Source organism: Mustela lutreola, chromosome 2 (genome assembly GCF_030435805.1).
Source record: "Mustela lutreola isolate mMusLut2 chromosome 2, mMusLut2.pri, whole genome shotgun sequence".
Lineage (NCBI taxonomy): Eukaryota > Metazoa > Chordata > Mammalia > Carnivora > Mustelidae > Mustela > Mustela lutreola.
Window position 1 is genome coordinate 72,578,020 of NC_081291.1, and position 576,716 is coordinate 73,154,735.

The 576,716-nt window shown below is 40.0% G+C and overlaps 7 protein-coding genes, 1 long non-coding RNA gene and 2 pseudogenes across 24 annotated transcripts; 7 read left to right on the plus strand and 3 right to left on the minus strand.

Moving 5' to 3' along the window:
- Positions 1–9,456: 9,456 nt before the first annotated feature.
- On the plus strand, positions 9,457–46,784 carry LOC131825545 (RNA cytosine C(5)-methyltransferase NSUN2-like; annotated as a pseudogene).
- A 16,908-nt stretch (positions 46,785–63,692) lies between these two features.
- On the plus strand, positions 63,693–64,985 carry LOC131825813 (uncharacterized). The gene is made up of 2 exons (XR_009351316.1): positions 63,693–63,911; positions 64,486–64,985. It is a non-coding gene; the product is annotated as an uncharacterized LOC131825813 (long non-coding RNA).
- A 91,849-nt stretch (positions 64,986–156,834) lies between these two features.
- Positions 156,835–158,441, plus strand: LOC131824412 (tubulin alpha-1A chain-like). The gene has a single exon (XM_059162282.1). The coding sequence runs from the start codon at positions 156,878–156,880 to the stop codon at positions 158,231–158,233; it is 1,356 nt and encodes a 451-aa protein (XP_059018265.1). The 5' UTR covers positions 156,835–156,877; the 3' UTR covers positions 158,234–158,441.
- Positions 158,442–172,491: 14,050 nt separating this feature from the next.
- TOPAZ1 (testis and ovary specific TOPAZ 1) lies at positions 172,492–305,953 on the plus strand. Its single transcript, XM_059162283.1, is given in 23 exon segments — positions 172,492–172,846; positions 172,849–172,972; positions 173,415–173,694; positions 173,696–173,993; positions 173,995–175,889; positions 187,044–187,105; positions 188,038–188,165; positions 209,918–209,982; positions 212,032–212,171; positions 214,050–214,135; positions 214,853–214,978; positions 224,105–224,168; positions 246,245–246,396; positions 246,595–246,687; positions 247,993–248,108; positions 265,735–265,801; positions 266,846–267,020; positions 267,939–268,039; positions 270,036–270,201; positions 294,937–295,101; positions 296,562–296,765; positions 301,955–302,138; positions 305,677–305,953. Coding segments are annotated over 23 exon segments (5,139 nt in total). The 5' UTR covers positions 172,492–172,618; the 3' UTR covers positions 305,897–305,953.
- Positions 305,954–307,712: 1,759 nt separating this feature from the next.
- Positions 307,713–353,441, plus strand: TCAIM (T cell activation inhibitor, mitochondrial). 10 transcript variants are annotated; one of them, XM_059162292.1, is made up of 12 exons: positions 307,761–307,899; positions 316,514–316,577; positions 316,967–317,039; positions 321,752–321,887; positions 326,189–326,342; positions 330,919–331,171; positions 339,440–339,562; positions 341,831–341,928; positions 342,684–342,775; positions 345,891–346,123; positions 347,286–347,417; positions 352,529–353,441. In XM_059162292.1, exons 3-12 carry the CDS (start codon positions 317,011–317,013, stop codon positions 352,767–352,769), a joined length of 1,491 nt encoding a protein of 496 aa, XP_059018275.1. In that variant the 5' UTR covers positions 307,761–307,899; positions 316,514–316,577; positions 316,967–317,010; the 3' UTR covers positions 352,770–353,441. The 10 variants fall into 10 exon arrangements, with proteins under 10 accessions (XP_059018267.1, XP_059018275.1, XP_059018271.1 ...); XM_059162288.1 differs by having other exon boundaries at positions 316,514–316,560; XM_059162290.1 differs by lacking the exon at positions 307,761–307,899 and adding an exon at positions 307,915–308,178.
- Positions 353,442–369,888: 16,447 nt separating this feature from the next.
- ZNF445 (zinc finger protein 445) lies at positions 369,889–409,654 on the minus strand. Of its 7 annotated transcripts, XM_059162295.1 has the most exons (7): positions 409,547–409,654; positions 381,189–381,746; positions 378,525–378,735; positions 378,150–378,226; positions 377,740–377,881; positions 377,148–377,258; positions 369,889–376,355 (listed from the first exon to the last, which is right to left on the minus strand). In XM_059162295.1, the coding sequence occupies exons 2-7, from the start codon at positions 381,615–381,617 to the stop codon at positions 374,191–374,193; spliced, it is 3,135 nt and encodes a 1,044-aa protein (XP_059018278.1). In that variant the 5' UTR covers positions 381,618–381,746; positions 409,547–409,654; the 3' UTR covers positions 369,889–374,190. The 7 variants fall into 7 exon arrangements, with proteins under 7 accessions (XP_059018278.1, XP_059018277.1, XP_059018280.1 ...); XM_059162294.1 differs by lacking the exon at positions 409,547–409,654 and having other exon boundaries at positions 381,189–382,120; XM_059162297.1 differs by lacking the exon at positions 409,547–409,654 and having other exon boundaries at positions 377,740–377,866; positions 381,189–382,114.
- Positions 409,655–412,796: 3,142 nt separating this feature from the next.
- Positions 412,797–418,459, minus strand: LOC131825546 (uncharacterized). Its single transcript, XM_059165029.1, is given in 4 exon segments — positions 412,797–413,998; positions 414,105–415,323; positions 415,326–416,487; positions 418,442–418,459. Coding segments are annotated over 4 exon segments (3,498 nt in total). The 3' UTR covers positions 412,797–412,899.
- Positions 418,460–418,562: 103 nt separating this feature from the next.
- Positions 418,563–430,621, plus strand: LOC131825547 (zinc finger protein 852-like). The gene is made up of 4 exons (XM_059165030.1): positions 418,563–418,651; positions 418,985–419,149; positions 424,441–424,532; positions 426,968–430,621. Exons 1-4 carry the CDS (start codon positions 418,563–418,565, stop codon positions 428,419–428,421), a joined length of 1,800 nt encoding a protein of 599 aa, XP_059021013.1. The 3' UTR covers positions 428,422–430,621.
- A 41,484-nt stretch (positions 430,622–472,105) lies between these two features.
- On the plus strand, positions 472,106–482,533 carry LOC131825548 (cytosolic 10-formyltetrahydrofolate dehydrogenase-like; annotated as a pseudogene).
- A 75,660-nt stretch (positions 482,534–558,193) lies between these two features.
- ZKSCAN7 (zinc finger with KRAB and SCAN domains 7) lies at positions 558,194–572,621 on the minus strand. Of its 2 annotated transcripts, none has more exons than XM_059162303.1 (6): positions 572,470–572,621; positions 569,803–570,334; positions 565,813–565,981; positions 564,223–564,314; positions 563,765–563,891; positions 558,194–561,977 (listed from the first exon to the last, which is right to left on the minus strand). In XM_059162303.1, the coding sequence occupies exons 2-6, from the start codon at positions 570,214–570,216 to the stop codon at positions 560,527–560,529; spliced, it is 2,253 nt and encodes a 750-aa protein (XP_059018286.1). In that variant the 5' UTR covers positions 570,217–570,334; positions 572,470–572,621; the 3' UTR covers positions 558,194–560,526. The 2 variants fall into 2 exon arrangements, with proteins under 2 accessions (XP_059018286.1, XP_059018285.1); XM_059162302.1 differs by having other exon boundaries at positions 558,195–561,980.
- Between the last annotated feature and the right edge of the window lie 4,095 nt (positions 572,622–576,716).

Here is a 576,716-nt window from a genome sequence, read left to right on the forward strand (position 1 = left end):
GGGAAGCCTTCATAGATGGATGAAGGATACACTGATGAATGTCAATTGTTTCTCAATAACACCAGAATGCCCCCAAACACACACACACACACACACACACACACACACTCACTCACAAGCCCCTGATAATCTCTTCCTTTTCCTACCAGGCTCACTAGCCACCAGAACAAGTGGATTCCATTATAAAACTCTAATCATTTTGTTGATAAATATAATTTTTTTTTTTTGTTCCCAGAAAAAAGTTCCCTGGCACTAGCAGCTATCCATGTGCAGAGAGGCCCCAGCAGCCTGTGGGCAGGTGCTAGCCACTGGGAGTGAAAGCACACTGGGGATCACATGCATACAAATGGTATTTGAGTCCAAGGGAACATGGTAGAGGGCTGACAAGGCCTACTTACAAAAGGTCCTTTTTAAAATTTTGTCTGGGGGTCCCAAGTGATTACTTGTGGCCCTTATTCATGTGATCATTTCCATAGGAAATAGGTCTTTCTTTCACCTGGACATTTCTATTAGTTATATCTTACATTTTCAAGGGCCTAACATAGCATTTTTGTGGCAGCCACAATGAGAGATAAAGTTGTATTTCATAGGCCTCTGCAAATCCTAAGAGAAAGAATAACAAATTTAAGGAGTTCCTGATTGGACCCTTTATTTCCCACTCACAGTTCAAAATATCCAGCAGCAGAAATCATCTACCTGATTCCTGAATATAGAATGACCAGATTTATTCCATACTTATTTAGGAACAAGCACAGGAAGTTCATAATATAAAAAGGAACTTAACAATATAGCCTGAAATGGATACACTCAACTCAAAACAAACTAAACCTGAATGATCGATTGCCACACACACACACACACTCTCTCTCTATCTCTCTCACACACACACACACACACATACAACCTCTCCCTACCTCTCCCCATCCCTCTCTGTTTCTCTCTTTTAAAAAGCTCACCTAGAGGGGCCTCTGTGGCTCAGTGTGTTAAAGCCTCTGTCTTCGGCTCAGGTCATGATCTCGGGTTCCTGGGATCAAGCCCCACATAGGGCTCTCTGCTCAGCAGGGAGCCTGCTTCCTCCTCTCTCTTCGCTTGTCTCTCTGCCTACTTGTGATCTCTGTTAAATAAATAAATAAATAAATAAATAATCTTTTTAAAAAAAAAAAAAAAGGAAAAGAAAAGAAAAGGTGTCCCTTCAGCAAAGGTCATAATCCCAGAGTCCTGAGATCAAGCCCCAAATTGAGCTCCCTGTTTAGCCCTGCCCCTCACCCCCCTCTTGCTCCCTCTCAATCTCTCAAATAAATAAGATCTTAAAAAAAAAAAAAAAGACGACATATATGTATGTACTTTGACCCTCAAAAGATTCATGTTTAGGAAATTTGGGGGGGTGTAGAGTTCAATAAGTTTTGTACATATGTAGATTCAGTTAACCACCAATAGGATAAGTTACATTAAAAACCTCTGGTGCTCTTCCTTGTTCACCTTTTCCCACCATAATTCCTGGCAACCACTGATTTATTTTTTAATCCCTATAGTTTGTCTTTTCAAGAATGTCCTTACTTGGATCAGTGATGAGGGAACATAAGACTGGCTGAGGACAAAGCAGAAGCTGACATCCTCCAACCTTCCCTCACCCCCACTCCTGGGTGAGACTTATGTGACATTCTTTAGGAATCTCCCACCCATCTTAATGTCAATACCTTGCTAGAGGGCAAAACTGCCTAGGCAATGGCAAGGCCTCTGGTATCCAATATCTTGTAGATCCTCTTTAGCATATGAAAGTTCTATTGAAACCTCTTCTTTCCTTACCTCCCCCTAACTCCATGGTACTTAACCTGCCACCCCTCACAAACACCAGACAGCAGCTCTTCCCGCCCACAGATCCTGTCCCTGTGCCTTAATAAACCACCATTTTGCACCAAAGATGTCTCAAGAATTCTTTCTTGGTCATCAGCTCTAGACCTCACCCCACCAAACCTCACCTATATTCTGAAACTTCATCAACAGTATGCAATCTTAGTTCACTCAACACAATCCATTTCAGGCTCATTTAAGTTGTTGCATATATTAATAATTTCTTTTTATTGCTGGCAGCATATTCCATTGTATACATACACTGTAGTTTATTTATTCACTAATTAAATGATACTTGGGCTGTTTAGTTTTTGGCAATTATGAACAGAGCTGCTACAAACATTTGTGTACAGGTATTTTGTGAACATAGGTCTTCGGTTCAATCCACCTCTAGTGGATTGCTGAGTTATACAGTAGGTATGTGGTTGACTACTTAATAAACTGTATTACTATTTTCAAGATTTACATTCCCACCAGTTTACATTCCCCAATGAGTTTCAATTGCTTCACATTCTTGTAACGCTCAGAATTACATTACCTGTTTTCATTTTCTGATAGATGTGTAGTGTAATCTTGATGTAGGAAAGAACGTCGGGGCTCCAAGGCAACAGCAATTAAAGTATTACAAAAAAGTGGATTTATTGAAGCACAGGGACAGAACCTGTGGGCAGAAGGGGCAGGGGCACCAAGATTGTGAGGGGTGACTGATCTTATACTTTGGAGTTGGGGGAGGTAAGGAAAGGGAGGTTTCAAAACAACTTTCATATGCTAAGGAAGACCTACAGAGAGGCCTTGCCATTGTCAAATTAAGGTTATTTTTTCCTCTAGCAAAGCATTAAAGTTAAGATAGTTGGGAGCTGGGCACCTGGGTGACTCAGTGGGTTAAGCCTCTGCTTTCGGCTCAGGGTCCTGGGATCAAGCCCTGCATTGGGCTCTCTGCTCAGCAGGGAGCCTGCTTTTCTCCCTCTCTCTGCCTGCCTCTCTGGCTACTTGTGATCTCTCTGTCAAAAAAATAAATGAAATCTTAAAAAAAAAAAAAAAAAAAAAAGATAGTTGGGAGCATCCTAGAAGAATGTTACATGGATCCCATCCAGGAATGGGGGACAGGGAGCAGTTTGCTGGGTGTTGCTTGTGCTTTGTCTTTAGCTAGACTTCTCCTCCATCATCAGTCTCATGAGAGTTTTAAAATATGTTTAATGGCACCTGTGTAAGGACCTATTTAGCCAGAGCACTTCCATCCAGGTTAAACAATAATTTTGTTGTTTAAAACTTAACTGTCCCTGCTCCCCTTCCCCCAGGGGACTTACTTAAAAACAAGTCCCAGAAACCAGCCCCAGGTAACAAAGCCCAAATACAAGGGTGGGTCAGGCCAGGTGGAGACTTCCGATCAGTGGGGAGATGCATACTGTCCCTAGTTACCAAGAAGTATGGGCCCCCCGCTTTGGGCACCTTTTGGGCGCCAATTCTGACCAAGGTGATAGGCTGATTCAAATGTCTACTATAGGGTAAATTGTAATTCAATTGGTCACTTATGTGTGACCTAGCATGACTGTGCAGCTTTCTCTGTGTGTTACAATTTCACTGGCCACCTGTGTGTGGCCAGGCCCAACCTCATGGCCTTTGCCCTTAAACGCTAGTCTGTGAAACAGAGAGAGGTTGCCCTCTCTTGTAAGAGGTACGACCCAGAACGTTCAGTCTGATTCAGTCTGATTCCTGATGCTTGGCGCGGAATAAAGCTTTGCTTCACATTTGCTTTGTATCAATCTTGCTCCTTTAATCACGGACCCATTATTGGGGGGACCTAACACCTGAGTGGCTCAGTAGGTTAATCCTCTGCTTTTGGCTCAGGTCCTGGTCTCAGGGTCCTGGGGTGGAGCCCTGCATCTGGTTCTCTGCTCAGCGGGAAGCCTGCTTCCCCCTCTCTCTCTGCCTGTCTCTCTGCCTACTTGTCAACTGTCAAGTAAAATCTTAAAAAAAGATAAAATGGTTAGTGATCAATTGTGTTGAATATCTTTTGTTGTGCTCATTTACTCACCTGCACATTATCACCAATGAAATATCTGTCCATGTCTTTTGCTCATTAAAAAAAATTTTTTTTATTGTTGAGTTTGAGAGTTCTTTATATCTTTTGGATATAATTCTTTTGTTGAATATATGGTTTGTAAATATTTTCTACCAGTCTGTAGCTTCTATTTCATTCTTTTAATAGTGTTATTTGTAGACCAAAATTTTAAATTTTAGTGAAGTCCAATTTATCAATATTTTCCTTTATGGGTCATGCTTTGGTTTCATGTCTAAGAGCTCTTTACCCAAGTTTAAGTCATGAAGACTGTGTCCTATGTTTTATTCTAAAAGTTTTATAGTTTAATGTTTTACATTTGAATCTTTATTATTTCAGTTAACTTTTGTATAAAGTATAAGGTATAGATCAAGGTTTATTTTATTTTATTTTTAAATATTTTATTTATTTATTTGACAGAGAGAAACCACAAGTAGATGGAGAGGCAGGCAGAGAGAGAGAGGGAAGCAGGCTCCCTGCTGAGCAGAGAGCCCATGTGGGACTCGATCCCAGTACCCTGAGATCATGACCCGAGCTGAAGGCAGCGGCTTAACCCACTGAGCCACCCAGGCGCCCCAAGGTTTATTTTTTTTAACCTGAGGATGTTCAATTCTTCCAACACTATTTGTTTAAAAAAAAAAAAAGGAAAAAAAACACCCCCCAAAACAAAAAAACAATCCTTGCCTCCACAATTACTTTGGGTCCTTGTAAAAAATCAGTTGGGCATATTTATGAGACTCTCTTCCTGTACTATCTTGTTGGGTAACCCAAAATTGGGTACCCCAATAATGAGTCCGTGATTAAAGGAGAGAGACTGATACAAAGCGAAGGTCAAGCAAAGCTTGATTTTCGCGCCAACCATCAGGAACCAAACCGACTGTCAGACCGGTCGGGGCTGCCCTTCCAGAGAGGACAACCCCTCCCTGCTTTCCAGACTAACTTTTATAGAGCAAAGGCCATGTGGTTGTGATGAAGTTCTAGAACCTAGGTGAGGTTCGGTGGGCTGAGGTCCGGAGCCGATGACCAAGAAAGAATTCTTGAGACATCTTTGGTGCAAAATGGTGCTTTATTAAAGCATGGGGACAGGACCCGTGGGCAGGAAGAGCTGCTGCTGCCCAGGGCCTGTGAGGAGTGGCTGGTTATATACACAGGAGTTGGGTAGGTGAGAACAAAGGGGTGTTCAGAAGGGCTGAAAGGCTTGGACAAACTTTACTCCACCTGAAAGTTGTTTACTCCACCCGAAAGTTGTTTGCGGCCGAAAGTGTTATCAATGGGGCAACTTCTGCTTCTGTAAAAGTGCTTGCTCAACACGCGGGCTAACTAGCTACTTTCGCTTCTGTTTGAATGCTTGCTTGATGGCGCGCCCGGGCTCCCAATACCAATCAACCAACACGAGGTATGATTTTTTAAATTTGTTTGTACCCCACCCAAAACTTGTTTGTACCTGCTTATAAAAACCTGCACTTACTCTGTCTGAGACCTCTCAGCGTCACTGGCAACGAGTGAGCGGAGGTCCGGGTTCGAACTCGTAATAAACGACCCTTGCTGTTTGGCTTTGACTTGCGTCTCTGGTGGTCTTTTAAGGTGAGCATACAACCCGCTCGGCATTACATTTGGAGGTTCCACCGAGATACCCCCCCCCCTTCAGGACCACCAGACAACCGGTCAACAGGTCGTTGGAACCGATCAGTAAGAGAGCCGGCTTTGTCTCTCTGTTTTGTCTTTCGTGAGTCTTGTTCCTGTGCTCTGTTTTTGTATTCTGTCTTCACCGACGGAGACATCCCTCGTTGCCCATCAGGACCTCTCGGGGATTGTAGATTCGAGTCCCACTCCCGAGGGCATCAGGGCCTCTCGGGGATTGTGGGTTCGAGTCCCACTCCCGAGGGCATCAGAATTGTGAACTGTGGTAATTGTAATCGTGTCTGTAGGTGTCCAACCTGTTTGATTCTGAAGAGTGCTTGACTGTGTGAATGTGTTTGTACGGCTCCACCACTTTGGCTACGGAGTCTGAGTGGGCTGCACCCTGTGTCTCGTGGAGCATCATGTGGCATAATGGTCATCTACTCCAGGGAGTAGCCTGGTCCAGGGATTATACGGATAGACCTTAGCTCCTAAGCTCCCGCAAGGGACGGGAGCAGGACAGCATCTGAAAGATCCCCCTCCTCTTGTTTGTGACAACCAGGAGGAGGAGCAGTGGCACAGCCAGCGCCTCCTCTCCTGGCTAGATGGGTGGGAAACCCAGAAAACCCTTATCTTAAGACTGCACGCTTAAAAAGGAAAGAAAGACACTGATATAGAAAGGCTGGTTTTCTCTCTGTTTAAAAAGGACAAAGTTTTCTTAAAATAATTGATCTGCTGTTAAGAAAATGTAAATGGTCATCTTTTTGCCTGCCCAGAAAACCTAGTTTCTATGTTTTGTTTTATCAGGTGTTTAACATCCCTAATTATATTTAGGCATGTGTTTTAAAACCTCCTAAGGTTTTAGCAATTGTTGACAAGATTTAGACCAATGATAAACCTTGGGTTAGATTTGGGTAAATGCTATAGCTACTCTAAAGGTTCAATCAGTACATTTACTAGAGTTCAATGTTTTCATAAGAGTCATCACTTGATATTTAACCATATCTATTCTGAGTTTTATTGTTTGTAATTGTTTTGACTCTCTTGTAAAAGGAGTTCCACCTTTTTTTTAATATATAATTTTTTTATTTTTTATTTTTATTTTTTTTAATAAACATGTATTTTTATCCCCAAGGGTACAGGACTGTGAATCGCCAGGTTTACACACTTCACAGCACTTACCAAAGCACATACCCTCCCCAATGTCCATAACCCCACCCCCCCTTCTCCCACCCCCCCTCCCCCCAGCAACCCTCAGTTTGTTTTGTAAGATTAAGAGTCACTTATGGTTTGTCTCCCTCCCAATCCCATCTTGTTTCATTGATTCTTCTCCTACCCACTTAAGCCCCCATGTTGCCTCACCACTTCCTCATATTAGGGAGATCATATGATAGTTGTCTTTCTCTGCTTGACTTATTTTGCTAAGCATGATATGCTCTAGTTCCGTCCATGTTATCGCAAATGGCAAGATTTCATTTCTTTTGATGGCTGCATAGCATTCCATTGTGTATATATACCACATCTTCTTGATCCATTCATCTGTTAATAGACATCTAGGTTCTTTCCATAGTTTGGCTATTGTGGACATTGCTGCTATAAACATTCGGGTGCACATGCCCCTTTGGATCACTACGTTTGTATCTTTAGGGTAAATACCCAGTAGTGCAATTGCTGGGTCATAGGGCAGTTCTATTTTCAACATTTTGAGGAACCTCCATGCTGTTTTCCAGAGTGGCTGCACCAGCTTGCATTCCCACCAACAGTGTAGGAGGGCTCCCCTTTCTCCACATCCTCGCCAGCATCTGTCATTTCCTGACTTGTTGATTTTAGCCATTCTGACTGGTGTGAGGTGATATCTCATTGTGGTTTTGATTTGTATTTCCCTGATGCCGAGTGATATGGAGCACTTTTTCATGTGTCTGTTGGCCATCTGGATGTCTTCTTTGCAGAAATGTCTGTTCATGTCCTCTGCCCATTTCTTGATCGGATTATTTGTTCTTTGGGTGTTGAGTTTGCTAAGTTCTTTATAGATTTTGGACACTAGTCCTTTATCTGATAGGTCGTTTGCAAATATCTTCTCCCATTCTGTCAGTTGTCTTTTGATTTTGTTAACTGTTTCCTTTGCTGTGCAAAAGCTTTTGATCTTGATGAAATCCCAATAGTTCATTTTTGCCCTTGCTTCCCTTGCCTTTGGCTATGTTCCTAGGAAGATGTTGCTGCGGCTGAGGTCGAAGAGGTTGCTGTCTGTGTTCTCCTCCAGGATTTTGATGGATTCATTTCACACATTGAGGTCCTTCATCCATTTTGAGTCTATTTTTGTGTGTAGTGTAAGGAAATGGTCCAATTTCATTTTTCTGCATGTGTCTGTCCAATTTTCCCAACACCATTTATTGAAGAGGCTGTTTTTTTTTCCATTGGACATTCTTTCCTGCTTTGTCGAAGATTAGTTGACCATAGAGTTGAGAGTCTATTTCTGGGCTCTCTATTCTGTTCCATTGATCTATGTGTCTGTTTTTGTGCCAGTACCATGCTGTCTTGATGATGACAGCTTTGTAATAGAGCTTGAAGTCTGGAATTGTGATGCCACCAACGTTGGCTTTCTTTTTCAATATCCCTTTGGCTATTCGAGGTCTTTTCTGGTTCCATATAAATTTTAGAATTATTTGTTCCATTTCTTTGAAAATGATGGATGGTACTTTGATAGGAATTGCATTAAAAGTGTAGATTGCTTTAGGTAGCATAGACATTTTCACAATATTTATTCTTCCAATCCAGGAGCATGGAACATTTTTCCATTTCTTTGTGTCTTCCTCAATTTCTTTCATGAGTACTTTATAGTTTTCTGAGTATAGATTCTGTGTCTCTTTGGTTAGGTTTTTCCTAGGTATCTTATGGTTTGGGATGCAATTGTAAATGGGATGGACTAAGAGGAGTTCTACCTTAAAGGAAATTCATATGGGAAGAATTTCAGGACAAATACAAGTCTTTGATATGTTAAAATCATGGGAACTAAAATGGGTAAAAAAAAATTTACAAAAGTAAAAGCTGCATTCGGAAAACCAGAATTTGTAACATGGGACTAAATTAACTAAAAGATTATAGTGTTGTGTCTCTTAATGTTTTGTCTTATTGCTGGTTCTCCAGTGGTTTGCTTCTGCTGACTAGGGAAACTTTTTCCTATGTTATCTGTAACTTATAGAGATGTAAAAGTGCTCATTTGTAAATGAATCAAGGCATTCAACTTTTCTCTTTCAATCTGAACCCTCTGAAGCCAAAAGGTCTCCGTTTGTATTCTTTCTTCCTTCGAAATCAGTCATTTGCATAAGTTCAATAAGAATCTGTTCTCCTTGTAACAGGACCAGCAGGCAGGACGAGGGGGCGCACCCACACCTCCCCAATTCCACCATTGCGCTGTCCCGAGGGAAACAGGACCCCCCTGATGACACTGGTTACACTAGACTCCAGTATTGGTCTTTTTCCACTAGTGATCTGTATAATTGGAAAGCTCAAAATGCCCACTTCTCTAATAACCCCCGAGACTTAATTGCCTTTTGGACAGTGTAACGTTTACCCATCCGCCCACCTGGGACGACTGTCAGCAACTTCTCTGGATCCTGTTCACCACAGAGGAACGGGAAAGGATCCAGGTGGAAGCCCGAAGGTTGGTCCCAGGAGATGATGGCCAGCCCCTGACCTGATTAACGCTGCTTTTCCTCTCACCAGACCCCCACAGGATGGCTGGGACCACAACGAGGCAGAAGATAGGGGACAACTACTCATTTATCGCCAGACTCTAATGGCGGGTCTCCGGGCTGCTGCTCACAAGCCCACTAATTTGGCCAAAGTATATGTGCATATAGAATAAGACAGAGAGTCCAGCGGCATTTCTAGAAAGGTTAATGGAAGCCTTTAGGCAGTTTACCCCCATGGACTCTGAAGCTCCTGAGAATCAGGCAGCATTGGTTATGTCCTTTATGAACCAGGCAGCCCCAGACATTAGGAAAAAATTACAGAAATTAGAGGACTTAGAAGGGAAACAGATCCAGGATCTACTTAGGATCGCCCAGAAGGTTTTTAACAATCGAGAGGCACCGGGAGAAAGGCAGTTAAAGGCCATGGAAAAGATGATTAAAGTCTTGGCAGCAGTAGTACAGCAGGACAGCCCCCCTCCCCACCCCCTTGCGCAAAGGTGGATCCCCTCCTCGCCCCTTAGGGCGGGACTTAGAGCGGGGGCATAGCCAAGGCGATCTTGACCCAACACCTGGGTCCATGGTGACGGCCAGTAGCTTACCTGTCTAAGAAGCTGGATTCAGTAACAGCTGGATGGCCATCGTGCCTCCGAATGATAGCAGCTACTGCCTTGATGGTAAAGGAACTATGGGACAGGAGCAATTGGGGCTGCAAAACCACTGGTGACACTTACTGGAGACCTACTTCAAGCTGGGACTACATAACCGTGACAGCAAATTATTCTCACGCTAGGAGCAGTCCCTGGACACAGAACCCAGCCTGCAAAGACCTGTGGTGCCACCCACTCAAAATAACCTTTACTGAGTGGGGAAAAAGACAACTTAACTGGGTGAGGGGGCATACTTGGGGCCTTAGATTCTATAAAGAATGATATGACGATGGTCTAACGTTCACTATAAAACTTTCTATAGAGACCTCTAAAGCCGCTATAGGACCCAATCCAGTTCTCGCCTTGCCTCCCCAGAGACCAAGGCCGGCACCACCTACACACATGCTAACCATCCCTACCCCAAACCCCGAAAAGCGGCCTGTAGAAATCACGGGCCCTAAGCCAAAAGACACCCAAACCCGCTTAACCCAACTAGCTCAGTACGCCTTTCAAGTTCTAAACTATACTAATCCTAGTGCCACAGAGTCTTGCGAGTTGTGTTATGAGATCTAATACCACCCCAAAATACCTGGTGGGCCTGTGCCTCCGGACTTACCCATGCATCCATTTGTCAGCACTGAACCGAACTAATGACTAATGTGTTCTGGTGCATCTTGTACCTCGCCTAATTTATCACCCCTATGAGGACTGGGAGGGAGGATCGCACAGGTTTGAGCGAGAACCTGTGAGCCTGACTCTTGCACTTATTCTAGGATTAGGACTAGGAACTGTGGCTACTGGGACTTTAGCCTTAATCTCGCAACAACACCACTACCAGGACTTGTGAGAAGCCATAGATGCAGATATACAGGAGCTAGAATTATCTATCTCAAAGTTGCAAGAGTCTGTCAGCTCGTTATCAGAAGTAGTCTTACAAAATAGATGGGGGTTAGATCTCCTATTCCTCCAACAAGGGGGCCTCTGTGCAGCCCTTAAGGAGCAATGTTGTTTTTATGTTGACCACTCTGGGGTAGTTAAAGATTCTATGGCTAAGGTGAGAGAAGGGTTGGCAAAGTGGGAAAAGGAGTGAGAGGCAACAGAGGGTTTATTCCAGTCCTGGTTTGCTTCATCCCCTTGGCTAAAGACCTTAATTTCTTTTTTTTTTTTTTTTTTTTTTTTAAAGATTTTATTTATTTATCAGAGAGAGAGAGAGGGAAGAGAGCGAGCACAGGCAGACAGAATGGCAGGCAGAGGCAGAGGGAGAAGCAGGCTCTCTGCTGAGCAAGGAGCCCGATGTGGGACTCGATCCCAGGATGCTGGGATCATGACCTGAGCCGAAGGCAGCTGCTTAACCAACTGAGCCACCCAGGCGTCCCAAGACCTTAATTTCTTCCTTGCTGGGACCCATCTGTATTTTACTCCTCCTGTTGACTTTTGGACCATGCATTTTAAACCGCCTAGTAGCTTTTGTCAATCAACGCCTCCAGACAGTGCAAACTCTGGTCTTAAGACAGCAATATCAGCCCCTAGACTTACATGACAACAACTGCATACATGACCATGGAGGATCCAAGATTGGATCCTCAGGTACTTGAGAGAGGGGGAAATGAAAGGCCTGGACAAACTTCACTCCACCCGAAAGTTGTTTACTCCACCTGAAAGTTGTTTGCGGCCGAAAGTGTTATCAACGGGGCAACTTCTGCTTCTGTAAAAGTGCTTGCTCAACACGCGGGCTAACTAGCTACTTTTGCTTCTGTTTGAATGCTTGCTTGATGGCGTGCCCGGGCTCCCAATACCAGTCAACCAACACCAGGTATGATTTTTTAAATTTGTTTGTACCTCACCCAAAACTTGTTTGTACCTGCTTATAAAAACCCTGCACTTACTCTGCCTGAGACCTCTCAGCGTCACTGGCAACGAGTGCGTGGAGGTCCGGGTTCGAACTCGTAATAAACGACCCTTGCTGTTTGGCTTTGACTTGCGTCTCTGGTGGTCTTTTAAGGTGGGCGTACAACGCACTTGGCATTACAGGGCTATTGGGGTGAAGAAGACTATCAGGATATTGAAGGCCTGGTTACTATCAAGCCAAGGCCACTTTCCCTCTAATGAGGCATTAACATAAAGACAATTGGGAGTCTCCTGGTGGAATGTTACATACCTGCTATCAAGCGTCCTTGTTAATGAGATTTAGATTTAGAAGAAATTTAACTTTATTTACTTTTCCTTCTACCTCTGCCTCCTTTGGTTTTTTATGGAGGGGAGTGTGACGTTAGGGCTTGAGTTATGTGTCTTTGGAAATTGGGCTATTGATAAGGTAACTTCTTTTTTGTAAATCTCAAGGACATTTGCAAACCAAGGGAGACTCCTGCCTTGCAGGACTGTGATCTCTGCAAGTTAACTATTTATCGTTTTATGGCAGTCAGGGGTGTCTGATGTATGCTACACATATTATGGAGGGGAGCGGGTGGAGAGGTCTTAAGGCACCAGCTTTTGCTCTGTCCTCTGCCAGCCTCCTACTCCCTCTTCAGTTGGGCCTGGCCATACACAGGTAGCCAATGAGATTGTAACACACACAGGAAACTCCACAGTGATGCTAGGTGACCAATTGAGTTACAATTTACCCTAGTAGACATTTGAACCAGCCTATTACACCTTGATTGGGATTGGTGCCCAAAAGTCTCCCAAAGGGTGGGGCCCATACTCCTTGGTAACCAGAGAGACAGTATGCATCCCTCCACTGATTGGATGTTTCACCTTTGTATCTGGGCTTTGTTACCTGGGACTGGTTTCCAGGATTTGCTTTTAAGTAAGTTCCCCTGGGGGGTGGTGCCAAGGTCAATTTAAGCTTTATAGCAAATTGGCAGTTCAAATGGGGTGGGGCTGCTCTGGCTGAATAGGCCCTTACAATCTAATCTATGTTTCTTTGATTGATGTGTCTATCTCTTCCTCAGTATCATACTCTCATTACTAAGCCTTAAAATCAAGTAGTCTAGTTTTTCCAACTATAGTCTTCTTTATCAAAAGTGTTTTAGCTCTTCCAATTTATTTATTTTCTATAATATTTAGAATAGTTTTGTCTATACTAACCAAAAAACCCTGCTGGGAATCTGACTGATATTAGATTTCCATTATACATTCTTTGTGTTTAGAAATAAGACTAGTTTTTGTATCTTGACCTAGTACCCTACGAACTTGCGTACCTCACTTACTAGTTCTAGGAGATTATTTGATGTTTCCTTGAAATTTACTACACAGAAAATCATGTTGTCTATTTCTTTCTTTGTAATCTATATGGTTTTTAAGCGGGTTTTTTTTTTGTTTTGTTTTTTGGGTTTTTTGTTTGTTTGTTTGTTTGTTTCTTTTTCCCAATTCCATTAGCTAAGGCTTACATTTTGATTAGCGGTGGTGAGTAGACATCCTTGCCTTGTTCCCAATGCTAGAAGGAAATTATTCTACCTTTTACTAATGAGTATGTTAGTTGTAGATTTTTTTTTTTTATAGGCACCCTCTATCAGGTTGAGGAGATTCTCTTCTGATTCTGCACCTAATTCTGATGTGTTTTCTACACCACTGAGAAATTCTCTAACACCAGCTGGGCATCTTAAATTTCAACTCAATCCTAACACTGTCTATGTGGCGATAGCATCAGATCCCTTGGGCTCAGTCCCACTTCAGACACAAATCACAAAATCAAGTTATCACCTGCACTTCTGACCAGCTGGCTAAAGATTGGAAATTGCAACAAACTCCTGCTCGGGTTTGACTAATTTGCTAGAGCAGCTCTGAACTCAAAGAAACATTTTACTAGATTATCAGTTTATTATAAAAGGATCTAACTCCAGAACAGCCAGATGGAAGAGATGTGTAGGGTATGTGGGAAGGGATGTGAAGCTTCCATGTCTCCAGGCATGCCACTCTCTCAGAACCCTCCTCATATTCACCAAATCAGAAGTCCTCTAAGTCCAAACCTTTTGTGGTGTTATGAAACTTTATTATGATGAGGAAGCAGAAGGCTAGTTGAGGACAAAGCACAAGCTGACACCCCCTCTCCCCATCATGGATTCTGTGCCACGTTCCTCCAGGAAACTTCCAACTCTTTTAATGTTCATGCTTTGCTAAAGGGAAAAACAATCTTGATAATAGTAAGCCTCCAGTATGCTGAAGGTCTTTAGCATATGAAAGTCCTTTTGGACACCTTTTTTCCTTACCTCCCCCAACTCCCAAGTATATAACCAGTCACCCCTCACAATCCTGGTGCAGCCCTTCTGCTGAAGTTTTAGAATGTAAGTGAGGTTCAATGGGTTGAGGTCCAGAGCGGATGGCCAAGAAATAATTCTTGAGACATCTTTGGTACAGAATGATGGTTTATTAAAACAGGGGACAGTACCCATGAGCAGAAACAAGCTGCTGTCCTGGGGTTTTGAGTGGTGGCAGATTATTCATGTAAGGGTTGGGGGAGGTAAGGAAAAGGGAGGTTTCAATAGAACTTTCATATGCTAAAGATGGCCAGACCTGTAAAATACTGGATGCCTTAAGGCCTAGTCATTGTTAAGGTTTTTCCCTCTAGCAAGTGTTGGGCACAGCAAAGATGGCGCTGGCCTGCCTTCTCTTCCGGCTAGAAAAGGCGCCACCGTGGCAGTATTGGCGCCAACGTGGCGGTTTCGGTTCCGCATATCTCTGATATTTCCTCCTCTCGCCCAACACACCCTACCCAGTTACTGACTACGTAACCAAACCCCATAGGCTCTCTCCCCGCTGACCTCATTTCCCATCCCCTACCCAATATAAGCTGCAACCCCGCTCAATAAAGTGAGATCCTGCTTCGACAGATCCCCCGAGTCTGGTGTGGTTCGTTAATGCGCCTGGACTCTCGACACTCGCCATCCCGCTCAGCCCCAAGGGGAGCCACCGGCTGGCCCGGACGCTCTCCTCGTGCCTGTCGGCCCGCAAAACCTACCGGAGTCCGACAAGCAAGGTATTAACATTAAGATAGTTGGGATATTCCTAAAGACTGTCACATTGTCACATATGTTAAAACCTGTTTAACTATTAGGGCCTGCTTAGCCAGAGCAACTTCTATTGCCTAGGTAGCCATATTGTTGTTTACATCCACGAACTTCATTCTGGAAATAACGCGCCTGTAGTTCCTGGTACAGGTTCTGGGTATCAATTCCAGGAGTAAATGCCTTAACAATAGAAACCACGTACCTTGGGTCTGTGGTTATGCCCTATAAAACCAGCCTGTGAGATTGGAAGGGGGTTGCAAGGTATTAACATTAAGATAGTGGGAAGGGGCCCTGCCTGGTCAGTCTGACTTCTAATGCTTGGCATAGAATAAAGCTTCACATAACTTTCACTTTGTCTCCCTCTCGTTCCCCTGGCAGGTCAGTCTAACTTTTAATGCTTGTTATAGAATAATGCTTTGCATAACTTTCACTTTGTCTCAGTATCATTCCTTTGATAATGGACCCCAACAATGTCCCACCTAGGAGTGGGGGTAGGGGAAGGTTGCAGGGTGTCAGTTTTTTCTTTGTCCTCAGTCAGCCTTCAGTTCCTTCATCACTTCTTTCTACCCATGGATCTTGTCCCCATGCTTTAATAAAACCACCAAAGACATCTCAAGAATTCTTTCTTGGTCTTTGGCTCAGGACTTCACCCCACCAAACCTCACCTACATTCCAAAACTACATCAATTACATGGGCATGTTGACTAAATCATTGGTCATTGATGCTTGAACTGAATTTCTGGCCTTTATCTCTTCCGAGGAGGTATGGGGGAAGCGGGTAGGGGTTGAAAGTTCAATACTTTTTTTATTCTTTAAGATTTTTATTTATTTGAGAGAGAGAGTGAGAGTAAGGGAGAGCAAGTACACAGCTGTACAATCTGGGGAAGGGGAAGTGGGAATGGGAGAAGCAGACTTTGTGCTAAGCTCAGAGGCTCCTGTGGGTCCTGCCCTGGTGATAGCACCGGGGATCAAGCCACAACTTTTGATCCCAGGAACCTGAAGATCAAGATCTGAGCCAATGCCAGAAATTGACTGATGCTCCCAAGTACTCCTTCCAGCAACCTCCCCTATCCTTAGGTGCTATGTAGAAGTCATCTTGATGAGGTAGCAGGAGGCTGGCTGAGGACAAAGCAAAAGCTGGCACCTTGCACCCCCCTCTCTATCTGCTCCCCTAGGTAATGTGTGTGACATTCCTCAGGCACCCTTGACTGCCATAAGCTAGAAACAAATAGTTAACTTGCAGAAATCCCAATCCTACAAGACCTGAGTCTCCCTTGGTTTACAAATGTCCTAGAGATCTACAAAGAAGTTACTTTATCAATAGCACAATTTCCAGAGGCAAATAACTCATTTCCTCAAACCCTAATGTCACCCTTCCCTCCATAAACAAAACTTGAGGTAGAAGGAAATGTAAATATTGTTAAATCTCCTCTGAACCTAATCTCACTAACAAAGACGCTTGATAGCAGGATTGTGACATCCCACCAGGAATCTCCCAACTATTTTGATGTTAATGAATGGCCAAAAGACAACACTGATCAAGCTGCAAAGGCCTGCAGTATCCAGGCACCTTGTAGGCCCTCTTTAGCATAAGAAAGTTCCTTTGAAACTTCCCTTCCTCTCATCTTCCTAACTTGCCATCTCTCACACCCCGGAGCAGCAGCTCTTCCTGCCCATGGGTCCTTTCCCCCATGCTCTAATAAACCACCATTTTGCACCAAAGATATCTCAAGAATTGGCTCAGTGGGTTAAAGCCTCTGCCTTTGGCTTTGGAAATGCTCTGGCTAAATAGGTCCTAAATAGGTCATGATCCCAGGGTCCTGGGATGGAGCCCCGCATTGGGCTCTCTGCTTGGTGGGGAGCCTGCTCCCCCCCCCCACACCTGCCTCTGCCTACTTGTGCTCTCTCTCTCTCTCTCTCTGTCAAATAAATAAATAAAATATTTTTAAAATTTCTTTTCTTGGTCATCGGCTCCGGACCTCAGTCCACTGAATCTCACCTAGGCTCTAGAACTTCATCAATCTCATTAACATATTAAGAGACCCCTGCTCTTATCACAGGAAAATTCCAAGGGTTTTAGGAGCTCTGCTTGGAACTAGGACCTAATATATATTTTGCTATAAATTCCAATATCATACCTTCTATTCTTTTTTGAGAATTCTTATCAGGAATGTGATGTGGGGCCACAGAGTGAATGGTCAAGAAAGAATTCTTTGAGAAGTTTTTGGTGCAAAAAAGATGCCTTTTACTATGGCACAGAGATAGGACCCAGGGCAGGAAGAGCCACACTGTGATTGCACAGAGCAACTGATTATACACTTTTTAAGTTGGGTAGGGGTAGAGATAACAGAATTCTCTAAAGGGATTTTCATTTATTAAAGATGACTTACAGGATCCTGGAGGTCTGGCGGTTACCAAGCTAAGGTTTCCTTTGTCTCTCGCAAAACATCAACATTAAGACCACACTGAGTTCCTTGAGGAATGTCACACTCTGCAAGTCTCAGGTATTTATCACTGGGCTGCAAATTTTAAGGAAATTTAATTTTTTCTACATTTCTCTTGCTTTTGTTCTTATCAGAATGACTGTTGGAATTCGTCAAAATGTCTTTTTTGCATCTATTGATTTGATCATATGGAGTGTTTTTTCTTTAGACTACTGATAGTGAATTACAGGGATCAATTTCTGAATATCGAGTCAGCTTGCATTCCCAAACCAAACCCCACTTTATCACTGTGTATTATCCTTTTTATATATTGTTTTTCATAATTTGCGAATATTTTCTTGAGCATTTTTGTATCTACTTTCATGAACAATGTTAGTGTGTGTTAGGTCCACCATAATGGGTCTGTGATTAAAGGAGTGATACTGATAGAAAGCAAAGGTGAAGCAAAGCTTTATTCCACACCAAGCATCAAGAATCAGACCGAACGTTCTGGTTTCTCTTTTTCACAGACTAGCTTTTAAGGGCAAAGGCCATGAGGTTGGGCCTGGCCATGCACAGGTGGCCAGTGAAATTGTAACACACCAGTGAAATTGTAGCACAGTCATGCTAGGTCACACATAAGTGACCAATTGAATTACAATTTACCCTATAGTACACATTTGAGTCAGCCTATCACCTTGGTCAGAATTGGCACCCAAAAGGTGCCCAAAGAGGGGGGCCCATACTCCTTGATAACTAGGGAGACAGTATACATCTCCCCACTGATTGGATGTCTCCACCTGGCCTGACCCACCCTTGTATTTGGGCTTTGTTACCTGGGGCTGGTTTCTGGGACTTGTTTTTAAGTAAGTCCCCTGGGGGAAGGGGAGCAGGGACAGTTAAGTTTTAAACAATAAAATTATTGTTTAACCTGGATGGAAGTGCTCTGGCTAAATAGGTCCTTACACATGTACGTTCATTTTTGTACTGTCTTTGTCCATTGTATCAGGGTAATGCTGGATTCAAAAAATTCTGGGAAATATTTCCTTCTCTTACTCAGAATTGATATTTGGTTGAATTTGCCCATGAAACCATCTGTATCTGTTGATTTATTTTTTGGAAAGATTTTAGCTATAAGTTCAATTTCTTTCTTTTTTTTTTAAGATTTTATTTATTTATTTGACAGAGATCACAAGTAGGCAGAGAGGCAGGCAGAGAGAGAGAGGAGGGGAAGCAGGATCCCTGCTGAGCAGAGCTCCCAATGCGGGGCTCGAACCCAGGACCCTGGGAGCGTGACCTGAGCCAAAAGCAGAGGCTTTTTTTTTTTTTAAAGATTTTATTCATTTATTTGACAGACAGAGATCACAAGTAGGCAGAGAGGCAGGCAGAGAGAGAGAGAGAGAGAGAGAAGCAGGCTTCCTGCGGAGCAGAGAGCCCCATGCAGGGCTCGATCCCAGGACCCTGAGATCATGACCCGAGCCGAAGGCAGCAACCCAAACCACTGAGCCACCCAGGCACCCCCAAAAGCAGAGGCTTTAACCCACTGAGCCACCCAGGTGCCCCTAATTTCAATTTATTTAATGGTTATAGGACAATACCGGTTCTCTATTTTATCTTAGGTGAGGTTTGATTGTGGATTTTGAGGAATTGGTACATTTTATCTAAATTTTTCAATACGTGTTTAGGGCAGCTTGTAGTAGTCCTTTTAAAGCTTGTAAAGTCTAGAGTGACCCTTTTAAATTCATTCCTAGTGATGTGGTTTTGGAATATAAGTGAGGTTCGGTGGGGTAAGGTCTGGCGCAGATGACCAAGAAAGAATTCTTGAGACATCTTTGGTGCAAAAAGGTGGTTTTATTAATGCATGAGGACAGGACCCATGGGTAGAAAGAAGGGTTGCACCAGGATTGTGAGGGGTTACTGATTATATTCTTGGGGGTAAGGGGAGATAAGAAAAAGGAAGGTTTTCAGAAGAACTTTCATATGCTAAAAAGGACCTAAGAGATCCCAGAGGCCTTGCCATTGTCAGTTTAAGGTTGTTTTTTCCTTCAGCAAGGTATTAACAGGAAGATAGTTGGAAGCTTCTGGGAAGAATGTCACAGGGTTTGCAGGGTGTCAGCTTGTGCTTTGTCCTCAGCTTGCCTTCTGCTTCCTGATCACTAATACTGGTAATTTGTGTCTTTTCATTTTGCTTTTCAGTCCTGCTAAATGCTTGTTAATTGTATTAATCTTTTAAAAATACTGGCCTTTAGTTTCATTGGTTATCTATTCTTTTTCTTTTCCAATTAATTTCTGATCTTTCTGTTAGACTTTTAAAAAAATATTCACAGTTCCTGTGGTTTGTTTATCTTTTTCCCAAATCTTTTTTGTTTTTCAGATTAACATAGATCAATAGAATTTAGCCAAAGCTCATTGACCCTCTCCTCCCTCTATTTGCTATTGAGTACATCCAGACAGTTTTTTACTGTTGTTGTTGTAATTTTCTTTACAAAATTTACACCTAATCTTTCCTATGTACTCTGTTTCTTTGCTGAGACTTTCTATTTTTAGATTTTGTTTCAAAGTGCTCACAATTGCTTGAGTAATTTTATAATGGCTGACTTAACGTCTTTGTCAGATAATTCTGTCATTTTTTTTTTCTATGCATCAGCATCTGTTGATTGTCCTCCTCACAAGTTGAAATTTTTGTGGTTCTTCATATGCTGAGTAATTTTGGACTGTATTCTTGATGAAGTTTTAGAATATAAGTAAGGTTCAGTGGGGTGGAGTCCAGAGCTGACAACCAAGCTTAAAAGAATTCTTGAGACATCTTGGTGCAAAATGGTGGTTTCTTAAAGCACGGGGACAGGATCTGATGAGGGAGCAGGAGGCTGGCTGAGGACAAAGCAAGAGCTGGCACCTTGCACCCCCTCTTCACCCTTTCCCCTCCATAAGTGTAGCATCCCTCAGGCAGCCCTGACTGCCATGAACAATAAGCAAATAGTTAACTTGCAGAGCTCACAATCCTGCTAGACAGGAGTCTCCCTTGGCTTACAAATGTCCTAAATCTCACTAACAAAGACGATTGATAGCAGGATTGTGAGACCCCACCAAAAAGTCTCCCAAAGATCTTAATGTTAATGGCTGGTCTAAAGACAACATTGATCCAGCAGCAAGGGCAAGGCCTCCGGCAGGCCTGGAACATCCTGGCACCTTGTAGGCCCTCTTTAGCATATGAAAACTCCACTGACACCTCCCTTCCCCTCACCTTCCCCCAACAGCAGGGTACATAACCTGCCATCCCTCACAACCCGGGGCAGCAGCTCTTCCTGCCCACGGGTCCTGTCCCCGTGCTTTAATAAACCACCATTTTGCACCAAAGATGTCTCAAGAATTCTTTCTTGGTCATCGGCTCCGGACCTCAGCCCACCAAACCTCACCTAGGTTCTAGAACTTCATCAGATCCATGGGCAGAAAGAGCTGCTGCTCTGGGATTATGAGGAGTGGTCCATTATATACTTGCAAGTTAGGAGGCGGTCAGGAATAGCCTAAGTCTCTAAGGAATTTTGAAAGCAAGGTTTCCAGGATGTTGAGGGGCCAGCTGTTGTTGGGAAAAGGTCATTTATTACTGTTTAATAAAACATTAGTCACGAGACCCTTCAGATATATATCAGTGGGCCATATGCTTGGGGATGATTGCCAGCATGTATCTTGGAGTGTACAGAGATAAAGGAACTTTCTAAAGGAATTTTTATATATTAAAGTAGACTTACAGGATCTTGATTAGGGGACAGGGGGACATTCAGGCTAGGATTGCCTTTTGTGCTTAGCAAAGTGTTAAGGTGGAGGCAGTTGAGTCCCTTGAGGAATGTCACTCTGCCTGTTTCAAGGACTTGTCAGTGGGCTCTCCAGAGCAAGGAAATTTAGTAACTTTTCTTCTGCCTCTGTTTCCCACATCATCCAGACATTTTAAGTATTATATTTTGATACTCTGAATCTCGTTCAAATCCTTTGGAGAGTGCTAATGTTTTTGCTTTTCCCCAGAGCTAATGTTTTTGTTTTAGCAGGCAATAGATCTGATTGGGTTTAGGCTAATAGTTTCAACTGGAAGCTGTGTTTTCAGTATCAGTTTAGTTGTCAAAATCCTTGTAATGCTCTTCTTGTCTGTCATGAATGTGTATCACCCAGTCTGGAACCCAGCATTGTCAGTGTACTCTATCCAGGTAATCTATCCATTACTTTAGCTGTCAAAATCTTTAATATGCTATTTGTGATATCATGCACAAGTCAAGGCTCAGATGAGAGCGCTGAAGTTCATAAACAACTGTTTATAACAGCTCATCTCATTAACATTTGCTTTTCTGAGCTATTCCATATCTGTAGTTTCCCTGGTATTTTCTGATTTCTTAGAGCTCTTCTTTTCAGTCTTCTGGCCAGAAAACTGGAAATGTAGTTCTAATACTCAACCACACACTTCTATCACTGGCTCTGCATTCAGGCCAAATGCTGGGAAGATAGAGATAAAAAATCAACAGGGGTTGGCCGCATCATTTAGTATCAAAGTCAAATACTGCAGCACTTGACAGGATTACCTGGGGGCTATGGTGTGAGAGAAAAAAAGGGAAGATTATCCAGGAGGATTTCTGGATTTCTTTCTTTCTCCCTCTTCCTCACCCCCAGCTCTGTGTGTGTGTGTGTTTAGCTTTCCAACTTCTCAAGCAAAAAAAAAAAAAAAAAAAAAAATTCTTCTGAAGCTTTTCTGTGCCACAGGGCTCACTTCTGAGTTTCTGGCTACGTTGAGTTTGACTGGGAGATATTGCAGGAGAAAAGAAAATAAACTCCTTACCAAATTGATGGTCGTTTGTTTCTGAGTTCTGCCCCAGTCAGCCTGCTGTTATTTACTTTTTGAAGTCCTCAAATAACTATCTTATGCACTGTGTTCAACTTTCATAGTCATGTACAGTAGGAGTGATGGGTAGGTGCTTATTCTATATTATTCAAAAACTGAAAACCAGGTTTAAGAATTTATCCCAAGGAAATAATCAAAATGGTGTGCTGAAAATTTTGACAGTAGTCCCCCTTATCCATAGTTTCATGTTCTACAGTTATACTTACTCGCAGTCAACCACGGTCAAGAAGCTGATGATGATCATCCTTGGGACATATTGTCTGAAGGCCAGTAGTAGCCTAACACTACATCACAATGCCTACATCATTCACCTCACATTTTATGTATACATTTTATCATCTCACATAATCACAAGAAGTACAAGGGTGAGGTACAATAAGAGATTTTGAGAGAGAGAGAGAAACCACATTACATAACTTTAGAGTATATTGTTATAATTTTTCTCTTTTATTATTGTTAATCTCCTACTGTGCCTAATTTATAAAGTAAACTTTATAATACCTTTGTATATATAGGAAAAAACAGTAAAGTTTAGGTACTAATTGCAATTTCAGGCATCCATGAGGAGTTTTGGGATGTATCACCTATAGATAAGGGGGTCAACTGTATTCAAGGATTTTCATCATAGTAGTGATGAAATATAAATATATATATTTATATGTTATATATAAATACATAATATTTATATATTTGTATAATTTATATAATTCATATTTTATTTTACATAATATCTTACATTTTATATTTATACCAAAAAGGAGAATTAAAGACTATTATCCCTGATGAACGTGGATGCAAAAGTTCTCAACAAGATACTAGCTAATTGGTTCCAATGATAGGGAAAAACTGTACTCTAAGATGGCTGACCAAACCAGAAAGGGAATTCCAGTTCCTGTCTCAAAGCCCTTCTGGGTTCTTCTTTCCTACCCCGCTTCCCACACACACCAAAGTACTAAGTATGTGGAAGTAGAAGGGTATAAATCCCCTTCCCTACTTGGGCTCGGGGCTCAGACCTTTGGAGAACAACCTTGTCTGAGCCCACCCGTGTTAAATAAACCTCCCATCCTCCAAAGTTTCCAAGTGCCTCTTGGTTCTTCCATCAGGATCCATTCCAGGTTCTGCAACACCAACGGTACATCAAAAGGATTTTTCACGATGACCAAGTGGGATTTATTCCTGGGTGGTAGGTGTAGTTTGACATCCACAAATCAGTCAGCATGATACACCACATTAATAAAAGAAAGAATAAAAGCCATTTGACAAAATATAGCATTTGACAAAATATAGCATCCTTTCTTAATAAAAACTCTCCACAATGTAGGGGTAGAGGGAACATACCTCAATATCATAAAAACCATATACAAAAACAAACAAGCAAAAAAACCCAAAAAACAAAAACAAACAAACAAAAACCTATAGCAAAAATCCTCCCCTCAGGGAAAACAGCTTTTCCCCTAAGATCAGGAAGGTACATGACAGGGATGTCTGCTCATACCACTGTTGTTCAACATACTACTGAAGGTTCTAGCCTCAGCAATCAGAGAACAAAATGAAAAGGTATCCAGATCATCGAAGAAGAAATCAGACTTTCACTCTTTGTAGGTGACATGATATTCTGTAGGAAATCCAAAATACTCCACCAAAAAATTGCTAGAACTGATACAGGAATTTAGCAAAGTCACAAGGTATAAAACCAATGCATAGAAGTCTGTTGCATTTCTATACACTAACAATGAAGCAGCAGAAAGAGAAATCAAGGAATCCATCCCATTTACAATTGCACCAAAGCCCTAAGACACCTAAGAATAAACCTAATCAAAGAGGTAAAAGATCTGTACTCTGAAAACTATAGAACACTTATGAAAGAAATTGAGCAAGACACAAAGAAATAGAAAATCCATGCTCATGGATTGGAAGAACAAATACTGTTAAAATGTCTGCGCTACACAAAACACTACACATTCAGTGCAATCCCTATCAAAATACCATCAACATTTTTTATAGAGCTGGAACAATCCTAAAATTAGTATGGAACCAGAAAAGATCCTCAATAGCCAAAGGAATGTTGAAAAAGAACACCAAAGTTGGAGGCATCATAGTTCTGTACTTTGAGCTGTATTACAAAGTTGTAGTCATCAAGCCAGTATAGTACTGGTATAGAAATAGACACATAGATCAATGGAACAAAATAGAGAATCCAGAAATAGACCCACAACTCTTTGGTCAACTAATCTTTGACAAATTAGGAAAGAATATCCAATGGAAAAAAGACAATCTTTTCAACAAATGTTGGGAAAATTGGACAGTCACATGCAGAAGGAAAATGGACCACTTTCTTCTTCTTCTTCTTCTTTTTTTTTTTTTAATTTTATTTATTTGTCAGAGAGAGAGAGCAAGCACCAACAGGGGGAGTGACAAGCAGAGGGAGAATCAGTCTCCCCACTGAGCAAGGAGCCTGACTGGGGACTCTATCCCAGGATCTTGATCATGACTTGAGCTGAAGACAGATATTTAACTGACTGAGCCACCCAGGTGTCCCAGAAAATGAACCACTTTCTTAGACCATACAAAAAAAAATAAACTCAAAATGGCTGAAAGACCTAAATGTGGGATAGGAAACCATCAGAATCCTAAAGGAGAACACAGGCAGCAACCTCTTTGACCTCAGCCTCAGCAACTTCTTCCTAGAAACATCTCCAAAGGCAAGGGAAACAGAAGCAAAATTGAACTATTAGGACTTCATTAGGATAAAAAGCTTTTGCACAGCAAAAGAAACAGTCAATAAAACTCAGAGACAACCTATGGAACGAGAAAAGATATTTGCAAATGACATATTAGATAAAACACTAATATCTAAAACAGATGAGGAACTTATCAAACTCAAAACCCTGAAAACCAAAAAATCCAGTCAAGAAGTGGGCAGAAGACATAAACAGACATTTCTCTAAAGACATACAAATGACTAACAGACACATGAATAAATGCTCAACATCGTTCAGCATCAGGGAAATACAAATCAAAACCACAATGAGATACCACCTCACACATATCAGAATGGTTAAAATTAACCACTCAGGAAACAAAAGATGTTGAGGATGTGGAGAAAGGGGAACCCTCTTACACTGTTTGTGAGAATGCAAACTGGTGCAGCCACTCTGGAAAATAGATGGAAGTTCCTCAAAGAGTTAAAAATAGAGTGATCCTACACCCCAGCAATTGCACTTCTAGGTTTCCATCAAAAGGATACAAAAATAATGATTCAAAGGGGCACATTTCACCCCAATGTTTATAGTACCAATGTCCACAGTAATCAAAATATGAAAAGAACTCAAATGTTCATTGACAGATGAATGGATAAAGATGTTAAAGATATGGTATGTATGTATGTACGTGTGTGTGTGTGTGTGTGTGTACACACACACACACACGTACATACATACATATAAAATGGATTACTCCTCAGCCGTCAAAAAGAATGAAATGTTGCCGTCTGCAATGATGTGGATGGAACTAGAGGGTGTTATGCTAAGAAATTCAGTCAGTCAGAGAAAGACAAATACCATATGATTTCACTCATGTGGAATTAAGAAATGAGACAGATAAACACAGGGGAAAGGAAGGAAAAATAAAACAAGAGGAAAATGGAGAGGCAAACCATGAGATTCTTTTTTTAAAAATTTTATATATTTATTTGGCAGAGACAGCGAGAGAGGGGGAGTGGGGGAGGGAGAAGCAGACTTCCCACTGAGCAGGCAAACTGATGTGGGGCTCAATCCCAGGACCCTGGATCATGACCTGAGCTGAAGGCAGATGGTTAACGACTGAGCCACCCAGATGCCCCAAACCATGACACTCTTAACTCTAGAGAACAAAGTGAGGGTTGCTGGAGGGGAGGTGGGTGGGAGGAAGGGGTCATTGGGTGATGGGCATTAAGGAGGACAATTGATGTAATGAGCACTAGGTGTTATATGCAACTGACGAATCACTAGATTCTACCCCTGTATCTAATAATACACTGTAAGTTAACTAAATTGAATATAATAAAAAACTTAAAAAACAAAGAATGCCAAGGAGGATGAGAAACTAGCCTAAGTTGTGTAGTCACCAAAAAATGTCCAAATTCAAGCCCCCAGAGACTGCCTCAAACACCAGTATCCAGTTTTGGTTACTGTGAATTACACTGGACTCTAATCACCACTAATTATACTGTAGCCATTGCTGTCCCCAGATGCCACTATCAGCAAGGACAGTTATCTGTTGTTCTCACTCTTTTGGATCCCTCTGACCCAATCATAATGTCTCTTCTTTATAACACTTCCAAAAGGTCACTGAAGGCTTTGTGTTTTTTAATAACTTTGTACTAACACAAGATACTAACTTTAAGCACTAAACTGTGTACCAAAGTTGATAAGGGCAGAATTTTAGAGGACAGGGACACCACTGAGCACATCAGTTATAGGAGAGAAGGCTTTTGGTGAGTTGGGGCAGAGCTGGGTCTTGAAGTATGGTATCAGAAGGAGGGTTGTACAAGTCAGCTATTGCTACAAACTGAAGTGTGACTGTTTTTAGATAATATTTCTCACTTACGGACTTAGAGGCAATCAGGGAAGTTCTAATTCTGGTTTTAATTTTGCCCTTTCTACAGTTTCTATGAAATCCTGTGGTTTACATCTTCACATATCTCATACCTTTCAACCTGACAGCATTAGGTTTTTCCAAGTTTGCATCACACCAACCTGGCCTCACCAGTTCATATAAGAATTTACTCAGGTGAGATATTTTGTGGTTTTGCTATATTTCATCAAGGATTTGAGGGATCGTGTGAAAGGGTCCCATCTTAAAATACATGGCCTTCAGCCGCCTCAATGGCTATTTTCTCTTCTTCTTCTCCCTGCCCTTCTCCCTTTTTCATTAATTTCCACTTCCCCCTTCTCTCAACCCACAAATCTCTTCTCTGCTCTTTCACTAACCATTTTATGCTCACCCTGTCCCCTCAGGGTCTCACCTGCTTACTAATGGCTTAACAAAGTATTTCTTTCAAACATACCCCGTACTCTACTCAAGAGAACACTTGGTAAAGAATATTCTCTCTCAAAGCAATCACAGTTATGTGTTTTTCTTCTATTTCCAATCAGTTATTCTTACTCAAGTTGTTATTATCCAAGAATAACTAGGCATTCAATAAGCAAATTATTTGTAGGAGATTTAGCCTACTTAAAGGGGGGAAGAAATGAGATGTGGCTACCTGTGTACTATCCCTTGAAGAAGCTTATAAAAGTACAGCCCCAGTAGCTGGGATGCTCTGAGGAGAACCCCAGTGGGGAGAACAATGGCTAAAAATAGGACTTGACCTTGGGTATCTGAAAGGAAAATGATAAAAAAATGTTGACCGAAGAGTTTAAAGTATCTTTGAAGAAAAAAGAAAAATAAAAGCACACCCACTTTTTAAAGTGCATGGAAGTCACCTTCTGCACTTTCTGGAAAGGAAAAGCTATTCATCCAAGATGTAGGCTTTCAGGTATGACCTTCAACAGGCAAGGGGCAGCAATCCATGTACCAAGAAGATGGTGAAGGAAACCAGGCAGCAAAGGAGAGTGATAGATGCCCTCCCCAAACTTGAGAGATCACAAAGTAAGTGGCCAGATTGGGAGGCAGAGCTATCATGTAATCAAAACTTTTAAAAAGGCTACTTTCACTCTCGGCAAAGAGATACACATCAGATGGGCTGCAGGTTCTGGGGTTGATGGCATTAATGGGAATTGAATGTTCCCACAGAGGAATAAGGGAAGAAGCATCTGATTCTAATACCTTCTTACAAATGTATTCACCAATGCCAGCACCCCACCCTAGCCACTTTGCAATGGAGATTCTTATTAATGTGAGGAAATGAAAGACTGAAAGAGGTTTCTTTTTGATTCTCACACTCCCCAATTGCTGTCTTGCTCTGATCTTTCCCTTTGCTCTTCCCCTTTACTCTTAACTACATAAAAGCTTACCTCATGCTAGCAACTATGGAGAACTCAAAAATGAATGAGGCAGTCACTATCCAGCTTGTCCATAACCTAGTAAAGCTAACAGGTTAATGAAACCTATGTTGGAAAAAACCATTATTGTGCCCACAGAAATAAGGAGGAAGACTTCGGTTTATGTAAGAAGTAATTTTAAGCAAAGCCCCAAAGAACATTCTGACTATTTTGGGTGGAGCTGGGCTGGGAAAAAAAGACCTTTAGTGGGTAAAGGTAAGTGTATCTGTCACGTGCTAGTCACGTGCTAGACACTGTTACTATCCATGGGTTATGTTATTTAACTTTGTTTCAACAATTTATTGAGTAAACTAGATCTGGATCAAGTTATGAACAGAGGACTCACTTTCTTTATGGAAATTGGAGTCTAATGGTATGACAGTCAGAACAATGGCCTTCCAATGTGTCTACATCCTAATCCAGAGAACCTGTGAATATGCTGTTGTTATGTTATGTTTTATGTTATGTGACAATGAAGAATTAAGGTAGCAGGTGAAATTAGACTCACCTTAAAATAGATTGATGATCTTGAACCAGTGTAATGACAAGGATCCCTAAACACGGAAGAGGGTGGCAAAAGAAAAAGTGTCAGTGATTGCTGTGAAAGACTTGACCAGACATTGCTGACTTTGAAGATAGGAAAGACCATGAGCAAGGAATACAGACTGCCTTTAGAATCTGGAAAAGACAATAAAATGGATTCTTCCCTAGAGCCTTGAGAAAGGAACAGAGGCCTGCTGGCACATAAATTTTAGCTCGGTAGCATTCATTTTGGACTGCTGACCTCCACAGCTATAAGACAATAAGTTTGTGCTGTTACAAGTCACTAATTTTGGGGCAACTGCATGTTGCTGCCAAAGCTTTTATCTGGTAAGGAGTAAGGCAGAAAGGGCTATAAAAGGTGTGTTGCAGTGAGAGATAGCAAACCATTGTGTTCATTCTAACTTTCTATTAATTCATAGATTTACTCATTTAGCTGGAACTATGTGCTGGGCAGAATGCCAGATGCCAGAATACAACACAAAACAAGACAAGAAAGTTTCCAGCTCTTAAGGAACATGCAGTCTACTTAGAGAGAAGATAAAAAGTCAATGAAAAGATAAATAATCCAAATTGTAATAAACCCAATGAATGAAATTAACATCATAGTGCCACAAGAAATATAATGGTCAGGGAAGGCCTTTCCTCGGATGATATTTAAGTCAAAAGCTCTTAAAAAGAGAGAAAATAGAGTATATATGCAAACAGGAAGAACAAGGTCTTGTGGCTGGAAAGAGCTGTTACCATGATCTAAGATTTGAGGGGTGACTTATGAGACCTGAAAATAGCAAGCAAGGGGAGAAGTGGATAGGCGCTAGCTCATACAGACTTTGTAAGCTGTTTAAGAAATTACTCTTGAGAGCAGTGGAAAAGTAGTGAAGGAGTTATAAACAGAAGAGTGCTATAACCCTCTAAACATTTCATCTTATTGTTTGTTAACTTTTTATTTGAAATAATTATATACTCCCAGAACATTACAAGGAAATATAAGAAGTTCCATGTATCCTTCACTCAGTTTTTCCCAGTGGAAAAATCTGGCACAACTACAGCACAATTTCAAAACCAGAATATTGGCATTGGTAGAATAAGCAGAACTTACTCAAATTTTACCAGTTTTACATGTATTTATTTGTGTATGTGTATATAAAATTTTATGCAGTTTTTCCACACATGTAAATTCATGTTACCACCCTCATAGTCAATATACAAAACTGCTAATCAGCACAGTGCTCTTATATTATCCCGTTACAGCCACAAGTATCCCTCTTCCTCACCTAAACCCTTGGCAACCTATAATCTCTCTATCATATCTATAACATTATTATTTCAAGAATGTTATATGAATGGAAACATAGAGTATGTAATTTTTTTTTGAGACTGGCTGCTTTCATTCAGCATAATGCCCTCAAGATTTATCCAAGTTGGTGTTTGTACCGATTTATGTTCCTTTTTATTGCCAAATAGTATTCCATGGTATAAATGTACCACAATTTGATATCCATTTACATACTGAATGAAATTTGGGTCATTTCTAGTTTTCAGCCTTTACAAATAAATTTGCTGTTGAATAGGTTTTGCTATGTGCAGGTTTCTATGTAATGTAAGTCTTCATTTCTCTGAGATAAATGCCCAAGTGTGTAGTTACTAGGCTCTAAGGTAGTTGCATGATTAGTTTTATATGAAACTTCTAGACTTTTTCCCAGAGTGGCTATACCATTTAAAATTTTCACCATCATGTGTGAATAATCCAGTTTTTCTACATCTTCACCAACATTCGGTGTTTTCACTATTTTTAGCTAGGTGATGGTGTATGGTGTTAGCTATTCTGATAGGTATCATGGATTTAATTTGCATTTTCCAAAGGGCTGATGATACTGGGCATTTTTCATGGGCTTATTTGCCATCTGCTATCCTCTTCAGTGAAATGTCTGTTCATGTCTTTTGCCCAATGTTTATTTGGATTATTTTCTTACTGTTAACTTTTGAAAGTGATTTGTCTTATGTATTCTATGTACAAACCTTTTGTCATATATGTGCTTTGAAAATATTTTCTTCTAGATTTGTATGTTCTTCATTTTATTTTATTTTATTTTTTAAAAGATTTTTTTTTATTTATTTGACTGACAGAGATCACAAGTAGGCAGAGAGGCAGGCAGAGAGAGGGAGGTGGGAAGCAGTCTCCCTTGCCAAGCAGAGACCCCGATGTGGGCTCAATCCCAAGACTCTGGGATCACAACCTGAGCCAAAGGCAGAATCACGCAGGCGCCTCTGTTTTCTTCATTTAATAAGCCTTTCACAAAGCAGAAGTTTTTAATTTTAATGAGGTCTGATTTATCAGTTTTTCTTTTTATAAGTTGGGGTTTTGAGTTAAAAATAGAACTCCCTACAACTCAGCAATTGCACTACTAGGTGTTTATCTAAAAATACCAAAATAATGATTTGAAGGGACACATGTACCCAAATGTTTATAGCAGCAATGTCTACAATAGCCAAGATATGGAAAGAACCTAGCTGTCCATCAACAGAAGAATGGATAAAGAAGGTGTGGAGGATATATAGATATTATATATTTATATATTCCATTATCTATATCTATAGATATATTTATATATTCCATCATACATATAGGATACATATATGATGTATCATATGATATGTATGATGTATCATACATATATGATACATATATCATGCATATATGATGGAATATTACTCAGCCATCAAACACTATGAAATCTTGCCATTTACAATGATGCCGAAGGAACTAGAGGGTGTTATACTAAGCAAAATAAGTCAGTCAGAGAAAGACAAATACCATATAATTTCATGAGTGTGTGGAATTTAAGAAACAAAACAGGTGAACATAGGGAAAGGGAAGGAAAAACAAGAGAAGACAAAAACAGAGAAGGAAGCAAACCATAAGAGGTTCTTAACTACAGAGAACAAACAGGGTTGCTGGAGGGGAGGTGGGTGGGAGGATGGGGTAATTGGGTGATGGGCATTAAGGAGGGCAATTGATGTAATGAGCACTGGGTGTTATATGCAGCTGATGAATCACTAAATTCTATCTCTGAACCTAATGAAACACTATATGTTAACTAAGTTGAATTTAAATAAAAAACGAAAAATAAGTTAGGCTTTTGGTGCCAGTTCTTTAGCTCTAAGTCCCAAAGATTTTTTACTTTTTTCTAAAAAGTTTTAAAATTTTTTTATACTTAAGCATATAATCCATTTTGAGAAATTTTTGTTTTGTTTTGTTTTGTTTTTTTTGTAAGATGAGAGATTTAGGTTGGTTTGGGATTTTTTTGTTTTTTGCCTATGGAGGTGCATTTATTCCAGTTCCATCTGTTGGTGTTCTCTCTATCCCTCCAATAAGTTGCTTTTGTATCCTTGTCAAAAACTGGGTTGAGTTGGTATGCTCAGTATTGTGTTCCATTGATCTAAGTATCTATTCCTCCACAATACCACACTGTCTTCTGTATACATATATATATGTATATACATATATATATATATATATATACACACACTCTGTGTGTGTGTGTGTGTGTGTGTATACTGTAGCTATATAATAAATTTTGAAGTCAAGATTGATTCTTTCACTTTATTCTTCTTCAGTATGGTGTTTTTATCTTTTTTTTTTTTTTTTTAAAGATTTTATTTATTTATTTGACAGACAGAGATCACAAGTAGGCAGAGAGGCAGGCAGAGAGAGAGAGAGGAGGAAGCAGGCTCCCTGCTGAGCAGAGAGCCCGATGCGGGACTCGATCCCAGGACCCTGAGATCATGACCTGAGCCGAAGGCAGTGGCTTAACCCACTGAGCCACCCAGGCGCCCTGTTTTTATCTGTTTTAGCTCCTTTGTCTCTTCCTGGAAATTTTTAAAATAAGTTTGTATATGACTACAAAAAAATAATAAAACCTTTCTGGAGTCTTGATAGGAATTTCAATAAATGTATAGAGCAATCTGGGCAGAACTGATACCTTTATTATGTTGGGTCTTCTACTCCATGAACGCAATATATCTCTCCATTTATTTAGATATCGGATTTTGTGCTTCAGCATTTTGTGATTTTCAGCATACCAATTCTGTACTGTTTTGTCAGATTAATAGCTATTTACTTCATTTTCCTTGGTATTATTTTTTAGTTTCCACATGTTTGTTGTTAGTATATAGAAATGCAATTGATTTATGTATGTTTCTCTTATACCATGTGGCCTTGCTAAAATCACTTATTAGTTCTGGGAGTTTTACAGATACTCTGGGATTTTTAACACAGAGAAACATCATCTGAAAATAGTTACAGTTTTATTTCTTCATTTCTAATCTGCATGCTTTTTACACTTGATCTTAGCCAAAAGGCCAAGAAGCAATTAATCTGCATGCTTTTTAAATCGCCAAAAGATTTCTCTGCTTCTTAATAAATGGAGTATAGAAGGACAACTGATTTTTGGATATATGAAGTGAATGGAGAGTAGAGGTGTTTGTTAAGATTGGAAAGACTAAGGGAGAAGAAAGTTGAAGGGAGAAAAATGAGTTCTGCCTATTGACAACTAAGTGGAAATGTTACATGGGAGAAGGCTTCAGAAGAAAAGTTAAAAGCAGAGATAAAATTTGGGAGTAGTCAGCAGTTAGATAATATTGGAATCCAGGGAAGAGAAAGGATGGAGGCCAGAAGACCAAGGATCCAGCCCTGAGGACTGCAGATAATTAGAGGTTGAGTATAGGAGGAGCCTGCAAAGAAGGACATTCAATGACTTCAGAAAAATCACTCTCTTCCTTTACACTTTAGTTTATTCTCCTGAAAAAAATGAGAGTTTTGGTGAGAATAAAATTACACCACTTAAGTGTGTAAGGAGTAATGTTCTTTAATTTGGGGAGTTTCTGATCATGCTACATGGGAGAGGACTGGACAATGAACCATTCCCTCATTTGCTCATTTTGTGAGACTTGGTGCTTTGACAATGATAAGGATATGACTTCCATGGACAGATAGCATATCCTGATTAAGGAGACATCTATGTATTGTGGTTTGAAGTGGTGGGGTTCAGAGCCAATGGCCAAGAAAGAATTTGAGATGTCTTTGATGCAAAAAGTGGTTTTATTAAAGTATGGGGACAGGATCCATGGGCAGAAAGAGCTGCACTGGGGTTGTGAGGAATGATTGATTATATAAAATTTTCTGTCTTATGGAAGGGAGGGTGAGGTTAGGGCTCCAGGAAATTGAGCCTATAGGTTTCTGGAGATTGCTTTTTTCTTATACATCATTAAGACAGTGAAAACTGATGGAGACTCATATCCTGCGTGACTATGATCTCTATCAGTTAACCATTTGTTTTTCCCTTTCCTTTTTTCTGGGGCAGCCAGGAGTTCCAGAGGAATGTCACAAAAATTGCACCTTGGGGTGGGAGGAAGGGGGTTTCCAGAATGTTATCTTGTGGTTTGCCCTCAGCTTGCCTTCTTCTCCCTCATCATATTAGAGCACTTCTCTTACCTGGCTCTTTGGTCAGCCATTAATAATACATCCCCACAAGTCAATGGATTCCTATTAGCAATAAAGCAAAGCATTTTGCTTGATTGGGAAAGCCAATCAGGTTCTCTCAATGCTCTGTGAGCCCAGCCACTCCTGATTCCACACCGTAGCTCAAAGGCTGGCACTTCCAATCTCCCCTGCCCTGCCCCAGTTTGCTTTTCCTCCCCATATCTCTTATCCACTTCAAATGCAATAAACATGTTAAATAGGTAAATATGATCACGTTTATTTGTCTCCAACCAGAATGTTAACTCCTAGTCATAGTTCCCCAAAACCTAGACATGTGGCCAACACATAATAAGAGTTCTAACATTTGTTAACAAATTTTGAAATAATGTAAATTACCTCCAAGTTTTAAGTCCAAGGATTACTGTCCAAAGCTGGTGTGCTCAGTGTCAGTGGTGTTTGTTATTAATATTTAGAGAAACCACTTGAGTATAACTATTTATGAAAAAGAGAGTCTGGAATTATGCAAAGCTTAAATTATGCAAGATTGTCATAAATGCATCCTCATGTAAAATATAACAAGTTTGTAACTTATTACATACTTGGGCTATAAATTGGTGTGCAATCATTAAATAAGATTTAAAATACATTTAATGATATATGGAAAATAACCTTAAGTTACAATTTTGAGTTCAGATGATGGGACATAAAACTATATATAGAGGGGTTCCTGGGTGTCTCAGTTTGTTAAATGTCTGACAATTGATTTCGGCTCATGTCATGATCTTGGGGTCATGAGATTGAGCCCCACACTGTGTTCTGTACTCAGTGGGAAGCTGCTTCTCTCCTTCTCCTTCTCCCTCTACCCCTACCCCATTCCCACGTGTGCTTGGCTCTCAAATATATGAGTAAATCTTAAAACTATCTGTAGAATATGAGGAGCACATTTTTGAAATGGGAATAAAATGAATCAGAAACACAAATAATACCCATTGTGTACACCGAAACAGTTGAATACTAAGGTTACCAGGTTTTTTGCTTTTGGGTGTTTTTTTTTTTTTTTTTTTTTTTTTTTTTGCATCCTTTTGTCTTTCTGCTACTAACATGTAAAACTTGTATAATCAGAAAACACAAACCATCAATAAGTCGAGAGTGCTTGGAAGAAAATTTTATCTAGGAAATGAAGGCACTTTTAGGACCATCAAAGACAGCACCACAGACCTCATCTGAGAGGTCCTTAGGCCTCCTAGAAATCAGACATGGAATGAAGGAAGGGCCAGCAACCATGGGAAAGAGTATATCTCAGCTGGATTGGGCCCTCCGCATTTAAAGCTTTGAGGTTACCCCAGGGCCTTTCCAAAATACCAGAAATTCACCCTCACCTACCCTTCTAAATAATACCTAAAGCTATAGGTAACAGAAAATAAATTTAGCTGGTTTCAACTACAAGAATATTTTTTTCACATATAAGAATCCAAAATGAGCAGGGCAGCTCCTGGATTAGGATTATAAATGCGGGGTTATGGTCTCCCCTTTCAATCACTCCAGTGCATTCAGTCTACCTCTAAATCTGATGCTGCAATAGCTGTGGTCATTTCTGGCCTCACTTGCATGCCAATGACCAGAGGCCGAAGAGGTTCTGCTTCTTTCTTACACATAAACAATGAGGCTATCTTTCAAGAAAGACTCCAGTTGGTGAGAGCCAGGGAGAATGGTAGAGTAGGAGGATTCTGAGCCTACCTCCTAACATAGACACATTGAGGCAACAACTACATATAATGCAATTCACTCTGAAAACAACCTGAAGACTGGAAGAACAGATCATCCATAGTTAAAGACATAAAGAAAAAGCTATATCCAGAAGGGCTGTAGAGGCAGAAACATGATCAGAAAACAAACCTCCAGGGTGGTGACCAACAAGGAGGAGAGATATCAGTGGTGTAGAAGTCCTCCTTGAGTAGTGAGGGGGATCAAGAACCATATCAGGTACCCCCAGCCCTGGTTTAGAGGCCCAAACCAGAAAGATAATCCCCCATAATGTCTGCTTTTGGAAACTGGTAGACATTAACTCAGGGAGAACCATAGGGCTACAGGAACCAAGTCTTTATTCTTCTTCTTCTTTTTTTTTTTTCCTCCCCAATTTAAGTTTTTTTTTTTTTTTTAGTTTTTTAATTTTTTTATAAACATATAATGTATTATTAGCCCCAGGGGTACATGTCTGTGAATCGCCAGGTTTACACACTTCACAGCAGTCACCATAGCACATACCCTCCCCAATGTCCATAACCCCATCACCCTCTCCTTACCCCCATCCCCCCGGCTACCCTCAGTTTGTTTTGTGACATTGAGAGTCTCTTATGGTTTCTCTCCCTCCCGAGCCCATCTTGTTTCATTTATTCTTTTCCTACTCCCCAAACCCCCCAAGTTGCATCTCCACTTACTCATATCAGGGAGATCATATGATAGTTGTCTTTCTCTGATTGACTTATTTTGCTCCAAGTCTTCATTCTTAAAGGAGAAGCATTCTATATCATTCTACCACAGAGGCATCAGTTTGAAAGGAGCCTGGGTGGGGTACCTGGGTGGCTCAGTCAGTTAAGCATCTGCCTCTGGCTCAGGTCATGATCCCAGGGTCCTGGGGTGGAGCCCCATGTCAGGTTCTGTGCTCTACAGGGAGCCCGCTCCTCTCTCTGCCAGCTGTTCCCCCTGCTTGTACTCTCTCTCTCTCTCTCTTTCATTCTGAGAAAAAAGAAGAAGAAGAAAAAAAAAAGAGCCTGACTTACACCTAACTATTTACTGACTAATTTTAGGACATGTGCCAGAGGGTCAGGGATCTGAAGAAGCTTTCTCTGGAAGTAGAAGTGCCAGTCACCATTTTTTCCTTTTTTCCTTCAACCAAGCTGTCTGGACATTTGTGGGAGCCAGTTCTGATGCTTTCCATTAACTTTACTAGTACTGTCCAACCTGCATTAGTGTTCCCTTGTAGACCCACCTCACCCAACATTCCTGTCCCAGAAGGTACCCCTCCAATTTGGCTTCTTCCCTGCCACATTCAGCAGGGAGTCTCAGTTAGGACCAGTATTCCCCCAAAGTGACTACTGTCTGACCAAACCCAGCAGACAGCCTAAGCCACATCTGATGCCCTTCCAGGGGATTCCTAACCCAGTGAGTGGGTCAGCCCCATACTTGTAGCAGTTATAGCTAGGTCTCTAAGCCAGCCACAACCACCAGCATTTTCACAGCAGTTACAGGCCTGTCACAATAGGAGGGCATGTACAACCCATATGGTAGACATTCCTGAAATACCTTGTTCTTGTGGCAAGAAGAATTGCACTACAGGCCCCCAGAGGATGCCTTCTACATGAGGCCACTACTTTCAAGACCAGGAGACATAACTGAACTACAAAATACATAAAAACAAACAGATAAAATGGAGACAAGTATATTTCAGATTAAAGAACAAGACAAAACCTCATAAAGAGCCAAACAGAATGTAGATAAGCAATCTACCTAATAGAGTTCAAAGGTATGGTCCTAAAGATGCTCACCAGACTTGAGAGAAGTGTGGCTGAATTCAGTGAGAACTTCAATAAAGAGAGAGAAAAATATAAAAAGGAACCAACAGGAGGGAGGAGTCAAGATGGCGGAGAAGTAGCAGGCTGAGACTACTTCAGCTAGCCGGAGATCAGCTAGATAGCTTATCTAAAGATTGCAAACACCTGAAAATCCATCGGCAGATCGAAAAGAAGAAGAACAGCAATTCTGGAAACAGAAAAACAACCACTTTCTGAAAGGTGTTTTCTTTTTTTTTATTTCTTTTCTTTTCTTTTTTTTTTCTTTTTTCTTTCTTTTTTTCTTTCTTCCTTTTTGAACCTCTTTTTATCCCCTTTCTCCACCCTCATGATTTTGGATCTCTTCTAATTTGGTTAAAGCATATTTTCCTGGGGTTGTTGCCACCCTTTTAGTATTTGACTTGCCCCTTCATATACTCTTATCTGGACAAAATGACAAGACGGAAAAATTCGACACAAAAAAAAGAACAAGAGGCAGTACCGAAGGCTAGGGACCTAATCAATACAGACATTGGTAATATGTCAGATCTAGAGTTCAGAATGACAATTCTCAAGGTTCTAGCCGGGCTCGAAAAAGGCATGGAAGATATTAAAGAAACCCTTTCGAGAGATATAAAAGCCCTTTCTGGAGAAATAAAAGAACTAAAATCTAACCAAGTTGAAATAAAAAAAGCTATTAATGAGGTGCAATCAAAAATGAAGGCTCTCACTGCTAGGATAAATGAGGCAGAAGAAAGAATTAGTGATATAGAAGACCAAATGACAGAGAATAAAGAAGCTGAGCAAAAGAGGGACAAACAGCTACTGGACCACGAGGGGAGAATTCGAGAGATAAGTGATACCATAAGACAAAACAACATTAGAATAATTGGGATTCCAGAAGAAGAAGAAAGAGAGAGGGAAGCAGATGGTATACTGGAGAGAATTATTGGGGAGAATTTCCCCAATATGGCAAAGGGAACGAGTATCAAAATTCAGGAGGTTCAGAGAACGCCCCTCAAAATCAATAAGAATAGGCCCACACCCCGTCACCTAATAGTAAAATTTACAAGTCTCAGTGACAAAGAGAAAATCCTGAAAGCAGCCCGGGAAAAGAAGTCTGTAACATACAATGGTAAGAATATTAGATTGGCAGCTGACTTATCCACAGACCTTGGCAGGCCAGAAAGAGCTGGCATGATATTTTCAAAGCACTAAACGAGAAAAACATGCAGCCAAGAATACTATATCCAGCTAGGCTATCATTGAAAATAGAAGGAGAGATTAAAAGCTTCCAGGACAAACAAAAACTGAAAGAATTTGCAAATACCAAACCAGCTCTACAGGAAATCTTGAAAGGGGTCCTCTAAGCAAAGAGAGAGCCTACAAGTGGTAGATCAGAAAGGAACAGAGACCATATACAATAACAGTCACCTTACAGGCAATACAATGGCACTAAATTCATATCTCTCAATAGTTACCCTGAATGTTAATGGGCTAAATGCCCCTGTCAAAAGACACAGGGTATCAGAATGGATAAAAAAACAAAACCCATCTATATGTTGCCTCCAAGAAACTCATTTTACGCCCGAAGACACCTCCAGATTTAAAGTGAGAGGGTGGAAAAGAATTTACCATGCTAATGGACATCAGAAGAAAGCAGGAGTGGCAATCCTTATATCAGATCGATTAGATTCTAAGCCAAAGACTATAATAAGAGATGATGAAGAACACTATATCATACTCAAAGGGTCTGTCCAACAAGAAGATCTAACAATTTTAAATATCTATGCTCCCAACGTGGAAGCAGCCAACTATATAAACCAAAATCAAAGAAACACATCAACAATAATACAATAATAGTAGGGGACTTTAACACTCCCCTCACTGAAATGGACAGATCATCCAAGCAAAAGATCAGCAAGGAAATAAAGGCCTTAAACGACACACTGGACCAGATGGACATCACAGATATATTCAGAACATTTCATCCCAAAGCAACAGAATACACATTCTTCTCTAGTGCACATGGAACATTCTCCAGAATAGATCACATCCTCGGTCCTAAATCAGGACTCAGCCGGTATCAAAAGATTGGGATCATTCCCTGCATATTTTCAGACCACAATGCTCTGAAGCAAGAACTCAACCACAAAAGGAAGTTTGAAAAGAACCCAAATACATGGAGACTAAACAGCATCCTTCTAAAGAATGAATGGGTCAACCGGGAAATTAAAGAAGAATTGAAAAAAATCATGGAAACAAATGATAATGAAAATACAACGGTTCAAAATCTGTGGGACACAACAAAGGCAGTCCTGAGAGGAAAATATATAGCGGTACAAGACTTTCTCAAGAAACAAGAAAGGTCTCAGGTACACAACCTAACCCTACACCTAAAGGAGCTGGAGAAAGAACAAGAAAGAAACCCTAAGCCCAGCAGGAGAAGAGAAATCATAAAGATCAGAGCAGAAATCAATGAAATAGAAACAAAAAAAACAATAGAGCAAATCAACAAAACTAGGAGCTGGTTCTTTGAAAGAATTAATAAAATTGATAAACCCCTGGCCCGACTTATCAAAAAGAAAAGAGAAAGGACCCAAATAAATAAAATCATGAATGAAAGAGGAGAGATCACAACTAACACCAAAGAAATACAAACTATTATAAGAACATACTATGAGCAACCCTACGCCAATAAATTTGACAATCTGGAAGAAATGGATGCATTCCTAGAAACATATAAACTACCACAACTGAACCAGGAAGAAGTAGAAAGCCTGAACAGACCCATAACCAGTAAGGAGATTGAAACAGTCATTAAAAATCTCCAAACAAACAAAAGCCCAGGGCCTGACGGCTTCCTGGGGGAATTCTACCAAACATTTAAAGAAGAACTAATTCCTATTCTCCTGAAACTGTTGCAAACAATAGAAATGGAAGGAAAACTTCCAAACTCATTTTATGAGGCCAGCATCACCTTGATCCCAAAACCAGACAAGGATCCCACCAAAAAAGAGAGCTATAGACCAATATCCTTGATGAACACAGATGCGAAAATACTCAACAAAATACTAGCAAATAGGATTCAACAGTACATCTTTAAAGGGATTATTCACCACGACCAAGTGGGATTTATTCCAGGGCTACAAGGTTGGTTCAACATCCGCAAATCAGTCAATGTGATACAACACATCAATAAAAGAAAGAACAAGAACCATATGATACTCTGAATAGATGCTGAAAAAGCATTTGACAAAGTACAGCATCCCTTCCTGATCAAAACTCTTCAAAGTGTAGGGATAGAGGACACATACCTCAATATCATCAAAGCCATCTATGAAAAACCCACCGCAAATATCATTCTCAATGGAGAAAAACTGAAAGCTTTTCTGCTAAGGTCAGGAACACGGCAGGGATGTCCATTATCACCACTGCTATTCAACATAGTACTAGAGGTCCTAGCCTCAGCAATGAGACAACAAAAGGAAATTAAAGGCATCCAAATCGGCAAAGAAGAAGTCAAATTATCACTCTTCGCAGATGATATGATACTATATGTGGAAAACCCAAAAGACTCCACTCCACAACTGCTAGAACTTGTACAGGAATTCAGTAAAGTGTCAGGATATAAAATCAATGCACAGAAATCAGTTGCATTTCTCTACAACAACAGCAAGACAGAAGAAAGAGAAATTAAGGAGTCAATCCCATTTACAATTGCATCCAAAACCATACGATACCTAGGAATAAACCTAACCAAAGAGACACAGAATCTATACTCAGAAAACTATAAAGTACTCATGAAAGAAATTGAGGAAGACACAAAGAAATGGAAAAATGTTCCATGCTCCTGGATTGGAAGATTAAATATTGTGAAAATGTCTATGCTACCTAAAGCAATCTACACTTTTAATGCAATTCCTATCAAAGTACCATCCATCATTTTCAAAGAAATGGAACAAATAATTCTAAAATTTATATGGAACCAGAAAAGACCTCGAATAGCCAAAGGGATATTGAAAAAGAAAGCCAACGTTGGTGGCATCACAATTCCGGACTTCAAGCTCTATTACAAAGCTGTCATCATCAAGACAGCATGGTACTGGCACAAAAACAGACACATAGATCAATGGAACAGAATAGAGCGCCCAGAAATAGACCCTCAACTCTATGGTCAACTAATCTTCGACAAAGCAGGAAAGAATGTCCAATGGAAAAAAGACAGCCTCTTCAATCAATGGTGTTGGGAAAATTGGACAGACACATGCAGAAAAATGAAATTGGACCATTTCCTTACACCACACACAAAAATAGACTCAAAATGGATGAAGGACCTCAATGTGTGAAATGAATCCATCAAAATCCTGGAGGAGAACACAGACAGCAACCTCTTCGACCTCAGCCGCAGCAACATCTTCCTAGGAACATAGCCAAAGGCAAAGGAAACAAGGGCAAAAATGAACTATTGGGATTTCATCAAGATCAAAAGCTTTTGCACAGCAAAGGAAACAGTTAACAAAATCAAAAGACAACTGACAGAATGGGAGAAGATATTTGCAAACGACCTATCAGATAAAGGACTAGTGTCCAAAATCTATAAAGAACTTAGCAAACTCAACACCCAAAGAACAAATAATCCGATCAAGAAATGGGCAGAGGACATGAACAGACATTTCTGCAAAGAAGACATCCAGATGGCCAACAGACACATGAAAAAGTGCTCCATATCACTCGGCATCAGGGAAATACAAATCAAAACCACAATGAGATATCACCTCACACCAGTCAGAATGGCTAAAATCAACAAGTCAGGAAATGACAGATGCTGGCGAGGATGCGGAGAAAGGGGAACCCTCCTACACTGTTGGTGGGAATGCAAGCTGGTGCAGCCACTCTGGAAAACAGCATGGAGGTTCCTCAAAATGTTGAAAATAGAACTGCCCTATGACCCAGCAGTTGCACTACTGGGTATTTACCCTAAAGATACAAACGTAGTGATCCAAAGGAGCACGTGCACCCGAATGTTTATAGCAGCAATGTCCACAATAGCCCAACTATGGAAAGAACCTAGATGTCCATCAACAGATGAATGGATCAAGAAGATGTGGTATATATACACAATGGAATACTATGCAGCCATCAAGAGAAATGAAATCTTGCCATTTGCGACAACATGGATGGAACTAGAGCGTATCATGCTTAGCGAAATAAGTCAAGCAGAGAAAGACAACTATCATATGATCTCCCTGATATGAGGAAGTGGTGATGCAACATGGGGGCTTAAGTGGGTAGGAGAAGAATCAATGAAACAAGATGGGATTGGGAGGGAGACAAACCATAAGTCACTCTTAATCTCACAAAACAAATTGAGGGTTGCTGGGGGGAGGGGTTTTTGAGAGAAGGGGGTGGGATTATGGACATTGGGGAGGGTATGTGCTTTGGTGAGTGCTGTGAAGTGTGTAAACCTGGTGATTCACAGACCTGTACCCCTGGGGATCAAAATATATGTTTATAAAAAATAAAAATAAAAAAATAAAGAGGAACCAACAGAGCTGAAGAATACAGTAACTAAAATGAACTAGAGTGATTGAACAGCAGATTAGAAGATACAGAAGAATGGATCAACAATCTAAAAGACAGGGTAGTGGGGAAATCTGGCTGGCCTAGTTGGAGGACTCTTGACTTGGGGTCATGAGTTCAAGCCCCACATTGGGTATAGAGATTACTTAAATAAATAAAATGTTTAAAAAAATCAATAAATAAAATTATACAAGAAAGAAAGAAAGGAAGGAAGGAAGGATGAAAAGGCAGTGGAAAGCAACCAAGCTGAAAAGCAAAAAGAAAAAAAAAATTTTTTTTTAAGTATGTGCCACACTAGCATGGAGTCCAATGCAGGGCTTGAACTTACAACCCTGAGATTAAGAACTGAGCTGAAAGGGGTGCCTGGGTGGCTCAGTGTGTTAAAGCCTCTGCTTTCAGCTTGAGTCCTGATCTCAGGGTCCTGGGATCGAGCCCCGCATCATGCTCTCTGCTCGGCAGAAAAGAAGAACTGAACTGAGATCAAGAGGCAAACACTTTACTGACTGACCCACCAAAGTGACTCCCCAATTTTTTTTTTTTTTATTGAGGATAGTTTAAGGGACTTCTGGGACAATCCTGAGTATCTAACATTCACATTTTAAGGGTCCCAGAAGGGGAAGAGGAAGAGGAACAGAACATTTATTGAAGAGATAATAGCAGTAACCTTTCCTAACTGCGGAAGGAAACATAGCCAGACCTAGAAATCAATGAAAGCTCCAAACAAGGTGAACCCAAGGAGGTCCACACCAAGACATAAAATAATTAAAATATCAAGTCCCCTCCAACCAGTGGTGCCTGGTAGGTGTCTGTGGGTGGGGGCAGACACCTGGGACATGGGGGTTGCTGGCTGGTAACTCTGGCAGCCGCAGCCACAGCAGCAGTAAGGATGGCAGTAGTGTCAGGGCACGGAGGATGGTACCAAGGATGGCAGGAAGTGCAATGAAATGGGTTAGGAAGGCAAGTATCCCTAGATTGTCAAGGAGAACAAGCCCTTCCAGCAGTACTACCAGGAGCTCAAGAATACCCAAGGGGAAATGGGACCAGGTCATGGAAGCACTCAGGGGGCCCCTCCTGGCCACTATAGAATTACTGATTACAAAAGTCACACACAAAAAACCTCTTTATTGCTTAAAGAACAAGTATTTCAAGAAATTGGAGGACCTGAAGCAGAAGGTTAGGAAGTTAAAGTTCCACCGCCCATGAGTTGGTATTCTAAAGAACATGCCAGGCACACAAATTTAGGTGGAAAAATCTGAAAAGGTCCCCACACTTGGAAAAGTTTCACTGGTTAGTGAAACTGAATCTGGAAATATCAGTTGTCAAGAAGCCGTTAAGCCTGATTCCACTACTATTACTTAATATTCATCCTCTCCATAAGATCTTAGATATGTGTGCAGCATCTGGATCAAAGACCACACAATTAATTGAAATGTTATATGCGGACATGATTGTCCCTTTTCCTGAGGGGTTTTTCATCATAGAGATGGGGTCAATAAGCATTACTATCTGCTCCTTCATCAGGCCAAAATTCTGAGCAGCCTCTGCATCTATGGTGATCAACCATGATGTATCCAGCATATCCAGACTCAAAATAGACATTAATAGGAGGAAAGAAATTCTCTTCTATAATTGCATTATATGTAATGTCCCTTACAGTGGAGATAGCACTATGAGGATAAAAAGCCACTGATGTTTGGAAAAAGTGGAAGACATCATATAACTTGCAGCTGCATGAATTATAGCTGTGGATTGTTAGGTAAGGCACTGAGAAGCTAGTGGAAGGTGGTAGGTTGGTGTCTTCTATATGTTCACTAAACCCCCATTAAAGATGAAGTAGTAATAGTATCTTTACTGGAAAAAAAAGTGAAGGTGCTTTGGAGCTGGCTGATGTTTTCTGAGCTGCCAGGACTTAAATGGTTGCCTGGAATTACATAGTGGACGGTAATGATGAAAGATGGACAGGGTTTAGAGAGTGAGAGGGCAGTGCTCACAGCAGACATACCCAGATTTGGCCTACCAGGGTCCCCTGAAGGAGTGAGAATACTTACAGGGGATGCACCTAGAGTGGTATCCTAGAATATTACCACATCATCAAAATACTGGAGGGTTCTTTGTAACAGTGTTAGTGAAAAAGTCTTCAATGACGTGGCATAAACATCCACCAAAGCTGGAGGGTGAATCAGTGGTGTCCAGAGAAACTGGTCCAACTCTGCAAATCCCACAGAAGGAAAAAGTACAAACTCTTTCTGAGCTGGAAAGTAAACCAGGTAGTGGAATTGACAACACAGAGATAATGGAAAGAACTGAGAATTTAGAGAACAATGGAAATAAGAAAGATGGAGTGTATGGTTCTTCTCCATCTAAGAAAGTGAAGTTATCTGAAAGAATTTAAAGATGATCCATTTGTATTTGTTCTTGAAGATGGACCATTATTTCCACCTATCCAGAAATTCTTTTTTTTTTTTTTTTAAGATTTTATCTATTTGACAGAGAGACAGTGAGAGACAGAACATAAGCAGGAGGAGTATGAGAGGGAGAAGCAGGCTTCCTGCCAAGGAGGGAGCCTGAATCAGGGTTCAATCCCAGGACCCTGGGATCATGACCTGAACCAAAGGCAGATGCTTAACTACTGAGCTACCCAGACACCCCTATCCAGAAACTCTATGCATGGGGTCCTTCATTCCCTAAGATGAATTTATTAACTCATACTATGGAAGGGAAGAAAAGGCAACTCTACATAGTCTCCAAGGAGCTGAACAATGATGTGCTGCTAAATAATAGTGAGAGGATGAAGGTTGTAAACACTAGGATATAAGTCTGGTATTGGAATAACAGTGATCAAGAGTTTGATTGTGCTTTTCAGTTAGCACAAGAGGGAGTATACACGTTATATTCATTTATTAATTCAAGAATGATCACTGTATCAATGGAAGATGTTAAAATTCTATTGACCCAGGAAAATCCATTTTTTAAGAAAACATAGCAGTAAGACATAGAGCCAAGCCAGGGACTTGGCTAAGGGGAGCATCATCCTGAAGTATGAGCCAGACCCTTCTAAACCAGATACCCCTCAGTGTCCCATTGTGTTATGTGGATAGCAGGGAAAGTCCTCCATTTGGACTTTTATGTTCAGGAATGAATGGCTTCACCATCTCAGAATGATGGGGCTAGAGGTGTTGACAGAAAAGAAGAAAGGGACTGTTCTGGGTCATAAGAATACAAGCAGCTCTGGGCTGCCTGAGGAGAAAGTGAGTGCCAAACATGGAGTGGAGCAGGCCACCAGCACAGATGCCATTGTGAGACCTGATCTGATCCATGAGAGGCTGCCCTGCCTCAGTGAGGACACCCAGGGAAAGCCTGCCTGGACCCTGGCAGGGGCCTTCACCTTGGTGTTCAAAGCCAAACCCAGAACTTCTGACCTATAAACTATGTATTTTTAAAGACTGGAAACAGATGGAATGATAAAACAGTCTGTGAATCATCTCAGTACTGCTTTCATATTTTTTTTTAGATTGTTAGAAGTTGCTCATTTTACCTTGTTTCTTTGGAAAAGCTGGGTCCAATGTACCTATTGTAGGCAGTAGACTTTGACCATTAAAGTCTTACTTCTATCAAGAAACAAAACTGCCCTTGCAGGAATTTTCAGTCCCCTTTGTTAGGTCTATATTGGTCTTAAGTTCCAGTAATTGTTTTAATTATTACTTATAGAAAGAATCTATAACCATTATGATTGTTGGAAAATCACACTGTAAGCTTTAATAGTCATATTAAATTGCACATTAGTAGTGTGATATTAGTGTGCAACAGGTTAATATCTGAGGTCTCAAATGACTTCTTTTAAGATTTTATTTATTTATTTGATAGACAGAGATCATAAGTAGGCAGAGAGGCAGGGAGAGAGAGGGGGAAGCAGGCTCCCTGCTGAGTAAAGAGCCCAATGCGAGGCTCTATCCCAGGACCCTGAGATCATGACCTGAGCTGAAGGCAGAGGCTTTAACCCACTGAACCACCCAGGTGGCCTTGGATGACTTCTGTACCTTTGTAATAAAAGGCATTTATTACTTTCTCAGAGTTCAAAAAATTAAAACCTCAAAAGCTAAAAATAAAGAATCTTAAAAGCAGCAAGAGAAAAGCAAATAGTTACATACAAGGTAAATCCCCCGAAGGCTATCAGCTAATTTCTCAGCAGAAATTTTGCAGGTCAGAAGAAAGTGGCATGACACATTCAAAGTGCTAAAAAGAGGAAAAAAACCTACAATCTAAAACACTCTACCTAGCAAGGTTATTATCAGAATTGAAGGAGAGTTAAAGTGCTTCCCAGACAAGCACGTTAAAGGAGTTCACCGCCACTAAACTGGCCTTACAAGAAATATTAGAGGAATTACTTTTTTAAAAAAAGATTTTATTTGTTTGTTTGTTTGTTTGTTTATTTATTTTGACAGAGATCACAAGTAGGCAGAGGCAGGCAGAGAGAGAGGTAGGGGGAGGGGGAAGCAGGCTCCCCACTGAGCAGAGACCTGATGTGGGACTCAATCCCAGGACCTCAAGATCATGACCTGAGCCGAAGGCAGAGGCTTAACCTACTGAGCCACCCAGGTGCCTCTAGAGGAATTACTTTAAGCAGAAAAGAAAAAGCCATAAATAGAAGTAACACAATTCTAAAGGGAAAAAATTTCACTGGCCAAAGCAAATATATTCTAAAGGTAGTAGATAACTTATATAGCTAGTATGCAGAATAAAAGACAAAACTAGTAAAATCAATCATATCTACAAAAGCTAGTTAAGGGATATGTAAAATAAAAGGTAAAGTATGATACCTAAAATGTGTAAAGGAGTAAAAATGTAGTACTTTTAGAATATGTTTGAACTTAAGCAGCCATCAACTTAATATAGACTGCTAAATATGTAGGATGTTATACATAAGCTTCATGGTAACCACAAACCAAAAACCTATAATAGAAACACAGAAAATTAAAATTTAAAAAAGGAATCTAAGCATAATACTAACAAAAGTTATCAAATCACAAGGAAAATATAGGAAGAGAAGAAAGAAACAGAATAATACAATAATACAAAAACAACCAGAAAATAATGAACAGAATGGCACTAAACACATATCTGTCAATATTTACTTTGTAAATAGACTCAGCGCTCTAAGCAAGAGACATAGGGTGACAGAATGGAGAAAAACACAAGATCTATCTATATGCTCCCTACAAGCAATTCACTTCAGACCTACAGATATATACAGACTGAAGGTGAAGGGATGGAAAAAGATATTTAATGTAAATAGAAACAATAAAATACTGGGATAGAGGTACTTTTTAAAAATTGTTTTATTGGGCAACAGAGTGGCTCAGTGGATTGGGCCTCTGCCTTTAGCTCAGGTCATGATCTCAGGGTCCTGGGATCGAGTCCCACATCAGGCTCTCTGCTCAGTGGGGAGCCTGCTTCTCCCTCTCTCTCTGTCTGCCTCTCTGCCTATCTGTGATGTATCTCTCTGTCAAATTAAATTTAAATTTTAAATTTTAAAAAATTTAAAAATGTTTTATTTATTCATTTGAGAGAGAGAGAGAGAGAGAGCACAAGCAGGGGGAGAGGGAGAGGGAGAAGCAGACTCCCTGCTGAGCTGGGAGCTTGATGTGAGGCTTGATCTCAGGACCTGGAGATCATGACCAGAGCTGAAAGCAGATGCTTACCCATCTGAGCCACCCAGACACCCCAGGATAACAAGACTTATATCAGACAAAATAGACTATAAAATAAAGACTGTAACAAGAGACAAATAAGGGCATTATATGATGATCAAAGAATCAATCCAATAAGAGGATATAACAATTATAAATATCTATGCAACCAATACTGAAGCATCTAACTGTATAAAGTAAATATTAACAGAACTAAAGTGAGAAATTGACAGTAATATAATAGTAGGGGACTTTAATGCCCCACTTACTTCAATGGATAAATCATTCAGACAGAAAATCAATAAGGAAAGTGTGGTTTTGACCAACACATTAGAGCAGATGGGCTTAACAGCTATATACAGAACATTCCATCCAAAAACAATAGAATACACATTCTTTTCAAGTGCACAGAGAACATTCTCCAGAATAGATCACATGTTGGGGCACAAAACAAGTCTCAGTAAATTTTTTTTTTTTAAGATTTTTTATTTATTTATTTGACAGACAGAGATCACAAGTAGGCAGAGAAGCAGGCAGAGGGAGAGGAGGAAGCAGGCTCCCTGCTGAACAGAGAGCCTGATGTGGGGATCGATCCCAGGACCCTGGGATCATGACCTGAGCCAAAGGCAGAGGCTTTAACCCACTGAGCCACCCAGGCGCCCCAAGTCTCAGTAAATTTAAGAAAGCTGAAATCATATCCAGCCTTTTTCCCCCCTACATGGTATGAAACTAACAATTAATTACAAGGAAAAAAAAAACTGGAAAAAAAAGAAACACGTGGAGGTTAAGCAACATGTTACTGAACTACTAGAAGGTCAATGAGGAAATCAAAGAGGAAATTAAAAGGTACCTGAAGACAAATAAAAATGGAAACAGCAGTTCAAAATCGTTGGGATGCAACAAAAGAAGTTTTTAAGAGGGAAATTTGGAGGAGCTTGGGAAGATGGCAGAGTAGCAGAGTAAGAGGACACTGAGCTCACCCCATCCCACTTTTTCCACTGGATATTGTCCATTTTCAAGTCAACAAAATGGAGAGCAATTTGAAGACTGGCAGAATAAACTCCACAACTAAACATAGAGAAGAAGCTGCATCTGAAAGGTTAGGAATGTCAGAAATGCAGAGGGAGGCTGCCCACAGCAGGGAGGGAGCTGTGCATCTAGAGAGGGCAGAGAAATGGGCCCTTGCACTGGGGAACTCATGCAGGGAAGATTAATCCCTATAACACTTGCCTTTAAAAACTGGAGGCTCTGATCTATAATGAACTCCTCAAACTCAACACACATGAAACAGACAATCATATCCAAAAAATGGGCAGAAGATATGAAGAGACACTTCTCCAATCAAGACATACAAATGGCTATCAGACACATGAAAAAATGTTCATCATCACTAGCCCTCAGGGAGATTCAAATTAAAATCACATTGAGGTATCACCTTACACCAATTAGAATGGCCAAAATTAGCAGGACAGGAAACAACATGTGTTGGAGAGGATGTGGAGAAAGGGGAACCCTCTTACACTGTTGGTGGGAATGCAAGTTGGTGCAGTCTCTTTTGAGAACAGTGTGGAGATTCCTCAAGAAATTAAAAATAGAACTTCCCTATGACCCTGCAATTGCACTCCTGGGTATTTACCCCAAAGATACAGATGTCGTGAAAAGAAGGGCCATCTGTACCCCAATGTTTATAGCAGCAATGGCCACGGTCGCCAAACTATGGAAAGAACCAAGATGCCCTTCAATGGACGAATGGATAAGGAAGATGTGGTCCATATACACTATGGAGTATTATGCCTCCATCAGAAAGGATGAATACCCAACTTTTGTAGCAACATGGACGGAACTGGAAGAGATTATGCTGAGTGAAATAAGTCAAGCAGAGAGAGTCAATTATCATACGGTTTCACTTATTTGTGGAGCATAACAAATATCGTGGAGGACAAGGGGTGTTAGAGAGGAGAAGGGTGTTGGGGTAAATTGGAAGGGGAGGTGAATCATGAGAGACTATGGACTCTGAAAAACAATCTGAGGGGTTTGAAGTGCCAGGGACTGGGAGGTTGGGGTACCAGGTGGTGGGTATTATAGAGGGCACGGATTGCATGGAGCACTGGGTGTGGTGAAAAAATAATGAATACTGTTTTTTCTGAAAATAAATTAATTAATTAAAAAAAAGAAACTGGAGGCTCTGAATTCCATGAGTTTATACAACCACTGGTACTTAGAGCCTGGAGCTTTAAAAGTCTGCTGACTCAGCACTGGGTGAGGAGGGAGGGTGAGTGATAGCTCTGCCCACCACCTTTAGAGAGAAAGAAGCCTTCATGGAGAAGCAACATAAAAATGGCAGTTTACACAAAGCCACGGGCAAATAGGAGACAGATCTGTTTATACTGATTTTGCGGCATGTTGGGTACTTCTCCAAAAGGTGAGGGAAGCGGCATGTGCCATTTTCCTCCTTTGCTTCCCAGCATAAACAGAGCCACCTGTAAGAGGTCGGACTGCATAGACACTTGCTACCTAACCGACTAGTAGTGTACCACACCCACAAGTTCTCCTGAGGACTAGTTCATTCCAAGCCTGCTGGCCTCAGCCCTGGGTTGAGGGCAAATTTGGTTAAAGCCACGGATCACCCTTACAAGCCACTGGATGCACAGCTGCTATTCACCATGCAGAACCACCATTCTAGGCCCACTTGTGACTCAGTGCCTAGTCACCATACTGTACCCAGCAACACACCCCAGTTACCATCATACACCAGGTCCAGCCTGGCCCAGCCTTGTGCCCCCGACAGCCCTGACACACAGCCTCCAACCAGCAAAGTGCTTGGAGGAATATCACATTTGTGTAGTCCAGCACAAATTTTACTAACACCATGGCCTCACTTCCAAGTTCTCTGGTGGGCACACCCCTTAAGAGCTGGCCTGCCTGGGTCCTACTAACAACACAGAGAGCAAACAGAGCCCACAACAGACAGAGTACAGATGATTGCCCTAAAAGGAAAAGTGACTCAGACACAACAGTAGGGTGTAAGCAGCACACATAGGACACTCTCCTGAATTCTGGTGAACAGGGAACAAGGCAGTCTAGGAACTCTTCTTCATAAAGTCACTACTTTCAAGAGCAGAAGATACAGGTGACTTTCTTAACACAGAGAAACAGACACAGAAAGACAGAAAAAATGAGGAGACAGAAATTTATCTCAAGTTAAAGAACAGGACAAAACCAAAGCCAGACATCTAAGTAATATGCCTAATAGAGAACTTAGAGCAATCCTCACTGGACTTGGAAAAAGAGTGGAAGACATGAGTGAGACCCTTAACACAGAGATAAAAAATAACATTGCAGAGATAAATAAGCTTAATGAAATGAATAGCAGAATGGAAGAAGCAGTGGAATGAATTATTGACCTAGAAAACTGAGTAATGGAAAGTATTCAAGCTGAACAGAAGGAGAGAAAAGAATTTGCAAAATGAGAATAGTCTCCATCAAACAAAATAACATATTATAGGAGATACTGAAGAAGAGAAAGAAAAGGGGGCAAAAAATTTATTTGAAGAAATAATGGCAAAAATTTCCCTAATCTAGGGAAAGAAACAGATATCCAGATCCAGAGGACACAGAAAAACCCCAACAAAGGCAGGCCTACACCAAGATATATTGTAATTAACTTGCAAAATATAGTGATAAAGAAAAAAAAAGTCTTAAAAGCAGCAAGATAAAAGAGTTAGTAACTTACAAGGGGAACACATAAGGTCAGCAGATTTTTCAACAGAAACTTTGCAAGCTGGAAAAGAGTAGCATGATATATTCAAGGTGAAGGAGACAAATCTGTAGCCAAGAATACTTTATCTAGCAAGGCTACCATTTGGAATAGAAGGAGAGAAAAAGAGTTTCCCAGACAAACAAAAACTAAAGGAGTTCATGACCCCTAAGCCAGTCCTGCAAGAAATATTAAAAGGGACTCTGAGTGGAAAGGAGAGACCGAAGGTGACAGTATAGAGGTAGGAGACACAAAAGCAATAAAAATAAATATTTCTGTAAAAAAATCATGGGACTCACAAGGATATAAAATATAATAACATATACCTAACACATGGGGAGGAGAGAAAAGAATGGGTTCAAATATAAATGACCACGAACTTAATATAGACTGTTATATGCAGAAGATGTTATATACAAACCAAATGGTAACATATATCAAAACCCACTAATAAATATGTAAAGAATAAAGAGAAAGAAATCCAAATATATCACTAAAGAAAATCATGAAATAGAGACAAAACATGAAATAGAGAAACACAAGAAAGACTCAGAGAAAGTCTTTCTAAACAACTACAAAATAAGTAATAAAATGGCAATATATGCATATCTATCAATAATTACTTTGAAAGGAATGACTAAACACTTCAATCGAAACACATAAAGTGAGAGAATGCATGAAAAAACAAGACCCATCTATCTGAAACCTACCTGAGACCAATTTTAGACTAAAGACACCTGCAGATTGAAAGCCCAAATACAATAGCAGAGTGCATACTCTGAAACAATTCCTGAAATGTTAAGCCCTGGACAGTACAGAACCTCTTCTTCAATATAGCCATTACTCCCAAGAGCAGGAGATTTAATAGGCTTTCCTAACACACCAAGAAAAACAAAACAGTGACTCAGACAAAATGCCAAGACAGAGGAATTTACCCCACAAGAAAGAAGATGACAAGGTCACAGCCAGGGATCTAATCAAACAGAAATAAGTAATATGCTGAACAAGAATTTAAAGTAACTATCATAAGAATACCAGCCAGACTTTAGAAAAGCATAGCAGATGCTAGAGAATTCCTTACTGCAGAGATAAGAATTAAAAACTAGTCAGGCTGGGGTGCCTGGGTGGCTCAGTGGGTTAAAGCCTCTGCCTTCAGCTCAGGTCCTGGGATCGAGCTTGCTTCCTCCTCACTCTCTGCCTGCTTCTCTGCCTACTTGTGATCTCTGTCAAATAAATAAATAAAATCGTTTAAAAAAAAAAAAACTAGTCAGGCTGAAATACACAAGGCTATAAGCAAGATGCAAAACTGAACAGATGTTATGACAGTGATGATGCACAAAATAGAGAAATAAGTGATACAGAAGATAAAATCATGGAAAATAAAGAAGCTGAAGAGAAGAGAGAAAGAAAAGTATTTGAGCATGAATGTAGATTTAGGGAACTCAGCAACTCCTTAAAGCATAGTAACACTCATATCACAGGAGTCCCAAAAGAAGAAGAGAGGGAAAAGGGGCAGAAGGTTTATTTGAAAAAAAATTATAGTTGAAAACTTCCCTAACCTGGGGAAGGAAAGAGACATTGAAATCCAGGAGGCATAGAAAACTCCCATCAAATTCAACAAAAGCTGAGCAACACTAAGACATATTTTACTAAAATTTTAAACTATGGAGATAAGGAAAGAATACTTAAGATTCTAAGATAAGAAAAGAAATCCATAACCTACAAAGGAAGACAAATCAGGTTCTCAACAGATCTTTTCACAGAATCCTGACAGGCCAGAAGTGAGTGGCATGATATATTCAAGGTGCTGAAGAGGAAAAATATGTAGCCAAGAATATCTTATCTAGCAAGTCTCTAAATAGAAGGAGAGAAAGAGTTTCCCAGAAAAACAAAACTAAAGGAGTTCCTGACCCCTAAGCCAGCCCTGCAAGAAATATTAGAGGGGTCTCTTTGAGTGGGAAGGAAAAACAAAAAGCAACAAAGATTAGAAAGGAACAGAGAAAATCTCCAGAATCAATGTAATTTTACAATGGCATTAAATTCTTATATATCAATAATTACTCTGAATGTAAATGGACTACTTGCTCCAATCAAAAGACACATCAAAAGACACAGTGTATCAGAATGGATTTAAAAAAAAAGAAGACCCATCTATTTTTGCTTATAAGAGACTTATTTTAGATCTAAAAACACGTGCAAATTGAAAGTAAAGAGATGGAGAACCATCTATCATGCTAATGGACTTCAAAAGAAAACCGGAGTAGCCATACTTATGGCTAGATTTTAAAATGAAGACAGATAATAAGCATTTTGTAAAGTATATAATTGTCAATTCATTATGTTTTGCAACTGAAACTAATACAGTGTTGTTTATCAACAGTATTTTAATAAAAAAAAAAACACCTTAACACCTATTTCTCATATTCTTTGTGTCATCCAACTTTGCCAAATCTAATTACTTACAAGAGAATAGTTCTCTGAGTACACCAATCAAACCCACCTGTGGGGGTCAGTGTCCTCTGAAATCCAGTATGTATGAACATTAAGAGTTATTTGGGAACACAAGAAGTGTGTGTGTGGATGCCAAACCAGCAGTTGACAGCATCTACTGTAACTACTGGATCCTCCCTACCAGTCAGTAGGCTTTCTTCTTCCTAACTAGAGGAAGCCACAGGTAGGTTCTCTTTGGATACATTCAGCCTCAAAACATGAAGCCTTCCCAAAGATCCACAGAAATTACTTCAAAAGACATTTGGAAACAAGATTTACAACATGGAGGACTTTGATCTCTGTTTCATAATGTCTACTTAACCTGCATTTCCTTCTTCTGACAGTTCTTTTTATTAACTGAGCTAAGCTATGGATTTGTCCATTGTAAGATTTGTCGTTTGCTCAGCCTTAGACCACGGTAACATCTCCCAAGGAGTCACAACCTAAGTCTTTGCTTCAAAGAGCAGAAGTGCTCATAGTTGGATGTGGACTACAGAGAGCACAGCACAGGTATGGAGTGGAAAAATCAAGGTCTTTGGAAAAAAATAAATAAATAAAAATTTAAAAAAAATCTGAGTTTGAATCCTGCCTTTGTTAGTTAATTGCTGATTAATTTTAGGCAAGATATTTAGCCTCTCTGAAACTACTTTCTCATCACAAAATAGAAATACTACTGGGACACCTGGGTGGCTCAGTGGGTTAAGCCTCTGCCTTCACCTCAGGTCATGATCTCAGGTCCTGGGATCCAGTCACGTTGGGCTCTCTACTCCACAGGGAGCCTGCTTGCCGCTCTCTTTCTGCCTTCCTCTCTGCCTACTTGTGATCTCTCTCTTTCTGTCAAATAAATAAATAAAATCTTAAAAAAAAATACTACTACCCACCCAGAGGGCCATTGATGTGACTAAATGACTACCAATCTTTTCTCTCCTCATTTTCTTAGAGAAGTCTATATAGGGAATTATCAGATCATACAAGTGCAACCAATACACAGTTTCAAAACTATTGAAATATTGAAAACAGTTTTCAACATTTGGCTTAAATTCTCTAACACAAAACAAGTTGACTGGCTTTTAGTAATTATACTATAGAGAGTGGGACTTCATTGCACACATGGCTGAGATTAGAAGGCAATCTATAATTCAGAGAAGTCATTAAGTGCTTGCCTGGCATTTTGATTTTTCTATAGATGAAAAGTCATGATGTTTTCTAATATACTTGGAGGCATTTATGGAATTCAAAATGGTGTGAACAGCAACTCTGAGCACTGTCAAAACTGAGCATTCTCAGTGCGGTGGATAAATTATGTGGTTACTACTTAAATTATCACCTGTTAAACACAAAGTGTGCTACAAACCAAGTTATCTATAATATGTAAGATAAGAATAAATGTTTCCATCAGGAGCATTAATTTTCAGCCAAATTCTCTTTATCTGCATTGAAGTCCAAAGTGGAAATTTCTAAAAGTCCATAATATCGTGAAATTTATTTCCCCTTCAAAATTTAAAAAACAAAACAAAACACAAACTTTAGTTGTAGTTTTCCAAGCAAGTTTGTGTACTTGAATTTTAATTATTTTGCAGTTCTCATTTGATAAACAACTATGACAAGTTGCCTTTGGGTCTAATGACATATGCTGTTAGTAGTACTGAGAGCTTTATCTGCCCTCCATTTGAACAAACCCTATGTTGTCTCAGGAAAAGAAAGGGGAATTCCCTCAAGTTAGCCTCCTTTATACCTGTCTGCAAATATCCATCCAGAGCCAAGTGTATTAGTGCTCAGTTAGCCTCACCGTGTAGATCCTGGCACGCTTGCAGCTGAGGACAAACCAGGTTAGGGATACATATAGGGCTACGAAGTAACCCACAGCTGAAAACTGATCGGTGGGTGTGTGGGGGGACAGTGGGGGTTATGAATGAAATGATGGCTTCCAATTTCCTGGAACAATAAGTGAAGTTTTCTCTTTTTCAAAAGGCAGCTTTTTTTTTTTATATATATTACTGTTCATTGATTATGCAATATTAACTCCTGAGTATAAAAGAAAAATACTATTTTACTAAAGCTTTTATTTATTATTTTTTAATTATTTTATGTTAGTCACCAGATAGTACATCATTAGTTTTTGATGTAGTGTTTCAAGATTCATTGTTTGCGTATAACCCCCAGTGCTCCATGCAATCTGTGCCCTCCTTGATACCCATCCCTGGGCTAAGCCATCCCCCCACCCCTTTCCCCTCTAAAATCCTGTTAGTTTCCTGGAGTCCATAGCCTCTCATGGTTCATTCCAACTCTGATTTCTCCCCCTTCATTCTTCCCTTCCTTCTTCCAATGTTCTCCATACTGTTCCTTATGTTCCACAAATAAGTGAAACCATATGTAAATTGACTTTCTATGCTTCACTTATTTCACTTAGCATAATGTCCTCCAGTCCCATCCACGTTGATGAAAAGGTTGGGTATTCATCCTTTCTGATGGCTGAGTAATATTCCATTGTATATATGAACCACATCTTCTTTATCCATTCATCTGTTGAAGGGCAACTCAGCTCTTCCCACAGTTTGGCTATTGTGGACATTGCTGCTATGAACATTGGGGTGCATATGGCCCTTTTTTTCACTATACCTGTAACCAAAAGACAGCTTTAAAACATCTTTAATTTCCCGCAATTCACCTTCAGAAATGCTAGTGCTAAACTCCAATCATTTACTATATTGTGCGTACAGAGATTTTTACACTATCCAGCAGATAAACATGGATACTTCCTCCTATGCCTGGGGAGGAACCTGAATGCTCTCCTGTGTGGCAGTCTCACATCAATGCAGGCACAGAAGCTTTCAGGCTTGAAACTCATATAACCCTGATGCAAATGCTGGGTACATCACTGCCTGAGTCTGTTTCTTTTTCCTTTTTAACTAGTCATCTATTTTTAACAAAGAGTATATGACCTGTTTATTTGTCATAAAAACCACAAGGCTGAAGGCAGTTGGAAAGGATTGAATTTGTTGGGAATTTTTTTAACTGACAGGAGAGCTGCCCAAATGTAAGGGCAGGGCTCCTCAGTGGTTGTGTTTGTGCTATGTCCAATCTTGCCTTGTGTCTGTGTTTCCATGTCACTGGGAGGAATGAGAAAAAATGGAGAGCAATGAGTACCCAGTCTTCCAACATCTGCTTTGGGGACCACACTCTGAAAGAAGAGTCAAAGTTCTAATAGCTGATAATAGCAGATATCATTTATGGACTGTGCTGCATGTACTAAACACTGTGCATTAGTTTTGCATGTATTATATCATTGCTTTCTCTGTGAGCTGCTGTTCTCTCTATTTTAAAAGTGGGATGGGAAAGCTGTGAAGAAGAGAGGCTGGGTGTCTTGCTCAATGTTCAAGAGTCATGCCATAGAATTGTATGATGCCTTCCTATGAGGCAATGAAGGAGTGTCTTGTTAGAAGATCTCCACTCAAGGCATAAGCTTGCGGTGGAACTGTCAGTGCCCCACCCAGACCCTGTAGGCAGCTTTCCAAGTTCATAGAACAGATTTCTCTCTTGCAGAACCTGAAAATCTTTGCCGAAGGTCATTCTTTGGCCACACTGTCCATGTGTTCAGCAGGCTGTAAGTGCTAGGAAATTAATGCCCAATGATTGACCAGGACAGTTCTGAGATATGTTTGTAATACGATTCTCCAGAGAAGCAGAACTAATGAGATGTGTGTGTGTGTGTGTGCATGCGTGCATGTGTGCTGACACACATAAAGACAGACAGAGAGAGACAGGTTTAAGGAACTGGGTCACATGGTTGTGTAGACTAGCAAGTCCAAAATTTGTAGGATTGGCTAGCTGGCTGGAGACCCAGAGAAAAGTTGCTGTTACAGACCAGATCCAAAGGCAGACTGCTGACAGAACTCTTTTTTGCTTGGGGGAGATTAGTCTCTTTCTATTCAGGCCCTCAACATTATGGAGAGTATATCTTCTTTACTCAAAGTCTGCTAATATAAATGTTAACCTCATCCAAAAAAAAAAAAAAAAAAAGAAACAAACCTTGGCAGAAACATCCTAAATAATGCTTGATTAAATATCTGGATATGGTGGCCTAGCCAAATTAACACATAAAGTCAGCCATCCCAATGTTCTGCCCTATCCCCCAGATTTCCCAGGAGAACTATGCTCCAGCTACTCACAGTAATCACCGACTTGATGACAGACGGCATTGACTCCCTCTGCTCCTCTCTCATTTCTCCAGGTCCCTGTCTAGTGCCTCTTGGGTGCACTTCCCAGATAAAATGTAAAATGTGGCTAACTCCACATTTCCTAAAGAGGAATGTGATTGGCTATACTGATGCTATCAAACCAGGCCACTTGTTCGTTGACTGGTGCATAATTGGACTTCCCTTGAGTCAGACACTTTACTCAATGTTCAGATAGCCAAGGACAGATAGGTGGGGTCGGATAGAACAGACATGGCAAATGCTCACTTGCCCTTCAACAGATTATGCTGGGAGTCTTCCCATCAATAGGAAGAGGGGCAGAAAGACCCAAAACCCAATGTGGACATAAATCATTGTATAAATACTTGGCAGACTCCCTAAAGAAAGACTTGATTGGTGAGGATTCATTTTCATGGTCACATTTAAACATTGGACTAGGCATAATAAAAAATAATTAACTTGTTTTCATCTAAAGTGCTTTCTTCCATTTTCTTTTTTTGAAGGGATGCCAACTTGATATGAAAGGTATTTGAAGTTAATACAGCCTTCAGCATCCAGGAGTGATTAAATCACTCTTGCAAAGTCATAGATATTAAATCAGAGACAGAGTCAGGACTAAGCCTATAGACAACTGAATTCACATGTCAAAGTGGAAATCAAAATATACCAAAATTACAGTCATTTCACAATAGATATGTGTATCAGGTCATCACATTGTACATTTTATTTTTTTGCATGTCTATAAAAATTATTTTTTTAGCTTATTTTTTGTTGAGGTATAATTGAAATATAACATTATATTCATTTCAGGTATACAACATGATGATTCAATATTTGTATACACTGAAATTATCACCACAGTAAGTCTACATGATTCATTTACATCAACTATAAGAACAGAAAAAGCTAAAGTGATAGAAGTTAGAAAAGGCTGAGGAGAGATAGGGGAGGGCCTGAGATGTTCTGAAGCGGTGGAAATATCTATACCTTGTTTTGGTTGCTGGTTATCTGGGTCTGTACCATTTTTAAAACTCAGTAAACTGAACACTTAAGATGTTATACTTTAACTAAAAGAAAGGAGAATCCAATATAATAATTTAATCAGTCAAGAAACATCAATGGACACTGAAACAATTAGGAAAAAATTGTTGGGGAATAGGATATCTACTTGATGCCAAAGTAGCATGCCTAGGGAAAACCCTACCTATTTCATGGCAGTCAGCACCACACCCAAAGAACCAGGCATAGCAGCATTCCCAGCAGAACAACTGTTTCATGCCTTGTGGTACAATGCAATAGGAATTAGCACCATCTATGAAATATCTTTGCCAAAATGTAGGACTTGAATCTAATCTAGCCTCTAGACCAAACCTCCAGGATACAGAATATACAGGAAATAGAACAGTTAAGTGACATGAAGAAACAATCAGACAAATCCAGAATGTAGGATATTCTTCAAGTGGCTTGGATCCAAAATCAGTATCACCAGGGGGAAGAAAGAAGTAAGAGGACTGTTCTAGATTAGAAGAAACTAAGCACACATAAAAACCAAATGTGGGGGCCTAGCTGGCTCAGTTGATAGAGCATGTGACTATTAATTTTGGGCTTGTGAGTTCAAGCACCATGATGGGTGTAGAGCCTACTTAAAAAAAAAATAGGGAGATTATTTTTTTTTTAATGCAATGCACAAACTTTAATTAAATCCTGGTTTTTAACAAAGTTACAAAAGGGTTTTTTTGGGACAGATGGGAAAATTCAAATCAGGGAACCAAATATTAGATATTGCATAATTATTTTAATTTTTAAGTAGTGATAACAGACCATATTTATATAGGAGAATGTTCCTATTCTTCAAAGATTAATGGTAAAGGCTAAAGTATTTAAGGGTGGGATGTCATGAGCTCTGCAACTTACTTTCATGGTTGAGAAAAAATTTTATTTATACAAATATATAGTATAATTTAAGAAATGGCAGAATGTTAACAATTGCTGATGCAGAATATATGGGTGTTCATTGTACTCATTATTCCACTTTTCTCTATATTTAAGCAGTTTTGTAATAAAAACACTAGAATATAATACAGTTGAAAGGAGTCTAAATGCAATATGGTACACAGAATAGTTCCTTAAACAGAAAAATGACATTAGCAGAAAATCTGGTAAAATACAAATTAAGCCATAAATTATAGTTAATATTATTGTGCTAATTTCCTAATAAAAGTACTATGGTTGTATAAGATCTTAACATTAAGGGAAGCTGCACAAAGGGAACTCCTTTTTCTATCTTGGAATATTCTGTAAATCTAAAGTTATTTCAAAATAGAAGTCTTAAAAGTGGCAACCAGTAATGTAAAAGCTAGAAATTTTTGTTGTATTTTTATATGCATAAAAACAAACAACTTCAAGGTCGAGTATTTACAACAATGACCTTCCACAAATCTCTAGTTTGATGCAAAGAGACTTCAGGCATAAAAAACATTTCCTCAGGACCATGTATCAGACAGAAGGGAAGCAGTTGGTACCCACTGCCTGGACATTAGTGTGGCCGGTCAGACAGTAGCCTTGATCCTTGTGGGTGAAACCGCCATCTGGGCAGCAGCCAGCCACCTTGTTTTCCAGGCTCAGTGGAGCTTTCCTCAGTTCAGCAAAGACATGGGCTGAGCTGTCTGCCTGTGCAGCACTGACTGAAGACCTGACAGTGGTGCTAAAAGGCTCAGTTTCTCCCCAAGTAGTGGATGCTTGGCATGCTTGGGATGGGGGCATTCCAAAGGAAGAGGTCTCTTGGAGGGGGCTGTTGGAAGCAGGAGAGGTATAATCAGACTTTGGGGTTGATCAGTCCTGTTGTGGAAGGAGAGCCCTTCCTGGTCTGTCCCCTAACAGTAAGGATTTGGCAGGAAGTGGTTGGGGATGAAGGCCTGAGAAGAACCACTTTCCAGGGGTTGGAAGAAGTGGAGGTGGCTTGCCCACAGTGGGGGTATTCCTGCCTTGAAATGAGGCATGATCACTGCTAGACAAAGAGTCCAGTATCTCCAAGCCTTCTAGTTGCCCTTTCCTGGTCTTCAGGTAGTCCAAGAGGAGGTTCAATTCATTTCTGTACAAATGCTTTCTCTCAGTCAACAGAAAGAGAAGGTCCTGGATGCTGGAAGGGATGGAGTGACTCTTAAGACACTCCAAAGCCTAGATGTTGTCCACCAGATCTCCAGGCCACAGAGCAATTCAGCCATTCCTACTGTTTCCATTTAGAGAGAAATCTGTATTTTTTAGCCACTAGCGCCAAAGCTTCTTCCAAGGGTATATAAGATGTATTTTGATTGACCCAAGAAGCATAGGTCTATCATTAGACTGTTCAGTAAGAATGCAGTCCATCAAAAACTAATGATGTACTCTATTTTGACTAATTGAATATGATTAAAAAAATAAACTTTAAAAAAATATTTTAAAAGGGAGAATACACCAAAATCTGAAGAAAATTATTACATGTGGAGACCAAAATGGCATCAGGTGTGGGATAATAATTGGGAATTTTACTTATTTTGTTGTTTATCATTCAGTGTGTTTCTATATATATGGGCATACCTCGGAGACATTGTGGGATGGTTCCAGATCACCTCGACAAAGCAAATATCACAATAAGAAAGGTCAAATGAAAAAAAAAAAAGGATGCAAATGGGGGACCCATCATCTTTAACTTCCTGGAGTGCTCATGTAAGACTCAACTTGGCAGAGAGGTGAGTCATACCCATCACAAGGGTATGACTGATGACCTATCACACTGATGACCTATGACTGCTGTGTATTCCCTGCATTCTTCCTTGATAGAAATAATAACACTCTCTGAAGGCCTCTCTTGATCACCTTCTTTCTGAACCACTTGACAAAAATGCTGGAAAAGCCCTTCTTTTGAGCGTCCCTGCTACTGGCGTCACCAAACTGAGTGGACTGGTATCACTCTTGGTTCTCTTCATTCATTGAATAATCAGCCACATTCTGCCATAATTCTTTAATGCTTAGCATGTTTTCAGTCTCCTTTAAGCAGCTCTCTTTGGGAGAATAAGAAGTTGGAAGAAAAGTTTTATATTGGCTTACTGCTAAAACTTTGAAGACAAAGCATAGTGTTCTCTCCTGAGCATGAAGCTGGCTCTGTGAGGTGCTCCTGCAGGTGCCTTTTGCCATTGATGATAATTTTCTTCCTTTTAGCCACTGAAGATCTTTCATAATGTCTTCTGAGAATCCTGGCCAATGAAGACATCTAAAGTCCTTTATGTCAATGATGCAAATACCTCTGGGAGGGAGATTCCAAAGGTCTTACAGGAGTATACGGTTACTTCATTGAGAATCTAAAACTGCCAGTGAGGGCGTCTCAGTTGGATTTTGGTGAACCTCCAGAATTATTGAATGTCAGCACCTGAGATCACACAGCTGGTAAGTGGCACAGTACAGATCAGCTGCGGAAACTGTCCACAGAAGGTGATGAAATCCGTGTGTAAATCTCAGCCTGCTGAGGATTCCCAGAAGCACTACCCACATTGTAAGCTTTAAACTTATGTATGTTGTATATCAATAATGTCACAATAAAGCTGGAAAAATAAATGAAAACAATGCAGTAAAAAAAAGAAAAAGAAAAAAATATATACCATACAAAGCAGACACACATACATGTGCACACACACACTCATAAGTACATATGTCTTAGCCAAGTACAGCTCTAATCAAACTTGGAAAGTCTTCACTGGCTTTGCTCCTCTACTGATTATATTGCAGCTCTTGTTTTTAAACATTTTTCAAGTAATTGTGAATATGTCTATATTTCAAGTAATGTGAAAACAGAAGATAGGAAGTATACTGCAGCATTTTTAAAGATAATAAAGATAAATCATTGTATTTTGCCAGCATTATATACATGATTAAAATGGTTTTCTTTCTGCTAAATGTACGGTGTGCATTAGTGCACACCCTGAACATTGGAGATCTATTCTGACTTAACATGTTTCCACAGGTTTTCAGTCCAAGAACTTCCCAAGTGACTGCAGCCATCTCGTGCTCTGTGAGGGCAGTCCTGGGTCTATCTCATTTACTGTTGAGTCACCAATGCCCATCAACACTTGATGAAGGAATTAACAAAATGCCCACTCATGTGCCAGGCTCTGTGAAGGATGAAGAGGAACCCACCATACCCAACAATAAAGAAACTCACAGAGAAATTAATCATTCTGTCATTATTATGGATTTTCCAGTTTCCCTCTGTAGTTCTATGGTTTAGCTATCACTTTCCTATCATCCCCAAACAAGCAACCTCTAGTGTACTTTATGTACCTATAGATTGACCTTTCCGAACATTTCATATAAATGGAATCATGTAATATGTGATCTTTTGTGATTGCCTTCTTTCACTTATCATGTTTTTATGTTCAGCCATACAAAGCACATATAAGCACTTTATTCCTTGCTATGGATCAATAATATTCCAATAAATAGATCTATCATATTTTGTTTATACATTCATCTGTCAATGGACACTAGGATTATTTCTACTTTTGACTACTATGAATAATGCTGCCATTCATATTTGTGTATAGTTTTGAATAGATAATGTGTTTTCAGTTCTCTCAGGTGGATACCTAGGAGTGGATCAAATGGTAACTCTTTGTTTACCATATTCTTGCTATCTTGATTTTGCTTTTTCTTTTCCAAGTTATCAGTTTCTTAAACCAGAACTATGACCCACATACATTTTTCTTGCATTTTCTTGAATTAAGTCTCCTAAATTCCAGTTTTTTCTTCTACTAGTTAGAAGTTATATATTCCATATTATTTTAACTATTTATCCCTTAACTTTTACTCTTTAATTTTAAGCTTTAAATGTCTAAGTCACACATATATTTTTTCTAATAAGTTCCTTCTCTATATTTCCCCCTTCCTAGGGGCCAAGAAGCCCCACATAGGCAAGAAGCATAATGTACGTTTTTATACCTTCTACTACCCCCCCCCACCTACTGCCTTATCTCCATATTGAAATCATCTAGAATTCTAATGTCAGATAATTCTTTTAAAACATTTTCTTAATTAGTACTAATTTGGTTCTAGATTTTACTCACAATAGCATCTCTCCCCTTCCTCCTGGACTAATTCTTCTTGACGAGTTATAGCCTCCAGTATTTTTTCAGAGTCCATGAGTGGTATACTTTAAGTCCACACCTTTGAAAAAAATGCATGTAAATCACAAATTCAAATTTCCCTTCTGTGATTAAACCATGCAATCATCTCTGATTTTACTCACAGCAAAAGTCACACTTTTCAAATCCTAGCATGACCTGGTGCCCATTCTTCTCAGTCCATGTTAGTGACTGCTCAGATTCACTCATTGCTGCAGTAGCCCTCCTCACTATTCCTCTAATATGAGCAGGCAGGCAGGTGCCATCTCACCTTGTGCATTTGTTCTAGCTCTTTTCTCTTTGGAATATAATATTCTTCCCCCGGACAATTATTTAGCCAACTTCCTCACCTCAATTCTTTGCTCAGATGTTACCTTCTCAGTGTGGTTTCCTCTATATTTCCTTCTTCCTTTTAACCTGGAATACCCTGTTCTCTTTATTTCATTCTACTTCTTTTTTTCCATAAGAAAACAAAAAGTTTATCTCCCAACAAATGAGAGTCTAGGACCAGATGGCTTCACTATTGAATTCTACCAAACATTCAGGAAGAATTAATACCAATCCTTAAATTCTTCCAAAAAATAGAAGAGGAAGAAAGTTCATTTGATAAGGGCAGCATTACCCTGATAGCAAAATCAGACAAGGACACCACAAAAAAAAAAAAAAAAAAAAAAAGAGAGAGAGAGAGAGAGAAAATTACAAACCAATATGCCTGATGAACATAGATAAAAAAATTCTCAGCAGAACATTAGCAAACTGAATTCAACAAAATAGTAAAGGGACCATATACCATGATTAGGTGGGATTTATTACATGGATGAAAGGTGGCTCAACAGCCACAAATCAATCAATGTGAGACACCACATTAACAAAATGAAAGAGAAATATCATATGATCATCTCAAGAGATGCAGAAAAAGCATTTGACAAAATTCAACATCCATTTATGATAAAAACTCTCCACAAAGTGGGTATAGAGAGAGCCTACCTCAGCATAATAGAGGCCAAATATGATAAGCCCATAGCTATCATCATACTCAATAGTGAAAAGTTGAAAGTTTTCCCTCTAAGATTAGAAATAAGACAAAGAGTCCCACTTTCACCGCTTTTATTCAATACAGTACTGGAAGTCCAAGCCATAACAATCAAACAAGAAAAAAAATTAAAAATCATCCAAATGTAAAAGAAGAAATAAAACAGTCACTATTTGCAGATGACACTATTTGCAAATGATATTATAAATCAAAAACCCATAAGACTCCACCAAAAAACTATTAGAACTAATCAAGTTCAGTAAAGTTGCAGGATATAAAATCCATTGACCAAACATGTTACTTTTTTTTAAAGATTTTATTTATTTATTTGACAGAGATCACACGTAGGCAGAGAGGCAGGCAGAGAGAGAGAGAGAGAGAGAGAAAGAGAGAGAGAGGAGGAAGTAGGCTCCCTGCTGAGCAGGGAGCAGGAAGCAGGGCTCTATCCCAGGACATTGGGATCATGACCTGAGCCAAAGGCAGAGACCTTAACACACTGAGCCACTCAGGCACCCCAAACATTTCTATACACTAATAACAAAATATAAGAGAGAGAAATGAAGAAAAAAATTCCATTTATAATTACCCCAAAGAACAAAATATCCAGGAATAAATTTAACCAAGGAAGTGAAAACCTGTACAATGAAAACTAGAAGGCACCAATGAAAGATGGTGAGGATACAAAGAAATAGAAAGATAATTCTGTGTCCATGAATTGGAAGAATTAATGCTTTGAAAATTTCCATACTACCCTAAGCATTCTACAGTTTCAATCCAACCCCTGTCAAAATTTCAATGCCATTTTTTTTTTTTACAGAAATAGACCAACTATCCCCAAATTGATATGGAACCACAAAAGACCTATGAATGGGCCAAATGCAAAATGAATGCCTGGTTTTGTCTTTCTGGCCCTAGAAGTGGCAACAATTTTCTGCTGTTGCTAACTGTGGGTAACCTACACCCTGTTTAGATTCCCTACTCTCTCAACAATTGTTAAAATCTTTTACAAAACCCCTTCCATATTAAGATTCTAACATGGTTTATTTATTCATTTTTTACTGAATAGTTGACACACAATGTTACATTAGTTTCAGGTTTACAACATTGTGATTCAACAGCTTTATACATTATGCTATGCTCACCACAAGTATAGCTACTATCTGTCACTATATAACATGGTTGCAATCCCATTGACTACATTCCTTGACTTTCATCCCCATAATTTATTCATTACACAACTAAAAACCTGTACCATCCCCTTCCCTTTACCCATTTTGCCCATTCCCCATCCCTTTACTCTGGCAACCACGAGTTTGTTCTATGTATTTATGGGTCTGTTTCTGTTATTGTTTTTTTTTTTTTTTTTTTTTTGCCTATTTATTCATTTGTTTTGTTTTTTAGCTTCTATATGTAAGTGAAATCACTTTTTGTGTTTCTATGTTTGACTTATTTCATTTGGCATAATACCCTCTAGATCCAGCCATTTCATCACCAAAGGTAAGAGCTCACTCTTTGTTATGGCTGAATAACATTCCATTGTATACATATACTACATCTTCTTTATCAATTCATCTGTCAATGGACACTTAGGTTGTTTCCCCATCTTGGCTACTATAAATAATGCTGTGATGAATATAGGGTGCATATATCTTTTTGAATTAGTGTCTTCATTTTCTTTGGGTAAATACCTAGTAGTAGAATACTGAATTATATGGTATTTCTATTTTTAATTTTTTTAGAGATTTCCATACATTTTCCACAGTGGTTGCACCAATCTACATTCTCACCAACAATGCAGGAAGGTGTCCTTTTCTCCACATCCTTGCCAACCCTTGTTATTTCTTATCTTTTTGATATTAGCATTTCCAACAAGTGTAAGGTGATATCTCTTTATGGTTTTGATTCGCATTTTTCTGGTGATGAAAGATATTGAGCATCTTTTCATGTATCTGTTGGCCATCTGTAGGTCTTCTTTGGAAAAATGCCTATTGAGGTTCTCTGCCCATTTTTAATTGGATTTTTTTGTGGGTTTTTTGATGTTCAGTTATGTAAGTTCTTTATATATTTTGATATTAACCCTTTATTGGATATACTGTTTGCAGATATGTTCTCTTATTCAGTAAATTGTCTTTTCATTTTATAAATGGTTTCCTTCACTGTACAAAAGCTTTTTACTTTGATGTAATCCCAATGAAACCACAAAATACCCCAAACTGCCAAAACAATCTTCAGAAAAAAGAACAAAGCTGGAGGTATCATAATCCCAGGTTTCAGTATATACTACAAAGCTATAAAATCAAAACAGTATAGTACTGACACAAAAATAGGCATATAGATCAACAGAACAGGATACAGAGTCCAGATAAAAATTCATGCTTATATGATCAATTAATCTACAGCAGTGGAAGGAAGAATATATACAATGAGAAAACATCTCTTCAATAGGTGATGCTAGGAAAACTGGGCAGCTACATGCAAAAGAATGAAACTGGATCACTTTCTTATACTACTCACAAAAATAAACTAAAAAAAAAAAAAAAAAAAAAAAGGATTAAAGACCTAGAGCCTCCCAGGCTAGTCTACTTTCAAGACAAATGGAAGTACTTAAAAGGTTCCATATAAGAAACATATCCTGTGTGGGACTTGATATGAAAAAGGATGGGAGGCAATGGCTAAGAGTAATTCATCTGTGTTCCTGGGGCTAGTTAAGAAGACCATCTCAGACACCTGAGTACTCTGGTTCTCACACTGGGTGTTATATGCAACTAATTGTTGCACACTACATCAAAAACTAATGATGTTGTCTAACTGAACATAATAATAAAAAAAAAAGAAAAGAAAGAGTAAATTTAAATTTATAATTTACTTACATTTGTAAGACCTGAAACTATAAAACACGCAAAAAAAAACCATAGGCAATATTCTGTTGGACATAGCCTTAGTACATCTTTCTAGGTACATATTTTTAGGTGAGGGAAACAAAAGCAAAAATAAACTTTTGGTTCTAAAAGGGTTTTGATTTTCTTGGCAAGATACTGATTGATACCCAACTATATAATTTACTTATTTATTACACTTGCAATTTGTCTTCCTATAAGCTCCACAAAGGCAGGGATATTTGGGTTTATTTTATTTACTGATATGTGGCAAATGCCTAGAATAGTGCCTGGCACATAGTAGGTGCTAAACAAGTATTTATTTATTGAATAAATGTTAATTTCTTTGCTGGATGCTGGAATGTGACTCCCCAGATACCTTTGTTAAGACTAAAGAACTTAACTGCCAGTGCTGTGGGAAGACATACCTTAGTTTTCAGGCTTCTCCAGAAATGGCTCTAAGCTAGAAAGAGCTGCTCCATCCAATGCTGCACTCTTTTCCTGGGAGCATCCTGCATCCAATAATTGATGCATATTAGAGTAGAAAGATCCAGTCCCTCACTATAATGTGGGACAACTCTGAAGTCCATCCCACCTCAGAGCTCCCCTTGGGTTCAGCAGAAGCAATTTCCAGGGCTTCATTGCAGCCCAACTTTTCTCTTTGCCTAATCCTATTTCCTTCTCTTCCCCCAGGGGTGTTGACCCCTCATAAAACTGAATACAAATCATCTCAGTGTCTGCTTCCTCGTGAGTCCAACCTGAAGCAGTTTTTTGGGGGGTATAAAACTCTAGGTAAAGTTCTTTTCCTTCTTTGCTTTAAAGCAATAGTTCTGTTGTCTTGTTTATAGTGATACTGGTAAGTATTTTAATTCCACCTGAATCTAGATATTTTATACTTGTGGTAGATGTTCAGTTGCCTTCCTTTTTTTTTTTTTTAAATTATTATGTTCAGTTAGCCAACATATAGTACATCGTTAGTTTTTGATGTAGTGTGCAACAATTAGTTGCATATAATACCCAGTGAGAGAACCAGAGTACTCAGGTGTCTGAGATGGTCTTCTTAACTAGCCCCAGGAACACAGATGAATTACTCTTAGCCATTGCCTCCCATCCTTTTTCATATCAAGTTCCACACAGGATATGTTTCTTATATGGAACCTTTTAAGTACTTCCATTTGTCTTGAAAGTTGACTAGCTTGGGAGGCTCTGGACACCGTAGGTTCCACCTAGGCTGTCCTAAGCACCAATAGAATAAAAATCTCAGAATTGTCACCCACTTTAAGCACTGGTCTACCAGCTGAGACTCTGATCCAAGTCAGTCATTCAGTCATAATAACACCATTCTTCCTGGCCATACTTTTGTTAAGAAAGACAGAGTTGCTTTTCTAGCCTTCGGTCATTGTTGGGTAGATAAGTGATGTGTACAGATGTACCATCTTGTAACCATGGGGTACCAGACTAGAAACAAAAGGCAAATACTCTATGGGATGCAAAGCCAAAAAACAACAACAATAACAACAACAACAAAAAGAAATATTCTGGATATCTGATGACATGAGTCACTGAATTAATACTGGAACCTTCTTACCCAGGACTTGAGTGTAAAGACTTTTCTTCACTGGGTGTCTGTGTGGCTCAGATGGTTAAGTGTCTGCCTTCAGCTCAGGTCATGATCCCAGGGTCCTAGGATAAAGTCCTGCATTGGACTCCCTGCTCCTTGGGGAGTCTGCTTCTCCCTCTGCCTCTGCCCCCCTCTCTCTGTCTCTCATGAGTGAATAAATAAAATCTTAAAAAAAAAAAAAGAATTTCCTCATTTTAAAAATCTTCTTTTGATTCTTCTATTTTTTGGACCGAAAAGCATCCTATCTGATGCATTGGGTAATCTTGCTTTTTTCTAGTCAATTTGGGGGTAGCATCTAAAATAGCAAAATCATTTTTGTCCTTTTCCTTCTGTCTCCTTCCTGAGGTCAGAATGTGTGCATCTTGTCAGAAGCTCTAGCAGTCATTTCTAAACTTTAAAAGAATAGCCAAGCAAATGAAGAAGACATCTCTGTCCTGAACCAGTGGCAGCAACATCCTCCCTCTGAGCATATTACAAAAGAAAATAAATCTTCAAGTCTTTAAGCTAGTACAGGTAGGTCCCTGTCAATAGCAGTCAAACATAACTCCTTATGGATCAAATATCCTTTGCATATTCATGTAGTAGGTTATCTACTTCTTCTCAGGTTTTAGGAGCTTTTTATGTATTATAAAGATTTGGGGTACCTGGTGGCTCAGGTGGTTAAGCTTCTGCCTTCCACTCAGGTCCTGATCCCAGGGTGGAGTAATCCTCTGCTCAGTGGGGTGCCTGCTTCTCCATCCTCATCCTCCCCTTCCCCCGCCTCAAGTTCTCTATTATTGTCTTTCTCCCAAATACATAAATAAAATCTTTAAAAGAAGAAAAGATTCACCCTTACTGTATTACAAACTTTTTCTTCCTTCCTTCCTTCCTTCCTTTCTTTGTTTCTTTTTTTAAAGGAGCCTGATGCGAGGCTTGATCCCAGCACCCTGGGATCATGACCTGAGCCAAAGGCAGACACTTAACCAGCTGAGCCATCCAGATACCCCTACAAACACTTACTCAAGCAGTCTCTTTTCTATTAACTTTTACAGTATTTTGCCATGCAAATGATTTATAGTTTCATATAACCAGATTTTTTTTAAGCTTCTGAGATTCTCCTCTTGGTTAGTGTGGTAGTGTTAAAGATTAGCCAAGAATTCTTTGATACTCCTCCCAGCAAGAAGTGGAGCTCAATTCCCCTCCCTTGAGTATGGGCTGAACTTAGTGATTTATTTCTAATGAATAGAATATGGCAGAAGTAATGAGATGCCAGTTTTAAGATTAGGTTATAAAAAAGACGGAGGCTTCTATCTTGGGCGTTTATTCTCTCTCTCTCTCTCTCTTTATCATGTCTTACTCTGGGGAAAGCAAACTGCCATGATGGGAGCAGCCCTGTGGAGGTATCATGGTGAGAAGTGAAGGCTTTCTGCCAACTGCCAGCAAGGAACTGAAACCTTGTGGCCAAGAGCCACATGAGTGAGCTCAGAAGTAGATCCTCTAGCCCCACTTGAGCCTTCGTATAACTACCATCCTGGCCAATAACTTGGCTGCAATCTCATGAAAGACCCTGAACCAGAACCATCCAGTTAAGTGACTCCAAGATTCTTAGGAAGTCTGTGAGATGATAAATGTTTGGTGGAGTGTTGGAGTGATCTGTTACACAATAATAGATAAGGAATTCAGTTACAAACCATGTCTGTTTTCCCAGATTATATCTGCACTGTCCTGCATTTTCTTGCAAGATTTTGACTTTTAAAAAGTATATGTTAGGTCTTGATTTAAAAAAACAAATTTTATTTCTTGAATCTACTTGATTTTATTTTTTATATGGCATAAAATAAATTCACATACTTTTTCTAGTATGAGTATCATGTATTATATAATCCATTATAAATCTCTTAATTCCTCAAAGTATTACATTTTTATAGAAGTCAGGATTTCGGGGCACCTGGCTGGCTCAGTGGGTTAAGCCTCTGCCTTCGGCTCAGGTCATTATCCCAGGCTCCTGGGATCAAGTTCCACATCGGGCTCTCTCTCTGCTCAGCGAGAAACCTGCTTACCCCCTCTCTCTGCCTGCCTCTCTGCCTACTTGTGATATCTCTCTCTCCCTGTGTGTCAAATAAATAAAGTCTTAAAAAATAAGAAATCAGTATTTCTTTCTAAATTCTCTCCTGGAACAGAGACATCACTTATGTATTTGCCAATCTCTAATCTAATAGAAATCATTTGATTACAGATCAGAGGCCACCAGATGAGTCTATAGGCTCAATGGTGGCAGTATAGAGGGGACTGGACAGTAGAGGAAAGGGGTATGTTATATCAAGGGAGATACAGACATGGAAGAAACTTAGGGAGACATAGCTGGAGGTGCCATGGGAAACAGAGAAAGGAGGAGAAGGACCCTATCTTTTCTTTTCCTCCCATTCCTGAATCTTCTGCCAATGACTCACTTTCAATGGACCTTCCAGAAAGAAAGAGGAAGGAGATCAAGATAGGGTAGGAAAAGTCTAAGATTTCAGTATAGCTCCAAAAAAGTTTCAATCCAGCCAATCAGGAGTCCTCAAGTAAAAACTGTTAGAGGGTTCCAGCATTCCACTAGAATGCCCACTATATGTGGTCAATGTTGGGAGTAACCCCAGTAAGCATGATTTCAATGCAAACGTGGGGGAATCCAGAAGAGTAACAGCTAGAATAGTCAGTCAACTACATTTCCCTTGGTAGGATATCTGATCACTGTATTTCCATAGTCACCACTTATGGTTTTAAAATTCAATATGTATTTAAATCACTGAAACAGAACCACCAGTGGTCTCTAACTGCAAGGCTAGAGTTATATACTTTCTGACTATATAAATACTTAGCTTGTGCATCTTGTCAAAATACCATGTTATTTAAAAAAAATGCACACCATACTCTATTTTCATCAATTGTCACAGCATAACTATCTTTTTTTTTTTTTTTAGATTTTTATTTACTTATTTGAGAGAGAGACAGTGAGAGAGAACATGAGAGGCGAGAAGGTCAGAGGGAGAAGCAGACTCCCCATGGAGCTGGGAGCCCAATCGGGACTCGATCCCGGGACTCCAGGACCGTGACCTGAGCCGAAGGCAGTTGCTCAAACAACTGAGCCACCCAGGTGCCCCACAGCATAACTATCTTTTATACCTAAGGGAAAATAAAAAATATTTGGTATGCTCAGATTGAATGGCTATCATGTTCCAAGCAATGTTCTTAGGCTTGGGGTGAGGGTGGGAGAGATACAGGGATTTAAAAAGAAAAAAAAAAAAGGACAGATTCTGCCCAAGTTTAGCTTACATTCTAGGGAACATGGCAGGATACAAAATAAAAGAGGGTAATATAATTAAAACCCTGATTTGTAGGGTGGATTGTACCCAAAGGGAAGGAGGCAGAGCAGGACATTAGATAGAGTAGTTCGGGCCCCTGAAGTGATGAAAGCTGAGTTGGTGCTTGAATGAAATCACTTTTGCTGTCTCAAAATGTTTCATAAGTTATGTTCAATGCTTTAACTGCTTTTGGACAGTCTTAATAAGTAATAAATAGCAGTCAATATTTTAGATATTTAGAATTTTTGATTTTGAGATAAAATCAAATGGCTTCTTTTTATAATCTTTATGATTTTCTGTTAAATGACAAATTTAGAAAGTTTTAGGCTACTTGCAAGCATTTCTCTACAAAGAACACATTATAGATGTGGATAATATTAATTCACAATAAATAGCCAAATAGAAGTAATTTTCACATTTTCTCTTAGCATTGGTTGCCTACGTCAGAGAGACATGTTGATCTGCTGTATAAAGATCTCGATCAGATAAATGTGATTTATAGATCTGAGAAGACTATCTTGAGGCCAATTTGAGGAATTATCATTTATCTTCTGGAACATACATTTCAACAGCAATGTTCCTCATGTCTCCTACCTTCCATCAAGTGTTAATTAGAGCTGTGAATTAAATACTATGACTAAGAATAAAACAAATTAAAATATATCATGGTTAAGGTAATTGTAATGTCCACCCTGCTCTAATTTCTACAGTAAACTTGGTTTAGATAGACAATCAAACTCTTGAGACACAGTAGGCTCCACCTAGCACCAAATTTATTTAGCTTTACTAAAGGATGAGGGCCCATGACTCTTAGGCACAAGCATTCTGAGTGTGACATGTGTCCTCCTCACAAGAGACAGGACTTAGTGCAAATGACCCCAGCTCAAGAAAGTCATCAGCTCTAAGCCCTCCTCTGCTTTATGCCAGCTGGCCGTGTAACCCCCTATACACCTTCATTCTTCAGGGCAGCTGCCATCTCATCAATGTCAATTACTCATTGCTAAAGAACCAATTTTGACAGTGTGCATGTATAGACTAATCACTTGTACATAATCCTCAACCAAATTCTATTTAATCAGCAGCATATCATCCCAGTAATTCTTTGAATTTAATATTGCAAAAAGAAAAGATCAGGATTCAAATCCTCAGATACCCCTAAGCCTAGAGGAAAAACTACAGAACCAGCTGTTAACACTTTCTTTCAGTTTACCTCGCAATCCCCATTAAAACCTCCTTGATACACATTTCAGGCATTTTCTTATTCTTAGTATAGCAACTTCTATAATAGTTGTATAATATATATATATATATACTACAATATAGATAATCACTAAGATTTGCATCCTCCAATGAGGAGTTCCAATTCTTGGGATTCTCTTTGCAACACAAGTCAACAAGACTCTGCTCCATTCACAAGTTTTCTGATATATATTCCTTTACCAATTGCTCGATTCCTCCCTCCTCCATTTTCCTTCCTTGCCTGCATTGTTTGTCCCTTCTTTATAGATATTGATAGAAACATTCATCTCTGTGGTGTCCTCTGGCAAGTTTCTATGGAAAGTACATCAATTGAATTTCATAAGTCAACTCCCCAAAACATCTATTCATCCTGGAGATCATCTTCTACATTGCCTTGATTTTCGTTTAGCTCTATATGTGAAGTTAAAAATCATTTATTATACTCTGTAACATGTTAGAATAATGCTTAATACATCATACATCAGTTGATATCATGGTGCCACTTTTTCAACTTTCTAAGCAAAAACACCTTTTTTCTCAGATACTGCTTATTTCCCTTAACCAAGGTGGTCACTATAGGCCACAGCTCAATAAACTCTAGGTTCCATCTAGTATGGGGATGACCATATTCCAGCCACCATGAAGCAAGTTTTCATTATACCAGGCTTCCAGTTTTCACTCTGCCTTACCACCCTTTGCTTTTCCAAATTCCAGAAGAATCAATGGGACATAGCCATCATATCTCACAGATAGTTACCCTCTTGGACATTCATTATTCTGATTCCATGATGCTTGACTGTATAGTTTGCAGTCACATCCACATCTGACATAGTCAAAAGCAGAGCAGATTCTGAGATACTGTGTAAGCAGCAAGATGCAATTCTTTATGCCCTTAGAGAGAAGCCATCCTGGCTTGTAACAATACAATGTATCAGGTTCCAGAAAAAACAAGACCATGTGTCCACCTCAGTTCAAAGATAGGATTTCTCTCAAGTCTAAAAGAGAACGAATATTATAGTATAGCCCAAACAAACAAAATTAAATAAAATTAAATAAAAATCATGGAAATCAAGCCTATTATTTAGGTTGGTCATCAGGTGATACTGAGTGATGTCACTTCTTTAAATCAAGCAACTAGAATTCTAAAGTGTAGCCAATATTCTAGCTTCATTCATTCAAATCTCATTCTCAAGAGAAAGCAAATCCAGAGTTTTCTCCCATATCTGCCATGGTTTAGCACAAGGGACATTTAAGAGCATTATTCTCTTGCTCCAAGATACAGTCTTGGGAAAATACAACATTATCCCTTATCAGCATCAGTAACCATCTGTCTGCTCCATTTCCATCTACCACAATTTACCTCTTGTCCATTTGTTATCCATCCCAGACAGTGAACCTGGATCCCTGGATTCAGCCATAATGTCCACTCATAGGACAGATAGCAGGATTAGCCTTGCCATAACTTCCTCTTTTGTCCATTTTCAGGAAGGAGAAGAAATCAAATTAGAAAAGCAAAGGATGAAAATAAAATTAAAAAAAAAAAAAAGAAAAGAAAAGAATGAGGGAACTATACCAGCAGGCAGCTGGGAGGATAACATTTAGAGGCAGTCCTGGTGTAGACGCAAGGTGAAGCCATTAGTTTGCCCTTGTCACCTTTGGGGAAAAAATCACAATTAAATTCCAAGATAATGAAATAGTATCTTGAGTCTTGTCACTGTAGTCTTGGCCCAAGTTATTCCCAAGAACTGAACTGACTGAGCCCTGCATTTTAGCCAGTCCGTTGACCATCTTCAGCTGTGGTGTATGTGCTATTAGAGTTCCCCAATTCTCCATAGTTGCTTCTTCTGAAAAGGAGACCATCCTAACATCAATGTGAAACAAACAAACCCTTAGTTTTGTTGGTTGTAAGCATATACTGGAAACTTCAGTTACCCTTGTGGGAAGATGTATTCCTTCCATAAAAAACAGCAACAATAATAAATTGTGCTGGCCTCCTTACAAAATTCATATAGAAAAGTTAGCATTAATCAAATCTTTCAATGTTTAACCTGTTCCTAAACACCTTTCACTGTGTATATAGCTTACTGAAAAGCTACGATAGCCAACATGTATTCTCCAGGAGCCACCTGCTTTACTCCTAGACCAAATAGGATGACTAATGTGACAGTGAAGAGATTATCAGTCCTGCTTCTGTTTAATCTTCCCATGACTCAGTATTGCTTAATATTCAGCTGAAAATGTGTGTGGTGGAGAAAAGAAGGAACATCATATATGGGAAATGAATTGCCACTTCTACCCAAAAGTATTCAATAAGTAGCCAAACACATTTGATCTTGAGGTGGATTTTCTTCCCAGTCACATTGGAATAATGTCAATAACTGTGAAGGGTCTGAGATTTTACCTTACTTGAAGGCTAAAAAATTTAGCCTGCTGTAGTGTCATTGTAGAAGCTATGAGATCCCTGGATCAAAAGACTTTATTACTCATAGAACATGAAACATAAGGGGCGTGTTTGCATGGTTCCCCTGGCACCAGGTAGATGCTGCACTGCAGGTATCAATTTACTGAAGCTAGGAAAAGCATCAGCATGATTAAGAACAGGAAGAATACTGGGGTGTCTGTATGTTTCAGTCAGTTGCACGTCCACTCCTGATTTCGTTTCAGGTCAAGATCCTAGGATCATGAGATTGAGCCCTGCATCAGCTCCATGCTCAGCGGGAATCTGCCTGAGATTCTCTCTTTCTCCCCCTCCTTCTGCCTTCATGCTCTCTATCACTCCCTCTCTAAAATCAACCAACCAATTAATCAATCAATCAAACTTTAAAAACAAAATAAATTAAAAAAATATAAGAAGAGTAGAGTGTGCCTGAAGCCAGATCATCAAGGGAAGAATGAAGAGACTAGCAAGGTAAGCAGAAGCCATATTTTCAGGACCTATGAATCATGGTAAGAAGTCCTGAATTTTATTTTTTTTAAAGATTTTATTTATTCATTTGACAGACAGAGATCACAAGTAGGCAGATAGGCAGGCAGAGAGAGAGGAGGAAGCAGGCTCCCCGCAGAGCAGAGAGCCCGATGTGGGGCTCAATCCCAGGACCACAGGGCTCCATCCTGGAACCCTGGGATCATGACCTGAGCTGAAGGCAGAGGCTTTAACCCACTGAGCCACCCAGGCACCCGCTGAATTTTATTCTTATAGAGAGGGACCCATGCAACTCTTCAAAGTAGGAAATACCATAAAGTGATTTATGCCTGAAAAAGATCATTCTAGCTACTATGCGACAAAAAGATAGAGAAAGGTCGAGAGTGAGAAGTTTAGTCCAAGTGAGAGGTTAAGGATGGCTTAATTAGGAGGTGGTAGGAAAATGGAAAGACATAGATAGATTTAAAACCATAAGTAGCTCAAACCAATATGTCCTGCCAATGAATTGGTGGGGGGAGGCTCTGTGCTAGAGGTGAAGGAAGAATTGTGGCTGGGGTCCCTGTTTTTCAGCTTGAAGAAAAAAACAAACATATAAGAGGTGGGAAGCTAGGAAACAAGATTTGGGCAACCAGAGGGATATTGATAAGAGCTCCTTTTGAACAAAAGTGTATTTTTTTTTTTTAAAGATTTTATTTATTTATTTGACAGAGAGAGATCACAAGCAGGCAGAGAGGCAGGCAGAGAGAGAGGAGGAAGCAGGCTCCCTGCAGAGCAGAGAGCCCGATGCGGGGCTCGATCCCAGGACCCTGGGATCATGACCTGAGCCGAAGGCAGAGGCTTTAACCCACTGAGCCACCCAGGCGCCCCTGAACAAAAGTGTATTGAAATGCATATAAATTTTGGGGTGTTAGTACTTTGGGTTTTAGTGAAGACATGGAACTAGACAATATGACCCAGTGAATTAGTACAGAGAAAAGACTAGAACAACACCATAGATGTGGACAAAGATTTAGCTATAAGAATGGACATCATTGTGTTCATCATAACAGAAAAAAAAAAAAAAAACCCTGTAGCCCCAAATCCATTAATAGATGAGTGATTAAACAATACTATGCCCCAAAGACTCCACCCCCAAATTATTAGAACTCATACAGCAATTCAGCAATGTGGCAGGATACAAAACCCATGCACAGAAACCAGTTGCTTTTCTATACACTAACAATGAAACTGTGGAAAGAGAATTTAAGGAAACTATCCCATTTACAATAGCACCAAAAAAACCATAAGATACCTAGGAATAAACCTAACCAAAGAGGAAAATGATCTATACTCTAAAAACTACAGAATACTTATGAAAAAAATTGAGGAAAAACATTCCATGCTCATGGATTGAAAGAATAAACATTATTAAAATGTTTATCCTGACCAGAGTAATCTACACTTTCAGTGCCATCCTTATTAAAATACCATTGATATTTTTCAAGGAGCTAGAACAAACAAACCTAAAATTTGTATGGAACCAGAAAAAACCCTAAATCACTGAGGGAATATTAAAGAAAAACAAAGCTGAAGGCATCACGTTGCCTGACTTCAAGCTATATTACAAAGCTGTGATCACCAAGACATGATAGTATTGGCAAAAAAACAGACACATAGACCAATGGAACAGAATGGAGACCACAGAAAGGAAATAGTCAACAAAACTAAGAAGCAACCCATGGAATGGGAGAAGATCTTTGCAAATGACATTACAGATAAAGGGCTGATTATCCAAGATCTCTAAAGACCTTCTCAAACTCAACACTCAAAAACCAAAAAATCCAGTCAAAAAGTAGGCAGAAGACACGAACAGATACTTCTCCAAAGAAAACATACAAATGGCTAATAGACACATGAAAAAATGCTCAACATCACTAAACATCAAGGAAAGACATATCAAAACCACAATGAGATACCACCTTACACCAGTTAAAATAGCAAAAATTAACAAGAAGGAAACAGCAAATGTTGGCAAGGATGTGGAGAAAGGGGAACCCTTTTACACTGTTGGTGGGAATGCAAGCTGGTATAGTCACTCTAGAAAACAGTAAAGAGTTTCCTTAAAACATTAAAAATAAAGCTGCCTTATGACCCAGCAATTGCACTACTAGGTATTTATCCCAAAGATACAGATGTAATGGAAAGAAGGGACACATGCACACCAATATTCATAAGAGCTACATCCTCAATAGCCAAACTGTGGAAGGAGGCAAGCTGCCCTTCAACAGATGAATAGATAAAGAAGAGGTGGTCCATATATACAATGGAATATTACTCAGCCATCAGAAAGGATGAATACTCATCATTTGCATCAACATGGGTGGAGGGGATTATGCTAAGTGAAATAAGTCAAGCAGAGAAAGACAATTATCATATGGTTTCATTCATGTGTGGAACCATGTGCATGTGGAATCTTAGCATTGAGGAACATGGGGGAAGAGAAGGAAAATTGAATGGGAAGAAATCAGAGAGGGAGATGAAGCATGAGAGACTATTGACTCTGGGAAACAAACTGAGGGTTTCAGATGGGAGGGAGGTGAGGAGGAGGGTAACTAGGTGATGGGTATTAAGGAGAGCATGTGTTGTGATGAGCACTGGGTGTTATATGCAACTAATGAATCATTGAGCACTACCTCAAAAACTAATGATACAATGGCTAACTGAACATAATAAAAAAAAAATCTGTAAACAAAACAAAGCAATACTATATTTTAATACACAATTTTAATACTAAAATTGTGTTCTATAATGTATTTGCTTATATAGAAGAGGTTTATGATGTTAAAAGAGTTATGCAGCTACATATCCATTTTTATTCAAGAACTCCATGCATGTACAAAAAATAAGAGTAAAAGAAATAAGTATACATAAAAATATTAATGGTGGTCTGACTGGCTAGATTACAATTTTTTTCACTTCTACTTCTTCCTCAGAACATGTACTACTTGTATAATAGGAGAATAGTTATGAAAAAATGAATTGACTCCTCAAAACTCATCTTTCTAGGGACTTGTGTATAAGCATTAACCCCAGGAAACCAGACCAGTCCAATCTGTTTTACTTCTTAGCATCATTGGTATAGTCAGTGGTTCTGACCCCTTGCTGCACACTAGAATCCATGGGGAAACTTGCATTTCTATGCCAGGGCCCTCACCCTAGAGATTCTGATTTAGATGGTCTGGGCTGGGGCCCAGGCATAACTCTTTGGAGGTCCAGGTGATTCTGATGGGCAGGTAGGGCTGGGAACCACTGGCAAACCCTGGCTTGGTCTCCAAAGCACGGTCTGTGAAAATTGGGAGAGGTGAGGAGGGTAGAAAAGAAGCTAGAAAAGGAGGAATTGTGAAAGAAAGAAGACTTGGAAATAAAACATTAGAGAAAAATTAATCAGGACACAAAATGCAAAGAGGAAAAGGTTGAGAACTCCTCCCACCTCAAAATAGCTTTTGTTTCACACCAGGCACTAGTTGCAAAAATCTGATCCTTGCACAGAAGTTGATAATAAGAGGCCGTTCCCAAAGCTGCTGGAGCAGGTGTTTCCTCCCAAAGGGGGGCGGGCCAGAACTGTAAATCTCATTTTGGAAGTTTCGATCCCTGAGGATACTATTCTGTGTTGCTGCCACTCTTGCAGCCATCTGTACTGAAACTCGGCTCCCGTTTCTGGGGCAGCCCTCGATCCAACTGGCAGCCCCACGGGTTTGCATTCTTGCACAGTGTGTGAATGGAGGGGGAGAGCCTTTGGCAAGGCAGCCCTGGGGTCTCCTTCCCTCAAAAGATTCGCCAGTGATCCTTGCCCTGCTGGCGTCTCTTTTAATTGCTCCACTGTGGGGAGCAATTGAGATTAAAGGGCTGCTTGCTGGGTGGCTGTGCAGTGCTAGGCCTGCATAGCCCTATTTGGAGCATTTGTTTGATTGAATGAAGCAACTGCTGCAGTTGCTGAAGCTCTTGGGGTGTTCCTTGAAGTCATGTCAAAGCAGGCTCTTAATTTTGCAAAACAGCCTCCAAAGTCAAACTGGCTCTGTACTGGGGCCATTCTAGGTAGAGGGATGTCATAAGCAGAGAAGCCAGAAGGCACAGAAAGAACTGGGCAGAAGGAAATTTAGGACTACGAGTCAAGAAGATGGGTTATCCCAAAAGTCCAAGTTGCTCCTAGAAGTCCAAGCCAGAAACCCAGAAACCCCTAGCCCGCGAAGGAGAGAGATACACCCCCCTCACCACTCCCAGAGGTCCCACACTTCTCTAACAAAGCTGGGGAGCAGGAGGGGTGTCGGGAGAGGGTGGTGGGGTTATGGACATTGGGGAGGGTATGTGCTATGGTGAGTGCTGTGAAGTGTGTAAAACTGGTGATTCACAGACCTGTACCCCTGGGGCAAATAATACATTATGTTTATTAAAAAATTAAAAATTAAAAAAAAAAAAGCTGGGGAGCCTCTGGGGTAAAGGTCATCCCAAGAGAGCCCAGCAGTTCTGTGTTTGGGATGCTAAGGCCCAGAGTAAGGATCACTAACTATGACCTTGGGCAAAGTGCCAAGCTTCCTGAGACCTCAGGTCAGTAAACCTGCAAAAGGGTGACAAGAAAGCATAGGAAATCAAGGTGTGTTTACATTTTTTCCTGGGAATGTTCTCAAAGATGAGCTTTGAGCCATGTTCAACCCCATAATACAGAATGGATTGGGGACCTCATTTAGATTGAACCAATGCAAATGCCAAATCTCTTGGCAACCCCAGAAGCTGACCACTTCCTATTACTTGCAGTCATACTCAGCCTCCTCTGAACTCTTTGGCCTCATTGATTATTACTTTCCCCCTCACTTAGTTTATCCCCACTCCCCTCACACACACACACACCTACCCCAAGACCTTAGAATTCAATTACGTACACCAGACTCATATTGGAGAGTAAATTATACTTCTAGTAAAAAGAACAAGCATTTCCATTTAGTATGGATCTCTTCAGGCCCTACTGCAAATGAATTACCAAATGTATGTATCAAGGCAGACCAATCAGGGAATGATGCCTGATTATTATCAATTATTAGCTATAAACCAATTGTAAATTGGGAGTTGTTTACTACACAGAAAGCTTTGCTTACTCGGACCTTGGATTCTGGGCAAAAATAGTTGACAGGACCTATTATTTACTGACTTCTAACATTTTGATGGTATAGTTCTAGCTTTCTTATGCTTATAGTCAGTTTAGCCCAGTGTGCTGGGTAATCATTAAATGGAAAAGAAAAACATCTCAAACAGTCAGCCTATGAGATGTGAGGTAACTACACAAGAAACCAGAGCCAGAGTCAAACAGGCTTAGCAGGTGTTAAGAAGGGTACAGACTAGAGAGAGCAGATCTCATCTAAAGGAGGCACTAACGAATTATTATTCCACGGAAAGGTGGGTTTGGTGCTACCAGGTATGATTTTTCAGTACAAGCCAGAAACCTAAATTTATGAGAAATTCCTGTTTTAAAATATTGACAATAATTCAAATTGAAGACAAAAAGTGGCATGGGTTAAACTGTATCTTTGGGACAGATTCAGCAAACAGACTGCCAGTTTGTGAGTTCTGAATTGACACAGAGAAGGTTGCAGCAAATAAGGAATGAGACCAATGGAGCTCTATAAAATGCAGAGTGAAGGGTGATGGCCCCTGAACTTGAGATCAGGAAAGGTGTCAGAAAGAAAACAAGTCTTAAGACACTGCCTGAAGAACATGATTTGGAGTTGCAGGCAAGTGTGTATATGCCTGCCAAACTTCAGAACAGCCCACAAAGGAATGGAGACAAGATGGACAATGCAGAGCCCAGCCAACTGAAGTATAGCAAGCATGCAAGTACAGCAGGATATTTAACCTTTCCTTTTACTGCCCATGTTTTCACCTTTTAAGAATATAGGTGGCCCTGGGTTCATTGCCTCAGGGCAGAAGTCACAAGCAGCTGAGCTTGTTTCCAGAACCCCCTGGGTCTAGGGTATAATTCCCAAGAAAGGTGGTAGTAAAATGAAATAAATAGCCTAGAAAGGGCTTGCCCTTGGCTATGGAAGTGAAAGCAAGCAGAGAAGCTGAGAAGTCTAGTGGCAGAGGTAGACTGCTCTCCATTTGCCAGGAAGAACCATCTGGGAAGGTACCAGACCCCAGAAAGAAAAGGGATATAGTACACCCAGGCAGGTAAGTTTCTACATGGCTGCCCAGATAGATTCCCGGCTACCGTCTGGAAGTAGCAGAGAGTCCCCAGGAAAATGCATATTCTGTTTTACCATGTATGAGTGTATGTTGACAAATGCTTCAAAACCAGGGAGATCCCTCCCCATACCCTGGCTCCCCTGAAAAAGAGTAAAGTTAAAGTTTCTGAGGACCCAGTAAAATGGAGCCTTAAAATAAGAGTTGCTTTGTTTTTCACACACCTGAGTTTGTAGACTGAGATTTGTTGGGTCCCCAGTGTTGGGTCCCCCAATAATGGGTCCATGATTAAAGGAGCGAGACTGATACAAAGCAAAGGTCAAGCAAAGCTTTATTTCACCCCAAGCATCAAGAATCAAACCAACCAGCCGGGGCCACGCCCGGGACCCCTCCCTGCCTACAGACTAACTTTTATAGAGCAAAGGCCTCACACAGGTGGCGAATGAGATTGTAACACACAGAGAAAGCTGCACAGTCATGCTAGGTCACATATAAGTGACCAACTGAATTACAATTTACCCTATAGTAGACATTTGAACTAGCCTATCCCTTGGTGAGAATTGGCGCCCAAAAGGCAGGGTCCACACTCCTTGGTAGCTAGGGAGACAGTACGCACGCTTTACTGATTGGATGTCTCCACCTGACCTAACTCATCCCTGCATTCGGGCTGTTATCTCCACCTGACCTGACCCACCCTTGTATTTGGGCTCTGTTACCTGGGACTGGTTTCCTGGACTTGTTTTTAAATAAGTTCCCCTGGGGGTTGAGGGTCAATTTAAGTTTTACTGCATAAACAACAAAATGGTTGTTCAACCGAGGTGGGGCCACTCTGGCTAAATAGGCCCTTACAAGATTCAAACTGGATCCCTTACAGAGGAATTAAAGGTGAAGGTGAATAGGTCAGAAGCAGTGTCTGAACTTGACTCTAAGCTCCTCTGCCAATGATCAGAGGCAATCACTAACATGACCCCTACCCTGGTATTCACACCCTTATGTATTCCCTTTACACGTTGTACCAGGATTGGTCTGTGCATGACCAATAGCATACAGTAGAAATGATAGCACACCACTTCCAGGACTAGTTTATATGAAGACTGTAGCTTCTATCTTACTCTTGTGTGCTCTCTCTATCTGATCACTCTCTCTGGGAGAAGCAAGCTCTTGGGAACAGCTTTAGGAGAAACTCACATGGTAAGGAACGAAAGCCTCAGACAACAGCCAGTGAGGTGCTGAGGCCAACCACTGACTATGTGAGTGAACTTGGAAGCAGAGTCTCCATCCTCAAACAAGACTTGAGATGACTGCAGCCTCACAAGAGAGACCCTGAACCAGAACACCCTAGCTAAAGCCACTCTCAGATTCCTGACCCTTATAAACTGTGTGATAATAAGTGTTTGGTGTTTCTACCTGTTTAGTTTTGGAGCAATTTATTATACGGCAATAGGTAACTAAAACATTACTCCCTCAAAAGATTCAGCAGAAGTTGAACCTAATAAATAGGAATTAAATGACTGGCCACCAGCAGAGTGCAGAAATGTTGTCCTTTCTCTACTGAGATGATGCCACTACCTTCTGCCAGTGGACTGGATTCAGGACAGAGAAATGGACAAGGTGGATAGTCAAGGATAGATCATGACCTTGAGCAGATTCAAGAGAGAGGATTCAGGTAGATAGTCAGGTATAGATGCTAAGCCACACTAAGCACTAGGCACTTCTGGGTGTTACAAATCTCGCACAGAAATTATATGTCATCAGAGGGAAGATTGCCATCATGGTTTACAGCACTTGAGAAGTGATGTGTTAGTTCCCATGTGTCCTGGAAGCTTCAAGCCAAAGCCCCCCAAGCTGGGCAGCATAGTCACTTGCATTGGGTATTTTAAGGTAAAGACTAATTTTCAAGAGCAGCAAATCTTTGCAAGTCACTTCTTCCCTCCCACTCATTTTTTTTACACAGAAGGGGAACATTTGCTGTTTTTTTAGTGCCTAGAGCCTTAGCATCTGCCCTCTTGTCATTTGGGAATTGAGTTTTTCAGCACTTGCTGATTTTCAAAGTAGCCATTAATCACCCATGACAAACCAGAAGTGGTTATAAACTGGAGCACTGAAGGGTTAACCCAGGGATTCTTCATCTCTGATGTGTCTGACATTTATTCTGCATGGTCTATGAAGCTGGTGTGTGTAAAGTGGATACCCCAGAACCCAAGAGAGAGCCTGTGGGAGGCCTGCAATCTAGGCCTCCCTGGACAGGTTTTCTAAAGTCTTTCTTCCAGCATCAAGTCTGCTCACAGGTATCCTTCTGTCTTAGGAGACCCCACAGGAAGGTGCTTCCAGAATGGTGTCAGTGACTTCCCTCCAGTATGGGCTGGCTCCACTGCTAACTATTCCCACTAGAAATGTTTGCAATCCTAAATGAACCTATTTTGGATCCTGAGACTTAAAGGACTCTCTAAATTAGCACAGGGCTTTTACTCAAGGAGGGTCATTCATATCACCGCACCCTGGTGATTCTTCCTTTTAACCTTCTGACAAGGTATCCATTCACAAAGGACTGAATATTATTTTAAACTCTCTTATCTGGAAGCTAGAAAGCAGGGATGAATTAAATGTAGACTTGTGGTGTCAGGGGAAAGGCAACTCATGATAAGCCGCCTCCGTTAAGTGTTAAGAAAATGTCCAAATGACTGACCAGTAGTCTTTATCATTGGGTGTTTGGATGGGCCAACCTGGGCTGGTGGCCAGGAGCAAAAGCTTTCTGTTACCTCCAGTCTCTCTTTGCAAGCAGGGCTTTTGCTTCCTAACTGTAGGAAGAAGAGGTTTAGGCAGACAAAGGAGGAAAGGAGAGAAAGCTGAGTGGGGCAGAAACTAGGGGTAGTATGGAAACAGCTCTTTTCCTGGACTCTTGGATGGGTTTGAACACCTATGGGTAGGGGCATAAGGAGCAGTCAGAATCATCACAAGAAGCTTGAGGATACTCTGGACACAGGCAGAGCTGCTTCTGGGCCCAGGGATAGAGTCAGACACAGCTGTTGGAAAAGGTCCATCTCAGTAGAGCTAAACATGCCTCCAGTCCCTCAAAGAAGGGGAATTCCTGAAACCATTCACATTCCTAACTCCATCTGCTTCTCATAGAATCCAATCTGTGATTTGGACACATTGGTTTTGTTAGAACATTGTTCTACTCATAATTAGAATTATTGTAAAAGATTAAAGAAAAACTAATACCTGTGCTCAAAGACAAACAGGAAGTTTTCATATCACTAAGAGTATGCTTAGCATCCTGGGGCTTTGGAAGTTTGACTTTCTAGAACAGCTAGTACATTTCCTTCAGTCTCCAGTGTGGTGTCTGAAATATGTTTCTTTAAAGTGACCACAGACACCTGAAAGAGTGGGAGATGGTATTTGGTTAGCATGAGGCTTGGCCATGCTGTCAACAAAGGCCATGGACCATCTCACATCCTACTTTTCTAATAACCTATAGGGGTTTTCTAGAAGGGCCTCTATGGCTGGATGCCTGGAAAAATGTTTTCCGAAGCCTCTTCTATCCTCCCATTCCAAGATCTCTTGAGACTTAAAGATGTTTATGTCTACAGGGCAGGGTCCAAAGACAAAATTATAAGAGCCCCATTGTATAGATGAAAATGTAACTTTTGATTAAATGAAGGAACATGGAATCCAGAATCTCACTAAACCCAGTTAGAAACATGTGGTAACATTAAAAGGTATCTTTGGATGTGGCCAAATGGACCCCCTTCATTTTGCTCTACACATGGTGTCTGCTTTGTTTTTGTAAAATAATAGCCAATTAAATGGGGCTCTATGGCACTGCCAGGGCAAGTAATGCCTGTGGGCCCAGCTAAAGCACCACTGGGAAATGCCACCAGAAACATGGTAGGATCTATTCTGGTGCTGGTGATGGCAGCATGGCAGTAGTTTAAGAGGCTACAAAATTTGGGGTCCTTCATGGCTATAAAGGCTCCAAATCTGGATTCTTATCTTTCCTGCAAATTACTTTCTTTTCTGCTTAAGTTAACCAGAGTCAGATTTGCAACCCAGACCCAACTTTCAATAGCCTCCAAGATGTAGACAAAGGAAGAAAACTTATTTCAATAGGAAGACTCAAATGTCTCCCAAAACAGAACCATACACCTGTCTGATGCACTCTTTCCCCCTGCTGGATATACTCCATTTCTGGTGGTTTGGGGTACACATTTGGTGTTTTGTTCTTTCAATTTGAACCATGACAACTGTCTCAAAGATAGCACACAGGCCTGGATCAGGTACTCTGGCAGACACGGAAGAGCCATGTTCTTAAACGACTAGCTGAAAGGTAAAAATGGTATTTTTACTGAAAGGTAGAGGGTGGGTCCCTATGCTAATTAATGAAACTAAAGAATGATAGAAAATAGCCACTTTCCTTCCACAAAAGCAGACTTCTGCATAAAGTACCTCAGATGACATCCTGCCTCAGTCCTGCTCCTTGAGGAGCAGAGCTGAGACAAAACTTGCTTGAGGTAGTTGTTTCGTCCTGGTCTCCCAGGGATCAGCAGTGAAGAGAAAGGGAGCATTAGATGGGGAGGAATGAAAGCCATCATCAGATGTGCCATCATCATTGAGTAGTCACCACTGTAGGCCAGTGGGGGTCAGCCTTCTGAGAAGACCAGGAAAAGTATACCTCAGAATTGTCTACCTTGCAGACAAAAGGGAAAAGCATTAACAATGGGCTATGTCCACAAGCCAAGGGTTGCTCCATGGGGTCCTAACCCCACACATCCAGATTGCACATGTAGCTGTGTGAGGTAGGCTCTCACAACTCCCACCTCCCTGTCACCCCAGGCCATAACAGTAGCTATAGGGCAGGTGTGGCCCTGCCAGCAAAAGGCACTGACACCTGGGAACTGTGCATTCTAGCTGTGCCTGGAATCAGATGCAAAGCATCCCATCTCATTCCCACTGGTGCTCTCTCATAACCCATCTTGCTTTTCAGAAGGTTAGTATCATGTTGCATATTTGCTAAGAAAGATTGTTGCCTAAGTTTGGTCATTTTCAGGGTTTTGTCTTAAAGATTTTATTTTATTTTTTAAATAATCTCTTCACCTAACAGGCTCAAACTCACAACCCCTAGATCAAGTCACTTGCTGACTTGAGTCAGCTGACTAAGTCAAGCTAGGAACCCCAGTTATTTCCAATATTTCTGGGACAAGCCCCACATCATCATGGAGGAAAAGCAAAGATCCTGCCCAGTCTTGGCCTCTTTTTCTTATGTACACTCTTTAGCTTATGCATCATTGCTTTGGATTCATTATCGTGGCCTGGGCACAGGGAATAGTGTCCTAAGATTTGGGTTTGGGGGTTAGGAAAAGAAATCCTATTTAGGTCTAAAGCAGGAGCCTCAGGCTCCAGGCCAGCTTTTTCAGGATCTGTAAGGAGGTCTGGGGGGTATATATCACAGGCTCAGCTAAAGTGGCTGCTAGTCTCTCATGACCTATTGTTCCTTGTGTGGGGGGGCTCCCTTGAGGATCTCCCAGGAAGTATGTTACTGAACCAAGACATGACACAGGATTTCTCACCACTTTGAAGGCAATAGAGCACCTGCCTTTACCCATGACAAGTACCTGGGCAAAGACGTGAATGATGTATTCCACCAATAACCTGAAGTTCTTCTTTATAGGTTTCATTTTTAGTTACCAGAATTGTTTATGTCATTTTTCTCCTCATTGTCTTCTGGGGAATGCCCTTTATAAAAATTGTACTGTATTTTGTAACGGTAAAAATTTTGTCACTGTAAAGCAGTAACAAAATGAAGCTTAGGGTTGGAATTCTGGCCATAATTATGTAACAATGTCTCTGAATACATTATCATTGACAAAGTATCAAAGTAAATTATGAATTAAGTAAAAGAGTTCAGAGTTTATTAGTTTCCTCTAAGCTTAAGTTTATACTAATTTGGAGCGCCTGAGTGGCTCAGTGGGTTAAAGCCTCTGCCTTTGGCTCAGGTCATGATCCCAGGGTTCTGGGATCCAGTCCTGCGTTGGGCTCTCTGCTCTGCAGGGAGCCTGCTTCCTCCCTTCTCTCTCTCTCTGCCTGCCTCTCTGCCTACTCGTGATCTCTCTCTCTTTGTCAAATAAATAAAATCTTTAAAAAAAAAGTTTATACTAATTTTATTCTTCATTCCTAGTGATACCAGTATTTGTCATCACTAAATACTTTTTTCAGCAAAGAATTTATCAGTCTAAAACAAACTTTTCTCAACTAACTGATTTCTTTTTCAAGTCCACTAAGTCAAAGTGAGCGGTTAATAATACTTTTTTCTATAAGGACAAGAATAGTGATCCAAACAGCATTAATGGGTATGAAAATATTAAATATGATAGCTATTAAATTGTGATATCTGTATCCTCTACCATTAAATTTGCAAAAGCTATAACATGGTCTCAGTATAGGTTGAACTGTCATTGACAAATAGGAGTGCTAACTCAGGGAAGAAGCAGCCTAATCTAGTACTAGAGTCAGAAACTGCCCGTCACGCTTACCCTGACTTTTAGCCCTAACAGTCTCTTCCCTTCCAATTGCTCTTTTGCCCAGAGAGCAACCATACTACAACACATCTCTTGCATCTGACTTTAGCTTTTATGTAAGTATTAGCAAAGCTCCATCTTCATATCCTTGCTAGAATTTGTTGATGTTTAACACTTATAACCCTATTTATTCAGAGATTAAAGTTTAGAGAAAATAAGATTATCCCATGTTGTACTTGAAAGAACACAGGTATATTCTGTATAACAACCCAACATACGATGTAAAAAAGTATCACGGAAAACATAGATAGGCCAGTGGGCATGGCAGTTGCCAAGGAAGAAACAGTGAGTGTGTACTAATATCTTGTCACAGGTAGGTGTCTCTCTCCTTCCCTTTTGGAGAAATGCTCCCTTATACCCTCCAGCCATATAGCTCTGGTCAGTCTGCCAGTCACAGGCTGAATTGATCAGTGATTTGCCACATGTCCTTGTTCCAGCCAAATTCACATCAATCTAAGTCCCTCCTTGGAATTTTTCTTACTGAAGTTGTTGTGGGAATGCTTTTTTCTCTTTGATCTTGTGGCTATTAAAAAAACAAATGTGTCTGGAGCTGCCTGAAGCTTTTGTTCCAGTTTCCTCTGTACAGTGAGCCTGGGAGAACCAAATCAGCATGCAAAGAGAGGTAGGTATAAATGTAGAAATGCTTGGAGGTACCAGTGACATCCAAGTCCCTCAGTCTCATTATCCCTGAGATCAGCTCTACCTGTACTCCCTCTTAGACAAAGGCAGAAACCTCTAACTGCCAGAGTCCAAATACAGAATGCTTCATAAACAGAGATGCCAACTGGGGCTCAAAGGCAGGTTAAGGCCTTGGATGCATGTTAAGAAAAAGAAGTGCAGGCTGGTGGCCTTACAATGATTAGACCAAAGAAGGAAATGTGCTGTCCAGGAATGGGAGAGAAGATTGATCAGAAATGAAAATAGGATAGTATACTTTTGGGTGCTATCATTATGGAAATAAATAACTTCTAAATTGGTTCAGAGTTCTAAAATAAATGTTGAAAAGTTTCCCTCACATGCTTGTTTCACAATCAGTTCTTATCCCTAGAGGATACCAATGTGATCAGTCTCTTTTATATCCATGCAGCTGTTTTTTGCATATACCAGAGATATACATAACTATTTTAGATATGTTTAAGTGCCAAAGTAAGACAGTAGTCCTGCATTTAGTAGGCAGTGGAAACCACTGTAGTATTTCTTTGTTTTTTTTTGTTTGTTTGTTTTTGTGAGTTTTTAAAATTTTTTTTTATTTCTTTGTTTTTTAAAGCTTTTATTTATTTATTTGAGAGAGAGAGCATGAGCAGGGACAGATGGAGAGGGAGAGGCAGCCTCCTTGCTGAGCGGGGAGCCTGACTCAAGGCTCCATTCCAGGCCTAAAGGCAGACACTTAACCAACTGAGCTACCAGGTGCCTCTGTGGTATTTCTTTCTTGAGGCATAATTTACAAAAAATAAAATGAATGTTGTCAATTCTTAAAAGACTTACATAGAGACAGTAGTGTTTTAGGAGGATTTGGTTATCAAAAGAGTTCTGAATTTCACTAGGTGTAGGTGGGCTTAATAGTTATGTGACATGACTGAGAAAAATAAAATAAAATGACCTGTGGAAAAATATTAAAGTTCTAATACAGGTGTAACTGGAGTTTCAAAAAGAAGGAAGACATAGAAAGGGTAAAAATATTTGTAGAAATAGTCCAAATTCCCAAATTTGATGAGAAATGAGAATTTAAAAAATGAAGAATCTTAGCATGACAAATACAAATAAATCACAACTTGGTACATTATAGTTTACTGTTAAAAACCAAAGATAAAAGAAATCTTAAAAGAAGCCTGACAAAAAAGGATACTTTACACTCAAGAGAACAAAATTAGGAACTATGGTTGATTTCTCATCAAAATCAATTGAAGGCAAAAAGTCAATGTAATGACATGTTTAAAAATGCTGAAAGAACCTCACACCTGGCTATTATCAAAAAGACAGGAAATCACAAATGTTGGTGAGGATGTGGAAAGGGAACCCTTGTGCACTGTTATATATCCACACAGTAGAATATTATCCAACTATTAAAAAAGGGAAATCTTGTCTTTATGCAACGTGGGTGAAACTTGAGGGGTTTATGCTAAGTGAAATAAGTTAGAGAAAGACAAGTACCATATGATCTCACTTATATGTGGAATCTAAAAACAAAAACCAAGCTTATAGGTAAAGAGAACAGATTGGTGGTTACCAGAGGCTGGGGGTAGGGGTGGGTGAAATGGATGAAGAGGGTCAAAAGGTATAAACTTCCACTTATGGGGTACCTGGTTGGCTCAGTCAATTAATTTCTGACAAATATATATGGTAATATGTATAAAGCAATAACTATTACACTAAATTGTGAGGCTTATAATATATGTGGATGCTATACATATGTATATTTTAAGTATATATTATATGTATATGCGTGTACATATACATATATACAGCTATCATACAAAGGATAATGTAAGTCAGTGAAAGTAACATGACTGTAAGGTATAGTTTAGGTGAAATGGTATGATATTAACTCAAAATAGACTGTGAAAAGGTAAGAATATGTATTATAATCCCCAAAGCAACCACTAAAATAAAAGTCAGCTGATAAAAATAAAATTCTAAAAAAAAAAAAAATTACACAAAAGAAGATAGGAAAGAAAGAACAAAGGAACAAAATACAATTTAGACAAGCAGAACACACATAGCAAAATGGCAACCCTAAATCTAACCATGATTCTATTAAGTGTAAGTGGACTAAACACTCAAAAAGCAGAGATTGTCAGTTTCATTGAGGAAAAAAAGACATATCTAACACGCTATCTGCAAGATGTTTTTTTAAGTTTTTATTTAAATTCTAATCAATTAACATACAGTGTCATATTAGGTTCAGTTGTACAATATAGTAATTTATCACTTACATACAACATTGGGTGCTCATCACAAGTACACTCCTTAATCCCCATCACTTATTTCACCCACCCACTCACCTACCATCTGGTAATCATGTTTGTTCTCTATAGTTAAGAGTCTGTTTCTTAGTTTACCCCCTCTCTCTTTTCCCCCTTTGCTTATTTATTGTTTCTTAAATTCCAGGTATGATTAGAAATCATATAATATTTGTCTTTCTCTGACTTATTCAGCCTAACAAAATACTCTCTAGCTCCATCCATTCTGTTGCAAATGGCAAGATCTCATTCTTTTTGATGGTTGAGTAATAGTAATATTTATATATATGAATACATGCATACATGTATTCATATATATATGAATATTTGTATAAATATGTTCATATTTGTATAAATATGAATAGAAATATCTATATGAATATAATTTATATATTTATATTGAATGTATAAAAATATATATGAATATATGTATACATATATATATTCATATATATATCTCACAGAGTCTTCATCCATTCATCTATCAATGGATACTTGGGCTGTTTCCATACTTTGAGTCTTATAGACAATGCTGCTATAAACATCAGGGTGCATGTATCACTCTGAATTAGGATTTTTGTATATAAGAGATATTTTAAATACAAAGATATAGACAAGTTTAAAGTAAACCTATAGAAGAGAATATACCATGCAAAAAGGAAACTTAAGAAAATTAAATTTGCCACATTAGGATTGTATATGGTACTCTGTAAGCCAAAAAATTGCTTTCAATAAAGAGACATTTCAAATTATAGAAGAATAAATTCTTCAGGAAGACAAAAAATCAAAATTTAAAAGTATAGGTCATCTATACATGAGGCAAAAGTGGGTAGAACTAAGAAGAGAAAAAAATCCATAATTATAGTTGGAAATTTAACTTTTCTCTCTCAGTTACTGATAGAAAAATTAGACCAAAAAAAGAAAGAAAGAAAGAAAGAAAATCAGTGGGGACAGAGATTTGAAAAATACTGTTGACCAACTTGACCTAAATGACATCTGTAGAACACTTTACTACCAACTTCAGAGTATATATGGTACATTTATCAAGGTAGATTATGTGCTGAACCAGAAACTAAGTGCCAATAAATTCAAAAGATAAAATTCATACAGCATATGTTCTCTGTCCAGTGGATTTAGAAATCAGTAACAGCAAGTTATCTAGGAAAAAATAAACTGCAAATATTTGGAAATTAAACATACTTTCAACAAATCAAAGGAGAAATTAAGGGAAATTATAAAATATTTTGAACTGACTAATAATTAAAACAAAGTATATTAAAATGTATGGGATGCTACTAAAACATGCTTAGACTCTCAAAGGAAAATTGTACCTATAATTGTTTATTTTAGAATGGAAGAATTTTCTTAAATCAATAATCTAAGATTCCATGTTGAGTAACTATAAAGAAGAGCAAAGTAAACCCAAAGGAAACACAATACAAATAAACTAATTGATGCAATTGAGAAAATTAATAGACTGTAAAAGAGAAAAATAGAGAAAATACAAAAATGGAGCATGTTAAGAAGAAGTTGGTTCTAAGATTAACAAAATTGATAAGCCATAGTTACACTAATCAAGAAAATAAAAAGAACACAAATTACCATTATCAGGAATGAAAAGACATTAAAAGGATAAGCAAACATTATGAATGATTTTATGGTATTAAATAATTTAGACAAAATAAATTCCATGGAAAATACAAGCTTATTAAAGCTGATAGAAGGAGAAATAAGTAATCTAATGCCTATACCTATTAAAGATATTGACTATTATCAAAGTCCTTCTCATAAACAAGACTCTAGGCCCAGATGGTTTCATTAGCACATTCTATCAATCATTTAAGGGGAAAAACACCATCTTATACAAACTCTCCCAGAAAAAGGAGTAGGAAACACATCCTAACTTATTTTATGAAGCCAAAATTTTCTTAATACCAACACCAGACACAGGCAATACAAGGATACTGTAGATTAATATCTATCATGTACATATAAGTGAGTACTTAGCAAAAATATTAATAAATCAATGCATTATGAACAAATGAGTTTTATACTGAGAATGCAAAATTAGTTCAAGGTTTGAGAACTAATAAGTAAAATCCCCCATGTTAACCTGATAAAGAGAAAAAAAATCACAAGATTTAAATAGATGCCAAAAAAGTATTTAACAAAATTCCACATCAATTTAGTATAAAAACCACTTAGTATACTAGGACTAGAAGGAAATTTCCTCAATCTGATAAAAGGCATCAACAAAAGACCTAAAGCTAACATCATACTCAATGATGAAATGATCAATGCTTTCCTCCTATAGTTAATGACAAAGCAAGAATACTCTTACTCACATTTCTATTCAACATTGTCCTAGAAACTGTAGCCACTGCAACAAGGTAAGAAGAAAGAAAGCCATAAAGACAGAGGAAGAAGTCAAACTTTCTCTATTCACAGATGACATGATTGTTTATGTAGAAAATTTTAAAGACTCTATGGTATTGATAACTAGAACTAACAAGTGAATGTGTAAGGTCATAATATACAAGGTGAATATTGGAAAAAAATTAATTTTATCCATATACCAATTTAAAAACTGCAATTTTAAAAATCAATACCTTCTACAATAGCTTTCCAGCCTTCCTGGTATTTGGTTTGGCCTGTTACCAAGCTCTAGTCAATGGAACATGATGAGAGGTGTTCTGTATTTCTGCATCCTTCTAGGTATGGCTCAGAAAATCCTCAATCTTTAGTCCTCTCTCCCCTTCCTTATCATTACCAGAAACCTTGGCAGCCTTCAAGACTTTGAAGATGACAGAGCTGCAAGATAGGTGCCTGGGGCCCTGAAGTCCTACATTAAAAGAGAAATGCTTGCTATCAGGAATAAGTGTTTTGATACTTCTCATAACAAGTTTATCACATTTGATCCATTAGTTGATATTACCTTAACTGATGTACTGACCATCAATAGGGGATCAGATAAGGAATGTGTGGTGTGTGAATATTCTAGAACACCATGCTGCAGTTAAATGCCATGATAAGATATACCCACACAACTATGCATACATCTTAAGAATTGAATAGACAAAGACTGTAGCAACATTTTTCTAGTTGTCTCCTGAGGCCAGGAAAATAAATGCAAAAATAAACTATTGAGACTACACAAAAATAAAAAGCACAGTAAAGGAAATAATCAACAAGACAACCTACTGAAAGGGAGAAGATATTTGCAAGTGACATATCTAATAAAGAGTTAGTGTCCAAAATTTATAAAGAACTTATACAACTCAACACCCTGAAAACAAATAATCTAATTTAAAAATGCGCAGAAGACATGAACAAAGAAATATCCAGATGGCCAAAAGACACATGAAAGGATTCTCAACATCACTAATCATGAGGGAAATGAAAATGAGAAAAACTAAAATGAGATACAATCTCACACTTGTCAGAATGGCCAAAAATAAAAAAAACACAAGAAACAGCACATATTGGCAAGGATGTGGAGAAAAATGGAACCCTCTTGCACTGTTGATGGGAATGCAAACTGGTGTAGCCACTGTGGAAAACAGTATGGAGTTTACTCAAAAAAGTTAAAAATAAAGGGGATGCTTTGGTAGCTCAGTTGGTTAAACAGCCAACTCGATTTTGGTACAGGTCATTATCTTGGAGTTGTAAGATCAGGTACCCATTGGGCTCTGTGCTCTTTGAGGAGTCTGCTTGAGATTCTCTCTCCCTGTCTGCTCCTTCCCCCAGTTGCACTTGCTTGGTCTCTCTCTAAAAGGATAAATGAATAAAATCTTTTAAAAATATTTTTTAAAAAAAGTTATATTTATTTATTTGACAGAGACACAGTGAGAGAGGGAGCACAAGTAGGGGAAGTGGGAGAGGGAGAAGCAGGCTTCCTACCAAGCAGGTTGCCTGATGCAGGGTTCAATCCCAGGACCCTGGGATCATGACCTGAACCAAAGGCAGATACTTAACAACTGAGCCACCTAGGTGCCCCTAAAAATATTTTTTTAAGTTAAAATTAGAACTTCCTCACAATCCAGTAATTGCACTAATGGGTATTTACCAAAAAATATAAAAACACTAATTCCAAAGGATACATGCACCTCAAAGTTTACAGTATCAATATCTACAATAGCCAAAGTATGGAAGCAGCCCAAGTGTCTATCTATAGATGAGTGGATAAAGAAGATGTGGTGCAAGATAAACTTGAAATGGATAAAAGACCTCAACATGAGACAGGAATCCATCAGAATACTAGAGAAGAACATAGGCAGGAACCTTTTTGATATCAGCCACAGCAACTTCTTTCAAGATACGTCTCCAAAGGCAAAGGAAACAAACGTGAAAATGAACTTTTGGGACTTCATCAAGATCAAAAGCTTCTGCACAGCAAAGGAAACAGTCAAGAAAACAAAGAGGCAACCCACGGAATGGGAGAAGATATTTGCAAATGACAGTACAGACAAAAGGTTGATATATAGGATCTATAAAGAACTCCTCAAACTCAACACATACAGAACAGACAATCATATCAAAAAATGGGCAGAAGATATGAACAGACACTTCTCCAATGAAGACATACAAATGGCTATCAGACACATGAAAAAATGTTCATCATCACTAGCCATCAGGGACATTCAAATTAAAACTACATTGAGATACCACCTTACACCAGTTAGAATGGCCAAAATTAGCAGGACAGGAAACAACATGTGTTGGAGGGGATATGGAGAAAGGGGAACCCTCTTCCACTGTTAGTGGGAATGCAAGTTGGTTCAGCCAGTTTGGAGAACAGTGTGGAGATCTCTCAAGAAATTAAAAATAGAGGGACGCCTGGGTGGCTCAGTTGGTTGGACGACTGCCTTCAGCTCAGGTCATGATCTTGGAGTCCCGGGATCGAGTCCCGCATCAGGCTCTTAGCTCCATGGGGAGTCTGCCTCTCTCTCTGACCTTCTCCTCGTTCATGCTCTCTCTCACTGTCTCTCTCTCAAGTAAATAAATAAAATCTTTAAAAAAAAAAAAAAAAAGAAATTAAAAATAGAGCTTCCCTATGACCCTGCAATTGCACTCCTGGGTATTTACCCCAAAGATACAGATGCAATGAAAAGAAGGGCCATCTGTACCCCCAATGTTTATAGCAGCAATGGCCATGGTAGCCAAACTGTGGAAAGAACCAAGATGCCTTTCAACAGACGAGTGGATAAGGAAGATGTGGTCCATATACACTATGGAGTATTATGCCTCCATCAGAAAGGATGAATACCCAACTTTTGTAGCAACATGGACAGGACTGTAAGAGATTATGCTGAGTGAAATAAGTCAAGCAGAGAGTCAATTATCATATGGTTTCACTTATTTGTGGAGCATAAGAAATAACATGGAGGACATGGGGAGATGGAAAGGAGAAGGGAGTTGAGGGAAATTGGAGGGGGAGGTGAACCATGAGAGACTATGGACTCTGAAAAAAAACCTGAGGGTTTTGAAGAGGCGGGGGGTGGGAAGTTGGGGTAACCAGGTGGTGCGTCTTAGGGAGGGCACATATTGCATGTAGCACTGGGTGTGGTGCAAAAACAATGAATACTGTTATGCTGAAAAGAAATAAAAAATAAAAAATAAATTTTAAAAAAAGAAGAGTTGGTGCATGTGTGGGTGTGTATATTCCATTAATATATAAATAATATTATACATACATATATATGCATATATATAATGGAATGTTACTCAGCCATAAAAAGAGTGGAATTTTGCCATTTGGAGCTAGATGAAATAAATCAGGCAGAGAAAGATAAATACCAGATGATTTTACCCATACGTGGAATTTAAGAAACAAAACAAACAAGCAAAGGGGAAAAATTAAGAGAGAGTTAAATCAAGAGACAGGCTCAATTATAGAGAACAAACTGATGGTTATCAGAAGGGAGAGGTCTTGGGGGAGGGGTGAAATAGGTGATAGGGATTACAAGTGCACTTGTGATGATGAGCGATCAGTGATGTACAGATTGTTGAATCACTATATTGTATACCCAAAACTAATCACTATATTGTACATCCAATACTAATACTGTATGTTCAACTAGGCTGGATTTTTTTAAAAAAAGAACTATAAGAAAAATTAGAACAAAAAAGGACTGGGTAGACAGAAAGACTTAGATCCATAATGTGGAACCACTTATGTAAATTGGAATACTTTCTACATTGAAGGGATCATACACATACAAAGACATTATTAAGTACCTTAAAAAGGCTGGAGTGGAATGTGAGTGGACAAAGAGGAAAAACATGTGACCATAAAATGATACTCAACTCAGCCTGCAAGGAGACTGCACAAAGAGACAATGGGGTAGAAGATGGGGAGTCTAAAAGCAGATGCTACTAGGAGTCTATGTGAGATCAGTACACAAAGACAATGTTAAAGATTGTTTAGGAGGAAGTCCAATGGCACAGTTTGGTTTGCAGAAATAGCAAATAAAAGTATATTTAGTTTTTAAAATTCAGTTTGATATTTATTGTCACAAGTTAGGAAGGTATATGTTTTCTGGTAGATATAAAAATATCATTAAGTCATAATAGTGTTTCAAAGGAAAGGTTGTTGGAAACGGTAACCTGATAACCCAGGGGCTATTAATTAGAGCCTAAAAACAGGAATGTTAGAATTGAGACTATTATTTAACCAAAAGCTCTGCAGTGAATCTACAAAGAACTGCAAAGACCCCTGAATATACCTCACATGCAATTATTCATACTTGACCTTAGTTTTCTTTTAGAAAAAAACAGCTCAAAACTGTTAGACATTTCATCAGGTACATATAAGAAGGAAGAGGATCTGACTGCTTAATAATCCTACTGTTTTAAATTCCTATGTAAAGGAGAAGAGGCATAGTTCCAGTCTAGCCATTTGGTACATGAATTATATATGATTTTTGATGAGGCCCTTCAGACACTCATCTCAGTGTCTAACTGCTGAAAAGGGTACAATAAAAATATATTTAAGGCCCTGTGAAAAGAGCAACAGCCATTAAAGTTGTACTATTTAAAGAAAACTCATAACTGAATGAGATTGCTTTGGTCTCATTATAGTACTCACATACAACTTGGGAAGAAACACTCCTAGTGATACAAAACACATTTTGATTATTTGCTTATATTTGGGTAAGTTTCTGAAAGCTACCAATAACAGCAAGGGATACCAAAGAAGAATTTTATTTAAGAGGACAAAATATATAATAGAGGAAAAGGCAAGGAGTCAAATGTTTCATTACTGGTTTCAGCAATAAAATATTCAACACACACTTGTGGCCTCTGTACTACTGTGGTTCTCAAAACTTCGGTGCATTAAAATCTGTGCACTTTGTAAAGATGTCAAGATAAAATGCCTTTCCTTCACTATGAAACTGATGACTGGGATGACTGCTGAGGACATAGTCATCACACCCATTTTGCAAATGCTTTGCAGATGAAAACCCAGAATTATATTAGGGGACAGATGCTGCCAGGATGCATTATTTGAGATGCATTATGTAGCCAAAATGGAAAACATTCACTTTGAATTGTGTTGGGACAAGGTGGAGTGCAGAAAGGGTAGGAAAGAGGTTAAGAGAGATTCCCAGTTCACTCTTAGAATTCTTCTTTCAGGGTATTTGACAAATCTTTGCACTCTACAGCAAATTTTAAAATGTATCCTTTGGTGGCTAGCATTCCAGTAGGAAATAGCCTTTGGCACACCACCATCTAGTGGCATCCAAGAAGAACTCCAAAAGCTCTTTTTTTTTTTTTTTTTTTTAAATGCTTTGGAACAGAGGAAGTGGAGGAGGCACTCACACTGGATTTTTTTTTTTTTTAAGATTTTATTTATTTATTAGAGAGAGAGGGAGAGAGAGGGAGAGAGAGCGAGCACAGGCAGACAGAATGGCAGGCAGAGGCAGAGGGAGAAGCAGGCTCCCTGCCGAGCAAGAACCCTGATGAGGGACCCGATCCCAGGACGCTGGGATCATGACCTGAGCCGAAGGCAGCTGCATAACCAATTGAGCCACCCAGGCGTCCCCACACAGGATTTTGATAATGGCCATGCAGACTGTCCTTATCTGAATGAATTCTGCCACCTTCCATCATCGTTTTTTTTAGCGGGTGGGGAGGAACAGAGAGAGAGGGAGAGAGTCTTAAGCAGGCTCCATGCCCAGTAGGGAACCTGACAGGGCTCCATCTCACAACCCTGAGATAATGACCTGAGCCAAAATCAAGAGTCAGATGCATAACCAAGATAGCAACCCAATGACCACCCCCCACCCTGCTGTTCATCATCTTGAATAAGGCTAATAATATCTATTCCCAAGTCTATTGTGAGAATAAAAAGGACTCATATATGTAGTGCTCACTGAAAAACCCGCGGATCCCCTTACCCAAGAATCCAACACTGCCACTGGATGCAATCAGCAAGAGGTTCTTTATTGTTACGCAGGCGCCTGCGGGTGGTCAGCGCGCGCCTGCGGGTGGTCAGCAGCTCCTGCTAGCTGAGCGCACCCGGCTGGGGTGGTGCCGGGTTTTTATAGACAGGTACAAACAAGTTTTGGGTGGGGCGCAACTGATTGGTTGACAGAACTTTTGAAAAAGGCGTACGTGGAGTTTGCTGATTGGCTTTGGGGACCCGCGCGCGCGAAAAGAGAGGCGGGAAGGGGGAACAAGCTGATTGGTTCTGAGGGCCCGCGCGCGGGAGGAGAGAGGCAGGGAGGGGGAACAAGAAGGGGGAAGGTAGGAATGCCATCATGGCGTCTTCTATTATTTCTATAAGCCAAGCAGTTACAGAAGGGCAAAAGAGCAATTAATAACCTAATTTACACCTAAAAGCCAGCGGTTCACAGAAAAGCAAACAAGCGGTTAGTTATCCTATCTATCTTCTAGGGGAGGGGTCTTTCATTCCCCCCTTTTTCTTTATCATGGATAGAATCTTCTATCCGTTCGTCTTGTTCTTGCATGTCCTGCCCTTGCATTGAGCTAGTCCGGGGCTCTGTTTGTTTGAGGAGTTGGTATGGCTGTGTCAGTACCATAGTCTGAACAACAGACAGGCGATCTTTAATGAACTGTACTAACCTGTTTAAGACACAAGGACCAAAAGTTAGAATTAGTAACAGAATGATGAGAGGGCCCGTTATAGATGACAACAAAGTAGTAAGCCAAGGCAATCTGTTGAACCAGTTTTCGCGGTGGAGAAGGGTGAAGAGGGGGTGCAAGGCATCAGCCCCTTCTCCATCCTCAGCCAGCCTCCTGCTTCTTCATCATTTCCCCCTGAACAATTTTGACTCTTAAATCTTTAAGGTGGTTGAAGGTGGAAGGTCTCATCTTCTGTAACTTCTTCCTGCTGAATAGGGGCGTAGAGCTGTCCCTACCTACTGGGGTCAATATTGATCAGTGGAGGAATGTATAGGGGAGTTACGAAAGGCGGAGGCAGCCGAATCCAGCGCTGAGAGTGAAGAGGCGTCCTCTCACGCGAGAAGGATCGTCTGTCATGGTGAAGTCATTGCAGCAATGGAGTCTCGGCACCAAGTAGAGAAACATTGAACAAAGCAACATATTAAGGTTAATGAGGTGATAAAAATGAGATGCCCGAGAAGGAGATTTGGCCATAGTCCTCCTTCAAACCAGGAACTTAACCAATCACTAAAAGAGAGAGAGAGAGAGAGAGAGAGACTTATCCCTAAGACAAATCTGGACCTGATGTGAAGTCATTACAGTCAGGAACTGTCCCATAGTGAACTTTGAGGCTCTTTTATGAGGGAGGCTGTTCTAGGTTTTGCTAAAGCATCTATTTGTAATCGCACCTCAACAGAGGTGGCCTCTAGGATAAATTATGACTAAGGGATGAAACCAATAAGAAGACCTTTGAGTGGTCCAGCCTTAACAATACCCTGATTACAGAGGATCACTGGCAAGTGAGAAAACTTGTCAAGAGATAAGGGGAGTCCCCCATGGATCATCCAATCCACTCATAAAGAAAGTGGGGTCATCCATTATCTCCACAAGTCCATAGTTAATCCTATGGAGTGTGGTATGGTGGTTTTTAGGCAATTTCATTATCCCAGCCACACATAAGGTGTTAGTTAAGTTATACAATTGTAGGGGAATCAATCCCATTTTCCAGTTGTTTAATCATGTGCTGTGGGGTCTGCTAATATCCCCACAAAATAATAAGATCGACTAAAGAAGCTATTGTGCAACTTCTCTGAAGTTTACCTCAAATTGTTTAGCTTAGGTAAACAAACATTTAAAGACAATCAAATCTAGAATTTAACATCCATAAAGGTGTGTTACTAAAACAATTTTTCTCTCTAAACCCTCATTTCCAGAGATAGCCAAATCAGGACTAATTCACTTGTGAAACAAGTCCAGTTTTAACAAACTTGGCCTATTATTTACATAAGCTCAGCAAGAATAGTTGAGTGTGATCATATAGATCTTTTAGAATCTGCTTTGCTGGAACTTCTTATAAGGAATCTCTAGGTTGAACTTTTAGTAGCCTCTCCGGGCCAGAAGCCAAGCCCTGTACTTGCCATCAGGCATGCCTGCAATACCTGTTAATTTGGGCGAATGCCTCTTCTGAGTCTCCGCGCCTACCAAAGAGTGACATTCTTTACTCACCTGGTGAGGCTGCTGGGAACTCTGTAAGCAAGGTATCAGGCCAACAGTCCCAAGGGGCTTTATGGCTCCAGGTTTCATAAAATCAACCTTAGTTCCTTTAAACTGTCTGGTCATATCTGAGTCTTTTCAAATATGACATCCCAGTCAAAGCCTTGGTAAAATAACCAGCTCTCAATGGTGTCCTGTTAAAGGAGAACAGATTCTTATTGAACTTATGCAAATGACTGATTGCCATGGAAGAAAGAATACTTACTGAGACCTTTTGGTTTCAGAGGGTTCAGATAGAGAGAAAAGCTTGAATGCTTTGAGCACTTTTACATCTCTGTAAGTTACAGATAACTTAAGAAAAAGTATCCCTAGTCTGGAAGAGCAAACGTTAGAGAGAACCGGCAATGTTTAAAATAAGACAAAACATTAAGAGACACAACATTATAATCTTTTAGTTCATTTAGTCCCATGTTACTAATTCTGGTGAATGCGGCTTTAGTCAGTTTTGGAAATTCTTACCCATTTCAGTTTTAGGATTTTCAAGCATATCAAATATCTATATTTGTCCTGAAAGTCCTTTATAGGAATCTCCTTGAAGATAATTTTACAAGAGAATTAAAACAATTATAAATGACAAAAATTCAGAGTGGGTATGGTTAGAGCTAAAGAGACACGGGAGTTTACAATTTAGCTGCAAGGAAATCAGGTTATTTCTGTGATACATAACATTTCCATAATTACAGTATCAAGCGGTGATCTCTCAAAACATTAAAACTTTAGGAAGTGTGTAGAATCTCTAGAATAGTTATAGCATTTTCCCAAATGTAACCCAAGGTTTATCACTGGTTCAGTAGTACTTCATGAGCAACTTCACATACCAAGGAAAAGCCTGAGTTAAAGAGATTTACGATTTAAATCTTGTCAACATTTGCTAAGATCTTAGAAAATTTTGAAGCACATGCCTAAATATAATTAGGGATGTTAAGCACCTGATAAAACAAAACATAGAAACTGGGTTTTCTGGGCTGGCAAAGAGAAAACCATTTACATTTTCTTAACAGCAGATCAATTGATCTAAGAAAACATTGTCCTTTTAAACAGAGACAATTTCAGTCTTGTACCAATGTACCTTTAAAACCCATTCATTTCGATCTTAATCCATTCTTGACCATAGCTACAATTCCTTTTCTGAAGATTTCCCTTCACAAACCTTCTACAACTTTCCTTTGCATTCAGGTTTTGTCCCAAGCCATTTCCTTCTAAACAACCATCTCATTTAGGACAAAATTACCTTCCTTTACCTTCAACAAAATGTATTCCCATTCCTTAAATCTTTCTTACATATCTCCTACTTTCCTACATACAGAGTTTCCCTTTATTTCCATCAGTCTTAGTTACACTAAGCAGAACTTCGTATTCTTAGAAACACCTTTAGTAATTAACCAATTGTGAACTGTTACAACAGAATTCTTCAGGTGGCAATTTATGAATCAGGTACGTGGAAAACAAGTCTACCAGCAGATTTAAATACTCTTAGTTTCTTTGCAGTAAGAAGTCAAAAGCACAAACCTACATTCAGTAATTAACGACTTAGCATTTTATCCTGTTTGGTTAAGACCTAGATGTCCACAATTTAATTCCATTTGTCATCCAAGCAAAACTTTAAAACTTTCAGGTTACCAAAGACTTTGAAAGCTATTTCAGCAATTACCCATTAGAACTTTGAGACAGACAATTAACCATCAGTTTAGTCATTCCTTTGCTAACAAATTTTAACAAGTAACACAAGCTTATTTGATCTTCAGTAAACTTTGATAGATTACTGCTGTAACTTCAAAGACACGTCTTATCTTAATTAAACCAACAGACTTAACTTAGTTCCAACACTGATTTACGTTCCACCTGGACCCACTCCACTTTGAATGTTTACCTGAGACATGCGTGGGAAGATCTGGAGTGGGGAGGTGTTAGGTCCAGGGGGTGTTGTTCTTGCTCCTTGACAGTGGAGAGAGAAGGAGCTGTGGTGCATGATCTAGAGGCCAGTCATGCAGGCTGCACACACGTTGGTACAGAAACACGTAAGGGGGAAACAGAAGAAACAAAGTGCTGCTAGGAGGCAGAGAAAGGATTCCCAGTTTTGGAGCTCCTAAGCCCCAACAGAGGAGCAGACACCATGCTTTCCCACCAGCAAGGGGGGAGGGGTTAAGCAGTCTAAGTCAGGCCAGAGAACACAAGGAAACTTCCCCGAAACAAAGAGAGTTTCGGCAGCTGCTTGGGAATATTCCTTATAGTCTCTGTCTCGAGTGAGACTAACCCCAGTTGGCTCCAGTTATAGCCATTAACACGGGAAGTGAATGAGGGAGAAGCTCCATTTTAGAATCAAAGAAAACACCAAGGACAACGAGTAGAACGCACAAAACAATTAAAAAGGTCGCTGCGCGGTTTCGGTATACTACCGAAAGCAAGGTTTCCACCAGCCCAGAGGAGCCTCGAGATCTCCCTGCGGTGGACAAATTCCGTCCAGGGCCGAGGGGTTCCTCTGGAACGGACAAACGGATATAACCCTCGGACAAATGAGGGGCTCCAAAAATTGGGCCCCTCGACACCCTGGAGCGTCCCCCAGGGTTGGCAGGGGAGAAGTCCGAGCTCGTCAGCTCCTTCTCAAGCTGCCTACAAATACAATCCAACAACGCACGCTGTTGTACAAACACTATACCGCTACCCACAGTATAGGTCAAACAGAGGCCTCACAAGACTAGAGACAAACAAGAACACGAGACTGGATACAAACGAGAACATGAGACAGGAGACAAGAATGCTGGCCAGCTTACCTCCCGGTGGGAGTCAGTTGGATCCATGGGCAGGAGTCCGATGGTCTCGGTGGAACCTCCAAATGAAAGACCCGCGGATCCCCTTACCCAAGAATCCAACACTGCCACTGGATGCAATCAGCAAGAGGTTCTTTATTGTTACGCAGGCGCCTGCGGGTGGTCAGCGCGCGCCTGCGGGTGGTCAGCAGCTCCTGCTAGCTGAGCGCACCCGGCTGGGGTGGTGCCGGGTTTTTATAGACAGGTACAAACAAGTTTTGGGTGGGGCGCAACTGATTGGTTGACAGTTAGAACTTTTGAAAAAGGCATACGTGGAGTTTGCTGATTGGCTTTGGGGACCCGCGCGCGCGAAAAGAGAGGCGGGAAGGGGGAACAAGCTGATTGGTTCTGAGGGCCCGCGCGCGGGAGGAGAGAGGCAGGGAGGGGGAACAAGAAGGGGGAAGGTAGGAATGCCATCATGGCGTCTTCTATTATTTCTATAAGCCAAGCAGTTACAGAAGGGCAAAAGAGCAATTAATAACCTAATTTACACCTAAAAGCCAGCGGTTCACAGAAAAGCAAACAAGCGGTTAGTTATCCTATCTATCTTCTAGGGGAGGGGTCTTTCACTCACCACTCTGCGGGGTGCAAAGTAATCACTAAAATATCTTCACTAGCAACCAGTGTTAGAGCCACTGACATTCCATGCTTAAAAACTCAACTCAAGCCATCTAGGTTTGTCAGGTTGCCCTACCGCCGTCATCCACAAACATAGGTGGGCAGAGGTAGCAGCACTTCCACGGAGCAAGAGCAAAAAAGAGAGGAAGGAAAAACTCCCCTTCCTCCCTGCACCCCGCCACATTTTTAAGGACAGAATTCTTAAAAACAGAACAGAGTTCTCAAAACAGAATTAGAATTAACCATTTTGAATTTCACAAATAGCTCTGGGAAATCCAATAAAACATGGATTTGATGAAGTCCTAGAATCTAGGTGAGGTTCGGTGGGGTGAGGTCCGGAGCCGATGACCAAGAAAGAATCCTTGAGACATCTTTGGTGCAAAATGGTGGTTTATTAAAGCAAGGGGACAGGACTGGGCAGGAAGAGCTGCTGCCCTGGGTTGTGAGGGATGGCAGGTTATGTACCCTGGGGTTGGGGGAAGGTAAGGGAAAGGGAGGTTTCAATAGAACTTTCATATGCTAAAGAGGATCTACAAGGTATCGGATACTGGAGGTCTTGCCAGTGACAAGGTTGTTTTTCCCTTTTAGCAAGCCATTGACATTAAGATAGTTGGGGCATTCTTAAAGAATATTACTTTGTCCCACCCAAGAATGGAGGTGAGGGGGAGATTGTGAGGTGTCAGCCTTTTGCTTTGTCCTCAGCAAGCCTTCTGCTCCCTCATCAGATTCACCAGAAAAAAAATTGGGGCAGTTCACTGAGCCCTGAAGCTTATTCCTATGAACCCTAAAGTCGACAATACCTCCTTGAGAAGCTGCAGGGCCATCAGAATAATAATCCTGTCCCTTTTTAAGACCATTACTTCTAGTGCTATGGGGAAGAGTTATTGGTAAATACAGGGCCCACTTTTTGTGTGTCCTCGTCTCTGCCCTGGGAATTGGGCTTGCCATTCATTCATTCATTCATTCACTGAGAAGAAGCTAATAGAAATCCTTTATGTCTACAGTAGATTTTCAGGTGTGTTCTCAAGCTTTACTGTCTCCTTCCTCCAAACTGGGAATAGGGGCTTGGGGGCTTCTCTAATGCAGTATGACAGCTGGAAGCAGAGGATGAAAAATCCGTAAAATACTGACATTAAGACCCGAGATATCTGTCTGATAATTTAGGATTTGAAACAATAAATAAGACAGGGCTCTAGGATTGCTAGCAGGCCTGGATAGTCATATCTTCATAAAAGCCTCATCCTTTATAAAGAAGTGCTCAAGTAAGGCTTACCTAAGTCTGAGAACCTCAGGACTTTCCTTAGCCCTATCACCAATCACTCCTGGATCCTGGTGGGTATTTGGATCACAGCAGACCTTCTCAAATTCAAAAGTTGTACATGGTTCATTGTGATTTTAGGGACATCACTTAATGTAGTTTTTCATAGTTGAATAATTTTAGAAACATTATCTAATCTAAATGGGAGAATATGCATAGTTGAACATTCTGTCCTTGCCTGGTCAAATATACCACAAACCCAAGTGGGCTGCAGGATAAAGCAGGAAGAAGATAGTTGGTGTTGGTGGAGATCTTTTGATTTTCATTTCCCCCCATGAGAAGCTAACATTCCATTTTATATTTTGGTCTCAAATTGTATGCAGGCTAAATAATGCCTCTGTGGACAATCATGCCATACTAAGCCTAGCCACCTTGCTGATAAGCCATGGTCCCCCTTTTTCCCTTTTGTCTTCCAAACATTAGAGTCATCCTTCATATCTTACATTCTTTTACCCTTTCTTAATGCTTTTCTGTTTCATCTTTCATCTCAGCAATTCATTCTTTGGCTATTATTTACTACTCTTCATCCTATATATGTGCTCTTTATCAGTACTTTTTGTAAAGTTTTTTTCCGGCGAGATAAACACAACACCAGGCAAAGTGGGTGCAAGGCAAGATTTATTAAAAACGCTCTCCAGCGAAGTTTCAAGGCTCAGGAGAAGGGGAGCCTGGAAAGTTGCGCCGGGAGGAGGTGGGCACCCTCAGGCGAGGTTCCGCCATTCTGGAAAGCAGAGTGGCGGAAGTCGCACCCAAGGCAGGGAGGAGGGGGCTTTTAAGGGGTCTCGGAGGAAGCTCAGGGGTCTTTTGGAAGTTTCCCTTATTTGGATATCCCGCCTGCTCATCGGGATCCCATTGGTCCACGGGAGCCTGGGGCGGGGGTCTCAGATTCCTGCTTGGGCCTTTGTTCTCCTGTCCGAGCTCAGGTCTTGTGGCGGGAACTTTCGCCATCTTTAGTAGCCCTTCCTGCCAGCCCAACATTCCGACCTTTTGCTTAATATAATGTTGTCAGGAGCGTCGACTGGGTTCTGGCTACTTCCTGCTGACAGGGGGCGTTGTCATGGGGGTAGTCAAAAGTGGGCAGGCGAGAGTAGGGCTGGAGGAGGAGTTGATTGACAGATACTCAGGCAAGTTCTTGTAGGCGACCCTGCAAGTACCGGAAAAGACAGGGAGCAACTGAGATTAGGAGGAGGATTATGCTTACAGGTCCCGCCAGAGGGAGCAGCCAGGTTACCCAGTTGTAGGGGTCCAGGCCCCAGGAGGATGTGTCTCGCCACTGTGCTTGGATCCGATCCCTGAGTTCTTTGATCCTGGAGGTAACTATATGATTGGTTAACAAAGTAACAACATTCTTCATTTAATAATAGGCAGGTCCCCCCTTTTTCGGCGGTCAGAAGGTCTAAGGCCCGTCGGTTCTGTAGAGCTAAGGCTGCCAGGCTGGTGACTTGCATCTGTAGGGCTGTGAGGGAGTCAGCAACCCGTTCCGTGTCATCATTCAGGGCTTGGGAGAGTTTGTAAGAAAAAAGTCTATGGAGGTTCCTATCCCCGCTGTTCCAGTTGCCACCCCTGTGGCTATTCCTGCCCCTGTTATGAATGGGAGGTGGGCAGCCCTTCCTCCATGGTGTTGGGGAAATAGGATGGACAGCAGCTGGGATTCAGAGTAGATGGTGGTAGGAGATAGTAGAATGAATATACAGCCCAGGGAGTCATTAGTGGTCAGGCAGCGATAGATTCCCTGAGGGCACAAGAGAAATATTCCCAAGGGAGTACAGTACAGGAGGGAGGAATTAGTGATATGGCAGCTGCGGTGGTAAGGGAGGACACATTAATAATATGTATGTTTCCCCCGATGGGGCCCATATGGACCGTATTATTTGTGGCCCTGAAGTTCGGGAGTGGCCAGTCAATAGGGAGGGGTATCCCTACGACATAGAGTGAGGTAAGGTAGATAGGATAAAAGAGGCGGGGAAATGGCTGGAGGGCTGTGATTTCTAAGAAAGGCCGGCCGTATAGTAATTCAAATGGGCTTAAGCCTGAAGACCCGCGGGGCGTAGCCAGGAGTCTGGTGAGAGCCATAGGCAAAAGTGTAGGCCAGGAAAGATGGGTTTCTAGGGTAGATTTGGTGAGTTGGGCTTTGAGCAGCCTGTTGGCCTTTTCTACTTTACCGATGACTGTGGGTGGTATGGGATGTGAAGTTTCCAGGTTGAGGCTCTCACCTACCTGTTGGGTTACATTGGAGATGAAGGCAGGTCCGTTGTCCGACTGGAGGGTCCGGGGCAATCCGAACCTTGGGATGATGCGCTCGATGAGTATTGTAGCCACTATGTCCGCTGTTTCCCGGGCCATGAGGTATGCTTCGATCCAGCCTGTGAATGTATTTTATGGCGAGGCATGGGAGTGAAGTCCAGGTGTCAGTCTTCCCCCGGCTGATGACCTCGGAGCTGTTGGTTAGGCCCTGGATTCCTCCTTGTGAATTCACGGCAGAACAGGTTTTGCAAGCCCTGTGGACAACTTCGATTACCTTAGATAAGGAAGGATGATAGAACAATGGCTGAAGAAATTAGTGGAGAGCCTATGGGCCACTATGGAGGGATTGGTGGATGTCAGTAATCAAGGTGTGCACCAGATTGCCTGGCAGGGCAATCCTGTCCTGGATGTAGATCCACCCCTTATCTGGCAAGGGTATAGGCAGTAAAGTTGCAGGGTTTAAGCGGGGAGAGGTAGAGAGAGAAAGATGCGGGTTCTCTAGGAATAGCAGATGGAATAGCTGGAGACGAGGAGTCAGATGGGCCAGGGATCGGTGGCTAAGGAGCTCTTTGAGTCAGCAGGAGAGTAGACCGTGATGGGCTGCCCTAAGGTCATGTTGAGGGCCTTAGAGGGGGTACTTGATATCCCTTGGCCCCCAGAAAGCTAAGTAGGGTGGAGGTGTCGTCTTGGGAGACCGAGAGGGAGGGGCTACAGAGGAGGAGGTCATCCACATATGTAGTAGAGTACTGGCCTTAAGGACGCACTGCTGTTAAGTCTGTAGGCCTGGCCGAAAATGTGAGGGCTGTCCCTGAACCCCTGGGGTAGAACAGTCCAAGTTAATTGTCCAGAAGCATGCGTGTCAGGATCCTCCCAGGTGAAGGCAAAAAGAAAATAGGAATCAGGGTGCAAGGGGACGGTTAAAAAAGCGTCCTTTAGCTCCAGTACAGTAAAGTGAGAGGTGTTTGGGGGAACGCGAGACAGTAGGGTTAGGAACGACTGGGTGGAGGGGGACCACGACCTCGTTGATAAGCCTAAGGTCTTGTACCAGTCGATAAGCCCCTGAGGGCTTGCGTACTGGGAGGATGGGGTGTTACGGGGGAAATGATGGGGATCAGGAGTCCCTGACGTTAAAGCCATTCTATGATAGTTTCAGGCCCTGGCGGTGGGCTAAGGAAATAGGGAACTGAGCTTGAGGGAAACTTAGAGTTATCCTTAAGCTGTACTTTAACCGGGGTAAGGTGGGAAGCAATGATGGGTTCCGAGGTGTCCCACACCTGAGGGTCTACAGTAGGTGGGTCATCTGGAGTGAGGGTCGAGGGAGTGGAGAGGTGTAGGATGAGACGGTTGAGGTGGATAGAGGGGAGGAAGGGGAGAGGCAGATAGTTGCCCTTAGTTTCTGGAGAATGTCCCTACCCAGTAGAGGGACCAGGCAGGAAGGAATCATAGTGATGAAGTTCTAGAACCTAGGTGAGGTTTGGTGGGCTGAGGTCCGGAGCCGATGACCAAGAAAGAATTCTTGAGACATCTTTGGTGCAAAATGGTGGTTTATTAAAGCACGGGGACAGGACCCGTGGGCAGGCAGAGATGCGGCTGCCCCGGGTTGTTAGGAGTGGTTGCTTATATACACAGGAGTTGGGTAGGTGAGGACAAAGGGGTATTCAGAAGGGCTATTGGGGCAAAGAATACTATCAGAATATTGAAGGCTTAGTTACTATCAAGTAAAGACAATTGAGAGTCTCCTGGTGGAATGTTACATTCCTGCTATCAAGCATCCCTGTTAATGAGATTTAGGTTTAAAGACAATTGGGAGTCTGGTGGAATGTTACATTCCTGCTATCAAGCATCCTTGTTAATGAGATTTAGGTTTAGAAGAAATTTAACTTTATTTACTTTTCCTTCTACCTCCACCTCCTTCGGTTTTTATGGAGGGGAGGGTAACATTAGGCTTGAGGAACTGAGTTCTGTGTCTTTGGAAATTGGGCTATTGATAAGGTAACTTCTTTGTTGTAATCTCAAGGACATTTGCAAACCAAGGGAGACTCCTGTCTTGTAGGATTGTGATCTCAGCAAGTTAACTATTTATTTTATGGCAGTCAGGGGTGCCTGAGGAATGCTACACCTATGGAGGGGAGCGGATGGAAGGGGGGGGTGCAAGGCGCCAGCTTTTGCTTTGTCCTCAGCCAGCCTCCTGCTCCCTCATCAATAGGAACAAGTGGGGGAAGGGAAACCCATCCAGGCTACAGGTAAGGGGAAGGGTCACCCTAGGATTGGAGGAGGTCCCATTGATACCCATAACAGTAATTGGTGAGGTTCGAGTAAGTCCCGAGTAGGAAGGCAGAACAGAGTAGGTAGCCCTTGTGTCCAGCAAAAAAGAGATGGACTTACCCATTACCTGGAGCATAACCCTGGGCTCGGCCTGGGTGAGGGGGTGGCTGAGTCTGGGCTTCGTCAGTCGTCCTCCAATCCAAGCAGTTGAAAGGCCAGACTTACTATCTCAGGGGGTCCCCCACGTTGAGGCGCCGAAGATACCCCGAGGTTCGGGCAGTCGGATTTCCAGTGGCCCATCAAATGGCATTGAGGGCAAGGCCGAGTTGGCAGCTTTGGATTGGGGCACTGGCGAGCCCAATGTCCCTCGGCCCTGCATTTGAAACAGGCCCCCCAGCGGGGTGCGATTGGTTTCCCCTCTCTGCTGGCTCCCGGAGCTGGCCGGCCACAGGGCTGCTACCAAGGCTTGGGTCTGCAACTGAACCTTTTGCTGGAATATGGCTTGTCGTTTAAGCTCAGCCACCTCCTCACGGGAATTAAAGACCTTAAATGCCATTTTCACCAAGTCAGAAATGGGGGTCTGAGGGTCCTCCTCAGCCTTCTTTAACTTTCTCTGTATATCCGGTGCCGATTGAGAGATAAAATGAGTAGCCAGTACCGTGGCCCCCGCAGGAGAGGCAGGGTCCAAGCGAGTGTACTGGGTTAAAGGTTAGGTCAACTGGTTAAGAAACATGGTGGGGTTGTCGTAGGGGCCTGGACAATATCCCTAATCTTGTCGTAATTAACGGCCTTATTAGAGGCTGGCCACATGCCTGCTATGAGACACTGGACCATGCGGTCGCAGCACCAGTGGCCATCTTGGCCATCCTGATAATCCCAACCTGGTTCTACAGCTGGGACCGCCCGGGCTCCAGCATCAGTGAGCTGGACCTGATCCGCGTGCTCCCGGGCAGCAGCCTGGATGTGTTCCCTCTCCTCTATGGTGAGGGTGGTGGTCTGGACCACATGTAAATCATGCCAGGTGAGGTCATAGGCTTGGGCCAGATACTGGAATTCTTTAATGTAGTTATCAGAACTGGCCGAAAAGGAGCCTAAACGTTTCTCAATTTGGGAAAGGTCCTGTAGAGAGAAGGGCGCATGAACTCAAACTTCCTCAACTCCAGCAACCTCCCTTGGGGGGCAGACTAACTCAGCGGGGGGCTTTCGAGCCCTAGTGCTGCTGGAGCCACACAGACACATTCACGCAGTCAGGCACTCTTCAGATTCAAACAGATTGGACACCCTCCCCTTTGGGTATCCCTGGCTAATGGGAGGTGATCAGTCTCCCCTTCCATTCTTTACGAAAGGATCTAGCTCAAACAGTAGCCCTGCGGCTGTTACAACAGAATTCAATTAAGCACAAAAGGTGTTTACCAACAGATTTCAAAAGCGTAAACCTAGTTCTGGCGAGCGCGGGTATTTTATCCCATTCTGTTAAAGGTTACCAAAGACTTTGAATGCTACCTTAAGAATGACCCATTAAAACTCCGAGACACACTATTAACCAGCAGTTCTAGTCATCTCTTTGCTAGCAGATTTTAACAAATAACAAGAGCCTATTTGACCTTCAGTAAACTTTGATTGGAGTTTCCCGTTTACTGCGGATAAATTTGTCAGGAGTTCGGATAGGAGTGGGGAGGGGGAGAAGGAGGGGTAGACGAGAGCGCCGGTTCAGAAATCCTGAATTTAAGGGACCTTGGGGTGAAGGATCGCGGTAAAGAGGAGGAGGAGGAGGAACCAGAGGCCCTCTTGTCAGTGGATGGGTGAAGCTCTCTGGGGGTTCAGAGAGAGGAGACAGGGAGGAGAGGTCCGAGTCTTTGGGAGCAGTGGGTGGCAGGGGAGGGGGAGGGGAGCGGGCCAAGAGGACCTGTGAGGTGGAGCAGTGAGAGCAGAGGAAGGGGCGAGAGTGCAGAGTCCAGAAAGCTGGACATAAGGGACCTTGGCCCATCTGCCTTGGTGCCTGCCGAGGTTATTTAGGTCCATGAAAGTCTGATAGTTAAACGTGCCTTCCGGAGGCCATTGAGACTGATTGTCTAATCGGTATTGTGGCCAAGCGACAGTACAGTAACGTCGTTTTTGCAGGTCCTGGTCCAGTTCCAGGGTTTTAAGATTGGCCAGCAGGCCTAAAACACCCCCGGGATTTTTTTTTTTTTTTAAGATTTTATTTAGGGTCAAATTTGGATTGGGAGGTCCCCACGATTCGTTGCCGGGCAACCCGAGGGCTGGAGGAAGGCGTCCCCTCGTCCACCACTGGGTTGCAGAAAAACTGTGTCGACTGCCGTAGAGGTTAGGACGTCTCCCAGCCTCTCGGAGTCACGGAGGTCACCTGGTGACCGGCGGGGTCCACCCTGACGTGGCCGCGATTAGGGCAGGGCTTTCCGGAAGGAGGCGCGGAATCGGGGAAACTCACCACAGCTTGGGAAGTGGCGTTCAGAAAGGCAGGTCTGGTTCGGCCAGGGAAAGGAGAGAGCCTCCCCACTGTGTGGGGGCTCAATCTCCTTCCCGGGTCTCGGCACCAAATGTAAAGTTTTTTCTGGCGAGATAAACACAACACCAGGCAAAGTGGGTGCAAGGCAAGATTTATTAAAAACGCTCTCCGGCGAAGTTTCAGGGCTCAGGAGAAGGGGAGCCTGGAAAGTTGCGCCGGGAGGAGGTGGGCACCCTCAGGCGAGGTTCCGCCATTCTGGAAAGCAGAGTGGCGGAAGTCGCACCCAAGGCAGGGAGGAGGGGGCTTTTAAGGGGTCTCGGAGGAAGCTCAGGGGTCTTTTGGAAGTTTCCCTTATTTGGATATCCCGCCTGCTCATTGGGATCCCATTGGTCCACGGGAGCCTGGGGCGGGGGTCTCAGATTCCTGCTTGGGCCTTTGTTCTCCTGTCCGAGCTCAGGTCTTGTGGCGGGAACTTTCGCCATCTTTAGTAGCCCTTCCTGCCAGCCCAACACTTTTCTCACATTTCTAGTTGGTTCTTTGGTTTCTAGCTCTTGCTTCATGCTGCTAACACCATTCCTTATACCAAGTTTATTGATCATCTGTATTTTAGATCTTTGACCTGTTCCAAAACCCTGTTTCAGAGGGTTTGTGTTGTTTAGTTTGTGGTCTTTTATTTTAGTCTAGTTATGGAGTCTGCAGGCTATTTCCTTGGACATATTTGTCACCATACCTGGTAATAGATCATGGGGAAAGCTAGGAGCCAGGTTCTCTTCTGTTTCAGTCTGGTGAGGCTGAAACATAAGTAGGAGAAGAACCCCGGGTACCATAGAGGCACCTTTGAAATCAATACCCTAATATCTGAGTTTTAATTGTAGAGTTGTAAGGGAATAGTATTTTGTCATCTTATGAAAGAATAAGAGTGTTAGGGTAGGCTAAGCCCCCTTTAGCTCAATTTCTCAGTGTCTCAAACACTGGAACCTTAGGCATATTTTAGTTTCCTTTTAATCAAGATCACACATGGTCTACATATATTTGCTGTAGAACTCATCTCAGATTAGGGTCCTCTCACAAGCATACCTAGGATTTTCTGAAGATTTTAAAATGCCAGAGAACCTGCACTTTTTTTTTTTTAAGATCTTATTTGTTTATTTGACAGACAGAGATCACAAGTAGGCAGAGGCAGGCAGAGAGAGAGAGGCAGGCAGAGAGACAGAGTTGGGGGGAGGAAGCAGGCTCCCTGCTGAGCAGAGAGCTGATGTGGGGCTTGATCCCAGAACCCTGAGATCATGACCTGAGCCTAAGGCAGAGGCTTAACCCACTGAACCACCCAGGCGCCCCCACCCCTGCATTTCATTTTTAAATCAACACTTTGAGTAGCTACTTCACACTAGGTACTGAGTTAACCCACTGTGAGTAATGGGAATATAGGAACTGTTCCCTACTGTCAGTGTGTTTGGCCATCTGAAAGGAGAGAAGTCATCATGAAGAAATTTCCCTAACTTAAAAACTAATAAAAAAAAATTCCCTTTATCAAAAACAAGACCCAGCATTAGAAACGTTTGATCCATATCCTAAGCAGATGAGGGAAAAGCCAAGTTCTTTGGCTGCTTCATTCCACCCACCTTTCCTGGATTGGGCACAGCCTAACAAGCCAACACAACACCAGAGAAGGACAAGGACATCTCCAGGTTCAAAAGTGATGGGCTTCTCTCATTAACTACTTTTTTCAGAGTAGCAGTGGCCTACCATGGAAATGAATGGGAAACAGCCAGTAAGGTCTTCATGTTTAGATGGGACTATAAGGAAGGACTTAGACTAGACACAGTGCCATTCTAGTTTGGGTGATTTGGCAGGCTCCATTGGTGACCTAGGCTGGGTGGCCAAGGACAGAGGTGTTCCAAGCTAATAAAGGGAACTTAGAGCAAGGGGTAACAAACTAGAGCAAGTGTCCAAGGAAACACTATTTTTTATTTAATAATGCTCACATTTGGCAGGATTCAATCCTGCCTTGTCCCCATATACATTATAGCTATGCAACAGAATCAAGACCCAACACCTGAACTGAGTTGAAAACAGAAACCCAAGAATTTATTATCAACTAAAATATCCTCTATCTAGCCTCTTCATAGCCATGATCAAAATTAAAATGGCTGAGTAGTGTAGCCATTCAGTTGTTACCATTGCAGACTGGCCTCTCCCATGGGTAGAGCAATAAGGTCCCTGTGAGCCTCACATGGTCTTGTACTTTACCCCCTTTTTTCTGATTTAATTACAATTTTCTGAATTAATTACAATTCAATTTCCAACTTTTGTTTCTAACCAAAGCCTCAAGGTCCCATGAAATATACCAATAGCACAACTTCCTTTCAAGTGCCATTGTCCTAGGCAGGCTACATGGCTTAAATAGCCCCAGGGCCAACACTTTTCTAGGGATGATCCTAATGTTAGAAATGGGATTTCTCTATAGCTAGAACTTAAAAACAAAGCTAAAATTCAACTGTTTAATAATTTTAGAAAAGCCATAACGGCAAAATAAGGAAGAATAGCTTGGAACCAAAAGTCACTCCGCTGAGTCAATGGCAAATTACCAGTTCCTAAACTGGGGCTGCTCAGATACTTCACAAAAACAACAACAATTGGCTGAGGATCCTGCTATTTCCCCTCACAACTGCATAGAAAGCTGACTCTTCAGACCAAAGTTTGAATGGGTGGGGTGATAGCTGGAGGCTGTATTCTCCAGAAGATCAGATTAAATGCATAAAATAATTAATCTCTATGAAGATAGGGAGGCACATACCTGACTTTGGCTTGCCTCCATTCCTGGAGACTCAGCTTTTTCTACAAGGCCATTTGTTCGTCCTGAGCATACCCTTTCAGAAATCATAAAGCTCTCATTAAGTGACTCACGCAGTAGGTTTTCAAAAAGGATACTAGGCCCAGGCTGGATTCCCCCACCACCCACGAATAAGGAGGCTGTTGGGCTAGAGAGCTTTTATAGCTTGTGACTAGATTTCATGCTCTGGGAAACCTGAGAGGGAAGGAGTCCATAATTCTACTCAGTTGCTTCACAGGAAGGATTCTTCATATGAGCAACAGTACACTGTTTCTAATCAGCAATCAATACTTCTTATTATTGCAAAGCATACATTAGGTGAGTTCTTAAGAAAACTTGGAGTGGCTATATTTTTTAGGGAAGTCCGAAGTATTCCCCAGAGTCTAATGTGCCATTGGGAAAAACTACTGTCCAAATAGTACTTGGAAACATGGGTTAAGCTGATGGTTCTCATACCTTGTTGCACGTGGGCTATACCTGGGGAACTTAAAAGGTACAAGTTCCTGAGTCCCACCACAAGAGACTGGTCTGTGACTTTTCATTTGTATTAAACACCCAGATAATAACAATGTAATTGTTCCATGTTCTACACAGTTGAAAGAGCAAACCTTCAGTAGGGCCAAAGGCTTACACAGCCTAGCCGGACCATACACTTTCAGGAGCACTTCCTATGACTCCATATCATAGGTGGTCTGCTCCAGGATGTATTCGAGATCCCACCATATACTCCACAGCTGTGTCTGTTCTATGTACAGAAGTGGCTCCAGGACCTCTCCATAGTTCAGAGATTAGGGTTGCTGGACAGAGGGACTGGGAAATAATGCTTGAGCTTAGATAATGAGCTTATTTGGGGTAGCTTGGGAAGGGTTGATGCTGATTATTGGACAAGGGACTCTGACTTTATTGTAAGAATGACAAGTATCCTACAAAGATGGCTGATTCAGGCAGTGGTTGCAGGTGTCAAATTGTCTTACACTGGATTCTAAGGTCATTGAGGATTAGGACTGTGTGTTAGTGCCCCAGAAAAGCATTCCAAATAGTAGGTGCTCAATAACTAGTTGTTAAAGTTAATTGCCACAGCTGCATATCCCCTAAACCTAATACTAGATTCTCCTAAGTCAAAACTGTCACACAGGGTTACATAGGATGTGCACTGCAAAAATCTATCAGATGGAAGAATCCATCATTTATACTACAGTCATCAAAGACCAAAGTGTGAGAGCTAAAACCACAAAACTCAGAAGAAAATACAGGTGTAAATCTTCATGACCTGGGATTAGATACGTCATGTAAAGCTCAAGGAACAAATGAAAAAATACAGTAATCAGAGTTCATAAAAATTAAAACTTTTGTGTTTCATGGACGCCATCAGAAAGTGAAAAGACAACCCACAGAATGGGAGAAAATTTGTATAAATCATGTATCTGGTAAGAGACTTTTTTTTTTTAAGATTTTATTTGACAGAGAGATCACAAGTAGGCAGAGAGGCAGGCAGAGAGAAAAGGGGAAGCAGGCTCCCTGCTGAGCAGAGAGCCCAATGTGGGGCTCAATGCCAGGACACTGAGATCATGACCTGAGCCGAAGGCAGAGCCACCCAGGCACCCCTGGTAAGAGACTTGTATCTAGACTATGTAAATAACTCCTACACCTCAGTAGTAACATGACAAATAACTCAATTTTTTTAAAAAGATTTTATCTGTTTATTTAGAGAGAAAGCAGGAGAAGTAAAAGTGAGAAGAAGGAGAGTGCCGCTTCCAGTCAGCGACGGGAGAATTAGGCACAAACAAGTCAGCTGCAAGAGACTGGGAGCAGGGGACAACAGTAGAAAAGGACTGCTGACGCGAGCAACTCCACAGTCTCACTTTTATTGGATAGAAACAATAGCCAACAGAAGGACTGATGAAGGTCAAACGTTAATCCCGTCTTGCAGACAAGCAAGGAGGAGGACAGAGTTTATAGTTAACCAAGCACATTCAAAGGACTCAAACTCACAACGGGCGCTTCTAGGAAGAGAAAGGAGCGATAGATAACAGAAAAGGGAAGCAGGCGGTTTTCGTTCCACCCTGAACTGACCGGGCGTTCCTGGGTGCTCGGCTTCCCTGAAGCAGGTGGCGTTCCGCCCTGGGCGGGCCAGGCGTTCCCGGCTGCCCAGCTTCTGTGAAGGGGCGGCCTTCCGCCCTGAGCGAGCCAGGTACTCTCAGCTGCCCAGCTTCACGGTCGTATATCGTCCTTCTCCCCAAAGACCTGTTGCTAGTATATGTATTTCTTAAGGCCATATCTAAATGTGCTTGGCAACTAGTAAAATCCTCCAGGAGTTACAGTTTAAGTAACAAATTGTTCCAAGGGGCAACAGCAGGTGAAGGAGAGAGAAAATCCCAAGCAGAAGCCACACTGAGCACAGAGCCCAACATGGTGCTTGATTCCAAGACCCTGAGATCATGACCTGAGCCGAAATTAAGAATCTGACACTCATCCACCTGAACCGCCCTGGTGCACCCAAAATAACTCAGTTTTTTAAATGAGCAAAGTATCTGAATAGACATTACTTCAAAAAAGTATGCAAATGGTCAATATACATATGAAAAGATGTTCATCATGTTTAGTCATGAGGGATATGAAATAAAAATCACAATGAGTTATCACTTCACACCTACTAGTATGGATAAAATCAGAAGACAGATAAATGTTGGTGATGATGTGGAAAATTTGGAATCTTCATATATTCGTGATAGAAATGCAAACAGGAGTCTGGAAGTTTCTTAAACGGTTTAATATAAAGTTGCATTATGACCCATCAATTGCACTCCCAGGTATAAACCCAAGAGAAATAAAAACATATGTCCAACAGAAACGTATACACAAGTATTGAAAGCATTGTTGTTTATAATAGCCAAAAAATGGATACAACCCAATTGTCCATCAGCAAACGAATAGGTAAACAAAATGTGGTATATTGATGCAATGGAATATTATTTGGTAATAAAAAGGAACAAAGTATTTTCTTTAAAATTTATTTATTTATTTACTTATTTTTATTTTCAGCACAACGGTATTCATTATTTTTTCACCACACCCAGTGCTCCATGTAATCCATGCCCTCTATAATACCCACCACCTGGTACCCCAACCTCCCACCCCCCCGCCACTTCAAAACCCTCAGATTGTTTTTCAGAGTCCATAGTCTCTCATGAAAAGGAACAAAGTATTAATACATACTATAACATGGACAAATCTTGGAAACATGCAAAGTGAAAGAAGTCAGACACAAAAGATCACATATGATTCCATTTCATATGAAATTCCCCAAACAGGCAAATCCATACAGATAAAAAGTATATTGTCACCAAGGGCTGGGATGGTTATAGGGAGATGGGGAATGGCTGCTACTGAGGATGGGCTTTCTTTCGGGCATGTGTAGTGTTCTGAAATTGATTGGGGGGATAGTTGCATAATCCTGAATGCATTAAAAACCATTGAGTTGTATACTTTAAGTGGATTAAGTGTATGATATGTGAATTATATTTTAATAAAGATGTTATTTCATTTAAAAAAAAAACCACTACGATAAAACTGACAAGAAAAGGTCTAGAAGAATAAAGATATTCTATATTTTGAAAATCTTTTTTGGTGAATTTGTGTAACACTAGATCTATAAAATAAGAAATTCTTCCAAGTGCATTTCATACCAGCTGGGCCACTATGTATGGTTTGGCAAATTATATGCCCAACAACGTACTCAGTAGTGTGTAGGAACCTTGCCCAAGGTAAACTCCATCTCACACTGTATGCTTTCTAGCCTAGGAAGTAGAAGGTGACCTCTGCCCTGACCCTACATTGTATCAACAATCAAGAGCTATTCTTAATTTCCACTCATTCCTCCCCACTTCAAATGGCCCAGTTCACTTAAATTCCCTAAATATTACCTTGAAGTGCATAGCACATGAAAAAAGGCCAGAGTTGAGCAGAATGGATGTGAAACCCTAGCCTTACTCCTGGTTGAGTTTCAAGTATTTCTATTTACTTCCTGAGTCTGTACTGACCATCTGGGGACTCCATATATCTCCTTCCAGGTCCTGAAACCCTGGATTGTGATTCTTGTGAACAATTTATTGCCATGATTTCATTTCAAGAAAATGATTTGGATTGAGGAGTCAAGATGGCGGAGAAGTAGCAGGCCGAGACTACTTCAGCTAGCCGGAGATCAGCTAGATAGCTTATCTAAAGATTGCAAACACCTGAAAATCCATTGGCAGATCGAAGAGAAGAAGAACAGCAATTCTGGAAACAGAAAAACAACCACTGTCTGAAAGGTAGGACCGGCGGAGAAGTGAATACAAAGCGACGGGAAGATAGACCCCGGGGGGAGGGGCCGGCTCCCGGCAAGCGGCGGAGCAACCGCGCACAAAATCAGGACTTTTAAAAGTCTGTTCCGCTGAGGGACATCGCTCCAGAGGCTACCCGGGGCAAAGCCCACATGGGGTCATCGTGGCCTCAGGTCCCGCAGGGTACAGAAGGATCGGGGGTGTCTAAGTGTCGCAGAGCTTGCGTGTATTGGAACGGGAAAGCCGGCTACAGAGACGGAGCCGACAGTGAGCTCACAGCTCGGGGTGACCTTGAACTGGTCGCAGGCTCGGTGAGCTCGGAGCGCGGCCGGAGGTCAGGCAGACGGGAGTTCTGGGCGCGGTTCTCTGAGCGCGCACTGAGGAGTGCGGCCCTGGGCTCTCTGCTCCTCCGGGCCGGACCAGGAGGCCGCCATTTGTATTCCTGTCCTCCGGAACTCTACGGAAAGCGCTCAGGGAACAAAAGCTCCTGAAAGCAAACCCAAGCGGATTACTCACCCCGGCCCCGGCCCCGGGTAAGGGCGGTGCAATTCCGCCTGGGGCAAAGACACTTGAGAATCACTACAACAGGCCCCTCCCCCAGAAGATCAACAAGAAATCCAGCTGAGACCAAGTTCACCTACCAAAGAGTGCGGTTTCAATACCAAGGAGAGCAGCAAAATTCTAGAGGAGGAGAAAGCAAAGCACGGAACTCATGGCTTTTTCCCTGTGATTTTTCTTAGTCTTACGGTTAATTTAATTTTTTTTTTTTTTTTTTTTTTTTTTTTTTTTTTTTTAGATTTTTTATTTATTTGACAGACAGAGATCACAAGTAGGCAAAGGGGCAGGCAGATAGAGAGTGAGAGAAGGAAGCAGGCTCCCTGCTGAGCAGAGAGCCCGATGTGGGACTCGATCCCAGGACCCTGAGATCATGACCTGAGCCGAAGGCAGCGGCTTAACCCACTGAGCCACCCAGGCGCCCATAATTTTTTTCTTTTTCATTTTTTGTTTTTTTTTCTCGCCTTCAGGTGTTTTCTTTTTTTTTTTTTTTAATTCTTTTATTTTTTTTTCTTTCTTTTTTCTTTTTTTTTTCCTTTTTTTTTCTTTCTTCCTTTTTGAACCTCTTTTTATCCCCTTTCTCCCCCCTCACGATTTGGGATCTCTTCTAATTTGGTTAAAGCATATTTTCCTGGGGTTGTTGACACCCTTTTAGTATTTTACTTGCCCCTTCATATACTCTTCTCTGGACAAAATGACAAGACGGAAAAATTCAACACAAAAAAAAGAACAAGAGGCAGTACCGAAGGCTAGGGACCTAATCAATACAGACATTGGTAATATGTCAGATCTAGAGTTCAGAATGACAATTCTCAAGGTTCTAGCCGGGCTCGAAAAAGGCATGGAAGATATTAGAGAAACCCTCTCGAGAGATATAAAAGCCCTTTCTGGAGAAATAAAATAACTAAAATCTAACCAAGTTGAAATCAAAAAAGCTATTAATGAGGTGCAATCAAAAATGGAAGCTCTCACTGCTAGGATAAATGAGGCAGAAGAAAGAATTAGTGATATAGAAGACCAAATGACAGCGAATAAAGAAGCTGAGCAAAAGAGGGACAAACAGCTACTGGACCACGAGGGGAGAATTCGAGAGATAAGTGACACCATAAGACGAAACAACATTAGAATAATTGGGATTCCAGAAGAAGAAGAAAGAGAGAGGGGAGCAGAAGGTATACTGGAGAGAATTATTGGGGAGAATTTCCCCAATATGGCAAAGGGAAGGAGCATCAAAATTCAGGAGGTTCAGAGAATGCCTCTCAAAATCAATAAGAATAGGCCCACACCCCGTCACCTAATAGTAAAATTTACAAGTCTCAGTGACAAAGAGAAAATCCTGAAAGCAGCCAGGGAAAAGAAGTCTGTAACATACAATGGTAAAAATATTAGATTGGCAGCTGACTTATCCACAGAGACCTGGCAGGCCAGAAAGAGCTGGCATGATATTTTCAGAGCACTAAATGGGAAAAACATGCAGCCCAGAATACTATATCCAGCTAGGCTATCATTGAAAATAGAAGGAGAGATTAAAAGCTTTCAGGACAAACAACAACTGAAAGAATTTGCAAACACCAAACCAGCTCTACAGGAAATCTTGAAAAGGGTCCTCTAAGCAAAGAGAGAGCCTACAAGTGGTAGATCAGAAAGGAACAGAGACCATATACAGTAACAGTCACCTTACAGGCAAAACAATGGCACTAAATTCATATCTCTCAATAGTTACCCTGAATGTTAATGGGCTAAATGCCCCTGTCAAAAGACACAGGGTATCAGAATGGATAAAAAAACAAAACCCATCTATATGTTGCCTCCAAGAAACTCATTTTAAGCCCGAAGACACCTCCAGATTTAAAGTGAGGGGGTGGAAAAGAATTTACCATGCTAATGGACATCAGAAGAAAGCAGGAGTGGCAATCCTTATATCAGATCAATTAGATTTTAAGCCAAAGACTATAATAAGAGATGAGGAAGGACACTATATCATACTCAAAGGGTGTGTCCAACAAGAAGATTTAACAATTTTAAATATCTATGCCCCCAACGTGGGAGCAGCCAACTATATAAACCAATTAATAACAAGATCAAAGAAACACATCAACAATAATACAATAATAGTAGGGGACTTTAACATTCCCCTCACTGAAATGGACAGATCATCTAAGCAAAAGATCAGCAAGGAAATAAAGGCCTTAAACGACACACTGGACCAGATGGACATCACAGATATATTCAGAACATTTCATCCCAAAGCAACAGAATACACATTCTTCTCTAGTGCACATGGAACATTCTCCAGAATAGATCACATCCTCGGTCCTAAATCAGGACTCAATCGATATCAAAAGATTGGGATCATTCCCTGCATATTTTCAGACCACAATGCTCTAAAGCTAGAACTCAACCACAAAAGGAAGTTTGAAAGGAACCAAAATACATGGAGACTAAACAGCACCCTTCTAAAGAATGAATGGGTCAACCGGGAAATTAAAGAAGAATTGAAAAAAATCATGGAAACAAATGATAATGAAAATACAACGGTTCAAAATCTGTGGGACACAACAAAGGCAGTCCTGAGAGGAAAATATATAGCGGTACAAGACTTTCTCAAGAAACAAGAAAGGTCTCAGGTACACAATCTAACCCTACACCTAAAGGAGCTGGAGAAAGAACAAGAAAGAAACCCTAAGCCCAGCAGGAGAAGAGAAATCATAAAGATCAGAGCAGAAATCAATGAAATAGAAACCAAAAAAACAATAGAACAAATCAACGAAAGTAGGAGCTGGTTCTTTGAAAGAATTAATAAAATTGATAAACCCCTGGCCCGACTTATCAAAAAGAAAAGAGAAAGGACCCAAATAAATAAAATCATGAATGAAAGAGGAGAGATCACAACTAACACCAAAGAAATACAAACTATTATAAGAACATACTATGAGCAACTCTATGGCAATAAATTTGACAATCTGGAAGAAATGGGTGCATTCCTTGAAACATATAAACTACCACAACTGAACCAGGAAGAAATAGAAAGCCTGAACAGACCCATAACCAGTAAGGAGATTGAAACAGTCATTAAAAATCTCCAAACAAACAAAAGCCCAGGGCCTGACGGCTTCCCGGGGGAATTCTACCAAACATTTAAAAAGAACTAATTCCTATTCTTCTGAAACTGTTGCAAACAATAGAAATGGAAGGAAAACTTCCAAACTCATTTTATGAGGCCAGCATCACCTTGATCCCAAAACCAGACAAGGATCCCACCAAAAAAGAGAGCTATAGACCAATATCCTTGATGAACACAGATGTGAAAATACTCAACAAAATACTAGCCAATAGGATTCAACAGTACATTAAAAAGATTATTCACCACGACCAAGTGGGATTTATTCCAGGGCTGCAAGGTTGGTTCAACATCCGCAAATCAGTCAATGTGATACAACACATCAATAAAAGAAAGAACAAGAACCATATGATACTCTGAATAGATGCTGAAAAAGCATTTGACAAAGTACAGCATCCCTTCCTGATCAAAACTCTTCAAAGTGTAGGGATAGAGGGCACATACCTCAATATCATCAAAGCCATCTATGAAAAACCCACCGCAAATATCATTCTCAATGGAGAAAAACTGAAAGCTTTTCCGCTAAGGTCAGGAACACGGCAGGGATGTCCATTATCACCACTGCTATTCAACATAGTACTAGAGGTCCTAGCCTCAGCAATCAGGCAACAAAAGGAAATTAAAGGCATTCAAATTGGCAAAGAAGAAGTCAAATTATCACTCTTCGCAGATGATATGATACTATATGTGGAAAACCCAAAAGACTCCACTCCAAAACTCCTAGAACTTATACAGGAATTGAGTAAAGTGTCAGGATATAAAATCAATGCACAGAAATCAGTTGCATTTCTCTACACCAACAGCAAGACAGAAGAAAGAGAAATTAAGGAGTCAATCCCATTTACAATTGCACCCAAAACCATAAGATACCTAGGAATAAACCTAACCAAAGAGACACAGAATCTATACTCAGAAAACTATAAAGTACTCATGAAAGAAATTGAGGAAGACAGAAAGAAATGGAAAAATGTTCCATGCTCCTGGATTGGAAGAATAAATATTGTGAAAATGTCTATGCTACCTAAAGCAATCTACACATTTAATGCAATTCCTATCAAAGTACCATCCATCTTTTTCAAAGAAATGGAACAAATAATTCTAAAATTTATATGGAACCAGAAAAGACCTCGAATAGCCAAAGGGATATTGAAAAAGAAAGCCAACGTTGGTGGCATCACAATCCCGGACTTCAAGCTCTATTACAAAGCTGTCATCATCAAGACAGCATGGTACTGGCACAAAAACAGACCCATAGATCAATGGAACAGAATAGAGAGCCCAGAAATAGACTCTCAACTCTATGGTCAACTAATCTTCGACAAAGCAGGAAAGAATGTCCAATGGAAAAAAGACAGCCTCTTCAATAAATGGTGCTGGGAAAATTGGACAGCCACATGCAGAAAAATGAAATTGGACCATTTCCTTACACCACACACGAAAATAGACTCAAAATGGATGAAGGACCTCAATGTGCGAAAAGAATCCATCAAAATCCTTGAGGAGAACACAGGCAGCAACCTCTTCGACCTCAGCCTCAGCAACATCTTCCTAGGAACAACGCAAAAGGCAAGGGAAGCAAGGGCAAAAATGAACTATTGGGATTTCATCAAGATCAAAAGCTTTTGCACAGCAAAGGAAACAGTTAACAAAATCAAAAGACAACTGACAGAATGGGAGAAGATATTTGCAAACGACCTATCAGATAAAGGACTAGTGTCCAGAATCTATAAAGAACTTAGCAAACTCAACACCCAAAGAACAAATAATCCAATCAAGAAATGGGCAGAGGACATGAACAGACATTTCTGCAAAGAAGATATCCAGATGGCCAACAGACACATGAAAAAGTGCTCCATATCACTCCGCATCAGGGAAATACAAATCAAAACCACAATGAGATATCACCTCACACCAGTCAGAATGGCTAAAATCAACAAGTCAGGAAATGACAGATGCTGGCGAGGATGCGGAGAAAGGGGAACCCTCCTACACTGTTGGTGGGAATGCAAGCTGGTGCAACCTCTCTGGAAAACAGCATGGAGGTTCCTCAAAATGTTGAAAATAGAACTGCCCTATGACCCAGCAATTGCACTATTGGGTATTTACCCTAAAGATACAAACGTAGTGATCCAATGGGGCACGTGTACTCGAATGTTTATAGCAGCAATGTCCACAATAGCCAAACTATGGAAAGAACCTAGATGTCCATCAACAGATGAATGGATCAAGAAGATGTGGTATATATACACAATGGAATACTATGCAGCCATCAAGAGAAATGAAATCTTTCCATTTGCAACAACATGGATGGAACTAGAGCGTATCATGCTTAGCGAAATAATTCAAGCGGAGAAAGACAACTATCATATGATCTCCCTGATATGAGGAAGTGGTGATGCAACATGGGGGCTTAAGTGGGTAGGAGAAGAATCAATGAAACAAGATGGGATTGGGAGGGAGACAAACCATAAGTGACTCTTAATCTCACAAAACAAACTGAGGGTTGCTGGGGGGAGGGGGTTTGGGAGAAGGGGGTGGTATTATGGACATTGGGGAGGGTATGTGTTTTGGTGAGTGCTGTGAAGTGTGTAAACCTGGTGATTCACAGACCTGTACCCCTGGGTATAAAAATATATGTTTATAAAAAATAAAAAAATATATTAAAAAAAAAAAAAGAAAATGATTTGGAGTTTTACCTTGAATTCTAAAGAACTATTAATTATTTCCTAATGGTCTAAAAGTGGAAAACACATTTTAACTGCTAAAGGAAGTTGAACACTGACTAACTGAAGAGTTTGGTACACTAATATTTATGAACAAAATGAGAGGATACATATAAAAAAACTTGAATGCTTATAAAACACAAGCGGTTTGTAGCTAGAAATAAGATGTTACTAGTAGAGGACTTCAAGTCATTTGTTCTTAGGTTAATTATTTTGCCTCTTTTGGGCCTCAGTTTATCCATTAGTGAAGTAGGGGAATAGCAGTACCCTTTTCATAAGATTGTTATGAAGCATAAATAAATGTTGCCCTTGGCCCGCAAGGACGACAATGAGCCTGGTATGGTATTAATGCTTCATTTCCATTTATGTAATCAACTTCCTTAGCTTATATACAGCAGGGTGACCAATAAGGGGTCAAGCAATGGGGAGAGCCAATGAGAGTCCTGTTACTATGCTGATTAAATTTGATACAGCCAATAACTCTGTCCTCCTTTAGGCGGGCTTCACCAGAAAGTTCATTGTATACTTGCAGCTATTTTGCTAGCAGTGAGCCAAGCACCTTCTTGTAATGGCGGGGACTTTCCCGGCCGGAGGCAGTCCCTGACATCTCCTCCTTTTTTATTTTATGGCAGAGATCGTGCCTGTCTTAGGTCGTCAGTAGCAGAAAACATCCTTACCCATCATCAGACACAAGATATCGATGATCTCTGTCCTGTCTTGGGTTGGTATGTTTCTCTACTGATCTTACCCGTCTTTGACTACCGATCTAGCATGCTTAGCCATATCTGGGGAGATGTCCCAGCCTCTAATGACATAGGGGCTTGTGCTATAGCTCGGCTCTGCTCTCGCTGCTATGTTCTCCATTGGTGAACGTTTCTGAATAGAAGCAGAATGCCAATAAGGAGGAGGACAAGATGACCAATTGTATCAGCCCATTTTTTGTGAACTGGAATATATTGCTGAATGTTTGAAATAGCTCTGGAAGAGAAGCTGGTTGCACACACATACTATTTACTCAAGTTATCTCAGCCAGAAGGTTTCGTGTGAAATTTTGAATATCGTCAGACCAAGTACCCTGCAAATACTAAGAAAGCTGTTGGGAGGAATTGCTGGCCTTATTAAATTGAGAGAATTTTACAGGGGTAACACAAAGTGCAGAAAAAGGAACAATAGAACCAACACTCAGTATATCAGCTAGTGAAGAACGGGGGGAAGATAAAGGAAGAATTAGTTAAAGGTAAAGGATAGGGCCAAGCCTTCAGAATAGCCCATAATTCACGTGTCGCCGTCAGGGGAATTAGGAATATCAGAGTCCCCCACGACAGTAGGAGGATCATGGTTTCCTCTGTTCTCATCCTTGTTCTCAGAGGCCTTCCGGACCAATCTCTCTGAAATCCAAATCGGCACTTCTTTGTCCTGTGGGAAAACACAAAAGGAGCCTCTGCTCCAGATTAATACAGGATCCGGGCCTTTCCATTGTCCTGTAAGGATATCCTTCCAAAGAACTAAGGGCTTGGGGGAAGAATCCATATGGGCTGAATGTCTTTCAGCTGCTGCTTGACCGTTTTTATCGAGCGTCAAAAAATTTAAAATAAATAGAATTGTATTTAGTTTGTCTTTAGGGGACCGGAATGTGTTCCCTATTCCCCCTTTTTGTTTTAAAAGAGTTTGTTTGATGGTTAAGTGGGCACGTTCCACGATGGCCTGTTGACACATTGTGGGGCTGTTAGCCATACCCTGAGGAAGAACTGTCCATTCAAATCGCTGATCAGGACCAGAATGATTAATAGTGGGTATGGTAAATGCAAATTGGGGGGTATCACTGGAGTGTAATGGTATAGAAAAAAAAGCAATCTTTGATATCTACAACAATTGAAGGCCAACTCGAGGGGAGGGCAGATACCAAGGGTAACCCTAATTGGACTGGTCCCATGATAACCATTTGGGCATTGATTGCTCTCAAATCATGCAATAGCCGCCATTTACCTGATTTTTTCTTAATGACGAAGATAGGAGTATTCCATGGTGAAGTGGAAGGCTTTATATGTCCTGCAACAAGTTGTTCATACACTAATGTGTGGGCTGCTTCATATTTTTCTTTGGGCAGGGGCCACTGAGAAACCCACACAGGTTTGTCATTGTGCCATTGAATTTTCAAAGGCTCAGTGGCCCCTATGAAAAACCCAATCCCGGTCCACCAATCCCAGAGGTATAATTACTTAGGGGTACTGAATTTGTAATACCCTGATTTTTCCTCCCTAATCCTCCAACACCTGAATATCCAGCTTTAGTCATGAGGTTTCGAGCTTTCTCACTGTAAAAGGCTTCAGTAGTCAATTTTAGGTCCATTTGAGTAAGAATGTCTCTTCCCCAGAGAGATATAGGGATCTTAAGTACATATGGCTGAACCAGGCCGCTATGACCTTCATCATCCTTCCATGGTAATGTAGCAGCACTACACATAGGACTTTGGGCAACCCTTAGGCCTCTAAGGGTTTGACCAGCCCTTTGTAGGGGCCAATCTTTTGGCCAATCAACTTCATTAATGATACTACGATCAGCCCCGGTATCCAGAAGGCCCATAAATTTTTTATTTCTGATCCACAGAGAATAAAGAGGTCTAGCCTCCATTCCAAGTGTTAGACATGCGAGGGGCGGGCCAGTGGAGCCAAAACCCCTCTGTCCACGGGATTTTTCTGTGTTGGGGAATAGTTTATGACAGCTTGGTAACACTATAATTTGTGCTATTTTATCACCTGGACTGATAACTGTAATGCCACGAGGGGAAGACACTAATATTTTGACTATTCCTGTATAATCAGCATCAATTACTCCGGGGTGTACTATTAATCCAGCAAGGGCTGTGGAGCTACGCCCTAATAATAGGCCTACAGTGTTCACAGGCAGTGGGCCCTTAAAATCCGATTCCACCACCTGGGTTCCCATCTCGGGGGTTAGTAAAAGTCTGGTGGTGGCACGGATGTCCAATCCGGCGCTTCCTTTTGTAGCCCGCCTTGGCTCGTGGGCGGGTAATGCGTGCGGGCTACCTGTTGAAGCACCCCATACATTTGAGGGCCCTGGGGTGATGGGCCCCATTTCCCGTTTTTTGAATTCCTTGGGGGTAGTGGATTACCTTGAATATCTTTTACTGAGCGACATTCATTCGCCCAGTGTGTACCCTTGCCACACCTAGGACATATGCCAGGTTGCTTTACTGTTGGGGGACCCTTGCTGTCAGGACATTCTCACTTAAAGTGCCCCTGAGCTCCACATTTGTAGCATTCCCCAGAATTTCCTTTAGCGCCCTTACCGTTGGGATAGCTGAATGCCCTGAAGGCCTTGAGTAATGGCTGAAGCAAGTACTTGTCCTTGAATAACGCTGTCATTAATATCCCTGCATACCTTAATGTATGTGCTTAAATCTTTAGCCTTCCATGGCCTAAGGGCCTCTTTACACCATTTATTGGCTTGCTCATAGGCTAGTTGTTTAATTAGAGGCATGGCTGTGTCAACATCCCCAAATACTCTCCCAGCTGTTTGCATCAATCTTGCAACAAAATCAGCATATGCTTCATTTGGTCCTTGTATCACCTTAAATAGTTGACCCTGCAAGTCCCCACTGCCCTGGAGGGTTTTCCATGCTTTGGTAGCGGCAGCCGCAATCTGCATGTATACGGCAGGGTTGTATTGCAGTTGGTCATGTTTACCAGTGTATGGCCCCATGCCCATAAGCATATCCAGATTCCATTGTGGATTGCCTGCAGCGGCATTATGCCGTGCAACATCCTGGGAATGCTCTTGCCATGCTGTCTTCCAGACCAAATATTGCCCTCCAGAGAGGGCTGCCCTTGCTAAATTCCCCCAGTCTTCGGGGATTAAATTCATGCCTGCTATGGACTCCACTAGAGAAATAGTAAATGCTGCCTGAGGGCCATACTGCATGACCGCTTCCTTTAATTGTTTAACTAATTTAAATTCCAAGGGCTGGTGATACCATTGATGATTTTGGTCCTCTAGAACTGGGAAAATCGAGCTGCTATTGGCCCCCCTCCATGCGGTCTTCCAATCCTCATTAGCAGAGGGATGACATTTACATGTTATCTCCCCTGCCAGGGGATTGTAAGGAGGCAGAGCACTAGGGGTCACGGCTGAACAGGGAGGGTCTGGTTTTAATTTGAACTTCCACTCTAGCTCCTCCCCCGACATTTCTTCCCCTTCGCTAGAACTACGCCTTTCTGAAGCAAGAGATGAGCGTTCTTCTTTCACTTCCTCAAGTGCCTCAGCGCCCTCCTGAATAACTGAATCACATTTCGGCTTATATCCTCCCAGGCACCCTCTGACTAGAGTCCATATAACTAACGTTCCCGGCGGCAATGGTTTATTTTTATCTCTCTTCTTAAAATCCTCACCTAACTGGTCCCATTGGGGGATATTTAGCAAGCCCTGGTCCAGAAACCAAGGCGCCACTGTCTCAACTGTATTCAAGAAAGTCCTAGCAGTTTTCGTTTTTAATGGCGTGCCATTGGCCTTTAGAAGGTCCTTTAGGGAACCCTCTAACCTCAACTTTGACAGTCCAGATCCCATAATTAGAATCCCAACCTAATGGCTGTTCCGTGTATACTCTCTGCTTAATCCCGGCTCTAAGGCCGCCCCGCTTCTTATTGCGGACTTGTTAAATCCCGGCTCTAAGGCCGCCCCGCTTCTTATTGTGGTCTTGTAAGATTCCCATCACTTTGATCGTGGTCCCTGCCCCACTTACCTGCGGACTTCTCCCTTGCAAGGTTTTTCTATTTTTCTTAATATTTCCCGGGTCTCAGCACCATTTGTCGCCCTCGGCCCGCAAGGACGACAATGAGCCTGGTATGGTATTAATGCTTCATTTCCATTTATTTAATCAACTTCCTTAGCTTATATACAGCAGAGTGACCAATAAGGGGTCAAGCAATGGGGAGAGCCAATGAGAGTCCTGTTACTATGCTGATTAAATTTGATACAGCCAATAACTCTGTCCTCCTTTAGGCGGGCTTCACCAGAAAGTTCATTGTATACTTGCAGCTATTTTGCTAGCAGTGAGCCAAGCACCTTCTTGTAATGGCGGGGACTTTCCCGGCCGGAGGCAGTCCCCGACAAATAAATTAATAGATATATTAAGAACTTTAGAAAAATATCCATTTCATACTCTTCTATTATTATAGTGTTTGTTAGTCGATTTCATAGCATATTCCAGATTTTACTTTGAATGAGTTTTGGGGGGATACTCCAACATGTTGGCCACCAGCTTATAAGCTTCCTCTTATCCTGACTCCAATTTTTCTGAATAAATAATAACAGCATAATTTAGTGGTTAAGAACCTGGTTCTGGAGCTGGTCATCTTGATATTAAACCTGGTTCTTTTATTTCCCAATAATCTCTTAGAGCCTCAGTGTCACCATCTGTTAAATACGGGGTTGCTGTGTAATAAATGAATTACTATATGTAAAGACTTAGAACACAGAAAGCACTGCATGAGCATTTTCTGTTATTATTAAGTTAGATTCAAAAATAAGAAAAAGTTATTGCTGGTTTTACAGTCAGAATTACTTATTCTTCTGGGTTGCTGCTAAAAAAAAAATCTCAGGTACATAATCAGGTACCACCTAAGTCTACTCTCTCTAGACCTCACTACTGGAAAAGAATCTTAGGGCAACCATTCTGAGTTTAAAGCCCCAAATAAATATCAGCTCAAACATTTGAATTTGAATAAATACAAAGGAAAACAACTAATGGGAACCTTTCAAGGCAGTTATTTCTTCATGCAAATTCAGATTTCAGGAGAGATTTAAAAAGTACATTTGAAAGAAAGATTATTTTTTAAAAATCTATGATGTTGACAGGTCCTGGGAATAATTTCTGGCAGTAAAAAATGAAAGACAACAGTCTATTAAAGCTTAAGCCACGGGCGCTGGGTGTCTCAGATGGTTAAGCATCTGCCATCAGCTCAGGTCGTGATCTTCAGGTCCTGGGATCAAGTCTGGCTTTGGGCTCCTTGCTCCATGGGGAGTGTGCTTCTCCCTCTCACTCTGCCTCTCCCCCTGCTTGTGCTCTCTCTGTCTCTCTTTCTCTCAAATGAATAAATAAAATTTTTTTAAAAAATAAAGATTAAGCCAGTGTAGGAACCCAATCATAACTGAATATGGTCATAAATCCTGGACTTCAGACCTTAAAAATATTTTATTATAAATATTGACTGGTTTGGCTAGATTAGAACCTGAAAGATCAGAAGAAATTTGACAGAATATGCACACTAGAAAGGTTACCTCTAAAGAGTTTCTTACGGATCCACATAGAAATTACTAAATCATCTAAAAAATTCAGTGAATCACAGAACAAGATGATGGTTGCTAATGTCAGCCAATGATGAAGAAAATGTACATAAACATAAGCATTACTCTTGATATGCTATTATGTATCTATAGCATACATATGAGAATTTGGACCCCTAAATTAAAATGCGTGGAAAGTTTCATTGCTGTCCTACTTAAGGGTCTCTTATTAGACATAAAATAGCCATCTCTCAAAAAGGAGGCCTCCTTCCTTAAGACCTCTCTTCTCACAGAAGAAGAGTTTTTATTAAAATCAAGTGTGGAGAGGAAATCACTGACAGATTGAACACATCCAAATTCAAATCTTTTATTTAACAAAAGATATCATGAAGAGAATTAAAAGACAAGCTACCAATGAGAGAAAGTACCAGGAATATGCATGATCAGGAAGGTAGTAATATCTGTAATATAGACAGAGTATATGAAAATCAACAAAATTGGCTAAGAATATGGATACAAATTCACAGGAGAAACAATAATTGAAACTTCGTGAAACTATGTTGAACCTCAATAATATTCAAACAAGTGCAAATTAGAAATAGAAGATGCCATTTTGTCAATCACAAGGTGAAAAATTATAATATTAACAATAACACTAAGAATGTTTTATATTGTAATTTCCTTTTTCATTAAAATAAAGAAAATTTGAAAATTTCTTTATGACTAAAGAATTTATTCAGCCAGTATTTATTGAGTGCTACTAAAGCCAATCACAGTGCTAGACTATGTAGTAGTTAGTAAGATGAGTAAGAAGACACCTGCAAGTAAACTATAGCTTAGGGAGAAAGAGACCAATATCCAAGCAACCAACTAGATAAAATACAGAATGAAGTAGGTACATAACAGATTTGGAAGATCAGAAGATTCCCAGGGGGAGATATTCTCAAGAATGGCTAGCATTTGAACAGACCCAGTAATATTGAGCTGAAATAATACAGGCAGAAGAGAGAGGAAAGACATCCAGCTATGGTTTAAAAAAAAAAAAAAGGTGAAATCACAGAATTTAGAAAGGTTGTGAAGAATCTGAACACTGAAGCTAGTCTGAACATGGTAGCCAGGTTGCAGATGGAGAGATCGGCAAATAGAAAATGACTTGTTTTCCAGCCTAGAATCTATAAACTCCCAACCAATTACCCTCATGTCTGTGCAGGTATTTGTTTCCAAAACTTTTTACTAAATCATGACATAAATGGGCTCTATCCTCAGGGCAAAATTAACACAGCCATCACCTAGGTATGTGACCCAGGTTCGTATCATCTGGATTAAATGGACAAATTGCTAGAAAAAAAAATTACAAAAAGTAGAAATCTTGAATAGTTCTAAGACCACTAAAGAAATTGATTCAGTGCTAAAAACAAACAAACAAACCTGCCTCTTTCCCCACAGAAACCTCCAATCTCAGAAATGCCCAGCAAGACATTTATGGAGGATATAATGATAATCTAGCCTAACTGTTCCAGAGTACATAGAAAAGAAGAAAATGCCCAAATCATTTTATGAGGCAAGCAAGACCATGACATCAAAACTTGGCAAGAACTATGTCAGAAAAAGGAGCACCTGGGTGGTTTAGTTGCTTAAATACCTGCCTTGGCTCAGGTCATAATCCCAGGATCCTGGGATTGAGTACCATGTAGGGCTCCCTGCTCAGTGTGGAGCCTGCTTCTCCCTCTCTCTCTGTCCCTCCCACAACTCATGCATGCTCCCTCCCTCTTAAATAAATAAATAAATTTTTATTTTTAATTTTTATTTTTTTTAACAAAATATTTTTTTAAAAAAAGAACTATGTAAGAAAGAAAAAGTGTAAGGCAACATTATTAATAAGCATAAATACAAAAATCTCAAAAAAATACAGGCAACAAAAATTAATTAATATATGAAAGTGGTATTACACCATGACCAAGTTGAGTTTACCCCAGGAATGCAAGTATGTTTTAATATTTGAAAATAAATTAACTTAACTCATCACATTAATAGATTAAAGGAGAAAAATGACATGATTGTTTCAATGGAGAAAGCTTTTGGTAAATGATCTTACAAAATATATGAAAACATAAAAGCTAAGAAGGTCCAAAACAGACTTAAGCAGAAGCATATGATTGGAGGATTTGGTCCACCAGATATCAATTCTTTTTATAAAACTCTAGTAATGAAGAAAGTGATATTGATATAGGACTAGACAAATGAATCAATGGAAAAAAATACAGAGCCTAGAAATAGAGTCTCAAATATGAGGACACTATTTATAATGAAGGTGCATTGCATAATACTTGGGAAAGGATGATTTTTGCAATAAATGGTGCTAAAACAACTGAGTATTCATATGGGGAAAAATAATGTTGAAACCTGTATCTCGTGAACCAAAATGTGAGAGACAAACCTAAACTTTCAGAAGATAATGTAAAATATTGCTCTGACCTGTGGGCCAGAAAATATTTTTTAAACAAAGAACAGTGACTTTAAAGAAAAGCTTAATAAATTCACTACATTAAATTTAACAACTTCTATTCATCAAAAGACACCACAAAGAAAGTGAAAAGGCAAGCCAGTCATAAAACTCAAATTCAGAATATGTAAAGAACTCCTACCAATAGTTAAAATTAAAAAGGCTATGTGTCATTGTAAATTTGTTCAAACCCATAGAATGTAAAAAAGTAAACTCTAAAGTAAACTATGAATTTGGGGGTAATGCTGATGTCAACGTAGATTCATCAGCTATAACAAATATACCACTTTAAGGGGAGTGCTGATAACGGAGGAGGCTATGCATGTGTGGGGGCAGGAGGCATATGGGTAATAGCTGTGCCTTCTGCTCAATATTGCTATGATCCTAAAACTGCATTAAAAAATAAAAATTGGTTCTTAAAGAATAATTATGAGCCAAAAGAATTTTTTTAAAAAACCAAAAGATTTGAATAAGCACAGCACAACAGAGGATATCTAAATAGTCAATAATTAGGGGAGAAAGGTGCATAAGTTTATTAGTAATCAAGGAGACTAAAATCTCAATAGGATACCATCATAGACCCACCAGACTGGAGAATGTGGAAAGTCTTAAAAAATAAAAATAAAAATAAAATCTAAGATATATGGAAAGTCTTATAATTCTAATGTTGCTGAGCATATGTTGTGATGGAAATTCTCCTATTTTCCAGGTGTGAATGAAAACTGGAACAACCACTTTGTATGTTCACAACTACTGGAATCCAGCTTTATCTAATCATAGAAGAAACAGTAGAAGAGAGATATACCCTTAGAGCCAGCAATTTCACTCTTGGACACTAAAGAAATTTGTTGACATATGTATCAGGATACACATAAAAAAATATTCAGAGCAACATATTTATGGTAGTTAAAACATGGATGCAAACCAAAAGCACATCAACAATAAAAATGGGGGGGGGGGCGCCTGGGTGGCTCAGTGGGTTAAGCCGCTGCCTTCGGCTCAGGTCATGATCTCAGGGTCCTGGGATCGAGTCCCGCATCGGGCTCTCTGCTCAGCAGGGAGCCTGCTTCCTTCTCTCTCTCTCTGCCTGCCTCTCAGTGTACTTGTAATTTCTCTCTGTCAAATAAATAAATAAAATCTTTAAAAAAAAATGGGTAAGTTGAGATACATTAAGACAATGAAATAATGTGCAGCCATGAGCATGACCAAACTGAAGCAATGGATGAATATTGGCAACATAATACGGGAGGGAGGGAAGAAGAGAAAATAACTCATACAATATGACCTATTTAAATAAAGTTCAAAGAGAGCCAAAACTCAATTAGGTCATTTAAGAATAGCTGTGTAGGGAGTAAAACTATAAAGGAGACAACAAATGGTTTCCACAAGAGGCAAGAAAGGACAGATGTTGCAAAGCATCTCATAATCAAGCTATGTTCCCTTTATTGGCCCTGATGTTAGTGATACAAGGTGTTCGCTTTACAATTATGGATTAAAATATTAATTTCATCTATCAATGTTACATTTCACAAGTAAAAGCATAATTTCATTATATTTTTAAATTCATATTTGGTTCTCCTTTGTGTTCTAAAATATTTGATATGATTTATTTTTAGGTACTTACGTGAAATCATTTATAACAAGTAGAAATCAACCCATCTGCCTTTATGAGAATTTCAATACTAAACTATGGAACACAATTCAATTGTATGGATATCAACATTGAAGGAAGAAGGGGGACGATGGACTCAGAATTCACCCAGCACCAGATTATTAACAAGCTCCACGCTGCCACACATTCAGCTGAACTGACTCAGCTAATAGGCAGGAAGGTGGTATAAGAGGAAGGATGAGCCAGAACCTGCTAGTTTTGGGGTTGCTTAGGCATAGGTGGGCAGAGTTGCCAAGAAAACAAGTTCTTTGAACAGGTTCACATAGAGAGGTCAGGCCTGGGGAGAGGCAACGCAAAGCTTGAGGTCCAGAAATGGGAAGACTCCTCAGTGATTGCACAGGAAGGGACTGCAACCTTACAAAGGGCTTTTGATGTGGTATATGAGGTAAAATTCAGTGGCTTTAAAGAGATTCTAGCTGACAGGGCTCTTTTTGTGCATGGGTAGGGGGAGATTGAGTACAGAATCCCCATTTATAACAAGTAGAAATCTTGTCTTTCTTTAATTACTTCAGTGCTCACAATGCATAGCTGCTTTCTTGAATGGGAAAGTATGGTATGGCCTTTTTTTTTTTCCTTTGATGAGCATTGCTCCTTGTGAGGTACTTTGAAGCTTCTTTTATTCCTCAAAGAGAGGTCAGTGACCAAAAGGATATCTATCAAAAACCCTAGAAAATGGCAAAAAACTATGACCAAAACCAAAATAGTTTTGATGTGGGAATTGGCAATATACCATGCTGAAGAACCCATTATCTCTATACTGAATTGTTTTGAATGTAGAGCTAACACTAGTGTGGAGTCTTGCATTTCAAACATCTCTAATGTTCTATGAACTAAGGCAAATCACTTCTCTAGTCTACCTTCTGCCCAGATCTTCATCCACTAATGGTGTGTTCTTACTCTACATGCAGTTATCCTTTCTTTTGACTCAGGGTTCTCCAACTTTTTTTGCAAAGGGGCACCTGGACGGTGATGGTTGTGGATGAGTAACATCTAGCTTACCAGTTTATAAACACATCACATTTATACCCTTCTGTGCTTACTGACTCCATGTAATATTCTCCCTTCAACAGAGGAGGGGTCATTATCAAAAGTGGTACAGGATGGGGCACCTGGGTGGCTCAGTGGGTTGAGCCTCTGCCTTCGGCTCAGGTCATGGTCTCAGGGTCCTGGGATCGAGCCCCGCATCAGGCTTTCTGCTCAGCGGGGAGCCTGCTTCCCCCATCTCTCTGCTTGCCTTTCTGCCTACTTGTGATTTCTCTATCAGATAAATTAAAAAAAGGAAAAAATTTTAAAAAAAAAGTGGTACAGGATGGGGTGAGAGGGAGTTATGGAGATGCAAGGGGCTTGCCAATTTTTGTAAGCAAGACATAACATACTTATAAAAATCCTAGAATCAAGACTCGTGGGTGTCTCAGTCAGTTAAATGTCTACCTTTGGCTCTGGTCCTGGGATTGAGTCCTTCATTGGGCTGCCACTCCCCCCACTTGTGCTTGCTCTCTCTCTTTGACAAATAAATAAAATCTTTTTAAAATTGAAAAAGAAAAATCCTAGCATCTACTATTGAAAAGTAGATTTCTTCCCAAAAGATGTTCCTTCACAAAATCTTGCTCAAAGGAACCAAAGGCCAGAACTCTCTCTCTCTCTCTCTCTTTTTTTATTTTCAAGGAAATGGGCAGGGAAGGGGAAGCAGACTCCTCACTAAGCAAGGAGCCTGATGTGAGACTTGATCCCAGGACTGCAGGATCATGACCTAAGCTGAAGGCAGAGGCTTAACCAACTGAGTCACCCAGGCGTGCAGGGTTGGAACTCTTTATTTCCTTTTTTCTGAGGCTGAAGAGGTAATTCTTAGGGAGGAGAAGTCTGTCTTGGTTTGGAGATTTCTATGGAAAAAGAGGCGAAGTGCTGCCTGAAATGTCCAACTCTCTGAGCCATGCTCAACTGTTTGGGAGAAATCCAGCAGTTTGGGATCAGAGTGCAGGTTGACAAGTGGAGGTGATAAATCAAAACTAATTCCCTTCTCCCTCAAAGAGCTAGCTGTTCCCCCAGTGACTCTTAGTCAAGTACACCAATACAGTGGACAAAATTCGGCAAGCTAGAAGATCTCACTTCTCAGGCTTTCTAAGAAGATAAAGAAGGGGAGATATAACAAGTGAGAACCTCAAAATTATTCTAGTTTGAATTGGAACTCTTCATTCCTATGGAGGTGCTAATGAAGTAGGAGGGTACTAGGAAAATGCAGATTAACAAGGAAAGGACAAAGAGTAGGGATAGGCTGGAGGGCTGGAATGTAGAAGACAACATTTGCTTATAGGAGGAAGTGCCTGACAGGTCCGCATCACTAGTTCCCAGCTGCCTGAGTCTCTGCCTCTCCCCAAATTCCTATCATTCTTGTATTGGTAAGATAAAGGGGTCAATAAATAACTTCATGACAACTGCTTGGAAGTTACAGGAGATAGGAAGAAAAGTGACAACTTGGGAGTTGTCTCCCTGTTGGATCTGCTTCCCATTTGAGGAAACCCAGAAGAAAAATTGTGGATAATACACAGCTGGTACTCAAGGGTAGTACCTAATGTAGCTTATTGAAGAGGGCTTGAAAAGTGAAGACAGGTGCCCCTCTGTTGGTTTCCTGCTGCACTGGCCTCTCTGGAAATAATTGAGTGAGCTCAGTGTCCCCCAAACTTAGAAGTCTCTATGCCTCACTAGTTGAAACCAAGGCTTGGACACGTGCTGGGACATGTGGCAGAGAGTCACTGGGGGATGTGACTATGGCTGAAGTGACTGTGGAGGAAACCAGGTCACACTGCTTAGAAGTCCTCTACCTCTGCAGGTAAGCCACAGGGGAGAAAACTGCTAAATGAAGCAGGGTTGGTTGGTTTGTACTTTCCTATAGTGAATCATAGGGTGTGTAGGCAGTGGTTACTGGGGTCCAAGCCAATTTCAGGAAAAAAAACAAAGTTTGAATGTAGCTTATCACAATGGCAGCACAGTACATAAACTCCCCTCAGATTCTACTCAGGGAAACAAATACTCTGGAGCACATTTATCCCAAGCATCCTACAAAATCTTACTTTATTTAGTACCACAAAGCACACAGGAAGTAATTTATCACCCGGGTCTCTTAGACCAGTGTTCTCAAACCTGAGCTTGCATCAGACTACCCTGCAAGGCTTGTTAAAACAAGATTGCAGGGCCCCACCCCAGAGTTTCTCATTCAGGAGATCTGGGGTAGGGCCTAATAATTTGCACTTCTAACAAATTTCCACATGAAGCTATGTTGCTCAGGGATGTTTTTAGATGTGTTTTTTTGTTTGTTTGTTTTTGTTTTTGTTTTTGTTTTTGTTTTACTGGCAGAAGTACTCTGCATAGTAAAGGGCAGTAGTGACTTAAGTAGTGACTTAAGGAAAGTGCAGTATAAGTTGCAAGCAAATCGAGGTTTTAGTATCTGTGAAGACCATTACATTGTCTGAAGCCACTGGCTTCATAACTGTGCACCTCTCATTGTATGCCCACCGTTGTGAATACACTAGATGAAAATTGGGGTTGTGACTGCTTGCAGTCAGAAGTCTTCTGTTAACCATCAACTGGATTGATGACCTTTTAGGTAATCAGTTGTTTGGGAAAGTCAATGCAAAAACACTTTCTATAGAGTGTTTTTGCATTGTGTTTACAAAGTGTTTACAAGTGTGAAATACTGATTAGATGTTTGCTGTGTCTAACTGATGTGATGATGATATGAGCAAAGTACGCATGTCAGTAACACATAGCCAAATACATCTTGGGTAAATACAGGTTTTTTTGTATGATTAATTGATCTGATTTCCTGAACCTGATTACCTGTTTCCCGGCTACTTCCACCTGTATAACCAAGTACACTTGTTGGGGAACATCATGGAAAGTGTTTACAAGTGTGAAACACTGATCAGATGTTTGCTCTGTCTAACTGATGTGATGATGATATGAGCAAAGTATGCATGTCAGTAACACATAGCCAAATACATCTTGGGTAAATACAGGTTTTTTTGTATGATTAATTGATCTGATTTCCTGAACCTGATTACCTGTTTCCTGACTACTTCCACCTGTATAACCAAGTACACTTGTTGGGGAACATCATCGAAAAGTGGTGGCTGCCAGTTGACCCGTGAGCTGGACCAGGCACTCCGAGGCTCCTCACCCCCTCCCCTATTCTTGAAATGTAGGTTCCCCTTGCCTCTCCCACTATCGGAGGCTGCTTCAAGGACATAATCTAAACTTGAGCCAACTTTGAGATAGTGAGATGATGTTGAGAACACCTGCATGTTACACATGATTGAACATGTTACACATGATCGAGTTAAGGCCTCTTTATAAACTTTCAAGATTTGGTGGGCAGGCATAGCGACCCATTTATCTTGGTACTGCTCAAGACAAGCCTGGTACATAAACTCCCTTTGCCTATTGAAAATTGCCCCCTACCAACTGGATTGCTTAACAAATGGCATTATTTTTTTTCCAAAATTTCTAAAATGAAACTTGTGTACTTCCTCTAAGAACTGCCTTTCCTTTTGTAACCCTCCAAACTGTAAGACTTTTTCTGTTGTTTCTGTGCTTAAGAACTTGGCAACAGCCATAAGCTAACTTATTTTCTCATTACTTATGTTAACAGATGATATAATGAGATTGCTAGTTTGTTTGCATAACCCAAGATGTTAGTTAAAGGGTGTCAAAAAGGAGGTAAGAGTGTACACGTTCACAAAGATGAAAATGTATGTGTATAACATGTGACCTTGGTAAAGTACAGTTCTCTTTTCTTTAATCTGAAGTATCTTCTTTTAATTATGTAAAGATGCACTGCAAAGTTTTTGTACACAGGAGATACTGGAGTGTCAGTTGTAGCCTAAGCATATCTGACAAAGTTTCTCTTATGGAAAATAAAAATTATAAAGGAGAGAATATAAGATGTAATACCTGTTCACTCTGATAATATAGTTAGAGGAAACCATTAAATGCAGAGAGAATAGTAGAGCACATGGAAAAGTTAGGTGTCTTCAGTAATCATTTTGGAGGTTGTAGGAGCATTGGTTTTGTGGATCTGAGAGTAGAGTGTGTGATGTAAGAGAGCAGATGTGTAATTATGGGATATTCTAACCCATCATCTCCTGTATCCTTGAGAACCCGTATTCCCTATATAGAAGAAAGGAGATAACGGGTAAAATGAAATAAATTAGGTAAAAATTCTGCAGTCATGAATTTGAAAGAGAGGTATTAGTATGGGTATTTTCATTTAACCTCCTCTTTCTGCTAAAGAGGTCTAGAAAAAACGACTAATCTGTTAGCACTGCTAGCACCTAGACTATGGTCTTGAAGTATCATTTCCTGTTAAGAGAAACCAGGGTTTGCCAGAGGAATGGATGATTCTGGGGCAGGATAAGAAATATAGAAGATGAGTTTGGAATGTCTTATCATGTCAGAAAGCAAGGAAAGTTATCAAAGTTACCAAAAACTAACAGGATTGTGTTTCTAAGCACTTGATGAAACTCCAAAGGCAGATGAAAGAATTGACACAATAATAAAGGAAATAGCTGTAATAGAAATACTCAAGAATGTAAGTCACCAGTAAATCCAAGAAAAATGTCACCTCTGGAGCATCATAGAGAACAAATTCTTAGTGTGGTGCATAAACAAATTCTAGAACACTGAAAAGAAATAAAATAAAATAGAATGGAAAAAGAAAAATGAAAGGTAGTCAACTGAACCAACATATTGCCCTGCTTTTTCTACATAGGCAGAACCACTAGGTAACCACTAGCAAATGAGGGGCAGCTTTTCTGTATAGAAGTAGCTACCCAGCTAATATATGACAGAATAGTAGATTTAGAATGTCACCATTTTGCACTCCCCAATGAATAAATGCATGTAGTCATTAAACATCAGGGGCTAATAATAATCAGAGAAAGAGAGGTGAAGAGACATCATGAGCCTCCTAATGCAAAAACATGTTGCCATCTAGGAAATTTTCTTGCCAAAAAAGAAAGAATTTGAATAGGATCAAGTCTCAGAAAATTCTGAGGACGGAAGAAAATGACAAATTACATTCTAGGAATGTAATCACCAATATCCAGTCTATGGGAAACTTCAACAAATGACTCAATTTCTTCAAACTGCAAAAGGAAAAAGGGAGAAGGGCAAAACCTGAAGATTAAAAGATATCAAAGACATCGATTTTTAAGAAGCAAAGCTAAGCAATTGCATATAAGGACGAATATTCAGGAGTTAAAACTATGAAAAAAAGCAAGGAAGAGGGGCGCCTGGGTGGCTCAGTGGGTTAAAGCCTCTGCCTTCCGCTCAAGTCATGATCCCAGGGTTCTGGGATCGAGCCCCACGTCGGGCTCTCTGCTCTGCAGGGAGCCTGCTTTCCTTCCTCTCTCTCTCTCTGTGTGCCTCTCTGCCTACTTGTGATCTCTGTCTGTCAAATAAATTTAAAAAAAAAAAAGGCAAGGAAGAGGTGACTATTAAAGTCTGGATGGTCTTTACTTTTAGGGCACAGAGTGGCTAACAAAGTGATTGGCAAAGGTCCATTTTTTAATTTCGAATGATTGCATCATATCTGTTTTATAATCATGTATTAAACTGTATTTTATGTGAGTTTTCTGTTCCTGTTTTACAACAAAATAATGGAAAAAAGAGATACATGTAACCAACAAATTGTTGGTATCCTTTGCCAGAGGAAAGGTCTAGAAAACACTTTTTAAAAGCGATAGTCAACAAAATAGAAAAATGAGCAGAAGATTTGAAGAAGCACTTCACTGAGAGAAAATCCAAATACTCAATAGCAAGACAAGTGCTGAAGGGAAATACAAGTTAAAACTTCAATTAGATACTGCTACATGCCCTCAGAATATAACTTAAATGTTGGCAATATGCAGGAAATCTGAAGTTGCTGGTGGGATGTAAAATACAACTATTTTGGAAAACAGTTTGGGATTATCAGAGAAACTCAAAGACATATCCAGTGAAGGCTGTTAAATGTTTAACAGCTAGCTCTTTAGAAGGAAAGCCCTGATTTGCAGTATTTGTTGATTTCTGTGGTGTAAAAACTAGCAAGTAATGATTCTTTAAAAAAATATATGCATATATATATAAATAAAGGCAATTTTATATAATTTAATTTTTAATAAGAGGTGTTTTAATTTCCTTATAAAATTCCTGATGTTTTATTTTTTGGTTCTGAGGGGTCAGCATGAGCCAGGTCTAGCACATACACTTCCATGGCTACACACAGAAATTCCATACACCCCTAGAGAAATGTGTTTATAGGTACACCTACAGAACCAGTCACAATCTTGTTTGTAATAGTTCAAAACTGGAAATAATCTATTATCCAATAATAAAAAAATTAGATAACTTTGGTATGTTCATATAATGAAATTTATTACACAGCAATGAAAACAAACTGGAGCTGCATGTAGCAATATGGATGCACGTTTAAGAAAATGTTGAGGGAAAATTAAACAAAAGAATACATCCATACAACTCCATTAATATAAAGTTTAAAAACAGAAAATGCTATAGTGTTTAGACACAGGCATATAGGAAATGAAACTGTAAAGCAAACCAAGAAAATGTCATAAAATGAAGGTTCTATCTTTGGGCAGAAAAACAGAGTTGTACCCGAGGGTACATGTATTTTACATGTATTTCTGGAGTGCAGAAATACTGCTTCTTGAAGTGGTGGTAGTTTCTTAGACCTTCATTTTGCTAAACCTTTATTCTAAATATTCTTCTGCATGAGTATTGCATTTAAAATTTTTTTAAAAGTTAAAGTTAGTAGACCGTTTTCTCTAAGCATAACTTTTAGGTGCAGCAAAGTTAATATCTGAAAGATATGGATGTGATTGTCAAATTCTGACTTTGGTTTTCAGTTGGCATGGTATTAAGTTACCTCCCCTCTCACTCATTCCTGCTTCCAGATGGAAGCCTTCAGTAGGAAAAAGGGGTTATCCTTCTCCTGCCCCCTCTACCCCAGCTCACCGCTTTTCCTGGCTGCCTGTGTTTTTCCCTTACTAGTAGCCTCAGAGAGAAGCTAAGCCTGAGATAGGCTGGACAGTCAAAGTCATCTCTTATGAGCTCTGCAGAGCCTTCTCTGGTCCCTCAACCTGAGCAGGTACATCTATATTCCAGGTGGTCCTGAAATTCTTTCCTTAGAACCTGGTCACCCAGCCACCTCCTAAGGTCACCCCAGATAGGACCAAGAAAACCTTATGTTAGCTCTCCCCTGCATGGTCCACATCTGGTGTGTGGTGGATGCTGTCAGTTCTTCTGCCCTGACTAGTCAAGGACATCACACCCGCTCAACCTGGCTAGCCTGCTGGCTCCACTACCAAGACAGAAAGTCAGTTCTTTCCCTCTCTGGATTTCCTTTGGTAGAAAGGAGTCAAGCCCCATCCATGGGTTCATTTTAGTTTTGTGAAGAATGAGTCAAGTCCCAGTTTGTCGGGGACCGCCTCCGACCGGGAAAGTCCCTGCCATTACAAGATGGCGCTTGGCTCACTGCCAGCAAAATATGCTGCAAGTAAATAATGAACTTTCTGGTGAAGCCCGCCTAAAGGAGGACATAATCATTGGCTGTTTCAAATTTAATCAGCATAGTAACAGGACTCTCATTGGCTCTCCCCATTGCTTGGCCCCTTATTGGTCATCCTGCTGCATATAAGCTAAGGAAGTTGATGAAATAAATGGAGAATGAAGCATTAACACCGAACCAGGCTTCTTGTCGTCCTTGCGGGTTGAGGGTGATACCAGTTCTGGATCTCCCAACTAAATGGCGTACTGATCAAATCTCCAACAGATTTCTTGGGAGCCACCATTGTTGGGCTCCCAACAATGTGTTAGTGCCTTCTAACAAAAGGAAAGGGACAGAATTTGGCAGAACACCAGCTGTCACCAAAAGCATACTCTTACCAAGATTCACACTAATGTAATCACAAGAGTCCCTAAATGTGGATGAGAGAGTGTCAGAATGATTGACATGAAAAGACTTGAGCAGACATTGCTGCTTTGAAGATTGGAGATGTCACAGGCAAGGAATGAAAGCAGCCTCTAAAATCTGGCAAAGGCAATAAAATGGATTATCTTCTAGAGCCTTCCAACAGGAACACAGTGTTGTTGACACCTTGATTTTAACCCAATGAGACCCATTTCAGACTTTTGACCTTCAGAACTACCAGACAAATATATGTTGTTCTAAGCCACTAAGTTTGTGGTAATTTGTTATAGCAGCAATAGAAAACTAGTATAAAGGAAGAATGGAGACAAAACCAGGAGATTTCAACAGAACATCAATGCCAAGGGCAAATAAGTATGTGGATTTTGGAAGTATGTTGCTTACTTACTTCCTTTGGGACTTTAGAAAAGTTACTTAAGAGCTCTGTGCCTGAGGTTCCTCATCTGTGAAATAAGCTACTAACAATACTGTTTAGAACAGTGCTTTGTATATAAGTTTTTAATAGCTTTATCTGTTAACATTATTAGTACAGGATGATATGGGAGCAGGTAGAATTACCCCCTTACCTGGACTGTAACTGGACCAGAAAAGCATCAAAGGAAGATTAAGACTCCTAGTTATCCCCCAAACTCTGCATGTCCCAACTCAGATCTCATTCTCAATCCTCTATGCCTTTGGTAGAGCACTTGGTCCATTAAGAAGATCCTCCATATCATTCTGAACATTCCCATCACCTTCCTGCTCTAACATAAATCTGCCCCCACTGCTAGTCACTATTTTCCCAATAGCTTCCTTAACTATGGGTAAGGAGAATTTGAGTTTTGGGGATATATCTAGTTTGGGATTCATAGGATATAATAATGAAAATCCCTGTACCCTGATGTGTAGTTAAGTTGCTGCTTGCTCTGTTGGACTAGGAATTACTTCTTCTCTTGTACATGGTTTACTCACCCAGTATAGGGGCCTATGGATCATATATCATATCATGATATGAAATTAGTCTGCAACTCCCACCACAGAGGTAAATGGGCAGTGGAAGAAAAATAAGATTTGGAACAAATGGGACCCAAAATTTTATGGAAAACTCTTTCAATTATTAGACATGTAAATTGCAAATAACAGATTGGGTTCTCATCAAAGCTCAGTTAAAATGAAAGATATCTCTTGTTTAATATACTAGGTAATGCAGCATATGTAGCTGTAAATTCATTAGGCATTTATTTCTTTTTTTGATATGTAGAAATAAATGAAGACCCAACCAAATGAGAATAGGCAAAGTCTATTTATTCAGAACTTGCTATAACAAGTCAGCCATCATCACTTGCATTTTGGCAGAGACTCAAAGGCAAGCAGAGGAGTGGAAAAGCTTTCTGGTGGATAAAAGGGAAAGTTTCAAGTGTGCCCTAATTGGAGACTATTGGCATTAAAAAAAAGCTAGAGGTGGGCTAACTACAAGTGCTGTGTCTTAATATGATTGGTTAGGGGTGATATTTGGTTTTTGTCTGGTTAGTCCTACCTTGGAAGCAAAAATTAAGGAAGCTGTCAGGTTTTACTCAAATTCTGGTCATTTGGAACCCGTTGGTATAGAGGTTATTTTTGGCTTCCCAGACCAGTTGTTGGAGATAATGGTCTGACTTCCTACAGGTCTGACTTTCGGATAGTAGGCTCGCTTTCTGGGCTACTTACTGTAGATAAAGTTTTGGTTTCCTGTCCTGGTTGCTGCAGATTGGATCAGAGTTCTATTTCTATATATCATCTGGTCATTGTCTATTCATTTCAACTTTCATTTGAAATTGAAAGTTCATTTGAGTATCTGTGAAGGAAAATCAGTTTCCAAAGAACTAAGGAGCAAGGGCAAAAATGGTTGGACTTAGAGGCATCTGGTAGGTAAAAAGAAAAATGGTATGGGAGAGCTTGGTAAGCAGAGCCATAAAGTGTTGAGATAATCCATGAAAGGGTTAGTCTTGACAAATAGAGGAAGGTTCTTTCTGTGTAGGAGGAGAAAAAGAAAATGAGAGAGTAAATATACAAGGAGACAATAGTCAGATGATATATAGAAATAGAACTTTGACACCCCCTTCCCCCCAATCTGCAACAAACTGCCTAAGAAATTAATTCCCTTATCTGCAATAAATGGCCCAGGAAGTCAGCCTGCTGTTAAGTCAGACTTCTAAGAAGTCAGATTGCTATCACTAGTAACAATCCAGGAAGTTAAACAATAACTTCTGGAACAATCAGGTCAAAGTGGCCAGAACTTGATTAATAACTGACAACTTCCCTAAATTTTGTCCTTGTTTCCAACTTAGGACCACCAAAGAAAGACAGTATGCATCCCTAACCAATCACATTGATAGCCCACCTGTAGTTTCCCCAGGCCAATAACCTCCAAACAGGGCATGCCTGAAACCTTTCTTTTTTCTTCTTTCTTCTTTCTTTCTTTCTTTCTCCCTTCCTTCCTTCCTTCCTTCCTTCCTCTTTCTTTCTTTCTTTCTTTCTTTCTTTCTTTCTTTCTTTCTTTCTTTCTTTCTTTCTTCTTTCCTTCTTCTCCTTCCTCCTCCTCTTCTTCTTTTTTTCAACTAAAAAGCATTCCCACTGCTCTCCCCACCTTTGAGTTTCTGCCAAAATATGAGTGATGGTAGCTGACACCCTTGCTATCACAAACTCTGAACAAGTAGCCTTTGCTTTTCTCACTTGGCTGTTGTTTATTTCCTTCAGGAGAAGGAGCAGATAAAGACAGAGACTTAGTGATACAGAGGAAATGAGAGTCTCAAGATGACCAAGAACATAACACAAAAGGAGATAGTTTTACCCTTGGAGCCAAGAGTGTGGAGCTGGACACAGCTTGAGAAGATGGAGAAGGTTCAGGGGGGATGATGTAGAGAACAGAGTAGGGAATTAATAATATGAAAGGGATATGGTAGGATAATTTTTTGAGCAGCCAGATGGTGGGACTACACGTATCCTGTAAACTGAAATGTATAAATTTAGAGTCAAACTTGGAAGGTGACAGGGGCCAGGCAGGAAGCATAAGCAAACAAACTTGGCTAAGGACCACAGGGAATAGTGGAGTCTGTCTCCAGCTACAGAACATGCCGCACATGAAAGGGGGAGCAGCTATTCAGCTCCCACTGATTGGACCTGTGTGCTTTTGAAGGTGTAATGGTGCCAGATGCTCAATTTTAAAGAGAAACTAGAAATATAGAATTTTATAGAATTTTTTCAGTTTGTTTAAATGTTGGCAAATAACGTGATTTAAAAAAATAAGATCAATGATCCAGCAATTGCACTACTGGGTATTTACCTCAGAGATACAGATAAAGTCAAACAAGGGCCATAGGCACCCCAATGTTCATAGCAGCAATGTCCACAATAGCCAAACTGTGGAAGGAGCCAAGATGCGCTCCAACAGACAAATGGATAAAGAAGATATGGTCTATATATACAATGGAATATTACTCAGCCATCAGAAAGGATGAATATATAATATTTACCTCAACATGGATGGAACTGGAGGAGATTATGTTAAGTGAAATAAGTCAAACAGAGAAAGACAGTTATTGTATGGTTTCATTTATTTGTGGAACATAAGGAATAGCATGGAAGATATTAGGAGAAGGAAGGGAAAAATGAAAGGGGAGAAATCAGAGGTCAAGACAAACCATGAGAGACTATGGACTCTAGGAATCAAACTGAGGGTTTTAGAGGGGAGGGGGGTAAAGGATGGACAAGCCTGGTGATGGGTATTAAAGAGGGAATATATAATATGGAGCACTGGGTATTATATGCAAACAATGTATCATTGAACACTACATCAAAAACTAATGATGTACCTGGGGCTAATAATACATTATATGTTAATTTAAAAATTTAATAAAAAACCTAATGATGCACTGCATGATGACTAACATAACATAATAAAAATTATCAAAAAATAAAATAAAATAAAAATAAGATATAAAACATTCTATCAGTTTTGTTGTTGTACATTCATTTGCTTGAGGCTTCAGAGAATGAACTGAAGGATACACTGATGCCTGTTGTTGTTAATTCATCCTCTAATACTCTGAGCCTTTTTCTTACTGCTCTCCTCACTCCTCTAGTCACACTGACTACTCTATTTTAAATTGCAGCATCTCCAATAGCATTCCCTGGCACTCTTCTCTTACTCCCTATTTATCACCTTATCACCTATCCCCATGCATTTTTATTACCATTTTAGGTACTGCCTATTTTGCTTACTGTCCTTGCCCACAGGAATGCAATACTTGAAAGCAGGTAGTTTTTTCTGCTCTATTTCCAGGGTATAAAACAGTGCCTGGAATATAGTTTGCACTTAAATATTTCAATTGTTGATTAACTGGCTTTACACTTAGGCATTTTTAGCTACAAATTCAGGATTGTTTTTCCTTTTAAGTGATTTACGTTTTCCCTTGCCTTGGGTGTTTTTACTCATAGACAAGATTGTTTCTTGAGAATAAGTATCCAATAGTAACATAATCAAATTATTCTATTAATGTGAGAAATTGACTTTGATATTTATCACATTTGCCTTAGCAGTGGATATTAGAAGTTGTGGAGTGAGGGTGGACAAGAAGGGAAAAGACTGGAGATGGTGACTTATACATCCATTAATAGTTGACTAGATGGCTCAACATAACTCCTCCTTGGAAGATAACTAGAAAAACCATGTTAAATATAAAAATTAACTTCTTAGAACCATCAAAGATCTACCAACCTAGTGAAGAATTACAGAGGCGAAGTTCTGCAAAAAGATGCAACTCTAAAAAATGAGCCCAGTGATTAGGGGACTTCAACTGCTAATGCATTAGAGACAGAATTACCAGATAAAACACAACCAAATTTGAATTTCAGATAACAGCAAACATTTTTAGGATAAGTATATCCCAAATATTGCATGAGATATACTTGAACTAAGAAAAAGTATTTATTAGTTATTTAAAAGTTGTATTTACTGGATGTTCTTCAATATAAGAATGGACAAAAACTCTTCCCAACTCTCCCTTGAATATCCATGGAGCCATCATAAATATTAAATGACGTTCTTTCTAAGAATTGACCAGTGCCAGGCATCATATTCAGTGCTGGGAGAAGAGATATCAGTAAGATGCTCTCTTGGCTCTCAGGGGGGAATTTTCCTTCCTTGGGGTCTCTTGAATTTGTCACTTGCTTTTCCAGCGTTTTCCTATAACGTAGGGACTAAGGAGAGGGCTCTTTAGTTGGCCTCCTCCTTCCTACAGTCCTGCACAGCCCTTCCAGATCAGCCTTCCTGAACCTCAACCCACTGTCTGCTTTTCCAGAACCCCTCAAAAAAATTTGTTTTTCAGACTCCTCGTATCCAATAAATGGGTACTCAGCACTTGCTCTATGCCAGACACTCTTTTCAGTGGTAGAGATCCAGCAGGGCCCTACTGTAGCTGGAGGTTGGGAAAGACTTATGAATAAGTATGCCATCTGGCTCACGATAAAAGTTCCATAGGAGGAATCTTCTATATTCAAGTGGTGACAACTTTTGAGTATTACCTGAGTCCTGTGATCCTAAAAAACAGGGAAGGTTAAGAAATCCCTCCACCCTTTGTATTCCAAAAAATCCACTTACTGAAAAGGACCACCTTTTACCATATAGCAGAGGTGAGACCTGTAGATACCTCTCTTACTTTCCTGTGACAAGGCCAGATGAGGATCCTCAAAATTCCCTTTCCTGCTTCATAAATGATTAGCTGAACTGCTTGTCCCCATGGATCAATTGGAACAGCATCTTTGTTAACCAAACTTTGGTTAAACTTCTCTTCTTCCTCCATGATCCTGAACTTTGGTCCATCCTTACCCTGAGTCAGCAAGGCCCCCCCATCCCCCATGCCCAAGAATAGGCTGGCCTCAGGGTCAAACATTCTCTGTTCTACTATCCAATTATAATAAGCCGTGATTATACTATCCCATACCTGGTTCATTCTAGCTTTATTTTTAACTACCTATAAAATAAAAATTCTTTTTGCCTTACCCTGGAAATGGATGTAGATCCCATGGTCATGGTGCTCTCCCTATTGAAATAGTCTTCCCCCCGCAACTATTGTCATAACCCTTTTGAACAGAAGTCTCTCCTTACTAAGTCCAGATTTGCTTTATATTTGATATTAGTCAGTGAAGGTCTCTCTTTAGAGCAACATTTGAGCAGAAGCCTAAAGGAAGTTAGGGAAGGGAGCATATTGATTCTGCAGTCAAATGCTCTACCCCTGAGCTATACCCCCTAGAATACTGATTCTGGTGGGAAGAAACATTCCACGTAGGGGAACAACAAATGCAAGACACAAGGAGCAATCATGCTTATCATATCCAAGTGGCAAGTGAGAAGGCCAGTGGGCTGGATTACCATAAGGATGAAAACCATAGAATCTTAGGATGAAGAGATACTGGGAATATGATTATACTGGGCCTATGAACCATCAGAACCTGGATTTTATTTTAAATGGGATGGGTAGCCATTGGAGGGTTTCTGGACAGAGACAACTTGATTTTAATGAAGTCACTTGACAAATGTATGGCTAAAGCTAGAAATGGGAAAACAGGTTTTTACAATACTCCAGGCAAGAAAGGATGGTGGCCTAACCAAGGGGCAGAAGTGGTGCACATCATGAGAAATGCTGAGATTCTGGATTTGTTTTTGAGACAGAGCAGTTTGCTGATGGATTAAATGGGAGTGGCAGAGCAGGGCAGTGAGAGAGAGGATTCCAGAATGAATCTCAGGTTTTTGACTTAAGTAACTGTATTTATGGAGTTATAGCTAACTGACCTGAGAGAACTAGAGGAGAAAAAAACTATGGAAGGATCAAGAGTTATCTTTTGGGTACGGAAATTTAAAGCATCAATTAGGTATTGTCTTAGCTTGGCAGAGCCCAAGGCCTATTGGAGCCAGTAGTTTCTTTAGGAGGTACAGGGGCCAGCAATAAGAAAAGGGAACAGGAATGAAGAAAGGCCAATCAAAAGGTTTGATATTGCTCTCCTCTTCCTCTCCGCCATCTGCTCGGCAGACGCAAAGCAGCAACCATGCGTGAGTGTATCTCCATCCACGTTGGCCAGGCTGGTGTCCAGATTGGCAATGCCTGCTGGGAGCTCTATTGCCTGGAGCATGGCATTCAGCCTGATGGCCAGATGCCAAGTGACAAGACCATCGGGGGAGGAGACGACTCCTTCAACACCTTCTTCAGTGAGACTGGTGCTGGCAAGCATGTGCCCCGGGCCATGTTTGTAGACCTGGGACCCACAGTCATTGATGAAGTTTGCACTGGCACCTACCGCCAGCTCTTCCACCCTGAGCAGCTCATCACAGGCAAGGAAGATGCTGCCAACAACTACGTCCGAGGGCACTACACCATTGGCAAAGAGATCATTGACCTTGTCTTGGACCGAATTCGGAAGCTGGCTGACCAGTGCACAGGTCTTCAGGGCTTCTTGGTTTTCCACAGCTTTGGAGGGGGAACTGGTTCCGGGTTCACCTCCCTGCTGATGGAACGTCTCTCTGTCGATTATGGCAAGAAGTCCAAGCTGGAGTTCTCCATCTACCCAGCCCCTCAGGTTTCCACAGCTGTAGTTGAGCCCTACAACTCCATCCTCACTACCCACACCACCCTGGAGCACTCTGATTGTGCCTTCATGGTAGACAATGAGGCCATCTATGACATCTGTTGTAGAAACCTTGATATTGAACGCCCAACCTACACTAATCTAAATAGGTTGATAGGCCAGATTGTGTCCTCCATCACCGCTTCCCTCAGATTTGATGGAGCCCTGAACGTTGATCTGACAGAATTCCAGACCAACCTGGTGCCCTATCCCCGTATCCACTTCCCTCTGGCCACCTATGCCCCTGTCATCTCTGCTGAGAAAGCCTACCATGAACAGCTTTCTGTAGCAGAGATCACCAATGCGTGCTTTGAGCCAGCCAACCAGATGGTGAAATGTGACCCTCGCCATGGTAAATACATGGCTTGCTGCCTGTTGTACCGTGGCGATGTGGTTCCCAAAGATGTCAATGCTGCCATTGCCACCATCAAGACCAAGCATACCATCCAGTTTGTGGACTGGTGCCCCACTGGCTTCAAAGTGGGCATTAATTACCAGCCTCCCACTGTGGTGCCCGGTGGAGACCTGGCCAAAGTCCAGCGAGCTGTGTGCATGCTGAGCAACACCACAGCCATCGCTGAGGCCTGGGCTCGCCTGGACCACAAGTTTGACCTGATGTATGCCAAGCGTGCCTTTGTTCACTGGTATGTGGGGGAAGGCATGGAGGAAGGAGAGTTTTCTGAGGCCCGTGAGGACATGGCTGCCCTTGAGAAGGATTATGAGGAGGTTGGTGTGGATTCTGTTGAAGGAGAGGGTGAAGAAGAAGGAGAGGAATACTAAAGTTAAAAATGTCACAAAGGTGCTGCTTTTACAGGGAAGCTTATTCTGTTTTGAATATTGAAAAGTGCTCTGATCAGTTAATTTGTATGTAGCAGTGTAGACTCTCATATACAATTACTGACCTATGCTTTAAAACACAATGCTTTGTTACAGACCCAAGCTGTCCATTTCTCTGATGGGTTTGAATAAAGTATTCCCTGTCTTAAATGGAAAAAAAAAAAAAGTTTGATATTAAGGTTGCTGCCATGTGCAATGAAAACTCAAATCCTCAAAAGTACCTGAGAAAATATACAAAATGCCTCCAGGATTGTCTGTCTGAAGGGCAGGGGGCAGGAGCCCTTATTCACTAGCTCCCCACCATTGCTGATCAATAGTTTCTTCAGGCTTGTTAACATCATTAACCTTTTAGTTGCCTATGCTCTGAACAGATCCAGCTGTCTGTTCTGGGGCATTGGAGGAAATCCCAGGGGGAAGAAAAGGAAAATTTTTTTTTTTATTAATTATTTTTTTAACATATAATGTATTATTTGCCCCAAGGGTACAGGCTGTGAATCATGGGCTTACGCACTTCACAGCACTCACCATATCACATATCCTCCCCAATGTCCATAATCCAACCACCCTCTCCACACCCCACCTCTTCCCAGCAACCCTCAGTTTGTTTTGTGAGATTAAGAGTCTCTTATGCTTTGTCTCCTTCCCAATCCCATCCTATTTCATTTCTTCCTTCCCTACTCCCAAACCCCCCACTCTGCCTCTCAACTTCCTCATTCAGGGAAATCATATGATAATTGCCTTTCTGATTGATTTATTTACTCAGCATAATACCCTCTAGTTCCATCCACGTCATCGCAAATGGCAAGATTTAATTTCTTTTGATGGCTGCATAGTATGCCATTGTATATATATACCACATCTTCTTTACCCATTCATCTGTTGATGGACATATAGAGTCTTTCCATAGTTTGGCTATTGTGGACATTGCTGCTCTAAACATTCGGGTGCACGTGCCCCTTCGGATCACTACATTTGTATCTTTAGGGTAAATACCCAGTAGTGCGATCACTGGGTCATAGGGTAGTTCTGTTTTCAACTTTTTGAGGAACCTCCATGCTGTTTTCCAGAGTGGCTGCACCAGCTTGCATTCCCACCAACAGTGTAGGAGGGTTCTCCTTTCTCCACATCCTCTCCAATATCTGTTGTTTCCTGACTTCTTAGTTTTAGCCATTCTGGCTGGTGTGAGGTGGTATCTCACTGTGGTTTTGATTTATATTTCCCTGATGCTGTGTGATGTTGAGCACTTTTTCATGAGTCTGTTGGCCATCTGGATGTCTTCTTTGCAGAAATGTCTGTTCATGTCCTCTGCCCATTTCTTGATTGGATTATTTATTCTTCGGGTGTTGAGTTTGATCAGTTCTTTATAGATTATGGATACTAGCCTTTTATCTGATGTGTCGTTTGAGAATATCTTCTCCCATTCTGTCAGTTATCTTTTGGTTTTGTTGACTGTTTCCTTTGCTGTGCAAAAGCTTTTGATCTTGATGAAGTCCCAATAGTTCATTTTTGCCCTTGTTTCCCTTGCCTTCTTCCCTTGGAAGAAGATGCTGTGGCTGAGGTTGAAGAGGTTGCTGCCTGTGTTCTCCTCAAGAATTTTGATGAATTTCTGTCTCACATTGAGGCCTTTCATCCATTTTGAGTCTATTTTTGTGTGTGGTGTAAGGAAATGGTTCAGTTTCATTTTTTTGCATGTGGCTGTCCAATTTTCCTAATACCATTTGTTGGGGAGACTGTCTTTTCTATTGGACATTCTTTCCTGCTTTGTTGAAGATTAGTTGATCATAGAGTTGAAGGCCTATTTCTGGGCTCTCTCTTCTGTTCCATTGATCTATGTGTCTGCTTTTGTGCCAGTACCATACTGTCTTGATGATGACAGCTTTGTAATAGAGCTTGAAGTCTGGAATTGTGTTCTACCAATTTTGACTTTCTTTTTCAACATTCCTCTGGCTATTTGGGGTCTTTTCTGGTTCCAAAGAAATTTTGAGATTATTTCTTCCATTTCTTTGAAAAAAATGGATGGTGTTTTGATAGGGATTGCATTAAATGTGTAGATTGCTTTAGGTAGCAGAGACATTTTTACAATATTTGTTCTTCTAATCCATGATAATGGAATGCTTTTCCATTTCTTTGTGACTTCCTCAATTTCTTGCATGAGTACTTTATAGTTTTCTGAGTATAGATTCATTGCCTCTTTGGTTAGGTTTATTCCTAGGTATCTTATGATTTTGGGTGCAATTGTAAATGGGATTGACTCCTTGATTTCTCTTTCTTCTGTCTTGTTGTTGGTATATAGAAATGCAACTGATTTCTTTGCATTGATTTTATATCCTGACACTTCACTGAATTCCTGTATAAGTTCTAAAAGTTTTGGAGTGGAGTCTTTTGGGTTTTCCACATAAAGTATCATATCATCTGCAAAGAATGAGTTTGACTTCTTTACCTATTTGGATGCCTTTAATTTCTTTTTGTCGTCTGATTGCTGAGGCTAGGACTTCTAGTACTATGTTGAATAGCAGTGGTGATAATGGACATCCCTGCTGTGTTCCTGATCTTAGTGGAAAAACTCAGTTTTTCCCCATTGAGAATGATGTTTGCTGTGGGTTTTTCATAGATGGCTTTGATGATATTAAGGAATATCCCTCCATCCTACACTTTGAAGAGTTTTGATAAAGAAAGAATGCTATATTTTGTCAAATGCTTTTTTGGCTTCTATTGAGAATATGATATGGTTTTTGTTCTTTCTTTTATTAATGTATTATATCACATCAATTGATTTGTGGATGTTGAACCAATCTTGCAGCCCAGGGATAAATCCCACTTGACTGTGGTGAATAATCCTTTTAATGTACTTTTGGGTCCTATTGGCTAGCATTTTGGTGAGAATTTTTGCATCTGTGTTCATCCAGGATATTGGTCTATAATTCTATTTTTTGATGGGGTCTTTGTCTGGTTTTGGGATCAAGATAATGCTGGCCTCATAAAATGAGTTTGGAAGTTTTCTTTCCTTTTCTATTTTTTTGGAACAGTTTCAGAAGAGTAGGTATTAGTTCTTCTTTAAATGTTTGGTAGAATTCCCATGGGAAACTGTCTGGCCCTGGGCTCTTATTTGTTGGGAGATTTTTGGTGACTGCTTCAATATCCTTACTGGTTATGGGTCTGTTCAGGTTTTCTATTTCTTCCTGGTTCGGTTTTGGTAATTTATATATCTCTAAGAATGCATCCATTTTTTCCAGACTGTCAAATTTGCTGGCATATAGTTGCTCATAATATGTTCTTATAATTGTTTGTATTTCTTTGGTGTTGGTTGTGATCTCTCCTCTTTCATTCATGATTTTATTTATTTGGGTCCTTTCTCTTTTTGTTTTGATAAGTCTGGCCAGTGGTTTATTAATCTTATTAATTTTTTCAAAGAACCAGCTCCTAGTTTCATTGATTTGTTCCACTCTTCTTTTGGTTTCTATTTCATTGATTTCTGTTCTGATTTTCATTATTTCTCTTCTCCAACTGGCTTTAGACTTTCTTTGCTGTTCCTTCTCCAGCTGTTTTAGGTGTAGGCTTAGGTTGTGTATTTGAGACCCTTCTTGTTTCTTGAGAAAGGCTTATATCTCTATATACTTTCCTCTCAGGACTACCTTTGCTGTGAACAGTTGTTTTTTCATTATCATTTGTTTCCATGAATTTTTTCAATTCTTCTTTAATTTTCTGGTTGACCCATTCATTCTTTGAAGGATAATGCTCTTTAGCCTACATGTATTTGAGTTCTTTCCAACTATTCTCTTGTGATTGAGTTCAAGCTTGAGAGCATTGTGGTCTGAAAATATGCAGGAAATGATCCCAATCTTTTGGTACCACTTGAGACCTGATTTGTGACCCAGGATGTGATCTATTCTGGAGAATGTTCCGTGTGCACTAGAGAAAAATGTGTATTCTGTTGCTTTGAGATGGAATGTTCTGAATATATCTGTGATGTCCATCTGGTACAGTGTAACTGTCCCTCAGAACAATGTATTACTTAAAATATAACCCATGGGAAATTTTACTAGTTACCAAGTATGTTTAGATATAGCCTTAAGAAAAACACATACTGGCAACAGGCCTCTGGAGGAGAGGACGATATACGGCCTAGAACCTGAGCAGCTGGGGATGCCCAGCTCGTTCAGGGTGGAACGCCACCTGCTTCATTTTTCCGTTATCTGTCCCCTCCTCCCCAGAGCAACTGTAGCTAATTAGATAAGTCCTTTGAATGTGTTTGCTCAACTATAAACTTTATACTACTTGACCACACATATTTTGTCTTCCTTCTTGTTTATCTACATGGCATACGATTAATGTTTAGCCTTCTTCAGCTCTTCTGTTGATTACTGTCTACACCTAACAAAAATGGGACTGAGGAGTTGTTTGGGGCAACAGTCTTTTCTACTTTTGTTCCCTGTTCCCTTTCTCTTGCAGCTGAGTTGTTTGTGCCTCATTCTTCTTCCATGTGCCTTCAGGAAGTGGCAGGCTAGTTTGTCATTTAAGGCCTTTATTTCCTTGTTGATTGTTGATCTTTTGCTTGGATTATCTATCCACTTCAGTGAGGGGATGTTAAAGTTCCCTACTATTATTGTTTTATTGTCGATGTGTTTCTTTGATTTTGTTATTAATTGGTTTATATAGCTGGCTGCTCCCATGTTAGAGGCAATGTTACTTAAAATTGTTAGATCTTCTTGTTGAACAGACCCTTTGAGTATGTTATAGCATCCTTCTTCGTCTCTTATTGTAGTCTTTGCTTAAAATATAATTTATCTGATATAAGGATTGCCACCCCAGCTTTCTTTTGATGTCCATTAGCATGGTAAATTGTTTTCCACACCCTCACTTTAAATCTGGAGGTGTCTTTAGGTCTAAAATGAGTTTCTTGTAGACAGCATATTGATGGTTTTTTGTTTTTTTATCCATTCTGATACCTGTATCTTTTGATTGGGGCATTTAGTCCATTTACATTCAGAGTAACTATTGAAAGATATGAATTTAGTGCCATTGAATTGCCTTTAAGGTGACTGCTTCTGTATATTGTCTCTATTCCTTTCTGGTGTACTACTTTTAGGCTATCTCTTTGCTTAGAGGACCCCTTTCAATATTTCCTGTAAGGCTGGTTTGGTGTTTTCAAATTCTTTAAATTTTTGTTTGTCCTGGAAGATTCTTATCTCTCCTTCTATTTTTAATGATAGCTTAGCTGGATATAATATACTTGGCTGTGTATTTTTCTCAATCAGTGCTCTGAATATTTCATGCCAGTACTTTCTGGCCTACCAGGTCTCTATGGATAAGTCTGCTGCCAATCTAATATTTCTACCATTGTATGTTATAGACTTCTTGTCCCGAACTTCTTTCAGGATTTTCTCTTTGTCAATAAGACTAGTAAGTTTTACCATTAAATGATGGGGTGTGGACCTATTCTTATTGATTTTGAGGGGGGTTCTCTGTGCCTCCTGGATTTTAATTCTTGTTCCCTTCTTGTATCAGGGTTATAATTTGCTCCAATATACCTTCTGCCCCCCTCTCTCCTTCTTCTTCCTCTGGAATCCCAATTATTCTACTATTATTTCATCTTATGGTATCACTTATCTTTCAAATTCTCCCCATGGTCCAGTAGTTGTTTATCTCTCTTTTGCTCAGCTTCTTTATTCCATCATTTGGTCTTCTATATCACTAATTCTCTCTTCTGCCTCATATATCCTAGCAGTAATAGCCTGCATTCTTAATTGTATCTCATTAATACCTTTTTTGATTTCAGCTAGATTAGATTTTAGTTCTTTTATTCCTCCAGAAAGGGCTTTTATTTCTCCACACAGTGTTTCTCTAATATCCTCCATGCTTTTTTTGAGTCCAGATAGCATCTTGAGAATCATCATTCTGAACTCTAGACCTGACATATTACCAATGTCTGTATTGATTAGGTCCCTAGCTGTCGGTACTGCCTATTGTCATTTTTTTGTTTTGTTTTGTTTTGTTTTTGTGGTGAGTTTTACAGCCTTGTCATTTTATCCAGATAGAATATATGAAGGAGAGAATAAAATACTAAAAGGGTGGCAAAAACCCCAGATAAATGTATGCTTACCAAGTCAGAGGAGACCCCAAACTGGGGGGAGAAGAAAGGGGATAAGAATAAATTTAAAAAATATATGTATGTATATGTATTAGATTGGTGAATAGAATAGAGCCACCCACTTGATTCTGGGTGTGTTTTGATCTCTTAGGAGAAACTACCTCCCAAAATTTTATAGAAAGAAAACATATATATACAAAAATAAGGGTAAACACCATAAAGGGATGGAATATAACTGTAAAGATGAAAATTTAAAAAAAAATTCTAAAAAAGGGATCAATAAGATAAGTTGGTTGGAAAAAGAAAGAAGAAAAAAAGGGGGGAGAGAATGTGCTCAGGCTGGAGACTAGAACAAAGCGCTGTGTTAGATTTAGGGTATATTTTGATGTATTAGAAGAAACTGTATCCCAAAATTTTTTAGAAAACAGAAAACCTTATATATATTCAAAAAATAAGGTTAAATGCAATGAAGGATAAAATATGACTATAATAATGAAGGTTTAAAAATATTTTAGGTAGTATTGTGAAGATAAACTAGTTAAAAACATTAGAAGAGGAAAGAGGAAAAGTTAAAAAAATAGAATAAGAAAAAAAAATTGAAAAAATTTAGTTTAACTTTGCAAGACTAAAGGATCATGGGGAGAAAGCCATGAATTGCATGCATTGTTTTCCCCTAGCTCTGGAGTTCCACTGTTCTCCTGATCAGTGAACTTGGTCCTGACTGGATGTTTTTGCTTCTGGGGCAGGGGCCTGTTGTAATGATTCTCAAATGTCTTTGCCCAAGGTGGAATTGTACCGCCCTTGCCAGGGGTCAGGCTAGGAAATCTGCTCAAGATCACTCTTGGGAGTTTTTGTTCCCTGAATGCTTTCCACAGAGCTTTGGAGGATGGGATTGAAAATGGCAGCCTTCCAATCTCCAACCCAGAGTTGCCGAGGGCTCAGGGCCCTATTCCTCAGTGTGCCCTCAGAGAAAAGGGGTCAATCACTCCAGTCTCCCCGGTCTCAAGCCGCACTCTGGGCTCACCCACCCTGTGACTGAGCATTTCTGTCTCTGGCTCACAGCCCTGTTTGGAGTCTCCAAACCCAGCAGATTCCTGCCTCCAGAGGAGGAAGGTGTGTCTCTCTGGATCTGCCACTTATGGAGTCCCTGCTCAAAAAGTAGGGGCCCGACTGTGCTGCAGATCATGGTTTAAGGTAACCCCAAGCTGAGAGCTCACTCCTCCGCTCTGCCTCCGTAGTCAGCTTCCCCGCTCTGATATCTGGGAACTCTGCCACACTCAGACACCCCCAGTCTTTCTGTGACCCCGAGGGTCCTGAGTCCATACTGTCCCTGCATGGCTCCACCCCTGCTTAGCTCCTAGAGTGATATCCTTCAGTGGAGCAGACATTTAAAAGTTCTGATTTTGTGCTCCACTACTCTGTCATTTGCTGGAAGCTGGCCCCTCCCCCCCTGGTCTCTCTTCCTGTAGCTTTGGATTCACTTTTCCACATGTCCTACCTTTCAGAAAGTGGTTGATTTTCTGTTCCTAGAATTGCTGCTCTTCTTCTCTTCGATCTCCTGTTGAGTTTGTAGGTGTTCAGAATGGTTTGACAACTATCTAGCTGAACTCCTGTGACCTGATGTCATTTCCGTCTGCTACTCTCCACCATCACGCTGAGACCCAGAGAAGCTATTGAAAGGAAGGAAAGATGCAAATTGAATTCATTTTCCTTGTGACTCTTTTGGATGCAACCTCCAAACCCAACATCAGTAGCTGCTGCTGGGATTTTGTTCCCTCACTTTCTGGTTGGCAATGGTTGTAAGAGGAACCACGCTTCCAGCCTCACTAGAACATCAGCAGTTGAGGCGGCAGGAGCAGTAGCATCACCCCAGAATGAAAATTCTTGATTAATGTTCTCTGCTAAGTGAGTCAAAGCCAGAAAAAAACTGTTTAACCCGGCCACTTGGATAAAAAACATGGGGAGGAGACTACAAAGCAGGACGTGGTGCTAGAGATATATAACTTTAGAAGTCATCAATGTGTATATAATGTCCTTTTGAGTGGAAAATTGACTAAATAGAAGGAAATTTTCCCTATCACAATTCAAATCAAACCATCTAAGCAGACATCCACTCTACCTACTGGTTAGCTTGATTCTGACATAGTAGCCACTAGCATAGTCCCCTCCTAGCTGAGGTTATCCTGTATTGGATAGTGAAATGGCAAATCGCTCCTCCAAAAACAAGATAAAAGACTGCAATAATGACCCTAATTCAAATGGAAATTTGAAAGGCATAAATATAAGATCCCTTACAGAGATGCTAGTGTGCTTGTACCTGTAAAATAGTCATTCTTACAATAGGTATGTGCTTGCTTCTATCTCCCACTCAGACCAAAGGTGGTTGTCTCCTGAAGAATGATCTCTTGGGAGTACAGCAACCAGAAGAAACAGTTAGGAAATGATTGATTCACAGCACTTTTAAATTAGCTTCCTGCACCTCTAAGTGGTAAAATGAAGAGCTTAGACTAGACAATTTCTAAGGTCCTGCTTTCCTCACAGATTTCCATTGTTTTCCATTTTGGACTTAATACATTGACTGATTGAGTTCTTCAGACTCAGTGACACAATCAAAAATTCTTATGATCAGGGGCACCTGGGTAGCTCAGTGGATTAAAGCCTCTGCCTTCGGCTCAGGTCATGATCTCAGGGTCCTGGGATCGAGCCCTGCATCAGGCTCTCTGCTCAGCAGGGAGCCTGCTTCCTCCTCTCTCTCTCTGCTTGCCTCTCTGCCTACTTGTGATCTCTGTCAAATAAATAAATAAAATCTTAAAAAAATAAATTAAAAAAAAAAAAGTTCTTATGATCAAACAGCATAGAGCAGGAGGAAAGAGTGATGACTCATCCTTGGTTGCTTTGGTTCTAAAGACCTGTAGTAGGTAGAGAGTTAATTGAGAGTCTCATGTCTGGACTTCAATATCTGAAGTAAAATATTGGCCTTTGATTTTTTTTTCTAGAGGTAAAATAGTATCATTGATTTAAAAAACATTTTAAAGTTTCCAATATGTTATTATTTGCTGAACACCAGATTGATTGTGTGATATTCCTGGACAGAACATTTACAATCTAAAACTCAACAAGAAGCTAATCCTGAAGAAAGTATTGGAAATACTTAAGAGAAATAAAAATGACCATTTCTTGGGAGAATATCACGTTATTTAGACATTCATTTTAAGATTGTGAGAACATTTCCTGACACTTGTCAGGACACTTGTGTTAGAACAGAAGTCTTTCCTTTCATCCCCTTTGCTCCTTCCACCATAATCCTTAGTTACTGGGGATTTGCGGGGGGGGGGGATTCTTTTATTTTTTAATTTTTTAATTTTTAATTTTTTATAAACATATAATATATTTTTATCCCCAGGGGTACAGGTCTGTGAATCGCCAGGTTTACACACTTCACAGCACTCACCAAAGGGGAGGGAGGATTCTTAAAGGAAAAGAAATTAAGTATTTTAAACAAAGGAATGTAATGCAGGAGTTGGGCTGAATGAGCAGAGAAAATGAACAAGGTTTCATGGTTTCCAGAAGGTTCCAGAGGTTCATAACAATAGAAAGACACTGCCTCTTCTTGAAGCAGAGATTTCAAGGTACCTGATGAAAGCTGCATCACAGTGAGCCTTACCAGCAAGAGTTGGAGTCTCAACGGAGACACATCCATGTCTGATAGGCAGCCTAAGGAAGACAAAAGTATCCCTTCTCCATTCTCCTACCAGTGTCCTCCATAGGCCAAATCTCACCCAAAGCCAGCTGACCTAGGGGAATGGAAAACACAGACTGCAGAGGCTGGCCCCTGTGATTCAAAGCAGGCAGTGGAAGGGTATGGGATTGCCCTGAGTGCAAACTGGACAGGCATGATACAGAATAACACTGTCAAAGCTGATAGATCCTAACAATAGAGAGGTTTGGTAGCCTTCTGGATGTTTGTACAAGTAGATGGATCTGTATCATGGATCTGTAGGACTGGCTTCATGGGCACATGATCTCTATGGTTGCACAGGCCCCATGAATTATGTAGCCTGTCCTGTGCATTAATAATCTACAGCTGCAGTTGTCGAATATAGAGAGAATGTGGCTGTGATGTTATCTTTCAGGTTAGAGACGCAAAGGACATTCAAGAAGCAGTGATGCTGAAGTTGACTTTGAAGGCTGAATAGTAGTGTCAGTGAGAATCCAGGGGCAAAGGGAGAGGGTTAATAGAAAAAGGGAAGGGAATAGAAGAGAAGGGACCCCCCGACTCTAGCAGAGGGCCAACTTTATGTAGATTGAGATGCAACCCAATAGATATGGGTAAATATTCTGCTCCATCTTCTGAACTCTGAAGTGTAGGAGATCTACTACTAGGAAGATTGAGTATTTTTGGTAAACAGCTCTGCCTGCCCTTTCCAGAAATTACCAAGCCCACTAGGATTATGATAATCATGTCACAGAAGAGAGCAGAAGATCCATAAAAACTTGTATGAACACACCTAATTTCCTCAGGTTTTCCATGAAAGCAGTTTGGTATGAAGAACTTGTAATCTGTAACAAAGATGAGAATTTCCTTATTGAATACACTCAGTGTATTCATTTTTCAATTTCCTATGCTACTAAACTCTTCCCATTCTTCTTTTATGCATTGCTAAACAGTTATGGGTCATAAAAGTTTTAAATTCTTGGGTCTATAGCTATATTTATCTCATCTGTTTTTATTCAGACCAAAGAAGCTGGACTCTTGAATTTTTATCTTTTATTTTACTAAGATCTTAGTAACAATATTTATCTTATAAATAGTAAAAGTCAAAATTATAAAGAGTTTCTCTTTTGATATGTTGAGGTTTTTATTTAACATATCTACGTAATATTTACAATCTGCTAGGCATTGTTCTAAGTGCCTTACAAATATTTGCACACAAACTTAAGTTCTCCATTTGTTAAAGCCCTTTGTTGAAGTGTTCTTTAACAAAAAGACAGGTTAACAAGAGAAAAACAGTTTAATGCATACAGGGTACATCATGCAGGAGAAACCTCAACAAAGAGTTAACATCAAGTGGTGGCTTAGAACTCTGGCCTATAAAGTGCTATCATCTTCAACAGTGAACACTAAATTTATTTAGAAGTGGTACCACAAAGGAAAACTATTTTAGGCTTCCTAGAGTGACAAACTGCAGGAAGATCGATATATAGGAAGAATCTAATGGAGTAAGGTTAATTTGCAGATTGCTGTAGTTTCTATCTCTATGCTGTAGATTCTATCTCTATGCTGATAGAAGTCTAGAGTCATCTCCAGTAAAGCAAAATTTATATCCTGCCTTTAAGCAGAAAGGGTGGGGAAGTTGAGAGAGTTTTTCCTGTATTTGTTGCTTCCTAATTGTTGTCAGCTCAAAACAATGTTTATGTCAAAAAGTCATATTTTGGGGTGACATATTCCTTCCAGAGACACTATTATTATTTCATTTTCAGATGAGAAAACTGAGGCACAAAGTGCCTCTTTGTGAATGAACATGTAGCCTGAAACCCCTTAAATAGCTTTTTCTATTCTGTAATTCTTAAACTGGTTTCCCTTTACTGAGTTTTTCACAAGCAGAAAGAAACAAGAGAAGTTTCTAGATCCTCTACACCTCCCTTACCTAAGTTCTAGTTATAGAAGATCCTAAGAATACTCCTTTTAAACTGCTTAACCAACCTACTAGGCTACTCTGGGCATCATACCATCTTTTTTTTTTTTTTTAACGATCACAAGTAGGCAGAGAGGCAGGCAGAGAGAGAGGAGGAAGCAGGTTCCCTGCTGAGGAGAGAGCCTGACACTGGACTCGATCCCAGGACCCTGAGATCATGACCTGAGCCGAAGGCAGAGGTCTTAACCCACTGAGCCACCCAGGTGACCCCAATCATACCATCTTTTAATGTCCACACCCATTGTGTTAAAAAATCACCAAGTTTTTCTTAAAACATACAAAATGCAAAGACTAACAGAAGGTATCTGCGTTGAAAGAGATCCACGAGAAAAGAGCTGAAGGTAATGTGTTAGCAGGCAGGCAGGAATACCTGACACTCCTTGCTCCCAACACACACACACACACACACACACGCACACACACAAGTGTAGGGAGAAAGATAGCAGGGAAGCTTCCTTGAGAGGTGATTCTCACACTGTATCTTGAAGGGGAACATGTAGTTCACCAGGCAGAAAAGCAAAAAACAATTTCCAGGACTAGCATGTAGAGAGGCACAGGCCTGACACAGTATACAAAGTGCAGGAGATATGTATTGTTAGAAGATTGTTTTTTCCTCCAAAAGATAAAGTCATGTTTTTCATAAAGATGTTAAAATGAAAGTGTGTTAATGACTTTCTATCATCAGGCAGATTTTATAATTACCAGTTGAGAAGACAAGTCCGAAGAACAGACCCATTTATAGATCAGGAATTTTAAAGAGAATGTGCAAATTGAGGCAAAACTGGGTTCTTCCACCAGTGAGAGGAGAACATCTATAGTTCTAGTCAACTGAACATCTATATGACAGAATTCGCATGTCTACAGACCATCTTATGCATTGCTACTACTTATTTAAAACTTAGAGCTGTAAGATAGCTCCCATAGAATCAGAATCAGATAACGCAGAAGGGTGACTCCTTCACATAATTTTCCACCGAAGCTCAACTTTTCCCATACAGTGACAGTGAGAGACAAAATTCATTAAATATCTAGTGGCCACATCAGAGAGGGCCACAAATACCAAACTGAAGAGTTTGGACTTCTTTCTGCTAGTTGTAGTCTCTGAGTAAAGAAAATTCATGAGGAGCCAAGCTGAGAAATGCCAGCATCTCCTTTCATGGGAGGGGAGGGGCAAGGCTGGCAGCAGGTAGAAGCTTCTTTGGAATAATACAAATATCACCAGCTAGACCCCAAGATCTGACTGTACTGCCCACCTGCTTGTACTCACTGACCTTTGTCCCACATTTTTCCTTAAGCTCTTTTTTCCTGCTTATACCTTAACTCAGGCAAATGAAAGTGAAATCTCCCTGGAGCAGTAACTACTGCCTCTGCCCACCCAGACAACCCACACTGGTTTGAACTTAACCCCTGACTCACGCTTGCACAGTTGGACCACAGAGTGGCCTGTGGAATGATTGAAGACTACTTTTACCTCATTATAATACTAAAATCTCCAGCCAAGAAGAAGCCTGAGCCTCGTTTACATAACATACAATGTCATGTATAGGAATATTTTCTTAAGACACATGCAGGATCCTATGCCTGCCTTTACATATGATAACAAGGCTTCTCTATCTAAATATTCATCCTAGCCCTAAATAAAAGGAACCCATTCACCCCTGCTAGGGAGTCACGGCTTTGGAAGTTATTACCCATAATCTCCTTATTTGCTGCAAATGAAGTTTCTTTGTGCCACAACTCAGTCTGGTGCAATTTCTGACTCACCAAGGAGCAAACTCAAGGTTGGTTCGATTACACAAGGACAGAAGCATGAATACAATTTAGGAGGCTGATGCAGTAGATCAGTCAGATTCCAGGAGCCAGAACCAAATAGCAAAGGGGAGAGTGGCTGACAAACACAGAAAGTAGAATCAAGCAGACATAATGAATGTGGCTGAGAGGGATGATGTGGAAAGAAGCTGTGTTTAAAGGTTTCTGAATTTCTTAAGACAAGTAAGTGGATGGTGGCACATCCACCAACACAGGAGCAAGCCTGTGAGGGAAGATAAGCTCAGTGTTGCAACCATACAAGAGCTTGAGGTGCCTATAGGATATGTGGGTAAATAAATCAAGAGGGCTGATAGAAAGGGACCCCACGTGGTTTGGGGATGGTTAGAAGCCACTGGCCAGCAGTCATCTCTGCCAGCGGCCAAGCGGAAGGGGCAGCAAGTGAGAGAAAGAGCCCTGAAAGTTTCCAGGAGACTCTGGCCTAGAAAGGCGCCACGGGCCACCGTCGCAAGCAGTGAAGCCTGCAATCAGGCCTTGCACTGGCTTGGGCCCTTCTGCCCGTTGGGCCCCGCCCAGACTGCCTAGGTCTGCAGCGCCCAGACCCCACTTCCGCTTCCGGCCCCCGAGCCAGACGGCAGGCGGCGCGGAGCTGGGCCAAGGCTGGGGTCTTGGCAGCGGAAGCAGCTTTTGCGTGGCGGGTGGCCGCCTGTGAGCGGGTGCGGCCGGCCTCGGAGGGCATCAGCGGGCATCGCGGGCAGGGCGGGCCGCCCGGGGCTGATGCGGCGGCTGCTGCCCTCGGGCCCCACGGCGGCCCACGGGCGTGAAGGCGACGCGCGAGGCTCGAGGAAGCGAGGCCGGCGGCCAGGGCCAGGCGAAGCGGGAGGCTGCGGCCCTGAGGTCTGGGAACGCGAGGAGAGCAGGCAAAAGAGGAGAATGGTGGCCCGGGCGTCTGGGAGAGAAGAGGTGGAAAGTGACAAGTCGGGTGAGGAGTCCGGGCTGGGAAGGCTGCTGTGAGGCGGCTGAGAGGAGGGTCTGGGGGCCAGGGGAGCCCTTCGGACCCCTCAGATCCTCAGGGATTAGAAGCAGCAAAGGAGGCGGAGCTCCCCTTGCATTTGGGCAGACAGCAAGAAAGCGCTCAGGGATTGCGCCCATTTTTGCATTTGCACCTCAGCCTGCCCCATCATTGTTTCACACTAGTGTTTAACTTGAGTTTGTGTGGGCTTTACCGATGCACGTGGTTGACCAGGAGGGGGAAGAACAGGAATTCTCTTAGAAGGTGTTTGCCCTGTTAGGAGCCCTTGATCAGAATTACGGTAAGAGGAATTCCTACTAGTGATCCATTTTGGATAGTGTGAAGTGATACTGATGCTAGAGGTTATTCAGCTGCCTTGAAACTTATGTATGTAGTTCCTTAACAGAAATTAGGTCTTTCATTTAAAAGCATTTGTGTGTTCCCATACAGCTATTCAGGGAAATAAAAGTGGATGGCTTCACAATTTTTAAATTTTAAGTGGTATTGCTTTTTCCTCCTCAATATAAAATCTTTTCTGGTATGTTTTGTTGTTTTGATCAGCCAAGGAAAAAAGAAAAGTTACTGAAGCCTCAAGTGATGATCCACAGCCAGGGACTGACCTGGTAAGAAAGGAATCATTAACCAATTCGGAATCTTTCCAAACAGTGGAGTGCAGTGAATTTCAAAGTATGGCTTTCTTGCGGTCTTTGGGTAAGGAAGGTTTGGTAGAAGGTATTAAAAGAAGAATTTGAATTAAAAAACTTAAGGGCTTAGAAAGCCCTTAAAAAGTCCTTCTCAAAATAACTGAAAATAAGGCTACACAAAATATTAAGGTTGAATTAAGATGAACTGTACAGGAATACTTCAAAATATTCTTGTAACAGCTTGTCACCTGTAGTAGAAAGTAATTCCATTTTAAAATTACATGATTGCAGTTGTTTCCCCCATTCCAAGGGTTGTAATGATGAAAATAGCCTTTCATATAAACGTGATGGTGGACGTATGCATGTACCAGAAAATTCCTGAAAGTTAAAGAAAGAAAACTTTAGGAGTCTTGCAGATAAGAGTGACACAAATAATGCTCCTCAGCTTTTACAAACTGAAGAAAACTTAATGGGAGTAAATAAGTTATTGCTTGAAAAAAACTGATTTATACCAAAGTAAAAGTAATGGCTTGTTTTCCTGCCTTCAGAATGAAAACAATAAATACTCAATAGAGGAGAGCAATGTTGGGAGAAAACCCAGGAAAAGGATGAAGGTGTCTGAAAAAGGAGATGAAATGATTATTGAGATGAACTTCTCTAATATGTATAGCAAGTCTGAGTTGGCATTACAAGAAAACCAAACAGGTGCTGAGGATAAAGGAGCAGAGACTTTAGAGGCTAAAAAAAGTCCTTTAAAAGTTTTGAGAAAAATAAACCACAATACACTCTCGCCAGTGGGTCATTTATTAAGTCTTCCAGAAACAGCAGGGAAAAAACCAAGTCCTGGACATCATGTAAATGCTATGTTTCAGAAAACCCTTGAGCCACTTTTGGAAGAAGAAATAAAAAATGATTCAGAGCACTTAGGATTTAAAAGCATGGAGCCAGAAGAGTATATTAAGTTGGTGCAAAGCTCGATAGTGAAATTACCTAGTGATTGCAGTAATTTTGAAAAGAGATCTTCATGGGAAGAATTGAGAAATGAAGCTGAAGAATTGAAGTTAGGCTGTCACAGAACAATACCGATGACTGGTAAAAGAACTTGGCCTTGTTATTCCTGTGCTAGAATATCTGCCCAGTGTTGGAAAAAGTCTTCCTTGCCAGATTCAAATAACTGTCTTCCTGGGTCTCGGGAAAGTTTTAAGCAAGATGATTTTCTTAAACACCAAACAAATCAAACTCACTTAACTGATTCTAAATTATCATTACAAAGTACCATAACAGAAACAAACAGTGAATCTTCAAGTAAAGAAAAATTGGATTCTAATTTAAATTGTTTGTCTTTAGTCTCCACAATAGAACCTACTTTAATGATTATAAAGGAACCCATAATTGATGATAAAAAGATACAGTCAGAGGAACCAAGCAGAAGTGGTTCGGAGGTAGTTTCTAATACTACTGAAGATACTCAGCTAACTAATGTGCCTCAAAACTTAACAGGAAGTAAAAAAAAAGATAGAGGGAATTTAACAAAATTTAATTTGACAGTGGCTTCCCAGGATGTCCAGGAAGCAAATAACTCTATAGGCAAAACTATTCATCGAAAAGCATGCATTGCTAAGCAAACCCTTGTGGTTCCAGACTTAGTGAAAATACTGAACACAGGCCGGCTGACTAATTTTAAAATTCCATTACTTAAGAATAAAACAGAAAAAAAGAAAGAAATAAATGCAAGGTCATCAGAGAGAGAAGCATATAGTCCCTTAGAACTTCTTGACAATTTATCTGGAGCCGAGGTAAGACAAAATAGGAATAAAGAAAATATTTCTACAGTAACTTCAGGACCTCAGTCTTTGAGAATACAAAATAGTGTAACTCCAGTGCAAGCTAATTCTGACTCATGCAGCTGCAAGCATTCCTGTAGTATTTCTTCAAGTTTTTTAAAGCAAGGTAATGGTAATAAACCATCCAACCACATCTCTGAACCAGGCAATATTATTTCAAACAAGGAAGCTGTTTCTCTCACAGTTGAAAGAAATACTTTTTCTTGTGATCTTGGGTGTATCGAGAAAAGTCCTGCTTTCTGCTCTAATGAACAAGAAACATTCAAACCAGTTTTCTCTGAAGTTAGTGGTAGAGAAATGACTAAGAACTTTTCAGAAATTAAAATGGGGTTTCCAGATATTCTTAAAGCATATGAAGATGATGTCCTCTTAATTGATGTCATTCAAGATGACCCAGACCTCTTTGGGGTCTCCAGTGAAGGGGAGCTCTCATTTACTTCAGAGTTCCCTATGATAAACCAGGAACCCAATGTTGCTGAAGAGCACCAGTCAACAGACTCTAAGCACATGGAACTTCCAGAAAAAAAAGAACCAAGCGATGACTTGAGGTATGCATGTTCCAGTATGCCTTTTGGTGCAGATTATTGTTGGTTTCAAAAGCATTTTCTGCTCTTAAGTATCACTAATTTATTCAGTCATCACTGAAGCTCCATTATTTTTTTAAACTCCCTTATTTACTAAATGTAATACAGCACATTACTGCTGAGACCTGGACATGTCATTATGCTAAAATTAGTGAAAATAAAGCAATTACACACTTCTTAGAAATTATAATGGGGCAGATTAGCTGTTCAGAATTTAAAAAGATGGTTTGTAAAGTGGCTTTTAAAACTACTAACATTGCTTCTTTCAAAAGTGTATTTGTTTTCCTATTATTACAACAAATATAGATATACTTTTTTAAAAAAAGATTTTATTTATTTATTTGACAGAGATCACAAGTAGGTAGAGAGAGAGGCAGAAGTAGCTCCCTGCTGAGCAGAGAGCCCGATGTGGGGCTCGATTCCAGGACCCTGGGATCATGACCTGAACCGAAGGCAGAGGCTTTAACCCACTGAGCCACCCAGGCGCCCCAGTTACACTTTTATTTCTGACAAGTTACTTATTAAGAAGCTTATATTTTAACCCATCTTCTGTGATTTCCTTCTTAGATTAAAAATTAGTTTTTTAAGGAATGTAGAAGCCTTAGAAAGTTTATTTGATGTATTTAGGACTCGAGAGTAGAATCAAAAGTTAAACTAGTTTTCAGAGGAAAGTAGCATTTTCTCAGGGTTCTGCTTTTTAAGGTGATGGTTCTAAATGATGATTTAGCCCCCCAAAGAGGGCAAGTTTGCCTGAGGCAACTTAAAAATGAAACCAAGTGGTAACTTTTGTGCTCAGGAATTTGATTCATTCTGGTTGGTCCAAATTTTATATTATGTCACATTTTACTAAACTTTTATGATTCTTTAAACTCTGATTTATATGTTACAATACTTGAATAAAGGAATGTTTTGTGAACAGAAACATGAAAACATTTTCTGCTAAGATTCACTGCTACATTACTTAAATCTCTCTGGTATTTATAAATTTTGTTTAGTTACTTTTGTGATATCATATTCTTCTTGATGTTCTTAGCGTTTTAAGAACTTGTTACTTATCACCAAATAGAATCCTTTCTATCTGCTAAATGAAGGACTAAGAGCTTTATTATTTATTTTTAGTGATGTAATGAGATAGGGTTGATAATCTGCCCATTTTGAAGATGGAAAAAGTAAAGATGACAAGTTGTCACTTGTCCAGGGTCACACTGCTAATAACATAATCTGGATTTAATTTAGGTCTATCTTACTGTAGAATTAAGGGCTTAAGAAAAAAAAAGATTAGTGGTCAAGAACTTGACCTTTGTACTCCTTATAATTTTTTAATCTCCTTGCCACCTAGCAGCTATGAGAACTTTTAGGCAAATTATTTTACCATATCTGTAAAAAGGGAAGATATTGCCTCACAGGTTAAATCAAAGAATGGATTTTGGTTTTAGCATGGCACTGGGTGAGGAGTAAGGGTTCAATAGAAGGTAGTTTTTGAACGTGATTTTAACTCTTGTTATACCATGCTTCCTTTGAGGAATTCATAAGGGAAATTAGAACAAATCTGCTATTTTGGAGAAGACCTCTCGGTTAGCTAGTAGGATGTTTCTACCACCAAAGGTAGAAAGAGAAAACTGTGAATTAGGCAGGAAGTTTGCTTTTTTGTTTGTTTGTTTGTTTTTAGTATAATGGCTCATTTTTGAAAAAGTGATAGATGTTTGTTACAGTAAAAGTATAAAAGGGGGAATCCTAAAACTACCACCACAAATAACAAATTAATTGCCAACAATTTGTATTTATTTAGGCATATAGGTAAATATAATTTTAGAAAAATTGTAGCATGCCATTTTTTAGTAAAAGCATTTACTTTTATTAACTTAATTGAGGGTATGGGGACTAAGGCAAACCTAAAGGGATTGCTGAAACAATACACTTCTCCTTCACAGGAGATTAGTTTCTAAGTGTCTCTTTTAAGTTAATAAGATTATTTAAAAGTTTGAATTTGATCATGACTTTTAAAAATTGTGTTCTTAGTTCAGATAGAAGCCAGCAGCATTTGCTTTTCTAAATTGATTCAGTTCCCCACCACCAATCCTTTTACTTACTTTCCTCTAATATTGGCTATTTAGTTGGCTATATTTTAAAGCTTTTTTTTTTTTTCGGGAAGAGTTCATGATGGCTCTGTTCTTTAAGATCTTGGATACATGGGAATGTTGTCTAAGAGCAAATTGGATATAAAATTTTCAATTTATGTTTTTCCTTTTTACAACTATATAATCATTTCTACCTGTTTTCTCACTTTGAGTGGTGTTGTGGAAAAGTCTGAAGCCAAACTAATTCTCTGTTACTCCTTTAAACTGCTGCCACTGCTTCCACCATTATTGTCTTCTTTTCCTGCTCCCTCTTCCTCCTCTGCTGTCACTTGTTTCTCCTAGACAAGGTGAATCAGTTTGATTTGCAGTATCAAATTTACTTCAGATTATTTTTCTGATTGTCTTTGAACTTCATTTCTCCTTATTTCAAAAGCACCAATTATTATTCTTTTATTGGCTTCTTTTCTTTCATATCTCCTTCTGAAATTTTGGTTTTCAAATAAACTTGAAAATTTCCTCAGTTATTTTAAATGTTTTCTGCAATAGAAATACCAGTTTTATAATCATCTACAGTGCTAGGATAAACTTAACAGGGAAAAGTTGAGGTCTGATAACGAGAGGATCTGCTAATAGTTGTGCAGAAAGTTCTTAATGGTTCTAGAACTAAATGAAGCTTAAAATATAATTTCACATTTCACTTCTTTCCCTTTTATCAACCAGTTGGTAGTTCATGTATTACTTTTTCCTCATGCTAAGACAGTAAGAGGTTGAAGCCTGTTAGACTTGAGTTTGCATTTTATAGGAACAGAAATTAAAGGTGGGAGGGTTAGGCCCAAATACTGTTAGAAGTTCTGGACTTCCTCTTTTGCTAAAACAGGTAGAAAAACCCAAGTTAATACAATTATTGAGTAAAGTGTTCTTAGACATGTTAGGGAGAATTATTAAGATGTTTAAGTTATGTTAGAATGCTTATTCATTGTTGATCTCTGCAGTGGGTAAAGCCTATATTAAAATCCAGATTGTTAGAATTGTATTGGAACTAAAACACTTGAACTGATGAGCTTGGCAATCTATGATTTGTGAAATTTGTAAAATTTTTGAAGTTGCCTGCAAATACAGTTGGAAATCAGAGAATATAATAGTGCTGGACTTAGAATATAGGATTATCTTCAATCACAATTTTATTATATCCTAAAATTTCAGTTGAATGATATTATTCAGTGGATCATTGAGATTTTAAGAGTCTGCCAAGTATTTAAGGGAATTATTATGTAGCCATGGAAGAAAAATCAGTGTGTCTGAAATAAAAATATACAAACTAAAGTACTAAGAATACTAGTAGTTTAGAAAAAAAGAGATGAAAATGCATCCTGGGAAAGTCAAAATTTCTACTGATTCTTGAAGTTTGGATTGATTTAACAAAGGGGAAGAAGTTAAAAAGTTTGGTGGGGGAAGAAACATAATAAAAAGGTGGGCAGAAGATAAAGGTAGATATGAATATGGTTGTGTAGGGCAGATTATGAACCATTTGCTGACTCAGAGTTAGGAGCCATTTCTGTACCCATAGCACCTTTTGCTACCTTGGTTATGGCACTGATTTTTTTTTTTTTTTAATTTTTTAAAATTTCTTTTCAGGGTAACAGTATTCATTGTTTTTGCACCACACCTGGTGCTCCATGCAATCTGTGCCCTCTCCAATACCCACCACCTGGTACCACAACCCCCCACCCCCGCCCCTTCAAAACCCTCAGGTTGTTTTTCAGAGTCCATAGTCTCTCATGGTTCACTTCCCCCTCCAATTTCCCTCAACTCCCTTCTCCTCTCCAACTCCCGTTGTCCTCCATGCTATTTGTTATGCTCCACAGATAAGTGAAACCATGTGATAATTGACTCTCTCTGCTTGACTTATTTTACTGAGCATAATCTCTTCCAGTCCCGTCCATGTTGCTACAAAAGTTGGGTATTTGTCCTTTCTGATGGAGGCATAATACTCCATAGTGTATATGGACCACATCTTCCTTATCCACTCGTCCGTTGAAGGACATCTTGGTTCTATCCACAGTTTGGTGACCGTGGCCATTGCTGCTATAAACATTGGGGTACAGATGGCCCTTCTTTTCTTTTCTTTGGGGTCAATACCCAGGAGTGCAATGGCAGGGATATAGGGAAGCTCTATTTTTAATTTCTTGAGGAATCTCCACACTGTTCTCTGAAGTGGCTGCACCAACTTGCATTCCCACCAACAGTATAAGAGGGTTCTTCTTTCTCCACATCCCCTCCACACATGTTTCCTGTCTTGCTAATTTTGGCCATTCTAACTGGTGTAAGGTGGTATTTAAATGTGGTTTTAATTTGAATCTCCCTGATGGCTAGTGATGAACATTTTTTCATGTGTCTGATAGTATGGCACTGATTTTATGATAGTACAATTTACATCTATCTCATCTGTTAAATTCTTGGACTTCATGAGTGTAGGAAATGTCCATGTGTCATTTACCTTTGCAAGTTCAATTCATCATACTTTGAGGGAAGGGAGAGAATTAAATTTTTAATTTCTTCTATAGTAGGCTATTGCTCAGGCATCTAGATTTGAATATATATAAGTGGAGACAGTGAATCCTTTCTTTCTAAAGTAAATAAATGTTGATGAATAATGGGAACTAAGACCGGATGAGTAGGGTGATGGCAGATTAAGAAGGTTGGAAAGTTCGTCATCAGCATTGGAACTCATCCGTACAGAACTGATGCTGGTGATCAGTGAGGATCAGTTACACCATCTTTGCAAATTGGATTTAAATCCATAAGGAACATTGTACGTTCTGGAGCTGATAATAATAAACACAAACTTATAGAGGGGAAAATGCCTGGTACCAAGGTCATTCAAATGACTCAAAGCGCAGTCTTTCTCTCCCTTGTATATTTGGACTGTAGCCTTTCAGGATGCTTACCTTGCTCCATTCTCCCTTTCCACTGAATATCTGAGACATGCTACAGTGCAAAATTTTACACTCAATTGTCAAAACTAATATATAGTGTCCACCCTATGATAGATACATCATTTATATTATTTTATTTAGTAAATTATTTATTTATTTAGTAAGTAATTATGAGTTTGAAACTGACCCTTTCTTTTTATTTTAATTTTTTTGAGTACAGTTGACTTATAATATTATATTAGTTTCAGGTATATAGCATAGTGACTCAACATCTCTGTACCCTATACTTTGCTTCCCACAAGTATAGCTACTATCTGTCACCATACAACGCTATTAAAATATCATTGACTGTTTCTGGTGCTGTGCCTTTTATTCCCATGACTTACTCATTCCATAATGAGAAACCTGTATCTCTTGCTCCCCTTTACCCACTTGTCCCATTCCCCTACTCCCTGTCCTTTTGGCAACCATCAGGTTATTCTCTATTGGTCTGATTCTGCTTTTTGTTTATTCATTTGTTTATTAGATTCCACATATGAGTGAAATCGTGTAGAATTTGTCTTTCTCAATCTAACTGATGTCACATGATACCCATCCATGTTGTTGCAATAGCACGATCATCCTTTTTTAGTACTAAGTATTATTGTGTGTGTGTGTGTGTATGTACACCACATCTTTCTTATCCATTCATCTATCAATGGATACTTAGGTTGCTTCCATATCTTGGCTAATGTAAATGCTGCAGTAAACAGAGGTGCATATATTAGTGTTTTCATTTTCTTTCAGTAGTAGCATTATTGGATCATATGGCAGTTCTATTTTTAATTTTTTGAGGAACCTCCATACTGTTTTCCACAGAGGCTGTACTAATTTGCATTCTCACCAACAGTACATAAGGGTTCCTTTTTCTCCACATCCTCACTAATACTTGTTATTTCTTGTGTTTTTGATTTTAACCATTCTGACAGGTATAAAGTGATCTTTCATTGTGGTTTTGATTTGCATTTTTCTGATGGTTAGTGATACTGAGCATCTTTTCATGTGTCCATTGTCCATCTGTGTGTCTTCTTTGGAAAAATGTATGTTCAGGTCCTCCAAAACTAGCTCCCTTTAAAATTGAATCAAAGTGTTTAACTCTGCAAAGGACATACAGCTGGTAAGTTAGTAAGGGCTGAGATCTGAGCCCAGAGTAACCTGCTCTGAAGTTTGTCTCCCCAGCCCAAAACAATGCTGGGAGATTGGCATTTTGGTTACTTTTATGGCTTTAATTCAATTATTCTACAGATTGCTACAAAACATTAATTTGCTTTTGATCTCTTTTCTGTCTCATCTCTTTCTCTTTAAAGTGTCATTTTGACTTCACTTTTTTCTCTTGGACCATGTAAACCATTGTTTTTTGTCTTTGACAGGATATATTATACTTGGTGGAGTGATCATTTATTTGTAGTATTAGGGGACCTAGCACTGTGGCATTGGGTTAGGCAACCTCTGGCCAATGAATTGGATAATATTTCTCTGCTTTTGGCCACTTGTTATTTGCAGAATAATTGCCCTAGTAAATTTGTGGCAGCCCTGTTCAGAGACAGAGTACGTGAATGTATAAATAAATGAGCACTGACCACAAGTCATCTAGTTAACTCTTAAAAAAGCAATAACATTCTGAGTTTTTCTTGGGCAATATTTTTCAGACTTGTTCTGCTAGTAATTATTCTAGAGCAGTCCTGTTCCACCTTTTTGTCAATTAACCTTAGTAAAGATACATAATTGTATTATAATCCAGTGTATATTTAAGAATATGTGAAACAGTGGATTTACAAAAACAATATTTTCTTTACTATAAGGGATGTAGTATCATATTTTGTATTTTATTTTGTTTTATTTAAAAAAAAAGTCCTGGGTGGAACACATTAAACTTCATCATCCCCCTCGTAAAATGCTCTGGTTAGAGGATAAATCTAATGTAATCCATGTTGTTCTTCAGAAGCCTCTTTTACTACTCTCTCTTTTTTGCTCAGATCTTCTCTTTTGCATCTCTGTACTTCTGTAGCCTCACCCAAGTCTGTTTTTTTGTTTCCTTTCTTCCCCCTACCTTTCACTTTTAAAAAATTTTATTATATTGAAATTCAATTAATTAACATTAACATATTAGTTGCAGAGGTGGAGTTCAGTGACTCATCAGTTGTGTGTAACACCCAGTGCTCACTACATCAAGTGCCCTCCTTAATGCACGTAACTCAGTTACCCCATCTTCCCACCTACTTCCCCTTCAGCAACCTTCCGTTTATTTCCTAAAATTAAGAGTCTCTTATGATTTACCTCCCTCTCTTATTATATCTTATTTTATTTTTCCTTCTCTTCATTTTTGAACCTTCCCCCTCTCAAGGCAGAGCTATACCTTTCTACTCCACCAGTGCAAAACTGTAAAATAATTTGTGTGGATTATAATGTTGCTTTATTATTTTTTTTTAAACTCAGATTGACTGTCAAATTCAAAACAAAACTAAATTACTTCTAAGAAGAGTGACATGTGCAATTTTACTTTCCTTGTGAGTTATTCATAGTAAAAATTTCTCACACTTTTAAACTTTGCCAGAAATAAAACTACTATTTTAATACAGTACTTTCAAATTAAAGCAGTACACTTGCTGTACCTTTTATGGCTTTGTTTTATTTGCAGGAATAACTGTCTTTGTGTGTGGAGGTATACCTATTTAAAAATGTAACTTTCATAATAATTAGCAACTGCAAAAACATTCCTCAATTCTTCTCTATTTGAGTCACTTAATTGTATTTATGTTATTACTTTAATATCTCTCACAGTTTTTCCTTCCTTTCAGTTCTCACTGCTACTGTCTTATTCATCTTTCTTCTAGATTATTGTAATGAGCTCCTAGTTAATCTTCCTGAATTCTCTTAGTTTATCCTCCACATATTGATATTCAGAAATAGAAATTGATCTGCCAGTGACTGCTACATTGCTTCAGTGGCTTTTAGCCACCTGAGGATAGAATCTAAATTGCTTGGCTTGTCTTTTTTAAGGCTCTTAGTGGATTTCATTCATTCTCTTTGACAACGGTTTTAGTGGGGAGAAAGGGGAGTGAAAGGCTAATGAAAGATAAGCACAAGCTGCTCACTGTTTACACAATATATCATGTACTTGAATCCTTTTGCATGTTTCTTTTCTTCTTTTTTAATTTTTTAAAAAGATTTTTGTTTAGAGAGCATGAGCAGATGGGAGGGGGGTGAACCAGAGGAAGAGGGAGAAGCAGACTCCTAACTGAGCAGGAAGTCAGATGCAGGGCTCAGTTCCAGGCCTTTGTAATCATGACCCGAGCTGAAGGCAGACTCTTAACTGACTGAGACACCCAGGAGCCCCTGCATGTTTCATTACCTGGAAGTCCCTTTCTTTTTATTCAGTTACTCAAATCTCATCTGAGCTGTTATTCTAAGAATTTGTTCCAGTAGTCCTCTTGGTATATCTCTCAGTATAATATGTCTGTTTGTATGTGAGCCTTCCTTATACTGGGATTTTCTAGATAGAAGAGAGGCATCTTCATTTGGGTCTCCCTATTGGACCAGGAAGATGTTAGGTGCTAAGTATATGGAGAGCAAGTAGATACACATGGGCCCTGTCCTCACTGAGATTTTCATCTACCAGGAGAGACATAATTAAGCAAGTACAATCAAATATGATAGTAGAAGTACAAGATTTTAAAGGTTTCCTGGTCAAAGTAACATGTAAGATGAACACTAAAGGATTAGCAGGAATTAGCCGATTGGTGAAGAAAAGTAATTAGAATTTTGTCATAGAAGAAAGAGCCAATGTAAAGGCCCACAGGGAAAGGCATGTCATAACTGAGAAATAGAAATAATGTTCCCGTGGCTTAGGGCTTGTATGGCAAGAAATAAAGCTACAAAATGTGCAAAAAGCTAAGTCATTAAGGGCCTTTCAAACAGGATGACCATATAATTTATCTTCTGAACTAAAAAACTTTTGGGAGTGAAATGAGGAATTTTTAATAAGATATGCCAGGACAACAAGCATAAATAGACCAGCCTAGATACACTAGAAGTCATTGTGAGTTTGAACTTTATCCCAAGAGCATATAGGGATTCACTAAAGGACTTTTAAATAGACCAGATTTACATTTTAAAAATCATTGTAGCTCTGGCATGGAGAATAAATTGGTAGGGAGCTATTATAATAATTAGGCTAAAGGACAAGATGACTTAAAACAGAAATGGGAGTGTATTTGAGAGAGATTTAGGACATGAAGATTAATTAATCTGACAGATTAATCAGAAGTAGGAATTAAGAATGATACCTGGTTTCTCTCTTATTTCAAAGAAAGTCATAATTCTCTGACATGAAGGGGCAGGATTGGGGATGTGTTCTGGTAATGATGTGAAATTTAGACATGTTGAGTTGGAGAGACCACTGAAATACTAAAATGGAGCTATTTAGTAGACAGAGTCTAAAAGAGGGAAATAATTAAGGAAGGAGATTTGCATATTATGAGTCTCTGTTTGAATTTATTATCTTCTCATTCCTTAAAATGTATTTTTCTGATTGTTTTTAGGGCTTTATGTCAGGGAACAAATACTCCATGTTTTCCAAAGACTTTATAAAGAATGATGTATATAAAATGTTTTCTTTGGTTTTTCTTTTTCATGGGTAGGAAGTAATCCTGAACCAATGAACAGTCATAGAGCTGTAGGATAGGTGTTTTTTTTTTTTTTAATATTTTATTTATTTATTTTTCAGAGAGAGAGCAAGAGACTGAGCATAAGCAGGGAGAACAGCAGGCAGAGGCAGAAGCAGGCTCCCTACTGAGCAAGGAGCCTGATGTGGGACTTGATCCCAAGATCTTGGGATCATGACCTGAGCCAAAGGCAGCAGCTTAACCTATTGAGCCACCCAGGTGTCCCTGGATAGGTTTAATAAAACTAATTTATTAAATGAATAAAAATGGTGGGATTATGGGTGTTTACTATATTTTATTCTGTTTGCTTTTACATATTTTTAATTTTTTAAAAATGGAATTATGTTTGGCCATTTTTTTTAAATTTATTTTTTATTTTCAGCATTATTTTTGCACCACACCCAGTGCTCCATGCAATCCGTGCCCTCTATAATACCCACCACCTGGTACCGTGACCTCCCACCCCCCACCCCTTCAAAACCCTCAGATTGTTTTTCAGAGTCCATTTGTTTTTGAGTGGCTCCTATAGATGTAGTTGTCATTTGTTGAGTCTATGCTATTGGGTTTTTTTTTTTTTTTTAAGATTTTATTTATTTGTCAGGGGAAAGAGAGAGAGAGCACAAACAGGCTGGCGAGAGAGAAGCAGGCTCCCTGCTGAGCAAGGAGCCCCATGCAGACCTTGATCTCAGGATCCTGGGATCATGACTTGAGCTGAAGGGTCACTTAACCAACTGAACCGTCCAAGAATCCCGATACTATTGACTTTAAAAACATATTATCTCATTCAATCCTCTTGATAACTTCATGGATAGTTGAAAATTCCCATTTTACAGATATGGTTAGACTCAAAGAAATTACATAATGTTGCCATAGTTCACATAGTTAAGTGGCAGAACAGTATTTGAAGCCAGGTTGGTTAAACTCTGATCTCCATACTCTTGACCTTTAGACCACATGTTGTTTCAGAGACTACAAAAAAAAAAAAAAAAAACAAAAAACTGCTCTCAAACTATATTCCTTTTACATTGTCAGTTATATACACACACCACACACACACACACACACACACACACTTCAGAATAGAAGTTAAGCATCAGCTTATATTGGTATAATACTTTAAAATTGTTTTGAATGCTTGATATATATCATCAGGTTCTCTCTGAGTAACAGTTTGAATGGCAGCACTCTCTGACAGTTGTAGCATATGTGTGTGTTTAAAGACCCAAATGAGGAATCTACTTGGGTATGCTGGGTTCTGAGCTCCAGTGTAATACTCTGTCCTTGGAGGACTTGAGCTGATATTCATCAGCTATTAAAGCTGGTAGTATATAATGTTTAGAGAAGTAGATAATTCTGTATAGAATCCATTATAATGTTCAAGCTCTGTTTACTTTATAATAGAAAACTTCCCATACTGGATCCTGGATTGATGAAGTCAAAGATCTGTGCTTCCTTATCAGCAGGTAAAATTTGACATTTTCAAAATATACAGTTTTGAAGTATCTTTTTATATCTCTATTCGGGCCTAGTCAAAACTCATTCATTACATAGGAAGCTCTTCATTTTAGAGTCTTAGCTATATATTTTATGGTTTGGCAGTTTTCCTCAGTTTTAGTTGCTTGGTTGGCAGATAAGATTTTGAGAAATTTTCCATTTGATTAGTTAGTAAGTAACTTTGTTAGGCATTATCTATAAAAGATAGATCATTGACCTTAGAGATTTTTGTGGCCTTATTTTGAAATGGAAATATATGTTTAGCTTTATCACATTTTAAATCTGAATTCTTACTAGAATTTTTTATAATTAATAGTTAATCATAAGTTTAAATACCTGGATCCTTACTTCACAGGCAATATTTTGAAAGTTAATTGTATTTTCATTTTCAAGTTTTAAAAATATATTGAATGTAGCTGGACATAGGAAACATCCTTACATTTGTCTTGATATATGTCAGTTTTGTTTTACTGCTAATTCTTTTTATATCGTGTAATGGAGTTATTTTGAAAGAGAGGGAGGAATAATTGTGTAGTTTGCTGAAACTAAAACCTTTGTCACGTTGGATTTTTTTTTTGTTTTTTTTTTTTAAAGATTTTATTTATTGGTCAGAGAGAGAGAGGGAGCGAGAGTGAGCACAGGCAGACAGAATGGCAGGCAGAGACAGAGGGAGAAGCAGGCTCCCTGCCGAGCAAGGAGCCCGATGTGGGACTCGATCCCAGGACGCTAGGACCACGACCTGAGCCGAAGGCAGTTGCTTAACCAACTGAACCATCCAGGTGTCCCTGTCACGTTGGATTTTAAAAGAGGCTTAATTCTAACTTGTTTTCAGAACAATCTTTCAGTGATTTAGTTATTTTGCTGCATAAAGTTTCTACAGTTTAATACTATTTCTTTCCAGCAAATGAAATTAAACGTGATTCTGAAGGTGGAAACATTACCTTAGGGAAAGTTACTAATGAGACCTGTGAAAGTGAAAAGCTGAGAGACTTCATTGAACATGTAAAACGTTCAGACTTGGATGAAAAGGTACTGGGGAATTTATATTTTGTTTTTTCCTGGTCTAAATCATGGTAATGCAGAAATTCACGTTAACAGTGCTGTCAGTAGTTCAGACTTGGATGAAAAGGTGTTGTGGAGAATCTTCTTTTCTTTTCTTTTTTTCTTTAAATTCAATTAGCCTGCATATAGTACATTATTAGTTTCAGATGTGTTCAGTAATTCATCAGTTGTGTATAACACCCAGGGCTCATCACATCATGTGCCCTCTTTTTTTTTTTTAAAGGTTCTTTTTTTTTTTTTTAAGATTTTATTTATTTATTTGACAGAGAGATCACAAGTAGGCAGAGAGACAGGCAGAGAGAGAGGAAGGGAAGCAGCCTCCCCGCCGAGCAGAGAGCCCAATGTGGGGCTCGATCCCAGGACTCTGGGATCATGACCTGAGCCAGAGGCAGAGGCTTTAACCCACTGAGCCACCTAGGTACCCCTCATGTGCCCTCTTTAATGCCCATCACCAATGACCCCATTCCACCACCCTTCCTCCCCTCCAGCAACCCTTAATTTCTTTCCTATAGTTAAGAGTCTCATGGTTTTTTTCCTCTCTGATGACTTCCCATTCTGTTTTCCCTCCTTTCCTCTGATGTCCTCTATTGTTTCTTATATTCCACCTATGAGTAAAACCCTATAATTGTCTTTCTCTGATTGACTTATTTCACTTAGCATAATACCCTCCAATTCCATCTACATTGGACTGAATGATAAGTATTCATCCTTTCTGATGGCTCAGTAATAGTCTACTCTATATATGAACTACATCTTTATCCATTCATCTGTCGATGGACATCTAAGCTCTTTTCCATAGATTGGCTATTGTAGGCATTGCTACTATAACCATTGGTGTTCACCCTTTGGATCACTACATTTGTATCTTTGAAGTAAATACCTAGTAGTGCAATTGTTGGGTCATAGGGTAGCTCTATTTTTAACTTCTTGAGGAACCTCCATGCTGTTTTCCAGAGTGGCTGTACCAGCTTGCGTTCTAACCAACAGTGTAAGAGGGTTCCTCTTTCGCCACATCCTCACCACAGCTGTTTCCTGAGTTGTTTATTTTAGCCATTCCTGATTGGTGTGAGGTGGTATCTCATTGTGGTTTTGATTTGTATTTTGCTGATGCCAAGTGATGTGGAGTTTTTGTTTGTATATCTCTTGGCCATATGTCTATCTTCTTTAGAGGAATGTTTGTTCATGTTTTCTGCCCATTTCTTGATTGGATTGGTTTTTTGGGTGTTGAGTTTGTTAAGTTCTTTAGAGATCTTGGATACTAGCCCTTTATCTGATACGTCATTTGTAAATATCTTCTCCCATTTTGTAGGTTGCCTTTTAGGTTTGTTTCCTTTGCTGTGCAGCAGCTTTTTATCTTGATGAAGTCCCAAAAGTTTGTTTGCTTTTGTTTCCCTTGCCTTTGGAAATGTGACCAGACAGATTTTGCTGCAGACAAGGTCAAAGAAGCTGCTGCCTGTGTTCTCCTCTAGGATATTGATGGATTTTTGTCTCATATTGAGGTCTTTCATCCATTCTGAGTTTATCTTTGGGTATGTTGTAAGAGAATGGTCCAGTTTCATTCTGCATGTGGCTGTCCAGTTTTCCCAGCACCATTTATTGAAGAGATTGTCTTTTTTCCATTGGATATTCTTTCCTGCTTTGTGGAAGATTAGTTGACCATAGGGTCCATTTCTGGGGTCTCTTTTCTGTTCCACTGATCTCTGTGTCTGTTTTTGTGCCAGTACCATACTGTCTTGACAATTACAGCTTTGTAATAGGGCTTGAAGTCAGGTATTGTGATGCCACTAGTTTTGGTTTTCTTTTTCAACATTACCCTGGCTATTCAGGGTCTTTTCTGGTTCCATACTAATTTCAGGATTATTTTGTCCAGCTCTGTGAAAAATGTTAATGGTATTCTGATAGAGTTTGCATTGCTGCATATGATGTACGTATAGATTGCTCTGGGTAGCATAGACATTTTAATGAAATTTGTTCTTCCAATCCATGAGCATGGAATGTTTTTCCATTTGTTTGTGTCTTCCTCAATTTCTTTCATAAGTATTCTGTAGTTTCCTGAGTACAGGTCCTTTACCTCTTTGGCTGGTTTTATTCCTAGGTATCTATGGGTTTTGGTGCTATTGTAAATGGATTCTATTCCTTAATTTCTCTTCCTTCAGTCTCATTGTTAGTGTATAGAAATGCAACTAATTTCTGTGCATTGATTTTGTATCATGCTATGTTGCTGAATTGCTGTATGAGTTCTGTTACTTTTGGGATAGATAATCTTTTGGGTTTTCCACATAAAATATCATGTTATTTGCAAAGAGTGAGAGTTTGACTTCTTTGCCAACTTGAATGCCTTTTATTTCTTTTTGTTGTCTGATTGCTGTGGCTAGGACTTCTGTACTATGTTGAACTGAATAGTTAGAGTGGGCTTCCAGTTGTGTTCTTGATCTTAGGGGAAATGCTATCAGTTTTTCCCCATTGAGAATGATATTCGCTGTAGGCTTTTCATAAATAGTTTTTATGATATTGAGGTTAGTTCCCTCTATCTGTACACTGTGGAGAGTTTTAATCAAGAAAGGATGCTGTATTTTGTCAAATGCTTTTTTTTTTTTTTTTTTTGCATCATTTGAGAGGGTCATATTGTTCTTGTCCTTTCTTTTTATTTATTTATTTTTTTACCTCATCTCACATCATCTGTCCTTTCTTTTTATTAATGTGGCATACCACATCGATTGATTTGTGAGTGTTGAACCATCCTTGCTGCCCAGGAATAAGTATACTTGGTCATGGTGAATAATCCTTTTAATGTCCTGTTGGATTGTATTGGCCAGTATCTTGGTGAGGATTTTGGCACCCATATTCATTAGGGATATTGATCTGTAATTCTCTTTGGTGGGGGCTTTGGCTGGTTTGGGGGTCAAGGTAATGCTGTCCCCATAGAACAAGTTTGGAAGGTTTCCTTCCATTTCTGTATTTTGAAGCTGTAGAGATTCTTTTACATTTTCTTATTTCTTGTTCTGAATAGTTGTAATACAGATTCATCATAACAGTATGGTCAGGTGATAAGTATAACTTTTTGAGTAAAAGAATTGCATCATTCTGCCCTAGGATATATTGTTTAATGCTTTGTATAAGCACACTATTAACAGGTTTCCTTTGTCTGGGAAAGTGGGGTGTTTAATTATATATTTAGCCTTTTCTTTTTTAGTATGCTTAAGTTGATCTCAAACCTACATAAATCTAATTTGTTACATATTTTCCTGCCTCATTAAACATAGAGTACTGAATATCATTTGATCTTGAAATTTAAGAATATCATAGTATCCGAAGGCTATGAATGCATACAGCAGTTATTTAACCACAGATATAGAAGGCATAGGAGTTGGAGCTAAACCTAACTTGATGGTGGAACATACCACTAGCATATGATACAGGGAAAAATTCAGATACCAAATATATTCTTGTTTTCTGCCAGAAAATGTGTGTGATTGTCTTAACCTTTTGCATAATTTAATTTACTCCTAGGCAACCATTTCATATTTTCTTTTTTCTCATTATTCCTTCTTATTCATCCTCACAGCTGACAATCTATTTTTCTACTTCACCAAAAAAATTGAAGTAACTGGAAAGGAACTTCCTACTTCCCTGCCAGTATAATAGCCAACCTAACCTGCATCTGCTCCCCAAATTCCAGCTTCTCCTCAGTTACAGTAGATGATCTAGCCAAGGTTATTCCTTCCACCTGTGTGCCAAAGTCCACCTCTTTCCTCTCTAAAAATACTACTCCAGTAATTCTTCTTTTTATTATTGGCTTATTTTTATCAATATATAAACATGTGGTTCTCCCATCTTCAAACCAAACCAAACCAAACCAAACAAAATGGTTTCATAGTCCCATTTATCTTTTCAGCTGTCATCCTATCTCTCAAATGCTTATCTTTACCCACCATCTCTACTTTCTGTCCTCTGGTTCTCTTGAACCCATTCCAAAGATACTTGCCTTCACTGCAACCAAAACTATCCTTAAACTCTTCAGTGACCTCCTTGTTGCTGGGTCTAATGGACATTATCTTAGTCTCAATGTTGCTTAACCTATCATTATTATTTGTCACAGTTGATCACACTTTCTTTGAAACCCTGGCTTTCAGGATAAACATACATGCCTGGTTTATTTTTTCCCTTTCTGTCTGCAACTTCCCAGTTGATTTTGCTGATCTCTCTTGATATACCTGACCTCTACATATTGTAGTGGCTCAGAGCCTAGACCATGATGTGTTCTTTCTTATCTAGATTGGCTCATTAAATGGTCCCGTCCAGCCTCATTGCATTAAATGCCATCATTGTGATAAGACTTTCAAATTTATAACTGCATTCTGAACTGCTTCTCTGAACAGATCTTTATGTTTAGTTGCCTACTGGACTTGTCCATTTAGATGTCCAGTTAGGCATCTCAAACTTAACATGTTCAGTCTGAATTCCTGAAACATCTATATACAGCCTACCAGATACTCATTTCAGATGTAACTGCACATAAAGACTGAGAGCAAAGAGATGGAAAAAGATGTTCCATGCAAATGGAAACAAAAAGCTAGTGTAGCTATACATATATCAAACAAAACAGACTTATAGCAATACTATAATAGTAGAGGACTTTAACATCTCACTTACATGAATCATCACGATTGGAAATCAGTAAGGAAACATATTAAGTGACATGTTTAAGACCAGATGAACTTAATACATATATATGGAACATTCCATTTAAAAGCATCAGAATATACATTCTTCTCAGGTACACACAGAACATTCTTTACGATAGATAATGTGTTAGGCCACAAAGCAAGTCTCAATAAATGCATGAAAATTTAAATCATATCAAGCATCTCTTCCTAACACAATTGTATGAAACTAGAATTAAATTATAAGAACAAAATCAGAAAAATGACAAATAATCTGAAGATTTAACAACATGCTATTAACAATTGAAGAGTCATAGAAGAAATCAAGAGAGAACTCCAGACAGTAACTGGACACAATGAAAACAGAAATAGGGCATACAAAAATCTGTGGGATGCAGCAAAAGCAGTTCTTTTTTTTTTTTTTTTTTTAAGATTTTTTTTATTTGACAGAGAGAGACACAGCAAGCGCAACAACACAAACAGGGGGAATGGGAGAGGGAGAAGCAGGCTCCCCACTGAGCAGGGAGCCCGACACAGGGCTTAATCCCAGGACTCTGGGATCGTGACCTGAGCCGAAGGCAGATGCTTAATGACTGAGCCACCCAGGCACCCCAGAAAAGCAGTTCTAGAGGAAATTTCATTGCATACAGATCTACCTCCAGAAACAAGAGAGATGTCAAACAATTTATCTGTATACCTAACAGAATTAGAGAAAGAATAAACAAAGCCAAAAGTTAATAGAAAGAAGGAAATAGTGAAGATCAGAATGGAAATAAATAGAGAATAAAAAGACAATAGAAAAGATCAATGAAACCTAAGAACTCTTTCTTTGAAAAGAGAAAATTCACAAACTTTTGGCTGGACTAACCAAAAAAAAAAAAGGGGGGCTTAAATATATACAATTAGAAATGAAAGAGGAGAAGGGGTTATAACTGATACCACAGAAGTACTGTGAACAGTTAATTATAGGACAACAAATTGGGCAACTGTGAAGAAATAGATAAATTCCTAGAAACTTAAAATCTTCCAAGAGTGAATTATGAAGAAATAGAAATTCTGATTGCAACAATTCCCAGTAAGGAGATTGAATCAGTAGTCAAAAACCTCCCAACAAATAAAAACAGGACCAGACAGCTTCACTGGTGAACTCTGCTATAAATTTAGAAAATTTAATACCTACTTTTCTCAGATTTTTCCCAAAAATTGAAGAGGAGGGAACATTTCCAAACTCATTTTACAAGGTCAGCATTATCCTGATACCAAAATCAGACATGGATACCACAAGAAAAGAAAATCTTACCAGCTAAAATCCCTAATGATCGCAGATGTAGAAACCTTCAACATTAGCAAAGTGAATTCAATAATACTTTTAAAGAATCTTACACCATGATCTATGGGATATATTCCACAAATGCAAGGATGATTCTACATCCACATACCAATCCCTGTGATATGCCACATTAACAAAATGAGAGATAAGAACATATGATCATCTCAATAGATGCAGAAAAGCATTTGACAAAATTCAACATCCATTTATAGTAAGAATTCTCAACGAAGTGAGTATATAGAGAGAAAGTACCTCCACATAATCAAGACCATCTATGACCAATCCACGTTTAATGTCATACGCAACAGTGAAAGGGCAGAAGCTTTCCTCTGAGATCAGGAACAAGATAAGGAATCCTCCTGTTTCCTTTTCTTTTCAACATAGTATTGGAAGTCCTAATAAGGACAGTTAGACATGAAAAAGAAAATAAAAGATACCAAAATTGGAAAAGAAGACATAAAACTCACTATTTTCCAATGTCATGATATTATTTATAGAAAACCTTTAAGACACCACCAAAAAAACTGTTAGAACTAATGAATTGGATTCAGTAAAGTTTCAGGATATAAAATTAATATACGAAAATCTATTGTGTTTTTATATAGTAATAATGAGCTATCAGAAAGAAAAATTCAAAAAATCCTATTTATAATCACATCAAAGAGAGTAAAATGCCTATGAATAAATTTAATGAAGGAGGTGAAAGACCTGTAGATTGAAAACTGTAGTACACTGATAAAAGAATTTGAAGACATAGACAAATGGAAATATATTCCATGCTCATGGATTGGAAGAATTAATATCATTAAAATGACCAAACTACCCAAAGCAATGTACATATTCAGTATAATCTCTATCAAAATTCCAGTGACATTTTTCACAGAACTAGAACAAATAATTATAAAATTTATATGGAACCACAAAAGACCTTGAATAATGAAAGCAGTTGGTTATTCAAAGAACAAGGCCTGAGGTATCACACTCCTGATTTCAAACTATACTACAAAACTATAGTAATCAAAACAGTATGGTATTGGCATGAAAACAGACACATGGATCAATGAAACAGACTAGAGAGCTCAGAAGTAAACACATACATATATGGTCAATTAATTTATGATAAAGAAGGCAACATAACAATGGGGAAAGGACAGTATCTTCAATAAATGATGTTGGAAAAACTGAATGTAAGACCTGAAACCATAAGGCCTAGAAGAAAACATAGGCAATAATCTCCTTGAGATAAATCATAGCAGAGTTTTTTTGCATCTGATTCCAAGGCAAGGGAAACAAAGCAAAACTAAGCAAATGAGACTACATGAAACAAGCTTCTACACAGAGAAGGATACTATCAACAAAATTCAAAGGCAACTTAATGGGAGAAGACATTTTTATGTCCTATACCTCCTAAGGGGTTAATGTCCAAAATTCATGAAGAACTCCTACAACTCAATAACAACGAAAACCATAATCTAATTAAAAAATGGGCAGAGGACCTAAATTGTGTTTTCCCAAAGAAGATGTACAGTTGGCCAACAGATACATGAAAAGATGCTCAAAGTCACTCATCATCAGGGAAATGTAAATCAAAACCACAGTGAGATACCACCTTACACCTGTCTGAATGACTGTTATCCAAAGGACAAGAAATAACAAATGTTGTTAAGGATGTGGAGAAAAAGGAACTTTTGTGTACTGTTGGTAGGTATATAAACTGGTATAACTTCTATGGAAAAAAAGTTTGGCAGTTATTCAAAATACTAAAAATAGAGCTACCATACAGTCTAGCAATTCCATTACTGGGTATCTAAAGAAATAAAAAAATATTAACTCAAAAAGATAAACGCATGCGTGTGTTCACTGCAGTATTATTTATCAGTATTACACTAAGTTAAGCTAGAGGAAAACAAATACTGCATGATCTTTTTTTTTTTTTAAAGATTTTATTTATTTATTTGACAGAGAGAGATCATAAGCAGGCAGAGAGGCAGGCAGAGAGAGAGGAGGAAGCAGGCTCCCTGCTGAGCAGAGATCCCGATGTGGGGCTCGATCCCAGGACTCTGAGATCATGACCTGAGCCGAAGGCAGCGGCTTAACCCACTGAGCCACCCAGGTGCCCCACTGCATGATCTTTTTAAGTGGAATCAAAATCCAGATTGGTGGGTTTTGGTGGGTAAAGAACAGATTGGTGGTTGCCAGAGAGAAGGGGGGTTGTGATGGGGAAAAATGGGTGAAGGGGATCAAAAAACACAAACTTCCAGTTATAAAATAAATAAATATATGGCATAAGGGATATGGTTAACAATGCTATATTCACTTTGTGACAGATGGTAATTAAACCTGTTGTGATCATTTTGTAATGTATACAAGTATCAAAGTACTATGATGTATACTTGAAACTAAACTAATACTTCCTATGTCAGTTATAGCTCAATAAAAAATTAAATAATTTGTAAAAATTTTTTAAAAACTGAACTCCTGTTATATATCTCCTCATCTACCAAAAAACCAGTTTTTCCAATAATCTCTTTTTCTGTTAATGGCAGCTCCATCCTTTTATAATTACTCAGACTCAAAACCCTGGATTTCCTTACTTTTTCTTCTCAGTTCATATGCAGTCTGTAAGGAAAGCCTGCAGGTTTTACCTCAGATAATGTCTAGAAACTGTCCACTTTTCATCGTTCCCCACCAACACTACATAGCCCCAAGCTAATGTAATCTCTTAACTGAATTACTACAGTCACCTTTTAACAGATGTGTTTCTAATTTTGCCCTCTTGTAGTTTATTCTCAATATAGCATAAGTTAGATCATGTCATTCTTCTGCTTCCAATTCTCCATTGGTTTCTAATGACATTTGGATTCAAAGCCAGAGCCCTTAGTATCACCTGCAGTGCCTGTATCTTTTCCTTATACCCCTTGTTTTCTCTCTGATCTCTTGTACTCCTGCTGTATTCATTTCACTCTGACCATACTAGCCTCCTTGCTGTTCTTGGAACATACCAGCCTTTCTCCCACTTCAGGGCCTTTACCCATGCCATTTTATCTGTGTGTAATGTTTCCTAAACATTAGGAGTATAGCTGGTTCTTTTACTTCCTTCACATCTTTATTCATATTTCATGTTCTCAGAGATAACTTACCTGCCCATCCAGTGTAAAACTTCAGTGTTCTTCTTTCTCCCAGCATTTCATATTCCCTTTTCTTATATTCATTTTGACTTAGCATTGTATATATTCTCCTCCTACTAGAGTGAAAAATCCATGAAAGCAAGGATTTTTGTCCATTTTGCTTACTACTTCATCTCTAGCACCTAGAGCAGTAACTGATACAGGGTAATATTACAAATAATTGTTGAATGCATACGGAATGTGAACTCCAATTGAAAATAGTCTTTAAGTGCTAGAGGCGTCCTGTAACATAAATAATCTCACCAAGTACTTGTTTAATGGTTTGATGATAATAGCCAGTATGTACTGAGCCTTTATTATATGCCAGCCAGCCTACCAGTAGTTATCACATTTTAGTCACATAATATAATGAGGTGTTATTCAGGAGTTCCCAAGGCCACCCTCAGATTTAGTGATTTTCTAGAATTACAGAGAGGTCAGCAAAGCTGTTATACTCAAAATTGCACTTTATTACAGCGAGGGATGCATGTTAAAATCCACAAAGAGTCGCATAAGGCAGAGTCCACAAGAAACCAGGCACAAGTTTCCAGTTGTCTTCTTCTAGTAGAGCCATATGGATGCTGTTTGCTTCTCCCAGCAGTGATGCGTGACAGCACAGAGAGTTTTGCTAGCTAAGGGAATTTACTTGAGCCCTGGTTAGGGTTTTTATTGGGGTCAGTCATGTTGGTATAGCTGGCTGGCTGCCTGTATGACTGACCTTTATCAGTCTCTCCAGATTCTCCAAAGGTCAAGCTGAAGTTAAATAACCCAAGGTCCCCACCATAAATCACATTGTTAGTTTAGGCTATCTGGAGTGGCACAAGGCCCCTACCGTGAATTACATTCACAGTATAGACTGTCTGGTCCCAGACCTGCAGTTAAACAAAGACACATTCATCAGGTAGCATATTCCGAGGGCTTAAATGTTACCTCTGAGGAGTAGGTCAAAGACCAAACCTTCAGTATACATAATGTAGACAACTCTGGCTTGCTGAGATAGTTCTTTACTGGACATGGGGCATGTACTGTTACTTTCTTTTATAGATAAAGAAAGAGATTTTAGAGGCATGCCTTCTCCATGGTCCCACAGCAGAGTTCCTTGACTTTATAGCAAGAGTCAGCAAAGTTTTCTTTTATTGGGCTAAATAGTAAATACCTGTAAGATTTTGTGAGTCATTTAGATGCATGTAGCGACTATTCATATATATAAACAAGTAGAGGTTGCTATGTTCAAGTAAATCTTTCCTTACAAAAACAGGCAGCCTGCAGGCTGTAGCTTGCCAACCCTTGCTCTGAAGTATTAAAAAATAAAACAACAAAAACAAACACAGTTTGTACTCTATTCTACTTAAAGCTGAGGAAAAGATTTAATCCATTCACTCCTGCAAGGATAGATTTTAGGAGATGTTTGCTAGAATTCACTGAATTTTTAGCACTGTTAATACTTTAAAGATGTAGACAATTTTTTGGCATAACTTTAAAAAATCTACAAAATTTTTTAGTTGCTTCCTAGTACAGTAAGATTTCTTGTTTTTGTTTTTTATTTTATTTATTTATATCAATTATTTTTATTAACATATAATATATTATTTGCCCCAGGGGTACAGGTCTATGAATCTTCAGGCTTACATACTTCACAGCACTCACCATATCACATACCCTCCCCAATGTCTATAACCCAACCACCCTGTCCACACGCCACCTCTCCCCAGCAACCCTCCATTTTTTTTGTGAGATTAAGAGTCTCTTATGCTGGGCGCCTGGGTGGCTCAGTGGGTTAGGCCACTGCCTTCGGCTCAGGTCATGATCCCAGGGTCCTGGGATCGAGTCCCGCATCGGGCTCTCTGCTCAGCAGGGAGCCTGCTTCCTCCTCTCTCTCTGCCTGCCTCTCTGCCTACTTGTGATCTGTCTCTGTCAAATAAATAAATAAATTCTTTAAAAAAAAAAAAAAAAAAAAGAGTCTCTTATGCTTTGTCTCCCTCCCGATCCCATCCTGTTTCATTTTTTTCCTTCTCTACCCCTCCAAACCCTCTACTCTGCCTCTCAACTTCCTCATATCAGGGCGATCATATGATAATTGTCTTTCTCTGATTGGTTTATTTGCTCAGCATAATATCCTCTAGTTCTATCCATGTCATTGCAAGTGGCAAGATTTCATTTCTTTTGGTGGCTGCATAGTATTCCATTGTGTATATATATACCACATATTTCTTACCCATTCATCTGTTGATGGACATCTAGGTTCTTTCCATAGTTTGGCTATTATGGACATTGCTGCTCTAAACATTCGGGTTGCACATGCCCCTTCGGATCACTACATTTGTATCTTTAAGGTAAATACCCAGTAGTGCAATCACTGGGTCATAGGGTAGTTCTATTTTCAACTTTTTGAGGAACCTCCATGCTGTTATCCAGAGTGGCTGCACCAGCTTGCATTCCCACCAGCAGTGTAGGAGGGTTCTTCCCCTTTCTCCGCATCCTCTCCAACATCTGTTGTTTCTTGACTTGTTAATTTTAGGCATTCTGACTGGTATGAGGTGGTAACTCACTGTGGTTTTGATTTGTATTTCCCTGATGCCGAATGATGTAGATCACTTTTTCATGTGCCTGTTGGCCATCTGGATGTCTTCTTTGCAGAAATGTCTGTTCATGTCCTCTGCCCATTTCCTGATTGGATTATTTGTTCTTTGGGTGTTAAGTTTGATAAATTCTTTATAGATTATGGATACTAACCTTTTATCTGATACATCATTTGCAAGTATCTTCTCCCATTCTGTCAGTTGTCTTTTGGTTTTGTTGACTGTTTCCTTTGCTGTGCAAAAGCTTTTTTTTTTTTTTTTTTTTTTTATCTCGATGAAGTCCCAATAGTTCATTTGTTGCCCTTACTTCCCTTGCCTTTGGCAATGTTTCTATTCTTGTGTGTGGTCATCTATTTTTGTGTGTGGTGTAAGGAAATGGTCCAGTTTCATTTTTCTGCATGTTTTCCCAACACCATTTATTGAAGATATTGTCTTTTTCCCATCGGACATTCTTTCCTGCTTTGTCAAAGATTAGTGGACCATGGAGTTTAGGGTCTATTTCTGGGCTCTCTATTCTGTTCCATTGATCTATGTGTTTGTTTTGTGCCAGTACCATACTGTCTTGATGATGACAGCTTTGTAATAGAGCTTGAAGTCTGGAATTGTGTTCTACCAATTTTGGCTTTCTTTTTCAACATTCCTCTGGCTATTCGGGGTCTTTTCTGGTTCCATATAAATTCTAAGATTATTTATTCCATTTCTTTGAAAAACTGATGGTATTTTTCTTGGTTTTGTTTAAGATAAGGGGATGATACATTTTTCTAATACCACGGTAGGCCTTAATGTACCAACTCTTTAGAAAATCCATGACCAGACAGTAATATTTGTCTTCAAGATATCTGGCCATTAAGTTTGGGAATTGAACTTTATCCATCTCCCTCACCTTACATTTTAAGAGTTTGAGGGGATAAATAGGTTAACTTTGGGACATATGTATGACCTATCACTTTTCTACATTCATGTACAGTTCTCTGTGAATTTTTAGAAATGTTCCTTATTGATATTTTATCTATATTAATTTATATAATAATTATGTAATAAAGATATATGTTCGGTTTTTTCAGAAATCTTGTTTTTATTTTGTCTTGTATATCAGTTATACTCAGAATCCATATGTAACAATTGTTAGGTTTACCATGGTTGTAGTATTTGGTTAATGAATCTAGTTTTTGAACCCTAGATAGTTTAAATGCTAGTGTGCTTTTTTTTTAAGGTTTTTATTTTGAAATAATTGTAGATTCACAGGAAATTGCAAAAGTAGTATAGTGAGGACCCAGGTACTCTTCAGCTAGTCTTTCCCAATGACTATATCTTTAAGTACAATATCAGAAACAGGAATCAGATATTAAATGTAAGTATATATACTTTTATTAAGTGGGAAGATTTTTGTAGCCATCTCTCCAAACAAGATAAAGAATTACTCCATCACTGCAAAGATCTTCCTTATGTTATTCCTTGGTTACACCTTTCCCCCTACTTCTTAAATTCCTAACCTTAGCAAACATTAATCTGTTTTCCATCTCTGTAATTTTGGTATTTTCAAATAAATACAGATTTGCTGGAGGTTGGCTGGAAGATTATTAATTTTGTTATAAAAGAGCCAGCTTTGTTTTTATTGACTGATTGTTTTTCTCTTGCTCTGTTTTCTATTTCACTGACTTCTACTGATAATTTTTTCTCCTTTTTTCTGCTTACTTTAGATTTAATTTTCCCTTTTGTAGTTTTGTAAGGTTGCAGCTAAGGTCATTGATTTAAAACTTACTTTCTGAGACAATTTAGTGCTATAAATTTATCCATGAATACTGCTTTAGCAAATCCCACATTTTTTAAACTTTGAATCGGTTATAGATTCACATACATTGGTAAGAAATAACAGAGAGAGATCTCATGTATCCTTTATCCAGTTTCCCCCAATGGTAACATTGCAAAACTATAGTACAATATCACAACCAAGATATTGACATTAATACAGACAGAGATACAGAACATTTCCATCACAGCAAGGATCCCTCTTGTTGCCCTTATAGCCATACCTACTTTCTTCCTGGCTACCCCTAAATAATCCTTAACCCTTGATAACCACTAATCTGTCCTCCATTTCTATAATTTTGTCATTTCAAGAATGTTACGTAAATGGAATCATTCAGAGTGTTACCTCTTCAGATTTTTTTTTTTTTTTTACCCAGCATAATAATCTGGATATTCATCAAGCTTGTTGCATATATCAATAGTTCATTCATTTTTATTGCTTAGTAATACTCCATGGGATGGGTTACCACAGTTTATTTGAAAGCTCTTCACTCATTGAAGGATATCTGCATTGTTTACAGTTTTTGGCTATTACAAATAAACTTCTGTAAACATTTATGTACTGGTTTTTGGTGAACCTAATTCTTAACTTCTCTGGGATAGATGCCCATGTCTGCAGTTGCTGGCTTTATGGTAATTGCATGCTAAGTTTTAAACTTGGTTAACTCAGCGTCCAGATTACTCTTTTGTGGTAGCAGTTTAAATCTTTGTTCAGTTCTTTTAGATTTAGCTGTGCTGTTTAAGAGTCACCTTAGAAAAACATAGTTTAGTGGTCAGCAAGAAATTTGGATGGAGTTTATAAGATTTCAGGGTTTCCTTTCTTAGGCTCTCTCCTTTTGTGGATTCCTAGCCTTACTTCCCAGTTTCTGACTTTGTCCTAAACTTAGCGTTCTTGTTTGTTGTTTGAATAAGGCAAATTTTTGGCCTTCTCAAGTAGTTCCAACTAGGACCCGCCTTCAAGAATAAAGCTATGAAAGCAGAAGAATTAGCCAGTGCTATTCCTTCTTTCCAAGTGTAGACTTCTCTCCAGATTCTGCCAGCTATTCATATATTTCTAGTGTTTTCAGGCGGAGATTTTTAAAAATTTAATCTAGGATTTGTAGTTTTTACCTGCAGGAGGATTAGCCCAGTAAGACATACTCTACCATTACTCAAAGTGGTCCTGTTGTATATTATTTAAAATTTTATACAAATTGGAGCATTTTATACAAATGGTAACATACCATTCTTTTTCTTGCTTTTTAAACTTAACATATAGTGGAGAGTTTCTTTTGAATGTATATAATTATGCCTTTTTATAATTATATAATTATCTGCTGCATGGATATATTCTATTCAACAAGTTCCACTGTTGGTGGACACTTGGTTTGTTCCCATTTTTTGCATTTAAATATTGCTGCATTATGTATCCTTGAACATAAGGCATTTTGTATATATGCAGGCATTTTTGGATTAATTCTTAGAAGTAAAATTGTCAGATTGGCCTACATAAAGATGGCTGTGATTCATACTTTCAACAACATTGGGTAAGAATGCCAGTTTTCTCCCCCACACACTAACCAACTCAGTATTAAAATTTTTGTCCCATCTGTCTATTTTTACAAATGACTTTTAGTTTGGTTTTTTTTTTAAGATTTTATTTATTTATTTGACAGAGAGAGAGATCACAAGTAGGCAGAGAGGCAGGCAGAGAGAGGGGGAAGAGGCTCCCCTCCGAGCAGAGAGCCCGATGTGGGGCTCAATCCCAGGACCCTGAGATCATGACCTGAGCCGAAGGCAGAGGCTTAATCCACTAAGCCACCCAGGTGCTTTTCTCTTAGACTAAGCATCTTTTAGTATGTTCAAAGGCCATTTATGTTTTTTTATGAACTTTCTTTTTATGTTTTTTTGCCCATTTTTCTTCTGAGATTTTTATTTTTATTTTTTATTTTTTTACTTGTAGGAATTTTTTTTTTTTTAAAGATTTTATTCATTTATCAGAGGGAGTGAGAGCGAGCACAGGCAGACAGAATGGCAGGCAAAGGCAGAGGGAGAAACAGGCTCCCCGCTGAGCAAGGAGCCTGATGCAGGACTCGATCCCAGGACGCTGGGACCATGACCTGAGCCGAAGGCAGCCGCCCAACCAACTGAGCCATCCAGGCATCCCGGAACTTTTCATCTATTAAACATATTCTTACATTACACATTGTCAGGGAAATAGAAATAAAAAATATAATGAAACACCATCTCATACCTATCAAAATGGCTAAAATTAATAACACACACAAGACCAACAGATGTTGGCAAGGTTGCAGAGAAAAGGCAACACTCTTATACTTGTTGGTGGGAATGCAGGCTGGTACAATCACTTGGAAGACAGTATGGAGGTTCCTCAAAAATTTAGAACTTCCCTTGATTTAGCCATTGAACTGCTAGGTATTTACCCAAAGGATACAAAAGTACTGGTTCAAAGGGATATGTTCACCCCAATGCTTATATTTATAGCAACATTATCAACAATAGTCAAATCGTAGGAAGAGCCCAAATGTCCATCAGCTGATGAATGGATAAAAAAAGATATGTGCTGTGTGTGTGTGTGAGTGTGTGTGTGTGTGTGTGTGTGTGTGTGTATCTGTAATGGAATATTACTCAGCCATAAAAATTAATGATTTCTTGCTTTTTGCAGCGAAATGAATGGAGCTAGAGAATAATATGTTAAGTGAAATAAGTCAGAGAAAGACAAATACCATATGATTTCACTCATGTAGAATTTAAGAAACAAAACAGTTGAACCTGGGGGAAAAAAGAGAGTTAAACCATAAAACAGACTCTTAACTATAGAGAACAAATAGGGTTGATGGAGGAGAAATGGTTAGAGGCACGAGTTAAATGGGCAATGGGTATTAAGGAGAGCACTTTTGATGAGCTCTTGGTGTTAAAAAGTGATGAACCCCAAAATTCTACACCTGAAGTTAATATTATACTGTATGTTTACTAACTGGAATTTTAAAAATTTTTTTAAAAAATTTATTTATTTATTTGACAGAGAAAGAGAGAGAGCACTAGCAGGGGGAGGAGCAGAGTGAGAGGGAGATGCAGCCTCCCCATTGAGCAGGGAGTCCGATGTTGGGTTGAATCCTAAGTCCCTGACATCATGACCTGAGCTGAAGGCAGATGCTTAACCAACTGAGCCACCCAGGTGCCCCAACGAACTGGAATTTAAATGAAAACTTGAAAGTACAAAAGTACACAAACAAAAAATATATTCTTTGTCATATGTGCCCACATTTTTTCCTGTTTTTTGACTGTGTTCTGACTTGATTTAGGAGACTTTACCTTGAAGGAGGTTTTTATTTTTAGTCAAGTCTGTTAGTTTTCTATTATGGTATTTGAATCATATTTAGAGAAGCCCTTCCCCATTTCAGGATTTAAAATTTTGTCCTGTATTTTCTCCTGGTGTTATTTTTTTCCCCCGTTTTTTATTATGTTCGAATTTTTATCTTTCTGAATCTAAAATTTATTTTGGGAGAAAGAATATAGAGACAAGGTACGCTTTAAAATTTTTTTTCCATTTTATTTTATTTCTTTTCAGTGTTCCAGAATTCATTGTTTATGTACCACACCCAGTGCTCCATGCAATTCGTGCCCTCCATAATACCCACCACCAAGCTCACCCATTCCCTCACCACCACCCATCCAAAACCCTCAGTGTGTTTCTCAGAGTCCACAGTATCTCATGGTTTGTCTCCCCTCTGACTTCCATTTGCAAATCAATCAATGTGATAGAATAAATCAAGAGATTAGAGAAGAACCATATGATCCTCTCAATTGATACAGAAAAAGCATTTGACAAGATACAGCATCTGTTCCTGATTAAAATGCTTCAAAGTATAGGGATAGAGGAAACATTCCTCAACTTCATAAAATCTATCTATGAAAAACCCACAGCGAATATCATTCTCAATGGGGAAAAGCTGACACCTTCCCTTTGAGATCAGGAACACAACACTCTCTCCACTCTTGTTCAACATAATACTAGAAGTCCTAGCAATTGGAACACAAAGCAATCAGAAAACAAAAAGAAACAAAAGGTATTCAAATTGGCAAAGAAGAAGTCAAACTCTCCCTCTTCACAGATGACATGATACTTTATATGGAAAACCCGAAAGACTCCAGCCCCAAACTACGAGAACTCATTCAGCAATTCAGTAATGTGGCAGGATACAAAAATCAATGCACAGAAATCAGCTGCTTTCTTAAACACTAGCAATGAAAATACAGAAAAGGAAATTAGAAAGTAGATTCCATTTACTGTAGCACCAAGAACCATAAGATACCTCTGAATAAACCTAACTAAAGAAGTAAAGGATCTGTACTCGAGGAACTACAGAACCACTTGTGAAAGAAATTGAAGAAGACACAAAGAGATGGAAGACCATTCCATGTTCGTGGATCAGAAGAATAAACATTCTTAAAATGTCTATATTGCCTAGAACAATCTATACTTTCAGTGCCATCCTGATCCAAACTCCACCGGCATTTTTCAAAGAGCTGGAACAAACAATCCTAAAATTTGTATGGAACCAGAAGAGACCCTGAACTGCTAAGGAAATGTTGAAAAAGAAAAACAAAACTGGGAGCATCACGTTCCCTGATTTCAAGCTTTACTACAAAGCTGTGATCACCAAGACAGCATGGTACTGGCACAAAAACAGACACATAGACCAGTGGAACAGAATAGAGAGACCAGATATGGACCCACAACTCTATGGTCAAATAATCTCTGACAGAGCAGGAAAAAATATACAGTATAAAAAAGACAGTCTCTTCAATAAATGCTGCTGGTAAAACTGGACAGCTATCTATAGAAGAATGAAGCTCAACCATTCTTTTCCACCATACACAAAGATAAACTCAAAATGGATAAAAGACCTCCACGTGAGGCAGGAATCTATCAAAATCCTAGAGGAGAACGTAAGTGGTAAGTAACCTCTTCGACATCGGTCATGGCAACTTCTTTCAAAACATGTCTCCAAAGACAAAGGAAATAAAAGCAAAAATGAACTTTTGGGACTTCTTCAAGATCAAAAGCCTCTGCAAAGCAAACGGAACAGTCAACAAAACAAAAAGGCAACCCACGGAATGGGAGAAGATATTCACTAATGACACTACAGACAAAGGGCTGATATCCAAGATCTATAAAGAAATTCCTCAAACTCAACCACACAAAACAGACTATCATGTCAAAAAATGGGCAGAAGACATGAACAGACACTTCTCCAAAGAAGACATACAAGTGGCTAACAGGCACATGAAAAAAATGTGCATCATCATTAGCCATCAGGGAGATTCAAATCAAAACCACATTGAGATACCACCTTATACCAGTTAGAATGGCCAAAATTAAGACAGGAAATAACAAGTGTTGGAGGGGATGTGGAGAAAGGGGAATCCTCTTACACTGTTGGTGGGAATGCAAGTTGGTGCAGCCACTTTGGAGAACAGTGTGGAGATTCCTCAAAAATGAAAAATAGAGCTACCCTATGACCCTGCAATTGCACTACTGGGTATTTACCCCAAAGATACAGGTATAATGAAAACAAGGGCCACCTGTACCCCAATGTTTATAGCAGCAATGGCCTCAGTTGCCAAACTGTGGATAGAACCAAGATGCCCGTCTACGGCTATACCACCCTGAACGCGCCCGATCTCGTCTGATCTCGGAAGCTAAGCAGGGTCAGGTCTGGTTAGTACTTGGATGGGAGAACCAAGATGCCCTTCAATGGATGAATGGATAAAGAAGATATACATATATCTTCCATATATACATGTCCATATATACAGTGGAGTATTATGTCTCCATCAGAAAGGATGAATACCCAACAGCAACATGGAAGGGACTGGAAGAGATTATGCTGAATAAAAATTTTTTTGATGGATGGATTTTGTGTACTTTGTATTCTCCTAAGATAGGAAAATATCTAAAATATTTATATTCACACCTGTTGATGTCAGAATTTATGGTTTCTGCTTTTGGTGTCATGCTTAGGCTTTCTCCACCCTCCAAATTATACAAATACCCACCTTTATTTTATTTTTGCTACTTTGATATTTAGTTTTTATATTTAAGTCTGATGAATCTAAAAAGTATTTTGACATATGGCGAGTGAGTTGGTACTGAACTTATTTTCTTTTTATTTTATTTTATTTTATTTTTTATTTTTTTTAAAGATTTTATTTATTTATCAGAGAGAGAGAGGGAGAGAGAGCGAGCACAGGCAGACAGAGTGGCAGACAGAGGCAGAGGGAGAAGCAGGCTCCCTGCCGAGCAAGGGGCCCCATGTGGGACTCGATCCCAGGACGCTGGGATCATGACCTGAGCCCAAGGCAGCTGCTTAACCAACTGAGCCACCCAGGTGTCCCCTGAACTTATTTTCTATACAGTTAACTAGCCCATTTTTCTACTGCCATTTGTTTATTGAATCATTTCCTCGCAAATTTCAAATCCTGTCTTTAATATTTTCAAATTTCAATCTTGGAACTATTCCTTCACTTTTGTTTCATTGATTGCTCAGGTCCTTGTACTAATACCATACTATCGTTTATTTGAAAAATAAAAATATCTAGCAAAATAAAAATAAAACAAGGATAGTTTGGTTTAAAAGACACAAGGTTGTATTATAAATTTAAAATATTTTTTGGCTATTCTTCTAAGAGCACTTTAAACTCGCATGATAAAAAAGTTTAAATTAATTTGGGGAGAATTAACATTTAATATTCTCATTCAGGAATATGGTATATTTTTGTATTTGTGAATGTTTTAGGTTTCTCAGTTAATTTTTATAATTTTCTTTGCAAGGGTTAGTAATATATGCAGTATGTATCATTATTGTACTATGTGATTATATACTTTAAAAAAGAATAGTTGTTGGGAGTACCTGGGTGGTTCAGTTAGTTAGGCGTCCAACTCTTGATTTCAGCTCAGGTCATGGTCTCAGGGTATTGTGATTGAGCCCAGATTGAGCCTAGAGTTAAGCTCCATTTCCTGCTTGAAATTCTCTCTCTCTTTCTCTGTCTGCCCCTCCCTGCATGCCTGCACGCGCGCACACACGTGTGTGTGTGCGTGTGCGCGCAGACGTGCTTGCTTGCTTACTTTCTCAAAAAAAAAAAAAGAATAGTTGTTAAGAGAGTACATTTTCAGAGTTCTCATCACAAGGAGAAATTTTTTTTTTCTTTTTTTGGTTGCATCTCTGTGAGATGGGTGTTAGCTGAATCTAGTGTAACAGTTTTACAATATATGTAAATCTAACCATCATGCTGTATGCCTTACACTTATACAGTAATATATATCAATTCTCAGTGAGACTGGAAAAAATTTTGATAATTAAAACATTTAAATTTTTTGAAATTAAAAAGACAAGAAAGATATAAAGTAAGGTATTAAATGGTTATCTCTGCTCAAATGATAGGTGATTTGGGAGTTTATTTTCTTGGTGCCTGCCTGTTTTCAAAAGTTTAATATTTATGCATGTATAACTTCTTTATACATGTTTAAATATTAAAAGTAGCAATTCCAGAACACTTATGTGGCATGTTTTAAGTATAGTGATATATGAAATATATATAAATAGTTCTAATGAGAAAAATAAATTTATGTTCAAAAATACCATTGGAAAATAAAAAATCACTTAAAGCTTTTTATCTGAACGAAAATAAGTATAACTTTAATTGCTCATAATAATTTTAAGTGTTGGCTAGCTGAAGGTGATGTCAAAGGCTGAGTAAAGGGCGCCTGGGTGGCTCGGTTGGTTGGGTGGCTGCCTTCAGCTCAGGTCATGATCCTAGAGTCCTGGGATGGAGTCCCGCATCAGGCTCCTTGCTCAGTGGAGAGTCTGCTTCTCCTGCTGACCTCTCTACTCTTATGCGCGCTCTCTCTCTCAAATAAATAAATAAAATCTTAAAAAAAAAAAAAAAAAAGCTGTGTAAATTTATGATTTCTATTAGTTTCTCTTAACAGAGGAATTTTTAAGTCAGTGTTCAGTATTTCAAATAATATATAGAGTTGTCAGTTGGCTATAATCTAGTGGTTTAAATAACATCTAATATATTTTAAATTATCTGGTAAGCCTCATAGCTTAATATGGAATGCAGAAATATTCACTTACACTTTTTAACCATAATCTCTTCACAGTGTAGATTTTCAGAAAAGGTGATTATTAAAGAAGAAAAAGAAAATATTTTTGAAGTTTGCAAAAGGTCGGTACCATTTTTAATTATGTAATTTTAATATAGTCATATAATTTGTATTTTTATTTTTGTATGTGTGTTTTTCATTCTTTGCTCTATGTACTTGGGCTACTATGCCTTAAGCCATACATGGATATTATTAATTGGTTTATCAGATATACTTAGATGTCAGGGATACTTTTAGTTACCTTAAAGCTGTGACAAAGATTTTTGAGCCATTAAAATATTTTTTGAGGAAGGAATAAGGAAGAGTGATAAAAGAAAAAAGAATGTGGAATGTGTATGTGACTTTTATGGAAGTAAAATGACAAGAAATCCGATGAATATTGCAGTTTGCAGGTATCTGATGTGGTTGTGGTAATTAGTACTAATAGTTACAGTACACTCACTAGTACATATGCAAATACCAAACTTAGAATCAGAGGGCACCTTGGAGATAACCTGACCCATCCTGCACCCCAGTTTTGCTCTTGAGGCAAGGTATACTCAGATCAGGTGACGAATGTATTCAAGTATTTTTATATTAAGGCTGTAGTTTTCAAAGTGTGATCCTTTTAGCAGTAGAATCAAATGCGAGCATGTCAGAAATAAAAATTATTTGGTCCTGTCCCTGACCTGCTGAATTAGAAACTCTGGAGATGGGGCCCATCAGTCTGTTTCAGTAAGACCACCGGCTGATCCTAATACGTGCTCAAGTTTGAGAACCTTTGTATGAAGGAAAAGCCTAGGTAAGAATTAGATTGGCACAAAAACCCAGTTTGATCCATGACCATTTGAAATTTTAAAAGGGAAAAAATGACAAAAGTTAACTGTTTTTCTTCTATTGAAAGCATTTTGCTTACAAACTAGGGTCACTGCAGCCTGAAGAGTTTTATCATCAGTTTGATTCTACCATAATGACCAGGCGTGTGACACTGGACAAGTCAAGCTTCAGTCATCCAATCAAAAACAAAAGAATTTTGCTAATCTTTTACATCTATAAAATTACGTAGTTCTTATTTATTTCTTCTGTATTTTTGCTTTTGTTTTGAGAAAGGTTATGTTGGTTGCACATATTAGTGATGTCCCAAGTTGGAAAGAGAAGTGATTATCTTTATTTTCTGTTGTGTGCATGTGAGCAGATGCATGAGCAGAAGAAGGGTCAGAGGGAGAAGGAGACTCCCCACTGAGAGGGGAAGCCTAATGCAGGGCTTGATCCCAGGACCCTGGGATCATGACCTGAGCCAGAGGCAGACACTTCACTGCTTACCTGACTGGACACCTAGGCGCCTTTGTGTAATTTTTAAGCTCTGTCAATGCTACTAAGTTGAAACTGTTAAAAGCATGAGACCCTCTTTTTTCTTACTATTTTTATTCTCCTCTGACCCAGGGAACCCCAGCTGAAAAAGCTTGTTAGAATTGTTTTTAAGGTAAAATATAGTATCTGAGTGATTTTTCTCCTAAAAACTGAATTCATTTCTATCAGTCAGCTTCAAGATACTTCCCACTCTCCCCCTTGCTTATTTCTTTTTCTAGGTAAGTGAAACTCCAGAAAACTCTTTAAATTTTTCTAAAATTGGTTATATAGGATCTCATGTATTAAAATAAAGTCAAAGCTGTTTAAATCTAAGCAACCAAGAAGAGTACATTTTTTATACCTTCTTCCCAAAGGAGGCTCTCAAGTACATGTATAAGTTTATTAAATATACTTGTCCTAAGAATAATTTATAATTCATTTATTTCACTGTACTGTCAATAGAATAATTGGATGTTCTTTTCTGGATTAGAATGCTAGCTAAGTTCCTTCTCAGCCTTTTTGTCTGGCATGATCAAAAATATTCTGCTCTAGTTTTAACCCAACCACCTTACTCCTACCCCTATCCTGGCCATTTACCAAGCTTTTGTTTCCTATTTAAGAAGGCAAGAACACTTACTGAAAATACTGAAGAATCATAGTATACCACATGGTATATAACATATACATAGTGTGTTAGGTTGTGTTTCCATTTATTTGATTCTCATTACTTTAATGTTCGTAGAGTAATTTGAATTCTGCTTTTGGCTTTTGTGCTCACACAGTGAAGATTCTAAAAATGCAGAGCTTGTGGTTGGTGAAAGTCAGCTAGCAGTACTGGCCCCCAAACCTCTATGCTTATCAGTGCCACCTTTGAATATAAGTGGTCATCAAGAAGACATATTACTGAAGCCCTGGATGAATGGTACTGTTTTCTTAGTAAAAATCTGTTGGCTTTTGATAATATAGAAACTGCACAGGAGTTTTGTTTTTTTTTTTTCACCCAAACCAAAAAGGTTTATAAAAATCAAACCAAGCCTAGAATATGTTAAAATTGGAAAGTTTGTATACCTTTGCTTAGAACTTTTGATGGAACAATTTTTTAAATATCTGTATTTATGTCATAGCGGTAGTACAGATAAATTATAGGTTATTCCTAAAATATTCATATTTTGTTGAATATTTTAGAATTTCATAATGTATTTTAGAATTTGTATCAGTTTTTTTGATAATCCATAATGCTTTGAACAAAATAAACTAGACTGGAGGATGAATTTAGAAACAATAAAATTTCTTTGTGTAGCCCACATCTGATTCTTCCGTACTTTCCTGTTATTTACTTTGTGCTGTTGGTGTTGCATACTACAGCAGCATGCCCAGATGATTGTGTGTTTTATCTTAAAAAGCCTTAACAGTTTTTATAATGAAAATTACAGCAAAGCTATGCAGCAGAAACTTAAGCTTGTACCAAATTCATCTCAATGCTGCCAAGTGAAAAATGAAATTATTCAAAATAAACATGTTTATTTTTTAATCTTTAGAGAAAAACACTTCTAAATGTCTTAATTCTCATTTTAATTCTCATTTAACCAATGTTAAGGGAGAGAATGCCTGGTGCATTAGTAGCTCAGGCAGCCATAACAAAATACCACAGACCGGGTGGCCTAAATGACAGAAATTTATTTCACACAGTTATGGAGGCTAGAAGTCTGTGATCAGGTTTCTGGCAGGATTCCGTTTCTGGCTCTCTTCCTGACTTGCAGATGGCTGCCTTCTTGCTAAGTCCTCACATGGCCTTCCCTTGATGCATACATGTGGAGTGAGAGAGCAACACTCTGATGTCTCTTCTTATGAAGACACTAATTCCATCAGAGTAGTGTCTCACTCTTTCTTTTTTTTAAAATATTTTATTTATTTATTTGACAGAGACACAGCAAGAGAGGGGACAGAAGCAGGTGGAGAGGGAGAAGCAGACTTCCTGCCAAGCAGGAGACCCAACGGGGGATTCTATCTCAGGACCCGGGTATCATGACCAGAGCCAAAGGCTTAGAGAGAGAGCCACCCAGAAGCCTCTCATTGTCTCAATTTTATGATCCCATGTGTCCTTAATTAGCTCTATAAAAGACCCTATCTTCAAGATTTTATTTATTTATTTATTTATTTATTTATTTATTCATTTGACAGAGAGAGAGAGAGTGAGAGTGTGCACGCACAAGCAGACAGAGCTCCAGGCAGGGGGGAGAGGGAGAAGCAGGCTCCCCGCTGAGCTGGGAGCCTGATTCGGGCCTAGATCCCAGGACCCTGGGATCATGACCTGAGCCAAAAGCTTGACTGACTGAGCCACCCAGGTGCCCCGAAAAAGCCCTATCTTCGAATAAATTCACCTTGGGGGTTAGGACTTGAACATATGAATCTGTGAGGGTTACATAGTTCATTTTGTAATACCTGGGTTTGTCGGTTTTCTTTCCTTAGAAATTTTAATTGTGTATCATATATGTCTGTTTAATACAGAGACTGTCATGTGAATACAGTGTTCAGTGCTGCTGTATAAGGCTTTTAAGAAAGTATCTTCTACTTAAAATGAGTTTAAAATTTTACATCTAGGCCTAGAAATACCTAAGGAGCAGCTAAGATGTAATCATTTTTTATTTCACAGGCACACTGTAGCATCATAGTCTGTGAACTGAGATGACTAGTCCAAAGTGAAACTTTAAAGCAGAGAGTAGTGGTAATCTGTTTCATTGTTATGAAGGGAACAAGTTATAACATGTTGGTGTGTGATGTCATTCTTAATCATTTCTAGATTTCAGATTTCCAGGAAAATATTCTCTCCTAAAACTGCAAAATCCTGAAACTTGTGAAATATTTAAGAGGGAAAAAAATTTAGGGGTAAGTCCTCAATATTAAAAAATAATCCTATAAAGCACATATTTTGGTTATATTGTGCTATCATTTTTTAAGCACTTCTGGCCATTTACAGATTTTGAATGGCAGTTGGTGGTAAGAAGCAGAAAATGAGTAGTGATTCATCAGATATTCACAAATAGTATAAGACACTGAAAGCAGAAGGCCGAGTGGGTAGGGTGGAGAGGGGATATTCAAAACAGAAAATGTATGATGAATAGTACCCTGTAATGGAAGAAAAAGCTAGTGATTAAATTAAAGCAGTTTATAAGAAAAGTTTGTTGTAAATATTTGATTCTAACATTTCTCTTTCTGTTAATCAGAAAAGCTACAGAGAACTTAGGTTATAAATAACTGCATCTGAAATATGCATATTATAATAACTTTTTATAAAAGCATAAGGGGCACATATATGAGAAAGGGGAGGGAATGTATAAACTTTTAAAAACATTGTAAAGTAAAGCAATAGTAACTTTGGGATATTTTACATTGAAGGAAATTGCAAAAATTCAGACAAATCATTCTACATTTTTTTTTTCATTATTTTTGAAAATATAAATTGGTTGAAAGTTTTTTTTATCAGGTCAGCAAACAATTTGATTGATACTGTTTTGGGTATATAATATTTCTGATTCCTTTAAATACTTTCTAACTTGATTATGGTATTTTACAATTACATAAAGGATTTATCTAATTTTCTAGGTGTTCCAGAAGCCCTTAGGGTTGATGCTACCCCATAGATACTGCAAATTTCATTTTAATACGTTACGTGGCTGTGAACGATCACAATGCAAGTTTGCTCATGTGCCTGAGCAAGGGGATGAGAAGGTAAAATATGTAAAGTCTTTGAAGAAGAGATTGTTTTAATAATCATCTCAGTCATATTTTTTTTTATTTAATTTTTTTTCAGTGTTCCAAGATTCATTGTTTATGCACCACACCCAGCACTCCACACAATATGTGCCCTCCTTAACACCCACCACCAGACTCACCCAACCTCCCTACCCTCCTCCTCTCCAAATCCCTCAGTTTGTTTTCCAAAGTGGCTGCACCAACTTGCATTCCCACCAACAGTGTAAGAGGGTTCCCCTTTCTCCACATCCCCTCCAACACTTGTTATTTCCTGTCTTAATTTTGGCCATTCTAACTGGTATAAGGTGGTATCTCAATGTGGTTTTGATTTGAATCTCCCTGATGGCTAATGATGATGCACATTTTTTTCATGTGCCTGTTAGCCACTTGTATGTCTTCTTTGGAGAAGTGTCTGTTCATGTCTTCTGCCCATTTTTTGACATGATAGTCTGTTTTGTGTGGTTGAGTTTGAGGAATTTCTTTATAGATCTTGGATATCAGCCCTTTGTCTGTAGTGTCATTAGTGAATATCTTCTCCCATTCCGTGGGTTGCCTTTTTGTTTTGTTGACTGTTCCGTTTGCTTTGCAGAGGCTTTTGATCTTGAAGAAGTCCCAAAAGTTCATTTTTGCTTTTATTTCCTTTGTCTTTGGAGACATGTTTTGAAAGAAGTTGCCATGACCGATGTCGAAGAGGTTACTTACCACTTACGTTCTCCTCTAGGATTTTGATAGATTCCTGCCTCACGTGGAGGTCTTTTATCCATTTTGAGTTTATCTTTGTGTATGGTGGAAAAGAATGGTTGAGCTTCATTCTTCTATAGATAGCTGTCCAGTTTTACCAGCAGCATTTATTGAAGAGACTGTCTTTTTTATACTGTATATTTTTTCCTGCTCTGTCAGAGATTATTTGACCATAGAGTTGTGGGTCCATATCTGGTCTCTCTATTCTGTTCCACTGGTCTATGTGTCTGTTTTTGTGCCAGTACCATGCTGTCTTGGTGATCACAGCTTTGTAGTAAAGCTTGAAATCAGGGAACGTGATGCTCCCAGTTTTGTTTTTCTTTTTCAACATTTCCTTAGCAGTTCAGGGTCTCTTCTGGTTCCATACAAATTTTAGGATTGTTTGTTCCAGCTCTTTGAAAAATGCCGGTGGAGTTTGGATCAGGATGGCACTGAAAGTATAGATTGTTCTAGGCAATATAGACATTTTAAGAATGTTTATTCTTCTGATCCACGAACATGGAATGGTCTTCCATCTCTTTGTGTCTTCTTCAATTTCTTTCACAAGTGGTTCTGTAGTTCCTCGAGTACAGATCCTTTACTTCTTTAGTTAGGTTTATTCAGAGGTATCTTATGGTTCTTGGTGCTACAGTAAATGGAATCTACTTTCTAATTTCCTTTTCTGTATTTTCATTGCTAGTGTTTAAGAAAGCAGCTGATTTCTGTGCATTGATTTTTGTATCCTGCCACATTACTGAATTGCTGAATGAGTTCTCGTAGTTTGGGGCTGGAGTCTTTCGGGTTTTCCATATAAAGTATCATGTCATCTGTGAAGAGGGAGAGTTTGACTTCTTCTTTGCCAATTTGAATACCTTTTGTTTCTTTTTGTTTTCTGATTGCTTTGTGTTCCAATTGCTAGGACTTCTAGTATTATGTTGAACAAGAGTGGAGAGAGTGTTGTGTTCCTGATCTCAAAGGGAAGGTGTCAGCTTTTCCCCATTGAGAATGATATTCGCTGTGGGTTTTTCATAGATAGATTTTATGAAGTTGAGGAATGTTTCCTCTATCCCTATACTTTGAAGCATTTTAATCAGGAACAGATGCTGTATCTTGTCAAATGCTTTTTCTGCATCAATTGAGAGGACTATGTGGTTTTCTTCTCTCTTTTATTGATATGTTCTGTTACTTTGATTGATATTCAAATGTTGAACCACCCTTAAAACACAGGAATAAATCCCACCTGCACATGGTGGATAGTCTTTTTATTATAATTTTGGATCCTGTTAGCTAGGATCTTGTTGAGAATCTTGGCATCCATATTTATCAGGGATATTGATCTGAAATTCTCCTTTTTGATGGGGTCTTTGTCTGGTTTGGGGGTCAGGGTAATGCTGGCTTCATAGAAAGAGTCTGGAAGTTTTCCTTCTTTTTCAATTTTTTGAAACAGTTTCAGGAGAATAGGTATTATTTCTTCTTTGAATGTTTGGTAGAATTCTCCAGGTAATCCATCAGGTCCTGGGCCTTGTTTTTTGGGAGGTTTTTGATCACTGATTCAATCTTGTTATTCGATTTTGGTCTATTCAGGTTGTTAGTTTCTTCCTGATTCAGTTTTGGAAGTTTATAGGTTTCCAGGAATACATCCATTTCTTCTAGGTTGCTTAACTTATTGGCATGTAACTGTTTGTAATAATTTCTGATGATTGTTTCTAATTCCTTGGTTTTAGTCGTGATCTCTCCCCTTTCATTTATAATTTTATTAATTTGGGTCCTCTCTCTTTTCTTTTGGATTAGTTTGGCCAGTGGTTTATCAATTTTATTGATTCTTTTAAAAAGCCAGCTTCTGGTTTCATTGATGTGTTCTACTTGTCTCTAGTTTCTATCTCATTGATCTCTGCTCTAATCTTGATTGTTTCCCTTCTTGTGTGTGGGGTTGGCTTAATTTGTTGTTGATTCTCCAGTTCTTTAAGGTGTAGAGACAGCTGGTGTATTCTGGCTTTTTCAGTTTTTTGAGGGAGGCTTGGATGGCTACGTATTTCCCCCTTAGGACCGCCTTTGCTGTGTCCCATAGGTTTTGGACTGAAGTATCTTCATTCTCATTGGTTTCCATGAATTGTTTAAGTTCTTCCTTGAGTTCCTGGTTGATCCAAACATTCTTAAGTAGGGTGGTCTTTAGCTTCCAAGTGTTTGAATTCCTTCCAAACTTTTTCTTGTGATTAAGTTCCAGTTTCAAAGCATTGTGGCCTGAGAATATGCAGGGAATAATCTCTATTTTGGTATCAGTTGAGCCTGATTTGTGACCCAGTATGTGGTCTATTCTGGAGAACGTTCCCTGTGTGCTCAAGAAGAATGAGTATTCTGCTGTTTTAGGATGGAATGTTCTGTATGTATTTATGAGGTCCATCTGGTCCAATGTGTCATTAAAAGCTTTTTTTTTTTATTGATTTTCTGCTTGGATGATATGTCTATTACTGAGAGTAGTGTGTTAAGATCCCCTACTATTAATGTATTCATATCAATATGGCTGTTTATTTTGATTAACAGTTGGCTCATGTAGTTGTCTGCTCCCATGTTGGGTGCATAGATATTTAAAATTTTTAGATCTTCTTGGGGGATAGACCCTTTAAGAATGATGTAATGTACTTCTATATCTCTGCCTAAAGACTTTAGTTTAAGATCTAATTATCTGGGGTGCCTAGGTGGCTCAGTGGGTTAAGCCTCTGCCTTCTGCTCAGGTCCTGATTTCAGGGTTGTGGGCTCGAGCTCCACATTGGGCTCTCTGCTCAGTGGGGAGTCTGCTTCTCTCCTCTCTCTGCCTGCCTCTCTGCCTATTTGTGATCTCTCTCTCTCTTAAATAAATAAATAAAATCTTTATAAAAATATGTAATTTATCTGATATGAGAATTGGTACCCCAGATTTCTTTTGAAGCCCATTGGCATGAAAGATGGTTTTCCATCCCTTCACTTTCAGTCTAGTTGTATCTTTAGGTTCCAAATGCGTCTCTTGTAGACAGCATATGGATGGGGCCTATTGTTTTATCCAATCTGAAACCCTGTGCCATTTTATGGGAGCATTTAGGCCGTTCACATTGGGAGTAATTATTGAAAGATAAGTTTTTATTGACATCATGTTGCCTGTGAAGTCCTTGTTTCTATACATTGTCTCTAAATTTCTGTTCTATGTCACTCTTGGGTTCTTTCTTCTTTTATAGAACCCCCCTTAATATTTCTTATAGTGGCAGCTTGGTGGTCACATACTCTTTTAAACCTTGCAGGTCTTGGAAGCTCTTTATCTCTCCATCCATTTTGATTGTCAGCCTTGCTGGCTAAAGTATTCTTGGCTGCATGTTCTTCTCATTTAGTGCCCTGAATATATCTTGCCAGCCCTTTCTGGCTTGCCGGGTTTCTGTGGACAGGTCTGACGTTATTCTAGTGGACCTTCCTCTGTATGTAAGGAAACTCTTCCCCCTAGCTGACTCAGAAGCACTTGTCTAAAATTATGATTTGTCAGTTTCACAATTATGTGCCTTTAGGTCTTTCTAGATTCATTGATATTGGCATGTGTCCTTTCTGTCTCTAGGACAGGAACCCTTGTTCTGTTCCTCAGACTGGAAAAATTTTCATCCAGAATTTGTTCAACTATATCTTCTATTCTTCTGTCTTTTTCCACCCTCTCAGTGATTCTAGTGATTCTGATGTTGGAACGTTTCATGGCATCATTTATTTCCCTAATTCTGTTTTCATGTCTTCTAAGCTATTTGTTCCATGCCTCCTCCTGATCATTTTTCTCTATCATTTTGTCCTCTAGATCACTAATTCTTTCTTTTGCCTCTGTTACTCTAGCTGTTAGAGTATTGACATTAAATTGGATCTTCTTTTTTTTTTTTTTTTTTTTTTTTTTAAAGATTTTATTTATTTATTTGACAGAGAGAAATCACAAGTAGTTGGAGAGGCAGGCAGAGAGAGAGAGAGGGAAGCAGGCTCCCTGCTGCGCAGAGAGCCCGATGCGGGACTCGATCCCAGGACCCTGAGATCATGACCTGAGCCGAAGGCAGCGGCTTAACCCACTGAGCCACCCAGGCGCCCCTAAATTGGATCTTCTTGATAGCATTTTAACTTCTGCCCTGATGGCTCTCCCTGCCTTTAGAGATTCTGTGTTGTCACTAATGGCTTTCTCCATCCTATCTATTGCCTGGATAATTGTTACCCTGAATTCCCTTTTTGACATACTGTTTATTTCTATATCCAATAGTTCTGATCGAGAGGACATAGTCTCTGAATTTTTCCTCTGTTGGATGTTCCTCCTCCTAGTCATTTTGGTGAGATGTGGTTAAGGGGTTTTATAGCTGAATATATCAACCACGATCCAGGCATGGTGCACCCTGGAATGCTTCGGAGCAATTGGAGTGACCCCCAAATAGAAAGAAAAAAGAAAAAAGGGAAAAGAGAAAAATGAGAGAGAGAAAGAAAAGAAAAAAAGAGAAAACCCAGCCAGAATGAGGCCAAAAAGTAAGATTTATAAGGTATATAAACAAAAACAGACAAACAAAAAGACCGACAAAGTAAATGACAAGAAAGAAGGAAAAAAAAAAAAGAACCCAGTCAAAATGAACCCCAAGAATAAGGTTTATATAATACCAGAACAAAAACAAATACACAGAAAAACTGACAGAAGGAAAAGATGGGCAGGTGGTTATAAATCCTCACAGTGGGAGAGGAAGGTTATTATTATTATTTTTAATTAATTAATTTATTTTCAGAAAAACAGTATTCATTATTTTTTCACCACACCCAGTGCTCCATGCAATCCGTGCCCTCTATAATACCCACCACCTGGTACCCCAACCTCCCACCCCCCGCCACTTCAAACCCCTCAGATTGTTTTTCAGAGTCCATAGTCTCTCATGATTCACCTCCCCTTCCAATTTACCCCAACTCCATTCTCCTCTCTAACGCCCCTTGTCCTCCATGATATTTGTTATGCTCCACAAATAAGTGAAACCATATGATAATTGACTGTCTCTGCTTGACTTATTTCACTCAGCATACTCTCTTCCAGTCCCGTCCATGTTGCTACAGAAGTTGGGTATTCATCCTTTCTGATGGAGGCATAATACTCCATAGTGTATATGGACCACATGAGGAAGGTTATTTTTGTTCTTCCTGGGTTTGTCTTGTTATCTTTGTTAAAGGACTCAACTTTCCAGAGATAAAACTGGTTTATATATAGGGTAGTATTGAATAGGGAAAAAGGATGACCTTAAAGCTTATATCTATATGTATTTAAAAAACAAGAAAAAACACAGATGTATGTATTAAAAAAGTTAAAGTTAAAAGTTATTACGGAGTATGTTATATTGAACCTCTAGTTGTAATGGTAGGTAGGGTAAAGAGATTAAAAGAACAAGAATTGTGAAAATGAATTAAAAACAAACAAAAAAGCTGTATCTATGAAATATACAGGTTTTAGGGTAATACCAGGAGCTTAATATATTGTTTTCTCCTGATGTTGGGGCTTTACAGTTTTATGGGGACCCTGTGGTGGTTGTCCTCTTGTTCTTTTGGCTTGCCTTTTGGGGTAGGGACCTGCTGTGTTGTTTTCTTTCAGTCAGTCTTGCTTGGGTTGAATTGTCCTGCTGCCTATAAAGGGGCTGGGCTCTGGAAACCAGTTTTTCAGGCTTTTGTTCTCTGGAGGTTTTTGTTAGTTTATTTGTTTGTTTTTGGCTCTCTTTGTGGCTTTTTGTAGGTTTAGTGTTAAGGAAACTCCACTTAGACCTCTGCCTCAGAGGGAAGCCTCAGTCTGCTCCCCTCTGGATGGTCCAGAACACACAGACTCCCCCTCTGCAAATTCTGCAAGCTGAAGTGCAAGGTCCCACAGGCAGTGCTTGTCCCCAGCCACTGTTTCAGGGGTCGCTTGAAGTGCCTGTTTGTCTCTGCACCCCTGTGTGTGCCACTAAATCCGGGAGTGAATTTGGTCCAGGGAGCCTGCCTTTGCCAGGACTGCTGTCTGGGGACTGGGTCCATGCTGTCAGAGATCATGCTGAGTTCCTTTAGGTGCAAGCTGGGAGTGTCAGACCCTTGGCTGGTTCTAGAGACCACTGGCTAGCGTCCACATCAAGGTCTCTCAGGCACAAGTGGGGACTGTGTGGTCAGACCCTGGTCATGCAATGCACACAGAACGTAAAAGGCTGTAGTTCTAGAGAGCGCCCACCAGACTGCTTCACCAAGAGTGGGAATGCACCCTGCCGAGAGGTGGTGCAAGCAGCACACAGTTGGGTGGTGCTAGGACCAGGAACTGGGGGCTCTGCTGCACTCTCTCCTGCAAGGGTGGTTGCCAGCGGTGGCAGTCCTTGGTCCAAGGATTTAGGCCTATGCCCATGACTGCCAGATTCCACCAGTTACCCCTTAAGATCTTTTGCTCTTTTTAAGTGCTTTTAACCAGACTCCAAGTTAATGCTGGTCCCCAACCACAGGGCACTTTCATATTGGGGTGTCACTTTCCAATGTGTTGCTTCTGGTGGCTCCCTGCCTCTTCTGTTTATCCTCCGATATCCATCCAAGAGTTCCTACTCTGCTTTACCTGTCTATTAGTGTCTTTTGCCCCCATAGAGATCCAGCAGTGTATAATCCTACATCTCGGGCTGATTTCATGGGTGTTCAGAGTGTTCTGGTAGATACTTAGCTCACTTTAGGGGACTGGTTGAAACAGGTCTCCTACTTCTCTGCCATCATGCCCCTCCTCTCTCAGTCATATTTTTTTTTTTGTTTTTAAAGCTTTTTTTTTTTTTTAAGAATTTATTTATTTGACAGACAGAGATCACAAGTAGGCAGAGAGGCAGGCAGAAAGAGAGGAAGCAGCAGGCTCCCTGCTGAGCAGAGAGCCCAATGCAGGGCTCGATCCCAGGATCCTGGGATCATGACCTGAGCCGAAGGCAGAGGCTTTAACCCACTCAGATTTTCTTTGACTCCTAGTAGCGTAAATGAGCTTTGCCTGATTTTGTGCTTTATATAAATGAAGTCATTCTTTTCGCTCAATATTCATCTATGTTTTTTACTTAATTTTAAACATTTCTTTCTCATTGCTGTATAATATTGAATATTCTGTTGTGTGAGTATATCAAAATTTATTGATAAATATTACTTTTGATTCCTTTGGGTGGTTTCTAAATATGGTAATTACAATAGTGATGCTATCAGTGTTCTTCTGCATGTCTTTTGGTGAATATATATACACTTTCTGATGGGTTATACTTAAAACTGGAGTTGCTGGGTCATAGGATCTGCATATGTTCAAATTTAGTCTGCACTGCCAAATAGATTTCCGAAGCAGTCTGCCTATTTACACTCTCATCAGCAATGCCTGAGAGTTCTGGTTGCTTCATACATAGCCTTACCAGCTCTTGATATTTATCAGCCTTTTAATTTTAGCCATTCTGATGGGTGGGGCGTGATGCCTTCCTTAATGATGACTGATGAAGCTAAGCAGCTTTCAAAATCATTGTTGGATATTTGGATACCCTCTTTTGGGAAATACCTAAATATTTTTACCTATATACTATGGGATTGTCTTTTTCTTATTTATCTTAAGAATTCTTTATATATTCTAAGTTCTTTGTTGGGTATGTGTATAGCAGGTAACTTTTACTAGTGTATAAGTTCCCCTTTTAATTTCTTAATTTTTATGTAATTCTTATGTAGTTAATTTCTTAATTTTTATGTAATCCAATCTTGTCCATTTTTTATATTAACTTTTTGTATCCTGTTGAAGAAATCTTTGCCAAGATCTTGTGTTTTTTCTTTAAAAGACTTATTGTTTTACCTTTGTATTTAGAACACTAAGCCACTGGGTATTGATTTTTGTTTATGATGTGAAGAAAAAGGTAAAGATAAATATTTTTTTCCCGTGTGGATCCTTAAGTGACCCAACAACATTTACGAAAAAAAGACCACTCTTTCCCCCACTGTACTGCTGGGTCACCATGTCATATAAATTAACTGATTATATATGATTGGGTCTATTTGTAGGCTCTCTGTTCAATTTATTGGTAAGTGTATTTATCCTTAGACCAATAAATGGTTATTTTTTTAAATGATCTAAATAAGGTTTTTAAAATTTTGAACATTCAAGGATTTCCTCCCTTCTCTAGTTGCTTGCTAATCTTGTTTATTTCCTTGATTATTTCTTTGTCAAAGCATCTCTAAAATAAGGCTTCTGTTGTGAATTCAATATGCATTTCAAATCTGTGAGTTAACCTAATTTCAACTTTTTATGCCATTGCTTTAAGTTCACTTAAAAAATATAGAATAAACAGAAAGATAGGATGGAAATTTGTGTCTTTTTAAATGAAATATAAAAAGGTAATGTTTTGTTTTTATTACTTGTAGGTTTGTATGGATATGTTTAAGAAATATATAAGTATCAACGAACTGTGTTTGCTACAACGTGCAGGTATGAGACAATGGAATGATTACTATAAATTCATGAATGTGAGTGTTTCAGACAATGTGCTGTTGTGTCTTACAGTTTGAAAGGAAATTTAATACTTATAAGTATGAAAACTGAATGCCTTAGAATGGCTCTGATGGTCTTAGAAGGATTAAAAATAAGTGGGGCATTTTGGTCACTAAAAAATTAGAATCCACTTTACAGTATACACTTTACAGTTCTCTTACATACTAATATTTGCATAATGTAGAAATTTTATGTAAAGGTGTTAAGACAGAAAAAGTAATATTGTTAATTGGCTTAAAATCTTTCTGATAGGATGTTTCAGATACTGGATCTTCCCTACTTCTTTATCCTTCAGTTTTAACACTTAACCCTTAGAGGCAAATGTACCATCCATACTGGGTTCTTGCAATTCCCTAAACAGGCCAGACTCTGTTATAATATCAGAGCCACTGTTTCTGCTATCTGGGATGCCTTTCTTCCATCCTCCTACCCCATAGCAAAGACTTATTTATCTCTCAAGTCTTAGTCATAGGAAATAGCAGATTGTTGTTCACTACTTCTGATCACAGAGGTGCAAAGAGATGGGCAGCTAAAACTCAAAGCTAGCAGAAGGAAGGAAATGATAAAAATTAGAGCAGAGATAAATGGAATAGAGAGTGAAAAACAGTGAGAAAATGAAACTAAAAACTGGTTCTTAAAAAAGGCCCAACAAGATGACAAATGTTTAGCTAAATAGACTAAGAAAAAAGGAATATTCACATTACTTAAATAAAAAATGAAAGTCAGACATTAACACAATTCTATAGAAATAACAACAATTATAAGAGAATACTATGAATACAATGGAATAATTGTACACAAAAGCAAATGAAATGGATGAATTCCTAAAAACATAAAACCTGCCAAGACTAAATGATGAATAGAAATTCTGAATAGAACTGTAACTAGTAAGGAGATTAAATCAGTAATCCAAAGTCTCTGACAAAAGCCCTGCACCCAATGGCTTCATTTGTCAGTTCTGTCAAACATTTAAAAAAAGAATACCAGATATTCTCAATCTTTCCCAAAAAGTTGAAGAGGAAGGAACACTTGATTACTTATTCTATGAGGTTGAGTTAGTCACTGCTTTGATACCAAAGCCAGGCATAAACACTGCAAGAAAAGAAAACTACAGATCAGTATCCCTTAAGAACATTGATACAGAAATCCTCAACAAAATACTAACAAACCAAAGTCAGCAGCACATTGAGAGGATTATGAACAACAGGTGGTAAGGATGCAGAAAAAGGGGAACCCTCTTGAACGGTTGGTAGAAATCCAAACTGGTGCAGCCGCTCTGGAGAACATTCTGGATGTTCCTCAAAAAGTTAAAAATAGAACTACCCTATGACCTAGCCATTGTACTACTAGGTATTTATCCAAAAGATACAAAAATATAGATTTTAAGGGGTTCATGCACCTTGATGTTTATAGCAACATTATCAACAATAGCCAAACTCTGGAGAGAGCCCAAATGTCCATTGACTGATGAATGGATTAAAAAAAGATGTGGTGTATATATATACAATGGAATATTATTCAGCCATCAAAAAGAATGAAATCTTGCCATTTGCAGTGATGTGCATGGAGCTAGAGTGTATTATGGTAAGTGAAATAAGTCGGCCAGAGAAAGACAAATACCATATGATCTCATTCATATGTGGAATTTAAGAAAGAGAACAGGTGAACATATGAGAAGGGGGGGAAAGAGAAAAAAAAGAGGGAAACAAGTGACTCTTAATGACAGAAAACAAACAGGGTTGATGGAGGGAGAAGGGTTGGGGAAGGGCTGGATGGGTGATGTCTCTTAAAGAGGGTACTTGTTGTGATGAGCTCTGGGTGTTGTATGTAAATGATGAGTCACTGAATTCTACTCCAGAAACCAACATTTGACTATATGTTAACTAACAAAATTGAAATTTAAAAAGTTACATTTATTTATACTGTACTGTATAAGTGTGTTAAGTGTGCAATAATAATAAAAATACAATGTATACCTTAGTTAAACTTAATTTTAAAAATTTTAGCCATCATCCAAGCCCTCAGCACGTCCCAATCACTGATCACACTGATTACAGATCAGTGAATGAAAAAGTTCAAAATATTTGAAGAACTATCAAATGTGACACAGAGACATGAAATGAGCAAATGCTGTTGGAAGAATGGTACCACTAGGCTTACTTGATGTAGGGTTCCTGCAAACCTTTAATTTGTAAAAAATGCAGTATCTGCACTGTGCAATAAAATGAAGTGCAATAAAACAAGGTAGGCCTGTACTAACATAGGTCTTTAAAAAAATGAAGTGGCATAAAGCAAGCTTCCAGAGAATAAGGGAAACCTGTATATGAAAAACCTACTTAGACATCATACTTCATGGTGAACGACTGAAAACTTTTAAGATCAGGAACAAAAGCAAGGATACCCATTTTCATCACTTCTGTTCAATAGAGAACTGGAAGTTCTAGCCAGAGTGATTAGGCAAGGCAATAAAATACATCCATTTTGGAAAAGGAAAAGTAAAATGATCTCTGTTTGCACATTATCAACAATAGCCAAAATATGAAAAGAACCCAAATATCCATTGACTGATGAATAGATAAAGAGGATGTGGGGTGTGCGTATATGTGTGTGTGTACGCACATACATATATATAACAGAATATTATGCAGCCATCAAAAGAATGAAATCTTGCCATTTGCAACAATATGAATGGAGCTAGAGTGTCTATGCTAAGCAAAATAAGTCAGAGAAACACAAATACCATATGATTTCACTCATACGTGGAATTTAAGAAAACAGATGAAAATAGGGGAAGGGAAAAGAAAAAGAGGGTAACAAACCACAAAAGACTCTTAACAATAGAGAACATACTGAGGGTTGGTTAAAGACAGGTGGGAGATAGGCTAATGAGTGAAAGAAATAACAGAAACATTTCAGTTTACAATAGCATAAAAAATAATAAAATATTTAGGAGTTAACCATGGAACTGGAAATCATGTGTGATGAAATCTACAAAGCATTGCTGAAAAAAGAATAACCTGGAGGAATCATATTTCCTGACTTGAAAACTACCTACAAAGCTACAGTAAAAGAAAACCACAGTACTGACATACAGACAGACATACAAACCAATAGAATAGAATAAAGAGCCCAAACAAAACCCTCTTATATGTGATCAAATGATTTTAGACAATGGTACCAAGACCATCCAATGGGGAAAGGATAGTTCTTTCAACAAGTGATGGTGAGAATACTGGATATCATATGCTAAAGAACCTTTACCTAATACTATCTTTACCTAATACTATATACAAAACATTAATTCAGGATGGATCAAAAAAGAGTTTAATGTAATTTAATATAAGACCTAAAACAATAAAAGCCTTGGAAGTCATAACAAAAGATTTACAACACTGGTTTGGCAGGAACTTCTCAGATGTGACATTAAAAACACAGAACAAAAGACAAAGACAAATTGGATTTCATGAAAATTAAAAAATTTTCTCCATTAAGAGACAGTATCAAAAGAATAAAACTTCAGCCCACAGAATGGAAGAAAATATATGGAAATCATATATATAATCATGGATTAATATCCAAAATATATAGAGAACTCCTAAAACTCAACAGCAAGAAAACCAACCTGATTCAAAAATAGGCAAAATACTTGAGTAGACCTTTTTTTTTGCAAGATGTACAAATGGCCAACAAGCTCATAAAAAAGATGCTCAACATCACTAATAATTAGGGAAAGGCACATAAAACTACACTGTGATACCACCTAACACCATTAGGATGGTTACTATCAAAACAAAAAGGATACAGAGAAATTTGAACCTTTGGCACTTTTGGTGGAAATGTGAAATGTTACATACACTGTGGAAAACAGTATGGCAGTTCCTCAAAAAATTAAAAATAGAATTACTATATGATCCAGCAATTCTTCTAGGTATATACACAAAAGAATTGGCATCAGGGTCTTGAAAGATATGTGTAGACACATGTTCATAGCAGGATTATTTATAATAGCTGAAATCTGAAGATTCCAAATGTTCAGTGACATGAATGGATTAGGAAAATTTGGTATATACATACAGTATATTATTCAACGTAAAAAAAGAAAAAGTCTTATTTCACTCAGCGTAATCTCTTCCAGTCCTGTCCATGTTGCTACAAAAGTTGGGTATTCATCCTTTCTGATAGGGCATAATACTCCATAGTGTATATGGACCACATCTTCCTTATAAGTCAAGCAGAGAGAGTCAATTATCATATGGTTTCACTTATTTGTGGAGCATAACAAATGGCATGAAAGACATGGGGAGTTAGAGAGGAGAAGGGAGTTGGGGGAAATTGGAAGGGGAGGTGAACCATGAGAGACTATGGACTCTGAAAAACAATCTGAGGGGTTTGAAGTGGCAGGGGTGGGAGGTTGGGGAAACCAGGTGGTGAGTATTAGAGAAGGCACGGATTGCATGGAGCACTGGGTGTGGTGCAAAAATAATGAATACTGTTATGCTGAAAATAAAAAAAAAAAACATAGGAAAATAATCATTAAAAAAAAAAGAAAAAGTCTAACATATGTTACAATATGGATGAACCTTGAGGTCATTATGTTAAGTGAAGTCAGTCAGTCACAAAAAGCCAAATACTGTATGATTCTACTTATGTGAAGTACTTAGAGTAGTCAAAATCACAGAGACAGAAAGTAGAATGGTGGTTAATGGGAGCTGGGAGGAAGGGGGAAAGGAGAATTATTGTTTAAAGGGTACAGAGTTTCAGTTTTATAAGGTGAAAGGAATTATGGAAATGGATGAACATTTTGAATATATTTAATACCATTGAATGTACACCTAAGATGGTAAATTTTTTATTATGTACATTATATTACAATGAAACTTGGGGGGGGCAATGTAGCAGTTCATGTCAAAAGCTATGAAAATAGTCAAACCTTTCTCTCCAAACAGTTTAACCAAAGGAGATCATTTTAAAGGAGAAGCTATATTAATATTTTAAATTTTAAAAGTATTTCCTGACAAAAGAAGGAGTGCTTCATGTCAATTACCATGGACTACTTAAACACTAACAAATTTTTTCAGACTATGCTTGCTTTCTTTAAACATATGTAGTTCCAGTTTAATAAGTTATAGAAGTTATAGTAGCAGATACTGAATTTCTCATGTTACCTGCTAAGATGGCAACTATGTAGATACTACAAAGTGAATAGCAGGAAGAATTCATTTGTATGTGCCCAGGAAAAACAATTATAGTACATAAAGGAGCTTTAAAATAAAACTTAATGTTATTATTTTGTATTATTAAAGCTGTATAAAGTAATTATAACTTCAACATTAATTTTTCTTTTTTCTTAGATTTAAAAAAATTTTTTAAATTATATTATGTTAATCACCATATAGTACATCATTAGTTTTTCATGTAGTGTTCAAGATTCATTGTTTGTATATAAAACCCAGTGCTCCATGCAATAATGTGCCCTCCTTAAAACCCACCACCTGGCTAACACATTCCCCCATGCACCTCCCCTCTAAAACCCTCAGTTCGTTTCCTGGAGCCCATAGTCTCTCATGGTTCATCTCTCACTCTGATTCACCCCCACTTCCTTTTCCCCTTCCTTTTCCTAATGTTCTCCATGCTGTTCCTTATGTTCCACATATGGGTGAAACCATATGATAATTATCTTTCTCTGTTTGACTTATTTCACTTAGCATCATCTCCTCCGGTTCCATCCATGTTGATCCAAATTTTGGGTACTCATCCTTTCTGATGGTTGTGTAATATTCCATTGTATATCTGGACCACATCTGCTTTATCCATTCGTCTGTGGAAGGGAATCTTGGCTCCTTCCACAGATTGGCTGTTGTGAACATTGCTGCTATGAACATTGGCACAGGCATGTGCTCCTTCCTTTCACTACATCTGTATCATTGAGGTAAATACCCAGTAGTATAATTGTGGGGCCATTTAGTAGCTCTATTTTTAACTGTTTGAGGAACATCCACATAGTTTCCCAAAGTGACTATACCAGTTTGCATTCTCACCAACAGTGTGAGAGGGTACCCCTTTCTCCATAACCTCTCCAACATTTGCTTTTTCCTGTCTTGTCAGCATTTGCCATTCTAACTAGTATAAGGTGGTATCTCAATGTGGTTTTTTTTCTTTTTAAAATTTTATTTATTTATTTATTTTTTATAAACATATATTCTTATCCCCAGGGGTACAGGTCCATGAATAGCCAGATCCACACACCCCACAGCACTCACCAAAGCACACCCCCCCCAATGTCTATAACCCCACCACCCTTCTACCAATCCCCCTCCCCCCTGCAACCCTCAGTTTGTTTTGTGAGATTAAGAGTCACTTATGGTTTGTCTCCCTCCCAATCCCATCTTGTTTCTTTTATTCTTCTCCTACCCACTTAAGCCCCCATGTTGCATCACCAATTCCTCATATCAGGGAGATCAACTATTGTTGTCTTTCTCCGCTTGACTTATTTCACTAAGCATGATATGCTCTATTCCATCCACGTTGTTGCAAATTGCAAGATCTCATTTCTTTTGATGGCTGCATAGTATTCCATTGAGTATATATACCACATCTTCTTGATCCATTCATCTGTTGATGGGCATCTAGATTCTTTCCAAAGTTTGGCTATTGTGGACATTGCTATTATAAACATTCGGGTGCACGTGCCCCTTCGGATCACTATGTTTGTATCTTTAGGGTAAATACCCAGTAGTGCAACTGCTGGGTCATAGGATAGTTCTATTTTCAACATTTTGAGGAACCTCCATGCTGTTTTCCAGGGTGGTTGTACCAGCTTGCATTCCCACCAACAGTGTAGGAGGGTTCCCCTTTCTCCACATCCTCGCCAGCATCAGTATTTTCCTGACTTGTGAATTTTAGCCATTCTGCCTGGTGTGAGGTGATATCTCATTGTGGTTTTGATTTGTATTTCCCTGATGCCGAGTGATATGGAGCACTTTTTCATGTGTCTGTTGGCCATCTGGATGTCTTCTTTGCAGAAATGTCTGTTCATGTCCTCTGCCCATTTCTTGATTGGATTATTTGTTCTTTGGGTGTTGAGTTTAAGTTCTTTATAGATTTTGGACACTACTCCTTTATCTAATATGTCGTTTGCAAATATGTTCTCCCATTCTGTCAGTTGTCTTTTGATTTTGTTAACTGTTTCCTTTGCTGTGCGAAAGCTTTTGATCTTGATGAAATCCCAATAGTTCATTTTTGCCCTTGCTGCCCTTGCCTTTGGCGATGTCCTAGGAAGTTATTGCTGCGGTTGAGGTCGAAGAGGTTGCTGCCTGTGTTCTCCTCAAGGATTTTGATGGATTCCTTTCTCACATTGAGGTCCTTCATCCATTTTGAGTCTATTTTTGTGTGTGGTGTAAGGAAATGGTCCAATTTCATTTTTCTGCATGTAGCTGTCCAATTTTCCTAGCACCATTTATTGAAGAGGCTGTCTTTTTTTCCATTGGACATTCTTTCCTGCTTTGTCGAAGATTAGTTGACCATAGAGTTGAGGGTCTATTTCTGGGCTCTCTATTCTGTTCCATTGATCTATGTGTCTGTTTTTGTGCCAGTACCATGCTGTCTTGATGATGACAGCTTTGTAATAGAGCTTGAAGTCTGGAATTGTGAGGCCACCAACTTTGGCTTTCTTTCTCAATATCCCTTTGGCTATTCGAGGTCTTTTCTGGTTCCATATAAATTTTAGAATTATTTGTTCCATTTCTTTGAAAAAGATGGATGGTACTTTGATAGGAATTGCATGAAATGTGTAGATTGCTTTAGGTAGCCTAGACATTTTCACAATATTTATTCTTCCAATCCAGGAGCATGGAACATTTTTCCATTTCTTTGTGTCTGCCTCAATTTCTTTCATGAGTACTTTATAGTTTTCTGAGTATTGATTCTGTGTCTCTTTGATTAGGTTTATTCCTAGGTATCTTATGGTTTGAGGTGCAATTGTAAATGGGATTGACTCCTTAATTACTGTTTCTTCTGTCTTGTTGTTGGTGTAGAGAAATGCAACTGATTTCTGTGCACTGATTATATCCTGACACTTTACTGAATTCTTATACAAGTTCGAGCAGTTTTGGAGTGGAGTCTTTTGGGTTTCCCACATATAGTATCACATCAACTGCGAAGAGTGATAGTTTGACTTCTTTGCCGATTTGGATGCCTTTAATTTCCTTTTGTTGTCTGATTGCTGAGGCTAGGACCTCTTGTACTATGTTGAATAGCAGTGGTGATAATGGACATCCCTGCCGTGTTCCTGACCTTAGCGGAAAAGCTTTCAGTTTTTCTCCATTGAGAATGATATTTGCGGTGGGTTTTTCATAGATGGCTTTGATGATATTGAAGTATGTGCCCTCGATCACTACACTTTGAAGAGTTTTGATCAGGAAGGGATGCTGTACTTTGTCAAATGCTTTTTCAGCATCTATTCAGAGTATCATATGGTTCTTGTTCTTTCTTTTATTGATGTGTTGTATCACATTGACTGATTTGTGGATGTTGAACCAACCTTGCAGCCCTGGAATAAATCCCACTTGGTACTGGTGAATAATCCTTTTAAAGATGTACTGTTGAATCCTATGGGCTAGTATTTTGGTGAGAATTTTTGCATCTGTGTTCATCAAGGATATTGGTCTATAGCTCTCTTTTTTGATGGGATCCTTGTCTGGTTTTGGGATCAAGGTGATGCTGGCCTCATAAAATGAGTTTGGAAGTTTTCCTTCCATTTCTATTGTTTGCAACAGTTTCAGGAGAATAGGAATTAGTTCTTCTTTAAATGTTTGGTAGAATTCCCCCGGGAAGCCATCTGGCCCTGGGCTTTTGTTTGTTTGGAGATTTTTAATGACTGTTTCAATCTCCTTACTGGTTATGGGTCTGTTCAGGCTTTCTATTTCATCCTGGTTCAGTTGTGGTAGTTTACATGTTTCTAGGAATGCATCCATTTCTTCCAGATTGTCAAATTTGTTGGCGTAGAGTTGCTCATAGTATGTTCTTATAATAGTTTGTATTTCTTTGGTGTTGTGATCTCTCCTCTTTCATTCATGATTTTATTTATTTGGGTCCTTTCTCTTTTCTTTTTGATAAGTCTGGCCAGGGGTTTATCAGTTTTATTAATTCTTTCAAAGAACCAGCTCCTAGTTTCATTGATTTGCTCTGTTGTTTTTTTGGTTTCTATTTCATTGATTTCTGCTCTGATCTTTATGATTTCTCTTCTCCTGCTGGGCTTAGGGTTTCTTTCTTGTTCTTTCTCCAGCTCCTTTAGGTGCAGGGTTAGGTTGTGTACCTGAGACCTTTTTCGTTTCTTGAGAAAGGCTTGTACCGCTATATATTCTCCTCTCAGGACTGCCATTGTTATGTCCCACAGATTTTGAACCGTTGTATTTTCATTATCATTTGTTTCCATGATTTTTTTCAATTCTTCTTTAATTTCCCGGTTGACCCATTCATTCTTTAGAAGGATGCTGTTTAGTCTCCATGTATTTGGGTTCTTTTCAAACTTCCTTTTGTGGTTGAGTTCTAGCTTCAGAGCATTGTGGTCTGAAAATATGCAGGGAATGATCCCAATCTTTTGATACCGGCTGAGTCCTGATTTAGGACCAAGGATGTGATCTCTTCTGGAGAATGTTCCATGTGCACTAGAGAAGAATGTGTATTCTGTTGCTTTGGGATGAAATGTTCTGAATATATCTGTGATATCCATCTTGTCCAGTGTCATTTATTCCTTGTTGATCTTTTGCTTGGATGATCTGTCCATTTCAGTGAGGGGAGTGTTAAAGTCCCCTACTATTATTGTATTATTGTTGATGTGTTTCTTTGATTTTGTTATTAATTGGTTTATATAGTTGATTGCTCCCACGTTGGGGGCATAGATATTTAAAATTGTTAGATCTTCTTGTTGGACAGACCCTTTGAGTATGATATAGTGTCCTTCCTCATCTCTTATTATATTCTTTGGCTTAAAATCTAATTGATCTGATATAAGGATTGCCACTCCTGCTTTCTTCTGATGTCCATTAGCATGGTAAATTCTTTTCCACCCCCTCACTTTAAATCTGGAGGTGTCTTCGGGCTTAAAATGAGTTTCTTGGAGGCAACATATAGATGGGTTTTGTTTTTTTATCCATTCTGATATCCTGTATCTTTTGATTGGGGCATTTAGCCCATTAACATTCAGGGTAACTATTGAGAGATATGAATTTAGTGCCATTGTATTGCCTGTAAGGTGACTGTTACTGTATATGGTCTCTGTTCCTTTCTGATCTACCACTTGTAGGCTCTCTCTTTGCTTAGAGGACCCCTTTCAATATTTCCTGTAGAGCTGGTTTGGTGTTTGCAAATTCTTTCAGTTTTTGTTTGTCCTGGAAGCTTTTAATCTCTCCTTCTATTTTCAGTGATAGCCTAGCTGGATATAGTATTCTTGGCTGCATGTTTTTCTCGTTTAGTGCTCTGAAAATATCATGCCAGCTCTTTCTGGCCTGCCAGGTCTCTGTGGATAAGTCAGCTGCCAATCTAATATTTTTACCATTGTATGTTACAGACCTCTTATCCCGGGCTGCTTTCAGGATTTTCTCTTTGTCACTAAAACTTGTAAATTTTACTATTAGGTGTCGGGGTGTGGGCCTGTTCTTATTCATTTTGAGGGGCGTTCTCTGAACCTCCTGAATTTTGACACTTGTTCCCTTTGCCATATTGGAGAAATTCTCCCCAATAATTCTTTCCGGTATACCTTCTGCTCCCCTCTCTCTTTCTTCTTCTTCTGGAATCCCAATTATTCTAATGTTGTTTCGTCTTATGGTGTCACTTATCTCTTGAATTCTCCCCTCGTGGTCCAGTAGCTGTTTGTCCCTCTTTTGCTCAGCTTCTTCATTCTCTGTCATTTGGTCTTCTATATCGCTAATTCTTTCTTCTGCCTCATTTATCCTAACAGTGAGAGCCTCCATTTTTCATTGCACCTCATTAATAGCTTTTTTGATTTCAACTTGGTTAGATTTTAGTTCTTTTATTTCTCCAGAAAGGGCTTTTATATCTCTCGAGAGGGTTTCTCTAATATCTTCCATGCCTTTTTTCGAGCCCGGCTAGAACCTTGAGAATTGTCTTTCTGAACTCCAGATCTGACATATTACCAATGTCTGTATTGATTAGGTCCCTAGCCTTCGGTACTGCCTCTTGTTCTTTTTTTTGTGGTGATTTTTTCCACCTTGTCATTTTGTCCAGATAAGAGTATGTGAAGGAGCAAGTAAAATACTAAAAGGGTGGCAAGAACCCCAGGAAAATATGCTTTAACCAAATCAGAAGAGATCCCAAATCGTGAGGGGAGAGAAAGGGGATTAAAAGAGGTTCCAAAAGAAAGAAAGAAAAAAAAAGAAAAAGGAAAAGAATTAAAAAAAGAAAATGAACAAAGAAAAGTATAAAAAAGAAAAATATATATATATTAGATAAACCAGTTTAAAAATATTAAAAAAGAAAAGGGTAAAAGTTAAAAAAAAATTTAACAGAAGAAGAGAAAAAAAAAACGAAAAAGAAAAAAATTAAATTAACTGCAAGACTAAAAAAAAATCATAGGGAGAAAGCCATGAGTTCCGTGCTTTGCTTTCTCCTCCTCTGGAAGTCTGCTGCTCTCCTTGGTATTGAAACCGTATTTCCTTGGTAGGTGAACTTGGTCTTGGCTGGATTTCTTGCTGATCTCAGGGGGAGGGGCCTGGTGTAGTGATTATCAAGTGTCTTTGCCCCAGGCGGAATTGCACCGCCCTTACCAGGGGCTGAGTAATTCGGTTGGGTTTGCTTTCATGAGCTTTTGTTCCTTGAGCGCTGTCCGTAGAGTTCTGGAGGATGGGAATACAAATGGCGGCCTCCTGGTCTCCGGCCCGGAGGAGCCAAGAGCCCGGGGCCCCACTCCTCAATGCGCCCTCAGAGAACAGCGCCCAGTAACTCCCGTCTGCCTGACTTCCGGCTGCGCTTCGAGCTCACCGAGCCTGCGGCTGGTTCAAGGTAACCCCGAGCTGTGAGCTTACTGTCGGCTCTGTCTCTGTAGCCGGGTTTCCCGTTCTACTTCCCGCATGCTATGTGACACTCAGACACCCCTGATCCTTCTGTGACCCTGTGGGACCTGAGGCCACGCTGCCCCCGTGTGGGCTTCGCCCTGGTTTAGCCTCTGGAGCGATGTCCTTCAGCGGAACAGACTTCTAAAAGTCCTGATTTTGTGCTCCGTTGCTCCGCTTGCCGGGAGCCGGCCCCTCCCCCCAGGGTCTATCTTCCCGACGCTTTGGATTCATTTCTCCGCCAGTTCTACCTTTCAGAAAGTGGTTGTTTTTCTGTTTCTAGAATTGCTGTTCTTCTCTTCGATCTGCCGATGGATTTGCAGGAGTTTGCAATCTTTAGATAAGCTAGCTGATCTCCTGCTAGCTGAAGTAGTCTCAGTTGCTACTTCTCCGCCATCTTGACTCCTCCCTCAATGTTGTTTTGATTTGAATTTCCCTGACGGCTAATGATGTTGAACATTTTTTCCTGTGTCTGTTAACCATTTGTATGTCTTCTTTGGAGAAGTGTCTATTCACATCTTCTGCCCATTTCTTAACTGGATTGTGTTTTGGGTGTTAAGTTTGAGATGTGCTCTATAGCTCTTGGATGACAGGCCTTTATCTGTGGTGTCATTTGCAAATAACTTCTCCCATTCCATGGGTTGCCTTTTTGTTTTGTTGACTGTTTCCTTTGCTGTGCAGAAGCTCTTGATCTTGATGAATTCCCAGAAGTTGATCTTCGCTTTTGTTTCCTTTGCCTTTGGAGACATATCTTGAAAAAAAGTTCCTGTGGCTGATGTTGAAGAGGTTACTGGCTATATTCTCCTCTAGGATTTTAATGGATTGCTGTCTCACATTGAGGTTTTTCATCCATTTTGAGTTTATCTTTGTATATGGTATAAGAGAATGGTCCAGTTTCATTCTTCTATACATAGCGGTCCAATTTTCCCAGCACCATTATTTAAAAAAGAGTGTTATTTCTCCACTGGATATTCTTTCTTACCTTGTCAAAGATTAGTTGTCCATAGAGTTGAGTGTCCATATCTGGGCTCTTTATTTTGTTCCATTGGTCTATGTATCTGTTTTTGTGCAAGTACCATGCTGTCTTGGTGATCACAGCTTTGTAATACAGCTTGAAATCAGGGAACATGATGCCCTCAACTTTGGTTTTCTTTTTCAGCATTTCCTTGATGATTTGGGGTCTTTTCTGGTTCCATACAAATTTCAGGATTGTTTGTTCCAGTACTTTGAAAATTGCTGATAGTATTTTGATTGGGATGGCATTGGAAATATAGATTGCTCTGGACAGCATAGACATTTTCCCAGTGTTTATTCTCTGATCCATGAGGTTGAAATATTTTTCTATCTTTTTGTGTCTTCAATTTGTTTCTTAAGTGTTCTGTAGTTTCTAGAATATAGATCCTTTACCTCTTTGGTTAGTTTTATTCCTGGGTTATCTATGGTTTTTGGTGCTATTGTAAGTGGAGTCGATTCCTTAATTTCCCTTACCTTAGTCACATTTTTAGTGTATAGAAATGCCACTGATTTTTTTTTTTAAGATTTTATTTATTTATTTGACAGGCAGATATTACAAGTAGAGAGGCAGGCAGAGAGAGAGAGAGGTGGAAGCAGGCTCCCTGCTGAGCAGAGAGCCCAATGCAGGGCTTGATCCCAGGACCCTGGGATCAAGACCTGAATGAAGGCAGGTGCTTTAACCCAGTGAGCCACCCAGGTGCCCCAATGCCACTGATTTCTGTGCATTGAGCTGAATTGCTGTATGAGTTCTAATAATTTGGGGCTGGAGTCTTGGGTTTTCTACATAAAACATCATGTCATCTGCAACAAGAGAGAGTTTGACTTCTTCTTTGGCAATTCAGATACCTTTTCTTTCTTTTTGTTGTCTGATTGCTGTTGCTAGGACTTCTAGTACTATGTTGGACAATGGTGGTGAGAGTAGGCATCCTTGTCATGGTCCTGATCTCAATGGGAAGGCTCTCAGCTTTTCCTCATTGTGAATGATATTTGCTGTGGGTTTTTCATAGATGGATTTTATGAAGTTGAAGGAATGTTCCCTCTATCCCTATACTCTAAAGAGTTTTAATCAGGAAAGGATTCTGTATTTTCTCAAATGCTTTTTCTGCATGAATTGAGAGGACCATATGGTTCTTGTCTTTTCTCTTATTAGTGTGTTCTCTCAAACTGATTGATGTGCAAATGTTGATCAACCCTTGCATCCCAGGGATAAATCCCACCTGGTCATGGTGGATAATCCTTCTATTAATCTGTTGGATCTTAATAACTAGGATCTTGTTGAGAATCTTAGCATCCATATTCATCAGAGATATTGGTCTGAAATTCTCCTTTTTATGGGGTCTTTTCTTGGTTTGGGGATCAAGGTAATGCTGACCTCATAGAAAGAGTCTGAAAGTTTTCCTTCTGTTTCTGTTTTTTTGAAACAGCTTCAGGAGAATAGGTATTTCTTTGAATGTTCGGTAGAATTCCCCAGGGAATCCATTAGGTCTTGGACTCTTGTTTCTTGATAGGTTTTTGATCACTGCTTCAATCTCGTTACTAGTTATTGGTCTATTCAGGTTGTCAATTTCTTCCTGTTCCAGCCTTGGAAGTTTATAGGTTTCCAGGAATAAATCCATTTCTTTTAAGTTGCTTATCTTATTGGCATATAGCTGTTGATAATAATTGCTGATGATTGTTTCTATTTCCTTGGTGTTAGTCATGATCTCTCCCCTTTAATTCATAATTTTATTAATTTGGATCCTTTCTCTTTTCTTTTGAATAAGTCTGGTCAGTGGTTTATTGATCTTATTAATTCTTTCAAAGAATCAGCTTCTGGTTTCGTTGATGTGTTCTACTGTATCTCGCATTTCTAATTCATTGATCTCTGCTCTAATCTTGATTATTTCCCTGCTTGTGCATGGGGTTGGCTTAACTTGTTGATTCTTCAGTTCTTTAAGGTGTAAAGAGAGTTTATTTATTCGGGATTTTTCTTTTTTTTTTTTTTTTGAGTGAGGCTTGGATGGCTACGTATTTCCCCCTTAGGACCACCTTTGCAGTATCCCATAGGTTTTTGGACCGATGTGTCTTTATTCTCATATGTTTCCTTGAATTGTTTAAGTGCTTCTTTGAGTTCCTGGTTACTCCAAACATTCTTGAGCAGGATGCTCTTTAGCTTCCAAGTGTTTGAATTCCTTCCAAACTTTTTCTTGTGATTAAGTTCCAGTTTCAAAATAATGTGGTCTGAGAATATGCAGGGAATAATCTCAGTCTCTCAAATCAGTTGAGCCCTGATTTGTGACTCAGTATGTGGTCTCTTCTGGAGAAAGATCCATGTGCCCTTGAGAAAAGTTAATTTTCTGTTATTTTAGAGTAGAATGTTCTGTTTATACCTGTGAGGGCCATCCGGTCCAATGTGTCATTCAAATCTCTTGTTTCTTTGTTGATTTTCTGCTTAGATGATCTGTCTGTTGCTGAGAGTGGTGTGTTAAGATCCCCTATAATTAATGTATTCTTATCAATATGTCTCTTTATTTTGATTAACAGTTGGCTTCTGTAGTTGGTTGTTCCCATGCTAGGAGCATAAATATTCGTAATTGTTAGAACTTCTTGTTGGATAGATCCTTTAAGCATGATGTAGTGTACTTCTGTATCTCTTGACTAAAATTTTTAGCTTAAAATCTAATTTGTCTCTTATGAGAATTGCTACCCCACCTTTCTTTTGAGTCCCATTGACATGAAAGATGGTTCTCCAGCCCTTCACTTTCAGTCTGGATGTATCTTTAGTTTCAAAATTAATCTCTTGTAGACAGCATGTGGATGTGTCCCGTCTTTTTAGCCAGTCTGCTACCCTGTGCCATTTTAGGGGAGCATGTAGGCCTTTCACATTGAGAGTGATTATTGAAAGATACTTTTTATTGTCATCATGTTGCCTGTGAATGTCTATTGTCATCATGTTCCTATAGAATGTCTATAAATTTCTGTTCTATATCACTCTTGGGTTCTTTCTTCTTTTATAGACCCCCCCCCCCCTTTGTAGTGCTGGCTTGGTGGTCACAAAATCCTTTAATCTTTGCTGGTCTTGGAAGTTCTTTATCTCTCCATCCATTCTGAATCCAGGTAAAGTATTCTTGGCTGCATGTTCTTCTCATTCAGTGCCCTGAACATGTCTTGTCAGCCCTTCCTGGCATGCCAGGTTTCTGTGGACATGTATGATGTTATTCTGATGTACCTCCCTCTTTACGTAAGGAATCTCTTCCCCCTAGCTGCCCTTAAGACATTTTGTCTGAATTTAGGAGTTGAGAATTTCAAATTCTGCATCTGGACGTCTTTCTACTCTCACTGATCTTGGGAGGTGTCCTCTCTGCCTCTAGGACATGACCACTTGTTCCATTCTGCAGATTAGGGCAGTTCTCATCTAGGATTTGTTCAACTTTATCTTCTAGTCTTCTCTCTCTTTCCACCCCCTTAGGGATCCCAGTAATTCTGACATTAGAACCTTTCATGGCATCATTTATTTCTCTAATTTTGTTTTGATGGCTTCTAAGCTGTTTGTTCCAGGCCTACTCCTGATCCTTCTCTCTGTCAGTTTGTCTTTTAGGTCACTGATTTGATCTTCTGTCTCATTTACCCTAGCTGTTAGAGTATTTGGATTAGATTGGATCTCATTGATAGCATTTTTAAGTTCTGTCAGATCAGTGCTCACTTCCACCCTTAGAGATTCTAGGTTGCCACTAATGGTCTTCTCCAACCTAGCCATTGTCTGGATAACTGTTACCCTGCATTCTATTTCTGACATATTATTTATGTCCATATCCAATAGTTCTGTGACAGAGGTCACAGTCTGAATTTTTCCTCTGTTGCATGTTCCTTCTCCTAGTCATTCTGATGAGAGGCAGTTGAGGGGCTATGTAGCTGAAAATATCAACCACGATCCCAGCAAGGTGCACCCTGTAAAGTTTTGGTGTAATTGGAGTCACCACCAAAAAAGAAAGAAAAAAGAGAGAGAGAGAGGGAAAAAAAAAAAAAACCCAGCTTAAATGAGCCCCAAGAGTAAGATTTATAAAGTACAAAACCAAAAATGAACAGAGAAAAAAACCAACAAAAGAATAAAGAAAAAGAAAAACCCAGCCAAAATGAACCCCAAGAATAAGATTCATGAAGTACAAAAGGAAAAACACACAGAAACACTGACAAAAGAATAAGACAGGAATGTGGTTATAATCCCTCAATGTGGGTGATGAAGGGTATTTCGGTTCTTCCTGGGTGTATCTTGATATCTTTTTAAAGGATTCAACTTTCCAGAGATACAGGGAATTTAAAACTGGTGTATATATATAGGGGTAGTATTGAATAGGAAAAAAGGACTAACTTGAAGCTTATATCTATCTATCTATCTACCTATATATATATATATATATATATTTAAAAAGTATATGTTTCGAAAAAGTTCAAGTTAAAAAGTTACTTAGAGGAGCGCCTGGGCGGCTCAGTGGGTTAAGCCTCTGCCTTTGGCTCAGGTCATGATCTCAGGGTCCTGGGATTGAGCCCCACATTGGGCTCTCTGCTCAGCAGGGAGCCTGCTTCCCCCTGCCTCCTCTCTGCCTGCCTCTTTGCCTACTTGTGATCTCTCTTTGTCAAATAAATAAATAAAATCTTTAAAAAAAGTTATGAAGTAGTATGTTGTATTAAAATCTAGTTGAAATGGTAAGTAGGTAAAACAAAAATAAGAACAAGAATTATGAGAATGAATTTAAAGGAAAAAAAATTGTGACTACAAAATATACAGGCTGTGGTGCAATACCAGGAGCTTAATATATTGTTTTCCCCGATGTTGGGGTTTTACGGTTCTATGGGCACCCTATGGTTATTGTCCTCTTGTTCTTTCTGTTTGTCTTCTGGAGGTGGGGCCTGCTGCATTGTTTCTCAGTCAGTCCTGTTTGAGTCGTGTTGCCCTTCATCCTACCAAGGGTCTGTGCTTGGTGGAAACCAGTTTTTCAGGGTTTTGTTCTCTGGCGATTTTTTGTTCCTTTTCATAGGGTCAGAGCAAAGAAACTCTCTGCACCCAGACCTCTGCCTCAGAGAGGAGCCACAGTCTGCTCCTCTCTGAATGGTCCAGATCACATCAACCCCACCTCCGCAAACTCCGTTGAACACTGAAACCTCCCACAGCAGTGTACACCGCAGCCACCATCTCAGTGGTCGCTCGAGGCACCTGCTTGTCTCTGTACCCCCATGCCACCAAAACTGAGAGTGATATTGGTCGGGGTGAGCTTGTTGCTGGTGTCTGCCATTCCTGGGATCACTGACTGGAGCTCACGGCCACGCCGGGTACGCTCAGCTCCCATGGCAGCGGAGGCAGCGGGGGCAGCTGTGGTGGTCGCAGACCCAGGCAGGGACTGTCAACTGGAGCCCATGCTGGGTTCTCTTATGTGTGGATGGGTGCTGGCTGTGGCTGTCTTGGGATGGTGGGCTTAGGTCCATGCCTGCCGCTGCCCAGTCCCATCAATTGTCCCTTAAGTCCCTTTGTTCTGTTTGAGTGCTATTATTAATCCCTTTCCGTCTGGCAGCCACTGATCTCCAAGCTAATGCTGTTCACCAAATGCAGGGCACTTTCTCATTGGTGCATTACTTTCCACTGTGTTGGTTCTGGTGACTCCCTCCCCCTTTGTATCCTCTGATATCAGTCTATGCACTTCCAACTCCTCTGTACCTCTCCACTAATGATTCTCTGCTCCTGTAGAGATCCAGAAGAGTTTATCTTACATCTCAGTATGTTTTCATGGGTGTTCAGAGTGCTCTGATAGATATATAGCTCACTTCAGGGGACCGGTTAAAATAGGGTCTCCTACTCTTCCACCATCTTGCCCCTCCCTCCAAAGATCTTATTTCTTCATTGATATATTGCTGAGATGATCTATTGCTGAGAGTGGAGTGTTGAGGTCTCCTACTATAACTGTATTATTATCAATATTTCTCTTTTGGCATATGTAGTTGTCTGCTCCCATGTTGGGGGCAAAATATTTACAGTTGTTAGATTCTCTTGTTGGACAGACTCTTTTAGCATGATATAATGTCCTTCTGTATCTCTAACTGCAGCCTTTAGCTTAAAATGTAATTTGTCTGATATGAGAATTGCTATTCCAGTTTTCTTTTGAGGTCCGTTGCCATGAAAAATGATTCTCCATCCCTTCACTTTGAGTGTGGATGTATGTTTAGGTTAAAAATGCATCTCTTGTAGACAGCATATGGGTGGATCATGTCTTTTTATCCAATCTGCAACCCTGAGCCTTTTCATGGGAGCCTACAGGCCATTCATTTTGAGAGTGATTATTGAAAGATAAACGATTTTATTGTCACCATGTTCCTGTGAAGTACTTGATTCTACAGAGTGTCTCTGTAAATTTCTGATCTATATCACTCTTGGGTTCTTTCTTCTTTTATAGAAGACCCCCTTAATATTTCTTGCAGGGCTGGCCTTGTGGTCACATATTCTTTCAGTTTCTGCTGGTCTTGGAAACTCCTTGTCTCTCCATCCATTCTGAATGGTAGCCTTGCTGGATATCTTTGTATTTTCTTCTCATTTGGTACCCTGAATACATCTTGCCAGCCCTTTCTGGCTTACCAGGTCTCTGTGGACAGGTCTGACATTCTGATGTTCCTTCCTCTGTACATAAGAAATCTCTTTCCCTCACTGCTTTCAAGATTGTTTCCTTGGATCTAAGATTTTCAAATTGTACTATTATATGTCATGGCATTGGTCTTTTCTCATTGATTTTTTGCAGGGTTCTTTTCTGCCTCTTGGACATAGATGTTTATTTCCTTTCCCAGATTAGGGAAATTTTCATCTACAATTTGCTCAAATATATCTTCTAGACCTCCATATGCAACCCCTCAGGATTAACAATAATTCTGATATTGGAATGTTTCATTGAGTCACTAATCTCTCTGTTTAATTCCTTGGATTTTAGTTTGATGTTCCTATCTCACCTTGATTTTCTTCTTTTCTTTCATTTTATCGTCTGTCTCACTAGTTGATTCTTCTGCCTTGTTTATCCTGTCAGTGAGAGTATCCAGCTTACACTGCATTTCATTCATTGTATTTTTATATTTAACCTGATTCGATCTCATTTCTGCCCTTAGAGATTCTACATTGTCGTTAATATTTTTCTTAAACCTAGATATCATCTTTATATTTGCTACTCTGAAATCAATTTCTGACATCTTGGTTATATACATATTCATTAGTTCTGTGGCAGAGGCCACAGTCTCTGAATCTTTCCCTTTTGGGGGGTTCCTCCTCCTAGTCATTCTGTTGAGAGGTGGTTGAGGGAATATACAGAGTCCAAATTATTGATCACAACACAAGCAAGATATACCCGTTTTATAGAGAACTTAGGGTTGTTGGCCTCTTGTTCTTTCACCCTGTCTTCTGGGGAAGGTGCCTGCTGTGCTGTTACTCAGAAAACCCTGTTTGGGCAGAGTTGCCCTGTCCCCTGTGGCAGGGAGGAGCTTGGTGAAAACTGTTTTGCAGAGCTTTTATTCTCTGTGGAGGCTTTCTCTGGCAGTTTTCTTTGTCTCTTCTGAGAGCGCCGAAGTGACCATATCCAAACCTCTGTCTCAGAAGAGCAAGATTGCAGTCTGCTCTTCAAGGAGCCCTCCTGGCCCCACTGTCTCCTTTTCTTTATGTGCTGCTAAATGCTGCAGGGTCCTGGGTTGTGCGCCCCACAGCAGCACTCCCAGCCCTTGCTTACTGGTCTGGGTTTGTCTCTGACCTTTGTGCTTCCAAAATCACAAGCCATCCCTGATTTGCCTGTGTGCACAGCTCCAGGTTTCTGTCTGAGAGGTTGCCTTAAGGTCCTTTCCCCATGGCTATTGGTCTGTAAGGCTGGGTGCTTTTGCACTCCAGTGATGCAGGATCCTGGAGGCTCCAACCCCCTTCTGTTTATCTTTGCCCAAAGAATCACAGCTCCCTGCTTCATACCTAGAGACCAACCCCTAGAGATACTCTGTTTGTAGAAAGCCAGATATATCTTTTTACAACTCAGGCTGATTTCATGGGTGTTCAGAATGGTCTGGTAGACATTCAGCTCAGTTCAGGGGACCAGTTGAAATAGGCTCCCCCAGTCCTCTGCCATCTTTTTGTGGGTCTCTAATTTTTCTTATTATACTATTGAACTTTATCACTAGCTCTTGATTCCCAAGCAGCATCATGTAATCCAGATAGTAATAAGTATTTTGGACAGGAATAATTACACAAAAATAAAACCCAAAGTAATTTTTATTAAGGTAATTTCAGATAAGGTATAGAGATTTTGACCTGCAAAATTTTGGAATGGGGAAAATAATCACTGATTGATCCCTTAAAGTTAAAGTAATTTTACTAAAATTAATGGGGAAAATTAGAAGTGGTTTAAGTGTTACATAGAAAATATATTAAGAAATTGAACTGACATTAAGAAACCACTTTCTCAAAGTAAATTAGTCCATGTACTTTGTAGTAGAATGTTCACAGTCATAGATTGGAATAAAAAACATCCTTAGGATCAACATGTTGGTGGGGTTAAAATAAGAAGAGGTGTGTGTGAGAATAACCTACAACCATCCCTAAATTATACACCTTCTCATCCCTGACCAAGTTGGGCCTGAAGAACCTCTGAGAATGTGGTTCCCTCAGAGTGCCTATTGAGACCATGTTGTATGAGGAGACTTGGGCCTTTTTTTTGTAGTTAGCACATGAGTTAGCTCTCTGTGTAGTGTGTGCTGTCTTTGGTTGATTTCAAATGTTATTGTTAACTTTTGCTTTACTTCCATCAAATATTGCTGATATGGAAATATACCTTTCAAGAAGATGAATTTATACTGCTTAACCTTTAACTATAGAAAATTTGTCTCGTTTAAGAAAGATAAATATCTTAAAATCAGCAAGTGATTTTAAAATGTTTTTATTTTTAGTAAACACATTTATGGATTACTACCGAAAATTTCCACCGGGTATACACTTTGATTTACAAGTGCTAAATGACCTTCTAAATTCTTTACTCAAACATTGTTTATTGAAAGAAGTATTTCAGGTAGTGAACCTCAGCATAATGGTTAAAATGCTGGTAAGTAAACTGAAAATATATTCTTTTTAATATTATAAGTAGATTTCTCTATTATATTTCTTATTTGTGTAATTTAGCAGTTAAACTTCTGTGTTTATTGTATACTTTCTAGAGAACACTTTTATATTTCAGCATAAATGAATTTGAGAAATTTAAGGTAGAAGACATTAAAATGAGTAAATTTTTTGTTTTATCCAGCCTTCTCTGAAAATATTACTAAAAATATTTGAACACGTGGCAACTATGAAATTAAGGAATGCTGTACCTGCTTTAATTGATATATTTTGCAAGGTATGCTTTACTTTAATCTGTTTTATTCTCTGATAGTGAATAACTTAAAAATAATTATTTCCACTTATACTCTTAAACTACCTCTTACTCACATTCTTGATGCCAAAGAATCCTATTTTCAGAAATTTTTTTTTCTCTTGAAATAGGATTTATAAGCATATTCCAATGGCTGATAGGCCTTCCCCTCAGATAAATCATTCCAAGCACTTCTTTCTGATTTATGAGGTCATATCTATACCTTAAAGATGATTAAAGAAAACTCTTTTATCCAAAAGTTATGAGTTCATTTATTAACAAAAATAAATACAAAGATAAATATATAAATAGAAAACCATGACCAAAACAAAGAAAGTATATAGGGAGAAAATAGAGGTTCTAGGAATTGATTTTATATTTGGCACTAAACAAAAAGATAAAAGAATTTTTTTATGGCTTTTTGAAGATATATTAAAATTTGTGCTTTTGGATATATAATGGTATTTAGCATTGCCCAGCCATCCATTTCAGAACAGGCTAATATCAAGAAAACTTCCTATTTTCTTTGAGGAGCAGCATTAGAACCACTATAGCAGAATATACAAGTATTTCGGTAAACACCTCTAGGTCCACATTACAAAACTTGACAGAATTACCTGCCTAGAAATTTTTTGAAGTAGAAATTACTGATCATCACTAGTAGTTTTAGAAAATCTCAGTTTGATACTTCTCAGGAAGTTTACAATCTGGGATGAACTATAAACACAAGTGCTAGTAAGCTAAAGACAAAATGAGTATCAGACAGGAGGTACAGGTGATAAATTCAGTGAGACAACTTGGAAAGCAGAATATTCACGTTTTGAATTCAAACATTATTTTCACATTCACTTTAAATTCTTGAAGTAGGGTGTCTTACTGTGGTTCTCAAATATTGGAAGAAAATATGCTTTGAGTTTTTTTAGTGAATTTTAATTCCACTTGACTCCTTGTTTCATTTTTTTTCCACCATTCTTTTTTTTTTTTTAAGGTTTTATTTATTTATTTATTTGACAGACAGAGATCACAAGCAGGCAGAGAGGCAGGCAGAGAGAGAGATCACAAATAGGCGGAGAGAGAGGGAAGCAGGCTCCCCGCCGAGCAGAGAGCCTGATGCGGGACTTGATCCCAGGACCCTGAGATCATGACCTGAGCCGAAGGCAGAGGCTTTAACCCACTGAGGCACCCAGGCACCCCATTTTTTACCATTCTTATAGTTGTTACATTACTGATTTTCAAGCTCTCATATTTGTATAGGAATGACTCCTTTTTTTTTTTTTTTCCCCTCTGTAGTTTGTTGAAGCTGGGATGGTATTTGATGCAGAACACTTTAACTATATTGTCAAGCTCTTATACCAACTACAGGCTTCCCAACAAGAAATAACTGCAGTTCTGGAAATGAAATCCAGGTAAGAAAAGTCATTATAATTAAGGTTACATCATATATATATGTGTGTGTGTGTGTGTGTATGTGTGTGTATATATATGGTGTATGTGTGTATATATATGATGTATACATATATATAGTATATGTATACATCATGTATATAATGATATATATCATATATACACACATATATGTATAATATATACATATTATATATATGATATACATATATAATGTATATGTATATTTCTAGGGACTTACAAAGGTTGAAAGGAAAGCACTTATTTATCACTATTTATATTTGTAACATCTTGATAGTGGCCCACCATAAGCCTTTCTCCCATCTCTTGAATATGTCCTAGTCACATTGTCATTAGTTGGGCTGCCTCTAGACAGCCTTTCTGATCAGCCTCACCAAATCTTTCTCAGTACTTGATTCATCTCAGTGCCTGGCACATTAAGTGTAAAAGGAATCTCTTATCCTCTGTTTCAGAACTAACTTAATTATACTTAATGCACTCTCTTTTATGTGTATAAATTACCTTAATTCTTTTGTTTTTTTCGTTTCTTTTCATGTTAGCTAAACAAAATACCTTAATGCTTCTTCCTTATTCTTTCTCTCACTTGCTCACTCTCTCTATATGGCTTATGGGCCTCCCAAGGCCTTTTTATTTGGAAATCTATGATAATTATGAATAGCATCATAATATACCTATATTGAGAAAAAGGAAAACCATAACTTTTACAGAAATTTTAATTAAACTGTTACATACATAGTGTTACTAATTTTAAGTATTTAAAGGAAACATGACTTTTTAATGAAATCATATTTGATAACATACAAATAATATCAACCAGCAAAGACCTTGAGAAAGCCTAGAAAGCTCCTTCATACAGCTGCTACAACTGGTGTCATCTCATTTCTCATTATCTTCTAATAGAGAGGTTTTCAGACTTCTTGGTTCGTAGTGTCCATAGGCCGAAAGAAGTACATTAATGGTCTTATTTATTAAGCAGTTAGATCCAAACAAGTTGATAGTAACAATTTGATGGTATCTAACAGAAGGTGCTTTGAAAATTTAAAATAACCTGTGGAACTCCTCTGAATTTGCTTTAGTGTCCTGGATGGTATACAGCTAGGGAATTGCAGTGATTCTGCTAAGTGATGCTATTTCCTTTGAAGCACCAGTATTGAAGATATATTTGACTTTTTCAAGTTCTGTGGGTTTCATTTCTTTAACTAATGGTAATTAATATTTAGGTTGTCTATAAAAATTATAATACTATTTAGGTTAAATAGATTTTTGGGACTACCTAAGAAATAAGTTTTTGTGAGAAAAATACAATTTGTCTAGCACAGATTTCTAAGATATAATCAATTTATAATAACAAAAGTACATTGATATTTTCTTCCAAACATTAAGTCATTATTCTCCTGATCTATATGGCATTTTGGACAGTGACACCTATGACAGAGTGCTCAGATGGCTAGCAGATGTTTGTCTCTGTCAGACTGAGAAGCATCTGGCACAAGGGAAGTGTGCACTTCTAGATGCAACAGGAGCAACACTACCCTATATCCAGTACAGCTACACAACCAGACTTCGTTTTCTAATTTTCAAATTGACATGATCACACAAAAATTTTTGTAGCTTATTTTACAACCCCTAATTCTGAAAATTGTATACATATACACTCTGCTTCTTCCTGTTCCTCCCACTTTAAAAGAATTATCTAGTATTTTTAAGAGGAATTAACATCGGTGGCCTATTTGATGAAGGACAGACTAGGATAATAACTGTGGGTAGTTAAGGGGTATGGATTGTGGCTAGGGATGTGGACCTGGCCTCAATGCAAAAGGAAAAAAAGTTTAGTACTTATCATTTTATGTTTGAATTTTCCTGACACCCTTTGAAATAATTACCCTTTTTTGTGCTAGGGAAATGAGTTTTAATGAACACTTATACTTTGATTTTGATTATAGTTTTTAATTAGGTAGTTTATAGTTCATTAGAAAGGCTTTCACATTCATAAAGAATTCCAGCATATTCAGGATATCAATGAGAATTTAGGTGTGTTTATAATCTAGGATGTTTAATATACATTTAATGACTTTAAAATTTTTTTTTATTTGGAAATAATTTTAGATTCACAGAATGTTGCAAAAATTAGTATAGAGACTTCCCATGCATCCTTCATCTAACTTCCTTTCATGTTAACATCCTACATAGTAAGAATGCAGTTATCAAAATCAAGAAATCAGTAGCCATAAAATCCAATTAACTGCACATCTCAGTGCATCCTAACTGGAGGTACATAGGGTCAACATATCTTATTACTGATTATGTTAACCTTGATAACTTAGTTAAAAATGCTATCTGCAAGTTTTCCACACTGTAAAGTTACTGTTTGTCCCTTTGTAACTAATATTTTGGGCAAAAGACTTTAACATTATACATTACCTTGTTTCTTTTCAAACCTTTATACATTAATTTTAGTATTCATCAGGGGATCTTTCCTACAGGTTACTACTGTGGTATTTGCCCAATTGTAATTCTGTATTTTCCCTATTCTACATTTATTAATTGGAATTTTGAGTAAAGAAGAGCTTTCCCTTCTCCATTTATTTATTTATTCATTTATATCAGTATGAACTCATGGCTTTTTATTTTATCTTATGGGTTATATATAATCTAATACTATTATTATTTATTGTTTTTGGTCAAATTCTTCTAGATTTGACCTTTGGAAGTCCTTCAGGGTTATTCCTATATCCTTTCATCATGTACTATTCATTTTTCTACCATTTTCTAATTTTTTGGAGCCACAGAGTTGTTTTAAGTTTCATCTTGTTTACCCTGTCCCAACATTTGCAACTAAGGAGACTTAGCAGTCTTAAATATGTATGTAGCAGACAACAGAGCTTCAAAATATATGAAGCAAAACTGATAGAACTGAACAGATAAAATAGACAAATCTGTAACTTTAGTTGGAGACTCTATAAAATCAAATTACCAAAGAAGATAGCAAGAAAGGAACAAAGGAACTACAAAAATAGAAAACAATTTAACAGAATACCAGTACTGAATCCTTGCTTATCAATATTACTTTAATGTGACTAGATTAAATTCTCTAATTAGAGGAGTGTCTGGATGGATTAAAAAACAAGACTGCCTTCAAGAGACTTACTTCAACTATAAAGACACATTTATGCTGAAAGTGAAGGCATGGAAAAAGCTATTCCATACAAATGGAAGCCAAATGAGGGCAGGCTGTACTTTTATCAGAAAAACTACACTTTAAGTAACAAGAGACATGTTCATTATATTGTGATAAAGGAGTCAGGTCAAGAGGATATCACAAATATAAATATATATGTATACCCAATATCAGAGCAGTCCAACACAGAAAGCAAAACTTAATAGATCTAATGGGAGAAATAGAAACCAGTGTAATAAAAGTAGGGGATTAATACCCATTTTCAACAATGCATATGTCATCCAGCAGAAAATCAGTAAAGAAACATGTGATTTGAACTGCACTTTAGACTAAATGGACCTAATATACATATACAAAACTATTCCAACCAACAGGAGCAGCATATATTTCTTCTCAAGCACACTCAGACCATTCTCAGGATATATCATTCGTTAGTTCACAAAACAAGTCAAAAAATTTAAGAATATGGAATCAACTATCTTTCCTCATCAATATGGAGCTAGAAATCAAAAATAAGAGGAAAACTGGAAAATCCACAAATATGTGGAAATTAAACAACATACTCCTGAACAACCAGTGAGTCAAAGAAGAAATCAAAAGTGAAGTAAAAAAAAAAATCTTGGACAAATGAAAATGGAAACACAACATACCACAATCTATGGGATTATAGCTAAAGCAGTTCTAAGAGGGACATTGATAGTGATAAATGCCTACGTTAAGACAAAAAGGGGATCTCAAACCTAACTGTATGTACACCTCGAGGAACTAGAAAAAACAAACTGAGTCAGGTTAATGGAAGGAATAAAGATCAGAGGAGAAATGATTAGAGACTGAAAAACAATAGGTGAGAAAACAAAACTGGTTGGTTGGTTTTGAAAAGATAAAATTGACAAACCTTTAACTACACAGGAAAAAAGAGAGCATACTCACATAAATCGAAAAGAAAGAGGCATCATTACAACTGATAGCACAGAAATACAAAAGCTTTACAATTACACACCAAATAATTGGACAATCTAGAAGAATTGAATAAATTCCTAGAAATATATAACCTACTAAGTTTGAATCATGAAGAAATGGAAAAATTGAACAGACCAATTTTGAGTACAGAGATTGAATTAGTAAAACAAAACAAAAAAGCAACTCCCTGTAAAGAAAAGCCCAGGAATAGATGGCTTTACTACTGAATTTTACCAAACAGTTAAGGAAGAATTAATACAAATCCTTCTCAAACCCTTCTAAAAAGTTGAATGTGAGGGAACACTCCCAGACTCCTTTACAAGTCCAGCATTACTCTGTTACCAAAGTCAGACAAGGATACTACAAAAACTGAAAAATCATAAGATGATACTCCTGATAAAATAGATACAAAAATTCTCAACAAAATATTAGTAAACCAAATTCAACTACACATGATATACCAAGATAAACTGGGATTTATCCCTGGGATACAGTAAGGGTTCAACATGTGCAAATCAATAAATATGATTTAGCACATTAACAGAATGGAGGATATATATCAAATGATTCAATAGATGCGGATAAAGCATTTATCAGAATTTAACACCCATTTGTGATAAAAATTCTCAACACATTAGGTATAGAAAGAATGTACCTCACTCTAGTAATGGCCATCTCTGACAAGCTCATAGCTGACATCATACTTAATGGTAAAAAAGCTGAAATATTTTTCTCTGAGTTCAGGAACAAAGAAATGATGCGTACTGTCACCACTTGTGTTGAGCATAATGCCAGAAGTCCTAGCCAGAGCAAATAGGCAAGAAATAAGAGACATTCTAATTAGAAAGCAAGAATTAAAATAGTCCCTGCAGATAACATGATCCTACATACAGAAAACCTTAAAGACTCCACCCAAACCTCTGTTAGATCTAGTAAGTGAAATATTTTTAATAAAGTTTTAGGATACAATATTGACATACAAAAAATTGGTTGCATCTTGAAAAAGCATTGGACAAAATATAATATCCATTTGTGATTAAAGAAAACCTTCCATAAAGTAGGGCTACAAGGAATGTACCTCAATATAATAAAGGCTAGATACAAAAAACCCCACACCTAATATCATCCTCAGTGGGGAAAAACAGAGCTATTCCTCTACTGTCAGGAAAAAGATAGGGATGTCCACTCTCATCTTTGTTATTTAACACAGTATTGGGAGTCCTAGTCACAGCAATCAGAAAACAAAAACAAATAAACGGTATCCAACTTGGCAAGGAAGAATTCAAACTTTCACTGTTTGCAGATGGCATGATGCTGTATGTAGAAAACCCAGAAGACTCCATCAAAAAATGGCTAGAACTCATACCCATATTCATTAAACTCACAGGATATAAAATCAATGTGTTGGGAAGACTGGACAGCAACATGCAAAAGAATGGAATTGGATCACTTCCTTACACCATATAAAAAAATAAATACATAATATAAAAAAATAAGTAATAGTGCTTTGGTGAGAGCTGATTCACAGACCTGTACCCCTTGGGATAAAAATACATGTTTATAAAAAATAAAAAATAATAAATAATAAATGCCAGATCAGAAAAAAAAATTACTTTGACTTGACATTAAAAAAAAAAAGTAATAAAATTTTAAAAATTGTAAAAAGGCAGAATTGGGATCTTGGTTAAAAAAATTAAAAAAAAAAAAAGGATGAAAGACCTAAATGTGAGACAGGAGGGATGCCTGGTTGGCTCCATCTGTTAAAAGTGCCTGCCTTCGGCTCAGGTCATGAGCCCAGGGTTCTGGGACTGAACCCCTCTGTTGGGCTCTCTCCACAGCAGGGAGTCTGCTTCTCCCTCTCCCTCTGTTTGTGCTCGCTCTCTCTCTCTCTCTCTCAAATAAATAAAATAAGATAAAATAAAACAAAAGTGAGATAGGAAAGCATTAAAATCTTAGAGGCAAACACATGCAGTGTGTTTGACATTGGTCATAACAACTTCTTACTAGATATGTCTCCTGAGGCAAGGGAAACAAAAGCAAACATGAACTATTGGGACTTCATTAAGATAAAAAGCTTCTGTACAGTGAAGGAAACAGTCAACAAAACTAAAAAGCAGCCTATGGAATGGGAGAAGATACTTGCAAATAACATCTGAGAAAGGGTTATTATCTAAAATCTATAAAGAACTTATCAAACTTAAGAACCCCAAAATAAATAATCCAGGCAAGAAATGGGCAAAAGACATGAATAGACATTTTTCCAGAAGACCTACAAATGGCCTACAGATACATAAAAAAATGCTCAACATCACTTACCATCCAGGAAATGCAAATCAAAATTACAATGAAATACTACCTCACACCTGTGAGAATGGCTAAAATTAACAATACAAGAAACAATAAGTGTTGGGGAGTATGCAGAGAAAGGAGAACCCTCTTGCACTGTTTGTGGGAATGCAAACTGGTGCAGCCACTCTGAAAAACTGTAGTTTCCCCAAAAAGTTAAAAATAGAACTGCCCTAGAATCCAGCAGTAGCCTGGATAGTACCTACTAGGTACTAACAAGGATACAAAAAATACTCTTTCAAAGGATACATGAACCCTGACTTTAAAGCAGCATTATCAATAATAGTGAAATTATGGAAAGAGTACAAATGTCCATTGACTGATGAATGAATGAAGATGTGGTGTGTATATATATTATATATATTTACATATTATATATGTATTTAATATGTATATGTATACATATATAATATGTAAATATATACACCACATATTCATATTATATTACATATATGTAATATTGTAATAATATATGTATGTATATGTAATATATAATATATGTAATATTACATATTACATATGTGTAAATATATATAATATATATACACACCACATCTTCATTCATTCATCAATGGACATTTGTACTCTTTCCATAATTTCACTATTATTGATAATATATGTATATATATATTATATATATGTAAATAATATATGTATATATGATATATGTATATTATATCAAATAATATATGATAATATATGTATATATACATATTATATATATGTAATAATATATATAATATATATACACACCACATCTTCATTCATTTCATTCTTTTCGATGGCTGAGTAATATTCCATTATGTATATATAATATGTATGTAAATATACATAATATATATTATATAATATATTACATACATATTATATATACATAATGGAATATTACTCAGCCATCGAAAAGAATGAAATCTCACCATTTCCAATAATGTGATTGGAGCTAGAGTGTATTATACTAAGCGAAATAGGTGAATCAGAGAAAGACAAATACCATATGATTTCACTCATATAGAATTTAAGAAACAAAACAAATGAGCATTAAGAAACAAAACAAATGAGGAAAAGGAGAGAGAGAAACTAAGAAACAGACTCTTAACTATAGAGAACAAACTGATGGCTACTAGAGGGGAAGTAGATGAAGGGATGAGTTAAATAGGTGATAGGGATCAAGGATCATTTGTTTTGATGAGCACCAGGTGTTTGTGGAAGTGTTGAATCGCTAAATTGTACACCTGGAACTAATATTATGGTGTATATTAACTGGAATTTAAATAAATGCTTAAAATGAAATTAAAATAAAAAACACCAGTTGTATCTCTATATACTAACAATGAAGTATTAAAAAAAGAAATCAAGAAAATCTCATTTACAATGACATCAAAAAATATACTTAAATAAATTTACTGAGGAGATAAAAGATCTGTAAATTGAAAACCATAAAACATTGGTAAAAGAAATAAAAAATAAATGGAAGGATATGGGACACCTGGGTGGCTCAGTGGGTTAAGCCGCTGCCTTCTGCTTGGGTCATGATCTCGGAGTCCTGGGATCGAGCCCCGCATCAGGCTCTCTGCTCAGCGGGGAGCCTGCTTCCTCCTCTCTCTCTGCCTGCCTCTCTGCCTGCTTGTGATCTCTCTCTGTCAAGTAAATAAATAAAATCTTTAAAAATAAATAAATAAATAAATGGAAGGATAGGAAGAATTAATATTATGAAAATATCCATGCTACCCAAACTAACTATAGATTTAATTCAATTCCTATCAAAGTTCTATTAACATTTTTTTACAGAAATAGAAAAAACAATTTCAAAATGCATATGAAACTACAACATAACCTGAATGGCTAAAGCAATCTTGAGTAGCAAGAACAAAATAGGATGTGGTGTATATATACAATGGAATATATATTATTCAGTCTTTAAAAATGTTACTCTACCATCTGTGACAACATGGATTAACCTGGAGTATATTATGCTAAATGAAATAAAGCAGACGGAGAAAGGCAAATCTGTATGATCTTACTTAGATATGGAATCGAAAAAAGTCTAACTCAGCAACAAATTAGAATAGTGGTTGTTACCAGGAGATGGAAAATGGGGCAAATGAGATGTTAGCCAAAGGGTACAGAGTTGCAGTTATAACATTATTAAGTTCTGGAGACCTATTTTACAGCATGATGACTATAGTTAATAATAAGGTATTCTGTACTTGAAATTTGCTGAAAGTAGATCTTGTGTTCTGTGTATACACACACACACACACACATACACGATAGATACATTAATTATCTCAATAGTGATCATTATTTCACAATATATGCCTCTAGTAAAACATGTTATATATCTTATATATATATACAGTTTTTATTTGTCAACATGCCTTGTGTAACTGGAGAATAAGGTATCAATACCAATGCTAGCAAGGTTGTGGAAAAGTGTCTCATATGTTATTGGTGGGAATGTAAAATTGTATAGCTGTTCTGGAAAATAGTTCAGCAGTTCTTTAAAAACCAAACATATAAAAATCAAGTACAGTTACTGAACTACTGGGCATTTATCCTAATTAAATGAAAACTTTTACTCACTTAAAAATGTGTACAAATGTTTGTAGCAGCCTTACTTGTAGTAGCCAAAAACTGAGGGCGGGGGGGAATATGGATGTTCTTTAACAGGTGAATGAAAGACAATTGTGGAATATCCATACCAAGGAAACTACTTAGCAGTAAAAATCAACAAACTGTTGAAACATGGAATGTATTGACCTCATTGTGTTGAATTAAAAAACTGATTTCAAAGGCCACATGCTACATGGTTTCATTTATATAACATTCTCAAAATGACAGAGTATACCTAGGGACAGGACTAGGGGGTTGAGTATAAATGGATAGTATGAGGAAGTCCTTTCTGGTGATGGGGTTCTATATCTGTATTGTGGTGACAGTTACATAAATCTATACATGTAAAATTGCACAGAACTACACACACATACACAGATGAATGCATGTAAAAAGTGGTGAAAACTGGGTAATATCTGTAGTCTATTAACAGTATTGTAACAATGTCAGTTTTCTAGTTTTTATGTTTTTCTACAATTATGTAAGAAATTGTCATTGGAAGAAGCTGGATGAAGGCTACCAGGACTGTGTACTATTTTGAAAATTCCTGTGAGTCTATAGTTTATTTCAAAATAATTTTTTTAAAGGTAAGTACACATATTTTGTCAAATTTCCCTCCAAGAGGGCTAAAACAATTTTTATGTATGGTATGTATATATATATATGTTATGTTTGTATATATGGTATATGTGTATGTGTGTTTGTATATGCATTTTGGTATATGTGCATGTATGTATGCATACACATACATGTACATCTATGTGGTATAGTGCATATATAAACACAGATATATGTATATTTATATAAAACCAGAAACATAAGAGACTGTTCAGCACAGCTTTTCTAACATAGTGTATTGTCATACTTTTTAATCTTTTTGGTAACAAATGGTGTTCCTATGTTCTAATTTGCTTTTTTTTCTTTTATTAAAAATGAGTTTGAACATTTTCTTTTCATATATTCGAGGGCCATTTTTATACTTCTTGTTGTTTTGATTCTGGTTCTTTGTTCCTTAAATGTCAAGCGTTCTTAATATATTATATTAGACCTTTCTCTGTACTATATATAACAAATATTTTTTCCAGTTTGTCCGTTGTCTTTTGAATTTGTTTATGGTAGCTTTTGCCATGCAAAAACTTTTATTTTTGTTAAACCTAAATTATCAGTCTTTTTTTTTTTATTGCCTCAGTTTTGAGTCATACTTTTTTTTTTAAAATATTTTATTTATTTACAAATGACAGAGAATAAAGAAGCTGAGCAAAAGAGGGACAAACAGCTACTGGACCACGAGGGGAGAATTCAAGAGATAAGTGACACCATAAGACGAAACAACATTAGAATAATTGGGATTCCAGAAGAAGAAGAAAGAGAGAGGGGAGCAGAAGGTATACTGGAGAGAATTATTGGGGAGAATTTCCCCAATATGGCAAAGGGAACGAGCATCAAAATTCAGGAGGTTCAGAGAACGCCCCTCAAAATCAATAAGAATAGGCCCACACCCCGACACCTAATAGTAAAATTTACAAGTCTCAGTGACAAAGAGAAAATCCTGAAAGCAGCCCAGGATAAGAGGTCTGTAACATACAATGGTAAGAATATTAGATTGGCAGCTGACTTATCCACAGAGACCTGGCAGGCCAGAAAGAGCTGGCATGATATTTTCAGAGCACTAAACGAGAAAAAAATGCAGCCAAGAATACTATATCCAGCTAGGCTATCACTGAAAATAGAAGGAGAGATTAAAAGCTTCCAGGACAAACAAAAACTGAAAGAATTTGCAAACACCAAACCAGCTCTACAGGAAATATTGAAAGGGGTCCTCTAAGCAAAGAGAGAGCCTACAAGTGGTAGATCAGAAAGGAACAGAGACCATATACAGTAACAGTCACCTTACAGGCAATACAATGGCACTAAATTCATATCTCTCAATAGTTACCCTGAATGTTAATGGGCTAAATGCCCCAATCAAAAGATACAGGATATCAGAATGGATAAAAAAACAAAACCCATCTATATGTTGCCTCCAAGAAACTCATTTTAAGCCCGAAGACACCTCCAGATTTAAAGTGAGGGGGTGGAAAAGAATTTACCATGCTAATGGACATCAGAAGAAAGCAGGAGTGGCAATCCTTATATCAGATCAATTAGATTTTAAGCCAAAGAATATAATAAGAGATGAGGAAGGACACTATATCATACTCAAAGGGTCTGTCCAACAAGAAGATCTAACAATTTTAAATATCTATGCCCCCAACGTGGGAGCAATCAACTATATAAACCAATTAATAACAAAATCAAAGAAACACATCAACAATAATACAATAATAGTAGGGGACTTTAACACTCCCCTCACTGAAATGGACAGATCATCCAAGCAAAAGATCAGCAAGGAAATAAAGGCCTTAAACGACACTGGACCAGATGGACATCACAGATATATTCAGAACATTTCATCCCAAAGCAACAGAATACACATTCTTCTCTAGAGCACATGGAACATTCTCCAGAATAGATCACATCCTCGGTCCTAAATCAGGACTCAACCGGTATCAAAAGATTGGGATCATTCCCTGCATATTTTCAGACCACAATGCTCTGAAGCTAGAACTCAACCACAAAAGGAAGTTTGAAAAGAACCCAAATACATGGAGACTAAACAGCATCCTTCTAAAGAATGAATGGGTCAACCGGGAAATTAAAGAAGAATTGAAAAAAATCATGGAAACAAATGATAATGAAAATACAACGGTTCAAAATCTGTGGGACACAACAAAGGCAGTCCTGAGAGGAAAATATATAGCGGTACAAGCCTTTCTCAAGAAACAAGAAAGGTCTCAGGTACACAACCTAACCCTACACCTATAGGAGCTGGAGAAAGAACAAGAAAGAAACCCTAAGCCCAGCAGGAGAAGAGAAATCATAAAGATCAGAGCAGAAATCAATGAAATAGAAACCAAAAAAACAATAGAGCAAATCAACGAAACTAGGAGCTTGTTCTTTGAAAGAATTAATAAAATTGATAAACCCCTGGCCAGACTTATCAAAAAGAAAAGAGAAAGGACCCAAATAAATAAAATCATGAATGAAAGAGGAGAGATCATAACTAACACCAAAGAAATACAAACTATTATAAAAACATACTATGAGCAACTCTACGCCAATAAATTTGACAATCTGGAAGAAATGGATGCATTCCTAGAAACATATAAACTACCACAACTGAACCAGGATGAAATAGAAAGCCTGAACAGACCCATAACCAGTAAGGAGATTGAAACAGTCATTAAAAATCTCCAAACAAACAAAAGCCCAGGGCCTGACGGCTTCCTGGGGGAATTCTACCAAACATTTAAAGAAGAACTAATTCCTATTCTCCTGAAACTGTTGCAAACAATAGAAATGGAAGGAAAACTTCCAAACTCATTTTATGAGGCCAGCATCACCTTGATCCCAAAACCAGAAAAGGATCCCACCAAAAAAGAGAGCTATAGACCAATATCCTTGATGAACACAGATGCGAAAATACTCAACAAAATACTAGCAAATAGGATTCAACAGTACATCTTTAAAGGGATTATTCGCCACGACCAAGTGGGATTTATTCCAGGGCTACAAGGTTGGTTCAACATCCGCAAATCAGTCAATGTGATACAACACATCAATAAAAGAAAGAACAAGAACCATATGATACTCTGAATAGATGCTGAAAAAGCATTTGACAAAGTACAGCATCCCTTCCTGATCAAAACTCTTCAAAGTGTAGGGATAGAGGACACATACCTCAATATCATCAAAGCCATCTATGAAAAACCCACCGCAAATATCATTCTCAATGGAGAAAAACTGAAAGCTTTTCTGCTAAGGTCAGGAACACGGCAGGGATGTCCATTATCACCACTGCTATTCAACATAGTACAAGAGGTCCTAGCCTCAGCAATCAGACAACAAAAGGAAATTAAAGGCATCCAAATTGGCAAAGAAGAAGTCAAATTATCATTCTTCGCAGATGATATGATACTATATGTGGAAAACCCAAAAGACTCCACTCCAAAACTGCTAGAACTTGTACAGGAATTCAGTAAGGTGTCAGGATATAAAATCAATGCACAGAAATCAGTTGCATTTCTCTACACCAACAGCAAGACAGAAGAAAGAGAAATTAAGGAGTCAATCCCATTTACAATTGCATCCAAAACCAAAAGATACCTAGGAATAAACCTAACCAAAGAGACACAGAATCAATACTCAGAAAACTATAAAGTACTCATGAAAGAAATTGAGGCAGACATAAAGAATTGGAAAAATGTTCCATGCTCCTGGATTGGAAGAATAAATATTGCGAAAATGTCTAGGCTACCTAAAGCAATCTACACATTTCATGCAATTCCTATCAAAGTACCATCCATCTTTTTCAAAGAAATGGAACAAATAATTCTAAAATTTATATGGAACCAGAAAAGACCTCGAATAGCCAAAGGGATATTGAAAAAGAAAGCCAAAGTTGGTGGCCTCACAATTCCGGACTTCAAGCTCTATTACAAAGCTGTCATCATCAAGACAGCATGGTACTGGCACAAAAACAGACACATAGATCAATGGAACAGAATAGAGAGCCCAGAAATAGACCCTCAACTCTATGGTGAACTAATCTTCGACAAAGCAGGAAAGAATGTCCAATGGAAAAAAGACAGCCTCTTCAATAAATGGTGCTAGGAAAATTGGACAGCCACATGCAGAAAAATGAAATTGGACCATTTCCTTACACCACACACAAAAATAGACTCAAAATGCATGAAGGACCTCAATGTGAGAAAGGAATCCATCAAAATCCTTGAGGAGAACACAGGCAGCAACCTCTTCGACCTCTGCCGCAGCAACATCTTCCTAGGAACAACGCCAAAGGCAAGAGAAGCAAGGGAAAAAATGAACTATTGGGATTTCATCAAGATCAAAAGCTTTTGTACAGCAAAGGAAACAGTTAACAAAATCAAAAGACAACTGACAGAATGGGAGAAGATATTTGCAAACGACATATCAGATAAAGGACTAGTGTCCAGAATCTATAAAGAACTTAGCAAACTCAACACCCAAAGAACAAATAATCCAATCAAGAAATGGGTAGAGGACATGAACAGACATTTCTGCAAAGAAGACATCCAGATGGCCAACAGACACATGAAAAAGTGCTCCATATCACTCGGCATCAGGGAAATACAAATCAAAACCACAAAGAGATATCACCTCACACCAGTCAGAATGGCTAAAATCAACAAGTCAGGAAATGACAGATGCTGGCGAGGATGCGGAGAAAGGGGAGCCCTCCTACACTGTTGGTGGGAATGCAAGCTGGTGCAGCCACTCTGGAAAACAGCATGGAGGTTCCTCAAAATGTTGAAAATAGAACTGCCCTATGACCCAGCAATTGCACTATTGGGTATTTACCCTAAAGATACAAAGGTAGTGATCCAAAGGGGCACGTGCACCCGAATGTTTATAGCAGCAATGTCCACAATAGCCATACTATGGAAAGAACCTAGATGTCCATCAACAGATGAATGGATAAAGAAGATGTGGTATATATACACAATGGAATACTATGCAGCCATCAAAAGAAATGAAATCTTGCCATTTGCGACAACATGGATGGAACGAGAGCGTATCATGCTTAGTGAAATAAGTCAAGCAGAGAAAGACAACTATCATATGATCTCCCTGATATGACGAAGTGGTGATGCAACATGGGGGTTAAGTGGGTAGGAGAAGAATCAATGAAACAAGATGGGATTGGGAGGGAGACAAACCATAAGTGACTCTTAATCTCACAAAACAAACTGAGGGTTGCTGGGGGGAGGGGTTTTGGGAGAAGGGGGTGGGATTATGGACATTGGGGAGGGTATGTGCTTTGGTGAGTGCTGTGAAGTGTGTAAACCTGGTGATTCACAGACCTGTACCCCTGGGGATAAAAATATATGTTTTTAAAAAATAAAAAATTAAAAGTAAAAGATTTTATTTATTTGACATACAGAGATCACAAGTAGGCAGAGAGGCAGGCAGAGAGAGAGGAGGAAACAGAGAGCCCTACGCAGGACTGGATCCCAGGATCATCATGACCTGAGCCGAAGGCAGAGGCTTTTTTTTTCTTTTCAAAGGCTTATCCCACTGAGCCACCTAGGTGCCCCGAGTCATAGTTATTTTTTATTGCATCTGGATTTTGAGTCATAATTTCCCTGCACCAAGGTTTTGGAGGAGTTCACACATGTTTTCTTTTACTTGTATGGCTTCATTTTTGTAGTTAGGTTCATAATCTATTTGAAATTTATTCTTATGTGTGGTGTAAGATAGAGATCTAATTCTTTCCCCAGTTTTTGTCCAGCTTTCCCAGAACCATTTGTTAAATTTGAATGATTTGAGATGCTACCTCTATCATATACTAAACTTCATGTGTGCTTGGGTCTGTGTCTGGACTTTGTATTCCCTTGTACCAGGTCCACAGTGTTTTATTTATAGAGGCTTTAGTAGTATGCTTTAACATTTTGTTGGGATAATCCCCTGAAAAATTTTTCTTTTCCATGTCTTTCTTGCTCTTCTTGCATATATGTTTTTACCACATAAACTTTAGTATCAACTTCCTAGCCTTATATAGTAGCTTGTTTGTATTTTTATTGGAATTACATTAAATCTATGAATTAAACTTAGTAAAAACTAACATCTTTATAATATTGAATTCTATTAAAGAACATGAAATTTTTTCTGTTGTTCATACTTTATGTGTCTTTCAGGAGTGTTTTAGAATTTTCCTCTTATAAGTATTTAATCTTTGTTGCTATTGTAAATGAATTTTTTTGTATCATTATGTGCTGTATTTCTTTATTTTTTTGTATATATAAAGGACATTTTGTTTGTAAATTTTATATTCTGTTAATTCTCTCTAAAGTCTTTATTGTTTGAGCTAGTTTCATCTTTGAATCTGTGGGCATTTCCAGTTATACTATCATATCATTTGTGAATAGAGATTGTTATACTTCTTCTTTTCCATTGCAATGCCTATAAGTAATTTGCCTTGGCTCATACCTCTAGTACAGTATTGAATAATAATGGATATAGTGGACATCCTTTCATTGTTCCTGATCTTAGTGGAAATATCTCTAGAATTTTCTCATTAAACACAGTCATGTCTTTAGGACTACAGTATATGTATTTAATCAGTTTAAGGAAGTATCCCTCAGTTCCTATATTTGTAAGTGAATCAATGTTATCATTGCCTTTTTAATATTTATGGAAATCATGATTTTTTCTGTTAGATTTATTAAAATGGTATATTATACTGATGGATTTTTAAATATTGATGTTACCATATAGTTGTGAAGTAAATACCACTTTGTCATGGTGTGTCATTTTCTTAAGGTGGTCTTGGATTCTGTTTCTCAATATTTTTAAAATTTTGTGGTAAAATACACAATATAAAACTTACTATCTTAACCATTTTTAAGTTTTCAGTTCAGTGGTATTAAACACATTCACATTGTTTTGCAACCATCATTCCCTAACTCTTCAATTTGAAAAACTGATTTGCTTGTTAATATTTTATCTAGCTTTTGCAACATCATTATAAGTAATATTGTTTTACACTTTTCTTTGTTCTGCCTTTATCTAGTTTAAGTATCAGTGTTATTTATATTTGATCCATGAAAGGAATTAGGAAGTTGTCCTTCCTTTTTAATGCTCTGGAATAATTTATTGAGCATTGGGACTAAATGATCAAAATTGACCCCAGAGATGGCAGCTATATAGTACTCTTAGTTTAATGGTACAGTCATCTTTCTCCTTTTTCTTCTTTTTCTGTTTTCAGTTGCCAAAGGATGCTACTTCTTTAATTTTTGTCTTTTTTTTTTTCCTTTCCCAGAGGCTATGCATTTTATAGATTGTGTTCTTTAAATCACAAACTTCTAAGTTCATTTTATGTGGTTTGTGTTCTAATTTACTCAGGTTTTTTTTTTTTTTTTTTTTTTTTTTTTTAACATTTTCAACCTTACTGTGTACTTAGTCGTTGTGGTAGTATATTTTTAATCAATGTTAATTCCTTCCTGTTCAGTTTTCCACAGATTTTTTTTTGCATTGTTTTTTATTTTGGTCTATTTCTGCTTATCACAAATCTTTGTTGGGTCAGCAAAGGTAGAGTGGGAGTAGGAAAGATCAAATACTGGCTTTAATCATTTTTTTCTCTTTTAATCCATAATCATTTTTAAGCTTTGGCATTCTCTGTCTTAAAGTTACCTTATAGGCTGAAAGTACGGTTTCATGTGGAACTTGCTTTTTCCTTCTTGTTGCCTATGGTTTGGGGAGAAATAGTGTGAAGTAGATATCTATGCATTTGCTATTTTCTTTAGCTCTTAAGAATTTTTACTACATTCCTTCTTTTCTAGTCTCTTAGATATAAACTATAGAACAAGTGAATTAGGGGCAGTAGTGACTTTTGGAGGATAAACATAATTAACCCTTTTCTATTAAAGGTTGCAGATGAGGCAATTTAAAAAGAACTGGAAATGTGATTTAGATTCAGCCTTGAATGAAATAGAGGTATGACACTTATTTTTTTTTTTTAAATAAATTGCTGGGATCTCTGAAAACCAGTAATAAAGAAACTTTGAATAGAGGGAAACGTTTTTTTAAACCCTCTTGTTAGAGAAAATTCTCAAGGGCAAGAAGTCTAATACTTTTTTTAACACTTTGAAATGCAGACAATTTCTAGAGTTATGGACTATTCTAAAAATAATTGTTCAGTTTCAAAATTAACATATTAAGGTATAGTAATCTAAGGCTTATTAGCCGTTAATTCTTGTCGCCAGACAGACTTGGTGCACAAGAAAGTTGGCTTTCTTACCATAATCCACAGATGGCTGCAGTATGTGAAATGATAGTGGAAAGCCAAGGTCAGTGTGCCCTCTCCAGGCATTTGGAGTATAAGAAATAGAGAACTTCCAAGATGATTTTACTATTTAGTTTAAGATCGTTTTTATACTCCTCTAGGAATTGTTGGTCTAGTCTTAATTAGTATTTGTATCTTTGAAGTAATCTTATGTTGGTGTGGAAAAGTATTTCTTTGTTTATAATAGAAAATAATGAGAAGATGTTAATTAAGTTTACTGAAATTTACTGTGTAGTCCCTTTCATACAAAAAATGTAGTGCCCAAAATGATATTTGGGCCCCAAATTATTAATGGGGCCAAATAATAGCAAAATGCAATCTCTAAAAGTAGTAAAATAATGTATTTCTCCAGAGACAGCTCAAACTATATAGCTTATCACCTGTTTTCCATAAAACTTATCTCCATTGTCTAGTTCAGGTTTTGGGGTGACATCATTAAGTACATTATGAAAAGGTTATTAAAAGAGACGTACAATGCAATCTGGAACTTACAGAGACTATGCTATAGTCAGAAACCCAAATTGCACAATAGCAAGTTATTGGTGGTGTAACACTGTCAGTAAGTTTTTGAGATCTACAGAGATTGTTATTAATTTCTATATATCTAATGCCTATATGTGTCTATTCCATAATATGTTTTTATAAATGACAGCTTTCTTTCTTTTTTCTTGTTTTGTTTCTAATAATTCTGATAGCATTGTAAAGAAAAAGGTGACTGGATCAAACTGGGAAATTTATACATTAACATAAAAATGGGCTGTGAAAACTTTGCAGATTTCCAGAGATTTTGTGCTTATATTGCTGAAACATTAACAAAAGACTGTAAAGAAGAGAGATCAGGTGTTCCATTTTGTGAATTTGCTGAAACAGGTAAAATGTCACTCTTTGGGTTTAAGTATTGTGTGTGTTAGGATGGTGCAGTGTTTTAACAGGAATGTAAAGCTCTTACTATTTTCCATGTTGGGGATAATTTGATATTGCAGATTTCAGATACTTTTCCTTCTCTTTTATAAATCTTTCATCTTTTTTTTTTAATTTTTTAAAGATCTTATTTATTTATTTGACAGAGAGAAATCACAAGTAGATGGAGAGGCAGGCAGAGAGAGAGAGAGGGAAGCAGCTCTCTGTTGAGCAGAGAGCCCGATGTGGGACTCGATCCCAGGACTCTGAGATCATGACCTGAGCCGAAGGCAGCGGCTTAACCCACTGAGCCACCCAGGCGCCCAAATCTTTCATCTTTTTATTATGAAGTTAGATTATAATGATATAAGGTCAAGAATTGTTTTAACACCTCATGTTTCATTTTCTTATCTGTCTTTTCATTCAGATTGGTAAAACTATTGCTAGCAAATTGTACTGGAACACTTGAATTTTTGAATCATTGAAGTCGTTACTACCTTCACTAGTATAAGTTAACAAAATTCATATGTTTCTGAGACTTTTTTTTTTTTTTGGATGAGCTCTTCACTGCTGTATTTTTTAAATCAGAGGTCAGCAAACCTTTTCTGCAAAGGGCCAGTAGTAAATATTTTAGGCTTCACGCTATCAGATGTGATCACATAATCACATAGTTTTCTTTTCCTTTCAAGCAACCCTTTAAAAATAGGGGAACCATTCATAGCTCACAAGCTATACTAAAACAGACCACAGGCCTGATTTGTCCTATAGGCTGTGGTTTACCAACACCTGGTCTTTCTTCTAGTGTCAATAATTTCATATCAGTTAGTCTTTGCTGCCATTTTAAGTGACTTTTTCACTTTTTTTTGACATGCCTACTTTGTGTTTCAGTTAGCAAAGATCCACAAAATAGCGAAGTAGATAAAACTTTGCTGGGAAGAATTGGAATCAGTGCTATGTACTACTATCACAAGCTGTTGCAGTGGCCCAAGGTATGTCATTAAATTTTTGTTTGGGGTTGGTACAGAGTGTATTAATTTAAAATTTTTCTAACAATATAGTTAACCCTGCAAATTAGAAATTTCCTAATTATTGTTATAAGTGGCAAATGAGTCCCAGACTATTAGTATATCAGGTAAATGTGGAAAGGCAGTAGCATGAGACCAGTTACCCTGAATAAGTATCAGAAGTATGCTAAGTATCATATTTATTTGAAGCAACTTTCAATACAGAGTTTTGCTTCCTCTTAAGGATTTATAACATTATAATTTTGCATAAGTTCCAGACACCTTTTTTAAGATGAATCCAGGGAACTCACAATTAACAGAACTCCTTAAAAATCAGCTCCTGGAACACTTAGACCATATATTTTGATATCTATCTTTGAAGTTTAGCTCACCTTAGAAGTGGTCTGTTATTCTGGACCATACTGAACTACCATTCTTTAGATTTCTCTGAGGTGACAGGTGGTTGTAGATTCAACAAAGTGAAATAAAGTAGAGGACAGGAAAAATCTAAAATAGGAAGGAATTTCTGAGGGATGAATGGAGCAGTTGAGAATGTGGTCAGTACTGAATTGACTATTATAATGTATCTTTTGCTGCTTCTTTCTTCTTATAAAATAAGGTTATTTCATAAAGAAATATGTTCAATAACATATAAGTACATGGCCATTCATACACATACAAATTCATTGATTTTTTAAAATTAAAAACAACAACAACAACAACAGAATCCTTGTACATAAGGTCTCCAGTCTTTAAGGTCTTCAGAAGGTTAGCATTCACTGTGTGGTGGTAGGCCTGCAATGGGCAGAATATAGCTTGTCCCTAGTCTCATAGTCTACCTTAAGTTTCATCGTAGCATTAATTTCTTAGATATTTAATGCTTGGGACATTGAGGACTACATAACACAGTATTTTTGACAAAGATTGATTTTGTTGAAATTTTAGAGTGTATTTTAATTTTGTTCATTGTGATTATTTCTTAAGAGTCTGGTGAGTTTGTGCCTGTATTGTAATTTAAAATTTTCAGTATCTTATTTGGAATGAATATTTTATTTATTTTACTTAGTATGAATTTTTTTAGTGAAACCTATTCCTTTTGAACACAAAAGTAATACCACTGAAATTAAGCTAGAGCTTTTTCCTTAAAAATGTATTCATTTCTATAATCAACTTAAAAGTACCTTAACATCACAATATGGATCTAACTTAAATAGAATAGAATATAATATAAAACCAGGATCCACAAACTAAGAGCCCAATCTGACCCACAGCCTGTTTTTGTATATCTCAAGAGCTAAGAATGTTTTTTCATTTTTAAGGCATTAGAAAATTAAAACAGCAACAACCAAAAAGAATGTGAATCTGACCAAATTGGACCTGCAGAGCCTAGGTGTTTACTATCTGGCTAATTATAGGAAAAGTTTTCTGACCTCTTATATAAAAAAATACTGTATATCTAATTTCTGATGTCCAAATGAGATATAATCTTTATGTAGACTATGTGAAATAATTAGTCTGTTGAATAAAAAACAATTTTCAGCCAGCAGTTTTATTCTTTTCTTTTCCCTACTATCATTCTTTATGTAAATTTTATAAGACATTACCTTGATTTTTCTCTTTCTCTCCCTCTTGGCTCTTAGGGTGATCCACAGAAGAACAAAAATGTATAGTTACTAGTTTTCCACTTTAGGGCAAGAAATCCTTTCTCCAAATGAAATCTTTAGGGGCAGCAAACGTATAAAAACGCTTAGAAAGGGGTGTTAGCAGGGTGAGGATTAATATGAGGCAAAGCCTTGCTTCCTCCCCTTCCCTTATCTGTCTCTGTTGCGAAGCAGGAGGGCGTTAAGGGAAGAGTCTTTTGAGAACCATCTGTCTAGAAGGATAATTCAAATTGGGTAATTGACTTCTGTATAACTACTGATGTTATGTTTCTGTGATACTCTAAATGAGTAATACTCAATATTCTTTATTTTTACTCTAGGGAAGGAAAGTCTTAGATAAATTATATGAATTAAAAATACATTTCACAAGTTTAAAAGGACTTACTGGGCCTGAGAAGCTAGCACCAAGATGTCAAATTGTGAATATTGCAGCAGAAATTTTTCTAAAAAGTGGAAGCCTAGATGGTGCCATTTGGGTATTGAGGGGTAAGTTATGATATATGCAAGCATAATTGTTATAAATTCTTGTGTATGTAATTACCTTAAATTGATGTTGAATTGTGGGTGGTAATTTGGCCTAGTAAACCTTAGTGATCATGTAGGTAGGAAAGGTAGTTGTGTAAAATGGAAGGAGAAAGTTAACCTTACTTTTTTTTTTTTTTTTTTTTGAGAGACAGAGAGAAAGCACAAGCTGGGGCGGGGGCCATGGGGACAGGGGGAAGGAGGCTCCCTTCTGAGCAGGGAGCCAGATGCAGGGCTCCATCCCAGGACCCTGGGTTCACTACCTGAGTTGAAGGCAGATGCTTAACCGTCTGAGCAACTCAGGTGCCTGAAAGTTAACCTTACTTTAAAGAAAAAATTATATTGACCTTCTATTGAAAAGCTAGTTCTTACTTTGGCCTAGAAACCATACAAAAATGTTGCCCAGAATGAAGTAAGAAGTAAGAAGTGGAGGCTGAATTCAAACCTGGACAGTCCAGCTTCAGAGCCCAGGCTTCAGATGCTATCTAAGATAGGCAATTCCCTATTGTAATCTGCATAACTCTTATCTTTGTACATATAGGCAAACATAAGTTCAAACCAAGACAAGTAAAGCTCATTTTCCTAGTAAGTCCACCTATCTAACAGCAATTACAATGAAATTAAGCCAGTACAAGTACTTAAGATTAGTTTGCTATGAGGTAAATAAAAATTTAGAGAGCACACTGGTAACATAGCATGCTTTCTAATGGTATCTCTGGCTACTTAAACCATCAGGAAGACTTTTTTTGTTAAAATGGGATAACAATGGAGAAACCTCAAGAATCTCTGGATTTAGGTGAGAAGATGGAATATATACACAAGTAAAGCAAATAGATAACGTTTACACTAACATAGAAACACATACCAGCACACATATAATGAATATGTAATTAACACATTCATATTCAAATAACATTATGAATATGCAATTAACATATATTATTTATATGTTTTTTTAAATTTATTTTTTATTTTCAGTATAATACTATTCATTATTTTTGCACCACACCCCGTGCTCCATACAATCCGTGCCCTCTATAATACCCACCACCTGGAACCCTGACCTCCCACCCCCTACCCCTTCAAAACCCTCAGATTGTTTTTCAGAGTCCATAGTCTCTCATGGTTCATCTCCCCTTCCAATTTCCCTCAACTCCCTTCTCCTCTCCATCTCCCCTTGTCCTCCATGCTTTTTGTTATGCTCCACAAATAAGTGAAACCATATGATAATTGACTCTCTCTGCTTGACTGATTTCACTCAGCATAATCTCTTCAAGTCCCATCCATGTTGCTACAAAAGTTGGGTATTCGTCCTTTCTGATGGAGGCACAATACTCCATAGTGTATATGGACCACATCTTCCTTATCCATTCGTCCGTTGAAGGGCATCTTGGTTCTATCCACAGTTTGGCAACCGTGGCCATTGCTGCTATAAACATTGGAGTACAGAAGGCCCTTCTTTTCACTACATCTGTATCTTTGGGGTAAATACCCAGGAGTGCAATTGCAGGGTCATGGGGAAGTTCTATTTTTAATTTCTTGAGGAATCTCCACACTGTTCTTCAAAGAGGCTGCACCAACTTGCATTCTCACCAACAGTTGAAGAGGGTTCCCCTTTCTCCACACCCCCTCCAACACATGTTGTTTCCTGTTTTGCTAATTTTGGCCATTCTAACTGGTAAAAGGTGATATCTCAATGTGGTTTTAATTTGAATCTCCCTGATGGCTAGTGATGATGAAAATTTTTTCGTGTGTCTTATAGCCATTTGTATGTCTTCATTGGAGAAGTGTTTGTTTATATCTTCCACCCATTTTTTGATATGATTGTCTGTTTTGTGTGTGTTAACTTTGAGGAGTTCTTTATAGATCCTGGATATCAACCTTTTGTCTGTACTGTCATTTGCAAATATCTTCTCCCATTCCATGGGTTACCTCTTTGTTTTCTTGACTGTTTCCTTTGCTGTGCAGAAGCTTTTGATTTTGATGAAGTCCCCAAAGTTCATTTTCGCTTTTGTTTCCTTTGCCTTTAGAGACATATCTTGAAAGAAGGTGCTGTGGCTGATATCGAAGAGATTACTGCCTATGTTCTCCTCTAGGATTCTGATGGATTCCTGTCTCACATTGAGGTCTTTTATCCATTTTTAGTTTATCTTTGTGTACGGTGTAAGAGAATGGTTGAGTTTCATTCTTCTACTTATAGCTGCCCAGTTTTCCCAGCATCATTTATTGAAGAGACTGTCTTTTTTCCACTGTATATTTTTTCCTGTTTTGTCGAGGATTCCTTGACCATAGAGTTGAGGGTCCATACCTGGGCTCTCTACTCTGTTCCACTGGTTTATGTGTCTGTTTTTATGCTAGTACCATGCTGTCTTGGTGATCACAGCTTTGTAGTAAAGCTTGAAATCAGGTAATGTGATGCCCCCCATTTTATTTTTGTTTTTCAACATTTCCTTAGTGATTCGGGGTCTCTTCTGATTCCATACAAATTTTAGGATTATTTGCTCCAGCTCTTTGAAGAATACCGGTAGAATTTTGATTGGAATAGCATTAAAAGTATAGATTGCTCTAGGCAGTATAGACGTTTTAACAGTGTTTATTCTTCCGATCCAAGAGCACAGAATGGCCTTCCATCTTTTTGTGTCTTCTTCAATTTCTTTCATGAGTGTTCCGTAGTTCCTCGAGTACAGATCCTTTACCTCTTTGGTTAGGTTGATTTCCAAGTATCTTATGGTTCTTGATGCTATAGTAAATGGAATCGATTCTCTAATTTCCCTTTCTTTATTTTCATTATTAGTGTATAAGAAAGCCACTGATTTTGTACATTGACTTTCTATCCTGTCATGTTGCTGAATTGCTGTATGAGTTCTAGAGTTTGGGGGTGGAGTCTCTTGGGTTTTCCATATAAAGAATCATTTCATCTGCAAAGAGAGATTTTGACTTCTTCATTACCAATTTAGATATCTTTTATTTCTCTTTGTTGTCTGATTGCTGTTGCTAGGACTTCTAATACTATGTTGAACAAGAGTGGTGAGAGTGGGCATCCTTGTTGTGTTCCTGATCTCAACGGGAAGACTGCAAGCTTTTTCCCATTGAGGATGATATTTGCTGTGGGTCTTTCATAGATAGATTTGATGAAGTTCAGGAATGTTCCCTCTATCCCTATACTTTGAAGCATTATAATCAGGAACAGATGCTGGATTTTGTCAAATGCTTTTTCTGCATCAATTGAGAGGACCATGTGGTTCTTCTGTCTTCTCTTATTGATTTGTCTGATCACATTGATTGATTTGCAAATGTTGAACCATCCTTGTAGCCCAGGGATGAATCCCACCTGATCATGGTGGATAATCTTTTTAATGTGCTGTTGGATCCTGTTGGCTAGGATCTTGTTGAGAATCTTAGCATCCATATTCATCAGTGATATTGGTCTGAAATTCTCCTTTTTGGTAGGGTCTTTGCCTGGTTTGGGGAGCAGGGTAATGCTGGCTTCATAGAAAGAGTCTGGAAGTTTTCCTTCTGCTTCAATTTTTTGAAACAGCTTCAGGAGAATAGGTGTTATTTCTTCTTTGAAAGTTTGGTAGAATTCCCCAGGGAATCCATCAGGTCCTGGGCTCTTGTTTTTTGGGAGGTTTTTGATCACTGCTTCAATCTCGTTACTAGATATTGGTCTATTCAGGTTGTCAGTTTCTTCCTGGTTCAATTTTGGGAGTTTATAGTTTTTCAGGAATGCATCCATTTCATCTAGTTTGCTTAGCTTATTGGCATGTAACTGTTGATAATAACTTCTGATGATTGTTTTTACTTCCTTGGTTTTCATTGTGATCTCCCCCTTTTCATTCATAATTTTATGAATTTGATATTTCTTTTCTTTTGGATTAGTGTGGCCAGTGGTTTATCGATCTTATTGATCTTTCAAAAAACCAGCTTCTAGTTTCATTGGTCCGTTCTACTGTATCTTTGCTTTCTACCTCATTGATCTCAACATTCTAATCTTGATTATTTCCCTTCTTTTTTTTTTTTTTTAAAGATTTTATTTATTTATCAGAGAGAGAGAGGGGGAGAGAGCAAGCACAGGGAGACAGAATGGCAGGCAGAGGGAGAAGCAGGCTCCCTGCTGAGCAAGGAGCTCGATGTGGGACTCGATCCCAGGACGCTGGGATCATGACCTGAGCCAAAGGCAGCTGCTTAACCAACTGAGCCACCCAGGTATCCCGATTATTTCCCTTCTTATGTGTGGACTTGGTTTGATTTGTTGTTGATTCTCCAGTTCTTTAAGGTGTAGAGACAGCTGGTGTGTTCTGGATTTTTCAGTTTTCTTGAGGGATGCTTAGATGGCTATGTATTTCCCCCTTAGGACCGCCTTTGCTGAATCCCATAGGTTTTGGACCAAAGTGTCTTCATTCTCATTGGTTTCCATGAATTGTTTCAGTTCTTTGATCTCCTGGTTGATCCAAGCATTCTTAAGCAAGGTGGTCTTTAGCTTCCAGGTGTTTGAGTTCCTTCTGAACTTTTCCTTGTGATTGAGCTCCAGTTTCAAAGCATTGTGATCTGAGAATCAGATCTTGAGTCCTGATTTGTGACCCAGTATGTGGTCTATTCTGGAGAAGGTTCCATGTGCACTTGAGAAGAATGAGTATTCTGTTGTTTTAGGGTGGAATGTTCTGTATATATCTAGGAGGTCCATCTGGTCCAATGTGTCATTCAATGCTCTTGTTTCTTTATTTATTTTCTGCTTCAATGGTCTGTCTATTTCTGAGAGAGGCGTGTTAAGATCTTCTACGATTAGTGTATTCATATCAATATGACTCTTTATCTTGATTAACAGTTTTCTTATGTAATTGGCTGCTCCCATACTGGGGGCATAGATATTTACAATTGTTAGATCATCTTGGTGGATAGTCCCTTTGAAGAATAATGTAGTGTCCTTCTGTATCTCTAACTACAGTCTTTAGTTTAAAATCTAATTTGTCTGATATGAGAATCGCTACTGCAGCCTTCTTTTGAGGCCCATTGTCATGAAAGATGCTTCTCCATCCCTTCACTTTCAGTCTGGGTGTATCTTTAGGTTCACAATGGGTCTCTTGTAGACAGCATATGGATGGGTCCTGTCGTTTTATCCAGTCTGCAGCCCTGTGCCGTTTTATGGGCGCATTTAGGCCATTTACATTGAGGGTGATTATTGATAGATACGTTTTTATTGACATTGTGTTACCTTTGAAGTCTTTCTGTAAATTGTCTCTATATTTCTGTTCAGTGCTATTCTTGGGCTTTTTCCTCTTTTAGAGAACCTCCCTTAATATTTCCTGCAGTGTCAGCTTGGTGGTTACATAGTCTTTTAAGCCTTGCCGGTCTTGGAAACTCTTTATCTTTCCATCCATTTTGAATGGCAGTCTTGCTGGATAAAGTATTCTTGGCTGCATGTTCTTCTCATTTAGTGCCCTGAATATGTCTTGCCAGCCCTTTCTGGCTTGCCAGGTCTCTGTGGACAGGTCTGACGTTATTCTGATGGGCTTTCTTCTGAACATAAGGATCTTCTTTGTCCTAGCTGCTTTCTTTTTTTTAAAAGATTTTATTTATTTATTTGACAGAGAGAGATCACAAGTAGGCAGAGAGGCAGGCAGAGAGAGAGAGAGGCGGAAGCAGGCTCGCTGCTGAGCAGAGAGCCCCATGCGGGACTCGATCCCAGGACCCTGAGATCATGACCTGAGCCGAAGGCAGCGGCTTAACCCACTGAGCCACCCAGGCGCCCCTGTCCTAGCTGCTTTCAAGAGGTTCTGCCTGCAATTATAATTCTTCATTCTTACTATTAGGTGTCTCGAGGACTTTCGAGAATCTGTAATCTTGGGGGGAAACCTTTCGGCCTCTAGTACATGAACGCTGGTTCCATTTATGAGATTTGGAAAATTTTCATGAAGAACTTGTTCCACTATATCTTCTCGACTTCTTTCTTTCTCCTCCCCTTCAGGGATTCCAATATTTCTGACATTGGAATGTTTCATGGCATCATTTATTTCCCTGATTCTGTTTTCGTGGCTTCTAAGCTGTTTGTTCCAGGCTTCCTCCTGATCCTTTCTCTCTATCTGTTTGTTCTCCAGATCACTAATTCTATCTTCTGTCTCAGTTACTTTAGTGTTGAGAGAATTTAGATTAGATTGGAACTCATTGAGAGCATTGTGAAGCTCATCCCTGGTAGCTTTCAGCTCTTTATTGAAAACATGATCTCTGGTCGTTTTCAGTTCAGCCCTTCAATTCCATTTGGTCACCCCATGACTTTCTCCACCCTAGCTATTGCTTGGATAATTGTTAGCCTGAATTCTCTTTCCGACATATTGTTTATGTTCATAGCCGTTAGCTCTGTTGCAGAAGGTCCATCCTCTGTATTTTTCTTCTGTTGGGCATTCCTCCCCCTAGTCATTTTGGTGAGAGACGGCTGAACGGGTATAGCTGGATGTATCGACTATGGTGCAGTCAAGGTGCACCCTGGAACGCTTCCGAGCAATCAGGGTTCCCCACCCAAATGAGAGGAAAAAGAAAAGGAAAAGAAAAAAGAGGGGGCGTACCTGGGTGGCTCAGAGGGTTAAGCCTCTGCTTTCAGCGCAGGTCATGATCTCGGGGTCGTGGGATCGAGCCCCGCATTGGGCTCTCTGCTCAGTGAGAGCTTGCTTCCTCCTCTCTCTCTCTCTGCCTGCCTCTCTGCCTACTTGGGATCTCTATCAAATAAATAAATAAAATCATAAAAAAAAAAAAAGAAAAAGAGAGAGGGATAGAGACAGGAACGAAAGGTGAGATAAAAGAGAAGGTTCAGCCCAAATGAGCCCCAGGGTAAGATTTATGAAGTATACAAACAAAAACAAATAAACAAAAAGACTAATGAAAGTATATGACAAGAGAAAAAAAATTATATATACATATATATAAAATTATATATATATATATATATGCGCAAATAAAAGAAGAACCTCGTTAAAAAGGACCCTGAGTGTAATACTTATATACTATCGGGGCAAACACAAAAACACAGAAATCCTGGTGGAGGAAAAAGATGGGAGAGTGGTTGTAAATTCTCAGTGTGGGTGAGGAAAGTTGTTTTGATTCTTCCTGGATGTATCTTGATATCTTTGTTAAAGGACTCAACTTTCCTTAGATAAAGGGGGATTAGGAATTGGTTTATCTATAGGGGTGGCATTGATTGGGGAAAGGGGATTACCTTGACGTTTAACTCTATATGAATATTAGAAAATAAAAATTAAAAAATGGAATAAACTAGACTAAACTAAACTAAAATTTAAAATAAAGGAAATTAAAAAAATAGAAATGCAAAAGGAAAACACAGGTGTATGTATCAAAAAGTTCAGGTTAGAAGGTTATTATGGAATTTGATGTATGGGACATCTCACTGTGATGGTAAATAGGTTAAAAAATTATCTATATAATATTAAAAAAATTATCTATATAAAAAAAAAAAGGAGCCAGAATAGTGGGAACGAATTAATAATAAAAATTGTCCTATGAAGTAGTGGTGGTTGTTCTCTTGTCGTCTTTTTTTTTTTCCTTTCCTGGTTGGTTTTCTGGGGGAGGGGCCTGCCATGTGGGTTTTCAGTAAATGATTTTCTCAGAGTTATGTCCTTCCGCCCCCCTCAAGGGGGTGGGCTCTGAGGAAACAGTTTTTTTCAGGCTTTTGTTCTCTGGAGGTTTTTATATTTGTTCACTTTTGTTTTTCTCTCTCGCCTTGACTGCTTTTGATGGTTTTTGTAGGTTTAGAGGAAAGCAAACTGCACCCTGACTTCCCTCTCAGAGAGAAGCCTCAGTCTGGCTGCAGAGCCCAAATAAATCCCCCCTTGGCCGCTGGCAGAGCAGGTTCCCAGTTGTGGTTTCTGGGAACTCAGGATTTTTTGCTTGTACCCAAAACCACAGCAGCGGCGGCTGTCTGGGCAGCTCGACTGCCAGAGAAGTTCCAAGCAGCGATCGCACACTGAGATTTTCCCGCTGGCCTGGGCTGGGAGTGTCTGGTCTTTCGGGGTCTGAGAGCACCGGGCTGGCACCTGTGTGCACCTCTCTCAGGGGAGGGTGTGGGGCACGACTTGGACTCTGATGGCCTGGCAGGGCACTCGCGTGGGGACTGCAAAAAGGCTGTTCTTCTGTTGGCTGGTGAGGCTCCCAGCCCCTCACAGGAGCCAGGTGCCACATGATCTCAGGCGTGCTGGTGGTTCACGGACCAAGACCTGGTTTCTCCGCTGCACTCTCCCTGGCTCTGCGCCAGGGGTGGCTGTCCTGGGTCTGGGGACTTAAGCCCAGACCCGCAATCCCCCCCCCCCCCCCCCCCCGTGATCCTATGCTCTTTTTGAGTGCTTTCTACCAGACTCCTGAGTTAATGCTGGTCCCCAAACACAGGGCACTTTCATATTGGGTTATTAGTTTCCAATGGGTCGCCTCTGATGGCTCTCTCCCCCTTTTGTTTATCTTCCGATATCAGTCTGACTTTCCCACTCCACTTTATCTGCCCACTGGCAGATCCAGATGTGTATAATTCTGAACTCAGGCTGATTTCGTGGGTGATCGGAGTTCTTTGGAAGTTAATCAGCTCACTTTAGGGTACAGATTGAAAAGGCACCTCCTCCTACTTTCCCGCCATCTTGTCTCTCCATATTATTTATATGTTAATCATTAAATATATATAGTACTTTGTCTTTGTTCAGGGATGAGAGTTTATGGAATGCAGAGGTTTTGAGTGTACTTCAGGATCAAAAATTTGTTGGAAAAGTTTTTCTTTAACTTAACAAACATAGCCAGTGAAGTTTGCTAAGTGGGGAAGAGTAACCAAAATATAAAAATAGAGATTAGCAAAATATAAGCCAAGCTTTCTTTGTTAGAAAGGAAAGATATGGCAAGATGGAAAGGTTGAAATAGTTGGTAAAAATGAGCTTATTGCACCTTGTGACAGGAAACTTCAGCCTAAAATTTCTTTTTCTTTTTTTTTTTTTTTAAAGATTTTATTTATTTATTTGACATAGAGAAATCACAAGTAGATGGAGAGGCAGGCAGAGAGAGAGAGAGAGGGAAGCAGGCTCCCTGCTGAGCAGAGGGCCCGATGCGGGACTCAATCCCAGGACCCCGAGATCATGACCTGAGCCAAAGGCAGCAGCTTAACCCACTGAGCCACCCAGGCGCCCCAGCCTAAAATTTCTGGCAAAACTATTCTTTCTCAAACTAGAGCCTAAAGGATTTTGTGAGAGGTTTTGGGATGGTCTATGGAGATGATAGATTTTTACAATTTCACTGTTATCTTTAAAAATTTGTATAAGTTAAAAACACAGGATTCTCTTTTTCAGGAACCATTTCAATTGAAAGTCACTTTAAAAAATGTATTTTATTTGTCAGACAGAAAAAAAGAGGGCACAAGCAGGGAGAGTAGCAGAGAGAGGGAGAGGCAGACTTCCCACTGAGCAGGGACCCCTACATGGGGCTTGATCCCAGGACCCTGGGACCATGATCTGAGCTGAAGGCAGGTACTTATCCAATTGAACCACCCAGGCACCCAAAAGTCATTTTCATTAATACAATTTTTTTAAAAAGATTTTATTTATTTATTTGACAGACAGGGATCACAAGTAGGCAGAGAGGCAGGCAGAGAAAGAGGAGGAAGCAGGCTCCCTGCCAAGCAGAGAGCCCGATGCAGGGCTTGATCCCAGGACCCTGGGATCATGACCTGAGCTGAAGGCAGAGGCTTTAACCCACTGAGCCACCCAGGCACCCCCATAAATACAAATTTACTTCTTCCAAAGAAGGACCCACAGAAGTATGCTGACTTCTTCCCAGAATTGTTTTATTATTTTTTCTTCTTTGGTGCTTCAAAATCAGGTTTGTTTTCTGTTTTTGTTTGTTTGTTTGTTTTCTTTTTAAATTATTTTTAAAATTATGTTTAGTTAACCAACATATAATACATCATTACTTTTTGATGTAGTGTTCAGTGATTCATCAGTTGCATATAACATCCAATGCTCAACACCACACATGCCCTCTTTAATACCCATCACCTGGTTACTCCATTTCCCTACTCCCTTCCCTTCTGTAACCCTCAGTTTGATTCCCAGATTCCAGAGTCTCTCATGGCTTGTCTCCCTCTCTGATTTCTTTACAGTTTTCCTCCCTTCCCCTGTGGTCCTCCATACTATTCCTTATGTTTCACATATGAGTGAAACCATATGATAATTGTCTTTCTCTGATTGAATGATCTCACTTAATATAATACCGTCTGGTTCCACCCATGTCAGTGCAAATGGTAGGTATTCATTTTTCTGATGACTAAGTAATAATCCTTGTATATATGAACCACATCTTTATCCATTAATCAAACTTGGCTCCCTCTACAGTTTGGTTATTGTGGGCATTGCTGCTATGAACATTGGAGTGCATGTGCCCCTTCTTTTCACTACATCTGTATCTTTGGGGTAAATACCTAGTACATTTGCTGGGTCATAGGGTAACTCTATTTTTAACTTCTTGAGGAACTTCTATACTGTTTTCCAGAGTGCTGTACCAGCTTCCATTCCCACCAACCTTCACATCCTCGCCAACCTTGTTGTTTCCTGTTTTGTTAATTTATGCCATTTAATGGTGTCACGTGCCATCTCATTGTGGTTTTGATTTGTATTTCCATGATGGCTAGTGATGTTGAACATTTTATCATGTGTCTGTTAGCCATTTGTATGTCTTTGGAGAAGTGTCTGTTCATGTCTTTTGCTCATTTCTTGACTGGATTCTTTCTTTTTTGGGTGTTGAGTTTGAGAAGTTCTTTATAGACATTGGATACCAGCCCTTTATCCGTAATGTTATTTGCACATATCTTCTCCCATTCCATGTGTTGCCTCTTAATATTGCTACCTATTTCCTTTGCTGTGCAGAAGATTTTATCTTAATGAAATCCCAGAGTTCATGCTTACTTTTGTTTCCCTTGCATTTAGAAGCATGTCATGAAAGAAGTTGCTGTGGCCAATGTTGAAGAGGTTACTGCCTATGTTCTCCTCTAGGATTTTGATGGATTCCTGTCCCACAATAAAGCCTTTCATCCATTTTGAGTTTATCTTTGTGTATGGTATAAGAGAATGGTCGAGTTTCATTCTTCTGCATGTGACTGTCCAATTTTCCCAGCACCATTTGTTAAAGAGACTTTTTTTCTATTGGATATTCTTTCCTGCTTTGTTGAAGATTAGTTAACCATAGAGTTTGAAGGTCCATTTCTGAGGTCTCTCTTCTGTTCCATTGCTCTATGTGTCTGTTTTTGTGCCAATACCATGTTTTTCTGGTGATCACAGCTGTGTAATGTAACTTGAAGTCAGGCATTGTGGTGCCCCCAGCTTTGGTTTTCTTTTTCAACAATCCCCTGGCAATTCAGGTCTTTTCTGGTTCCATACAAATTTTAGGATTGTTTGTTCCAGCTCTTTTGATAGAGATTGCATTGAAAGTGGGATTGCTTTGGGCAGGATAGACATTTTAACAATGTTTATTCCTTCAATCCATTAACATGGAATATTTTCCCATCTCTTTGTGTCTTCCTCAATTCTGTCATAAATCTTCTGTAGTTTCTAGAGGATAGATCCTTTACCTCTTTGGTTCAGTTTATTCTTAGGTATCTGTAGTTTTTGGTGCTATTGTAAGTGGATTTGATTCCTTAATTTCTCTTTCTTTAGTCACATTGTTAGTTTATAGAAATGCCACTGATTTCTGTGCATTGATTTTGTTTCCTGCCATGTTGCTGAATTGCTATATGAGTTCTAATAATTCGGGGATGGAGTCTTCAGGTTTTCCACATAAAGCATCATGTCATCTGCAAAGAGAGAGAGTTTAACTTCTTTGCCAATTTGAATACCTTTTCTTTCTGTTTTCTGATTGCTGAGGCTAGGACTTCTAGTACTGTGTTGAACAGAATGGTTAAAGTGTGCATCCCTGTCGTGTTCCTGGCCTTAAGGGAAAAGCTCTCAATTTCTCCCCATTGAGAATGATATTTGCTATGGGCTTTTCATAGATGGTTTTATGATATTGAGGTATGTTCCCTCTATCACTATATTTTGAAGAGTTTTAGTCAGAAAAGGATGATGTAGTTTGTTAAATGCCTTTTCTGCATCAATTCAGAGAATCATTTGGGTCTTTATGTGGTTTTGGGATCAGGGTAATGCTGGTCTTATAGAGTGAGTTTGGAAATTTTCCTTCCATTTTTATTTTTTGGAACAGCTTCAGTAGAATAGGTGTTATTTCTTCTTTCAGTGTTTGGTAGAATGCTGCTGGGAAGCTGTCTGGCACTGGAGTCTCATTTTTGGGGAGTTTTTTGATTATTCTTTCAATTTCCTTGCTGGTTATTAGTATGTTCAGATAGTCTTTTTCTTCCTGTTTTAATCTTGGTAGTTTATAAGTATCCAGGAATGCATCCATTTCTTCCAGATTGCCTAGTTTGTTGGCATATAGCTGCTGGTAACAAGTTCCAATAATTGTCTCTATTTTCTTGGTATTGGTCCTGATTTCTCCCCTTTTATTCATGGTTTTATTAATTTGGGTCCTTTCTCTTTTCTTTTGCAGAAGTCTGGCCAGAGGTTTATCGATCTTATTAATTCTTTCAAAGAATCAGCTTCTAGTTCCATTGATCTATTCTGTTCTTCTGGTTTCTGTTTCATTGATTACTGCTCTAATCTTCATTATTTCTCTTCTGCTTTGTTTGGCTTTATTTGCTATTCTTTTCCAGATGCTGTAGGTGTAAAGGTAGCTGTGCTTCCGGGATTTTTCTTTTTCTTTTTTTTTTTTTTAATTTTTTCAATTTATTTATTTTTGGAAAAACAGTATTCATTATTTTTCACCACACCCAGTGCTCCATGCAATCCGTGCCCTCTATAATACCCACCACTTGGTACCCCAACCTTCCACCCACCCGCCACTTCAAACCCCTCAGATTGTTTTTCAGAGTCCATAGTCTCTCGTGATTCACCTCCCCTTCCAATTTCCCCCAACTCCCTTCTCCTCTCTGACACCCCTTGTCCTCCACGATATTTGTTATGCTCCACAAATAAGTGAAACCATATGATAATTGACTCTCTCTGCTTGACTTATTTCACTCAGCATAATCTCTTCCAGTCCCGTCCATGTTGGGTATTCATCCTTTCTGATGGAGGCATAATACTCCATAGTGTATATGGACCACATCTTCCTTATCCATTCATCCGTTGAAGGGCATCTTGGTTCTTTCCATAGTTTGGCAACCATGGCCATTGCTGCTATAAACAGCAGCACCTGTATCTTTGGGGTAAATACCCAGGAGTGCAATTGCAGGGTCATAGGGAAGTTCTATTTTTAATTTCTTGAGGAATCTCCACACTGTTCTCCAAAAAGACTGCACCAACTTGCATTCCCACCAACAGTGGAAGAGGGTTCCCCTTTCTCCACATCCTCTCCAACACATGTTGTTTCCTGTTTTGTTAATTTTGGCCATTCTAACTGGTGTAAGGTGATATCTCAATGTGGTTTTAATTTGAATCTTCCCGGGATTTTTCTAATTTTTTGAGAGAGGTTTGGGTGGCTGTGTCTAAGGACTGCCTTTGCAGTATCCCATAGGTTCTGAACCAGTGTGTTTTCATTTTCATTGGTTTGCATGAATTGTTTTAAGTTCCTGTTTAATTTCCTGATTGATCCATTCATTCTTTAGTAGGATGCTTTTTAACCTCCAAGTGTTTGCATTCCTTCCAAATTTTTCTTTGTGGCTGAGTTCCAATTTCAATGCATTGTGGTCTGAAAATATTCAGGAATAATCTCAATCTTCTGGTCTTGGTTGAGACCTGATTTGTGACCCAAGTCACATGGTCTATTCTGGAGAAAGTTCCATGTGCACTCAAAAAGAATTAGTATTCTGTTGTTTTAAGATGGACTATTCCGTATTTATCTATGGAGCCCATCTGGCCCATTGTGTCCTTCAGAGTTCTTATTTCTTATTTGATCTTCTGGTTAGATGTTCTATCTATTGCCTTGAGTGAAGTGTTGAAGCCTCTTACTATTAATGTATTATTATCAGTTATGATTCCTTATTTTGGTTAATAGTTGTTACATGTAGTTGGCTCTTCCCATGTTGGGGGCATAGATATTTACGATTGTTAGATTTTCTTGTTGGATAGACCCTTTAAGTGTGATACAGTGTCCCTCTACACTTCTTATTATAGTTTTTGGTTTAAAATTTAATTTGTCTGATGTGAGAATTGCTACCTCAGCTTTCTTTTGAGGTCTTTTGGGCTGATAAGTCATTCTCCATCCTTTCACTTTCAATCTGGAGGTGTCTGTAGGTTCAAAATGAGTCTCTTATAGACAGCATATGGGTGAGTCCTGCTTTTTTATCCAGTCTGAAACCCTGTGGCTTTTAATGGCAGCATTCAGCCCATTCACGTTGAGAATAACTATTGAAAGATATGAAGTTAGTGCCATTGTATTGCCTTTAAAGTCCACGTTTCTATAGATTGTCTCTATAAATTTTAGGTTTTCTTTCTTCTTTTATAGGATTTCCCTTTATATTTCTTGTAGAGCTGGCTTGATGATCACATATTCTTTCAGTTTCTGCTGGTACTGTAAGCTCTTTCTCCATCCATTCTGAATAACATCCTTGCTGGATTAAGTATCCTGGGCTGCATGTTCTTCCATTTAGTATCCTGAATATGTCTTGCTAGTCTTTTCTGGCTTGCCAGGTCTCTGTGGACAGGTCTGATGTTATTTTGATGTTCTTCCCTCTGTACATAAGATATCTTTTCTCCCTGGCTGCTCTCAGGATAGCTGCTTTGGCTCTAAGATTTGCAAGCTTCACTAGTAGTATATGTCAGTGTGTTGATCTATTTTTATTGATTTTTGGAAGGAATCTTCTCTGCCTCTTGGGCACAAATGCTTGTTTCCTTCCCCAGATTAGAGAAGTTCTCAGGTCTAATTTGCTCAAATATAGCCTCTAGTCCTCTCTCTTTCTCCATCTCCCCAGAGATCACAATAATTCTGACCTTGGAATGTTTCTTGGCATTATTCTGTTCTTATGGGTTACTAGCTGCCTATCCCTATCTTCGTCAACTTCTTTTCTTTCTGTCAGTTTTTTTTCTAGATCACTAATTCGTTCTGCTGTCTTATGTACCCTGGCTGTTAAAATATTTAGTTTAGAATGTGTCTTGTTCATAGCATTTTAAAGTTCAGCTTGATTCAATCTCATTTCTGCCCTTAGAGATTCTATATTGTCACTAATGCTTTTCTTAAACCTAGTTATTGACTTCATGATTGCTACCCTGATGTCTATCTCTGACACCTTGCTTATATCCGTGTTCATTAGATCTGTGGAAGAGGACATTGTTTCTGGTTCTTCTCTTTGTTAGGAGTTCCTCCTCCTAGTCATTCTGTTGAGGGATGGTTGAGGGAATGTACAGAATCTAAAATATCAACCACTACATAAACAAAATGCACCTTAGAAAAAAATCTGAAGTTGTCGAAAGCTACCAGGGATATGCCACCAGAGCCAAGATGATCCAAAACAAAACAAAACAAAACAAAAAAAGAAAGAAACAAAGAAAAGAGGGGGGAAAAAGGGTGAGGGGTGTGGGAAGAGTGATTATAATCTCTCAGGGTAGACACAGCAGGGTGATCTGCCTGTTCCTGCTTGATTTTTGGTCTGTGTATTAGAAGACACTATATCCTCAAATTGCAAAGAAATCAGAACTGACATATATATTAAGATAAAATTGAATAGAATGAAAAATGGGCTAGTGTGGAACATAAGTCTATAAAATATATGTGAAAAAAATAAAATTAAGAAGCGACTTAAAAACATAGGTTGGGAAATAATCTACTTGAAACAGGAACAGGGTTAAAAAAAATAAGAAGAAGAAATGAAACTAAAAAAGAAATGGAAAGTTTACCCTGCAGTATAAGCGAGTTGTAAAGGAACAACTGGAGCTCCCTATATTATTTTTCCTGGGCATTAGAGTTTTACTCCCCCTTCCCTTTTTTTAAAAGATTTTATTTATTTATTTGACAGAAATAAGCTTTGCTTATTTGAAACCTGTTCTTCCAGTCTGTCTTCTGGGGGAGCAGCCTGCTACTTAGGTGTCTTTGCCTGTGGGGAATTGCCCCACCGCTTGTCAGGGGGATGGGCTTAATGTGAGCTGGTTGGCTGCAGGACTTTTGTTCTTTGGCATCTTTCCACTTCCTTTTAGAGAAAGGAATCTCAAGCCCAGAGCTCCAGTGTTGTGGTGTCATGCCCCCACCTGCTAACAGATGTTCCAGGTCAATCTATTTCCACCTCTGAATGTACCAAACTCCACAGATTAATGCAGTTTGTGCCCAGGGCACCTCTCCTGGGGAGTCACGGGGACCTGCCAGCATCTTTGGGCCTTTTGACTCTGCCAGCGGCCATGGGCTCTTGCATGTGCACCATTTTTCACAGCTCCTAGGTCATGCTCAGTGTTGCCTCAGCATCTCTTCGTCGCCACACTGCCCTGAGAGCTATCCCTATCATGGGCACAAGCTGTTCTATATCTCCCCTAGGATATTAGACAGCCCGCACCTTCTAGTCCTTTCCAGAGTGGTCAGGCAGAGGTCTTTCTCTGTCCAGGCTCTGCTAGCCATTTATGGTGCCCAGAGCTGAAAGTACCCTCTGGGCTTGCTGACCGTAACCAGTCTCCCCACTCTACTGCTTGAGCATTCTATTACTTCGGGCTCCCCGTTCTTTCAGAGTCTTCTGGAAATCCTGAGTCTACAATGATACCTAGAATTCTGCCCTTCTTCACTCCCTGTACCCTTTTCAGAAGGGGATGCTTCTCACTAGATAGATTTCCAAAGGTCCTGGTTTTTTTGCCCTGGTGTTATATCACTTCCTGGTGTCTGGCTTATGGAGGCTCCCTCCCCTGTCCACTTATCTTTGGATATTTCCCCAGAAGATTCAAGGTTCCGCACCTCCTACCTTGCAAAAAGAGGTAATTTTTCTGCTTGTTGAGATCCAGATAAATATTCTTACATCTGAGGTTGAATTTGTGTGTGTTCAGAATGGTTTGATAATAGACATACAGCTAAATTCGGGGGAGGAGATGAAATGAAGTCCTCTATTCTGCCACATCTTGCCCCTCCCCCAGAATTGTTTTGTACTTAAAAGAATTCTGCAATAAACAGACCTGTCTGTAGAAAGGAAATACAAAGGTCTCTATCTCACTTGTAACACGTGAGAGTAATACTTACGTATTATGAAATACATATTATGTAATATGAAATGCATATTAAAGTTACTGTCGGACTAGCAAAACAAGAGTTTAGTGATATACTTTTCCTGAGAGTATAGAGAAACAGGCATTCATATACATTGTCTTTAGCAGTTTATTGGCTAAATATCTGTCAAAATTTAGGCATGCTTATTTCCTTTTACATATCATCTCTATTTCTAGGAATTTCTCCTGCAAATGCAAGCATATGTACTATAAATTATCCAGAATCTTTTTTAATTTTTCACCATCAACAGTGATAACAAAGGATTCATATAACTTAAATGTCCATTAAGAGAGTACCAGTTGATTAACAGGATGATAGCCATAAGATGGAGTAGAATGAGGCAGATAGATACCCATTTGGAATGATCTGCAGGATCTATTGCCAGGTTAAAAAGGCAGAACAGTTGCACAGTAACAAAAATAAGTAATATTGATAAATACGTATTTGCTCTTACACCCTTAAAATATTTATAGAAGGATGCACCAGAAACAAATGGTAGTGGTTGCTTCTGGGAAGAGCAACTGAGTGATTGGAGGACAGGGATAAGTGGCAGATTAACTTTTTACATATTTTTTTCTATATTTTTTCCTTTTGAAAAAAATATGTACTTATTACCTACTAAACTTTCTGTAGAAGAGTTATACATTAGTCATGTTTGAGAAATGCAGAATATTTTACACATTTTAGTGAGTTGTAGACTTTATGATAAGAAATCTATTATTTTGGCTTTTTTTTTTTTTTAAAGATTTTATTTATTTATTTAACAGGCAGAGATCACAAGTAGGCAGAGAGGCAGACAGAGAGAGGTGGAAGCAGGCTCCCTGCTGAGCAGAGAGCCCGATGTGGGGCTCGATCCCAGGACCCTGGGATCATGACCTGAACTGAAAGCAGAGGCTTTAACCCACTGAGCCACCCAGGTCCCCCTTATTTTGGCTTTTTAATTTGACATTTAAAACTCTTTCGCAGCACTAGTAGCTTCTATCTTGACAATTGAACAACATATTCCTGCCTTCTCCCCTTACCAGCATAAAAAAAGAGCCTTAAAATCATAATTTATATAATGATTGTTTCAAGGCTGAAGAATAAGTGTCTTAACTCTTTAGAATATACATTTTATAAAGTTATGCTATTTCTTGAGAAGCTGCCCTTGAACTTTAAAATAAATTATTGCCTTAATGTAAGTCACACATATTCATTATCAAGAAATAAGAAAAGGTAGATAAGAAAAACTGATGATAGAAATTTCTTATGCAGTCTACCCAGAAATGACTGTTAACTGCTTTAATGTACTATACATATATTACTTATTAGAAAATTTAACTCTTACTCCTTTTTTGTGAATTACTAGTTCATGTTCTTGGTCTCTTTTCAGATTTTAGTCTTTCTCTTCATTATTGATCTAATAACATGAGTATTTGCTATATACCAAAGCATTGTGCTAAGTTTGTTACTTGTGTCATCTCATTTAATCAACACTAACCCAGTGAGGTAGGTGAAGGTATCCTAAGATAAAGACACTGAGGTTCAGAGAAGATCACACAGCAAATAAGTATGAAGCAAGAATTCCAGTCTAGGTCTGTCTGGTTGCAAAGTCCATATTTTTAAGCCTTATACCAGTACTGTTATTTCCCTAGTCTTTCCTCTAAATGGACTTCATGAAATTACAACTAGAGCCAAAACACTACACAAATAGACCCGGATCTAACCTACTCAGCCACCTGAGGAAGACGGTGATTCTGATCTTGTTTTTATAAATCCAAGACAATGGTTCTCAAAACTGACCATCAGAACACACTGGAAGATTGTTAAAATACAAATTACTTGGCCCATTTCCAGATTTTTCTGATTCATTAAGTCTGGGATGGGCCCTGAGAATTTGCATTTCATATAAATTCTCAGATGTTGCTGATGTTGCTGGTCTGGGGACCTCACTTTGAAGACCACTACCCTATAACTCTCTCACATGAGGACTTCTCACATCTCCCTTATGTCCCTAAACCACACTTCCTCAAGTCATTCCTTTAGTTTGTTAACCAGTGCTATTAAGTATTACCATTTTTATTATACATTACTTACAGATTTTCTTCCTTTAACTATCTTTGCACCTTCCTAGGGAGGAAATGTGTAGAGTTTTTGTTTTAGATTTTTTCCTAGTTTTATTGAGATATAATTGATAAACACCACTGTGTAAGTTTAAGGAGTATAACATAATGACACAAATGTTGTGAATCGATTAGTACTCCAAGTTTAGCTAATATCCATCATTTCATACAGATACCAAAAAAAAAAAAAAAAGTTGCTTTTTCCCTTGTGATGAGAAGGCTTAGGATCTACACTCAACAACTTTTCTGTATGTCATAGAGCAGTGTTAACTATAGTCACCATATTGTATATTACATCCCCAATATTATAATTGGAATTTTGTGCCTTTTGACCACCTTCATCCATTTCCCTACCTCCCACTTCTGATAACCACAAATGTGATCTCTTTTTCTAGGAATTGTGTGTGTGTGTGTGTGTGTGTTTAAAGATTTTATTTATTTATGTGAGACAAAGTGCATAAGCACAAGGGGGAGGGGCAGAGGGGAAGAGAAAGGGAGAACCAGACATCCGAGTGAGCAGGGAGCCTGATGTGGGCTTGATCCTAGGATCCAGGGATCATGACCTGAGCCAAAGACAGATGCTTAACCAGCTTAGTCACCCAGGCAGCGCTAGGAGTTTGGGTTTTTTTTTTTTTTTTTTTTTTTTTAAGATTCCACATGTAAGTGAGATCATACAGTATTTGTCTTCTTTTTCTCTTATTTCCCCTAGCATAATGCTCTCAAGTCCCATCTCTGTTGTTGTAGGCTAGAATAGTTTAAAGCGTGTGTGTGTGTGTGTGTGTGTGTGCGCGCGCGCTTTGGTTTGTTTAGAAAAGTGTTAATCTTTTTGTAGTAGGAAATTTAGCATACATGTTAGCCTGAATACCTAGACCAGTGACTGTTATTGCAGTGCTAATATAAGCATATAAACAATGTTAATATTTATAAAACTGTATCATCTTCATTTTCAATCAGTGGAAGGCTCTGTTCAGCACAATGTTGTGTTAGGCCAGGCCATCTTCTTCAGTCTCTGTTTTCATATAACAGTTTCACTTCTATCTACCTATGTAAGCATAGCCACTATTTAGGTCATTACCACCACATCAAATGTGACCACTGGTTATTTTCAGTGATGGATTAGGTTTTTGTTAATTTCTTCTTTGTACTTTCTGTTTTGCTTTAATTTTCTGTAGCGACCATTTATATTTTAAAAATAAACATTTTTTTAAAGATTTATTTTAGAGAGAGTGCATGTGAACGGGGGGCAGGGTGCAGAGGGAGAAGGAGAGAGCGAAATCTCAAGCCGACTCCTCGAAATCAAGAGTTGAATACTTAACCCCAGGCCCCCCAAAATATGAATATTAATTTAAAGTAAATCAACCAGCCTGGACTTATCCTGAACAATAATACCTATGAAATCACCAGTTTAATCTGTTTTTATACTTAATATGCTTTTTTATTTTTATAATTTTTGTAATACACAAATAAATTACTAAAATTATGTAACTAAAAATCAGTCAGGTACTTAAATCAGTGATGCATATTTATCACACTTAGGAAATACCATACTGTAAGTTATGCCCCTTAATATTATGAGAGCTCTTTCTTAATAATATTGTTATTAATTAATGATATAGTTATTTGATAATCTCACTGACTAGCCTTAATTAATATTAAAGATATTAGTTCTTGATCTGTTGGGATATTTGCAAATATTTTTCTTAGTTTCCCATTTTCCTTTAACTTTATGACATTTTTGCATTTTATTTTTCTTTTGCCCATCTGGCCTTTTTCTACTTAAACATAAACTGCTTTTTATCTTTTTAGTATTTTTTTTGGTATAACTTTTAATATTTTTAATATTCCTTTTTTTAGTATACCCGGCACACTATATTACATTAGTTTCAAGTGTACAACATAGTGACTCAACATCCCTATACATTATGTTTATGTTCACTACAAGCATAGCTAGCATCTATCACCATACAGTGCTATTAGAATACCTTTGACTAGGGGCACCTGGGTGGCTCAGTTGTTAAACGTCTGCCTTTAGCTCAGGTCATGATCCCAGGTCCTGATCCCAGGTCCTGGGACTGAGCCCCACATTGGGATCCCTGCTCAGCCAGAAGCCTGCTTCACCCTCTCCCCCTCCCCCTTTCTTGCTGTATCTCTGTCAAATAAATAAAATCTTAAAATTAAAAAAAAGAATACCATTGGCTATATTCCTTGTGCTATATCTTTTATTCCCATGACTTATTCATTTCATAACTGGAAGCCTTTATCTCCCACTCTCCTTGACCTATTTTGTTTATTCCCTGTCCACCACAGTTTATTCTCAGTATTTATGGGTCTGTTTCTGCTTTTTAAATTACTCCTAATTTTTTTTTTTATCATGCTTTAGGTAGTCCTTAGTGATCTCAAAATGATATATTTACCCTATGTTTTTCAAAATTTTGGTTTCATTACCAGATTTAAATTTTGATATGAGGTAGGAATGTAATTTTATTTCCCCAAAATGTCACAACTCTTCCTTTATTCACTTATTTGAAATGCTACTTTTACCTTATATTAGAATCTTGTGTCTGCTTATGTCTATTTCTGTACTAGCTTTCTCTCCCAGGGATTTCTGTTTCTGTAGCAGCACCAAACTCTTTTTAGTTGGTTTTAGAATATGCAACCTTCTCTTCCAAAACTATTATTTACATTCTCAAGTGTTTATTCTTTTGGATGAATTTCAGAGTTACTGAGTCAGTTTTTCTTATAGTTCTATAGGAAATTTGATTGGGATTATAATAAATGTATATATTAAAGGGGGGAGGTATCTTTAGATATTCTTTATGGTATATGCATTATTCACTGTGGTAAAGAGTAGTAATTTGGTAATCTCACTGACTAGCCTGGAGATTCATTTTCTGCAGACTGTCTTAATAGTCTTTATATTCTTAGTGCCCTCTATTCAAAATCTTGCATGAGTAATGATTGAATATGCATATGTTGGAAGGTAAATAAACAATTGATATTATAGAAAATTTGCTTGTCCTTGACTCAGATTTTTTAGACAAATGGAAAATATTCCCAACTGTGGAACAGAGAAAAACAGGGTTAATGCAATGAGAACTTCTACTACCATAAGACTAGTATTTACACAAGTAAACTGGTTTTGTTTTTGAAAATTTAATTCTCATAAGAGTCATATTTTTTTTAAGATTTTTAAATTATTTTTTTATTAGAGAGAGTGAGTTAGTAAGAGAGAGAGAGGAAGAAAGCACCAGCCAGGGGAGGGGCAGAGAAGCAGACTCCCCACTGAGCAGGGAGCCTGACATGGGGACTTGATCCTAAGACTCTGGGATCATGACCTGAGTGGAAGGCAGACGCTTAACTGACTGAGGCACCCAGGCACCCTTTCATAAGAGTTCTTATAAAATATTCATAAAAGCGATAGAGTTATGAATGGGGTGGATTAGTTAAAAGCTATTAATTTCCAAATGACTTCCCAATTACCAGTCTCAGTTAACTTTGGTACATAAAATGACCAACTTACTCAGATTCTTTAAGATAGCTACACAGTTTGTTAAGATTTCAAAATGAATCTCCTAAAATACCATCTATTCTTTCAAAAAAGGGACCATTATTCTATCTTAATAATTTAAAAATGAGTACTAAATGAAGAACAATGTAATTGTTATGAGAAAAGACCACTTAGTAGTCTACTTTTTATAAATATGACATATCTACCAGATATATGTTTAACAAAAAATAATTGAACTTATTTGATAAAAATAAAATTCAGCTTATAAGGAATGGTGATTTAGTGGTTTTTTGGGGGGAATTATTGGGAGGAAATGAAAATTATGTTCAACAGATGATTTAGGTAGTCTTTCAGAAGATAGTAAGTTCATCTAAATTTCTTGATATAGTAAAATTTAAGCAAATTTGGGAGTAATGAAAGTATCTGTTTAAATGAGCACCAGTATTTGTAAAACATTGTGTAGCACATACTGTAAAGCAAGTCAAGCAATCGGTCAATCAAGTGGGCTCTAGTAATTTAACAATAAGCTCCTGTTTTAAAGCTATACTGGACAATTAAGATTTTATTTTGGCATTGTATACATGAATTGCCAAATCTTTCTTTAATATTTTTTGTATTTATTGTGCTGGGAGGGTCACAAAGGAAAAATGTCTCCTGAATTTAGTCCAGTTAAAAAAGAACATGGAAATGTGATTTGTTATATAACAATGTTTCATTTATGTATCTTGTATATGATGATTGAGGGAATTAGGTAAATGATAAAATACTGACATATCTAATATTTTAGCACCTCAGTGTTCTGTATTACAGTCTCCTATTGCTTTTGATATGCAAATCAGGGCAGAAATCAAGGAACTCAGCAATTATAAGTAATATTCTTTTTTTAAAGATGAATGAAAGGTACATAAAACTTTATTATGTTTTTATAACTTATGTACATTAGATATTCTTGTGTACATATAAAATATTTTATAATAAAAATTATTTAAGAAACTGGTGGGAAAACCTGTTCTCCAAAATAACTAATTAAATTAGGATTTTTTTTAAAGATCTTATTTATGTATTTTATTTTTTAAAGGTTTATTTATTTTAGAGAGAGAGAGAGACCACTCAAGTGTGGGAAGGGGCAGAGGGAGAAATGTTAGCATGCTCCACACTGATTGTGGAGCCCGATGTAGAGCTCAGTCTCATGTCCCTAAGATCACAAACTGAGCTGAATCCAAGAGTATGACGCTTAACTGACTGTGTCACCCAGGTTCCCCTTTATTTATTTGAGAGAGAGAGTATGTGTGCCAGCAGGGAAAGGGGCAGGGGGAAAGGAGAGAATCTCAAGCCAACTCTACACTGAGTACACTGCAGAGCCCAGTGCAGGGCTTAATCTCTTGACCTGGAGATTATGATCTGAGCTGAAATCAAGAGAGTTGGAAGCTTAACCAAATGAGCCACCCAGGGGCCCCTAAATTATGTATTCTTTATTGTAAAGTTGTTAAACTTGCCCACACAAATAATATTTTACATTATAACAAATATTCACTATAGTCGAAACATTGTCATACAAAAATAAACATTAACTTCAGAATCAATAACTGATTTGTACACTTAGAAAAATGAAGAATTAAAAAATACATATAACAAAGTGCTCATTAGTTCGCATCTCCTTAGGATGGTGATCATCACTATATAAGTTGCTTTTAATGAATTTGAGTCAAATTGTTATCTTTTCTGAACACATACTTAAGTATTGATGCTTAACATATTTGAAAACAGTTGTGATTATACTGTTAAGTGTAATTTCCGTAGTATAAATTATTAGTACCTTTCTCTTTTTGGAAGAGTCAGAATGGATCATCAATACACCACTGTGGCCTTGTGATAGACTGGATGTACTCAATCGACATAATCTGCTCTGTACAATTGCACATGAAATCTTAGCCAAGAGCCTTTATAGACAGACATTTGAAGTTTTGCAAAATCTACCAGGTTTTCAAAATTCTCAAGGTATGTTTCAATTAATCTGTTGTTTCAAAAGTTTCAAATAATCTATTGTCCATCTTTTTTTTTTGTTTTTTAAGTTTTTAAAGATTTTGTTTATTTATTAGAGAGAGAGGGAGCACAAGCAGGGAGAGGCAGGCAGAGGGAGAAGCAGACTCCCCACCAAGCAAGGAGAATGCAGGACTCCATCCTAGGACCCTGGGATCATGACCTGAGCTGAAGGCAGAGACACTCAACTCACTGAGAACCCAGGCATCTCCATCTGATGTTTAAAGAAGAAACAGTTCTGCACCTGTTTTGGTTCAACATATATTTTTAATGATACTGTTTTCTGCAAATCTGTTCTCTGAAACTTGAATATGCTTTTTTGATTTTTGTTTTATTTTTTTTAAAGCAGGGGTGCTTACCTTTGGGTTATCAGCATTTCCCAACTGTTTTCATCAGTCCCCTTTCCCTACCTGTCAGGTCAGCAGCAAACAGTAATGCCCACAGCAAGCTTTATGTGGTCAAAATTCATTGTATTAGAATAATGAAAAATACTTTTTCTGTCACTTACTATATATAAATATAGATTTTAGTTTCCATTACCTTGGAACATAGGGAAACATGGAATAATTGGAGGAAATTAACAAATGACAAGTTCAAAGAAAGGGAATGTTAATGTGGGCAATAGTAGGTAGCGCTCTTGAATCCTAAACTCAGGTCTTATATGAACAGGAAGAGAGTCCATGTTAAGGGAAGCATGAGCAAAAGCTTTGGGTCAAAATGAGCTGAGCGATAGGTTCAGAGTGGCAGCTTACCACTTCATCAGAATGTTAACCCAAGGGCCTCCCACAGTGCTTTATCAGTCAGAGAAGTTCCACTGGTAGAGATGTTCAGGAAGAGACGAAAAGGTAAGAAGATTAATTTTCTGCCAAGGCCTGAATCACTAATGAATGCTGCCAATAAAGTGATAAAGACCAGAGTCTAGGTTATAGATTGAACTGACTAAATATAGGGAATAAGAGACTGACTTCACTTTCTTCTAAGTGAGGAATTGAACTAGAAATACCCAATGAAAGATTTGTTTTTGAGAGAGAATATTAGGGGGTGATTTATTTTTAGTCATGGGAAATTAAGTCCGAGTTCTGAACTGTAGACAATGCAAGCAGAACTGTGCAAGTCATTCATTTTGAGACACTGCAGATGCAGACACATGGGATCACAAATGGATGTTAATGCAGCCTCTGCAATAATTGTCAAGCTTCCTTTCTTATTCTTTGTTACAAAGTAAATGAATGTATTTGCTTTTGTTGAATGCTTATTTGTTTCTTAGTCTATAAGATGATTGCATTTCAGTGACTGTGACTCCCATAGTGGGAAGCAAAGTGCCAAGGGGAACAGAGAGAAAGGAAAAGTAGTGAGAGAGAGAAGATGGAGAGACTAAAATCGATTTCATTATACCTTTGTTTTTGTTTGTTTTCCAGAAACTGTGGAGGTCTCACAGTATAGCCTTCTCTTTAATAAACTTCTGGATGCCTGTATAGAAAGCAACAGTCTTGGTATGTCATCCTCTGTAGCAGAATTCATGATTTCAAAGAACATCCCTATTGATTTCTCCTTTCTTAGAAGATTAATTACTTCTTTAGGAAGGAGTTGTTTATGGCTCAAAGCCAGAGCCCACTACAAAAGTAAGTTACATTTTTAAAAATTTATATTTGATACATTAGTTTGACTTTGATTTTCTAACCCTGAAGCCTTGTATAATTTTTATGACTAGGCATTTAAATATGTAAAAAGAACAGTTGATACACATTCAGATAATAGTGGTCTACCCAGATTTGTGCTCTCTTTGGAAACTTACTCTTTCTTGGTTTTTTGTTTTTTTGGGGGTTTTTTTGGTTGTTTTTTGTTTGTTTGTTTTACTATATCTTCATTTCTTTGTACATCAGTATGCCCACTGGAGGGTGCACAAAGGAAATAAATGACAGCATTTGAACCAGTTTGGCTTAGCTTGTAAGTATTCCGGAGTAAAATAACTGGTAGAATGAAGTTTAAGGAGTATTTATATATTTTATTCATCCCCGCTATATCCCCGATCTTTATAAGTTAGAATATTTTATAGCAGGCCACATAGGAAGTACAGAGGCTGCCATTACTGAACATGATACACAAGTTTTTTGCATGGCTCCTAGTAATAGAATATTGTTAATCTATTTACAGTTGTTTCTCCCTAACCAGTAAGCCGGGAAACTAATGCTTTCTCTAATCCCAGCCACCCCACAGGTATTTGAATTGGGAAGTAATTTTGTATAGAATCTGAATCCAGAAAACAATTCTTTTCTGCATTCCTGCAGTAATTCATCTTAAATTTACTTTTTTTTCTTTTCTTTTTTGAGAGAGAGTGAGCGAGAGGGGGAGGGACAGGAGAGTAAGAATTCTAAGGTTGATCTCACAATCCTGAGATCATGACCTGAGCCATCCAGACACAGTTAAATTTCTATTTCCTTAACTGCTATGTATATAACAAACATTTGAGTGCCTACTAGGTGTCACTACCATGTCAGATTTGCCAAACATCCCAGCCATTCCTACCAGCAAAGTAACCTTTCTGAATTTGGAAGTGTTTTCTACCAGCTGTGATCAGTTTAGCAGGTGGTAACTTTTTCCCCAATGAAACAAGAAAGAAAATATTACAGGTAGTAAGTTAAGTATTATTTGGTAAAACTTTCATTTCAGTTAAATGTATACAGATTATGTGCTGGGTCAATCAAAAGAAGTTTTGAAAGAAGTTTTCTTTCTTTTTTTTTTTTTTAAAGGGTGATCAGAAATTTAGAGGAGATGTAGAATTGTTTGTTCATGAACACCTCATTTCAATTTTGTGGTTGTTTCAACTCCTTATACTATTTCCCTGCAGATAACTAGAAATCACACACAAGGTATATACATACAGTTTGCTGTAACTTCTTGATTTTAGTTTTTAGAATTATGTTGATGGGGTTATTTATTTTCCAAATAATTATGCAATTTGGGGAACATGCCATTGGAAGGTGTTTTGATGGCACAGGAACAAAACCTAAACTTGGAAACATTTCAGTGAGATTTCTATGGATCTCTATTTTTTAGTTGGAAATAAAATTCTAAAAGCAGTTGAACTTAAAAAAAAAACTTGTAAAATTTTTTATTAACAGCTTTATTGAGATATAAGTTAAATACCATTACAGTTCACCCATTTATAGCAGTGGTAAGGTATTCACAGTTTGCAGCCATCACCACAGAACATTTTCATTATGCCAAAAAGAAACCCTGTATCCATTAGCAATCATTCCCCACTTTTCTCCCAAATTCTTCTAGTCCTAATTATAATTTATTTTTATAGTTTTTCTTTTTTAATAGTGTTAAAGCAATTCATGCCTAGGTGCAAGTCAGTACCTTTTTTACTAGCACTTTCTTTTTATCTAAACATATCTGTTCCTAGTTTCATATGCAGTGAACTTCTGGGACTTATGCAGGTGAGGTATAGGACAGAGTATTTTTGTTTTTTAAAAGATTTTCTTTGTTTATAAAAGAGAGAAAGAAAGCACTAGCAGGGGGAGGGGTAGAGAGAGAGGGAGAAGCAAACTCCCCGATGCCTATCAGGGAGCCTGATGTTGGGCTCCATCTTAGGACCCTGGGATCATCACCTGAACAGAAGGCAGACGCATAACAGGCACCCAGGTGCCTCTTGTTTTCTTTTTGTTGTTTTGTTTTTTGTTTTTAATTTACCTGAGTTATAGAATGAAATGAGTAATTTACAATCACTAACCAGTCTTTTCAACATTTTATTTCCTGTCAATGTTGACATTTAAAGTATCATTGGATCTTTAGATTTCGCTTCACCCTTAGTTAGCACTCTAGGAAAGCCTTTCAGTGTCTTATAATCAGTCTAGTAGGGGCCAATGGCTTTTTCATTAAGACACTGTTAAGACTATAGTGCTAGTGCCTTTGTTTTGCTTTTTTTTTTTTTTTTAATATTTTATAGAGTTTTATTGGAATAACTTCACATACCATAAAATTCACCCATTTAAAGTGGACAGTGCATTAGTTTTCATTATACTCACAGAATTGTGCAGCCATCATCACAATCTAATTTTAGAACATCTTTAGCACCTCCAGAAAAAGAAATCCTAAATACATTAGCATTCCCTATATGCCTCCTGCTGACCTAGCCCTAGACAACAGCTAATCTACTCTATTTTTGTGGATTTGCACATTCTGGGCATTTCACGTAAGTGAAATAATTCAGTATGTAGTTTTTTTATGACTAGCTTCTTCCACTTAGCATATTGTCTCCAGGTTCATCCATGTTGTAGCATGTATCAATACTTTATTCCTTTTTATTGCTGAATAATATTCCATTGTGCAGAATTTATTTATTCACCCATCTTTTGATAGACACTTGAGTCATGTCTACTTTTTAGTTATTATGAATAATACTATTGCAAACATTCACATGCAGGTTCTTGTGTAGACATATATTTTTATTTTTCTTGGGAGCATAACTGCTGGCTCATATGGTAAATCTGTGTTTAGCATTTTGAGAAACTACCAATGTACTTTCTCAAAGAAGCTGCATCATTTTGTTTATATGCCCACCACCCAAGTTTGAGATTTCCAGTTTCTTCATATCCTCACCAACACTTATTACACTGTGTTTTTTATTTTAGCTTTCTTGGTGGATATAAACTGATATTTCACTATGGTTTTGATTTTGCATAATATTAATGATGTTGAACACCTTTCATGTGCTTATTGGCCATTTGTGTATCTTCTGTGGAGAAATGTCTGTTAAATCCTTTACCCATTTTTTTCTTTGTATGTTTCTTAATTGTATTTATTGGTTGAGTTGTAAGAGTACACACATATATACATGCACATAATATACATATAGATATATATACACTCTGGATGCAAGTCCTATGTAGAATACATGAATTTCAGTTTTTTTCTCCACTCTGTGAATTGTCTTTCCCTTTATTTATGGCTTGGCTTTGCTTTTTGTTTTCAAACTAATCACAAGGCAACTGTCCAGGGACAATAAAGTTGCCTTCCTAATGCTCCTTATTTGCTCTCCCTAGTCCTAAAAATACTGATTTTCTCTCAGAGCTGAAAAGTCAGGAAGGGAGATGTTATTAGTGTGTCCTTCCATTGTTTTTCCTGTAAAACCAAATGGGAATATTTTTCTTTTCAAATTTGCTTTTTAGGCAGAAAAGTTAATGATGGTAAATTTCTATTCATTTTGTTATTTTTTGTTTCCCCCATCTGGTCAGCAAAGTAAAATAAGAATGTATGTAAATTATACCTATCAATAGCTAGAAAAGTCAATGAGTTGATAGGGTTCGTCCTCTAAGAGACCTAGGGAGGTGGGACTACCTAGTGTTTAGAAATCCAAAATCTGTGGAGTCAGAAGGCTGGGTTATTCCCAAAGCCCCTTACCTATCATATGGGAGTCACTGTACCTAATTTCAAAGGTAGTAAACTGTCAGTTAAAATTAGGTAAAACCTATGTATTTAACACAGGTTCCTGGCACACAGTAAGTCCTCATAGATTAACCATCATCCACATTAGATTTCTTTTTCTTTTTTTTTTTTTTTAAGATTTTATTTATTTATTTGACAGAGTGATGGTGAGATAGGGAACAGACTCAGGGGGAGTGAGAGAGTGAGAAGGAGGCTCCCCCCTGAGCAGTAAGCCTGATGTGGGGCTGGATCCCTGGCCTTGGGATCATGACCTGACCCGAAGGTAGCCGCTTAATGACTGAGCCACCCAGGAGCCCCCACATTAGCTTTCTTAAAGAACTTATTCTAACAAAATATTTTAAACAACTTTTATATACAGATTTAAATTGGTTTCAGTAAAGCATAACAGTATAATATTGTCTATAGTCTTAGGACTTAAGGGGATTTCCGTATATATCATTTGTAAGAAACACCTGAACAGTTTAAAAATTAAATCTCTTTTCTTGAAAAGTAAAATTTTTAGAACATGAATTGGTGAGCACCTACAACACACTGAGCACCTACAGGAAAGATACATATTTTACTTATTTTTGTATCTAAATAGTTCTTAGCTCAATGTCACACATATAATAGACAGTAAATGTTTATTACCTAAACTATAACAGCAGTATAAATAAGTGTTCAAAAATAGTGTATCTATGTGACAGAAAAATCATCAAATTATAATTTCTACTTTTTTCAACATTTTGGATTCATAATTCAGGATAGGCAATAATTACAAATATATGTAGTTGCCATTAGAGCAGATCCCATTAAAACAAAACGTGAGTTGCTATTCTGGTTTCTTAGTTACTCTGAAATTATGTTGTGTTGATTATGGTTTGAAATAAATGGGCAGGGCGCCTGAGTGGCTCAGTGGGTTAAGCTGCTGCCTTCGGCTCTGGTCATGATCTCGGGGTCCTGGGATCGAGTCCCGCATCGGGCTCTCTGCTCAGCAGGGAGCCTGCTTCTCTCTCTCTCTCTCTGCCTGCCTCTCTGTCTACTGTGATCTCTGTCTGTCAAATAAATAAATAAAATCTAAAAAAATAAAGAAGAAACTGAAATAAATGGGCAGTTGCCACAATGAGGTTCAAAAATTTAATATTTAGAGCAGAGTTTTTAAAATAAATTTCTTACTTCATATTTAATGTTTCAGAAGCATTTTACAAATAATAATATCAAATGTTCTAGGATATATAATTTGTATAATAAACCATGTAATTTGTATAATAAACCTGATGTGCAGACCCATCCTGTAAGGTAAGTAATTAGTCACCTGTGGAAGTCTAGCTTTTCACCTTTTGGGGTTTTAGTAAAGTTTGATCTGTTTTTTGATTTCTAGGTGCTCTTTCATTGGGTTGCTACCCACCATTGGAGGGAAATTTATACAGAAAACTTCTACTGATTCCTTCCTATTTATCTGAGATTGAAATGCTTTTAGCTATTGAAATCTTCCTGGTATCTAATGCTAGTAGTATTCAGAGTCCTGGAACTTCTACACAGATACTGCAGATAGTTTTGAAAAGGTTAGTTGATATAACTTCTATTTGCATGCTAAAAGCACCATGGCTCCCTACACCTGTCCTAGGATGTAAATATTTTTGTACATCTTACATTTTATAATAAACATTATATATTTTTATGCATATTTTATATACACAAACACATATAGATGTGTATGTATGTATATATACATATTCACATATATTTATTACATGTAAAATATATATATATTAGTATATGTATGTATTTATAAACTTTGGTAACATTTAAATTGAAAAAGGATTTGACCTGCTGGAGACATAAAACCAAACAAGCTGGTAACATTTAATAAACACATTAGCAACTTCAAAGATGCTTTCTAGGGACAGAGAAATGGATCCTTTTTAAGAATCAGTCTTTCTTGTGTACAGATAGATTTTTAGATAGGTATCTAAAAGTTACTTATCTTTCCGGTCAACACAGAAGATCTAAAAACCAAGTCTAAAAGGGAAATATGCAATGGTTTATTTGATTCAGTAAAGAATTATGTTGAACATAAAGCCATCAGCCTAGTTTCTAGATTTTGAAGTGTTGTTATAAATGCATAATATTATAATGTAGGTGTTGGAAAGACTGGTATTTCTTCAAATAATTTTGTGTAAAATCCCAGAATTTGGGCTTATACCACTTCAATTCCTTATCGGCCTATCCAGGAAACTAATAAAGATCTCATGGGTCTCCTGTTTTAGAGTTTTTTGACAAGAAGATTTCTTCAGTTTACCGGTGGTATAAACCACATCATCAGTTTGGATATCCTATCCATTATCTATTACTGTGTATAAATTATCCCCAAACAGCTTAAAACAGCAAATATTATTTTAGTTTCTGTGGGTCAGGAATTTTGGAGTAGCTTAGCAGTATGGTTATGGCTCAGGATCTCTGAGGTAGTGGGTCAGGAGTTGAGGTCACCTACCTGATGACTTGACTGAGGCTGGAGGATCCATTTTCTAGATGGCTCATTAATATGTCATTGCCAAGAATCCTCATTTCCTTGAGTGTCTTCATGATAGGACAGCTAACTTACCTGAGAGAGTGATCTAAGAGAGAAAAGGCAAAGAGGAAGCTACAGTCCCTTTTATGACATATCAAGAACTGCGAAGGCTCTATTTGCAGGCTACCAGTCAGTCTGACGTAGTCACCTAGATCCTAGTGTAAGACACAAGATTCTTGCATTGGAGACAGAAGATGTTATTACTTATGGTATAGCAAGCAATATGATTATCTGCATATATGTTTCTCCTGTTTTCCTCCCCGAGTCCAACAGATGGGCCCAGCTGGATACCTTTACATGCACTGGGTTCTGTTACAGAAGAGTAATCTTGAACTTCAGGGGACCTGTTATAATGAATGATAAGCATGCCTGCCCTGTTGCTCTTCAGAGAAATATCATCTCTATCTTGTGAGGCTATAAGGAAACCTTCTCTTTGCTCTAGAAGACCCTGTCTTTGTCTTTCAAGATGGTCCACTATATAAACATCCTTGAAAGGCAGAACAAGAGATAGTTAGTGTCTCTGCTCTCAAAACTTACAGAAATGCAGAGACCCAGGAAGAATTGTCATCTAATAACCAGTGTCCAAAGGTACACACTGTCATTTTTGCTTAATTCCTGATAGTCATTTAACCTAGGCCATACTTAAGGGGAAGAAAATTAGAAAATACTTTTTTTAAGTAGGTTCCACACTAGGCTTGAACTCACAACCCTGAGATTGACCTGAGCTGAGATCAAGAGTTGGAGACTTAGCTGACTGTGCCACCCAGGCACCCCAGAAAATAATTTTAGGTTCACATTTTTTAAAAAAACCACTACAATTAGCTTTTTGTTTTTGTTTTTGTTATAGCTTTATTTTTTTCTGAGGGCCTCCTTCTGTACTACTGTGCACTATAAGTGGCATGAAGCATTTGGGCTCCCCAACTTGAAGGTTTGATTTTCTCATAGCTTTCCATTCCCCACATATATGCAGCCTTTTTATTCATTGTTGAATTTAGGGGGTATTTTTGACCTCAGTGCAAAAGCAGTGACATGCCTAAATCTTTAACTTTGTCCCAAACAATATTATTTTCTTTATTATTATTATCATCCTGAGACTTGCCTTGTTACACTAACCTCTCTCAGGGAGAATTTTCTTCATCTTTAGGCTTTCAAAAACTGCACCTAGTTGGCATATACCCAGTCCACCACATTTTAGGACAATTACTACATTCATTAGTAGAAGGCACCTGCCAATCCTTCCTCTCTGTGATGACTGGTTCAACTTGGTGACCAAGCTGAAGTCCTCAATCGCACCATTCTGTGCCCCACACTAAGGTGTTAATGCAAGGAGACTCATTCTTGCACCTTGCTGTTGGGCCCTGCAGGTGCCAAGAGCAGGATACAGTGAACACAAACAACTGATGCCTAATGTAACAGCCACATCTCTATTTTAAACACTTCCCACTCCCTATCTCTTAGGGTAAACAGTCATTAAAATTTTATGAAATTTGGAGACTGGTAGAAAAGTTATTAGAAGAGTAAATTGTAGCACTTAGAGAAAACTCTTAAATCAAGACTAAAAAAAGTAACTGGAAATTTAGTAAAGACATATAGCTACAATTCTATTCTGTTACCAAATGTTAGCCACCTGTTAAGTACATACTTAGAATTAAAAATAGCTAATATCAAGGTAAAATATGTGATTGCTAATAACTCCAAGTTTGATTAAATTCACTATTTTGGGTACACATTACAGTGAATAGTTATGCCATTATCAACTTTCACAATACAGAGAGGTTATTAGCTATGTTCTAGGTAAGTATTTTTCAAACTGTAGGTTGTAGTGCATTTGTGTGGTAAAATCAATATGGGTTTTGTAACCACATTATTTTCTTTAAATATTAATTTATTTGAGAGAAAGCACATATGGGGGAGGGGCAAAGGGAGAAGGAGAGAAAGTTGTAAGCCGACTCTGCTGAGTGCTGAGTGCAGAGTGAGACTCAGGGCAGGGCCCGATTTCACGACCCTGAGATCAAGGCCTGAAATCAAGAGTCAGAAGCTTAATCAACTGTGCCACTCAGGAAGCCCTGCAACCACATTATTAAAAAAATAAAAGGGAGGCTCGATGGCTCAGTTGGTTAAGCATCTGCTTTCAGCTCAGGTCATGATCCCAGGGTTCTGGGGTTGAGTCCCACATCGGGCTCCTTGCTCAGTGGGGAGCCTGCCTCTCCTTCTGCCTGCTTCTTCCCCTGCATGTGTGCTCTCTCTCTCTCTCTCTTTCTCTCTTTGTCAAATAAATAAAATCTTTCAAAAAAATAAGAGACAGTAGAAAATAGAGTACATTGTCTTAAGGGTAAGTCTTGTGAAACTTCCATTTTTATGTATGAGGGTATATACAGGTCACAGTATAAAATGTCTTTTACTATGTGTCTTATTTGAAAAATTTGAAAGCCACTATCACTAAAAAAGACTCACAGCTTAGTACCAGTAAATGTAGATGACTGTTTTAAAGAAACTATAGTTTCTGACTTTGTGAGTTGTTCACTTTGTAGATGTGAAGAAAACAAATCTCGGAGCAAGGATGATTATCAAGCTGCAGTGGAAAGATTAATTATGGCTGCTCGTATATCAGATCCAAAGCTCTTCATTAAGCACATGACCGTCAATGTTAATAAGGAGCAGGTTTATAGTTTGGAGCACTGTTCTGCCCTGAAATGGTTGAAAGAGAATATGAAGTGGGCTGGAAAGGTCTGGCTTTTCAGTAACCATTAGTTAATAAAGGCTTTTTTTTTTTTTTTTTTTTTAAGTTCAAGTAATCATTGTTGAAAATAAAAGGCAGTAAAAATAGTTTTCACTGTATTCACCTTTTGCCCTTTATTGGTTTATATAGTAAGTTAATAGTTTCCAAACACTAAAAGTTTGGATTAAAGTATGCAAGATGGTTTTATCCACACTGAAAAGTGATTTTTCAAATTACTTTTTGACTTCCCTTTAACTTAGGTAAACCCCTATTTATTCTGAAATCTAAACATTGGGAGATCAAAAACTGAATATTGTGCAGCATTTAATAAGAGTGAGTCATAAAAGGGAAAGTAGGTGAGCAGGTAACTGGAGTTTCCAGATAAATCTTTAGGGATATGAAATAAGTTTATAAACAGTACAGAGTCTAAGTCCAATTCTAAATCTGTAATCTAGAATAGTAAATACTAACAAAAAATGATTCAAATGCTAAAATTCTAAGGCACTTTCTGAGTTATACCAAAAAGTTTTTAAATTACTGTCTGAATAATTTTCCTTTAGTGTATCTTACAGTGTTTGTATTTTGAAAATTTGTAATTTGTTGCATTAGATATGACTAAAGAAAACAGTATTTTAAACATAGATCACAACATAAATACCCTAACAAGGACTGTTCCTAATCACCTTAGGAAGTTTAAACTCCTTTTCTCAAGTCTTCGGGATTTGTAGCACATTCTCCAAGATGATCATTCTCAATCCTTGATTTGATACTTAAAAACGAATTTAAAATCATTTAGAGAGAAAGTCTGAATAAAGTGAGTAATAAAGAGTAAGTCGTGACTAAGGGGATTGAAGGTATTTCCTAAAGTTTTCAAAATATGGTAATAGCATCACTGGAGTACGTCTATACCCTCCCAAGACTAAAAAAAGTTAAATCCTAGCACTTAACAAAATGCCTATTATCATATGATGAAATGTGAAATGAATACTAGAACAGGATATGGGAAGTGAGGCAGAGGAGAGGTAAAGAAAAATGCTCACTTCTCCAGTATGAAGACTGCCATTACTTAAATGCTGCACCTAGAAAATAGGTTTGGAGATTAATACCATCAGTTTGAGGCACCTTTGAGGACAAGCGAAGAGAATGGTAAGTGGACACTTAATAAATTAGTCCTTCCTATAGATGGAAACTGAAAACCGAAGAAAGGAGAGAAATATGAGACCATTTAGATGTCGGTGGCCAGGATGCATCTGAAAAGATAAAATGCGCACGATGGTAAATTAAGCTTTTAGAAAAGAAAAAAAAAAAAAAAATGGGATTGGATGGAATGGATCACAAGTGACCAAATTGTCCAGAGCAAGAGCCGTTAGGGATGAAACAAATGAAGGCGTCTTTCTTTTTTCCCTCTCTGAACAGTGCCAAAACGTAGAGAAAAGAGTGGTTGTTGCATTTGCCTAATTTCACTTGTGGCCGGCCATTCCTGAGGATAAAGCCACCAGACCCAAGTAAAGCTAAATCTCAAGATGAATAGTTTTAAAAAGGGGGGCGGAGGGAATGCTTAAGGTTTGAAAATAGCAAGATCTCGAAGGGACCAAAGGAAAAAAATGTAAACTGGAGAAAATGTTTAGGAATTAGCCTTGTTTCTGAAAGGTATGCCAAAGGGCATACTTAAGTAAGACCTTTAAAAAAGCTTTCAAGAGAGCCGACCTAAGGCTTCCGCTCCGAAAGTGCCCCGGGCGATTTGCAAGGCCAGCCTCGCCCCCTCCCTGGGCGCCCGGATGCGGGAAAGGGCGGGCGGGGGGGGGGGGACGCTAGGCGTCCCGGAGCATGCGCTCGTCACCCCTCCCCTCCCTTCTCCAGGCTCCAGCGCGTGCTCGGTCACCCTCTACTCCCCATCATGTCCACCCCGTTCCGGTCAGGCCCCGCCACCTGCCGTCTACTCATTTTCCGACGCCCTCCGGCCTAGGTCATTACGTCTCGGAGGGCTTATTTGCGTCTCTCAAAGCTTTCCGCGGAGCCCCCTCCCGGCCGGTCGGTAAGAAGGTGGAGGGCCAAGGGATTCAGGAGAGCGGGAACGACAACCAGATCACCAGGGCAAAGGCCTGCGGTCTGCTAGGGCTTTCCCCCACGGCCGGCTGCGCGCAGGCGCTCAGGGAAGAAGGCCGGGCGGGCGTCGGCCAATGAGAGCGCAAGCTCGGCCCCCGCTGCGCGCTGAACTAGCCTTGAGCGACCTGCTGCGGCCGGCGCCGGAAGGACGCGCGAGCGGTGCGCGCCCGACTGGGATTTCAGGGCTGGGGCTCAGCGATCACTATCGGTAGGAACCTGTCAGTGGGTCCCGTGGGACGAAGGCGGTGGGAACGCCGGGCCCTGCGGCGCGCGCCCGTTAGAAGGGCTGGCGCACCGGTGCGCATGCGTCTCTGCACAGGCCCGCGGGAGCGACGCTCCTTCCTCCTGGTATGGGGTGGGAGGTGGAGCAGGTCGGAGGGATCCCGCGCGGCGGACGCTGGGTGGAACTGTAAGCACGGCGGGAGGGCCCCCAGTGGTGCTTTCGGGCGGCGCAGCGCAGAAAAAGGGGTTCGGGGAGTCAGCTTGCTGAGTCTCCTTAGGTCCACGTGATAACTTCTGAACTGAGGCGATGCCAGGGCCCGGAGTGTGCGCACCGCGTCTGTTGTAACTTGTTTAGAAATGAGAAACCAAAGACGGTTTACGTTGGTTTCCGACTATGTTTCCCCGTAATCCATTTATCATAGAAGTGTTGTGATCCGAACCTCCTAGCAAAAGATTTAGAAGGAAGCTAAAGAACCTAGGCACTTTGCTTTTGCTATAACTTCTTATTTACTAGGATTTGCTGCTTTGCTTTGTCTTGGCCTTTTTCGCTTCCCTGAGTAGTCAACTGAAAAGCAATGAAAAATTGCCTGCTTTTGTTTCTCCTTGACGAAACAAACTCCTTGTAAAAACTTACAATATAGTTACTAAGATAAGTTCACAGTGAGAGTAGCCTGAGGATATTAACCTTTGTTAAAATAAATTACGTTCGAATAAAAACTGTGTCAAATGGCCAAAGACCAATCCTAGGACCTTTATTTAACAAACACTGTTACTATTTGTGTATCTGTCAGAGGTAAGCAAAACCCTTTTTCTCTAAACAACCCATAATTTGTCTTTTCCACCAAATTAGATATCTCTTTCTCCTAGGTTTGATCTGTAACTGCATAGATTTATTGCCCTAGCATAGAATTTAGGTTAAAATCATAAATTTTCATTTTATGAAATACAAGCTAACATTACTGTTAAGTGGATAACAGTGACCAGGTAAGATGCTTTGTAAATGAATTGTGACTTTCCTCATCTTCCAGCCTCAATCTAGAGTTCTCTATCTCCTTGGAAAATACCTTCCAAATCCACTCCCCCTTCTAAATATTGTACCAGAGATTTCCCCGGTAATACTCAGTGCATTACTGTATTATTTCATTAACTATATTTTGTAATTATTTTGCCACTCCCTCCGTCTTTTCTAAACTAAATTTCTGGACAAGTGGGATTGGCTTAATGTTTTTTTTATTCCCAGTACTTTGCACAGAGCCTGGCACATAAGAACTTGGTAAATGCCTGTTGATAAATTAGGTGAATTAAGGACCCATAGTGCTCCCAAGCCTGAATAGTTAGTTATTTTATAGCATGCCTGAGGCCTTTTCCAAATGGAAGAATAGTAGGCTACATGGAATCTGCTTAAAAACCACCCATGTAAGGGCGCCTGGGTGGCTCAGTGGGTTAAGCCGCTGCCTTCGGCTCAGGTCATGATCTCAGGATCCTGGGATCGAGTCCCGCATCGGGCTCTCTGCTCAGCGGGGAGCCTGCTTCCCTCTCTCTCTCTCTGCCTGCCTCTCCGTCTACTTGTGATTTCTCTCTGTCAAATAAATAAATAAAAATCTTTAAAAAAAAAAAAAAAAAAAAACCACCCATGTAAAAATTTGGACGCAAGAAGTTGACTTGTGTGCCCCAGGCTTTCAAACTGTTTTTCACTAGCAAGTGGGAACACCCAGCTCTGCTCTGAAACAGTGGATTTTCAATCTGCTAAAAGTCATTTTGAATTTCTGGATACCTAAGTCCTATAAGGGAAAGAAATCTTGTCTTTTTAGCAATCACATTTCTTACAGTAAATTTAAAAGTTAACATTGCAGTTATCAGTCAGGCCCCTTACGATTTTGATTTTTCTGGGGCCTGTTTATTTCTAACTAGAGTGTTGAAGTTGGGTTCTTGGTCTAGCAGAGATGAGACTGACCCACATGAAAAGGCAACCAGCCATGTCTGCAAGAGGGCTGAGGTTTAACCTTGTTTCCACTTAGAATTTTTTTAAGTGCAAAAACGGGGTAAACCATACAGAAAACAAAGAACTAGTTCAAGGAAAACTTATGATTATTTGATTTTTCACATACAATTGAGTATCTAGGGATATTTCCCTAAGTTTGTTAAAGAAGTATTTTTAATTCTTAAAACTTAAAGTTTTCTGATACATCAATCCTGTAAAATAGTCCTGGTGAAAAACAGTCCTGGTGAAATAAGGGTTCCCTAACCTGAAGTGTGCATCAGAATCCCAAAGACATGTTAAAACAGATTACTGGGCCCCATCCAGTTTTCTGATTCTGCAGGACTGGGGCGGGGCCTGGTCATTTTTATTTTTTAGAAGATCTCGGAGATTCTGTTTCCAGCTTTGACAACCACTGCCCTAAAGGTTGTTTCCTGTTTCTTTTTTTCTTGTTTCTTCACTAATCCATCTTTCCAAAAGGATCTTGATCCCATCATACTTTCCCTTTCACTTAGTTTTCTGAGTCCACTCTTTGAGAAGATCTTATGGGAAATACTTAAGAAAAACTCAGGACTCCAAGGGAAACTCTGCATTTCCTATCTGATTCTTCAGCAGAACCAGAAAAAAATATTTTTCATTTTTTCCAATGATTTATATAGGAAACAATTAGCTTAGAATAATAATTTTGTTGAGTGTATATCAGAATTAAATGAATATTTTTCATGTATATAGTCATTTTCCTATAGAAATATGAGTTGGCCATCATTGTTGGGGGAAGGGAAGATTGTTGGCAAAAGTAAAAGGAGTTCCATTTCCTCTCATGTTGTCTCTCTTCCTCCCAGCTGAGAAAACCACTTTATTCATTCATCAAAAAGGCAGTTTCTACAGCACAATACAATTTATTATACCCAGTTAGGTTCTCTTCTTCTTCTTTTTTTTTTTTTTTTTTTTTTTTTGGAAGAGAAGTACTACTGTGAAACTTTTTATTACTTAGCAAGTGATAACTTTGTCTTTGAATAATAAAAATAAGCAGTTATATTTATTTGTTCCAATAGATTGTTTTCTCCCTAAAGTTTATGAAATTAAATCATACATTTGTAATTTATTTACTTGTATGTAGTCTTGCTCTGTATTTTTTAAGACTTTCACACACCCTTATTGTGATAATTCTGAGTTTTCCAATTAAGAAATTTGTTTTTGGATAAAATGTTGTGTTTAAATACATGTTCTACCTATATGTAAGCCCTTATTAGGAGGGGGAAAAGGAATTCTGCAGAATTTTATTCACCCTGCATTATATAATAATAATAGTTGTCACTTATATGAATTTTCTATTTGCTAGATGTTGCTAAATCCTTTATGCACATTATTATATTTAAGTTTCACAAAAGTACTGAGACAAGCCCCTACTTTTAAGCATAATATACTCCTTAGAACATGTACAAAAGTCTAATGCAGGGGTGGGGGGCGCCTGGGTGGCTCAGTTATATGTCTGCCTTGGGCTCAGATTATGGTTCTGAGGTGCTAGAGTCCTGGGGTTCTGGGATTGAGTCCCATGTGGGGCTCACTGCTCAGTGGGGAGTCTCCTTCTCCCTTGGCCCCTCACCCTGCTCTTGCTGGTGTGCTCTCTCTCTCTCTCTCTAAAATAAATAAAATATTTTTCTAAAAAAGTCTAATGTGGGATTCCATATCCAGAGAGCTAAAAAATAATATTCTAGATTACATTTCAGCTTTTAGAGATAGACTGTAATGAGTATTTCCAGCATTTTATACGTATCTTTCAACATTTTCTCAAAAACACACAGTGCAGATAGTCCAATGACTAGACAGATGAAAGCATCTATATTGTTGTTTCATTTTTTAAAATTTGTTAGTCTTTATTGCCAGTATTAGAATTATAATTCTTCCCTTTTGATAAAGACAAATGTCAATAAAATACTTACTGAATTGACATTTTCTACAATAAAGTTTCTGACTAAACTACTTCTGTCTAGCAGACTATAGCATAGTGTTAGCTCCAAGTATTCTCTCAGCCCATGAAAATTTTTAAATTTTTAATTAAAGGTCAGTTTGGGGTGACAGTATTTATTTACAGGTGTTTCTGCTATAATGACATAAACACGTTCCTGGAAATCCAGACATTCTACAGAATAATACACTAAAATAACAGGGGTTATGAAGAAAAAAAATACACACCACTCAAAACAAGACATGAAAGTCTCCAGCTTTTTCATCTGTACTAACAGCTTTCCAGATTGCTTGATGAAAAATGCAGGGGTACTTGAAGCTGCTAACGATCAGCTTCTTAAACCAAAGGAACTACTGGGGGATTTTCATGTTTTGTTATTAAGGTCTTTTACTTATGGCTAAAGCCTTTGTAATTGTAGAAAGATCACCTCTGATCTCTCCAAACCTTTAACATTCTGGGAAAAAACTGCATAGGATATAAGATCTTTCCCCTATTCACCAATTGCATATAAGCTATTTCACATTTAACTTTCTTCATAGAAGAGGCAGCTCTTGAACCTTCTGTATTATTTATGAGGTGAGAAAACAGACTCACAGGTAAAATATCTTGCCCATGCTCACACAGGTAGTCAGAATCAAGATCAAGAGTTGAATACAGATTTCAGACAGGGCATCCTCCCTTTCCTAACCATTGTGCAGACTGCCTTCTCTGACAGTGTCATGTTAACTAAAGCGTTTTTGCCTTGCACTGGCTTAGACCAGCACAATCCAATAGAAATGTAGTATGAACCACGGATGTAATTTTACATTTTTCTGGTAGTGAACTGCTGAAGACAAAATCAGGTTGTGTTTTACTTTTTAAAAAGCAAAAAAATAAAATAAGATTAATTTTAATAAATTATTTTAACTTCTAATTGATACAGAAAAGTATTAATGAGGTACTTTGCATTCTATCTTTGTACCAAATCTTTAAAATCCAATGCATACTTTACACTTAAAATGTATGTCAATTTGGAGTAGTCACATGTGGCATAGGCCTACATGCTAATTCTTTTTGCTCTACTGCCATGTGAACATTTTTTTAAACTTTTTTTTTAAGATTTTATTTATTTGAGAGGGAAAGAGGGAGCTGGAGGAGAAGTAGAAAGAGAGGAACCAGCTGACTCAGCGCTGATCATAGAGCCCTATGCTGGGTTTGATCCCAGGACCCCGAGATCAAGACTTGAGCCTAAAACAAGAGTCATATACTTTACCCACTAGCCACCCAGGTACTCCCACCACCTTTTTAGGAAATCACCTACTCATCCAAAAAGCAGGCAGAAAACACCTCTTAACCTGTAGTAGCGTTTTTCTTTTTAAGTTCTCTCTAAATCTAGAAATAATGATTTAATGTTAAGACTTGTATTTAGGAACATTTTAAGATTATATTTAATCTCTGCCTCTCAAATAAAAATAAATAAATGAATCTTTAAAAAAAAAATAGTTCATCCATTTCTTCCCCTCTACCTCCACTCCTACTTTTGCAGCCACCAATCTGTTCTCTTGTATCTATGAGCTTGGTGGGTTTCTTAATTTTGTTCTTGTTTGTTTTTTAGATCCCACATATAAGAGAGATCATACAGTATTTATCTTCCTTTGTCTAACTTATTTCACTTAGCATATTGTCCCTGAGATCCATCTATGTTGTTGCAAATGGCAAGATTTCATTTTTTTTATGACCGAGTAATATTCGATTGTATAAATATACATCTTCTTTATCTATCCATCAACGGTGTGATGTGGTTGTGTCCATATCTTGGCTGTTGTAAGTAATGATGCAAGAACATGGGGACGCCTATATCTTTTCGAATTAGTAGTTTTGTTTTCTTTGGATAAATACCCAGAAGGAATTGTTGGGTCATATGGTGGTTTAATCCTTAATTTTTTGAGGAAACTCCATAGTGGTCACACTGACTTACATTCCCGCAATACTATACAAAGGTTTCCTTTTCTCCACATTCTCACCAACTCTTGTTATTTCTTTTGTGTTTTTGATAATAATAATTCTAAAGAGTATGAAGTGATATCTCATTGTAGTTTTCATTTTTTTCCTGATAATTAGTGAGGTTGAGCATCTTCATATGTCTGTTGGCCATTCTGTATGTCTTCTTTGGAAAAATGTCCATTCAGATCTTCTGCCCATTTTTTAATCCGATTGTTTGTTTGCTATTGAGTTGAGTTCTTTATATATTTTGAATATTGGTCCCTTATTGGATACATCATGATTTGCAATTATTTTCTTCCATTCAGTAGGTTGCCTTTTCATTTTATTGATGGTTTCCTTTGCTGTGCAAAAGCTTTTCAGTTTGATGTAGGCCTAATTGTTTGTTTTTGCTTTAGTTACCAGATTTCCAAAAAACCATTGCCAAGACCTATTTTAAAGAGCTGGCCACCTTTGTTTTCTTCTAGGAGTTTTATGCTTTTAGGTCTTATGTTGAAGTCTCTTATCCATTTGGAATTAATTTTTGTGTCCAGTTTACTTCTTTCGTATATGGCTGTCCAATTTTCCCAGCATTCTTTCTTTTTTTAAATTTTTTTAAATTTTTGTTTTCGAGACAGAGTGTGAGTGAGTGGGAAGGAGGAGCAGAGGAGAGGGAAAGAGACTCTTTATTTATTTATTTATTTGACAGACAGAGAGACAGGCAGAGAGAGAGAGAGAGAGAGGAGGAAGTAGGCTTCCTGCCGGGCAGAGACCCTGAGATCATGACCTGAGTCAAAGGCAGAGGCTTTAACCCACTGAGCCACCCAGGTGCCCCTTCCTAAGCATTATTTCTCAAAGAGACTATCTTTTCCCCATGGTATATTCTTGATTCCTTTGTCATAAATTAATTAACCATAATATGCATAGATTTATTTTGGGGCTCTGTATTCTGTCCCATTAATCCAAATGTCTCTTTTTATGTCAGTATCATACTGTTTTTTAATTACTGTAGCTTTTGAAGATTCTTCCATGTCTTTTCATGGCTCGATGGCTCTTTTGTTTTTTAGTGCTAAATAATAATCCATTGTTTAGATATACCACAGTTTATCCATTCATCTACTGAAGAACATCTTGGTTGCTCCCAAGTTTTGGTAATTATGAATAAAGCTTTTATAAACATCTGTGTGGGGGTGCGTATGTGGCTCAATTGGTCAAACATCTGCCTTCAGCTCAGGTCATGATCCCGGGGTCTTGGGGTCAAGTTCCGCATCAGGCTCCTTGCTCGGGGGGTATCTGCTTCTTCCTGCCACTCCCCTCTGCTTGTGCACCACCCACCCCTACCGAACAAATAAATAAAATTTTAAAAAAAATATTTAAAAAACTAAGCATCTGTGTGCAGTTTTCTATATAAAGATAGTTTTCAGTTCCTTTGGGTAAATACCAAGGAGTGTGATTGCTGGATCATATGGCAAAAGCATGTTTAGTTTTGTAAGAAACTGCCCTACTGTCCTGGCATTCCCACCAGCAGTGAGTGAGAGTTCCTGTTGTTGCACATTCTCATCAGCATTTGGGGTTATCAGTGTTCTTCTGGATTTGGGCCATTCTAATAGACGTGTAGTAGTGTTTCATTGTTTTAATTTGCAGGTCGCTAATGATATATCATGTTGAACATCTTTTCATATGATTATTTGTCATCTGTATATCTTATTTTATAAGGTATCTGTTCAGGTCTTTGGTTCATTTTTTTTTTTTTTCCTTTCTTCAAAAACCTTATTTACTATAAAGACAAAACACCAAAATAGGTATAAATAATATAAAATTGGTTCAGTTGGGTAAAATTTTTAGTTAAAATATCTTAATATATTTACAATAACAAAGGACACATTTAATTTGGCCCTTTCTTGAATCAGGTTGTTCATTTTCTTGTTGAATTTTTTAAAAAAATTTGTGTGTATTTTGGATAATTATAGCCCTTCTTCAGTTATGTGTATCTTTTGCAAATATTTCCTCTCAGTGTGTGGTTTGTCTTCTCATTGTCTTTTGTAGAGCACAAGATTTTAATTTTAATGAAGTTCACTTTATCATTTCTTTTTTTCACAGATCATGCCTTTGGTGTTGAATCTAAAAAGTCATCAACATACCCAAAGTCATCTAGGTTTTTTCAAGTGATATCTTCTAGATGTTTTATAGTTTTGTGATTTACATTTAAGTCTGTGATTGATTTTGAGTTAATTTTTGTGAATGGTGTAAGTCTATGACTACATGAATTTATTTGCATGTCAATGTCCAGTTGTTCTAGTACCATTTGTTGAAAAGACTATCTTTGCTCTAAAGATCAGTTGACTGTACTTACGTGGATCTATTTCTGGGTTGTCTGTTCCGTTCCATTGATCTGTTTGTCTGTTCTTTTACCAGTACCACAGTGTTGATTGCTAGAGCTTAAGTCTTGAAGTCTTGCTATAGTAAGTCTTGAAGTCAGGTAATGTCATTCTTCCAACTTTGTTCTTCTTCAATATTGAGTTGGCTGTTCTTAGTTTTTTACCTGAGTTTTATCCATAAAATAACTTTCTGGAGTTTTTGTTGGGATTGCACAGAATCTATAGATCCAATCTATTGTCCTATAGATTAAATTGGAAAGTACTTCTTGACAATATTGAGTCTTCCTATCCATGGACATGGGATATCTCTCAATTTATTTAATTCTTTGATTTCATTCTTCATTTTTGTAGTTTTACTCATTTAGATTTTGTGCATATTTTGTTAGATTTACAGGTAAGCATTTCATTTTGGGGGATTTGCTAATATAAATGGAAATGTTTTAATTCAAATTCCACTTGTTCATCACTTGTATCTGCTTAACTTTTTAAGTGATTAATGGATGCCTGGGAATTGATGTTCATATATATTCAGAAATGTTTTGCCACCTGAGACCTGTGAGAAGGTAAGCTTTGTGGTTCATTGTGTAATTAGTATGGGGAGGGATTCTGTTACATATTTGACTAATTTTAATTTATTATTATTTTTCAAATTCTAAAATTATATTATGGTAGTGGAGGGCAAGAACAAGAAGAGAAAAAGAAAATTCATGTGACCATCCAGGTCCACCAAGAGTTCATTCAGGGCAGCAGGTGAATAGAATACCATCTTCCAGAATAGTTCAGTGTGAAAACATTAAGAGGAAAAAAGGTAAAGTAGGAAAAAAGGTAAAGTTTCTGTTATGTTGCCCTCAAGTCTATTGCTATCGTGTAGAAAACCACTTTACATTTAAATTGTATAGTAAGGTCATTTGACTACTGTATTTGCTATTTATGATATATAATCTAAATCCTACTTCAAGAAAGGATTTAAGGAGTTCAGCTATAAAATTTGATTGGCATTTTATAATAAGCATATATAGGATAATTGCAGGAGCCCTGTAGAGAAAAAGATTATTGTGTTAAAAAGCAAAACTGATTAAATAATTACTCAGACGTCAAATTTAGTTCTGGCTTCTTGGTAGCCAAGCCAAAAAAGGGAAAAGTCGAGTGCGTTGGCTCCAAATATATAACTAAACACAACATTACATAAAAATGATATGTGAAGTTTTAATCTTCTAAAATATATTTGGCAAAAATTATTACTTTTAAATAACTATCCTCTTCAAGTAAGTAGTCACCGACAAAAGGGAGTTATTTTGGGGAAACAGAGTTTTTCCACCAACTTGTATATGACAAGGATTCTCAAAGAAAGGGAGACTTTCTCTGAATTTATGACACAGTTCTTAAGACATGGAGGGAAGAGGGGGAGAGGCAGGGAAACAAAGAATCTGAGATAGAGTGCACCCTGAAAAACTGTTCTGCAGATGTGTAGACCTTCTTCATTTTGTGATATCTTAATACTGTTCAACCACAGAAGACCAGGCTAACATATTGTTATTTACATTCTCTAATATGAGGAGAGCTCATAGGAGCCTGGAGGAACGCTTGCCTCTTCACTCTGTCATTGACAAGCAGGGAATAGTAGTGGTTGCATAATAGAGCCATGCTTCCAGCTTGTTTTATTCTAGCCTTCAGAAAACTGTATTTTAATTGTAATACATAAAATACCAGTTTCGTAACAATAGTTACCCTTGGCACACACAGTATCCAGTGATATTTTCTGTTGCATGTCTTCTCTTTTTTTAATGTTAGTCATGGCCACATAAGCTTATTTTATAGCACTATGGATCATGAAAACTAATTGTAGTGCAAATTCTTAGTTGTTAATTAGAGATCAAGTCATAATCTTTAAGTATGAAATAGATACCAGTAGTGACCTTCTGTTACTTCAGTCTGTAAATTCCGTATCTCCTAAAGTGTTAATGGCTCTTCTTTTGATTTAACTCAAGGCAATTTTGCTCTAATCAGTAGGATAACTTTTTTTTTTTTTTTTTTTTTTTTGAAAAATCCATGTGAGTTAACAAATTTCTTCTTTTCATGGTCTGTGTTCTACAAAAACTAGAAGTAAATTGTGCATGTATTTTTTTTTTTAAAGATTTTATTTATTTATTTGACAGAGAATACAAGCAGGCAGAGAGGCAGGCAGAGAGAGAGAAGCAGGCTCTGCACTGAGCAGAGAGCCCGATGCGGGGCTCGATCCCAGGACCCCAGGACCATGACCTGGGCCGAAGGCAGAGGCTTTAACCCCGCTGAGCCACCCAGGCGCCCCTGTGCATGTATTTTTAAATGTACTTGAGATACTTATATTTAAATCCTCTAGTTTAAAAGTCAGCAAGGTATAGTCCGTGGTCAGATGGCCCCACTGTTTAAGTACAGTTTTGTTTGACCACAGCCACACTCATTCATGTGCTTTATTGTTGCTGTTTTCCCACTACAGCAGCAAAGTAGAATAGTTGTAACACAGGCCATGGGGCCCACAAAGCCTAAAATGTTGACTATATGACCCTTTTTTAGAAAAAGTTTGCTGATCCCTTTTCTAGTGATTGATCTTTCAAAAATTTAATCCTTTCCTAATGTCTTATAAATCCAGATTTCCATGTGCTAAATTTGCTCAATTTCAAGTAACATAATATTGCTTTTGATATAATTTTCCTTGATTCTGTTAAGTTTCCTTTCATTAAATACCTACTAAACATTCATTTAACCTACCTTAACAATAATACTTGTGCCATACCTTCCGCTGTGCAGCTCTAAGGTACCCGCTGAGTTCTCTTGTCTCTATGGTTCAGTGGATTTACCTCAAAGCCCCACTTTACCAGCTGTCAGTGCCCAAGCAGAGCAGGAACACGAAGTCAGAATTGCTAGAATGCTAACAAGACATGGGACTCTGCCAGTGGGTGCCTTTGGTCCAACTCCTCATTGGCCTGGCTGACCATTCTTGGAACTTGTGCTGCAGTCCAGGACTTCCTACCCAGTCCTCCTGCCTTTGCTCTGTCCCTGTCAGACCTACATTGTGGTCTGAAAGGTCTCTCCACCTTCTCCCTTTCCTGGTTCTCTCACACATCTAAGTGTGTCTTGACCTCTGCTTTTCAGCGGTTGCCAACCAGCATAGTCAGCCTCAGCTTGTATGTGTAATATGGTTACTGCCTTCAAGGGCCCATGGTAGCTGAGGTGTGTGGGTGGATAGAGGAAGAGAAAAACAAATGGAAACATCATTTATACTTGACGGTATTGTTGCAAATATGGCAGGTAAGCAGTTTCTTAGAGTTCAGAGTTTTTAAAGTTTAGAAGAGGGAAAGAACTATAGTGAGGATACAAAAGGGAAGTTTGTGGGGGAAGTGGGCACCTTGTCTCCTGGTGTATAGTACTTACACAGTAATTGTTCAGTGAGTGGGAACAATTTGGGTAGGGCACTGGGAGCGTGTTTGGGGCTGAGAAATCATGCAGAAATGAGGGAGGAATGAGAAAGATTACTTTGGCCTAAAGTCGTCTTAGAGTGGTAGGAAATCACTGTAGAAAGACAGATTGGAAATGATTACAGAGGATTGGAAATACCAGACTAAGAAGTGGATTTTATTCACAGGAGTTGAAACACTAGCAAAGGTGTTATAGTAGGGAATACTGTGGTAGTGGGATTTTAGGAAAATTAACCTGTATAGAAAATGGGAAAAAACACTAGGGGGTAGATGAATTGTGCAGTTCAACTTTTTGGTGTTAATGGGCAGCAGAGAAATGGAAAGAAGGAATGGTTTCCGGGGACATTGTAAAGTGAGAAGAAACAGCCAATTTCCAGAGTACCCAAAATTGGGCAGTGGTACTGGCTGTGGATTTGTACTCTGGCAACATGGAGGAAAGGGGTACCGCAGTGACAGAGATAAGGAAGATAATCTTGGGTTGAACTGCTTCCTTGCTTTTTGTACCCAGGCTGAGATTAGAAGGAAAACAGTGACCTCTACTCCTTATTTTAGACACATAAAATTTGAGAGGCTGGCAGGATAGCTTAAGTGTCTGTGAGACATTTGGGAATGAGAAATGAAGCTCAAACGGGGAATCAGTGGAGCTGTCAGTGTTTGCTTACACGGCCTGATATTGAGACCATCAGTACCTGGCTTATTGCTTACTTTATTGTTTAGACTCCTGTTGTAGTTCTTCATGCACAGCCTTGTATATTGACTTTGTAAAAGGTTTGAATATGTGCCAAAAAAAAAAAGAGGTAATCTGAAAATGTGGTTGGTCTCCCGATTGCCAAAAAATCTCCATAAATGATCCTGTAATCTCTATCATTTAAAAAATACAATAGCCTTCCATTCACTCAATAATGTATGAGACACACTTCTACTCAGTATTGTATGAGGTCATATATGAGACAAAAGGGTGCCTCATATTTAGACTTCTTTATAGACTGTTATAGAATGGAAAAGGTAAAATTATAATGTTCAAAAATAGATGTCACAGAAGTGCTTCCCAAAAATTGCAAATAATTTCATCTGGATTTAAAACTGTACTTTAAAAAATACTCCTAGATGTGGTTTGCCAAAATTTAAGAATGAGAATGTCGAGTTACCCAACTAGGATAATTTTAGCATGCCAGCTTTGAGGAGGTAAACTAAGGGGCATCTTGTATCTCTTTTTAAGCATTGTACTCAAAATATTTTTCACTAGAAAAAAAAGATTACACTATGGATATTGAGGGTTTTTTATCTGAAGAAAAAAATGATAACAGGAAATTGTCACCATCTGCAGTAAAGCCACTTAACATTTCAAAGTAGTGTTTGAGGGGAAATTTTATTATTATTAGTTAATATTATTTTCTCATATTGCATCAGAGGAATTTATAACCAGTTTTAAGAAACCATGTGGCACTCTCTGCTTGTTAAAACTCTAATATATTTCTTATTTATTTGTTAAATTCTTTTTAATTAAAGTATAATCGACATACAGTGCCCTATTAGTTTCAAGTATACATCATAATGATTCAATGTTTTTATACATTATTAACTGATATCCATGATAAGTTTAGCTACCATCTGTCACCATACAAAGTTTTTACAATATTATGGAGTGTATTCCCTATGCTATAAATATATAACCACAGTTTTTATTTCTGTCTTGTTTCTATGGTATTTTCTATATGTAATAATTTTAATGTTATTGTCACTTTATACATTGGGGATGTGTGTGTGTGTGTGTGTGTGTGAGTGCCTTGGTGAATAATAAATCCACATCTTTTTAAAAGGTTATGTCTAGAGAAGATATTTCCACACTGGTTTCTTTCCTCAAGAACTTTATCAGGAGCTGAAGCCGTCAATGCCTTGAGACCATTCTACTTTGCAGTACATCCAGATTTCTTTGGACAGCACCCCAGAGAAAGGGTAAACATTTATTTATTTATTTAACCTTTAGTCCCCATTTCATAACCTAAAGTTTTGCTAATTTTTGACACAATATTATCACACACAGTTGTACAAATTGTACACAGTTGTACAAATTTGGATTGTTCTGTTATAGTAATAAAGTCAGTGTTTTGACTTGCTTTGAAAATATACATATTGAAAATTGGAAATCTGATTATTGATGTTTTATGAAATCTGAGAGAATGGAAAATCCATACATTGGGCTCTGCTCCCAGTTCCTGGCACAGAGCTCCTGATACTCTTGTATCTTCGTAAGTGAGAAGAGCACTAGAAGCATCTCTTGTTCTGCTCTTTGGTCTTTGGCTCCATCTCTGACACCTGACTCCTAAAGGCCTTGTAAGTCCCTATATGATGGGAGCACGAGGAGCACCTTTTGTTCCATTGCAGTGACCCTGGGTGGCTCATGCATGGAAGCTGGTCACCAGAAGGACCAAGGCATGATTAGAAGCTTGGAATTTTCCGCCCCAACCCTCAACCTCCAGAGAGGAGAAAAGGACTGGAAATAGACATAATAATTGATCATGCCTACATGAGGAATCCTCCATAAAATTCCAGTAGTATGGGGTTCAGACAGCTTCCAGGTGGACAAACATCTCTACCCTGGAGGGTAGTGCTCCCAAACTCCATGGGGACAAAAGCTTCTGCACTTGGGACCCTGTGTCTCTCTTCAGCTAACTGTTTATCTGTGTCCATTATTATATCATGTAATATGGTAAACATGAGTTTTTCACTGAGTTCTGTGAGCTACTCTAGTGAATTAATAGAATCTAAGGAGGGGGTTGCTGCAAATTGCTGGTTGGTCAAAAACTCAAGTGATAACAGGTGTGACAGACATCTGAAGTGTGTATATGGCGGTGTGGCGGCAGAGGGAGAGGACGGTGTTGGGGAACTGAGCCCTTAACTTGTGGGATCTGATGCTGTCTCTGGATATATAATGTCAGAATTGAGTTAAGTTGTAGGACTACCAGCTGGTGTCAGAGAGAATTGCTTATTGTGGGGAAAAACCTCCACTCATTTGGTGACCAGACATGTCGGAAGTCAAGTATTTTGTGTGAATATACAGAAGGCACACAGGAGATAGACTGGGTAATTCCCTGTTTATGAAGGCTGCCATTTTTTATGAAGGCAATAAAGCTATCATGAAGAGTCTTTAAAGTATTAGTAATGTTTTCTGAACCAGTGTTTGGAGTAAAATTGAGTGTTTGAAAGAAAATTTCAGGCTTCTGTCACCATGGTCAGTCTGTTTTTTAAGGATGGTTACAAGGAAAGTTTTTCAGTGCCCTAAGTGGTTTTCCCTTCTGTTGCATGCTGCTGGTTCTCTTCCCTACAGCCTCACTTATTGTGTGCTCAAGGAATGCAGACGGAGATGGGAAGTAACTTATAATAAACTTAGTGAGGATGGTCAATATTATTTCATTTGTTCTCTTTATTTTCTTTAACATTAATACCTGGTTTAATGTTAAAAGGGATTTAGAACTCTTAAAAATTTAGAACATTTTTATATAGTTTTTTTCTACTTGCAGTGGAAAAAAATTTAATTAGTAAAATGAATCAACAAAAAAATATCCATTACTTTGAGGATGTTAATTACTTAAAGTTTTTAAACCCAACATATGTGGAAAAATTATGCCTAGTCGTAGGTGAATGTTTTCCCTCCTCTACCAGTGTATCTTTTGTTTTTTTATTAAAACTACTGTGTGCTCCAAAAGGTGAACTCAGCAGGCATGTGTTACTTAAACTCTACATTCCAAAGAAATGCCTAGCTTTGGTATTTGCCCTTGACTGCCTCCTGGGAGAGAAGCTCTGAGCCCTTCAAATATCCTGCCTGATGGGAATCTTTTGTATGTGTGAGCTATCAGGCCATGCCAGATATTTTACGCTAAAAATGTGATTTTTGGTGAATGCCTGTTTTCATATGTTGGGGTCCCTCTGGGTGTGCTGGAGACTGAACAGCTAAGGTCAGTCACATGGCCACTACATGCCTGCTTGATTGAGCCCAGTAAAATGCTGGACACCAGGGCTTGACTGAGCTTCTGCAGTTGGCAACACTTTTCATGCATTGTCACACATTGTTCCTGGGGAATTAAGTGCTAGCTCTACAAATCCACTGGGAGAGAACAACGGGAACCTTGAACCTGGCCTCTCCTGGACTCTATCCTACATGCCTTTTCCTGATTTTAATCTGTATCCTTTTGCTGTAATAAACCATATCCGTGAGTGTAACAGTTTTTCTGATTTCTGTAAATCCCTAAAATGTAATTATTCTAGTAAATTAATATAGCTGACCCTTGAATAGTGCAGGGGTTGGGACACTAACCCCCTGCACATTTGAAAATCTGTATATAACCTTTGACTTCTCCCAGAACTTAAATACTAATAGCCTACTATTAACCAGAAGTCTTACCAATAATATAGTTAACACATATTCTGCATGATATGTGTATTGTATTCTATATTCTTTTTATTTTAATAGATTATTTATTTATTTATTTGACAGAGAGAGATCACAGGTAGGCAGAGAGGCAGGCAGAGAGAGAGGGGGAAGGACCCTGGGATCATGACCTGAGCCAAAAGCAGAGGCTTTAACCCACTGAGCCACCCAGGTGCCTTAGAGTAAAATAAGGTAGAGAATATAAAATGTTATTAAGAAATCATAGTGAATCAAAAAAAAAAAAAATCCATGTATAAGTGGTCCCATGAAGTTCAAACCCATGTTGTTGAAGAGTCAACTATATTTTCATTTACTCTTTTGACTTGTATTTGAGTGCCTACTCTGTGTGAAGCCTTGGTTTCTGGGTTTTTACTGGGGGGTCAGTCACGTAGATATGGTTTGTCCTTTCCTTTCTTGTTTAAGTGTCACATTCATGAGGCTCTCCCAGATTGCCTTATATGAAACTGTCACCCTGCCACCCAGCACTCTCTGTCCCCATATCCTGTGGTACTGTTTCTGTTTCCTTGCCATATTAGACATATTGTCACCAAAGTTCTAGCTCAGGGAAGGCAGTTCACCCTTCCTGGCCCTTCATGTTCATTCAGTCCAGTCTTCTCTGCATTTGTATGGAACACCCTTGTCTCTTTTCTAGAAAAACAGACTGAAAGTGCTATCTAAGCAGCAACAGAATAGGGTCTCAAAGTGAAGCACAGCTACTCTTAATCCTCTTCATTTTAACTCAGTTTTAAAATACAGAAAACATTTCTAGGTTTCAAAAATCAAAACTAAATACAAAGTTTACTCAGAAGTCTCACTCCTGTCCCATTTCTTTTGCCCCATTTGTATAACTTCTGGAGGTAACCATTTTCATTGGGTTTCTGGGTTGTTCTATATATTTCTTTTTGGCAAACATAGAAACTTGTAGCAAAACAGAATTACAAAGATTTAGTCTTAACACTAGCAGGAAAGGTACCTCAGCAGCCCACTGAACTATGGTAGCTAAGAATAGCATATTACAATCAGTTAAACAGACAAAAATAAACTGATTGTTCCTAATTTCAGATCATACAGTGTATCTGAGAAGAAACCTACAGTGATAGGAAACATGGTTACTATTTATGCCATTCCCTAGAGCTATTCCTTCACTAAAGGATGTTTCTTCTTTTCACTTAACAACCTTGGAAATAACTCCATGTCAATTCCTAGATATCTATACCACATTCTTTTTTTTTTTTTTTCTTTTCTTTTTGGTTGTATAGTATTCCATTGAATGAATGCACCATAATTCAACCAATCTCAGGATGGTCATTTTAAGAGCTCTTTATTAGAGAGAAATGACTTGCAGATATTTTCTGTCAGTAGCTTATTTGTCAATAAACTGCTTATTGTGTGTGTGTATGTGTGGTTTTTTTGTGTGCCTTTTTTTTTTTAGTTTTTAGTTTTTTTATGTAAGTGGGCTCATCAATCACATATTATCAATCATGTATTAGAGATATTTAATTTCAATCACATATTATCAATCATGTATTAGAGATATTTAATTATAGTTAGACTTTTTCCACACCAAAGTTATAAAAGAGTTCAACATGTTTTCTTCTAGTACTTAGTTACTTTTTTTCACATCTTAGCCATAAAGAGTTTGTTCTGTTACATGTTGTAAGAATGTGGATCTAATTTTATTCTTCATCGAAGAGTTATGAAATCCCAACATTTTTAATACTAAATTATTCAGTACCCTCAATAACGTGTTTAAAGTTCAGGATATAAATGCTGTTGTTTTCTTGATCTGTTTTGTGTGTAAATGCTTCTTGGTATTTTTTTTTTCCAGGAAGTCAATGAAAATTCTCTTAAGAGATTGAGTGTCTACTTAGAAAACCTCCAGAAACCAGGCTTCAGGTCTTTGAAACCAACTCCGCTTACATTTTATGTAAGAGAAACGGAGCAGAATTCCTCTGAAGGCCAGGAACCCTTTAGCACTTCTGGTATGTTTTCTTATTTCTAGTGTTTCCCTTGCAAGCTATGTGATAAATATGTTTATTAAGTCTGCCGTTGCCTGAATACCTTTGGATTGAAGCCTTGGTCATAAATAAATAAGTAAGTATGTATGTATGTATGTGTGTGTAGATATGTATGTATGTATGTATATAAAATTTGATTGTTCTCTCAGAATTTGATTCTGTTCCTGGCTTCCTGTGTTTGAAAAAGCCATTTTTTTGAGTTTAAACTTTTTTGTGTGTAAAACTGAATGTTCCTGTTTGTTCACCTCCTATTTCATATTTTAAGTGTTAACCATGTATATAACAATTTACATTTTTTAAAAAGTACAGCCTATATTCCCTTACTTAGCCATCAAAGTACCCCATGAAGTAGGTAGTATTTGCCCAAGTAAATTATGTGCAGGGATTTTCCCAGGGCTGAAGATGGATTGTGGGTCTTGAACCCAGCCAGGTCTTTCAACTCCAGCTGTAGGCTCTTTTTAGTCAGTCTTAATAGAAGCCTTCTTTTTGGCCCTTTGTTACTGCTTTAGCCCTGATCCAAAAATATTTAAAATTAAGGGTAGATAGGTAGATACAGGTCTATCATTTCTCTACATATCTAAATAAAGGGGTTATCCTTTTGGTGATCCTTGAGGAAATGACTTTATTTTTAGAATGAACTTTAAAATAATTTAAAGGTTTACCAAGAGCTTTCTCTGAGTTAAGATTAAAACAAGTATAAAATGTGCTATAATTTTTTTCTGAAGCAAACTGTTAGACAACTCAAAATCTGATAGGTTTTTGGAACCTAGAATCTATTTCTAGCTCTGCCAGTGACTAGCTATGAGAGCTTAACTTCTGGTTCTTCATTATTAAAATGAGAAAGTTTAAGTACTAAAGCATGGAAGAGGTTAAGTACTGTGTTATGTACTGAAACACTCACAGTGAAGACCCCTGCCTTATACTTTGGGCTCACAGGGCTCCTGGGTGCTTACATGGAGTATGGAAGAGCTTGATCTAAGAAGTACTAAAACAGGATCTTTATGTTGAAAACAACTTCCCACCAAGTCTCTCTAGGAGTGAGCATTTGATAATACATTTACTCTGTTTTCTTAATCTCTCGTGTTTGTATGTGGGAGTTCAGGAATCAGAAATTCCTTTCCTTGACTCTTTTCCATCTACCTCTGATTTGGGAGTTTTATTAAAAATAGACACTATTCTCATTATCCAAGACAAAAAGTCAACTCATAGCCCTGTTGTGAAGGAACTGCTCTACTGAAGAATGCTTAAATGATAGTAGTAATAATAAGTAATTATGTTTATCACTCTAAATGACATAATTCTGTTTGAAATTGTAAATAATAACAAATATGTTGTGTAAGACCAAATATTCATAAATACTTTTTAATAAATACACAGTTAAGATTAAGCCATGAATTGAAAAATATCATATACTTAGGCATAGTGGTCTACTTAGATCTCATGATTTCTCTCTCCATAACAGATGGAATGTATGAGAGCAAATTACATCCTTTACAGTTTTTTAAAACAAGAATGTTATCACCAGTCTGTTTTTATTTGTCTGTATTTGGGAGAGTCAGACTCATTTCTAGTAGCTACAGTTGCCACTTTCACAAGCACCATCTATTGGGTTTGTCTTGAATGTTGACTATATGTGGAGTTAAAGAATAAACCAGGTCTATTTGTTAGGGAAGGAGCAAACAGAGGGAAACTCAGAAACTTAAGAAGTTTCACACAGCAAAGTAAGGACAGAGCTGGTACTAGAACAAATGTCTCCTTAATCCTAGTCTAATGTGATTTATATGCTACATTATCTATTCTTCTTTAAAAATATTGTTAGTAATCATTTTTACCTTTGCCTGTATGACAGAGATTGGCACTCTGACAAGTATTTAATGTCTTTAATCTCTTGATCTGATTATAAAATTAAGATCATTCCTAATTAAGATGGTAATAAGGTAAAGTGGTTACTACTGATTTTCATTACTAAAATTAAAGTCTTAAATTACTTCTTCACTTTTGATGGCCTATGAGGAAATAAACTTCCTTCAAACAAGTAGAAGATTCACCGGGAGCTTTCTGTGAGTTAATACTACAATAAGTAACTGTAGGCAGCTGTGACTGAATAAAGACGGAAATCCTCAACTTTCATTAATGGTAAACTTTGAGCCATTCATTAAACAAAAATGGATTATAGAAAAAATGAATTCAAAGTGGGAGATAATACAGCATATATGACAAAAAGATAATGTATAAAGAGCTCTTAGAAACCAAAAGGAAAACACAAAGTAGCTCCATTACAAAAATGGGCAAAGACAATGGCTAGACAGTTCAGGAAACAATATATACAAATAGCCAAAAAAATTAAAATGTTTAACTTTAGTAATCAAATCCAAACTAAACTAATGATGTACTGTTTTCCAATAAAGCATATGCACATTCCTTAGCCCTTACATTCAATTAAGTAGTTAATGGGATTGATAAGGTAGAAACAGATTTATCCTTGACTGAGCTCTTCCTACCCTCAAACACAGGAATTAGGACTTTACTTTCTTCTTTCACCAACTAGAACAACTCCCTTACTAGTATTTCTCACTTTACCATAAAATGATTCAAGGAATTCAGCTAAAAAAACTTTCTTAGTTTGCATGTTCTAGATTCCTTAACTCTGTGTGGCAAGCGGAATGTGTATCTCTTGAGAATAATTTAAATTGTGAAATCTGTCATCAGTGCCAAAGATAAGAAAATACATTTCAGGGGCGCCTGGGTGGCTCAGTGCGTTAAAGCCTCTGCTTTCAACTCAGGTCATGATCCCAGGGTCCTGAGATCGAGCCCCACATTGGGTTCTCTGCTCAGTGGGGAGCCTGCCTCCCCCTCTCTCTGCCTGCCTGTCTGTCTACTTGTGATCTTTGTCTGTCAAATAAATAAATAAAATCTTAAAAAAAAAAAAAAGGAAAATACATTTCAGCCTTATATAAAAAGTGAAAAATAAAAGCTTTTATGTCCATCAGTTTCAGAAATGTCAAAGAAATTAGGCTTCGTTTCCTTCATTATGTGGACTGATATATATAACTGCTAATAAAAAATGGATTGATCCATACATACAGACATGGAAGAGTCACCAAGTTTAAGTAACAAAAGCAAGTTCAAAGTAATATGTCTAGAGTGATACTGTTTATATATTAAAAGGAAACAATCCAAACTGTAGGTGTATGTTTGTGTAAATGAATAGCATATATTGTATGTAATGAACACAGAAACATGAACACAGAAAAGGTCTAGAGCAGTCCGACTGTCCAAGAGAACTTTCTGTGATATAAATGTTCTGCATTCACACTAATATAGCGGGCACAAGTGCCATGTGACTGTTAAGCACTTGAAATGTTAGCATGACCAGAAACTGAATTTTAATTTTGTTAATTTGCATTAATTTAACTCTAAACTGCCACTTAGGGCTAGGAGCTACCGTATGAAATAGTGCAGGTATGTTATAGATGTGACTAATAAATCTAATATATATATTTAAATATATATATTTTTAAATATAAGTCTAATAAAGATGTGAGGTTTTATCCTTTTTAAAAGGAGACTTTTATGTTTATTATTATTTTTATGTTTATTATATGCATCTCTAATTACTTATATAATAATGTTATAATTTTCAAAACCAATTAAAAGTACTTTTTAAAAATGAGGAAAGAATCAGCATGCTCTTATGGAGAAAATACTGGGCTTGAAGTCAACTCAGATTTAAACCCTTGTTCTGCATTCTTCCTATTTCTTCGCATTTGCAAAGAGATAATAATCACATGGTTGGTAGGGTGTTGAGAAGTTACATAAATTCAGCTAGAATCATGCCTAACCCCCACTAATGAAGAGATAAAAAGGAGAAAACAAATTTCCTGTTGAGGTTGTAACAAGTTAAGATTACTAATCTTATCCCACTGACTATCCATAATCAAACTAAGATTGTAAAGTGTTAACTTTTAAACAATTAAGGAGTTTCACATCCCTTCCAAAAAATGTTGAGTTATTAAGTAGTTGTGTGGACAAGTGTGAAGATAATCTCCTGTAATCACAGAAAATTCAAGATGGGTTTGTGGCACCCCTGAGACTAGACTCTCTGGCTGCTCTCATCTGAACCACTGTCACAGTACACCCTCCCCATCCCCTCCTCTCCCCCTTTGTCTTAGTGCCAGAAACTGTCTTTTATGGACACTTGCTCATAAGAGAGTTTTTCCATCTCTTAGACTGTCGAGACCAAATTTATGGGCAGCACTGAAAATATTTTGAATCCCCTCCATGGGCTGGATCCAGGTCTCAAGTGCCAAACTAGACAGAGAACTGACCAGGGAATTCATGAAGGTAAAGATAACTGCATTGTAGTTTTGGACAAGGGAAGTAGTTTTCTGTTTACAGATTATTTACCAGTAGGATAGTTTTTAATCAGTAATCAAATGTTTTTAAAAGATTTTTATTTTATTTTTGTTGTTTGAAAAGGTGTTTTTAAATAAGTGAATAATCATCTGTATTAATTGTTTGGGGGAATTATATTCTCTAGGATTTCGAGCAGTCAAATTTACTTTGCACACCAGAGATCTGCTAAGCACAGTATTATATATTCTCAACTCCTGCAGTTTATCTGTTGAACATATCCAAAGCTTGAATACTAATGTGCATTCTCAGCCTCTCAAGGAGGCTAAAAGGATGTCTGACAGGCCCATCAAGTGGGACAAATCTTACTACTACTTTACTGGATTTAAGGACCCTCATGAAGACCTCGAACAAGTCTCAAGAATGGAAACAACCCTAACGTATGTAAAAGTTCTTATTTTACTAAACTTATTCGTAGTTCATATTTAGAATGAGAGTCTGATCTTCCAAGAAAAGTAATTTCTATTAAAATAGTTAATCCAGTAACCATTATGAAAAAGATTTCATGTTTCTTAAAGTTGCCCAAGTACTTCCAACTATATTTAATTTGTAGTCTTTTGATACCAAACATGCATACAGGGGATTGTTTTGTTTTAAGTTTTAAAAATTCTGCTCTTCAAGTTACCCCTGGTAAGTAGAGAAAAGATATACACCTAAGACTATAAAAAAAAGTTAGTTTTTTTCATTTGTTAAACATTTCCAGTTTCTCCAGATAGCTCAACAGTAATGTCCTTTAGTGTAATAATCCATACATGATAGAAGTGCATGGAGACAACATTTGAAAATATCATCTGGGGAGTTATAAAGTATAAGCTATCAGCTATAAAATAAATTAGTCCTAGCGATATAATAATGTATAGTGTGGGGACTGTGGTTAATAATACTGTATTGTATATTTGGAAGTTGCTGAGAGAAAAGATCTTTTCAGTTTTCATCACAAGAATAAAATGTGTTACCATGTATGGTGATGGTGTTAACTAGACTTACTACGGTGATCATTTTTTAATATATACCAATATTAAATCATTATGTTTTATACATGGAACTAATGTTATATGTTAGTTATATCTATATTTAAAAATATAATCTGGAAATACTGAGAAAGAATAATTTTTAATTATAAAAGCCATGTATGAAATATTTCCCTTTTACTTGTCCTGTTTGTAAAGTCACCATTAATATTTTTTTGAATAAGTCCTTTTTGGACTCCATAAACACCACCCATATTCTGTGCCTATAGTTGTACCTAAAGAGTTCATGGCTTACCAGAGGATTCTCATTTATTACATCATAAATTATCTTTAATTATCTACTGGCCAAACATCTACTTTGTGAACTACCTATACTAACTCAGGAATCCCTGCCCTTGCTATCTAGCTAGATTCCAAATAAAGCCATAGAGACAAGAAAGTAGTAGTCTAGTACAGAAAGGGAGACAACCTGTCGGAAGGCATGTGTGTACATGTCTATGATGGTCTCCCTCTGGTCTGTGTATGTGTGTAACTAGGGGGTAAATCACCTCCCTAAATATGTGGATTTTAATTGTTCCAATTCTCTTTGTAAACAAAACCAGAATGAAAATGTGACTTTGGGAATGATAATGACAGACCAGAAGTAATGAAGTAATGAAGATAGAAATTGATGTATAGGGGCACCTGCGTGGCTCAGTTGGTTAAGCCTCTGCCTTCGGTTTGGGTCATGATCTCAGAGTCCTGGGATAGAGCCCTGCATTGGGCTTTCTACTCAGCGGGGTGTCTGCTTCCCCCTCTCTCTCACTTGGCCTGCCTCTCTGCCTACTTATGATCTCTGTCTGCCAAATAAATAAATAAAATCTTTAAAAAAAATTGATGTATATATATATAAAAAAAAGTCATGGTAAGGTAGAAATTGATGATTTAAAAAAAAGGTTTAGAAAAACAGAAGAGATGATTGAAGGTAATTACATGCAGAGGCTACAGTGGAAGTTAAGTAGGTTGCTGTGAGTATGAGCAGCTCCAAACCCTTTGAGCCAGTCTTGACCTTTTCCCAAACACAGATACTGCCCACTTTGAAGGTACTCTACTGAGGTCTTACTCAACAGTTTGTTTTAGGTGAGTTTTTCCCAGTAAGGGTTCCAGGAGCTTTTATCATAAAAGTCAGAATAATATCTGTATCAATTTCTTGTTTCAATTATTAATTTTTTAAATTTGTAATTATTTTAAAATAATTATAAAATCATCGAATCATTGGAGAGCTTTCAACTCATGAATTGAGTGATGCTGCCTTCTAAGATTTAGGGTACCTGTGACAGCCAAAACTTGTTAGCCACCATGGTCATTTTGGCCATATGCAGTTCATGTTTTTATTTTGATTCTTGTATTGTTTAATTTCATCTTGTATATTTAGGTTGCAGAAGAGGAATCAGAAGGTGCACATAATTATAATGGTCACAAAGAACATAAAAATGATAATTCAAATTTACATCAAACTGATCTTCACCAGTGAAGATCACTTCACAATTATAAATTGTATTCACCTGATCAAAAGTTATTCTTAAAAGCATGTTAAGCTTTCCTCTAGGATTTCTAATAATTTCTTCTAGTATTTCAAGATACAATTTTTTTTTTTAAGATTTTATTTATTTATTTGACAGACAGAGATCACAAATAGGCAGAGAGGCAGGCAGAGAGGGGGGAAGCAGGCTCCCTGCTGAGCAGGGAACCCGATACGGGGCTAGATCCCAGGACCCCGAGATCATGACCTGAGCCTAAGGTATAGGCTTGACCTGCTGAGCCACCCAGGTGTCCCCAAGATACAGTATTTTAAAAAGATAATATAATAGCATTGTGTTTTTTTTAATAGCAGTATTTTTTAGTGTAAACTGAAATCATCTCTTAATGTTGCGAAATAAAACCTAGAAATTGTGAAAATAAATCAGTCAGGATTTTTTTTTTAAGTAGAAGAATTACCACATTATAAAGCTCCGTTCAATCTGTTTTCATATTACATCTGGTAATTACATTTTTTTTTTTAAGTGGTAGTTACATTTCAATCCATGTTTAGGACATGCTATGTAATTCTGAATTTCTTGGCAAGTTGTGCTTTATCTTACTTCAAAATCATTTTACTGTATAACCATATAAAATGGATAAAGTGAAATTTTTAATACCTCAAGAGTTTTTTTTCTATACTGTAATAGAAGTTTGCCAGTCTCAAAAAAATTGGGAAATTCCACTCCATGGACATGTTGTAGGTTTTAATATGTCCATATTTTGGGTATATTCTCTAATTTCCAAATAATATTATAACAAAATGAATTTTAATTTGTGCTTGGAAGGAGCCAGTGGGATCCATTTCTGTCTAAACAAATAATCCCATATGAAATACCTTTTCCAAAGAAAAAAACATGTCATGGAACTATAGAAAGGCCATTGAAATGCTACTCTATCATGCACTGAAATCCAGTAAATGTCAGACTTCCATTTTTTGCATTTGAATTTTGTTCAAGGAGTTATATTTCACTTTCAGTGTAGAAGTTCTAAGTCAATCTTAGTGTTCACAAAATGCCACATTGTACAACTACAACCTTGGAACTATTTCTGTAGAACATTTGGAAATTTTAGTCATGATTTAACTGGTATCATGCATTTATTTATTCTTCCTTTTCTGTAGGCTAAGTCAGTGTTTTTCACATTGCAAGTATGATGCAACTTAGTGATTAGGGATCAGCAAAGTGGTTTTGCTTTTGCTTTCATCTTTTTTTACATTTTTAAAAATACATGTTTTCAGTAAGTTTAAGTAGTGTTTCTCAAAATACTTGTTTTAGTTATGTAGAAACATATATGTGTGTGCATGTGTGTACATACTGAGTCACCATTTAAAAGTTCTTACTGTGAAAAAAAATTTCTTTGTATGGATTGCCATCCAAGAAGTTTGAAAAGCTATTTGTGTAAATGCCTTACTTGTTCCACGCAGTTTGAGGCCTAGGAGTTTGAAATTTATGCCATCTTAATTTTATTTTGATTTGGATCATGGCTCTCCTTTTCATGCTCTTAAATCCATGAAGAACTGAACTTCTTGGGAGTTACTGAAATATTTTTTTTAAGATTGTATTTATTTGAGAGAGAGTGAGTTAGAGAAAGAGAGACTGGGAACACAAGCAGGGGGAGCAGCAGGCAGAGGGAGAGGGAGAGGAAATAGCAGACTCCCCGCTGAGTAGGGAGTCTTACCTGGGGCTTGATCCCTCAGGACCTGAGCTGAAAGCAGGTGCTTAACCAACTGAGCCACCCAGGTGCCCCAGCATTATTGAAATATTTTTATCTAAAAAGAATCATGAACCTAGGAAGTAAACTAAATGTCTTCAATTTGCATCTAACTTTACACCTTGTACATGATATTCCTGTATTCGTTTGATTAAATTTTTTTAAAAAGATTTTATTTATTTATTTGACAGAGGGAGAGAGAGAGAGAGCATAAGCAGGCAGAGGGGTAGGCAGAGACAGAGAGGGAAGCAGGATCCCCGCTGAGCAGAGAGCCTGATTCGGGGCTTGATCCCAGGATCCTGAGATTATGACCCAAGCCGAAGGCAGAGGCCCAACCCACTGAGCCACCTCGGTGCCCCTGTATTCATTTCTATATACCACTTTGCTTTGGCTTCATTTCATTATCAGTTTTTTTTTTTTTTTTTTTCTTCTCTTTGCCTGCCTCTTATCAACAGTACATGTATTAGGATGCCTGGGTGGCTTGGTGGGGAGCCTGCTTCTTCATCTCCATCTGCTCCTTGTCCCAGTTCATGCTCACTCTCTCTGTCTCAAATAAATAAATAAAATCTTTTTAAAAAATGCTCTAAAAAAATACATGTACTGTATTTAGCACTGTAGGTATAATGAAATCATTTTTGAAACCAAAGCGAGGTCTAATAAATTAACCACCATGAAGTAACCACTTCATAGCCTAATATGGTTATAATCAAAAAGAGAATAGCAAGTATTGGGAAAGATGTGGGAAAAACAGATGTCTACATAAAAACTTGCTCATAGCAGCATTATTCATAATAGCCAAAAGTAGTGCCGCCGTAGCGCAGTAGGCAGCACGTCAGTCTCATGATAGCCAAAAGTGTCCCATCAGCTGATGAATGGATTTCCAGAATCCCGTGTCTGTCCCGTGTCTGTGGTCTGTTTATAGGATGAAGTAATATTTGGTCATAAATACAAATGAAGTACTATACATGCTACAGCATGGATTTTTTTTTTGAACATTACTTTGTTTTTGTGTTTATTTATTTGACAGACAGAGATCACAAGTAGGCAGAGAGGCAGGCAGAGAGAGAGAGAGGAGGAAGCAGGCTCCCTGCTGAGCAGAGAGCCCAATGTGGGGCTCTATCCCAGGACCCTGAGAACATGACCTGAGCCAAAGGTAGAGGCTTAACCCACTGAGCCACCCAGGTGCTCCACTTTGAGAACATTATGCTAAGAGAAAGAAGCAGCCACAGTGGACCACACATTGCATGAGTCCATCTACAATCAGAATTGGCAAATCTGTGAGATAGGAAGTAGATTAGTGGTTGCTAAGAGCTGGAGGGGAGTATTGAAGTAACTGCTCATGGGTACATGATTTCTTATTAGGGTGATGCAAGAGTCCTAAAATTGATTGTGCTGGTGATTGCACAACACTGAGAACATACTAACAATAGATGACTTGTTTGGTATATATATATATATATATATATATATATATATATATATATTACATTTCATTAAAGCTTTTCTTTTTATTTATTTTTAATTTAAATTCCAGTTACATACAGTGTAATACTAGTTTCAGGTGTAGAATTTGGTGATTCAGCACTTCCTTACAACACCCAGTGCTCATCACAAGTGCACCCCTTAATTCCCATCACAAAGGACAAAAAGGTTTAGATATTGACAATTTTGGGGTGCCTGGGTGGCTCAGTGGATTAAGCCGCTGCCTTCGGCTCAGGTCATGATCTCAGGGTCCTGGGATCGAGTCCCGCATCGGGCTCTCTGCTCAGCAGGGAGCCTGCTTCCCTCTCTCTCTCTCTCTCTCTGTCTACTTGTGATTTCTCTCTGTCAAATAAATAAATCTTTAAAAAAAAAAAAGAAAGAAATAGATATTGACAATTTTACGTGGCTCACCCTAGTACTATCATTAGCAGAGAGCTGCCCTTGGAATCGTCCTCTGGAACGTTATGCTAATACAGTGTGGTTTTCAAGAAGTTGTTTCTTCCCTTGTTGGATTGTCTATAGTCCCAAGTGGTACTCTGATCAAAATATTATCTTGTACAAGAAAGCCAAGGTCATTACTTTAGTTTCCAGAATCCTGTGAAAGGACCAAACAGCAAAGATCAGTTGGGTCTCTGGACCCATTTGGATGTCTTGTTTGGAAAAATGTCTATTTGTGTCTTCTGCCCGTGTTTTAACTGGATTATTTGTTTTTTAGGTGTTGAATTTGATTAGCTCTTTATGTATTTTGGATACTGACCCTTTCTCAGATATGTCATTTGCAAATATCTTCCATTCTGTAGGCTGCCTTTTAGTTTTACTGATTGTTTCCTTCACTGTGCAGAAACTTTTTATCTTGATGAAGTCCCAATAGTTCATTTTTGCTTTTGTTTCCCTTGCCTCAGAAGACTTATCTAGTAAGACTTTGCTATGGCCAATGTCAAAGAGATTGTTGTCTGTGTTCTCCTCTAGGACTTGAATGGTTTCCTGTCTCATATTTGGGTTTCTCCATTTTGAATTTATATTTGTTTAGGATGTAAGAAGGGGGTCCAATTTTATTCTTGTGCATATTGCTGTCGGTTTTCCCAGCACCATTTATTTAAGAGACCATCTCTTTCCCATTGCATAGTCAATCCTTCCTGCTTTACTCAAGATTAATTAATTGACCATATAGTTGTAGGTCCATTTCTGGGGTTTCCATATGTTCCATTGAGCGATGTCTATTTTTGTGCCAGTACCAGACGGTTTTGATCACTACGGCTTTGTAATCTAACTTGAAGTCTGGGATTTTGATGTCTCCCACATTGTTTTTCTTTTCCAGATGGCTTTGGATATTTAGGGTCTTCTATGGTTCCATACAGATTGTAGGATTGTTTGTTCTAGTTCTATGAAAAACACTGTTGATATTTTGATAGGGATTGCATTAAATCTGTAGATTGCTTTGGGTTGTATAGACATTTTAACAATATTTGTTCTTGTAATCCATGAGCATGGAATGTTTTTCCATTTCTTTGTGTCATCTTCCATTTCTTTCATCCATGTTTTTATAATTTTCAGAGTACAGGTCTTTCACCTCTTTGGTTAGGTTTATTTCTAGGTAACTTATGGTTTTGGGTGCATCAGTAAAACTTTAAAAAAACTATTACTACTCTTTTTAAAAATATATTATTGAGGGACGCCTGGGTGCCTCAGTTGGTTAAGCGTCTGCCTTCAGTTTGGGTTGTGATCCCAGGGTCCTGGGAGGGAGTCCCACATCAGGCTCCCTGCTCAGTGGGGAACTTGCTTCTCCCTCTCCCTGCTGCCTGCTGCCCTCCTTGCTTGTGACCTCTCTCTCTTTCTCTGTCAAATAAAATATTTTAGGGAGCCCAAGGTAGGACTCGATTCCAGGACTCTGGGCTCATGACTTGAGCTGAAGTCAGATGTGTAATTGACTGAGCCACCCAGATGCCCTTCATATATCCTAATTTCTTATCTCTGTATTGCTTAGTAGAAGTGTCTTCCTTTGCAGAACAATTTTATCTTCCTTACCTCCCAACACAACACAGTATCAAGCATTTCAAATAAATATTTGATAGATGCATAAGGATTTTATTGGTTTCAAGATTATCAACTTGATTATTTTTTAAAAGTCTATTCTGCCAGCACCTGTTAAGTCATATTCTAGTTATGATGACTTCCATTGTATATATAAAAAATTAAATTTTAATAAGAAATAAATTTTAAATCTGTTCTTAGATTTCTAGAGATGGAATAAAGGTTTAAAAATTCAAGATACTCCAAAACCTCTCCCTTCTGTTTTCAGTGGGCTGTGCTAGATCTTCACGCATATACATCCATCGTTCACTCATATTCTCCCCAGGGAAGGTGGAACTATCACTTCTACGAGAGCAAATGTGGAAATAATGTTATGGTACAACTAATAAGATGAAAAGTCAAACTGAAAAGACACATCTAATGGTGCTGGTGACACACTTAAAGGACAGTGAATATGTCCTAATGAAGGAACTTGAAAGATTACTTTGGGGGTTCTAGCTGGGTAGATTCCAATTTCTTCCTTTAGTTTAATCTTAATCATTAGTGCCCTGTGCTTTCCATGCTTACTCCTCCATATCTCTATCCAAGCCCCTCCACTGGCCAGACCTTACCAGCCCAGTCTCTTTTTACCACAGAGTCTCCCAAAACACCTGTCCTTTCCAGGTAGGTCTGTTTATTCCCCTGTTAACACCCAGCGGAAGTTAACTCTATTACTTTGGGCTCTATTCAACTCTCCCCACCTTGTGTTTTGCCTATAATTTGGTAGAGGTTTGATTGGAAACTTAGTTTAACACTGGAGCTGCTTCACTGCAGTGCCAATGTCTTGTAGAACTAGAAATGTTTGCCTTAGCGTCAGTATTTAAAGTCTCTCTCTCTCTCTTTTTTTTTCTCTAGATCCTGGTTAGATAACAATGGGAAAAGTGCAGTTAAAAAACTGAAGAACAGTTTGCCCCTTAGGAAAGAGCTAGAGCGTTTAAAGGATGATCTGTCCCATCAGCTGCAGCTCTCAGACATCAGGTAACAATGACAGAACCTAATGTAGAGACTAAAATAAGCATATATTATCTGCAGGTCACAAGCTTTCCAGCAGAAAATATTCCAGCAAGTATTGGCATCTTTCACTGTAATTATTCTGATAACTATAAATAGCCTTCAGTTATCTTTTTCTGAAAGTAGTCAAATGTTCATCTATGTAAGAAAACTTCTATCAATCTCTTGTTTACAATTGTGAAATAAGGTTTAGATACTGACATTTTTAGCATAAGAGTTTAATTTTTTAATGTTAAAAGAAAAATATCCTTTTCTATATGCAGTAATATATAAAAAGTAATTATTCCTCCATCCTGTGAGATCAGTATTCAAGTTTAAAATGAGTAAGGGAGACAGAAAATATGGGTGTCGTATTCTTGGTTCTGTGTTTTATAGCATGACTTTTTAAGGACATTTCACTAACCTGGAAATCAGTTATATAAAGGTAATAGACATTTATTATAAAAACAGATTTAACAGCTATTTAACAGTAAGGAAGGTAAAAGGGGGCCCTAGTGTGATTCGGGCATGGGGGGAACCACCCGTTACAGGAACTGAGAAACTATTGCCCATTGCCCAGTTTTGTGCTTGAATGTTTCTATTACTGTTTGTTGTAACCTGTTTTGTTTTTTTCAACCTTCACTATCAGGAATTTTTTTCTTTCTTTTGAACTAAATGACTATTTGGTTATCATAATAACACCTTTTTCTTGTGCCTATGGAGTACTGATAATACATGTTTTGTTCTTGTATATTCAAATCATAGTGGATTTGGGGGGCTTCTTTTAAATCATAGTTTTATAAGATAATTTGGATTTCAAGGGAATTGTGTAGACTTGGGGTGTGTGGGATGTTTGGATTTGTGCTGATGGCTGCTTTTTTATCATCACATCAGTATTTTTTGGCCCCGCTTTGATTATGCGGATTCCTCGAATCCCAGTTTAGTAGCACGGACTTCTCTAACCAAAACCTAACAACAAGATCCTTTTTAAAAGTTTGTAAAATAAATAAATTTATGCACACAAAAATACCTTTTTCTAGTGTAAATTCTAAATGAACTATCAAAGAGACTGGAATTAGGAAAGTTAAAGGTTTTTTTTAAGGATTTCTTAACATAAAAAGAAATAAGCATTATATTACAATATGGTGTAGAAATTTCTCAGCTTTGATTTTGCCATGGTAAATGTCAGTAAATATGAAACATATAAACAAAAGCTCTTTGGGTTCCCCATTTTTAGGAGTGCAAAAGCTTTCTGAGACCAAAACATCTGAGGATCATGGGTATGATGGCTTTCCACTATTGGAAAATCAGCCACGCCTCCAAAAGATGGAAACATTGTGACCAAGGATTGTTTCTAACTCTGAGCCACCTGTGTGAAAGACCAGTTATTAATAAGAACTGTATTTAATAGCTTTATCACAGTATTAATTCTTTGAAATTATATCTGTTTCATCTGTGGGTTAATTGAAAATCCACTTTACCAGCGATGACATTCACCAGAATTAGTGATAGGATGAAGGAAGAAGCTGTTTTTTGAGAGCTTGTTTTGGGTGCCTTACTCCTCCATATATGTTATTCCTTAGATTTATGCTGCCTGTGCTGGGGGAAGTGATCCCACTTTGTATGTATGAAATGGAAACATTAGGAAGCCTATAACGGACTTAGTCAAGGTCACAGAGCCAGTAAATCACAGAATTAGAATTCAAAGAGGGATGTTCTGATGCTTCTAAAGATCAGTGGTCTTTACATTTGTATTCTAGTGCCTCTGACACCATGTGGATGTCAGGTTCTGTTTCATCACTAAGATTCAGTGTTCATTTAGAAAATAAGTGGATTGCATGTCATTTTAAAAAATCACTAACTCTAGAATAAGATAAAAAGGATGTGATCTAGACCTAGAGTTCCTAATGAGAACTTAAATCAAAAACAAAATCGTCATCACTGAATGACGTGGAGATGAGAAAGGTTTTCTTAGGTGTTCCCCATTTCATTCCTTTATTTTAAAATAACAACAGCATGGTGTATTTGCTTGTTTTAAATGTTTGGGTATCTGAACATAGTAGTAATATTTTTACTCTCTGGCAAACCATTCATTTTCCATTTGGTTGCTTCATAAAAAAAATAGCTAGTTGGAAAACTTAAGCCTACTTGAGAAACTCCTTGGTTTTCGCAGGAATCAGGCAGCTGGGAGTGAGAGCAGGCCTCCTCCCTCAGGGCTGCCTGGTGTTAATGCACCTGTGTGCTCTGTTGTACCAGGTGGCAGAGGAGCTGGGGAATTGCGCATCGATGTAGCCAGCTGCATAGTTTAGGCCGCTTAGCACAGCAGAACTTGGAAACACTGAAAAATGCAAAAGGTAAACAATTTCCATTTTCTTTTAAAATATCACTCAGCTGCTATACACATCTGTAAATTGTGGAAGTAAACAAAGTGTTAAAAGCCCTTATAGATGGGACTTTATCACAGCTGAATTTTAAAATCTGTTCCTTTGAATAAAACAATGACATGAAATCAGCCTTTGAATAAAACAATGACATGATACCAGGGTGGCTCAGTCTGTTAAGTGACTGGCTTGATTTCAGCTCAGGTCATGATCTCATGGTCTAGAGGTGAAGCCAGGTGGCAGACTCTGAGCTCAGCACAGAGTCTGCTTGGGATTCTCTTCCACCTCCTCTGCCCTTTCCTCCCACCCTCCCTCAGATGTGCATGCTCGTGCTTTCTCGCTTTCTCTCTTTCCTCCTTCTCTCTGAAATAAATCTTTAAAAAAAAAATTTTTTTTTTAAATCAGCCTTGGGTACCTGGATGGTTAAGTCAGTTGTGTCTGCCTTCAGCTCAGATCATGATCCTAGGGTCGTGGGATCAAGTCCCGCATAGGGCTTCCTGATCAGTGGGGAACATGCTTCTCCCTCTGCTTGCTGTTCCCCCTGCTAGTGTTCTCTCTCTCTCTTTCAAATAAATAAATAAAATCTTTAAAAAATAAAAAATTAGCCTTTAAGCTTCTGCTGAATTTCACCCTGAATTTGTATACTAAATTTAAATCATCATTTGCATAATGCTAAAGAAATGAAGCATCTCTGGACAGTGACCAAAGTGTTTGTGTTTTATTATCAGGATGTACAATAATATTTACAGACCGATCCGGGATGAGTGCAGTGGGCCATGTGATGCTAGGAACAATGGATGTCCATCATCACTGGACAAAAGTAAGGAAAAGTTTCAAGGCAAAAAATCTTGACTTGTCATAGACCTACCTTTGTTTTAAACTATGCTATTTTGCCAGTAAACTAAAAATCTCTAATCATAGTTTCAGCTATTTTCAGAATAGATGTTTATTATCATGTAGTTAAAATACTTAGAGACCTGATTTTTAAGTCCGTTTTTATTTGGAAATTTTATAGTCTTTCCTGAAGCATAGCCTAAAAGGCCTGCATCCTATTGTTTTGGTTTTAACAGATTTACAGTATTATAATTGACATACAATAAACTACACATATTTAGTGTGTATACTTTGATGAGATTTAGCATATGTAAATGCCCACGAAGCCATTAACACAATCAAGGTAGTGAACATATCCATCACCCACAGAGTATGCTCATGTCCCCTTGTAAACTCTCTCCTCCATCTGCCACCCTCTCCCCAAGCAACCAGTGGCCTGCTCTCTATCACTATAAATCAGTTTATATTACTAGAGTTTCATATAAATGGAATCACAAAGTATATACTTCTTTTTGGGGGGGTTCTGTTTTCTTTCATTTGATATAATTTCAGATTCATCCATGCTGTTGCATGTATCAAGAATTTATTCCTTTTTATTTCCATGTAGTATTCCATCATATAAATATACCATTTGTTTATCCATTTACCTATCAATGGACATTGAGTTATGTCAGTTTTGGCGATGGGAAATAAAGCTGTTAGAAACATTATGTCCAGATGCACATATATTTCCTTTTCTCCTAAAGTGGAATAGTCAGATCATAAGTAGGGTATTTTACCTTTTGAGAAATTGCTAATGCTTACAATGGTGGTTTTTTTAAATTTTAGCCATTCTAATAGATATGTGGTGCTATCTCATTTGGATTTAATTTGCATTTCCATAATGACAGATGATGGAGAGTATCTTTTCATGGGCTTATTTGCTGTCCATAGACTTTTGTGAACTGTCTGTTCAAATCAAATATTCAGTAGAAGATACTTGCAAACCATGTCTGACAATGACAAAGTCTGTGTACCGAGTGCATAAAAGAACACTCAAAACTCAATAATCAAAAAAACCAAACAATCCCAAAAAAACAAAAGTCTTGAGCAGCTACATCACAAAAGACCTACAGATGACAAATTTTTTGAAAGGCTAAAATAAAAAATAATGACACCAAATTCTGGTAAGGGTGCAGAAACACAGGATCACTCATCTGTCACTGGGAGGATTAGGTAGAATGGTACAAGGGCTCTGGAAAAGAAAATGACAGCACAGAACTAAACATGTTTAGTATGTGACCCAGCAGTCGCACCCTTGGGCGTTTGTGCTAAAGAAGTGAAAAATTATGTCCACACAAAAACCTGTACATGAACGTGCATAATAGCCAACAACTAGAACAACTCCAGTGTCCTTCAGGCTGTGAATGATTAAACTGTGGCACATCCATACAACAGAATATTACCCAACAGGAAGAAGGGATGAACTACTCATACCAGAAACAACCTGGATGGATCTCAAGGGCATTGTGCTGAGTGCAGAAAGTCAGTATCAAAAGATTACATACTGTGTGATTCCACTTTTATAACATCCTTAAAATAACAAAATGGTGGAAAAAATATCAAAATGGTGGAAAAAAACAGATTAGTGGTTGCCAGGGGTTGGGGAGTAGGGGGCTCTCCCCCGTGGTCCGTGGGGGATCGCTGAGCACACAGGATCCCTATGGTGGAACTGTTCTGTATCATGTGGTCATGGGATGTGACTCTACACATGGGATAAAACTGCATGTAGTTGGATACACACTTACATACACACAACTAAGTGTAAGTAGAACTGATGAAGTCTGAATCAGGCCAGTGGATTGTATCAATGTCAGTTTCCCGGTTGTGATGTTATACTGTAGTTTTGTAACACGTTACTATTGGGGAAAGGGTGAAAGATGTACGAATCTATAGTTTTCTGAAAATGAACAGTTTTTTAAAGATAGTTACCATTTATACATAGATAAATCATTAAGAGAAAAGTGGAGTAAGTGGGTAGGGAAATGATTTTCAGAGTGTTAGAAGTCTATTATAAATATTTGTAGAATTAGTATACTGCTTTTGCTTTTATTAGAGCAGAGGTTTTGATGCTTTTCCACGCCTGTGTAAGTTGTGCATCCCTGGCTCTCTAGGTAAAGTATGAGTCCTCAGCACAGCACGCCAAGGCCTTCCCACTTCAGCGGACCAGACTGTGGTCTCTCTTCCCGGGCACACTTCCATGTGCATCTACCTCCTGCGAAATCCAGTCTTTTCAGACGGTCACATTAGACTTCCTTAGAAAGCTTTACTTGTGTGTCTTCTCTGTATCCGCTCATGCTGACGTGGCACTTAGTACAAAGAATCCTGATTCTTGTTTTGTTTACTTGCACCCTGACTGAGAAGCAGGGCCGAACGCCTATAATCTATACACTACAGGTGCTTAATTTCATGCTTACTTATATGGTAGGTGCTCAGTGATGTTTATTGCATGGAATTTGAGTTTTGTTGAATTAAAGTAAATTCTGAAGAAGTACACTTGGCATTGAAATCCATGTACTTGGGTGGCCTGGGTGGCTCAGTGGCTAAAGCCTCTGCCTTCAGTTCAGGTCATGATCCCACGGTTCTGAGATCGAGCCCCACATCAGGCTCTCTGCTCAGCAGGGAGTCTGCTTCCCTTCCTCTCTGCCTGCCTCTCTGCCTACTTGTGATCTCTGTCAAATAAATAAAATCTTAAAAAAAAAAAAAAATCCATGTACTTTATTTCTCAAACCCTTCTCTATTAGACCATGTAATCATTCTAAACTAATATGAGATTTAAATAACAGTACTTAGGACTTATTTTCATTTGGAACTATTTCTTTCTGTAGTCTCTTCAGTCCTATCCAAAAATCCCTAAGATTATAGTGGTTTGTTTTGAATATTAATGTTTCCAGCATTACACTAAGTCTTTTTCTGTCACTTATTAGAACTTTCCTTCTAGGAAAACAGTTTTTCTTGTTAAAATTTCTCAATCCCATTTATTGGAATCCTAAAATTGAGCTATTACAAATAACATAAAACTAAATATTTCTTTCACTTTTTTTTTTTTTTTAATTGTGTAGCTTTTTGAAAGGTTACCAAGTTATTTTGACCTGCAGAGGAGGCTGATGCTTTTAGAAGACCAAATAAGCTATCTTCTCGGAGGCATACAAGTGGTTTATATTGAGGAATTGCAACCAGTATTGACGCTTGAAGAATATTACTCTCTTCTTGATGTGTTCTATAATAGACTGTTGAAAAACAGAATACCCTTTCACCCTCGAAGTCTGCGTGGTTTACAGATGATCCTTAACAGGTAAATATCTAAAACAAGAATGACTTTTATTCTTTCACTTACATGTGTTGTGTGTGTAAGTAGATTAAATTGTTTTGTGTTTTTCTTAGGAACTAAAGAATGTCACTCTCATTAGCAACACTCTTTTTACACATTAAAAAAGCCAGCATGGATGGAACTAGAGGGTATCATGCTTAGCGAAATAAGTCAAGCTCAGGGGCGCCTGGGTGGCTTAGTGGGTTAAAGCCTCTGCCTTCGGCTCAGGTCATGATCTCAGGGTCCTGGGATCGAGCCCCGCATCAGGCTCTCTGGTCTGCAGGGAGCCTGCTTCCTCTTCTCTCTCTTCCTGCCTCTCTACCTAATTGTGATTTCTCTCTGTCAAATAAATAAAATATTTAAAAAAAAATAAGTCAAGCGCAGAAAGACAACTATCATATGATCTCCCTGATATGAGGAAGTGGAGATACAAGATGGAGGGTTAAGGGGGTAGGAGAAGAATCAATGAAACAAGATGGGATTGGGAGGGAGACAAACCATAAGTGACTCTTAATCTTACAAAACAAACTGAGGGTTGCTGGGGGGAGGGGGGTTGGGAGAAGGGGGGTGGGGTTATGGACATTGGGGAGGGTATGTGCTATGGTGAGTGCTGTGAAGTGTGTAAACCTGGCGATTCACATACCTGTACCCCGGGGGTTAAAATATATGTTTATAAAAAAATAAAAAATTTAAAAAAATTTTTAAAAAGCCACTTGGAGAGGATGAAGGATTGACTCTGTAAACAGTCTTGAAATACATTGCCACTTACAGGGCAAAGTCAGTCCTATGAAAAACTGTCTAGGATTAAACTAATATTGCATCAGTAACCCACATTTTTGTGCACATACAATTTTCACAACCTGTGCTTGGTGCTAAATACACACCTCCCCTCACACCTGAGAGTGAAGTGGGCTACAGCCTCTGTCTCACAGATGAGGGTGGCCACGGGGTGAGGAGGAATGTGGTCATCCCGAGGGTGTGTGTCTTTGAGGAACAGCAAAACTTAAAGCCTAATTTTGCTATATACTTTAAAAGTAAAGTAGATTTTCTTGATGAATTCCTTCATCACTCATCAGACTATTTTCTTTGGGGTGGAGTGGGAAACAAGGGATGAGTAATTCTTCCTTTCACGTGTGTTTTGTTCCAGTGACAGATATGCTCCAAGCTTGCATGAACTTGGGTACTTTAACATCCCAAGCCTCTGTGACCCAGCAAACCTCCAGTGGTTTATCCTTACCAAAGCCCAGCAGGCGAGAGACAACATGAAAAGAAAAGAAGAGTAAGTGCCATGAGCCCTTTGTAATGTCCTGCCTGTCAGGCAGTCTGTCAAAATTCAGGTATTCAGAATTCATAAAGGTGGGACATAAGAATTGCATGAAACTTAGGAAGTAGACTGATTTGTGCATATTCCACGTTTATTTATCCCCTACCTTGGTCTGCGAGGAATTGCATGTGGTGTTTCTGATTATGACAGCCTCAATGACATTACACCATGTGCCTCCATTTGAGAAGCAAGGCTTGTTAATATAAAAATCAACTCAGGGGCAGAACAAACAATAAGAATATCAGAAAGAAATTCTCCAGATGGAAAAAGGTAGCAACAAGGAAAAAATCAGTTACTGCTTAAGTAACAGGAATCTTGATGGTTTAAAACTTTGAAAACAATGGATTTTAAGTAAATGAGAAGTTTTAAAGTAAAAAATTATTTCAGTTCATAAGCAGTCCTGTCTCTGTTGTTGTTTGTATCTTTGAAGGACTCGTAGCTGACAGTTTCCTGATTTGTGGGCATTGGATACTGCTTGATAATGTTTTATGTATCTCCTATGAAGAAAGGAGGATATTACATTCAAAAGAGGTTTTTCTAAGGACATTGGCAAAGGAGGTTTGGATACTGAGAATTTACTCACTCGTTCATTCATTTAGCAGTCTTTTGCCATGACTGTTGTGTGCCCAAGACTGACAGGTGCCACCAAGAGAATGATGGGCCCAGGTCCTTGCCCTCCTGGACTGTGTTTCTGGCAAGAGGTGTGGGTTCTGCATGCATCTGCGGTAGCTGGACAAGAGAGGGCCAAGTGAGAAGCACCAAGGCTAGTGCTCCCAGAAGGCCACAGGGCCACAGGGAACACAGTGGCCCAGAGAACGTGGTTGCACAAGTCCAGAGAGGAGAGTAAGAAGGACAGAGACCAGAACCTGGAAGGTAGAGGATCTGAGGTAACCGTTCAGCAGTGTGCTGGGGAGTCCCTGGTTCCGCATTTCTTCTGTCTTGCTCCCCATTAACTCCTCCATCACCACCAGCTGCTCATCTGAAAGAAAGGGTGGTGGTGGAGGAGAGCCATAGAAGACAAGAGATAACAGGATTGTTTTGTGTATAAAATAAGTTGAAGGAGCTACATCTCTTTGTTTTGTTTGTGGACTTGGTGACAGCTCTCTTGGCCAGCTCCAATGGCACGGATGTCCCATTTCTTGACTGGTTAGTAAGCCTTCATGTTGTGATGTGATTTCTCACCGTTGTAAGTCAGCTTTAACCCTTGGAAGCAGCTCTGGCCCACCTGTCACTGTGAGGGCTGATGGTTTCAGTGGCTACACTATAGTTGCTGCTTCTGGTTTTTCCATGGCCATGGAAAATGGAAAGTTTTCCATTTTGTAGCTTTGGTGTCCTGCTACTAGGTTTTGAGGAAGTAAAATAAAAAGAAATGCAGTTCACATAGGTTACTTTTTGAAAGTTCCATCCTACCTGTGAGGTCAACACAGTGACTCATCAGAGCAGCCAGAGTGAGTTGCCCTGTGAGAAGTCGGGTCGGGGTCTGTCACTCCACTGAACTGGCCTGCAGGCTAGGGTCCCTTTGACTTTCCCCTCACTCATTTTGTTCCTCTTGGTTTGCCTTTCACCTCCCTCAGGTCTCAGCCCATGTTCACCTTCTCCTTCTCACTGAGGTCTTCCCTGAACATCAGCAGGAAACAGTGCCCCCCCCCCCGACTGTGGCACCCCTCCACCACCCCTGGTCTGCCTATTTCCCTCGTACTCCACACCACTAGTATTTAAAAGCTGTTTCCCTCATTTATTTGCCCTCCCATCACCAGACAGAATGTAAGCATCATGAGGGCAGAGACTTTTTTGTCTTTTTTGTTCCCTCTCATCCCAAGATCAGTGCCTGGCACACAGGTGGCCTTCAGGAAGCATCCATTGGCTGAATCCATTAACTGGCATGTTTCCTGAGCATCTTTCTGGCTTCGAGAGGAAGCCACTTTGTCATTGGTCCTAATATACCTTTCCTCTTACTCATCACCTTCCCCCTCCTTATACCTCTGACTCTAGGCCCAGAGTTTTCCCTCCACTTTGCCTTGTCCTTCCCTTCATTCTCCCATCCACCCTATTAAGGTTGCCTTCCGTGTAATCATTAAGGGGTGGTTAAGACTATGGTCTGTCGTAGATGAAGTTTGTTCTTAGACTGTGGTTCAGTTCTTAGATTGCAGAAACCCAATTTATGAAAGAGATAAAAGCTTGCAGGTGTTCTTTCCAAAGAGGAAGGGAACTTGAAGCTGCTCATACCCATGGGAGTCCTCTGAGTACCTCTGCAGGACCCTCGGCTTGATGGACAGTTTAAAACCAGTATTCTAAGCTAATATCTGGGTCCCAAGTAGATCCTACATGGCCTTCTCAAGACTGCATGATTTGTAGCCCCCACCTCAACATGTCCAGGCTACCGGACATGTGCATTGTAGAATACCCACCCTCCGTTGGAGGCTGGTAATGACCCATGTACAGCTCTTCCGTAGGGCAGGCATAACCTAGATTTTCTTACACGAACTGCCCTCACTCATTGCTTTTGTGGTAACTCACTCATGTTTCCTCCTACCCCCTATATCACATACTATAAATTTTATTATCACTTAGACAAACTGGAAACAGTAGAAATGTACAATAATAGAAGAATGTTTAAATAATTCTGATACTGACCTAGAGTAGGAGAAACCATTTAAAACAGTGTTCATTTACTCCACTAATATTTACCACAGACTTTGGTGCCTAGCCAGCCCTACGTAGTCACCAGGGCCGGACAGTGGGAACAGATAGCCTTGTGGAACTAAGTGTCAGAGGCAGAAGGAGCTTTATATGGGGGGGGGGGGTATCATTTTGTCAGGGGAAAGAAGGGTCATTTCCCCTTAGGAAATGTCTGGCCCATTTCTTAGTATTAGAAGGAAAGGAAGAGAACTTGCCACCAGCCACACTCACCATCTCATGGTGCTTCTTTTGTTTGTACTGTGCCTCCCTTTTTCCTCTATATCATTGTTGTTGTTGAGGTATGAATATTATAAAGCAAAGAAATGATAAGGAAAGACAAAAAATAATTTCAATCTCTCTGCTTCAGACTCCAGAGACACCCCGAAAGAGAAAGGCTGTTCCCCACCATCTCCTTATTGGAGGGGCCAGCCAGAGAGAGCCCCAGTGAAGGCTGCCCTCTCTGGGCTCGATTCTCCTCTGAGATTGCACCCCAGAAGGACTGATGGGCCCTTGTGGTTGTTAAGGTTGTGGCCTAGGGGTTGGGGCAACCTAGGAATGAGGCCAGAGGCTTCTCTGAGAAGGAAAGGAAATGCATGTTCTGCCCAGAGATGTGTATAAAGATATGTCATTGGAGAACTAAACAGTAACTTGACCAGATGCCAGGCTCTCTATTTCTAAGTCAGATTGTTAGTATCTTTTGTTTTTTGAGCCAGTGAGAAAAGCCCTTTACAAAAAAAGTTTGTCAGTCTCTGCTATTGATGGTACCTATGGTTCTTCCTGTCTAGAAAGATTAGGTACAGGTTCAACTTGAACATTCTGAGAACCCCCTCAGCCCTAACTGCTGTTCAACTTCTTGAATCTCTAAGCAGCATTGTCTAGAAGAAGTCATCTTACAGGAAAAAAACTACCACTACCTGATAAAGTGTTCTGGGTGTTGTTGAAGGGAGTGAGTCAGTAATTACAGACCCCTGCTACTCATTGCCGCTGACTACAATGACCATTTCTGTTTTCATGTATTTTCCTAGCTTTTGGATATTTCATGGTACTTTTTTCCTTTATGCAAAGATGAAGAGTTGGTAAATAGAGGTTACTTGGGTATTTTTAACTAGTGCAGTACTTAAACTTCTTTAGGAACCCTTGGCCGTGGCACTTTTGGTTTACTCACCTTACTGTGTGGTGAGTACTCTTCCCAAGAGATGTACATGCTTGTCTGCACACCCCTCAAGGGTGTAACAAGGTGGAGGCCTCTTTCACACATCCCAAGATTTGGAGGATTGAATCTGTTAATCAACGTATACCCATAAACATTGGCCACCTGTGGGGAGAATGTATTTAAGACACTGAGTTCTACCCTGAGTTGAACTCAGGCCCTTGATGGAAAGAGAGGCATTGTAGCCCATAGGCCAAGGGGAGGGAACAGAAAGGGAGCTGATGGGCACAGAAGAGAGTGGAGGGAAGGTGCCTCTTCCCCAGGTGCCTGGTCTTATTGTGAGCCTGGTGGGTGTTTGGGAGTCTCTAGAAGTCATGACTGCCCTAGGGTCAGACTGTACACCTACAGTCTAAAACTAGGGATTTTACACTCAGCTTTCTCCTTTTACTAACAGCTGCTGAGTGAGGCAGGAAAAGAACTTTTAAAATTATGTCTTAATTATTTTTACCCATTACTGCTAAAAGATTGAACAAATAGTTTCAAAGATACATGTATAAGAACTATTGGCATGTCTTCTAAACATGTCATTTACCCTTTCTGGATACCATTTTCAGTGTTGAAAGTAGAAAGTTAGACTCCAGTGTTTATGGTAGCAATGCCCACAGTAGCCAAAATATTGAAAGAGCCTAGATGTCCATCGACAGATGATGGATAAAGATGTTGTACAATGAAATATTACTTAGGCATAGGAAAGAACGAAATCTTGTCATTTGCAATGACATGGATGGAACTAGAGGGTATTATGCTAAGTAAGGGAGTCAGAGACAAATATCATATGATCCCACTCATATGTGGAATTTAAGAAACAAAACAGATGAACATAGGGGGAGGGAGGGAAAAACAAAATAAGACGAAATCAGAGAGGGAGACAAACCGTAAGAGACTCTTAACTCTAAGAAATAAACTGAAGGTTGCTGGAGGGGAGATGGGTGAGGGGACGGGGTCACTGGGCGATGGGCATTAAGGAGGGCATGTGATGGAATGAGCACTGGGTATTGTATGCAACTGATGAATCACTAAATTCTGCCTCTGAAATATTACAGTATATGTGAACTAACTTGAATTTAAATAAAATCTTGAAAGAAAGAGGCCCAGTATATAAAATTATATCTACACTTTATGTTCTTTTATTTGGTGGTAGCTTGTGGCAATATTATGTTTATTTTCAATATAACAGGTTAAAAGTTATTGAAAATGAATTGATACAGGCTTCAACGAAGAAATTTTCTCTGGAAAAGTTTTATAAGGAGCCCAGCGTTTCTAGTAAACAAATGGTGGATTGTTGTAAGAGACTTCTAGAACAGTCACTGCCTTACCTAAAAGGGATGCACCTCTGCATTTCACATTTTTATTCTGTTATGCAAGATGGAGACCTTTGTATTCCTTGGAATTGGAAGGATGGAGAAGCCGTTAAATAACAGAAAATCTGTATTATTTTTGAGGTGATAAGAAACTGTTAAACTTCTTTAAATCCACAATCTGATATAACAGTATTATTTACATATTACAAGAACGAAGTTTCTAACTGCTGCTCTAAAAGTGGAACTTTTTAAAAAATTAATTTCTGCTACAAAACTCATTTTAAAAGGTTTTATCTCACAGTCTTACGGTGTTTCTTATCTGATTGGCAAGATTGGGTAAAAAGATGTCAGAATGAACATTTTTTAGCAATGTGTACATAGGATATCTCTGTATTTTTATATGACTTAACGTGGGTATAAACAGGTCTCATTCAGCATAGCTCTCAAGTAATGGGACTCATGCAAATGGATAGTTGCCTCTTGTGTGTCAGCATAAATGTGTGTTTTGCAGCCAGGAGGGGATAGTTACTGCTTAAAACAGGAGACTTATGGGTACCAAAAATTAGATAACCAGATTTTTCCTGAAAGAAAGAGTAGAAGGAAAAACAAAGCAATGTATAGTATTCACATTGTCATAAGTAGTCTGATACCAGTTTGTTAAAACATCTTAGTGACAGAAAATTTAGGTTTAAATCCAGAAGTTTTCTTACCTATTAAGTTTTTCTTACCTATTAAAATATAACTGTTGGTTAGGATGACACTATCAGACAGTAAATGTCTTTGAATCAGTGACGTGACTCATTTATTTTTGTGGACAAACTATCTGGAAAAACCTTGCTTATTTCCCCAAGAGTTCCAGCAAGTAGGGAGTGTAAAATGGTTCAGGCCATTCAGGATTTCTGTCATCCCTTCAACCCTGGCTTCCTGTTCCTACCAGTGTTTGACACGTGGGGTGAGGCCCCTCTGAGCCACCCCTTGTGCATAGTTGTGTGGGCTCCCTGAGGCCACAGCACAGCTTAGCCCCCAGGGACACGAGGACCTGCTTAGAGACACAGGGCTTCTCTCTTCACAGGTGTTTCCATTCAGATAATACATTTTACCAGGTCCAAAACCTCTTTGGCACGTTTCTTAAGAGGATAAGATAAATCCTAATTTGGGACACCATTTTGTAGCCCCTGCTGCTGAAGAAATAGGAAAGTAAAAACCCCACTGAAAGAAAAGGAGCTATTAACAGCCATTCTTAAGTACAATTCAAATTCATCTAAAACACTGTTATTTAGGGACGCCTGGGTGGCTCAGTTGGTTAACCAGCTGCCTTCAGCTCAGGTCATGATCCCAGCATCCTGGGATCAAGTCCCACATCGGGCTCCTTGCTTGGCGGGGAGCCTGCTTCTCCCTCTGCCTCTGCCTGCCACTCTGCCTGTGCTTGCTCTCGCTTCTCTCTCTATGACAAATAAATAAATTAAAAAAGAAATTTAAAACACTGTTATTTAAACTGTTTAAATTCTAATTCAAATGTGTGTTTAAAAGAAATAGTGATTTGTGGGGCACCTGGGTGGCTCAGTGGGTTGGGCCGCTGCCTTCGGCTCGGGTCATGATCTCAGGGTCCTGGGATCGGGTCCCGCATCGGGCTCTCTGCTCGGAGGGGAGCCTGCTTCCTCCTCTCTCTCTCTCTGCCTGCCTCTCTGCCTGCTTGTGATCTCTCTCTGTCAAATAAATAAACAAAATCTTTAAAAAAAAAAAAAAAAAAAAAAGAAATAGTGATTTGTAATTTTTATAGTTTGTGCATATCATCTCTTTGAACCTTCAGTAACAACTATACTGAATTTTTTTTTTCTGTTGCCTATAAAGATTTTCCAGAGCCAAATGATGGGGATGAAAAATTCCTTCCTTAAAGGGTACATAAGAAAATTTATTGAAATATAAGTTTGGATTATGCCGTTTCAAAAATCAAGTAATAACAGTATCCTTAGTAATGTTTTGAATTGGTCTTTGTTTCAGAACTGATTAATATAATAAATAATACACTAATCAGATTGTCTTTCTTGCTATTCAATTATTAATAGTTTTACAACTATTGCAATGTAATAGGAAGTTACAAGACATTGATAACATCTTTGATCTCCTCTTCCAATCTAACATAAAAAGGAAAACTCTGTCCCACCACTGAAAACTGGCATAGAATGAGGCCCCTTCAACTACAAAGCCATGGAGCAGAAACAGTCTCCAAAGGGACCTGAGCTCCAGACCCAGGCCAGACCTCTCCCAAGGAAGATGCAGGCCCAGAGCCCAGGCTGTCTAGTCAGGGAGGCATAGGTCCAAAGCCACATCTGTCTGCAGGACAGGTCCCCCAGGCCCTACTTCCTCTTTTATTTCTTTTCTTTTCCTTTTTTTTTTTTTTTTTTTTAAGATTTTATTTATTTATTTCACAGACAGAGATCACAAGTAGGCAGAGAGGCAGGCAGAGCGGGGGGGGGGGGGGGGAAGCAGGCCCCTCGCTGAGCAGAGAGCCCGATGTGGGTTTCCATCCCAGGACCCTGGGATCATGACCTGAGCCGAAGGCAGAGGCTTTAACCCACTGAGCCACCCAGGTGCCCCCTTCTTTTATTTCTTAAAGACCTCTAGGTCCAGGCAGCCTACCTGAGCAAATGAGAGGGCATTGAGAAATGGATAGGTGAAGTAAGGGGGATCAGGGCTGTGTCAGGAGTCAGCTCACCTCTGGAACCTCTAAGGACTGTGTGTACATCCCTAAGTGAACCCCTCCAGCTCAGGCCACTGTCCCTAGTACCCTGGTGTTCCTACTTCCCTTAGACTAATCTGGCCTTGCCACCCCACCCCACCTGCCATTAGTGGGGGACCTGAGTGTCCTTCACACATGCCAGTAAGACATCAGTCTTGTGGAGACTGGTGGCTCCCAGGCTCTGGGCTGTTCTGCAGGGAGCCATGGTCCTGGCAGCCTCCTACCACAGACCCCAGGGCTAAGACCCCAGACATCCAGGAGGCTAACATTCAGACCCAGGTGCAAAAACCACTGATGCATTAGGTGAGACCTGGCAGCTGGTTGATCACAAAGCGCCTCCCTATTTCAAGAGTGCCTCTCCTAGTGGCTCACTGCACTGAGTGACCTGGGACAAGACCTCACTTCGCCTCAGTGTCCCCATCTGTAAAATGAGATGGTGGGTCACATTCTTAGAAGTTCTTCCCACGCTCAGTGAGTCTCCCCAAAAATGCAGAGCCCTCCCTTGGATGGTCCTTGGCTGCCAGCCCAGGCACCCCTTACTCCTTAGCAGTTGGGACAAGGAGGAGAAGGTGGAATAGCCAGTGGCCACAGAAACCAGACCTGAGTTGGTGCAATGGAACTCTCTTTTAATCCCCAGTCCCCTGTACTGCAACCTCAGTCTACTGGTCACTCAAAACCTTACCCTCACAGGGACATACCTAATACAGAGCATATGGGAATTTTCCCCCTAAGGTGACAGATGTTGCACATAGGGAAACTGATACCCAAAACTGAGAGGAGACTTGGCCAACACCATTCTGCCTCCTCCCAATAAGAGAAGTGGGATTAGAATCTAGGTTTCCCAAGGGTTTTGAGGAATCTGAGCAGGCAGCAGCACCCCCAGCTCTACATGGGCCTACCACTGGTGGGCATAGGTGGGCTGGTGGGTAGTGCTGGGTATAGGTGGATCACAAGTCAAGATAAGATGTGCCCTTGGAGAAGTCCTTACCCCAGCAGGTGTGGGGGGCATAACAGAGACAGAGACCTTGGATGGCATGGCATGTCAGGCTGGCCACTGTGGTGTGGCTGGCCAGTGGGCAGCAAGGCCATCTTGGCACCTAGGGGACTTATGTAGAACAGGGCCGGGGGGCAGCCCTGCTCCGCCTGAGGCCTGGCAACAGCCTGGGCTCTAGACATCATTCTTGGAGCAACTTTTGCACAGTTCTACCCCAAAGTCCATCACAGCAGCTAATGTGGAGGAAACCGGTTCAGCACAGGGTATGGCCCACACTAGAGGAGGCCATCAGATTTCACCCTCAGAATCTTTTGGAGGCGGTCCATTTTCACTTTCTCTGTCAATACCACAGCACTGGCCTAGACCTGGTGTCAGCATGCATGAGTCAGAGACTTCCAAGTCAGCATCAGTGTGATTGGTGGAGGGACAGTACCATCTCTATAGATAGCAGCCTTGTACCTCACTTCCACCCCCGCCCAAACGCATGACTTTTAAACTCTGGAGTAAAACTTTTGCTGAGGAATTTCATAAGATCTTTTTCTTATTAGTCATTGAGCAAACATTTAGGAGGCACCAGCTGTATGCAGGCCTTATCCTAGGCACTGGGTACACAGCAGGGATGGAGCAGACAAGAGCCTGCTTTTGGTATATGTTTCTTAGGGCTGACACAAATTACAAACTGGGGGGCTTAACACAAATGCATTCCCTCGCAGTCTTGAAACCAAAAGTCCAAAATTGAGGTGTCAGTGGGACCCTGCTCCCTCCAGAGGCCCAAAGGGGCATTCTTTTCTTTGCCTCTTCCAGGCTCTGCTCACTGCCATGTTCCTGGCTTGTGGCCACATCACTCCAATCTCTGCCTCTGTGGTCACATTGCTATCTCTTATTCTCTGTGTCTTCTGTGTGTCTGTTTGAAAATGCATGTGAATCTGCGTAAAATGCATATGAATCTGTGTAGGGCCTACTGGATCATTTAGGATGACACCCTCCTCTCAAGACCCAGAACTTAATCACATTCATTGCTATAGAAGGTCATATTCATAGGTCCTTGTGGTTATGATTTGGACATATCCCTTAGGGACATGATTCAGTCCACCATACTGGTGACTTGGGGTCACCACTACAAACCCCATTTGTTGAAGGCTGCCCTTGAACGTTGCAGGGGGAAGAACCCACCATCTGTGGGCAACATGCCAAGTCCACCTGAGACCCTGGTAAGGTGTTCACTCTCTCTTCCTACCTGAGCATTATTTCATTTCCACTAACCTTCCCAAGGTTAGAGTTTCCTGGGATTGCAGCCTCTACTTAGCCTACCTGGTTGTTTGAATTGGTTCCAGCCTCTCATTTTTCTAATTCGCTGCAGTGAGCTTTTCTGTGTACATGCTTCTCTTTTCTACCTGGGCTGCTGGGTTCCAGGTTAGAGCTGTGTTGAGGCCTTCTGTGCCCGTTACTCACTTGCTGCTGCTCAGCATCAACCCACTCTTCTTACGTGCTCTGCAGTACCAGACAGAATCTTTTAAGCTTCTCGCCTTCAGAGCGAGCACCATGGTAAACTTGTTCAGTAGAGTGCACTACAGGGGCATTGCAGGAGGCAGGGGCCCCTCCTGCTGGTTCTGGAGGCTGCACAGTTGGTCAGAAGTGTAAGTGTGATGGCATCCGGTGGAGACCTGCTCCAGCCGTAGGCCCAGAAAACATGCCCCTGCTGGGCCTTGTGGCTCTCTCCACACTACAAGCGCCTGGCCTCCTGCCACCTGATGTACACAGGGCCTCACCCATCCCTGGTTCCTGGTACCATAGTTACAGACTGTAAAGTTGATCAGATCTGGCAGACAGGCTTGCTCACCCCTATATTGTGCAGGGCAGGGAACTGAGGCCAAGAGAGACAGGGTTCTGATCAGGTCATTATTGGACATATTGGCCACAGAATCAAGGCTGGACCATAGGCCTTTGCTCCCAAGGCTCAAGGAGGGTTTATTAGAGTCCTCAGGCTGAGACTGTTTCCAAGCCCCTACCTACCGCCTCTTCCCCGAGCATGACTGGACCAGTCACTCCATTCCTGGAGGGTCGAGCTACTGCCCATTGTCCCACTAAAGCATCATCCGGAGCCTATCTACCAGGCAGAGCTTGAGGGGGTGCTCTCCCCAAAGGCTCTCTCAGCCTCAGGTTGCCTCAAAGAGAGTTCCTAGGAGGGCTCTGGCCCCCTTGTGCTCAGGACTCAGAACAGCCCTGAGTGCTGCCCCCTGGGCTGTGTGCAGGGACACAGGGCCTGGAGGTCACACTCATCCTGGCTTGTTCCTCTCTCAGCCAAAGAGATACTCTTCTAGCTCTGGCTGGGAACCAAACATACTGCTCTGCTACCAACATCAGAACCACAAATTCTTGAACTCTAAAAACTTAGGAGAAAAATACCAAGGTGGCTTGGAAGGTAAAAGAAGGTCTAGAAAACATATGTGTCAGAATCTAAGTTTAATTTATATGGAGCTTGAAAGCACTTGGTGTGTTCTTCTAAGAACTCCTCAGAGTTCTGTGCACTTCCAGGCAGGGCAGAAGCATTGACGTGAGGATGAAGGTGTACAGCTGACAGGCCACTCAGGAAGCTGTGGTCACGCAAATACTTTCAGGTTCAAAAGGAAAATCGGTTATTCCCAGTAAGGACATTTTTCAGCTTGCAGGTGAAGGCCCAGGGGGGCGAAGGGCTAGGAGGAAAGGAAGAAGCTGGGGGCAGAGGGACTGATCCAAGGGGGCCACATGTTGGCAGAGGACCTCCTGGTGGTGAGATGGTGACAGGAATTGCTGAGAATGGCTGGGCACTCCTTACTCCAGCCTTAACCAAGCCATGGGGAGGTGTTACTGGGATGCAGTACCTTGATCCAGTGTCTTTCAGTAAAGCCTTAGGAGGAGGGAGAAGGGCAGCCTTCTGTAGCGGTGTGCTGGACGGGCCCTGGGCACTAAGAAGAGCCCCCTGCACACTTCCATGCTGAGATTTGGGCCTCTCTTGAGGATTCTCCAGAGAAGCTGGAGGAGCTTTAGGTACATCTGCCTCTAGTGGGGGGTAGGTGATTTCTCCTGTTACCTCGTTTACCCAGAAAAATGTATCGAGAGGTTTCTTCCCCTGTCCAAACAGATTCTTAGACATAGCTACAAAGGAAAAAATTGAGAAAACACAGATGCATCTTCAGTTGTCCACCAGGGTCAAAGGGAGCCACCTATGTCTGGGCTAGCACTAGATAGCCTGTGTCAGCATTCTGTCAGGGAGACAGATGCCTTCCCAGATGCTTCAGAACTCTTCCCAGGACCAGGAGCAAGCCTTGCTGGAGGTTCTAGATGAATTCTATTATCTTTTTAAAAAAACATCTTTTCAAATTTTTAAGTCTTAACCAAGTATACTGAGGAGTATACTTTAAATCCTGACATAGTTCAGAAATGTGGGTGTGTGTGTGTGTGCGTGTGTATGTGCGTGCATGTGTACAGTCAAGTACGTGTGTATGTGTGTATGTATGGATACTAGCAATTTCATAGAACTTGGATGGTTATGTATAACTGTCTTGATATTTTCTATGCAATTCAATTCTATATTTCTTACAAAAATGTTAGTTGCTACTCCTTAAACTCATTTTTTGAGAAATCAAAATTAATGAACTATAGTTTGAAAAACACTGTCTGATATTAAGAGGAGATTCTAAGTGTGAGAAAGATTCACCCACCATTGGTGGCCTGATGATGGTAGGCCAAATGGAAATCATGAGAAGGAAATAAATTCTGTCAACAAAATGAATGAGCCTGGAAGTGGACTTTCCCTCAGAGCCTCCAGATAGGGGCCAGGCTACACAGAACCTTGATGTGGATCTTATGAGAGAGTACCAAGCCACACTTACCAGACTCGGGATCTTCTGCTATGGGAGATAATAATAAATGGCTCTTGTTCCAAGTCGCTAGATTTGTGGTCATTTGTTACGACAGCAACAGGAACTCATATATCATGTGAACACTCTTCTAGGACCAATGGGAAAGATGGGCTGCAAAACTGAGGTGTCCTGAGCTCAGAGTAAGCCTACCTTTGGCATGGGCCTATTAGCCAGTCCCCCAGTCTGGCTATTAGCCAGTCCCTAATTTCTTTCTGTCAAGCTTGGTAGTTGCTTCTCCTTCTTTAGAATGGTCAATGACTGCCACCCCTGAGCAGTGTCAAGGTATATTACCTAGCATATCAACCAGGTCAACCATCTTTCAAGGTCCTAACACCTGCATCCTAGGAAACTGTGATTTGCCAATTGGCAGAAAGGATTTCCCCCACCCTCCCTTGGTGTCCACAAGGCCATGGATAAGTCAGAACATCCCACACTGACTCCCACAATAGTGGACTGAAATCTAGAGCCTGACCAGTAACTGTGGGACTAGAAAGGTATGAAGGATTTGAAGCTCACCTATGGAAAGGTGCTGGGGTGAAAGTGTCTGTGGAGGGAGCCTCAGAAAGGAGAAGGGGCATTAGAAGACTGGGGGCTCCTAGCAACCTGGTCTTTGTTGTGTGAAGTGTTTTCCACCCTATTCCAGCCTAGATTCCGCTGGGACCCCCGGCCTCATCGATGCAGCCACAAACATACACTTCACCCTCTGGAGCTCTGCTTTCCATAGTGTTCCATATCTCCAACCTAGAGGGCTCTCTGATAGCCCGCATTCTCCTATCCACTGCTCCTGACTTCTGTCCGGCCTATTGCATAGCTTCACAGCATAGTCCATTTTTTCTAGAACATAAACTTATAGACAAGGGGGATGTCCTTCTCTGGCTGAGTTAGTTCATTTTCAGCACAGTGGACACCAGGGGTCCTTGGGTTAGGAATTTCTCATAGATCCACTATCTTCAGCTGGCTTTGGCTCATCCTAGACCTCGCATCCTCTCCATGGCCTCATCTCCCTAAGAACAGACCTTAGAATAGACCTAAGAATAGACTTGTGTTGCCATCTGCTGAGATTCTGCTTCAGCCCAGACCCACCTTGAATTTTCACCAAGCAGCCACTGACTTGAGGTTACCGCGACCTGGGGCTACTCCAACCTGGAGCCAACCCAACCTGGGGACACACAGACCTGGGGCCACCCTGAGGACACACCAACCTGGGGCTGCCCTTGACATGGGGCTACCCCACTTGGTGGGTTGAAAAGCTACTGGGTGTCTCAGGGTGCTGATCCATCATGCTGATAGGAGATGGAGTGGCTGTCCTGTTAAATGGGCCCAGGTCAACCCACAGGCTTTTCTCCTTTCCCCCTCTGCCTGGGGCCACTCTCCAATGTAGGGCAGTTCATAAGCACTGCTGAAACTGATCTCCCTTGCCTTTGAAGATGTAGACAAAAACAGATAGGGAGATAAACCATAAGACACTCTTAACTATAGGAAACAGACTGCGGTTTGCTGGAGGGGAGGTGGTCAGGAGGATGGGGATTAAAGAGGGCACTTGTTGGGATGAGCACTGGGTGTTATATGCAACTGATGAATCACTAAATTCTACCTCTGAAACTAATAATAAACTATATGCTAATTAAATTGAACTCAATTTTTTAAAAATCTTGGGGAAAAAACAGATTATTGACTGTTCAATAATCTGCTTTAATTGGTATGAGGATTCCAAACACAATTTAAACTCAAAAATTGCCTCCCTAAAATATTTTTTTAGCTAAAACTAATGTAAAATATGAGATTCTTCTCCCTCATCAGCATCTTTAGAAAGTATCAGATTAGCTTCTGATATTGACATATCCAATGCTCTTTCCACAGTTTGTTAAAGGCTTTCAACCAGAAATCATAGATATGTTAGGTAGATAAAAATGTTGACTGGAAAATCATTTGATTGTATAAACATATAGTCAATATTTGGCCATATATTTTAAGGAGACTTTAGATACCAAAAACCAGAAATCTCATGAGGAATTTATTTGTTTCATGTAGGAGGCATCAATTTCTTCCTTTATTAATAAATGCTGGTATTAAAAATCTTGACTTGAGGGGCGCCTGGGTGGCTCAGTGGGTTAAAGCCTCTGCTTTCGGCTCAGGTCATGATCCCAGGGTCCTGGGATCAAGCCCTACATCGGGCTCTCTGCTCAGCAGGGAGCCTGCTTCCTCCTCTCTCTCTGCCTCTCTGCCTACTTGTGATCTCTGTCTGTCAAGTAAATAAATAAAATCTTTAAAAAAAAAAAAAGAAATTTATTTAAAAAAAAATCTTGAACTGTCAAGGACACCAAGTTATGTCAAAATCTAATATATGACACTCTCTTTGGTATGTGTGCACATCTCAACTATTTGCTCTTCTTACAAAGAAGAGTGGTAAGATGTCTAAGGCCAATTTTCTCTTCTTTTTTGTATCCCACTTTTTCCTTCCCTTGGAAACTTCAAAGATTTTCTTTATTCATCAAAAAAATGTATTAATTTACTACACAAATACTTTAGGACTATTTACTTCAGATAAAGCCAAAATTGTTTACATAAGAAAAAGAAAAACATTATTAAACTATGTTTCTTTTTATGGACTCTAGGAAGTATATTTAGGAGCTTGCAGGGAGGAGGAGTTAAGATGGCAGAGGAGTAGGGGGACTCTAAGCTTGCCTCATCTTTCAAACACAGCTTGATAAATATCGAATCATTCTGAACACCCGAGAAATTGATCTGAGGACTGAGAGAGCACACTGCACATCTAGAGCCAGAAAAACTGACACATCATAGAAGGTAGTTGCTGCAGAGAGTTGCTTTGGGGCAGAAAAGAACTGCAGGTGCTGTGGAGGTGAGGGAGCCCTGATCAGGGGGAGAGGAACGAGCGAGTGAGCAAGAGAGAAAGCATGAGCAGGGGATTGCACAAGAAAACTCTTCTCCTTGAAGAAGACACAAAAAGATGGAAGACCATTCCATGCTCTTGGATCAGAAGAATAAACATTGTTAAAATGTCTATACTGCCTAGAGCAATCTATACTTTTAATGCCATTCCGATCAAAATTCCACGGGTATGTTTCAAAGAGCTGGAGCGAATAATCCAAAAATTTGTATGGAATCAGAAGAGACCCCAAATCGCTAAGGAAATGTTGAAAAACAAAAAGAAAACTGGGGGCATCACATTACCTGATTTCAAGCTTTACTACAAAGTTGTGATCACCAAGACAGCATGGTACTGTCATAAAAACAGACACATAGACCAGTGGAACAGAGTAGAGAGCCCAGATATGGACCCTCAACTCTATTGTCAATTAATCTTCAACAAAACAGGAAAAATATACAGTGGAAAAAAGACAGTCTCTTCAAGAAATGGTGCTGGGAAAACTGGACAGCTATATGTAGAAGAATGAAATTCGACCATTCTCTTACACCGTACGCAAAGATAAACTCAAAATGGGTAAAAGACCTCAACATGAGACAGGAATCCATCAGAATCCTAGAGGAGAACATAGGCAGTAACCTCTTCGATATCTGCCACAGTAACTTCTTTCAAGATATGTCTCCAAAGGCAAAGGAAACAAAAGCGAAAATGAACTTTTGGGACTTCATCAAAATCAAAAGCTTCTTCTGCACAGCAAAGGAAACAGTCAAGAAAACAAAGAGGCAACCCACGGAATGGGAGAAGATATTTGCAAATGACAGTACAGACAAAAGGTTGATATCCAGGATCTATAATGAACTCCTGAAACTCAACACACACAAAACAGACAATCATGTAAAAAAATGGGCAGAAGATATGAGCAGACACTTCTCCAATGAAGACATACAAATGGCTATCAGACACATGAAAAAATGTTCATCATCACTAGCCCTCAGGGAGATTCAAATTAAAACCACATTGAGATACCACCTTACACCAGTTAGAATGGCCCAAATTAGCAAGACAGGAAACAACATGTGTTGGAGAGGATGTGGAGAAAGGGGAACCCTCTTCCACTGTTGGTGGGAATGCAAGTTGGTGCAGCCTCTTTGGAGAACAGTGTGGAGATTCCTCAAGAAATTAAAAGTAGAGCTTCCCTATGACCCTGCCATTGCACTACTGGGTATTTACCCCAAAGATACAAATGCAGTGACAGGAAGGGCCATCTGTACCTTCAATGTTCATAGCAGCAATGTCCACAGTTGCCAAACTGTGGAAACAACCAAGATGCCCTTCAATGGACAAATGGATAAGGAAGATGTAGTCCATATACACTATGGAGTATTATGCCTCCATCAGAAAGGATGAATACCCAACTTTTGTAGCAACATGGACGGGACTGGAAGAGATTATGCTCAGTGAAATAAGTCAAGCAGAGAGAGTCAGTTATCATATGGTTTCACTTATTTGTGGAGCATAACAAAAAGCATGGAGGACAAGGGAGATAGAGAGGAGAAGGGAGTTGAGGGAAATTGGAAGGGGAAGTGAACCATGAGAGACTATGGGCTCTGAAAAACAATCTGAGGTTTTTGAAGGGGCGGGGGTGTGAGAGGTTGGGGTACCAGGTGGTGGGTATTATAGAGGGCTCGGATTGCATGGAGCACTGGGTGTGGTGAAAAAAAAAAAAAAGAAAGAAAGAAAAGGGACAGTCTCTTCAATAAATGGTGCTGGGAAAATTGGACAGCCACATACAGAAGTAATGAAAATACGCCATTTTCTTACACCATTCACAAAGATAAACTCAAAAAGGATGAAAGACCTCAATGTGACGGAAATCCATCAAAATCCTAGAGGAGAACACAGGCAGGAACCTCTTCAACCTTGGCCACAGCAACTTCTTGCAAGACATATCTCTAATGGCAAGGGAAACAAAAGCAAAAATGAACCATTGGGACTTCATCAAGATAAAAAGATTTTGCACAGTGAAGTCCCTGGCAACTCCAGGTTTCAGTCTGGGGGGCTGCCCTGAAGTCCTTTCCCCACCACTACTGGTCTGCGAGTCTGTGCCTGGCCCCAGCCCAGGAGGCTTTTGCAATCTGGCGCTACAAGATCCCTGGGGCACAGGATCCCAGAGGCTCCCTCCCCCTTCCACTTATCTTCCACTTATCTTCTGATATCTGTCCATAGAATTACCGCTCCCCGCTTCATACCTTGAAACCAACCACTGGAGACATTCTGCTGGTATAGATCCTGATATATCTTCTTATATCTCAGGCTGATTTTGTGGGTGTTGAGTGGTCTGGTTGATATCTAGCTCAGTTCAGGCAACTGCTGAAATAGGGTCCCTTACTCCTCCACCATCTTGCCCCCCTCTGCCATAAAATAAGTTTTAAAAGATGACCAGATCCATCTTATGCAAAAAATGGCAGGTGGAAAGTTATCCTAGGGTTGAAGCCTCATGTTGTGTTAGTGAAACACTTGAGGACAGGAAAACACCAATTCTTATTAGATACTGGATTACTCTAGTACCACTGACCACAGTTTATCAATCGTTATATTGTTCTACAAGTTACCTATTTAATTAGAATTACGGTAGTCTTACCTAACATAGCTCCTCCCAATCACAATGCAGTCACCATGACTGCTTTCAGGACTCCAACCAGACTTCCTTCTTATGTGCTGGTTTCTTTTTAACATAATGTTTCTTTTTTAACATGTAAAAAACATGTTTCTCTCTCTCTCTTTTTAAGATTTTATTTATTTTGACAAAGAGAGCACCAGTAGGCAGAGAGGGAGGCAGAGAGAGAAAGAGGGAAGCAGGCCCCCCGCTGAACAGAGAGCCTGATGCGGGGCTCAGTCCCAGGACCCTGAGATTATGATCTAAGCCAAAGATAGAGGCTTAACCCACTGAGCTACCCAGGTGCTCCTTTTTTTTTTCAACCATATGTTCACAGTAGAATATACCAATATACCTTGGTAGTATAAGCTTTTCAGCTGAGTATCTTATTATCAAATCTTATATGTCTATAGAGTAATTGTTTTAATTGTAAATAGACCAAAAGGATGAAAAATTTATGGATTTTCCCCAAAACTTTATTGTTTCCATATGAATAAGATTCATGAGTATAACTAGTATGTGAAATGTTTCCATGAATCTGAAAGTACACTTCTCTTGGGTTGCTAACTTCAATATTAGTATTGGTTTAAGTACAGAAGTCTCTTTAGACTTCTTACCAAGAAAGAATCTTACCAAGGAAGAATCTTCTATGGCCATTTTAAGTAAACCTTGATGATGTGTCTGAGGGCAGTTTTGGTTTTGTTTGTTTGCTTTAGATTTTATTTATTAGAGAGAGAGCAGCAGGCACAAGGAGAAGCAGACACCTGGATGAGCAGGGAGCCCAATGCAGGACCCAGGACCCTGTTATCATGAACTGAACCAAAGGCAGACATTCAACCAACTGAGCCACCCAGGTGTCCTAAGGGCAATTTGTTTTGTTCTCATTCAAACCTGAAGTCACAAAAGAAAACATATGTAGTTAAACCAATTTTCTCTACTTCTACCCAATATTATTTATTAGATTCTTAGATCCTCACCAGTTATAACTATCTGTTGAAACGACTTTAGCATCCTATGAAACTTAATCAGCAGATGCACACATTCTTGCCTCACCTAGCTTAGATAGATTTCATAGTTAAGAGGCTTGAACTAATGTGCCCACAGATCAAATGGGCAACAAAGACAAATGGCCCAACTATGGGATGTAAATGGAGGCAACCTTTCCTTTTTCATTAAAAAGGATTGATTCATTTAGAATTCAGGGCTATAGGAGTCTACTACCTGCTCTTGCCTATGCTCTGTTGGGGTTTTATCACCTAAATCCCTGCTCCATTGGAGGCAAATCAGATGTCTGTGCTGTTTTAATTTTTTAAAATCATAACTTTATTTTGTCAAACTTATTAAATGTACTTATTAAATAATGTATTTATTCTTGTTGTAAAATAAATGTTCTTAAGCAGAAATACCTTTAAACACATTCTGGGGGCTTTTAGGTTTCAATTCAATATAATAAGATGAGTAAGGTCAAACACCTAATTATTACGAGGTCCATAGGTAAAATCAACTGCTTATGACATAATTTATATTGCAGCTGTCCTAATGTACCATACATATTTTTAAAAGTTTTATTAATTTAAGTAATCTCTATAGCCAATGTAGGGCTTGGACTTGACCTTGAGATCAACTGTAACATGCTCTTCCAACTGAGCCAGCCAGGCACTCCTACACATAATTTCTTTGACAGATATTCTTGGTCTCAAAGTTTTAAGTCAAGCATCCTAGGAATTTTTAAGATAACTTGGGAAAGCTGTGCCAGTTACTATTGTCTCTGCTTCAAACTCACTCTTCTATAGATGCTTTGAGATGATGGGGTTGGAACTCTTGTGATTCACATTTCTATTTTGCCAGCTATTTCCCTATTAGGTTCTGGCATCAAGAAATGTTAAGAGGGAAGCTGCAGTGTTGAAGAATTGTAATTACTTTGTCAGTTTGGCTGAGTGACAGGGTGCCCAGATATTTGGTCAAATGAGTGTTTCTGTGAGGGTGTTTTTGGATAAGATTAACATTTAAGTTAATGGGTTTTGAGTAAAGAAAATACTCTCCACTATGTGGGTGGGCCTCATTAAATCAGTTGAAGGCCTACATATAACAAAAAGACTGGCCTCCCCCTGGTGAGAAAGAATTCTTCAGCGGCCTTTAGACTTCATCTGTGATACTGACTCTTCCTGGTTCTACAACAGCCAGCCTTCAACCCGGGACAGGAATATTAGCTCTCCTGGGTCTCCAGTTTGTGGTCCATCCTGCAGATTTTTTTGACTTGCCAGCCTCTGGAATCACACAAGACAATTCCATATATCTCTTTCTGGATGTATACACACATTCAATTTATTCTGTTCCTCTGGAGAACCCTAATACAAGGAGGAAGAGAGTGCCCAGATACAGAGAATGTATGTATGTGGGCACTGGTTCCTGTTTCCAAAGCTGCTTCACTCCAGCAGTAGTGGCAATTCCCTTTGGTAGCAGCAACTGGGTCCAGCTTGCAGTTCTGTCACCACAGGGCCTTCCTTCCAATTCAGACCAACTCCAGGCCAGCAGTGCTCTCCTCCTTTTAGGTCTGAGTTCAGCTCTACAGGTGCTCTCTTCTAACATTCTACCTTTTAACAATTCTTCTGTTACTACTTTGTAGCTTTTCTGTGGAGGTGGGATCAATACTGTACCATCACCCCAAACTGATTCAAATGTCAAGACAGATGACAACACACACATCAAGGGGTCTGTCGGACTCCGGTAGGTTTTGCGGGCCGACAGGCACGAGGAGAGTGTCCGGGCCAGCCGGTAGCTCCCCTTGGGGCTGAGCGGGATGGCGAGTGTCGAGAGTCCAGGCGCATTAACGAACCACACCAGACTCGGGGGATCTGTCGAAGCAGGATCTCACTTTATTGAGCGGGGTTGCAGCTTATATTGGGTAGGGGATGGGAAATGAGGTCAGCGGGGAGAGAGCCTATGGGGTTTGGTTACGTAGTCAGTAACTGGGTAGGGTGTGTTGGGCGAGAGGAGGAAATATCAGAGATATGCGAAACCGAAACCGCCACGGTGGCGCCAATACTGCCACGGTGGCGCCTTTTCTAGCCGGAAGAGAAGGCAGGCCAGCGCCATCTTTGCTGTGCCCAACAGGGGTCATGAAAATTCTATTATTCACATAATGTGGCTCTCTGCAAAGAGCAAGACAGGCACCCAAGCCAGTCAGTTTGCACTGATTACAAGGTGGGGCCAATGGCTCTGATTTTTATCGTGCTAAGAGGTGTGGGTTTCCAGGATAATGGAAAAAGCCAGGGTTTACATAAATCTCACCTCAAGTGCTGAGTGGGTACCTGGGCTTTCTTATCAGCTTGCCCAGGGTGAGGGTTTGAAAGCTGTTAGTGGTCAAACATAAAAAATGGGGTCAGACTCCATTAAGGTTCTCCCAGTCTTGGGACGGCACCAAGTCTCAAGTCACTGCCTCTGTGATAAACTAGAACTTCCTTCTTACCTTTTTAGTTACTTAGATATACCTATTAAACAATTCTGAGTTCTTTTTCTTAAAGTAACTGGTATGTTTTCTGGCTCCTGACTATAACCTGGGTGATACAAGTCCTCTTTGCTATTCTACAGGGTTAGCATTAGATTACTAGATGTGCCAGTTGAGCATATAAACATTTATTCATCTTCCTCCAGTTACCTAATAAAATGGAATGACTAAACTTCTCCATCCACAGGATCCTATTTCTTAAACTTCCTCCACCCCCCATTTCTTAAACTTTTGAGTCTAGAGCTTCTGGCTTCACTTGCTATTTTAGGCAAAAATGTTAAAATAGAGCTCATAATTTCCTATAAAATCTGTCTTGGACATCATGTGTCAATACACAGAGAATATCCTCAATCTTTCAAAAAGGATGCATGATATTCCATCAAAGATGCACCAGAACTGTTCAACCATTCCTTTACTAGTAGCCATTTTGTGTTGCTACTCATTTTTGTAGGTGAGAAAACTAAAGCCTTAAGAGATTAAAAGACTTACTCTGTAACATTATATAAATGGCAGAACTAGGATATCTATAAAAATCATAAGATGCCACAGTCCATGCTTAAAAACACTTTATTTTTAACTATTTTAAGCAGTTAAAAAAACACCCATACACCACACTAACCTGTTAAGCAACATGTGACCCATCTACATCAATTTTCAAAATGAAAACACAACTGCAGCTTCCATCTCCCCTCCCTTACTCTATCAGCAGCTCCTGCCGTGAGAAGACAGAACATGACTTTCACATGACATTCCAATACATGATTTTATACTCTTCATCATATAATTTGAATCCACAGGAATATATTATTGTGCAAAAACAGTAACAACATTGTTTACTATATGACAACAATGCCTACATGCCAGCTGCTAATCAAAATACCTTATTACATGCATTAATTAATCATTCACCCACCCCCAATTATCTTGTGAGGTGGGCAACTACTATTCCATTTCATTAAAAAAGTGAAACACAAATTAAGTTTAAATAAGGTGCCCACAGATACACAGTATGTTTTACATAAATTGTATATTGTACATAACTTCTGCAACTTTCTCAGCATTTTTGATGTATCTATATTGAATGAAGTAACTTCAGCTCTTTCATAGTCACTTCCCAAAGTACCAAAAACAACCTTTTTTCTGTTGATGGACATTTAGGCTTTGCCCAATATTACTACCTAAACAATACTGCAATGAATGGTATAACAATGAACAATTTTATACAAATGTCCCTCCCTACATGAAATTCTTCTAGGGTTTATCCAGGAATAGAACTGTTGGTGGTATGCACATCATAAGATTTTGCAGACTGCCTGGCACAGGAGCTATTACAATTTCCACTCCCACAGCAGTGAGTTCCCACTCTTCTACATACGAACCCATGCTAGGGCTCGTAAAACTTGTCATCTTGAGAAGTATGAGAAGAATTTCCTGTGCTTTCTTCTCCATACATGTCTTTGTGTGGGGTGTCTATCAGCGAGGCAAGGGTCAACCACATTGAACAACTGATTCAAAGACATTCCAATATCTACTCCTCTCTGGGAGTCCGAGCACTCTGGCTCTCCTCAGCCCCAACTTCGGTTCTTTCTAGGCAGCAAAAGAAAGCAAGGCAGGGTTCAAAAAAGCCTACATGTTTTCCAGGCCAGAATGGACAAGAACTGGTGGCTGACACTGTCAGTAATTATCACCTGGAGCCACATGGCATAGAACCACCTACCACTGGTGCTAACCAGTGCACCTGTGGGTGACCTTCAGTCAACACTGTACTCAGGGCCCCTTCAAAACACTCCAGATCCTGACTAAGCTGAACTAAATTCAGTTCCATATTCCTTAACAGAAGTAATTTTGTACAAAGTCTTTGTATGGCAGGCAGGTAAATAAGCACCCAACCCGGCCTCCAGAGTGTCCTGTCTGGCTGTAGTAGTAGGTCTAACTCTTGGAAACTTGGACAACATGTAGCAGAGTAAGAAACAGGCACCAAGAGAAGTGGGGCCAGGGAGAGCGCTTACATAGACAAGGGTAAGGGATGACAAAGGTTAGCCTTGATGGATGAGGACCTTGGCTAGCATGGATATGGCCTATACTCGTGGTGAAAGGAGACAGAACAAGTCAGGCCAGTCCAGGGGTGTTCAGAGGTGGGCAATTAAGTTAAATCCAACACTGACTGCACCAAAATTGTTGAGTGGTTAGCTGCAAGTAGTTACTCTTCTTCTTTTAGCTAATCTGTATTTACTAATATTTCTATAATAACCATATATTACTGATATAATTAAAATTATTTAAAAATTTAGGTTATAAAACAGACTCCATCAATATAATCCCCAAATATTAAAGGCTTACCTCAGTATAGAGGGATTTGTTTTTACTTCTTTGTACACCTGAAAATTTGGTTTGAACGTTTAGAAGTGAGTATATCTCACTATAAAAATGGCTCTAGAACACCCCTATTGGGGCAGGAACTCTGTGAAGTGACAGTGGCACAAGGAGTTGGGGGGTGGTGAAAATATGGACAGAAAGGGGGTATCTCCTCATTTGTGGCACCAGATTTGAAGCTGAAGCCGAGTTGGAGCTGCAGCTCTGTGAAGGGCTCTGATTCTAGAGATCAGCTACCTAAGCCAGAGCCTTTGCACACCAAGCCCTCTTTCTACAATCCTAGGAATCAGGGAGCTTAATTACTCTAATTTTACATGCCAGAAAACAGATGCAGATGTTCAGCAACTTGTTCAAGACTATCCTGCCAAGAAAAGGCACACTGAGACTGGAACCCAGATCTTATAATTCCAAGGCCCTTCCCATGACCCTGGGCCCTCAGAACATGAGACTCTGACCCGTGTCCAGACACTTCCAGAGCCAGTTTTTGGCACTATACCAGTGATGGGACATTTGATTCCACACCATGGGCAGCTGCTGCTGTAATAAAAGGATGAAGAGCCAGGATTACCAAACCTTACTGAGTAGAAAGCCGAATGGGGGCCAGAACACAAACATATATATCTGATCCTTCTCCCTGCCCTCTATTCCATGTGACATCACCACATGGTGTCAAAAGTCTTCATTTTCAAATGCCCACAACCGACCAGACAGGATAAGATTACTTATACTCTACTGAAAGGACATTTTCCAGGTTGGTTTCTTCTCACTACAAGAAATGGTCTGCTCCACCAGTGTGCCCTGATTCAAAGCAGTAAAATGTAGTTTGAGATGGTCCTCTACTATCAAGTGAGATATTTATTCTTATATTCATGTGAGCTCTTCAATAATCAGAAGCAATTACTAGTTACACAAATTTTAGAAAAATCACTCCTTTACCTTTATGCCACTGAGCTATTTCTTTTTGTTTCAAGTCAAGTTGGCAAGTGAGATGGAGGTGCCTCCCCCACCAGGCCCCCTTTTCTCCAGAGGGCATCAGTTATGTGCACTGGTACGTTTGGGTTGAACCCAATGCCAGCACCGAATCCAATATGTGAAGAAAGCTACATAAGGTTAGAGGGTCCCAACAGTGTGCACAAGTTAGAAATGCAAGCAAGCACAATAATTAAACGTTTGTAACTGTTGAAAGCTGGAGGCCTTACAAAAATTCAGACTCTGTGAGGGAAGAGGAGAGTGTCCCTTTATTGCAAACCGAGAGCAGAGATAACTGCATAAAAATTTCTCAGCTATATAATTTCACTGAGTCCTTGGGTCTGTGGTTAACCTTATAAGTGTAATTCAGATTCAGACCCCATCACTCAACTCAAAACTGTCCAAAGGCTCCCTACCTCCCTTTGAGGAAGCTTTAGAGCTAGTGGGGACCCATGATACATGGCCTGGCCCACTACCTTGCTGGGGCTCTATCTTCTGCTGGCTCACTCCACTCCAGCCCAGGAGTGCCATCCTCCAAGGACACCAGACAAGATTCCACCTCCTGTGCCTGGATCTAGAGACCCAAAGGGTCCATGCCCTAACCTCCTTCAGGTATTTGCTCAAGTTTCGCTTTCTCAGTTGAAGTCCTCCCTAACCAGCCTACTTAAAATCGCAACCCACCTCCTAATCCAGCACTGCCTCTCACTCTTCTCTGATTAATTTTGTCTACAATATATATCACCATCTGAAGTACTATATAATTCATTTGTTTATTGTCTATAAAGATCCAAGAGGGCAGATCTTTTGTCTGTTCTGGTCACTGCTGGGTCTCTAGCACAACAGTGTCTGGCATATGGGAGGTGATCACATTTCTGTTGAACAGATGGCCCACTGTTGCCCATGCAGATTGTGGGGTGGAGACAGTAACAGGGCACTGGGAGAGCCCCATTCTCCCAGTGATTGAGTCTAACTCTGCTCTCCTCCATAAGCTGCTGAGACAACTCTATAACCGTGGCAGATATCCAAATTGAGATGAGGGACAAAGCTGAACTCTCAGGAAGCATTTGGGGGTGACCAGGAGTCCGTGGGCTGCTGCTGCTGCTACTTATTAGGTCAAACAGTAGATCTACTATCACAGGATTCAACTGGCCCCTTCCCACCAGCCACAGCCCATTACATCACAGATATTCTGTCAAACCACAAAGGGCAATGGTATCTGCTTTTAGACTTATTACCTGACTGGGGGCTCCAGGTCACTGGGCAAAGGCCACTTCTGGGGCTCGAGCCTCCAGAAGGGCTCCAAAGAACAGGTTGCTGTTCTTCCCCAGCATCACACTCCCCAGCAGGTAAGAAAGGGGATGCCCTGAGTTTCTGAATCCTCAGAATCTGCACCAGATTTGAAAATAGAAAGGGCTAGACCCTTTGTGAAGGTTTTCCCCATGCTTCCCATAATTAAGGGTTCTCCAGCAGGTGTGCTAGGAACCCATTCTCCCACTGTCAGACCCCAAGCTAATCTCTAATATGGTTTTTCATATGCCGAGCCAAATTTGAAGACCACCTGAAGGTCTTCCCACACTCTCTGCATTTGAAGGGCCTCTCTCGAGTATGAAATCTCTTGTGGCTAATGAGCTGTGAGCTTTTGTTAAAAGTTTTCCCACAGGTACTACACTTATGGCACTTTTTCCCAATGGGTATGTTCTGGAGTCCAGTGATCCTGGAGCTCTGGTCACAAGCTTCCTCAGAATCTTCAAGGGGCTTCTCCCCACTTGTTTTTAATTCCTGTAAACTCACCCCTGCATCCTGGCAGGAAGACAACCCAGCCAGGCTGCATTCAGACTGTGCCACTCTGGTGTGTTTTCTCTGATGAATGCAGAGGGTATGTCTTCCAATGAAATCCTTCCCACACCACTGACATTTAAAAGGTCTCTCTTTCGTGTGGATTCTCTGATGATTAACAAGGCGATGTTTCCTATCATAAGATTTCCCACACAGATTACATTTATAGCGCTTCTCTCCACTGTGTATCCCCTTATGATCTAAAAGACTTCTTTTACGTGTAAAAGTTTTTCCACATTCTTGGCACCAAAAAGGTTTCTCACCAGTGAGGATTTGTGGCTGCAGATTTGGCATGTTTCCACTTTCACGGTACTCATATTGTTTTTCCAAAGAGTGAATCCTTTGATGACGGGAGAGGTTAGAACTCCATCTGAAAGCTTTCCCACATTCTCTGCACTTATAAGGCTTCTCTCTGGTGTGAATTCTCTGATGGATGAGGAGGAATGAGTGATTACGGAAGGCTTTGCCACACTGGCTACATTTGTAGGCTTCCTCTGTGGTATGACTGCTCTGAGGAACTTGGAGAACTCTGTCCTGACTAAACGATGGCCCATCTTCAGGTTTTCTCTGAATGGCATGCTGCTTCTTATGAGCAATAAAGGCTGACCGATGGGTAAACTCTTTTTCACATTCACTACATCTGTATGGCTTCTCGCCTGTGTGAATTCTCTGATGATCAATGAGAGATTTCTTTCGAGTAAAAGTTTTCCCACACTGCTGACAGGGAAAAGCTTTCTCTGTAGCAGGGGCATTCTGGGGCTGACTGCAACTGGAGGTCTGTCTGAAGTCTTCTCTACATATATCTTGATCACAGAACTTTTCTTCCTGGTGCATTCTCATGTGACGAGTAAAGTTTGATCTCCACCTAAAGGTTTTCCGACATTTGGTACATTTATAAGGTTTCTCCTGAGTGTGGACCCTTTGATGTTCAACAACATATGATTTACAGTGGAAGGATTTCCTACACTGGCTGCAGTCAAAGGGTTTCTCCCCTCTTTGGTCTCTCAAATGATGATCAAATCCTGAGCCATAGGTGAGAGCTTCCTCATACTGATTAGACTCAAGAAATTTCTGCTTAGTATGGGTTTCCTGGTGTAGGCGGTAGGCAGACATGCGTCGGAAAGCCTTGTCACATAAACTACATTTATAAGGTTTCACTCCAGTGTGAATCTTTTCATGTCGCACACAGTTTGAGCTCCACCTGAAGGCTTTCCCACACACCCTGCATTTAAATGGTTTCTCTTGAGTGTGAAGTCTCTGATGACATGCAAGATGAGAGCTGTGACTGAAGGTCCTCCCACAGTCACTGCACTTATACGATGTCGCCACCATATGAAGATTCTGCCCATGTTGATGATGTGAACTAAGGCTGAAATCTTTCCCACATGCATCCTTCACATTTGCTTTTAGTCCAGCATGAATTCTCTGATGTAAGCTAAATCCACCAACTATGCGCCTGAGCCCTTTCCCATATTCCTTGTAGTCATAGTGGTATGAACTCCCTCTGAAGTGTCTGCCACAGCCATGTTTAAGGGATCGCTTTCTTCTGGGAACTCTCAAACATGTGCCGTGTTTTAAATTACAACTAGTACTTCTTCCTGATTCTTCAGATTCTTTTTCTCTCCTGTGACTGAAATTGGTCTCTTCTTTCTTAACTCTTACTTGTGTGGGGTTTCCATATTGTTCCTTTAGCCTGCTCTTCAGTTCAAAAGATTCTCTGAGTCCCATTCCCTCAGGAACACTCATCACCCAAGATTCTGATGGCATAGCTAAGGTTTCTCCTTCTTCCAGAGGTTCATGTTTTAAGAACTTGCTTGTTTTAATCTGCAGCTCACCTCCTGAAACAAAATAAAACACAAGACAATGTACTCTATTCTATACTTGGAACTGCAGAAAGCACCAAAGCACAGAAAAAAAAAGAAAAAGAAAAAAAAAGCCAAGTTCTTGGGTGGTGAAGCTTCTGCTTAACTGCCAATATCTTTATCAAACAGTCCAGGAAGGCAAAACATGGAAGAGTGTTCCAGATGATAGGGAAGGGAGGAGGAAAAGGAAGGTGGGCACAGTAGCTAAACATGCAGAAATCACATCCATTTGAAAAACAGCATTGATAAGTGTATGTTAAACAGTAATAAAGGGAAGAGGAATAATGGTAAGAGGATAAAAGGCTCCCAAGAACCCAGGGGAGGGGCTCCATGGAGGACTGGCTGAAGGAATTGGAAGTCAAACCTATCGCAGGGGCAACGAAGAGAAGCAGGAGTGCGATTAGGGTTCTTCAAAGAGCATGAAGGGATGAGCATGGGGTATGGGCCAAGGGCCAGAAGGAGTACAGCACAGGGTTGAGGAAGAGCATTACTGAATGGAAAAGAGTGCAACAATGAAGCCCTCCAGTGGGCAAGAACAGTTACTAAAATGGTTTCTGGGAAAGGGGTAGGGTCAGAAACAAACATCTAATAGGCCAGTCTGGAGAGGAGAAGCCCAGAAGCCCAGCACTCCTTAGCAACACTGTTAAGGATCTTCCTTCTAGCAAACAAAGAAGTTATGTTCCCTGTGACTTACTTGGTATAAAAGACCTTAAGAAAGAGAAGAATAGATGTGAGAGGAGTAAGATCCAGAGGTTCTCTGAAACTCACCTGCGGGGGCAACACCTGGATTCCCCTTAGGCTGAGCTCCCTGGACATTCAGACCCCATGGCTCCCTTGCCTCCAACCAGGAAATCAGAACAGGTTTGGTGAATGGTCCCACTGCAAAAAAGGAGGGGATGGGATGAGATGGAAGGGTGATAAATCATACAGAACTATTCTTCAGGACCCTCTCAGGACTGAGGTCCTGGCAAGGACAAGGGAAAGGCCAGGGAGGCTAGTGGGGGAAACCAGACAGGAGGCCTAGACAGCCATTTCCAACAGCTCTGAGCATGACAAAACAGGCTGAAAGAAGTCACAGGGAAAAGGATCACTAGGATTCTCTGGAGGTGGGAGCCACATGACACCTCAATCAGTTAAATCAACCAATACAATTTGGATGTCTAACTAGGAACTTGACACACATGATTTTTAATCATTGTAATAATCCAGCAAACAGGCATCATTATCACCATGTTTTAAGAAAGACTAGGTGATAAAGCCAGGGTGAAAGTTCAAGTCAGGTCCCTGTCTCGACACTGTAATAAAAAGTGAGAATGTAGAAGTAAAAATGGATAGAAGCATGGGGGTATTAATGCCTTACCCAGAGAAACCACATTCCTGTAATTCTCCAGCATCACATCTCTGTACAAATTCCTCTGAGCAGGGTCCAGCCATCCCCACTCATCCTGGGAGAAGGTAACCTCCACGTCCTTAAAAGTCACAGCTTCCTGAAAAACACAGTCCTATGACTGAGAGTCAGTCTACAGATCCTGGCTTTTAGGAGAGGGCAGTGGAAGGGAGCAGGCTCTGAGTGAGCAGAGGATTGATGTGGTAAGAGTGAAAGTGAGAGCATCACCCAGCAGAAGAGCTCTGAGTTCAAGGGGATAATCTGGTCTCTAGGACCTGGTCACATCCAGAGACACAGAAATTCAAGATAGGGGGAGCTTCACTGAGGCTCCATTAGGCAACAATGCTGGGATATCATGAAGGACCAAAGTTCTTATGACTCACCTGAGCCTGAGATGTCAATGGGTCTCCTGGGCACACCTCTCTCTGGGAAAGGGCAGGCACCTGGGGAACAGGAGGCTCTGAAGGAGAAGAAAGAACCATGAGAGAAGGTAGCCCAGTTCTTGGCACCCCACTGAGGAGGTCCATTCCTCCCCCACATAGAGGAATCCTAGGCCTAGGAGCAGGTATGGACTATTATTAAATACCCATTTCACATTTCCCCAGAGTCCACTGAGGGTTAGGGAATGAGGAGTAGGGGGTGCAATGGGAGGAGGAGCTAGTTAGACATGGGTTACAGCAGGGTAAAAAGGACACAGAGCTAAGCACCAACTGAAAGGGATTCTCATGAGAGGACAGATGGTGAAATGACAACACTACTTTGGGATTTGTGGCATACAGCTTGAGCTTGATGGCAAGTACCGGATTGGCCAGCCAGGAAGTCACACACTCCTATTTCATAGGGAGGCTCCAGGTGGTCCCCAAGAGTAGAGCCGCTCCTGAGAGGAGAAGCAGAGGGCCATATCTGTGAGGCTCGCAGGGCTCCTGTACCCATCCAACGTACATCTGGGCTCTGGGCAAGGGCTGGATCCTGGAGGGAAGAAAATGTTGTGAGAGGATCCCCATGGGAATCATAAAGCAAACTCAGAGGAGACCACATGGCCAATCATTAAGGGCAGGGATCCAGGAAAGGGCAAGACAGGCCCTTCATTACCTACAGCAGAGGAGAAAATCCAGGGAGGACCCCCTCACCCCTTAGTCTCCCTGGGCTCTAGTGTGGGCCATGAGGGAGACACGTGGAGCCAGATTCCAGCTACAACATAGGAAAGCACCCAGCAAGGCACTGCTGTTAGGCTTCAGGTGCTACAGTGACACATCCCCACTAGCCCCTCAGGCCCCACCCTGGTCTAGAACTTAGAAATCAGAGAGAAGAAATTTATCCCTGAGTTAAAATGATAATGGCTCCCCACAGAGATGCAGACAGATAACATCTACCAAGTATTAGGCAATGCTGTAGGTACTACTAACCAGTGACCCCCAAGAATTAGGACAGCTCCCAGTGTAAATCTGACTGAGATTAACACTGCCAGAGAGGCAATGCTACTTGTGAGAGTCAGCCATGGAATCACAGAAGAGAAAGTCTCAGGTACAAAAAATGGCAGTGACCATCCAGAGACCTAGAAAGAGGCAGTCTTTGCCCTGGGACTTCAAATGGTTCTAGTCTCTGAGGCAAGGCTATCCCTGATGTAGAAATGAGTACTGAAAGCTTACAGGGAAATAACTTTTAAGTTTTTTCTGGTCCCGTGACTGAAACTGGTCTCTTCTTTCTTAACTTTCTTAACACTGATTTGGATGATTAGCCTGGGGCCATGACACATGTGACACCAAGCTACAGACTAAAGATGATGAACCTGTTCCTCCCAAACCCTACCAAAAAGAGAATAAAGAAACATACAAAGATGGAAGCAGACAGAGTTTAGGAAAATTTCTCAGAACCTTGTTGCTCAATGCTGATAAACCACAGGGTGTTTATGCAATTTTATGTGCATCTTGAGCCATTCTGTTCATTTTTCAGAATTTGGGAGGTGTTCGTCCAGCCCATTCTGTTTTCTAATTTTTTTTTTTTTTTTAGCTTTTATTTATTTATTTGTCAGAGAGAGCAAGAGCACAAGCAGGGGGAATGGCAGGCAGAGGGAAAGGGGAAAAGCAGGCTCCCCATTGAGCAAGGAGCCCGATGTGGAACTCGATCCCATAGCTTTGGGATCGTGGCCTGAGCCAAAGGCAGATGCTTAACTGACGGAGCCACCTAGGTGTCCCTGTTTTCTAATTTCTAACCAGCTTTCAACCAGGTCCTGTATCCCCATCAGGTATTTTTAAACCTTACATCTAGCTCTAAATGAGTCAAATGTAATTAAGCCACAATTTTGTACCTACTATGTACCTTATTTGCTTTAATCAGTGATTTTTCAATCCTTTTGAACATTTGGTGTTTTGGTAAAAATGATAAAATGCTCTTTTAGATTTTTTAAAATAGTAATCAGTGTTAAGCAAAAAGGTTTTCTTTTTTAATAGTCATAACCTGCATTGATATATTATCATTTACTGCTGGTAGATGTTCAGTCAAATGTGTTACTTAATTTGATATTATATTTGAGAGAAAAGTATGTCGAATATGTTCCACATATTTTTATTGAAAAAAAATTTTAAAGAAGCCTATAAAAATGATAGACGCTCTTAAGAAAAAACAAAAAACAAATCTCCAAAGCTATAAGAAGCACTGAGAAACTCACTTGTGTTGGGCAGAAGGAGCAGAGAGAGCTCACTTTAAGTGACTGGCTGCTTTACCACCAGCTCTGGGGGAATCAGCTGTTTCCCAGTGCTAAGGGTGGGGCTGGGCACATGGTGGGAATTCAAATATACACTGAATAAATTCTCATTGTTAGATCAGTTTTGCATATACTTTTCAATAATCTGAGAATCTGGGAGAATGTGAGCAACGCTTGAACAATGAGGCTGTGAAATAAAGTCTTCCAATTTCTTGGCCCTGGGCTATCCCTCAATACTCTTCTTACCCCTGACCCCTGCACAGAACAAATCGTCAAAAGAAATAAGGAAGATGTTGTGAGTGCACTGCATTTATAGGTCTTACCATGTACTCAGAAGCCAGGAGTCCTGACTAACAGCAAGAGAGACATTCCTCCCACTTAACAAACAGGTCAATATCAAGTCAAATTAGATATGTGGAGATGGACTGGCATAACGTAAGTCACTGTGTCCAAAAGCTCATTACTGATATCTACAGATACTTGCTGACCCTCTTACTGGAGCCAACTGCCCTCTGGGAAGGTGGGAAGGGCTGCCAGCTCAAAGGTCCTCCGCTCAGGGTCTAGTTCTCAGCTGCTCAGGTGCTGTGGGAATGAGAAGGGATGACATTCCCTGCCTTCCTCAATGTTGAAGGTTCAGAGACCCAACCCACCCACTCTAAATGAGCTGGCTAGCTGACAGGCAGAGTTCACTGGGCACTGCACACTTGTGCACACTCACCCGCCATGGTGTCCCATTGATGTCCCTCTGCAGCTCTTCAAGCAGGGCCACAGCTTCCCCACCACTCTCAGGGTGATGGAGCTGCACCCAGGTCCGGAGCTCCCCAGGCAGGATGCTCAGGAATTGCTCCAGCACCAACAGCTCCAGGATCTGGGCCTTGGAGAGAATGTCAGGCCTCAGCCACCAGCGACAGAGCTCACGGAGCCGGCTGAAAGTCTCTAGGGGCCCAGAAGATTCATGGTAGCGAAGCTGCCTGAAGAGCTGGCGAAACAGTTCCTGGCCAGAACGGTTGAGTGTTTGTGGCCTGGCAGCCTGCACTGAAGTGTATCCCTCATCCTCTTCTTCCTTCTTTATCATCTGAAGACGCCCTCGTTCCCGTGAAGGTTGTGCCTGAGCTGGATGGACAGCATACCACCTGCCTGGGGGCATCACTCCTTCTCAGGCTCTACCCAGCAGAATGTGAACCAGGTCTATGTTAGCTGTGTCGCTGTTGGCACATCAGGAGTAGTTTTTCAGCACTGTAGTGGGCAATGCCATTTGCTGGGATATCAGATGTCACTGTCAAAAGAGTAAAATAATCAACATTATTGTTCAGGAGGGATGCAAGAATGATGGTGCAGTTAGATCCTGGTAGCCAGGGCACATGAAGATTTGCACAATCATGCCTGCCAATATTAAGCAGACCAGTGCTACATTGTCACATACTGTGGTAAACTAAGAAAATAACCCAGAATGCGGGAAAACATGTACAAGGCTTGTATGCTAACAATTGCAAATGGCTGATGAAAGAAACCAAAGGTCTAAATAAATGGACAGACCTACTGTATCATATACTGGAAGACTTGACATAATAAAGATGTCAATTCTTCACCAAAAAATCTACAGGTTTGATGCTATTCCTATCAATATCTCAGGAAAGTTTTTCATATTTATAGACAAGATTATTCTAAAATTTATGTGGAAAATAAAGGAATTACAATAACTAAAACAATTTTTAAAAAATAGAGTATGAGGACATCGTCTATTTAATTTCAAGACAAATCAAGACTGTGCATCCAGCAACTGAACTACTAAATACTTACACAAAGAATACAAGAATACTAATTCAAAGAGGTGTTTTAATGTTTACAGCAGCACTGTCCACAATATCCAAATTATGGAAACAGCCTGAGTGTCCATTGACTGATGAACAGATAAAGAATATATGGAATACATATAAATCAAATACTACCCAGCCATCAAAAAGAATGAAATCTCACCATTTGCAACAATGTACATGGAGCTAGAGAATATTAAGTGAAATAAGTTAGCCAGAGAAAGACAAATACCACATGACTTCACTCACACATGAAATTTAAGACACAAAACAAATGAGCAAAAAGGGGTGAAAGGAGGAGAAAGAGAGAGAGGCAAACCAAGAAACAGACTTTTAACTATAGAGAATGAACTGATGGTTAAACCAGAGGGGAGGTGAGTGGGGGGATGGGTGAGATAGGTGATGGGGATTAAGGAGTGCATTTGTGATGAGCACAAGGTGATGGATGGAAGTGTTGAATCACTATACTGGACACCGAAACTAATATAACACTGTATGTTAACAAACTGGAATTTAACTAAAAACTTTAAAAAAAAAAAAAAAAAGAGAGACTGTGGTACTGGTGGAAGAAGAGACACATAAACCAGTGGAAAAGAAAAACCTGGGATAGACCAACACAAATATGCCCAACTAATTTGTAATATTAAATGTGACTTAACTAATACTGTAGTATTATATTTAAAAATATCTCAAATAAGCAATTCAAAAACAAAACAAATGCTGATTAGGAATTCCTTAAGTGATTGTGACCCCACCATGTTAAGAACTATAATCTGGACACTACTAATCCAGCTATCTACTACACTGAGTTTCCTCTGTAACTCATCATAATGGAGGCTCTCCAGAGGTTTAAGCCACTTTCAGGAGACATCAGAGTTTAGTGTACAGAGAGGAGAACAACTAAGACTGACCTGGGTTCAAATCCACCTCTCCACTTATTAGCTGTACTGACTATGGAGGCATCACTTTACCTCTTAAAATCTCTGTGTCCTCATTGTATAAAATGGGGGTGGTTGTGGGGTTTAAATAAAAAACTACCTGGGCACATCTTGGGCTCAGTGAATGTTTTTCCACATCTACAGTAAAAGTTTATGCTGTAGGCCACACCATTCTACCCTGCAGATGTGCCCAACTGATTTTTCATGAAGGTGCAAAAAGCAATTCAAAGGAGGAAGGATAGTCTTCTCAACAAATACTGATGGGGGAATTGGACATTCATTGGCAAAGTAATGAAAGTCAAGTTAAACCTTACATCTTATAAAACAATCAATTCTAAATGAATCCCAGACTTAACTATAAAACATAAAACTATACAACTTTTAGAAAAAAGCATGGGAGAAAATCTTTATGATCTAAGCCTAGGCGAAGTCATTAGAATTGACATCAAAAGCATGACTCATAAAAGGGAAAACTGATAAACTAGACCTCATCAAAATGTAAAACTCTGCTCTAGGAAGGCCCTTGTTGAGAGCATGAGAGATAAGCTATAGACTGGAAGATAATATTTATAAGGCAAAGGACTAGTATCTGACTATATAAAGAATTCTCAAAACTCAACAGTTAAAAGGACAAACAATCCCATAAGAAAATAGGCAAAAGACATGAAAATAAATACAAATAAGGACATGAAAAAATGTTTAACATAACCAGTCATCAAGAAAATTCACATCATCTTAAAACTACAGTAAAATAATCACTATGTATCTATCAGAATGGCTAAAATAAAAAACAGTGATAACACCAAATGCTGTTGAGGATACAAAGAAACCAGATCACTCATTCATTAATAGTAGGAATGTAAATTGTATAGCGACAGTCTGGGAAACAGTCTGGAAGTTTCTTAAAAACTTACCATACAACCTAGCACCTAGACATATATCCCATATGTACCTAGATATATATCCCAGAAAAATTAAAATTTGTGTCCACAGAAAAATTTGTACACTATTGTTCACTGCAGCTTATTCCCCTAAATGGAAACCACCCAGATGTCCTTCAATGGATGAAAAAACAAACTGAGGTACTACTATACTATGGAACACTATTTGCAATATAAAGAATGAGTATATGCAACAACTTGGATACATTTCCAGAGAACGACGATGAATGAAAAGAGCCAACCTGAAAAGGTTTCATAGCCTGTGACTCTATTTATACAACATTCTTGAAATAGCAAAAGTATAGAAATGGACAACAGATTAGTGGTTGCCAGAGTATTAAGGACTGGAGGGCAGAGCAGGAGGTATTACGGTTTTACATAATTAAAAGTAGGACTTCATTTTTGATGTTTGACTGCTGACAGTTTTCAATGTCCACCACTCGTACTTCTCCTTGCCAACATCTGGACAAAGAAATAAGAAAGTCCAAATGTTCCCTTAGCATTGGCAGGAAGTTCAAAGTACATAAGCCCTGGCTGGGTTGTGTACAAAAATCCACACGCCACCCCCCCTCTCTAACCATAATAAAAGCCAAAGCTAGTCAACTCTCCTTACTCTCTCAAGCCATTATTCTTTTTACATTTTAAATAATTATAAAGGATAGCAATTCGAATGCTTTACATTTCTACTTAAGTTCATATTGCACTAAAATTATTTTACATGGAAAAACAAGCTTTAGTATCATGACATAATGTCTTAGAAACATTCTTTGATATTCACATTTATTTTTAAGATTTTATTTATTTATTTGACAGAGAGAGAGAGAGAGAGAGCGTGCGCACAAGTGGGCAGAGCAGCAGGCAGAGAGAGAGGGAGGAGCAGGCTTTCCACGGAGCAGGGAGCCTTATGAGGGGCACTATCCCAGGACCCTGACATCATGACCTGAGCTGAAGGCAGACACTTAATGGCTGAGCCACCTAAAGCAGCCTGATAGTTACATTTACATTAATGGATATTTCAAAGTCCACTTGAATAAATTTTCTATTATATACCAAATTTTCTATTATATACCAAATCACCTAACAAAAATATATAATGCTAATCTACTTTGATACTGAGATATACTGAATATCTGCTTTGACATATTGAGAGCAGATATTTAGTATCTATTATTACTCCCCTTGAAAATACACTGATTTTTAGAACACACTTAAATCAGTCTTGGTATCTAGTAATAACATTTGAGCCATACCTGAAAATTCTTCATTTACTGTTGAGTCTCCACAAGATGAATTTTTAAATTTAACATTTACTTCATTTAAAAATGAAGACAAAAAAGTGTTATTAGTCCTTTTAGCCAGTGGAACAGAAGTATGAGAAGAGAGATAATAAGAATGATCTTCAATGCTAGCTTCTAAGCTATGTTTTTTATAACTTAAACTTTCAGTACTCATCATTTTGTTGCAGTATAACCAAGTCTGCCTATTATAATATTAATAACCAATGTTAGAGTCTTTGGAATCATGATTGTAATTAAAGGTTGGACTTAAAGCTTGATGAAGTTAATGGCAACCTCCTGGATCCCGTTAAATTTCTACTGAGCTAATTTAAATGGGATCCAGGAGGCTGCTATTAGCTTTATTATGCTTTAAGTCCAAGTGAGTAATGGTATTAAGGAGGGCACACGTTGTAATGAGCACTGGGTGTTATACACAACTACTGAATTGCTGAACACTACATCAAAAACATTGATGCAGGAGCGCCTGGGTGGCTCAGTGGTCGAGGCCTCTGCCTACGTTGTAATGAGCACTGGGTGTTATACACAACTACTGAATTGCTGAACACTACATCAAAAACATTGATGCAGGAGCGCCTGGGTGGCTCAGTGGTCGAGGCCTCTGCCTTCGGCTCGGGTCATGATCTCGGGTTCCTGGGATCAAGTCCCGCATCAGGCTCTCTGCTCGGCAGGGAGCCTACCTCCTCTTCCTGTCTCTCTCTGCCTGCCTCTCTGCCTACTTGTCTGTCAAAAAAAAAAAAAAAAAAAAAAAAAAAAAAAAAAATCTTTAAAAACATTGATGCAGGGCGCCTGGGTGGCTCAGTGGGTTAAGCCTCTGCCTTCGGCTCAGGTCATGATCTCAGAGTTCTGGGATCAAGTCCCGCATCGGGCTCTCTGCTCGGCGGGGAGCCTGCTTCCCTCTCTCTCTCTTTCTCTCTCTCTGTGCCTACTTGTCATCTCTCTCTGTTAAATAAACAAAATCTTTAAAAAAACAAACAAACAAAAAAACACATTGATGCAATATATGCTGGCTAACTGAACATAATAAAATAAGTTCCACTTCCAAATAACACTTTAAAACAGTTTCAAGTATTGAACTGACTAGCCAGCATCAGGTTAGGAATTTTTTCAGTGCTCTAAAGTATAACTTTTGGTATCAAAAAAGCATAGTTAAGGCCTTTGATTAGTTACGAATCAAAAAATCAAGAACTAAAATACCAGTGGTTCCTGTGACAAAGAACCCTTCCAAATAATTCAGGGAATGCTTAGAGGGAATTTCATTCTGCAATGCTTACGTTGTTTTAAAAAAACTTAGGAGCTCAAATCAACAACCTAACCTTTTACCTTGAAACACTGGAAAAAGAAGAGCAAACTAAACCTAAAGCAAGCAGAAGGAAAGAAACAGTAAAGAATATAGTGGAAATTAATGAAACAAAGATTAGAAAAACAAAAGAGAAAATCAATGAAATAACAAATTGGTTCAATGAAAAGATCAACAAGATTGATAAACCTCTAAAGTGATGAAGAAAAAAGATTCAAACTACATAAATGAGAAACAAAATAAGAAACGTACTACTGATTTACAGGAACTTTTAAAATATTAATTAAAAATAAGACAATTTTTGCCAATAAATACTTTCGATGAAAATGATGAAAAGTTTTAGCAGTTATAAAACACAAACTCTACTAAAATTGATTCAAGAAGAAACACAAAATCTGAACAGACATATAACAAGTAAAGAGATTAAATTAGTAGTCAAAACCACCCATAAAGGGTGCCTGGATGGTTCAGTTGGTTAAGAGATTGCCTTTGGCTCAGGTCATGATCCTGGAGTCCCAGGATGGAGTCCCACATTGGGCTCCCAGCCCCACAGGGAGTCTGCTTCTCCCTCTGACCTTTCTTCCCCCTCATGCTCTCTCTCAAATAAATAAATAAATACATAAAATCTTAATTAAAAAAAAAAACCCACCCATAAAGAAAAGCAAAGACCCAGTTGCCTTTTTGGTAAGTTGTACCACATGTTTAAAGAAAAAATAATACTTAGGATGCCTGGGTGGCTCAGTCCGTTAAGTGTCTGCCTTGGGCTCAGGTCATGATCCCAGAGTCCTGAGATCAAGTCCCACACTGGGCTCCCTGCTCAGCGGGGAGCCTGCTTCTCTCTCTGCTTGTGCTCCCTCTCTCCCTCTCCGACAAATAAATAAAATCTACAAGAAAAATCATACTGATTCTTCATAAATTCTTCAAAACAACTGAAGAGGAAGAACTTCCTACTTTATGCTATGAGTTTGGTATTACCTTAATACCAAAATTGGACAAACCATTCTCTCTTAAGTATACAAATGCAAAAATTCTCAACAATATACTAGCACACTGAAATGCCATAACACATAAAAGAATTATAACCCATGACCAAATGGAATTTATCCTAGGAATGCAAGATTATTTTTTAACATATCAATAAAACCACAAATCACATTATTATGTCAATAGGAGGAAAAAAATTGACCAAATCCATACTTTTAAAATATTACTTATTTATTTACTTATTTCATTTGAGAGAACAAGAGTGAGAGAGATCATACAGGTAGAGGGAGAAGCAGACTCCCCACTGAACAGAGAGCTGGAAGCCAGGCTGGATCCCAGGACCCTGAGTTCATGACTTGAGCTGAAGGCAGATGCTTAACCAAATGAACCACCCAGATGCCCCCAAATTTTTCATGACAAAAATAATCACGAGGAATAGAAAGCAACTTCTAATACTGTTAAAAAGTCTCTACAAAACTCACAGCTAACATCATGTTTAATAAAGACCAAATGCTTTTCCCCCAAATTGAGAACAAATTAAGGATATCCACTTTCAACTCTTCTTTTTAACACTGTACAGGAGGTTGTAGCCATGGCAGTTAGGCAAAAAACTGGAAGGAAAAATAAAAGCTGGGGGTACTTCCAGGGAAAATGGCAGAGTAGGAGGATCCTAGACTCATGGTTGCAACAGATATACCTGATAACACCCACATCAGTATAAATAACCCAAAAAGCAATCATAAGGCCAGCAGAACAGACTCCTCTAAACAGCTAAATGTATAGAAGAGGTCACACTGAAGAGGACAGGAAGGGCGGAGGAGACATGGCCAGAGGGATGATCCGGGTAGAGAGAGAGGAGCAAACCCTACACAAGGCACCCCAGGTACCGGAAACCTGCACAGGGAAGAGGAATCTCAATAATATCTGGCTGTGACAACCAGAAGGGCTTCATGTTTCAAGTTTTTAAAACCAGTGGAGCTTAACACCTAGAACTTTAAAAATCAGCAGGATCGGCTCTGGGGAGGGCAATGAGAACTCTGTCCCCACATTTAAAGTGCAACGAACAGCTCCGCTGAGATACAGTAGAGAAACAGCAATCTGAAAACCACCTGGGTATACAAGAAAGAAATTTATTTACTGATCTTAAGAGCTTGTGCTGGAGGGGCAGGTATCTTTGGGAAACTTCTCCAAGAACAAAAGAGCTGGTGGGCACAATTTCCCTCCCAATCCATGCAGCCTATATACAGGAACAACTGTTGGGACCAGCACAGTGAGAACACTATCCACGTAGCTTCTATTTTTTTTTTTCCCCCGGAGTTCTTTTATTTCTTAATTGAGGTATAAGCTAACATAATATGTTAGTTTTAGGCTGCAGAGTCCATTTATTTGTGAAGAGAGAGTGATTAGGTACAAACTATTAATTCAAGTACGTGTGTTAAGAAAATGAGAAGACAAGCAAACAAGTGAAAGGTAGGGGTAGGAAAAAAATAAAAAAGCTCAAACGATATAACTGTTTACATAGAAATGCAAGGACATCTAACAAAGTATTAAAGCTAGTAAAAGAATGCAGTCAGTCAGTGGTGCCTGGGTGGTTCAGTCCATTAAGCATCCCATTCCTGATTTTTGGCTCAGGTCATGATCTCAGGTCTTGAGATCAAACCCCATGTGGTTGGTCCATGTAGCTTGTTAACAGCACACCAATCTCCTGTGACCCGCCCCCTCTAACAGGCCCTTGGCAGCATTACATCCAAAGTGGTGCTACAAGCTGTGTATAAGCAGCCCCAACAGGGATGAGCACTAAACCAAAGTAATCCTGCCCAGCAGAGAGAGGAAGTAAACCACATACATCAGTCTACTGGGGCCCAAACAGTGGGCTGGGGGGCAGAAATCGGGTCTGAGAGCAGGCCTCACTTACTGATTAAAGCTTCTCAGGGAACAACATATGGAGAGTGCCCTGTAGTTTGGAGCTACCGCAGCCCTGGAAAACACCTGGTCTGATGCAGTTCAAGCCCAAGGTGACCACAGACTGGCCCACTAACAATACAGAAACCAAACTGTGACCAAAACAGGCAAAGAGAGCCATTGCAGAAGATGGGCAGAATGTAAACACGGCTCAGCCATGTTTACATGCAACACACATAAGAAATGCCCCTGAAGTTCGAGGTTCTGGTGAACAGAGGACACTGTAGTGCAGGGCACTACAGGACCTCTTCTTCAAAGGGCACTACTTTCCAGAGGAGACATAGCTGATTTTCCTAATGCATAGAAACAGACACAGAGACTTAGACAAAATGAGAAAACAGGGATATGTCCAAAATCAAAGTATAGGACAAAGTATCAAGCAAAAGACCTCAATGAAATGGAGATAAGTGATATGCCTAATAGAGAATCTCAAGTAATAATCATAAAGATATTCACCGAACTTTAGAAGAGTGGAGGACCTCAGTAAGATCCTCAACAGAGATACAAGAAACAATCAGAGATGAAGAATCCAATAACAAAAATTAAAAATATACTAGATAGAATGAAGAGTAGACTAGAGGAAATAGAAGACAGCCATAAGAAAAAATTTAAAAAGACCACAAATAAATGGAGAGTAAAGAACATTCTACTAAAGAATGAATGGGATTACAAAAAAATTAAAGAAAAAAATAGATGGAAGCAAGAAATAATGAATATAGAAACAAACAAAATCCCAGTAGAACAGAGAAATGAAAATAAGAGCTGGTTATTTTAAAGAATTAATAAAATTAAAAAACAACAACAACCCTAGCCAGACTTACCAAAAAGAAAAGAGAGAGACCTCGGTGGCTCAGTGGGTTAAAGCTTCTGCCTTCAGCTTGGGTCATGATCCCAAAGTCCTGGGATCGAGCCCCATATCAGGTTCTCTGCTCAGTGGGGAGCCTGCTTCCCTTCCTCTCTCTCTGCCTGCCTCTCTGCCTACTTGTGATCTCTGTCAAATAAATAAATAAAATCTAAAAAAAAAAAAAAAAAGAAAAGAGAAAGGAGCCAAATAGATAAAATCATGAATGAAAGAGGAGAGATCACAATCAAGACTCTACAGAAATACAAACAATTATAAGAGAATATTATAAAAAAAATTATATGCCAACAAACTGGGCAATATAGAAGAAATGGATGTATTCCTAGACATATACACACTACCAAAACTGAAACAGGAAGAAACAGAAAATCTGACCATAACCAGCAAAGAAACTGAATCATTAATCAAAAATATCCCAACAAACAAAAGTACAGGGCCAAAAAGCCTATATATACCAGGAGAACTATATCAGACATTTAAGGAAGAACTAATACCTATTCTTCTCAAACTGTTCCAAAAAAATAGAAATGGGAGAAAAATTTCCAAACTCACTCTATAAGGCCAGCATTACCTTGATTCCAAAATCACACAAGGACTTCACTAAAAAGAGTAATTATAGTCCAATATCCCAATATCCCCTATGAAGATGGATATGAAAATTCTCAAGAAGATACTAGCTAACTGAATCCAACAGTAGTTTAAATGAACCATAAACCACGATTTATTCCTGGTGGGATTTATTCCTGGGCTAGAGGGGTGGGTCAGATAGTCACAAAGTAATCAGTGTGATACACTACATTAATAAAAGAGAAGATAAGAATCATATGATCCTCTCAATAGATGCAGAGAAAGCATCTGACAAAATACAGTATGAGTCCTTGATAGAAACTCTCAAGAAAGTAGAGGTAGCTAGAATATGCCTCAACATCATAAAGGCCACGTATGAAAGAGGCTAATATCATCCTCAATGGGGAAAAACAGTTTCCATGTATTTTTAAAATTCTCCTTTAATTTCTGGATTGATTTATTCATTCTGTAGTAGTTTGTTCTTTAGCCTCCATGTATTTGTGTTCTTTCCAAGTTTTTCCTTGTAGTTGACTTCAAGTTTTAAAGCAGTATAGTCTGAAAATATGCTTTGTACCAGTTAGACCTGTTTTCATTGCTTTCTTATTTTGAAATTTGTTTTTTTTTAATTTTTTATTTCTTTTCAGCATAACAGTTTGAATTTGGATTGCTTTTGGAAACAAGCACGCCAAAACACACCCAGGATCTAATGTTTAATTTTGTTTTTTGTTTTTTGGTATTTTGTTTTGTTTTGTTTTGGTATGGTTTTTGTTTGTTTTTCCCTCTTTTTGTTATTGTTTTTGTTCTTTTCTCTTTTCCTTTCTTCTGTTCTTTTCTGAACAAAATGAAGAGCTAGAGAAATTCACTCCAAAAGAAAGAACAGGAGGTAGTACACACAGCCAGGTATTTAATCAATATTGATCTAAGTAAGATGACTGAACTAGAATTTAAAACAATTATAAAGATACTAGCTGGTCTTGGAAAAAGCAGAAGACAACAGAGAACCCCACACTGTAAAAATAAAAGAAATAAAAACTAGTCAGGTCAAAACTAAAAATGCTATTACCAAAATATACTTCCAAGTGAAGGCTATACAAATGAAAATGAACAAGGTAGAAGAGTGAATCAGTGATACAGAAGAGAAAATGAAGGAAAATGAGGAAGCTGAAAAGAAGAGAGAAAGAAAACTATTAGATAATGAAGGAAAACAGAAGACTCGGTGATTCCAAATCTGGAATAGTATATGGATATTAGGGGCCCCAGAAGATGAAGAGAAGGAGAGAAGGGCAGAAGGTTTATTTGAACAAATTGGAGCTGAGAACTTCCCTAAATTGGGTAAAGAAACAGACATTTAGGTTCAGGAGACATAGAGAATGGCCCCTTGAAATCAATAAAAACAGGTCAACATCTTCAGAGCTAATAGTGAAGTATGCAAATTTCAGAGATAAAGAGAAAATCCCAAAGCAGCTTGGTTGGGGTGGGGGGAGGTCCTTAACCAACAAGGGTAGAAAGATAAGGTTGGCAGCAGAGTTGTCCATGGAGAACTAGCAGGCCAGAAAGGACTGGCATGATATATTCAACGTGCTAAACTGGAAAAATATGTGATCAAGAATTCATTATCCAAGAAGCTATCATTCAGAATAGAAGGAGAGATAAAGAGTTTCTAGGACAAACAAAAACTAAAGGAATTTGTGAACACTAAAACAGCCCTGCAAGAAATACTGAAGGAGGTTCTTGGCGCAGAGAGAGCACAGAAGTAAAAAAGACAAGAAAGGAACAGAAGCAATCTAAGAACACCGACTTTACAAGGAAACAATGGCACTAAATTAATAATTTTTTATCTTTTTAAAAGTTTCTAATGAAAGCAAACTTGTATATAAAGAAAATACTTAATTGTATCATATATACTAGTGTCCACATCTTTCAATAACTATTCTGAATTAAAAGGACTAAAAGCTCCAATCAAAAGACCTAGGGTATCAGAATGGATAGAAAAAATAAGACCCATGGATATGTTGTTTATAAAAGACTGATTTTACTCAGATATACCTCCAGATTGAAAGTGAGGGGATGCAGAACCATTTACCATGCCAATGGACATCAAAAGAAAGCTGGTGTAGCCATCCTTACATCAGACAAATGAGATTTTACCAAAGACTGTAAAAGAGAGGAAGGAGGATACTATACAATAATATAGGAGTATATCAAGCAAGAATATCTAACAGTTGTTAAATATTTATGCACCTAACATGGAAGCAGCCAAATACATAAATCAATAAATAACCAAATTAAAAAAACACATTGATAATAATAGGGAACATTAACAACCCTATTCACAGCAATGGACAGCTCATCTAAGCAGAAGATCAACAAGGAAACAAGGCTTTGACACAATGGACCAGATGGACTTCACACATATAATCAGAGCATTTCATTCTAAAGCAGCAAAATACACATTCTTCCTGAGAACATATGGAACATTCTCCAGAATAGATCACACAGTGGGTCACGAATCAGGTCTCAACTGGTACAAAGCATATTTTCAGACTACACTGCTTTAAAACTTGAAGTCAACTACAGGGAAAAACTTGGAAAGAACATAAATACATGGAGGCTAAAAAGCAAACTACTACAGAATGAATCAATCCAGAAATTAAAAGGAGAATTTAAAAAATACATGGAAACAAATGAGAATGAAAACATGACAGTTCAGAACCTTTGGATGTAGCATAGATGGTCCTAGAGAGAACTCATATGGCAATACAGGCCTTCTTCAAGAAGCAAGAAAACTCTAAAACACAAAACCTAACCTTATACTGAAAGACTGGAAAAAGAAAAGTCTAAGTACAGTAGGAGAAGAGAAATAATAAAGATTAGAGCAGAAACCAAACAAGCAATGGAAAAGATAACCAAAACTAGGAGCTGGTTCTTTTAAAGAATTAATAAAATTGATAACCCCCAGCCAGACATATCAAAAAGAAAAGAGAAAATACCCACATAAATAAAACTATGAAGAATGAGGAGAAATCACATCCAACAAAGAAGAAATACAAAGAATTATAAGAGAATATTATAAAAAATTATATGTCAATGAGCTAGACAATCTAAGAAAATGAATGTATTCCTAGAAACATAAATTACCAAAACTGAAACAAGAAGAAATAGAAAAGATGAACAGATGCATAGCCAGCAGAGAAATTGAAGCAGTAATTAAAAATCTCCCAACAAACTAGAGTCCATGGCCACATGGCCTCACAGCAGAATTCTACCAAACTTTTTTTTTTTTTTTTTAAGATTTTAATTATTTGACAGAGAGAAACAGCAAGAGAGAGGGAGCACAAGTAAGAGGAGAGGGAGAAGCAGGCTTCCCGCTGAGCAGGAAGTCTGATGCGGGGCTTGATCCCAGGACCTGAGATCATGATCAGAGACGAAGGCAGCCGCTTAACGACTGAGCCACCCAGGTGCCCCACTATTAAACATTTAAAGAAGAATTAATACCTACACTCCTGAAAATGTTCTAAAAAAAAAAAAAGAAGAAGAAAAAGAAATGGAAGAGTACAGGTTAAGCATCTGCCTTCGGCTCAGGTCATGATCCCAGGGTCCTGGGATTGAGTCCCACATCAGGTTCTCTGTTCAGCGGGTAGTCTGCTTCTCCCTCTGCCCCTCCCCCAGTCTGTGCTTGCTCCCTCTCTGTGTCTCTCTCACAAACATACATAAATCTTAAAAAGCAAACAAATGGAATGAAAAGTTCCAAACTCATTGTATGAAGCCAGCATTAGCTTGATCTCAAAACCAGACAATGACGCTACCAAAAAGGAGAATTACAGACTAATATCCCTGATGAACAAGGATGCAATAAATCTCACCAAGATACTGCTAAAAGGATCCAACAGGACACATAAAGGATTATTCATTACAAGAAAAAGGGATTAACTCCTGGCCTGCAGGAGTGGTTCACCATCCATAAGTCAATGTGATACATCACATTAATAAAAGAAAGGACAAGAACGATACGATCCTCTCAATAGATGTAGAAAAAGCATCTGATAAAAATCAGCATCCTCTCTTGATAAAACCTCTCTGAAAAACAAAAACAAAAACAAAAAACCTCTCTGCTGGGCAGGGATGGAGAGAACATACCTCAGTATCATAAAAATTATATATCAAAAGACCCAAAGAGAATATCATGCTCAACAGGGAAAAACTAAGAGCTTTTCCCCTTAGGTCAGGAAGATAAATAGATGTCCACTGTCACCACTGTTATTCAACATAGTACTGGGAGTCCTAGCATCAGCAACCAGACAACAAAAAGAAATAAAAGGCATCCAAATTGGCAAAGAAGCAGTCAAACTTTCAATCTTCTTGGAGGACATGATACTCTTATGTTGAAAACCCAAAAGACATCACCCAAAATTGCTAGAATTCAGCAAAATCCCAGGATATAAAATCAATGCATAGAAGTCAGTTACATTTCTGTACACTAACAAGTCAGGAAAAAGAGAAATCAAGAATCAATCCCATTTACAATTGCACACACAAAAAAGTAAGATACCTAGGAATAAGCCTAACCAAAGACGTAAAGGATCTGTACTCTGGAAACTACAGAACACTTATAAAAGAAATTGAAGATGACACAAAGAAATGGAAAACCGTTCCATGCTCATCGACTGGAAGAACAAATATTGTTAAAACCTCTATGCTACCCAGAGTAATCTACACATTCAATTCATTCCCTATCAAAATACTGTAAGCATTTTTCACAGAGCTGGAACTAACAGTCCATACTACATTTGTATGGAACCACAAAAGATCCTGAATGGCCAAAAGAATGTTGAAAAAGAAAACCAAATGTGGAGGCATCATAATTCCAGACTTAAGCTCTATTACAAAGCTATATCATCAAAACAGTATAGAACTGGCACAAAAAGAGATACAAAGGTCAATGGAACAGAGTAGGGAACCCAGAAACAGACCCTCAGCACTATGGTTAGCTAAACTTCCACAGAACAGGAAAGAGTATCTAACAGAAAAAAAGATAGTCACTTCAAAAAATGGTGCAGAGAAAACCAGATAGCCACACCCAGGAGAATGAAACTGGACCATTCTCTTATACCATTCACAAAGATAAACTCAAAATGGATGAAAAGACCTCAGTGTGAGACAAGAATCCATCAGAATTCTAGAGGACAAGAAAGGCAGTAACCTCTTCAACCTGAACTGCAGCTACTTCTTGCAAGACACCTCTATAAAGGCAAGGGAAACAAAAGCAAATATGAATAGGGCTTCATCAGCATAAAAAGCTTTTGTACGGGGCACCTGGGTGGCTCAGTGGGTTAAAGCCTCTGCCTTTGGCAGGGTCCTGGGATCCCAGGGTCCTGGGATCAAGCCCTGCATCAGGCTCTATGCTCAGCGAGGATCCTGCTTCTCCCCTCTCTCTCTGTCTGCCTCTCTGCCTACTTGTCATCACTGTCTGTCAAATAAATAAATAAAATCTAAAAAAAAAAAAAAAGCTTTTGCACAACAAAGGAAACAGTTGACAAAACGGAAAGGCAACCTATGGGAGGGGAGAAGATATTTGCAAATGTCTTATCAGACAGTGTCCAAAATCTATAACTCATCAAACTCAGAAATAGTGCCATTTACAATAACATGGATGGAATTAGAGAGTATTATGCTAGGTGAAATAAGTTAGTCAGAGAAAGACATATGTCATATGCTTTCACCAATGTGGAATTTAAGAAACAAAACAGATGAACATAAGGGAAGGGGAGGAAAAATAAAATAAGATGAAAACAGAGAAGGAGGCAAACTATAAGAGATTCTTATCTATTCTATCTATTCTAGCTATTTATCTATTCTAGCAAATACTGAGGATTGCTGAAGGGAAGGTGGGCGGGGGGATGTGGTAATTTGGGGATAGGCATTATGGAGGGTACTTGATGTGATGAGCACTGGGTGTTATATGCAACTGATGACTCACTAAATTTGAAGCTGGTGATACATTACATATTAACTAAATTGTATTTAAATAAATTTGTAAAAATACCAGCAGCAGTTTTCAAAGAGCCAGAACAAGCATTTCTAAATTTGTATGGGATGACAAAAATCCCCAAACAGCTAAAGCAATACTGAAAAAGAAAGACAAAGCAGGAAGCATCATGATTCCAGATTTTGAGCTATATTCATAGCTGTGATCATCAAGACAGTATGGGACTGGCACAAAAACATATAGATCAATGGAACAGAATAGAAAACCCAGAAATGGACCCACAATTCTGTGGTCAACTAACCCTGACAAAGAAGGAAAGAATTGGGGCACCTGGGTGGCTCAATGGGTTAAAGCCTCTGCCTTCAGCTCAGGTCATAATCCCAAGGTCCTGGGATCGAGCCCTGCATCGGGCTCTCTGCTCAGTGGGGAGCCTGCCTGCCCCCCTTTCTCTGCCTGCCTCTCTGCCTACTTGTGATCTCTGTCTTTCAAATAAATAAAATCTTAAAAAAAAAAAAAAAAAAAAAAAAAAAAAGAAGGAAAGAATCTTCAGTGGAAAAAAAGGCATTGTCTTCAACAAATGGTGTTGAGAAAACCAGACAGCAATACGCAGAAGAATGAAACTGGACCACTTCTTTATACTATACACACATATAAATTCAAAAGGGGTGAAAAACCTCAATGTGAGACAAGAATCCATCAAAGTACTAGAGAAGAACAAGACAGCTACCTCTTTGATCTCAGCCTCAGTAACTTCTTGTTAGACATGTCTCCAAAGGCAAGAGAAATAAAGGCAAAAATGAACTACCAGGAATTCAAGATTAAAAAACTTTGCACAGCAAATGAAACAGCTGACATAACTAAAAGGCAACCTATGGGACAGGAGAAGATATTTGCAAATGACATACCACATAAAAGGCTAAAAAGAACTTACCAAACTCAACACCAAAAACACAAAGAATCCAAAAAAAAACAAAAACAAAAACAAAACAACCCCAAGACCCACAAAGAAAAACAGAAAATAAAAGGGCAGAAGACAGGAACAGACACTTCTCCAAAGAAGATATCTTCTTTGATAGCCAACAGGCACATAAACAGATGCTCAACATCACTTGGAATCACTTGGCATCAGGGAAATAAAAATCAAAAGTGTGATAATATATCACCTCACACCTGTCAGAATGGTTAAATTAGTAACACAGAAACAGCAAGTGTAGCTAAGGATGTGGAGAAAGGGGAACCCCCTTGCACTGCTGGTGGGAATGCAAATTGATGCAGCCACTGTGGAAAATAGTATGGATATTTCCCCCAAAAGTTAAAAACAGAACTACTTTACAATCCAGCAATTGCATTGCTAGGTATTTACCCAAAGGTTACAAAAATGCAGATTCAAAAGGGTACATGTCGCCTGATGTTCCAGTATTATTAACAATAGCCAAGCATGGATTGAGCCCAAATATCCACTGACTGATGAAGGGATAAAGATATGGTATATACATACAATGGATTACTCAGCCATCAAAATGAATGAAATCTTTCCATTTGCAATGAAATGGATAGAGCTAGAGTGCATTATGGTAAGCAAAATAAGTCAGCCAGAGAAGGACAAATTCCATAAAATTTCACTTATATGAAGAATTTAAGAAACAAAACAGATAAACATATGGGAAGGAGAAAGAAAAGAGGGAGGGAATAAACCATGAGACTCATAGAAAACAAACTGAGGGTTGACAGAAGGAGGTGGGTGGATTGGGTTAGATGGGTGATGGGTATTAACAAGGGCACCTGGTGTGTTGAGCACTGGGGGTTATATGGAAGTGATGAATTATTATATTTGACTTCTGAAAATACTATTAGACTACATGTTAAATAACTAGAATTTAAATAAAAAATTGAGGAAAAAATAGGGGTACCTGGGCAGCTCAGTTGGTTAAGCATTTGCCTTCAACTCAGGGCATGATTCTCAGAGCTCCCTGCTCAGCAGGGAGTCTGCTTCTCCCTCTCCCTCCCTCCCTCCCTCCCTTCCTCTCTCTCAAATAAATACAGGATATCTTTTTTTAAAAATCAACAATAAATAAGTAAGAAAATGAGTTAAGGAAACTTAGCGACACCTTCAAGCATAGTAACATTTGCATGGTAGGGACGCAGAATGAGAAGAGAGAGAAAAGGGAGCAGAACATGCATTTGAAAAAAAGCTGAAAACTTCCCAAATCTGGGGAAGGAAAGAGAAAACAAAAATCTAGATCCAGGAGGTAAAGAGAGCCCCCCCCCCAAAAATTAACAAAGGAGGTCCACAACAAGACACATAATAACTAAAATGGCAAAAACCAGTGATAAAGAGAGTTTTAAAAGCAGCAAAAGAGAAGAAAACACATAAGTGAAACTCTATAAGGTTATCAGTGGATTCTTCAGGAAAAACTCTGAACACCAGAAGGGAGTGATATCATATATTCAAAGTGCTGAAAGGAAAAACTCTGCAGCCAAAGAATAGTCTATCCAGGAAGGCTATCATTAAAAATAGGTGAGACAGAGTTTCCTGGTCAAAAAAAGTTTAAAGGAATTTATCACCACTAAACCAAACTTACAAGATGTATCAAATGGGACTTTCTGAGCAGAAAGGAAAGACCATAAAGAGGAGTAAGCAGAGTAGGAAGCAAAATGAAGTAAATTAAGTATACATATAACATTAAGGCAAGAAATTCACAAAATATAAGGATATTAAGTATGACATCATACACCTAAAACATGGGTGGGAGAAGAACAGAAATTTAGTGCTTTTAGAATAGGTTCAAACTTAAGCAACTGTCCACTTAATGTAGAGTGCTACATATAAAATGTTATATATAAACCTAACGGTAACCACACATCAAACCTGGTAACAAGTATGCAAAAAATAAACAGAAAGAAATCCAAGAATATCACTAAAGAAAGCCAGCAGACCCAAGAGAGAAGGGAGAGCAAAAGAAGAAAGGAACAGAAGACCTGTAAAAACAAACATAAAACAAGTAACAAAATGGCAATAAACACATACCTATCAATAATTACTTTGACTGTAAATGGACTAAATGCTCTAATCAAAAGATACTGGTGATGGAATAGACAAAAACCCAAGACCCATCTATATGCTGCCTACAAGACATTCGTTTCAGCTCTAAAGACACGGGCAGATTCGAAGTGAAGGAACGGAGAAGCACTTATCATGCAAATGGAAGTGAAAAGAAAACCAAGGTAGCAATACTTTTATCAGACAAACTGACTTTAAAACAAATACTGACAGTAGACAAAGAAGGACACTACATAATTATAAAGCGGACAATCTAACAAAAAAATACAGCAACTGTAAATATTTATGTAGCCAATACAGGAGAACATAAATACATAAAGGAGGTAATAATAACCATAACAGAGAAAATTTATAGTTGTACAATACCAAGGAACTTTAACAACACACATCAATAGATAGAGGATCTAAAAAGAAAACCAAAAAGTAAACAATGGATATGAATGACACATCAGACCACATGGATCTCAAGATATATTCAGAATATTCCAACCTAAAACAGCAGATTATGCATTCTTTTCAGGTACACATGGAACATTCTCCAGAACAGATCAAATGTTAGGTCACAAAACAAGTTTCAACAAATTCCAAAAGATCCAAGTTATACCATGTAATTTTCTGACCACAATGTACGAAACTAGAAGTTATATACAAGAAAAACTGAAAAGAACACAAATACATGGAAATAACAGGTGAATAATTAATAGATTAACCAAGAAATCAAAAAAGAAATAAAAAAAATACATGGAGGAAAACGGAAATGAAAACACAACAGTCCAGAATCTTTGGGATGCAGCAAAAGCTTTTCCAAGAGGGAAGTTAACAATAATACAAGCCCACCTCAACAATAGAGAAAAATCTCAGACAAAAAAAATTAACCTTATACTTAAAGGAGCTAAAAAAGTAAAGATTAGAGAAAATCCATAAGAAGTAAAGAAGGAGGAAGGAAAGAAACAGAACAGATCAATAAAACAAAGATCTCATTCTTTGAAAAGATCAACAAAATTGATAAACCTTTTGTCAGACTTACTGTGAGAGAGAGGACTCAAACAAACACAGAAATGAAAGGGGAGAAACACCACCACAAAATTACAAAGGTTTATAAAACAAAAATTATATCCCAACAAATTGAACAACATAGAGAAATGGATACTTTTCTAGAAATATGTAACCTCTCAAAACTGAATCAGAAAGAAATAGAAAATTTAAGCAGACAAATTACTAGAAATCAAATTGTTCAGTAATCAAAAAACTCCCAACAAACAAAAGTCCAGGACCAGATGGTTTCAGAGGGGGAATTCTACCAACATTTAGAGAAGAGCTCATATCTATTCTTTTCAAACTATTCCCAAAAAATGGAAAAAGGAAGGAAAGTTTCCAAATTTATTCTGTGAGACCAGCATTTCCCTGATACCAAAACCAAATAAATACACCATTAAAAAAAGAGAACTACAGGCCAGTATCCCTGATGAACAGAGATACACAAGCCCTCAATAAAATAATAGCAAACTAATTCCAACAACGTATTAAAATAATCATTCACCATGAACAAGTGGAATTTATTCAAGTGTGATTCATTAGTCACAAATCAGTGTGATACATCACATCAACAAGAGAAAAAACAAAAACCATATGATCATTTCTAAAAATGCAGAAAAAGTGACGAAGTATTAAAAAAAAACCCACACCACAACAAAGTAGGTGTAAAGGGAACATACCTCAACATAATAAAGGTCATATATGAAAAACCCTCAGCTAACATAAATGAAGAAAAACTGAGAGCTTTCTACCTAAGAGTAGGAAAAAGATGTCCCCTCTTACCACTTTAATTCCACATAGTACTACAAATCCTAGCCAAAATAATCAGACCAAAAAAAAAAAAAAAAAAAAAAAAAATCCATCAGTAAGAATGAAGTAAAATTTTCACTATTTGTGAATGACATGATATTATATATTTAAAAAAAACCCTAAAGATTAAAAAAAAAAAAAAAGAAAAACTACCAGAATTAATAGATGAATTCAGTAAGGCTGCAGGACACAAAATCACTATACAGAAAAATCCACTGCATATTTATACACTAATAATGAAGCAACACACAGAGAAATTAAGAAAACAATGTCAGGTTGCCTGGATGGCACAATCGGTTGGGCATCCAACTCTTGGATTCAGGTCAGGTCGTGATCTCAGAGTCGTAAGATCTGGTCCTACATGGGGCTCCCCAATCAGCATGGAGTCTGTCTGAAATCTCTCTTTCTCTACCTTTGCTCCTCCCATTTGTGCGCTCTTTCTCTCCCTCTAACATAAATAAATCTTTAAAAAAAAAAAAAAAAAGGAAAAAATCCTATTAATCCTATTCACAATTGCACCAAATACAATAACATATCTAGGAATACACTTAACCAGAGAGATGAAAGACCTGTACTGTGAAAACTATAAAACACCAATGAAAGAAACTGAAGATAATATAATTAGAAAGATATTCCATGCTCATGGATTGGGAGAACAAATTTTATTAAAATGTGGATACTACCCCAATTAACTTACATACTTAATATAGTTCTTACCAAAATACAAAAGCATTTTTCACAGAACCAGAACAATCCTAAAAATTTGTACAGAACCACAAAAGACCCTAAATAGCCAAAGCAACCTTGAAAAAGAACACACTGAAGGCATCAGAATCCCAGATTTCAAGTTATACTACAAAACTGTAGTAATCAAAATAGTTGGAATCACACACAATAAAATATTATTCTCATTTGCAACAACATGAATGGATCTAGAGAGTATAATGGAACACAACAGAAAACCTAGAAATAATCTCATGATTATATGGTCAATTGATCTTTGACAAAGGAGGCAAGAATATGCAATAGGAAGTAGTTTCTCCAGCAAATGGTGCTGGGAAAACTGTGAGAGCCACACACAAAAGACTGAAACTGGACCACTTTCTTACATCATATACAAAAATAAACTCAAAGTGGACTGAGCACCTAAATGTGAGACTGAAACAAAAATCCCATGAGACAGCACAGGGGATAATTCTCTGAAATTGGCTGTAGCAACATTTTTCTACATGGGTCTCCTGAGGCAAGGGGAGCAAAAGCAAAAATAAACTGTTGGTATCACATCAAATAAAAGGTTTCTGCACAGTAAAGGAAAAAATTAACAAAACTAAAAGAAACCTACTGAACGGGAAAAAATATTTGCAAATGACATATCTGATAAAGCGTTAGTATCCAAAATATATTAAGATCTAATAAAACTCAATACCAAAAGAAAAGAAAATAATCCAACTTGAAAATGGGCAGAAGGCATGAACAGACATTCTTCTGAAAAAGATATCCAGATGGCCAGCAGACATGAAAAGAGGCTCAACATAACTTATCTTCAGGGAAATGCAAATCATTATCACATGAGATGTTACCTCACATCTGTCAGAATGGCTAAAATAAAAAACACAAGAAATAACAACTGTTGGCCAGGATGTGGAGAAAAAGGTACACTCATGTACTATTGGTAGGAATGCAATCTGGTGCAGTCACTCTGGAAAACAGTTTGGAGGTTTCTCAAAAGATTAAAAATAGAATTACCATACAATATAGTTAATTTACTACTGGGTATTTATCCAAAGAATACAAAAACACTAATTCAAAGAAATATGTGCACCTCTATGTTTATAGCACTGTTACTTACAATAACCAAATTGGGGAAGCAATCCAAGTATATGAATGGATAAAGATGTGGAGAGTGTGTGTGTGTGTGTGTGTATACATATATACACACGCATGTATACAGTAAAATATTACTCTCATTTGCAACAACATGAATGGATCTAGAGAGTATAATGTTAAGTGAAATAAATCAGTCAGAAAGAGACAAGTATCACATGATTTCACTCATGTGGAATTTCAGAAAATAAAAAACAAATGAGTAAAGAAAAAAAGAGACCAAAAAACCACACTCTTAAATAGAAAATTGATGGTTACCAGAGGAGAGATGGGTGGAGGGAAGAGTAAAACAGATGAAGGGGATTAAGTGTACACTTATCCTGATGAGCACTAAGTAACGTACAGAACTGTTCACTAACTGTACTGTACACCTGAAGTTAATATAACAGTGTAGGTTAATTATAGTGGAATTAATCTTTGAAAAGAGAACCCATATGGGAAAGGAAAAGAAATGGAAATATTTCTATTTGCAAATGACATGATACATATATAGGAAATCAAAAGTACTCCACTAAAAGCTATTAGAATAGAAGAGTTCAGCAAGATTGGAGGATATAAGATCAGTTTGCAAAAGTTAATAGTATTTCTATAGCAGAAACGAACAAATCAAATATAAAATTAAGAAATAATATATACTTATATTTATAATCTCATAAAAAAATAAAATACTTACAAATGAATTTTCAGAGGAAAAACAAAACTTATACCCTGAAAACTACATTGCTAGAAGAAATTAAGGATTTAAGTAAATGGAAAGATCCTCTCTCCAGGGATCAGAAAACAAAATATTGTCAAATGACAGTACTCCCAAATTATATGAAGATTCAATACAAACCCTATTAAAATCCCGTCTGGCTTCTTTACAGAAATTGAAAAACCAATCCTAACATATGGAAACTGAAGAGGCCCAGCATAGCCAACAAGATCTTGAAAAAGAATAAACTGGAAGACACACTCTTAATTTCAAAACCTAATTCATAAAGCAGCAGTCATCAAGAAAGTGTGGTGTGGGCATAAGGGCAGACATAGAGATCAATTAAATAGAATTAAGAGTCCCCAAATTGAGCATATATCTATGCTCAATTTATTTTTATTTTTTATTTATTTTTTTTAAGATTTTATTTGTTTATTTGACAGAGATCACAAGTAGACAGAGAGGCAGGCAGAGAAAGAAAGAGGGAAGTAGGCTCCCTACTGAGCAGAGAGCCTGATGCGAGACTCGATCCCAGGACCCTGAGATCATGACCTGAGCCGAAGGCAGTGGCTTAACCCACTGAGCCACCCAGGCGCCCTCAATTTATTTTTGACAAGGATGCCAAGACCACTTAAGGGGGAAAGAATAGTTTTTTCCACAAATGGTGCTGCGATAACAAAGTTTACATAAATAGGAATGAAGTTGGAACCCTAAATAATGCAATATATAAAAATTAATTCAAAATTAACTGCAGACCTACCAAAGAACTGATGAATGGATAGAGAAGAGGTAGTATAAATATAATGGATTATTACTCAGACATCAAAAAGAATGAAATCTTGCCATCTGCCAACGATGTAGATAGACCTAGATAGACCTAGGGTTTTATGCTAAGCAAAGTAGGTCAGTCAGGGAAAGACAAATACCACATGAGAGCACTCATATGTGGAATTTAAGAAACAATACAGATGAATGTAAGGGAAGGGAAGGAAAAATAAAGTAAGACAAAATCAGAGAGGGAGGCAAACCATAAGCATTCTTAACTATAGGATACAAACTGAGGGTTGCTTGAGGGGATTTAGGTGGAGGATAGTGTAAATGGGTGATGGAAGTTAAGGAAAGCACTTGATGTAATGTACACTGGACGTTATATGCAACTGATGGATAATTAAATTCTACCCTTGAAAATAATAATATACTAAATGTTAATTATATTGATTTTAAGTAAATTAATTAATTAAATGTAGACCTAAAGATACTAGCTAAAACTATAAAACTGTTATTAGAAAAGGTAAATATAGGTAAGAAAAGATAGAGGAGGAGTAAGGGACCCTATTTCAACCAGAACCCTGAATTGAGCTGGGTATCAACAAGACTCTGACCACCCACCAAATAAGCCTGAAATAAGCCTGAGAAGTAAGATGAGAATCTGGATCTATACAAACAGAATATCTCCTGCAGTTAGTTTCCAGGTATGAGGTGGGGAACAGTGATTCTGCGGGGAGATATGCAACCACCAGAAAATATAAACGGCATGACCTATCTCAGGAAATGGAGACCCACGGCACAATAAGCACCAATTTTAAGCCTCCAAGCAGACCTTTTCTGAAGCAGCTGTCATAGAAATGTCTAAAGAGGTGGGTGAAGTATCTGGACAGCGGTGATGAGAAGACTGACAGGAAACTGAGGGCAAACGCCAGGAATTTGGCAAAGGATTCCAGGCCTTTGACCAAAGAAAGGGTTAGGCCAGCTTCTACAACCTTGAACATGGAGAAGACCCTTTTGGACTCTGGATGAAAGACCCAGAGCACAGTTAAGGACATAGGAGGCCAGTGAGCTGATCCCGCAAGGTTAAATTCAGGTATCCTAATGCCTCAGGGTTTCTCCACGTCCCAACTAGCTTTTGAGAACTTCACTCATCCCAAACCCAGGAGGAAACCTGGGCTGATCAGGACTATTCTCCCAGAGCTTCATACCTTAATCCCAGTCTCAATCCTACAGTGAAAATGGCTTTGTAAAGCACAAGGAATCCCAAGCAATTATCGGGGCATTTTCCAGGGGCATTCTTTTTTTCCCTTCTTCTCTTTTCATTCTTTCTTTCCTTCTTCCTTCCCTCCCTTTCTTCAACTCATACACAATGTGATTTTGTTTTCTTTTAAAATCCTCATTAAGCAGTCTCTTACTCTTGTGTTTTTCCTACCAGTGTCAGGGTACATATGCTTTATTTTATACACTGGTAAGGAAACAAGAAAAACTGCTTCCAGTACATAACTGGAATGTTATATTAAACAAATCCATCAATTAAGAAATGAACTCAAACCTCGTGTCCCAAACTTGGGTTTCTCCATACCTTTCTCCAGTAAATGGAACTAGGGCTCCCTGGAGAAGTGGTGGTCTTCAGGGCTGGGGAGGGAAAGATACAACACAAGCATTCTGTGGTGCCAGAAAGTCAGGGAAAGACACCAAAATGGATGTGGGCACTTCAAGGGGAAACAGGGGCCAACTGCAAAGAGCGCCCAATGGCCAAGGCTAGAATAATTCAAGTAACAAAATAATATCAGCACTGCATCAGAGCTCAAAGAATACATACCCAACATCACACACTGATATAACTAACTGAATAAATAAAACAAAGGGAAACAAGGCACAACTCTTCCTCAGAAAGTATTCCAATTAATAACTGTAGGGAGAATAACAGAAATGAAAGTCACCTTTAGACCATTACACTAATAAGATCCACCAGGAAGGCTAATTAGTAGGTGAAACAGGATATTGTTATGCAAGGTCTCAAAGTATAATTGCTAGTTATAGAGGGAAAGACAGTATCTTTACAGTGGCAGACACCACTAGATCAAAATTAATATCAACAGCAATAAGACATATCGACACCATCCAATCGAAGCAGGAGAAAATGCCTGACAAAACCAAAGTGAGGAGCATTCTAAAAATACCAGCACAACATACTTCAAAAGCATCGAGGTCACGAAGAACAGGGAAAGATGGAGAGACCGTCACATACTAAAGGAAAACTTGGAGACATGACTACTAAACGCAACGAGGGATTCTAGACTGGATCCTGGAACAGAAAAAGGTCACTAGTGAGAAGCTGATGACCTCTAAATATTAAAGTCAGCAGTTTAATTAACAGTACTGCGCCACTGTGAAATTCTTAAGTTTGATGACTGTTCTGTGGTTAACTTTAACTTTAGGCAAACTGAGCGAAGACTATAAGGGAACTCTACAACTTCTGCACCCCCCTGTAAATCTACAATTACTCAAAAGAAAAAAGTTTTTTGAATTGAGGAAGTGTGTTACCGTTTTTCTCTGATTTACTTTTTTTCTTAGCTTAAAAATTAACTTGGCAATCAAAGATACCAAATACTGTCATTCTTGTCTCCAATTTACAGTCATTCTTTTATTAACTTAACAATATCTATTGAGCACCTACTATGCCCCAGGCACTAAGGTCTCTGTGGTGAATGATACAAAATAATAATAATAATAATGATACCGCCTTCCAGAGCTCACAGGAGGACAGCCAATGAAGTGTAGATATGTTAAGAGGTATGTTACAGTGTCCAGAGCAATGCAGTTTAATAAAACAAGAAAGGAGGCTAAAAGTTTTAAGATCTGGGAAGGAAAACATTCTGATCATTACCACCCACAGGAAGGATTACGGTTTTTAACCAAACTTTGTCTGCCTTTCTCCAGCATTAACATGACATGTAAGAGCACCCTTATTCACCAGACTCTCCGTATACCCAGAGATACAGACACGTGCCAACAGACGCCAAGTCCTCTGAAATTCATTCCTCAAATTACAACTAAAGCCACTTGCTGACATCTCCCTGCAAATTTTCACTCTTGAACTACAAAGAGTTTGAAACAGGATGGTGTTCTCTCCTGGCCACCACTTTTAACCTAGAAGGAGACCATTCTCTGATTACCGAGGCCTATGCAAGTCAGAGACAGTACAGTAGTTTTAAGTTAGAGCTGTACCTTCTGTTTAAATATTCCCCTTTATTAAAATAAAATCTGTAAAAAAAAAAAAAAAAAAAAACAACCCTATATTACAAAAATAAAAACCTCCCTCTCGGACACTTCACTTTTCATTCTGAAAAGAGACAATCACCCTAATAAACAAGACTGCTATTTTTCTTCACAAACGTCACTTGTTGCGCTTTATGTAACACAGCTTAATGCAATGTGTGCTAAGGAAAATAAACTGCAAACAAAATGTTTTCTATCCATCACAGTCAGAAATATGTCTTAGTGATGCCATAATGCTGACACCAATTCTGACCACCAAGTGAACAAATGCATTCCGCCGGAATTTTCAAGAGGCAAGAGTATGACTGTGCTTAATGCCACTGAATGATGCCACACTTTAAAATGGTTAAAATGGTAAATTTTATTGTAGCCTACGGTAAATAATATGCATATCTTATCACAGCATTACTGTATCACAAGAATACTAAAAGAAGTTTTTAAAAGCAATGGTATGATCCAATTTCGTAATAAACAAACAAACATATATTTATGTATATGAGTTTCCATAATTGTGAACAAATTTATACTGTCAAGAAGCATCCAGACGAAACTATTTGCGGTTACTCTTACTTTTCTGGCACTCACCCGCGTCACCTAATTGTCCATAATGAGTAGCTTTGTTCGCGTAATTGGGAGAAAGAATAAAGCGCAGAAGCCATTACTCCCAACTCCCTGCCCCGGGCTGCAAAGCACTTCCAGATACGCGCCTCCCCGAGGCGGGCACCGGCTTCCCCGCTAAACCACCCGCCCCGGGCGCAGCCTCCAGGCCCGGCCTCAGCCGCCTCCCGCCCCTCTACTCTCAGACCGGGAGGGGCCAAACATCCCCGCCGCCCTCCCGAACCCTGCGCCAGCCAGCCGACCCCGACGCCCCAGCGCCCCGCCCGGCCGCTCACCGACTCCCCAGGCCCCCGCCAGCTCGTCCTGCGACCACACCACCGGGCCACGGCCTGTCGCCCCGCGCCGGTCTCTCCGTCAGCCCGGGGCGCGCACGCGCGCCGCCGCCCGGGTCCTCCGCAGCCTCTCTAGGAAGTCGGGAGGGCCAGCGTCTCGGCTTCTCCCTGGCGCCGGTGCAATATCCGCCAGCCTGTGAGCGCCTGGCTGGTCCCCAACACTCCCCCCACACACACACACTCGCGCCCGGGCGCCTGCCCTCCACTCGTCAATCCAATGCCCTGTCAGGCTCCAGAGCTCTACGGGCCTTGCCCACTTTGACCACATCCCTTGCAAGTGTGTGCCTCGCTGCCCTCCAGGCCTTCTCCTCCCCACCCCCGCGCCCCCCAAGAACAGGATCCAAAACTAGAGGTCAAAATAGGGAGGCACTAAGTTCTAGCTGACTGGTTCTGGCCAAAGGGAGAGTTGTTAAGGGGGCCACTCATTGTATCTAGGGGTACTTGCTGATTTCCGACCACAGGGGCACAAAAACGGTACCTTCCCGTGGCTTCGGGGGATTTTCTTCTGAACAAAATTCAACTGAGTACATTTTAAAGATCTCATTGGCTTTTATTCAAGAGTTCACCAATAGGGCAGCATCCAGTCTAGCAGACAGAAAGAAAGGAGCTGGAAGCACTATACAAGGGTGGACTTATATAGTAGACTGGTTATTGCAATGTGACTTTCCTTATGTTATATTCTGAGCAGCGAGTTATAAAGACGGACACCATATTCCGCAGGCCAAATTGAGGAGTGTTTATTAAAAAACCCGGGGCTGCGAGAGGGCTCATGTACTCCAAAATCTCACAGCCCCGAATGAGCTCAGGGGTTGTAATGCCGGATGCGTTGTACGCCCACCTTAAAAGACCACCAGAGACGCAAGTCAAAGCCAAACAGCAGGGGTCGTTTACTGCGAGTTCGAATCGGGACCTCCGGGCACTCGTTGCTGGTGACGCTGAGAGGTCCTTAAAGTGCAAGGTTTTTATAAGCAGGTACAAACAAGTTTTGGGGTGGGGTACAAACAAGTTAAAAAATCATACCTGGTGTTGGTTGATTGGTGTTGGGAGCCCGCACCCGCATTAAGCAAGCATTTGAACAGAAGCAAAAGTAGCTAGTTAGCCGCGCATTGAGCAAGGACTTTTACAGAAGCAGAAGTAGCTGGTTGATAACTCTTTCGGGCGTAAACAAGTTTCGGGTGGGGTGAGGTTTGTCCAGGCCTTTCATCTCCCCCTCTCTCAAGGACCTGAGGAGCCAATCTTGGATCCTCCGTGGGCATGAGTGCAGTCGTTGTCATGTAAGTCTAGGGGCTGGTATTGCTGTCTTAAGACCAGAGTTTGCACTGTCTGGAGGCGTTGATTGCCAAAAGTTACCAGGCGGTTTAAAATGTATGGTCCAGGGACGCCTGGGTGGCTCAGTTGGTTAAGCAGCTGCCTTCAGCTCAGGTCATGATCCCAGCGACCTAGGATCGAGTCCCGCATCGGGCTCCTTGCTCAGCAGGGAGCCTGCTTCTCCCTCTGCCTCTGCCTGCCATTCTGTCTGCCTGTGCTCGCTCTCTCCCCCTCTCTCTCTCTCTGATAAATAAATAAAATCTTTAAAAAAAAAAATGTATGGTCCAAAAGTTAACAGGAGGAGTAAGATACAGATGGGTCCCAGCAAGGAAGAGATTAAGGTCGTTAGCCAAGGGGACGAGGCAAACCAGGATTGGAATAAGCCCTTTGTTGCCTCTCGCTCCTTTTTCCACTTTGCCAACCCTTCTCTCACCTTAGCCATAGAATCTTTGACTACTCCTGAGTGATCAACATAGAAACAACATTCCTCCTTAAGGGCAGCACAGAGGCCCCCCTGTTGGAGGAATAGGAGATCTAACCCCTGTCTGTTTTGTAGGACTACTTCCACTAACGAGCTGATTGACTCTTGCAACTTTGAGATGGATAATTCTAGCTCCTGTATATCTGCATCTATGGCTTCTCGCAGGCCCTGATAGTGGTGTTGTTGTGAGATTAAGGCTGAGGTTCCAGTGGCTACCCGGGCAGTTCCTAGTCCTAGCCCCAGGATGAGTGCAAGAGTCAAGCTTACGGGTTCTCTCTTAACCCTGTGTGGTCCTCCCTCCCAGTATGAAATCACGTCCTCATAGGGGTGGTAGATTAGGCGAGGTACAAGATGCACCAGAACTCAATAGTCTTTAGTTCGGTTCAGTGCTGACAGATGGATGCATGGGGTAAGTCCAGAGGCACAGGCCCACCAGGTGTTTTGGGGTGGTATTAGATATTTTTCTGTGTCATTTATGGCTATAGTCTGGTTGCAGATGTGGGAATGTTCTGGTGGGACCTGTCCTATACAAGTCCCTTGTCCGCTTATGGCCGTTATAGTTAGGCGATGGTTGGAGTTAGACCAACGACACACAGAAGGTGAACTGGAGCTATTATAACTTCCAGAAGTGGCCAAGCCCTCATAAAAGGGGGGTTATGTTTCATAACACAACCAGCAGGACTCTGTGGCACTAGGATTAGTATAGTTTAGGACTTGAAAGGCATACTGAACTAGTTGGGTTAGGCGGGTGGGGGTGTCTTTTGGCCTAGGGCCCGTTACTACTACAGGCAGCTTTTCGGGGCTTGGGAGGGTTGGTTGGGCCATGTGTGTGGGTAAGTGGTGTTGGCCTTGGCCTTGGTCTCTGGGGAGGCAAGGCGAGAACTGGATTGGGTCCTATGGCTACCGGAGGCTCAAGGGGGGCAATGAAGAGTCTAATTCCAAATAGAGCTCCGGGATCTTTGTGGCCCAATCTAGTCTTTTCAAAAAGTCTTAGCCCACAGAATAGCATTCCAGAGCTCCATCTGGTGTCTTTCTGTCCTAGGGGAGTAAAGGAAATGATTACTGGATTACACATTCCTTCGATACCTTTACCAAAATTTTTGGAGCACCGCTTGGTAGTGGGTAGCCTTTTGACTGTTATGAGGTCTTGTTTGTATGGTGGGGTCCACTAAGTGTGCCCTGTGGAGACACAGCTCCATGACGAGCAATAAAAGTTAGAGTCTCCCCCACATTGCCATGCTCTCTTTGGTGGATGGCCAGGACAGACGTAAAAGTGATGTTTGCTTATGAAGGTTTCGTCCCAGATTAGGTGGAGGAGTTTAGCTAAGTCAAAGGTTAGGGAGGGAAACCATGTCCCCCGGGGAGCAATTTTACTGGTAGAGTTTAGAACCTCTCCGTTAGCCACATTGTACACTATCCATTAGGTTAAGTGGCATGTGAGCACTGGAGGTCCCGCACCATGGCAGGAATGTAAGCAGCAGGACAGAGAGAGAGAGTTTCATATTAATTATTGAGGAAGCAGGGGGTCAGGTTTTCTGCGCAGGGTTAGTTTTAGAGGATTGTCCTTACTGCGGTCCACTGTCCAACTGACGTCCTGGTCAGGCTCCCCAATGAGATCCGACAGGGGGTCGACTGGTTTGACGTGAGCGTGGTGGACCCAGGCGGCTATGTTGTCTACTTTGATGGCTGTGGGGGTGGCCAGGATGATCTGGTAAGGTCCTTTCCACCTGGGCTGGAGGGTCTCAGGCCAATGTCGCTTGACAAGGACCCAGTCCCCCAGACGAAGTTGGTGGGGTGCAGGCAGTGGCTCTGTTTTATACAAGTCCTTCAGTTTAGGCCAAATCCTTTTGTGGACCTGCTGCAGGGCTTAGAGGGAAAACAAGAGGGAATTATCCCGGTCCGACTCTATGAGATCGGTTTTGAGTTTGGGAATGACAGGAGGAGGCCTGCCATACATGATCTCATAGGGCGTGAGCCCCAGCTTGTATGGGGTGTTGCATACCTGATACAGAGCGTAGGGGAGTAGAGCCACCCAGTTAGCGCCAGTCTCCATGGTCAATTTAGCAAGGGTCCCTTTTAAGGTTCTATTCATTCTCTCTACCTGTCCTGAGCTCTGGGGTCTATATGCACAATGCAATTTCCAATTAACCCCAAGTATGGAAGCCAGTCCCTGACTTACCTTAGAAAGGAAGGCTGGCCCATTATCTGATCCTATTACAACAGGAAAGCCATACCTGGACAGGATGTCCTCAAGTAGTTTCTTTGTTACAACCTGTGCTGTTTCGTGCTTGGTTGGGAAAGCCTCAGTCCAACTTGAAAAGGTATCTATGAACACCAGTAAATACTTATAGCCATATTTTCCAGGCTTTACCTCTGTAAAGTCTATTTCCCAGTAGGCTCCCGGCAGGGTCCCCCTTTCTCGGGATCCGGCTGCAGCAGGATGTGGGTGAGCATTCTGGAAACGGCAGGCTGCACAGCTTGAGGTAATCTTCTCTGTCTTCCTGGTGATATCTTTGATGAGTAGTTTGGATTGCCTTATAAGATCCTGAAGTCTTTTAGAACCCAAGTGGGTCATGCGATGAATTCGCTCCAAGACTGTCTGCCCCAAGGCCTCGGGGAGGATGATGTTATCCTTGGCATCCCGTCACCAACCATCCTGGATCTGTCATTGGGAGTTTGCACATCCAGGCGATGTCCTCTCCAGAGTACTTGGGGTGAGGTGGCAGTTCTCGGGGCCCTGGGTCAGGCAGCTGTATAGGCAACACTGGAATGGTCCTGTGGGCTATCTGGCGAGCAGTCTGGTCAGCAAAGTTGTTTCCCCAGGAAACCAGATCGTTTGGTTTCTGGTGGCCGGGGCAGTGTACTATGGCCAGTTTTTTGGGGGCTCAGATGGCCGTTAGTCGGGCCAAAATTTCGTCCCTGTTTTTAATGTGTTTCCCCTCGGCGGTGAGTAACCCCCTTTCTCTGTAAATTGCTCCATGGATGTGGGCTGTGGCAAAGGCATATCGACTGTCCATGTACACAGTCATCCGGAGGCCCTGCCCCAACTTTAGGGCCTGAGTCAGGGTGATTAACCCAACTCTTTGTGCTGAGGTGCCCGGAGGCAATGCCTCTGCCCAAATAACCTCTGTTTCAGATGTCACCGCGGCCCCTGCATACCTTTGTCCTTGGTGAACGAAGCTGCTGCCATCAGTGAACCAGACAACTTCGGCATCCATCAGGGGGTAGTCCTGCAGGTCTTCTCGTAGCCCAAAAGTCTGGGCCAATATGTTGGCGCAGTCATGGAGGGGTGCATCCAAGTCCAGGTCAGGTAACAGGGATGCAGGGTTTAGGGCCCGAGGGGAAGTGTAGGTTATTCTTAAGGGGTTCAGTAGCAGTCCTTGGTAATGGACCAAGCGAGCATTACTCATCCATCGGTCTGGAGGTTGTTTAAGGACGCCTTCAACAACTGGGATGGTCACATGTAATTCTTGACCCATGGACAGCTTATCGGTGTCCTTTACCATTAGGGCAGTGGCTGCTATCATCTGCAGGCAAGGGGGCCACCCGGCTGCCACGGGGTCTAATTTCTTTGAAAGGTATGCTATGGGCCTAGGCCAGGGGCCTAGACTTTGAGTCAGTACTGCCTTAGCCACCCCATTATGCTCATCCACAAACAGGTGGAACGGTTTAGAAATGTCTGGTATACCCAGAGCTGGGGCAGAGAGGAGGGCCTTTTTTATCTGCTGGAAGGCTCATTGTGCCTCCTCCATCCATTCAAAATCCTGCTGGTTTCTGGAAGCTGCGTACAGAGGCTTGGCCATCTCGGCGAAGCCCGGTATCCATAGTGGGCAGTATCCTGCTGTCCCCAGGAACTCTCTTACCTGGCATGGTGAGGTAGGTCGGGGGATGCAGAGCACAGTGTCCTTGCAGGCATCAGTGAGCCATCTTGTCCTCCTTTGAGCAAGTACCCTAGGTACACTACTTCAGGCTTACAAATCTGGGCCTTCTTTGCTGAGGCTCGGTATCCTAAGTCACCAAGGGTTCGAAGGAGGTTTTCGGTTCCTCGGAGGCAGGCTTGTTGAGTCTCTGCAGCTATTAAAAGATCATCTACATATTGCAAGAGCGTTATATCGGGATTCTGATTTCTGTACTCACTTAGATCCTCGTGGAGGGCCTCATCAAACAGGGTGGGCGAGTTCTTGAATCCCTGCGGGAGACACGTCCATGTCAACTGCCCATTTATGCCTCTCTCAGGGTCTGTCCATTCGAATGAGAAGAGTTCCTGGCTTGTGGGTGCTAAGGGTATACTGAAAAAAGCATCCTTCAGGTCGAGAACGGTATACCACTTCTTGTTTGGCCTCAGGGCACTGAGGAGCGTGTAAGGGTTGGGGACAGTGGGATGTATGTCCTTAACCCATTTGTTAACTTCCCTCAAGTCTTGCACTGGCCGGTAATCCCTGCTGTTGGGCTTACATACTGGCAGCAGGGGAGTGTTCCAAGCAGAGTGACAGGGGAGTAATACCCCAGAGTCCAGGAGGCGATGGATGGGGGGGGTGATACCCAACTTAGCCTCCGCATATAGGGGGTATTGTTTGACCCGGACGGGGTCGGCCTCAGGTTTGAGCTCTATAAAGAGGGCCAGTCGGTGTTTTGCCAGCCCTATGCCCCCTGTTTCGGCCCAGGCTTCCGGGAACCGGCGTAGCCAGTACTCGATATCCTGCTCTCGAGGGAGTGCAGTTTGGTGGAGCAGATGCTCATCTTCCAAACGCACTGTGAGTATTGTTAATGGCAGGTTCCATGAGTCAGTCACTGTGGGACCACTGGGCGACTCGGGTTGGAAGTAAATGTGTGCTCCCATTTTAGTGAGTAAGTCTCTTCCTAGTAAGGGGCAGGGGTTGGCAGGAATGACCAAGAAGGAATGGGTTACCTCCCCTGTACCCAAGTTAACTGTCCCTTGGGTGGTCCAGGGGTATCTTCTAGTGCCAGTGGCTCCCTGGACCCGGGAGGATCTCTCCGAAATCTTTCCATACGCTTTGGTTAACACTGAGTGTTGAGCTCCCGTGTCAACCAAGAACTGTATGGGGTTCCCCTCCACTCGGAGGGTTACCCTGGGCTTGGGGAGGGGAACCGAACCCGGTCCCCCCTAGTCCAAATCCTGTGTGGATAGGATGGGAGTGGGTCTTGGCTCCCATGGCTATGGTCTAGCTCGTGAGGGGTCTTTCCTAGGGCAGTCACGTGCCCAATGCCCTTTTTCCCACTTTTCAGGTGTGTATGCCTCAAGATGCTTATCATGATGCCAAGAAACATCTCTTCTAAGGACTCCACAAAACAGTGGCTGTTGCAAGATGGAGTCAGAGTGGTCAACCCTTCCCTGGCCCCCTTTCTTCTTCCACCTCATGTCACCACACTGGAACCTAGTTACAGTTTCAGCTTTCCCAGAAATGGAATCTTAAATCAGTCAATCAGGATTTTCCTGATCAGCATTAATTAGGTAATGTGCCTGATAAAAACCCCTACCATCCCCTATAAAAAAAGTAGCCTTGTAATAACCAACCTACCTTTTTGTCTAGTGTAACATTCTTGTTTTTGCTCCCTTCCGTCTATAAAATGTATTATCTTGTATAACTCTCTGAAGCTTCTTTCTCCCTGCTAGACTGGGTGCTGCCTGATTAATGATTCACTGAATAAAGCCAGTAAGATATTCAAAACTTGAATTTTGTTCTTTAACAGACTGGTTTTAGAATCCATGTCTGGGAGACTAAAATGTAAGTAAGTCACCAAAACTGTAAGTATGTTAAGTCTCATTTTGATGATGTGGGGCGTAGCATAAGCAACTCCCTATTGGTGTTCTTGTCTTGTCTTTAACAATCACCATTTAAATCAGACTCTCAGCCTAATTGAGAGACATAAACCAAAATTTAAGGCATTAGTGCTACTCCCAGCTACTGTTCTAGACTACTCACAGTTTTTGCTGGATCTCTGTGTGGTAATCATAGGCCACGATGCCAGGTTGACATTCTTTAAACTGGTTATTCTCTTTGTAGCCTCTCCAACATTATCATATTAGGGAGATTATCCCCTTGGTGGTTAGAAGATGCAAGCATGCATTTAAAGCTTTTGCGTGAGCAGAGTGCAAAAGGGGGACTGCGATGATCACTATAGGTAGAATGATTGCCAATGTCTGGAGTACACTTTGGAGTCATCATGGTCCTCAAGACCAAACCAATCAGGGTCAAATAAATCAGAGAAAGGTGTCACTTTCTTTCTTTCCTGCTTTTGTTTTATTTAAATTATTTATTTATTTATTCATTTATTTATATTATTAATATATAATGCATTATTAGGCCCAGGGGTACAGGTTCTGTGAATCGCCAGGTTTACACACTTCACAGCAATCACCATAGCACATACCCTCCCCAATGTCCATAACCCCACCACCCTCTCCCTACCCCACTCCTCCCAGCAACCTTCAGTTTCTTTTGTGAGATTAAGCGTCTCTTATGGTTTGTCTCCTTTTTCTACCTCCCAAACCCCCCACATTGTATCTCCACTTCCTCATATCAGGGAGATCATATGATAGTTGTCTTTCTCCAACTGACTTATTTCACGAAGCATAGTACCCTCTAGTTCCATACGCATCATCGCAAATGGCAAGATTTCATTTCTTTTGATGGCTGCATAGTATCCCGTTGTATATATATACACCACATCTTCTTTATCCATTCATCTGTTGATGGACATCTAGGTTCTTTCCACAGTTTAGCTAGTGTGGACTTTGCTGCTATAAACATTCAAGTGCACGTGCCCCTTCAGATCACTACATTTGTACCTTTAGGGTAAATACCCAGTAGTGTGATTCCTGGCTCATAGGGTAGCTCTATTTTCAACTTTTTGAGGAACCTCCATGCTGTTTTCCAGAGTGGCTGCGCCAACTTGCATTCCCATCAACAGTGTAGGAGGGTTCTTCCCCTTTCTCCGCATCCTCACCAGCATCTGTCATTTCCTGACCTGTTAATTTTAGGCATTCTGACTGGTGTGAGGTGGTATCTCGCTGTGGTTTTGATTACGCGAACAAAGCTACTCATTATGGACCCTTGTATAGTGCTTCCAGCTCCTTTCTTTCTGTCTGCTAGACTGGATGCTGCCCTATTGGTGAACTCTTGAATAAAAGCCAATGAGATCTTTAAAATGTACTCAGTTGAATTTTGTTCAGAAGAAAATCCCCCGAAGCCACGGGAAGGTACCGTTTTTGTGCCCCTGTGGTCGGAAATCAGCAAGTACCCCTAGATACAATGAGTGGCCCCCTTAACAACTCTCCCTTTGGCCAGAACCAGTCAGCTAGAACTTAGTGCCTCCCTATTTTGACCTCTAGTTTTGGATCCTGTTCTTGGGGGGCGCGGGGGTGGGGAGGAGAAGGCCTGGAGGGCAGCGAGGCACACACTTGCAAGGGATGTGGTCAAAGTGGGCAAGGCCCGTAGAGCTCTGGAGCCTGACAGGGCATTGGATTGACGAGTGGAGGGCAGGCGCCCGGGCGCGAGTGTGTGTGTGTGGGGGGAGTGTTGGGGACCAGCCAGGCGCTCACAGGCTGGCGGATATTGCACCGGCGCCAGGGAGAAGCCGAGACGCTGGCCCTCCCGACTTCCTAGAGAGGCTGCGGAGGACCCGGGCGGCGGCGCGCGTGCGCGCCCCGGGCTGACGGAGAGACCGGCGCGGGGCGACAGGCCGTGGCCCGGTGGTGTGGTCGCAGGACGAGCTGGCGGGGGCCTGGGGAGTCGGTGAGCGGCCGGGCGGGGCGCTGGGGCGTCGGGGTCGGCTGGCTGGCGCAGGGTTCGGGAGGGCGGCGGGGATGTTTGGCCCCTCCCGGTCTGAGAGTAGAGGGGCGGGAGGCGGCTGAGGCCGGGCCTGGAGGCTGCGCCCGGGGCGGGTGGTTTAGCGGGGAAGCCGGTGCCCGCCTCGGGGAGGCGCGTATCTGGAAGTGCTTTGCAGCCCGGGGCAGGGAGTTGGGAGTAATGGCTTCTGCGCTTTATTCTTTCTCCCAATTACGCGAACAAAGCTACTCATTATGGACAATTAGGTGACGCGGGTGAGTGCCAGAAAAGTAAGAGTAACCGCAAATAGTTTCGTCTGGATGCTTCTTGACAGTATAAATTTGTTCACAATTATGGAAACTCATATACATAAATATATGTTTGTTTGTTTATTACGAAATTGGATCATACCATTGCTTTTAAAAACTTCTTTTAGTATTCTTGTGATACAGTAATGCTGTGATAAGATATGCATATTATTTACCGTAGGCTACAATAAAATTTACCATTTTAACCATTTTAAAGTGTGGCATCATTCAGTGGCATTAAGCACAGTCATACTCTTGCCTCTTGAAAATTCCGGCGGAATGCATTTGTTCACTTGGTGGTCAGAATTGGTGTCAGCATTATGGCATCACTAAGACATATTTCTGACTGTGATGGATAGAAAACATTTTGTTTGCAGTTTATTTTCCTTAGCACACATTGCATTAAGCTGTGTTACATAAAGCGCAACAAGTGACGTTTGTGAAGAAAAATAGCAGTCTTGTTTATTAGGGTGATTGTCTCTTTTCAGAATGAAAAGTGAAGTGTCCGAGAGGGAGGTTTTTATTTTTGTAATATAGGGTTGTTTTTTTTTTTTTTTTTTTTTACAGATTTTATTTTAATAAAGGGGAATATTTAAACAGAAGGTACAGCTCTAACTTAAAACTACTGTACTGTCTCTGACTTGCATAGGCCTCGGTAATCAGAGAATGGTCTCCTTCTAGGTTAAAAGTGGTGGCCAGGAGAGAACACCATCCTGTTTCAAACTCTTTGTAGTTCAAGAGTGAAAATTTGCAGGGAGATGTCAGCAAGTGGCTTTAGTTGTAATTTGAGGAATGAATTTCAGAGGACTTGGCGTCTGTTGGCACGTGTCTGTATCTCTGGGTATACGGAGAGTCTGGTGAATAAGGGTGCTCTTACATGTCATGTTAATGCTGGAGAAAGGCAGACAAAGTTTGGTTAAAAACCGTAATCCTTCCTGTGGGTGGTAATGATCAGAATGTTTTCCTTCCCAGATCTTAAAACTTTTAGCCTCCTTTCTTGTTTTATTAAACTGCATTGCTCTGGACACTGTAACATACCTCTTAACATATCTACACTTCATTGGCTGTCCTCCTGTGAGCTCTGGAAGGCGGTATCATTATTATTATTATTATTTTGTATCATTCACCACAGAGACCTTAGTGCCTGGGGCATAGTAGGTGCTCAATAGATATTGTTAAGTTAATAAAAGAATGACTGTAAATTGGAGACAAGAATGACAGTATTTGGTATCTTTGATTGCCAAGTTAATTTTTAAGCTAAGAAAAAAAGTAAATCAGAGAAAAACGGTAACACACTTCCTCAATTCAAAAAACTTTTTTCTTTTGAGTAATTGTAGATTTACAGGGGGGTGCAGAAGTTGTAGAGTTCCCTTATAGTCTTCGCTCAGTTTGCCTAAAGTTAAAGTTAACCACAGAACAGTCATCAAACTTAAGAATTTCACAGTGGCGCAGTACTGTTAATTAAACTGCTGACTTTAATATTTAGAGGTCATCAGCTTCTCACTAGTGACCTTTTTCTGTTCCAGGATCCAGTCTAGAATCCCTCGTTGCGTTTAGTAGTCATGTCTCCAAGTTTTCCTTTAGTATGTGACGGTCTCTCCATCTTTCCCTGTTCTTCGTGACCTCGATGCTTTTGAAGTATGTTGTGCTGGTATTTTTAGAATGCTCCTCACTTTGGTTTTGTCAGGCATTTTCTCCTGCTTCGATTGGATGGTGTCGATATGTCTTATTGCTGTTGATATTAATTTTGATCTAGTGGTGTCTGCCACTGTAAAGATACTGTCTTTCCCTCTATAACTAGCAATTATACTTTGAGACCTTGCATAACAATATCCTGTTTCACCTACTAATTAGCCTTCCTGGTGGATCTTATTAGTGTAATGGTCTAAAGGTGACTTTCATTTCTGTTATTCTCCCTACAGTTATTAATTGGAATACTTTCTGAGGAAGAGTTGTGCCTTGTTTCCCTTTGTTTTATTTATTCAGTTAGTTATATCAGTGTGTGATGTTGGGTATGTATTCTTTGAGCTCTGATGCAGTGCTGATATTATTTTGTTACTTGAATTATTCTAGCCTTGGCCATTGGGCGCTCTTTGCAGTTGGCCCCTGTTTCCCCTTGAAGTGCCCACATCCATTTTGGTGTCTTTCCCTGACTTTCTGGCACCACAGAATGCTTGTGTTGTATCTTTCCCTCCCCAGCCCTGAAGACCACCACTTCTCCAGGGAGCCCTAGTTCCATTTACTGGAGAAAGGTATGGAGAAACCCAAGTTTGGGACACGAGGTTTGAGTTCATTTCTTAATTGATGGATTTGTTTAATATAACATTCCAGTTATGTACTGGAAGCAGTTTTTCTTGTTTCCTTACCAGTGTATAAAATAAAGCATATGTACCCTGACACTGGTAGGAAAAACACAAGAGTAAGAGACTGCTTAATGAGGATTTTAAAAGAAAACAAAATCACATTGTGTATGAGTTGAAGAAAGGGAGGGAAGGAAGAAGGAAAGAAAGAATGAAAAGAGAAGAAGGGAAAAAAAGAATGCCCCTGGAAAATGCCCCGATAATTGCTTGGGATTTTCCTTGTGCTTTACAAAGCCATTTTCACTGTAGGATTGAGACTGGGATTAAGGTATGAAGCTCTGGGAGAATAGTCCTGATCAGCCCAGGTTTCCTCCTGGGTTTGGGATGAGTGAAGTTCTCAAAAGCTAGTTGGGACGTGGAGAAACCCTGAGGCATTAGGATACCTGAATTTAACCTTGCGGGATCAGCTCACTGGCCTCCTATGTCCTTAACTGTGCTCTGGGTCTTTCATCCAGAGTCCAAAAGGGTCTTCTCCATGTTCAAGGTTGTAGAAGCTGGCCTAACCCTTTCTTTGGTCAAAGGCCTGGAATCCTTTGCCAAATTCCTGGCGTTTGCCCTCAGTTTCCTGTCTGTCAGTCTTCTCATCACCGCTGTCCAGATACTTCACCCACCTCTTTAGACATTTCTATGACAGCTGCTTCAGAAAAGGTCTGCTTGGAGGCTTAAAATTGGTGCTTATTGTGCCGTGGGTCTCCATTTCCTGAGATAGGTCATGCCGTTTATATTTCCTTGTCGATGCATTTCTTCAAAATACTTGTCTCTGACCTTGAGTTCATTGTCTTTAGCCTGAATGCCAGGTTTCTAGTCGCCTGAGCAGTTTTCTACTTCTTTCATACTTCCATTTCTTTCCCTTCTCCAGTCTGTTCTATAAGTTTGTCAGGGAAAGTCCCTGTCCCTATTTCTCTTGACTTTTAGCTTCCTTCTGAGCAGCTGTTTCTCCATCTGTTTGTGCTGCTGTGGTCAACAATGCTGGAGCCTGCCCCTCTTGTGCCTGAAGTTCCCTTTCCTCTCATCTTTTGTTATTGCTGGTCTTCAAGTCTGTCTGTGGGCCTTCAGCCACTTACTTTATCATATCCCTCCTTTTCCTTTGCTTTTGTTTTCTGAAATATTTACTCTTCTTTTACTCCCCTAGTTTTTACAGCAAGGCTTCTTTACTCTGCCGGAGCTTTAGCAGACTCCTCAGTGTGCATAATCCTTAATGTAGTTCTTTATTTTACTCTTCATGCCCTGAGAGCAAGAGTGTAGTTTCTTTCCGTTAGTGGGATGGCAGCTTGCTTTCTGGTGTGAGCCTCTTTCCGTCTGTGTTTAGTCATTATTTTTTGTCTGTCCTGATATTATTGGCTGAGTCCGGAAGATGTTGGATAGGTATTGGTTTATAACAAAGAGGGGATGACTTTTGGGTGAAGGCAATGATTTCTTAAATGTGCTTAGTGATGGTGAGAGATGGAGGGAAAAATGAGTGTCATTTGTGACATGGTGCACTGAGTTATGAGGCCATGATGTAACAGATGCCAAGTTGTTCTGTCTTTCTATGGTCTGAAGTAGGGTCAATCTTTATCCTTTTTGTATGCACATCTAGTTGTTCCAGCACCATATGTTGAAAAATCTCTTTTCCTTTCAGTGTTCTTAGGACTTTTGTCAAAAATAAGTAATTGTGGATATATGGGTTTATCACTCGATGCTTATTCTGTTAATGATCTCTGTGTCTGACCTTATGTCAGCACTACACTACTTTGATGACTGCTACTTAGTAAATTTTGACATTGGGATTATAAATCCTTCAGCTTATGTTTTCCCAGTATTCTCATAGCTAGAACTCCTTGGTTTTCCATATGAATTTTATTATGAGATTGTCAGTTTCCAATAGGAGCCATTTGGAGATTTAATAGAGATCATGGTGAAACTAAAGCTTAATTGGAGGACTATTTATGGATGTGAGTTTAAGGAAAGAGAGGGAATGGGAGATGTCTAGAATCATTGACAGAATTTGGAAAGTCAGGATAGAAAGATGGTAAGAATATCCATTTTTGACTGAATATAAGATAAAGAGGGACACCCAAATGAAATGTCCAGTAGGCCACTGGAAGTCTGTAATGGGGGTCTAGAAGAGGGCTGGAACTGGGAAAGCAACATTAGAGCATTCAGAGTCCGTGAGATGTCTGTCAGAGCAAAAAGGGATGCTTTGAGGCCCAGCGCCTGCAGCATCCATAATGAGAAGCCAAAAAAGGAAGGGAAATCAGGAATGAAGGGCCAGAAATGTGAGGGGCAAATCAGGCAGGGCTAATGCTAAGGAAGCCATGGGGAGAGAAAGTGGGCCAAAGTATAGCTTTCTTCAGAGAGTTTAAAATGAGTGAGGGCTGGGAGGAATGGCCAATTCTTACTTGGACCAGGGAACCCTCTGCACCCTCAGAGTAAAACCTGCATGGAAAATTCACAGCGCAGTCAGAATAACACCTGAATGAAAGAGGGATGAGAGGCAGTGTGTGGAGCGGAGCTGCCTGGGTTCTGTTGAACCTACTCCCTGGGATACAGACCTTATTGGAGCCGAAGCAGGGTTTGTCCTCATAGCTCTCTTTTCTCCCTCCCTCAGGTCAGTGTGCTTCCAAGGTGCCTGCCCTTTTCCAAGCTGGGAAGTCAGGAGATCAGGCAGTGGCAACTATGCTTCAGATGGTCAGGCCCCAGGTGAGCTGGACTCTGTCTTCCTTGAGTCCCCAAGTCTGTGGCCTGAGAATAGCTAGCAGTCATCTCCAGCTCTGCCCAATTCTGAGATTAATCCTGTGGTTTTCCTGCCTAATTGCTTCCTCTGGAATTGGGTCCCGCCTACTGAGTTCATGGATTCTTTCTGGCCCTGGAATTGTCCTCTTAGATGTGTCATCCCAGCTTCTCTGCCTCCCTTACCCCTATGCCCACCAGGGTCCTACCTGGGCTCTTGGTACCCTGATGTTTCTGCCCTTCAGGCTGAGAATATCCCTGAGCAGTAGAAGCTTATCATTCCAGGAATCTGCAGCATACCAGTTCCTGTCTGTGGACTATACTGAGAGGAAGTAGAAAGGTCCAGCCCTCAGTCAGAGAGCTGTGTACTGGTGCATCATGCCGAAAAACTATTGCAGCATGGCCTCATTGGTTAATGATTCTGTTTGCCAGTAATACAGTCTGCATTCTTTTCTTTACATTTTCTTTCCTCTATTCTATTTTTTCCCAGCCTTTTTATCATGGAAAGTTGCAAAGATGAGATAAGGTAGAGAGAATACTGTAATGAACCTCTTTGTGTCCATCACTCAGCCCTAAGTTATCAACATTGTCTTTACTCCATTATTAATTGACCTAGGGTGGTTTGATTAGAATTTGTAGTTGTAAGGAATAGGGGGCCACTCATGTTATTGTAAGTACTGAGCTGTTTTACTTAAATAAGTCTGGAAGGAGTAGGCTGATCAGACCTACCACTCAGACCGTCCTTTGGGAAACAGGACCCTCAGCAACAATAGCAAATAATTTTTATGCCAGGGAATGTAAGGCAGTTGCTCCCTGCATATCTGTTTGTCTTCCCATTTTCTTCACTCTGAATCTCTTGTCCCCTCATAGCTACTTCTTTATTAGATTTCCCATTCCCATATACTTTCTGCATGCTATGGCTCCTAATGGCTTGGCTTCTCTCCATGCCTCATTTCAGTTTAGAGTGCCTTCTTGTTTTAGTTCTCTTTATTTTGCCTTATTTCCAGCTCAAATTTTACTTAGAAAGGGCCTCCAAGGGTGGTTCAGCCATTAAGTATCATCTCTGTTTGGGCAGAACTTTGCTCCTGGCCACAACAGAGGCTGAAGTGTAACATACAGAGAAGCTACACTTGGGCACGGTGCCCTGGTCTAGTCGGTTGTGGTCTGAGATGTATTGAGGCCAGTTACACGGTTGCCTCATTTTCCCCTTCAGGAAAGACTGAGGCAGGACAGTTTCCTGGAAAGGAGTGTTTTCAGGGCAGGCTCTCTGGCTGGCAAGTCTAGGACAGTAGCCAACTCTGGAGAGAGTGGATGGGCTTAGGAGTCCAGGATAGCTATAACTTTCCATATGCTAAAATGCCACGATGGCTTGTGGCCCTGGTTAAAAGAACCAACAGTTTTGTGTTCAGACATGACTGATTGCTTGCTACTTCTACCTTTTCCAAATTCGAAAGGAAATATTCAACTATGTATTTTCCCGTGCTTCTGGATTATCAAGATACCAAAGACGTATTTTGATTCATATTTCAAATTATCAATCCGTTTCTTAATTTTTTTAGAAATGTAGTACTTACTCTACTGACTTCTGCCAGTCTAGTGCATCAGAGACTAGCGGAATCCCCACTTTTAGACCTTTGCTGTCCCTTCCACAATACTTTTCCCCCCGTATTTCTGAACCTGTGAATTCTCTGAATCTTGTCACTGTGCTTACATATAAGACTCACTTTTTTGGTACATTTTTTCCTAATTGTATTTGCCCATACTGTTTCTCATATTTGATTTGAGGTATTTCCTCCTCCTTTCTCTTCCCACTATCTTTTTTTTTTTTTTTTAAGATTTTATTTATTCATTTGACAGAGATCACAGAGAGACGGAGAGAGAGGAAGGGAAGCAGGCTCCTTGCTGAGCAGAGAACCCGATGCGGGGTTCGATCCTAGGGCCCTGAGCCGAAGGCAGAGGCTTTAACCCACTGAACCACCCATGCACCTCTTTCTCCACACTATCGTTACTGGGAACCACAGAACCATACAGTGTCATGATTGGAAAGGACGTCAGAGTTCATCATTTTACTAAGTGATTTCTCTAAGATCACACCACCTTTACAGTCTGCTCTCTTGCTTTCCAGCTGCTCTTTTTGATTGGACAAATAAGTGGGGCAATTAAGAGCTGTCAGGACAGAGCTCTGTCCTGATAGCTCTCCTTCCACCCTCTCCCACTGACCTTCTTTCCCCTCTTTGTCTTTCTGTCCATGAAGAAAAGTTTGAGCTATTTCCCATCTTTCTCTTGTTCTTAATATTTCATCTCTTAATGTATCCCCTAACATGAAGGTTTTCTCAGGTCCACAGACTCCTGATTCTGTTTCATCGGAGAAAAAGAAATTAATAAAGTATTCTTTCTTTTGGCAGCAGGTGAGACTAGGATGTGGCATTCAGAGTTGCCTGCAGAGCAGGAAGTTTCTAAAGGACCGGTGTCATCTGATGGGACATCTGGAGGCCTCTGTGGAGTAGTTTCTGGGGAGCCAGAGGCAGGAGCTGCCTGTGAAGGTACTTTAGAAAAGCTGGAAGGGCAACTCTCAGAGGAAGAAGGGAGCAGACTGGAAAACGAGGTCTTCAGAATAACACACGAGGATGAAGATAAGTCCACAAAGGATGAATATGATGAATATAATGAACTTGGGAAACATCCACATCTGTCCTCTAGTGCTGTAGAATGTCAGGGAGTTCTGAAGGGACAGAAATTTTATCAGTGTGATGAATGTGGTAAAGCTTTCAATTGGAGTTCACACCTCATTGGACATCAGAGAATCCATACTGGAGAGAAACCCTATGAGTGTAATGAATGTGGTAAGACCTTCAGGCAGACCTCTCAACTCATAGTTCATCTCAGAACCCACACAGGGGAAAAGCCCTATGAGTGCAATGAGTGTGGAAAGACTTACCGACACAGCTCCCATCTTATTCAACACCAGAGACTCCATAATGGTGAGAAACCATATAAGTGTAATGAATGTGGAAAAGCTTTCAATGAGAGTTCCAAACTTTTTGACCACCAGAGAACCCATACTGGGGAGAAACCTTATGAATGCAATGAGTGTGGGGCTGCCTTTAGTCGAAGTAAAAATCTCATCCGACATCAGGTACTTCACACTGGTAAAAAACCTTACAAGTGTAGTGAGTGTGGGAAAGCTTTCTGTTCTAATAGAAATCTTGTTGATCATCAGAGGATCCATACTGGGGAGAAGCCTTATGAGTGTAATGAATGTGGCAAAGCTTTCAGTCGGAGTAAATGTCTTATTCGACATCAAAGCCTCCACACTGGACAAAAACCATATAAATGTACTGAGTGTGGGAAAGCCTTCAGTCAGATCTCTCAACTTGTTGACCATGAGCGAATTCATACTGGAGAAAAACCTTTCGAATGTAATGAGTGTGGTAAGGCATTCAGTCTCAGCAAATGTCTTATTCGACATCAGAGACTTCACACAGGTGAAAAGCCCTATAAATGTAACGAGTGTGGAAAATCCTTCAATCAGAACTCCTACCTCATTATACACCAGAGAATTCACACTGGTGAGAAGCCTTATGAATGTAATGAGTGTGGGAAAGTCTTCAGTCATAATTCTAGCCTTATGGTTCATCAGAGAACCCATACAGGGGAGAAACCCTATAAATGTACAGATTGTGGGAAAGCTTTTAGTGACAGCTCACAGCTCACTGTGCACCAGAGAGTTCACACAGGAGAGAAGCCCTATGAATGTATTGAGTGTGGGAAAGCCTTCAGTCAGCGTTCCACTTTTAATCACCACCAGCGAACTCACACTGGAGAGAAGCATTCAGCTCTGGCTTACTCAGTTTGTTAAGGAAGATTCCCCAAGACAGAGCAAGATATTTTGAGTTCATTTTTCTTTGTAAGAAAGATACCCTGATCTCCTCTTGGAATCACTAATCAACGACGTCCATTCCCTGCATTCTTTCTGCTGGATCATGAAGGTGGAAGAGTCACAGGGCCATCCTTCCCAACTATGAGGGAAGTAAGGACTACACATTTCTTGTACTTATAGGTTCCCTCCCTACCTTTTTCCCTCCCTCCCTTCCTACCTTCTCTCTCTTTTTTGTTTAAAAATGTATCTCTGGTTTTAGTTAGGAATCCCATAATCAAATTGTGTGCTTTTCAAGGACAGTAATTAAATGCTTCCTTTCTTTCTAGATAATTCATTTGCATAAAGTCTTTCTCCAATACTCTGATTCTTTCCTATCTTGGGTGTGGCCTTTTAAAAAGTTCTATTACAGTCTAGATCCTCATCACTCGTATTTCCTATCTAGAAAACCTTTTTTTCTTCCTGTTTGCTAATCTTTATCTCTCAGACCCTTTAAGATCTAGCTCATCTCAGAAAGACTTTCTTCTTGAGATGCTTTTTCCATCCTCCTAAATGTCTGTTGATTTGAATTCAGTGCTTCAAATTAGTCTGTGCTACAATTTGCAATTGTTACTAAATTGCATTCAGAATAATTGTCCAGGCATTGGTATATACTTTCATACCAACTTAATGTAGGCTCTTTGAGGTTAGGTATTTATTTTATCATACAGATAATTTTCATATGCTAGTTTAATAATTTTTTAAAACTCACCTTTCCAATTCAACCATTCTTAAACTGGGCATGTACTTCCCTTCTACCACTGGACCTAAGACTTTTAAAGATGGATATCATAGGTTACCACAGATAAAGGTGTCATTCATATCCTCTGCATATACCTCTGGGGTATACGCGTCTGGGAGTTTTAGTGCTGTTACCTCAGCCTCAAAAAACTAACAATTTATGCTTGAGCATGCCTCTGTGCATGCATGTCTGTGTGTGTGTGTCTAGGTTTTGGAGTCAGCAGTTATCCCACTGACATGTACTTTTCCCTGCTTTCTGTGATTTGTACTCAGAGTGACTCTGATTTCCTTAACGTATAGTTCAGTCTGCCTGTAACTGCCATTTAATGGCAAGATGAGAGGAGTACATTTAATTATTGTAATAATCTTCTGGGCCATCAGGAGGTCTTTTCAGAGTCCTATAGTCATATGAGACATTAGCTTCAACACCTATCCCTTTCACCAATGCAGGAGTGCCCCAGTGCTGGGGAGCTTTGCCTCTGGTGTCTTCCCCATTTCTTTTAGCAGGACAGTAGGATTGACAGTGTGGCAGAGGAGGAGGTTAGATGGGCAATGTCAGATTATGTAACCTGGAGAGGAGAGATTATTGTGAGCTCTGACTTATATCTGAGACAATGGAGAAGAAAAGGAAGAGAATTGAGGCTAAAGAAAATAAGAATTAGATGGGATTTGGGGGGAGGCATCTCAGAAAAGATTAGGAAGAATGTTATTGGGGAGATCCATAAAAACTACTGAATGAAGTATATAGCTAGAAATTAGCCATTTTGAAATAAGTGTTTTAAATTAAATTTCTGTTTTCAGATGTATTTATACTGTTTGTTTCCATTTTCCTTTACAAGATCTGCAGATAGGACTTTCTTAAAAGTGTTTTATCTTGGGAGCATCCAGATTCTGAGAAGGAGCCCATATTAGCATATCCCCATTCCTCCACTGTGACTTGCACATTGCTAGTCATATCTTCAGTAGAACTCTCTGCATGTTGTATGTGTTTGTTATTTGCTCATCCTCTTACCACTCTTGAGTCTGGATGGGGAGAGCCAGCACTGCTCATAAGCACATTACCTCCCCCACACCAGTCTGGTGTACGTGTTCAGCAGGAATGAATGTCCTTACTTCCTTGAAGAGTACTCCAGCTCTTGCATGGAGGAAAATGGGCTATATATGAAAGCCACCTCAATTTCTATTTGTTATTGCTAGTATTTTTTAAAAGTATTGAATTTTAAAAATTTTATCTGGACTCATTTGCCATGCTAAATTATTTTTAGTTGTAATAGTTTTTTAGTTTCATTTCCTAGCTTTTTTAAGTATACAATAAATAAGGGTTAATATTCTTTTCATCTCCAATCTGTGTGTCACTTAAGTTGTGTGTTAGCAAAACTATTAAAAAAATTTTTTTTTTGGAGAGTGAACAGATTTTTTTCCATTCCAAAAATCTAGTATATTGAGTCATGAAATATGTGTAACAACTGCATCTATTTAAAGTATATTGTTGAATGAGTTTTGATAGAGAACTCCATGCAGCAAACCATTTCCACAATTAAAATACAGAACATTTCATCATCCCTAAAAGAGTCCTCTTATGGCAGATTCCTGCTCTGGCCCCCAGTCCCAGGCAACTACTGATCTACTTTTTGTCACTGTAGATCTGTTTGCATTTTCTAGAATTTTATAAAAATGGGTATATATCTCTCTCATTAATGAAATCTGGGGAATGTCTCTGGTATGTGCTAGGGTTCCCCACCTGGGCTCCTTTGTGAAGGCCTGAGGAAGCGGGTATGACCGGAGCCACTAGGAGATTGTAGGCTGTTGGAATCATTGAGAAGAGTTTATTAAGAAGGGTCTGGACAGTACTGTCTCCTTAAGGTAGAAAGAAGTAGGAAATTGAAGTAAATCTGGAAAGACAGGGATATCAAGTAATGATAACTGAGTCATATCTATCTGTCTGCATAATTTCTGAAACATAAAGAGGCAAAGTTGTAACTAGGCAGTCACACGATGTTGATACAGGAACCAGGGAGCCTGGGAAGGTGACAGAGTAAGAGGACCCTGAACTCACCACATTTTCAACTAGATACTATTCACATCCAAGTCAATAAACTAGAGTGAACTAAAGGTTAATGGAACAAACTCCACAACTAAATATAGAGAAGAAGCTGCATCTGAAAGAATGGTCAGAAAGATGGAGGGAGACTACCTGCAAGAGGGAGGGAACTGTACAAACAAAGAGGGCAGAGAAATGGGCCCTTGTGCCAGGGAACTCACATGGGAAAGACAAACCCATAGCATTTGACTTCAAAAACCAGAAGGGCTGAATAATGTGTTCGTAAAACCAGTGAGACTTGAAATGAGGGGCTTTGGAGGTAAGCTGATTAAACGCGGGGCAAGCTGGGAGGCTAAGTGATAGCTAGGTTGTTGCCCATAAAGAGACAGCAGTTTGTGCAGAGAGGAACATAAAAGCAGTTTACACAAACAGTGGCAAATAGAAGAAGATTGTTCATACTGACTTCAGAGTGTTTGGGGAACTATGAAAATAACCTGACAGGTATCATTTTCCTCTACTACCCCCAGTACAAACACAGGGACACCTGGGGGAGGTAGGATGGCATAGACACTTGCTACTTAACCTGATAGCAGTGCGCTATGCCCAAGTTCTCCTGAGGGCTCACCTACTCCAAGCCTGCTAGGCTTGGTCGCGGACTCAGGGCAAATTTTGTTAAAGCCATGTGAGCATCCAGCTGTATGCCTCTAAGTCATCCTCGTGTATTTCACCCGGCTGCCCCGGCTGCATTACCCCAACCACAATCACATGCTGTGCCTGTGTGTTTGTGTGCCCCCAGATGACATTCCACACCACCCAGTTGCATACCCCAGCTGTAATTGTGTGTCCCTAGTTGCAGTTGTACACCCTGCACAGCCACCAGATATATAGCTTTTGCCTAGCCCAACCACTGCATCAGGGGCAACCACCACAGCACAGCCAGTTGTACATCCCTAGCCATAGCAGCACTTCGGGGGATCCTACAAAAAACTAGTGGTGCACTGCGAATTTTGCTAACACCATTGCCTCACCCCACCCCACCCCACCCCCGCCGGATTTCCCTGGCGGGCATAGACCTCACTCCCAGGCAGAGGTTACACTAATACCACAAAGAGCAAGCACAGCCCACAGCAGGCAGAGTTGGTGCAGATGAATGCACTGAAAGGAAAAGAGAGACACACCAGCAGAGTGTAAATAATACATATAGAATACTCTGCTGAAGTGCCAGGTTCTAGTGAATAGGGGACACTGCACTACAGGATACTCCAGGAATGCTTCTTCATGAAGTCACTACTTTGAAGAGCAGAAGGCTTTTCTATCCTGCTGTTCATTGTATCAACTGTGTTTCTCATTGCATTTATTGTGCTTTTCATCTTGAGTTTCTTAACACAAAGAAACAGACAAAATGAGGAGATAGGGAAATTTATCCCAAATGAATGACTAAGACAAGGCCACAACCAGAGATCTAGGCAAAACAGTTATAAGTAACATGCCTAATAGAGAATTTACAGCAATGATCATAAGGATACTCACTAGACTTGAGAAAAGAGTGGAAGACATGAGTGAGGTCATTAAGACCGGAATAGCAATATAGTCAACATGAAGAGCACAATAAATGAAAGGAGAAACACACTTGATAGAATGAACAGCAGGATAGAAGAATCAGAGGAACAAATTAGTGACCTGGAAGACAGAGTAAGGGAAAATAAGCTGAACAAAAGAAAGAATTATGCAAAACAAGAATGGACTTAGGGAACTCAGTGATTCCGTGAAACATAATATTTGTACTAGAGGAGAGCCAGAAGAAGAAAGAGATAAGGGGCAGAAAATTGACTTGAAGTAATAGCTGAAAATTTTTCTAATCTGTGGAAGGAGGCACAGAAAACCCCTAAAAGAATTAACAGAAGCAGACCAACACCAAGACATATTTAATTAACTTTGCAAAATATAGTGACAAAAAATGTTAAAAGTAGCAAGATGAAGGAAGTCATAGCTGACAAGGGAAAAGTCATAAGGCTAGCAAGAGATTTTTCAACAGAAATTTCCAAGGCAGAAGAGAATGGCATGATATATTCAAAGTGCCTAATGAGAAAAATCTGCAGCCAAGATACGCTATCCAGCCAGGTTATCATTCAGAGTAGAAGGAAAGATAAAGAGTTTCCCAGACAAACAAATACTAAAGGTGTTCATGACCATTAAACCACCTCTGCAAGAAATAGTAAAAGGGATTTTTTGGGAAGGAGAGAACAGGGGGAAGGTTAAGATGACAGAGGAGCAGGGCAACCCTAACTTACCTTCTCCCTTGAACACAGCTAGATAAATATCAAATTATTCTGGACATGTAGGAAATTGATCTGTGGACTGAGAGAACAAATCTGCACCTCTACAAGCAGAAAAGAAAAAAGACCACCTTGTGGAAGGTATAAACTGCAGAGAGTTGATTTGGGGGAGAAAAGAGCCACAGGCATTGTGGAGGGGAGGGAAACCTGACCACAGAGAGAGGAGTGAGAGAGAAAGAGTGAGAACAGGGGCAGAGGATTTCACAAGAAAAACTATTTCCCAAAACCATTAACTGAGAAAAAGGAGAGGATTTAAATAATGCAAATAAAATAACCAAACTAAAATAAAATAAATTATAACTTTTTTATAAACAGCAGAGCACACTCTGAATTTTCGAGGGTCAGTGCCATCACCAGGCTCACGCTGGGTGAGCTCAGTGGTGCTCTGGTGGGAAAGGAGAATGGAAACCCAAAGGGGGCAGCATTCTGAGGATCCCCTCAACTGCGTGGAGCTAAATAGTTCCCCTCCTTAGAGTGCATTTGGTAGAGGTGATATGGCCTCTGTAGCGGTAAAAGACCTGGCAAGTGCCATTGAGCTGCCCCATTCACCAGCATAGGAACAAAGATGCAGATTGAGGGTGGCAAACCTTGGCACCAGCTTTGTGCTGTGATTTACCATAAACTCTCAACTGCTGTGCAGTTGTGTGACCATTTCCTGGGACAAGCCGGCACCAGCCAGAGCACCAAAACCCACCCCTAAAGTATCAGTATGGATCCACACTGGGGGGGGGGGGGGTCTCTGAAGTTTGGAGTTTTAAAACCCAACCACACCTGAGATAAAAAGGAAGTGCTGCACCACCTGGCAGGTAAGAGCTCAGACACAGGGTGAAGGTGGGGATCTGATGAAAGCCAGGGAGTGGTTGCTCATCTCCAGAGCTTAATTGAGGAGCGGGGGATACAAGCTCCGCCCTCTGGAGAATGGGAGGGGAGCTGTTTTCACTGACCAGGACCGACCAACCTCAGTGAGGAAAACAGCACCACCAAGTGGATGCCAGAGCTGCCCTGTGTTCTGCAGGTGTAACTCCTTTAGGGCAAGTCCACCTAAGAATCAACAGTAGGCCTTTCCCCCAGAAGACAAGGACAAAACCTTTGCACACACCAAGTTTACTGATCAAGGAGTGCTGCAAAGCTTCAGCTCTAGGGAAAACAGGATCTAGCCCTCCTTTTCTTTTTCTTTTCTTTTTTTTATACAGAAAAAGCAATTTTTAATTTCACTTATTTTTAATTTTTTAACATTCAAATTTTTATTTTTTTAAAAATTGATCAAGCTTCCGTTAATAAACAGACCAAAACACATCTAGGATCTAGCTTCCTTTATTTTTTTGAAATTATTATCTATTTTTTAAATTTTTATTTTCTTTGACATCAAAAATGACAAGATAGGAATTCACCCAAAAAGAAAGAACAGCAAGAAGTGATGGCCAGGTGTTTAATTGATATAGATATAAATAGGGCGTCTGAGCTAAAATTGATAATTATTTTTATAATTATTGGCTGGACTTGAAAAAAACATAAAAGACACTAGAGAATCCTTTATTGCAGAGATAAAAGAACAAAAAACTATTCAGACCCAAATTAAAAGTGCTGCAACTGAGATGCGTTTCCAAATGGATACCATGACAGTGAGAATGGTTGAAGCAAAGGAATGAACCAGTGATATAAAACATAAAATTATGAAAAAAATAAAGGTGAAGAGAAGAGAGAAAGAAAGGTGTTGGATCACAGGAGCACCTGGGTGGCTCAGTAGGTTAAGCCTCTGCCTTCAGCTCAGGTCATGATCCCAGGGTTCTAGGATCAAGCCCCACATCCAGCTCTCTGCTCAGCAGGGAGCCTGCTTCCCCCTTTCTCTGCCTGCCTCTTTACCTACTTGTGATCTCTCTCTGTGTCAAATGAATAAATAAAATCTTTAAAAAAAAGAGAGAGAAAGGTATTGGATCACTAATGTACACTTACGGAACTCTAACTACTTAAAGCATAATAACATTCATATCATAGGAATCCCACAAGATGAAGACAGGAAACAAGGAGGCAGAAGTTTATTTGGCCAAATTAGGGCTGAAAAATTCCCTAACCTGAGGAAGGAAACACACTTCGCAATGCAAGAAGCACAGAGAATCCCCATTAAATTCAACAAAATCCAGCCATCACCAACACATGCTGTAGTCAAATTCACAAAATACATAGACAATGAAAGAATCCTGAAAGCAGTGGGGCAGAGTCTTTAACATACAGGGAAGACAGATCAGATTTGCATGAGATCTGTCCACAGAAACAGGGAAGGCCAGAAAGCAGTTTCAGAATATACTCGACATGCTGAATGGAAAAAATATGCAGGCAAGAATACCTTATCTAGCAAAGCAGTCATTAATAATAGAAGGAGAGATAAAGTGTTTCCAGAACAAATAAAAACTAAAGGAATTTGTGAACACTAAAACAACTTTGCAAGACATTAAAGAGGATCCTTTGAGGGAAGAGTGATCCCAAAAGTAACAAAGACCAGAAATGAACAGAGACAATCTACAAAAACAGCAACACTACAGATAATAGGATGGCACTAAATTCATATCTTTCAAAAATTCCTCTGAATGTACATGGAATAAATGTTCCAAAGACATAGGGTATCAGAATGTATTTTTTAAAAGCAAGACCAGGCTATATGCTGTTTACAAGAGACTCATTTGAGACCTACGGACACGGCAGATTGAAAGTGAGGGGATGCAGGGAGGAGGGGCAAGATGGCAGAGAAGTAGGAGACTGTTTCAACCAGTTTCCTAAAGTGAGTTAAATATCTACCAGAACACTCTGAACAACCATGAAATCAGTCTAAGATGTAAGATTACATACTTCTGGATCTCTATGAGGAAGAAGACATCAGTGGAGAGTAAAGTGGAGTGGGAGCACTCAAACTGATATCGGAGGATAAACAGAATGGGGAGGGAGCCACCAGAAGTGACCCATTGGAAAGTAATACCCCAATACAAAAGTTCCCTGTGATTGGGAACCACCATTAACTTAGAGTCTGGTTAAAAGCACGCAAAAACAAAAGATCTTAAGGGGAAACTGGTGGAATTGGGCAGTCATGGGCAGGGGCCTAATCCCATGTTCCCAGAACTGTCAATGCCAGTGACCACCCATGCCAGAGAGTCCTGAAGGGCCTCCAGTCCATGGTCAGGGAGACCGCAGCTTTCTGCTGCTTACGCCACCACTCTGCTGGGTGCACTCCCATCCACATCTGAAAGAGCCCGGGGTACGCACCAGCCCGCGATTTCTAGGACCACAGTCTTTGGTGACCAGTGCAACTGTGATGTCTGAACGTACACCCACCAGCACCTGAGACAGCCACGTGTGGGCGCCAGGAACCTGGCTCTAGGACCACAGCATTCTGCCATCCACCACATGGTCTGAGTGCTCCCAGGCCATGCCTGAGAGAACCGGGCTGGATCTCTGGTCAGGATCCCTCAGCAGCACTCTTCCGCAACCTGCATGACCACTGGGTCTGAGCACACCCAGCGTGGGTCTGGACTCCAGACAGCAGTCCCAGCAAGGGCAGTTACCAGAAGTGGACTTCCCAGATCAATATAGCTCATAGTTTTAGTAGCACAGGGGTACAGAGACAAGCGGTAGCCTCAGGTGACCACTGGGATGGTGGCTGGAAGTGCGTACCACCTGTAGGAGGTTGCGCTGTTTAGCAGAGTTTGCAAAGGGGGAGTCTGTGTTCTGGACCACCCAGAGCGTAACAGTCTGAGGCTTCTCCCTGAAGTAGGTCTGGGTGCAGACAGATTCTTTACTCTGACATCTGAAAAGCCACAAAAAGCTGCCAAACAACAAAAACCTCCAGAGAACAAAAGCCTGAAAACCAGTTTCCACAGAGCCCAGCACCCTGATAATCTGCAGGACGACTCAACCCAAGCAATATTGATGGGAGAACAATTCAGCAGGCCCCTCACCCAGGAGACAAGCCAAAAGAACTAGAGGACAATGACCACAGGGTCACCATAAAACTGTAAAACCCCAACATCAGGGGAAAAACTCCCAGTATTGCCCTAAAACCTGTATATTTCATAGATACAGCTTTTTTTTTTTTTTAAATTTGCTCTTACAATTCTTGTTCATGTAATTTTTTTTAAACTTACCATTACAACTAGAGGCTTAAAACAACAAATACCATACTAACATTTTAACTTGAACTTTTTTTCTTTTTTTTTTTTTAAGATTTTATTTATTTATTTGACAGAGAGAAATCACAAGTAGACAGAGAGGCAGGCAGAGAGAGAGAGAGGGAAGCAGGCTCCCTGCTGAGCAGAGAGCCCGATGCGGGGCTCGATCCCAGGACCCTGAGATCACGACCTGAGCCGAAGGCAGTGGCTTAACCCACTGAGCCACCCAGGCGCCCCTTGAACTTTTTTCATACATATACTGTTTCTTTTTCTTTTCTTTTAAAAAAATATACCTATAGATATAAGCTTCAAGGTAATCTTTTTTCCCTATTCAATACTACCCCTATATATAAACCAGTTTTAACTTCCCTGTATCTCTGGAAAGTTTAGTCCTTTCACAAAGATATCAAGATCTACCCAGGAAGAACTGAAATAAGCTTCTTGTTGACATCGAGGGTTTAAAACCACCCTCCCATCTTCTTCTTCTGTCAGTGTTTGTTTGTTTGTTTGTTTTCCTTTTTTTCTGGTATTGTATTAATCTTACTCATGGGTTTCATTTTGGCTGGGTTCTTCTTTTTTTTTTTGTCATTTATTTTGTCGGTCTTTTTGTTTGTTCATTTTTGTTTATATACCTTAAAAATCTTAATTCTGGATTTCATTTTGCTTGGGTTTTCTTTTTTTTCTCTCTCTCTCTTTCTCTCTTTTTCTTTTTGCTGGTGACTTCTGATTGCTCTGAAACATTCCAGGGTGCACCTTGCCTGGATTGTGGTAGATATATTTAGCTATACATCCTCTCTACCACTTCTCAACAAAAAGAATAGGAGGAGAAACACCCAACAGAGGAAAATTCAGAGACTGTGCCCTCTGCCACAGAACTATTGGATATGGACATGAACAGTATGCCAGAAAGGGAATTCAGGGTAACAATTATTCAGGCAATGATAGGTTGGAGAAAACCATTAGTGACAACATAGAATCTCTAAGGGCAAAAGTGAGAGCCAATCTGGCAGAAGCTAAAAATTCTGTCAATGAGACCAATCTAATCTAAATACTCTAACAACTAGGGTAACTGAGACAGAAGATAGAATTAGTGATCTAGAGGACAAAATGATAGAGAAGAATAAGGAGGAAACCTGGAACAAACAGCTTAGAAGCCATGAAAACAGAATTAGGGGAAAAAATGATGCAACAAAACATTCCAATGTCAGAATCATTGGGATCCCTGAGGGGGTGGAGAAAGAGAGAAGACTAGAAGATAATAGTTGAACTATATGAAAATTTTCCCAATCTGGGGAATGGAATAAGCGTTCGTGTCCTAGAGGAAGAAAGGACACCCTCCCCCCATTCAAGATCAATGAATCTAGAAAGAACTCCAGACACATTATTGTGATATTCACAAATCATAATTTTAGAGAAGAGGTTCTAAGGGCAGGTACAAGAAAGAGAATCCTTATGTACAGAGGAGGGTACATCAGAATAACATCAAACCTGTCCACAGAACCCTGGCAAGCCAGAAAGGACTAGCAAGACATACTCAGAGCACTAAATGAGAACAACATGCAGCCAAGAATACTTTATCCAGAAAGGCTGACATTCAGATTGGATGGAAAGATAAAGAGCTTCCAAGACTGGCAAGACTTAAAAGAGTATGTGACCCCCCAAGCTGGCACAACAAGAAATATTAAGGGAGGGTTCTATAAAAGAAGAAAGAACCCAAGAGTGACATAGAACAGAAATATGCAGAAACAATCTTTAGAAACAAGGACTTCACAGGCAACATGACATCAATAAAAACATATATTTCAATAAAAGCTCTAATATGAATGGCTTAAATGTTCCTAATTGGCACAGGCTTGCAGATTGGATAAAAGAAAAGTACCAGTCCATATGCTGTCTGCAAGAGACACATTTCAAACCTAAAGATATATCCATACTGAAAGTGAAGGGATAGAGAGGAATCTTTCATGCCAAAGGGCCTCAAAAGAAAGCTAGGGTAGTGATTCTCATATCAGATAAATTAGATTTTGAACTAAAGACTGTAGCCAGAGATAAAGAAGGACACTACATCATTCTTAAAGGGTCTATCCACCAAGACCTTACAATTGTAAATATGTATGTCCCCAATATGAGAGCAGTCAATTACATAAGCCAACTGTTAATCAAAATAAGAAGCCATATTGACATGAATACATTAATAGTAGGGGATTTTAACACACCACTCTCAGTAATACACAGGTCATCCAAGCAGAATATCAATAAATAAATAAGAGCTTTGAATGACATATTGGACCAGATGGACCTCATAGATATATACAGAACATTCGACCCTAAAGCAACAGAATACACATTCTTCTCAAGTGCACAGAGAATTTTCTCCAGAATAGACCACACCCTGGGTCACAAATCAGGGCCCAACTAATACCAAAAGATTGAGATTATTCCCTGCATATTCTCACACCACAATGCTTTGAAACTGGAACTCAACCACAAGAAGTTTGGAAGGAATTCAAATACCTGGAAGCTAAAGACTGCCTTGCTTAAGAATGTTTGGATCAACCAGGAAATCAAAGAAGAACTTAAACAATTCATGGAAAACAATGAGAATAAAGACACATTGGTCCAAAACTGCTGGGATATAGCAAAGGCTGTCCTAAGAGGAAAGTACATAGCCATCTGAGCCTCACTCAAAAAAAGATTGAAAAATCTAGAACACACCAGCTCTGTTTACACCTTAAAGAACTAGAAAATCAACAACTTAAGCCAACCCCATGCATAAGAAGGGAAATAGTCAAGATTAGTAAAGATCAATGAGTTAGAAACTAGAGATACAGTGGAACACATCAACAAAACTAGAATCTGATTCTTTGAAAGAATTTATAAGATCAATACTAATCCAAAAGAAAAGAGGACCCAAATTAATAAAATTATGAATGAAGGGGAGAGATCATGACTAACACCAAGGAAATAGAAACGGATATCATAAATTATTGTCAAGAGTTTTGTGCCAATAAGTTAATCAACCTAGAAAAAATGGATGCATTCCAGGCAACCTAGAAACTTCCAAGACTGAAACAGGAAAACTGAGAACCTGAATAGACCATATCTAGTAGCGAGATTGAAGTAGTGATCAAAAACCTCCCAAAGAACAAGAACCCAGGACCTGTTGGATTCCGTGGGGTATTCTACCAAACATTCAAAGAAGAAATAATACCTATTCTCCTGAAGCTGTTTCAAGAAATAGAAGCAGAAGGAAAACTTCCAAACTCTTTCTATGAAACCAACATTACCTGCATTGCTGATCCAGGCAAAGACCCCATCAAAAAGGAAAATTTCAGACCAATACCCTGATAAACATGGATGCCAAGATTTTCAAAAAGAATCTAGATAATAGGATCCAACAGTACATTAAAAAGATTATCCACCATGATCAAGTGGGATTCATTCCTTGGATGCAAGAGTGGTTCAACATTCACAAGTCAATGTGATAGAACAAATCAATAAAAGAGAGAAGAACCACATAGTCATCACAACTGATGCAGAAAAAGCATCTGACAAGATACAGCATCTGTTCCTGATTAAAATGCTTCAAAGTATAGGGATGAAGGAATATTCCTCAACTTCATAAAATCTATCAATGAAAAACCCACAGCAAATATAATTCTCAATGGGGAAAAGCTGATAGCCTTCCCTTTGAGATCAAAAACATGACAAGGATGCCCACTCTTACCACTGTTGTTCAACACAGTACTAGAAGACCTAGCGACAGCAAACAGACAACAAAAAGAAATAAAATGTATTCAAATTAGCAAAGAAGAAGAAGTCCAACTCTCTCTCTTCATGGATGACATGATACTTTATATGGAAAACCCAAAGGACTCCACCCCCAAACTACTAGAACTCATATAGCAATTCAGTAATGTGGCAGGATACAAAATCAATGCACAGAAATCAGTAGCTTTCTTATACACTAACAATGAAAATATAGAAAGGGAAATTAGAGAATCAGTTCTATTTACTATAGCTCCAAGAACCATAAGATATAGGAATAAACCTAACCAAAGAGGTAAAGGATCTGTACTTGAGGAACTACAGAACACTCATGAAAGAAATCAAAGACACAAAAAGATAGAATACCATTCCATGCTCATGGATCAGAAGAATTAACATTGTTAAAAATGTCTATACTGCCTAGAGCAATCTATACTTTCAGTGCCATCCTGATAAAAATCCCACCAGTATTTTTCAAAAGGGCTGGAAGAAACCATCCTAAAATTTGTATGGAACCAGGAAAGACCCCAAATTGTTAAGGAAATGCTGAGAAGAAAAAACAAAACTGGGGGCATCATGTTACCTGATCTCAAGCTTTACTACAAAGTTGTGATGACCAAGACAGCATAGTACTGGCACAAAAACAGACACATAGATCAGCGGAACAGAGTACAGAGCACAGATATGGACCCACCCGCCACTCTATGGTCAAATAATCTTTGACAAAGCAGGAAAAAGTATCCAGTGGAAAAAAGACACTCTCTTCAATAAATGCTGCTGGGAAAATTGGACACCTATGTGTAGAAGAATGAAACTTGACCATTCTCTTACATATAACTTGACCATATCTCTTGTGTATACAAGGATAAACTCAAAATGGATAGAAGACATCAAAGTGAGGCAGGAATCTATCAAAATCCTAGAGGAGAACATAGGCAATAACCTCTTCAACATGTAGCTGATGTTGTGATATGTCTCCAAAGACAAAGGAAACAAAAGCTTTCAAGATATGTCTCCAAAGACAAAGGAAACAAAAGCAAAAATGAACTTCATCAAGATCAAAAGCTTCTGCACAGCAAAGGAAACAGTCAACAAAACAAAACGGCCACCCATGGAATGGGTAAATGTATTCACAAATGGCAATACAGACAAAAGGCTGATATCCAACATCTATAAAGAACTCCTCAAACTCAGCACTCAAAAAATAGATAATCACATCAAAAAATGGGCAGAAGACATGAACAGACTCTTCTCCAAAGAAGACATGCAAATTGCTATCAGACACATAAAAAAATGTAAATGATTATTGGCTATCAGAGAGATTCAGATCAAAACTATATTGAGATACCATCAAACAACAAGTGTTGGAGATGATGTGGAAAAAGTGGAACCCTCCTATACTGTTGGAGGGAATGCAAGTTAGAGCAGCCACTCTGGAAAACAGTGTGGAGGTTCCTTAAGAAATGAAAAATAGAGCTACACTATGACCCTGCAATTGCACTACTGGGTATTTACCCCAAAGATACAAATGCAGTGAAAAGAAGTGTCATTTGTACCCCAATGTTTATAGCAGCAATGGCCACAGTCGACAAACTGTGGAAAGAACCAAGATGCCCTTCAACGGACAAATGGATAAGGAAGATGTGGTCCATATACACTATGGAGTATTATGCCTCCATCAGAAAGGATGAATACCCAACTTTTGTAGCAACATGGATGGGACTGGAAGAGATTATGCTGAGTGAAATAAGTCAAGCAGAGAGAGTCAATTATCATATGGCTTAACTTAATTTTGGAGCATAAGGATTAACCTGGAGGACATTGGGGGAAGGAAAGGAAAAGTGAATTGGGGAAAATTGGAGGGAGAGGTGAACCATGAGAGACTGTTTACTATGAGAAACAACTGAGAGTTTTGGAGGGGTGGGGAGTGGGAGGATGGATGAGCCTAGTGGTGGGTAATAAGGGGGGGTACGTATTACGTGGAGCACTGGGTGTGGTGCTTGGACAGTGCATCTTGGAACACTGAAAAAATACAATACAATAAAATAAAAATAAATATGAACTAGTACCTATTCTACTGCAACTGTTTAATTTAAATAAATAAATAAATAAATAAATAAATAAATAAATAGAAATGGAAGGAAAACTTTCAAACCCATTGTATGGGGTCACCACTACCATGATTACAAAACCAGAAAAATACTCCATCAAAAAGGAGAATTACAGACCAACATACCTGATGAATATGGATGCCAGAATACTCGCCAGGATCCTAGCCAACAGGATCCAACAATACATTAGAAGCATTAATGGGTGGGATTCAGTTCTGGGATGCAAAGGTGGTTCAACATTCAGAAATCAATGTGCTAGATCACATTAATAAAAGACAAGAACCATATGATCCTCTCAGTTGATGCAGAAAAAGCATTTGACAAAGTACATTTCCTGATGAAAAGTCTTCAAAGTATACACATAGAAGCAATATACCTGTATATCATAAAAGCCAAGATCCAAGATCTGCAAAGAACTTTTCAAACTCAACACCCAAAAAACAAATAATCAAGTCAAAAATGAGCAGAAAATGTGAACAGAGACTTCTCCAGAGAATTCATACAAATGTTTAACAGACACATGAAAAAATGTTCATTACGATTAGCCATCGGGGAAATTAAAATAAAAACCACATTGATATACCACCTTACACTAGTTAGAATGGAAAAAATTGGCAAGGCAAGAAACAACAAATGTTGGGGAGACTGTGGATAAAGGTGAACCATCTTACACTATTGGTAACAATGCAAGTTGGTGCAGCCACTTTGGAAAAAGTGTGGAAGTTCCTCAAAAAACTAAAAATAGACCTACTTTATGACCAAGCAATTGTACTACTGTATATTTACCCCAAAGACACAGGTGTAGTGAAAAGAAGGGCCATATGCACCCCAATGCTCATAGCAGCTATATCCACAATAGCCAAACTAGAAAGAACACAAGACGCCCTTCAACAGATGAGTGGATAAAGAAGATGTGGTCCATATATACAATGGAATATTATGGAGGCATCATAAAGAATTAATATCCAACATTTGCATCAACATGCATGGGACTGGAGGAGAGTATGCTAAGAGAAATAAGTCAAACAGAGAAAGTCAATTATCATATGGTCTCACTTGTGGAACATAAGGAATAGCATGGAGGACATTAAGAGAAGGAAGGGGGAAATGAAGTGGAGGAAACAGGATGCGGGGGAACCATAAGAGACTATGGACTCTGAGAAACAAACTGAAGGTTTTAGAATGGAGGGGGTAGGAGGATGGGTCAGCCTGGTGTGTATTAACAGGGGCACGTATTGCAGGGAGCACTGCATGTTATACACAAACAATGAATCATGGAAAACTACATCAAAAACTAATGATGTGATGTATGGTGACTAACATAACATAATAATAATAATAAAATACCCGTGGCCCCTCACAGACCTCCTGAATTAGAATCTAGTTTAACCATTTAAACCGAAGTCATTTGTAGTATATGCACATTAAAATTGGAGAAGCTCAGGCACCTGTGTGGCTCAGTCATTAAGCATCTGCCTTTAGCTCAGGTCAAGATCCCAGAGTCCTGGGGTTGAGACCCACATCAGGCTCCCTGCCTGACAGGAAGCCTGCTTCTCCCTCTCCCACTTCCCCTGCTTGTGTTCCATTTCTCGCTCTCTCTCTTTCTCAAATAAATAATCATTTTTAAAAATAAAAAATAATAAAATAAAATTGGAGAAGCTCTGCCTAGAGCTTATTCCAATCACACTAGCCCCATCTGTAAGGAGGTAAAGCACTCAGGAAATACAGTTCAAAAGAATAGGCCTCTGACCTCAGAGGGCAGAAACCTCATTGGTACGGGCTCTGTGATGTGGCTTTCAGGGAAATCGAGTATTGGCAGAGGTGGGCTGAGCTTCAAAAGCTATTCAAGGGGTGCCTGGGCAGCTCAGTCAGTTAAGTGTCTGCCTTTGGCTCAGGTCATGATCCCAGAAATCCTGTGGTCGAGTCTCACATCAGAGTCTTTGCTCAGCAGAGAGTCAGGGAGTCTGCTTCTCTCTCTCTCTCCCCCCCCCCTTCCCTGTTAGTGCTCTCTCTATCTTTCTCTAGCTTTCTCTCACATAAATATATAAATATTAAAAAAAAAAAAAACTGCAGGAGGGCTTCTTTCCTAGCAGCTGCTGCCAGCTTTAAATGATGGCAAGGCCCATCTGATGGATCTGTTCTGCTACTACCAGTCGGTGACGAGAGAAGAATTAGGCACAAAAAAGTCAGCTGCAAAAGACGGGGAGCAGGGGACAACAGTCAAAAAGGACTGCTGCCAGGAGCAACTCCACAGTCTCACTTTTATTAGATAGAAAACAATAGCCAACGGAAGGATTGATGAAGGTCAAACGTTAATCCCGTCTTGCAGACAAGCAAGAAGGAGGATAAAGTTTATAGTTAACCAAGCACATTCAAAAGACTCATCTAACTAACAAGGAGCACTTCTGGGAAGAGAAAGGAGCGATAACAAAAAAGGGAAGCAAGCAGTTTTCGCTCCACCCTGAGCTAACCGGGTGTTCCCAGGTGCTCGGCTTCCCTGAAGCAGGCGGCATTCCGCCCTGGGCGGGCCAGGTGTTCCCGGCTGCCCGGCTTTAGTGAAGGGGCGGCCTTCTGCCCTGAGCGAGCCGGGCATCCCCAGCTGCCCAGCTTCACGATTGTACATCGTCCTTCTCCCCAAACACCTGTTGTCAGTATCAGTATTTTTTAAGGCCATATCTAAATGTTCTTGGCAACTAGTAAAATCCTCCAGGGGTTACAGTTTAAGTAACAAATCGTATCGAGGGGCAGCAGCATGTTCTACCACATTGGTCTGGATGCTATGCATGCTGACTGCCTAGTAATGTTGAAAAACATCCTGTAAGCACATCTGAAACATAGAGAACTGCTCAAGCTCCTCTATGATGGAAACATTTTATTCTCAAACAGACAAAACTCAAAATTCTTCCCATGGATGGTTATAAATGTTCAGTATGCCCCACCTTGTATCACCTACCTCATGGAGTTATCTCTGATCATTATTTCAAAAAGAAAGTAATGAAGAAATTAAGGCATTGACAAGTGGTTCAATGGTGCCCATTTTCCTTTTTGCTTGTGTTGGATATATTGACTGAAAGAAAGCCAACCTCAAAGTGGACAGTAAAAGCTTTGGTCATTGTTTTACTGTGGACGCTAGCTTGGGAAATGGTCTTTCAGATTTCTCTGAAAAAGTGCTCCAAAGCTTGTTATTTATGGGGGATACTATTTGCAAAAAGAAAAAGGATACACATTTTTGCAAGCAGTCCTCCAAATACTTGTGCTTCACAAGGTATAATATACTGTGGTTGTAAGAATTAAGGCTTAATGATTTTTTTTGCCTTCTTTTTAAAAAAAAAATATTTTTTTTAAAATTTCTTTTCAGTGTAATAGAATTCATTGTTTCTACACCACACCCAGTGCTCCATGCAATACATACCCTACATTATACCCACCACCAGGCTCCCCCAACTTCCTACTCTCCACCCTTCAAAACCCTCAGATCGTTTTTCAGAGTCCATAGTCTCTCATGGTTCATCACCCCCTCCAATTTCCCCCAATTCCCTTCCCCTCTCCATCTCCCTTGTCCTCCATATTGTTTCTTATGCTCCACAAATAAGTGAAACCATATGATAATTGACTCTCTCTGCTTGACTTTTTTCACTCAGCATAATCTCTTCCACTCCATCCATGTTGATACAAAAGTTGTGATTTCATCCTTTCTGATGGAGGCATAATACTCTGTAGTTTATATGGACCACATCTTCCTTATCCATTTGTCCGTTGAAGGGCGTCTTGGTTGTTTCCACAGTTTGGCGACCATGGACATTGCTGCTGTGAACACTGAGGGTACAGGTGGCCCTTCTTTCACTGCATTGGTATCTTTGGGGTAAATACCCAGAAGTGCAATTACACGGTCATAGGGAAGCTTTATTTTTAATTTCTTGAGGAATCTCCACACTGTTCTCCAAAGAGGCTGCACCAACTTGCATTCCCACCAACAGTGGAAGAGGGTTCCCCTTTCTCCACATCCTCTCCAACACATGTTGTTTCCTGTCTTGCTAATTTTGGCCATTCTAACTGGTGTAAGGTGATATCTCAATGTAGTTTTAATTTGAATCTCCCTGATGGCTAGTGATGATGAACATTTTTTCATGTGTCTGATAGTCATTTGTATGTCTTTATTGGAGAAGTGTCTATCCATATCTTCTACAAATTTTTTGATAAGATTTTCTGTTTTGTGTGTGTTGAGTTTGAGGAGTTCATTATAGATCCTGGATATCAACCTTTTGTCTGTACTGTCATTTGCAAATATCTTCTCCCATTTCGTGGGTTGCCTCTTTGTTTTCTTGACTGTTTCCTTTGCTGTGCAGAAACTTTTCATTTTGATGAAGTCCCAAAAGTTCATTTTCGCTTTTGTTTCCTTTGCCTTTGGAGACATATCTTGAAAGAAGTTGCTGTGGCTGATATCGAAGAGATTACTGCCTATGTTCTCCTCTAGGATTCTGATGAATTCCTGTCTCACATTGAGGTCTTTCATCCATTTTGAGTTTATCTTTGTGTATGGTATAAGAGAATGGTCGAGTTTCATTCTTCTGCATATAGCTGCCCAGTTTTTCCAGCACCACTTCTTGAAGAGACTGTCTTTTTTCCACTGTATATTTTTTCCTGTTTTGTCGAAGTTTATTTGCCCATAGAGTTGAGGGTCCATATCTGGGTTCTCTACTCTATTCCACTGGTCTATGTGTCTGTTTTTATGCCAGTACCATGGTGTCTTGGTGACCAAAGCTTTGTAGTAAAGCTTGAAATCAGGTAACATGATGCCCCCAGTTTTATTTTTGTTTTTCAACATTTCCTTAGCGATTCGGGGTCTCTTCTGATTCCATACAAATTTTTGGATTATTTGCTCCAGCTCTTCGAATACCGGTGGAATTTTGATTGGAACGGCATTAAAAGTATGGATTGCTCTAGGCAGCATAGACATTTTAACAATGTTTATTCTTCCAATCCAAGATCATGGAATGATCTTCCATCTTTTTGTGTCTTCTTCAGTTTCTTTCACGAGTATTCTGTAGTTCCTCGAGTACAGATCCTTTACCATGGAAATGCAAACGAAAAACACAGGTTTATGTATCAAAAAGTTCAGGTTAGAAGGTTATTATGGAATTTGATGTACTGTACATCTCACTGTGGTGGTAAATAGGTTAAAAAATTATCTATATAAAAAATGAACCAGAATATTGTGAACGTGTTAAAAATAAATGTTGTATCTATGAAGTAGTCATGGTGGTTCTCTTATAGTCTTTTATTTTTTTTTTCCTTTCCTGGTTGGTTTTCTGGGGGAGGGGCCTGCCACGTGGTTTTAGTCAATGATGTTCCCTTGAGTTAAGTACTCCCACTGCCCTCAAAGGGGTGGGCACTGAGGAAACCGTTTTCTTCAGGCTTTTTTTCTCTGGAGGTTTTTATGTTTGTTCACTTCTTTTCTCTCACCTTGACCGCTTTTGGTGTTTTTTGTAGGTTTAGAGTAAAGCAAACTGCACCCCGACCTCCCTCTCAGAGAGAAACCTCAGTCTCCCCTCTGGGTCTCCAGAGCACATTAAGTTCCCCCTCAGCTGCTGGCAGATCAGGTTCCAAGTCGCGGTCCCTGGGGATGCAGGATCGTCTGATTGTACCCAAAACCACGACAGTGGTGGCTATCTGGGCAGCTCCAGACTGCCAGAGAGGTTCCAAGCAGCAGTTGCACACTGAGATTTTCCCACTGGCCCAGTCTGGGAGTGCCTGGTCTTTCTGGGTCTAAGAGTGCTGTGCTGTGCACACCTCTCTCAGGGGAGGGTGTGGGGCATATGGGTCTCAGGCTCTGATAGCAGGGCCCAGGTCCAAAAGCTCCAGGCTGGGTCTCTACACACCTCTCTCAGGGGAGTGTGTGGGGCGGCATGTCTCGGGCTCTGATAGCACCGTGTTCTGCCATCTGACGAGGTTCCCAGCCCCTCACAGGAGCTGGACCCCACGCGTTCTTGGGTACGCTGGCAGCTCAGGGACAAAGACCTGGTTTTTCCACTGCACTCTCTCTGGCTCAGCACAAGGAAAGGTTGTCCTGGGTCTGGGGACTTAAACCCCTCTCCCTAGCCACCCTGATTCCCACAATTTCCCCCCACGATCCTTTGCTTTTTTTGAGTGCTTTCAGCCAGACTCCATGTTAATGCTGGTCCCCAGATGCCAGGCACTCTTGTGTTGGGGTATTATTTTCCAATTGGTCGCCTCTGGTGGCTCTCCCCTCCTTTTGTTTACCTTCTGATATCAGTCCGCCGTTCCCATTCCACTTTACCTGCCTACTGGTGTCTTCTTCCCCTGTAGAGATCCATACATGTATAATTCTGATCTCAGGCTGATTTCATGGGTGATTGGAGTATTTTGGTAGGTAATCAGCTCACTTTAGGGTATAGGTTGAAACGGTGCCTCCTCCTACTTCCCCACCATCTTGTCTCCATGACCCATATTGAATTTCTAAAGCTGTCTCCCAACGCTTTTCCTTTCCTCCATTCTTTTTTTTTTTTTTTCGCTTCTAATCCATCTGGGCTAATCTTCCTAAATAATTTTTTAAAAAAGCATGTTTAAGTATAGTTGCTATACAATATCATACCCTAGGGGTGCCTGGGTGACTCAGTGGGTTAAGCCTCTGCCTTCGGCTCAGGTTGTGATCCCAGGATCCTGGGATGGAGTCCCACATCGGGCTCTCTGCTTGACAGGGAACCTGCTTCTTCCTTTCTCTCTTTCAGCCTGCCTCTCTGCCTACGTGTGATCTCTCTCTGTCAAATAAATAAATAAATATTTTTTAAAAATTATACTCTAAAGCATTCTTTTCCTAATTCCACTTTTAGGTAGGATGATATGAAATCTATTGTCCAAACTGGAATATTTTCATGAGTTAAGGGCACCACTACTAATAATAATGCTGGAGAGAGTCAATTATCATATGGTTTCACTTATTTGTGGAGCACAACAAATAGCATGGAGGACATGGGGAGTTAGAGAGGAGAAGGGAGTTGGGGGAAATTGGAAGGGGAGGTGATTCATGAGAGACTATGGACTCTGAAAAACAATCTTAAGGTTTTGAAGTGGCGGGGGTGTGGGAGGTTGGGGTACCAGGTGGTGGGTATTATAGAGGGCACGGATTGCATGGAGCACTGGGTGTGGTGAAAAAATAATGAATACTGTTATGATGAAAAAAAATAATGATGCTGGATTGATGCTGGATTTATTCTTGACAAGTGAGTGTGAGAGAGGAGAACTGCAAGGCAGAAAAAAGAATATAGAGTGGGGAAAGAAAATGAGGATGGTTAATACTTGTTACCCATTGACCATCAAATTTATCCATATGTGCCCACAATTTCAGTGTTCTGGCTTATATCACTTCATGCAACTTAATTCTTTCATCTATTTATTCAAAAAAATTTTTTTTGATGTCTACTTTGTGCTTGAAACTATGCTAGATTCTGGGAAGACAAAGGTAAACAAAATGGACAAAATCCCTACCATCATGAATCTACGTAGTAGTGTACTCTCCCAATTATTTCTGAATACACTGTCTTTCCCTCCCCCACAATCTTCTTTTTGAGGAAACTGTTCTTGACAGTGAGAAACTCTCTTTAGTGTCTCTTGTATGGCAAGTTTACTAGAAACTAACTCCCTCAGCTTTTGTGTATCTAAAATGTCTTAATTTCTCCTTCATTTTTGAGAGATAGTTTTGACAGATATAGAATTCATAGTTAACATTTCTTTCTTTCAAGGCTTTAAATATGCCTTTTCACTGCTTTCTGAGTTTCATGGCTTTTGAAGGGAAATCATCTTTTAATTTTATGGAGGATTCTTTGTATGGGATGGGTTAGTTCTCTCTTATTGCTTTCCAAATTCCTTCTTTGTCTTTGGGTTTCAGCAAGTTGACTATAATGTGCCTGGTGTAAATCTTTTTGAGTTTATCCTCATTGGAATTCACTGATCTTGGATGTGCTTATTCTTGTGTTCCCTCATATTTGAGAACTTTGGGACATTCTTTCTCTCTTTTTTAAAAAGATTTTATTTATTTACTTGACAGAGAAAAATCACAAGTAGACAGAGAGGCAGGCAGAGAGAGAGAGGAGGAAGCAGACTCCCTGCCAAGCAGAGAGCCCCATGCGGGACTTGATCCCAGGACCTGAGATCACAGCCTGAGCTGAAGGCAGAGGCTTAACCGACTGATCCACCCAGGTGCCCTGGGACATTATTTCTTCATATATTTTTTCTGCCCCTTTCTATCTCTCTTCCTCTTTTGAAATAAAATGCAAATGATGGTAACTTTGATGATGTCCCTTAGACTCGGTTCCTTGCTTATTCATTCTTTTTTCCCCTCTCTTCTTCATACTGGATAATTTCAAGTTTACTGATCCTTTCTTCTATTTGGTCAAATCTGTTGCGGAACCTCCTTAGTAAATTTTTTATTGTAGTTATTGTACTTCTCAACTTGAGAATTTCCTTGGTAAATTTTAAAAATTTGTCTTTATTGATATTCTCATTTTTTTTTCACACATCATTTTCCTGATTTCCCTTAGTTCTTTGTCCAAGGTTTCCTTTAAATCATTGTACGTATTTAAGACAGTTGATTTAACATCTTTGATGAATAATTCTAATATCTGGTCTTCCTAGAGAATGATTTCTTCCAGATACCATACATCAGCCTGTTTCTTTGTATGTTTTATGCTTTTTTTAAAAGGTTTTATTTATTTATTTGATAGAGATCACAAGTAGTTAGAGAGACAGGCAGAGAGAGAGGGAGAGGGAAGCAGGCTCCCTGCTGAGCTGAGAGCCCGATGTGGGACTAGATCCCAGGACCCTGAGATCATGACCTGAGCCGAAGGCAGTGGCTTAACCCACTGAGCCACCCAGGCACCCCTGTTTTACGCTTTTTAATTCAAAACTGGACATTTTGAGTGTTATGGCAATTCTGAAAATGTAATTGTCTCACTCCTCAGTGATTGCTAAATCTTTCTTTTGGAGAGTTGGAGCCATCCATCTGTGGCTGTGGCTTTCCCAAACCCTCTTTTATCTCTCTTTCATTCTTTCACTCTTTCTTTCACTCTTTCTTTCTTTCTTTCTTTCTTTCTTTCTTTCTTTCTTTCTTTCTTTCTTTTGCAAAGTGTGTATTCTTTGTTGTATATAGAAATTAAGGTTTCTGTTGTTATCTCTGTGACCAAATATTTCTTAAATGTCAGAGTTCCACAACAGCAGAAAGAGTAATGTCTCTTTAAATTCCCTGACGTTGCCTCAGCCAGTGGGAGTTAGGGGGGGATGGGTTAAAAACCCTAACTGCCAGCATTTTTGCTGGTCCCTCAGTGATCAAAAAGAACGTCAATACACAGACCACACAATACGCATATACAGAAGACAAGTCCTTATTGCCCACACTGGCTCAGAAAGCTGCATCAGGAACAAAGCCAGCTTTCCCCACTGCTGCCTACCACCAGGATGGGGACTAATACATCATGAAAGGTTGAAATTATTGATGTTTACAGCCTTTTTATCACGTTCTTTCCTGGATGTTGCAAGTGTTTGACTAGACTCCAGAGTCTTGATTTGGGTGATTCTGCCAGTTCCACAGTTGTTTAGGTGGAGGGATGGATCTTTGGGCCTTCAGCTCTACCATCTTCTGTCTATATGTAGGTTTTTATTTATCTTGAGTAAATACCTGAGAGTGAAATGCTATTTCACTTGTATAAACAGTATATGTTTACTTTTTAAGATCTCCTACTATCAGTGTATTCATATCAATATGACTCTTTATCTTGATTAACAGTTTTATGTGTAATTGGCTGCTCCCATATTGGGGGAATAGCTATTTACAATTGTTAGAACTTCTTGGTGCATAGTCCCTTTAAGAATGATGTAGTGTCTTTCTGTATCTCTGACTACAGTCTTTAGTTTAAAATCTAATTTGTCTGATATGAGAATCGCTACCCCGGCATTCTTTTGAGGCCTATTGGCCTGAAAGATGCTTCTCCATCCCTTCACTTTCAGTCTGGGTGTACCTTTAGGTTCAAAATGGGTCTCTTGTAGACAACATATGGATGGGTCCTGTCGTTTTATCCAATATGCAACCCTGTGCCATTTTATGGGTGCATTTAGGCCATTCACATTGAGAGTGATTATTGAGAGATACATTTTTATTGATATTGTGTTACCTTTGAAGTCTTTCTTTCTGTAGATTGTCTCTATATTTATGTTCAGTGTTATTCTTAGGAATTTTCCTCTTTCATTGAACCCCCCCCCCCCCTTAATATTTCCTGCAGTGTCGGCTTGGTGGTTGCATAGTCTTTTTTTTTTCCATGTATTTATTTTCAGCATAACAGTATCATTACATAACAGTATCACTATTTTTTCACCACACCACACCATTATTTTTTCATCCATGCAATCCGTGCCGTCTATAATACCCACCACCTGGTACCCTGACCTCCCACCCCCCCCGCCTCTTCGAACCCCTCAGATTGTTTTTCAGAGTCCACAGTCTCTCATGATTCACCTCCCCTTCCAATTTACCCAACCCCCTTCTCTCTAACTCCCCATGTCCTCCATGCTTTTTGTTATGCTCCACAAATAAGTGAAACCATATGATAATTGACTCTCTCTGCTTGACTTATTTCACTCTTGTTGGTCTTAGAAACTCTTTATCTCTCCATCCATTTTGAATGTCAGTCTTGCTGGATAAAGTATTCTTGGCTGCATGTTCTTCTCATTTAGTGCCCTGAATATATCTTGGAGCCCTTTCTGGCTTGCCAGGTCTCTGTGGACAGGTCTGATGTTATTCTAATGGGCTTTCTCTGTAAGTAAGGAGCCTCTTTGTCTTAGAGGTTTTCAAGATGTTGTATCTACAATTATGATTTCTCAATTTGACTATCAGGTGCCTTGATTTTTTTTAGAATCTATAATCTTGGGGGGAGACCGTTCGGCCTCTAGTACATGAACGCTGACTCCATTCGCAAGATTGGGAAAATTTTCATGAAGAACTTGTTCCACTCTATCTTCTAGACTTCTTTGTTTCTCCTCCCCTTCAGGGATTCCAATAATTCTGATATTGGAACATTTCATGGCATCATTTATTTCCCTGATTCTATTTTCATGGCTTCTAAGCTGTTTGTTCCAAGCTTCCTCCTGATCCTTTCTCTCTGTTTGTCCTCCAAATCACTAATTCTATCTTCTGTCTCAGTTACCCTAGCTTTGAGAGAATTTAGATTAGATTGGAACTCATTGAGAGCATTGTGAACCTCATCCCTGGTAGCTTTTAACTCCGTCCTAACATTGGGAACATCATCCCTGGTCGCTTTCAGCTCAGCCCTAATCAATTCCATTTGGTCATCCATGGCTTTCTCCAACCTAGCTATTGCCTGGATAATTGTTAACCTGAATTCTCTTTCCGACATATTGTCTATGTTGATAGCCGTTAGCTCTGTTGCAGAAGGTCCATCCTGTCTTTTTCTTCTGTTGGGCATTCCTCCTCCTAGTCATTTTGGTGAGAGATGACTGAACAGATGTAGCTGGATGTATCAACCATGATGCAGTCAAGGTGCACCCTGGAACACTTCTGAGCAATCAGGATTCCCCTCCCATATGAGAGACAAAATAAAAGAAAAAGAAAAAAAGAAAAAAGAGAGAGAGACAGGAATGAAAGGGAAGATGAAAGTGAAGGTTCAGCCCAAATGGGTCCCAAGGTAAGATTTATGAAGTATACAAACAAAAACAGACAAACAAAAAGATTGATAAAAGTAGAAGACAAGAGAAAAACATATATATTTAGATATATAGTTATTTATATACATATTTATATATTAGAAATATTTTATAATATTTAGTTATAATGAATAATAATATAATTATTATATATTTGTAGATTTATAATTATATAATTATAATAAATAAATGAATAATATATAAATAAATATATAATTATGATTGATTAATTAATTATAATAGATTAATTAATTAACATAATAAATATATAAATATATTATATATATGCAAATAAAAGAAGAACCTCATCAAAAAGAACCCCAAGTTTAAGATTTATATACTATCATTCCATATAAATTTTTGGATTATTTGCTCCAGCTCTTTGAAGAATACAGGTGGAATTTTGATCGGAATGGCATTAAAAGTATAGATTGCTCTAGGCAGTAAAGACATTTTAACCTTGTTTATTCTTCCGATCCAAGAGCATGGAATGGTCTTCCATCTTTTTGTATCTTCTTCAATTTCTCTCATGAGTGTTCTGTAATTCCTTGAGTACAGATCCTTTACCTCTTTGGTTAGGTTGATTTCCAGTTATCTTATGGTTCTTGGTGCTATAGTAAATGGAATCAATTCTCTCATTTCCCTTTCTGTATTTTCATTGTTAGTGTATAAGAAAGCCACTGATTTCTGTACATTGACTTTGTATCCTGCCACGTTGCTGAATTGCTGTATGAGTTCTAGTAGTTTGTGGGTGGAATCTTTTGGGTTTTCCATATAAAGAATCATGTTATCTGTGAATAGAGAGAGTTTGACTTCTTCATTGCCAATTTGGATACCTTTTATTTCTCTTTGTTGTCTGATTGCTGTTATAAGATTTATACACTATCAGGACAACACAAAAACACAGAAAAACTGGCAGAAGAAAAAATCGGGGAGTGCTTATAAATTCTCAGTGTGGGAGAGGAAGGTTGTTTTGATTCTTCCTGGATGTATCTTGATATCTTTGTTAAAGGACTCATCTTTCCTAAGGTAAAGGGGGATTAAAAATTGGTTTACCGGGGCGCCTGGGTGGCTCAGTGGGTTAAACCGCTGCCTTCGGCTCAGGTCATGATCTCAGGGTCCTGGGATCGAGTCCCGCATCGGGTTCTCTGCTCAGCAGGGAGCCTGCTTCCCTCTCTCTCTCTTTCTCTAGCTGCCTCTCTGTCTACTTGTGATTTCTGTCAAATTAATAAATAAAATCTTAAAAAAAAAAAGAAAAAAGAAAAATTGGTTTACCTATAGGGGTAGCATTGATTGTGAAAAGGGATTACCTTGAAATTTAACTCTATATGAATATTATAAAATAAAAATAAAAAAGGAATAAACTAGACTAAACTAAAATTTAAAATAAATTAAGAAATAGAAATGCAAAAGAAAAACATGGGTGTATGTATCAAAAAGTTCAGTTTAAAAGGTAATTATTGAATTTGATGTACTGGACATTCACTGTAATGGTAAATAGGTTAAAAAATTATCTATATTTTAAAAAAAGAACCAGAATAGTGGGAACAAGTTAAAAATAAAAGTTGTCCTATGAAGTAGTGGTGGTTGTTCTCTTGTAGTCTTTTTTTTTTTTTTTTTCTTTCCTGGTTGTTTTCTGGGAAAAGGGCCTGCCATGTGGGTTTTCAGTCAATGATGTTCCCTGAGTTAAGTCCTCCTGCCCCCCTCAAAGGGGTGGGCTCTGAGGAAACCGATTTTTTCAGGCTTTTGTTCTCTGGAGGTTTTTATGTTTGTTCACTTTTTTTTCTCTTGCCTTGACTGCTTTTGTTGGTTTTTGTAGGTTTAGAGGAAAGCAAACTGCACCCTGACTGCCCTCTCAGAGAGAAGCCTCAGCCTGGTCCCCTGTGGGTGCTGCAGAGCCCATATAAATTCCCCCTTGGCTGCTGGCAGAGCAGGTTTCGATTTGTGGTCCCGGGGGGTGCAGGATCTTCTGCTTGTACCTAAAACCACAGCAGCGGTGGCTGTCTGGACAGCTCCGGACCTCCGGAGAGGTTCCAAGCAGCAATTACACACTTAGATTTTCCCGCTGGCTCAGGCTGGGAGTACCTGGTTTTTCTGGGTCTAAGAGTGCCGGGCTTGAGCGCACCTCTCTCAGGAGAGGCTGTAGGTCACGCGTGCATCTCAGGCTCTGGTAGCAGGGCTCGGGTCCGAGAGCACCAGGCTGGGCCTTCACGCACCTCTCTCAGGGGCGGGTTTGGGGCATGCATGTGTCTCAGGGTCTGGTAGAATGGCATGGGTCTAAGAACGCCTGGCTGGGCCTTTGCACACCTCTCTCAGGGGAGGGTGAGGGGCGCACACATCTCAGGTTCTGTTAGCGTGGCTTGGTGTTCTGCAGTCTGGTGAGGCTCCCAGACCCTCACTGGAGCCAGGCCCCACGCATTCTCGGGCGCGCTGGCGGCTCAGGGACCAAGACCTGGTTTCTCCACCGCACTTTCTCTGGCTCAGCACCAGGGGAGGCTATCCTGGGTCTGGGGACTTAAGCCCCTGTCCCTAGCCACCCCGATTCTTGCAATTCACCCCCCCCCCCCCGCAATCCTTTGCTCTTTCTGTGTGCTTTCAACCTGTCTCCAAGTTAATGCTGGTCCCCAGATGCAGGGCACTCTCCTATTAGGGGTATTACTTTCCAATTGGTTGCCTCTGGTGGCTCCCTCCCCCTTTTGTTTATCTTCTGATATCAGTCCGACATTCCCACTCCACTTTACCTGCCCACTGGTGTCTTCTGCCCCTGTAGAGATCCGGACGTGTATATTTCTGATCTCAGGCTGATTTCATGGGTGATCGGAGTTCTTTGGTAGTAATCAGCTCACTTTAGGGTACAGGTTGAAATGGCGCCTCCTACTACTTCCCCACCTTCTTGTCTCCAATACCATCAAATGCTTTTTTGCAACAGTTGAGAGGATTATGTCTTTTCTTTTATTAAGTGCTTTATCATGTTCATTGGTTTGCAAATGTTAAACCACCCTTGTATCCCAGAAACAAATCCAACCTGGTCTTGTTGAATATTTTGGCATCCACGTTCATCAGGAATATTGGTCTGAAATTCCCCTTTTTGATGGGGTCTTTGCCTGGTTTGGGGATCAGGCTAGTGCTGGCCTCATAGAATGAGTTTGAAAGTTTTTCTTCGATTTTTGTTTTTTGAAACAGCTTCAGTAGAATAGGTGTAATTTCTTCTTTGAGTGTTTGGTATAATTCTTCTGGGAAGCCCTGGACTTTTCTGTTTTGAAAAGTTTTTGATTAATTTTTCAATTTCCTTACTGGTTATTGGTCTGTTCACATTGTCTGTTTTACCCTGTTTCAGTCTTGGTGGTTTATAATTTTCCAGGAAGGCATCTGTTTCTTCCAGATTGCTTCATTTGTTGGCACATAGTTGCTGGTAATAATTTCTTTCTTTTTAAAAAAATTTCTTTTTAGTGTACACTGGTAATAATTTCTATTTTTTTTCTATTTTCTTGTTGTTAGTCATGACTTCTTCCCTTTTGTTCATGATTTTATTAATTTGGGTCCATTCTCATTTGTTTTGGTAAGTCTGGCCAGAGGTTTATCAATCTTATTTGTTCTTTTACGTCAGCAGCTTCTAGTTTCATTGTTCCGTTCTACTGTTTTTCTGGTTTCTGTTTCATTGATTTCTGCTCTAATCTTTATTATTTCTCATCTCCTGCTTGGGTTAGGCTTTATTTGCTGTTCTTTCTCCAGGTCCTTTAGGTTTATTGTGCATTTGGGATTTTTCTACTTTATTTGAGAGAGGCTTGGATGGCTATGTATTTCCCCCTTAGGACAATATTTGCAATATTTCGTGGGTTTTGGACCAATGTGTTTTCACCTCTCATTCATTTTCATGACTTGTTTAAGTTCTTCTTTAATTTCCTGTTGACCCATTCATTCTTTAGCAGGATGCTCTTTAACTTCAAAGTGTTTGAATTCCTTCCAAATGTTTTCTTGTGATTGAGTTCCAGTTTAAAAGCATGGGGTCTGAAAATATGCAGAGAATAATCCCAATCTTCTGGTATTAGTTTAGACCTGATTTATGATCTAGAATGTGGTCTATTCTGGGGAAAGTTCCATGTGACCTTGAGAAGAATGAGTATTCTATTGTTTTAGAATGAAATGTTCTGTATGTATCTACAAAGTCCATCCAATCCAATGTGTCTTTTGAGGGTCTTGTTTCTTTGTTGATCTTTTCCTTATATGGTTTGTCTAATGCTGTGAGTGGAGTGTTGAAGTCTCTTACTATTAATATATTATTATCAATATATATTATTTTAATTTTCATTATTAGTTGGTTGATACCATTGACTGCTCCCCTGTTGGGAGCATAAATATTACAATTGTTAGATCTTCTTGTTAGATAGAAACTTTAAGTATAATATAGTGCCCTTCTACATCTCTTCTTATGGTCTTTGTTTTAAAATCCAATTTTTCTGATATGAAGATTGCTACCCTGGCTTTCTTTTGAGGTCCATTAGTGTGGTAGATGGTTCTCCTTCCTCTCACTTTCAATCTGGAGGTGTCTTTAGAGTCAATATGAGTCTCTTGTAGACAGCATATGGATGGGTCTTGCTTTTTTACCCAATCTGAAACCCTGTGTTTTGATGGGAATATTCAGCCCTTTTACATTTAGAGTAACTATTGAAATATGAATTTAGTGCCATTGTAATGCCTGTAAAGTCCCTGTTTCTATAGATGTTCTTAATCTTTCTTGTCTATGTGATTGTTGGGGTTTCTCTTTGTTTACAGAATCCCCCTTAATATTTCTTACAGGACTGGCTTAGTGGTCTGTAGGGTTGTTGTCCTCTTGTTCTTACAGCTGTTTCTGGGAGAGGGCCTGATGTGCTATTTCTCAGGCAACCCTATGTGTATGGAGTTACCCTGCCCCCCCGTCAGGGGAATGGGCTCAGTGGAAACCAGTCTTCTTTTGCTTTTTTCCTCCTGGCAACTTTTTTTGCTCCTTCTGAGGGGTAGAGCAAAAGTGATCACACCCAAACCTCTGGCCCAGAGCAGAAAATTCAGTCTGCTATCTTTAATAAACCCTCCAGGACAGTCTCCTTTTCTGTATGCACCACTGAAAACCATAGCCTCCCAAAGTGTATGCCCACAGTGACTCAGAGGTTGTCCCAGGGGCCTGGGCCTGTCCCTGCCCTTTGTGCTTTTAAAACTGTGAGTGGCTGTGGGCTCATCCTCTCTCCTGCAGCCCCTGGATCCTGTGTGGGCAGTGTTCTAAAATCCTTTCCAAGCCTCTACTGCCCTGTGAGTTTTTGCCTGGTTGTGGGCCCAGGCTCCTGATTTTTTCAGGCTGCTCAAGAGAAGAGCAATTCTCAACCAACCCAGCTTGCAGTTTGTGGTGGTCTGAGCTGAGAAACCATTCCTGGGCTCACTGACCATAAGCTGCTTCCTGGCTCCACTGGTTGGGTACTCTGCTGGTCCAGGAAGCCCCTTTGGCTCTGAAGCTTCTCCTATCCCAAGAGCACAATGCTCTCCTAGAATTGTGCCTTTTCCTTTCCAGATCCCCTTTCCGAGAGGGATGTCACTCCTTAGAGCAGATTTCTAAGGGTTCTGATTTTGTTCTCTGGGGTTGTATCACTTTCCAGGCACCAGCTTATGGTGGCTCCCTCCTCCTTCTGTTTATCTTCCAATATCTCCCCACTCTGCATTTCCTACCTTGCAAAAAATAGTGCTTATCTGCTTGTAGAGATCCAGATTATGTATTTTTACATCTCAGACTTCTTTCATGGGTGTTCAGATTATTTGGTAGATATCCAGCTAAATTAAAGGGATCAGTTGAAATGGGGTCCCATACTCCACCATCTTGCCTCTTCTATTTTTATTATTCTTAAGTAACATGCAACTGTAGTTTTGTTATCTTCTCTGATCCAGTAAGTAAAAAGACTAAAAGAAGTTCCAAGTTTTTTTTTCTAAAATTCTCTTATAACTTTTGTAGCAACATGGACAGGACTGGAAGAGGTTGTTGCTGAGTGAAATAAGTCAAGCAGAGAGAGTCAATTATCATATGGTTTCACTTATTTGTGAAGCATAACAAGTAGCATGGAGGACATGGGGAGTTAGAGAGGAGAAGGGAGTTGGGGGAAATTGGAAGGGGAAGTAAACCATGAGAGACTATAGACCCTGAAAAACAATCTGAGGGTTTTGAAGGGGTGGGGAGGTGGGAGGTTGGGGTACCAGGTGGTGGGTATTATAGAGGGCATGAATTGCATGGAGCACTGGGTGTGGTGCAAAAATAATGAATACTGTTATGCTGAAAATAAAAAATAAATTTAAAAAATGTGAGAAAAGATAAAAAATAAAATTCTCTTATATTTCTAGTTTTATTATGTCATTATTAGATAATATGGCCTGTGTATTTGTTTGCTAGTGCTGCCATAACAAAGCACCACCAACAAGAGAGCAAGTAAAGTCACATTCTGAGGGCCTGGGGCGTTAGAATATCAACACATGAATGGGGTAAGACACAACCTAACCCATAATAGTTGTGAACATTCTGCTTTCTAAAATGGAAAATTTCTCGGGCACCTGGCCAGGTCCGTCAGTGGAGCATGCAACTCTTGATCCCAGGATTGTCAGTTCTAGCCCCACACTGGGTGTAAAGATTACTTAAAAACAAAATCTTTAAAATGGAGAATTTCTTTGTAATCCAATATATGATACCTTCTTTTTTTTTTTTTTTTTTTTTAAAGATTTTATTTATTTATTTGACAGAGAGAGATCACAGGTAGGTAGAGAGGCTGGCAAGGAGACAGAGAGAGAGAGAGAGAGAGAGAGAAGCAGGGTCCCCACCAAGAGCCCGATGTGGGACTCGATCCCAGGACCCTGAGATCATGACCTGAGCCGAAGGCAGTGGTTTAACCCACCGAGCCACCCAGGCACCCCTATATGATACCTTCTTAAAAATATTTCTTTGCTAGCATAAAACAGTGATATTATTATTATTAGTAGTAGTAGTAATAGTAGTAGTAAATACACTTTATTTTTCAGAGCAGTTTAGGGTTCACAGAAATATTGAGTGGAAAGTGTAGAGAGTTCCAATATACCCCATACCCCCTATGCACACAGCTTCCCTCACTATCAACATCCTACAAATATGTAGTGACATGCTTCTACCATTGTGGCATACAGAGTTGTGTCATTACTCTAAAACTTCCTTGTGGTCTGCCTACTTATTCCTCACTCCCTCCAGTCCCCCGCAGCCACCAATCTTACTGTCTTTGTAATATTTCCTTTTCTAGAATGTCATATAGTAGGGGTCATAGGGTATATAGTCTTTACAGACTTTACAGTCTTTTCTTGCACTTTGTAATACGCATTTAAGTTTCTCCACATCTTTTCATGGCTTGATAGCTAATTTTTTCTTAATGCTGAATATTATCCCATTGTTCGGTTATTTATCTGTTCACCTACTGAAGGACATATCAGTTGCTTCCATGTTTTGGCAGCTATGAATAAACCTGCTAATAACATTTTTGTACAGCGTTTTATGTACACAAGTTTTCAACTCAATTGGTAAGTGCCAAGGAGTGTGATGGATGGATCTTAGGGTTAGGTTATGTTTACTTTTTTTTTTTTAAAGGATTTTATTTATTTGTTTGACAGAGATCACAAGTAGGCAGAGAGGCAGGCAGAGAGAGAGAGGGAAGCAGGCTCCCTGCTGAGCAGAGATCCCAATGTGGGGCTGGGTCCCAGGACCCCGAGATCATGACCTGAGCCAAAGGCAGAGGTTTAACCCACTGAGCCACTTAGGTGCCCGGTTATGTTTACTTTTGTAAGAAATGGCCAAACTGTCTTCTAAAGCAGTTGTACCATTTTGTATTCTCACAACCATGGATGAGGATTCCTGTGGCTCTATATCCTCTCCAGCATTTGAAGCTGTCAGCATTTTGGATTTTGGCTATTTTTAAAAGTGTGCTGTGTTGTTTTAATTTGTAATCTCTAATCATATATGTTGAGCATCTTTACATATACTCATTTGCCATCCGTATATCTTTTTTTTTGTATATCTTCTTTTTTAAAAATTAATTAATTATATATATATTTAAAAATTTATTTATTTTCAGCATAACAGTATTCATTGTTTTTGTACCACACCCAGTGCTCCATGCAATCCATGCCCTTTCTAATACCCACCACCTGGTTCCCCCAACCTCCCACCCCCCGCTGCTTCAAACCCCTAGATTGTTTTACAGAGTCCATAGTCTCTCATTGTATATCTTCTTTGATGAGGTGTGTGTACAGATATTTGGCCCATTTTTTAAGTGGGTTATTTTCTTATTGTTGAGCTCTTTGTCTATTTTGGATAACAGTCCTTTATCAGTTTATATCTTTTGCAAATATTTCTTTCCCAAGTAGTTATTTTCTTAGTATCAAAATCACTTAGAGAACTGTGGCATCTGGGTGGCTCAGTTGATTAAACATCTGGCTCTTGGTTTCAGCTAAGATCACGATCTCATGTGTCATGGGATGGAGCCCTGTGTCGGGCTCTACACTCAGTGGGAAGTCTGCTTAAAGAGTATCTCCCTCTGTGTCTTCCCACACTTGTGCTTTTGCTTTCTCTCTCTCTCTCTCTAAAATGAATAAGTAAATCTTTTTTAAAAAATCACTTATAGAGCTTCAACTATATTTGCAGCTTTAATGATATGTAGAACTTTAACTATATGGAGAAGATGCAAGTATCCTACTCAAAACCTTCTAAACCAGAATCTTTACAGGTGCACCTGGGCACATGCAGTTTTATGAGCTTGGAGGCAAGGGGGCTGTGGAAATGGAGGGACTGGGTGGGTGGAGAAGCCCAGGACTGGGCAATTGACAAGTTGAGGGGGTGAAGTGTCAGGACTGACTCCCATGTTCTTGGCTTCAATAACTGCTTTCAATGAGAGGTTTGTTTACTAAAATGGAGAACCTGGAGGAGGAGCACATCTGGGGAAGATTAATAAGAGTTTGGTTTCAAATATGTTGAATTTGAGAGGCTGTTAGATATCCAAATGGAGATGCTGAATAGATAGAGGAATCACTAATCGATCCAGGTCCCAGACACATTTAGAGGATGATGTGTCTGAAGATGGCATTTGAAGAGGTGAGCCAGGGTGGGATCAGTTTAGGAGACAGTGTGTGTTGAAGAAAAGAGAAGATGGCCTCATTTAACTTATATTTCTCCAAATACAGTTAGATCTGAGGTACTGGGGGTTACGACTTCAACATAATGAATTTTGAGGGGACACAATTCTGTCTGTGGCAGGCAATGAGGCCCAGTGAGCCCTGAGCACTGAGGGCACTAAGCACTTGGGGTGCAACGACCAGAGTTATGGCCTCAAGATAGATGTGTGGAGGGGGGTGGAGCTTGTACCTCCCCCTCAGCACCTGGCAACCTCCTGACCCCTTACCCACTCTCACCTATAGGCTCACTGATTGGCCAGAGACTCTTAGACTATCCTAGTGTGCGGAAAATTAGGTTCACAGGTTCCACAGAGGTGGGAAAACACATCATGAAGAGGTAGGTGGTTGAGGGTACATCTGATCACAGTGTTGGGATATGGACAGTGCTGTGTGTGAGCTTCACGCAGGTTGTGACTCTGTGTCTCTGGGTCACAGAGTCTGTGACTCTAGGTTTCTGACAAGCTCTTGGTGAGGTTGGTGCAGCTACTCTGTGGAGCACACTCAGACCACGGTGCTGCTGAACACTCAGTGCAATTTGGGTCCATAAGCACAAGTGTGACAGAGCTGCTCTGTACTGAGATGTGCTTCAAGTGTAAAAGGTACACTGGATTTTGAAAACTTAGTATACAAGGTGCCTCGTTAATAACTTTTTATATTGATTGCAAGTTGAAATGATATTTTTAATTAATAGAGTTAAATAAAACATGTTAGAATTACTTTCATTGTTTTCTTTTAAAACTTAAAGAAATTTAATTTAGTTTTTTTTCAATCTTTTCAATTTATTTATTTTCAGAAAAACAGTATTCATTATTTTCTCACCACACCCAGTGCTCCATGCAATCCATGCCCTCTATAATACCCACCACCTGGTATCCCAACCTCCCACCCCCCCACCACTTCAAACCCCTCAGATTGTTTTTCAGAGTCCATAGTCTCTCATGATTCACCTCCCCTTCCAATTTCCCCCAACTCCCTTCTCCTCTCTAACACCCCTTGTCCTCCATGATATTTGTTATGCTCCACAAATAAGTGAAACCATATGATAATTGACTCTCTCTGCTTGACTGATTTCACTCAGCATAATCTCTTCCAGTCTTGTCCATGTTGCTACAAAAGTTGGGTATTCATCCTTTCTGATGGAAGCATAATACTCCATAGTGTATATGGACCACATCTTCCTTATCCATTCATCCGTTGAAGGGCATCTTGGTTCTTCCCACAGTTTGGCGACCGTGGCCATTGCTGCTATAAACATTGGGGTACAGATGGCCCTTCTTTTCACTACATCTGTATCTTTGGGGTAAATACCCAGGAGTGCAATTGCAGGGTCATAAGGAAGTTCTATTTTTGAATCTCTTGAGGAATCTCCACACTGTTCTCCAAAGAGGCTGCACCAACTTGCATTCCCACCAACAGTGTAAGAGGGTTCCCCTTTCTCCACACCCCCTCCAACACATATTGTTTCCTGTCTTGTTAATTTTGGCCATTCTAACTGGTGTAAGGTGATATCTCAATGTAGTTTTAATTTGAATCTCCCTGATGGCTAGTGATGATGAACATTTTTTCATGTGTCTGATAACCATTGGTATGTCTTCATTGGAGAAGTGTATGTACATATCTTCTGCCCATTTTTTGATAAGATTGTCTGTTTTGTGTGTGTTGAGTTCATTATAGATCCTGGATATCAACCTTTTGTCTGTACTATCATTTGCAAATATCTTCTCCCATTCCGTGGGTTGTCTCTTTGTTTTTTTGACTGTTTCCTTTGCTGTGCAGAAGCTTTTGATTTTGATGAAGTCCCAAAAGTTCATCTTCGCTTTTGTTTCCTTTGCCTTTGGAGACATATCTTGAAAGAATGTGCACTGGCTGACATCGAAGAGATTACTGCTTATGTTCTCCTCTAGGATTCTGATGGATTCCTGTCTCATGTTGAGATCTTTTACCCATTTTGAGTTTATCTTTGTGTATGGTGTAAGAGAATGGTCGAGTTTCATTCTTCTACATATAGCTGTCCAGTTTTCCCAACACCATTTCATGAAGAGACTGTCTTTTTTCCACTGTATATTTTTTCCCGTTTTTTTTTTTTTTGAAGATTATTTGCCCATAGAGTTGAGGGTCCATATCTGGGCTCTCTACTCTGTTCCACTGGTCTATGTGTCTGTTTTTATGCCAGTACCATGCTGTCTTGGTGACCACAGCTTTGTAGTAAAGCTTGAAATCAGGTAACGTGATGCTCCCAGTTTTGTTTGTCTTTTCAACCTTAGTGATTCGGGGTCTCTTCTGATTGCATACAAATTTTAGGATTATTTGCTCCAGCTCTTTGAAAAATACCGGTGGAATTTTGATGGAATGGCATTAAAAGTATAGATTGCTCTAGGCAGTATAGACATTTTAACAATGTTTATTCTTCCGATCCAAGAGCATGGAATGGTCTTCCATCTTTTTGTGTCTTCACTTTCTTTCATGAGTGTTCTGTAGTTCCTCGTATACAGATACTTTACCTCTTTGGTTAGGTTTATTCCCAGGTATCTTATGGTTCTTGGTGCTATAGTAAATGGAATCAATTCTCTAATTTCCCTTTCTGTATTTTCATTGTTAGTGTATAAGAAAACCACTGATTTCTGCACATTGACTTTGTATTCTGCTACATTATTGAATTTCTGTATGAGTTCTAGTAGTTTGGGGGTGGAGTCTTTAGGGTTTTCCATATCAAGAATGATGTTATCTGTGAAGAGAGAGAGTTTGACTTCTTCATTGCCAATTTGGAGACCTTTTATTTCTCTTTGTTGTCTGATGGCTGTTGCTAGGACTTCTAATACTATGTTGAACAAGAGTGGTGAAAGTGGGCATCCTTGTTGTGTTCCTGATCTCAACGGGAAGGCTGCAAGTTTTTTCCAACATTGAGGATGATATTTGCTGTGTGTCTTTCATAGATAGATTTGATGAGGTTCAGGAATGTTCCCTCTATCCCTGTACTTTGAAGCATTTTCATCAGGAACGGATGCTGGATTTTGTCAAATGCTTTTTCTGCATCAATTGAGAGGACCATGTGGTTCTTCTCTCTTCTCATATTAATTTGTTGTATCACATTGATTGATTTGCAAATGTTGAGCCATCCTTGTAGCCCAGGGATGAATCCCACCTGATCATGGTGGATAATCTTTTTAATGTGCTGTTGGATCCTGTTGGCTAGGATCTTGTTGAGAATCTTAGCATCCATATTCATCAGTGATACTGGTCTGGAATTCTCCTTTTTGGTAGGGTCTTTGCCTGGTTTGGGGATCAGGGTAATGCTGGCTTCATAGAAAGAGTCTGGAAGTTTTCCTTCTCCTTAAATTTTTTGAAACAGCTTCAGGAGAATAGGTGTTATTTTTTCTTTGAAAGTTTGGTAGAATTCCCCAGGGAATCCGTCAGGTCCTGGGCTTTTGTTTTTTGGGAGGTTTTTGATCACTGCTTCAATCTCGTTACTAGATATCGGTCTATTCAGGTTGTTGATTTCTTCCTGGTTCAAATTTGGGAGTTTATAGTTTTCCAGGAATGCATCCGTTTCGTCTAGGTTGCTTAGCTTATTGGCATATAACTGTTGATAATAACTTCTGATGATTGTTTCTACTTCCTCGGTGGTAGTTGTGATCTCTCCCTTTTCATTCATAATTTTATTAATTTGGGCTTTCTCTCTTTTCTTTTGGATTAGTGTGGCCAATGGTTTATCGATCTTATTGAGTCTCTCAAAAAACCAGCTTCTAGTTTCATTGATACGTTCTACTGTATCTCTGGTTTCTACCTCATTGATCTCAGCTCTAATCTTAATGATTTCCCTTCTTATGTGTAGAGTTTGTTTGATTTGTTGTTGATTCTCCAGTTCTTTAAGGTGTAGAGACAGCTGCTGTGTTCTGGATTTTTCAATTTTTTTGAGAGAGGCTTGGATGGCTAAGTATATCCACCTTAGGACTGCCTTTACTGTATCCCATAGGTTTTGGACCGAATTGTCTTTATTCTCATTGGTTTCCATGAATTGTTCCAGTTCTTCTTTGATCTCCTGGTTGATCCAAGCATTCTTAAGCAAGGTGGCCTTTAGCTTCCAGGTGTTTGAGTTCCTTCTGAACTTTTCCTTGTGATTGAGCTCCAGTTTCAAGCATTGTGATCTGAGAATATGCAGGGAATAATCTCAGTCTTTTGGTATCAGTTGAGTCCTGATTTGTGACCCAGCATGTGGTCTATTCTGGAGAAGGTTCCATGTGCACTTGAGAAGAATGAGTTGTTTTAGGGTGGAATGTTCTGTACATATCTATGAGGTCCATCTGGTCCAATGTGTTATTCAATGTTCTTATTTCTTTGTTGATTTTCTGCTTCAATGATCTGTCTGTTTCTGAGAGAGGCATGTTATGATCTCCTATGATTAGTGTATACATATCAATATGACTCTTTATCTTGATTAACAGTTTTCTTATGTAATTGGCTGCTCCCATATTGGGAGCATAGATATTTACAATTGTTAGATCTTCTTGGTGGATAGTCCCTTTAAGGATTATGTAGTGTCCTTCTGTATCTCTGACTACAGTCTTTAGTTTAAAGTCTAATTTATCTGATATGAGAATTGCTACCCCAGCCTTCTTTTGAGGCCCATTGGCATGAAAAATGCTTCTCCATCCCTTCCCTTTCAGTCTGGATGTATCCTTAGGTTCAAAATGGGTCTCTTGTAGACAACATATGGATGGGCCCTGTCATTTTATGCAATCTGCAACCCTGTGTCGTATTATGGGTGCATTTAGGCCATTCACATTGAGAGTGATTATTGAGAGATACATTTTTATTGACATTGTGTTACCTTTGAAGTCTTTCTTTCTGTTGATTGTCTCTATATTTCTGTTCACTGCTATTCTTGGGATTTTTCCCCTTTTATAGAACCCCCCTTAATATTTCCTGCCGTGTCGGCTTGGTGGTTGCATGGTCTTTAAGCCTTGCTGGTCTTGGAAACTCTATCTCTCCATCCATTTTGAATGTCAGCCTTGCTGGATAAAGTATTCTTGGCTGCATGTTCTTCTCATTTATTGCCCTCAATATATCTTGCCAGCATTTCCTGGCTTGCCAGGTCTCTGTGGACAGGTCTGATGTTACTCTGATGGGCTTTCCTCTGTAAGTAAGCAGCCTCTTTGTCCTAGCGGCTCTCAAGAGATTATACCTACAATTATGATTCCTCAATTTGACTATCAGGTGTCATGATGTTTTTTTGGAATGTATAATCTTGGGTGGAGACCGTTCAGCCTCTAGTACATGAACGCTGGTTCCATTCGCGAGATTGGGAAAATTTTCATGAAGGACTTGTTCCACTATATCTTCTAGACTTCTTTCTTTCTCCTCCCCTTCTGGGATTCCAATAATTCTGACGTTGGAACGTTTCATGGCATCATTTATTTCCCTGATTCTGTTTTCGTGGTTTCTAAGCTGATTGTTCCAGGCTTCCTCCTGATCCTTTCTCTCTATCTGTTTGTCCTCCAGATCACTAATTCTATCTTCTGTCTCAGTTACCCTAGCTTTGAGGGAGTTTAGATTTGATTGAAACTCATTGAGAGCATTGTGAACCTCCTCCCTGGTAGCTTTAAGCTCCGCCCTAACATTGTGAAGATCATCTCTTGTCGCTTTCAGCTTGGCCCTAATCAATTCCGTTTGGTCAACCATGTCTTTCTCCTACCTAGCTATTGCCTGGGTATTTGTTAGCCTGAATTCTCTTTCCGACATATTGTCTATGTTGATAGCCATTAGCTCTGTTGCAGAAGGTCCATCCTCTGTATTTTTCTTCTGTTGGGCATTCCTCCTCCTAGTCATTTTGGTGGTAGATGACTGAACAGATGTAGCTGGATATATCAACCGTGGTGCAGTCAAGGTGCACCCTGGAACACTTCTGAGCAATCAGGATTCCCCACCCAAATGAGAGACAAAGGAAAAGAAAAAGAGAAAGAAAAAAAAAAAAAGAAAGAAAAAGAAAAGAGAGAGACAGGAACGAAAGAGAAGATCAAAGAGAAGGTTCAGCCCAGATGGGCCCCGAGGTAAGATTTATGAAGTGCACAAACAAAAACAGACAAACAAAAAGACTGATACAAGTATATGACAAGAGAAAAAAAAAATATATATATGCAAATAAAGGAAGAACCTCGTCAAAAAGAACCCCAAGTGTAAGGTTTATATACTATCAGGACAAACAAAAACACAGAAACACTGGTGGAAGAAGAAGATGGGAGAGTGGTTATAAGTTCTCAGTGTGTGTGAGGAAGGTTGTTTTGATTCTTCCTGGAAGTATCTTGATATCTTTGTTAAAGGACTCAACTTTCCTAAGACAAAGGGGAAAAGAAATTGGTTTACCTATAGGGTAGTATTGATTGGGGAAAGGGGATTACTTTGAAGTTTAACTCTATATGAATATTAGAGGATAAAAATAAAAAGGAATAAATAGACTAAACTAAACTAAACTTAAAAAAAAGGAATTCAAAAAATAGAAATGCAAAAGAAAAACATAGGTGTATGTATCAAAAAGTTCAGGTTAGAAGGTTATTATGGAATTTTATGTACTGTACAGATCGCTGTGATGGTAAATAGGTTAAAAAAATTACCTATGTGTAAAAAAAATAAACCAGAATAGTGGGAACGAGTGAAAAATAAAAGTTTTAGTGGTTGTTCTCTTGTAGTCCTTTTTTTCTCCCTCTCTCTTTTTTTTTTTTTTTTTTATTTCTTGGTTTGTTTTTTGGGGAAGGGGCCTGCCACGTGGGTTGTCAGTCAATGATGTTTCCTGAGTTAAGTTCTCCTGCCCCCCTCAAGGGGGTGGGCTCTGAGGAATCTGGTTTTTTTCAGGCTTTTGTTCTCTGGCGGTTTTTGTTTGTTCACTTTTTTTTTTTTCTCTCACCTTGACCACTTTTGATGGTTTTTGTAGGTTTAGAGGAAAACAAACCGCACCCTTATCTCCCTCTCAGAGAGAAGCCTAAGTCTGTGTGCAGAGCCTAAATAAGTTCCCCCTTGGCGGCTGGCAGAGCAGGTTCCAAGTCGCAGTCCCTGGGGACGCAGGATCTTTTGCTTGTACCCAAAGCCAAGGCAGTGGTGGCTGTCTGGGAGCTCCTGACCACCAGAGAGGTTCCAAGCAGCAATCGCACACTGAGATTTTCCCACTGGTCCGGGCTGGGAGTACCTGGTCTTTCTGGGTCTAAGAGTGCCCGGCTTGCACGCACCTTTTTCAGGGGTGGCTATGGGTCGTGCGTGCATCTCAGATACTGAGGATGGGGCACAGGTCCGAAAGCACCAGGCTGGGCTTTTGCGCACCTCTGTCAGGGGAGAGATTGGGATGCACGTCTTAGGCTCTGAAACAATGGCACAGGTCAAAGAGCGCCAGCCAGGCCTTTGTAACTCTCTCAGGGGAGTATGACGGATGTGCGCGCGTATCTCAGGCTTTGTAACAGGGCTCGTGCGTTTTGCTGACCTGCGAGGCTCCCATCCCCTCACAGGAGCCAGAACCCACGCATTCTCAGGTGCGCTGGCAGCTTAGGGACCAAGACCTGGTTTCTCCACCACACTCTTTCTGCCTCAGCGCCAGGGGAGGCTGTCCTGGGACGGGGGACTTAAGTCCCTGTCCCTAGCCGCCCTGATTCCCACAATTTCCCCCCATGATCCTTTGCTCTTTTGGAGTGCTTTCAACCAGTCTCCAAATTAATGCTGGTCCCCAGACGCAGGGCACTCTCGTTCGTATTGGGGTATTACTTTCCAACCGGTCACCTCTGGTGGCTCCCTCCCCCTTTTGTTCATCTTCTGATATCTGTCCGCCATTCCCACTCCACTTTACCTGCCCACTGATGTCTTCTGCCCCTGCAGAGATCCAGACATGCATAATTCTGATCTGAGGCTGATTTCATGGGAGTTCTTTGGTAGGTAATCAACTCACTTTGGGGTACAGGTTGAAAAAGCTCCTCCTCCTACTTCCCCACCATCTTGTCCCCCTCCAGCTTGAGCCCCTGCTTGCTTTTTGAGCAAAGCATGCCTTGCAGCTTCCTTTGGCCCCTCCATTTGGAACCCCCATGTCTCAGTCTCCCAGGGACCCAGCCCTACCAATCTGTCACTTTCATTTGCATCCTGAGTAACGTGAAGAAGTTGTCCCTGGAACTGGGAGGGAAGTCGCCCCTCATCATCTTTACTGACTGTGACCTCAGCAAGGCTGTGCATATGGTGAGGGCTTGCCTGGGGGGTGGAGGTGGGGCACCCATCTCTGATTCTACAGTCAAACTCACATATTTGGCATAGACTTGCAGGAAGGGACCTAGGGGACAAGGAGTAACATATGCCTTCCAGGAAACACATTTCTCAAGAAGTTTCATATCTATCAGAATTACTGAGATCAGCTTCACAGAGTGATAAATGAAAGCCACAGTTCCATCTGTTCTAAAATCAGCATGACAACTTTTTGTTTTTCCCGTATCCACTTGCCCAGCTCCTCCACTGACTCACTGGGCAGCCTCAGGCAAGTTACTCAATGTTTCTAGGCTTCGTGTTCTCACCTATATCATAGGGAGAACACGCCTATGGTTATTACAGGGATTCAACAAGCTATGAAGTCTGAAGGACTAAGAAGATGTGGCAGGTGCTGTGTGTCAGTGGTTCTTTTGTTCATGTTGTCATTGTCATTGTTATGCCTTAGTCCCCCTTTCCACACCTGTGGGAACAAGTCAGCTCAACCAGGTGTCCAAATATGCCTCATTCCCTCTAAGTCTCGCTGTGCCTTAGGGGACAATGTGAGGCCCAGCATAGACATGAAAGGGTGTGCAGCTTCAGATAGGGAAACTGAGAGAGGCAAATCCATTTGCAAAGGGTCTTGGCACCAGTGCCAAGGCCATTACTTCAGGGCCAAAGCCCCAGGTCATTTAATTGGGCAGTGCAATCCCAGCTGCCAGGATAGTCAAGCTCTCACTCCTCCCTTGCCCCCACACTGTCCCCCCCCCCCCGCCACCAAATAGGGCTTCCAGGCCCAAAATGAAGGCTCCCTTGAGCCTCTGAGGACACTTATTCTGGACTGCTGTCAAGAGATCTCTCAGGTCTAGGCTGTCACACATTCCCTATCAAGACAGGGGGCTGTCTGCCTGCCTTTGCCTGCCATCTGCTGCCTGCTCCATGCTAACAGATTCTCCAGGCTCAGCCCCAAGAGTGTGGACTCTGACTCCTCCTGCATCACCCCAGGGAGCATGCCTGCATACAAGGTCTCCTCTCTACTCCTTCTTGTCCTCCACTCTCTGTAATGTGGAGACAGGTTTCCCCCCAGGGGATGGGATTCATCTGTCCTCTTGAGGTGACTGAAGAATGAGAGAGCCTATATGTCCATTGCTGGCTGGGCCTGGGCTGCCATCCCGTTGGAGATTAGGACACACATATTCCTCCCCTTCCCCATAAGAAGGTGGTAGCTGGGCCTGGTGGTATATGGGGGACTGGCACCCCAGGGGCAGTTGTGAGCCAGCATCATTATCCATTCTCCAAAGGGGGAAAACTGCATTGCAGCAGGACAGCTTTTTGTAGAGGACTCAATCCATGACCAGTTTGTACAGAAGGTGGTAAGTTCTGCTGCAGAGTCTTCACTGGGACGGCCACCTGTGCTTCAGGGATAGGGAGCAGGTGAAGTCGGACACTGTCCATCTGATTCAGGAAAGCCTCAGGCAAAATTGTATCTTTTTTCATATGTTTTTTATTATTTTAGCAAGAAATAGTAACCCTGCAGCTCAAACTGACATAACCAAAAAGGGCCTGTCTTAGGTCAGCTCCCCAACAGTGAACACTTAGCCTGGATCTGGCTCATTGTGGGTGAGCTGTCAGGGGAAGCCTGGAAGTAGGAGGGACCAGAGAGGACAGAGACAGGACATGGTCTCAAAGTGACATCCAGCCCTAGCCTGACACACAGATAGAGGCTCTGGAGCACAAATGATACCTCTTAGGTATACCCCTGGGGTCAAGGGGTCAGGCTTTTATCTCCTGTCAACAGTTGCTGGCTGTGAGTATTTGTGGGCTAGAAGAGGTCTCCCTGGGACCTGGGACCAGCAGCAGCTATGAGAGGCGGGTGGGTACTCACAGGTAAAGAGGTTGGGGTGTGGCACTCACGGCCTGTCCTACATTCTTACAACACAGGACCAGAGTGGAGATTACTGTGTCCCCACTGGCTCTGTTGGAAAAAGCTGTGGGGGAGGATGTTGGTTGGTTTACTGGGTTCCAGGTCCATCCCTGGTCCATTCAGTGATTGTAGGGCCTGCAGAGCTCTGGTTGGCTAAGCTTCAGTCAAGAACCCTTCCCCACATCCTGGTGAGCAAAGTCTGATCCCAGCTGATATGAGGGAAGATGCTGGAGCACAGTCCCTATGTGCTGTCAAAAATTGTATTTAGGAAGTCAGGAAAAAAGACAGAGCAGGACTGGGACAAGGCGAGGCAGTTGTTAGGAAGGAGTTCTGGAGAGGGTCTTGGATAATGGGTAAAAATGTGAAAGGCAGTGAGGATAGAAACAGGATTTCTAGAAGGGAGTGTAACAGTTTTTGCCACATGACAATCTACTCCAAAAACTTGATGGCTTTAGGTAACAGCCATTCATGCAGTCATGGTCCTGTGGGTGGGCACTGTGGGCACCAGCCCAGGTTAGCCTGAGCTTGCTCGTGCATCTGCAGTCAGCAGGGGCACTTGGTGGCTGCACTGGGATGGCTCATCTTTGTCCCTGCAGTTCTTCATCCTGTAGTGTGTGCTCAGACACATGCTAGGCCAATGGCAGGACTCCTAAGAGTGAGAACAGGAATGTAGAGGCTTCTTGAGACCCCTAAAGTTTGCTTATGCCACATTCTGCCTGCCCAAACAAGTCATAGGTTAGCCCAGATTCAACCCTATCCCAATGAGAAATGAATGCAATGCATAACCCACTCCCACTGTAGTTTGGGAGCTGGGCAGCCTGGTGAGCAAGTCCTTTGCTCCTCAGTCCTTTGCGAGTCCTTTGCTCAGGCCCAGCATAAGACTAGCTGAATCTGGGGGCACAGGTGGGAAGTCATGATGGAGGACCATTAGGTGGCAGCTCACTGAGTAGGTGTAGTTGTGGAGAACATAGCTGGGCAAGCCCTGGTCCCCTCCAGGTCTGCAAAGGAGTCATCAAACCCCCACAGGGTGAGGGTAGGGGTCAGAATCCCAGGAGAATTATCAAGGTAGTTTCAACTCCCAAATATGGGAAGTGAGAGGCACATCCAAGACACTCAGCATTATTGCTTTTGGCATCCTAGGGATGGAGTTGGGGGTAGGGAAGAGTTGGTGGCCAGGTGGGAATAGGGAATGGGAGAACAGCAGGGATAGGGACTCCCTTCAGCACAGAAGGACTAAGGGGTAGGGGCTGGTCCTTGGGGGCTTGAGTGTCTTCTGATTAGGACTGGCTGGGGGGTATAAAGCCTGAATGGAGGGGTGAAGTAGACCTGCCTCAGAGGAGGAGGCAGCCAATCAGGCCTGACCTTGATGCACCTAGAGTGAGGGTGGAAATGACCTTGTTTGGTCTTAAGAAACTGAGGAAGAAGCCTGGAGAGAGGTGGCAAAAACAGGAGGGGTGAACCGCAGCCAGGAACCCAGGTCTGGTGTCTACCTCCCACTGGTTGTGCCATCTAAGTTCTTTTCCATAGCACAGCATATCATATTCAAGGGCTTTTCTGACTCTCTGCATCCAGCCCCAGAATACATCAGATACCATATAGCACATCTTTTGTGGAAACCAAAACCTATGTCTCCAAGGGGAAAATCCTAGACATACCTTTAGGCTGGCTGAGCCAACAGGGAACCTTTCCAGAGGAGGGGACCTTGAAGCTGTGCTTTGAAGCAGGAAGATGTGGGAGGAGTGGATGGACTCAAGGCCCAGACTTCTTCACTTAGTCTTTTCCTCTTGTCACCAGGGAATTGTGGCAGTATGTGTGTCTCCCTGCCCCACCCCCACTCCATATTCTGGAGGGCCCAGACAAGTGATCTCTCAGCTTCTCAGCCTATGAATCTGGGTGTAGGACCACTATAGGGACACATTCTTTGTTGACCCATGTCTAGCCCTCACCCTATCCCTGGACAGCTCTGTTTTCTCAGCCTGTCTGATGCTAGGTTTGGGTGTCCTTGCACATTGGAGGCATTTGGGGTATCAGCCTGGAAGGCAGATTTGCAACCAGAATAGAGATTGTCCTGAGGCTGTGTGGACTTTCTTCAGGGCCTAGTGGCTGGTCACCAAACATGCAAACCTATTAGGTGGGTCAAGTTGGAAATATCATCAGAAACCATGGTCCCTGACCAGGACCTGACTGGGAGGACTCCACAGGTAGAAGAGGTGAGGAAGATGAAGATAGGCAACCCTCTAGACCAGGACACAGCCATGGGCTGCAGAACCACCAATCCTACCTGCAGAAGCTGATAGAGTACTGTTAGCATGGCATGGAGGAAGGGGCCACACTGGTCTGTGGTGTGAGTCAAGTCTCTTGGCCAGGTCAGTCAGAGCACTACTGGCTCACTGGGAGGGCAGGCAGCATGGCCTCTGGTCTCCTGCTCCACTCTAACTGGAGGTATCTGAACTCCACAAACTCCATGGTTAGGCTCCCAGAGCTCAGGGCTCATCCAGGACGTGGGCTGTGGTGGCCTTGGCTATTTGGACCCCAGCCATGTTGTATTGGCAAGGTGAAGACACCAGAGCTGAAATCTAGTCAGTGCTAGTTTAATCCATATCATAGGGGACTTTGATTAGCCATAAATATCTCCACATCCTTGAAGTTCTTTCCTCCAGTGGATTCCATGGCACTGGCTTCCATGGCTTTCTGTTTTTGCTGTTGCTTCTTAGTGGTCACTTTTCGCTGCACCTCCATTTCCATCTGTGCCTTAAATGGAGATATAACCCCAAGTATATCCTGAGCTTGGAGCGCTTCTCATGGCAGACCCTTTCCCTGGAGAGTCTCACCCCCTGCAGTGGCTCACACCCTCCCAAGTACCTCTCCCAAGGCTCCTCCTCATCCAGAAATCCTGACCACCTAGACACCTCCACCGACATGTCCACAGGCCCTTCAGACTGAACAGGTACAAAATTCATCATGTCATCTGAGTGTCCTGACCCAGACATACAGTTGCCTCTCTAGAATCTTTCGTCTGGTCAAGTCACTGGAGCCAGAAGAGCAGGGGCTGTGGCATGGACTATTCAAGCTGATTCCTTGTCAGACTGCCCACCACAAGGGGACAGGCACCATGTTTGGCTTCTATACCATTAGGTCCTTCATGCCAGCACTGAAACTCACACCAAATCTGAGTTAATCTGATGGAAGGAAGGAGGGAAAGAAACAATGAATTCTAGATTCCTCTCTTTTCCTGACTCCTACTTTATTTTTTTTAATTTATTTTTTATTTATTTTCAGCATAACAGTATTCATTATTTTTTCACCACACCCAGTGCCTCCATAAAATCTATGCCCTCTATAATACCCACCACCTGGTACCCCAACCTCCCACCCCCCTTCCACTTCAAACCCCTCAGATTGTTTTTCAGAGTCCAATAGTCTCCCATGGTTCACCTCCCCTTCAAATTTACCCCAACTCCCTTCTCTAACTCCCCATGTCCTCCATGCTATTTATTATGCTCCACAAATAAGTGAAACCATATGATAATTGACTCTCTGCTTGACTTATTTCACTCAGCATAATCTCTTCCAGTCCCGTCCATGTTGCTACAAAAGTTGGGTATTCATCCTTTCTGATGGAGGCATACTACTCCATAGTGCATATGGACTGCATCTTCCTTATCCATTCCTGACTCCTACTTTAAATTAACTACCTCATTCTCTTAAATTAAAAATCTTTCTTCTTCCCCTGCATCCCTGCTGCCATAGTGTCGACTCTGCAGCTTGTTTTGCCTGTACCATCACGTCTGCTTCCCGAGGAACCTCTTGTACTGTGCTAACCGTTTACTCATGGTAGCTGTCAGAAGTCTGATTATGTCTCTCCCAATGCTGAATCAACTTCTGCAGTGACCCGTCCTCCTGCAGCAGCAAGCTCAAACTCCTCAATTCATTTACAGGGTCTTCCATAGTTTGTTGCTTACTGGCCTGCCCATGACCCTTGCTCCAGCCACATTTTACTCTCTCTGAGTACATCTCACGTTTTCCTGCTCACCGAGCTTCTGCTACTCCTCTGATTAACAAACTTCTCCCTATTTCCTCAGCAGCTGGTGAATTTATCAGCCAGCTCAAATAAATCCAGGTGCAGACCATAGGTACTCCTGTGTCACAGATGCTCCCTGGCCCTTCGTATAGTTACAATTTTTTAGCCATTAATGGCCACCGTTTTCCCTACTCTCAGTACACTAGAGGCTCCATGTAGCTGGAGTTCAGGGTCTGATGGGAGAGAGCGAAACAAAGGCATGGTTTGCAGAACAGTTCTGGTGGTGCATTACCCAGAAACCAGGACACTGGGGAGCAACTGTCACCACCTCCTGGCCTGAGGTCCAAGAGGAGGAAGTAGAATTCCTGGAAGCTGGTGAGGGGCAGAGCTGTGAGGTACAAACCTAGCTGGTTGTCAGAGGATAGGGGAGCCTCATGTAGGCAGAGTCCAGAAGAGCAAAGAAGAGTACAGAAAGAACAGGAAACAGACAGAGCCCAGCCAGTGCAGAGCCTCCCACACCTGGTGGGCACCCCTCATTTGCAGACTAAGAGCATATAGGCCATACCACATGAGTCAATAGGTGTTCATACCAAGTGTAGCTTTGAAAAGCTGTAATTAATATTAAAACATTATTTTTTTAATGTATGAAAAGTATGGAATACTTTATTAAGTTGCTTTTAAGGTTAATTTCCTTTCCTAAAAACTGGAAAGAGAAAATTTCAAGTCTTTCAATTTTCCTTTAGTCAGACTAAATTACATCTCAGTCCAGTAGAGTCTCAGGGTCCTTGGGCTCTGTGTCTGGAGGTGAAATAGAGGAAGCATTTTTTCTTTCTTTTTTTCCCAGTATTCCAAGATTCATTGTATATGCACCACACCCAGTGCTCCATGAAATACATGCCTTCCTTAACCCCCACCACCAGGCTCACCCATCCCATCACTCCCCTCCCTTCTAAAACCCTCAGTTTATTTCTCAGAGTCCACAGTTTATTTCTGAGTCCACTGTCTCTCCTGGTTCACCTCCCCTTCTAATTTCCTTTCATTAACCTTTCCTTTCCTTCTCCTAGTGTCCTCCATGTTATTCCTTTTGCTCCACAAGGAAGTGAAACCATAATTATAATTGACTCTCTCTGCTTGACTTATTTAACTCAACATAATGTCCTCTAGTCCCATCCATGTTGATATGGAATTGGGTATTTATTCTTTCTGATGAAGGTGTAATATTACATTGTACATATGGACCATATCTTCTTTATCCATTCATCTGTTGAAGGGCATCTTGGCTCTTTCCACAGTTTGGTAATTGTAGACATTGCTGCTATGAGCATTGGGGTACATATTGCCCTTTTTTTCACTACATCTGTATCTTTGGGGGTAATGCCAAATAGTGCAATTGCAGAGTCATAGGACATGTTTCCAAAAGCAAAGGAAACAAAAGCAAAAATGAACTTTTGGGACTTTATCAAGATAAAAAGCCCTGTACAGCAAAGGAAACAGTCAACAAAGCAAAGAGGCAACCTATGGAATGGGAGAAGGTATTCGCAAATGACACTACTAAGGGCTGATATCCAAGATCTGTAAAGAACTCCACAAACTCAACCCCCCAAAACAGATAATCACATCAAAAAATGGGCAGAAGACATGAACAGACACTTCTCAAAAGAAGACATATAAGTAGCTAACAGTCACATGAGAAAATGTCCATCATCATTAGCCTTCAGGGAAACTGAAATGAAAACCATATTGAGATACCACCTTATACCAGTTAGAATGGCCAAAATTAACAAGACAGGAAATGAGAAGTGTTGGAGAGGATGTGGAGAGATGGGAACCTTCTTACACTGTTGGTGGGAATGCAAGTTGGTGCAACCACGTTGGAAAACAGCATGGAGATTCCTTAAGAAACTAAAAATAGAGGAAGCATTCCTGCTGTCACAGGTGGTTCCATTTACAACCAGGGCTTGTAGGGACAGAAGTCTGGATGGAAGGAGGAGCAGGAGGCTATATCCTGACTGAGAGCACTTGCCCATGGACCTGGGGCATCAGACCAGCACCAAGGAGCCAGAAAGCAGGGAGACAGTACTGAGAGTTCTTGTGTCCTAGGCTCCCCCCTCCACCCAGCTCAATCTACTCCACAGGGACTGATGGAGAGCCATCTGAGCCATCTGAGGGACTGCCACAGACCAACACTGAATTGCTCATCTTCCTCAGCAGCATTTACTTGAAAGGGTTGTGATGATCCTGAGAACTCATATGTCTGGGGTAGGAATGCCACCCACCACCTGTGGCAGCCAGGTGTCACAAACCACAAGATGTGTGCATTGTGGCTGGTGGGGCCCAGGCCTGGCTGGGGAGAGGTCTGCCTGCCTGCAGACCATGGACTTCTGTCTGCCCCTAGGTTTCTTCTTTGAGTAGACTGTTTTCAGGGACATAGAGGACCACATGTTCATAGCCAAAGAGGAGTCCTTTAGGCCCATCATGATCATCTCTTGGTTTGCTGATGGGTAGGGAGTCCTGCTTATGTCTCTTGAGAGCCTGATCTTCTTCCATGCCTCCCTAGGGTCTTTGTTTGAGCTTTGTGAGGAGGAGTGCAGAAGGGAATGCAGCCTAGCTTCCTGTGGAGTCCATCTCAGCTGCTGAGTTAGGAGAGCCCCAGAGGACCGGCAAGGTTGGGTCCCACTGAGAGTGTCTTCCTTGTCTCTCTGATGCCCCTCACAGCATTCTGGGTTCTGTTCTTATCCACTGCTGTGTAATAAACCACCCCAAGCCCCAGTGGCTTAGAATCGCAAGTTACTTAATTCACTTGCAAGTCTTCAGTTTGGTCAGGGTTCCATGTGGCTGGCTGCCTCTGCTCTGAGCCATGTCAGGGCAGCTACTTCCTGGCACCCAGCTCCATCAGAGAGGCCAGGTGGAAGATGCAAGCCTCTCAAGAGCCATCAGCTGGCCTCAAAAAGCCCAGAACCTCACTTCCCCCCATCCTGTTGGTCCAGCTGGGGCCAGATCTGGCCCAAAGGGAGAACTGGACTGGCCATAATTGCTCTACCACAGGCTGTTTTCCTGACTATTATTTTTCAGAATAGCATGTTTCAGCAGATTATAGAATGGTATCTCAACCTCGATATGCTATACTTCCAACTGTCAAAAAAATTATCAAAATTTTCTTTGCATGCTGATTGCATTAGAAGGAGATAATTTTCTCCCATCTACCAAGCATTGTGCCCAGTCTCCAAGCCTATGATGTCTGTGGATGCCCCCCAGTGTGGCTGCACAAGGAATTCCTTTCCATGTATGGTGGGTTCCCAGCCTGCCCCCTTCCCTGGGATCGCATCCCCCATCTATAAAGTGAGGGACTCACCCATGATAACCAAAGGGATTGACAATACTCTGCCTCCTCTCTCATTTTTTCCTCTGTGCTTGGCTGGTCTAGATTTCTGTAGGCCTAGTCCATTTGCTTAGAGCGTCTGATGGGTGGGTAGCTTGGAGTGGGCCAGGCCCGCCCCACTCCCCACCGGGAGTAAGGAGTGCAGGTCTTTCTGTGTCCCATCCTCAGTGTGGCCCCATGACTCTCCTCACAGAGTTCTTTGTGGGTTTTCCATGCAGCGATGTGGGCACTGTGCTGTCTCGGGCCAATACCACAGAGTTTGGCCTGGCCCCTATCATCTTCACCAGGGACATCAAAAAGGCCCAGTATGTTTGTGATAAGCTGGAGGCAGGCACTGTGTTTGCAAACACATACAACAAGACCGAGGTTGCCACTCCCTTTGGAGGGTTCAAGCAGTCCAGCTTTGGCAAAGACCTCGGTAATTTAATCCTGAACATCTATTAAGGTTTCTTGGCACCAGGCCCCATGCTGGGGGCCAGGTGTGTAGCGTAGAGAACTGAGAGGGGGGAACAGGGGATAATTAAGGCAGTAAGCAAGATCTTGCTAGGAAGTGAGGAATCCAGGAAGTGGATGAAACAGAGTGATCTGGCAGGAAGACTGGGTGGATAATTTTATTGGGACCAGGGTGGGCCTCTCCAAGGAGGTGGCACCTCTGCTGAGGTGTGAGTGGCTGGAGGAAGTGGTAGGAAGACCTGAGGGTGTATGTTCCTGGCAGAGAGGACAGCAGGTCCTGAGAGAACCAGCTTTGTGGTCTAGGAGCTGCAGAGAGGGGCCTGAGTGCAGGGATGGGGAAGTCTGGAGGGGAAGAGGCTGGGGAGGCAGGCACAGGCCCAAAGAGCAGGGCCCTGGGGGCTATAGTCAGAGCCTCATCCACAGAAAGAGGGGAGACCATGGAGGCTGAGTATGGAGCCCAGTGTGCCACCAATGTAGAGACACTGTCATCCAGGCAAGTAGTCAAGCACAAGCCCCACCTGGCCTGCCAGGAGAAGTGGAGGTCTGGTGTGGCACTCATCTTTCCATGGGCTGTGGTGTGATTTAGGATGAGTGCTGTAGTCCCCATCCCACCACCATGGAATCCAGCAGTTGAGGACTGACTCCAGCTGGGGATCCCAGCTCTGATGCCCAGCAGTGGTGGTGGGTGGCAGGGGAGGCCAGGGTCTGGGAGAGCGACTGTCTCCCAGAGCCCTCATCCCTGAGCCCAACTCAGGATCTTCAGAGAGGTTTGAGCAGAGGCTTGACAATAGAGAGGTTGCTATTTCATTTTCTACTCCTACTCTATCCTTAATACCCTGCAGAAAACCCCAAGGAGGCTTGTGAAAGCAGCCCCAGCAACATCCCCGCAAAGTCTGACACTGAACACTGCACACAGAAGTGGGACTCACACTCAGACATACACATATACATGATGTTGGACAGTCCTGCTCCCTTTGTCCCTGTTTGCCTCCTCTTCCTGCCCCTGATTCTTGGTTCCTCCATGAGAATCTACAAGGACCACTATTATTCAGCAGGCTGTGGTTGCCAAGTCCCCAGGATCTGATCTCGTCACTTATGGCCCTACCCCCTGAGGTGCTCCCACCCATCCTCTTTGCTGCCAGCTCATCCTGTGTCCTGTGCGCATAAACCAGGCATCCCCAGTAACCTATCAGGGTTTTGTCCAGAGACCTCAGCAGGCCCTGGCTGGTGAAGTGTGGATCCTGGAGCCAACCTTAGGGGGTGGGGGAGATGTCAGTCAACTGCAGGCCCCACATATTGGTTGTAGGGCTGAACCCACCAGCTGCAGAACACAACCAAATTCTGGGTGCCTGTGACTCTCTTTCCTAGTAGGAGCATGACCTGGAATTAGATGGGGGCAGCAGTGGGGACAGACAGTGGGCTGGCACCTCTGGGTAGTAGGAGGGCACCAGAAGGCCCCTTGACTGCCCTCAGGGTGATGGGACTGCCATTCCTCTAGAGGAGATAGAGCAGGGAAGTTTCTGGAACAGTTGCCCCCAATTAGTCTGTATTCCAATGCCTGCAGTGGAATCCTTACCACTCCCCACCCCACAACTGAGGGCAGATCTGTCAGGGCCTTGGTTTCTCTTTTGTAACTGGGGATGACCCTACATGGTTGCTGCAGGGATGTGTGAGATAAAAACACTGCAACAAGGTGTGGCCAGCCCTAGGGGCCACTGTGAGGATGACCTTTCCCCACAGTATGTGCTGTCTTGCAGGAGAGGTGGCCCTGAATAAGTACCCGTGGGTCAAGACTGTTACTTTCAAGTACTAATGAAAGGTCTCCTGCAAGAAAGCCCCCCTCTCCACGATGTGTCCTTGCCCTCCACAACCTGGTCTGAACCGGGCCTGCATTCTCAGGGGGAAGCCAAGCTTGCTTCCCTGGAGTTCCCTCTCACTTCTCCTGAGCATGTAGCACTTCCACAGGAAATACTGGGAAGCCTCCTTCATGTACCCCTGTCCCCACTGGGACATTCCCACCCCTCTCCAATCAAAGTGAGCTTTGGCTGGTTGAGAAAGTGGCCCCAGAGTGAATAAAGCTTATGGCTAGTGGCAAACCTGTGTCTCTCCATTCCATCTGTGGGTGCTCCTGAGTGGCCCTGTCAGTCCCAGCACTCATGTGCATTGCCCAAGGAAGGTGTTCTGGGGAGAGGTGCACCAGTGAAACATGGGCGTGCATCAGCTAGGATGAGGCTAAGCATGGGAGACATCTGTGGGGTCACTCCTGGGAAATGCAGAGCAGAGGAAGCTAGAAGGGCAATAGAAGCCTCCCACTGTGATTCAGCTCTGTCTTCCTGGCACTGTGCTGCCCCAGAATGACCTTTCAGAGCTGGGGGCTTGGGGTTCCATATTTCCCTCTATTGCGTCCTCTGTGACTTTCTGTAGATTCCCCCCGGCCCCAGCATCCTGCTCTCTCTTTCTCCTCTCACCCTGAAGGACTCTGGGGCCCTCCCTTCTTCACTCTCACCCCCTAGGTCCCAAACATTACACCTCCACATACCTGCTGTTGCCTCACTTTATCCCACATGGCACTCTCTGCTTGACATTTCAATACCCCAGCACACCTGGGGTATTGGCTCCTTTGGGCTCCACACCATCTGAAGTTCCTCTCTTCCCCTTGCAGTTTCCCTGGCTTTGCTAGGAACATCCTGGCCCAGGTGTTGCTCATCTGGCTTCCCTGCAAACAGCCCTTCCCAGCAGAAGAACAGGCAACATGTGGAGCACAGGCTCATTTGAACCCAAATAGAGCCAAGAAACCCTTTTCTTTCCTCTTCAGATACACACAGAGAGCTTGGTTTCAGCCAGGGTGCCTCCCTACAGTTCCACTTGAGACCTCTGGTTTAGATGTTCAGGGCTGGGCTCCTACCTTTCTAGCTTCCACTCTCTTCAAGAATTCTCCTGGAACTATAAGGTAAGTATATAAGAAAAACCACCCTGCTTTCCCCCTCCTATCTAGTTATTTCCTGTTGTGACTTCTTTACTTTTATACAAAACACTTCACTTCTGACACTTCTGGTCACCACATGTGGGGCCTGTTTCCCACATTAAGCAATTCTCTATGACACCAACTGGGTGTATTACAAATAACTCAATTGTGACACTATCCATCCAGAGATAGTGTCAGATACCACAGGTTAAGAGCTCAGTCCCACAAAACTGTTCCCACCCACTTTAGATGCCAGTCACAAGTAGCAGATCTCTAGGTCGCCCCACAACTGCTTTCTGATTTGGCTACAAATCAGAGGTTCCATGTCTTCCACCTGGAGTTACATTAATTTTCTAGAGGGTCTCACAGAATTCAGAGAAACCTTATGTATCCCAGTGTAATAAGGATATGATAAAGGATACATATGAGCACCCAGATGAAGAGATGCACAAGGTGAGGTCTGGCAGGGTCCTGAGCACAGAAGTCTCTGTACCTATGGAGTTGGGGTGGGTGTGAATGTCTTTGCCGACCTGGGAGCTCTCCAAACCCCATACTACTGGGATTTTAATGGACTCTTCTTCACATATTCATGATCAATCATTAGCTCCATTTATAGCCTCCTCTACTCTCTGGAGATTGTTTGGAGTTGGGGGCTGAAAATACCAAGCTTCTGATCATGGCTTCATGTTTCTGGTGACCAGTCGCCACCTAGGAGCCCAACCAATCACCTTGATAGAATAAAAGATGCTTCTAGCACACTTCTCATTTAGACATTTACAAAGGTTCTGGGAGCCCTCTGTCAAATATGGGGTCTGAGACAAATATTAATGTTCTTACCACTTAGGAACTGACAAGGATTTCAGGAGCTCTGTGCCAGGAACCAAGGGCAGACACCAAAATACATTTTCTATTGACTCACAGTAATAAAGGTGAGACTATTAGTTTACCCATTTCCTTTATCTCCTTCTTTCTTGAGTTATAGAGCCCCAAATTTTATATGGGCACATGGCTGACCTGAAGAAAAACAGAATTCCCAACCTCTTTCTAGTTAGGTAATAGTAATGGAAATGAGTCTAGCAGACAGAATGTGAATGTAAGTGATTACCTGCTCCCCCAGAAACATGCCCTTTAAAGGGAGATCATGCTATATTGCTCTCCCTCTTTTCCTCCCCTTAGTCTGGCTAGAAGCAGACCCAGGAGACAGGGTGCTGGGCGTTTTCTGACTATGGAGTTATGGCAACACCTGTGGAGAGCATGAGCAACACACAGTAGCAGACACCTGAATCCCCGACATCGTGGAGGTGCATATCAACCAAGGTGACTGGTACATGAGGGAAATAAACTTGTCTTCCTGTGATTTTTTTTAATGCATTTATCTTTTCCATGCTAACTGAAGAGTTAAAGGCATTTTAGAAACATAATAAAACAAAAAATCATGAGCAAACTGAAGCAAAGAGGAATGTGGCAGAAGGATAAAATCAGGAGTGTGCTTGGTATCCAAACCACATGCTGTGAAATTTTATGCCATTTTGAAGTTGGACCCCAATTTAGCTCAGAGATTTCTAGCCAACAAGAGTGTGAGAGAACTGGACCTATGATCTAACTCACAGTGTCCATATGAGAGAAGAAACAAACTAGTTTTTTTTTTTTTTTTTGAGTACAGAAAGAAACCCATTTTGTGAGTTCTAAAAACAAAACAACCCCCCCAAAAAAACCACAAAAAAACCCACACAAAAACAAAAAAATAGAAATTTTATCATGATGACCACTCCTTTATACTATTTTATAGTAGGATGTTAAGCTTCAGACTTCTGTATCTTACGATCTTCCCCAAGTACGAGGAGCACATGTTGACCTACTGGCAGCCCAAGGGACCAACATAGTGGCATGGTTGGACACTACATTCTCTTCCAACTACATTTGGGGTGAGGTAGGGAGGAATATGGACTCTAAAGCCCAGTTATTCTCTCTGTTGATCTGACTTGATCTAAACATAATGAGCCAGAGGAAATAGAATTCACCAGAAGCCATTTCAGACATAGCCTTGAATTTCTTCAGAAGAAATGTTCTGATGAGATGAAAAGGGGCTGGTGAGGATATTCAGGATCAGAAGATGACCACAGGCTTGCTCTATGTAATACAGGGAAGAGGACTTTGAAATATGTGTAGGGAGGAGGTGGATCAGGTAAATGTTACAGGGGAAGGTGGGGAGGGTGACCCCCCAGTGGCTGAGGCAAATGGTCTTTGGGGGATATGCAGGAGTGTGTGGAGGAAATTTCTTTACTACTCTCTCTAGGATCAATTCCTCACTATACTCTGTGCTTTCCTGTGAACTGCTCTTCTTGGGCAAACCTGATGGAAGAGATGGTTTGTGTACCCAAGGAGACACAGGAAGAGGAGAGTGTGGGAGCAAAGAACGCTCCAGAGAACAACTGGTTATGTAAGAACACACTTAGGTACATGGTTGGGTTGCACTTTCATTGTAATCCTTCAAAAACACTGCTTCTCCCAAGGGAATGTATAAGACACATTGAGCAGTGAGTCCCTGGAGGGCACTCTAACCACAACTCCAGCGTCATGGGCTTCTCTGAGGTGGGCCAAGGAATGAAGTGTCCTTATAAACTGGATTTCAGTGGGGAGGAGTCAAGATGGCGGAGAAGTAGCAGGCTGAGACTACTTCAGCTAGCCGGAGATCAGCTAGATAGCTTATCTAAAGATTGCAAACACCTGAAAATCCATCGGCAGATCGAAGAGAAGAAGAACAGCAATTCTGGAAACAGAAAAACAACCACTTTCTGAAAGGTAGGACAGGCGGAGAAGTGAATCCAAAGTGACGGTAAGATAGACCCCGGGGGGAGGGGCCGGCTCCCAGTAAGCGGCGGAGCAACGACGCACAAAATCAGGACTTTTAAAAGTCTGTTCCGCTGAGGGACATCGCTCCAGAGGCTAAACCGGGGCGAAGCCCACGCGGGGTCAGCGTGGCCTCAGGTCCCACAGGGTCACAGAAGGATCGGGGGTGTCTGAGTGTCGCAGAGCTTGCGGGTATTGGAACTGGAAAGCCGGCTACAGAGACAGAGCCGACAGTAAGCTCACAGCTCGGTGTTACCTTGAACCGGTCGCAGTTTTGGTGAGCTCGGAGCGCGGCCAGAGGTCAGGCAGACGGGAGTAACTGGGCGCTGTTCTCTGAGGGCGCATTGAGGAGTGGGGCCCTGAGCTCTCGGCTCCTCTGGGCCGGAGACCAGGAGGCCGCCATTTGTATTCCCGTCCTCCGGAACTCTACGGAAAGCGCTCAGGGAACAAAAGCTCCTGAAAGCAAAGCCAAGCGGATTACTCGCCCCGGCCCCTGGTAAGGGCGGTGCAATTCCTCCTGGGGCAAAGACACTTGAGAATCACTACAACAGGCCCCTCCCCCAGAAGATCAACAAGAAATCCAGCCGAGACCAAGTTCACCTACCAAGGAGTGCGGTTTCAGTACCAAGGAGAACAGCAGAATTCCAGAGGAGGAGAAAGCAAAGCACGGAACTCATGGCTTTTTCCCTGTGATTTTTTTTAGTCTTGCAGTTAATTTAATTTTTTTCTTTTTCATTTTTTGTTTTTTTTCTCGCCTTCGGGTAAAATTTTTTTTAACTTTTACCTTTTTCTTTTTTAACGTTTTTTAACTAGTTTATCTAATATATTTATTTTTTCTTTTTTATATTTTTCTTTGTTTTCTTCTTTGTAAATTCTTTTCTTTTTTTTCTTTTTTTTTTTTCTTCCTTTTTGAACCTCTTTTTATCCCCTTTCTCCCCCCTCACGATTTGGGATCTCTTCTAATTTGGTTAAAGCATATTTTCCTGGGGTTGTTGCCACCCTTTTAGTATTTTACTTGCTCCTTCATATACTCTTATCTGGACAAAATGACAAGACGGAAAAATTCAACACACACAAAAAAGAACAAGAGGCAGTACTGAAGGCTAGGGACCTAATCAATACAGACATTGGTAATATGTCAGAGTTCAGAATGACAATTCTCAAGGTTCTAGCCGGGCTCGAAAAAGGCATGGAAGATATTAGAGAAACCCGCTCGGGAGATATAAAAGCCCTTTCTGGAGAAATAAAAGAACTAAAATCTAACCAAGTTGAAATAAAAAAAGCTATTAATGAGGTGCAATAAAAAATGGAGGCTCTCACTGTTAGGATAAATGAGGCAGAAGAAAGAATTAGTGATATAGAAGACCAAATGACAGAGAATAAAGAAGCTGAGCAAAAGAGGGACAAACAGCTACTGGACCACGAGGGGAGAATTCAAGAGATAAGTGACACCATAAGACGAAACAACATTAGAATAATTGGGATTCCAGAAGAAAAAGAAAGAGAGAGGGGAGCAGAAGGTATACTGGAGAGAATTATTGGGGAGAATTTCCCCAATATGGCAAAGGGAACGAGCATCAAAATTCAGGAGGTTCAGAGAACGCCCCTCAAAATCAATAAGAATAGGCCCACACCCCGTCACCTAATAGTAAAATTTACAAGTCTCAGTGACAAAGAGAAAATCCTCAAAGCAGCCCGAGAAAAGAAGTCTGTAACATACAATGGTAAAAATATTAGATTGGCAGCTGACTTATCCACAGACCCTGGCAAGCCAGAAAGAGCTGGCATGATATTTTCAGAGCACTAAACGAGAAAAACATGCAGCCAAGAATACTATATCTAGCTATGCTATCACTGAAAATAGAAGGAGAGATTAAAAGCTTCCAGGACAAACAAAAACTGAAAGAATTTGCAAACACCAAACCAGCTCTACAGGAAATATTGAAAGGGGTCCTCTAAGCAAAGAGAGAGCCTACAAGTGGTAGATCAGAAAGGAACAGAGACCATATAGAGTAACAGTCACCTTACAGGCAATACAGTGGCACTAAATTCATATCTCCCAATAGTTACCCTGAATGTTAATGGGCTAAATGCCCCAATCAAAAGACACAGGGTATCAGAATGGATAAAAAAACAAAACCCATCTATATGTTGCCTCCAAGAAACTCATTTTAAGCCCGAAGACACCTCCAGATTTAAAGTGAGGGGGTGGAAAAGAATTTACCATGCTAATGGACATCAGAAGAAAGCAGGAGTGGCAATCCTTATATCAGATCAATTAGATTTTAAGCCAAAGACTATAATAAGAGATGAGGAAGGACACTATATCATACTCAAAGGGTCTGTCCAACAAGAAGATCTAACAATTTTAAATATCTATGCCCCCAACGTGGGAGCAGCCAACTATATAAACTAATTAATAACAAAATCAAAGAAACACATAAACAATAATACAATAATAGTAAGGGACTTTAACACTCCCCTCACTGAAATGGACAGATCATCCAAGCAAAAGATCAGCAAGGAAATAAAGGCCTTAAACGACACATTGGACCAGATGGACATCACAGATATATTCAGAACATTTCATCCCAAAGCAACAGAATACACATTCTTCTCTAGTGCACATGGAACATTCTCCAGAATAGATCACATCCTCGGTCCTAAATCAGGACTTAACCGGTATCAAAAGATTGGGATCATTCCCTGCATATTTTCAGACCACAATGCTCTAAAGCTAGAACTCAACCACAAGAGGAAGTTTGGAAAGAACCCAAATACATGGAGACTAAACAGCACCCTTCTAAAGAATGAATGGGTCAACTGGAAATTTAAATAAGAATTGAAAAAAATCATGGAAACAAATGATAATGAAAATACAACGGTTCAAAATCTGTGGGACACAACAAAGGCAGTCCTGAGAGGAAAATATACAGCGGTACAAGCCTTTCTCAAGAAACAAGAAAGGTCTCAGGTGCACAGCCTAACCCTACACCTAAAGGAGCTGGAGAAAGAACAAGAAAGAAACCCTAAGCCAAGCAGGAGAAGAGAAATCATAAAGATCAGAGCAGAAATCAATGAAATAGAAACCAAAAAAACAATAGAACAAATCAACGAAACTAGGAGCTGGTTCTTTGAAAGAATTAATAAAATTGATAAACCCCTGGCCTGACTTATCAAAAAGAAAAAAGAAAGGACCCAAATAAATAAAATCATGAATGAAAGAGGAGAGATTACAACTAACACCAAAGAAATACAAACTATTATAAGAACATACTATGAGCAACTCTATGCCAATAAATTTGACAATCTGGAAGAAATGGATGCATTCCTAGAAACTACCTATACTTATAAACTACCACAACTGAACCAGGAAGAAATAGAAAGCCTGAACAGACCCTTAACCAGTAAGGAGATTGAAACAGTCATTAAAAATCTCCAAACAAACAAAAGCCCAGGGCCAGACGGCTTCCCGGAGAAATTCTACCAAACATTTAGAGAAGAACTAATTCCTATTCTCCTGAAACTGTTCCAAAAAATAGAAATGGAAGGAAAACTTCCAAACTCATTTTATGAGGCCAGCATCACCTTGATCCCAAAACCAGACAAGGATCCCATCAAAAAAGAGAGCTATAGATCAATATCCTTGATGAACACAGATGCTAAAATTCTCACCAAAATACTAGCCAATAGGATTCAACAGTACATCTTTAAAAGGCTTATTCACCACGACCAAGTGGGATTTATTCCAGGGCTACAAGGTTGGTTCAACATCCGCCAATCAGTCAATGTGATACAACACATCAATAAAAGAAAGAACAAGAACCATATGATACTCTGAATAGATGCTGAAAAAGCATTTGACAAAGTACAGCATCCCTTCCTGATCAAAACTCTTCAAAGTGTAGGGATAGAGGGCACATACCTCAATATCATCAAAGCCATCTATGAAAAACCCACCGCAAATATTCTCAATGGAGAAAAACTGAAAGCTTTTCCGCTAAGGTCAGGAACACGGCAGGGATGTCCATTATCACCACTGCTATTCAACATAGTACAAGAGGTCCTAGCCTCAGCAATCAGACAACAAAAGGAAATTAAAGGCATCCAAATTGGCAAAGAAGAAGTCAAATTATCACTCTTCACAGATGATATGATACTATATGTGGAAAACCCAAAAGACTCCACTCCAAAACTGCTAGAACTTGTACAGGAATTCAGTAAAGTGTCAGGATATAAAATCAATGCACAGAAATCAGTTGCATTTCTCTACACCAACAGCAAGACAGAAGAAAGAGAAATTAAGGAGTCAATCCCATTTACAATTGCACCCAAAACCATAAGATACCTAGGAATAAACCTAACCAAAGAGACACAGAATCTATACTCAGAAAACTATAAAGTACTCATGAAAGAAATTGAGGCAGACATAAAGAAATGGAAAAATGTTCCATGCTCCTGGATTGGAAGAATAAATATTGTGAAAATGTCTATGCTAGCTAAAGCAATCTACACATTTAATGCAATTCCTATCAAAGTACCATCCATCTTTTTCAAAGAAATGGAACAAATAATTCTAAAATTTATATGGAACCAGAAAAGACCTCAAATAGCCAAAGGGATATTGAAAAAGAAAGCCAACGTTGGTGGCATCACAATTCTGGATTTCAAGCTCTATTACAAAGCTGTCATCATCAAGACAGCATGGTACTGGCACAAAAACAGACACATAGATCAATGGAACAGAATAGAGAGCCCAGAAATAAACCCTCAACTCTATGGTCAACTAATCTTCGATAAAGCGGGAAAGAATGTCCAATGGAAAAAAGACAGCCTATTCAATAAATGGTGCTGGGAAAATAGGACAGCCACATGCAGAAAAATGAAATTGGACCCTTTACTTACACCACACACAAAAATAGACTCAAAATGCATGAAGGACCTCAATGTGAGAAAGGAATCCATCAAAATCCTTGAGGAGAACACAGGCAGCATCCTCTTCGACCTCAGCCGCAGCAACATCTTCCTAGGAACATTGCCAAAGGCAAGGGAAGCAAGAGCAAAAATGAACTATTGGGATTTCATCAAGATCAAAAGCTTTTGCACAGCAAAGGCAACAGTTAACAAAATCAAAAGACAACTGACAGAAAGGGAGAAGATATTTGCAAACGACATATCAGATAAAGGTCTAGTGTCCAGAATCTATAAAGAACTTAGCAAACTCAACACCCAAAGAACAAATAATCCAATCAAGAAATGGGCAGAGGACATGAACAGACATTTCTGCAGAGAAGACATCCAGACGGCCAACAGACACATGAAAAAGTGCTCCATATCACTCGGCATCAGGGAAATACAAATCAAAACCACAATGAGATATCACCTCACACCAGTCAGAATGGCTAAAATCAACAAGTCAGGAAGTGACAGATGCTGGCGAGGATGCGGAGAAAGGGGAACCCTCCTACACTGTTGGTGGGAATGTAAGCTGGTGCAGTCACTCTGGAAAACAGCATGGAGGTTCCTCAAAATGTTGAAAATATAACTGCCCTATGACCTAGCAATTGCACTACTGGGTATTTACCCTAAAGATACAAACGTAGTGATCCAAAGGGGCACGTGCACCCGAATGTTTATAGCAGCAATGTCCACAATAGCCAAACTATAGAAAGAACCTAGATGTCCATCAACAGATGAATGGATCAAGAAGATGTGGTATATATACAAAATGGAATACTATGCAGCCATCAAAAGAAATGAAATCTTGCCATTTGCGACAACATGGATGGTACTAGAGGGTATCATGCTTAGCGAAATAAGTCAAGCAGAGAAAGACAACTATCATATGATCTCCCTGATATGAGGAAGTGGTGATGCAACATGGTGGCTTAAGTGGGTAGGAGCAGAATAAATGAAACAAGATGGGAATGGGAGGGAGAGAAACCATAAGTGACTCTTAATCTCACAAAACAAACTGAGGGTTGCGGGGGGGAGGGGATTTGGGAGAAGGGGGTGGGATTATGGACATTGGGGAGGGTATGTGCTTTGGTGAGTGCTGTGAAGTGTGTAAACCTGGTGATTCACAGACCTGTACCCCTGGGGATAAAAATATATGTTTATAAAAAATAAAAAAATTAAAAAAAAATAAACTGCATTTCAAATGGGTAAAGGAGTTCAACAATATATTAGAAACATGACACATTACTCTACAAAGAGCATCAAATTGAAATCCTTCCTTCCATACTGTAAGCAGTCTTGCAGAATACATACATGAGACCAGTTCACTTAGAAACACAATCTTGGGAGAGACAAGATGGTGGGGAAGTAGGAGGAGGCACCATTTCAACCTGTACCCTAAAATGAGCTGATTACCTACCAAAGAACTCTGGTCACCCATGAAATCAGCCTGAGATTAGAATTATACACTTCTGGATCTCTACAGGGGCAGAAGATGCTAGTGGGCAGGTAAAGCGGAGTGGGAACGTCGGACTAATATCAGAAGATAAACAAAAGGGGGAGGGAGCCACCAGAACCGACCCATTGGAAAGTAATACCTCAGTACGAGAGTGTCCTGTGATTGGGGACCAGCATTAACTTGGAGTCTGATTGAGAGCACTCAAAAAGAGCAAAGGATTGTGGTGGGGGGGATTGTGAGAATCAGGGCAGTTATGGACAGGGGCTTAAGTCCCCCAACCCAGGACAGCCACCACTGGCACTGAACCAGACAGAGAGTGAGGCAAAGAAGCCAGGTCTTGGTCCATGAGCCACCAGCGCGCCTGAGAGTGTCTGGGTGCTGGCTCCCATGAGGGTGACGGGGCCTCACCAGTTGGCAGAACCACAGCCCAATGCACTCTCCATGAGTGCGCCATGCTACCAGAGTCTGAGTTGTGCCACACATCCCCCCCCCCCCCAAAGAGGTGTGAACTGGTGTCAGTTGGCGCTCTCTCGGACCCTGGAGAGTCTGAGTACTCCCAGCCCGGGCCAGCAGGAAAATCACTGCTTGACACCTCTCTGGTAGTCTGGAGCTGCCCAGACAGCTGTGGCTATCATGGTTTTGCATATAAGCAGGAGATCCTGCGACCCCAGAGACCGTGACTGGGAATGTGCTCTGTCAGTGACAGAGGGGGAATTTATGTGCTTTAGAGCACCCACAGGGGAACAGACTGAGGCTTCTCTCTGAGAGGGAGGTCTGGGTGCAGTTTGCTTTCCTCTAAACCTCCAAAACCGATCAAAAGCTGCCAAGGGGAGAGAAAACAAATGAACAAACAAAAAACTGCAAGAGAACAAAAGCCTGAAAAACCAGTTTCCTCAGAGCCCACCCCTTGATGGGGGCAGGAAGACTTAACTCCAGCAAGACTCCCTGAAAACCCATGCAGCAGGCCCCTGACCCAGAAAGCCAACCAAAAAAAAAAAAAAAAAAAGACAAGAGGACAACCACCACTACTTCATAGATACAACTTTTGTTTTAATTCTTTCCCACTATTCTGGTTCATTTTTAAAATATATAAATTTTTAAACTATTTACCATCAGAGTGAGACGTCCAGAATATCAAATTCCATAATAGCCTTTAAAAAAAATTTCTTTTCAGCATAACAGTATTCATTGTTTTTGCAGCATACCTAGTGCTCCATACAACACATGTCCTCCCTAATACCCACCACCTGGTTCCCCCAACCTCCCACACCCCTCCCCTTCAACACCCTCAGGTTGTTTTTAAGAGTCCATAGTCTCTCAGGTTTCATCTCCCCTTCCAATTTCCCTCAACTCCCTTCTCCTCTCCATCTCCCCGTGTCCTCCATGTTATTTCATATGCTCCACAAATAACTGAAACCATATAACTGACTCTTTCTGCTTGACTTATTTCACTCAGCATAATCTCTTCCTGTCCTGTACATGTTGCTACAAAAGTTGGATATTCATCCTTTCTGATGGAGGCAAAATACTCCATAGTGTATATGGACCACATCTTCCTTATCCAGTCGTCCGTTGAAGGGCATCTTGGTTCTTTCCACAGCTTGGCGACCATGGCCATTGCTGCTATAAACATTGGGGTACAGATGGCTCTTCTTTTCACTACATCTGTATCTTTGGGGTAAATACCAAGTAGTGCAATTGCAGGGTCATAGGGAAGCTCTATTTTTAATTTCTTGAGGAGTCTCCACACAGTCAACAAAACAAAGAGGCAATGCACAGAATGGGAGAAGATATTTGCAAACGACAGTACAGACAAAAGGTTGATATCCAGGATCTATAAAGAACTCCTCGAACTCAATACACACAAAACAGATAATCATATCAAAAAATGGGCAGAAGGTGGGGAGACAAGAGGCAGGGAAGTAGGAGGAGGTACTGTTTCAATTTGTACCCTAAAGTGAGCTGATTACCTACCAAAGAACTCCGATCACCCATGAAATCAGCCTGAGATCAGAATTATACACGTCTGGATCTCTACAGGGGCAGAACACGGCAGTGGACAGGTAAAGCGGAGTGGGAACATCGGACTAATATCAGAAGATAAACAAAAGGGGGAGGGAGCAACCAGAGGCGACCGGTTCGAAAGTAATACCCCTAATACGAGAGTGCCCTGTATCTGGGGAACAGCATTAACTTGGAGACTGGTTGAAAGCACTCAAAAAGAGCAAAGGATTGTGAAGGGGAAATTGTGGGAATGGGGCAGCTAGGGACAGGGGCTTAAGTCCCCGGACCCAAGACATCCTCCCCTGGCACTGAGCCAGAAAGAGTGTGGCAGAGAAACCAGGTCTTGGTCCCTGAGCCACCAGCATGCCCAAGAACGCGTGGGGCCCAGCTCCTGTGAGGGGCTGGAAGCCTCGCCAGCTGGCAGAACGCTGAGCCATGCTACAGGGCCTGAGACGCGAGCACCCCTCACCCTCCCCTGAGAGAGGTGCGCAAAGGCCCAGCCTGACGCTCTTAGACCCACACCATTATATCAGAGCCTGAGATGCGCACTTGCCCCCAAAACCCTTCCCTTGCTCTCAGCCTGAGATGCATGCGCGACCCACACCCTCCCCTGAGAAGAGGAGCTTGCAAGCTCTTAGACCCAGAAAGACCAGGCACTCCCAGACCGGGCCAGCAGGAAAATTTCAGTGTTCAATCACTGCTTGGAACCTCTCTGGAGGTCTGGAGCTTCCCAGACTGTCACAGCTGCTGTGGTTTGGGGTACAAGCAGAAGATCCTGCATCCCCAGGGACTGTGAATCGGAACCTGCTCTGCCAGGGGCCAAGGGGGAATTTATATGAGCTCTGAAGCACCCACAGGGGACCAGACTGAGGCTTCTCTCTGATAGGGAGGTCAGGGTGCAGTTTGCTTTCCTCTAAAACTACAAATACCATCAAAGGCGGTCAAGGTGAGAGAAAAAAAAAAGTGAACAAACATAAAAACCGCCAGAGAACAAAAGCCTGAAAAAACCCGGTTTCCTCAGAGCCCACCCCCTTCAGGGGGGCGGGAGGACTTAACTCAGGAAACATCATTGACTGACAACCTACGTGGCATGCCCCTCCCCCAGAAAACAAACCAAGAAAAAAAGAGAGAGAGAGAGAGAGAGAGAGAGAGAGAAAGTACTACAAGAGAACAACCACTACTTCATATGAAAATTTTTATTTTTCACTCGTTCCCACTATTCTGGCTCATTTTTTTTTTTTTTTTTTTTTTTTTTTTACCACATAGGTAATTTTTTTAAACCTATTTACCATCACAGCAAGCTGTATAGTACATCAAATTCCATAATACCGGGGCGCCTGGGTGGCTCAGTGGGTTAAGCCGCTGCCTTCGGCTCAGGTCATGATCTCAGGGTCCTGGGATCGAGTCCCGCATCGGGCTCTCTGCTCAGCAGGGAGCCTGCTTCCTCCTCTCTCTGCCTGCCTCTCTGCTTACTTGTAATTTCTCTCTGTCAAATAAATAAATAAAATCTTTAAAAAAAAAAATTCCATAATACCCTTCTCACCTGAACTTTTTGATACATACACCTAGGTTTTTCTTTTGCATTTTTATTTTAATTCCTCTTTTTAAATTTTAGTTTAGTTTAGTCTAGTTTATTCCTTTTTATTTTTATCCTCTAATATTCATATAGAGTTAAACTTCAAAGTAATCCCCTTTCCCCAATCAATACTACCCCTATAGGTAAACCAACTTTTTTTTCCCCTTTATCTTAGGAAAGTTGAGTCCTTTAACAAAGATATCAAGATACATCCAGGAAGAATCAAAACAATCTTCCTCGCACACACTGAATTTATAACCACTCTCCCATCTTCTTCTTCCACCAGTGTTTCTGTGTTTTTCTGTTTGCCCTGATAGCATATAAATCTTACACTTGGGGTTCTTTTTGACGAGGTTCTTCCTTTATTTGCACATATATATATTTTTTCTATTGTCATATACTTGTATCAGTCTTTTTGTTTGTCTACTTCATAAATCTTACCTTGGGGCCCATCTGGGCTGAACCTTCTCTTTGATCTTCTCTTTCTTTCCTGTCTCTCTCTCTCTTTTCTTTTTCTTTTTCTTTTTCTTTTTCTTTGTCTCTCGTTTGGGTGGGGAATCCTGATTGCTCAGAAGTGTTCCAGGGTGCACCTTGACTGCACCACGGTTGATACATCCAGCTACATCTGTTCAGTCATCTACCACCAAAATGACTAGGAGGAGGAATGCCCAACCGATACAGAGGATGGACCTTCTGCAACAGAGCTAACGGCTATCAACATAGACAATATGTCGGAAAGAGAATTCAGGCTAACAATTATCCACGCAATAGCTAGGTGGGAGAAAGCCATGGATGATCAAACGGAATTGATAAGGGCCAAGCTGAAAGCGATGAGAGATGATCTTCACAATGTTAGGGAGGAGCTTAAAGCTACCAGGGAGGAGGTTCACAATGCTCTCAATAAGTTTCAATCTAATCTAACTCTCTCAAAGCTAGGGTAACTGAGACAGAAGATAGAATTAGTGATCTGGAGGACAAACAGATAGAGAGAAAGGATCAGGAGGAAGCCTGGAACAATCAGCTTAGAAACCACGAAAACAGAATCAGGGAAATAAATGATACCATGAAACGTTCCAACGTCAGAATTATTGGAATCCCAGAAGGGGAGGAGAAAGAAAGAAGTCTAGAAGATATAGTGGAACAAGTCCTTCATGAAAATTTTCCCAATCTCGCGAATGGAACCAGCGTTCATGTACTAGAGGCTGAACGGTCTCCACCCAAGATTATAAATTCCAAAAAAACATCACGACACCTGATAGTCAAATTGCGGAATTATAATTGTAGGTATAATCTCTTGAAAGCCACCAGGGCAAAGAGGCTCCTTACTTATAGAGGGAAGCCCATCAGAATAACGTCAGACCTGTCCACAGAGACCTGGCAAGCCAGAAAAGGCTGGCAAGACATATTCAGGGCACTAAATGAGAAGAACATGCAGCCAAGAATACTTTACCCAGCAAGACTGACATTCAAATTGGATGGAGAGATAAAGAGTTTCCAAGACCAGCAAGGCTTAAAAGACCATGCAACCACCAAGCCGACACTGCAGGAAATATTAAGGGGGGTTCTATAAAAGAGGAAAAATCCTAAGAATAGCATTGAACAGAAATATAGAAACAGTCTACAGAAAGAAAGACTTCAATCTATCAATAATCACTCTCAATGTGAATGGCCTAAATGCACCCATAAAATGGCACGGGGTTGCAGATTGCATAAAACGACGACAGGATCCATCCATATGCTGTTTACAAGAGACTCATTTTGAACCTAAAGATACACTGAGACTGAAAGTGAAGGGGAGGAGAAGCATCCTTCATGCCAATGGGCATGTGGTAGTGATTCTCATATCAGATAAATTAGACTTTAAACTAAAGACTGTAGTCAGAGATACAGAATGACACTACATAATCCTTAAAGGGACTATCCACCAAGATGATCTAACAAATGTAAATATCTATACTCCCAACATGGGAGCAACCAATTACTTAAGAAAACTGTTAATCAAGATAAAGAGTCCTACTGATATGAATAATCGTAGGAGATCTTAACACACCTTTCTCAGAAATAGACAGATCATCAAAGCAGAAAATCAATAAAGAAACAAGAGCATTGAATGACACATTGGACCAGATGGACCTCATAGATATATACAGAATATTCCACCCTAAAACAACAGAATACTCATTCTTCTCAAGTGCACATGGAACCTTCTCCAGAATAGACCACATACTGGGTCACAAATCAGGACTCAACCGATACCAAAAGACTGAGATTATTCCCTGCATATTCTAAGATCACAATGCTTTGAAACTGGAGCTCAATCACAAGGAAAAGTTCAGAAGGGATCAAACACCTGGAAGATAAAGTCTACCTTGATTAAGAATGCTTGGATCAACTAGGAGATCAAAGAAGAACTGGAACAATTCATGGAAACCAATGAGAATGAAGACAATTCAGTCCAAAACCTATGGGATACAGCAAAGGCGGTCCTAAGGGGGAAATACATAGCCATCCAAGCCTCCTTAAAAAAATTGGAAAATCCAGAACACAGCAGCAGTCTCTATACCTTAAAGAACTGGAGAATCAACAACAAATCAAACCAACTCCACACATAAGAAGGGAAATCATCAAGATTAGAGCTGATATCAATGAGGTAGAACAGTATCAATGATACAGTAGATACAGTATATACAGTATCAATGAAACTAGAAACTGGTTTTTGAAAGAATCAGTAAGATCGATAAACCATTGGCCACACTAATCCAAAAGAAAAGAGAGAAAGCCCAAATTCATAAAATAATGTATGAAAAGGGAGAGATCACAACGAACACCAAGGAAGTAGAAACAATCATCAGAAGTTATCAACAGTTATATGCCAATAAGCATAGCAGCCTAGATGAAATGGATGCATTCCTGGAAAACTATAAACTACCAAAATTGAACCAGGAAGAAATCGACACCCTGAATAGACCAATATCTAGTAACGAGATTGAAGCAGTGATCAAAAACCTCCCAAAAAACAAGAGCCCAGGACCTGACGGATTCCCTGGGGAATTCTACCAAACTTTCAAAGAAGAAATAAGACTGATTTTCCTGAAGATGTTTCAGAAAATTGAAGCAGAAGAAAAACTTCCAGACTCTTTCTATGAAGCCAGCATTACCCTGATCCCCAAGCCAGGCAAAGACCCTACCAAAAAGGAGAATTTCAGACCAATATCACTGATGAATATAGATGCTAAGATTCTCAACAAGATCCTAGAAAATAGGATCCCACAGCACATTAAAAAGATTATTCACCATGATCAGGTGGGATTCATCCCTGGGCTACAAGGATGGTTCAACATTCGCAAATCAATCAATGGGATACAACAAATTAATATGAGAAGAGAGAAGAACCACATGGTCCTCTCAATTGATGCAGAAAGACATTTGACAAAATCCAGCATCCGTTCCTGATTAAAACCCTTCAAAGTATAGGGATCGAGGGAACATTCCTGAACCATCAAATCTATCTATCAAACTACAAGAACTCAAACAGCAATTCAGCAACGTGGCAGGATACAAAGTCAATGTGCAGAAATCAGTGGCTTTCTTATACACTAACAATGAAAATACAGAAAAGGAAATTAGAGAATCAATTCCATTTACTTTAGCACCAAGAACCATAAGATACCTGGGAATAAACCTAACCAAAGAGGTAAAGGAACTGTACTCAAGGATCTACAGGACACTCATGAAAGAAATTGAAGAAAACACAAAAAGATGGAAGACCATTCCATGCTCTTGGATCGGAAGAATAAACATTGTTAAAATGTCTATACTGCCTAGAGCAATCTATACTTTTAATGCCATTCTGATCAAAATTCCACTGGTATTTTTCAAAGAGCTGGAGCAAATAATCCTAATATTTGTATGGAATCAGAAGAGACCCCAAATCACCAAGGAAATGTTGAAAAACAAAAATAAAACAGGGGGCATCACGTTACCTGATTTCAAGCTTTACTACAAAGCTTTGGTCACCAAGACAGCATGGCACTGGCATGAAAACAGACACATAGACCAGTGGAACAGAGGAGAGAGCCCAGATATGGACCCTCAACTCTATGGTCAATTAATCTTCGACAAAACAGGAAAAAATATACAGTGGAAAAAAGACAGTCTCTTCAAGAAATGGTGCTGGGAAAACTGGGCAGCCATATGTAGAAGAATGAAACTCGACCATTCTCTTACACCGTACACAAAGATAAACTCAAAATGGGTAAAAGATCTCAACATGAGAAAGAAATCCATCAGACTCCTAGAGGAAAACATAGGCTGTATCTCTTCGATATCAGCCACAGCAACTTCTTTTAAGGTATGTCTCCAAAGGCAAAGGAAACAAAAGCGAAGATAAACTTTTGGGACTTCATCAATATCAAAAGCTTCTACACAGCAAAGAAAACAGTCAAAAAACCAAAAAGGCAACCAACAGAATGGGAGAAGATATTTGCAAATGACAGTACAGACAAAAGGTTGATATCCAGGATCTATAATAAACTCCTCAAACTCAACACACATGAAAGAAGCAAACATATCAAAAAATGGGCAGAATATATGAACAGATAACTTCTCCAATGAAGACATAAAAATGGCTATCAGACACATGAAAAAATGTTCATCATCACTCATGTCAGAAAGATTCAAATTAAAACCACATTGAGATACCACCTTACACCAGTTAGAATGGCCAAAATTAGCAAGACAGAAAACAACATGTGTTGGAGAGGATGTGGAGAAAGGGGAACCCTTTTCCACTGTTGGTGGGAATGCAAGTTGGTGCAGCCTCTTTGGAGAACAGTGTGGAGATTCCTCAAGAAATTAAAAATAAAGCTTCCCTATGACCGTGTAATTGCACTTCTGGGTATTTACCCCAAAGATACAGATGTAGTGAAAAGAAGGGCCATCTGTACCCCAATGTTTATAGCAGGAATGGCCATGGTCGCCAAACTGTGGAAAGAAAGAATCAAGATCCCCTTCAACGGATGAATGGATAAGGAAGATGTGGTCCATATACACTATGGAGTATTTTGCCTTCATCAGAAAGGATGAATACCCAACTTTTGTAGCAACATGGACGGGACTGGAAGAGATTCTGCTGAGTGAAATAAGTCAAGCAGAGAGAGTCAAGTATCATATGGTTTTAGTTATTTGTGGAGAATAACAAATAGCATGGAGGACAAGGGTAGAAGGGAGTTGAGGGATATTGGAAGAAAGGTGAACAGTGAGAGACTATGGACTCTGAAAAACAATTTGAGGGTTTTGAAGGGGCGGGGGGTGGGAAGTTGGGGGAAGCATGTGGTGGGTATTGGAGAGGGTACAGATTGCATGGAGCACTGGGTGTGGTGCAAAAACAATGAATACTGTTAAGTTGAAAATTAATTAATTAATTAATTAATTATTTTTTAAAAAGCTTCCAATAATGGCAAGGTTTAAAGGATTATGTGACCACTAAGCTGGCACTATCATAAATATTAAGGGAAGACCATGTATAAAAGAAGAAAGAACACACGATTATGATAGAACAGAAATTTATGGAAACAATCTAAAGAAAGAAGGACGTCACAGGCAATGCAATGTCAATAAAAACGTATCTCTCAACAATCACTCTCGACATGAATGGCCTAAACACACCCATAAAACACCACAGGGCTGCAGATTGGATAAAATGACAAGACTCATCCACATGTTTATACAAGAGACCCATTTTGAACCAATGTTACATCCAGACTGAAAATGAAGGGATAGAGAAGCATCTTTCATGCCAATAGGCCTCAAAAGTATGTTGGGGTAGTGTTCACGGATCAGATAAAGTAGATTTTTAACTAAAGACTGTCGTCAGAGATACAGAAAGATATTGTAGCATTCTTAAAGGGTCTATCCACCAGGAAGATCTAACAATTGGAAATATTTATCCCACAAATACTGAGCAGCCAAGTATATAAGACAACTGTTAATCAAGTTAAAAGTCATATGGGTATGAATACATTAATAGTAGGGGATCGTAACATGCCACTCTCAGTAATAGACAGATCATCCTAGCAGAAAATCAATAAACAAGAGCATTGAATGACACGTTGGACCAGATGGACTTCATAGATATATACAGAACATTACAATCTGTTCCACTGGTCTATGTGTCTGTTTTTATGCCAGTACCATGCTGTCTTGGTGATCACAGCTTTGTAATAAAGCTTGAAATCAGGTAATGTGATGCCCCCAGTTTTATTTTTGTTTTTCAACATTTCCTTAGCAATTTGGGGTCTCTTCTGATTCCATACAAAGAGCTCCAGCTCTTTGAAGAATACCGGTGGAATTTTGATCAGAATGGCATAAAAAGTATAGATTGCTCTAGGCAGTATAGACATTTTAACAATGTTTATTCTTCTGATCCAAGAGCATGGAATGGTCTTCCATCTTTTTGTGTTTTCTTCAATTTCTTTCATGAGTGTTCTGTAGTTCCTCGTATACAGATTCTTTACCTCTTTGGTTAGGTTTATTCCCGGATACGTTATGGTTCTTGGTGCTGTAGTAAATGGAATCAATTCTCTAATTACCCTTTCTGTATTTTCATTGTTAGTGTATAAGAAAGCCACTGATTTCTGCACATTGACTTTGTATCCTGCCACGTTGCTGAATTGCTGTATGAGTTCTAGTAGTTTGGGGGTAGAGTCTTTTGGGTTTCCAAATGACAGTACAGACAAAAGGTTGATACCCAGGATCTATAATGAACTCCTCAAACTCAACACACATGATACAGGCAAACATATCAAACAATGGGCAGAAGATATGAACAGACACTTCTCCAATCAAGACATACAAATGGCTATCAGACACATGAAAAAAATGTTCATCAAAACTAGCCCTCAGGGAGATTCAAATTAAAACCACATTGAGATATCTCCTTACATCAGTTAGAATGGCCAAAATTAACAAAACAGGAAACAACATGTGTTGGAGGGGATGTGGAGAAAGGGGAACCCTCTTCCACTGTTGGTGGGAATGCAAGTTGGTGCAACCTCTTTGGAGAACAGTGTGGAGATTCCTCAAGAAATTAAAAATAGAACTTCCTTATGACCGTGCAGTTGCACTCCTGGTTATTTACCCCAAATATACAGATGTCGTGAAAAGAAGGGCCATCTGTACCCCAATGTTTATAGCAGCAATAGCCACGGTCGCCAAACTGTGGAAAGAACCAAGATGCTCTTCAACGGACGAATGGATAAGGAAGATGTGGTCCATATACACTATGGAGTTTTATCCCTCCATCAGAAAGGATGAATACCCAACTTTTGTAGCAACATGGACGGGACTGGAAGAGATTCTGCTGAGTGAAATAAGTCAAGCAGAGAGAGTCAATTATCATATGGTTTCACTTATTTGTGGAGCATAACAAATATCATGGAGGAGAAGGGGTGTTAGAGAGGAGAAGGAAGTTGGGGTAAATTGGAGGGGGAGGTGAATCATGGAGACTATGGTCTCTGAAAAACAATCTGAGGGGTTTGAATTGGCGGGGCAGTGGGAGGTTGGGGTACCAGGTGGTGGGTATTATAGAGGGCACGGATTGCATGGAGCACTGGGTGTGGTGAAAAAATAATGAATACTGTTTTTCTGAAAATAAATAAATCAATTTAATAAAAAAAAATCTCCTGAAAAACAAGAGCCTAGGATCTGACAAATTCCCTGGGGAATTCTACTAAACTTTCAAAGAAGAAATAATACTTATTCTTTTGAAGCTGTCTCAAAAAATTGAAGCAGAAGGAAAACTTCCAGACTCTTTTTATGACACTAGCATTACCCTCTTTCCCAAACCAGGCAAGGACCCCACCAAAAAGGAGAATTTCAGACCAATATCCCTGATGAATATGGATGCTAAGATTTTCAACAAGATCCTAGCTAGTAGGACCCTACAGCACATTAGAAAGATTATCTACCATGGCCCAGTGGGATTCATCCCTGGGTTGCAGTGGTGGTTTAACATTCACAGCCAATCAATGTGATAGAACAAATCAATAAGAGAAGAGAGAAGAACCACATGTTTCTCTCAACTGATGCAGAAAAAGCATTTGACAAAATCCAGCATCCCTTCCTGATTAAGACGCTTCAGAGTATAGGGATAGAGGGGACATTCCTCGACTTCATAAAATCTATCTATGAAATCCCACAGCAAATATCATCCTTAATGGGAAAAAGCTCACAGCCTTCCTGTTGATATCAGGAACACGACAAGGATGCCCACTTTCACTACTCTTGTTGAACATAATGTTAGAAGTCCTAGCAACAAAAATCAGACAACAAAGAGAAATAAAATTTATTCAAATTGGCAATGAAGAAGTCAAACTCTCTCTTTGCAGATGACACCATACTTTACAAGGAAAACCCAAAAGACTCTAAACGCAAACTTCTACAACTCATTCAGCAATTTAGTAATATGGCAGGATACAAAATCAATGTACAGAAATCAGTTGCTTTCTTATACACTAACAATGAAAATACAGAAAGGGAAATTAGAGAATCAATTCCATTTACTATAGCACAAGAACCATAAGATACCCAAAGAGGTAAAAATCTGTACTCAAGGAACTACAGAACACTCATGAAAGAAATTGAAGATGCAAAAAGAAGGAAGACCATTCTATGTTCATGGATCAGAAGAATACACATTGTTAAAAAGTCTATACTGCCTAGAGCAATCTATACTTTCAACACCATTACCATCAAAATTCCACCAGCATTTTTCAAAACCTGGAGAAAACAATCTTAAAATTTGTATGCAATCAGAAGAGATCCCAAATTGCTAATGAAATGACAAAAAAGAGAAACAAAAGTGGGCATCATGTTGCCTGATTTTAAGCTTTACTACAAAGCCGGAATCACCAGGACAGCATGGTTCTGGCATAAAAACAGACACATAGACCAACGGAACAGAGTAGAGAGCCCAGATATGTACCCACAACTCTATGGTCAACTAATCTTCGATAAAGCAGGAAAAAATATACAGTGGAAAAAAGACAGTCTCTTCAATAAATGGTACTAGGAAAATTGGACAGATATGTGTTGAAGAATGAAACTCGACCATTCTCTTACACCAGACACAAAGATAAACTCAAAGTGGAGAAAAGACCTCATGTGAGGCAGGAATCCATCAGAATCATAGAGGAGAACATACGCAGTACCTTTTTGACATAGGCCACAGCAACTTCTTTCAAGATATGTCTCCAAAGGCTAAGGAAACAAAAGTGAAAATGAACTTTTGGGACTTCATCAAGATCAAAAGCTTCTGTACAGCAAAGGAAACAGTCAATGAAACAAAGAGGCAGCTTACAGAATGGGAAAAGATATTCACAAATGATAGTACAGACAAAGGGCTGCTATCCAAGATGTATAAAGAAGTCCTTAAGCTCAGCACCCAAAAGACAGATAATAATCTCAAAAAATGGGCAGATGGCACAAAGAGACACTTCTCCAAAGAAGACATACAAATGGCTAACAGACACATGAAAAGTGTCCATCATCACTAGCCATCAGGGATATTCAAATTGAAACCACTTGAGATACCACCTCACACCAATTAGAATGGCCAAATGAACAGACAGTAAACAACATGTGTTGGAAAGGATGTGAAGAAAGGGGAACCGTCTTACACTGTTGATGGGAATGCAAGTTGGTGCAGCCACTTTGGAAAACAGTGTTGAGATTCCTTAGGAAATGAAAAATAGAGCTTCCCTATGACCCAACAATTGCACTACTGGGTATTTACGCCAAAGTTACAGTTGTAGTGAAAAGAAGGGCCATATGTACCCCAATGTTCATAGTAGCAAAGGCCACAGTCACCAAAGTGTGGAAAGAACCAAGATGCTCTTCAACGGACGAATGGATAAGGAAGATGTGGTCCATATACACTCTGGAGTATTATGCCTCCATCAGTAAGGATGAATACACAACTTTTGTATCAACATGAATGGGACTGGAAGAGATTATGCTGAGTGAAATAAGTCAAGCAGAGAGAGAGTCCATTATCATATGGTTTCGCTTACTTGTGGAGCATAAGGAATAACATGGAGGACATGGGAATATGGAGAGGAGAAAGTAGTTGTTTGAGATTGGAGGGGGAGATGAAGCATGAGAGATTATGGACTCTGAAAAACAATCTGAGCATTTTGAAGGGGCGGGACATGGGAGGTTGGGTGAGCCTGGTGGTAAGTATTATGGAAGGCACAGATTGCATGGAGCACTGTGTGTGATGCACACACAATGAATTCTGGAGCACTGAAAAGAAATTAATAAATAAATTAAAATTAAAAATAATATATGTCCCTAATGTTAGAAAAATATGTGATTTCCAAATGTCAACTTCTTTGATTTCATGACTCATCACTTACATATTACATTTCATGCTCCTCAAAAGAAATTCCTTCCTTAATACTCATCACCCATTTGGCCCATCCCATACCCCCCTCTTCCAACCCTCAGTTTCTCTTTATCATTAAGTGTCAATTATATTTTTCTTCCCACTCTATTTTCTTCTTCCACTATGCTCGTCTGTTTTGTTTGTTAATTTGCACTGTGAGAAAACCATATGGTATTTATCTTGCCCAGACCGACTTGTTTCGAGAAGCATGATTCACTCTAGATCCATCCTCCTTACTGCAAATGGAAAGATTTCAACCCTTATGATAGCTGTGTAATATTCCATTGTATGTATATTAAGAAATGTCACTTTTCTACAAAGTTATATACAGTACAAGCAAACTAAACAAATTTACACTGCTTATATAAGCTGAGGAGAATCTTGATGCTACCACAGTGACAGACATTACAGGGTAGAATTACTGGTCAAGTCTTCCTGAATTAAGATGTCACAACCAAAACCAGTATTAGCAGTTTATTTCCAGAAATCCTAAAACAAACAAACAAAACACAAATACTAGATATCTTGTGGCATTTTTATGGGTTGATATGGATGGGATTACTGACTGGGTGAACCCCAGGAGAATGGTGAGAAGGGACAGTACCATCAGCTTGATGGAGCTGAGAGTTTGGGAGCTGAGCATGAAGGTCTATGTTGCAGTCTTAAAAGAGAGATCTGGTGTGGGTATCCAGGCTGGGGATTCTTGGGTGTGGAGGCAAGACCCTGTTACTGGCAAATACAGGGTCTAGAGATGGATAAAGAGGGATTTGAGGGTGCAGACTGGATGTGTGAGAGGACAGGAGCAGGAAGGCACACACTGTGAGCCCACTGTCAGCCAGGCCTTAGTACACAGTACTCAGCCAATCACATCATTAGTAAGACACTGAGCATAGCAGAATTAATTTATTCAGCAACTATAGCCCTATCCCACAGCACCACTTTCCCATTAGCATGCTGTAACTGTTATTCTATGGTTGGTCATTTGGAGGGAAGCTAATTCTTGGTAGAGCCATCATATTCCTTTGGAATGTCATGGATTCAGAGTCAGTTGAGGGCTGAGTATCCCATTGGTCACTGAGGATGGTTACCTCATCATTGAAAGGTCCTGGGAAAGAAAGCTGACTGTGAGAAGAAGCTTGGGGAGGATGGCCACAGTTGAACTTCCCTGGTTCTTCCAAGGGGTTTGGTTTGGAGAAAATCATCCTATTTTCTGTCAGGGATTGAAAACAGAGTCAGGAGGATGAAGTAGGTTTCTTATTATTTTCTTGGCCTAGAACCCTCCCAGTACCTACTCTTCCCCCCAGAAACTGTAGGGCAGAAGAATTTGAGAAAGTAAAGAGTGTTCTTGGTTTAATGGTTCAGGGTATTTTCTCAGGGGCCTTGGGCAGGAGAATTTGAGAAAGTAAAGAGTGTTCTTGGTTTAATGGTTCAGGGTATTTTCTCAGGGGCCTTGGGCAGGACTCAGGTGTTCAGATCTCTCACTCAAGGACCAACCACATTCCTGTCTTGGATCCAACCCTCATCGTGGTGGTCACTTCTGGAAGATCACTTCATCTCTCTAAGTTTCAAAGTCCTGTGCTGTAAAATATGGTCAACAGAACTTGCTTTGACTCCTCTCAATAGGACTGATATGGAGATCACAGGAGTTGATAATATATATTCTCCATGAGCCCTTAAGCAGCATTCCCATGTAAAAGCTAAAGAGTAAGTTTTCATCCTCCCTTTTTGTGGAGCCATCCAACTACCCTCTCTGGAATCACCCACTATTGAGTGTGTAGCTCATTCTCTGGGCATTCAATAGCTGAACACTTACAGAGAAATTGTGAAGAATCCTTCCTTTCATTTCCTTGAGTAAAACCTCAACACTAATTTTTCGGCCATGCTAACATTTTCACATCCCAGAACAGGGAACTGAAGCACAGAAGGGTCTCTATAACTCTCTCAGGTATGTGTCACTGCTAAATTATATGTGAAACTAGGTCATCAGGTATGGTCACTCTGCTGTATTTCTATAATGTCTCAGCTAATAAAAGGTATCTGCCCATAAAAGCAGTTTGTTAGTTGTTCGATGTACAGACAAAATTTCAACATCTTCCTAAGTTCAACTTTGATTCAGGAGACTGTTTTGGGCAGCCTATGAAGAAGGGGAGGAGAGGTTGGCACTCTGAATGAATGGTTCCTAATTTCCCTATGGTCTTTTGTCAGCAAGTTGCCAACTGTGCTCTCTATTATATACGTATTTCCCAGGATTTTGTTTGGGGCCTGATGGAAAAATTGTGCATCCCCAGTCCAGAACATAAATTTCTGTTCTCTTCTGGTAGTCAGGAAAGTCCACTTCTGGCCACACCAGGATACACATTACAGGTGACCCAGATGAAAGTTCTATGGACGTTTCCTCATTTTGTTGATCCAGAGTAGTCTTTTTCATTGTTTCATATTCTTAAGACAGAGCAATCAAAATGATAGTGGACATTTTTTCTGTGGTTTAAATTTTTTTAATGAAGCTCTGTGCTCAATGTGGGGCTTGAAATCATGACTCAAGAGATCAATAGTTGCATGCTCCACTAACTGAGACAGTCAGGTGCCCCATTTTTCTGCTAATTCAAGTGTACAAATACAAATTTATAAGCCCATCAGTACTACTTCTAACTCAACATTCAGTGTATTTTAATAGTAAAGAGCTTCAGGAGAATAGGTATTATTTCTTCTTTGAATGTTTGATAGAATTCCCCAGGGAATATATCAGGCCCTGGGCTCTTGTTTTTTGTGAGGCTTTTGACCACGGCTTTAATCTCATTACTAGATATTGGTCTATTCAGGTTGTCAATTTCTTCATGTTTCAGTCTGGGAAGTTTATAAGTTTCCAGGAATGCATCCATTTCATCTAGGTTGCTTAACTCGTTGGCTTATAGCTGTTGATAATAACTTCTGATGATTGTTTCTATTTCCTTATCGTTAGTTGTGAATCTCCCCTCTCATTTATAATTTTATTAATTTGGGTCCTCTCTCTTTTCTTTTTGGATTAGTTTGGCCAATAAAAAAATATTAAACAATGTCTCCAATGCAATCTATAAACTTTAGGTACTTTTTGAACAGAGGCCTTTATAGATCTATCCCTGAAACAGCATGTCTAGATTTTTTAGAATAAAAGACATTATTTAGAAGAGGATTAGGTGATGAAATAAGTTGAAAGGTAATACAGGAAGTTCCCATATCCCACCCCTCCAGTTTCCCCTATTAACACCATGTGGCCTGAGTGTAGTTCATTACTTGTAGTGAGTGAAATAACATCAATACTTTCATCCATTAAATTTCCACAGTATACATGAAAACTTTTTTTGTGCTTTGACATTCTTTTCCAAGTTTTTATTTAAATTGTATTTGGTTACTACATAATGTAACATTGGTTTCAGAAGTGGAATTAAGATATTTATCAGTTACATGTAACACCCAGTGTTCATCACAAGTACCTTCTTAATTACCCATCACCAACTTAGCCCATCGCTCTCTTATCTCCCCTCCAGCAACCCTCAGTTTTTTACATACTAGAGTCTCTGGGTGCACCTGGGTGGCTCAGTTGTTTGAGTGACTGACTCTTTATTTCTACAGAGATCATGATCTCAGGGACATGAGATGAAGCCTTGTGTCAGAGCTCTGTTCAGTTGCTTGAGATTCTTTCCCTCTGCCCTCCCCCCAAAGCACATGCACTCTCTCTCTCTATATATATATATATATACATACACACACACATATGTATGTGTATGTATATATTCAACTGTAAATATATATAAATAAGTAGATAGACATATATCTAAACATAAGGAAGTAAACCTTTAAAAAAAGAGTCTGTGATGAATTACCTCTGTTTTTTTCTTTTATACCTTGTGTTCATTGGTTTTGTTTCTTAAATTTCACATATGAGAGAATCCATATATTTCTCTTTATATGAATGATTTATTTCACTTAGGATATTACACCCTAGAAACAGCCACATTGTTTGAAGTGACAAAGTTTCACTTTCATGATCTGTAATTCCATCTATATATTACATTTCAATTATCCAATCATCTGTCAAGGGACATTTGGTTCTTCCCATATTTTGGCTATTGTGAACATTGTTGGTATAAACACTGGGTTGCAGGTGTCACGTTGAATTACTGTTTGTATCCTTTGAAAAAATACCTAGTAATGCAATTCCTGGGTCATAAGGTAGCTCTATTTTTACCTTTTTGAGGAAGCTCAATTGTGTATTCCAGAGTTGGAGCACAAGTTTACATTCCTAACAGTGTAAGAGGGATCCCCTTTCTTTACATCCTCCCAATGTCTGTTTTTTCCTGAGATTGATTTATTTATTTATTTATTTATTTGCCATTCTGACTGGTGTGAGATGGTATCTCATTGTGGTTTTGATTTTTATTTCCCTGGTGCAGAGTGATGTTGAAACTTTTTTCATCTGTATGGTGGCCATTTGTATGTCTTAGAAATAATGTCTTTTCATGTCTTCTGCCCATTTATTGACTGGATGATTTGGGGTTTTTTTGTGTATTGAATTTGATAAGTTCTTCATAGATTTTGGATTCCAGCTGTTTATCTTTTTTTTTTTTAATTTAAATTCAATTAGCCAACATACTAGTTTCAGATGTAGAGTTCAGTAATTTATCAGTAGCATATAACACCACATAACACCAGTGCTCATCACATCACATCACATCGCATACTCTCCTTAATTCCCACCACCTGATGTTGGGGGCCTCGTGCCTAGAAGGGGTTAACCCAATAAAGCAACAGTTCTTGGGAACCTCTTCAACCGAGGAGCTTCACAGGTGGTGAGCTAGAGTGCCACCGTGTCTCCCTGGTGATTGTTATGAGAACATTGTGAGGTTTGGCTTGTTGCCATTGCAGCTGCTGTCTCATGACTAAGCTCATAAGGTTCCTGTGTTTTGTGAATATTGAGTTATGGCCAAAGTGTCCAAACCATGAAGGTCAAGGCTGTTTGATATCTCTGCATGGCCAGCTACTCTCAGGCCAAAATAGAAACTATCACCAGATGTACAGGAGGTGATTCCCTTACTGTGTGGTATAAATCAGAACTCTGCAAAATAAACTTTGGCACTTGCTTGACACGTTTGACTGTGTGTCCCTCCTGTTCCCCACATTCCCTTTCTTCATTTTCCTATCCTTCAACCCTGCTCCCTCTTGTTGTGCCAGCCACGACAACCTGATTACCTGATCCCCCCACCAACCTTCCCTCCAGCAGCCCTCAGTTTATTTTCTAGAGTTAAGAGTATCTCATGGGTTTTCTACCTCTCTGATTTCTTCCCATTCCTTTTTCTCTCCCTTCCCCTATGATCTCTGTGCTATTTCTTTTTGCCTCATATGAATACAACCATATAATAATTGCCTTTCTCTGACTGACTTATTTTGCTGAATGTAATACCCTCCAGTTCCATCCATGTCAATGCAAATGGTAAGATTTCATTTCATTTCATTTCATTTCATTTCATTTCATTTCATTCATCATTTCTGTTGGCTGCCCAATATACCATTATACATACATATGTATATCTATATATCTATATTTATCTATCTATCTATATGTTTTCATATATATGAAATGGACATACATAAAATGTATAAAGAAGATATATACATGTGTATCTTCACCTATCTATAGGTATATATATATATATATATATATATATATATATAATCTTCTTTATCCATTCATCTGTCGATCAACATCTCCACTCTTTCTATAGTTTGGCTATTATAGACATTGCTGCTATAAATACTGGGGTGCAGGTGCCCTTAGGAGCAATACCTTTGTATCTTTGGGGTAAATACCTAGTAGTATAATTGCTGGGTCATAGGGTAGCTCTATTTTTTTTTTTTTTAGTTGTAAACTATTCTATTTTTATTTTGAGTATGTAATATTTTTTGTACTTTTAAATATAAAAAAGAACATTATAAAATGTCTCCCTCTCACTTTTGTCTTCCAGTTATGCAAGCTCCTTCCCATGAAACAAGATGGGATTGGGAGGGAGACAAACCATAAGTGACTCTTAATCTCACAAAACAAACTGAGGGTTGCTGGGGGGAGGGGGTTTGGGAGAAGGGGGTGGGATTATGGACATTGGGGAGGGTATGTGCTTTGGTGAGTGCTGTGAAGTGTGTAAACCTGGTGATTCACAGACCTGTACCCCTGGGGATAAAAATATATGTTTATAAAAAATTAAAAATTAAAAATTAAAAGTCAAAAAAAAAAAAAAGGGGGTAGCTCTATTTTTAACTCCTTGGCAAATCTCCATACTGTTTTTCAGAGTGGCTGACAAGATTGTATTCCTACCAATAGAGTAGGAGGGTTCCCCTTTCTCCCCATCTTCCCAATGTCTCTTTTACCCCGAATTGTTAATTTTATCCATTCTGACTGGTGTGAGGTGGTATCTCATTGTGGTTTGGATTTGTATTTCCCTGATGCCCAGTGTTGTGGAGGATTATTTTTTCATGTCTCTGTTGGCCATTTATATAGACAAATTGAATATAAATTATATACATGCATGCATACATACATACATACATATATATATTAAATATAAAATAGGGAAATGGCTGTTCGTGTCATCTGTCCATATCTTGACTAGATTATTTTGTTTTTGGATGTTGAGTTTGATAAGTTCTCTACAGATTTTGGATACTAGACATTTATCTGTTAAGGAATTTGCAAATATCTTCTCCCAGGTTGCCTTTTAGCTTTGTTGCCTATTTCCTTTGCTGAGCAGAAACTTTTTATCTTGATGAAGTCCCAATCATTCATGTTTGCTTTTGTTTCCCTTGTCTTTGGAGATGTGGTTAGCATGAAGTTGCTGCAGCCATGGTAGAAGAGGTTGTTGTCTGTGTTCTTCTCCAGGATTTTGATGCATTTCTGCCTCACGTTGAACTCTTTCATCCATTTTGAATTTTCTCTTTGTGTATGGTGTAGGAGAAAGGTCCAGTTTCATTCTTCTACATGTGGCTGTCCTATTTTCCCAACACCATTTGCTAAAGAGTCTGTCTTTTTTCCCCCATTGGATAGTCTTCTCTTCTTTGTATAGGATTAGTTGACCATAGATTTGAGGGTCCACTTCTGGGTTCTCTTCTGTTCCATTGACTTATGTGTCAGTGTCTGTGCCAGTACCATACTGTCTTGATAATTACAGCTTTGTAATATGGTTTGAAGTCTGGCATTATGATGGCTGCAGCTTTGGTTTTCATTGTCAATATTCCTTTGCTAATTGGGGCCTTTTCTGATTCCATACATATTTTAGGATTATATATTCCAGCTCTGTGAAAAACACTGATGTTATTTTGATAGGGATTGACTTTAATATGTGGTTTTCTTTCAATAGCATAAACATTTTAACAATATTTGGTCTTCTAGTCCATGAGCATGGAATGTTTTTCCATTTCTTGGTGTCTTCCTCAATTTCATTTGTACATGTTCTACAGTTATCAGAATATAGATCCTTTACCTCTTTAGTTAGGTTTAGTCATAGGTCTTATTGTTTTTGGTACAATCATAAATGGGATCAATTGCTTGATTTCTCTTTCTTCTGCCTCATTTTTAGTATATAGAAATGAAACTGTCTTCTGTGCATTGATTTTATATCTTACCGCTTTGTTGAATTCCTGGATCAGTTCTAGCAATTTTGGGGTAGAGTCTTTTGGATTTTCTATATAAAGTCTCATGACATATGTGAAGAGAGGGAGTTTAACTTCTTCTTTGCTACTTTGAATGCCTTTAATTTCCTTTTGTTGTCTGATTGCTGAGGCTAGGACTTCTATTGCCGTGTTGGAAAACAGTGGTGAGAGTGTGCACCCCTGTCGTCTTCCTGACCTTAGGGGAAAAGCTCTGTTTTCTCCCATTGAGAATGATATCTGCTGTTGGCTTCTTGTAGATGGCTTTTATGATACTGTGGTATGCTCCTTCTATCCCCACACTGTGTAGTTTCAATCAAGAAGGCATGCCTTATTTGGGCAAATGCTTTTTCTGCATCAATTGAGAGGATCATACGTTTTTTTCCTTTCTTTTGTTAATGTCATATATCACATTGATTGATTTGTGGATGTTGAACCACACTTGTAGCCCAGGAATAATTGCCACCTGGTTGTGGTGAATAATCCTTTTGATCCTATTGGTTGGTATCTTGGTGAGAATTTTAACAACCTTGTTCACTGGAGATATTCATGTGTAATTCTCTTTTAGATGGGGTCTTTGGTTATGAGATCAAGCAATGTTGGACTCATACAATAAGTGGAAGCTTTTCTCCCATTTCTGCTTTCTTGAAAGAGCTTCAGAAGAATAAGTGTTAGTTCTTCTTTAAGTGTTTGGTAGAATTCTCCTGGCAAATTATCTGTCCCAGGACTCTCGTTTGCTGGGAGATTTTTTATTACTGCTTTGATTTTGTTGCTGGTTATGGTTTTGTTCATGTTTTCTATTTATTCCTATTTCAGTTTTATAAATTTCCAAGAATTCATCCATTTCTTCCCGATTGCCTAATTTGTTGGCATACAGTTTCTCATTGTATCTTCTTAAAATTGTTTTTCTTCAGTGTTGGTTGTGATCTCTCCTCTTTCATTCACGAATTTATTAATTTGGGTCCTTTCTATTTTCTTTTGGATAAGTCTAGCTATTTTTAAAATCTTATTAATTCTTTCAAAGGACCCACTTCTAGTTTCATTGATATGTTCTACTGTCCTTTGGTTTCTGTTCCATTGATTTCTGCTCTAATCTTTATTATTTCTCTTCTCCTGATTGGTTTAGTCTTTATTTGCTGTTTTTTCCCCAGACCCTTTAGGTGTTAGCTTATGTACTTGAGACTTTTCTGATTTTTTTGAAAGAGGATTGTATTGCTATGTCCTTCCCTCTTAGGACTGCTTTGGCTGCATCTCAAAGGTTTTGAACAGTTGTGTTTTCATTTTCATTTGTTTCCGTGAATTTTTAAAAATTCTTCTTTAATTTCCTGGTTAACCAATTTATTATTTAGTAGGATGCTCTTTAACCTCCAAGTGTTTGGGTTTCTTCCAGGTTTACTCTTGTGATTGTGTTTAATTTTATCAGCATTGTGGTCTGAAAATATGCAGGAAACAATCCCAAGCTCTTGGTTTTGTTTTAGACCTGATTTGTGACCCTAAGAATGTGATCTATTCTGGAGAATATTCCATGTGCATTTGAGACTGTGTATTCTGTTGTTTCAGGATGGAAAGTTCTGTATTTATTTGCGAAGTCCATCTGGTCCAGTGTCATTCAAAGCCCTTGATTCCTTGTTCATCTGCTTAAATGATCTTTCCGTTGCTGTGAGTTGGGTTTTGAAGTCCCCTACTATTATTATCAACATGTTTCTTTAATTTGGTTATTAATTTGTTTGTAAAATTGGCTGCTCCCAAGTTTGGAGTATAAATATTGATAATTTTTAGATCTTCTTGTTGGATAGATCATTTAATTATGACACAGTGTCCCTCTTCATCTCTTACTATGATCTTTGGTTCAAAATCTAATTTGTTTAATATGAAAACTGCTAGTTTGGCTTTTTTTGTTTTTTTTTTGGAGTTCCATTAGCATGATAAACAGTTCTCCACCCACTCACATTCTATATTGAGGTGTCTGTAAGTCTAAAATGAGTTTTTTTGTAGCCAGCATAAGGATGGGTCTTGCTTTTTATACAATCTCTGTCCTTTTAGCCCACTTATATTCAGAGTAGCTATTGAAAGATATTAATTTAGTGCCATTGTATTACCTGTAATGTCCCTGTTACTGTAGATTGTCTCTTTTGCTTTCTGGTCTATGTTCCTTTTGGGATCTCTCTGCACTTACAGGATCCCCTTTAATATTTCTTACAGGGCTGGTTTAGTGGTCACAAATTCCTTTAGGTTCTGTTTGTCCTGGAAGCTCCTTATTTCTCCTTCCTTTCTGAATGACAGCCTTGCTGGATAAAGTATTCTTGGTTGCATGTTTTTCTCATTTAGTACCCTGAATATATCATGCCAGCACTCTCTGGCCTACCAGTTCTCTGTGGATAGGACTGCTGCCAGTCTAATTTTCCTACCTTTGTAGATTAAGAACATCTAGTCTCAAACTGCTTTCAGGATTTTCTCTTTATTTCTAAAATTTGCATGCTTCACACTTATCAGTCACAGTGTTGATCTATTTTTATTGATTTTGAGGGGGGTCTCTATACCTTTTGGACTTGAATGCCTTTTCCTTCCTCAAATTAAGGAACTGTCTTCTTTCTTTCTTCTTCCCCTGGGGCCTCAGTAATTCTATTTTTTTTTTCTTTATGGTATTGCTTATTTCTCAAAGTATCCCTTCATGTCCATTAGTTGTTTTTCTTTCTTTTCTGCAACCTCCTTTCTTTCTATCATCTTGTCTTCTATGTTACTGTCTCTCTCTTCTGCCTCATTTACCCTAGCTGTTAAAGCATCCATTTTAGAGTGCTTCTCAGTTAAAGCATCTTTAATTTTGACCTTCTTAGATTTTATTTGTACACTCTTAGATTCTCTAGTGTCTTTTATGCTTTCAATCCCAGCTAGTAACTTCATAATCATTACCCTGAATTCTAGCTTTGATATTTTATTTACATCTATATAAATTATATGTGTGTCAGAGAGTATACCTCTGATTCTTTAAAAGGAAAAAAGGGAAAAAATAAAGGGAACATTTTAAACTGAGATATAAAAAAAAATTATGAAAAAAAAACCTTGAATTCTATGTATTATATATTATTTTCCCATAGCTCTGGAGTTCTGCTGTTCTGTGTGCTCTGTAAACCTGGTGTTCACCTGATGTTCCAGCTGTTCTTCTGAGGGAGGGACCTTCTGTGCTGATTCTCAAGTGTCTTTGCCTGGGCAGAGTTGCACCACCCCTCATCAAGGGGCTGTACTCATTGTAAGCTTCTTCTGGTTGCCTTATGTGGCTTCTGCTTCCCTAAGGCCTTCCCTACCAATATAGAGGATGAAAATAAAAATAAAACTGGTCGTGTTCCAAACTCCAGCCCAGAAGATGAAAGATCTCAGGCTCCTCTTTCTCCCTCAGTGAAAACCAGTCTTTACTTTTGTGTGTGCCAAATTCTGCAGACTCCTGAGATGTGCACCCATGCTGAATCTCCTGTAGAAGGTGGAATGTTGCTATATTTCTGTACTTTGCAGGGCACCTTTATGGAGAGTTGTCACCCAACTGTGTTGTGGTTCAGTTTATGGTAAACTGAGCTGAGAGCACACTCCTGGGGTCACTGACATAAGCTAGTTTCCCCACTCTGATGCCAAGGAACTCTGACAGTTGAGGCACCCCCATTCTTCCAGTGACCTTGGGAATTCTGAGAACACATTGTCTCATCTAGGATTCTGCTTCACTTTGCCTCCTGAGCACCTTTCAGGCAAGGACATCACCCACTGGAGCAGACTTGTAGAAGTTCTGATTTTGCACTCCGAGGCTGTGTCACTTTGTGGTAGCCACCTTACAGATGTTTATAACCCCTTCCTCCATTCTCCCCTCCATTTATATTCTGATATATCCCCTCACATTCAGCTCTCTACACTTCCTACCTTGCAAAAGTGGTCACTTTCCTATTTATAGAATTCCATCAATTCTTTTCTTACATCTCAGGTTGAGTTCATAGGTGTGCAGAATGATTTTATAGTTATCTAGCTAAATTAATGAGGAAAGATGAAACAAGGTCCCCTACTCTTCCACCGTCTTGCCTCCTTCTGTGCCTGTAATTATAGATTGAACTGGATTTATTGTTCTAGGTGCACTTATTGGAGATTTTGGACTTGAGTAAACTAAAGCAGTAAACTGCTTGATTGGTTGACTAAAGACTGTTTTAATAGAAGATATATCTGCTCCTGCATCAATCTGTTGGGGTATAATAGATGTGTATATTTAATAATAGCCTGAACTCAATGAAACTGACATTCCAGAAATTGCTTGAAGTATTGCACACTAGAGGAAGGAATCCAAAAACATAGGTGGAAGTCAGGTATAAGAAGTTTTTTTTTTTCATATAGTGTTTCTAGAAATTTTTAGTAGTTAGTATCTGCTATATGTTTTTATATAATTTTTATTTATTTTTTAAAATTTCTTTTCAGTGTTCCAGTATTCATTATTTATGCACCACACCCAGTGCTCCACGCAATACATACCTTCCGCAATACCCACCACCAGGTTCACCCAACCTCTCACTCCCTTCCCCTCCCAAACCCTCAGTTAGTTCCTTAGAGTCCACAGTCTCTCATGAGAGACTGCTATATGTTTTGAAATTAGAAGAGATCACAGCAGTATGAAATTGCTTGTAATTCACGTGTGTGATCAGGACTAATGAGACGAAACAAAATTTTGGCAAGAGTGCTAGAAAATTTCAAACTCTATCTCTTCTAGAGAATATCTGTAACATTTATTTTAGTCCTAGAAGAAAAATCAAACATAAGCAAAATTCCAATTATAACTGACCTTTTGAAATTGAGAAATTTCTACTAGAGCTTTACTCTCCAAACTTTGTTGTGTATCCTTATGATTGGAAATGACTGAAAAACAAGCCCCTTCTTACCCTAAAAAGTACTTAGATAATTATTAAACTTTTCTTCATTTCTCCCAGGCTCCATCTGTTTCTGGGCAGTGGGAGGAACCAGAAATGACAGAGAATTGGATGATAGGTGAAGGCTTAACTCATTACAAGTGAGAAACCCTTAAGGACAGGCTTGTTCCAGGCACTATGAAAAAAGAGGAACAAACAATACTCCTGCCCTCCACTAAATGGGGATAAAAAGCTTGGCCCTTCCAGAATGCCTCCTCCAAGGAGGAGATAGCCACTCACTTACTGAGTTCTGCATATTTAATCTACAAAAACACTTGTGTGTGCAACACTGGTGTTATTGGGGTAGAGGGTAATGCACTCAATAGTCTTAGAAAAGATACACGCTTAGCCATAGAAGAGCTGCAAGGGCAGATGGAGGCATCCTAGAGGCCTCATATGTGGAGGAATACAAATTCCCTAGAATATCCATATTCAGGTTCTTGTTGGCTCTCTTCTGATTGTTCAAGCAATAATAAGAAATGTTAAGTATTGCCTGTTCTCTAAAGTGGTGTTAGAACAGGATCATCAGGAGATATTATGGTGGTTTAGAGGCACAAAGATTTTATACATCAAAACTTGAAATCACTTCACTGTTTTCTTTTTTTAAATTTCCTACAGCTTATAACAGGAAATAACCTAAACTGAAATAATGATTATCCCCTCTTGAAAATGTGTATCTCTTGACATTTGATCAAGTAGTGTCTCTCTTCTGACACCTGTCCACATCCTACTTCAAGGCTCAATCTAATGCTATTCCCTTTGAGGTTGACTGTGATCCCTTTCAACCTGTACCCTAAAGTGAGCTGATTACCTACCAAAGAACTCCGATCACCCATGAAATCAGCCTGAGATCAGAATTATACATGTCTGGATCTCTACAGGGGCAGAAGATGCCAGGGGGCAGGTAAAGCGGAGTGGGAATGTCGGACTGATATCGGAAGATAAACAAAAGGGGGAGGGAGGCACCAGAGGTGACTGATTGGAAAGTAATACCCCTAATACGAGAGTGCCCTGCATCTGGGGACCAGCATTAACTTGGAGACAGGTTGAAAGCACTCAAAAAGAGCAAAGGATCGCGGGGGGGGGGGGCGGGGAATTGTGGGAATCAGGGCAGCTAGGGACAGGGTCTTAGGGACCCAGACCCAAACACTGGCGCTAAGCCAGAGAGAGTGCGGCAGAGAAAACAGGTCTTGGTCCCTGAGCCGCCAGTGCGCCCAAGATCACGTGGGGTCTGGCTCCTGTGAGGGGCTGGACAGATAGCAAAACGCCAAGCTGTGCTAACAAAGCCTGAGACGCACGCACCACTCACCCTCCAAAGAGCGAGGTGCATGCAAGCCTGGCACTCTTAGACCCAGAAAGACTAGGCACTCCCAGCCTGGGCCAGCGGGAAAATCTCAGTGTGCAATCGCTGCTTGGAACCTCTTTGGCAGTCGGAGCTGTCCAGACGGCTGCCGCTGCTGTGGTTTTGGGTACAAGCAGAAGATCCTGCATCCTCAGAAACTGCGACTCAGAAACTGCTCTGCCAGCAGCAAAGGGGGAATTTATATGGGTTCTGCAGCACCCACAGGGGACCAGGCTGAGGCTTTTCTCTGAGAGGGAGGCCAGGGTGCAGTTTGCTTTCCTCTAAACCTACAAAAACCATCAAAGGTGGTCAAGGCGAGAGAGAAAAAAAAAGTGAACAAACATAAAAACCTCCAGAGAACAAAAGCCTGAAAAACCCGGTTTCCTCAGAGCCCACCCCCTTGAGGGGCGTGGGAGGACTTAACTCAGGGAACATCATTGACTAAAACCCCATGTGGCAGGCCCTTCCCCCAGAAAACAAACCAGGAAAGAAAAACAAAAAGACTGAAAGAGAACCACCACCACTACTTCATAGGACAACTTTTATTTTTAACTCGTTCCCTCTATTCTGGTTCGTTTTTTTAATATAGATAAATTTTTAACCTATTTACCATCACAGTGAGATGTCCAGTACATCAAATTCCATAATAGCCTTCTAGCCTGAACTTTATGATACATACAACTATGTTTTTCTTTTGCAGAGGATGGACCTTCTGCAACAGAGATAATGGCTATCAACATAGACAATATGTTGGAAAGAGAATTCAGGCTAACAATTATCCAAGCACCAGGAGGTTTTTATTGACATCATGTTACCTTTGAAGTCTTTCTTTCTGTAGGTTGTCTCTATATTTCCGTTCCATACTATTAGGATTTTTCCTCTTTTATAGAACCCCCCTTAATATTTCCTGCAGTGTCGGCTTGGTGGTCTCATAGTCTTTTAAGCCTTGCTGGTCTTGGAAACTCTTTATCTCTCCATCCATTTTGAATGTCAGTCTTGCTGGATAAAGTATTCTTGGCTGCATGTTCTTCTCATTTAGTGCCCTGAATATATCTTGCCAGCCCTTTCTGGCTTGCCAGGTCTCTGTGGACAGGTCTGACGTTATTCTGATGGGCTTCCCTTTGTACATAAGGATCTTCTTTGTCCTAGCTGCTTTCAAGAGGTTCTGCCTACAATTATAATTCTTCATTTTTACTATTAGGTGTCTCGAGGACTTTCGAGAATCTGTAATCTTGGGGGGAAGCCTTTCGGCCTCTAGTACATAAACGCTGGTTCCATTCATGAGATTTGGAAAATTTTCATGAAGAACTTGTTCCACTATATCTTCTAGTCTTCTTTCTTTTTCCTCCCCTTCAGGGATTCCAATAATTCTGACGTTGGAACGTCTCATGGCATCATTTATTTCCCTGATTCTGTTTTCATGGCTTCTAAGCTGTTTGTTCCAGGCTTCCTCCTGATCCTTTCTCTCTATCTGTTTGTCCTCCAGATCACTAATTCTATCTTCTGTCTCAGTTACCCTAGCTTTGAGAGAATTTAGATTAGATTGGAACTCATTGAGAGCATTGTGAACCTCATCCCTGGTAGCTTTCAGCTGTGCGCTAACATTGTGAACATCATCCCTGGTCACCTTCAGCTCAGCCCTAATCAATTCCGTTTGGTCATCTATGGCTCTCTCCAACCTAGCTATTGCCTGGATAATTGTTAGCCTGAATTTTATTTCAGACATATTGTCTATGTTGATAGCCGTTAGCTCTGTTGCAGAAGATCTATCCTCTGTATTTTTCTTCTGTTGGGCATTCCTCATCCTAGTAATTTTGGTGAGAGTTTACTGAATGGATGTAGGTGGATGTATCGACTGTGGTGCAGTCAAGGTGCACCCTGGAATGCTTCTGAGCAATCACGATTCCCATCCAAACGAGAGAAAAAGGAAAAGAAAAAGAAAGAAAAGAGAGAGGGAGAGACTGCACAAAAACGGAAGATAAAAGAGACGGTTCAGTCCAAATGGGCCCCAAGGTAAGATTAATGAAGTATACAAACATAAACAACCAAAAAGACTTATAAAAGTATATGACAAATATATATATATATATATATATATATATATATATATATGGAAATAGAAGACGAACTTAATCAAAAAGAACCCCAAGTATAAGATGTATATACTATCAGGACAAACATAAAAATACAGAAACACTGGAGGAAGAAAAAGATAGGAGAGTGGTTATAAATTCTCAGTGTGGGCGATGAATTTTGTTTTAATTCTTCCTGGATGTATCTTGATATCTTTGTTAAAGGACTCAACTTCCTAAGATAAAGGGAGATTAAAAATTGGTTTACCTATAGGGGTAGCATTGATTGGGGAAATGGGATTCCATTGATTTTAACTCTATATGAATATTAGAAAATAAAAGTAAAAGAGTAATAAACTAAACTATAATTTAAAAAATTTTAAAAAATCAGCCCTTTCTCTCAATAATCACTCTCAATGTGAATGGCCTAAATGCACCCATAAAACAACACAGGGTTGCAGACTGGATAAAACAACAGAACCCATCCATATGTTGTCTACAAGAAACCCATTTTGAACCTAAAGATACACCCAAACTGAAAGTGAAGGGATGGAGAAGCATCTTTCATGCCAATGGACCTCAAAAGAAGGCTAGGGTAGCGATTCTCATATCAGATAAATTAGATTTTAAAGTAAAGACTGTAGTCAAGAGATACAGAAGGACACTACATCATTCTTAAAGGGATTATCCACCAAGATGATCTAACAATTGTAAATATCTATGCCCCCAATATGGGAGCAACCAATTACATAAAAAAACTGTTAATCAGGATAAAGAGTCATATTGATATGAATACACTAATCGTAGGAGATCTTAACACACCTCTCTCAGAAATAGACAGATCATTGAAGCAGAAAATCAATAAAGAAACAAGAGCATTGAATGACACATTGGAACAGATGGACCTCGTAGATATATACAGAACATTCCACCCTAAAACAACAGAATACTCATTCTTCTCAAGTGCACATGGAACCTTCTCAAGAATAGACCACATACTGGGTCACAAATAAAGACTCAACTGATACCAGAAGACTGAGATTATTCCCTGCATATTCTCAGATCACAATGCTTTGAAACTGGAGCTCAATCACAAGGAAAAGTTCAGAAGGAACTCAAACACCTGGAAGCTAAAGAACACCTTGCTTAAGAATCCTTGGATCAACCAGGAGATCCAAGAAAAACTGAAACAATTCATGGAAACCAATGAGAATGAAGACACTTTGGTCCAAAACCTATGGGATACAGCAAAGGCGGTCCTAAGGGGGAAATACATAGTCACCCAAGCCTCCCTCAATAAAACAGAAAAAAACAGAATGCACTAGCTGTCTCTACACCTTAAAGAACTGGAGAATCAACAACTAATTAAACCAACTCCACACATAAGAAGGGAAATCATCAAGATTAGAGCAGAGATCAATATGGTAGAAACCAGAGACTGTAGAACGTATCAATGAAACTAGAAGTTGTTTTTTTGAAAGAATCAATTAGATAAACCATTGGCCACACTAATCCAAAAGAAAAGAGAGAAAGCCCAAATTCATAAAATTATGAATGAAAAGGGAGAGATCACAACAAACACCAAGGAAGTAGAAACAATCATCAGAAGATATTATCAACAATTATATGCCAATAAGCTAAGCAACCTAGATTAAATGGATGCATTCCTGGAAAACTATAAACTCCCAAGATTGAACCAGGAAGAAATCGACACCCTGAATAGACTGATATCAAGTAATGAGATTGAAGCAGTGATCAAAAACCTTCCAAAAAAACAAGAGCCCAGGACCTGACGGATTCCCTGGGGAATTCTACCAAACTTTCAAAGAAGAAATAACACTTATTCTCCTGAAGCTGTTTCAGAAAATTGAAGCAGAAGAAAAACTTCCAGACTCTTTCTATGAAGCCAGCATTACCCTGCTCCCCAAACCAGGCAAAGACCATACCAAAAAGGAGAATTTCAGACCAATATCACTGATGAATATGGATGGTTAGATTCTCAACAAGATCCTAGAAAATAGGATCCCACAGCACATTAAAAAGATTATCCACCATGACCAGGTGGGATTCATCCCTGGGCTTCAAAGATGGTACAACATTTGCAAATCAATCAATGTGATAGAACAAATTAATAAGAGAGGAGACCACATGGTCCTCTCAATTGATGCAAAAAAAGCATTGACAACATCCAGCATCCATTCCTGATTAAAACGCTTCAAAGTATAGGGATAGAGGGAACATTCCTGAACTTCTTCAAATCTATCTATGAAAGACCCACAGCAAATATCATCCTCAATGGGAAAAAGCTTGCAGCATTCCCGTTGAGATCAGGGACACGACAAGGATGCGCACTCTCACCACTCTTGTTCAACATAGTATTAGAAGTCCTAGCAACAGCCATCAGACAACAAAGAGAAATAAAAGGTCTCCAAATTGGCAAGGAAGAAGTCAAACTCTTTCTCTTCGCAGATGACATGATTCTATATATGGAAAACCCAAAAGACTCCACCCCCAAGCTACTAGAATTCATACAGCAATTCAGCAACGTGACAGGATACAAAGTCAATGTGCAGAAATCAGTGGCTTTCTTATGCACTAACAATGAAAATACAGAAAAGGAAATTAGAGAATCAATTCCATTTACTTTAGCACCAAGAACCATAAGATACCTGGGAATAAACCTAACCAAAGAGGTAAAGGAACTGTACTCAAGGATCTACAGGACACTCATGAAAGAAATTGAAGAAAACACAAAAAGATGGAAGACCATTCCATGCTCTTGGATCGGAAGAATAAACATTGTTAAAATGTCTATACTGCCTAGAGCAATCTATACTTTTAATGCCATTCTGATCAAAATTCCACTGGTATTTTTCAAAGAGCTGGAGCAAATAATCCTAATATTTGTATGGAATCAGAAGAGACCCCAAATCACCAAGGAAATGTTGAAAAACAAAAATAAAACAGGGGGCATCACGTTACCTGATTTCAAGCTTTACTACAAAGCTTTGGTCACCAAGACAGCATGGTACTGGCATAAAAACAGACACATAGACCAGTGGAACAGAGTAGAGAGCCCAGATATGGACCCTCAACTCTATGGTCAATTAATCTTCGACAAAACAGGAAAAAATATACAGTGGAAAAAAGACAGTCTCTTCAAGAAATGGTGCTGGGAGGGGCACCTGGGTGGCTCAGTGGGTTGGGCCTCTGCCTTCGGCTTGGGTCGTGATCCCAGGGTCCTGGGATCGAGCCCCGCATCGGGCTCTCTGCACTGCAGGGAGCCTGCTTCCTCCTCTCTCTCTGCCTGCCTCTCTGCCTACTTGTGATCTCTGTCAGATAAATAAAGAAAAAATCTTTAAAAAAAAAAAAAAAAGAAATGGTGCTGGGAAAACTGGGCAGCCATATGTAGAAGAATGAAACTCGACCATTCTCTTACACCGTACACAAAGATAAACTCAAAATGGATAAAAGACCTCAACATGAGACAGGAATCCATCAGAATCCTAGAGGAGAATGTAGGCAGTAATCTCTTCGATGTCAGCAACAGCAACTTCTTTCAAGATATGTCTCCAAAGGCAAAGGAAACAAAAGCGAAAATAAACTTTTGGGACTTCATCAAAATCAAAAGCTTCTTCTGCACAGCAAAGGAAACAGTCAAGAAAACAAAGAGGCAACCCACGGAATGGGAGAAGATATTTGCAAATGACAGTACAGACAAAAGGTTGATATCCAGGATCCATAAAGAACTCCTCAAACTCAACACACACAAAACAGACAATCATATAAAAAAATGGGCTGTAGATATGAACAGACACTTCTCCAATGACGACATACACATGGCTATCAGATACATGAAAAAAATGTTCATGATCATTAGCCATCAGGGAGATTCAAATTAAAACCACATTGAGGGGGAGAAGATGGCGGGAAAGTAGGAGGAGGCACCTTTTCAACCTGTACCCCAAAGTGAGCTGATTACCTACCATGGAACTCCAATCACCCACGAAATCAGCCTGAGATCAGAATTATACACGTGTGGATCTCTACAGGGGGAGAAGAGGCCAGTGGGCAGGTAAAGCGGAGTGGGAACGGCGGACTGAATTTGGAAGATAAACAAAAGTGGGAGGGTGCCACCAGAGGCGACCAGTTGGAAAGTAATACCCCAATACGAGCGAGAGTGCCCTGCGTCTGGGGACCAGCATTAACTTGGAGACTGGTTGAAAGCACTCCAAAATAGCAAAGGATCTCGGAGGAAATTGTGGGAATCAGGGCGGCTAGGGACAGGGACTTAAGTCCCTGGTCCCAGGACAGTCTCCCCTGGCACTGAGGCAGAGAGAGTGTGGCAGAGAAACCAGCTCTTGGTCCCTAAGCCGCCAGCACCCAGGAGAACGCATGGGGTCCGTTCCCTGTGAGGGGATGGGAGCCACGCCTGGTGGCAGAACTTGAGAGCCCCGCTATAGAGCCTGAGATACTCCCCTGAGAGAGGTATTAAGGCCCAGCTGATGCCCTTTGATATGCGCCATTGTTTCAGAGCCCGTAGCAAACTCTCCCCTTAGAAAGGTGCGGGAAGGCCCAGCTTGGTGCTCTGGGACCTGCACCCCGTTCTCAGAGCCTGAGACACGTGCGAACCTTAGCCTCCCCTGAAATTGGTGCGTGCAAGCCGGGCGCTCTTAGACCCAGAAAGACCGGGCACTCTCAGCCCGGGCCAGCAGGAAAATCTCAGTATGTGATTGCTGCTTGGAACCTCTCTGGTGGTCTGGAGCTGCCCAGACAGCCACCACTGCCTTGGCTTTGGGTATAAGCAAAAGATCCTGTGTCCCCAGGGACCACGACTTGGAACCTCCTTTGCCAGCGGCCACGGGGGAATGTATTTAGGCTCTGCAGCCAGACTGAGGCTTCTCTCTGAGAGGAGATCAGGGTGCGGTTTGTTTTCCTCTAAAACTACAAAAACCATCAAAAGTGGTCAAGGTGAGAGAAAAAAAAAAAGTGAACAAACATAAAAACTGCCAGAGAACAAAAGCCTGAAAAAAAAAAAAAAAAAAACAGTTTCCTCAGAGCCCACCCCCTTAAGTGCTGTGGGAGGACTTAACTCAGGTAACATCATTGACTGAAAACTCACGTGGCAGGCCCCTCCCCCAGAAAACAAACCAAGAAAGAAAAAAAAAAAAAAGAGAGAAAAAAAAAAAAGACTACAAGAGAACAATCACTACTTCATATGAAAACTTTTATTTTTCATTCATTCCATCTATTCTGGTTCATTTTTTATATATATATAGGTAATTTTTTAACCTAATAACCATCACAGCGAGCTGTCCAGTACATCAAATTCCATAATAACTTTCTAACCTGAACTTTTTGATACATACAACTATGTTTTTCTTTTGCATTTCTATTTTTTGAATTCCTTCTTTTGTTTTAAAAATTAGTTTAGTTTAGTCTAGTTTATTTATTCCTTTTTATTTTTATATTCTAACATTCATAGAGAGTTAAACTTCAAAGTAATCCCCTTTCCCCAATCAATACTATCCCTATAGGTAAACTAATTTTTAATCCCCCTTTACTTTAGGAAAGTTGAGTCCTTTAACAAAGATATCAAGATACATCCAGGAAGAATCAAAACAACCTTCCTTGCACACACTGAGAATTTATAACCACTCTCCCATCTTTTTCTTCCACCAGTGTTTCTGTGTTTTTGTGTTTGTCCTGATAGTATATAAATCTTACACTTGGGGTTCTTTTTGATGAGGTTCTTCCTTCATTTGCATATATATATTTTTTTCTCTTGCCATATACTTTTACCAGTCTTTTTGTTTGTCTGTTTTTGTTTGTCTACTTCATAAATCTTACCTTGGGGCCCATTTGGGCTGAACCTTCTCTTTGATCTTCCTTCTTTCCTGTCTCTCTCTCTATCACTTTTCTTTTTCTTTTGTCTCTCGTTTGGATGGGGAACCCTGATTGCTCAGAAGTGTTCCAGGGTGCACCTTGACTGCACCACGGTTGTTACATCCAGCTACATCTGTTCAGTCATCTCCCACCAAAATGACTAGGAGGAGGAATGCCCACAGAAGAAAAATACAGAGGATGGACCTTCTGCAACAGAGCTAATGGCTATCAACATAGAAAATATGTCGGAAAGAGAATTCAGGCTAACAAATATTCAGGCAATAGCTAGGTTGGAGAAAGCCATGGATGACCAAACGGAATTGATTAGGGCCGAGCTGAAAGCGACCAGACAGAATGTTCACAATGTTAGGGCAGAGCTTAAAGCTACCAGGGATGAGCTTTACCATGCTCTCAATGAGTTCCAATCTAATATAACTCTCTCAAAGCTAGGGTAACTGAGACAGAAGATAGAATTAGTGATCTGGAGGACAAACAGATAGAGAGAAAGGGTCAGGAGGAAGCCTCGAACAAACAGCTTAGAAACCACGAAAACAGAATCAGGGAAATAAATGATGCCATGAAACATTCCAACGTCAGAATTATTGGAATCCCTGAAGGGGAGGAGAAAGAAAGAAGTCTAGAAGATACAGTGGAACAAGTCCTTCATGAAAATTTCCCCAATCTCGTGAATGGAACCAGCGTTCATGTACTAGAGGCTGAATGGTCTCCACCCAAGATTATACATTCCAAAAAAACATCACAACACCTGACAGTCAAATTGAGGAATTATAATTGCAGGTATAATCTCTTGAAAGCCGCTAGGGAAAAGAGGCTGCTTACTTACAGAGGAAAGCCCATCAGAATAACATCAGACCTGTCCACAGAGACCTGGCAAGCCAGAAAATGCTGGCAAGATATATTCAGGGCACTAAATGAGAAGAACATGCAGCCAAGAATACTTTACCCAGCAAGACTGACATTCAAAATGGATGGAGAGATAAAGAGTTTCCAAGACCAGCAAGGCTTAAAAGACTATGGAACCACCAAGCTGAAACTGCAGGAAATACTAAGGGGGGTTCTATAGAAGAGGAAAATCCTAAGAATAGCATTGAACAGAAATATAGAGACAATCTACAGAAAGAAAGACTCGATGTCAATAAAAACGTATCTATCAATAATCACTCTCAACGGACGAATGGATAAGGAAGATGTGGTCCATATACACTATGGAGTATTATGTCTCCATCAGAAAGGATGAATACCCAACTTTTGTAGCAACATGGACGGGACTGGAAGAGATTATGCTGAGTGAAATAAGTCAAGCAGAGAGAGTCAATTATCATATGGTTTCACTTATTTGTGGAGCATAACAAATATCATGGAGGACAAGGGGTGTTAGAGAGGAGAAGGGAGTTTGGGTGGAAGGGGAGGTGAATCATGAGAGACTATGGACTCTGAAAAACAATCTGAAGGGTTGGAAGTGGCGGGGGTGTGGGAGGTTGGGGTACCAGGTGATGGGTATTATAGAGGGCATGGATTGCATGGAGCATTGGGTGTGGTGAAAAAATAATGAATACTGTTTTTCTGAAAATAAATAAATTGAAAAAATTAAAAAAAGAAGGTCCCTGGAAAATCTCAAAATATTTTTTTTCTCTCTTTATAAAAGATACATGTTAGACTAATTAGGTTAATTTAACATGTCAAATTACATGGGAAGCATTGTCAAATAATAAGTGAGATAAACCTTCTTTAGATTATATTTGTATGGGTATATGTTACTGATATGTGTTCCAGAAATTGTATGAAATTTCTAGAAATCTGATATGTGTTGGTATAATATTATCAGTCATAATTCTAATCATTATCTTAAAATGTCTGTCAGAAAAAATAAAATTTTCTTGTCAATTTCAAAAAAAAAAATAATAATCACTCTCAATGTGAGTGGCCTAATTGCTCCAATAAAATGGCACAGGGTTGCAGATTGGATAAAACTACAGGACCCATCCATGTGTTGTCTACAAGAGACCCATTTTGAACCTAAAGATACACCCAGACTGAAAGGGAAGGGATGGAGAAGCATCTTTCATGCCAATGGGCCTCAAAAGAAGGCTGGGGTAGCGATTCTCATATCAGATAAATTAGATTTTAAAGTAAAGACTGTAGTCAGAGATACAGAAGGACACTACATCATTCTTAAAGGGACTATCCACCAAGATGATCTAACAATTGTAAATATCTATGCCCCCAATATGGGAGCAACCAATTACATAAGAAAACTGTTAATCAAGATAAAGAGTCATATTGATATGAATACACTAATCGTAGGAGATCTTAACACACCTCTCTCAGAAATAGACAGATCATTGAAGCAGAAAATCAATAAAGAAACAAGAGCATTGAATGACACATTGGAACAGATGGACCTCGTAGATATATACAGAACATTCCACCCTAAAACAACAGAATACTCATTCTTCTCAAGTGCACATGGAACCTTCTCAAGAATAGACCACATACTGGGTCACAAATAAAGACTCAACTGATACCAGAAGACTGAGATTATTCCCTGCATATTCTCAGATCACAATGCTTTGAAACTGGAGCTCAATCACAAGGAAAAGTTCAGAAGGAACTCAAACACCTGGAACCTAAAGGTCACCTTGCTTAAGAATGCTTGGATCAACCAGGAGATCAAAGAAAAACTGAAAAAATTCATGGAAACCAATGAGAATGAAGACACTTTGGTCCAAAACCTATGGGATACAGCAAAGGCGGTCCTAAGGGGGAAATACATAGCCATCCAAGCCTCCCTCAAAAAAAATTGAAAAATCCAGAACACAGCAGCTTTCTCTACACCTTAAAGAACTGGGGAATTAGCAACAAATCAAACCAACTCCACACATAAGAAGGGAAATCATCAAGATTAGAGCTGAGATCAATGAGGTAGAAACCAAAGATACAGTAGAATGTATCAATGAAACTAAAAATTGGTTTTTTGAAAGAATCAATAAGATCAATAAGCCACTGGCCACATTAATCCAAAAGAAAAGAGAGAAAGCCCAAATTCATAAAATTATGAATGAAAAGGGAGAGATCACAATGAACACCAAGGAAGTAGAAACAATCATCAGAAGATATTATCAACAGTTATATGCCAATAAGTTTAAAAACCTTGACGAAATGGATGCATTCCTGGAAAACTCCCAAAATTGAACCAGGAAGAAATCAACAACCTGAATAGACCGATATCTAATAACGAGATTGAAGGAGTGATGAAAAGCCTCCCAAAAAACAAAAGCCCAGGACCTGACGGATTTCCTGGGGAATTCTACCAAACTTTCAAAGAAGAAATAGCACCTATTCTCCTGAAGCTGTTTCAAAAATATGAAGCAGAAGGAAAACTTTCAGACTCTTTCTATGAAGCCAGCATTACCCTGATACCCTGAATACTGTTATGCTGAAAAGAAATAAAAAATTTAAAAAAATTTATTGTCTATGACCCAGCAGTATGGGATCTAACAAGCCCTTGATTTATGTCTCATCTTCATGGAAAGATGTTCCTGCTGTATTCACCACAGAGGGAGGGCTGTCAGGATTAGAGGCTTGGGAAAAGACCCTCCCTCTAATAGGCAGCCAGACAGCCAGCAATTCTGGGCCTTCATCTATAAGTCAGGGTGCTCTGACAAGGTAGGCCCCAGGGGATGTGACATTAGGGTCATTAATGACACAAAACACAGTTGTGTCAATGAGGTTGACCTGCAAGTCAGAGGCTGGCTGGGGACACACTCCTTCAGGTGGACTGGTAGAGGGGTTAGAAGTGGCAGCAGCAGTGATGGGCAAACTGAGTGAGGGGAGCCACTAGGACCCTACTGGGAGAGATCTGCATGGGGAAGACAGGAGAATCTGCCTGATAGTGGGAGCTCCATTTCAGAAGTGCTGGGTGCAGCAGGGAAGGCAGAACAGGCTTGGTTCAGCTGTCATTGAGGACTTGGGTCTTTCCTCTTCCCCTATGAAAGAAGAATCTAGGATGGGCTTCAACATAAATAAAACAGAGACTGCAGCTGCTTCTGTTCAGATTTCAGGAGATATCTATCATCTATAGAATGTCAAAAGTCACATTGGAAAATAGTGTCATTAAGTTAGAACCTATCACCCACAAGAGTTATCATGAGATCAGGGGACCCAAGAACACAGGCAGCTTCCAACAAGATGGGGATTTTTCAAAGCCCCCCCCCCCCCCAATAACAGGGCCTACCATGTGCTTAGAGAGATGCTAAGTGGGAGGAGGTGAGCTGTCTTGCTTGCATGAGCACTAGAGGGCTTTTGTCTTCACTCAATTGTCAGATGCCGGAATCAGAGGTGGTCAGGGCCAATCCCCATCATGATGCCTCATCACCCCTAGATATTAACAGAGGCAACTCTCTGCTGACTTTACCAGGTTAGGAGGGCAGAGTGCTCAGGTGCTTCCATGGTTTAGATACTGGTTCTCTGCAAGATGTGCTCAGGGAATCCTCTAGTGGCCTGCATGGATTATGACCATACTCTTGTCTAATTCATGGTAACAGACACTAGTAGCCAGGCCAGCATTTTGGCTGATTACACTGTAGACACAACAAGAAATTTGGGAAAGGGGTGAGCAACATATGGCCTGGGTTGCCTTACCCTTTTCATGGCAGGCACCCCATATTTACAATTTGTCTTTGTTTTGCAAAACTTCACCCTCTGCTCTTTTTCTAGAGTTCTGTAATAGAGAAGTTTTTGATATCTGGAAGGAACGTTAAAGTTGGGCATGACAAGATCCACATAGGGTAGGAAAACACCCATGGTGGACATAGCTGGGTCAGGGCCAGGCTTCTCTGGGGCCCGTCCAGCTCAGCCCTTCTGACTCCCAGCCTGGATCACTACTGGCCCTTTCAGGACTGTTTACCATGAATCAGTGGTGCAGGCCTAGTTTCAGGGCCCACAGCAGCGCTAAGGAAGGGGTGATGGGGTTACAGAAACATTTTTTAGACCCTGAGGAGGCAAGGACTCAAGTGCCTGGATGAGACTAGGTTCCTCAGGGTGAGTCTCAAAAAAAAGTGACAATAGGTGAAAGATATACAGAGAAGCTATGCATTGCAAAGAGAGAAAGCAACAAGAGATGAGAGGAAGAAATGTATTATGGTCATCATGTTGCTGTGTTCATCTGAATTCTCAAAATCTGCAAAGTAGTCTTTGAGTGAATATGGCACTGACGATGCTCGGGTGGCCATGGGAAAGGAAATCACATAGTTAGTGGAGGTGGGAATGCAATCCCTGATGCTGTACAGATGAGGTACCCTGAATTCTGAATGATTTATCTTCAGCCCTGAGTCCTCCCCAAGTTCCAACCCCTCATGTCTGCAGGAAGGGAATGGGTTTCTTTTTTCTGACCTGCTTCCTCAGCCTCACATTCTCTCCATGACCAGGAATGGGTAGATACCTGAGTTCTCCTGTCCCTCCTGCAGAAGATCACTGTCCCCATGAGAGTCTGTTCCTGTTATTGCCTTCCTCCCTTTTGGCACCTCTCCTAGCATGTTCCCCTTTCTCCTCCTCTTCTAAGATATGCTTCATTTCCTTTCTACTGTCAACCTCCACCAATCACATTGTTACGAAATAGGGAAGCACTGAAGGAAATACAATCAATATGCTTGCACTCACTCATTAAATACACTGATTATTCTTGTTTGGGAGTTGCTATCCTGAGTCTGGGATTGCTGAGCACCTTGAGGAAGAAAGTACCAACCACCTCCATGTAGACCGTGTCTGTTCTGAGCCCAACATAACCATACTCAGGAGAAATTTTCACCTGAAAAAAAACAAAAACAAAAACAAAAACAAAAACACCAAATTCCTAGAACTGCTAAAAGGGTGAGTGAAAATTAGAGGATGGTACCTTTTCCAATTTCCCTTAGTATCTCAGTGAGGTCCTGGGAAATGGACAGCTTTGTGACCACATAAACATACATTACCTGACAGTGTTTGCTCCAACCACTGGAAGGAAAGCACTGGGCTTGCCTGAGGAAAGGTCACATGGTGGTCATGAAAAGGATGTGGTAGGGGACAAGGCCAACACCACCTGGCAAGAACACTTGGTACTGAGAGGAACAGTGACTCCTGGATCTGCTGCCCAGAGGTTCTGTCCAGGGTCAAGTCAATGCCAACTGACAGGTCAGTGGGGCTGTGAGCACAAGTGTTTGAAACATGCCCAGCAGCCCCTCACACAGTTCTCTAGAATTCTTGTCAGCCATGGAGAATCTACAGTGCTGCTGCACATCGGCCTCCCTCAGAAGGAAGCACATGCCTCCACATGACTCCGGGAAAGGACACTTGAGCATGTGCAGTGATAGGAGAGGGAATATTCTTTAAAATGCAGATGTGGTAGTGGTCCTAAGGAGGAGCAAGCATGACAGAAATAAGATTCACCACATGCCACACACTAGAGCTTAGTGTCTGGGTCAGGCATCTGTGAGAGAGTTGTATCCTTGCCAGAATCCATTCATGATAAGTCATTAACAGAATGATTCCCAAATCTCTTGGGCACAATTCCCAAGAGGTGCCAAGTAAACAAAACCAAAATTGGACATTCAGCAGTGGCAAAAGGAGAGGAGTGTAGGTTTCATGGGAACAAAAGTTTTAGAGAGTAAAGCAAGAACAGATTTTTCTCCACAACAGACACTCAAGCCCTACAGACACAATTCCTCTTCCTGTTACGTTGTTAAGATGTAAACTGAACAAATCAGACTTCTACACCTATTTCCCAGTTCTGATTTCACATGTACTTTTTTTTTTCATTTATTTATTTTCAGCATAACAGTATCATTATTTTTTCACTACACCAAGTGCTCCATGCAATCGTTGCCCTCTATAATACCCACCACCTGGTACCCCGACCTCCCACCTCCCGCCCCTCAGATTGTTTTTCAGAGTCCATAGTCTCTCATGATTCACCTCCCCTTCCAATTTACCCCAACCCCCTTCTCTCTAACTCCCCATGTCCTCCATGCTATTTGTTGTGCTCCACAAATAAGTGAAACCATATGATAATTGACTCTCTCTGCTTGACTTATTTCACTCAGCATAATCTCTTCCATCCCGTCCATGTTGCTACAAAATTTGGGTATTCATCCTTTCTGATGGAGGCATAATACTCCATAGTGTATATGGACCATATTTTCCTTATCCATTCATCCGTTGAAGGGCATCTTGGTTCTTTCCACAGTTTGGCGACCATGGCCATTGCCACTATAAACATTGGGGTACAGATGGCCCTTCTTTTCACTACATCTGTATCTTTGGGGTAAATACCCAGTAGTGCAATGGCAGGGTCATAGGGAAGCTCTATTTTTAATTTCTTGAGGAATCTCCACACTGTTCTCCAAAGAGGCTGCACCAACTTGCCTTCCCACCAACAGTGGAAGAGGGTTCCCCTTTCTCCACATCCTCTCCAACACATGTTGTTTCCTGTCTTGCTAATTTTGGCCATTCTAACTGGTGTAAGGTGATATCTCAATGTAGTTTTAATTTGAATCTCCCTGATGGCTAGTGATGATGAACATTTTTTCATGTGTCTGATAGCCATTTGTATGTCTTTATTGGAGAAGTGTCTGTCCATATCTTCTGCCCATTTTTTGATATGATTGTCTGTTTTGCGTGTGTTGAGTTTGAGGAGTTCATTATAGATCCTGGGTATCAACCTTTTGTCTGTACTGTCATTTGCAAATATCTTCTCCCATTCCATGGGTTGCCTCTTTGTTTTCTAATTTTTAATTTTTTAGATTTCTTTTCAGTGTACCAGAATTCATATGCACCACACCCAGTGCTCCATGCAATACATGCCCTCCATAATACCCACTGCCAGTGTCACCCAACTTCCCACGCCCCGCCCCTTCAAAACCCTCAGATTGTTTTCAGAGTCCATAGTCTCTCATGGTTTATCTCCGCCTCCAATTTCCCTCAACTCCCTTCTCCTCTCCATTTCCCCATGTCCTCCGTGTTATTTGTTATGCTCCGCAAATAAGTGAAACCATATGATAATTAACTCTCTCTGTTTGACTTACTTCACTCAGCATAATCTCTTCCAGTCCTGTCCATGTTGATACAAAAGTTGTGTATTCATCCTTTCTGATGGAGGCATAATACTCCATATTATATATGGACCACATCTTCTTTATCCATTCATCCACTGAAGGGCATCTTTGTTCTTTCACATGCACTTTTGGAGTCTCCAGATCAGCAGTTGCAACGCAAGTGTTACCTGGAACACTCTCCCTCTGATCCTTACCTGAGTGCTTTTCATGCCTGGATAGTCTTCCCCGCTCTAGATGGAATTATCCTCCAGTAGCTCCATAAACTAATACATAGACACACAGACATAAGCAATCCCATTATTGAAGAGAGGGGCCCAGCCATTCCTCCTACTCTAGCTGAAATTCTGGTGGGTCATCCAGCCTCTCCCTGAATTTTTCCATGGTTTCCCAGAAGTTGTTGGGCTTCATGGAATCTGAGCCCTTCAATAAAGTGTTGATCAGTTTTGAATATGAGATGTGATAGAGATGCTACAGGAATCACCATTCACACTCTCTGTTGTTCAAACTTATTATAGCTTTCACAAATAAACTTAATGACTGATTCCAACTCTAAGGGATAAACATGAAATGTGGCTAGTGTGACTGAGCAATCTGATGTTTTCTTTCATGGAATTAAATGAGATAATAAATGATAGAATGAAATTAGTTATATACAGGGAGATACAGGTTAGTCGCCAACACTATGGATAGCAGAATAGTAGATAGTAGAATCCAAAGATGAAGTCATAAGTGCCCATCCCTTCATTGTTTCTTGCTGAATAGTGTGCTGGCCTGATGGTATCATTCATTTGCAGTTATTTCCTGGGACTGTGCACATGCACCAGGTACTCTTTGAGGTCATGGGACACCAAAAAAAAAAATATATATATATATATATATATTTTAATTAAATATAATTTATATAATATAATATAATTTTAAATATATATTTATTATTTATAAATATAATATAAATAACATTATTTATAAATAAATAAATAACATTATTTATATTATATTTATATATAATAAATATATATATGTATTTAAAGATTTTATTTATTTGACAGAGATCACAAGCAGGCAGAGAGAGGAGGAAGCTGGCTCCTTGTTGAGCAGAGAGCCTGATGTGGGGCTCAATCCCAGGACCCTGAGATCATGACCTGAGCCAAAGGCAGAGGCTTTAACCCACTGAGCCACCCAGGCACCCAGGACACCAAAAAATTAAGGTCAACCAGCCAGGTCCTAGAAGAAGCAATGTATAATTCAATGCAACCCTTACCAAAATCCCAATATCATTTTATAGAAAGAGAACAGATAGTGCTAAAATACCCATGGAACCTCAAATACTGAAAACAATCACAAGCATGTGAGAGAAGTGGAAGCTCCACTCTTATTGGCTTAAAACACTTTGCAAGCTACAGTATTCTAGCAAAATGGTACTAGAACAATATGGTAATAAGGATAGATGGGGAGAAAAATGGATCAGCATAGAGAGCCCCCAAAAGAACACACGTACGTGGGAACACAATCTTCCAACAAGGATGCCAAGACTATATAACATGGAGAAGGATAGTCTCTTCAACAATGAAGAGAATGGAAAGGGAGAAGACATGTGCAAATTCACACTGCAAAAGGAGTTAATATTCAAAATATGTAAGAGACTCCTGCATGTGAACTGCAAAAACCAACCAATAAAGCCACTAACCCCGTTTAATCATGGGAGAAAGACTTGAATAGACATTACTTTAAAGAAGATGTACAAATTGCCAACAGACATATAGATGTGCAAATTCAAAGGACAATGACATATCACCTCACTTGTTCAGACACCAGTTAAAGAAAGAAAAGAAATAAAGAAAGAAAAAGTGAGGGGGGAAATGAGGGGTGGAAGGAGGGGAAAGAAAGAAGAAAATAAAGAGAGAAGCATCGAGAGTATTGATAAGAATATGGGAAATCAGAATCTTTGTACACAGTGGGAATGTAAAATGGTACAGACATAATGAATGAAAACAGTAACATGTTTTCCAAAGAACTGCAAATAGATCCAGCAGTCACACTTCTGGGCATAGCGTGAGGGGAAATGAAGCCAGCATCTCTAGGATATATGCACACTACAGCATTCTACACAATAGCAAGGAAAATGCAACAGCCCCAGTGTTCAGTTGATGAAGAAAATGTGGTACCTAATTGAAGTGGAATATTATTCCAACTACAAAGGGAGAGGAGAACTTCCTATTTGCTGAACAAAAAATGAGCCTGGAGAGCCTTATTCTAAGTGAAATATGACAATCACAGAAACACAAGTACAATGTATTTGCATGACCATGAGTTGTGTAAAATAGTCAAAGTCATAGAAGTAGAGAGCAGAGGACTGGTTGCCAAGCACTGGGGGAGAAGGAAGTGGGGAGTTGCTTTCATGGGTTTTGGTCCTGCATGAGAATTGGCCCCACCTCTGACAGATGTTGACATGCAGTCCTTTGTGGGAGCTACCTCCATACCCTTTACAATCACTGGACTCACCACAAGCATGTGGGCTTTCTATCTGTGGTCCTCACTAATGACTAGTCTTAAACAGGTTGTTAAATGCCTATGAGCTGACCTGGGTTATTTGTCCACAGAGGCCACCTAAAATGCTGGGCAATATTGTGACCTTGTAGATGAGCATCTCCAGGTATGTAATGGATGTGGGACTTGCTCTGTGACTGACGGTCCCATAGCTGAGTGATAAATGCCAGTCAGCGGCCCAGAGCTACAACAGTGGGATATGGGCCTGAGTTCCTATTTTTGCTTTTCCACACAGAAGGCAAGATCTTAGGCTATTCATTCCTGCACATCTTCTTCTGAGAAAAGGGAGTTTTACGCAATCTCCAGGTATGGCTGAGTTGAGGGAGGAAAGTGGTATTGTATGCAACATATTTATATGTATTGTATGTGCAGTGTTGATGAGATTTTCTTTTTTTGTAGAAGTTTGACTGTTGTGTTAGTGGGAAATACCTGCTGAGGAAACAAACACACAGACACACACAGGCAGACACACATTGACCGTTCCACCACACAGAGACACACAGCTAACCCCAACCCTCACAAACCACCAACCACACCAACTAAATGGCCAAGTGCCTCTGGGAATGTAGAACACAGACATAGCTCCTTACAGGACATTTCCTTTCATTACATCTCAATACCCATCCCCAAAAGAAATGCAGAATCAGGGTGGTTCTGCAGACTGAAGCAGACAAGCATTTCTCACCTTCTTCATTGGTCACAGTAGGCCTGTAGAAGCTGGAGGCATCATGTTGCCTGATTTCAAGCTTTACTACAAAGCTGTGATCAACAAGACAGCATGGTACTGCCACAAAAACAGACAGACACACAGAGCAGGGGAACAGAGTAGAGAGCCCAGATATGGACCTGCAACTCTATGACCAAATACTCTTCAACAAAACAGGAAAAAATATCTAGTGGAAAAAAGACAGTCTCTTCAATAAATGGTGCTGGGAAAATTGGACAGCTATGTATAGAACTGAGAGCTGAAACAAAAGGTAATACAAATGACAGCATCAGTTACAACATGTATAGTAGTGAGCCTTTTCATTCACAGAAACTTTTGTTTCCTGAAAAAGAATGTTGTATTTCTGATAGAATGGACTATTGCCATGGAAAGTTCAAGCCTCTTCTGTAGGTGTCCTCTTTAATCTGGGGGAGCCATCGACACTGTATAAGTTCTGGTTTCCTGAAATCATTGTAAAACACTGTATACAAGGGTGTGACCCTCATAGTGGTTCTTTTCTCTATTTGCAGGTGCAGGCAGGAGGAACCTAAAATTGTACATAGCCTAGAGACAGTCCTTTTTCACACAAAATCTAGGTGATGCAGAAGGTGAAGTTGCCCTGACTCCTTTGGAGAAACACCCAGGTTCTGAGTTCCCACAGACAATGTGGGTAGGGGAAGCAGTGATAGAAACCTCTACTGTAAAAACTATAACCATGTTCCAGAGACTCTAGAAGGAAGTTGTTAAATTAGGTGTGGTTTTTGTGTATGATGGTGGAAGGGGGTCTATGTATGAGTTTATGCAGCATAATTGTAACCATGACTGCATGAGTGTATGGATGTGTGTGTGTGTGTATGCACACACACACACACACACACATCCATACATTTCCTCAGGCTCTCTCTCTTAATTAACCAGCACTGTGCAAGTGTTGGCTTTCTAAAAAGAAAAACAAAAACACTCCTCATGTGCATGTTTTGCCTATATTGATTCATTCCTCCTTCACTGCATTTGTATCTGGGGAATCCTTCAGTATTCCTTTCCATGACCAGAGATGGGGCAGACATGAATGGCCCTAGTTCTTGACTTCCTTGGAAGTCAAGGTTACAGTGGAATGGCCACAGTGTGAACCAAGGTCTAGGTCCCACTGTTGATATTCTGGGTTACTGACCTGTACTTATCTCTCAGCCACTGGGTCATTAAAGAGCAAGGGAGATTCTGCATTCGAGTCCATGACTGGTAGTATCAGAGTTTACAGAGATCCTCCAGACTGCCAAAACATTAGAAGGAAGCATCAGTGACCACATAAAGCAGGGTACTTATAGGGGCACTTCACAGCTGACAGCACCTAGCAATGATGTCCAATGCACCTAGAAAGCTCGCATGGTCCTCATCAGCCCACAGATTCTAAGGGATAAGAGTGCACATGCAAAACAGTACAAGTAACATCTATCAGTGCTGGGGTCATTGTTTGGTCATGGCTGAGGCAGAGAAGAAGCCAGGAGATACTTCAATGTATCCAAGGACATTTCTATAAGCCTTAAAATGCTTGACTCCTACAATCACACACCTAAGGGACAGTGGGTAATAGGAACTCAGTAGAAACCTCAGTTGTGAGCTTGGTGCCCAACACCCTTGTTGCAAATCCCCTGCACAGCTGGATTAAGTGTCAGCCCATGCTCCTTGGCTCTTCTCCATAATGAACATTCCACTGGCTTGATGGCCCGTCCATGATAATTAGTCCCTGACTCAATGGACACACAGAAACATTCCCGCCCCCCCACACACACATTACATATGATGGGAAGGCTGGAAGGGAAACATGGATACCACATGATGGATAATCATGAAATTCTACTCCTGAAACCAAAACTACACTATATGTTAACAAACTTGAACTTCTGTGAAAAGAATAATTAAAATGGGCATTTTTAAATGGTATGATGTCAGTATTTCAAGTCTTCCATAGTGATTTCCTTTAGGATAATTGATTAGTGAACAACTATAATAAGATATTTGCCTAGAATTGATTTCAGTCTTCCAGTAAAGTAGAAAGTCTTACAGAGACATGATCAGTACAGTAGCAGCCAATGGGCATCCTGAGGGAAGAACTGGTATACAAACAAGAGAGTGGCAATTTACCTGAACCTCAAAGATGCAGGAGAGGTCATGGGACCCTGTCATTACAACACAGCATGCATGTTAAGCTTAATCCTTTTTTAGACTTACTCTTTCATACTGAATAGTCTCCCTATAGCAAGAAAGACAAAGGTCCAGCTTCACGTTTCCTTTCTGTTCCTCACTCCATCTTTCTTTGTCCACCAAGGAGGAGGTGCCAGCAGCAGTTCAGTCCATCCTTACTCACCACCCATATATACACTCCCACACTGTTCCACATCCAACAAAACTCCCTGGATAGTTGCTGAACAGAATCATCCTCCTAGCTCCCACAGAGTGCCTCCTATGAGAGCTTCCTGGCTGGATGCCACAGGAAGAAGCCCCAACCTTCTCCAAGGTAAGCTCTTTTTGTCTAAGAGAGACATTTTGTTTTCCCTTTTTCTTTAATTTATTTTTCATTTATTTTCCGCATAAGAGTATTCACTATTTTTGCACCATACCCAGTGCTCCATGCAATCCATGCCCTCTATAATACCCACCACCTGGTACCCCAACCTCCCACCCCCCCCCCGCCCCTTCAAAACCCCCAGATTGTTTTTCAGAGTCCATAGTCTCTCATGGTTCACCTCCCCTTCAAATTTCCCCCAACCCCCTTCTCCTCTCTAACTCCCCATGTCCTCCATGCTATTTGTTATGCTCCACAAATAAGTGAAACCATATGATAATTGACTCGCTTGACTTATTTCACTCAGCATAATCTCTTCCAGTCCCGTCCATGTTGCTACAAAAGTTGGGTATTCATCCTTTCTGATGGAAGCATAATACTCCATAGTACATTTTGTTTTCTTCTTCAAGAGAACTAAGCTATTAAAGTCGGAGCCTGGACATCTCAGGTGATATATCTAATGTCAGTGCAGAGAGTTTCAAGTGGGATTGTGATACTTGATACAATAGGGCATTTTTGAATGACAACATCAGTTACAAGCTGTATGATAGTGAGCACTTTCCTCAGAAGAGGTGCTTGTCTTTGGATTTTTGGTTTTCCTGATCAAAATGGTCTTTCAAGATCTTGTATGAAATGCCTGAACTTTGTCCTTGTCCACTGTGTTTTGTTCTGGGGCCATTGACTCAACCTATCATTGCCATTTGGTTTCCAAAATAGAACAAAACACCTGTGTAAACACTGTATAGTGTGATGCATTCCTTTTACTATTATCTTTTTGCCAAGTGGATGAAGAACATACAGGTCAGGTTTTTATAAAAATCCTCTTTTTCCTTTGCCTTTGGAGACATATCTTGAAAGAAGTTGCTGTGGCTGATGTCGAAGAGGTTACTGCCTATGTTCTCCTCTAGGATTCTGATGCATTCCTGTCTCACATTGAGCTCTTTTATCCATTTGAGTTTATCTTTGTGTATGGTGTAAGAGAATGGTTGTATTTCATTCTTCTACATATGGCTGTCCAATTTTCCTAGAACCATTTATTGAAGAGACTTCAACATCAGCCACAGCAACTTCTTTCAAGATATGTCTCCAAAGGCAAAGAAAACAAAAGCGAAGATGAACTTTTGAGACTTCATCAAGATCAAAAGCTTCTGCACAGCAAAGGAAACAGTCAAGAAAACAAAGAAGCAACCAACGGGATGGGAGAAGATATTTGCAAATGACAGTACAGACAAAAGGTTGATATCCAGGATCTGCAGGGGGTGGAATGTTGGGGAAACCAGGGTTTAGGTATTATGGAGGGCACACATTGCATGGAGCACTGGGTGTGGTACAAAAACAATGAATTCTGTTACACTGAAAAGAAATTTCTTAAAAAATCCTCTTTTTCAAGCCAACCATTACTGACGAAGAAGGTGATAAATGCTTATCTACTTCAGTCTGCAGGAATCCACCCTGAATCTGCGTTCCTTTTGGGAATGGGCATTGAGATTTAATGAGTGAAGGTGTCCTGTAAGAAATTATGACCTTGTCCTACATTCCCAGAGGTGCTAGGTCATTTAGGTGGTGTGGTTTGTGGTTTGTGAGGGTTGGGGTAGGCTGTGTGCATCTGTGTGGTGCAACTGTCAATGTGTGTGTGTGTGTGTGTGTCTTTTTTCCTTGGGAGGTATTTCCCACTTACACAATAGTCAAACTTCTGCAAAAAAAGAAAATCTCATCAACACTGTACATACAATGCATATAAATGTATTGCATACAATACCACCTTCCTCTCTCAACACAGCTGTACCTGGAGACTGCTTAAAACTCCCTTTTCTCAGAAGGAGATGCTGGGGGGATGAATGGCCCAATTCTTTCCTGGTATGTGGAAAAGCAAAAATAGGAACTCAGGCCCATGTCCCAGTGCTGTAGCTCTGGGCTGCTAACTGGTATTTATCACTCATCTATGGGGCCATCAGTCACAGAGCAAGTCCCACATCCATTACATACCTGGAGATGCTCATTACAAGATCACAATATTGCCCACCATTTTAGGTGGCCCCTGTGGACAAATAACCCAGGTCAGCTCATGGGCATTTAACAACCTGTTTAAGACTAGTCATTAGTGAGGACCACAGATAGAAAGCCCACATGCTTGTGGAGAGTCCAGAGTTTGTGAAAGGTGTGGAGGTAGGTCCCACATAGGACCATGCATGTCAACATCTGTCAGAGGTGGGAGCAACTCTCATGCAGGGCCAAAGCCCAGGAAAGCAACTCCCCACTTCCTTCTCCCCCAGTGCTTGGCCACCAATCCTCTGCTCTCTGCTTCTATAACTTTGACTATTTTACACACCTCATGGTCATGCAAACACATAGTATTTGTTTCTGTGATTGGTATATTATGCTTAGAATAAGGCTCTGAGGCTCATTCCTGGTTCTGCACATGATAAGTTCATTTCTCTTTTGAAGTGGAATAATATCCACTGTACTTAGGTACAACATTTTCTTCATCAATTTTTTCAATTCACCTCTGTATGTACAAGGGGGCCGTTTCCATTTCCTGGCTATTGTGTAGAATGCTGAAGTGCTTATAATGTTGCAGCTCTGTCCTAGAGAGACTGGTTTCCTTTCCCCTCACACTATGCCCAGAAGTGTGACCACTGGATTATGCAGTACTTCTATTTGCAGTTCTTTGAAATACTCGTTATTGTTTTTCATTCATTATGTCTGTACCGTTTTACATTCTAACTGTGTACCAAGGTTCTGATTTCCCATATTCTCATCAATACTCCCTAAGGTTCTGTTTTTATTATCATCTTTATTTAGCCTCCTCCCACTCCCTCCTCTTCCTTTTCTTTCCTCCTTTTCTTTCTGTAACTGGCATCTGAACAAGTGAGGTGATATCTCATTGTCCTTTGAATTTGCACATCCATGGAAATCAGCGATGTGGAGCAGGTTTTCATATGTCTGTTGGTCATTTGTACATCTTCTTTGAAGTAATGTCTACTCAAGTCTTTCTCCTATGATTAAACTGGGTGGGTGGCTTTCTTGGGTTGTTTTTGGAATTCACATGCAGGAATTTCTTATATATTTTGAATATTAGCTCCTTTTACAATGTGAATTTGCACATATCTTCTCCATTTCCATTCTCTCCATTGTTAAAGGAACTAACCTTCTCCATGGTGCAGTCTTGGCATCCTTTCTGAGGATCTTGTGCCCGTGTACATGTGTTCATCTGGGGGCTCTCTATGCTGATCCATTGTTCTCCCCATCTGTTTTTATGACAGTACCATATGGTTAGAGTATTGTAGCTTTCAATGTATTTTAAGTCAGGGTGAGTGGAGCTTCCACTCTTCTCTCATGATCCAGATTGTTTTCACTATTTGAGGTTCCCTGTGGATATTGGTATTATCTGTTCTGTTACTATAAAATGACATTGGGATTTTGATAGGGGTTGCACTGAAAGGTACACTGCTGCTACTAAGGCCTGGGGCACTGACTTTAATGTTTTGGCATCCCAGGACCTCAAAGAGTAACTAGCATGTGTGCACAGTCTCAGGAAATAGCTGCAAATGAATGATCCCATCAGGCCAGCACACTACTCAGCAAGGAACAATGAAGGAATGGGCACTTATGTCTTCAACTTTGGAGTCTACAGTTCTGCTATCCAGGGTGCTAGCCACTAGACTGTATCTTTTTGTGTATAACTGATTTCATTCCATCATTCACTAACTCAGTTAATTACAAGGAAAGGAAATATCATATTGCTCAGTCACACTAGCCACATTTCATATGTATCCCTAAGAGTTGGAAATGGGTCCTTACATTTGGTGGTGAGAGCTATAATAAATTTGAACAACTGAGTGTGATTGGTGATTCCTGTAGCATCTCTATCACATCTCAGATTCACAACTGTGATCAATGTCTTACTGAAGGGCTCCAATTCCTCTAAGCTTAACAAACTTCTGGGAACCCATGGAAAATTTCGGGGAGATGCTGGATGATTCAACACAACCTCAACTAGAATAGAATACAGTGGAAAAAAGACAGTCTCTTAAATAAATGGTGCTGGGAAAACTGGGCAGCTATATGTAGAAGAATGAAACTCGACCATTATCTTACATTGTACACAAAGATAAACTCAAAATGGATAAAAGACCTCAACGTGAGACAGGAATCCATGGGAATCCTAGAGGAAAACAAAGGCAGTAATCTCTTCAATCAGCCACAGCAACTTCTTTCAAGATATGTCTCCAAAGGCAAAGGAAACAAAAGCGAAAATAAACTTTTGGGACTTCATCAAAATCACAAGCTTCTGCACAGCAAAGGAAACAGTCAAGAAAACAAAGAGGCAACCCATGGAATGGGAGAAGATATTTGCAAATGACAGTACAGACAAAAGGTTGATATCCAGGATCTATAATGAACTCCTCAAACTCAATACACATAAAACAGACAATCATATCAAAAAATGGGCAGAATATATAGACAGACACTTCTCCAATGAAGACATACAAATGGCTATCAGACACATGAAAAAACGTTCATCATCACTAGCCATCAGGGAGATTCAAATTAAAACTACATTGAGATATCACCTTACACCAGTTAGAATGGCCAAAATTAGCAAGACAGGAAACAACATGTGTTGGAGAGGATGTGGAGAAAGGGGAACCCTCTTCCACTGTTGGTGGGAAGGCAAGTTGGTGCAGCCTCTTTGGAGAACAGTGTGGAGATTCCTCAAGAAATTAAAAATAGAGCTTCCCTATGACCCTGCCATTGCACTACTGGGTATTTACCCCAAAGATACAGATGTAGTGAAAAGAAGGGCCATCTGTACCCCAATGTTTATAGTGGCAATGGCCATGGTCGCCAAACTGTGGAAAGAACCAAGATGCCCTTCAATGGACGAATGGATAAGGAAGATGTGGTCCATATACACTATGGAGTATTATGCCTCCATCAGAAAGGACAAATACCCAACTTTTGTAGCAACATGGACGGGACTGGAAGAGATTATGCTGAGTGAAATAAGTCAAGCAGAGAGAGTCAATTATCATATGGTTTCACTTATTTGTGGAGCATAACAAAAAGCATGGAGGACATGGGGAGTTAGAGAGAAGGGGGTTGGGGTAAATTGGAAGGGGAGGTGAATCATGAGAGACTATGGACTCTGAAAAACAATCTGAGGGGTTTGAAGTGGTGGGGAGTGGTGGGAGGTCGGGGTACCAGATGGTGGGTATTATAGAGGGCACGGATTGCATGGAGCACTGGGTGCGGTGAAAAAATAATGATACTGTTATGCTGAAATAAATAAATGAAAAAAAAAAAAAAAAGAATAGGAAGAATGGCTGGGCCCCTCTCTCCAATAACAGGATTGCTCATGTCTGTGTCAGTATAGATTTGTTTCTGAAGATCCTGGACAATGATTCCAACCACAGTGGGGAAGAATTTCCAGGTCTGATCAGCACTCAGGTAAGAATCAACAGGAGAGGGTTCCAAGTAATAATCAGGTTGCAAGCACTGATCTGAAGATTGCAAAAGTGCCTATGAAATCAGAATAGGAAATAGGTATAGAAGACTGATTTGGTCACTTCATATCTTAATCACATAATAGGAAGAGGAATTGTGTCTGTAGGCTTTGAGTGTGCTGTCTTGGAAAAAGTCTGTTCTTGCTTTGCTCTCTACAACTTTTGTTTCCATGAAACCTGTACTCCCCTTCCTCTGCCACTGCTAAATGTCTGATCGTGGTTTTGTTTGCTTGGCACATCTTGGGAATTGTGCCCCAGAGATTAGGGGACCATTCTGTTAATGACTTATTGTGAATATATTCTGGCATGGACACAACTCTTCACAGACACCTGACCCAGAGACAAAGTTCCAGTGTGTACCGGGTGGTAAATGAGAGGTAACTGTCCCATTCAGCTAGAATTCTAGGACTTGTAACATCATGTGTCTGTCATGCTTGCTCCTTAAGAACCACTCGCACACCCACATATGTTAAAGAATATTATCTCTGGCATCACTGCATATGCTCCAGTGTCCTTTCCCAGAGACATGTGGGTGCACGTACTTGCATCTGAGGGAGGCCCATGAGCGACCACATTGCAGATCCTCCATAGAGAGCAGGAACTCTAGAGGTCTGTGTGAAGGATTTCAAACACTTGTACTCACAGCCCCACTGACCTGTCACCTGTCATTGACCTGAGGGCAGAACCTCTGGGCAGCAGTTCCAGGGGTCATTGCTCCTCTCAGTACCAAGGGTTCCTGTCATGTGATGTTGGCCTTGCCCCCATCACATCATTGTCATGACCACGCTGTGATCTTTTCTCAGGCAAGCTCAGTGCTTTCCTTCAAATGGTCAGGCCAAGTCCTGGCCAGGACTATATGTTTATGGGGCCATATGTCATAAGGAAAAGTGGACAAGTTAGCGTCCTCTAACTTTCACTCACCCTTTGTAACGTTTCTAGGAATTTCGGGGGGTTGTTTCAGGTGAAAATGTCTCCTGAGTATGTTCATGTCAGACTCAGAAAGACATAAGCTAAATGGAGGTAATTGACACTTTCTCCCTCAAGGTCCTCAGCAATCTCAGACCCAGGATAGCAACTCCCCAACAAGAAGAATCAGTGGATTTAGTGCATGGGTGCCACCACATGGATTGTCTGTCCTCCAGTACTTCCCTACTTCATAACAATGTGATTGGTGGAGTTTGACAGTAGAAAGGAAATGAAGCATATCTCAGGAGAGGAAGAGGGAGGGGAACATGGCAGGAGAGGGGCCAGGAGGGAGGAAGGTAATAACAGGCACAGACTTTCATGGGGACAGTGATCTCCTGCAGGAGGGACAGGAGGACACAGACATCCATCCTGGTCATGGGGAGAATGTGAGACTGGAAAAGCTAGACAGAGAACAGACACCCACTCCCTCCCTGAAGACATGGAGGGCTAGAGTCTGGAGAGGACTCAGAGCTGAGGGCCATTCACCCAGAATTCAGGGTACTTCCTTCCTGGAGCAGAAGGGTCTGTTCCACTAACTCCAACTTCCTTTCCCATGGTCACCCCCACATCATCAGTGCCATATCCAGTCAAAGACTACTTTGTAGATCCAGAGGATTCAGATGAATACAGCAGCATGATGCCCGTAACACCTTTCTTCCTTTTGTCTCCTTTTGCTTTCTCCCTTTGCAATGGATAGCTCCTCTTTAGAGCTTTCACCCACTGTTTCTTTTTTCTGAAGCTCACCCTGAGGAGCCTTGTCTCATCCAGGGACTTGAGGCCTTGCAACTTCAATGTCTAGGAAATGTTTCTGCAGCTCCCCTCTTAGCACTGCCCTGGCCCCTGAACCTGGGCCTGCACTGCTGATTCATGGTGAGCCATCCTGAATGGCCCAGCAGTGATCCAGACTGGGGTCAGAAGGGCTAAGCTGGATGGGCCCCAGAGAAGGCTGGTCCTGACCTGGTCATGTCCCACATGGGTGTTTTCCTATCCTGGTTGTTTCTAGTCATGCCTGACTCTTCCCTTCCTTTCAGATATCAAAAACTTCTCTATTGCAGGACCCTACAGAAGTAGCAGAGGCTGATGTTTTGCAGGAGAAACATGAAGAGCAATTCTGAATGTGGGATGCCTGCCATTGAAGGGTAAGGCACATGTGGCTCATCCCTTCCCCAACTTACTCGGTGCATCCACAGTGGAATCAAGCACAGTGCTGGTTTGGCTGCTGTTGCCTGCCACCATGAAGTAGACAAGAGTATGGTCATAATCCCTTCAGCCCACTATATTATGCTCTGTGCACATCCCCCATAGAACCAGGACCCGATCTGTGCATGCTCCTGAGCAGGAAGGGCTATGTCCTCCAGCAGTTGCTTAAGTTGGAGGCAGGGATCTGGGTGCCTATAGGGCCACCATGAATAGGAGTGGAGGAGGTGGGTACATTGATTTATTGCTGAAGAGCGCCTTTGGAGATGTTCTTCATCTTACTCTGCAGGACACAACCCTGCCCTCCCAACTTGCTGAAGTCAACAGAGACTTTCCTCTCTGGATATCTAAGTGTGGTGAGTTATTTGGGGTTGGATATGACCACCCTAATTCAGGCATCTGGCAAATGAGTGAAGACACAGGCCCCCCATTGCTCATGCCAGCAGGACAGCTACCCTCCTCCTGCTTTGCATCCCTCTGGACACATGGCAGGCACTAGTACTGAGAAGGGGATATTGTAGTATCCCTACATGATTGGCAGTTGTCTGTGTGCTTGGGTAACCTGACCCCATGAGAACTCTTTTGGGAGATAAGGGCTTTCTTGGCCCCATTGTCCAATGTGATTTTTGAGCTTCTATGATTCTGCCTTAATTGGCAGGAAAGGCCATCAAGGAAAGGCAGTGCTATCCTCTCCCAATGCAAATATGTCCAGTGGCTTAGCATGTCCACTGTGCAGTCTCACTCCTTCTGGAGTACAGAAGCACTCAGTAGCCACTATGCCACCCGCAGCATCCAGATAGACCCAATGCCAGTCCACAGAGAAGTCATGTTGTGGGATCTCAGAGAGCCTGGAAAAGGGACTGCTGACAGCAGAAGGACCCCACAAACATGGAGATGCAGGGCTATTAGGGAAGGTACCCTGATGGAAACTTCATTCAGTTTCTGGGTATCCATGCAGGCTTCTTTCTCCTCCTTCTTAAAAAGCTTGTGTACTTCAGAGATACCATCATCCCTGTGAGCTCAAAAGTATGTCCAACAAGAAATCCTACATCTCTCATAAAAGCTGTCCCAAACAACATGCCATATAATCTCATGCAGCTCCACCTCATGTTTCTCACAGATGCCGAGGACACTCTGGCCATATGCAGGCCCAGGTGCTCCAGAGGTCCTCATCAACAGTGAGCCAGATAGGCCCTTGGTGTCCAGTTGCAGCTTCAGTGGTTTCCCAGAGGAAGAACCAGCATGAAGGGATGCACATGTAACCATGGGGCACCCTGGAGGAACTCTTCAGGTGCACTTGACCTCAGAAACAGAAGATGTTTATCCTTCTAAGCAGAAGACAAGACTAGGGACCCCTGTAGACAAGACAAAAGGACCCTCTGAGACCACCCCACCCCCAGAGGTGGGTTTAGAATCATTGCAAAAGACCTGGCCTCTGAGGAGGAAGCAGCACTCCAGGTCATGCCCAATGCATTTCTGGGTGACACGAAGGCTGTCTTCAGTGGCAACACTAGACAGCCTTCCAGTTCTTTCCTCCTGCCTCTAGCAAGGTCTGCTCCTCCTCCAGCTGTCCCTCTAGCCCACAGCAGAAGAGATGCAGGAAGACAGAGGACTGCCAGGGCACAGTGGCCACCCTGGATTCCAACAGAGGGGCAGCTCTGTGCATACTTTATCTTAGAGGGCACACAGTTCACTTCATCCCCCTTGCTTCCCTGTCAGAGTCCTTTTCAGTCACCTCTTCACAATCACTGTCCCCAGTTCTGTCCACCTATCTGGCTGACTGACCCTGCTCACTCTCAAGTATCAGGCAGGGCTGACTTGCTGGGTCCCCAAACCACTGCCCCAACCTCCTCCATCTCCCTGGGCAGAGTGTGCATGAGAAGTCCATCTCCTGACTGGCCAGCTCCAGAAACAGCTGCCATCCCTGTCCTCATTTATGGTGAAGCTCTTCCCAGACCCCCTTCTCATGGGGAGAGGGAGGAGGCCCTCTGCAGCTCAAGGCCTCAGTGACAGCTGAAGCAGACGCCAATTGTGCCTTCCCTGATGCTCCCTGCACCTCTGAAATGGAGCGCCCCCTGATGTATGCAGATTCTCCTGTCTTCACCTGCCAAAGTTCCCCTCCCACTAGGGTCCTAGTGCCCCTTCTCAGGCCTGCCTCCCTATCATTGCTGCTGCCACTTCTAGCCCATCCACTAGCACACATCTATTATATTCTTACAATAATAACTTTTTCTCAATATTTTTTGTTATAATTGCATTTGTTCTGGCCCCTCCTCCCCTAGGAAGCAACATAGACAGTCTCAGAATGCCTATTCTTCTGTTTTTTTCAAGCTATCATAAATCCCCCAAATTTTTCTCAGTAAACTTGCTGGGGGAAAACAAAAATAATGAATTTTTGAACATTACATCAAAAACCAATGATGTACTATATGTTGGTTAACAGGACATAATAAAAAAAAAAAGGTTTTTAAAAAACCCACACATATAAGTGGATGCATTCAAACCTGTGTTGTTTTAGGGTCAACTGTATTTTCAAGGGATGGAAGGAAACATGATTTGCTAATGAACTGGTTGTTGGTTAAAGATGATTCTACGGTCACTGATATGAGCAACTAGAATAAATTTCCCTTTTAGAAAAAAATAGAGTAGATTGAAAGAGGAATGGTTTTTGGGAGAAGGATCAATAGTTTTGCTTTGAATGTGTTAAGTGAAAGATGCCAAGTAGACATCAAGAGGAAATGTGAAACAGTTGGAATAAGAACACACCAGGAGTTTCTTACCCATTAGCTCACATGGGTTTCACAATGCTGCCACATTTCAAGAAGGACACTGAGAAACAGAGATTCAGGTAAATAATAAGACTAACACAAGTTCAAAACCCCAGGTTGATGCTGAAAGTAGAACTCAAGTCCATGACACTATTGCCACTATATCAGGAAACACTCAAGAAAAAATATTTGTGTATATTAAGACAGTTATGATCAATTTAGTCTTGCTTTTCATGTTTTGTTTTGTTTTTTTTTTTTTTTATCTGAAGGAGGGGTCATTAATTGTTATTCAAGCTGGTAACTTCACATTTGCTCCCAGGAGGTAATGATTACTCATTAATACCCTAGCCCAGTTGTTCTCTAATTTTAGAAAACATAAGAATCACTTGGACCCATATTAAAAATAAAATTCTAGTGTCTCTTTTTCAACTTGTTGCTTTAATCTACAAGAGTATTTTTTTTTTTCTTTCTGACAGAAATTTATTCATCCAGTCTAAAACATCACTAGTTAGAATCTGGGTATTTTGAGGGTCACAATTACCTAAATATTCAACGATTTCCTTCTTTATCATGACATCTGCCAGCCAAAGATATTCCAACTCATATTTGGGTAATTGAAGTCAATATCCAGTTATTCAGGTCCTTATTTTTTTGATCAAGATGGTTGCAATTCAATGCTTCTGTTTGGGAACTCAATCTTTTTGAGGATATGTCTCTCAGATTATTAGAAAGGATCAAAAGATACTTCAAGTGATATATGCACCCCTATGTTAATTGTAGCATTATTTACAATAGCCAAGATATGGAAGCAACCTGTGTCCATTGACAGATGAATTGAGAAGCTTCTTGCTTGGGGCAGAGCATGTAAGGCACACCTCTACCTCTGCCCCAATAGAAACTGTTCACAGCTTTTACTCTAGGTTATTGCTCTGGGCAAATCAGAGGCCCCTGAGCAGATATGCATCTTCCCTTGTTCTTGCAGATGGTTGGAAATTGCCCAGATGTTCCTGGTCCTGATGTTCAAGTGTCCCACATGTCCACTCTTAAGAGGAAAATCTAGAAAAGGATGAGGTTAATTGTCTAGAATTTCTCAAGTGGCTCTCTATCAAAGATCTCTTAAAGAAAAACCACGACTATTTCATTCTTCCAGTACTACTCACTAGGATATATATTAACAGAAGATGGTCATAGTAAACACATAGCTTAAATTAGAGAATAGTTATTAGTGGTTTTATATTTAGAATCATGGCAGCTTTCATCACCACCTTTTCTATAAATTGCCCCTGTAATACACCACATACATCTCAAATCCTAGGGGCACCAGTGGTGTGGTTCCCAAGGTAGAGCTTGAATGTCATCGATCTTTGCCCATTGCCTAAGCAACCTGAATGCTGACTGCAGAGTTTCACTGGTGGTCCCTTCTTGACATTAGGGCATACTCTATGGCTTGCCAGGGTCAATAGAGGTATGATAAAATTGCATTTGTTCTGGCCCCTCCTCCCCTAGGAAGCAACATAGATCGTCTCAGTAAAGGGATATAGCATTTAATTGTTCTGAAATGGGACTCAAAGTATATAATCAATGTATACAGTCTATAATGGCTGGGCATGTATACTTATGCCCTATGTTCTTGAACATGCAGCTGTGATTACCATTCCTCATTATATAGTTCTGTGATTACTTTGTCCAATGATCTAATTGTAACCAAATCTTGGATAATTACTGGCTTTGTGCATCTCCACCCACAATCCATATGGCACCAAGTTGAGAAACTGAATATACTGTAAATGCATCACCCATACAGAAGACAGTGCAACAGGGAGAATTTAGTGGAAAAGCCTATTAGACATCAGAAAATGCCACCTGTACATTCGTTCTTAGAAACTTTTAAGTCTATGGACTGGGCCACCTAAGATGAAAGACATTTTTAGTCAGCCAACAATTCCTAACAAAGCAAAACTTGAGGAGGACTGAGAAGTCAGAAAAGGAGGTAGGTCATCACACATTTCTTTCCTACTATAGTTTCATATAAAGCATTCACGTGCCTTAAAAGGAGGTCTGTACCTCATTCTTTGTCCTGTGCATACATTAGTAGGAAGACTGTTGTGGTTCAGTAAGGAATATTTACATTGTCCTATCCTAGGGCAAATACTTGCACTATTAGTTACTTAGAGCCAGCTGACATAACACTTTATTTGCACACAACTAGGACAAGTGGTTTCACAAAGCCCCATCAGGCTAGAACATGTACTAATACTAGGGTCAGGGGATTGTTTTTCCTGATGAAGCAAAAGCTAACTTGTGGCTACTCACAATTTGTCCCTAACACCTAGAGGTTTTCAGGAATGTATCCTCTGTAGCACTCCAGGAGGTTAATGCCTTGACAGAAATGTCTCCCAATGGAGAACAATACTCAGCAACTTCTTAGTACCCATAATCTTTTAACTTTTCCTACTGAATTTAAAAGCTCAATAATTACTAGCCATCAGGGAGATTCAAATTAAAACTACATTGAAATATCACCTTACACCAGTTAGAATGGCCAACATTACCAAGACAGGAAACGTGTTGGAGGGGATGTGGAGAAAGGGGAACCCTCTTACACTGTTGGTGGGAATGCAAGTTGGTGCAGCCTCTTTGGAGAACAGTGTGGAGATTCCTCAAGAAAATAAAAATAGAGCTTCCCTATGACCCTGCAATTGCTCTCCTGGGTATTTACCCCAAAGATACAGATGTAGTGAAAAGAAGGGCCATCTGTACCCCAATGTTTATAGCAGCAATGGCTACGGTTGCCAAACTGTGAAAAGAACCAAGATGCCCTTCAATGGATGAATGGATAAGGAAGATGTGGTCCATATACCCTATGGAGTATTATGCCTCCATCAGAAAGGACGAATACCCAACTTTTGTAGCAACATGAACGGGACTGGAAGAGATTATGCTGAGTGAAATCAGTCAAGCAGAGAGAGTCAATTATCATATGGTTTCACTTATTTGTGGAGCCATAACAAATAGCATGGAGGACAAGGGGAGTTAGAGAGGAGAAGGGAGTTGGGGGAAATTGGAAGGGGAGATGAAGTATGAGAGACTATAGACTCTGTAAAACAATCTGAGGGGTTTGAAGTGGTGGGGGGTGGGAGGTTGGGGGAACCAGGTGGTGGGTATTATAGAGGGCATGGATTGCATGGAGCACTGGGTGTGGTACAAAAACAATGAATACTGTTATGCTGAAAATAAATAAATTTTTTAAAAAGCTGAATAATTAGAGTTGGGGATGTACAGTATAGGTATGGAATATTTTCTTTCTGTGCATATAAGAGGTAAAAGGGCAAGCGTCCAGCTCCTAGCACCTTTACCATCATATTTGACCACTTGAACAAGTTCCTGGACATAAATTCAGTCTGATTTTTAAAAATAAAGTGGAGTCCTTTATGCCACTGTTTGACAATCCAGTAAAAAAGGACTTCTAGATATATATTACCAAAATTTACAGAGAGAGAAACCTAGAGTACAACCATTGAAGAAGAAGAAATAAAAATGTTGCTAAGGATACATCTCTCCCAATTCCTTCTTCCCAAAAAAAGGATCTAACTACTACTTTCAGCCTTCAATGAGTAAATCCCACATTATGCAAACTCCTTCAGAAAATAAAAGAAAAATAAACTCCAAATACATTTTGAAAAGCCAGGAAAACCTCAGTAAATTCAACCTAGTCCTCTACTTTAAAAAAAAAAAGTCACCACAAACAAATGAATTTTATTCCAGGACTTCAAAGTAATTTCAATCATTTATAAAGTTAAAAAAAAAAAAAAACAATTTACAAAAATAAAGAACATGACCCATAAAATTATACCAACAGACTTTTTAAACAATGATATAGAACTTGCAACTCTAAGAATAGTAATAATTCCTATAATGGGTACTAAGTGACAAGTACTGTTCTAAATTCCTAACACTGATTAACTGATTTTATCCTAACATAGCTTTACTTTACAGATGGAAGAACTGACACACAAGGAAGCTAAGTAACTTGCCTAGGGCTACACACCTAGAAACGTGGAGAAGCCAGGATTTGAATTAGGACACTAGGCACAAAATCAGTCTTTTTAATTACTGTACTATCTTCCTTTTTCTAAAAACAGAAAGAGAGGCATCTGGTTGGCTCAGTTGATAGAGCATGCAACTCTCGATCCTGAGGTCATGAGTTCATGCCCCACATATGCATGGAGCCTACTTAAAAAAACAAATAAATAAATAACAGAAATAGAAAAAAACTTCCTAAACACAATAGAGTATCTATCAAAAACCAACAATGAAGTAACAGTGGTGAGACGTCCATGAATACACATAGAAAATATCAATGAGGACCCCGTATGTGATATCCTACAATGAGATAGCACTTCCATCTTTTATTTTTATTTTTAAAATATTTTATTTATTTATTTGACAGAGATCACAAGTGGGCAGAGAGGCAGGCAGAGAGGAAGGGAAGCAGGCTCCCCACTGAGCAGAGAGCCTGATACAGGGCTCGATCCCAGGACCCTGGGATCATGACCTGAGCCCAAGGCAGAGGCTTTAACCCATTGTGCCACCCAGGCACTGCCCCACTTCCATCTTTAGAAGCCTCTAATCTGATTAGGGTGGGGAAGGGGATCTCACACCCAACTTAAAGATGGTGCAATTTAGAGCAGAGTTTAAAAAATTTATTAAACAACTACTATGAAAATTATCTATATGCTAAAGAACAGATACCACACCTAGCCTTAAATAGCCTACAATAAGTTGATATGAAAGTATACAAATACACGTTAAGTTCAGAATAACCGGCAAGATAATTTAACAACAGTTGCACGTTGCAGCACCAACTAATTGGAAGCACTGAGGTCAAATGAATAGAAGTTTAAGAGGGAAGAAAAAGCATTTTAAGAAGTTCTTTCAGAAATGAGAGGGCTCTGGAAGAATCTAAGGGACATAAATTAGTCAAGAGGAAAAAAAAAGGTTTTATATGTAGGGAACACAAGTGATAAGGGCCTGAATTATAATGGAAGTTTATAAACTATATAGGGAGAGCCTTAGCCAAGAGAAAGGAAAGAATGAATCCATCTTGCAATATGATCTATGTAAGTGGTAAAACTTAGGAGGTGGAGTAGAATAAGAAGCATATAATCTCTGTCCTTGAAAAGCACAAAATCTGATTATAGGATGCAGAACTGAAAAATGAGTTTGATTTTTTTCAACAGTTCAAAAGAAAGAATGAATGAATGAATAAACAAGTACATGAAATGTGTAGTCCTTACTTCCCCCTAATGGCAGAAAATGATTACACTGTGACTCCCACCCTCCCACCTTCATGACTCACCAGGAAGCATGTAAGGATTAGTACATTTTGATGAGCAGTTTTAAGAGAGACATCTTTAAAAAACAAAAACAAAAAAAGCTTAATTAATTCCTTAGAAAATCATCTTAAGAAACTGAGTGAGCCAGACCTGAGTGCTTCTCTCCAATGTGAGTTCGCTGGTGGTGATTAAAAGTGGAACGCTGACTGAAGGCTTTCCCACACTCAATACATTCATAAGGCTTCTCTCCTGTGTGAACCCTCTGGTGCACAATGAGCTGCGAGCTATCACTAAAAGCTTTCCCACAATTACTACATTTATAGGGTTTTTCCCCTGTATGGGTTCTCTGATGTACCATGAGACTGGAGCTGTAACTGAAGACCTTCCCACACTCATTACATTCATAAGGCTTCTCACCAGTGTGAATTCTCTGGTGAATAATAAGGTGTGAGTTTTGGTTGAAGGATTTTCCACACTCATTGCATTTATAGGGCTTTTCACCTGTGTGAAGTCTCTGATGTCGAATAAGACATTTACTGAGACTGAATGCCTTACCACACTCATTACATTCAAAAGGTTTTTCTCCAGTATGAATTCTTTCATGGTCAACAAGCTGAGAGTTCTGATTGAAAGCTTTCCCACAATCACTACATTTGTATGGTTTTTGCCCAGTGTGGAGGCTCTGATGTCGAATAAGACATTTACTCCGACTGAAAGCTTTGCCACATTCATTACACTCATAAGGTTTTTCCCCAGTATGGATCCTCTGATGATCAACAAGATTTCTATTAGAACAGAAAGCTTTCCCACACTCACTACACCTGTAAGGTTTTTTACCAGTGTGAACTACCTGATGTCGGACAAGACTTTTACTACGAATGAAGGCCTCACCACACTCAGTGCATTCATAAGGTTTCTCCCCAGTATGGGTTCTCTGGTGGTCAATCAGTTGGGAACTCTGAGTGAAGGCTTTTGCACATTCATTACACTTATATGGTTTCTCACCATTATGGAGTCTCTGGTGTTGAATAAGATGGGAGCTGTGTCGGTAAGTATTTCCACACTCATTGCACTCATAGGGCTTTTCCCCTGTGTGGGTTCTGAGGTGAACTATGAGTTGAGAGGTCTGCCTGAAGGTCTTACCACATTCATTACACTCATAGGGTTTCTCTCCAGTGTGGATTCTCTGATGCCCAGTGAGGTGTGAACTTCGATTGAAAGCTTTACCACATTCATCACATTGATAAAATTTCTGTCCCTTCAGAACTCCTTGACATTCAACAGCACTAGAGGATAGATCTGGATGTTTCCCAAGTTCATTATATTCATCACATCCATCCTTTGTGGATTTATCTTTATCTTCATGTGTTATTTTGAAGAAATCATTTTCCAGTCTGCTTCCTTCTTCCTCTGAGGGTTGCCCTTCCAGCTTTTCTAAAGTACCTTCACAGGCAGCTCCTGCCTCTAGTTCCTCAGAAACTATTCCACAGAGGCCTCCAGATGTCTCACCAGGTGACCCTGGTTCTTTAGAAACTTCCTGTTTTGCAGGACACTCTGAATGCTGCATCCTAGTCTCACCTGCTGCCGAAAGAAAGAAGAAAACAACTTTTATTCATTTCTTGTTCTGCTGTTGAAACAGAATCATTAGGAGTCTATGGACCTGAAAAAACCTTCACATTAGGAGACACATTAAGAACAAGAGAAAGATGGGAAATAGCTCAAGCTTTTTCTTCATGACAGAAAAAGAGGGGAAAGATGGTCAGTGGGGAGGATGGAAGAAAAGTTATTAGGACAGAGCTCTGTCCTGACAGCTCTTAACTGCTCCAGTTAATTATCCAATTAAAAAGGCAGTTGGAAGGCAAGATAGAAGACTGTAAAGGTGGTGTGATCTTACAGAAATCACTTAGTAAAATGATGACCTCTAATATCCTTTCTAATCCTGACACTGTATGGTTCCATGGTTCCCAGTAAAGATAGTGGGGACAGAAAGGAGAGGCAAATACCTCAAATCAAATATGGGAAACAGTATGGGAAAACACAACTAGGAAAAAATGTACCAAAAAAGTGATTCTCATATGTGAGGACAGTGACAAGATTCAGAGAAATCACAGGTTCAGAAATGCTGGGGGAGAAGTATTGTGGAAGGGACAGCAATGTTCTTAAAGTGGAGACTCCCTTAGTCTCTGGTGCACTAGGCTGGTAGAAGTCAGTACTGCAAGTACTACATTCCTATAAAAATTAAGAAAGGGACCAATAATTTGAAACACAAGTTGAAATATATCTTTGGTATCTTGATAATCTGGAATCAAAGGAAACTACACAGTTGAATATTTCCTTTTGAATTTGGAAAAAGTGGAAGTAGCAAGCAATCAGTCATGTCTGAACATAAAACTGTTGGTTCTTTTAATCATATCTTAACCTGGGCCACAAGCGATCATGGCATTTCAGCATATGGAAAGTTATAGCTATCTGGCTCCTGGACTCCTAAGCCTATCCACCCTCTCCATTGTTGGCTACTGTGCTAGACTTGCCAACCAGAGAACCTGCCCTGAAAACACCTATTTCCAGGAAGCTGTCCTGCCACAGTTTTTCCCAAAGGGGAAACTGAGGCAGCCATACTTTGTGCTGAGTAACTGGTTTCAATATATCTCAGACCACAGCTGACTAGACCTGGGCACCAGGACCAAGTGTAGCTTCTCTGTATGTTACCCCTCATCCTCTGCTCTGGCCAGGGGCAAAGCTCTGTCCAAACAGAGATGATACTTAATGGCCAAACCACTCTTGGAGGCCCTCTCTAAATAAAATCTGAGCTGGAAATAGGGCAAAATAAAGAAAACTAAATGAGGCATGGAGAGAAGCCAAGCCATTCGGAGCTTGAAGAAGCAGCTATGAGAGGATAAGAGATTCAGAGTAAAGAAAATGGGTGGCAGTGGGAGGACAAAACAGATATGCAGGGAGCATTTGCCTTACATTCCCTGTCATAAAAATTATTTGCTATTGTTGTTGAGGGCCCTGTTTCCCAAAGGATGGTCTAGCTGGTGGATCTGATCAGAGTTTCCATTCACTCAGCCTTATTGTAAGTAATACAGTTCAGTACTTAAATAACATGAGTAGCCCCCATTCCTTACAACTACAACTTCTAACCAAACCACCATAGGTCAATTAACGATGGGGTAAAGACAAAGTTGATAACTTAGGGCTGAGTGATGGGTACAGAGAGGTTCATTACAGTATTCTCTCTACCTTATCTCATGTTTGCAACTTTTCATGATAAAAAAAAAAAAAAGCTGGGAAAAAGTAGAATAGAGCAAAGAAAATATAAAGAAAAGAATGCAGACTGTATTACTGGGAAACAGAATCATTACCCATTGAGACCACACTGCAATAGTTTTCCGGCATGATGCTCCGGAACACAGCTCTCTGACTGAGGGCCGGACCTTTCCACTTCCTCTCAGTATAGTCCACAGAAAGGAACTGGTACGCTGCAGATCCCTGGAATGACAAGATTTTACTGCTCAGGGATATTCCTTGGCCTGAAGAGCAGACACATCAGGGTACCAGGAGCCCAGGTGGGGCCCTGGTGGGTAAAGGGGTGAGGGAGGGATAGAAGTTGGGGTGACACATCTAAGAGGACAAGTCCAGCGCCAGACAGAATCCATGAACTCAGAAAGCAGGAACCAATTCCAGAGGAAGTAATCAGGAAGGTAAATCACAGGATTAATCTCAGAATTGGCCAGAGCCCTGGAGATGAGCGCTAGCTATTTCCAGGCTGCAGATTGGAAGCAGGGAATACAGAGTTCAGGGAAGACAGAGTTCAGCTCACCTGGGGCCCGACCATCTGAAGCACAGTTGCTGCTGCCTGATCTCCTGACTTCCCAGCTTGGAAAAGGGCAGGCACCTGAGAAGCACACTGAGCTGAGAGAGGAAAGAGAGCTATGAGGACAAGTCCTACCTCGGCTCCAATAAGGTCTGTATCCCAGGGAGTGGGTTCAACAGAACCCAGGCAGCTCCACACACTGCCTCTCATCCCTCTTCCATACACGCGTTATTCTGACTGCGCTGTGAATTTTCCATGCAGGTTTTACTCTGAGGGTAAAGAGGGTTCCCTGGTCCAACTGAGAATTACCCATTCCACCCAGCCCTCACTCGCTTCAAACTCTCTGAAGGAAGGTAGACTTGGGTCCACTTTCTCTCCCCATGGCTTCTGTGGCATCAGCCCAACCTGATTTGCCCCTCACATTTCTGGGCCTTCATTCCGGATTTCCCTTCCTTTTTTTGGCTTCTCATTATGGACGCTGCAGGCGCTGGGCCTCAAAGCATCCCTTTTTGCTCTGGCAGAGATCTCATGGACTCTCAATGCTCTACTGCTACTTTCCCAGTTCCAGCTCTCTTCTAGACCCCCATTACAGACTTCAGTGGCCTACTGGACATTTCATTTGGGTGTCCCTCTTTATCTTATATTCAGTCAAAAATGGACATTTTTACCATCTTTCTTTCCTGACTTTCTGAGTTCCACCAATAAATCCAAATATTGGCCAAACCCCATAATTCTTCTTCCTCTTACTATCCCATGAATTCTTCCTACACAATGTATCTCCTGTCTCTCAATTTCTGTTCCACTCATCATTGCTCAGGCAATGACCACCTCACATCCATTCTGGCACACTGGTCTCTTACTGAGGTCTCCAACCACTGGTCTCACCATTCATCCCAGACACATGCATTAGAATAATTCTCCCAAAATACTGTTTCTAACACATCAACGCTCATTCAGCAAAATTTTCCTAACCTCAGTTGTTAGGTCCTATTCTAGCAGACCCTGTGCTCCCCAAAACAGTTCTTCCTCATTTCACCTCAGTGGGGGGTCCAGGGAACCCCCACTTAGTCTTTATTTATATCCTCTACTTTGGTGCCTACCACTTTTCTCCCTGCTTCAATTTGTTCCCCCATTTTTCACAATCACATCCCACAGACACCTCACTTATGAAGCCTCCCCTACCCACCCAGACCATAACAATTTTGCTCAATGTTTACAATGCCCATATTGCTTGTTTTCATGGCATCAAATACCTGGGGACAGATATCACTCAATGTATCTTACAAAGACAACTCTTCTTGCAGTTGACTGACTCTCTGACAACTAGATAACAAGTTCTTTGAAAGCAATAAATGTGTACTGTATCTCTCTGGTTCTCAACAGTGCCTCATCCATGACATGTGCTAGACAAAAACTTGCTAAATACACAAATGATTAGAGAATAAGCAAAAGAAACAGACAAAGTCACTAGGAAATGAAGACATAGGGCAAGGCAGTGAGGGATTCCAATGGGATGGGCTATAGGGAAATAAAGGAAAGGAGACTTGAAGAGATAAGGGAGGCAGGATTTGAGGCCAGGGCTGAGGAGAGGAGTACCAGAGTGCCCAGTGCAGAGGAGGTGTATCCCTGGGTCATGAGGAGGCTCCAGGCAGGCGCCAGAGCCTGAACTCTCACTGAAGGATGAGGTAGGAAGAGATTCCTCTGTTGTACCCAGGGCTGTCATATCCTCCAAATGCATTTTCTGTTCCTGTACAGGAGCTGAAACCTAAAGACAGGAATTATAATTGGAATCAAAAGAGCATCCTTCAAGGTCTAGAAACCCAAACCTCTAAGAAACACCCCCAGGAAAAGCCAGGAAAAGAACAGACAATGTCCTTCCAGACCCACCAGTACAGCCTACTGGGGGGAACACTGTCAAAACAGGATCTACAACTTGCCATCCTGCTTGCTATACTTCTGTTGAACCTCTTGGTAGAAGCCTGAAGCCCACATCATATAACCTTTCTCATTTTGTCAATTCTTCAGACATTAATTTGCTTATGAAGAACAATCTAGAAAAAGGAGCCAGAAGAACAATTCTACATACTCCTTATGGCCTTAGTCTACAGAAGAGACCAATCAGAAGTACCTAGAAAATCAAAAATAACAGGTGTATGTACCTAGGCATGCACATATAATGCTGAGGCTGACAGCAGAAACAAGAGCCCAGAATCGTGGCTGACAAACCTCAGGAGAGCTTTTCCAATTTCTCTCAGCAAACGTTCCTCTTCAGAGAAGCCATTTCTAACCACAGTGACAAAGTTGTAGTAGTCACTCTCTCTCAAATTACCGGATTACAGTCTCTATATGTCTTAACCCTTACATTATCTTATTTATGCCTTTATTGTCTATTTCTCCCCCAATGAAATATAAGCTTTTTGAGGGTAAGAACTCTGCCTTGATCACTTGCTCCTAGAACAATGCTTGGCCCAATGCTGGTGTTCTGTTAAAATTTGCTGATAATTTTCTCTTGATACTTTTTTCCCCTCTTGATATTTACTACTAGTTTTTAGAGTTATCTGCAAAATCAGTATTCGGTATGTACTATCCCTCCAAAATAACGCTTATAAAAAGTCAAGTAAGATTAGGTAGCACCAATCTTTAGAGACCTTGAGAACACCTCAGAGTAGAGGTATTTCTAACCCTTGCTTATTGTCATCAAACCAGCTCCTCACAATCTCATGGTTACTTTTTCACCAGCATTTGGAGCTGAAAACATAAAACACTATCTAAATGAATCATATTTATAGGCTCACTTGCTTGCACTGCCATGTACACAGTACAGCCTAGGATGAAAATAACTTCACAAATCCTGCTGGATTTGCTCCATTGGGTTATATCTGCTGAGATCTAAGGGGACTCTCTCCTTTACTGTATGTCTCTTTAGCACAGTGATAGAACCAGAAGGCTCCCTGGAGTCTCCATGGAACAGTTCTTATAAATGGGTGTTACAGTTCTTAAATACAGCTGCTGTGGGTATTGGAAGAAGGTAGAACTTGGCTGCATCATGACAACACAACCTTGAAATTCACTAACAATTAAATGCTGGTCAGTTCTTATTCATTACCTAGGACTCAGACTCCCAGGTTTCTTTTCTTTTAGGAATGAAAACTCCATTCCAATTTTCATCTAAGATGGCACTCCACAGCAAGATACTAGGGGGGAACTAGTGGCTTAGAACCTAGGGTGCTAGAAAATTCTGATTCCCACACTTGGTAGTAATCAGCAATAACCATACTTCAGTTAAATCTCTTGGACAAAGAGAATATTCACTAACCACCATCTGAGATGAGTCAATTAATCTCTCTGTGCTTGTGTCACTTGTCAAATGGAGATATGATTATTATTTTCATATTTTGTAAGCCTGCTAGGAACAAAAATAAGATATAGGATATAAAAGCATTTGCAAATTGCATGATTCTGCAGCCCAAGAGGGATTGCTCTACAACCCTCTCCAGCCCCAAAGTACACATATGCACATGCTCACTCCTGCTGAGCCAGTGACTCTGATCTGCCTTGATATTCCTTAATCTACTCCTGACAAACTGCCACAAAAAAAGCTTGTTTTATCCATTTAGCCACAAATACATTTTTCTGAGCCCATGGTAGGAAAGGTAGTCCCATTCTCATGTCTTCCACATCAGAAAAACTTAAGCAGACAATAAAGGCAGAATAAGAAATAAAGTCCAAAGATCCTACTCCTAAGCAGGAGCCAATAGTGTGCAGCTGCTCTGTCAACTGTTAAGTCACTCTCTTGAGTTTGTGACTCAGTCACCTTTTTCTGAGGGTACCTGGGTAAAAGCTTAAGTTTTAATTGAGGGGGCATTCTCTTCAAGTTAGGCAAACAAAGGTGGGAAATAGAGAAATTCTCCTTTCCAGCCTCCTCACTAAATGGCACTCAAAAACACTTTATTCAGTCACTGGTCTCTGCCCATGGTTGAATCTAGTTGCTCTCTAGACCCTGATGATGACTGATTTATTCCTGTGTTTATTTTTGTATCCAAAGAAATAATGGTTGGCAATGGATTCAGTGCCAAATGGGTGGGCTGGTACTCGTGGAAAAAGGTGTAGCCCTCAAATTCCAATCAACTGGAATTGATTCCCTAGACATACATATTGTAACTATTTTTTGGATACTTGGGAAATTTCATATACTGGTTTTCCATAATAAAGTGCAAAGGAATAAAGGTAGAGGGAACCCTAATTTACCCTCCTTGGTTAGTACGAGAGCAATTTTAGACTTATCAGATAGAACTGATTTAGGTGTCAATTTACCATTAACTGGGTGTTGCTGTGAAGGTGTTTTGTACATATAATCAATATCCATGTTCAGTTTACTCTAAGTAAAGGAGATTATCCTAGATCATCTGGATGAGCCTGATTTAATGAGTTACAAAAACCTTAAAATTAGAGCTGGAAGTTCCATGAAAAGTAATTCTGCATGTAGACAGCAGCTTCAGCCTGTGCCTGAGTTTCAGCTGGCCCTTCCTGATGGCCTATTCTACAGATTTCTGACTTGTACTGCCAGGCCAGTCCTCATAATCACTTAAGTAACTCTGTAGCAATGCTATAGATATATATACAAATCTTAATATGTAATATATATCATTTCCTACTGGTTTTGCTTCTTTGGCTAAACCCTGACTGATACACATGGTCACAGAGCTACTTAGCTCTGTGGTCCTAGAAGCCAGATTTTCCACTGTTATCACACTGCTGGCTCTACAACTTTTCCTCTAATTTAAATTATCTTGGCGGGCACCTGGGTGGCTCAGTGGGTTAAGCCGCTGCCTTCGGCTCAGGTCATGATCTCAGGGTCCTGGGATCGAGTCCCGCATCGGGCTCTCTGCTCAGCAGGGGGCCTGCTTCCCTTCCTCTCTCTCTGCCTGCCTCTCTGCCTACTTGTGACCTCTCTCTGTCAAATAAATAAATAAATAAATCTTTATAAAAAAAAATAAATTATCTTGGCTTTAAATTTGAGAGAACCCTAGGAAACAGGGTAAAACAAAATGAGAATTAAAGAAAGAAAGAAAGAGAGGAAGGAGGGAAGGAAGGAAGGAAGGAGAAAGACTCCAGTTGGGTTTGCAAAGTTAGAAAAGAAACTAATGATTACGAGGCCCAGAAATGTCACCTCTCCTAAAGAACCTAAAATTCGAGAAGAGAGATAACAGACTCTGAGAAGTACAAGGAAGTAAGTAATGACAACTTCTCGAATGAAGGCCCATGTTATCAACATATGTAGAAATCTACTCCCTACCACAGTCCCTTCTAAACAGTGGGCAGATTCTCTACCTGCCAGGAGTACGATGTGGATCACCAGGTTGAAGCGAGGGTCACAACACATTATTCCAAAAGTGATGTACAGAGCTTCTCTGGGAATTGTATTTTTGTTCATGACTTAAAGCACAAAACTATTTCTTCCCTCTCCATGGAACTGGTTCAGGAATCCTAAGGATAAACCAACCTAGAGCCTATGGAACAGAGAATGACTATTCCCAAGCTAATCCAGCCACTAGAGAAGATGCCATTCTGGACTCATCTGCTCACCTCTCCTATGTGTCTCTGAAAATCCTCCACCACAGCCACAGCCTCCTCGCCACTCTCAGGGTGATGCAGCTGCACCCAGGTCCGTAACTCCCCAGGCAAGATGCTCAGGAACTGCTCCAGCACCAGCAGCTCCAGGATCTGCTCCTTGGTGTGTACCTCTGGCATCAGCCACCACTGGCAGAGCTCCCGGAGCCGGCTCAGTGCCTCCTGTGGCCCAGACATCTCATGGTAACATAACTGCCTGAAGTGTAGCCGGAAAATTTCACAGACAGGAGGGTGGTTCTTTTGGAGACTACAGCCCTGACCCCAGGTCTGGCTCCCTGGCTCCTGCTTCATGGTCTGGCGTCCCTCGTGTTTCTGGAGAACAGCACCATTAGGGAGGAGGCCTAAAGTCCCCCTGCCTTGGGTGGTCATTGTGACCTCCAAGAAAAGCTTGTTTCAGCTGCAGTTTGTCCAGTTAAAATGATGCTCTGTAATTCAGGTCTCAGGAGCTGTTTTCAGAGTTGGGGACAGAGGGCAATGGGGGTGTCACCTACAAAAACATCAAGAGAGAAATCAGAGTCCCAGAGTGTTCAGCCCTGGGCTGACAACAGTTAAAAACCAAAGCTCCAAGGGTACCTATGTGGCTCAGTTCATTCAGTGTCTAACTCTTGGTTTTCACTCAGGTCATAATATCAGGGTCATGAGAACAAGCCCCACATAGGGCTCGGCACTTAGTGCAGAGACTGCTCTCCCTCTCCCACAGACCCTCCCCCTGTTCACATGCTCGCTCTCTCTCTCACTCCCTCTCTCTAACAAATAAATAAATAAATCTTAAAAAAAAAAAAAAAAAGTAAAAAAAACTCCAGGAAGAAAAGCGGGGGAGGTAGTTTACAACCAGGGCAGTCTCTAAGCATCTAAGGGACTTCCCTTCTTAAATTTTCAGTGGCTCCCAGAACCTACAGGATGAAACCTTAATGTCTATGCCTAGCAGTCACAGCCCTTCACCATCTGGCCTTGGGTCCTGCTCTAGACATACCCTTACCACTCTCTCCAGGTACTCAGGCTAGAAAAGCTGCAATAATCTCCAAGTGAGGAATATGCAAGATGATCCAAAGGGTATATTAAGAATACATTAAGTTGTTATTTAGCTCCTATTTAGTCTATGTTTTATAATGTGTATTGAAATTTATAAAACGATACATATATTTAATTTATAAGTAAACCTATGCGGGAAGTGAATGCTCAAAGTTCTTCTATTCTCTATTGTGACAGAGATGTACAACAAAGTTTGGCACTAAAGCTCTGGAGACACAGCCAGAAGCCACATATTCTCTTATCCTCTTTGGATTTTTCTTCTTCAGCTTTTGACAAACTCTTACTCATCTGTCAAGACCGAAAACAAATACCCTTTCCTCCTAAAACAAATACCCTTTCCTCCTGAATGCTTGCTTTCCTGATTGTCCTAGGCAGGAAGAAAGGTGGTAGCCTTCTTCTCTGTACTTCTAATTAAAACACAATTGTTTTAATTAGTTTATGCACAACTGGCCACTCACACCCTCTTGCTAGACAGCCACCAAAAAAACACAACGGAATCAATAAATTCCAGACCTTTCCCTACTCTACCACCTCCCCTAGAAAACCTTCCTGATCTCTCCAGGCTTAGGTGTGATTACTGCCTCAGTGAGCCCACAGCACCTTTTTCATTCAAACCTCTACTAGAACACTTACCACACTGTGTTTGTGATTTACACTGCTGTCTCCCCCACTTTGGGGAAAGACTCAAAGGGCAGGGGAGGGGCAGAGGGCAATGGGGGCGTCACATACAGGTTTCCAGTCCTGTGTGTGTGTGTGTGTACACAGCACACAGAGGTAGACCTTTAGTAAACGAATGAATGTCGTTCATTTAGCTGATACTGAAGCGGGGGAAAAGGTTTTATCCACTTAATATATAGTAAAACTCAGAGAATCAGTACCTTAGTGGAAACTAGGGCATCAATGATGGTCACCATGCATCTCAGTACCCTTGGTAAGCAACTCCCTAGGCTTCAATTTCTGTTAAGAAAGGAAAAAAGGGAGGAGGAAAGGAAAGCTGAAAAGAAAGGAAAGGAGGAAGGAAGGAATGAAGAGAGCAAGCAAGCAGGCGGAAGAAGAAAGAGGAAGAAGAGGAGGGGGAGGAGGAGGACGAGAAGAGCCTATTAACTCTGCTCTGAGATCCCCACACCTGTAAAAAGTTCTGATCATTTTCCTACTAGTTCCGAATGCTCCGCGGCTAATCTCTTCTGCATTTTTAGGTCTCCAAGTGACACTTCACGTTTTTAATTTCAAGACTGTGTCTAACCCACTTCTGACGCTTTGTGCTGTCTCTCAGCGCAAGGCTGGGAAACCACCTACGTTTTGCGTTAAACCAGGGCGTCTGCGGCGCAGCCCACCTGGTCACGTCTGCCTTTTTCTCCGCCGTACCGGCAGACGCCATGCTCCAGGCCAGGCACCGCTGGTCAAGGGGGCGGGACAAAGAGGCGGCTCTACAACTGCCGGCTTCAGAGTATCACAGAGACCGCGCCACCGGCCGCGGAGGCAATGCGTGCAGCGCACCACAGTCGCAGATTAAGCCTGCGGGCGGCCGCGGCTCCAAGCCAGCGACCCCCGCCCGGGCAGCACCTCCCTCCCTGCCCCCGCTCCGCTCACCCGTGTCCAGTCGCAGCGACCCCTGCATGCGGGAAGCACCCGTGGCCTGCAGGAGGGAAAACAATGGCCGAGCCGGAAGCGAGAACAAGACCCACTTCCGGCCCCTCCAGGATCCCGGAACTCTCGGTGGCCAAGGTGGGCGCGCACTTCTGTGCTCTGAAGGGTGAGCTGGAAGGCGGTCGCCAGTACAACCCGCAATCGGGCTAGGCGGGGCCATCTCGGAACGGAGAGAGGGTGGGGCCTCAAGTGAGGTTTCAAGCTAGGTACCTTTTCCTCTCAGACCATTCAAAGTATGAGCTACCCATATGCACACCAGCTCTGCCCCTACCCCTTCTGCTGATCTTGGGGAATACACCCAACTTCTGAGACCATTTCTGACACCTGAAAAATGTAGAGCATAACGTGTGCCTCACAGGGCTTTGAATGATGACAGAGATAACATATAGACACTACATAGCAAAAGGCCTGGTATATACTACATGTGATGCCCATGGCATTTTCACCCAATATGAGTTTCAGTGTACACGCATCTCCATCTTATTAATGAAGAAACAGGCCCAGTGACTGGTATTTTGGCTGATGGATGTGGTTAATCTTTCCTAAAGTTAAGCACTGGCAATCTGGAGTCCAAGGAGCAGATTAAAAAATGGAAGGGTAAGGGGACAACATAATCTAGACGCACTTGTCTAGTATCTGGTTGTCAGGAGCTACCCAGGTGGTCTTCACCTGGAAGAATGGTTTGCATACAGAAGCAGGATGTGAACAGGTCCCTGCTGTTAACATGATTGAGCCCTGAAGCCACAACCTCTAGGTATAATGGCCATGGGTGAAGGGCAGAGGATAAGATCAGCCACTTTTCCACAGAAATAGCTGTATCTTATGTAGCTTGCTGTAGCCTAGAAGATAGATCATTTACAGGCTGCAAAGTAGCAGTCTCATGGCATATCCAGGCATCAGCAATATATCAAGGGTGTTCTGGGCCAATCTCTGGACTGGACATATCCCTCAATTCCTTGCAAAAGCCACGACAGAAACAAAGACATCAGAAGACCTGCAGAGTTTTCACAAGCTATAAGGAAGTCTCTTGGAATAGTTTATGCCCGCCCCACCCTAAAGGGTGTCCTTTTGATATCAAGGTCACTCCCTACATTTAGAAACTTCATAGGGAGGTCTTGGGTATCTCACCCTAGCTTCTGCCTGTCATTGCCACTGGATGTAGTCCACTGGTCCACTAAAGCCTCAGAGACTCAAGGCCCCGCCTAGCCCGGTTGCCGGTTGTACTGGCAAGAAGTCTCTTAAGGCTAACCCAAATGTTGTCAACTCCAGTTTTCAGGTTTCCCTGATCATGTGATGGCCTGCAGTTCTAGCTGCTTTGGAGATGTAGTAGACACAGGACCTGGAAAACAAGATTGAGTTTTCTTATTTTTTAGAGCTGCTTCATGTTCAGGCAGTTGGCTTTCATTGTCTGTGAGGGCTAGCTTCATCAGGGTGGTACGTCTAAACTTCATAGGTCCCTCTGTGGCCAGCACTGTGGGTCTGATGTACTGTGTGACTGGGTTGAGTCTCAGTGGGAAAGACATGCTGCATGATGCCTCCCATATAGCATCTTGGGACACATCCATTTGGGCCAAAGAGATCTGAGGGAATGCTACCATGACCTCTCTGATAAAGCATCACACAAGCTTTGGTATGAGTAACAGAAATTATGAGTAATTTTTGGTATGGTAACAGAAATTCTATATGCCTAAGGCAGCATTCATTCAGCTTCACCCATATTCCCATCAACATGAAAGGCACTACCATTCACTCAGGGGCCCAAACTAGAACCCTGGATGTCATACTATGGGCTGGGTAACCATGGTCAAATTATTTGGCCTTTCTGTGCTACAGCTTCCTTATCTGTTAAATAAAGATAAGAATAGTACCTAAATCATAACATTAATATGAGGATTGGATGATATATATATATATCATCCAATATATATATATATGCAAACATATGTGTGTGTATGTGTGTGTGTGTATTAGAATGGTGCTTGGAACACTGTATGTATAAGAGATGTTTTCTAGTATGTTTCCTCCCACTTCTTTATCCACTGTATCCAGATTACTGCCAAGGCCTGCTGTGTCTTTGACCCATTTGTTTGTAATAATAATAATAATAATAATAATAACAGTAACAAACTTTTGATTTAAGGAGACCACAAAGACAGAAGCACAGTCAGGTCTGGAGATTTTCTTTCCCCAAACTGCTCAGACATTGTGACATTATCTATGTGCACAGCACCCTCTTAAACAGCTAGAAACTCTTATACACGTTAAAAATAAGGTAGGTACCGAGAATATGGGAAGGAACCCCAAGCTATTGTGCTTGAATGGGAATGGATGTTGCCAAGAGTAGAGACACTCATATTATCTTGAAAACTTGTACTTGTTCTTCAAGACTTAGCTGAGAAACCTCCTTCTCCTGGAGATGCCCTTACTTTTGTGTTTCTCATAGTACTTATTTGAAACACTATGTTAATACTGTTAGCTTGTCAGCCTCATCCACTATAAAGTAATCCCTATGTGAGCTGATACAATATCTCACTCTTTTTTTTCTTTCTTTTTAAAATTTCTTTTCAGCGTAACAGTATTCATTATTTTTGCGCCACACCCAATGCTCCATGTAATCCATGCCCTCTCCAATACCCTCCACCTGGTTCCCCCAACCTCACACACCCTGCCCCTTCAAAACCCTCAGATTGTTTTTCAGAGTCCATAGTCTCTCATGGTTCACCTCCCCTTCCAATTTCCCTCAACTCCCTTCCCCTCTCCATCTCCTCTTGTCCTCCATGCTACTTGTTATGCTCCACAAATATGTGAAACCATATGATAATTGACTCTCTCTGCTTGACTTATTTCACTCAACATAATCTCTTCCAGTCCCATAATCTCTTCCAGCATCCATGTTGCAACAAAAGTTGGGTATTCATCCTTTCTGATGGAGACATAATACTCCATAGTGTATATGGACCACATCTTCCTTATCCAGTCGTCTGTTGAACGGCATCTTGGTTCTTTCCACAGTTTGGCGGCCGTGGCCATTGCTGCTATAAACATTGGGGTACAGATGGCCCTTCTTTTCACTACATTTGTGTCATTGGGGTAAATACCCAGTAGTGCAATTGCAGGGTCATAGGGAAGTTCTATTTTTAATTTCTTGAGGAATCTCCACACTGTTATCCAAAGTGGCTGCACCAACTTGCTTTCCACCAACAGTGGAAGAGGGTTCCCCTTTCCCCACATCCTCTCCAACACATGTTGTTTCCTGTCTTGTTAATTTTGGCCATTCTAACTGGGGTAAGGTGGTATCTCAATGTGGTTTTAATTTGAATCTCCCTAATGGCTAATGATGATGTTCATTTTTTTCATGTATCTGATAGCCATGTGTATGTCTTCATTGGAGAAGTGTCTGTTCATATCTTCTGCCCATTTTTTTATATGATTGTCTGTTTTGTGTGTGTTGAGTTTGAGGAGTTCTTTATGGATCCTGGATATCAACCTTTTGTCTGTACTGTCATTTGCAAATATCTTCTCCCATTCCATGGGTTGCCTCTTTGTTTTCTTGACTGATTCCTTTGCTGTGCAGAAGCTTTTGATCTTGATGAAGTCCCAAAAGTTCATTTTCGCTTTTGTTTCCTTTGCCTTTGGAGACATATCTTGAAAGAAGTTGCTGTTGCTGACATCGAAGAGATTACTGCCTATGTTCTCCTCTAGGATTCTGATGGATTCCTGTCTCACGTTGAGGTCTTTTATCCATTTTGAGTTTATCTTTGTGTACGGTGTAAGAGAATGGTCGAGTTTCATTCTTCTACATATAGCTGCCCAGTTTTCCCAGCACCATTTATTGAAGAGACTGTCTTTTTTCCACTGTATATTTTTTCCTGTTTTGTTGAAGATTAATTGACAATAGAGTTGAGGGTCCATATCTGGGCTCAGCATTACCCTTATCCCCAAGCCAGGCAAAGACCATACCAAAAAGGAGAATTTCAGACCAATATCACTGATGAGTATGGATGCTAAGATTCTCAACAAGATCCTAGAAAATAGGATCCAACAGCACATTAAAAAGATTATCCACCATGACCAGGTGGGATTCATCCCTGGGCTACAAGGATGGTTCAACATTCGCAAATCAATCAATGTGATACAACAAATTAATATGAGAAGAGAGAAGAACCACATGGTCCTCTCAATTGATGCAG

Excerpts from the sequence above, each read along its gene's own strand:
- LOC131824412 (XM_059162282.1), top strand. The coding sequence starts at position 156,878 with ATGCGTGAGTGTATCTCCATCCACGTTGGCCAGGCTGGTGTCCAGATT.
- TCAIM (XM_059162285.1), top strand. The coding sequence starts at position 308,274 with ATGCGTCTCTGCACAGGCCCGCGGGAGCGACGCTCCTTCCTCCTGGTA. Across the intron at positions 308,380-316,966 it reads GGCGGACGCTGGGTGGAACT|TGATTAATGGATGCCTGGGA; the intron begins GTAAGCACGGCG and ends TAACTTTTTAAG. Across the intron at positions 321,888-326,188 it reads GACAGCACCCCAGAGAAAGG|GAAGTCAATGAAAATTCTCT; the intron begins GTAAACATTTAT and ends TTTTTTTTCCAG.
- ZNF445 (XM_059162295.1), bottom strand. The coding sequence starts at position 381,617 with ATGCCCCCAGGCAGGTGGTATGCTGTCCATCCAGCTCAGGCACAACCT. Across the intron at positions 378,227-378,524 it reads TGTATGCCACAAATCCCAAA|AGCCTCCTGTTCCCCAGGTG; the intron begins GTAGTGTTGTCA and ends CTTCTCCTTCAG. Across the intron at positions 377,259-377,739 it reads CAGGAATGTGGTTTCTCTGG|TGGGACCATTCACCAAACCT; the intron begins GTAAGGCATTAA and ends CCTTTTTTGCAG.
- LOC131825547 (XM_059165030.1), top strand. The coding sequence starts at position 418,563 with ATGTACTCAGTTGAATTTTGTTCAGAAGAAAATCCCCCGAAGCCACGG. Across the intron at positions 418,652-418,984 it reads CTGTGGTCGGAAATCAGCAA|GGAGAAGCCGAGACGCTGGC; the intron begins GTACCCCTAGAT and ends CACCGGCGCCAG. Across the intron at positions 424,533-426,967 it reads TTCAGATGGTCAGGCCCCAG|CAGGTGAGACTAGGATGTGG; the intron begins GTGAGCTGGACT and ends TTCTTTTGGCAG.
- ZKSCAN7 (XM_059162302.1), bottom strand. The coding sequence starts at position 570,216 with ATGACCACCCAAGGCAGGGGGACTTTAGGCCTCCTCCCTAATGGTGCT. Across the intron at positions 565,982-569,802 it reads TTCAGAGACACATAGGAGAG|GTTTCAGCTCCTGTACAGGA; the intron begins GTGAGCAGATGA and ends TCCTGTCTTTAG. Across the intron at positions 561,981-563,764 it reads TTGCAGTGTGGTCTCAATGG|CAGGTGAGACTAGGATGCAG; the intron begins GTAATGATTCTG and ends TTCTTTCGGCAG.